Source organism: Sturnus vulgaris, chromosome 5 (assembly GCF_052056855.1).
Source record: "Sturnus vulgaris isolate bStuVul1 chromosome 5, bStuVul1.hap1, whole genome shotgun sequence".
Classification (NCBI taxonomy): domain Eukaryota; kingdom Metazoa; phylum Chordata; class Aves; order Passeriformes; family Sturnidae; genus Sturnus; species Sturnus vulgaris.
The window spans coordinates 28,007,075-28,438,763 of NC_142247.1; the positions used below are offsets into that span (position 1 = coordinate 28,007,075).

At 40.6% G+C, this 431,689-nt stretch overlaps 12 protein-coding genes, 1 long non-coding RNA gene and 2 other non-coding genes across 39 annotated transcripts; 10 read left to right on the plus strand and 5 right to left on the minus strand.

Moving 5' to 3' along the window:
- The first annotated feature begins 2,218 nt into the window (after positions 1-2,218).
- ATF7IP (activating transcription factor 7 interacting protein) lies at positions 2,219-80,303 on the plus strand. Of its 12 annotated transcripts, none has more exons than XM_014882597.2 (16): positions 2,253-2,370; positions 3,826-3,934; positions 38,508-39,556; positions 42,363-42,446; positions 44,436-44,581; positions 45,721-45,858; positions 46,958-47,023; positions 47,543-47,616; positions 48,106-48,194; positions 49,494-50,132; positions 51,668-51,735; positions 64,738-64,816; positions 70,409-70,588; positions 71,480-71,665; positions 73,466-73,575; positions 74,948-80,303. In XM_014882597.2, the coding sequence occupies exons 3-16, from the start codon at positions 38,515-38,517 to the stop codon at positions 75,362-75,364; spliced, it is 3,318 nt and encodes a 1,105-aa protein (XP_014738083.2). In that variant the 5' UTR covers positions 2,253-2,370; positions 3,826-3,934; positions 38,508-38,514; the 3' UTR covers positions 75,365-80,303. The 12 variants fall into 12 exon arrangements, 5 of the variants coding, with proteins under 5 accessions (XP_088021337.1, XP_088021338.1, XP_014738083.2 ...); XM_014882598.2 differs by having other exon boundaries at positions 70,412-70,588; XM_088165211.1 differs by lacking the exon at positions 3,826-3,934 and having other exon boundaries at positions 2,224-2,370.
- Positions 80,304-83,942: 3,639 nt separating this feature from the next.
- On the minus strand, positions 83,943-122,214 carry PLBD1 (phospholipase B domain containing 1). The gene is made up of 11 exons (XM_088165214.1): positions 122,081-122,214; positions 115,306-115,525; positions 108,806-108,889; positions 106,784-106,922; positions 100,427-100,591; positions 99,109-99,253; positions 91,874-92,074; positions 91,627-91,767; positions 87,495-87,680; positions 85,710-85,816; positions 83,943-84,195 (listed from the first exon to the last, which is right to left on the minus strand). The coding sequence occupies exons 1-11, from the start codon at positions 122,157-122,159 to the stop codon at positions 84,028-84,030; spliced, it is 1,635 nt and encodes a 544-aa protein (XP_088021340.1). The 5' UTR covers positions 122,160-122,214; the 3' UTR covers positions 83,943-84,027.
- A 2,588-nt stretch (positions 122,215-124,802) lies between these two features.
- GUCY2C (guanylate cyclase 2C) lies at positions 124,803-178,891 on the minus strand. Of its 2 annotated transcripts, XM_088165215.1 has the most exons (29): positions 178,667-178,891; positions 175,481-176,577; positions 168,711-174,739; positions 167,670-167,782; positions 166,428-166,495; positions 164,346-164,561; positions 161,848-161,969; positions 160,896-160,992; positions 158,052-158,184; positions 156,739-156,874; positions 154,775-154,860; positions 154,243-154,354; positions 150,820-150,901; positions 148,451-148,556; positions 147,836-147,898; positions 147,206-147,277; positions 146,175-146,279; positions 144,917-145,003; positions 140,677-140,809; positions 138,723-138,860; positions 134,414-134,502; positions 133,612-133,703; positions 131,883-132,041; positions 130,274-130,466; positions 129,709-129,883; positions 128,690-128,788; positions 127,843-127,937; positions 127,152-127,228; positions 124,803-125,342 (listed from the first exon to the last, which is right to left on the minus strand). In XM_088165215.1, exons 3-29 carry the CDS (start codon positions 168,922-168,924, stop codon positions 125,168-125,170), a joined length of 3,237 nt encoding a protein of 1,078 aa, XP_088021341.1. In that variant the 5' UTR covers positions 168,925-174,739; positions 175,481-176,577; positions 178,667-178,891; the 3' UTR covers positions 124,803-125,167. The 2 variants fall into 2 exon arrangements, with proteins under 2 accessions (XP_088021341.1, XP_014738116.1); XM_014882630.2 differs by having other exon boundaries at positions 168,711-176,577.
- Positions 140,177-154,449, plus strand: LOC148223630 (uncharacterized). The gene is made up of 6 exons (XR_015803858.1): positions 140,177-140,797; positions 141,881-141,941; positions 144,045-144,201; positions 150,580-150,711; positions 152,775-153,111; positions 153,711-154,449. It is a non-coding gene; the product is annotated as an uncharacterized LOC148223630 (long non-coding RNA).
- Positions 178,892-178,962: 71 nt separating the features above from the next.
- Positions 178,963-224,788, plus strand: IFT56 (intraflagellar transport 56). The gene is made up of 19 exons (XM_014882634.2): positions 178,963-179,026; positions 179,231-179,368; positions 179,695-179,787; positions 185,619-185,733; positions 194,435-194,484; positions 196,109-196,254; positions 197,306-197,477; positions 197,879-197,953; positions 199,161-199,263; positions 201,649-201,704; positions 203,489-203,542; positions 203,952-204,015; positions 210,995-211,083; positions 214,870-214,953; positions 217,126-217,195; positions 219,534-219,640; positions 221,787-221,920; positions 223,271-223,405; positions 224,341-224,788. The coding sequence occupies exons 1-18, from the start codon at positions 179,024-179,026 to the stop codon at positions 223,380-223,382; spliced, it is 1,665 nt and encodes a 554-aa protein (XP_014738120.2). The 5' UTR covers positions 178,963-179,023; the 3' UTR covers positions 223,383-223,405; positions 224,341-224,788.
- A 13,224-nt stretch (positions 224,789-238,012) lies between these two features.
- On the plus strand, positions 238,013-289,436 carry UBN2 (ubinuclein 2). Its single transcript, XM_088165216.1, has 17 exons — positions 238,013-238,447; positions 242,514-242,606; positions 248,270-248,371; positions 256,675-256,812; positions 257,995-258,107; positions 259,132-259,630; positions 263,088-263,158; positions 263,849-263,978; positions 265,310-265,428; positions 266,069-266,182; positions 267,337-267,480; positions 270,752-270,802; positions 272,129-272,171; positions 272,836-274,374; positions 278,241-278,487; positions 279,195-279,284; positions 280,230-289,436. Exons 1-17 carry the CDS (start codon positions 238,028-238,030, stop codon positions 280,277-280,279), a joined length of 3,963 nt encoding a protein of 1,320 aa, XP_088021342.1. The 5' UTR covers positions 238,013-238,027; the 3' UTR covers positions 280,280-289,436.
- Positions 289,437-289,833: 397 nt separating this feature from the next.
- TRNAR-CCU (transfer RNA arginine (anticodon CCU)) lies at positions 289,834-289,906 on the plus strand. The gene has a single exon. It is a non-coding gene; the product is annotated as a tRNA-Arg (tRNA).
- A 399-nt stretch (positions 289,907-290,305) lies between these two features.
- Positions 290,306-322,315, plus strand: LOC106856903 (putative RNA-binding protein Luc7-like 2). 5 transcript variants are annotated; one of them, XM_088165219.1, is made up of 11 exons: positions 290,306-290,487; positions 290,579-290,699; positions 303,095-303,189; positions 312,160-312,258; positions 313,110-313,220; positions 313,874-314,017; positions 315,033-315,209; positions 317,209-317,300; positions 318,155-318,184; positions 319,068-319,262; positions 321,273-322,315. In XM_088165219.1, the coding sequence occupies exons 1-11, from the start codon at positions 290,359-290,361 to the stop codon at positions 321,463-321,465; spliced, it is 1,386 nt and encodes a 461-aa protein (XP_088021345.1). In that variant the 5' UTR covers positions 290,306-290,358; the 3' UTR covers positions 321,466-322,315. The 5 variants fall into 5 exon arrangements, with proteins under 5 accessions (XP_088021345.1, XP_014738090.1, XP_014738091.1 ...); XM_014882604.2 differs by lacking the exons at positions 290,306-290,487; positions 290,579-290,699 and adding an exon at positions 293,027-293,400; XM_088165218.1 differs by lacking the exons at positions 290,306-290,487; positions 290,579-290,699 and adding an exon at positions 301,392-301,412.
- A 5,209-nt stretch (positions 322,316-327,524) lies between these two features.
- LOC106856937 (cytoglobin-1-like) lies at positions 327,525-340,299 on the minus strand. The gene is made up of 5 exons (XM_088165222.1): positions 340,117-340,299; positions 338,171-338,373; positions 331,936-332,311; positions 329,820-330,051; positions 327,525-328,631 (listed from the first exon to the last, which is right to left on the minus strand). Exons 3-5 carry the CDS (start codon positions 332,028-332,030, stop codon positions 328,503-328,505), a joined length of 456 nt encoding a protein of 151 aa, XP_088021348.1. The 5' UTR covers positions 332,031-332,311; positions 338,171-338,373; positions 340,117-340,299; the 3' UTR covers positions 327,525-328,502.
- Positions 340,300-341,041: 742 nt separating this feature from the next.
- LOC148223632 (U12 minor spliceosomal RNA) lies at positions 341,042-341,190 on the minus strand. Its single transcript, XR_015804211.1, has one exon. It is a non-coding gene; the product is annotated as a U12 minor spliceosomal RNA (small nuclear RNA).
- Positions 341,191-341,449: 259 nt separating this feature from the next.
- On the plus strand, positions 341,450-356,306 carry POLDIP3 (DNA polymerase delta interacting protein 3). Of its 2 annotated transcripts, none has more exons than XM_014882654.2 (9): positions 341,450-341,607; positions 344,797-345,184; positions 347,567-347,644; positions 349,429-349,524; positions 351,339-351,521; positions 352,385-352,462; positions 353,040-353,169; positions 354,001-354,067; positions 354,401-356,306. In XM_014882654.2, exons 1-9 carry the CDS (start codon positions 341,549-341,551, stop codon positions 354,573-354,575), a joined length of 1,254 nt encoding a protein of 417 aa, XP_014738140.1. In that variant the 5' UTR covers positions 341,450-341,548; the 3' UTR covers positions 354,576-356,306. The 2 variants fall into 2 exon arrangements, with proteins under 2 accessions (XP_014738140.1, XP_014738141.1); XM_014882655.2 differs by having other exon boundaries at positions 347,570-347,644.
- A 1,553-nt stretch (positions 356,307-357,859) lies between these two features.
- RRP7A (ribosomal RNA processing 7 homolog A) lies at positions 357,860-361,294 on the plus strand. The gene is made up of 7 exons (XM_088165221.1): positions 357,860-357,977; positions 358,168-358,310; positions 358,499-358,624; positions 358,911-359,034; positions 359,646-359,743; positions 360,168-360,366; positions 360,813-361,294. Exons 1-7 carry the CDS (start codon positions 357,926-357,928, stop codon positions 360,896-360,898), a joined length of 828 nt encoding a protein of 275 aa, XP_088021347.1. The 5' UTR covers positions 357,860-357,925; the 3' UTR covers positions 360,899-361,294.
- Positions 361,295-362,173: 879 nt separating this feature from the next.
- On the minus strand, positions 362,174-370,958 carry SERHL2 (serine hydrolase like 2). 2 transcript variants are annotated; one of them, XM_014882658.2, is made up of 12 exons: positions 370,888-370,958; positions 369,276-369,500; positions 369,091-369,204; positions 367,990-368,031; positions 367,238-367,257; positions 366,973-367,047; positions 366,109-366,218; positions 365,754-365,833; positions 365,404-365,438; positions 364,569-364,645; positions 363,320-363,413; positions 362,174-362,980 (listed from the first exon to the last, which is right to left on the minus strand). In XM_014882658.2, exons 2-12 carry the CDS (start codon positions 369,421-369,423, stop codon positions 362,864-362,866), a joined length of 912 nt encoding a protein of 303 aa, XP_014738144.2. In that variant the 5' UTR covers positions 369,424-369,500; positions 370,888-370,958; the 3' UTR covers positions 362,174-362,863. The 2 variants fall into 2 exon arrangements, with proteins under 2 accessions (XP_014738144.2, XP_088021346.1); XM_088165220.1 differs by lacking the exon at positions 370,888-370,958 and adding an exon at positions 370,309-370,488.
- A 9,743-nt stretch (positions 370,959-380,701) lies between these two features.
- LOC106856943 (suppressor of cytokine signaling 1-like) lies at positions 380,702-396,076 on the plus strand. 3 transcript variants are annotated; one of them, XM_088165224.1, is made up of 4 exons: positions 380,702-381,128; positions 387,830-387,970; positions 391,141-391,260; positions 394,459-396,076. In XM_088165224.1, exon 4 carries the CDS (start codon positions 394,525-394,527, stop codon positions 395,206-395,208), a length of 684 nt encoding a protein of 227 aa, XP_088021350.1. In that variant the 5' UTR covers positions 380,702-381,128; positions 387,830-387,970; positions 391,141-391,260; positions 394,459-394,524; the 3' UTR covers positions 395,209-396,076. The 3 variants fall into 3 exon arrangements, with proteins under 3 accessions (XP_088021350.1, XP_088021349.1, XP_014738176.1); XM_088165223.1 differs by lacking the exon at positions 380,702-381,128 and adding an exon at positions 381,225-381,342; XM_014882690.2 differs by lacking the exon at positions 380,702-381,128 and having other exon boundaries at positions 381,677-387,970.
- An 8,879-nt stretch (positions 396,077-404,955) lies between these two features.
- Positions 404,956-424,445, plus strand: NFAM1 (NFAT activating protein with ITAM motif 1). Of its 5 annotated transcripts, none has more exons than XM_088165226.1 (8): positions 404,956-405,107; positions 406,372-406,483; positions 407,744-409,697; positions 411,731-412,069; positions 413,102-413,211; positions 415,242-415,337; positions 419,842-419,928; positions 422,503-424,445. In XM_088165226.1, exons 3-8 carry the CDS (start codon positions 409,643-409,645, stop codon positions 422,560-422,562), a joined length of 747 nt encoding a protein of 248 aa, XP_088021352.1. In that variant the 5' UTR covers positions 404,956-405,107; positions 406,372-406,483; positions 407,744-409,642; the 3' UTR covers positions 422,563-424,445. The 5 variants fall into 5 exon arrangements, with proteins under 5 accessions (XP_088021352.1, XP_088021351.1, XP_014738169.1 ...); XM_088165225.1 differs by lacking the exon at positions 404,956-405,107 and adding an exon at positions 405,119-405,430; XM_014882683.2 differs by lacking the exon at positions 404,956-405,107 and adding an exon at positions 405,119-405,430 and having other exon boundaries at positions 408,665-409,697.
- Positions 424,446-431,689: the final 7,244 nt, after the last annotated feature.

Below are 431,689 nucleotides of genomic sequence, written 5' to 3' on the forward strand. Positions count from 1 at the left end.
ACACCAGTTGTTATTCAAAGAGATTCACAGTCTTCTGCAAACTCGTATTTTAGCCACAAAGCATTCACTCCTGATTGATTCCCAAAGGATTTGTATGCAAGGACTCTGCAAAAGTGCTCACCAAAAGAGAATTTACAAGTTAAACAATAGGCATGGCTAGGAATTACCCACATCTGAGTAGTTCTGGCCTCTTCTTTCTGAAATGCCTTGTCCTCTGATTGTACACAAGAGCTCGGAAGACTCAACTTAAAATTCAAGTATTCCGTTTTCAAGACGAAACATTCCACTATTGCACTGTAGCTCAACAATGCTAGATGTAAAAGTTGTAAACATTAGGATTACAGGTTTCTGCCACATTTCCTCTTAAAACTTCATGCCTGTAGCAAAGACAACTGAGGAAGATGAATGTTCATATTTCAGCAGTCCAAGTTTGAGACTAGTACCCCTTCTTAAAGCCCTGCTGCAGATGTGCTTGCAGAACTTTATGGGCACATGTATACATTTCCTTGCTCCATCTTGGCTGTGCAATGGAAATATGTGGCAGAGAGACCAGGCAAATCACTGGGAATGGAGGAAGCCTAAAACATTGCTCCTCAGTTTGTTAAGGAATACTTTCAAGTGCAGGTTGTTCAGTGTGTAGCTGTGGTGCAGCTGCAGATTGAGCTCTGGCTGGCAGGAGCCCCAGAAGGGCAAGAGGGTGTGAACAGGTGGCAACCCTTTGCACAACAATGGAAGCCAAGGGCCTGTGGCATTGGCCAGGTGATTAGGACGCTCAGAGACATGGCAGGAGCCAAGGACTCAGCTGGAAGACCTCAGACTATAGTGTGCATTGACTGCTGAGGGTATAAAAGCCAAGGGCTTCCTTTGTTCGGGGTTCCTCCTCCAAGGCACCAACTCAAGCTCTTACTCTGTTGTTGCACCATGATTTATTTTAAGGATCCAGATGTCAGGGACTCTGTTCTGGGAAAGTCGGAGTCAAACCAGCAAGGAAACCTGGTCTGAGTGCCTGAGTGTGGTGAGGGTAGGGAGTCAAGTGGGGCACTCGATGGTTGATGCAGCTGTTTCAGTCTGAAACGAAGCAATTTCAGTCCCAGCTTTGGTGGTGCAAATGCAACTGCCACAGTGGTTCCTGGATAGTCAGACAGGAAAGTTTCCTCAACCAATCCACCAAACACACCCGACAGGACTCTTACAATAGCTGTGTCACGACGTATATGCACAGAGAAACCTATTGGTCAGCCTAGTCCATACACAATGGGCAGAAATTTAATTCTTATTTAGCTTATTTTTTAAAAAACAAATCAAAATGCTGATTTTTCACACCTTCGATAGGAAGAACGTGACCTTTATTTGCCTTAACAAGGAGCAAATAGGATTTTCCGCTACCAGGTCAGTAGGTGACTGGTGTACTGCTGAGAAGTCTACACAGCTTCTTCTATGCTCTCATGGTTTCTTGTGTACCTGAGGATACAGCCACGGGTCTCTCTGCTAGCCCTGATCCATGCTGGTCAGTTCTGCCTTTGGCTGTGGTACAAAGAGCACCAAGTTCAGCTCATGTCAAAGCAGACTGCGTGGTTTTTTCCCTCCGTGCCTGAGGCAGAAATGGAGCGTGGATGGGGAATGGCCACTTGTGATTTCGACCTGAAGTTCACCCAGGATAACCCGTGCTTTTTAGGATAACCTAAAAGCAGAGCGAACAGGCACCCTTTGGTTTCTTGGCACTCTTGAACCTCACTGCCGGATATTAACTCCAAACGTCTGGGCTTAAGTCAGGCACAGCCCTAGCCCAGAAGCGGAACACGAGGTGTGATAAGGGACGAGCAGCGAGCAGTGCCGGTCACTGATAATGCAGCCTGACGGATTTCAGGCGGGCTTTCGAAGGTGTCAGCGAGGCTGCAGGGCCACGCAGGCCGGAGCTCCTGTGGCGGGAAGCCGCGGGAGGGAAGCGAGGGAGGCAGGAAGGGAGGCCGGGCCGGCCGCGCCCGGCGCCGCCCCTCGCTGCGCCACAGCTCCCCCTAGCGGCAGCGGCCGCAGCGCGCCCCGCCTGACTGCGCCGAACGCTGCACGGCTGCGCGCCAAGGGGCGGGGCCACCGCTCATTTAAATAGCGCGGCGGCTCATTTGCATGGCACCAAGATGGCCGGCCCTGCGATTGGCCGGTTCCGGAGCAACCCCCACTGCCGGCCCCTGTGCCCACGGAGAGGGCGGGGCGAAGCGAGAGAGGGGCGGAGACACGGGGTTCATTTGCATAGCGGCCCGGCGCGTGCGACGCGGGAGGCAGCGTTGGCGCCCTGAGCGGGTTCCGAGTTTGAATCTACGGCAGCGGCGGCGGCCGCCGGGGCGGGAGCTGCCGCCGGACGCGAGAGCGCAGGTACGGCGGGGCGCGCTCGGAGCGCGGGGGCCGGGCGGGCAGGGCACGGCACGGCAGCGGCGGCGCTCGCTGCTCCGCGCGGCGGCGGCGGCGGCTGCATCGGCGGCTGCAGCAGCCACAGTGCGCATGCGCCGGGAAGCTGCAGCGCTGTACACACTCATGCATTGGAGCACGTGACCCGGCTCCAGTGCAGCGGCGGTGACGCGCGTGCGCGTCCCCGTTGCTCTCGCGCGTTGGCGGCGGCGGCGGCGCGGGCACAGGTGGGTCGTACGGGGGCGCGCACCGGGCAGCGCCGAGCACCCGCCTGGGCACGACCCGCCTCGCGCGGCCTGGGCGAGGCGAGGTGACGGCGCGTGTTTGGGTGGGAAAGGGGCGCGCCCGGCGCCTCGAGAGCGTTTCCTCGCTCCCTGCCGGAAATGGGGCGGCGTGGCCTGGGTGGTGCTGTGCGCCGCCGGGAAGGGCCGCACCGGCACGGCGGGCGTGGGACCTCGCAGCGCATGGAGTCTGGAAGCGACGAGGGGAAACTGTTGGTGCTGTTCCTACACTGGTAGGCATCAGGGCACAGTTTTTCTACTGTGTGGATACGCTGGTTCATTGGAAACCAAACAGTTTCTGTATGGGAATAGAGAAGGCGGAGCTCTGCTTACTCGTGTGATGCCACCAATAAACAAGGCCCAAGCGACTCCTCGAGGTGTCATGGCCGCCCACATCTGGCAACATGGCAAAAGAGTTTAAGCCATGAGCTAAGTTAAAGAAGGTACATTCGAACTTCTACTCTTTCTTAAGTATAAGTATTTAAAATATTGAACGTTTTGATAGAAAAGTGCTTTATTCTTGAATTCTGAAGCCTGGTAGAGATGATGTGCTGCCCTTGAGTAGTTTGTTCTTCGAGTAAGTCCATCTTCCTGGGTCTCGTGGTCTTTGGCAGCTATTCAGTGGAAATGCTGATAGTAGGATATTTTGTTTTTTAACAGTAATCTTGAAATAATTTTACGTTGTGTCGCATTGCTGTGACCCTTACCGTAGACAGACTTACTGGAAAAATTGGATGGAAGTGTTGATGGAAAAATACTTGCTTAAAATAAAGAAATGAACAGCTCTGCTGTTCTAGGAAGCAGTCACCTTAAAAATGCAGGCTTAAGTCACAGAAAAGTATCACTTACGCATCTAGATATCTACCATGCTAACCAGTGGAAGTAAGAGCTTGCTAATAAATAAATTTGTGTAATATCCCAAACTATTGAAGGAAATGCAGTATTACTAGGAATAGGATTTTAGAACTTACTTCTGCAACATAGGTATTTTACAGGCATAATATTTGTCTGTCTTGGAAGTTAAAATATATGCTTGCGCTTCTCTGCTTAAATGTGAAATTAATAAGTTAAATCCACGCGCAACCATCAGTTATCAACCTAAAAAATAGGTGATTTTCTAACTAGGTGCTGGTTTTTACAGTCCTACAGGAAGGTATGAAGGAGAGTGTTGCCGCAGATAATCAGAATTCCTTGGAGGGGAAGAAACCAAACACAAAAACCATTTCTGTTTGATATGTGATCTTGGGAAGGTAATTTCTCAGTTTCAGATCTATGAAATGAGGCTAATGGTTATTGTCAGGCCAATTATAAAATTAATTCACTAATAACTGCCTGAAGATTTATGCAATTCACGAATCGTGGTAACTGCAGCCACTATTTAGTCTTGACGTATGACAGTTAGTGTTTTATATGCTCCAGAAATACAAAGTTAAGTTTCTGTATGTATATAATATAGGGAGCGTTATGTTAATAATTTTGGATTTTTGTTATGTTTTTAGTTCGAATAACTACTTCCTTGGAGTAAATGGTGTTTTTATCAGCTGCAACCTTTCTACCAACTGTAGCAGTGCTGAGCTGATGCTTTTTCTGATAATGTGGAACAGTATTGTGTTTTGCTGTATAAAATAATTTAGACAGAGTGTCTTGGATGTTATGTAGACTTGAAACTAATCATAGCAGCATTTCTCTGTGAAATGATATAACAGTTACTATATACATCAATTTAAATAGTTACTTTAATGCTTTTATTGAGAAATCTCTCTTTTATCTTCTGTCCCATATGAAGTGTTTTCAAAGTGCTGATTCCAACAGATACACACCTTTTTTGCCACATTTCCTGTATCTTTATAAGCTGTAGCCTGTATTGTCGTGCTCATTTCACAAACTTAAAAAATCAGAATTAATTGTAAAATGTTAATTTTTCTCTAAAGGCTTTTTTAGTAATGCTTTGCTTTGGAACTTAAAGCACATAGGCATATGCTTTCCTACAGGCATAGGAGGTGGTTTTGCCAGCAAAGAAAGAGCCTGAACAAGTTAAGGATAAAAAAAAGTTACTAATTAATAATTAAAATCTAAGTTCTGATTTTACAAGACTTGGTGCAGACAGAAACGTTTTACATACTCAGTGAATTCTGAAATACTGACTTGTCATTAGCGACTTGGTTTTTATTTTGCTTGTATTTCTGTATGTTTCCTGTTACAAACAAATATTTCCGCCGTGAAAAAAAAACTGACTAAACCAAATATGGTATTTTGTTTTCAAAATAAGGGAAAACAATCTAATTTCTTATCATCTCGATGTTTTTAATGGTGTAATCATTTATTAGGTTTACCTATGTAATTGTCAGAAACTATACGTGTGGCAAAAATGTGAAGTTTGTTCATGGAATATAAGCAGTAAGGCCAAAAAACCCTTTTAACCAGTATGTTGTTTTTACTTAATAGTTTGCATGTTAATATTTTTTTCTGTTTATTCTACTCTTGGTGTTTTTTTCTATATTATGGATTAGTTCCATGTTTACATTATGATTTTGGCTTGGGAGTTACGGCAATGACACATGTCCATCACAATTTTCATATGGGGTAATAAATGAAGCAATTAAGTTGTAGATTACAAAACTGCTAGGGTATGTGAATATGAGGAGTTGGGATTTTTTTTCCCGTCCATGATGTATTTTTGTTTAATACTCATCTTTAATGCAATGAAATCTAATGTTAAGAATATTTTTGAGAAATATGTCATTGGTCTGTTCAGTTTTCTCTAGTTTGTGACATTACTCTGAGAGATTGACTTATTCACACAAAATAAGCGGGAGTGGTAAATAAGTAAAATAAGACAAAACAAGTAAACTGATCAACATAAATGCTACTTTTATTATGTATATTTGTAATTCTGGGGTTTCAGTTCTACTTGTTGCACTGCATGAAGAAACTCTCCTAGTTCCACTGTGCTGTAAGAAGCTGTTTATCAAGCAGCAGTGTCTTATTCAAATACAGGAAGGAGAGTAAGATAGGGCTGTTGTGTGTGACAATTTTTTTTTGTCGGGTGTTTTTTGACAGCTTATTAAAAGCAGAAAGTTTTTTTCTAAAGCGATATTTTTCTTGCCAAGTCAGCTGTAGAGTGTTTTAATCTGTAAGTATGGTTTAACTATGAATTGTGGAATATTTAATATTTAAAATTATTCTACCTTGGCATTGGTTTAAATACTAAAGCCTACTGGATGATGCCAAAGAAAGTAACTAAAATATTATTATTATTTGGTTAGGAGGATCTGGAACATAGATGATGTCAACTTTTGAGTTCTGGTTATATTTTTAAGAAAATAATTTTGCATTATATTGTGGGAATCTTAGTTTTTATTTGCCCAAAAAGATTCTTTGTATTGCTGCTAGTGTTTTTAGATGTCTTCCATTTTTTGTTTATGATCAGGTTTTTCTAGGTTTTTTTTGCTCTATTTTTATAGTAACGGCAGTCAAGAAATTCTTGAGTTTACACATACAATGCTTAGGTCTCTGAAAACATCTAATTGAAGTACAGCATCGGTCCACAAATTAGACTACAAAAGTGGGTGTTATCAGTTGTAGATATAAAGTACTGATACTAGTTACCTAGAAACTGCATCTTCAGAACGCATTAGTGTTTTTTTACTGTGGTGAACAATAGAAGTGTGGTTCAGAAAGGGGAGTCTGTTTTGTTAATTTGGGAGGGGTTGACTTAAATTGAATATATTGGTTTTAAATTAATTTTCTATTTCTTAGCTCTGCTCTTCCTTGATTGTTTGTCTGGGCATATATATAGACCAGAAAGCATTTCAAAGTTAAAAGCAGATTTTCAGTTGCGTACGACTTTATGTAGCTTTGTACTGTATGCTTTTATCTGGTGTTGCATTAGGTAGTGTTTAAAAAGCTAGAATGCTTTAAGTGAAATATAAATTTGAATCACAGAATTGTTTGGGTTGGAAGGGACCTTAAAAATCATCTACTTCCAGCTTCCCTGACATGTGCAGAGACACCTTCCACTAGACCTGGTTCACAGAGCCCCATCCAACCTGACCTCGAAAATGTACATGCATGAGGCATTCACAATTTCACCACCTCACAGTCCAGTGCCTCACCATTCTCACATGAAAGGATTTTTTTCCTAATATCTAATATAAATCTACTGGTTTTCAACTGTAGTCTATTGCTTTTCATTCTGGAACTATGTAACCTTGTAAAAAATTTATTTTCAGCTCTTTTGCAGATTCCTTTTATAAACGCTGGAAGGGCCCCTAAGACGTCTACAGAGCCTTCTCTTTTTTTAGACAATCCCAGTTCTCTCAGCATTTCCTCTTGGGAGAGGTGCTCCATCTCTCTAATCATCTTGGTTGCCCACCTTTGGACTCAGTCCAACGGGTCCGTGTGCTTTTTGTGCTGAGGACCCCAGAGTACTGCAAGTGGGGTCTCCTCACTGTGCTGCCCACACTGCTTTTGATGTAGCTTCTTGGCAGGGGTGTTCACAATCTGTTTGTCCCTCAGCCTCTACCAATACCAGAGGTTGCGCTAAGTGCAACTTCAATGTTGCATGCAGTCATAAGTTTCAGGCTCGCATAAAACTTAAAAATATCCGTGGATGATGTTATTAAAGTGACATAAATTCTGCTAGGAGGACAGATGAGTCTAAGGAATTTTTCTGGTTAAGCAGAAAAATTGCAATGCAGATATGGGGAAAAATTTCGAATTGTGCCACAGCCCTAAAAATTTTAAGAGAAACCCGCTCATTTCTAGTGCAGTAGTCCAGTTTTATGTGAACATTGATTGCCAGTTGTTCTGTTCTGAGTAGTTTCTGGAAAACTTGTTGGCTTTCAGTAAATATAAAGCATAATAAGTATCAAAGATAGTTAAGAATTATTAATAATAACTGCAGGTATTAATAATTAATACCTGCAAAGTTAATGAAAACAAGCAGTTGGAGGGAGGAGAGGCTACCAGTGTTGGCAGTGAGGGAACTTCGAAATTATGTGTTTTGGGGGCATAACTTGCTGTCAGTCAGCAGGCTGGCCAGTGTCCAGTGTTCACTTGCTTGGTGTAGTAAGGCACCAATCACAACCTGACTAAAAAGTAACAAGACAATGTTTATAAATCTGTAGGAAATGCAGATTTGCTAGATCCATTGCTTATTTCTTATCTTGTTTAGTACTGCTGGTGTATCCTTTTTAAAATGGCCTGTATATTTAACAGCAACTCTCTCCTCCCCTTTCCATTCCTTCCCCTATCTTTCAGGATTTTTTTGAAAGTAAAGACTCCCTTGTAGGTGTAACGAAGGGCATGGTACTAACTGTACAGTACTGAATGACTGCCTGATTTTCACTTGTACGTCAGTTTCCATCCTGTCACTGTGAAGGAATTTACAACATTGTGTGAATGTGTATGTATGTTGTATAAATACCTTTTGTTTCTTTGGTAGTTTGGGAAAAGAAAGTAAACTATGCTTCTTGTTGTATTTTGAACTGGGCTTGTTACAAGTGATTAAAAACTGTACATAGGAGTTACCAGCTCTTATTTCTTTCATGAACAAAGATCAAATCACTTGAAATCTTAGGAAATCAGATGTCTGAGTGCAAAGTTGGGTTTTTTTAAACACATTTTTTAAAAATTTAGTTTAACTAGTAGAGAGGTACTTTGTTATGGATAATGTGGTTTTTTTGTATTACAGGAAAAATATTTTTCTCTCCTAGAAACAGTTTCTAAAAACGCTTTAAAGTAAACTCACATACTCAATGAACAGATTTTATTAATTATGTGGCTGCGTATATGGGAGACTGTTGTTAAAATAACCTGCATGTATTTTCTGTCACTTTGTGCTGTCTCAAGCAATATTTTTCATTTCATTTTAGTGTAAAAAATGTTATGATAAAAAAACCCCAAACAGTTCCCCAAACAGAAACATATTCTTCTTGTCTGTCCCCCCAAAAGAAAAACCCCAGCCAAACAACCCAAAAGCTGCCATGTTACTTCTTAGCTTTGCCTCCAATATGTTGCAGTTTCCATAGGGTCATTTTAAAAAAATGTTGCATTCGAATTTTGTTTCTTTCAAAAATATGTTTAAAGACATAAACATAAATGCTTGCTGACTTCAGTCAATGCACAGAAAATTTCTCTCACTGGTCCTGCCATCAAGCAGCTTGGAATTATGATGAGTCCTTAAATGTCGTGCAGACTTCTGTTTTTCTTAATTTCAGTATTCCTCGTCTCATGATTACGAGCTCTTTTCTTTCCCCCAACAGTTCAGGTAGCGTTTATTTGTGAAGTCCTGAGTGAGAGCCAAGATATTTCTTGAAGTCAGTCTACTGGCCTGTGTGAAAATAGGAATAAAAAAGGGTTTCAGTGGATGGTGTTTTGAGATTTCAGTTGAGATGGGTACAAATAGTTTTTCTAAATTTTGGCAGTGTAAGAGCTGTATTGTCTGCTTAATGTTAACTAACATAAAATGTTAACTAACATATAAAACCCTATACAAAAAACCAAAACCTATCAACAAGGGAAGAGAGTAAAAGAAAAGTGGATAGGATGTGGTTTGGACACAAGGATGATACATAGCTAACTGGTTTCTAAGCATCTAATTTGAGCAAAATAAAGTACTCATGCTTTGGTTGGTTCTCTCTTGCCCTTTTTATGTTTAAATGCATAAAACCTTGTCTGAAAAGGGAGGAATTTCTGCCGCCTCTTGACCCTTCAGGGAAGGGGCCCTAGTATGAACTGTGGCTCTATGTAATGATATTTAAAGAACCATGTGCGAAGATGTTACTTATACAGGGCAATAATTAGAGAAATAACAGGATGCCTTCTCTTGCATTTCTTGTTTGATGTTCATGAGAAACTGGGAAAAGAGAAGCCCTGTTTTAATTTATGGCTACAGTAATTGAACTTGCTGAGATGATATTAGTGTTTTGGCATGTTATCAAAAGAGGGCAGGATTAGAGGTTGTTAAACTTAACATGTTAAGTTTAAATTCCGATCTCTAGTCTTACTAAAATGCTTTATTTTCTTGGGATTTTGACTAGAGAATCTGTATAAATGCCACACTAAGTAGCAATAAAGGAACTGTAGTCCTATGCTAGGACAGAATTACACATTAGTGTAGGTTCACTGTAATATTTCCTGGGCCAAAAGAGTTTCAGAGGAGTTATTGCACTCATAAATCTGTGTTTACTTAAACGTCAGGGTTTATCTTAAATTTAATTTGAGTAATAACTTTTAAGACACTTCACTAACACACTTTTGTGTGTTAATAGGGATATATTGAACTAGACATTTAAGTTAATTATTATTGTTTCTTGCTATTCAGTAATACTTTTTGCATCCATGTGTCTGCGTTAATGTATTAGTGGCTCTGCATGTTCCCGAAACTTTCTGACAAGGCAAGACATTCATAGCAACAGGACTGTGACATGGATTCTGTTTTCTCTGACTCAGGGAAAACGTTCTCTGAAATTTTTTTTACCAGCTTGTTTTGCCTGTTCAAACCTATTTAAGTCATTGTCATCCATACATCAAGCTCCAAGATTCAGTGTTACATAAAATGCAGTGTTGTACAAGTGCAGCTCTTGGATTCTGATATTTTTGAAATTTTAAGACTTGAAATCAGAATTCACCTTTTGATGTACAAATTTTGTAGATACACTAAACACAGAATACTATTTAAAGCATTGCTACTGGGGGCATCAAAGTATATGTGTATTTGTTATGCAAATGGAATATGTAGGTTAGGATTTTGAAATATTACAAGTTACTGTCAGTTCTCACAAGCTGATGGTGTGGTATATACGGTGTTCAGAGTAAGCAACATGGGGTATATAACCAGATAATAGAAAATTTTTCTTTTGAATTGGTTTTAATTTGATTTTTACTTTAGTAAAAGGTGTTGGTGAAACAAAGCTTCATCGTAGTGGGTAGTTTTAAATTAACTGTAATGAACTGGTTCTTCAATGTTCATGAGTTTGTTTTTTGAGAAATATGTCTTTTGGGCATTTGAACCTCAAGGATATTTTAATTTAGTTTTCTAAATCTGTACTGTACTATCAGAGACAATCGGTGGAGCTGTCTCATATGTGGCATGTGCTCTTTCTTGTACTGCAGGTCATGCTAGTGCAAGGATGAAAGGAAAAGCCAGATGGTGTATTTCACCATTTTTTAAGTTAGAAATACTGACTGTAGTACTGATGAGTGCATCAGACAACTACTGCTGGCATGATTAATCAATCCTGAAATAACCAGCTACAGCTGGCAAGAGATATGAACAGTTACATAAGTCTAGACCTTTTCATAATTCAAGTGGTTGGAGGGCATGTTCTTCTACTTTTTTAGGGGGGAGTGACTTAGTGTGTTGGGCTAATTTTGGATCACAAGGACTATTTTTTTTTAGAAGGCTAGATATAATTCAACAGTGATTTTTTTTTTAGAATTGCCCCATGGACTCCTGCAAGTATTTTGTTTTAATGTAGACAAATTCAGCTTTTGTAGAAGAGAAGTGAGGCAGATATAGAGGAGCTCCCTCCAGAACTGATCCAGTGTTGCCTTTTTGAGAGCAACATGATTGGTGGTAATAAACAGATAATAGAGCGAAACCTGTATTGAATTTGATTTTGTGTTGAATTTGTGTCTTAGGTTGACAACCGCTTTCTCCCCGCCATAGGTTCTCAAACCAGTTCTTCAGGACTTGCTCTGTTACAAGATTCCATCAAAATTCCTTAAGTGATTCTAAATATAGCTCTTTTTTGAAAAACTTAGACGACAAGCTGCATTGTAGTCATAAAGAATTAGATACTTGATTTTTGCAAGTGCTGAAGTTCTGGAATGTTCTTGGGGTTTTGCTAGCTTTCTTATAAAGTAAACTTCCTTTTTTCCTCCAAAATAAAATTTCTGTTGGGCAACTAATAATACAGAATATTCCAAAGTAGATGGAGCAGTGCAAAGCTATAGACTAATTTCTTAAGTGGTTTTGGTTTTGTTTGGTTTTTTGGTTGTTTTTAGACGCATTTGAAAAGTATTCCATAATGTTTGTCAGTTCTGTGTGTGATCCGGCTCTCTATTTGTGACTGTTAATACGTGATGTGAATTCTGAACTGCCTTGGAGTTGTGAGAGACTTGAAGTATGTGATACAAGCACTGTATCACATGCCTAGCAGGGCTAGGGCTGCCTCTTGCTGGTTTTTGGTTTATTTCAATTTTCTCTTTACCAGTGGTGCTAGGAAGCTGCAGTGCATTAACCACTTCCTGCCTGTCAAAGAAACCACTCCTCTGTTCACACACACACCCATCCCACCTGTGCAGTTTGTTGCAGTTCGATAAAGATGGAGGTGCTTTGCTGTGAAATGTTTTACCTCCTGCTGAGTTGTCACTGATTGGCTTGTCTTGAGTGAGAACTGCAGCCATTTTATTTTCAGTATAGGTGAGACAGAGCAGTTTCAGAATGGCTGAAAAAGTGCTCTTCACTGTAGCAGTTCAGCTTGACTGTGTGCGAGCTGTTAGCATCACGTGCACCAGACCTTAGAGGTGAGCACCAGCTCTACTTTGCTGAGAAGCAATTTAAAACTTTGGTTAGGCATAGTTAACTAATTCTAAGCTATATAAAATACGTTGAAATGCTGTTGTCTTTTTTTTTTTGTCAATTTTAGTGGGTTTGGGTTTTTTAAAATTTTTGTTTGTGGCTTGGTTTTTGGAGTTTGGTTTTTGGCTTTTTGTTTGTTGGGATTTTTTTGTTTTGTACTACTTTTATTCTGTGCTTTCTCACTGAATTAATTCACAGACCTCTATCTTATCTCAGTTACAGGTTAGATTAGTGGGACAGGACAGGTCAAATATCATATCTGTCTTGCTAATCGAATTACTTTGTTTAGGCTTACCTTCTTAGCAGGAGAGCTCTCGTGTACTCAAATGCTTGCCTCATACTTAAACTGAAGAGTGAAATAAACTCTTTACAAACTTTATTAACTTTTTGTAACTGAGTGGTTAAATTTGATTATCATGTTTTCAATGTGTAACTTTTCCAATGGTAGATAATTACAATGCATATATGTATACATCAGAAAAGCAGTGATTATATAAATGTTAACTGTTTCACAGGTAGCACTTCCTTGCTACTCAAGAATAGCACTACAAATCTTATGGAATTACTACAAATGAGAGGGTGGAAGTTTTGAGGTCAGTTATTTTTTTTGTGTAACTGAATTGAAATCTGAGTGCTAGTGATTTCACATGGCCCCGTGTATTCTGCTGTGTGGTACTGGTTGGTGACCTAGCTGTCAACTTTAAAACACATTAGAAGGTACTGTCTGTGTCCAGGGAGATGAAGAAAAGTAATGCTTAACGTTGTTTCACACAGAAGAGAAGAAAGAAGGCATTTTTCTTCATTATATATGATTGTCAACTGTGTCTTACACCTAGTTCGGGTCTTCATGGGTTCTTAAGCGGCACATAAGTTAAACCAAGAGTAAATAAACAGGAAGCTTCTTGAAGTTCTCCAGAAACATACCAGGAGCAGCAGATGAGCTGGGTAACTCATCAGTGTGTAGCTCATAGTATTTTCCTGGCTGAAGTTGAACTTAGTGCTAGGGATGTGAAAGTGTGTCTAAATGCTGACAGATTTAGTCCTTCCTCAGAATTTCTTCACATTAATTTGGTGCTTTCAGTATAATCTACAACAAAGTTGGTTAAATTAGTTTTAAATATCTATTCCCATATATTATCTTACACAGTTAATATCAACATAGTGTTTATAAAGTCACAAAGTACTCTGTGCAGACATGCACGTCAGATAGTCAGGAGATGTCATTTCTCCTTGTTTATTTTGTTCATTTGATAAAAAGAAAGTCAGTAAAATACAGAATTTTTAAGGTGAGATGGATTGGTGACTTCAGTTAATGAGTAAATGTCTAAGTAGTTGTTCATAGAATTTTTCTGCTTTAGGGTAAAGAGAAAAGAGTAATGTAAATATGTGATTAGAGGTGGTGATGAAAAGCAGGTAGTTTTATTATTTTTATTGCTAATGGAACTTTGTTTAGTGAATTTGATTTACAGCAGATTTTAGTTCATAGTAGCCTTTTTGATTGGATAAGATAGTTAAGATCCTGGGAACATTTGGGTACTTTAAAATGTCTGAAAATTCAAACCACAAATTCTAATTAAACGCTTTCATCTTGATAAAATGTGAAGTTTTGCCATTTATTTACCTCATCTAATGAATGTAGATTAATAGTGTAGTGCAACAATAATCTTTCTGGTTTTCTGCAAGATTGTCTGAGTTTCTTACCCAATCTTATAAATGATTACTGAGGTTTGTGTTTGTGCGTTTTTTAGTCAGTTATTGTTCATTAGTTCCAGATGTCAGTAACTTGTATTGTTCACAGGATGCAGAAACATTTCATTTTTTAAGATCACCAAACTCCTACTTTATCATCTCTGAAGGGGATGAAATTTTATGTCTAAAAAATACTGTACCATACACATTCTGTGGTGGTTTTGTTGGCTTTTTGATTGGTGTTTTTTTAAAGAAAACAGAAAGCATATTAATATTGCCCAGTGCTATTTGTTTCGTTGATTTACCATTTCTCTATTAAACTCTGCTGTAATGGGAGCATGAAAAACAGCATATTTTGGCCAATCACTATCAAGAGTGTTTTTTCATAGGTATTACGTTTGAATAAAATACTTTCAGACCATGTCTTTTTTATGTAGTTCTTCTAGTGACTTTTTGTTGCCCATGCATATTTTTCTGTGAGTTGAGTAAGCTTACTCCTGTTTTACAGAAAAGGTATGGAGTGATTGCCAGAGCTCAGAGAAAACCTCTTGTCTCTGGGTTTCCCGTTCCCTTTGGTTTTGGTTTCCTTTGCTTTTTTATCAGGCCATTTTGAACACGGATCCATTTTTGGAATTGCTATGCAAAATGACTGACTGGCCCAGCAGGAACCTGCAGTGTTTTGTTGTATGAACTGCATGGGTAGTGTGGTTTCATTTGGGGTTTCTTTGGTTGGTTTCTATTTTTCTTTCCTAATGTAGGTCTTGGAATGCTGCAAGTATGGTAGGTTTTGAAACCTGTTTTGCATATTGGATACATTCCAATTTTCAGAAATCCAAGTACATTGTAATGCTTTTTTACGGTAGTACTAGTAGCTGAAAGCATAATCTTTTCACTCCAATGGGGCTATTAGTTTGGGTATTATTAATAGAATATGAAAACCACCAACTTAATGTGCAAAGGAACGGGGTACTTGAGTGGATGCTAAAACACCCCCCTCGCCCCACTTTTATTAAATACATAAATTAGATGTTCATGCTTTGAATCTGAAATAATGTGTGTAATGAAGTAATGATTTCAACTGAATTGATTGATATACAATTTTAATGCAAGACACGTTGTCAGACTGCAGTCAGTATTCTTATGTCTGTATGTTCTAGAAAACATAGCTTTGTACTGCTCATAGGTAAACTAGAAGGATAGACTATCAGGAGTTAAATAAATTTCTAATAGGGTAGTTGTCTCAAATCTACATGATTTTCCAAGAGAAATACTGTTTCCAAAAGAAAACCTGTAGTTTACTCTGAAAAAGTATATAGATTCTCTTTTTTTTTCTCCTTGCAAATGCTGTACGCTAAAAGGAGAAGAATTTCCTTGTAATGACAAATTTTTCACTTATGCACCAACTATTTGGATAGTTTTTCACTACTAAATCATAGTTGCTTGGAACCATTCTAATGTGGCTTGATTATTTTATATGTTCCTCTTAAAACTCAGAATTGTCTCAATTTGCACAGCTGCATCTTCTATTTTGGTAGAAATTTCGGGAGCAAACAGTTTCAGGCAGGATTTGAAATGGACTCTGGAACAGACTGTTGAATGAATGCAATACTGTTTAATGTATGGAAATCACTCTAGAACAGCTGACTTATTTGGTTCTTTAGGTGGAAGTAAATGGCTACCAAGTTCTTAGAACTGTTTGGAATCTTAAATACTTAATTATGTTATGACTGTTATTAAACAGTCGTATTGGACCTTTATTTTTTAGCTGTAAAATGTAGTAGGTGTTTTTTTTTTTAAGCATGTACTATCTTTGAAGGAGTTAAGAGTAAGCTGATTTTTTTACTGTCTTCCATCATCTTGATTTTCAGGTTGAGATCAGTCAGCTGTTTACTAAATAACAGAATTCTTCATGTAAATTTAAGTGAGCAAAATTGTGGGAGTTCAGAAGTTTATGAGAATACTTATACTGAGGATTTTCCATCTCTAGAAGAAAGGGAATGCAACATATTGCAGACTGTTACAGTCTGGAACTTACCCAGTTTAGATACTTTCTCACCCCTTTTCTACAATAGAAAAGCGGATAAAGGTATTTTCAGTCCTCCCTCCCCCGTTTCCTGCCCTTCCTGTTCTTTCTGCTGATACAGGCATCTGCTGTAAAATATCTTCAAATAAACCACAGCAGCTAAGATAATGATTTGATAGACAGTTTTCTGCTTCAGAAATGTACATAATTTTCTGTGTCTTTCAAACACTAATGTGAGAACATTCTGGGAGCTACTAACGTTTTAGCTGACTCTTAAATGAACAGTAATTTGATCTATTCTGTTTTGGAGAAGAAAAGTCGGGGAAAGGAGTGTTTTGGACTTGTGTCAGAAGGCTCAGGGCCTTTCATTTTCATTTGATCTGTGGTGGGTGGTTTTTGTTTGTTTTAGGTTTGTTGTTCTGTTTTGTTTCGGTTTTTTAGGTCAAGGTACTCGTGACACTTCATCATGGTCAGATTTATGGAGTTTTCCTTTTTGTTTTAGACAAACTTAATCAATTAAATGCTTCAATATTTAAAATTCTCTGGATTGGGGAAATAATTTTTTGTGACTTTTTTCCTCTATCTATTTTGAGAGAACTAAAACAGTATTTTAAGATGTTGTCTTGATTACTACGTATTGAACCCATACAATTAATAGTAGTTGTTTTGAACATAGCTGGTATTACTACTTTTCACTGCAACATTCTCGTGAGGGAGTAGGAAGTCTTTTGCATGTTGGAGGAAGAGAACTGGCTTTGAGAATGATATAATAGCTTTTACGTGTTTCCACTGACATGGGCAAAACGTGGAAAAGGCAGGCAGACATTTTGGCTTTTTCTGTAGTGGCAGTCACCGGAGAATTATCACTGAGTACATTATGGGTTGTTGTCTCAGAGTCTCCTATTAAAAACAAACAAAACTACAAAACAAACCACGCTCCCCTCCCCCGCCCAAGGGAGGAGGGAAAAAAAAAATAACCCACGGAGAAAAAAAAAAAAAAAAAAAAAAAAAAAAAAAAAAAAAAAAAAAAGCTGAAAAGAAAAAAACATCCCGCCCAAATCCCATACTTTGGAGTTTGCTGGAGGATCCCTGTACTTTATTTGGGGTCGGTTGGCAGCCCTGTGTGTGGCAGACAGGCTGCCGCTGGTCTGAGGCTCAGCCCTGCCCAAAGCAGCTCCTCTGCCCTATGTAACCGACTTGGTGCGTTTCTCACTCCTAAACCAATGGCTCCTCCTCTCTGTGAAAACGTCTTGTGTTTGAAACAGCTTTGTCACAGGCAGTGGTGTGAGAGGGAGGAAAGCACAGCCAGGGGCTGCGGGTGACTCCGCCGGAACGTTCTGGAAGCGGGGTGGTGCTTCCCGCAGACTGCAGATGCAGAGCTCGTCCGCAGGGGCTGCCGGCAACTTCTGGCCTGGACTTCCCACAGCGGACTGGAGCCCGGGACAGAAAATGCTCCAAGGCTCTTATTTTTGCAGTATGTGTTTTAGTGTGTTAAGAACCATACTATTAGTCAGGTGTTCGTGCATAACGCTGAGGGGAGGGTAGGGACATGGCTATATTTGGGAAATATAAGGTGTTTTCAAACTTTTTTTTTTAAGCAGCATTGGTGCCCTTTCTTTTTAAGCTCAGGAGCTGTTAATCCGGTGAGTCATTCTGAAAATGACATCAGAATCACTGAAATATGTATTCCGCATGCATTTAGATGTGCTAGCATACATAAAAATCAGTCTGGAAGTAAAGCAAGGCAAAAGATACAGGTAACATGAAAGGGATGCTAGCGATTGTCACTAATGTGACAGGCATTCTGGAAAAATAATTAGCTTTTCCTTACAAATTGCTCTAGGGTTTTGGATGCAAAAGGTGAGGATAAATTCTAACAACAGATGAGTAAATTGCAATGCTAAACATTTTCAGGCACAAAAATAGTATCTTTTTGACATTACAGACGAGCATATTGTGTTATGCTCAAATAACCTAGAACCAGCCATACATGAGCAAATACACTTGCAGCAGAAAATGGGACATATGATTCGACTATATATAGCCCTGACACTGTTGGCATTCTAAAGAGGAACAATGCAGGGAATTAGAGGCCAGGGGTGTAGAGCAGGCTCTTCTAGTCCTGAGATGCTCTGCCATGTTCAAATCAATAAGCATCCCTGTCTCCATTACTTTGCTTTTTCACTAAATGGTGCCAGTCTGCAACTACAGATGCCTATTGCTAAATGTTAGCTAGCCAAACTTGATTTTATTTAAGGTGTCAGGAATTTGTGTTTATAGCTAGTGTAATAAATAGTATACCTATTTGCATTGGATCTTTCATGTCCTAAAAGTTCTTGCAAAGCAGCAGGTGAAGGGGGGCGAATGAGTCATCCTTTACACACACACACACACACTCTGAAAGCTTTCCTACTTTTTTCTTTCCCCCAAAAAAAGTACAGTGACTTTGAGAATAAACGTTTGTCAAATGTAACGTACTCATTTATTTAATTGGACTTTGACTGGAAGGAAAAGGATTGGTTATTAAAAGTCAATGTGAGGCTGAAATCCAAGCTTCTGCCACTACCTGTACCTTAGAGGTACTTGAAAAGATAATTCTGGCTGAGAGATTTTTTTTTTCTTCCTACACCTAGCTAATTAAGAAAAGTTAAATGTGAAATAGAGACAACAAATTAAATGGTCACACGTATTATTTGTCAGTATTATGTTAAAAACGAATTTGTCTTATCTGGAACTAATACTTATTTCTTGTTGGAAATCTGCAAGCTACTGGAAATACTAGGTTAAGAACACCTGTTTGCCTAGCACAGTGCAATTTTTCTGGTGTTGCTTCTATTACTAGACAATGACTGTGAACAGTGTCTGCAGCATCCTACTTGAAACAGGCTGCAAGGTGAAATTTATTTTGCAGACACTATTGTCAATTTTCATTTATATGAACTATGAGAGCAGCACTTGACTTTTGACACGGATCTGGATTTTCAGTAAGCAAATACCTAGAAAGGTATATTCTAGAACCTGTGGGGAGGGGCAAGGCTTTGCTCAGCAGTATCTTGCTGCAATTTAGTCTTGAAATCAGGCCCCTTTATGTAAATTTTTTACTGGCGCCAGCTAGCTGTAACTGCAGTCTGGCTCCGTGTTGGCAGCAGCTAACATGTGTCATGGACTTCTTCACACGGAATGCTGGAGCACTCTGGTTTCTGGACAGAAAAAGCAGCACTGAGGAGTATGAAAAGATGTACAAAGGAATCTAGGTGCTATTAAATTGCTAGTAAGTGAAAATACAGAGGAAATTTCAGCTTTCTTGGATTTTTTTCAGTGTGCTGTCTTGTGCTGTGCTGTAATAAATCTATGCTTGTTGGTACACTGTGCGGTATGTGGGAGGTACTTCACTGCACATAGTTGCTGCAGCACTAATAGTTGGCAGCACAGAAGGCAGTACAAAGAGTACTACTGGAGACACTTGCAGTTGCAACAGTTTCCTTAGAGGCTGTGGCATGCTCAGTGAGCTGCAGGGGCACTCTGACATGTTCAGCTACTATGTGGAGAAGTAGGAATTGCAGCAGGCTTTAAGGAACAGATGTAGGCTACCAGCTGAGAGGTGTAACAGCATAGCTCAGGCTGGCTAACAGTCAGTACTCATGCTGCTGTGTAAACAAAACAAGATCTTAGTATCAAGATGGCCGACCTGGAAGTCTACTTGTAGCTCATAATACTTATGCAAATGAGCTGCATGTCAGTGGCTTACTCAGAGGAGGAAGCTCATTTTGCACGTGCTATCTTCTCACCAGGTAAGAGAATCAACTCGTTTTCTGCATTCATGTTTCAGAGGATTTTGAAGTTAATTTTTCATTTAAGTGCTCACCCCCCCCCCCGTTGGCACAATGCCAGGAATTAAATTTGATTATAAGTGGCATTTTCTGGAAAACCCAAAAGTCATTTGTTCTGGCTGTAATTATATTGGGGTTGCTGTTTTTAGGGGGGATGTTACTTGGAAATTATTGTAGACTATTTACTTTAGTAAAACTAAGTAGTTTAAAAATATTCAAAATTGGAGTATGTAGTTTTTGTTGGTAATGTTACTTTTTTTGTTTGATTCAAACCTCTACTGCTTTGCTAGTGTGCTATTTTTGTCACTATAGTGACACTCACTAGCTGATGCACATGGAGGCTTAGCAATCGTGAGAGCTTAGCCTGGAAAGGGTGCATAGTTGACAAAGTTGAATCCACCAATTGTGTTTCGGCTTCATGATGTTATAAAGGATCTTCATTGTCCTGGTTATAGTTTGATTTTCTTCTTCTTGAGATTACAAAGCTGTTAGAGGAATTAGATACTGAACTGTTGTCCATGTATCTTTTAGTACATATACTTTCTTAAATGCCTATATGTACATTTTTAAAAGCTCTTCTCATAAGAAAGGAACTAGATCAAAATATGGTGTTTTTATGATCTCCCCTCGAGAAGACAATAACCTTGCCTTAGAGCAGGAAATTTTAACAGAATTTAAGTGCTAATTACATAATACGCTCTATTGTGGTTATGCATGTAGTGCATGAAATGGCTGCATGGGGCAGATGTGCTAGTTCTGCACAAATATGTGCGTTGTTTCTATTTTACAAGTCAAAGTAGTGACAGCTTGGAAGACTGGAGAGATGGTAGAAGAAATTTATTTGAAAGGATGGTCAATGACTTGAGAAAAGAGAGAATTGGGGATGCCTGAACAAGCCAACAAAACATGGCCACTTAAAGGCGGACATCAGCTCAAGATAGGGATGTGGAACTGGAAGTAGACAGGCCTGTTTTGGTTGAAGGAAAAATAAGATTAATGGAAGAGAATGAAACTAAAGAGATAGAAGGACAAAGTAAGCAGATAAATTATTAGGGCTTTAAATGGCAGTGATAGCTATTGAAAGTATTGGAGGCACTCTGAAAGGGCCTGGGAATTACGGCCTATAGAGTAAATATGCTAGGAACAAGAACTGTAACTGGTTGATATTGCAGAGGGGGGAATTTAACCATAATAGAGAAAAGTAAACTTCTGCATTCATATGGCAGAGAAAAATGCTGCATGCCTACAATATGGGCCAAATGAGTTGCAGTTTGTAGTTAGCTCATATACTTTGAAACTTTTGATAATTTTTTAGTGTTAACTTAAGATTTGATATGGACAAAATTTTGCTTGTCATCTAGAAGTCTGCTTATATGCATGTCCAGACTACAAAAAGTATAAAAATGGGCTTGTGTGTGATAGAGTGCAAACACATATGTATGGTAAATTTCCCCAAATAAATGACACTACAAGTCACCTTTAACAACTATTAAGTTTTCCATAAATGTCGAATTCCGTCAGAACCAGTCTTGCTTTCGTTGCTATATCAAGGAAGCAGTTTTGGGCCCCTCCTTCCTTTCTTTGAAGTGTGAGTGTGATGATGGTGAAGGGGAAATGGCATTGAGTGGGGCATGAAAAATGAAGAAAACTGATTATAATAAAATATTCCTAAGAGGAAAACTTTGACTGGTAAACGAGATAACAGAAGTGAGATTTGTTAAGAATTGAGAATTCTAACAGTAATGTAGGTGATGATAACAGACTCATAGTGAAAGAAAAATAGGTACATCACAGTAAATATTTTTGGGGGTTCTTTTAGATAAAAGTGAGATTCTATTATAAGGTCATGTAGGTAACTCCAGTTTTTGAAGCCTTGATGTTATAAGGAAGATGCTGAAGATTCCCTAATAGATATTTCTTAGCAAAGGTTATAAGGAGGTCTTTGTAATCTGCATCCATGAGTTTTTAAAGAATTGGCTGAGAATACTTTTCTGATATGTCCCTCCCAGTAAGTCAGTATAAAGCTGGGATTGAGGAAGACCCTGAAGACTTTTTTTAAAGGTCTGGAGAAAAATAATGGAGGATTAACTTGTTACTCCTTAAATAACAACTTCCCTATCCCAAACCCTGTATCAATAAAACATTAAATTTATTTTTAAAGCTTTTGAAGGGGAGAGGAAAGTAATCATGCGCCAAGTAAAGTTTGATTGGTATTGTAAAATAGTTACTTTTTGTTAACTTACAGAGTATGGAAAGATTGACTCTGTAAGAGTCATTAGGATCATCTACTTAGTGAGACCAAAACACCATTTATTAGATTTATTAAAATAGATATACTACCCTTGCACACCATAATCGGATTTATACATCTATAGACCATCTAGCATAAAATATATTTGTTTGACGGGGCACTCTGTCCTGGAAGTAAGTGGGGATCACACAGACAAAATTGATAGCTAAAGCCCAAAACAGACAGGTAAGGTGGAGGGACTGAAATTCTGTAGCATACAGAGAAAGTAAGGAAGTTGTACCACTAAATGCTGATGATGTGAATTATGCATCAATGCAGGTTGCAGTCCTGTTGTCTGTGTTGGTTTTTTACAGTGTCAAAAAATAAGGAGAGGTACTGGCAAAGAGCACGAGAATGATTATGACCTGTCATATTCACCTTGGGGGTATGTAAATAAAATAGTTTTATGGTTACAAATGCAAGCCTGGGAGAGGTGGTCATGCATACAAATTCATCAGGAGAGTCTGTAGTTAGTTTGAAAAATTACCAGGAAATAGTTCAGCTATGCTATGTGCCAGCACCTGAAGAAAGGATGTATAATGATTCTTCACTCATTCAAAGAGAAATCTAGTCTTTGATTTTTTGGGATGAGGTGAAACTGCAGCCTGTCCAGGAAGCAAGCAAGTATTTTGGTTTGCCGACTCACTAGGCAAGAGACAGACTGTGGGCAAGTGTTGCTTTTGATGTTAAAGGCTTCTGGGCAGAACTTTCCGGAGGTTGACTTACAGCAAACCTTAAATGGTCAGAATTGAAGATGCTTCCCTTTGTGGCTTTCATACATTTTATCAATGGAGGCATTTTTAAGTATAACTCTTACTTCTGCATCTGGCATCTAACTGGGTCATATTTGGGAAACTTCTAGGCAAGAAAAATGAAGTTTCTTGTAAATGGTTGCCCTGAGTGACTGTGCAGATGCATTTTTCTCCATATGATTTCTAATGAAATTTCTTTGAAGGCAAGCAGTCTAAAATAGCTGTATAAATTCTTCATGTACTTCTGTGTTTCTGAAATGGTATTACTGGATTGTTCCTTCATAGCTGCTTTTCCCCCCCGAAAAACAGTAAAATAAAGGATGTTTTTTGTAGAAGTGCTTTGAACTCTTCACTGAAAAAGAAGTCTTTTGCAGACCAAGTACTACCAACTCATAAATGAATTGGACAGTATCACTACAGCCTGGCCACTGTTTTTTGGGACCAGACTCAAAAACTTTTTACTCACTGTTCTGGCAAAATCATTGCCAAATAATTTATCAGTAGTGGTAAACTTGCAGCTCCTTTTTTGATATTATATGATACTGTGAAATGTAAGTTTGATTTTCTGTGCAGACTATCAATGCTTCATGAATTTGTAATATTGTTTTCTTTATTTTGGAAATTTGCATCAGCAAGCAAAACAATGACCTCATTACTGCAAGAAATCGCATTCTGCTTTTGGTCACTTCCATTCTTTCCACTTAGGAATGCAACACTGGCACTGGAGGTGGCTCTAGACCTATTTTTTCCGGTGTCCTAAACAGATCATATATCTAGGTGCATTTCCTTAGTTAGTGTGTATGATGTCACTAGTCCGCATGAACAAAGTGTTGCTGGCTGACTTCTGTCCACACATTTGCTGCCAGCAACCATGCAGAGGTGATGGTGTTGAGTAACCAAGCAAACTTGGGCTTATGGTGGCTTTGAAAATAATTCATCAGGAAAAAAAAAATAAAACCTGTAATCCTAGATGTGAAGTTTAAAGCCAGGAAAGCCTTCCAGAATTATTTGTGCATCCTGCATACTGGCAAACCTCATTGGGGTCATCAGTAAACAGACATAAAAAATACTTCGGGAAGTGTAAGTTGATCTCATTTGAGGCCTGTAGCTTCTTAATCTAAAAGACAAAGGTCTTTATTGACTAGATGGAACATCACTTCAATCTTCCTTTTTATTTTGCTTTTGTATCCTCTAAGAAACCTAGCATGAGAACTGCTGACTGCTGTGGTCAAGAGAATACTTTGCCTATCTTTTTCCTGCTTCCTTCTTCCAGGATCTTAGACTTAAGAAACTAAGGAAACACAAATATGGATTCTTCAATCATTATGGAAGAGAAATTCCTTCAGACTACAGATTTTAATTTCAGTTTCCTATGTTTAGAAGTCTACATTCCTTTGTAATATTAACAAGTTGTAATTCACAGAAAATACTTCACATTCTTTATACTAGGATTTTGCTACAGAAATGGCTGTTGACATTTGGTCATCCCACAGCACAAAAAATAAATAGTACTTAGCAGCTAAAGTGATACAGCACTTGCTAATTGACTCCTTTTTATTAAGATTCATATTGCAAGATGAAAAAGTCCAATAGCTGGATTGCTTTTAGATAATTGATTTTTTTACTCTACATCTTTGAGACTTTGGGTAACATTAGGTTTGCCATCTCTATTTCAAATGGGTAATTAAGCACTTGCTTTTTTTCCCTGATCATTTGAAGGCAATGATTTGAAGAACCATTGCCTGAAGTGCATGCATGATTCTACTTACTTAGTATTTCATAAAAACATAGCTATTTACAGTTCTCATCACAAAAGTCTACACCTAATTATAGCATTACATCCTCTCCTCTTTCTCCTCCATCCTTACTTAAACCAAAGGGAGATGCCACAGTATTTAGTTAATGTAACAGCACCCTTTTAAGAAGATATTGAAGAGTACTTCTTAATGCTTAAGTGCTGCTTAATAAGGACAGAAGAGGACTGTGTATGGATATTGACTAAACTATTAAAGATGGTACTGCACAGCAGTGGCAGTTCTCGTTCTGCTAAAATTCTAAAAAGCTTGTTGCCTCTTCTGAATGTTTGCAAAGTGTGCAGAGTAGCTGTCCAGGGCATAGGATGCTGTCTTGTTACGTGGGAAACCACTCTGGATTAGAGGACAGTCAGTGTGGGCAGTCTCTCAAGGAGCTGTAACCTCATAGCAATATTATCCTCAGAAATGTGTTGACTGCATGGATTTTTGCAGTCTTTTTTCTTTTCCTGCCACTGTGAAATCTGCTGTTTGATGTCACTGAAAGTCATTTATATTGGTCCTTTTATTTGTAAGATAGAAAGAGAACATGTATGGGCTCATGTGTCATTTCTTTAACTGAGGGGGTTCAATCTCATGTATCAGAGTCGTATTTTACTCCGTTGTAGAATAAATCTAGATAATATGTTCATTGCTCTGTGGTATGAATTTTTTGATATTCCTGTTAGCATGAAATTCTCAATTTCCTGTCCTTGCTTAATTTAGGTGGAGAAACCAGAAATAAGAAAAGGCAAGACGATTGCTGAATGTCTGTGAGGTTTCTGTAGCACTATGATGGCTGTTTCTTGGCACATGCAAATATTCTAAGATATTTCATCTACACATAGATACTCAGAAAAGCATAGGAAAATTGAAGCTTTTTCTCCCACCTCCTTTTCCCCTCTGAAAAATCTGTTTGCATTTCATAAAACAGTTGTGAAAGGAGTGGAATGAGATAAGGTTATTTAAAGAATAAGTAAGGTTCCAGTGAATATGCCAAAATGGCAGATATCAAAATTGAGATGAAACTAAGATGTTGCTTAGCAACTGTGGTAGTCTCTGGTAGCTACAGATGAATACAGTGAATGTTTACAGCAGCACTGCTGCTGTAAAGTGAGTCTGTCTGAAGCAGGATTTCTAAATAAATTTATATTTTTTCCATGAAATTTTACACAGATTTATTCCCCATTTTGGTGAACCTTTAAACTGCTTTTGTCAGGGATGGGAAACAAAAACCCGGCAATAAAACTTACTTTGCAAATTGATGTTTTTCTAGTGATAAACAAGACTTTCTACCAAATATTTGGGTCTTACATTTTATATTATAGTAACAATAAACTCCAGTTTTCCTATTCCTTGACCTGTCCTCCCAGCTGATGCAGAATTATACTGATTAGTCATACACGGGCTGCAGTTGCAGAATGGGGAGAAAAAAGTATTTCATTATATCTCAATAATACAAATTCCAATATTTTTCCTTGTTGCACCATATTTTGAAATTAACTTCTTAGTTGTTGTGAGATGTTTTGAACATTCTTCTGAAATAAGATTTTGCATGTGGAAGATGGGTTATGATGGTTGAAACCTGTGTATGAAAACACAGTTTAAATTTGTGGAAATTCTAAGAATGCTCATTTTAATCAAGTTTTGTAGGTATGAGCAGCTTGTACAAAAAATGTGTTGTATTGCATTGCACTTCAAGTTTATCCTGATGAATTCATGTGAATTCTTAGAATTTAAAAACCCACCCTAAAAAGCGTTATGTTTTTGACAGACACTTAGACTTTGTCTGTTGCTTGGTGTCCCCTAGCTTGGACTTTGGAAAATAATGTTTCCCTTCTAGAATGGGATTCTTGGGCCTTGCAGTGTGCCTTGCCCTAAAAACAAAGACATTCATAGCAATTTTTATTTGACATCCTGTTTATCTACATTGTTATTATGGATATTCATAAATAAAAATCGAAAATATCTTTGTATGAGCCTGTCAAACTTGATACTCTTTGCAGTGTCTTTAAATATATTTATCAATATTTTTAACAGCAATGAATAGTTTATATTGCCATGTCAGAAGACTAACCAGTCAAAAAAAAATGAATTAAAGAAAAATATGCAAAATGAGCCACTAATTCTATTGGTTGACCAAAGAGGGGGAAGTGAGGTGCTTGGAATTCATATCTCACGTGTGATAAAATTCTGTCTTATATGAATTAGAAATAAAGTTTTAGAAACAATCTTACTTTAGGTGTACTAATTTTTTTGCATATCTTATCAGAGATAGCAAACAAGATGAATTTGTTTTTCTGGGAGAAAATTGCCTTAAAGATAAGTTTACTTGCGCTTATCTCAGCCTGATGATCTATTGTTTCCATATACAAGAATTACATTTAAAACCCTATGCAAATAAAACTAGATCCTCAAGTTCATAACCTAATTACCATTTTAGATTTCTGTTATTGTAAGCCATCTGATCATGATTTCCTCAGCCATATGTATCTATATAAATACAAAATGCATGAAGTATATAAAATATGCCTAGATATATAATATATTCAAAGAAGATGGGGTTTTCTGTTGTTTTTTGATGACTTAGCTTATTAGTAGATCATTGCTTGCCTTGAATACCTTCTCTCTCTTGTTGAAGATGTAGCAGTTCTTCAGAAGACTGGTGGAGTAGTTATCTGACCACCTTGAAAAGCCCCATTTTAGAGGCGTTTTAATATCTGACAGCTAATACTGATCTTCTGGTAATTAAATCAGTTGTACAGCTTAGTTCATAGAGTATCTTAGATTGGAAATGACCTTGAAAGATGAGTTGTCTGGTCCTTCTTGGGAAAGAAGGCCTAGGTGAGATTATCTGGCATCCTGTCGAATTGCATCTTGAAAACCTCTAGTGATAGGGATTTTGCCACATCCTTGGGGAGGTTGTTTCAATGAATCATGTTCTCTCTGTTAAGAAAAAAAGCATCTGTCTTATATTGACACACAAGTCCTGTGTTTTCCTGGTTCTTTACCTACCAACTGATTTCAGCCAAACTTTAGCCCCTCCTTGATAAAAAAAATGATTTTTCCCATCAACTGTGACATTACTTGCAGGGCATTACTCTCATCTTCCTTTGTTTTTGTTTAATCATCTTTGTTTTTCAGAGTATGTGAGTTAACAAGAATTATTAGCATTAGGTGTAAGCACCTCAGAAATTAACATACTGTGCTTTGTTGCTTAAGGTGCTGCTGATATGGATCAATACAACTGTGCCACTTAAAACGAGTGAGGCATCATTTCAAATTTATTCCTACTGGTATTGAATTTGGAAGTGTGGCAATAAGACAGTAATGAGAAAAGAGTGTCTCTTACATGGTAACAATTGAATCTAGGATATTGCGTTTTGTCTCCTAACAAGTCAGGGAAATGGCATATACATACATCATACATCTGCTGTCCATGCAGCAAGTATGGTGAGTCAGTGGGTGTGTCAAAGGTTCTAGAAGGGAAGAATACAGTAAGAATTGGTACCCTTTCAGGCTACTTGTTGGATTTAAAGCTCCTTTAAAAGCTAGTTCTATTTCTCTTACCACTCATTTCTTGGACCTACATAAAAAAATTGTAGGTTTACGGCGCGCTTCCTGTTCCTTGGGCAGCTTAGCAAAGAATTAAATCTGGCAATCTGTGTCTCTAGAGCTTGTTCTAGACATGCTGAAGTTAAGAAATCATCCATGCAATGGTTGCTTACGTATTAGGTTATGAAACATTTAAAGGACCATTTGGGTCACACATCGGGTAATTTTTGTTAGGAGTCTTTACAAGTGTGACATGTGACAAATCTTTGCCTAAGAGCAAATACAGAAAAATAATTGTCCACCCACTGACTCAAGAGAATTTATTCCACCATTATAGACTTTTACTAGAGTAAATCAATCTTACTCTGGTTGCATGCTTTGTACAGTAAGAAATTGACTGCCATAGAACTTTATTAGAAAGCAACTGATGATCGCTGTAAAAACATGAATTACCTGCATTATCTGGGATCCTCAGCATATTAATACAATGTGTCATGCACATTAATATTGTGGTTTTTTTCTTCTGTATCTAGTAATGAATAGAATATTAGGTTGGCATTTTCTTTTCTAGTTCCCATCATTTTGTAACATTCGTTTCCTTTGCAAAACATTTAGCCTCTGATAAATGAAATATGTCTTGTGGTAGGAGACACAGTTTCTAGTAAAATGCATTAGGAGCAGCTAATTAACATCTATGCAATAAGCTACCTTTCCTTAAAGAATGCTTGCGACAGACAGTCCTAACACTAAGTACAGCTAATAAAGTTTGGGTAAACGGTAAGTTTCACAAGAAAATTTATGTATTTTCGTTTGTTTGGTGGTAGTGATGCTGGGGTTTCCCCCCTAATTTTATTTTGAAGCTGTTTTATGCGCAGATTTTTGTCTTACTTCACTTACTTCCAGTTGGGATTTCTATTTAATTTTTGTGATTCTATTTTGTTGAGTCATTCAGAAGATACCGTCTGTCTTCAGTGGTCACTGTGACCAACCACTTGCTTTGGCCACTTTTTTCCTGCTCTCCTTATTTAATTGTGACAGTTGTAGAGAGAATACCTTTTTTTCTCATTCTAGCAGTGTCTATGTATCTGATACCTTATGTATCAGATGGCAGGTTTCAGGCTGCCAAAGAGCTAGGGTAGACACACTGGAGGCTTCATTCATCTTAAAATGCTGGCTCTCACCTGCCTTTACCAGTTCCGTGAAACAGAAAGCCGAGGGCGGATGTGTTGAATAGAAAGGTGTGGAAACCTCTTTATTTGCTTCTATTGCAGTCAGAAGAGTTTATGCTATCAGTTCAGTACTGCTGAAAATGAAATTTCCGTAGATGATTCCTGTTTTGTAGGTTGAAGTCGTAAAATTATGTATATGCAGATTACTGCTGGAGTTACTATCATAGAACTTGTATGTACATAGTGTTTTTAAGCTTTTGTGCTTACTGACTTCGTTTTGTATCTAAAGTTTATTCTTAAAATGCCTTCTCTAGTTACAGAGCTTCTTTTCTTAGTTCATCCTGCTTGCCCTTCTAAATCCCACACTGTCTTTAGTTTCAAGTGGAGGAATGGTACAGGTGTGTTTCTGGTGAGATGCGATTAACAAGGGGTAACTCGGGAGCCAAGAACTTTGTGTAAGAGTCCACATCTTGTAAGGATTAGGTGGCATTTGTTGCAGGTGTTGTGGATTACTCCATTGCCACCTCACCAAACCGACATGGGGTATTAGAGTAAAATGGTGTCTGTTCCAACTTGCTTAGAAAGAAAACTGAGAATGAAGACAGTGTGCAGATTACAATAGCTTGTTTTGATATGAAAAGAGAATTACTGCAGAATTTATTTTAGTCATTGAAAAAGGCCCACCGGACCGGTGAGGGAGTTGAGAGCACCGCGCCCTCAGGTCACGTCACGTCGGGCTGGCTGCGCGTGCCTGGGCCCCTCGCGTGGCCGAGCCGCGCTCCCGCCCCGCCGCAGTGCCGCTCCCACGGCAGCGCGCGCTATTTTTAGCCTGTTGCCGGGCAGATTTGGCTTATGCAAAGCAGCTCTGCGGCAGCCAATCCCGAGCGGGTATGCAAATCTCCCTGCCTTCGGGTAGGGAGCCGACGAGAGGACAAGATGGCTGCCGTGGTGCTGCCTTGGCCTGCCTCAGACACTCACTGAAAGAATACTCATCCTTGGGAAACAGACTCCCTGCCTCGAACATCTCAGAGTCCCCACCAGGCTTCAGCTCGATGAGTTGATGGAAGAGCTGGTTTCCTCGCACCCTGGCGTGAGGATGGCGTTTCCATCCTGCGTGCTGTGCCTGTGCTGGGCAGGTCTGGTGTGGGTGAGGCAGCAGGTGTGCTGCCCCTGCCGAGAAACGGTGTCTTCCCCGAGGAAAGAAATACTGATAACCGTTCCAACACCCAACTTACAACCGCTGCTTTGGTTCCATTTTAAACTTGATTTTTTGTTCCTGAGAAAACACAATCTTTGTAAAAAACCCTCCTAAAAGGTGCTTATATGGGTGGCAAACACTTGGGAACATTTCAATGCAGCATCACGTCTTTTGTTGCGAATTTTCTTTTCATTTCTGCTTCTTGTGGCATTTGAGAAGTGACTCTTGGGACCACTGTCAGCATCAGGTAGCTCTCCTCTGAATTCTGATGTCACTGAGCTGGCAGCTGGAAAGCTGATGTTACATTGCTACAGCTAGTGGCATATGTGATACGGGAACTAGTCTGGAGTCTAGACAATAGACTGTTCAGGGTAAATATGTTAGTTTTTTCATTACAATACTGTTCTGCATTTTATGTAACAGAAAACGAGATAAAAATGTGCATATGTTAGTGATACCGTGTCAAAGTTGTAGCCTGTTGAATTGCTTAAAATTAAACATTTAAAATTTATAAATAAGGAAAAAATACGGTATTTTATAATGCCTAGAAAAGCCTAAGCATGATCAGAACATTTTGCATTTTTTCTAAGGTTCTTCTTTTTCCACTGAGTGTCTCATTTTTATCTGTATGCATGAACAATTTTTTCAGGTTTTAAGTTTGGAATATCAGAAGTTGAGTGACTTTTGTCGATGTGTTTTGGCAGTTAGTGACCACATTTATGGAATTATTAGGTCCTACTCATAATCAAGGATAACAGTAAGGAAATTCAAGCTGTTTATCCTGTGCCAGAGATGGAACTGTAATATAACACTGAGACTGTGTATAATAATGTTCATCAAATATATCTTTAAATGCACAAATTCAGCTTCATATTCAGTAAATTCTTTTTTTTTAATGAAAAAAACCCAAACTTTCTTAGTGTTTTAACTTGTGCTCTAAAAAATCTTTCTGTAAGAAAGCTGAATTTTGCTGTTACCACTGTTTAAAACAGCAGGATTTGTTTACTGTTTGGAGATGTCACAGCTGAATTGAAAGCTGATGTTTTGAGTTGTTGATAATAACTGAAATATCTAACACTTGTGGGAAGTAAGAAAACACATTATCACAGCCTTGTTGCTCTGGCTGAGTTCCAGTCATGCAGTTTTATTAATTTAATAATCTAAGCAGCTGTTAAAATTCAGTATCAGAAAAAGATAAAACTCTTCTTGGAGAACCAGCTTCAGTTCCATGTGCTAAATAATGAGTGTTTCTAAGGGACTTCAGTTGCCTGTAAAAGTTGTCTAGGAAAGACTCCCCACTTGTTTTTCATTCTGCTATGTTCGAAAGAATGCAGTTTTTAGGCACTAAGTGATGAACATGTAAGAACAACTCTGCAAAGCCAGCAGCAGATGAAATACCTTAGCCATGTCAATAGACCTGTCAGTCATCTCTGTCCCACGAGGAATCAATTTTTCCCGCAAGGCGTCAAAGCCTCATGGGGAAAAAACTCGAAAATTCGGTATGAGAAACAGGTTCATGAGCCAATGTCAGAGGAGTTATTATTATCCTTTTGAGGTAGAGAAGTGCTTAACTTCCTGTGACACCAAGGTGATGAGAGCATAGGTCAAGTTTGTACATGACAATATCACATATACAATAAACAAGACCAACCTCTTTGAAAATGTACTGTGAGTTTACTCTGATTTAAGAAGGCTTTAACCATATAGGCGGGTGTTTTTCTTAGGCATAGATACACATGTGGGCCCAGTCTTTTGCTGAATTTCAGAAGGCAGTTCGCAAAGGTGGGGGAGGTTGACCTCTGCTTTCAAGGCAGAAGTCATACCGCAGTCATGTCAAAACGCTAATTTTCTGTTGGAATACTAAAAAATCAGTGGTACTGCATAGGATCTGAAGAAAGGAAGGTTTTCCAGCTGCCATCCTTGAACCCAGGTTGGATCTCAGCAGTTTTTCTGATTTAGCATTCAACGTCGCAAGAATTCAGTGTTAGCCTAAAAATGCTCCCAGCGCATTAAACACCTGTTCCTTATCGTGGCTGTGCACCCCTACTCGTGGGTCAGCGCCGTTGTGCAACTCGAGGTGTCAGACGGGAAGCTCCCTGGCTTTCTACTGCGCCGTTTGGAAAATCCCGTTGGTTTAACGCGCGCCCCCGCGCTCGTGCCCGCGCCCGACGCCCGCCGCGTGGGGCTTGTTGCTGGGTGGAATGTAAGGCGCTCCCGTCTGATTGGCTGCCGCGCGGCTGCTGCGTTCAGCCAATGGGAGGCGGGCCTGCGGGTCCGTCCCGGCGCGGCGCGGGCTGCGGGGCCCCGCGGGCGCCCCCTGGGAAGCGCCCGCGGCACTGCAAGGCTCTGCCGCAGGGGGACGTGCCTCTCGCTGCCCGCGCTGCGAACCGCTCTTCGAGATGTGGCGGGGACAAAGGAGCTGAAGGGGTTTTTAATTACAGTTCACCACCTTCTGCCGTGTGTGCACTAGGTGAAATAGGACAGGGTGGTGACGGAATTTTTTTATTAGAAAATGATACATTTTTCTCTCTACTCTTAGCTAACACTAACATAACTTTAGCCTAAAAGGGACAAAACCTCAAATAGTCTGTGGTATGCTAGAAGAGTTATTATTTGCACATATGATAATCATGTGATCTCTGTTTTGTTTATTACATTTAAAAACAAAGGCACAGTTATATGTGGAGCTCACTAGGCTGGTGGTGTGTATTCCGTTCAGCCAGCTCAGCAGACTTGTATTACTGATAGAAAACCAAATTATTGGCGCATTATTTAATTACACCTTTTATAAGAATAGGACTCAAACAGTATTTTTTTTCTTCTTTGAAAATAGTTTTTAAATTTCTGACAACTTATATCAAAATTGCTATGGAGGATTTCAACTGAAAACTGCTTTTTATGAACCACTACTTAAAAGGTAGGTTTTATTCACCACTCTTATTCTTTGGAACTCTCCATCTAGAACACAATGCTCATGACCATTTGCTGCTTCACTTTCTTTGATTTGGCTATGCTACATTGAAGTAGGCCTGCACATTTGAGCACTGATGTTGATTATCAGCAAACTTTACTTCTTCCACGTAGTTCTTGTGCTTTGGCAAACGTTTTATGGTTGTGGCGCATGTGGCTAGTGCTGCATGCCCTCCAGGAGCCCTTTGCTGCTGGTGCTGTTCTAGACCCATGATGTCATGCAAACCCCATTACTCACCATTGCTTAGATTGCAGCTTCTCCCTGCCCCCCTCATTTTCCAGTGACCTTGCCTTTGTCTGCTGCCTGTCACTAGGCAGGATTCAGGCAGCTCCTTGCTGATTGGTTTGTCATTTTGAGCAGCTCATGGGCTGCTTACCTGAGCACACGATCACAGGCTGATGCATGCCAGCTAATACAATCCTTTCTCGCTATCGAGCCGTGGTCTCTTGACAGAGTGAGAATAATAAAAAATGAGAAAGTAGAGGGAAAACTTTTTAATTGGCTCAGAAAAGAGACCTTCCCATATTCCTAGCCGCACTCGCACCTTTTGTGCCATTTAGCATACATTTTGTCATGAGAAGAATTTCTAAATTTTGGAGAGAGGTGCCTAATGATGTGTTCGTGTCTCACAGAACTAATTATATATGACTTTGAAGCTTAAAATGAAAAAGGGAGTTTTTATATCTAAACAAATGAATGTAACGTGTATGTTGGTCTGTCAAAATTGTTGACTTTAATAAAATCAAAACAAAAAAAATCAGCCCAAAGCCTAGTCTTTATTTGCAGCATTTAACCCTTACACAGGTAGCTGTACATGCTGGAGTCATTTTGTGCTGATGCATACAGAAGCCATTCTTTGAAATAAAAGGTGCTCCTCTGTTGGCTTGGTGCCTGGGCCATTGGTTTCCCCCTTGTGACTTGGTCACACGATGAGTAAAAAAAGAAAAAACCCAAACATCGGATAAGGGAGGTGTTTAACAAACACAGCTGAACTTCATGGTGTTAACTATAAAGGGAGACTACCAAAATGCTTTCATTTAGAATACTTGTAGCTTGGTAAGTTTTATTTGAGCAAGGCTGAATTCATGTAGTTTGCTCTGTTGTTCTCTGAAGGGGTGCACCTTGCCCCTTTGGAAGACTGGAAACCAGTATTTATCAGATGGTGGATGACTGACTTACACTGGTGTGACCAAGCCTGTCTGGACTGGCTACCAATTGACTTGTTTTCCTTTCACTCAGCTCTCACATGAGATCTGTTCTTTGGCTGCACTGTGCTCCCTTGTGGGTATGGCTGGCAATGCTTAAAGATTGGTCTGCCCTGGTACAAGATATTGCGCTCTTAAAAGATGAACCAAAACACTGGTTCATCTCATCTATGCTTATAATTTTGTTACAGTAGTTTTTGTGGAATATTTTTGGTAGCTTTAATCAAATACACTTTGGTTGCAAAAGATTGTGGGATTGAGGGAAATATGCATGAGTTACTCCCATAACCATTTAAAAATGGAATTTTGAGAAGCCTGTGTATTTCCTACAGGTTCTGTCTAGAACTGTGTTAATGCTTTGTTTTTAACTAGGTTTTGGATAACATCCTAAAATGAAAAGTAAACATAATTTTAAAATATATTAGCAATTCAATCTTGTTCATCCAATTTTACTTTTTTTCAATAAAAAAGTAAGGCTGCATCAATATAAAGGGATTCTGATGTTTGAATTTTTTAAGCTTGCTCTTCTTGGCAAATGTAAAAAGAAGTGTCCTTTTTTTTCTTTGTATTTACTCTATTTAAAAAAATATTAATGAAAAACTGCTTAGATGACTTAAGGAAATTAGAATAGCAAATATAAGTTATATGGTTATTCAAGTGATACACTTACAAATTTGATTTTAAGACATCAGTAAATGTTACATTAATGTTAATTAATGTTAGTGTATTTTCTGGTCACAGGCAAAGTAAGACTTTGAATTTTGTAATGTATTTCGTAAATTCTGGGTAATGCCTATAGAAGAAAACACTGTACTCTGGGAGTTCAAACTATCCTATTATAATTTTGATGCAGAGGCCCTGTTCTCATACTGTGCTATCAGAGGATTCTCACTAGTGAGTCTCCTACTAGGAGTTCTTGGACTTACTCAAGGTTAGAAAAGCCTGATTTTATTTTATTTTTTTTTTATTTTTTTTTTATTTTTTTTTTATTTTTTTTTTTTTCCCAAAATTGCCTCTACAAGATAAAAATTTGTAACAGCATGTGTGTTGGTTATAGGGGTTTATATGCATGGAACATGATGGTATGTATTCTATTCTAGTATGGTGGTCAGTATTCTATTACATGACACTCTCACACATGCTTTTATAATGATGTGAAAATGTCTGCCTTCCATTTGAAGTTCTTGGGAAGACAGAAGGGATATGCTTCCAAAACTGCTCTTGCACTTCCAAAATACTAGAGATTTTTCCATGCTTTTTGTACCCTTCAGGTCTAAAATTTTTGCACTAGAGTTACTCTCTTCTGAAGGAATATGAAGAAATTGTACTTAGCATGTAGACAGTTCTGGAAAGGCATTAACAGCTCACCTGGGGGTCATAAGTCATCTGACTGAAAATGGTAGTGATGAGAATCTTTTTTCAATTCAAGTAAAGTGGGGTTTCAGATCAGTGTTTCTGTAGGTGTTATATTTTGCTCCCACTAGTTGCAGTGCAGTAGTAGACAATCTAGTTCAGAAAATCTAGGTCAGAATGGCAAAAAAAGCCATAATGGTATTACTGAGAGTCCATAAATAGACCTGATACAATTTTTTGTCAAAATTTGTTCATCTGTTTTGGAGGTGTAAGTCAAAGTGTTAAGTACTATCACTAACTCAGATTTGAGGATTCGAGATTGTTTTGCGGAAAAGAACTGAAAAAAGTGTAAGGGAAGTTCATTGTTAAGTTAAAAGGAAATACTAAAAATTGCTTTGCTGTGTGCTTTGTCCCTCTTTTTCTCAAGTCATGTTAAGTATAAAGTAAGCCTTAGAATTGTAATGTGTGTCATGATTGTGGGGTTTACAGTAGAATTCATATTGTACTTTAGAATATATATTCTTACCTTGCAATGTATAGTATTGTAGTTAGGGATAAATGTTACATAATTTCCTTCACAAAAAATTGTTCCGAATAGGAACCATTAGGAAACTAGGAAAGATCCAGCAGACCCAAATGAGAGGAGCTAAAGCATGTGACCCATGATGAGATGCTGATCTAGCATTGCCTAATTAAAACCTGTAGATGAGATTGGCTACAAAATGGAGTGCAACCAAATTTTTAGAGGCTGTGGCATCTGCGTTCTGAATTTTGCAGCTTGGTTCATAGAATTGTGGAATTGTCAAATATCCTGAGTTGTAAGGGACCCACAGGGATTGAATGCAGTATCTCACCTGGCACAGGAGAACTCCAAGAATCATTCCTCCTGCCCAAGAAGGTCGTCCAAATGCTCTTGAACTTGTGGTCATATAAAACTGTCATTGATCTGAGCTAGTGTTGGCAGAAGTCCTGCTTTCTTTTGCCAAAAAATTTCAAAATCATTTATATCCCACTTGAAAAGACCAAATGCAATTTATTAATGAATTTCTTAGCTCTGTAAATGAAAATGAATTGAGGGCTGACACAGAATTAATCATACTAAGTATTTAAAGTGCATCCTCTGTCTAATAATTCTGCTGTGTCAGTGTTATAAATATTTGCCTATACGGTCCTTGTGGCGAAAAAAGTCATATTGAAATAATTGCTTGAGAATTTTCTCTTTTAGTTACTGTTAATATAATTTTTGCATGTTTTTGAGAAACTTAATAAAGCTGTATGCTTGATAGGAGTAACTTTATGATGGTTTGTAGCTTCAGTAGACATAAATTGGTTATCACCAGCTGATTCAAGATCTTGGTTATTAAGTTACATTTAGGATGTAAGAACTTAGCTGCTTTCTGCTTATGAACATTATCATATATAATCCTTTAAAACTAGGCAATTAGGCAAGACCACATGAGGAAAAATATTTTTTAAATCTCAATGAATTTGTTTTGTTTACTGGAAACATGAAATCAGATTTTATTGTATTTCAACAAAATCATTATAGCTTCCTAGGTAATGCTGGATTTAACTCCATGTTTTGATTTGGTAAAATAAATTTTTCTAACATTTTTCTTAGACTTTTTATAAGCACTTTTATTTTTCTTAATACTTGGGTGGGTGGATGGAATGAATATGACTCTGTTGAGGGCAAACACACCAGTTTTCCTTGAAAGAGGAAGTTTTTCTACAAGGTGCTCCAATACCTGTAGTTTTTATGGCCACAAATAGTCTTAATATAGTATTGCTGCAAACTGAATGAAAGTGGTCTAAAAATCCAAGTTCATTTAACCATTGTAGAGATATGGAGGATGAAAGCCTATTTTATTACTTTATTTATCTTAATGATACATTGAGAAATTCTTTGTATGTAATGAAGTTTTCTTGAAAGTGACTTGATATAAAAGTCTTGTCATTTACTCGTTATTAATTCTGTTTAAATCTTAAGAAATTAAATATTTTTAGAAGGATGGAAATACTCTTGATACATCAGTTTACGTTTATTTTTACATTTTTATGAGAAGAGAGGCTGCTGGCTCTTATCTTAGCATAATCCCTATTTTTAATAGAATACTACGAGACGAGTGGTCTAAAATGTGTAATTAGAATGTTATGCATGATATTGTAGTGTGATTTCTGTGACCTTTGCATAAATGTGTTTGTGCAGCATATAGAGAAACTTGGTTTCATTTTTTAGGAAGTCAGATAAAATTCAGGTGTTGACAGATCTTTCTTTGTTTTGTCGGTAATATTTCAACTACTTTACTTTAAAACGTGCCAAACGTTACAGTCTTTCTTAGAAGCAGTGTAATATGACAATGATAAATTTTTATCTTCACAATTCTTTTTGATTTTTTTTTTTTAAAGGGCTAAGATGGATAGCACAGAGGAACCTCAGAAAAAAGTCTTTAAAGCACGAAAAACAATGAGAGTGAGTGATCGGCAGCAACTTGAAGCTGTCTATAAGGTTAAAGAGGAGCTGTTGAAGACAACTGACGTGAAACTGTTAAATGGAAAACATGAGAATGGAGATTCGGATATAAATTCCCTTTTAAGCAATACAGACTGTACAGAAGACAAGAAAGAAATTAATGGCATGGTTGACTTGTGTGTTAACTCTGAAGAAGGAAGAACAGCTTGTGATGAAATTAGTGAGACCAAAAGCCCTGAAAGTAGGGCAGGAAACATAGTCAATGACATAGAATCCAAACCTCTAATGCTGTCTTCAGAAAATGTTACTCCCGAGCAAGCTAAAGATACTGACATTGCAGTAAAATGTGAGGCTGAAAATGGAGTTGGTAGCAGCAAAGATAACTCCCATGAAGAAAATAATAGAAACGATAATTCGGACCAAAGAAAGACTGATATCCCATCAGAAGGTGAAAGTAAGTCAGTTTGTGATGTTAGTGACTCTTCTGAAGAGAAGGTAGAAACAAACGATTTACCTGTTAATTCCAGTTCATCTAGTGAGGGAAGGAGGACTGAAGAAGTACCTGTTGAAGAGGTTGTTGGAGAAGCAGCCATCTCTAGCAGTATGGAAGCTGACCAGGAAAAACAAGAAGGCAGTGCAGGACTTTCAGAAACCACTGTTTCAAAGACAATAGATGAGCCAAGTGAAAGTGTCTTAGACAATACTGAGTGTATGGAAACAGATGACATTATTCCAATTTTGGAAAAACTAGCACCTGCTGAAGATGATCTGAGCTGTTTTTCTAAAAGTTCTCTACTTCCAGTGGATGACACAGTCCCAGACTTAGAAGAGAAAATAGACAACTGTTTGGGTTCACCATCCAAGCAGGAAAGCAATGAAAGTCTGCCAAAAGAGGCTTTCTTAGTACTGTCTGATGAAGAGGATCCCTGTGATGAGAAGGAGGAACATGTTGAAGTGATGCTACCAAACAAATCAAGTCTTCCAGGTAAGAATTTTCTAATTCTAAATTTCTATCTTTGTTCTCACTGAAGTTTAAGGGTTCTCTCATTAAAGCCATTAGGTTTACATTTTTCATCTTACCCAATGAGAAAGCACTCTAGGGTCACAGAGGAATTTACAATGGAGCAGAAAGACTGAAGTGAGTATTAAATACTGGACTACACTTTGCAGAAGTTTAAAATTAATGTATCCAGTAATACTTTCTCAGACTCTGAGTTTTGGTGACAAGATAAATTCTTTTGACTAGTTGTTTTATTTGTTGGTTAATAACAGTTTATGACTCAGAGTTGTGTGGCTGTAACTGAGACTGTCCATGAAACGAAAATTGGTCACTGTGATGTTTTGCCGTAACCAGCAGCAAAGATAATGGCAGAGAGGTTGCACAGGCAGGACACAGTTGTATGAGAAAACAGGTAGAGTTACCTTATTAAAAAGTAACTTTTGGAAAGAGTCCTTGAAAATTAAAACTGTGGAGGCCGTATGGAGATCATTTCAAGATGCTGTATTGGAGAAACTGATGCAAACTGCTCAGTTAAGAAGTAAGATTTCAACAAGTCCAGATAAAAGCCAACATGGCTGAACAACAGTGAATACTAGAAGACTTTATTCAAAATAACAGGTTAATAGAATGTCTTTCCCGGGTGGAATTAGTAACTATAATAACTATGTTGTCACAGATTTTTGTAATGAAGGATCATATAGCAGAAAGCCTTGGAGCTTTTTGTGTAAGCAAATATGCATGTGACAAGGAAGCCCTGATGTGAATTCTCTTGGATATCCAAACACAAGTGATTTCTTACTGAGAACTTTTGGAAATGAAATGGCAAAATGCAAAGTCCTCATGGAGGAAATAATCAGCTGAAGAATGAAAAACAAATTTAGAGTTCTAGAGACTGTGCTATGTGACTGAATTAATAATTTGCCCAAAATGAATGGTAACTAGTGAGGTGATAGTTTGCTGATACGAAGAACTGGAAAATTTTACCATGTTCATTGACTGAGGAACAAACATGACTCGTGGTCATATACAAAGTGGTGCACATGAGTACAAAACTTGATCAGAAGATAGAACTGACTCACCACACAATAAAAATATTTCAGGATTATTGTAGGTACTTCTGAGGAAACATTGATAAAATCGCAGTTGAGGAAAGCAAGTGAAACATGATTGGAATAAATTAAGAAACTGAGTAGAACTTCACTGTGATACACCAAGCTCATGGGGGCCAACAAGGTTGCATTCATTGCTTTTGCCTGTCTGGCATCAGGATAATGAGATCACAGCTTAGCAGTGAAAACTAAACTGATAGCCAGTAGGGAGATTTTTCTCCTCCTGGAACTAGAGAAAACGTTTAGCTGGGCATCATGTTTAAACCACTTTTAGTTAAATGAGTTAGATTTGTTTGTGGTAATGGAAGTTAATAAGGAAAGACCTTCTCATCCCTGAAATTACTTGTCCTCTATACAGAACTGAGAAAAAAACCTCAGCTTTGAAGCTTGTAACATGTTTTAAAGACATTCTAGGTATGTGTATCTTTCCATGGAATATTTGTGTCTTTCAGCTGAATATTAAATTCTCTGAATTATGGGAAAAATTTTCTTGAACTTAGTACTTCTCCTTTAGATTCATAGGTAAATGAGTCCTATTTTATTCATAGTAATTAAATTACATGAAGCTTATCTCAAAATCTTAAAAAGCAGGTGGCATAGACATTATGCTGATTTATTACCTTAAAAGTAAATCAGATTTGGATTGAAGAATTTGTATTATTAATATTATTTTTTTACATTAAGAAAAATTAAAGTCTCATAATGCCAGGTTATTGGGTTTTGACTCCTTCCTTTTTCTGATTTATTAGGTAACTGATTTTAAATTAGGTAAATTATTTTAAATCATTTAAATGGCCTTCATAATAGAAGGGAGACTTATGCATCAAGCATACCTTTGCAACCAGAACTTTCCTTAGAAAAGCTGGTAAACTCTGCTGTAATAACAAAATGAATATAGAAAACTTAAGAACTGTACAGATCAAGATTTGCATAACAGTGCTTACTTGCTCTGTTATATTCTGGATAGATTTTACTGTAATCTTAAAGGCATTGTTGTATCTAGCAAGCACAGAAACACATAGTGGAAGCTTGTTTCATACACATGTATGAAACACATAATGGAAGCTCATGGAACATACAACAAAATTTTTCAGGAAGTGCTACCGTTTTTATCTTTGTGTATTTGGTGGCTTCAGATTTTTCTCTATTTAAGCATTTCTTAAACTGTGTAAATGACTAGTCCTAAATTGTGATACTTTGTATTAGCAAGAAACTTCAAATTAAAATTAATATTTGTTAACCTAAATCTAGGTCTTTCCTGCCATTAGGATTATGGTTGGAGTTGCCAATTGTAAATAGAGAAACACATTAGTATTTTCTCCCTAAGTGGAAAAGTAAGCTAAAATAATTTGTTGAGAACTTTAGCTACATTAAAAGTACATCATCTTGTTTCAGAGGTAACTGAACCATGTTAACCTCGTAATTACAGTTCAGTAATTCTGATTTGAATGTTAAGCAAATTCTGAAGTGAGTTAATGTGTTGCACGATAGTTCAAATTTTTGTTTTGAGGGTATCCCCTTATTTTTTTCATATCTTTCATTCCCTCTTTGTCATACTTATTTCTCTTGCCTTCCCTCACATGTTTTTTCATACGTTTTCTTAACTCATTAGTAAAAATAGGACTGTTAACAAGACTTTTGTAGAGCTAAGTGGAACATGGATTTTTGTCTTCTGTTTATAGAAGAGGTGGAGGAGGAGAGGAAAAAGGAGTGTGAAGATAAAGAAGAAGAGGCCCATAAAGAAGAAGAGAAACAAATAGAGAAAAGTATGTAATGTTAAAACCATTATGTGTCACTGGGTTGTATGTGTTAGAAGCACAGAATCATGAGGTTTGGAAGAGACCTTTGATGATTGTCTAGTCCAATACCCTTGTTAAAAACCAGTTAACTAAAAAGCAGTTTGCCTAGAACCACGTCCTAACAGGTTTTGAGTATTTCCACAGGTGAAGATTCCACAAATTTCCAGTGTTCTGATCCCAGTGTTTGACCACCCTCACAGTAAAATGTTTTTAAATGTTGGAGTAGAAATTCCAGTATTTCAGTTTTCATCCATTTCTCCATTTCTGTCACTGCTGCTGACTAAAAGTCTTGCTCTTTGTTCATTCTCCACCTGTCAGACAATTCATATATAAGATAAAATCTCCCCTAATGGCCTTCTCCAGTTGAACAATTCTAGCTCTTTATGAATGCTCCTGTCTCTTGGTGGCTCCACACTGCACTCTCCAGTATGCTCACATTTTTTTCTGTGTTGAAACCCTGAAAAGGACACAAGGTTCAGGTTCACATTCCCTGGTTAGAGGGGAATAAGTACCTCCCTCAACCTACTGTCAGTACTCATTCTCAGGCAGCCAGGAATGTTGTTGGCCTTCTTTGCCAACAGGGCACATTGCTGACCTATGTTCACCTTCATGTATGTGGAGACCACCAGCACCTTTTCTGAAAAGGTGTTTTCCAGCCAGTGAATTCCCAGCCTGTACTAATACATGGCTTTATTGCTACCCAATATTAGTGCTTGGCCATCTCCTTTTCTTAAACTTCATGAGGTTCTTGTTTGCCCATTTCTCCAGTTTGTCAGCGTGGCCCTGAATGGCAGCACAACCACTTAGGAATGTACAAATCACTCCTCCTAGTTTTGTATCACCTGCAAGTTGCTGCAGATATCCTCTTACCCCATTATCTATGTCATGAATGAAGATGGTAGTGGTGGTACCAGTAGCATATGCTGGTGTGCATTACTGAGCTCCAGCTGGGCCATGTGCCAGTAAAGGTTCCTGGAGCCCAACAGTTGAGCCAGTCCAATTATCTAGGCCATAGATCAAGAATTTGAGGATGACTTGGGCGTCAGAAGCATTATTAAAGATGTTCCTTCTCATCCACCAAGCCAGTGGTCTCACTGTAGAAGGCTGTCAGGCTGATAATGTATGATTTCCCCTTGATAAATCCATTTTATTCCCCGTCACCACCTTCTTAGTAGGTTTAGAGATGATTTCTGTCTAGACTTACTTTCTCCATTGTGTTCCCAGGGGTTGAGGTAAAGTTGATAATCCTGTAGTTCCCTGGGTCCTTTTTACATAATCTGAAGATTATTTAGAAGCAGATGTTCCTCCTGTCCTCAAGAGCCTTCTGGACACAGTGCCAGGAGCTGGAAGAGTGAATGAGGTCTCTTTGATTCTTTTGTGCTTCATCGCTGTGATGAAGTACTTTTATAATCTAGGTTTTTATTGAGCCTGTTCTTTTGTTAGATTTTTACTTTCCTTCTTAACCAAGAAGTGAAAAAAGAGCTGGAATGTTTTTTCAATCAGGTGTTCGAGGTAAAAGTTAAAACTTCATGGCAGGTAAATATAGTTAATTGCTGGCTTAGTTAAATGAGATTTTTATTTGGCTGGAATTCTGAGAAGAGGTTTCCTTTTTTGTAAGAAGGTTTATTTTGTTTCTCAGAAGCCATGTTTCATTTTAGGACGGTGCTGATAGGAGCAGGAAGAATAGAGAGAGGTTCTGGAGAGGAGACCATTTTGCATTTGGGACAGCAATTGGGTGAATCACAAAGCAGAACTCACTGACAGGGCAGTGATGTATGGATACCAGAAGGACTGGGTTTGTACTTTGATGTCATTAAGCATGTTTTTCCGAAGTTGTTCCTACTGGTGTAGAATGAAAAAGCTTAAACTGAGAACAACATCCTAGTAATCATGGCATTCTGAAGATACCTCTATTTTCAAGAGTTCCTCATGAGCAGTTGTATCTCATTGTTCCAGGTGAAGCATCAAAGAGAAAGCGTTCCAAATCTGAGGACATGGACAATGTTCATTCTAAACATCGTCGGTACATGGGAGAAGATTATGAAGCAGAACTTCAAGTAAAAATTACAGCCAGAAAGGATGTTGACCTAAAATTACAAAAGGTAGAACAAGGTTGCAGAGCAAAGAGCATATAAACACATCTGTCACATGTGTTAGCATCTTTGAATTAGCAGTCCTTCCACACACACTTCGTGTCCCCAAACATTTTCTTATTTGTGGTTGAAGATTGGATGTAATTCAAATTATAAAGGTGCTTAATTCATATAAAGTTCTACATAGCCCTCCTTTTAAGAAGAGACCGAATACCATCTGAAAACTATGCTGCAGGAGTTCTATTTGAAATGTATAAAATACTTAAACTGTTATGTGACTCGACTGAAAATGTTAGTAAAGAATGTATTTTATTATAGTGAAGTTTATATGTGATGCACTTTGTGTGCCTAGCTTTTAAAGAATGGCAATCTCCAACAAGAGTGTAATCAACCTGGCATTTTGTAGATTTTTGTAGAGCTGTTAGTAGCCTGATTGCACCGTTGCTGTATAAGGAACCTATGGTCCTGAAGAAAAGAAAATGGTACTGTTCTTCTATTCATTAGCTAGCATGTGTTGTAACTTCATTAATTTAGAATGGCAAAAACTAAACCACATTAGTTGCTTATTTATTTTGTTTCCTAGGAAAACTCTTTACACTGCAGTAGGTATAGAAGGGAAAAAAACATTGAATAATAACTTCTATCAAGTAAACTTTGTGAAAACCAGTCTTATGCTTTTAGCTTCTTCAAGAAAGGCAACACTGCAGTTTTTGCTAGGGGAAAATACATCTCAGAAAAAAGTTTTTGTTGAATGTCTTAAGTTTCTCTGCTTTGAATGCCAATGTCCCTCTCAAAGGTAGAAAAGAAGAGCAATTAATTTGTGTGAGCACTGTGCTTTAAAAAAAAAAATCTTCTGTTGTTAAGGTTTTTTTTATATATAGTAAGATTTTGTACCCTTCTCATACTGCAAGGAGATGAATTTGTTGAATTAATGGCAAACCATTTGTATTTTCCAAAATGATGTCAAAAGTTAGCTGTGCAACCACATGCTTATTGCTGACTGTAGATGTATTTGATTGACAGGGCAAAACAGTTGTCATTGTTCTGTTTATAGTAGAATATTTGTTAAGAGTTGAGAAAATTTTTGTAGATTGTCCCCCAAATTTTGGGATTGCATTGTTGGTTTTTTTTATATAACAATTTTGCAGATTATCCAGAGACTGTTAGAAGAAAAACTTAACGCTTTGCAATGTGCGGTATTTGACAAGACTCTGGCAGACTTGAAAACCCGAATGGAGAAAGTAGAATGCAACAAGAGGCACAAAACTGTGCTTACTGAAATGCAGGTGAGTGTTTGCGTGTTCAGCTCCATCCTAGGGTCAATTCAAAAACAACTTCCTCAATATTTAGTAGTAAGGTTCCTACAGTTGCCAGTAGGGAAACCATTTTGACTCTGCAGTGGGAGGAGATGGTGGGGGAAGCAGCAAATACAAATGTTCCTTTTGAGTCGTAAAACTGTTTTCCTACTCAGAAGGAGGGAAGCTATCAGTTAATCATACAGAAACCCCAAAGTGGACCGTCCATTTGGCAAACTGATTCATTAGCTGTTAGTAGACTGCTTTTCCATTCTTCTCTTCCATTTAGACTTTTTTTTTTAAATGCCAAGTATGCAAGTATCTAAGGTCTTTATGAAGCTGGAAATTTGCATAAAAATGGGAACATGCAGGAAGGAGAGAACAGTAGCACTGGACTTTGAACATTCTACATCACACGTTGTTTCCCCAGAGTGTGAATTGTTGATGCTCTAGCAAGGAAGCAAATAGCTAATGTTGAATGTAGTATGCTTTCCTGCATTCTTTATAGAAAATATGTACATAGTGGTGACATAAAGAACATCACAAAATGCAAAGCATTTTGAACTGACAAGACAATTGAAAGCTTATCTCATAACGAATGCAAACAATACAGCCACTTTACTTTTTTCATTAAAAAATACAGAGTTTTCCAGATCATTTCCCACAATACAGCTCTTTCCTCTTGTTGTCACAGATATTTTATGTTGACTTTTTAAGTGCTTTCTAAAACACTTTCAATGTACTTGTAGCCATCAACTATAGTGTCAAAATAAGATCATATAAAGACTTCATTTGCGTAGTTTTGTGTGAAGATGCAAGATGGATTCAGTTTGTGCAGCTGTGAATAGGAAGGAAAATAGTTCAGCTTGTCTCGAAGATACCTTGACTGTGATTTACACGTTGTCTTTCTGCTGTAATATAGTTGAAAATAACATAGTTGCACTGTATTTCAAGGAAGAATAATTTCCCTGATATGAAAATAAACTTTGACTTGAAATCTTACTTATGTCTTTTAGTTTGTAAAATTTTTTTTTATAGTTCTTGGGGATTTATGATTTTTTTTTGTTGTTTTCATCTTCCTCCTGTTTAGACTAAAATTGCAAGATTGACAAAGCGGGTTGGAGCAGCCAAGGAGGACTTGAAGAAGAGACAGGAAGTAAGAACTGGATTCGTTGAGGTCTGGGGTTTTTATTCTGAGTTAGCCTTAACTTTTGTTGGAAAATGAAGAAAATTTATATGGAGGAAAATGTGACTTGTTTATTCAATGGCATTGACAAAGCACGTTTGTCTGGTTAAAGTAGTCTTAACATCTCTTATGTAATTCTGATTTGTACAGAAGCTTCTTTAGCTATTCTTAGTGTGAAAACACCTTAAACTGTATGTACTTGAATCTAATTGACTTCAGTATGAAGAGTACAGTGTAAATAAAAGTGCATCCCACTACCTTAAATCTGAGGGGTGAGAGTGGGAAGAGGAAAGAGAGGATACAGAAGGAGTAAGTAGGACCAAGGAGATTTTGGGTAGTTGCAAAATATGTCAAAGTCTCCTGCAGTGTTGACTACAGAAAATTAATCTCTCACCCTGCAGTGACTGGATATGAAATAGAATGAAACCATAAGTTTGCAAGCTGACTTAGAGTTGTTTTCTTATGGCCTCTCTGTCTCATTCTGTGTAGAACGTGGCAAATGCACCTGTATCTCCAGGGAAAGCAGCACCTGACACTGCAGGCGTAAACAATTCCACATATCGGTAAGCAAAGCACATCACTGGGACCCTCTTAAAATTTACCGTAGGACACTTCAGATAATCTCTGAATTCCATTTTTTTTAATTAAAGTTTTTCCTTTTCCTTCATTGCTCTTCACTTGTAAAATTTGATTTACTTTTACAGAAGTCATAAATTGACAGAATTGAAACCCATTCTTGGTTAAATTTAGATGTTATTTAGCATCAATTTCAGTGTTTAAAAAATTATAGGTAATTTTGGAAGTTTAATTTCAAGAACAGGAAAATTCTCATGGTGCAAGGATTTGAAAATTTATAACTAATTCCGTACTTCTTTTTATTAAGGAAATATCCAAAGTTAATTTGCCTGAGAAGCAAAAAATGGGTTTAGAAAATGAAATCTCAAAGAAAAGAAAAGCTGTAAAATTAGAGATTTTTTCACAATTGTACTGTTCATAAATACACCTTATCTGGCTTATTGAGAGAAATGCAAACTCAAAACTTCGTTCCTTAGAAATGCTGGCACAGTGAGGCAAATGCTGGAGTCAAAGAGGAATGTAGGAGAGAGCACAGCAGCACCTTTTCAACCTCCTGTGAATCCAGGTAAGAAACCCCCTATGGACTATAAACACATTTCTCAAAAGTTTTATTGCTTTCCATTAAAGAAGTAAGTAACTTAGCAGAGCAAAACTGATTTCTCTCCTTTTTTTCTGACATAAAATCATTATTTTTAGTTCTCTGGCACATTCTCAGTTTATATTTGTGTAGTGTGCTTATCAGGTATGGGAAAAAATGTATTGATTTGGCCAAGCAGAACTTGTGATAAATTAGATGCTTCAGGAGACTGCATGCTGGGTATGGCAGCAAAACTGGCTGCCAAGAACTGAAACACATCTCGGGCCCCTTAGTGTGCTTGATCATAATAGGATGTGGTTGATACCCTTCCCTCTACCTAATGACTATAGAAATTGAGTGGGAAACCAAACAGCAATTCTAAACCCCATTTCTTAAAGGAGTCACGTTAAAAAATGGAATTTCTAGATTAAAATTTTATAGGGAATATGGACTCAAACTCACCTTTAATTTATTAATTATAATCTCACTGCCCTTGATTGTAAAAATAGTTTGTTTAATATTGAATGCTGAATTTTCTCATAGGATTATCTTACAGTTTGCACGTACTGGCTTTCAGTAGTGTATTTTGCTCCTGATCTTTAGAATTGATCCTGAAATTTTACTGCATAAAAGTCAGTATGTTGTCTGACACGTTAATACTTGGTTCTGGTAGAACCTTCTGCATACAAGGTCCTACCTATACAAGGCAAGTTAGTCATAACTGACATAGTTTTTCTTTTCTTGTGTTTTGTGAGGCACCAGTTGCTCTGCCACTTCTGTAATGGGTGTTTAAAATGCTGTATTTTGTATTTTCAACAGTTAAATCTTGGAGCTTTCTTCAAGTCTTTATATATCTTTTTCTCTGACATTTTTTATAAACAGAAATGCAGTATTGACTGTATCTTTAACCAGGTCATTGAATATCAGAGTGTATGCCTATAGGTACTATAGGAGAAAAATAGTACCTATAGCCTTTATTTGAAAAAAGAAGTAATTATACACTACATTTTTCATAGAATTATTTGGATTGGAAGGGACCTTTAAAGATCACCTAGTCCAACCCTGCCACCATGGGCCAGGCCATCTTTCACAAGATCACGTTGCTCAAAGCCCTGTCCAGCCTGATGTTGAACAGTTAAAATGATAGGGCATTTGCAAGTCACTCTGGATAACCAGTTCCAGTGACTCACTGCCCTCATCATAAATTGTTTCCATTTGCTGTGTTGTAGTAAAACTTCCCACTTGGTTCAAGTGCTTAATTGTTTTATTTATTTTTTTTGTGTGTAGTGCCTGCTTCCAGTGTTGCTGCTTCTCCAGCAGTTGTCAGTGGACATCCTAAGCTTCAGACTCCAGTGTCCTCCACCAGCTCTTTGACAACAGCAGTGCTTCCCACAGCTAACACAGCTACAGTTGTAGGCACTAACCAAGTGCCCACTGGCAGCACTCAGTCAGTGTCTGTCTCATTGCAGTCTTTGCCCGTAATCCTGCATGTACCTGTGGCAGTGTCATCCCAGACTCAGCTTCTGCAGGGCCACACAGGGACTTTGGTCTCTAACCAGCAGTCAGGCAACGTTGAATTTATATCTGTACAGAACTCGTCTACAGTTGGTAGCCTTAGCAAAACTACAGTGTCTTTGGCATCAACTAACGCAACTAAACCAAATAACATCCCACATGTGCCCAGTCCTAGTATTCAAAGGAACTCTACAGCCAGTGCTGGGTCAATAGGCACAACGTTGGCAGTACAGGCTGTTCCTACTACACATCCTGTTGCCCAGACCACAAGGACTTCTTTGCCCACAGTGGGTACTCCAGGACTTCATAATGCGACCACGAGTCGACCGCCCCTACAGATGAAGATTCCTCTCCCTGCATTTAGTAGCACAGCTCCTACTGAACCACCCGCTATTGCAGCACCCAAGATTGGTAAGTCATGCTTCAATGTTGACACTGGCAGAGGAAGATAGTGGTCAGAGGGAAACCTGAAACTGCACTCTGTGGAAAATTGTTTCTTAATGTGTTCTACAGAGATGGTCTTTCTATGTTGCGTTTCTGTTGAAATTTTCAATAGCAAAATAATCTCTGACAGACTTGTTTCAGACATTGTTGAAAATAAATTCCCCTTAGAGAGAGTGAGCAGTGTGGCTTTGTAAGCTTTGTTTTATTTGGAATTTGATTTACATAATTTCTAGTGCTGTCAGAAACTCCTGTCATTAAGAACTTGGTATTTATTTTTAATACAGCCTTTCAGAAGAATATGAACTACCTTTCTAAGCAAAGGCATACTGAAAGGAAAGCATAACTGTAACTTAATTTTCACAACACTTAAAAGTAAATAAAACGGGAGAAGAAACCAACTGAATACAGACTTAATTCCAAAGGAATACCTTTACAGTATTTAAATAAAGTCTCTAAACACAAATGTTTAAATAACAGTAATTAGATTAATTATTTTAAAATTAAAATAATTATTTTAAAATATTTTAAAAATAAAATTATTTTAAAATTAATTATTTTAAAATTCTCAATCTTCAGTCCTACCCTGATGGTTGTCTGCACTTCTGATTTTAATACCTTGAATTTTTTTATAAAAGAGCTTCAAGATTTGTGAGTTGGAGTTATAATAAGCAAGTGCCTTATTGGCACAATAATAATGTTAGAAGGAATTAAGCAGAAGTTGACGTCAGAACTAGTTTCATTTCATTTTCCTGTATCTAAGTTACCTCTGCTAAAATACGTGCTCCATAGAGTTAGGCATTTATGTTTTATATTGACTCTTAGCTCTAAAGCAAATAGAAGTGATTTAAGGCAACATGAAAGGGGCTGTGACTGATGACATACAGTGACAAAAGGGAGAACCTATGTGTTCAAAAAATGTCTAATTTTATGCAGTTTCCTTAGACTTATTACATACCCTAGGAGTTTTCTCACCAGAATTGAAACACTGATATGGGCCAGCACTGTTGCTGATAAGTTCTTGTTAAAATGAAAAGGAATGAGAACAGAATTTGAACTTACATATTTACATAAAATATTAAAGTAGCTTCTTACATTTCTAGTTTACTGTTTGGCTGAGCTACTAAACGTACTCAGTTTACCTCTCTGTTATATATTTTGCAGTCTGTTTAACCATCCTGTTTTCAGTCAGTTTTTTTTTTTATGGAAATATTTAATAATTTTATTAATTTTTCAGTTGAATAGCTTATCAATATGCATATAAAGGAGAGGTTGTAGTTATACTTTGAGCTCGGACAAGGAACTTGCTCATAAAAAGCTTTTAATATATTGTCAAACTTAGAAGGAAAGGAACGCATTAATCAAACTTGAATACTTATAATTGAAAACTGGGGCAAAATGTAAAATATGTCACATACTGAATATTTGCCTTCAAACATGGCAAGTTGGTAGCAATAATTAGTACTGATCAGATACTGCAAATGAACAATTTCTTGACCCCTCAGAAAACCAGACAAGCAGGCCACCAACAGACACTTCGGCAAACAAGCGACCTGCTGAGGGAACAACACAGGTAGGCTGCTAATTGTTTCTACATAAAATTCTAAAGTTACAATCCACAGGAGATTTTCTTTACCTGTATTGATTATAATGAAACTATTTCAGTTTCTTTTGTTCCATCCTTTCTAGTTCCTCTCAGTTTATATTTTTCTTCTTCTGATTCACTGTTACTTGCAGCATGAGCTTCTGATAACTTTTTCAGAAGTTTTCTGATGGGATTTTTGTAGGTAGACGAGCTGGTAAATCAGGAGCAGACTAAAAATTGTCTGCCAAAACAAAGATAGCATACAAAGAAAAGACTGCCCAATCTTTGTTTGAATAGCTTGAATTTACAGCTACAAATATTTTATAATGTGCTCTCATTCCCACACTAATCCAGAAGTTAAAATTTTAATTCTAATGTTTGATTGCCATATATCATGGGAGAAAGAAGGAAAAAAAAATAGGAAAAGAAACCTTCTTCAGGAATAGCTACTTCGTGATAAAGGATAACTTGCAATACTTCTGGATTCCTTGTCTAAAATTTATTGAACTTGCTTTGAAATTTAAAGTTTGAAATTAAGCTATTTAAAATTTTACATAAATAATTTTCTTTCTGTCTCTAGATGTTTCACAAAGCACTTCATCCTTAACTGTTGCTGTTAACCAGAAATCATTTTATTAAGGGGAATAAAATTAATTTCTTCTAGACAACATTTCCAAATTCACTAGTGTCACAAGGTACAGTTAATCAAAATTGTATTTCAAAGCAAGAAGAAAATATACTGGACAATATTGCTGAAAGTAGTCTGGCAAAGGTAGCCAGTATTTTAAACTATTAACTATGCCTCACTCAGTCTTTCTATTAAGGCATTTAATAAAGAAAGATTGTTTGGAACTTCATTTTTCAAAGATACCTGTGGATTATAGCTATTAAAAACCCTTGTCAGTACTTGATATGTAGGAAATCCAGTACCATAATGGATGACAGTAGTGCAGTTTTAAGGTTTAATTTTCAGTATAAGACGCATATTTTGGAACTTTTCTTCAGCTAGAGCCTGAAACCTGGAAAAAAATTTGGAAAAACAGATTGTATAATAATGGTACTTAGCAGTGGAAGGTGAGCTAGGAGGAGGGAAATAAGACGTAGGATGTTTTCTGGTTTTCAGGCATCTGTTGTGTAGTGTATGTTCTAGGTTTGCTTTCTCTGAAATCAGTTAAAGCATGTGTAATGCCATGGTTAAAAAAGGACCTGATGCATTTTAATTGGCTAGTGAGGTATGGAATTGACATGCCATTCATTTGAAAAATCCAGTTAATGCCACCTGCTTTTTGTTACGTAAAATCCAAAATACTACATATTACTCCACACTTCGCAGCTCTCAGATCAAAAAGTAGTTCGCTGTGTGCCGTATACCTGTGGCATATTTGATGGTACAACTTTGATCAATTGTTTCAAAAAGCAGTTGAAACAGGAAGAGACTTCATCAGAAAATAAAGAAGCAGTAGAAGCAGCACAGACGAATTTTAACTTCCCTGAGGATGTCCTCTTTGGCTTGGAGGAAGAGGAAGAGGATGCTAAGAGCATCAAAAACACCCACAAGCAGACTGGCTGGGCAGCTAACCTATTAAAACAGTGGCTGGCCAAAAATGGCAAGGATCCTAGCTTTGAATTGGTCCCAGTAAGTGAACTCAATGATATCTTAAGAGAGTTTTATTACACAGTAAGAAATCATGATGGAAATACCTACAGTGTGGCAAGCTACAAGTCAATGCGTGCTGGCTTAAACCGGCATCTCAAAATGCCACCTTATAATCGTCAGATTTGCTTAATGAAGGACAAAGAGTTTGCCAGTGCAAACATGGTATTTGTGAGCGTGCTGAAGATGCTGCGCATGCAGGGCAAAGATGAGACTCACCACCATCCTCCTATAGCTGCCGAGGACTTGCGTAAGATTAAACACTCTGGTGTGCTGGGTTTGCACAGTCCCCTGGCACTCGTCAACAAGGTGTGGTTTGATTTGCAGTTGCATTTTGCCAAGCGAGGGAGGGAAATTCTAAGAGATCTGGCTCCAGATGCATTTGTTGTCGAGAAGGACAAGAACGGGCGTCGATACGCTATGTTTAGATATCCTGGCAAAGGCAAAAATGGAGAAGATCCTCATAAAATGGGTAAAATGTATGATATGCCTGGGGACCCAAACTGTCCTGTTTTTTCCTTGGAACTTTATTTGTCCAAGTTGCCTCCAGAGCCCCCTGCCTTTTACCTGCACCCTCTAAAGCTAACATCAGAGCAAATGCAAGAACAGCCTGTCTGGTACAAAAGAGAACCAATGGGTGTGAACTACCTGGGTACCATGATGCCCAGGATAAGTGTGGCAGCCAGGCTCTCTCAGCGGTACACCAACCATTCTCTCCGAACTACCACCATCCAGCTACTCTGTGAAGCAGGACTGGGGCCTAGGGAAATAATGGCAGTGACAGGCCATCGCTCTGAGTCTGCTATTAGGCACTACTGGGGATCTGCAGAGGTTCGCTCCAGGGCCTGGTCAGATATAATGGAAAATAATGCCCCCAATTACCGATATAGCAAGATCCCAAAGGAAATGATAAAAGAATCAGTATCTGGTGCTTCCACCTCTTCTGTAAGACATGTTGTTCTAGAACAAAACAAAATTGTATTCCCTACAAAATCTGTGGTGCCATCTGGCACTAACTCTGTGGCTTTAGTCCCTGAGGGACACCCATCTCTGAACTGCAAAAGCCTGGTCCCGTTGAACCGCAGTTCATCCAAGGTGTTTCTCCCCAGGACCAGCGGGAACCTGACTGCCGGTCCCCTTCAAGGCTGTTGTAGCAAACCTGTCTTTATAAAGCGTGTGATAAAACAAGAACCAAGGACTTGATGCTTCTGTAACAGAACTGATTTCGGATAAATTGCTAAAATGGAAAAATTACCAGATCTGGTTTTTTACTTGGTTTACTAAGGAAATTTTCTTATGGTCAATTCAGCAAGAAGTATCCTGTTTGCACTCAAGATGTGAGCTATGGAGCAGAAATTTAAACAGAGCAGAGCTTGCAGTTTGTATGACTTTTTGTGGCAGCTGGGACTCTTCCAAGTGGCTGAGCAGAGCTATTTAAAAAAACATTAAAGGGAGATATTGATTTCCACTTAGCTGAAGATATGCTTTCTTCACCAAGAGTGTGGCTTTTATATTTTGTGAAGAGTGTTATTTATCATACCATTTTGTGCCTGCTGGCACTAATGTAGCATCTTACAAATCAAATACTTGATTACTGAAGAGCACCAAGAAAGTAGAAGCTGAATGAAATAGACACAGATGCACTACAAATATACATATGCATGAAAACACCTGGATTTGCTTAACTACTGTCACCCTCTGTTCAAATTGTTATCAGACCTACCAGAGGGCTGTGCCTTTATTTTCTTTTTTTTAAGCCTTCTTCTAAATTGATTTTTCTCAATGAGCTGCAGATTTGCATTGTAGGTCTTTCCTTTTCCCATTTAATATCTTTTGGCTTAAGATTCCAGTCATTCTGTTCTCCGAGGACACTATTGATACATGTGTATTAAAATTGAAATCTCTGGTTTTGCATGAAACGGGGAAAACATTCTCAAGAGAGCTGAAAACAATTTCTTGCTTAAATGCCAGGTAATTAGTGTTTGTGTTGTCTCTGTGCCTAACTTGTGAGAGGGTTTTTTTTGTACTTCCTCCCACCAGCCCCTATTATATGTCACATCATCTTTGCACTCTAGTCTTTGTCAGTATATATAATTCACAAGAAATACATTTTGTTCTTCCCTGTTGAACCCTGTCCAAATATTATTTTTGGTTTTAACTTCTTCAGATTAGTAAACTGGTCCTGTCATTATCTTTTCCATAGATTTTTACAGGTTAGAAATTCTCAGCATAGTGGATGGTTTGTCATAGATTCTGACAAGAGGTCTTCCTGTAAATAAAAATAGAAAACTGGTTATAGAATCACAGATTTTGGTTGGTCCACTTTGGAAGAAGAAACAGCTTAGCATTAAAAACTGTTGTCCATTATATTAACAATGAAATATAAATTGTTTTGTCCTTCTCAAATGTGTGTAACACATGCACTTCACACTCACTGAAGGCCTTCACTTGAAGTGTTGATGTTGCTCAACAATGGACAGAATAGAGAAAATCCCAGCTAAAATGACAAATTGACCATGCTAAACTCTTAATTATTTGGAGAACTTCTCTTGCTGGGATAGACTCTCAAATATTGAATGAGGTTTATCACTCTGTTACAGTGTATAGTCGATACAGACACTGCTGTAGTCTGTCCAGAGGACTTGATGCTTGAATTTGGGAGTTTTTCCCTTGGCTGATAATATTTACCACTGTGGCCTTGGGTAGATTATTCATACTTACCTGCATCAATTTTCCAAAGTGTAAGACCAACACAGTGCTCCATTTTCTAATGGATGATGATAAAGGTTAAAAGGTTTTAAAAGTTCTTTAGTGATCTTTAACTCAATTATGATTGAGATAGTTGATCAGATGTAATTGTTCATATAGAAATTAATTCTGTACAGTTCTACTTCCTTAGTAGGAGTGTTAATTTATTACATCAATGACTAGAGGAAAGAAAGAATGTATCATTTTGTCAAACCTAAAGTAAATCAATTAGAGATGGTAGACAAAGTGATCTTTTCCAACGGTGAGGAGAAAAAGTGAAAAAACAAATGGCAAATAGTTCTCAAAATATAGGAGAACTGTGCAGTAATTTTTTTCTAGGATATTTTAGGGTAACAAAGATTTCCAAATTTAAGGGATTTTGGCATTGAACTTCTCTTCTCCAGAAACAAGGAAAATAATGTTGCCAGGAGATGATTCTGTGTTCCCTCTTGCTGCATACTGTGATCATACTGACCACATGCCCTGCTCTGGTTCTGACTGCATCTGGGTGACTTAATGCAACATCACATTGCTGATGGCTTCATTTTTCAACACAAATCTAGTTGGTTAAAATCTAGTCTGATTAAAATAGAAAAAGGGACTTTCTAGGCCAATCTTGGCATGTCTCTCATTCTTTTTGATTATCATTTGGCTTCTAACTTGACTTCTGTTCTTTTGGCTTATAATTGGGCAGTTTTGGATTCTCATTTTTTAAATTCTGTTGGTACCAACTGTGCAGTGTCCTCTTACTCCTTTCAGTTTGAACCTGATACTTCAAAGCTACTGACTGCAGTTTTACTACCTTCTGGTTTTTCATATGGGAGAATTTTTTATATTTTTTTAATGAGAAAGTATTCCTCCTTTGGCCTGGAAGTATTATTGCTTCATAAGACCAGGGATCACTATTTACTAAGCTTTCTGGTAAACTTTAAATTATTTCTAATTAGTAGAACATTTTTCTAACTTTCCAGAGTTGAAAAAAATCTTTCTCCTTTTTCCCCTCCCACCTAAAGTGTTAAATCTTTCCTATATGTATTCTAGAAAAACTGAAGTAAGCAAAACTCATATTCTGCAGCTTTTGTAAAGTCAATTTTGGCTGTGCGTACAGTGATATGGGGAGCAGGGAGTCAAGTTCCAAGTCAGTGCTCTTCATGGCAGTACAGGTTATGCCGTGTGAACATAATGAAATTTTGATTTCTGTCAAAATGGGCATGAATTGTAGTCCTCAGTTGCAGTATCAACAGAGAACCTCAAACAGCAGGATAACAGTCTTTGGGTTTTTTCCCATTATTTTTCCACTCTAAATGAATCTGTTTGAACCAACAGTTCAAGTATAGTGTGTTTGTCTAAAATTGAATTTATACTTTGGCTGCAAATTTAATGCTAAATCACCAGTCATTTAAAATTCACTTTTAAAAAATCTGAATATAACAAATATTCTTCGAAAAAAATTGATCTTTTATGATTCTTGAATTTTTCTAATTGGATCTTCTCCAAAAATAAGACTGTTTTCATTACAGTGGCAAAAAAAATCCCTAAAAAGCAAAACAGACCAAAAAAACCCAACCAAACAAAACCCCCAAACAAGCAAAAACCAAACCAGCACTTAGACAAAGTCAAGTAAATTAGTACTGACTGCTATGTTATTGATTAAATTCAATTTTCATTGATGGAGATGACCCTGAAAACAGTGGTTAATGACTGGTTCCTCATATAATGCTTCCATAAATTTAGTTTTGCATCTCATTTTTATAAATCAGCTTTGGTACTAGTATTGTGGATATAGATCTTATTTTCCTTGTGTTTTCCTGTTAAGTTTGGAAATCTCAACTGTTACTTTTAGGGATACACTAATTACTTTTTGTTTTTATGAAGTTGGCATGGTATCTTAAAGTATGTTAAATTTTCTTTGCTTATATGCACCTTCTCTGTACCATGTGAAGAGCTCCACTGTGCACAGTGTCAAATACCTGAAAGCATTGGAAGAATGCTTTGAAATTGAATTTCTTCATGAGTTTGTTGTGATTTTGGTCTAGTACCTCTGGTTATCTTGAACTGAGCAGCTTCTCAGTAGTTGCTGTTTAGGTCAGTTTAGCCAAAGTTTTCAGTATGCAGCTTGGACGTCTGATTTTGCTGCATGACTCTTCTTCTTTTCAGCCTTTCTCTGTGCTCCTTGCTCCAAAAGGAGTGTCTGCAGGGATGTGGAAGGGACATCTTACTACTTGGTTAGTCTTTCAGCTTCAGCTTTTTTCTGTGTACACGGAAATTTAAAGGTTATTTGGTCCCAGTCATTTACCAATGGCCATTCCAGTGCTTCAGGTCCTTGAGTTGCATTTCTGAAAACATGACAAGCACTTTTACTGTATTGGGGCAAATGTTATTGTTACAGAGGCAAAGGCATTTTTTAATTATATAACAAATCTTTAGAATGGTTTTAAAGTATTTTAGTACTAATCCCAGTGATAGATACAGGATTTATATATATTATATATAATATACAAACATAGCTATGGTATACTGAGAGAACTATGAAAGCAGTTTTATTACACTGTAATATAAAGTAACAGTGAACAAATCTTAACAGGGTTTGTTGTGTTGAAAATGTCTGGCATAAGTCAATCTTCAAGAATGCTTGCATTATATTTATTAAAACACCAGTTCAGGTGTATAGGTTTTTTTTCCTGTTCCCTATTTCATGTGCTCCTTATCCTCTTCAGGAGTAAATGTGTTTTTCAGTCTAAATTTCATCTGTGCATTTCACTTTACAGCTATTATTAGTTTATTAAATGAAAGGCCATCAGTGTCCTATCCATTTCCCATTGTTTCCAACATACATTGATTTCTTTGGTTGAGCTACAGTTTAATTTAAGCTATTTTGCTGCTATTGGAAATTCATCTGGTAAAACATTAATAAAGTACATTTATAACTCCTATCTCTTTACTCTGCAATGTGTAACAAACTTTGTGAGTGTCTCTTGGGAAATAATGTGAGCAAAGTGGATATGTCAGCTTACAATTTATAAGCAGCTGTTAATTCTATGTTGTTGAAACATTATTGATGCATATGTTTCCTTGCCTTTCATGGTTTTGTCACTCAAAATAAACCTATATAGTTATATATGTAAAATGGGCTGCTTGACTTTTGTCTCTGACCCTGGGGTTATGTTCAGGCTGTTTAAAATGCCACTAGCTCTCATCTGTGAAGTGGAACCCTTGCCTGAGACTAATTAGAAAACTAAATTATAAAGTTGTTAGCAGGACATCATGTAGCTGAATTGGATGGCTATTTTAAGGAACATAGTTAAAGTGAATCCATCATTCTCATATGACTTTTCAAGTGATTGTTGTTCCCTGCGACTGTATCTGTGTTACTTAAACTACCCCCAACTACTGAGAGCAGCTTTTAATGGGTAAATACACTTATATATTGTAGCTCAAATTTGTCATTTGAGGCCAAAAAATTTGGGAGAGATATCAGAACTATCTCACTGATTATGCTGTTACTCCAGGCATGGTTAACAGCTTTTAAAGGCAGCAGTAAACTAATCTGAAAAGTATTATAAATATATTTACTGTTCAGTAAGATGGCTATTCCACATTATACTGTTGGGAAACTGTCAGTGAGTCTTGGGGAAATAAGGCAGATGTTTCACCTTCAAAGAGTAAGAACCAGATGTGTGTGTGTGTCTGCATATATGTTTGTGTTTTTTATATACCCTTTTAACTCTCTTATGAAGGAAAAAGAGAATCACAGCTGTAGGAAATCACTTCTAGCGTTGTGTCAAGTGTTTCTTTGTAACTTCTAATCAGGATTAGGATTACTAGCATCTAAAACCAGCTATTCTGGCAACCAAACTCTTATTTGTGTTCTTGTTATTAGGGGTAGCCAAGCCAACATCTGCTTTGCACTAAAGAAATGAGAGGGTATATAATACTTAGGGGTTACTATAACTGGTTATTCATTTTTTCCATGCTTGCATTGTTCTTTTTCTGTGGGAAATGTTGCACAGTACCAGTTAAGGGTAAGGGGAATGGAGCAATCATGTGACTGCAACACATAAGGTGTCTGTTAAAAGTGGTTTTGAGTATTACACAAATATTCAATCACACACTATCAAAGCATGTATTGCAGCACTGTGAAATTATGTTTGTGTAAACTTTGATCTTGGTAAACTGCTTCCTTTATTACATTATCATTTTCCTTTTTATCTTGGTAAGAAATGACAAATATATTCGGTATCTGGTAGAGTCAATTTTCATGACATCTTTACAAGGCTGGAATAATTACTTCAATTTTGTGGGAGTTACTACACTGGAAAAAATAACGGTTGAGGAGTGATAAATCTGACACTGAAACAGTCTGTGGCTGAAATATGCTCAAAAATGTATAAAAAAAGTTGTTTTCACAACTGCTTAAACTGTGCTTGGAATCTGTAATTTTGTTTACAGATGACTCGTAATGAAATAATAACCTCATAATTATGCATACAAACACAGTATTGCCACCCTCTCTACATGCATCCCATTCCCAAGATACATTTTTAAAATCACTCCCCATAATTTAAGATAGATTTTGCTATTATATAACGCCTTGGTGCGTCATGTATTATTGTGGTGGTGTGATGCTTCATTAGTTGTCTGGTTTACAACCTCCAGATTTTTTTCTAGTTTGTTATAGTAGAAACTATTGATAAAATTATCTGCACTGTGTCAGTGTGCCACACATAATTGTCAGATTTTGATCTTTACTACCCTGAATTTTTTTTTTTTTTATTTTGCGATGTATTTTTTCATTGTTGCATTTTTTCCCCTTAATTTTTCACTTTTACATACTGCAATGTTCCTTTATGAAAAGCAGGTGGCATTACAATCAATAACCTTGTTATCTCTTTGTGATGAACTGAACTGTGGCGTTATATAATACCAAAACTTTTAAAATCATGTTTATCATATGTAAATAGAGAAGTGCATGTTCAGAACTTTCTTCAGAATACCAACTTGCAGATTTTGGTTTTTCATTTGGTGCAATACATGTGCATATTGTTGAGTTTGTTAATGGTTTTAATTATTCCACTAATGTGGCTGCACTGATAGAAAGGTGTTAAGATGGCATCATCTGTTTTTCTGCAGAGATCAGCTGAAGCAGTTTCATGTTGTTGGCTTCCTGTGTTTGGAGATAACTAAAAGTGATAGCAGACCAGAATGCTTTGACCACACTTCTCTGCTTTAGCAGTTTCTACCCAAATGCTTGCTGAAATCTAATATTAGGAGCTGAAAGACTTGTTCTCGTTTCAGTTTTTGACACAAATGGAAGTGTTGTTCATATATGACTGAAAGTCCAATGCCAGGGTCGCCCTTGATTTGATCAGGGCTGCAAAGCATGCTGAAGTTGAGTTCTGATTTTGCTCAGAGCAGCGTGTCTGAATCTCTGTTCTAACGTGTAACATGGCAATCTTCTCCAAAGAATTCCATTCCTTGCTTTTTAAGGAAGAAAAAAGCAGTTGTTCCTCTGTAGTCTTTCCTCAGACTTATTTCTGTTGTAAATTGGAGTTTTCCCAAGTCCTTGTACTACAAAAAATTCCCTGAGAGAATTTCTGTGTAAAATAGTCATGATACTAAAAAGGGGTGGTCTTATTTTCTGGCTTAGTTGGGCATGGGGTTTTCTGAAAACTTTATTACTTGTATTTCACAGAGATGATGCCCTGTGGTCAAATTTTAGGTCTTAACCATTCTGGTGATGTCAGTACTCCAGAAACATTTGGGATGAGATGATAAAGTTCTTCTCTCAGATCATGGAGATGCTTAATTTTACCATGGGAAAGTGTGAACCAGTCCTCTTAACACCCAGTTGCCAGTTCTTGAATTTCCTTTTCATTCTCGAATTTAAGATAGCTACAAGTATCTGAAAGCTATGTGTGCCAACACTTCGGGATATAGAAATGGATACTCCTCCTCCTTGTGACTGTAGGTGGATGCTGCAAATAGTCAAAATCCTGACCTTTATGACAGGCATGATGAGCAGTCTGTTTTGTGTGGGGATACCCTGCCTACATCATGCTCCTCTAGGTAGGAAACCTAATGTTCAGCCTTTTTGGTTTTTCAAGTTTCCTGAAGGTTTTCCTGTACCCCTATATTTCATTTGAGGGAAATGCATGGTTGGGGAAGTTGGGGAGTCTATCTGGGGAGGCCGAGGATCCAGGACTTCATGGTGTGCTGTGTATTGAGTACAGCACCTGCAGGGAGCAGCTGGAATGTGTGTCTGGAACCAGAACTGGGGGTGTACCCACAGAGCCCCACTCAAAGGCTGCCCTGCAGACTTGCAGCTTCTAGGGCAGGCTGCAGAAAGAACCTGGCTACTTCTGGATAGCTTCTCTTGAGGAAATTGCTGTCCAGGGTCATTTAGTAAAAAACCTTGAATAGTATGACTGGACAAGAGAATTGCACATGTGAGACCTTGTTGGCAGAGTTGATTTAATAGTTGCCTGTTTAACTAACTCAAGATTTGGGCCTTACAGACATCAAAATAAAGAAATGCATGCTGTGACACTTGCTGACTTGGTAATTCAAAGAACTTTCTCAATTGGCACAGACAAGTAGGGCTTCAAAACAGTTAGCTGTCATACAGACTATTTTTCTAAGGATTTTGATTTCCTTGCAGAGGAAAAATTGAAAGGAAATTACTTCAGACTAATGTATTTTTTAGTGGGAAGAAATTAATAGCTGGATATTAGGTTTTTTTCTTTCTCTAGTTCCTTTTAAATCTCCATCTCCATTTTTCAATCTGCTTTCTCATGGCAGAGAAATCTGTGGGTCAAAATACGCATTGTTGGCTGGGAAGATCAACCAGTTGGAATGAAATTCCTTTTGACTTTATGCTAATCAGTTTATCATTGATTATTATGTGACTTTTTCTAAAGCTTCAAGTGGTTAAATCACATCATCATACTAAGAAACCTGAAGCTAGAAAGTATTTTATATAGCAACCACTCAACAGAATAATTCCATGGTTAATAATTCTAAAATACGTTTCTATATGTATAGGAAAGATGAGTCCTTATAGAGATCTCTTCTGTCACCTAATAAACATAAGTAGTTAGATATTTCTTAGATTTGGTATTTTATTAGCAGAATTTCATCAGTGGCAGCATTGAGCAAAAAGAAATCAGGTTGTAATAATGGATAATAAAGAGAACTGTCATGTCAGGCACTCCAAATTGCATGACTGATAATTCAGGCAGCTTCTGCTTGCATTTAGTAATCATAGAATATCTCTTTGCCTCTCCTCGGAGCCTTGCCTGTGTGAGAATTGCCTTTCAGACTTCCTTAAAGGCTTCGTTTTACCCAGATTAAAGTTCACAGAGCAGATAATCTCAGTGCTTAGGCTTCGTCCATCTGTCACCATCTGACTGCACAGAAAAATCTCTAATATTTCTAGGGTGTATCATGTCAGCATTTGTACAGATCATGTGGGTCTGATAACTTGTGCCTTTTTCCATGTTAATTGCTCCGAGATTTTTGATAACTGTGGTGTTTTTCTAACTCTTTGTCTGTTCTATGGAAACTTACTGGCTCTACTCCATAAATCTGTAGCAGTTCAGTCCACCAATAAGTGATAATTTCTTCTACATAACAACAAAAAGAAGAAACTTCAACTAATTTTTGTAGCAAGTTTAAGGAAGTAGAAACTCATATAATCATGATGTTTTTCTAGAAAGTATCTTTAAAACCACAGAAATATGTAAGACCTCCCCCATATTTTTCTCATCACATAAGGGAACATGTTGGTGATCTCTGCAGTCTGACCATCCAAGGGACAGGAGTTGATCTAGAAGATAAATCTTGTTTGGTGGCCTTCTAGGGTGTTTTGTTAAAACCTGGGCAATAGCTTAAAAGATCCCTTTATGCTCCCTAAAGGGAAGGTTTAAAATAGGTTTGTATGTAGAATAATAAATGCTAAAATTTGTCATAATGGGTGAGAATACAGTAATGAAATTACTGAATACAATTGGAGTTTTCTGATGGCTTTTGATGTGTTTTGTAAGCATATAAATTCCAGTGTAGCTTTCCCTTTTTCTTAATGTGAAGTCTGTGTCACTCTAAGTACACAGGCAAAGCTGTCTCATAGATAATTATGAGTAACAGATAAATAATATATTGTCCTGATGACTGCTCTGTCAGAAAGTTACGCCACCACAGAGGAGAGGAAACGCCACTGCAGATTACAACCAGATTAACATGTTAGGAGTCATAGTTGAAATATACTTTATAACAACAAATTGTTATGCATTTACCTGTAAAATAATATGTAAAGCAATATGCTACTATTAATCAGGGACTTTTACTCCTTACAAAGCTGAAAATACTTTAATACTTCAATACTCTTTACTGCAATACAGTCATTTGGTTGTCACCCATTTTTCAGGTCCTGGGATATCTGTCTGAAATTACCTTCTCTTGTTCATTTCATCAGTTCCTTTCTAATAAGTATCAATTCTGAGACCTCTCCTTCTCAATGTTCAATATATGTCCCTTTTCCACTTGTGTTCCCTGGATTTGCTTTTGCAAAACGAAGGAGTTTTGTCTTTCAGAGCGGGAAGTTCACAGGAGGTGAATCAGGAGGTGTCATTGATCTTACACTGGATGAAGAAGATGACAGCTGTTCTCAAGGTAGGTGAAAAATACTTGCCTAGCTACAGGGGTAATTGAACTACAAGTGTTATTTCATCTTGTGAGTGGCAGAAAGGAATAAACTTCTGTTTCTGTTTAGTGTATTTCTTCCCTTGGTGTTTCAGATAGGAGTCTTGTTAAAAAAAATCTGTTTGGTGTTAAATAAAAGGAACTTTACTTACAGTCTTGAAGATTTTTACTATTCCTTTACTATAAGCATTAGTGCTATCTGTGCTTAAATACCTCAGGCTTGAGGAGTAATTTGAGATGTTTGAGTTCTTGATAATCTTTCCAAAAGCTCTTCTAGATGTGTTTATTTTTTCTGTTTACTGATTATAATTACAGGCCTTTTAATTCTACAGGTGATATTTAGGCATTAGAGTATTACAGCTTCTAATCTTTTGTGTAACTAACACTGTGTGCAAGAGTTTAAAGACCAAATGCAAACTGTTGTTTGCTTTAGGACTGTATGCCAAGAGCAGAGTAAATATAGCCGTGCTCTTATGTACTTTGGCAATTTGGATGCACTTCATCTTTTAAGAGAACACATTTCTTTTTATATAAATCTTGTGTAAATGTAGGCCAGTCTAATTATAGTTAGCATTGGATTAGTGAAGAATGGTAGTACTTCACAGAAATAATGAGGCTCTACTTAAGACTGTGTATTGTGCTGTCATTTTCATTGGAAAAAAATTGTATTTCTACTACTGGAGGTAAAATTTGCATTCTGTCTGGTCTCTGAATGCATGTACCTGTACTGCATTCTGAAGTCCAGCCATCAAGAAGTTTGATTCCTCTGGGCAACCTTGACAGTTATTTCTCTAGATTGTTTGTGTAGAACTTGAATACACATTCTTAATAGCTTGATTTGCTTTGCATTTGTATTACACAAATGTCGAAAATAATTTTGGCCTGTGGTAGCATTTCTTCCAGTGAGAAAGAAAGCCTAGAGTTCTAGAATGGTTTGGTTTAAAAAGGATCTTTAATGTGATCTCATTCCAGCGCTCCCTGCCATGGGCAGGGACACCTCCCACTGGACCACGTTGCTCAAAGCCTCATCCAGCCTGGCCTTGAACAGGTCCATGTGATGTTATCACCAAAAAGGGAGTGTGTGAAGTATACAAGTATTAGGGAAGCATGATGTAATTCAGATAGCTGACTATCTACAGCTCTTATCAGTAGAGGATCTGTGGTGCACAGGGAACTGAGTATGAGCCAACAGTGTGTTCTCATTTCAGTTTAAGTATTCCCCCAAACTGACACTGGTGGAACCACAGCTGAAATAGGGTGTCCAGTTTTGGCTCCCCCTTCTTCACACTCAGAAGTTGTGGTAGCACTGGATGGTGTCAGGATGGCGAGGGCCTGGGGTGCATGACCTGTCAGAAGAGATCAACAGACCAGGGCATGTTTGGCAAAGATTTAGACAAGAGACAGTGTAAGAGCAGCCTACAGCTATTTGGAGGATAGTTACAAAAATGACAGAGCACAACTCACTTCAGCAGTGCCAAATGATGCATTAAGGGGCAGTGGCCATGAACTGCAAGTTCAGGAAGTTCAAGTTCAGCTTGAGGAGGAAAGAAGTCACCACAGTGCTGCACAGAGGGATGGCAGAAAGTGTCCACTTGAATGTTTTTGAGATTCAACAGGGCAAAACCACAGATCATTTGAATAAGTTCTTATTGACAGTCCAGTTTTAGCAAGAAATTGGACTACACAGCCACCAGAGGTCCTTTTCAGCCAGGATTTTGACTTGACAAACTGACTAGCAGAATAGCTGAGGCAATCAAGTTTTTATCACTGTCATCTCTTCTGAGAGCTAGTTATCAAAAAGATAAAAGGGTGGTTGCCTTGGGACTGTGCAAGCCTGTCAGGTAAGGTTAACTTCCCCAGTCTTATTTAATATTCTGTAAAAGATACTCAGCAGATAGATTAAAATGGAATTGTGGTATATTTTAAAGTAGCATGTCACAGTATTGTAATATATTTCAGCTCATATTTTCCATCTAAAAGTTTCTGAAAATAAGATTTTCCAGAGAGCTTTTTTCCTTCCTAATTGCATTAAATACATGTTCACCTCACAATTGCCATAAAAGATCAATACCACAATTATATATACAACTGTAAGACTGCTTCTCTAGGTTGGAGTGCTACAGAGTTGTAGCTCCATTGCAGCTTAACTCTTCCTCAGTGTCTTTGTAGGGGCATGAGCCAGTGTCTTAAAAATTGAAGCAGTGGGATATTTGGAGATTCATTCCACTTAGTTGTCCTTCCATTAGGAGGAAGGTTACTGGAGTGCTTTAGTGCTGGGTTAGCTCCTGTGTGTCTCTTCACTGCTAAACAGAAGCTGATAGTCTGAAGCCAATGCAGATTAGTTCATGTTTAGAATTTGTGTGAGAAGTCAGTGGTTTTTTATATAAGCTGTAGAAACAGAGGAAGCCCTAACAAAAGCTTGAGTTTCACCATGTAGTGAGAGCACAGCAGTAGGATTTTTGAGCAAGTTTCTTGGGAATGTCTTCTGATAATAACTTCAAGGTTAAGAAGAAAAGTACACTTGTAACAGCTTTTGCATGATCATAAGCATCCATATACCTTTAGCCAATTATTTTTTCTGCTGCACTTTGTTTACAGCAAATGTGGAGCAGGTTTTATTTTCTCCTAGATTTACACAACCTCAGGATAGAAAATACTTTCAGCATTATGGTGTTTCCTGCAGGAATGTTAGCTCAATGCTAATTCAGATTGAAGAGCAACACTTACATAGCGTTGTTGAGAACACTCAGTTCCTGATTATTTATTTTATGGCATTGTCATCCATATAAAAAGTAAACCTAATTCTGTTATGTGTAAAGATATTTAAATAGATCTTAATATCTACTAATATCAAATAGCACCTTCTGATTTGTGCAGAAGTTATGAATGAAAAGGGTGTGTAATTTTTGAGAAATCCATGTTAACAGTAATCTAGATAGTTTTCTATCTGCAAGTATCTTGCAATACTTGCATTTTGGACCTTGCTGGCCTTTTAATAAAAAGATCATCAAATTATTTTGTATGAATATTGAAACAATTAATAGATTTAGTCTAAAGCGGGTCTGTAGTCCAAGAACGATATGTAAATGTAGTTTTAAACAGCTATGTTCTGATTTTTTTATTATTTTGTACGAAAAATTATTAAATACATGATCAGATTTTTATTTTATAAGGTGTTTTATCTGGTTAACAAATCTGTAGTTCTCTGGATAACTTTTTTCTTATTCTTGAACATGCCTGTGGTATGCTTGCTCTTTTGTAATCCACCTGTACAAGTTGGGAACTAGAACACTGTTCAAAACTCCTTTGTGCTATAACTGCAGTATTGTAGACTGTTTCTGGCATGGAAATTAGTCCCTCTTCTGTTTTGTGTATTAGATAAGGAGTTTTGCTTACACCTCCAGTAGTGACAATTTCCATTTTATGCTCATTTCAATAAATCATATTTTTCTGTCTCCTCTAGGTCCACATTTGTTGTGAATATGATGCTGAGTTCATTTAGTATTGGAAACTGTTCCATAATGACTTTTAACCTTAGTCCTAGTGCTTACTATGTACCCACTCTTCCTTGCTGTTTTTTTTTTTAAACTTAAATAGCTTTGCCGTTTGTTTCCATTTATTTAATGGAAACTAGTTAGTTATCTGTCATCATTTCCTGTGGGTGGTGCAATGCTGACCTAGTTTCCAGTCACTGGAATGTCAGCAGGGCTCTTCTTGATTTGTCAAGGGTAAATGAACTTGCTCTGTGTGGAATTAAGAACAAAAGCAAAACTGGAAAAGCCCTCACATTTGTCTTGACTCTCATCTTCCCTTAAACCACATTTACAGCAGTAGGGTGTAAAGGTTTTTGCTTGTTGGATTGTAAGTGCATCTTCTAAGTCATGACAAAGAATGCACTCACATCACTGAAGTTATTCAGTGGTAGTTGAGATGTGCATCAGTCTGTAAATATTTGAAGTAAACAGATGTATGCATCTCTGTAGGAATCTCTTCAGAGTTAAGTAGTTTTTTGAGTACTGGGAAATCTCTCAATTGTGAACAATAAAAGAAGCTTGAACCAATCACCAAGGCCTGTTGGTTGATCACAGCAGGAAGAATCTCACCTTTTGTTTTCAAAATGAACATCCCTTCACTGCTCCTTTTATAGACTAAAAAAATAAAAAAAAAAACAGTATATTTTCATCCTATGGTTTTAGTGAAGTAGCTTGGCTCTTGAGTCTACAGAAAGACAATATGGGCTGCAACTCATACAGTATTTCATTTTTGAGGTCCTGAATTTGGGGATAGGGTCTGGGGGTGATTATGCTGGTGCTGGGTTGATGGTTGGACTGGATGATCTTGAAAGTCTCTTCCAACCTTGATGATTCTGTAATTGTGTCTCTAGAATCATACAGCAGTTTGTGAAGGGCACTGCTACGTCAAGCTGTTAGCAGCTAGTGTTAAACACAGCTCAGTGAAACCATCAAAATATTCTCAAACTGCTAAAAACCTCAACACTTTGAGCTGTGCTGGCATCAACCCCGTTCTTAATGCTTTGAAATATTGTTGGTATACTTAATTGAACATTTTAAGTGTGGTCCTCACTATATTGTTATATTTTCTCAAGAATAAAATGAGTATTTATGTATTTTCATCTTTATATTCTGTGCTCTTTTACTAAATTAGTGGCTGATGCATGTTCAGTTTTATTAGGGAAGAATCCTTCTGAGTGATTGCCTTTAAAATCTACTCTTTTATCTTGTGTTTTTTAGTTCTTCAGGGGTGCCTCCTCTACCCATTACTGCTTTAATGTCCAGATGAAAGCTTCTCAATTCTTCTTTATTCAACTTGTGCAAAATCTTGATTGGATAGAGACTTGCACTCTAATGAATATTTTATGTAGTCACAAATAAACTAAAGCTGGAAAAAGTATTGCTGTAGTAAACTACAGATACAGGCAATATTTGTCAGTATCACAAGTCAGTCGTGTGGAAGGTGTCAATGTGATAAAAACTAATTTTCTTTTTAAAGTTTTCTATAAATAATAAAGCAATTTCCCCTTTTTAAAGTAAATATAGTGAAAATTCAAAATAGCAGCAAGAGAGCTGACTAACAGATTGAACGAAGGAAAGAGCAAATAAAAAGATGTAAACATCAAAGGTAGACAGGACTAATTTAGGGAACTAAATCTGAGTACTGCACTGTTTAGGCCTTTAAAGGTTTTAGGATTTTTTTTTTAATATATATAAACTTGTAAAGACTTTGGCACAGTGCTTCGTTGAATTTGGGTTTCCAAATTGCTCTGAAATGTACAGACTTCATGATAATAGAATAAAACATTTGTGGAGTGTGTCTGGGCAAGGGACATTGTGGTCATGAAAGTGAAGAGAAGTGAATTAGTTTTCTGCATATTTGTTTGCATAAACAAAAAAGGTCATAGAAATGTCATGCTTGGAATATCCTTACCAGTCTATAAGTGGGAGAGGGAAGAAAGGATTATAAAACTCTTGTGTTGTTTGAAACTGTGATTCAGAAATGAAAATTTCTGTTTGCTATTGTCTATATCTTTTGTTTATTTTAAAGCAGATGGCAAGAAGCAGAAGCAGAACCAGAGCCAGGCACCTGTGGCAGGACTGAGCATACCCACCCAGCCCTTGACTCGACCCCTGCAGCCTTTGCCACCTTTGCAGCCAAGCCCTGTGCAGCAGCCAGGTGTTCCAACAAGTGGCCCTTCCCAAACCACCATCCATGTATTACCCACAGGTAACTTCAGTTGACATCACTGTGTGAGTGCAGTGGCTGCTTTTTTTCTTGAATTAGACTGCTGTGTGCTCTACATTGTACTAATCTTCTAAAGTGAATATTTGGAATGTTTGAATCACTTCATACATAATCTTTCATTCTAGTCGGCTTCCCATAATATTTTTTCTTTTAAACTGATAAAGGGGAAAGTACTATTGATTTGAAAAGAATTCAGGATCAGTTTAATTCCATGCAGAGCAATAAATCCTGCTAAGGATGGTCATGGAAATTATTAAATATACTATTATTGGTAAAAGTGAAAGAGAAGAAACCTGTACCTTCTTTAAGTAATGGGGGGGAAACATTATCAGCATCATTCCTGTGTCTGTCCCTGTGCACTTGGCAATTACTTATTTTGGCAGAGGGAATGGCAAGGCTGACATTGAAGTTCTAGCTGTAGTTAAATATTACTTTGTAGTGTGATTGTTTTTCCCTTTCTAAAGAAACATAGGTCTTTTTTTTTTTCTTTCTTTTATTATTTTTCTGTATATGATTGCTGGAGATTAGTTGGCATTGGATTATTTTATGACTGCTGTGTTCTGCAGACTCTTTTGTGGATTTTATATTCTTCAACTGGCCTTACATGCAGGACCTTTGCAGGGAGTGGGGGAGACATACTATATATACATATCATTTATGTTAGGAAGCTGTATATATATTGACTTTATTATTTCAGGTGAAAATATAGTTTAGGCTGTTTTCATTTTTCTTGCAGTATCCAAAACAGAGGCAGTTTTTATTTTACATGGCTCAGATGAATTCGTTTTCTAGAGGAGATGTGTACCCTGGAATAGGCGTATGGCTTTGAGTCATAGAATTCAGATTTAGGGTGTGCTCTGTCTTTTTTTTCAGCTTCAACAACAGTGAATGTAACTCATCGGCCTGTGACTCCTGCTGTTCCCAAGCTTCCAATCCCAAGAACCCCTGCGAGCCATCAGGTTGTCTATACCACTATTCCTGCACCCTCAGCTCAGAATCCTGTAAGAGGAGCTGTCATGACCAGCCCAAGCTTAAGGCCAGTCACCCCACAGACTGGAGGTAGGGGATGATTCCTTCCACGTGCTTCTTATTGTGGCACAGCTTGGTATGTTCTACCTGATGGATGTGGCATTTAGGGTTCTGATTTAGGTTTGTTGTTCGGTCTGTGTAATTCCTTAATGGTCTCTGATTTGTGTGCTCAGCAAATTTCCTTCCTTTCTCAAGGCCTGAAGAGGTGAAATCTCTCACCAGATGTATCAGAAATTGATACATGACTGAATTTCCTTGAGTAGAGATGTTGGCAAGTTCCCCTTGACTTTGTAAATGCATAACTGATACCTTCTCCTAGCAGTAAACTCATTTTCTGAAATGAGTAATAGATATCAAAAAATAAAGAACTTAAATGATATTTTGTTACAACTTCTACACTATGGTTATTTTAACACCTTTATGTTGAACATAAATTTCCCTTTTTTATGAACATGCGCCTATTTTTGTGATGTCCTGGTAGTGATGCTGCTACTGATGTATATTGGTTTACATTATCATTGTAACAGCCTTTAGTAGCAGATGCTTCTTGAGTAAGATCACTGCACCTTGTCTTTGAAAAATTGGCTGTGAAAACTCATCCAAAGTGTACTGCAAATTGCAGTTTTGTACTTCTGCCTCAAGTGACTGGTATTCCTACCTAGAAGTGATGCTGTGTTTCTATCTTATATCTTATTAAGGCTTTTCTGACCATCTTCAGATGGCTGTCATTTCCTGAGACAGAACTGCAGTCACACTAAATCAGCATATTTTAGTCGGTTCTCACAGAGGAGAAACAGCCAGCTCAGGTGACTGTTATCCCACAGGAGTTTGCACAGCTTCATCAGCTTCTTAGAGAGATTCCAGTAAGAAATATATATAAAGCACCTACCCAGTGTTTAGCACTTAAAGCATTAAGATTTAGCACTCTGAGCTCTCTGCCTTGGACTTAGAGATTACAGGCTTATGGATTGTAGCTTGATGAATGTTTATCAAGAGAAATGGCCATACAATAGCTGTGGTTTCTTGATAATGTGTTGCTCCATGAGCTTGTCTTCTGGAGTATTATATTGCTTCAGTCTCACACAAGTGTAGAACTAGGACATCATAGGAATTGCCCCAAATCTTTTATTTCTAGACTGAAATGGAGAGATAAGCTGGGCAATCCATAACAATGAGCAAAAGCTTTGACTACACAGAATGTACGTGTTCCAACAGTGAATAGATAAAGTGTTACTTAAGAGAATTAGATGTGGTATAAAATGAATGAAAACTTGGTAACAAGGCTATAAAACTGTCTAGGTTATTCCTGCCAGGCAGGTCAGTTTACTGTGGGAATGACTGAAATGGTGATGCCTGTGAGCAGCGTCCATCATGGAGTCTGTTCTGTGAGGGAGGACAAGCTTCTTGGACAGTGACTTAGCTTTTTTTGCTTTCAGTGCCATCCACAGCACAGCCTTCTGAGTGGATAACATTGTGCTACATCAGCATTTCTCTTTTCATTTCTGAATCCCAAAATTATGTAATAGTTCTTTTCATACTAAAGCTGCCCTGTATCTCCCAGTTCTCCTCCTCACCCATTTCTTTCATGATACAAACTGCTAAAACAACATTCTGTCCCCTCTGCAAACACAAGCGCTTGCTCTGTCTCACTTTTACAGCTTCAGGGAATGGGATGGTGGTGTTGTTATGCAGTGCTTCATCAGTCTGCTGGCAGCTGGAGGAGCCTGTCTGAAATTTGCCTTCAGCTGAACCAAGGAGTTGGTGTTCCAACGTTCTGTTTAGCTGTGTGTAGGTATCGAGTACTCACGGTGTTTGTTGTGCTCCTTGCAGGTGTGACCGTGCGAATGCCTCAGACAACCTACGTGGTGAACAACGGGCTGGCTCTGGGCTCTGGAGCTCCTCAGCTCACGGTGCACCATCGACCGCCACAAGCACACGCTGTGAGTGGGGCTTTCCAATCACCTGTGCAATGTACAGCCTTGTCCCTGCACTGGGACTCTCAGGCTGCCTTTAGTGTGAGCTGCAGAGCAGTGAAATGCCTTGCTGACACTTCTCAGCCACTTCTCATGCATGGCACTGTCCAGTCACCTACAGCAACTCCTGCCCAGAATGGTAAAAGCTGTGCAACCTCTCCCTGGCCTTCTCCAAATTACCAGGAGAACATACTGAAAATAAGTGCATGAGTTGTCTACAGGTGACTCTTGGAGTCAAGGGCATAGAACTGCCAGTAAAATGTTTAGTCATGGTTTGGCTGTGAATTGTGTGAAGTTTTCAGTACAGCTGTTTGCAAAACTGAGGTAGGAGAACAAGGTACAGATCAAATCTCCAAGGTTGCTAATTCTGAAACTCCAGAGGTTTTTAGTCAATGCTGAGGGTGATTACTTCCGCATCACCTAAAACCTCTTTTTAGAATTTAGAATTTGAGATTTTCTTTGATTCATTTCATTTCACTTCAAATACATTGTCTGTACACTCACTGTTGGGCAGTCACATTACTTATGGTGTCCTGAAGTGGTAAATATATTGCCAAGAAGGTGGCTTACCATCCTTTCAGTCTAGACACCATCAACTTTATGCACTGCCCAGTGATAAATTGTGATATTTGCTTCATTTATTCTCACTCAGAACACTTAAGATGCCAAAAGCTCCCCCAGATTCCAACCTGAAAAATCTCAGGTTTGAAGCACTGCAACCTCATTCCTAAATTCATCTTAACTAATATAAATGAGAGACCTAGGACTGTTTTTGCAGTATAAAAAAGAAATCACTGGAAAGACACATTTGTGCTCTCATTTCAAAATTTTATGAAAAGTGAGGCTGAGCTTTTGTGATCAGTTTAAGGTGATAGAATCTTTCTTCCTTTTGTCACTGAATACCTGTCTGTAGAAAAGATGAGTTATCAACTTAATGCCCTGCCTGGGGTGTCAAGTAATGTGAGAACAGCAGCTCAAACGTAGATGGGCTCAAAGTCATTGTGAACCTGCTTGCTCAGTCCTGGTAAAGGGCACAGTGTTGAGCTCACCCCCTCCTGACTGGGAAGCAAAGAAGATACAGGGAAATTACTGTGGCCATGATCATTTGCACAACTAGGAATTTATAGGAGAATAACTTAAGAATTAATGGCATCCTTGATCATTGACCCCTTTTCATCATTTGCTGCTGCTGCCTTGCCTCTGCACATAGGGCTGAGAGTCGTGATGGCTGGGTGATTGCAGGCTCATCTGCTTCCACTTACCTGGGGAACAATGAACTAAAGCCTCCTTCCATTGCTGTAGATTCTGACCTTTCCCTTATTGCTCTTGTGCTGCTTAGGACCCACCGCGCCCCATACATCCCGCCCCACTTCCAGAGGCACCACAGCCACCACGTCTGCCCCCCGAAGCTGCCAACACTTCTCCACCTCAAAAGCCACAGCTGAAGCTGGCCCGGGTACAGAGCCAGAATGGGATTGTGCTGTCGTGGAGCGTGATGGAGGTGGACCGGAGCTGTGCCACTGTGGACAGTTACCACCTGTATGCCTACCACGAGGACCCCAGTGCCACCATGCCCTCGCAGTGGAAGAAGATCGGGGAGGTGAAGGCGCTGCCGCTGCCCATGGCATGCACTCTGACACAGTTCGTGTCTGGCAGCAAATATTACTTTGCAGTCCGGGCTAAGGACGTCTATGGACGCTTTGGACCCTTCTGTGACCCCCAGTCCACAGATGTGATCTCTTCCCAGAGCAGTTAAACTAGAAATCTTTGGACCCTTTAAACCTGTCCTCCTATCAAGAATTACCCCAGTTTTGGGAGGAGTTGATCCCATGCATGAAATTCACCTTTAAATCCATTCTGCAGGATTATTTTAGACAGTTGTGTGATACACTACATGCACTCAGAACCAAAAGAAAAATAAAGTCTGACCTGCAGCAAGAGCGCCTGTTTTTTCTAAATAGTTCATGTCATTGGCCACTTGAAAATTTTGTTTTTCCTTCCATGACAGGTGTTCTACCTAGATGCTTACTGTCCTTTATCTAATAGCATCCCGAATGCCTGGGATTCTGCTTCAGAGTGGAAACAAAATGGTAAATTGCAGTTTTTCTGAAGTAAAACATATGCATCTGTAATGTCTATTGAGACACCAACACAAGGGCAAGAACCATCTGCCTCTCGCCCCCCAGCATTCTGTGAGCAGGCTGTGACATGAAGGGTGATTCAAGGTCTCTTTTTGTACTGGAGGCTGGTCTTACCTTACAAACTGTAATAAGCTCTCTGAGGGGAAGGAAGGGAACTTGAGTCTGGCCAGGAACACATATGAATTTGGAGGTGGTGGAAAAAAAAAATCACCCCACAACCGCCTACCTCTTCTGTTTTCACCATGTTCCCCTACTCACCCTAGAAGTATTCCCAGCTCAGATCTGAAACTGGATTGCATTCACCCCACTCTAGTTCAGACAGTTTCTCTGCCCCTCCCCTCAAACATCCAACCCTATTTTTTAGATTTATTTTGTGCCTTAAAGAATAATTTCAGAAATAAAATGTAGCCAGATACCTTATGCTGTTCTTTTATTTGCTTGGAGTAATTTTCCCCTTTACCCTAGTCTTTTATCAGTGCTTCTCATTTTCCAGGCCTGCAGTGATTACTATTTCTGTAAAGACAAGAAAGTGTAATATCTGATGATGATGAATTTGTTCTTACCTGCAGCATCATTCAACCCTTTCCTTACTGTAATTCTTGAGTAGTTGTTTTGGTCCTGTCAAGAATATTGAGTATACAGACATTATTTTCCACCAGAGCCTTTCTGGTTCTTTTGGGAAAGCAGCATGCTGCAATTCAGCCAAAGAAGAAACCCCTGTGGTGCAGCGCCGTGAAAGCTTCTACCTTTTGCACTCATTTGGATGCTCAGTGAGTACAAAAGGAGGAGCTGGCTTCCCAGTGTCCTCTCTTCCATCACTTGCCTGCCTCTGCAGAAAGCAAACACAGCCAAAGGCATTTACAAACTATTTTAGACACTGGATTAAACCTTGTGAGTGATTGCAAATGTTAATAGATGCTTTCATGATGCTTCTGAGCTGAGAAAAGAAACTGGTGCATCTCCCCCACTGTCATTGACATGTTAAACTTGCTTTTTGCACAACAAAACTGTAATGTACCTGGACAAGAAAGTAGATGCAAGGTTTTAACTTTGGCAATTTTCAGTTGCATTCCTGCCCAATAGAACCACACAGTGGGTTTAGAGGGGAAAGATTTTTTTTTTTAATCCACCATATAGCAAAGCTGCAGAGTATGACTTTTTTAATTTCAATGCTCTCTTTCTCAAAACCCAATACATTCAAGTGTGAAGCAAGATTGAAGAGGTGTAAGAGAAGTTAAATCCTCAAACAGGGCTGATGAAATATGCTATTAGATTATGGATTCTGTAGCTGTTGTTCCTTTTTTTAGAACCTTTACACTGAAAGAAATGGCACTGTAGACCTCTGTCTGGTTTACTGTACTACTTCATGTAGCTGGGAGTGTCACTTCTCTCAGGTGAGTAATGGATATTCTCTGTATGGAAACTTGCATTTAAAAGTATAACAGTTGTGTTGATTTGGGCAAGCAAAAATTCTGGCTAAATCCAAGTATCCTCAGAGAAGGTTCACACTGTGTATGAACAATGTGTAACCTTTCGTTTGAACTGCAATTGTCCCTGTATTTCTGGTGCCAATTATCAAAAATGCCTTGAATTTTTTGTATTTAAATAAATGTTTGCTTATTTCAAGGAATAATTACTTAATAATGCATTTAGTCTATTTATGGAGATAAAACTAAATTTGGGTTCTTATAAGGACAGGTCTGTAATAGAGACTAGAATAGTTCTTTCCAGTTGATGGTTGTCAAGTTCTTGGGCAATTTTTTGTTAACGTGTCTTCGAGATGGTACCAAAGAGCCATTGGCCATATCAGTACTATGAAGTTTTGCAGTTTGAAAATTAAAATAAACATGAGGATACAACCTACTTGATTTATTTAGTTGTGATTCCAGTCCAAACTATACGTGAGCTTTGTTACAGCTTGAGCTTCCATTTAGATATCCCTTGTTCTTAGGTTTGTCTCCTTTGGGATAGGCAGAGGGTGCAAGTCCTACATTAGAGTATTTTCTTTCCTCCAGTGGAGGTATTAATAGGGATGGTCTGTCATTCCATTTGGAGGTTTTGTGGGCTGCATCATTAGAGAAAGAAGACTCATTTATTTACTGAAGATGTAGTTCTTCACTGAACTGACTGTAAAAACTGGCTTCTTTCTTACTAGATCCATTTCTGGTCTGTGTGGCAGTGGTGCTGGATTTTTTACAGGATTTTGTCAGAGATTCTTGTTGACCAAAGGCATCACAGCTCAGGGGTGAATTATTACTTCTGTGTTGTTTCATCCCAGCAGGGCTGTTAAAGGTCTGATTTCAGTATCTTGATCTGGTGGAGAAGTATGTGATAAAGCATGGCTCAACTGTGACATGCCTAGTTTGGTGTGGAGACATCCAAGGGAGCTGGTTCCTAAATCACTGATGCCCAAAGAGAGAACAATGCCAGTTTTGTGCAGTCACTATCACTGTTCAGCAGATCGCTGCAGGGAGTTTGCTAACAAACACGAGTAGTGCTTAATTCCTTACCTCATGGCAGTTTTTCCCATGTAGTCAAGTGGCTGATGGTTTTATTATTATTTACCTCCCAGAATGATTATTGAGAAACTTTCTGCTAGCAACAATCAATCAGCAACAATTTGTTTCATTTATAGACTTTATTTGAAAGTATTACCAAAATATTTGGCAACATTCAGTACAGGTGTGTTAATACTCTGCTTCTAGACTGGTCTCTTCATTAATGAAAAGTGTCAATTGCTGAAGCCTTCCAATAATCCACTTTCAAATAAGCTAAAAATTTCCATATGGCTTTTAAGTGGAAGTGTTGGCTTTAGTTTCTTCTCTGCACTTAATACAAGTTTTTCCATCTTTCAATAGCTTGGTATAAAGTTCTTCCTAACTCTCTGGATTCTGTGATTCTGTGTTTTGCTGATGCCCCTGGGTACATGACATTTCAGCAGTACCACCTTGGACCGAGTTGCCCGTGTTTTAGCAAACACAGCACGAACTACAGCTGTGTTTTCCATCCTCATGTACTTTCTGGTGTGTTTTAGGTTCGAGTTGTTTTCTCTGTGTGATACAAGGGCATCTGGATGTCCACGTTGAAAGTAACTAGAGTTAGTTCATCTACTTGGAGAGGAGCCCTGCTGTAGAGTGCTGATGGCAAAATGGTGTTCTGCATTTCTCCTACTTACAGCTTCACTGACCTCTTTTATATTGCTGTATGGCTAAAAAACTTTATTGAATACAAAAACATAAATACTAGGAGGGCACAGACTAAGTATAGCATCTGTACTGTCTCCAGTACAGCTTCAGAAAACACAAGGATGCAGATCTCTCAGCCTGTAATTATTTCCATGCTCTGAGCAGCTTCCCTGTGCGTTGATGTGACGCTGCTCCTTGGAATTGTCTGTGCTGCCCTTGGCCATGTTAGATCACTGAGCACAAGCACTGAGACACCCATTCCCAAGGTTTTTATCACAAGGCTGGAAACACCCATGGTGTTCTCCCTGTAAAATTAAGGGGTCTTACCCTGCTTCCTTTGAAAACAAAGATAAGACCCCTCAGTCTTCACTGGGACCACTCCACTCAGTAGTAGGATCTGAATACCATTTTGTACTGTAACAGCACCAGCCACTTCAGCCCTTCCTTGATGCCATTTGTCTTAATGGTGCAGTAAATAAAAAACAATATTATATGTAGGGATGGGTCACGTCTGTTCTGCTCCTGAGTCAGCCATGCCCCAGGATGAGTATTGCATACACTGTACAAAATCAAGCTGTGATTCTGCCTTCTTATACACCCTTTGAGTATTCTCCTTTTGTGAAAAATATCTATGCAGATATTTTAAATACAAGCTTGATATATTAAATGTATATTTTTTTAATTTGTTGATTTGGGTTAGGGGTGGGCATTGTATGAAAACACTGGAGGGAGAAGAGATCAAGTGACACTAAGCCAGCCCTGCTGTGCAAATCTATTCCCTTCCAAACACCTTCTGAGAGGAGAAGGAAAAAATTAAGGATAGCTAGGATAAAGCAAATAAATTAATTTTCCTTTTCAGCCCTTTTAAGTTAACAAGGCATCTTTCTTTCTCATTGTCATTATGCAGGCTGAGAATTCTTTTCTTCTCTTTTATATACATATGCCTATATATATATATGTATAGATGTGTGTGTATATATACACACACACATATGTATACACACACATATATATATTTGTACTGCTATCTTAAATTAATAGGGTGTAGCTGTAAATAAGATAGCTGAGTAGTAGTTTTTCAGGGATTCCTGTTCAGCTTTAGTAATTTATTGGCTATCAGAAGTCAAATGTGCAAAATCCTTTGTTGGAAAACTTCAAATCTGATTTCTTGTTTTGTTATGCAGCAGGACTTGTAAATACGAAAGAAAAAATGTAGGACTGATTTAATGTCCAGTTTAAACTGGGCAGTTACCAGCTTTCCCCATTTTTGTATGTACTGTAGATTAGTGTGTGTCTGTGTTAACTGTAGTGGGGTTTTGTCTGACAAGCCTGGAATTTATACTTTGAAATAAAACTACTGGGTTTTTAACATTATGAGTCATCTGTGCTTAGTTCCTGACCTCAGGAGGCAACTCTCTCAAAGAGCCCAGAGCCTGCTCCTTCTCTTCAGAGGAGCTGCTACCTCGTTCAAGTAACATTGAGCAGCAAGGGTTTGGCTCTTGGTCATTCCCAGGAAGTCAACTGCATGGTACTGCCCTCACAGAACCAAAAAACCAAAGCAATGCTGTAATTTCTGGGAAGTTGCCTTCCATGCATTTCTGGAAAGCGTGGACAGACAGAATAAAGTGACTTGCACCCCAGAGTTGCCCCAGATGAATACAGGTATGGAAATCCAGCTGCTGGTGCTGTTCTCCTTGCCCTCCAAGATGCCAGGTTTGACCTCTGAAGCAATGGTCATTCTTTCAGCAAGAGGCTTTGGACAAAGTACAGGAGTTTTTCAGAGCCCCCTTCGAGCATGAGGGCCCACTCATCTGGCCAGGGAGCAGCTGCTGTGCACAGCATGAAGTGCATCACTCCGAGATAATGAAATCAGGATTAATAAAAGCGTGTTGGGGCACATAAAAGGCTCTGCCCCACCCAGCTGCTTCAAAGGGTAGAAGCCAGAAACAGCACAATGACAGATGTGTAACTCGTTTGGGGCCAATAAACAGCTGGACTAAAAGGCTGTCTGGAAAAATCTGCCTCTTGGACGTAACTGCTGCCAAATTGTAGAAAACTCAAAATACTTAGAACATGGAGTTACTGACATACCTACCCTGAGTTAGTGCTGAGCCTATACTTCAAGGGCATATAATTAATTTGTGATGGTAATAATTAGTTTCCATGCACTTATTAAAATTTGCTTCAAGTCACTGACCAGAAGATGATGGACTCTTGTGAAGTGATGCCTCAGCACAATCCCACTTGAAAGTTCTTAGTGTCTCAGACTGCCTATTTAGACTAAGAGTATATGTAGTGCACATAGTGCAGAGCCTGTGTTTTATCATCAAATATAGCACAACTACTCTGCTCAAGCACTACTGTAATTGCAATCCCTGCTGAAGTAAAGCAAAGTGAGAATGTGAACATGCAGAACAATCACTGTTTGCTGCAGGGTAGCTCTTGCCCACACTCCACGGTTGGTCTGGTAAGAAGTGCTGCAGCCCCAGAGCAGAATGTACAAACAGCAAAGTCCATTTCTGCACACCACCAATAGTTCTACTACGGAAACTGAAAAATTCCAGCAATTGGCTGAGAAGCAAATCTGAGCCAGCAGACTGCCAAAGGAGTGCTGTGCAGCCTGGCCTGGGCAGGCACTGCTAAAACCTTTCCCCATGTCTCCTGCTACAGAGAGAGGATGCTGTGATAGACTGTGGCCCCTGTTAGAGCTGAGGCTGTGCAGGGTGTGACCACTAGAACTAGGAGGGGTGAGTTTGCTACTGAATTTCAGAAAAGGGGGATGGTAAAGCATGTGAAAGCTTGCATTAGAAATTACAATTTTGATGGTCCTGCTGAGAGAAGTAATTTCTTCTAGGCATTGACTGAAGAGGATTTTTTCTTTATGGCAAGAGAGATTTATCACAACCACCTCCCACTTCCATCTCCCCACTAAGTCCCTCTTTAGCCAAAACTGGAAACCTGAAATTTAAGAGTCAGAAGCCACAGGACTTGAGAAACCTGGAAGCAGGATATGAAAAAGTTGGCAACTTCTGCCACAAATCCTCTGCTTAGAGCATACCCTTCCTTCTTTTAATTACAAGTGGGATCTGCAGAAGGAAATAAGATACTCAAAGAGACCTTTAAACTTCATGCAACCATCTATCAGTTCTTCTGCACCTGCCTATAGGGCCATGCAACCCTATCAAAACCTCCTCTGGTCACTGATGCAGCTGTGCAGGGAAGAGGAGCTGGACCTAGCTGTTGTGGTCAGGACTAGCAGATCAACCTGGCTGGCCTAGGCCACAAAGGAAGCACAAAGGACAGCACAGCAAGAGGAATGCAGCAGCCTTTAGCAGGACCAAAGGCAAAAAAATAGTCACAGTCACATGGATTGGAGTCCTAAGGCTCACAAGGTCCCATTGGTGTAAATACTTACTTACAGAAAGGGACTCTCAAAAGCAGAGCTCTGTTTTCCAATTTCTGTTTTGCAATTCTAGATTGGAGCACAAAGCAGGTCATACCTCAGGGTATGAGGCTCAAGGTGAGAGAAAGGCAGAGCTGTCATTTCTAGGCATATTTGTCATGTTATGGGCACATCACAGGTGCCACACAGCTCCAGTCCCTGCAGGTGGACCATCTAGCTGTGCCCTGGGTCAAGAACACTGTTTACTACAGTAATCCATTGGCAATTTCCTGGTCCCTGGGGACCAACTTTTAAACAGTACTTCTCCATTTGTATTTTTATATAAAACTGTGTAAAAAAGAAGTAAATACATCTTGCAATGTTGCTGCGTTGTCTTGGAGCGACAGTGAAGTCAAGCCATCCTCCAGCCCCTCTGTGCTTCCAGTTTCAAACAAGCAGCTGATTCTTGGTCCTCTGCTTGCTGGCAGCTCAGATCCTTGCACTGCTCCTTGTGACCCAGCTCCATTCCTTAAATGTCCTCTTTAATGCTTGCTGCAGCCTGTTCAATCCGGGTCAATTCAATCCAGTCTGTGGCAGTGGCTCTGAGGAGGTCTCTGCACACAGCATCTCACAGCTACCTCCCACCTCAGCAAACAACACACTTCAATCTCTTCATGGATTTTGCATCGTCAGCAACGGCTTTGCTGTAACCTGTGGTCTCCCTCTTCCCCTGGCAACAATCACCCTTACTGTGACAGCCAAATATTTAGGTAGAACCTCACCCATATTGCAGTAACTTGCTCCCTTCCTGATCACACAAGCTAAACTCCAGATGCTTCATTAAAACCTCACACTGCTCATCATTCTTCACCTTCATAATACAGGGCAGTGCTGTGCACTATTTAGCTTGGACCATCAAGGACATGAGGAAAGAGCTGTTTATTTTGTTTTACTTAATTACACATAGAACATCTAGTGCAAGACAGCCCAGTGACTTGACTCCTTGGTGTAAACACAGGTAACTAGGAGTAATGTGAGGCCCTGGCCCTCATGGCCATCTCACTGTCACATTCCCCTGCCACAGCTGAGAGAGCAGCAAAGATGGCACTGGGCAACTGCATGGGCTGATCCATTCTAAGAGAGAGATCCCTTGTAAGAGATCCATTGCATCACATTTCTGTCCTTGCAGCCTGACATTGCCAGCTGCTTTGGCCACACAAAGGAAGTCTTGACAATGCCACTGAAAGTCATATGCTGTACAGAAGAGACTTGCAGCACACTACTCAGACAAAAGGCAGACATAAGCCAGCACTGAGGGAGGGCAATCATGGCCCAAAGCAGCCACCTGGCTTGGTCCAGCCCTGGAGACAGGTCCCATGTTGCTGCTAGAAACAGATCATTTTCACTGGTGGCATTGGTCCTCACTCCTGCTCTGGGAACAGCTGTGATGATAGCTCAGATGAACAGAAAGCTGTGCCACCTGCTTCTCATCAATCCTAGTCAGAGGAAGGGCCACCCAAACAGCTTAGGAGAAAGGAATGTACTTTGGTCTGCAGTGAAGCAGCCAGTATCACTACAAAGTGTCTAGCAGGCAGGACATGGGAAGGCAGGTATAAGGCACAGGGATGTGGACATCCAGGTCGATTTATTACACAAGAAATAAAATTTCCATTAAAAAAAAAAAATCCACTTGTGGATATTGACGCTGGTTTTACAGGATGGGCCTCATGGTGACGAAGTCGAAGTTGTATGACTCCGGCAGGCCCTGGTGCCGAGTGCGGTTGAACCGTCTCCAGCTGAACACCGGGAGACCGCCCTGCACCGGGGGGCCATTGATGGCAGAGGCTGTGAACGCTGCAGCCAGGCGGAAATCCGACACCTGGAACAAAGGACAGGAACACGGGCAAAAGGGCGGCGTCAGGGTTGACACATCCCCATCCCGGACATCAGGAGCAGCTCCGGGAGATTTGATAATAAGGTGAGGGAAGTGAGCGGAGGGAAACACGCACAGGCAGCAATTCCTGCCCTGCGCAGAGGCATCTCCAGCCATGCAGCAGCCAGTGCTGAAGGGCACCAGCAAACCACAAGCCCACACTTGCCCTCTAACCCTTGCACTAGCCAGGCTGAAAGAGCCAGAGCATCTGCCCTCAAGACAACCCTCCCTGGTTTTATGGGGCCGCAGCAGATGAGGGGGTCTGCCCTAAGCTCTGCTGCATGTTGAGCACTTGGGCCATCCCCTGGGGCATGTCAGGGTAATTCGGGAATGGAGAAAGGCAGCACAGAGTTAATATTGCTACCCAGGCTCTGTGCTTTTCGTTCACTGTCTCCAAAGAAGTCCTGAGCCTGCTCCATCTTCCCAAACTCAAGACACTAGATTTGTCTGTAGGGTTTATAGCTAGAACAGGTTTGGCCTGTGCTCTGGGTTATTTCTTTCAATGCCCCTCTTAGGACCCCTCTTCCAGCCCAGCCCATCCCCTTTGCCTAACTGTGCTGGCTAAGGTACTGCAGGATGCACTGACCACTCCGTTACCAGACCCCTCTACAAAGCCATTTTCTGCATTCCTCTTGTATTGCCCAGCTCTGGGAGTCTCCCACTACTGTCCACTGCAATACTCAGCTGACTGGGCACAGCAGTGGAGATACCAAAATAGCCTCCCCAAGCCTATCCTAGCAACCAAACTCATAATCCAGAAATGCAGCAGGGTGGAGCCCACAGATTAAAAAACTGTACAACTTTTCAGCACACCAGGGCTGCACAGATGCTTACTTGAGCATTGCTCTTCACGGTGAATATACCATATAACCTGCCTAAAATAAGTGCTTTCTCCAGGACAGTGGGCCTAAGAATTTTCCCACATCCCCCTAAAATGCAAAGTGATCTTCACCAAACTTTTCAGAAAGCAGTTTTTGCAGAGAGGTGGAGCCCCAGAGCAGGGTGGCTTTAACTAGAGAGCCATTGTAAATGTAAACCTTAAATGAGACTGCAACCACATTCCTGTGGGCTCTGGGAGGCACCCACAGAGTCCTAATGAACAGGAGGCTGAGGCTGTACAACAGTCTCCTTCCCTGAGTGAGCTGAAGACTCATTTCCTGCTGTAAGGCTTTGGGGTTTAACCCCTGAACACCACAAGCTCCCATGGATGTAGTTGTTTCATGCATCTCCCCCCGTATCCTCTGCCACTGTGTGCCAGGACTGATGTCAGGGACAGGAAATGAGACTCTGCAGAGAATTCCCATCTGAGGAGGTGCCCAAGCACTGGGACAGCACGAAAAGAGGGAACAGACATGCCTGGCCACGCTTGCTCTGGTGCAGGGAAATATGCTACAGGTCTGACAGGAGAACAAACAGGCTGCAGCCAACATTCAGCAGATGTTGAAACGGAGGTAATTTACCTTGGAGTCATAGCAGCCTGCAGGCACTGGTAAAGAAGGATTCAGGTCTTCCCGGCAGCAAATGGTGTTGCAAGGATTGTGTTCAGCATAAGGATCACGCTGATAATCTGGGGTGAAAAATGGTGGGAAGGACAGAAGAAAAAAAGTTGGCATCAGCTTTTTGTAAGGGGGCTAAGTACTGGAGCCACTAAAAGCTGGGTAACTGCACTCTGTCACATTGCATTTGTGCTTCTCCCTAAGTACGAGCTACAGGTCAGCACTCGAGACAGGACAAGTAGACAAGCTCGTACTTCAAGACCATACATTCTACTTCTGCATCCCAGGGGCACCACTGCCAACCTCTAACCACAAATATCTGCAATTCCACCTGATGAAATTCCACATGACAAAAACTTGTAGAAACTTTGTCAGGAGAGAAAAACAGAAGAGAAAGGGAAGTGGCAGGTTGGGGGTGGGGTATCTGTGGAAAGGGGGAAATGCAGCAATGAGGGCCTTTGTTTTCCTGTTCTAGATTAAAATAAGTGTCCAGGAGCAAAACTTTGGAATGCCCACTGCAGTAGTTGCAAGCCAGGAGGGGAAGGTGGTGAGCACACGCTGCTACTCACAGCCCAGACAGGAACAATACCCCGCCCTGGGAGAGGCCTCCCAAACCTCAAGCCCAGTAATCAGCAAGCTTCCTATAATTGGGAATAAAAATATCGCATCTAAAGCTATCAGTACTTTGAGATGGGCTTAGCCAGAAGTTAATTAAGCTAGGTTTAATCCAGTTAAGGAGAACCCTGTCAGGAAAAAATAACAGAACATTACCTACTGTTCTGGTTCAACCCCTGCTGGCAACTAAGTACCATACAACTGCTCATCCACATCCCTCCAAATTCCACCCCTCATGGGATAGGGAGAAGAATTGGAAAAAAGTAAAAACCACAAGTTGAGATAACAACAATTTCAATAACTGAATTGTTAATAATAAAACTAAAAAGGAGAGGGAGGGCAAGAGAAATAAACCCTGAGAGAAACAAGTGATTCACAATACAATTGCTCACCACCTGCTGACCAATGCAATGCCCATCCCTGAGCAATAATCAGCTTCTTCCAGCCAATTCCCACAGTTTACACAATAAGCATGATATTCAGTGGTATGGAATATCTCTTTAGTCACTACAAGTCAGATGTCCTGGCCATGCTCTGCCAGCTTCTTGTGCACCTGCCAGTGAGGCAGAGCATGGGAAACTGAAAAGTCCTTGACTTACCAAAAACTAAAACATCAGAGTTTAAGTAATACTTAAACTATCAACGTTATTCTCATACTAAATCCAAAACACAGTACTGTACTAACCACTAAGAAAATTAACTCTATCCCACCTGCAAAAGACCGTTTGCCTGAACATGGAAAAAGATACTAAGTTTTACACTAAATTCCCTGGTCTGATCATGTCTAACTGCTGCTTAGGATTTAAGGCTTTCAAGACTGACAATCTGTAGATGTATTAGGCAATAACAGTCCATGAAGTCTCTTGGAGTACTCTCTCTTGGAGTCAGAAGCTTTCTGGAAAAGTCAAATAACAAGCCCAAGGGCTTTGCCTTACTGTTCTTGATAGAGCAATTTTAGCCCAGTTTCCTACCTCCGAAACAAACTTGTGTTACCTTTTGGCTTTGTGTGTGTTCTGCATTTAGGACAATATAACTGATCTGTATGTGAGGCTGCAGCTTCCCACTATAATCCAAGAAATAAAAGTTACATTGCTTATTAAGATCAGCTCCACAGCACACGAACAGGTGTCTTACTGTTGTATCTCATGATGTACTTCATGCTTTCCAAGTTGGTCACCTTGCCCTGGTCTCGACGGAAGATTTTTGCTCTTGGAGCAAGCTCATAGGAGAAATCCATGCCGTACTTGACAACATATGATGCATACCCACTGAGATTGTAAATCTTTTCATGGAAAGGGATATTGTATGAAGGCCAGTAACCTGCCAGAGACAAACACCAATCTGTTAATCACTTGGAAAATCAGGATGCTCTTGCTTGTATCAGAAAATAAAAATAAATAATTTTCCATGTTGCATTGCCTTAACAGCATGTCGAGGAACAACACAGAAAACTGGTTTGAACACAATAAGGCAACAGTCGCTGGCATGACCGGGGTGACTCCCAGTGTAACACCACTGGAGACTGTGTGTACCTAGGCAACCCGCCCCCAGACTTCCACCCTCAGGACTCATCCTGCAAAACAGCTGAGATCAGACTTGTAGGAGCCTGAACATGCAGCATGGCCACAGCCCTCTTGCAGAGGTTTCCCTGCTGAACCTCAAAGGACTACAAGATCGTTTACCTCCACCAAACTTCACAGTGAGAGGCCTGAAGTCTCTCTGGTTGTGCCCCCTTCCCATCTCACCAAAGCAGAACAACACATCATGCTGAGATGTCAGGAAGGGTCTGACACACACAAACACACGGAGACCAAAGAGCTACTCGGGGTGAACAGGAGGCAGGCCAGCACACACACACTTTGGGCAGTGGGGGTTGCACACAGTGATAAAGAAAGATGGAGGATTGTTGCACATTTGCCAGTAGCTGCCTTTGACGGTTAAGAAGTGATTGATCAGCAGAGCAGAGCCTTGCTCTAACTTTTCCAAAAGCAATCCTGCAGTTTTGTTAACTCTGAAGAGAAAAGGATGCCAGGCAGGATTCCAGAGAAGAGATTTAGGTAGGTGGCATAAAACTGCCTGAAAGAAGACTACTGTGGAAAGCTCTTTTAATGAGCCAGGAGACCTTCCAGGTCAGAATCTGAATACAGGAAGTCCTGGAATAAATAAGAATAGATACCTATACCTTAACATTTAAATTTTTCTATTTTTTAGGCAGCAAGTATGTAATATGAGCTAGGCCCAAGAGTAGCACACTTTCGAGTTGTCTCCAAAGCACTAACATTTCCCTGCTGTTCATTCTCAAATCACACGCATCAGGATTTGGCTTAGAGATTTACTATCTAGGCACTGGTAAACACAGGGCTCCACGTATTAAGATCAGCCCAGCACAGTGTGAAGAGTCTGGTATAAGATGCTCCAAAAAAAATCAACTGGAACTCACGGGGAACAATACACACAAATACAAACCAAACTTCCTGAAGGATACACAGACAGCATAAGCACTGGAACACTGCCTGAGTGGAGGCCTCACCAGCTTGGGTCCTACCTAGGATAGGGAAGACAGGAATACCCTGTCTGCTGGCATTTGCTTACGTGACCTAGAGCCTACCTGAAGGAAACAGGTTATGTACAGGCTGTGTTGTAATACAGGCGTCCTCCAGAAATGAGCAACTTGCCAGCTTCTAATGATGCAGGCCAGAGGATACGGACACATCAGCTTCCAAACCAGTCGGGTTTAGTTGTGATACAAAAAGGTGCTATTGTCTCCCATGAACATGAGCACAGTGCATACAGATAACACTTTTCTCTCATCTTGAAAAACTTTGTTAAAATTGCAAAAACAGAGGAAGCTGTTGCAATTCTCCTCCAGCAAGAGCTCTTCTGTGTCTTGGGCTCTGCAAGACTGCAAATTGCATGCAGAGAGTGCAGCAGTAGACCTAAGCCAAGCTTTACCCAAGGGCTGCTATAAACCAGTGAAATCTGGCAGGGTGCACAGCAACAAAAAACAAGTCGAGAGAGTGTAAGTTTGAAAGGGTTGGAGGGATGACATGAAGGCAGCAAAAATTACCTGAATCAAAATGCTTTCCTGCTCTGCCCATTCAGAGCAAAAGATATCAGCAATATCAAGAGATGGAGCAATGAGAATATTGCTCAAATGGTGGAAGACACTCAGAATCTAGGTTTTGCTCTGATGTGTTGCTTTTAATGTATTACTCATCATCATCAAGAAATATGAACTGCAGCCTACTTCTGTCACCTATTCCTTCACTGGAGACAGCGTTGCCCTCCCTCACCTCCTCTAATGCACTCCTGAGTTTTCTTTGTCAATATACAGAAAGCACCGGGACATCTTTGCCTGGAAAGGGCAACATAAGAGATACCCGGTTTTGAGAATTCATCTGCACTGGCCTAAAAAACAAGATGACCAAAGCTATAAGGAAAAAAATCTTTCCATTTTCAAACCTGTATAAGGAAATGCTACCTTCTTCCTCGATACAAGGCTTGCTACAGCACTACCTGCCTTTGTTCACCTGAGATTTCAATTCTCATTCTCTGTTGTTTCTAGGTTTATGCTTCAAAAAGCCTTAAAAAGGCAGTGCTGGTGGCAAACTCACTCTGACCAAACTAGAATGCTCAAAGTGTACTATCCTGGGACACCAGCTACATGGCAATGATGGAGTGTGCCAAGGTCAGCTATTCTACAAACACTTGAAGCCAGCATTGCTCTTGAGAAAGATAAACCTCCTTCACCTGAGCTGTTCCAAGCACCTGGGAACAGGGCAGGGGCCTTGGGGGGACTTGTCTGGTGTCCTGCATGGCATGAAGGAGTACAGATCTGCTGTTTACAGGAGCAGTGGTGGCTTACAGCAGCTGAGGCCTCCAAAACTGCACTTCGGCAGTGCTTAGCCCATCCTGTGTATTGAAGGTTGTCCTCCTAATGTTTAAACTCCCAGAGACTGACTGCTCTGTTTCCAATACACCCAAGGTATATTTAGATATTTGGGAAAAAACATACTCTACGTGTGAAGTAATGTGTAACCTCTAATACATGCTGCCACCTTTGAGAATAAAGCAGCTACAACATCTCAGAGGAAGAGTGGTCACTGTGTGCCCAAGCCCAGGAGTTGGGCTTAGTCCTACAGAGAATGCTGCTCCAAAATCACTGCTGAAAAGGAACTTGGGGTACTTGCCAAGCCTGGCCTCTCTGCACAGGTATAGCACTGCCATGATGAGGTTGCAATGTTTCTAGTGCCCGAGCTAGAGGGTCTCTATCAGCTTCTTTGTCTGCACCCCAAGCACAAGACAGCTTTGAGAAGCCCAAGGCAAAGGAAGCCAAAATAGACAGAGATGCATAATAGAGAGATATAAGATTTTTTAAAATTATCAATAAGAAATATCTTATAAAACCATACTGACCATGTGGCAATGCCTGGAATAAGCCTGAACCTTCCAAGAAGCTAGACAGGAGGAAATATTTCAAAGGGAAGCAACCCCAGCTGCTAACATAGACAAATTTCCCATCATTTTGATGATGAGCAATTCATCAATTTATCCCCTTAGCATGTGATATGGGGAAGGAGCAAAAAGCACCAGACACACTTAAGGCTCAGGCTTTTTGTTAATGACATGTCTAGTAAACACTCGTGAATTAAACCTGACAATGAGTGTTCTGCTTCACCAAGATTTTTGTTTGTTTTCCATCAAGTTGTTGCTAGTCTTGCTAGGGAATTAAAGAACCTTTTAAAGAGCAAAGATTTATCAGAAAACAGAGATCCGGACAAGTTCAGGAGATTAATTTAACATAGAACTCCTTTGGTATTCAAAATTTCATCTTCTTGCAGGGTGACCCACTCAACAATAATTTCAAGTAGCCCACAGCATCACAGTTATTTAGTACTGCTCCAAATATATCTCACATTTTCTCTCATTGGTCTCTACGACAGGGCAAAATAATACCAGAAAAAAGGCAAGGATGCAAGCAAGCAAGCAAGGAGACAAAGTCTATTTTTCCCTCCTCTGCTTCTAGGAGACACAGATGCTCACTGCATTGCTGCCACAGCATACCAGATAAAAGAATAGATTGCAATTGACCCTACAGAGAAGTCAGAGGGATGCTCACACAAAGCTGCGTGCTGCTCACACACAAGGCTTCCTTACTTTAAACTCAGGACTAGTGTTCAACAAACCTTTCCCTGGTACAAAACACAATTCTCAATTGACATAAAGAGATGGTTTTCCTAAGCCAGTACCTACTATAAGCTATTACCTTTCCGGAGAACATTTGTTTGGTCAGAATACTCCACAAGGGTTGGAATCTGCTCAACAATATACAGTGCACCATCATCAAGGCTCCTCTGCAGCTTGACCTTCTTCAGGTCTAGAACCATGTACTGATTGTTGTAGGTTCCTGGGTATAAGAACAGAGTTACATGTCCTGCCAAGGGAAGGAAACAAGTACAAGAGGTAGAGGGAACAAATCTTTTTTCCTAAGATGTATATGAAGGTGTACTTACCAGAGTTGCACTTGGAGAAGGTCTCTGCCCAAGTTTTGCCATCATTTGCCATCATGTTGGCAATGCGGACCCTCTGCCAAGCTAACAAGGATTCAGGCACCACTTGCTTAATGAGGGTTTCATTGAAAACACTGTTGGTAGTCTGCAACATTACCAAGCCACTGCCTAGTATGTAAAAGTCATCCAGGGACACCAAAAAGCCTGAAACAACAATAACACAACACTTGTTACCTTTGTGAACCTTTGATATACTCATAGAACAAAACAGAGACAAGCCATGAGGATACGGATGAGTCAAGGCATGTGTGTGTGAACTCTAACTGTACAAAGATTAAAGATGAGATAGTAACTTCTGCAAGGGCTTTAGGCCCACCTGTCAACACAGTTTGAAATGAGAAACTATCACACTTTCAAGACACCAAATCCTCTGCCTAAAGCACTTGCTGTGGGTTTGTATACCAAGCCTAGAAGCTTCTCCATAAGTCAACCTATGTCTTATCCTAAAGGTTACATACACTAATTGCCTATCAAGAGTTTGTTTCTAACAAAGAAGTGAACTAAAAAATATAAAAATTCAACAATGAAAACCAAGCAAAGTACAAACTCCACAAAAACATTTTCATCAACCTGTATCAGTTTTCGATTTTTACTCTGTAAAGACAACATAATTTAATTGATTTGAATTAATCCCCTTAATTAACCCCTTCTGTATTACATCAAGCAGAAAAATCTTCCTTCTAGTTTAATCTTTTTCTGTCTAAGTATTCTTAAAAGCATCTCCAAGACATAAGCACCTCTTAAATCATAAACCACATCCTGTGTTTGAGGAGAAACTCTACCTACTCCCCTTTCTGACATGTTGTCTCTGGGGCTTTTTATGCCTGCCAGCTCTGCAAAGTCAATACAGTGATGGATCTGTAGGCAGGATTCCCTTCCAGATTACATGCCAACAGAAGTGCCAGGTCCAGTTGCAAACCCTTCGCCAGGAGGTGGCATACAGAGCTTCAAAGGTCAGCTATGCCTTGGATAGCACAGGGACTACTTGTACAGCAGAAATAATTTGGCTTTTAGATTACTCAGCAGACACATGGCTGCCAGGTTGGGGAAGAAAGTTTGTTAACTGAGCTCCTGATGAGGAAGTCATACAGAAACTAAACTCTTGTTAAGAAGTTTTTAATAACATCAGTCTTCAAAGAGTACGAAATGCTGAAATGCTGTGCTACACCGTAATAGTTGAGCTCCTCTATGAAATCTTTCACAGCAAGCTCTATTAATGCAATCTGCAAAGGTCACCAACCTACGACAGCAAGAAAGACAACCCAGCTCTGCCTCCTATTCCTGGGCTTTTATCAAAAGGCAGACAACCTTCAAGCAAAAGTAATGTTTAAAGCTCTAGTTCAGCAAAATTTCCTTAAAGTAGCAAGTTCTCAAATTAGAACAGATCCAGGAAAATACACTGTGTGGTCACCTGTTCTCTCAAAAAATATCAGCATAGAATAGACTGAGCCCGCTGGCATCTGGTATTTTACTCATGGAGAGCAAGTCAATACATTCTGTACATTATCAGCAGAGATCTCTCTCAAGTAAGTAAGGACAAGAGAAACATCCTAAACTTGGCTCTGCCAGTCTATTTTATACAAACACATCAGATACTCTAGCAATAACCTGCTGCATAAAAAGTAGAGTGGTGCTTGCCCAAACAGAGACAATAACTGACATTGTTAAAACAACTGTAATGTGAATTGAGCATCAGTTCCTGTGGGTGACAATGCCAAGTGTCCTCCTTCAAAACAAACCAGATAGTTTATTTCTTCAATTTCAACCAACAGCTGAGACAGAACAGAAAAAAATGACTCAAAGCAAGTGCTAACACAAGGAATGATCTGAATTAAATGAAGGTTGAACTCTGTAATTCAAATAAACTGCAAAGCTCAGCTGAGCTGAAAAGAAGGGGATTTCCTTCTGGGCCTTAGTATTTACCAGGTTTTATCCTGCAATATTTTATAACACACCATGCCCTCCATGATACACCATTACTAGCCTAATTATTCCAAGATGGCATATACCATTTTGATTTAAGGCATAGGCAACTCTGAAACAAAGGGAAGCTAAAACACAAGCAACTGGCTACCTACAGTAAAGACATCCAGAAAAATAAAACCTGGGTAGAGAAGTCTAGAGATACCAGCAGATATTTTATGTACTCTTGGAGCCATTCTTCTAAGCATGTATGAGAATCAGTTGTAACAGAAGCTGTTATCTCACTGTATGCTTCTTCTATGTTTTTCCTGTAAAGCCATCTCTGTAAACCTACCTCCCATTTTTGTTAGGAATACTTCGTCTTTTTTTTTTTTCATTTTTTTAAACCCCTCCTTCCAATGAACCTGGCAGCTCTACAGAGAAAGCAAAAGTACTTCTGATTGCATTTTCTGAATCTGAGCCATTTAGATTCAGTTTCCAAATGCCACTGTAAAACTGAAGTTTCCAGAGTCTGGAGTTTCACTCACTATGACATTAATCAGCCAAGCAAAGTGAAGCATTTTTTGCAATCTGAGCCACAGTGTTCTCCAGAAAGTCAGCACATCAAAGAGCATGTAGGTGGCAGCACATTCCTGGCTGCTATTGTTCTGAAAGAGGTAGACTGCTGTTTTCTAAACCAAACAACATCAGCTTTTTTCATGTTTTTAAAGGTCACTGTGCTCATTCAAGTGCAGAAAGGGTCAGCTTTACGGGTTGGAAGTCAAAGCTATGAGGTCCAGCCCACCTTTATGGGATGGGAGTAGCTCCTGGCTGAGATGCCCAGTACTCTGGTATATAAACACACTTGAATATAGGAAAGTAAAAGTGTCTCCAGATTAGCAGAAAATCAGCAGCTGCTTTTCATGTCAAGACTGAACACCCATTAGCTGCCTTCCTTCCACTTGCTCATCTCTCCTAGGCACTAAGAAATAGCACACCTCACACTACAGCTCTGGTCTTATCTCCAAAGCTCATCAGACATTTTCCTTTGCTTTCCCCCCAGGTTTTAAACACATGCTGGAGGAAGCAGGGATGCAGGAAATGGTCTGGCAATACCTCATGAGAAAGGTATTCCTGAAAACAAGGGCTACCATCTTTTCCATGGTTTGTTCCTCCCAGCTCCTCCTCAAGTTGTAGGGAAGGATTATGCTGCAATAACACTAGATGACTTCAAAGCAAGAGACATAAACTACCTCTCTCTCTTGCCTTCCTTTCAGGAATGTGAATGAAATCTTGAAATTAGAAGGCAAAGTCTAACAAACACTCTGGAAAGGAGGTACGATTGAATAAAAAGCAATGGAAAAAACCCAGAAAATTTCAAAATGGAGTGACTGCAACCAAATGCACCAAGATGGAATAAGAGGCAGTGAAAAGCACAAAACCTTGCCAAAATTACTCCAAATAAAATACTGAAATCAAGGAAAAAAGGTAGAAAAAGAGTGTAGAGAAGATGCTAAGGAAATGAAATGCCTAAAAAAAAAAGGGAAAATTCTGAAACCAAGTGAAATCACTAAAAGGGAATGGGATGACAAGAAGTGCAGGAAAATGGACTGAAGCTTGCCCAAATAATCCTCATTGAAATTAAAAGATTTCATTCCCTTTCCTGAAAGGAATATATATATATATGTATGTATATGTTCATATGTATGTATATGACTGTATAGTCACCCATCAAAAGAACTTGTGCCATCTTACTCCCATATCACCACCTAGCTCAATGAAGAAAGATCCCAATAACAGACTGGAGCAGGAAAGGTAAAAGTCTTCAACTCTTCTTCTTCAACTGTTTTGTTTAAACTGCTAAAATCAAATTAACATACTTTAAAATACTGTGGCTCAGCACAGAGAAAGTATTCACTATCCAAAATAGAGTGCTTGGTCAAAATGGTTAAATGGAGTTCAAAAGAGCTATATTGAAATGGATGAAAATCCTGGAAGTTGCAATCCTCCTACTATGCAAAGAAAATCACTGATTTTATTAGTTAGTTTGGCCCATTTCTTTGAATGCCTCAATGGGCAGTGTAAAGAATTGACTGGAGGTAGAGGGGATAGGGGCACAGAGGAAGGAAAAGTTAAGGTTCCTGTCTGATCCACCACGAGATATGTGGAGCAAAACATAGCACCTACCTTGTCTCTATCATCAGTTTCTTACTCTCTCAAATGAACACAATTTCATTCAACATTTCTGAAGAACAGTAACATTCTCGGTACTATTTCAGTTCTCTCTGCTATGCATTGATTCACCAGCCACAGGAAGTACTCATGTCCAGAGTTTGAAGAAGACAATGAACCTCAAGCTTTCAGTTCAGAGACATTCCTCCTTTCTAAAGGTTCACAGAACTGTCCTACGAGCAGCTCAGCAGATGAAGAATATGAGCAGAGTTCAAGTGAGGATTAAGGTGAGTTAGTGTGGAAACGAGTAGCAAGTGAAGAAACCATTCTGCAAAAACAGAGATTACAACTCCCCTTAATTCCCACTTGACTGTGCCTCTGCAGAACTATTGCTGCTCCAAAGGGAAGAAAGCAGCAAAGAGAAGATACACTGTTAACAATGGACATTTGAACTTGGTGGCAGAACACTGATAACTGCTGGGGAAGCTGGGATGGATTCCGTAATTCCTGGTTGTCCTCCTACCTTCTCACTCACAACATCAGCAAAGAAGTGCAAGGCCCTCCAGCCCTATCACAGTGCACATCCTAACACAAATCAGGTTAGTCAATAGCCTCAGAACCTCTAAACTGAGTCACAGCAAATAGTAATTTTTGCCATCTAGTAGCCTGTCTTTTGAAATTCAGTAAATAAAGAATATGAATAATTTTAGTCCATGACCCCAGGAGAAATCATGGATTTGGCACATTCCTTCTCAAGACAAATGACCCCTTAACATTTTCTGACACAGCTTTTGAACAGCAGCACAGTTTCAGTTTATATCCAATTTTACTGGATGACAACAATCTTTGAATAACTCAGTTAAATGTCACTGAAGGCCTGGAAGGGCACCTGTCTTTTAAAGCTCTCTGTTTCCTCCTGAAGTTAACAGTTCTTTGTCCATAGGATCATGTTACTATTCAGGAGAGATTACTAGGTTGGCCTTTCTTACTGGTTCTTAGTATCTATCAGGACAGAGACTAAAAGCAGGAACATTTATGCAGGGAGACATTACAATTGTTGAGTTGAATCATAGCCAGGAGCTGCAGATTCCAGAGTCAAATGCTCTGAAAGTATCTCTCATCATAACATGGAGCAGAGGAATTTGGCAGTTGCCTCCTTCCTACGTGTTGTCCCTGGAGCACTACTAGGCCAGTGGTTACTCATCCCATAGAAAACTGCAAGTCTGTGAACTACATCCACAGCTAATGCAATTTGCTGCAGTCAATGGACCATGCTTGTCTAGTGCTTGTCTAGCACCCTGTAATCAAGCAGCCAGTGAGCACACCTCGCATACCACAGACTTCTCAAACTTCACTGTACCCATGGGAACTATGCTTTGCAAGAGTTCACACTCAGTTTTGTTGGTAGAAATTCACCTTCCCACATCCTATGTCAGAGTCCATGTGGCAATAGAAGGCTTTTAAAAAAGCCACTCTCAGGGAAGCACACTGGGATTTTGTATACCAATGAACAGACCCCAACCATTTCACCAAAGCAGTAGTTGATTTTCAGGTATCCTGTCACACACTATGCTTTATCAGTCTCGTGAAAACCAAATTTCCTTATACAAGGAATCCACAAAAGGTACAACTGAAAGGCATCACCACAGACATCCACTAAAAATAAAATAATGAATGCTCTGTGTGGCTGATCTTGATCTTCAGTTTTGAATCTGCAGCACAATGAAGCATACAACAGTTCCTAAACAGAGCCACATTCTTGTCAAGAGTAGTGCTATCATCAGTATTTCAGCTGAGAGATATGAGAGCCAGAATAACCTTATGAACATTCATGTGATGAACAGAGCTCAGAAACCTTTGCCTTCAACCAAATTACACAGGCTTGGCAAAATTCCTTGCAACAAGAGAGTGAAATTCCTCCAAGACAATCACAGATAACCCAAGCTCTTGAAAGGCTGTACACTTAAGAGACAGTCAGACTACCTCTACCCCTTCCTCAAACTAAAAATCTCAGTTGTCAGAAAACGCTGCATTCCTGAGGAGGGTCACTGAGGAGGGTCAGGCTCCCCCAGAAAAAGGTTTGTTTTCAATGTGAAACGAATGCAACTGCTGTTCAAAACATTCTCCCAGTCTCAGTCTCAGAAGCCCCTGCCATGAAGAACCCTTGCCCTTACAGTAAGGCACTGTAACAAAGCACATTTTGAAATCATCAACCAGCAAAATTTCATGAGAATGAGACAGTCTCCTATGGTACTAACTTCATTCAAAATGTTTTATGAAGATTCTTGGCTGGGTATTTTTGAACTTGAAATTTCACCTCTAAAAACTTATGCAAGGTCAGCTCTAAGAGGGAGTTATAGATTTGCTTTGGTTTTTCACGTTCCCATTTCTTGGTGCTATTCTGTAGCAAGAGGACATATTTTGCTACTCAAACATTACTTGCTGGTGATTTCTAACATTTGGCCTAATCTTCCCAAGACAGAGTCTAAATATTTTGGCTGGCTATATTACCAACACACCAAATAAGCATTAAAAAATACTCCCCTCTGCAACAGCTTATAGAGAAGCTGAAAGAAGATGATGTGGGGGGAAAAGGAAGAAAAACAACAACAAAACCACTGAAGGCTTCTGAACCTAACATCAAAGAAGCTGATGCACTTTCAAACAGTGAGTGTTTGATACTCAGTAATAATCCCATTACAGCAGGAGTCATGTCACAGTGGTAAATAGAAGTGCTCAAAATTGCTGTTACCAAACATGCGAATGCTACAGGCATAGTGAGGAGTTTAGCACTTGACATGACCACAGACTACACAAGCAGAATTCAAAGCAGCAAGTTTGTGCCAGAGGTAAAATATTTAACCAGTACTAGTCAGAGCACCGAAGGTGATTAATTAACAACAAAACACAATGACAACAATATCATGTTCACGACAGAAAACTCAAGCTGGCATTTTGTCCTCTTGGTGGCTAAAAGCTTTAAGGTAGATTGAAGCCAGTGTTTGTTGAGTTACCATCCTTTCCACAGCCAGGACAGCTGCAAGACAGTAAGGTGGTCCATGCCAAATTGAATATCTACATTGTTTTGGTTTTCTTGACTTTACCTGGGTAACTGCTGAATGAGAGACGACTGGTGCTGGTGTACGGATCAACTATATTGAAGTTCCAATGCTTATATATTCTCAGTGTGGCTGCATAAGTAAACCAGCTGGAATGGGCAAAATAGATATTCTCATATCCAGGTAGAACCTGGAAAACACAAGCAGAAAGACGAGTAATTTCAGACCCTACAATATTCTGCATGTTTTCTACTTGATAGAAGCTGGGAGAACTACTTGTTTCAAGTAGTTTGAATAATTGCATTATTGAAGAAAGAGCAGATTCTTGTGCTTTTAGCTGTGTACTAAATGAATTTCTGAAACCTCTAGAAACAATTCTTGCCCATGTGTTATTTTCAAAATAAAACACCTTGGAGTTATTTGGGATACCTGCATCACATGGTATGGTTTTTCCCCCAGTTTAATTTTGAACATTTCTATCACATACTCAGATCAGATCTTGGCAAACATATTCAACATTCATTTAAAATGTGTTGTTTCTGTGAGAATTCCTCTGGTTCACTTTGAGGTGAAGTACAGAAGCAAATGCAAGTAAATTCAATTTGAAAAGGTAAATATATATACTGATAGTACATCTCTTCAAAATATTTCCCTAATTCTACGATTTGTTATTAGCTCAAAAACCTCTTGCTGTAGGCAAATGCTTCAGTTAATGTTTCTCAGTTTAAGGTGAATATTGCTGCTCTGAGATACATTGAGTCTCCAGATGCTAATTAAATCTCCTCAATAATTTTAACTGAAAAATGTAATTGCCACCATGATGCATCAGTCACTTATCTTAAAAGTGTGGGGGTTTTTTTCTGTCATCACTCCTACTGGAAAGCCATGCAAAAGTATCACTATTAACAGAAAACAACAGCCACTTTACACCCATTTGTTTCTATGTTAGCACTGTCCTTTAGTTTAAATAATCCTTTTCCTTTTTTCCCCTGCCTATTTGCCCAATGGATTTGTAGTCATTCACAATATCCCTTTTCAGACCTCACTTCTCTAGACGAAATGAGTTATTCTTGTCCAGTCTCCTCTCCCTGGTAGTTCCTCACTCCCTAGTAAATCTAGCAGCTTTTCACCATCTATCTCTGTGGTTTTGGTTTGGTTTGGTCTTTTCCCTCCCCTTGAACACAAGTGAGAAAAACTGGACTCAAAATCCCATGGAGTACAAATGACAGCTGCATAAATGCATCTTGATCATTGACAGAAATATCTTTATGCCCATGCAACATGAACAGGGAAGACTCCAGAGATGCAGACTCATGACACTGCAAATCAACACAGCCACTAGAGATTAAGTTCTGGCGCTCACCTTGATCAGTGCAGAGCAGTGCCCCATGTCCCACTGGTATCTCCCATGGCCCCCTGGATCCATATTGCATTGTCCACCCCGTGCAGAATATTCAAATAATGCAGGAATAAGATCCAATAGGTCTCCAACTGCGTTCAGAAACTGGACATCAAAGTTGCTCAGTGGCTGAATAAAGGAGAAGACGACATAAAACACTTTGAGACAGAAAAACATCAAGACAGCCTCAGTGGTTGGAACTTTTCTTTTGTTCCTGAAGGAAGCTCTTGTATGTCTGTGAAAGGCCTACTGACAAGGCCTAGATGCTCACACTCAGTATGGCACCAGACACTGAGGAAACTTTCAGGATCTAGCCCTTGTAGTGGCATTACCAATGCTATGATTTCTGAGGCAAAAAGGAAGATGTAACTGTAACTCAAGAAACCTTAGTGTGTGTTTATAGGCAGCACACCAATCAGTCTGTTACAGATATACTGAGGTAAATTTTTTTTTTTGAGGGAAACAATGTTAACAATACAATCAAACTAGCTGGAAAATGAAAAGTCAGTCAAAAGGCACTCTGCTATGTGCTTTAGAAAGGTAGCCAGGGTTAACAAGGTTAACTACATACAGCTGGTTGTGGAACACGCTCTTTAGAACCTCCTCTTACTTTGCCTCTTCAAAAATAAGAGCTTCAAATACCATTTTCTAAATCTTCTCTGTTCTTGCTTTCACCATGCCTTTCCATTATGGCAAGGCTTAAGGAAGAGCAGTCAGAACATACATCACTGTAGGGCTGTGAATAGTTATTTTATAATGCCACATAATCATATAGCAAAGAAACGCATTACTTACAATATAAATCACTAAACCATAGAGCTGACCTCTCTACAAACCCCAGTAAAAGGGGACACGGAAAAATTGGGTCTTTTTTTGATGTTTGTCAAAGCCACTTACTTTTTATTCAAAAGGCTGAATTCTGTGTATAACTATCTGCTGCTTTGGCAGAAAGAATAACCAACAGGAAAACTAGAAATAATGTAAACTCCAGTCCATGTATCCCATGGGAAGGAATTAAACCTTCCCACAATGCTTACACAAAAGAGAAATAAGCCATTCTGACAACTAATACCGTTCATGGCAGAATGTAGTGGCTACAGTTTGAGGAAGAAATCCAAAACAAACTTTTATGTATGTTACATTGCTTTAGTTCATCATGTTTTAACTGTAAAAATCCAAACAGGGAACAACGTCAAGAGACATGTCTTTGGATAGTTTTAAGCAACTTCAAGGTATGAATCAGTTACAAACCAGTCACTGCTTCTATTTCATTGGAATCCATATAAGAGAGACTTGGCACCGTTTAAGCACCATTTTTCAGCTGCACTGAAAAGCCACCACACAATAAGAAAAAGCCATTTTCCAATGTCTGATTCACACAGTCACCACTGTACAGTACCACCAGGAAGAGAGCAAACTGGCTTGCATGAGATTGCTCAGCCAGCCCTAAGACATTTTAATTGTACTTGACATCCATTTGCTACCACTCCATATTCTCCTTCATAAAACCTGCTTTCATGGTAATATCTACAGGTAGCTACATTGATACTGCTACAGCATCAGTCAGAATTGCCTGTGTATTTTTAACAAGTTTCACATTTCTGTGCTTTCTTACCATCACTTCAAAACTTCTGTAACTATTAAGAAGTCCATTCAAATTAGAAGAAAAGTGCCAAGCAATGAAGCTTTCAGAACAACAGGCACAGAACAGTGCCCAGAGAGCAGGAGGAAAGATCCACTCAAAGCACAGGTTACATAAATTCCTAAGGCACTGGGTAAGATGAGGCTGCCAGCTGCCAAAGCCAGCTAAAATATCAGAGATGCAGAAGAGGAGCTAGGTTGTTAAGCACCCCCTCGGGTTCTGTCTTCATTCCCTTTTTGAGGGCCAAGCAAATTTTGTTCCAGTTTATTTCCAAAAATTCATTACTCTCCTTGAATAAATCTGGTATTGTGTTTAAGGCTGTCTGATGTGATATCATATAAGCACTGTGCGTCTCTGGAGTCTTAGTAAAACAAATGCATTCAAACAGAAGCATTCAAACAGAAGACACAGGAATCTGCACTGCAGGCCCAATCTGGGAATTTCAGGAGTGCTCTAAAGCATCTGCCAAAAGGCTGAGCGCCTCAGTTTCGGAAAACTTCAGCTGATTTTCAGGATATATGGAGAAATCTTCTCTATGAGGAATTAATCAGTGTCCACTAGCAAAAATTAGACCCAAGAAACTGCATCATAACAACTGTGTGATATAAAGCTTATTACAATTTTTTGTAATCACCTTCTCCCATCTCACACAACATCAGAAAAATTCCTTATATGTGTCATTTAGATCCTGAAGAAGAATGAATTAACTAAATTGACAAGCAGAGAGGTGATAAAGCCACATCAAAAGTCCTTTTGCTAGAATGTGTGGCTCCTCTGCTGTCCTGAACAGAAAACAAAAAATCAATTGGAGTTTGAGTTATATCCAAGGAAGGGAGAAATAAACTTGCAAAGGGCAGCAGAAAGCAGAGAACCAGCCCTAAAGGCCTGTTTACATGGGACATTAAAACAGGCAAGTTATTCCATAACAATTGTTTTCCAGTAACTTCTCCAAGCCTGAGCACTCGGAGTACAAAATAAAGAAGTACAAATAGACAGCTATCCTGAAGTCATTCTAGTATTTAAAACTCTGACACCTCCTTATTCAAGAGTAATATCCCTGCATAGACAAGCCCAAGATTAATCACAGCGTTGGTAGAGCATTAGGCAGATGAAAAGGCTTTATGTTCTTTGAGTGCCCCTCCCTCAGAAATTGTCTTGACAAAAGGGCTGGGTTTGTTTACTGCATATAAAATGTTGCTAAACCAGCTGGAATAATGTCACACTTTAATATAAAGATGTATTCAAATTTTGACATCACTCTAAATGATATCTATAAATATCAAATTCAAAATACAGAAGTTTACAATGTACATTGTGTTCATGCAGGTCTTAATGGAAGCACCTATCCAAAATAGTCCTCAGGAGGACAGACTCCATGCAATAAAAACCCCAAAATTTAAAACAATACAATACAAAGCATTTCCTTTATAAAGAAAAAAAATATATATACTAGTGTTACTATCAAACCATTCAAAGCCCAAATTTTCCCACTGCAGTAAGGCTCAGTTACTTGTGGCAGACACAATGGTTGTACAACATTCAAGTAAAGCAAATCTGATTTTCAGGAAAGAGCAGAAAAACAGAATTTCAGAATTACTTGTGTGCATGTAACCCTACTCTCACTTAAGTATCTGGCTCTGGTTTCAAACTACCATGCATAGGACTAGAAAACAGAATTAAAAAATTAAAAGCAGATTAGCTATGAAACAGCTTGTTTCCATTCTTTTCTGAAAAGGAAGTAATTCCATACAACTTTGCGCAGTGCTCAGCGTTACAATTCACAGACTTTGTATACACAAAGTTCATTTCCTTAATCCCTTTTATCTCTTTCAGCCTATTCGTGTCAACCAAACAACTTCTCAGTGTTCAGGAGAGCATCTTGTCTATGTATGACCATTCGTGGTGCAGGGAAACATATGAACTTGAAACCCATCTCCTCTTCCCCTTCTCTTTCTCGTGTCTCTGGTATTTTGGGACTTAAGCGGGGAAGCTTCCTAGCCTTTCTTCTACACCATTTATTCTTATTTTAAGCCTAAAACAAAAGTGGGAACAATTGTCCTCTACATATGCAGAATAATGTGCTGAATTTAGAAGTACACATAACTTTCCCAACAGCAAGTAGAACATCAGGCAACAAAATACAGACTGTCACATGTTGAGTGTTGGCTTGGCTTTGTCTGGGGTTTAGGGGGTTTATTTTGTTTTGTTTGAGTGTGGGTAAAAAAAGGAAAAGAAAAATGCTGCAATTCACACAAGGGGTATTTTTAATATTTCTGATGTTCATTACCACTATAAACCCAAACTATTGAACTACTAGAGATCAAAAGATAAACTTGTTCCTGATGATGATAATCCAAAGACAATAAATACATGGAAAGGATTCTTTTATTAATGAAACAAATTGTATCTACTAAAGGAAAGGGGTAAAAAGCAGCTTTCAAGGCACTAAGGAAAATGTGCAATAGGAATGAGATTTGCTTTTAAAAACATGCAGAATTTATTACAGAGACTTTCAGTATGAAATTTCCTTGATTGTTTTATTTTGAGAATTGAGTAACATAAAAGTACTTGTTACTGGAGTTGTTGTACAAAAAACCCCAAAACAATTGGGTTAATTGAACCAAAGTACAATACTTAAATATAAGGAAAAAATCATCTACTAGGTGAATTTATTAGTACTTTGAATGCAGATTTCTTTAATCACAAGGAATAACGAAGATACTGGTAGTGTTTTTGATAATTTTGTTGGTTTGTGAGTTTACTTGAGGCTTTTAAGTGCCAACAGTTTACAGAAGCTGAGTTGATTCTCAGAAAAATGGATGTGTCAAAGCTAGAATACTAGCCAGGAACTTTGCATCTGGTTTTATTACATATGTAAGCTTTGAGCAACAGCCTTCAAGCCTTGTTTCCTGAAGGAGATCCTAACAGCAGTAAATATGTACACATTGTTGCAGCCTAATCTCCCAAAAGTACTTGAAAATTATCATAGTATCCAACAAAATGAACTTCCTGTACTTTTACAGAACATTTTACAGAATGTCAGGTATCATTTTGATGCCAATGAAAACCAAGGACCTAGCTGCAAAAGCAGCTGTCTAAAACGTACTCAGAGATAAGAACTGATGTTAACTTACTGGCTGTGGCAAAGAGAGGAAACAGCAGCACCATTTCAAGTGAGAAATACATATACAGTGAACATTTTTGCTTTGAGTAAAAGTACATGCATCTCAACACAGGTGATAATGTCCAAAGCTAAAATTGTGACTAGCATGAAAAAGAATGAAAATAAATCCCACCAACTGCTGCAAGCACATTTGGGAGGAGAAAAAAAACATATTTCCCACATATAATTCAAGAATGGAGGACACAAATATTTCAGCTTGAACCACATATCTGAACTTTCACTAAATGTACCATTTTTATATAAACATGCTGATGAGATCTCTAAAAAGAGGATAAAAATTATTCAAACACTTCAGAGGTTAGTGCTTTTTAGTATCAAATGCATAGTTAAAGAAGCAAGCATCAAGGAACACGCTTTGCAGGTAGGACACACCTATTACAAAGAAGTAACTTAGACACAAACCAGCACTTCTCCCTTCCCCCCATATGAATCTAAGATTCTGAAGCAGTTAAAAAACCCCAAACCTAATGAGCTTGACAGAGCTCTTCAGATACAGGAGTTACAAAAGGATATTAATTTGCTCTTTTCCTAGAAAGTCAAAGTTTCTAGTGTTTTTCCCTACAAACTCAGGTCTCTCAGGATGAATTATTATTACAAATGCTTTTTTTTCCAGTTTGAGCTGCCTCCCCATTCCTGAAAGCCCCAGAGTGAGTTCTATGCAAGAAAGACGTACGTTTTACTAAAATGCAATTGTTGACAATTCAGAACTCACAACTTTTCAAAATTCTTGGTATGATTAACCTAGGTAAGAAGGTCAACTACAATTACTCAAGTCCTTCCTCTCACACTGAAAAACCTATTAGATATTAGACTTTAGGACAGCATTATAATTGCTATATCTCTGCTGGAGTTAAAGGAGTTCTGCTATTACATACAAGCTGCTGATCTGGAATACAATTCTAATTGAAATTAAAGGTAAACAAATGATGAAAAAATACAAAAAAACCCAATTAAACCACCACCCAACAAAACCCCAAAATCTATCCCATCTGACCAGCCACAACACAGACCACATCTTTTGTAGCCATATATTTTTGAGACTCAAAAGACAGAAAAGGAGAAATCATTCAGTAAATTAAAACATACTGTAAGATAGAAAGGCTTTTAGGATTTGAAATCTAATGTTTGGAAATAAGAATGAAAGCTTTAATTCATGTTGTTGCAGGTACTGTTTATACCTAAAGAGTAATTTGCTTAATAACAATTGTAAAATGACAGCAACAAGCACTTCGGAAGTGTCTGTCCTTCCAACATTCACATGGATACAAAAGCCACCCACAATGTAAGCCCCTTGTGAAGAATCCATGGTTACAAGGCCTGAGTTATCCTACACTGAACAGCCACTAAAGATTTTGCAGAATAGCATGCAGAATGAGTACTTGCAAATAAGTATCCTCCTTTTGCTTTTTATTTTTAAAAAGTGGATTTCTTTGTCCCATGTTTGTCCACTGATATCCCAGCCCCAGCTACCAAGAAAGAGGTGCAGGAGTCTTACTGCTTGTTTATGTAGTTTAGCCCACTCAGCGGCTCCCATGTACAGACCATCCAACTGTGCAATAATATAGCCAGCATGCCTCCAAAATGGGTCATCCTTATTTTTTCTGATCTGTTGTCTTGTCCATTGATCTTGCTTCCTGCAGAGGAACAGAGAGGTTGGGGCTTTCTTGAGTTTTTTTAGAGTGTAATTGATAATGCAGGGAAGGGATAAATACATTATGACCCAGATGGTCCAGTCTTACTAAAGATTTGAGGCAAATCATGCTTTGGAAATCCTGCAGATATAAACATTATATCCTCCAAGTGTAAATGCTCAGACTTAGGCAAAACACTCAACAATCACGTGCCTCTATCAGATTTTAGTGTCAAATAAAGAGTTACACTTCATGTTTGTGGAGGATTTTGCTATAGCAGATCCAGTCAGCAAAGGAAAACAAGTGTTTGATAAGTTAGATGAACCATTCCCTTTTAAATGTCTATTTAAGAATAAAAATAGGCTGACATTTGAAGAGTCTCCTTCTCTCCTCCACATTCAAGTGCAATGAAGGCTGTCTGCTGGTGGTGCTCAAACATTGCTTGAGAACCACATCTCTGCTCCTCTGAGTAACAGGTGGGAGGCCAAACAACTGTATCCTGTGCCAGATCCAGTCAAGAGCCAAATCACCCATGTTTAGGGCATGAGGCAACACATGCTGAATAGATCCTAGGGCAAGAGCCATCAACATCATAGGGACCTCTCAGAATTCTCTCTTTTGCTGTGCACAAAGGGCCACAAAAGAACCACAGGAAATGAGGATCAGATGCTGGCCTCTTCCATCCTCCTGTATCTATCCATATAGCACTATATAAAGTAGCAAAATAGAGACGACAAACCTGTAAAGGAAGCAAACTCTTCCAGCACATATGAGTGAGAAAACCAATCAGATTTAGCTTTCTAGAAATAACAAGATGCAATAAGTATGTCCAAGGAAACAGGCACATGGTCAGAGCATTTAGGGCTAAGAATTTCCAAGGCAACACAGCAGCTCATATTGCAAAACTGCTATAAAGCAAAGCAATGATGCAGGAGTTGAGGATAGAGGCAATAGAAAAGCAATACCTAGTATTGCCCCCCTTCATCCAACAATGCATCTTGGGGAATACAACTGCTATGTTGTGTCATTCTAGGAAAAAACATATGCATTGATATGGTAGCAATCCCATTTTTCTCACAAGGAGGAGCACAGCAATGCTGAAAAAATGATAGCAAGGGAGCACTAAGACTTTTTGTTCTATTTTTTGGATAAGCTAAAACCAAATCAACTTTATATCCACACGTCAATAACAGCCAGATATTCAAACTCTTATGGAAAGGACAAGACAAGACGAAGATGGAAAAAAATAGTCCCCAAAAGTGACCATTTCACACAAGTATTTGTAATGGAAAAAACCACAAGTCTAAGGAGATTAAAATAATTGGTAATCACAGCTGAGTTTCCCAGTGCCTGCCTGGTTCTTCTCCTACTTGCAGTTTCCCCACCAGTGTAGCTGCATTATTCGAGCAGAACTATTTTTGATGTTTACAGCTAAAATAAAAAGTGAATTAGAACTTTTGTGATTAGAATAGAATTTACATAGGTGGTAGAATAAAATACTAAACTAACAGAAGAAGGAAAGGATACACAATGTTAAAAAGATTAAGGTGCTAGGAGAAAACTGTTCAGTGTAATATTGAAAATATCAGCTTTTCAAGAAAAGGAATTTTACTAGAATGACCTTCAGAATTCATTGACATTTTCCCCACCTTTTGGAAGTAATGGTTTTAAATATTTCTTTGAAAGAATCAGAATTAGGGAAGGGTATATGCACTTTTTCATGTATATTTAGAATTTCTTTTAATAATAATGGCATTCAATCAGAGGGAAAGGAAGCATATCTTTTCCTCAGGCCATAAGGAAAAGAATCAAAAAAAAGGTTGAAAATGCTGTCATCCTCCAACCCCAAGTCTTGACTGACTTATTTGTACCAAATAAATACATACGCCATAAAATTCTGAACTCCACTTCGAATGGCGGGAGTCTTAATTAGCTGTGGATACATATTTGCAGCATGGTCATACATTTGCCTGAAAGAACAAGAGTAACAGGAGTTATTCTTTTGCATCTTCCATTTACCAACCAGTTAACCAACATGGCTTGACAGACAAGCAACACAGTCCACAAAGTAAGTTTTTCCTATTCACAGAAAACACTCCAGTGCATGACAAATAACAAAAGTGACACAAAAGTAATGTTAAAATGTGACTTCAAATAAATTCCTTTGCCAATGCAGCTCAAACTGCTGCACAATGGAAACAAGATAAGCAAGAATGAGATAGAACTACTTCATAGCAAAACTGCACGCTCAGGGAATATTTGTAGGCCAGAAGCATCTTGAAAGCATCTTTTTGTTTTTGAAAACAAAAATAGTTTTCTGGAGAGCTGTGCTATTTGGAATCAAAGAACCACAGAGGTAAAGGTAATATAATTTTCTGATTCAGTTCATTTCACCCTTCAGAGAGAGAATTTCATGACCATGACATCTAGCAGGTTTTACTTGCCCATAACCATGTTCCTTTCTGTTTAAGCCAAGTATCTCCATTTTTACATGTGTATAAGATGATCCTACTTGCTACCACAGAAACTCCCACTCGTGGCAGCCCTAAACAGATTCAGCTTTATGGTGACCAAAATTCTTGTGATTTTTTCTGTTGTTAAATTCAGTTAGCTGTTTTATCCACATTAACAATTAAAAAAAAAAAGTTGTAAGGATTTTGTTGCTTGGTTGGTTAGGGCTTTTTTATTTGTTTTCTTGAAGTTAAGTCCTTCAAGATTAAATCAACCATCAAAAAAATACTCAGGAGTCCAGAATTAAAGTCAGCCTTCCATTTTAGCTGAAATGTAATTGTCTGACCCAAGCTAAAATAAAACTTCAACATTTCCCTTAATGTGAGTCAAATTTAATCAACGTTTTTTTCAGTCATTGATTAAATTAAAAAAAAAAAAAAGAAAAAAGGGACACCAGCAGAGAATGCTTTCGCTGAGGTCTGGAGTTAATAGAGATAAATGCACTGATGATGGATGTAATTCTATCTCCTTCCAAGTGCTGAGAGAAAGAAAACAGCACTGAGAAACAGATACCAGCCTCAAGGAAAGCACATGCCAGTAGGGCAGAATTCCTGTAGTAAAACTTATATGGGCAGCTTTCTCTGGGAGGGATGCAGAAAGGAGCTCTTCCCAATTTCCCTCAGGGCATAATTAGACAATATAGATAGAGACATAGAACGATTTGCTGATGACTAGAGAATCATCCACTGACCTTCTCCCCTTTTTTGTCCCTTGCCCCATTCCCAGACAATTGCATGAACTTGACAGCATGATCCTGCTGCTTCTAATCTCAGCTCTGGTACCATTCTGACAATCAAATCTAATTGTCTCACACATTCAGGCAAAACACTAATCCAGCAAAAATGTGATTTGTTTTTATCTGTAGTTTGAATTAGTTTGGGGAACAGAGACGGCTGGGACAAGAGGGGAGCATTCAATAGCTTTTGCACCATTACATTTTTCACAAAACTGCAGCTCCAGCAACCATTTTAGTTCTAGAGTTTCCTGTCTCCCATGCAACACAAGACTACATAAAATAATCATAACCTACTTCCAGAAGATGGCAAGAAAATTGGAGAAGCAGATCAGTATTCTGCACCCCAGCATATTCACAGAGAATTTGGCAAATAAAAATCTCAAGTAATTTTAGGAAGGGAACTAGAGCATAACATACTCCATACTAGAAATCAGAGCTTTTGTGTCTCTAAAGAGGAGCAAATAGCACAAGTTGGTCCATCTAGCAGATGATCATTTAGAGATTAGAGACAGATGAGGAAGATAAAATCCAGCTAGGATACTGGCCTAAACACTGCCTAGGTCAGGACAAATGATCAGGCTTCCAGACTCAACCATCAGCTCTACTCTCTATTTTGTACTCAAAGGTTATGCAGCATGATGCAGATTTTACAGCAGTAGTACCCTTAAGCTGTCATGACTGATGTAGAGATTGGGTTACAATCATGTGATAAAAACACCTTCTTTAATGGCTTTCACTCTTATTTGCTAACAGAGGACAGACAATTCCTGGAACTGATTTTGTTTTAATGACCAAGGTTATCAATAATTTTTCCCCCAGTTGCTCTCTTCAGCTTTTTTTGCTTCAACAAAGCTTCTATATGTGCATGGCTTGTGTATTTTGTAAGGGCATTATTCTCTGAATTAGACTGGATCACTACAGTAAGCCTTTGCAACTACATCTAAGGCCAAAGACAAGGCAATTGCAAATCTGGGACAAGAATTCCAAGCCTAAAACCAGAAAAGCAGAGATCGCCTTCTTTAAATTAGAAGGAAGATGACAGGACTCAGGTCAGCTGAGGCTATATGAGGAAAGACTAAAATTAATGTTGCTTCAAATTTAAATACTGCTCTTAGGCACCTGGCACGTCCCAATTGGAACTGATTTAAAATAATGTCACAGATTTAGATGTGTTCTGCCACTAAGTAAAGTCAGGCCTCATTAACACGACTCTGTTAGAAATGGGGAAAGGAAATTCATACCTAAGAAAGTCAGAACAAGTACATTGACTAGATGATATTACTGGACTTTGTGGAAAGGTGAGAGATTTGGGATAAAAACAAGTGTTTTGATCCCCAGACAAGGATTGAATTTATCCATTGTCTAACTAGGATTTCAAAAACATATGGATACTTTCATACTCTGAATCAGATGTCAACACTAGAAAGATGAAGCATACTTCAGAGAAGACTTACATATTTCTGCCATCACTGGAAAACTGGTCTGATTATAGCTTTTTCTACCACTGGCCTATACAGTTAAAGCTGAGATTAATTCTTCCCCAGTAATCCAAGATAAAACAGTTCTAGTGTGTTTCATATTTTGATTTTTTTAAAAATCTGGTTATTTTACAGACTCTTTAAGTTCCTACTATAGGCAAGGCATATACTTTTAAGAGACATATTTTGTCACACTTCTGCTTACATGTTAAAGGCCTAGCTGTGTCTGGAAAATCTCCTTCATGCCCTAAGAGTAATATGAGACCTGAGCTAGCTGAGAATTCCTGAAGGTCTCCAAACTGCAGGCACTGCCAGGTTGGACCTCCAACTCATCCAACAGCTTCTGCAGGAAGTTGTACCTCAACATGGGTTCAGGCACCAACATTTCCTTCTTACCAATGCACCACATCAGAGCTCTTTCTAGTAGGATTTCTAGGATTTCTGCAAAGAGCCACCCTGGATCTGCTTCATGGAGTCTTTACTGCATATGGATGCAAGACAGCTGGAGACCTTGGAGTTGTTTGGACTACAGGTAGCCATGTACTAAAAAGCTATTCAATTACCAAGTACACACAGTGTTTTCACATGGGAAGGCTGTGCCTGAACCACCTGAGGCACTGGTACGGGTAAGTCACACACAGGTCTTCACTCCAGCAGCTAAGTGGCTGACAATGTAAATGAAGCCTTCCCCAAAGCTAAACACGTACCTACAACTCTCCCTTATTGTTAACAGGAACTTAAAAGGGAAGCTCAAGCTGTGGGCACCAATGAGTGCAAAAGCAGAACAAGACTGTTTAGAGACACCTTCTCTAAGGAAAGTTGTGATAGTGCTAAAGTTTCCCTAAGACAGGCTAAACGGGCCAGGCAGTCTGATGGGAATAGTTACTGGCTGAGAAAGGCTGTTTGCCAGTTTCACTTGAGAAGACCTGTTTAACTGTCCCATAGCTAGAACATCTGCCTGCATGTTAATTAGGATTGTCTGAATTTCGAAGCAAGATGAAGGAGAAATGGAGTTCTAGGTGCAATCTTAACATCTGCAGACTTAGGGAGTTTTCACTTCTGCAATTTAGGAAATTGCAAACACAGTCTATAAAAGAATTCATTAGTTGCAGTGTGCCAAATAAAAACCCACAGAGGTCATGCAGCTAAAACCTGAAGTAATAGGTTCTCTGTCTTATCAAGGGTCAAGAGAGTAAACCACTTTTCATCTCTGCTCCTTACATGAAATATTTTCAAGAAGTAATATTAGCTTCCAGAGAAGCCTTCTGTAGCCAAAATAGCTTGACACAACTTGACAGAAAAAACTTGTTTGTAATCCTCAGTGAGAAATACACTTGCAATGCAGTTACAGATGGACAATGGGGCAAAGAAATAGCCAAAAAATTAAACTCAAGACAGTATGTATAATATTTGATACTCATTTTATTGACAGCAAGCATTTTCAGGTTTTGCACGTGTCAGGGGATTTCTTAGTGGATTTTCTCAAAAAGTCTCCCCAGAAAAGACAGGTTTTGGCTACTTCTGGTTTTGCATCTTAACCCACTCTTGCACTTAATCTCCTTTCAAACAGCTGAATTTCCCATTTTGCTTAAAAGCCGAAGTCTCAAGCTGTACTTTTTCCACATTAATACAAACACTCAGCTTCGCTTCTGTTCATTACTGGTTCTGCTATATCCACTTCTTTACAAAGGGCCACTCAGTGCAGGAGCTGTTAGCCCTAGAGTAACAGCAGCCAGGACTAGGAACTAACCTCAGTAAGCATATGACCTGCAGAAGGCAAAAGCCTTGAACAGAATAACTTGGATAACGTCACTTCTGTGAATCTTCAGTTAACGCACATGGGAAAAAAAATAAAGGAGAAAACCTCCTTCCTCTAAAACTTAGCCTAGAATAAGAAAGCAGATAAATCCCTGCAGACACTGTTTCACATTCAAACCACATTAAAAGGGACAGACACATACTTAAGTTTGTTTCAAACCCAGGAAGATACATAAATCTACTGCGGAGGCAGAAGAGGAATAGAGCGTGAGCTGTTCCCACTACAGCACTACTTTCTACATCTAATTGAGCTTAGCATGGACTGGGCTACCTGTGATATGACAAAACTTAAACTTAAACACACCTAGGCAAAGCCTTAGGAATAAAAACTGTTGAACAATGCTCAATTTTAACAATATTCTAAATGTAATGCTAGCATTCCCCAGATTCAGGGATAATTTACATAAACTGACTGAATAGTGCAAGGCAGTAACCTCTCATGCCAAATAATTCAACAACAGATCTCTCATGAACTTCCCTTCCTGTCTGGAGTACAGGTCATGTACTATGAACTTCAGGCCTCCTTCACTCTCTCAGAAGTGTTTTGTTATTGAGAAATACTACTTTATTGAATTTCTTTTATACACTTCCAGAGACCTAAGTGCCTCACCAGCAAAACCTACTGGAGAGTCACTTTATCATATGCTCAGAGAACTATCCACCACTATTAATTGATATTAAAATATCTTACTAATTAAATGAACATAATCTTGTCCAGCAGTCGTATCTGATGAATGTTCAGTAGGCAACCTTCCCTTGCTGGTCTGTGCCACACAGCCTATGGGTATTTAATTCAGTGTTCTGGAAGCAAAGTTGGTGAAGCCAAAAAGTCAAGTCACAGCAGTCATGGCAAACTTCTCCCAGCATTGGAATTTTGGAATTTTTCTTTTCCTATGACTATGCTGATTGAGCAAAAGATGGAGCTTGTTCAACAACCACCCACATGTCATGTTCTTAGCTGTATCACCAGCTATAAAGAATCATGGAATCTCTTAGAAGATTAGAAAAGACCCTCAAGACCATCAAGTCCAACCTAACACTGCCATCTGCTATCAGTGAGTATTTCATAGTGTCAGTTTGTCTTCCAACTTAGTCACAGAAGGAACAAAGCTTGGTTAATTTTTTTGGTTGGCTATTATTTGGGGTTATGGATATTTCTGTTTGTTTTATTTTAGAAAAAATCTCCAGCACTAGATCTGTAACGAGTACTAAATTCAGTAACTTTTCATGGATGTGCACTGTGGGTAAGGCTCAGTCCCTCAGGAGAACACCAACCCTTCTAGACACACTCCAGTCTGTCTTCAGGCCTATAGTGTATTTTTTTTTTTTAAGTTGGCCAAGACAACTTCCCATGCTGTCAAGTTTCAGTATCTGCTCTCCGACAGTTTCTTGACAGTATTTGCTGAAAAATACCCTTAAGGAAGCCCTGCAGACCTTGCTAGCAACATTTCTCTCTGCCTGATCTGCTCTCAACTGCCTATAAGTCACCTAATTACAGCCTGGGGAAATAACCACACTTTTTGCTACTCCTTATGCACTGCCTTACATTTATGTTATTTTGTGATTATATTACTTAACCAGTAATAGAGATACAGTACCCATCTATCTCACCAAGGTGTTGTGAGATCCTGCAGGATGAGAAGGGGAGGGCACATCTTCATCCCATAATGAAAAAGCTATACTTCATACCTGCTACTAATTAAAAGAACAGCACACAGCTGCAAAATGTATCATTAGTTTAAATGGAAAGGAATTTAGGGCAATGAAAGCAAACAAAAAAACTTCACAAGTACAGAAATCCACTGGAAGTGTCATGAATTGAGTTACCTCCTGAGGTACTTACGGAGCTGTGAGATAGCCTTCCAAAAAGCCAGCAATATACATAATATCTTCATTGCTTAAGGTCTGAGTGCCATAGCCTGCTCTGATCTCCAGGACTCCCCAGCCTGTTGTCTGTAGACTGTTGTTGTAGAAGCCATAAGCATCTCCACTCCTGTCCAGAGTATTCCTGACCTGAAGTATTTTTTGAGCTCTATTCCAGTACACAGTCGCATAGCGGAGTTCTGTGGTGGAGAAGAAAGGATATAAGGGAAACAAACATAAGTAGGTATTTCCTATGCAATACTGAAATGTCAAGACAGTATTTTGGCAATTTTAAAAAGTTAATTTTACAGCTTTCCATAAGGCTTAGTTCTACTACAGAGACCAACACTAATGCTAATGTACTGAAAAAGGGCATGAGGACTAACTGGAGTTTTACAAAAGCTCACAGCTAAACATTCTCATGTTATTCTTCTGGAAGTTATCTACAACTCTTTCAGTGTACAGCTCCAGCATAGCTAAGTATTGACATAAAACTCTGAGAAGTATTTCCTTACCTGGCCCAGAAGACAATGTATACAAATCTTACTGAAAGCAACTTCAGAAGACAGCATGCCTTAGCAACCACAAAGGATTATAAACTACTGTTGACTTAATTTTCCACCTAAATATCCAAAAACTTGCAAAAGCTTTCTACACTGACCATCTCGGGAACCAATCCCTGAGGTGGCATAACAGAAGCACTAGGACTCAGTGGATCACAAGCTTAAAGACAAAAGTACAGCAGGTATGAAATCCTTTACAAGGTACACAACGTCTATCATCCATCTGAAATAGAATTTATGCCAAGCATGATAAGAACAGAAGGAAGGGCACTAGACTTCTCAGAGTTCCATTTGGTCTGCTGTTTTAAGAAACATTCTTGATTACCTGTGTTTTAATCCTGCAAAGCTGAAGAACAAAGAGCAAGGTAAACTGCTTTCTTAAAAAAAAGAACAAGCCAAATCACCAAATAAACAACAACAAAATTTAAAAAGTCCCACGCCCTACAATTCTAATTGAAGCCTCCCTAAGATGGGCTATGATTACATCAGCTCTCTATGCTTGACTGACCAAATCACTTCTACATCACTGTGAGAAGAGTTAAAACATCATAGGTCAGAGGTTCCAGAAGTATTTGAAAAGTCTTAAGAGATAAATTAATAACCAGCCCTTCTGAATAGCTGCACAGCCCTCTGGCATATCAGCAAACTTGCTGGGGGTACAGTCTGCCCCATCACCGAGGTCATCAATGGAGATGCTGACCAGTATCAACCATGGGCTTAGATCACCTGCTACCAACTTGCTTAGATTACTTGTTACCAACCTCCAGCTAGGCTTTGTACCACTGTGTCCTGATGTACTACAGACACTTCTCATGGGAACAGAAAATGCATTGGCAGAACCAGAATTTTAGTAGTGAAAGAACTTCACTTTTTCCACATACTATGAAAAGAAGTTGTTACATGAGTCTGTTTAGAGATGAAGTAATTTCAGAGACTTGGAACACAGGGTTCAAAAAACATGTTTTTCATCTGCCAGGTACTGAGGCTATTTAAAGGACAGACACAACAGACTTTCAGTAACTCTTCAAGCAGCTACGAGCGTAGTCTTCTGTGGTGTCCTTAACTATCATTTAGCAATAGAAGCAGCAATTTCTACTTTGGGTTAAAAGTAAACATGGGAATCACTCAGACAGAAAAATCTGTAAACAGAAGAGCAGGCTGATAAGGGTCACCGCTGATGAAAGCCAAAGCCCACTTACAAAGCTAAAGCTTACATACCAAAAAAGTCAGGGAAAAGGAAGTTCTGTAAGGGGGTGATGCGAGGGGTCAGAGCAGAACACAACTCACCTGTCCAGCAGTAAATGAGAGGGTGACTCCAATCAAGAAGCCCATTGCAGGGCAGAGGAGAGACTATTTTCACAGTAAACAAAGATGTTGAGGAACAGATAAAAAGAGAAAGAATAAAGTAAGGCAAACCATGACCATCTTTCCATCTCTTCAGGAGGCTGTGGAAAGGTGGCTGGAAGTCAAGACGAACCAGGGCAGCTGGGTATTGCTATTAGTGCCTGAAAACTAAATAGGTATGTCAGAATACCTATTACATCTATACAGAAAATGTGTCTGCCTAAAGTAAAACAGCTGTTGCTTTCCTTTGGAAAAGAAAGTTGGTGCCAAAGCCAGACATACCATCTGACACGGTTCTCTTACACAGCAGGCTGGGTTTCTTTGTTTTATGCTCTGACACAACACGAGCATGCAGAGCTATTTTCAAAAGTCAGAACAAACTTTTCAATTACCCCTGGAGTTTGCCCTGCCTCAGCTTCCCTACGTGACAAATTTAATCGGAAGAAAAACAGGACTCAAAGAGGATGGGAGGGAGGGGGAAACATTAAATTATAGGATAATTTGCAACAAACCTTGAGAGGCCTTTAAAGGAATTGCATCAAGGTAGCTGTTATAGTTTAACAACAATGTTGGAAAAAAACTATTTCCCATTACTGCTTTTTCTTTTGATTGACTCATCATCTCATTTCACCTTGCAGCTGGAGTTAAAACCACAATCTTATAAACCTGTCTACACTACAACGTAATCAAAGCATTTCATACCACCTAATATATTACAGTTTTATTCTGTGTTCATCTAAATGAGCAGGACTGCCTTTGCTAAGGAAACCATCCAGAAGTATAATACGGAATATAGACGTACAAGAAGCACATGCACATTTTCAAACAATCCTGTTTGAGTTCTGAAAGAAAACAGGAGCCTTCCTATTGAATAATATTGGCATTTTTACATTTATGTTTGGAGGGTGAGGCAAGGCCCCTAGCACCTCTTATCCCAGCAGTCATATTGGTCAATGTTTGCATACTAAAAAATTACAATGTCTCCATGAACCTACAAATCATGCTTTCATCATGAAAGTTAAGACTTCCAAGTGTTCAGCCTACTAGGACTCTGATGAATCAAAGACTGTGATAATCTCTACCTATTCCACAACAGTGCTGCTTAGAATAACGTCAATAACACAGCAAAGCACACACTGTCTGCAATGAATGAGTCAAAATCCCAGGGGATAGGGTAGGCCAGTGGAATCACCCCTCCCCTCCATGAGCCAGCCAGGAGAACTGCACAGCATCAGCAATGCAGAGTTTCATCACAACCACCAGTGGGGTGGGAGAGAGACGTGCAGAAGTGCAAGGACAGAACAAGCCTGGAAAAAGGAGTTTCTTCTCCTTTCTGCAGACAGTAGGGACTGGGAGAAACCCTCCTTCAAGCTGCCTGCTTTTAGAGATACATCAACCCTTCTGCCAAAGACAGGTCCAGAAACAAGGACTATAGCTGGGAGAGTGCTGGAATTTCTACAGCAAGTGAGAAATATCTGCTTTTTTGTCAAAATTATTCCCTAAATCATGGAAAAGGCACATATTGAAGCCTGGAATAGGAGGTGGTAGTGCTCCCTTTGGATTTTAAGCTGAAACACCAAATCTGTTCTCTACCTTTCGGGCTCAGTACCAGCATTTCCAAAGTTACATTAAAACTTGACATTGTCTTTTACTTGGTGGCAGCAGGAGAGTAGAAATACATACATGTGCACTAGAATATGAAACAAGCAATTAAAGGAAGTATTAAGATAGAGGACTGACAGGAGATGAAACAAGGAAAGCAGATGCTGAAGAGGACATGAAGGAATGGCAGTAATTTCCAATAAAAGAACAGAATTGACAGAGAAGATGAAAAATGAAAAAAAGCAGTATGGAGATGGCCCAAGACAATCTAACAAACACACTATTACTAATATTTATTAACTAAATTAGAGCTACAAAAATAACACTTGACATGACTTAAGAATGCCAGTGAAATGCATTTGGCAATATGCAACAGCTGCTTTTCCTTATGCTTTCCCAGCTATAAGTTGTTTTTAAAACATACATGTATCAAGTTAGGTTACTGGACTTTATAATTAGAGAAATGGGTGGAACTCTTTTCCTTGCAGATGAAAGAACTACAAGGTCTGGGGGTGAGAAATAACATTCATAATTTTCCTTAGTCTGACAAACAAGCCAACTCACAAGCAATGGAACACCGGTTAGCTCACACGTAACAAGCTAAATTAACAATTGTGAGCATCTCCTAGTAACATGAAAACTACTGGTTTCCTAAACTACTAATTTTAATAATTGAACTATTAATTTTTATCTGTGGCTTTCCAAAAGTAAAGCTTTTTTTTTTGTAGAGGTGTTCTTCACAGATTCTGCCTATAAACTTTCCACTAAATAGGGAAGATATCACTCTCCCGTTTCACTGAAAACTAGTTTTGCATCACTTCAAAATTAAAAAAAAAAATCTAGAACAAAATTGCACATTTGATTTCAGTATACCGTCCCCTACTACCAATGTTCAGTAGTAAAGATTACATTATGTGATGCTATTATCACAGTATAGCATTTAAATATTTCAAGTCAACCATAATAAGGTTCTGTTCAATTTTTTAATTTGAAAGAGCTTGACCTATTTTTCCATTAAAAATTGTATAGAATCATAGAATGTTAAGGGTTGGAAGTGAAAAAACATCTAGTTCCAACCTCGCTGCCATAGGCAGGGTCACCTTTCACTTGTCCAGGTTGCTCAGGGCCCCATCCAATGTGGCCTTAAACATTTCTAGGGATGGGGCATCCACAACTTACTTGGGCAACCTGTGCCAGTTCCTCACCAGTCTCACCGTAAAGAATGTCTTCCTGTATCTAATCTCAGTCTGCCCTATTTCAGTCTAAAATCACTGCCCCTTGTCCTGCCACTACCTCCTCGTATAAAAAGTCCATCTCCCTCCTTTTTAGAATTCCCCTCCAGGTACTGGAAGGCTGCAGTGAGGTCGCTCCAGAGCCTTCTCTTCTCCAGGCTGAACAACCCCAGCTCCCTCAGTCTGTCTTTGTAGGAGAGGTGCTCCATCCCTCTGATCATCTTTGTGGCACTCCTCTGATCCTGCCTACCCACGTGTTTTTGTTTTGTTGTTTTGGGGTTTTTTTTAGAAGCATCCTTTTAACTATTTCTAAAAGGCTGTATAACTCTAAAGAACAAGGGAGATTTCAATATATGATTATGATTGGACTTTATTACAAAACAAAAGTATTTCAGGGCTTCTTTACAGATGAGCTTAAACCACATAAGAAATTATCACAAAGTCCAGTAATTTTCAAATAAAGGAGTAAATACTTTCTTGATCCTGCCTAAATATAAGCTATTTGCATTTTCTATTCAATTGGCCTTAATTCATCCTATTTCCTCGCGCATTTCAGGTCTAAGTAATTTTTTAATTTGCTTCCAACAGGCCTGTCATTATTTGAAGCCTAATCTCCTGATTTGTGCTTACATCAGTGAAAAGCAATATTCAAATATGACCTATCAATTAAGAGTTTCAGTCTTGTATGGTTTTCAAGTTCACAAGGATACTTACTAGTAAATCTTAGCAAATGCAACAAATTTGCCAAAACAGTTATAGGATAGCATAGCATAGGTCACCCAGAGGAAACAAAAATAACCATTCAACAAGTAGCTTCACTAATCTCAGAGCACATCGATTTAAGTCATATTAAAGAATATTCTCTAGAAACGTTTTCCAAAGTATATGATAAATAATCTTCAAGGCATTCAAAATGCTAAAGAACAATGGACCAATTAAAAAAATCCAAACAGAATCTAGATAATTCACAATGCTGAAAGCCATTTACTCTGTTAAATAGACTAAAGGCATTCCTATTTGCTCCTTTGTAGCTTTCTACCAGTAATTCAATTATGATGTGAGAAATCAGTTGGGCATTAGGTGAAACTACTCATATCCTAAGCTTCCTTTCATTTCCTCTAGATAATTCACAGCTGACCCTTCCTTTGGTTCTCCTGAGGTTTTTGCCAACCCAGGTAAAGTTTTAAAAGTATGTCTGCAAGATCACATAGGACTGCCCACAAAATTATATGCTCGTAACGTTATGCACACATTGAAACAACTGTTACGTGAATTTCTCCTTGGTTTGAAATTCCTGGAAGATAAGCACAGAATCCAGCCCTTAAAACCTTCAGAATTTATTGAAAGCAGCACAAGAATGAGATACTGTGTCCCTGCCCGAGGCACTGTGGTTAGAACAAAGTGACCCTTAATGTCCTTTCCAACACAAGGTTGCACTAAAACTCTGTTAGTCACAAGTTGCAGCATGCGGTAGCGAAGCCTTCATCCTGAACGATTCCCGTGCCTGCACATGACATTGAAAACCAGCTCGGCTGGGAGCTCAAGGCAATTTCCCACTTGCTGGACCCTCACTTCGGTTCCCCGCGCCCCTTCTGGGAACCGGGAGGATGTTTAGAAAGCGAAGACCCACGAGGGAGCAGGGCCGCGCCGGCCCAGCCGCCGGGGCACGAGGTGCTCCCGGAGCAGCCCCTGAGGGGGCCGGAGCCAGCCCGGCTTGCGGGGTCCCGCCCTGCGGAGCGGGGGCCCGGCGGCCTCGCACCCGCGTCCCAGGCAGCACGGGACGGAGGCGCGGCTGCCACAGACGGAGCGCAGAGCCCGGCGGTACCCCGGAGAGCCGCGCTGCCTCCGCCGCGGCCGAGCCCAGCCCGGGCTACCCCTCCGAGGTAACTGAGGTAAAATCCTGGCAACTCCGAGGCTGGGGGCACTCGCGGGGCAGCCCCGGTACCTCCTTTCGTCTCGCCCGCTACGGTGAGGGGGCTTTGGCCGGCCACCCCCGCGCCCCCGCTCGCCTCACCTGCGCGGCCGCCCGCCGCCGCCCACAGGAGGATGAGCGCCCAGCAGCAGCGGCACGCGCTGCCGCCCGCCCGGGCCATGCCGCCGCTCCCCCGCGACTCCTCCGAACGCCGGGAGGCGGCGGGACTTTGAGAAGTTCCCTCGCTCGGGGCAGGTCTCGCCTCTGCCCCCGCCTCCTCCGGCGCCCGCCCCGGCCGCGGCGCCCCGTGCTGGAGGTGGCCCTGCCGGGACGGTTGTTCCCCGCGCCGGCCGCCGCGGCGTACCCCGGGAGCGGCGGCATCTTTCCTGCCGCGATACGGGTTTGGAGACCACAAGGCCTGGCTGAGGTGTGGGGAATCACCCCTGGCAGAGGTCCGGCTTCACAGCGTGGTAACCTGGGGGGCCCCTGGACTTCCTGAGGGTGATTAACCTAAAAGGGCGAAGGTTTACCAAGAAAGGCCTCCGAAAAAACACAAGAGGAGTTGGGCGATGCTTTGTCAAACTGTGCGTTTTGCATCATAGGAAGGGCAGATTTCAGCCCTGTTGGGAACAGCAACTGCTGTGTGTGTCCCAGCAGAAGAAATGAGGGACAGAACTTTTCCAGGGTTACAGATGGAGACAACTTTCCGTTGGGGTTTTCCTTTGCTCCTGTGATTAAGACCATTTTGAGGCACTGTGTTTTTGTCTCACCCAGGGTTGGATATTCTGCCATTGTCTGAAAAGGGCCATTATTTGGACTTTGTGTTTCAGTAATTGTTTAAGACAGTTTGAATTTGATACCGTTGCCTGTAATAGCCTCATATAACAAGGTCACATGCCAACCAGTTCAGGCCAAATAGCAAGCCTTGGCCCCAAGCCCAGGGTAAGAGCACTGTATCTCCAGGCTGCAGGGATCCTTCCATACCTATCACTGCTTTGTTCTGGGCTACTTTTCACTTAGAGAGAAGGATAAAAACAGACATTCAAACCAGAAACCAGGGTTTTTTAAAAGAGTAGTGAAAGTTGATTTTACTGTGATGTGAAAGTAACATACATGCAGGGATAGAACCATGTGAAAAAGAAATCTACCAGAAGATGGGTCCATCAACTCATTGCTAAGGTAACTATTTCTCTTCACAAAATGATACAAAAATTATCATCTGAAGAACACTGGAAAGAGAAGGGCTGCTGAAAACTAAGCACTGTTTGAAGTAATTTTCTCAATCGATGTCAGCAGAATTGTGCTCTAAAATAATTTGTATCTCAGGAATGTCAAGGATGGAACCCATAAAACTCTTCTTTAGAAAGAAGAGTTAGGACTTGTATAACTTCAAAGATCAGAACAGCTCTGTTTGGGGTAATCATAATGGTCATCTTCAGGCTTGATGAGTCCAGCACTTGTCACTGCATTTCAGCTACACTTTCTGAGTGTTTCAGCTACAGCAACCAGAATAGCCCAGCAGTGCCCAGTAGCACAGCAGTCACACCCAAGAACAAAGACAGAGACAAAGCTTGTTGATTGGCACATTGAGGTAAGAAATAGAGGACTTTGTATTTTTATTATACTCATAGTCTTTATACCTACCAGTTTTAGCACATCAGGGTTTGGGTTTTTTTCTATCCTCATTCCAATTAATGTTTCCATTAGGACACAGACAGAGGATGGCATGGCATGGCATGGCATGGCATGGCATGGCATGGCATGGCATGGCATGGCATGGCATGGCATGGCATGGCATGGCATGGCATGGCATGGCATGGCATGGTATTAATGCCAGTTTGAATTTCAGATTGGTTATATATAATGTGAAAGCTGTGGCTGCTGGATACACACTTTCTGCTATTTGTCTGTATCATGTTCCTAAGTGTAGGGACTTACATTTATTAGGTAAGAGTATAAGCCCTACAGAATGTAATTTCTTCAGTTTTCCAGTAATCCTTGCACTTCAGATCTATTTACATCTATTTACATTGTTCTTTTGATGTGTGGGTGTGTTCTTACAAAGCCAGCTTCTCTTAAAAAGAAAAAGCAGAGGCAACGGGATTCTCTCTTTTAATTCTATTTATGTTTTTTAGTTGAGCAAAAATACTGTTCATAACTATAAAATAGTGATTTTGCACCAATTTTATTGTTTGAATACTGACCAATATTTGACAATGGTGGAAGTAGTTCTGCTTTGAAAGACAACAATGCACAAAAGATCCTTGCAAAAGCAGATGTTATTCATTCACTAGGTGTTACTTCTTCATGTGAATGTTGATTTTCTTTTACTTGCATCCCCTGTGCTTTTGTTGCTTTTTAAAGCTGTATATTAATATCAGTGCTATGGAGTCAGTTGAAGAACAAGTCATCTGAGTAAAACCTGCTTAACTGTAAAACTGCATCCAAAAGTTGAATTGAAAAGATTTGAGGTTAAGAAGTCTAGATAATTTTATTTCCTTAATTTCTGTTTCACTTCTGGTTTGGGGGCAGAAACAGAAGTGGTGAAAAGATATGAAAGTGTCTTGTTTTGCAAGAATGACGGTTTCATTTTTCGGGCACAGGAGATTCAAATAAACTTTAGAAACCATACTTCTGGAATAATCTCCCAGTGTAAATAACAGGAGTGTAGTCTCTTGAACAAAGTCAGCTTGATTAAAGAAAAAATGTGAAACACAGAGGAAAATAGCAGAAGAAACAAAATAGCAGCATATCCAGGTTTTACATATGATATATTTAATGATATTTTCAAATACATTTTTCAAATAAAAATCGCAAATTAAATACAATCTCTAAAGATCATGACAAATTATGGTTTTGCTGTGAATATTTTCAGAAGTGGATTATTGAACAGACTATCACAGTTAAAAAAAAAATAACTAAAACAAAAACCCCCACTGTTTTCCAGACTCAAGTGCAAACATTTTCATTTACCTCAAATCATGCTGCATGTGTCCTAAAAAAGTCATCCAACTATTTCAATGTTACAGCCAAGGGAGGTTTGATTTACTGATAGCAGGTTGGACGGTAAAAAGGACGCTTGAAAAGGTGTTTTCTTTCTCCTCTAACAGGATCTATAAGCCTCCAGCTTCTATATGAAGTTGTCCAGAGAGTTCCTGCAGCTTTTTGAGTCATACTAGATATCCAGTTTTAAACATATGTGGTAAAATTCTCTGTGCTGACCAGTTGCAGGTATTCCAGGGTACCTGATCGGTAGCTACCTACCCGCGAAAGCTCCTGTGCCTTGGATCCTTCTTTTTCCCTTTTCTGAAGACTATTGGTTATCATCTCTGCTAAGTCATCTTGTAACCGCTGCTGATTCTCCCTAAAATCAACAGGATGGGAAAAAAAAAATCAGTGATTCACATGTTTTTAGTGATCCTCAGGTCCCTAGAGATTTTTAAACATTTCTATTACCATGTTTATCTTAATGACATTCACACACTACTGATAAAAAGTCTGGGGCAGGACCAAATTCCAGTTCTGAATTTGGGAACAAAAGTCAGGATTTTCATGTGAGTTTTCCAGATAGTATGGATCAGTGTCTTTGCACAAGAGGTCTGGAGTTGTGCCATTATTGATCTTAAAAAGTCATGATCACTTGCATGAAAAGGAAGACAGAAATTAGATTCAATCCTAATCAAAATAGTTTTTAGCTATCAACACCATTACTGGCACCAGGACTTTAATTATTCAACTTCAACTAGCTGGCCTTCAGTAACAGAGTTGCCATTGTTTCAGAAATTTCTTCAGTGTATTTGGCTTTTGCTGGAGTACCCCACATATGACAATTTTTAAGGGGCAATCATATATGAGGAAGTGAAAACAAAAACATCACTGTGATCCAGCTCAAGAGGTACTTTCAACAGTTGAATTCCAGAAGATTGCCAATTCAATAATTCTGGTAGTCTCAACAGATCATATTAATTTTTAAAAAGGAGTTCTGAGTTTACAAAAGATATGTATCATGAGGTAGTCTTGACAGTATTTCCTGCTCACTTGTAGTTTCCATTTAAATAACAACAAAGCTCATGAGATTCTGTAGCAGATTAAAAACTTGACTATTTCTATTTTGCAAATGCCTTGGAAAAACCCTCATATTCTGCTTAATCTCCTCTTTTCTCTTAGGGAATAAATGGACAGAGAATTTTATTTGTGCAAAGGACACACTGTGTAAAACTCAAAACTTGCAGTGGAAGCAAGCTGTAACATTTACTTATGCATTTCAGGACAAGGGATCCCCATGTATGTGGCAAACATCAATTTGCAATATCATTGCTTCAATTTGTAACGAAACGCTGTCATTTCAAAGCAGATGGCAACAAATTCCCACTTAGTGAAGAGCGACTGTACACAGGTGTTTAGAGCGGAAAATGAGGAACTTCCACATTTAGTGTGTTTGCAGGAAATAGAGGTACTTATATGCAAAATATACACTAAAAAATGCAACAAGTTATCTTGACTTCAATTTTGCATAGTTGCTCAAAAACATCACTTCCACTATTGCTATATTTTATTCAATTCTAATGCAAAAGGATGGCTCAGTTCCAGAACATCAACCTCTTATTTTTTTTTTACTGATAACTTCTCTAAATGTTAGAAAGTAAGCACTTGTTTAATTTTTAAAGGCTTATTCCTGTTCAGTACTACAGTAACTTTGTCCACCTCGTAGCAGAATAGTGCTTGAAATCCTGCAAGTTTCATTCCTCTTACAAATTCCTCCACAAGAGCTCATGGCATTACAGAACTTCACACTCAGTTATGGTTATCCTCTTCCTGTAGTGTGACACACAGGTGCCACTAGGACTAAACTTGCGGGAATATTAATGTTTTTTCATTTTCCTGTCCATCTCTTGCTCTTATCACATCAGCAACTTGTCCTGTAAGTCTTACACCCTTTCCAAGGCAAAGAACCTGCTAGACATTTATGTAGACAACCTTCAGCACACACATGGTCCCATGTGATGAATATTAACATGCTTATATGCACATACACTATATTAAGCCTCTAACAACTGAATGCAAATTCAGTGGTAAAAAAAATCCACAACAAGTGCCAAGGAGGAACAAAAAAAGGCTAAAGTGCAAAGAATGGGAATTTCTCTTCCCTTTTCACATAAAAAGACCATCTTACACAGAAGGAGGTGTTGGGAGATTATATTTCTTGTCCTCAGTACCCGTCAACCAGTAGGTAATTTCTGTTCCTCTGCCCTAAATATATATGACAAAGAAGAGAAAGCACAGTTTTGGGATTAGAATGCAATTTCCTGTAGTTAATTTACTTAAATAATATGCTATTACACATTGCCATGTTTGCCTTTGCTTATTTTCAGTAACTGATGCTGACAGCAAAATTAGATGTGAAAAGAACAAGAATGGGGGAGATGCAGCTGCACACACCTTGTTCCATGACCTGAAACAAAAAAAAAGTCATGGGAGAGGTGAGCTGTGCTGCCTGCCATCAACTCCCAAGGACAGACAAGTGTAATAGACTGAAATAAATGGATTGGTAGATATTGGAGCATTAACAAATTAACACTAGACTCAGCTTCCCTCTCAGCAGATGAGTTCACTCTACAATCTTCTGTTCCAAATGGTATGTTTCATTTATTCTCCACACCTTTATATTGCTTTAATATATGAGTTAAGGAGTACTTCATCGCTTGCATTGTCTTAACAGAAGTGTCTTCAACCACTAGAGACTACCAATTGATCAGTAATCCTTGTTCCCTAGCTGTTAATTAAGTTCTGGAGTACTCTCAGCTATACAATACTTTTTACTATTCCTCTTCTCTGTGTTCATACTTGCACATGGTAAAGGTTACCTTCAAGTACGTTTCACCTCTCTCTTCATACTGGAATTGGCAGTCTGTTCTTTTCAGGATGTTAATTGTGGAACCATTTACATGAATCCTTAAAGCTAAAAAAATAAAGAGAAAATGAAAGCTCAGCTTGGAAACATCTCACATTAAGTATATGTGAAAACTGGTGCTGTAACAATCCTTCAATTGTTACCACCATAAATTCTGAGAGCTAAATTAAATGAGAAGCGATTACACTGCTGTATGAAAAATCTGACTCCACTACAGAGCATATCCAGGCAGGAACAGCTCGTACAGCCCTTGATCTGAAATACAGGTAACAATGGTATCTGTAGTTAGATGTCAAAAGGGAAAAGAGTAATTGTGAGTGACCTATATAGAGAATATTCATGTGAAGACACTGGGCAGAAAGAGGGAAAACTGGCTCTTGCCACAGTTCTCTGATGGTAAAGCTGATGACATAATTGCTTCAACTTAAAATACAGTCAGTATATTTAAACAACAAAGTAATACAATTCTAGGTCAAACTAAAATCTATGGTTCATAAAGTAAAATTAAATTCCAGACACATACTTATCATATCTTCCAGAGGAACTCAGGCCGTGAACCAGCCTACAAACTCCCTGTTACCAGCACTGAAGCATGAACATGGAACAACTTTTCATTGCCCAGTGAAGTGCCCACCGTCACTTTGGACAATTAAATAATTGGTAATCAAAACAAATACGGCTTCTTTAAAACTTCTGCCAGCTGATAATAAATTGTTCTCAGCTGAAAACAGACACTTCAGTCACAAACTAACCAATGGCCTTTGGTCCTGTTACACTGACAGCTAAAATTAAATCCTTACGCAAGCCTGTGGATTCCATCCGTGAAGCTGTGTTTACTGTATCTCCAAATAAACAGTAACGAGGCATTTTTATTCCAACCACACCGGCTGCACATGGACCTAGAAATGGGATGCAGAGATATAAAAGGGTGAATCAAGAGATTTGATTTATTTGGCACGTGTCTCACTGTTGCAAAGCAGTGCAGCGTCTGGATGGACTCTGCATTCCTCACCAATGGCAATACTTTCTATCTCACTTCCCGCAGTATCTTGTGGTCTGCCACTACAAATCAAGCCTAGTTCTGTTATTCTTGCATAATCCAATAAGATCATAAAAAGGACACAGCTGCACAGTGTTAATTGTATTTAAGCACAAATTCTGTGCAGAAACAAAGAAGTACATTTATTAACTGTCAGGTTTGGAAGCAAAAGAAAAATAGAATAAACTTCATTATGCAAGGCTGAATAGTGATGCCTCAAGAGGTTTCCCAGTGCCTAAGCCACTTTCTCTGATGTGTTCCTCCCCTGGCAGCTGGTGTTGAGGTGGTTGAGGAATTTCCCAAAGTTGTTGCACTGGAGCTCTCCTTTGACAAAAAGTATTTTTATCGATAAATTAAAACATTAAGTCCCACACAGACTCAACAGAAGTTTTGCCTCCAAAAGCACAACATACAGGCTTGCATTTTTTGCCTAGATAAGTATAGCTGGCCATGACTGATCCTCCGCTTCAGTCAGAGAGAAATAATCTGTGAAGGCTTATTTGCTACAACTGGTTGAATTATACCAGGAACAGTGGCTGTTGCTCATCCTAGCTACTGACTTAGGCTGTGAATTAATGGATATGGGCTATTTCACTACAGCAGGAGCAAAATAGTGACTTATTTACTTCTGTCACTCTTCATCCATGAACATTTTTTTCAACCTGATTCTTCATGAGGAGGGCAATTGTGTATGGTGTATTACTAGATCTTGTATGGATGTTAATTCTGTGCAAAACCAGAAAACGACATTGTCACTGTTGATCTAGCACTACTGTGTACCAGAGTGAATTCCAATGCGAATCCAAACAGGAAGCCCTGGCAGATGTCTCAGTTCAAAAGACCCCATGAAGCTGAGGATGTCCAGAGCCATCATGGAGATGTCCACGGCGTGCCGGTTTCCATTCCTCTTCGGTAAACCACTCACCACCATGTAAGCATCACCAATAGTCTCCACCTGTGGAAATAAAATCAGAATACACTATTTCCAGACATAGAAAAGTACATCTTTAGTTAAAAACAGAAAGATTTTATCAGATCCTCTTGTTCATGACTGAACATTTCTTTCCCTGAGAGCAGGATTGATTAGTTTGAGGTAGCTGACACCATTTGGGTATATGAGTGTTTATAACTATAACCAATATTCCAATTAATGAATGTGTGACCACCTACAGTAGGAAATTTGGTATAAGTAGGCACAGTGAAAGCATATTTAAATGAAGTAATTCTGACCTGTTTTTTTTCTGTTTTGCTTTGCTTAGGAGGCAGATTCCCAAATCCACCACATCATGCAATTTGATTTGCGTGTCCACTGGTTGTAAATGAGCAGAAGTACAGAGCTAATCACCTTGTAAACATCATGATGGTCAAGAATGTGGTCAAAGTTCTTGTAGATATCGTTGAGCATATCTACCACCTCCATAGGGGTGCTGTATTTGCAGAGTGTGGTGAAGCCAACAATGTCACTGAAGTAGATAGTGACTTCTTCAAACAGTTCGGGCTCTACCCGGCCAGTCTCCTTCAAAGACTTTACTACTGGCCTGTGGAAATAGAGAAGGCAGGAATACAGATGACTAGTGTTTACTATTAAAGGTATTTTTTCATGCAACCCAATCACAGTATTGCTATCTGTGTAGGAAACATTAAATAGTTTGCTAAAAACTGCCATTGTAATCACATTTCCCTTTTTCCCTTTTTGAGGGACCTCAAAGCATTTACTAATGGTAATTCATGCACTAACAACTTTCAAAATTCAAGTGTGTGAATAGCCATGAGGGAACTGAAACACAAGCAACTGAGCTTCTTGGTTAAGGTCAGAAACAGGGATATTGAGTCAAATTTAAAACTGAAATTCTGAACTTCCTGACGTGTAGACCTACCTTCTACCCATACAATAAGTAAGAACAGACATATTTTTCTGTTTTCCCATCACAGAAGTAATTTCATTATAATAATTACATCAACTCATCCTGATTTCAGATGAGATACCTTAGTCTGGTAATGTATGGAAGAAAAATTCAATGCCATGACAGTCAATGTCTAGTCAAGAGTGACCTTCTTTTCCTTGCAATTCTAAATCCAGAGAAATATCTGTTCCTAGTGGTGATATTAGAAGAGAAGAACTGAAAGACACCCAGAAAATTATAGGTTTTGCACAATGCTGTGCTCCATCTACAATGAAACAGAGTAGTAGGAACAACAAAGAGTAGAAGGAGACATGAATTCCTTGTTGCATTGTCTATACAGCCAGATCATCCCTGATTTCCCCCAAAACTGGAACTGGATTGAACATTGAATACACACCTTTTACTTTTTCTTTTTTTTTCTTTTTTTTTCTTTTTTTTTTTTTTTTTGATGAGTCATAAAATCAATAACCTGACTACTGAAATACCCTTGAAACTAATAATGACACACCAGGATAGTTTTACTATTCCAAATGTGTGCAATTCCAAAATTACTGGTATTACCAATATTAGAATGTCAATAACACTTATCCTGTAGCATACTCTGAAGAATCCATCTAACCCAGTATGGGCCAGCCAACCTCTGCCCCTCTCTTGCACTGCTAAACCCCAGCCTGAAGTTGGACTTCACTCCTGCTCTTCAGCTGAGGACACTCCTTCTAACCAGCAAGGTGCTGGAGCAGAGCAGAACTCTGTGATGTGGGATCACTGTAGATCTGTGTTCCCTGAAAGGCAGCGAAAGAGAGGCTTGTGCTGGAAAGGGGGATCCTGTGCATGAATAAATGTTGAGCAAGATAATGGGTCCCAAGACCATCTTGCCATGCAATTCTACCATAGGGTGGAGAGCTCAGGGACAGCTGCTTCTTCTTTCTTTCCTCGCACAATTAGATTAGATGGGAAGAAAACAAAATATAAACATTAATCCTATCCCCTACTCTGCAAGAATTGGGTGTATGTAAATAAAATTCCAGAAAAATCCTCCTGGCCAGTTACCTGGGAAGTAACATGAAATTAAGCCTGTCTGCTCTGTCTCTCTCTGCTTTGTACAGCTCTGTCCTTTCCTCCACCAGGTGTTCCAAGTTCCGAGAGTACAGCTGCAGACGCCGGATCAGGGTATCCATATAACTTTCATTGGTCTGGCCATGGAAATTACTGCAAATAACAGAATTACACAGGAGTCAAGAAGAAAGACTGATAGATGTACATTGCTGAGAGCAGCTAAAAGGAGGCAAAAAAGCAGCAACAAAAAACTTCTCCAGTGTTTGGCTTCCCCATAGCTAGAAGGCAAAGTGCCTCATGTGCATCATTCTTTTGCTTGCTTGTAGGCCTTACATAGATGAAATTCTGTAATCCATACTTGTCAGTTGGAGCTGGTAATTCTTAAAGCACCCTTCAATCACCTAATCCTGCTAATATTGTCAATTCCAGATTACCTTAGGTAAGCCAGGAACATTCATTTGTAAAATGTAACTGAGAAGCTCAGATTCTGAGAAGAAGCTAAAAATAGTAGGTAAAAAATGCACATAATGTTTAGATGGGAACTTCAGCCAGAAGAATTAAGACAATTTGGAGCTGTCTGTTTAGAAGATGGAAGAATACAGTGGAACAATGAACAGCCCCAGGGCTAGTTTTGCTCACAAAATCCTGCAGACTCAAGTGTACTAATCCCTGTAAGCAGAAGTGTGGTAACATGAGCCACTCAAACCCCTGTTTGTCTGGGCAGCCTGCACTCACCAAAGCAGTCTGAAAGTAATTGAGATCAGGCTCACTGGAAGAGTCAGATTAGTATTGTATCCAATAGGACTTCAAAATCACTCTTACTTTAAACAAATTTGGCATCAGGGATGCATCATCTTAGACCCACATGAGAAGAACACCATATTGCATGTGACATGAGGCAACCTCTTTGCTTTTGAAGGATGGAGGCTTAGGAGTTGAATAAGGAGGCCTCTGTATTCAGCTGCAGAAAGGTTATTCAGCTGATACATGAAGTTATGCATAGTACAGCTGTCCTGTCCATGTAAAGTGTAAAATGATGCTGTTGGGGTTTGTTGATGGGGAGAACCTTAAAAACTGGGGAGCAATGTACTAGGAGAAGTGATTAAAAGCTCACGGTTTTGTCACTGGAATAATTAATTCAGACCAAATTCTGCAGGAACAATGCAGCATTGTCCAGGTGAAAGGCCTGTGTAACTCCACTGGGTTTATCCAGCTATAACCCTAATTATTTTCCCTCAACTTTGTACCACCAAAACCCTGTAATTAATCCTTCTTGTGAGTTACAACTCAGCATTTCTAGTCAGCTGAATTTGGGACCATCCAAACTTTCAAATCATCATTCAAACATCTATGTGCATTCATTTACCAAAACTTAAATGACATGAGTCACTATCCAACTCTTGACTAGAGACAGGGAGGGAATTACTTGATTGGTTTAAATCCCTAATTATCCAGCTTGCTACTTTCATAATGTACCAGTTTGTAGTATGGTGATCATCTTCCCCTCACTCAGCTAGTACATGGTACACAGGTGTATGTATACATAACATATGCACATGCTCACCTACTTTTCTGTCAAACAATAAAAGAGGATCTAAGTGAAGACACTAGGGTTTTCCACTGACTGAATATTAATCACATCAATTCACACACTTAAAAATATGAGCTTTCTAATAGAGGAGGAGTTTGGAGCATCTTAAAAAACAAAGCCCCTGCTGCTCACCTGAATATTTTAGCCAGAGTACTCTCAATTTTCTTAAAGTCAGGCCTTTTTTCTGGATCTTCCTCCCAGCAGCTTTTCACTAGAGTATATACCTTCAAACAAAAATTTAAAATAAAGTCCACCTGAGTAATGGATATAGACAGAGAGTAGTGCTAAACAGCACTAGCTCATTAGGGAATTTCTGGTTAATCTTGATTAGCAACATATTAAATTGTGTGACTAACTGTTGAATCTATAGTTAGAACACTCACTGCAGGCATCTTAACTCTGTGATGACTAGTGACACCATCTTAACTTGAATTTGCAATACACAAATGAAAGGCAAGTAAATGGATCCAGTTTTGCAGACTGGTTCCAGACACAGTTACTGACATGGTGGTAAATGCTGTGGTAATTATATTTCCAACATCCCATGTCTGGGATTTTTCTGAAACTGGTGATTCAGCCAAAAAGAATGAGGCTGATTGCTGAACATGTGAATATCTACAATACAGACATTTTCACCGGAGCAAGAAGCCATAGGGGCTATATCAGTGGAGAGAGGTATACTTGAGGTATAATTTATCCCATCTCAAGGATATCAAAAATAGGTCAGAAGAGTGGCACCATAGCAGTGTCTGTTTCTTTCCAGTGAAATAATTTCCATGAGTCATATTTCACATTGTTGGTAACAACTATAGAATGTAATTTCTTCCCACAAGTTAGGGCATTTAGCATAAAATACATAGCTTTCAGCTTCCTTTAGTTTGGCTAGGACTTCCACCCATCACCCAGAAAATGGCTTCGTTAATTATTAGCTTACTTCCATCTGTCTTTCTCCCACTGTTTCCAAGGTCAGGTCTGGTCGGAAAGGTTTTGCTCCTTTGCCACTCTCCACTCTGTAAAGTTTCTCTAGTACATGAAAAAGATCAAAGTTTTAAACAAAAAAGCATAAGAAGGACATTTATTCTGTATAGCAGCCTATGAAGTACAAGATACTGTACAAAGAGAAGTCTTGATGACAGTTCCCTCATTTTGACGTGAATTTCAACTTTGTAACTTTTCTAAATATATGACACAAGACCAAAATAGGTTGGCTTGAAGGCCCCTGAAAGCAAGATGAATAGAAATGTACATGAGTATTTATTGGTCATGATAGACATGATCTTCCCAAATGAATGTTGAGCATTATTAGTGTTCCTCTCAGCATGAAGTATAATTACATGAAATAAAAAAAAAATGTGAAAAGCCCATTGCAACTTGATCAAAAGTCTGGAGATATATACTGCTCATTAGAGCAGTTCAAATCATCCTGAAGATGCTTAACTTCCTTAAAACTAAGCTATTAATATAAATGGGTTAAAAGCATTGCATTTGTTAACTCATTTGTACTCCTAGTCATTAAACCCATTCTATGAATGTTATTTGGACTTTGAACACCTCAAAATCAAGCTGCATTTGCACAACTCAATTTAGCCATAGTAAGAGAGAGCTAAAGCAAAAACATCTTCCTTCATCTTTCTCCCACAGACTTCAAGAATTCCAGGGAAAGGGGGAGGGTGTTTTAAAAAAGAGAAGTATTTTTTTACCTCTGTAGTAAAGAGAAATTGAAAGAGATCTGTGAATCAGAAGAGATTATTTATTAATAATGTCTGATTGTATTTGGGATACAATTTTACTGAAGAAATCATGTAATGACATGAGGAGGGTTTGTAATGGCACTGGTCTAGGGCAGATACACATGCCTAAACATGCCCAAGGTGCATGATCACCCCAAAATAATACGGTGGCTTCCAACTTTTTGGTACAGAAATTACAGACTGGAGAAGGAGCAGGAAACTTCAGTCTCCCAAGTGCTATAGAGTGGAGAAACTGCTGAGAAGTCTTCTATAGGCTAAGAGACAAGAAAGTCTGCATAGGGCTCATGTATGCAGCAGGAATGTGCTGGATTTCCATGCTTGGACACACACCTGAGAGAGGAAGTAACAGCACCTATTAGCAATACTGCAATTAGTCAGTGGCAGAAAGTAGTGGAACAAGGAGGCAGCTTGAACTGAGCGTTGGTACATGGCAAGACTTCACAGTCTTGAGCAGTGAACGAGGTGTTTCTGCAGAAGACTGGAGTAACCAGATGGGGAACAGCTTCTTGCAGAGATGTCAGTGAAGAGGACTATGACCTACTTACTTCTACACATTAGAAATCCAGTTCTGTATACCTGTCATGGGACTTCTCTCTCATTAGCAGCAATATTATTGTACATTGAGTTGATTGATACACATTCTCATGTTGAGAAAACTGGTTCACTGAGTAAATGAAAGTAGAGTTTAATTTTTCTACGCTGGTGGATAGAGCTCAGGTATGCAGCTTTTAAATAAGTCTTTTAAAGTCTGAACACAGTCCTTGCTGCTATAATTTAAGCCTCGAGAAGCAGTTATATCAGTCGTCCTGAAATATCAATATTATGCCTTCTGATTTGCAAAGACTAACTTCTGATAGCCTAGCCATTGAAAGAGTTTCTCTCATGACTTAAAAACCAAATGAATCTAACATACAACAGAGTCATTTCCTTGTCCATTACCACTGACTCTAATTTGGTACTTTTCCCCCTCTTTTTATCTTGGATATTTGTAAATTAATGGTCACCCTAAGTTTGAGCTACTGTCTTCCAAAGTTAGATAATGCCACAAACAAAATGCAGAAGGGTTTGAATAAGTATGGTTCACTGTCTTGCTCATCTTGGCTAATGAATGAATCAGGCATTTAAATAAGGAGCCACTTCAGCAATACATAATAAAACTAATTCCTTTCTGTTACATGAAATTTGATGAACTGATGAACACATTTTACTCAACTTTCATAAACAAAAGTCAAGAATAATACCAGAAGCCAGCCATTAGAGCAGCAATATATATCTTAGACATCTAATAATGCTTTTATGGATAAAAGGTTTTGTGGAGAAAACAATCTCCTCACTGAAAGAAAAATGTATAATTTCAGCTGAAATTTACAAAACAGATTATTTTTTTAAGTTACAGTGGACCCAGACTTACCAAATGGATTTCACGCCTAGTAAATTTATTGTTGTCTTACCTCACATGCTAATATGTAACCATCTCCAGTAACATCACTTAAGTGCTGTTAGCTACCTAGTTTAGGTGCTACAAATTCTTTAAATTACATGGATTAACTTCATGCCGTTTGAAACGGACAGTCTTACCAAAAGGACAGAATACAGTGTTAAGATACAGGTCAAAGATAAAACAAGGAACCACGTTCTGACTATGACTGCCAGGATCAAACACAGAGCAGTGAGGATGCCACCACATCTCAGAAAATACTAGAAACACTATGTCTGAGGCTAACTTAATAATCATTAACAGAATACAGAAAGACTGCAACCGCTCAACAAGCACTTAAAAGAATGTAGTTTGCTATGGATTTGCTTTACAAGTCAAAATGAGCAACATAGGGCATTGCACTTTCTGCATGTTGGCAGTATTTGTAAAATTCTTGCATTCATAAGGACTGTGCCTGCCTCTTCCCAAGAATTAGGAATAGAAAAGCTTTATTTTCTCTACCTTTTATTAAGCGTGGAATCCTGAAGAGTTTGCTTTAAGGGGAACAGCCATTTCTAATCTCGTTTAGATCTTCATTTATAGTATAGAGTTAGTGATGTCAAAAACTGTGTTTCCCCAAATATGAACGCATATTTGTGATAATGTAGGATGATAAACCTGTCACAGAAATTATTCTCAAATGTGACTCAGTAAAAGAGCTATTAGTTTGTCGAGCTGTTGGTCTAGATGTTTTAACAAATGTGAGGCGGATCTAACAGAATGACTCAGAGGTAAAGGCAATGTCTAAATTTGTTGTTAGTAACTGTTGTTAGTCACTAGGAAAATCCCAAACCCACAAATGTTTCTCTGTCAGTTCTAGTATATAATAATGCCTGGATTCTGGGAATTGGGATTTGATTGGGCTGGATAGGGGTGGATATTGTCCCGGTTTTAGCTAGGGTAGTTAATTTCTTCTCAGAAACTGTTAGAGTATTGTGTTTTGAATTTGGAATAAGAATTGTGTTGATAACACACTGATGTTTTGGTATTTTGCTAAGTTGTATTTATCCTGAATCAAGGACATTTTTTTTAAACTTGTCTCAGGTCCTCTTCCAGTGAGGAGGTACACAAAAGAAAATGGGAGAGAGCATAGCTGTGACAGGTAACCTAGACTGACCAAAGGGACATTCCACACCAAAGAACGTCATGCCTGACATATAAACTGGGGGAAGTTACCTGGAAGGGATGATTATCTGTGTTCAGGAAGGGGAGTCTGGTATCGATCAGCAGGTACTGAGCAATTTCATTTTTCATCACTTGTTTTTCCCTTTTTATTTTCATTAGTACTATAATTTATCATTAATATTGTATTTTACTTTATTTCCAATCATTTAACTGTGCTTATGTCAACCTGCAAGTTTGATTCTCCTCATTCTAACAGGGGGAAAGACAAGTGGCTGCATGGTGCTAAATTCCCAGTTGGGCTAAAAACCACAACAGCCACTCAAAAACAATGTCACAAAATGCACAATACAGGGTTTAATAGATGCACTACAGGAGGAGATGATTTTTCTGACAGAAGTTAAATTGCTAAAGTTAATTATAACAAGCTTGAATGAAGTCTGAATTGCCAGTTTTTAAATGCCAGCTGTTCTTGTGTCATGCAGCTGAGTTTTTGTTGTTCTGTGCCGACAATGTTGATTTATGCTTCCTAAAATAAATGGCATATTACATGTTGTTTACAAGTCAAAATAGAAAAACCTTTGAGGCCTTTAAATGTTGCAGTTTGTCTGGACAGCATTGTATAATGTTAACTTTTGTAATGCAGTGCTCCAGGTGAAAAAGGAAGAGAAAGGGCAAGAAAACTCAATGCAAACTTTATTTACAAAAGAAGTAGGGACACTTGCCCCCACAGTGAGATCCTTCAAACAGGCTCTTCATTCACCACACAGATAAAGGAGCAGCTGTTCAAGCAGTTATCAGAGACAGTGCCTTTCACAAAACATGGAGAATAGGCCAGTAACAGCTACAACCATCCCAGAAGGCTGCAATAGAGGAGGAATCTGTGGAATTACCTCTGTTGTCCCGGCAGTGTCCAGTGTAGAACGTCTCTCTGCGTAGGATGATTTCTTGGGCAATGATCCCATAGCTGTATACATCACCCTTCTGAGATACATCAGCATGCCGGAGGTGCTCAGGAGCTGTCCACAGGTCTGAAGATCCAGATGGCAATGGGGGATGATTTAAAGGAGAAAGGAGAGAAGTAATTGTAAAAAGGGTGATCCTTTCTCAGACCATCCACTAGCTGTAATGATATTTCCTTTTACTCTTTTCATATCCAATCCAGAGCCCACTGGTATTGTGTAGTTCCTACTTTAGTGTTTTTCTTGACACGCTGACATCAATACAGGTTAGATAAACCTCTGATGTAGTTTTCAATTTTCTGGGATTTGCTGACCCTACTACTTTCCACTGTAGGTGCAGACTCTTACACCTTCAGAAAAGTTATGTTTATTGGCAATGAACTTGCTTTTCTTAGCTACGTTCCATGGGCTTCTTAGAAACAGCCTATGTATCTGAATAACACCAAGGAAGGCCGGTGCTATAAAAAAAAACCCCTGAGCCATAAATTATTGAGCTAGGAGATGCAAGGAGTTTTTTATACACAGTGTCTGATGAGAAGACTGCAATATTTCCCAATGGCCTTGATATCATGAAGCTATTGAAATAATTCTCAAGTGCTTTTGAGCCTGACATAGTATTATCTGCTCATAACTATTTGCTTTCTACAGAAATTATTAACCTGTATTTCTAGTGCAATGAGCACCATTGTACCTCAAAGCCAGAATGCTGCCATGGTGCAACAGCTGTGACATGCTGGTGACATATCATAACAGTGACTGAACACAGTGACCCTGAAGACAGTGTTATGATATTAGGCTGTAACATCCAGCCACAATGAACCTGTGGAACTCTTGTGAAACAGTGAGTTTTCTTCAAAGACATAGACTGAGTAGCCTGAAATTTTGAGGCTGCTTACAAGCAATAAAAGAAGATAAATACATTACAATGGAATAATAATATAAAATTAAATAAATAATTTGTAAAATGAAGAATGACTAGAACATTTATGTTCAGTGCACTTTTCTTTGTCCTTTTTTTATGTTCTTATTGCTACTCTTGAGTATGTTTGCATCAGAATATAAAAATTTTCTCCAAACCAGTTGCAACTAGTTCCTTTTCAGGTCATGTGCTGCAGTTACAGCACAGTGTTGTGCTTATTATACCCCAAGCTCTACTCTACAGATTCATACGACATAATTTCAGATGGGCTCATCTTCTCACTCCAGATCAAGTAAGAACGAAAAGATGAATAGAAAGGACTGTTCTATTTGACAGAAATATTCAATGAATGTGAGGTGAATAGAAAATTTCAAGAAAAGCTGTTAATATTATTCCAATCTGGTTGAGCATATATTACTAGACTCCTAACTAAGGAATAAGAAACACAGTTATCATTGCAGATCAATACAGATTTCTTCAAGGATTATCAGTCATGCCTGTTAATGCTTAAATGATATCACAGAGCACTATGGTAATACGTGTAATGTATACATGTATAATGTAAATGGTAATCAATTACAAGATTTATGGTAAATTAACTCCTTTTTTTCTTCACACAGTTTCAGTACTACTGTGGAACAGAACTGTTTGCATGAAGGACTTGGATACTGAAAATGTTTCTTACATCTCAATCACAGGTGAAATCTCTGTTTTCTACACCAGAAGTTGAATATTCATCTTTCCTTCCTTCTCACACTTCCTAATTTCTTTTGCTACCTGCTAGTAATTATCTAAATAATTGTGTTATTTAAGTTAAAATCTTATAATGGCTGCTATACTATGAATCAAAGTTGCATTATTTTGTACTGCGTACAAGACATAATTAGACCCTACTGGTCTATGAAGATAAGAAAATTCCACTAGATTGGAAACCATGAAGGAGAGTCCAGTTGGGCACTTTTGTACCTTTCCTTGGAGGCAGAATTGAATTACAGCCAAAATCAGTGATCTTCACTACCATGCGATTGTCTACTACACAGTTTGTGGATTTGAGTCGACCGTGGACTTCAGTTTTGCTTGAGTGCAGGTAAGACATCCCCTGGGGTTGAGAACAAAAGAGAAAGAAAGCACAACTACATGTGAGACATTCAGACGTTACCAGACTCAACAATATTTCAAGAATGTGAATATTAGCATAATATCTGTGCAAGTAATTAGATGGACTTCATCTGCAATGGATATGCAGAAATCATAATTCCCTTTCATATTACTATTTTACAAAGACTTTCCAAAGTCTTAGGAACAGTCAATATTAAGAAATGAGAAAGTGGGTCATGTCATGAGAGGTCATCCTTCCTCTTACTTAACAACAATCTGACATAGCATCTTGGTTTTGTCAATATTAGAACATAAGTAATTAAGGAGATGTATTTCCTCCCGTGAAAGTTTTAATTTCACTTGCAATAAATGTTTTTTGGTAAATTTAATATAGATTTCTTGGAATGTCATACAAAGAAGTGCTTCCAATTACACATTCATCCAACAGACACAAGACGTGTGAGAGGAATCGCTCCTTATGTCTGTACCGTCTTTGAAGATCACCACACACCAGAGATGTTATTTGAAACACTGAAGCAGATCCTCTAGCTGCAAAGCAGAGGGCTCCAGAACAGTCAATGCAGAGAGTGTCAGATGATGCACCAGGCCTTAGATCAGACAGAGGATCAGACTAGAAAGTCATAGAGGTCTCTGCTGACCTAACTGTTTATGGTTTTCTCTGTACAAGTCAATACATACCAGCTATCCAAGAGCTAAACTTGAAGCGAGCATGAGCCCTGGCCAATGCAGTTTCATCTTTATTTTCTGAGATTCAGACTCCTGAGTCACAACACACACAGGCATACAGAGGTGTGTAGCTTGCCCCTTTTTACTCATCACCTCTAAAATTATCTGATTTAGTCTAAGATACTCAAATACGGTGAAGGAGAAGGGAGTAGCACTAAAGCACAGCAGGAAAAGAACATTATTAAGTGGGTATCAACTGAGGAAGGGAGTAAGTATGCTAATTTGTACCCTCTTGCTATTATTTATTCTGTTTCATCTCACTCTTCTGAACTGCTTAAACTCACACCTTCTTATAACCTACCACTGGTTGTTTTTCTTCCTATAGTCCTCTTGCCTTCATGCTCAGTATGTGAAGTGCAGTCTATATCCTGTGAAAGCTAGAACAGGTATGTCATATCTGTTTAGTTTCTTCTCTGAATGATCTTCTACTTAGGCTCCTACATGTATAGCTCATCCTTTTGTATAACTGGTAAATAGAATTTCATCAAGGTTAAAGGCTCATGTGGTCATAAATACACTGTATGATATGCCGGGTTTTCTTTTCAAATGCTGGGTCACCCATAATTGGGAATGGATCAGAAAATGCTGCAAGAGATCACTGAGACATGAGCTGAGTTTTGGGCAGAGCAGATGTATGTCTGAGACACAAGCAGCCTGCAAAAGATGCAATCTCTGGAGAATGCTGTTGGACTGGTTATCCTGGACCTATCTAGACCATGCCAAATTTACAGAGATTGTGTGCACACTATACCAAAGGAACACATTTCTTGATTAAGCAGCTTTTAGCATGCAGCCCTGATGACACTACCCAGGATGATTTGCCTGCTTTAGGCCCTATTTCCTCCAGCAGTGCCTTCTTCCAGCTCCTGCGTTCATTAGCCACAAAATATTTCCCATTACTGCAGCAGAATTCCCAATTAGTATCAGCATCAAATGAAAGGCAAAGGTGATTTAGAATTCCTTACCCCAAGGCTTTCTTGTTAACAATTTCTAGAGGCAAAGGTCTTACAGATGTACCTGATAAAATTTTCCTCTTTCCTCCCCACTATCCTATGCACCTACCTGAAAACACAGAACCTATTAAAACCCACAATGTGATTTTCAAAATTTATAATGACTTTCAGTACAATAGTTCCAAATATTTGAGCATTCTTGTAACCTTTGCTCTGGAGCTCTGAAGCTTTAGTTCTGACTGACAAACCTTTTCCTGTCACAATGCAAGAATATTACAATCTCTTGCACAATATCCTGCAGCAGCCACTTATTTAATAAATAGTATTGCAACGACAGCATATGCACTAATAACTACACGGCTTGATTACTGCAATTCCCTCTCAGCAGACCTTTTATCAGAGCTCTTTGGTAACATGGCCAAATCCATGTAGCTATACGGTGTCCCATCAATCCTAGAGGCAGCTATGGTAGCAAAAAATAAAGAAAAGGCAGGGGGGTGGGGGGGAAGTAAATTGAGTAGATTTAGGGCTTTCTCTTTGGCCACTCCACCATCTCTATTGAACTGGAGGCTGCTCCAAGAATAGTCATCATGTGGCTGTTTGCATTAGGGAATACAAGTGAACCAACCTGTGTTCAGAAACAGATGTGGCAGCTTCTTGTGCAATCATAGTATGAGGACTGTTTGGGCCATGGTAAAAGCAGAGTGTATGAAAGTGGTGGTGTGGAGAGGGAGAAGCATCTCAAAAGGAAGACAAAAGAACTGCTGCACTTGGTCATTTTAGCAGCCTGGAGAGGTGCAGCTGAACTTGAAAAGGATAGATATTGAGATGAGACGAACTGGAGTTAAGAGGCCATGAAATGACTCCTTTAAAAAGAGAAGCCATTCAAGTAAATATAGACAAGGTGCTTGGAGGTTTAGAAGATATGGTTTGGAAAAAGCAATACTAGAATTTCATGGAAATGTGTAGGTCTCAAAAGCTTCACCACAGTATCAAGCATCAAGCTAAGGAGAGATTAGCAGATCACCCAAATAACAGTAATTTTCCTGGTATTTTCTTGATATTCCTAGATACATACAAGCTTTCATGAAGAGTTTGTGAACCATCTCTACTAACACAGCTAATAATGCTCAGGAGCCATTGCACATAACAGATGTGTACTAATCCATCCTCAGATGCTATGTCCCCTTTACAATGGTGCAGCAAATGACTGACTGTGAAGTCTCAGTACAAATGCAGTCATTGGGCATTTGGTCACTCCCTTCAGAGGGACTGGGATTTCTCTTTCCTCATAAACAGAGACAGTACTAATCCTTTTTTTCTATGGAAACATCTGAAGGTGAACTGCAAAGGGTTAAAAAATACCCTGGGTTTTGATATGCTTTAAGGAAGAAGGGAAACTCCTCTGCTGCTATTTAAAATTAAACTTTAACTGAATGTTAGCTGAACTTGAAAGTCATTAACAAGGCCAACAAACTGTGACAATTTGGATTAAGGGGGCTTTAATAAACCACGAGATTTTCAATATCTCTTTAGAACAGACACAGTGGAGTCATTCATCGTGGAGACCAACTCTGGACAGGTGCATGTAGGGAAACGGGAGGATCATCCAACTGCAAACCAGCAAGAGGAAGAGGAGAGCAGCTGAGTACTAACAAAAAGACAGAGGGGATTGTCTATGTTATCCGTAGAGGTAAATGAATTATTACATCAGTGAATTTCAAAAGGTCCTTACCTACTAGCTAAATAGTTACAAGTCTCTAATGTAGAACAGAATTTCCTTTACTGTGCATATTGATATTTCCTACCACAAGGACCTAAAAAGACCTGTTGAAAGCTACTGAAAACCAGCCTTGATTTCTGTACAAGATTAATCTCAAACTGCTTGAAATGGATAGCTGTAGTGAGAAATTAGAGTTTCTCACTCTAGTGAGAAAATCAGGATGGTACATAAACAGTTTGTTTAGAAAAAGTTGATCCCATCTCTGGATATATATTAGAATAATTCTATGATTTGAAAAAATACAGTTTTGCTCTGTATGCTTTACCTGAGGCCACAAAGCAAAATGCAAAGCAGTGTATTTTGCAGAGCTTGTGACTGCATAAGCCCTACTTATCGGAGCTACTGCTCAGTGGATTGTAACCTTCTGATCTTTGGGCCACATTTCTTTGGGGTATACTTCATTTGTTTATTTATAAATAGCCCAAAGCCAGTTCTGGCCCCTATTTCCTCCTTCAGTCTGAAAGCCACTGGCTTCTCCTGCCTCGGATACCTGTCTCGAGAGGAGAAAAGATTGGAAGGGCATACAGCTCTAGGAAAGAAGACCTTGAGACCTACACTCCTCAGAGGATGAGTTCTGCAAGACAGGACAGGTTGATTTACATTGCACTGTCAGCAGTCCACTTACCTTGGCAATATCATACATGACAGAGATTTTAAATTCCCAGTCCATGAATGTGCCATCGGGATAGGATATTTTATCATTTAAAACATCCTGTCAAGAGGAGAAAAGTTTTTCAGGGAAAAAGCAAAAGCCGACATATGGATATATAAATTACACACTTTTCAACCAGCAACTTCGTTTTTTATAGAGAGCACATGCACTAGAAGAGAAGTTGACTCAAAAAATAGGGAATAATAAATATAAAATAAGTTTACATAGAGCTAAAATAGTGGGGACTACAGAAAAGGGATTTCTGCAATTAAAAACAGGTTGTGAATTTGGTCTTCAAAACAAGTCTTTATTAACACAAAATCGCTGAGAAACAAATGGTCAAGTTGTGCAAGAGGGAGGGAGAGGATTTTCCATGTTTTGTGCTCACAGTCCATTTCCTACCAATTTACTCCTAGCCTTACAAGCTCAAAGTAAACTGTTGCTTTATCTTTGCCTGCCAGTCATTTACAGTTCTTCCAGCCACAATGACATCCATTGACAAAAGTAAACTTCCATGAGTATGCCAGTTTACCAGAAAATAACTTAGAGAGAGAACAATTATTTTGCTGCCTTGCTGTGAGTTTGTTCCAGAGACCACTGCTACTGATGAAAGTCTTTGTATGATCACAGAAGCAAAGACAATATATGCCCTCAGAAGAGCTGATGATTATCACTTCATGATTAGCACTGAAATAATATTAGTAGTAATAAACCATAAGTCTTTCCATACTTTTGCCAACAGCAATTTACCATTTCTTTTTATAAACAAAATTAAGGATTACTTTCCCTTATAATGCAGAACTTGCCATTTTTCTCCCTTGTTAATATGGAATATATTCTTTTTTCTGTCCTTGCACACTCTGTGGTACACAAGCACATCAGCAGAGACAACAGCTACAGCTTGGAAAATGAAAAACAAGTTATATCCTATATGCTTCCAATAGGGGACACAACACAAATACTGGCTATTACTGTGGCCTGGGTCTGTACTTTTCCTTGGCTCCACCTCACCTCATCCTCTTGCTGCTGAGAACCATCAGAGTGACAGCAGCACCTGGGGAGGGATGGAGAGAACCAAGCAAGAGAGAGGCAACTTAGGATCAGAAACCTGCCACCACTTGCTCAGTCCATGGCTGCTGCATGAGGGTCAAACACACAGAGATGGGGATTTCTTTTCTTACTTTGAAATTTGATAATTTGGGGGTAGAAGGAGACCTTTAAAATTCTTTACCCGCAGAGAACCTCTTTCGCAGTACTCAATCACCCCAAAGATCATGGTGTCTATCTTCACAGTGCCATAGAACTTGGTCAGGTTGTAATAATCAATCTGTAGGAGCTAGAGCAGAGACATTGAATCTGTTTTTAAAAGCAATCATTTTTAGTACAGAAACATAGGACACTGATATTTGTATGACATGGCTTTTTATCTCAGGTCATGATAAGATGTACGAGTTTCCCTTAAACCAGGGTGTACTAAGTGAAATACTTGAACACATTTGTTATTCCAGAGCCTTCTGGATTAGGGAGATAAGAGTGGTTGCTGTTGGATACTGCAAGTTAATTCCAGAGCCCACTGTACTATCTATTATTGCCTCTCTATCAAACCTCCCAGCTGACCAGAATAGCCATTATGAGTGACAGAATGTTGTGAATCAGTCAGTAAATGAGCAAGTAATAAAAATTTAATGATGCTGCACGATATTATGAAGTTTGTCCATTTAAATAGACAACTCTAGTTTACTTTGAGGTATTTTTAGAGTTTATTGAATTCACAATACAAAAAAGGAAAAGGAAAACCATTCAAAAAAAGATTCAGCACTGTAGCCAAATTAATCTTCCATGTTGAAAGAATCTGTATGCAGAAGTCAGCAGGGAGTAACTTATATTTAAAGAGCTGTAATTGGCATTCAATAATAAGATTTAACTACAGCATTCCGCTACTGATGAATTAGTATGATACGAGCCAAAAGAGTGCAGTGCCTTTTAGCATCAGCTATAAAAATTGATTTAGTAAGGCCATATGACAGTGCATGAATTACTTCATTCATCCTCAGCTTGACTGGCACACAATTATGACTCTGAAATGGTGATGAGATCATATAACAAAGTTCATCAAGCAGTATCCTTTGAGGAACTCATTACCTGTCCACCTCACACACATGCACAAGCAAATGGCTGTTCGAGTCGACAGTGGAAAGCAATTACTTCACTCACAGACTCCATCCCACCCTGCTGTGTCCAGTTCCTATGTGCAACAGTTACCTTGTTTAGTTCTATTTTTTGCTTCTCTGAGAAATTACCATCACTGTTTTTGAGATCCTTTAGGATCACCACCTGAAGGAAAAATACCAGTGAGGAAAAAAAAATCATAGGTTTAGTGCAACAGCAATTCATCATTCTTTTCCAAGAAATGTCCATAAAAAGAAATACTTCAGAAATAACCTGCCTACTGCTTCACTGTTGGAGTTTCAGTTAATCAGCTAATAAGTACTGGAGCTAAATTTTCTTCAAAGGATTTAGATCTATCAGTTGTGCAGATTTTAGCTCAACCAGAATATACCTCAATCAGGCAGACAGCTCTACTGAATGCACAAGAATTGCCATGTAAATGGCCTGTCCTCCACTAACCTATTCACCTCTTCAGTACCAAAATGTATCAGATTTCTGGTCCCTGTGTTTATGCTTCTGTGCTCCTGGGCTAGGGGTTCATGGAGTCTAATACTCAGCTTTCTGTCAGTAAACAGAATGCAAAGCAGCTGATAGGCAACAAATGGCTTACTCCTTCCATAAGAACAGACCATTTTGCAAAGTCAGGGGAGGTGGAATGACCTCCTTCCAAAACGTGCCCTCCTAAAGGTGAGGAAGGGAGCACGGACACTGCAGTCAGGTTACCTTCTTGTCATACTTGCCCTGGCGCAGTCTCGGGGTGGTGTCACGTCTCTTATCTTCATCAATCTGAGAACAAAGAAGAATAATTAACTTGCAATTATCACTTACTCCTCACTTGACAGGTCCAGAGAGATTAGTAATGTCTGTGTGTGCCACACAGAGCAGCATAAGCCTTTGTCTCTAGGGAGGGTCACTACACAAGTGTGGGACATCCATGCCACTCCCAGGTCCTCCACCTTCTGTTTTCATTCTCTTGGGCATTACCGAAGCATAATAAAGCACTGGAAAATCATTTGTAACAAAGACTATAAGTCAATACCCAGCCCATTCCCCCATCACAAAATGAGCCTTACTGATGGGAACAGGTATATTCTATTAGGGAGCAGTAGATTGGGAATAATCTCTATTTCTTCAATACAGCAAGGGTGGATTAAAAAAATATTTTAAAAGAAAAAATAAATAAATAAAAAAGTTAACAATTCCTACCAGAACCATAGGGTGCTGTAACTTAGTCCTACCAAAGCCATAGGGTGCTGTAGGCAGAACATGTCAAAATCCCAGCATTGTCTTTAGGAGACAGAATCCAAGACCCAGTTTTGGGCACTGTGTTTCTCTTACCTTCAAACTAACATGACTTGTCTCACTGGTCTCCAGAGGCAAGATTTCCTCAGGTGGTATATGGGACCATTTCTTCCACCGGCGTGCATTATCTCTCCTGTACTTCCTGAAGAACAAGAGAAGTCTTTCGGAATATCCTCCCAGTGAACCGAAACCCACAACAGGAGATTAGGACAGGGAAGCATCTAGTGTCAGGATGACACAAGGATGGTGTGACAGGTTGATGAGACTTGAGCACAAGCCCTGTGGCTCTCCTCCAGTTTTTCAATTTGAGGATATTCTAACTCTCCCAGCTTTGGGAAAGCCTAAATGCTTGTTCATTCTGTAGCAGAACAGAACAGATTTAGCAGAACAACTGCTAGGCAATTGCCAGAGTCTCAGGGGTGGTCAGAAGAATTTAAAGTATAAAGGGCCATCTGGATTTTATATCGTTTTCTCCTCCATGTTATTAAATGTAGTTGGAAGAGAGGTCCCACAAACAAATGCAAACCAAAGAAGTCCTGCCATCAACAGTAGATGGTAAGAACTGCTGTGAATACAATGCCAGGAGATGAGGTGTTGAGAGATGAGGTGCCTTTTTGTGGGTGACCCTTGTATTCTGCACATTTTGTAAAAATGAGGGAAGAGTCCTTGGAAATGGGAGAAAGAAACTGCTGTGTCCCCTGAAAAAATTCAGAGCAAGCACTGTCTTAGAGAAAAGCTACAAGATGAGCTAGTGCTCATCAAATTATCTCCTTACTTGTGCAAGTCCTTCCTCGACTTAAAAAACCCCACAGGACTGACTGGAGAGTTTGCAGGAGAATCCTGACACACTGATGCCTGCTGGCAAATGCTCCAAATGGCAGAACCCATACTACTGACTAATAACACAAATATTCCCTTGTTCACTACATTTTTAGCATATATTTGCATAAGAAAAGGAAGACCAAAACTGCAGTAAGAACTGTTTTTCTCTGTTCTACTTTGTAAGATGTATCTGCGAGTCATTAGGATGCACTGCAGTTCAAACTGGTATTGGCTGGTGATTAAAAACACATCAAACTGAATTAAAATCTACTAGGTCTAATCTTTTGTTATATGTTTTTCAGGACTTTGACTTCTTACTTTGCAGTCAGAACTTCACAGGTAGCTGTGGAATAGTTCAAGTGTCCTAGAAACTTAGGAGATAAAGAATGAATAACGAGGCATTTTGTGAATTTTCGTAGATTTTCTCTTCCTCTTTGCTTGTTAGGGGACAACCTTTGGTAGCAATTATATTTGACAAGTTTGCTGTTATTTTGACACTAAAAGTGCAAGTTCTATTCTAAAAAATTCTCAAAAATCTCTTCTATATTTGATGCTTGGGAATATCACAATGATATATACAATCTAATCAACTAAACAGAATCTTTATATTTTATGCATCTGCAAATATGAGAAAGTATAGAATCTTTTACAAGTCCCTACTTTTGTTTATGAATTTTGATTGGCATTGCAAACTTCACAGTCTGTTTATATGTTAGCGCTTAGATGTGACAATGATTAGCTCCTACGTATCTTGAGTACAATTGGATATGTAACAGTTGTGTATCTTTCATTTTTCCCTTGTTTTAGTTAGCAAGGCAGATTGGTCTACTCAAAATAAGAGAGCCTGAGTAGCATCTGTTTCTAACAAACTTAAGATCTGCCTTTTTTGCTTTTTCTGAAGTTCTCTTATATATAACAAAGATATAGACTGAAAACAAATGCTAAGGTAATACATTTTTTTAAAGATTAAAGAAAATCCTGTACTTTGGAACTGTGGTGGGATTTCTTCCATCAAAAGGAGGTATCAATGATTTCTATTTCTGCTTTTTCCATAATGATAAAGCTGGAGTTGAAATGCTGCAATAAATTGCAAGCTGTTAGAAAAATTTTTATGCAGGGTGTTAGACTGAGTTGAAGGAATGGATCCATGCAATGAAAACACCAAAACCTCATGGTATTTTGACTCCTACAATGTCTCAAGAGAAATACACCTTCTAGATTAAACTTTTATGTCACCAATACATTAAAGAAATAAAAATGAATCCCAAGAAAGCCAAAGATGGGTAGTAAAGTGGAAAAATTCTGAAGATTGGTCTGTGACTTGTATTTTTGTGTATGTATAGGAATCAGAGCAGATGCAAGAGCACTGAGCCTTGCTGCATCTTCTCCCTGGATTATTAACCTGTCATAACAACACCATGTATGCAAGCACTACTTGGCATATACCAGAGTTCACACTAGGGACAACCACACAGGTATGTAAAGTAAGTTAATGAATGGCTCTTCAAGAAGAGATCAAAGGCGTTGTCCTAGTGGAAAAACTGTTCAAGGACAAACAAACAGGAAGCCAAAGGGGTTGGTACCTTAGAATCAGCAAAGAGATGATCAGAACCAGAATCACAATTCCCGTGAGTGTAAAGACAGCAATAGTCAAGATGTGTGGGCCTACAGAAAAGAAAAAATTAAAGATAAACAACTTCATGGAGGATGTTGAAAAACAATATTGTATTTAAGAAATTAACCTCACACCCATGTGCAAATCACAGTAACTGACCGAGGATACATTTTGGTCACATCCAAATTGAGAGGCCTTGATAAAGTCCAGCACTGCCTGGGAATGACACTTGCCTCTTTCAATATCAGATGAAGCATGACCCAGAGCAGTGCAGTCTCACATCCCCAGTCTGTAGGGACACCCAGGCAATGGTGCTACTGCATGGACTGTACTCTTCAGTAGGAAATTAATATGCTATAGAGGGAAATTAATCTGGTGGCAGCACGAAGCCAGTAAAATGTCCTGTCCTGGGAAGCTGCCAGGAGCCAAACAGTTTGAAAATCATGTTGTTCAGGCATCTGAGGACTTAGACCCAAAAACCACAGAGCACACAAGGGTTCTAATCCTGAGCAGGCAGACAGGATGAACAAGGCTGGGAACTAACTAGGGTTTTAATGTTGATTGTCTTACTGTGAAAAAGCAAATTGAAACCTCTCTCGTGTATGTTCTTGGAGCTTGGGGGTACTGGGAAGGAAAGTTGACAATCACCAACTTCCTTTGAAGAATAACAGGCCATTATCACAGGGCTTCAGCTGGTGGTCACGTGTCTAGAGTGTACCTACTTTACTGAGCAAGTGTCTCAGGCAAAAAGGCAGAGGAGAATCCAGTTTTTCAGATTGCCCTGTTATTAATAACAATAGAAGAGTTGAATTATTCAGCCTTACTGAGGTTAACATACTTCTGTCTGTGCCCAGAAACAGAAATGAAGGCACACAGAAAAAATGATCAAGTGTAAAAATTAGTAAGTAAATAAAAACCAAATTTGCACACACTAGCTGCCTTCAGGATCAAGCAGCAATTGAGGAGGGATTTTCAACATATCAATTTTTGTGCCTATATCTGACATAGGATTCAGCTTATGGATTTTGGACCCAGATTTCTACTTTGATTTTTCTTATTCTGGATATCACATCTCCCTACCTTCTTTCAGTATGTTCATCAGTCTAAGGGCCTCAAGGTAATTTAGTATTAGTCTGATGCTCTCTGATGAACACCATTAGTTCTATCATTTTACTCCACAAGTTAAGTCACAACTATAAAATAAGAGATAAATGAGAATAGGCAATGACATTTTGCATGAAAATTGTCCAAAACTTCAGGTTTGTGAATTGTGTCATGCAGCTTAAATTAACAGGTAATAGTTTCCCGTGGAAGTGCTGTAGGACCGTAATTTGCCTTTCCTGAGGTTCTGCTACCACCTTCTGGCTCTTAGTTTAACAACAAGCAGAGGGACAGCACATCACATATTAACCGGTCCTCTGGAATCAGAAATGTTTGCATATTGAAGAATACTCTTATCCGTGTTTAGAAAGAGGGTTAAAATTTTCTGAATAAGGGGAAAATATGGATGAACCCTCGTTTTTTTCACGAAATAGGAGGAGGAAGGTAGTCAACAGAACTGGGTCAGCTGTTCTCAGTTACAGCTTAGGAAGGAGCAGGACCTCTGGTTGTCTGCACTGTTCACCTACATGGAGGAAAAAAGATATTCCAAGTTGGAAAGTTTTGACTGGCTTTAGCAAGGCACAGTGATTACTTAAACTTTGACCATTCCCCTTTATGGGGGGGATATATTTATTTAGAATCACATTGAAGGAAGGCTTATTTTTTTTAAATGTGAAAACAAAATAAATGCCTTTGTGAGACAGTTTTACTTTAATTTAGTATGGCTTGGCCATGGTGTCAGGCTTCAATTTAAGCACTAGATGTTGAGCTACTGACATTTGTAGACATTGGCTTTCTGCATTTTTTTTCTACCTTGTGCAGCAGCTTCAAACAAGGACATACTGAAGGGAATATTTGAAAGATACTTCAGATCCACTAACAACAAGCATGTTATGGGGCCCAAGCGATGGATGAGAATGAGACTGGAGCAACATCAAGAAGACAGGAGCCAGAAAGCACAGAGCTCATGGAGTTGGTGCAGGGAGACCCTGTGGCTGATGTGTGCAGTGTTGCTGTCTCTGCACAGACAGCTCTCATGGTCATACCAAGGGAGACCAGAGATTTGACCAGAGATGAAAAATGAAAGCGCCACTGAAATCCCTCTGCTGCTCCCAGAACTAACTCGAGTCTTATCAAAGCTGCTGTCTCCCTCCTCCTGGTAACTCCCGTGGGTCCCTGGCAATAAACCACTACTCCTGCCTCTCTTATGAGGGATAAAGCCTAATTTGAGGGCATCTGATTTACTTTACTGAGATATAAAAACGTTTAAATCCATTTGACCACCTTACTGTGAATGGACTCTTATTTAGCACAAGGTGTTTATCTCTCCAGTTATGCTTTGCGTATTCCCTAATGGAGGGAAGCAGTACAGCAAATTAATGGGAAGCTTTTAGCAGAGACTTTTAACAGCAGCTTCTCTGGATTCTCACTGATGAAATGACTCAGGTGAATACTAACCCTCTGTGCACTAACCCTTGCAATTACTGCCATAATTTTTATTCTGCATATCATACCCTGAAGCATATGCCCTTCCATTGCCAATCACCGTCTGGCAGCAGTCTTAAAGGGGGAAATAATCTCAGTATGATCAGACTGACAAGGCTGTACTCTGCTATGCTGAATAACAAGGGGTTCATTCATTCTATCCAGGAGTCACCAAAAACTCAAAAGAAAAGGAATGGTGATTTCTGAGACTTTAGATTTGTTAGTTCGGGTGCAAATAGAGATGTAACCTAGTTTTCCATGATATTTCTTCAGAGTCATCTCTTCTCAGAGACTCCTCCAGAGAAGCACCCTGAATCTGCACAGTACTGTGTCCTCTCCCCAGCTCCCTACAACAAGGATAAAAGGTGAAGCAGAAGTCACTATGCTCCATCAGATACAGAAATGCAGAGTCAGGTAACTCAACATAATCTTAATTCTGCTGCTTTTCCTGAACAGTCTTTCAAACAGTTCACACCACTGCCATCTTCTAGTGAAGATTATTTGTTCAGGGGTGACTTCTTCTGATATACCACATGGTATTCCTCATAATCACTGGTACAGTATCGAGTTTTCGAGAGACTTAGTATCAGCACTTAAACAGAACTAAAGGCTTCGAACTGGACTGCAGGCAGAGAACATGGGGGGATGAGGCAGGAAAAGGAAAGATGCTGTTCTGCACCCGGCTCCTGGCATCACTGGCTGGGGGCAGTGTGAAGGTGGCATGCTGGATCACACAGCAGGTGGATCTCAGGACTGTGTGACTTGTCTTCAAAGAGGTGGGTAGTAGGTTTAATGGGTGTCTCACCAGTGCTTGGAGAATCACTGGGCAACTTGTGGTTCTTCCAAATGAAATCTGGACTCCTAGTCGCTTCGTATGTCTCATTGCTTTGAGTGTTGAAATACAGAAGAGGTTTGAACTATGGATGGGAGGAGGAAAGAAATACAGTCAGCAGCTGTGTTCTCCCTCTTTTGTCCCTTGCTTCAGACTACCCTTAATAAATGTATTGCCCAAACTCAATTTTCCTGCTACAGTGGTGTATTTCTCAGTGTAGCCGTATGTTTGGCTGCCATATTCTTCCTCATTCCTCCCCTCTCTCTGAAAATACATTTACAAATCCCACAAAATATCAGCTGCACTTCACTTACTGAATCACCAGATTACATCAATCCTGTCAGTCTCCAGCACACCTCACATAACCCCCTTCTAGCACACACAGTGCCTTGGCACTCCACCACTCCTGCTGCAGTTATTTTCATCATTCTTTTGCAATAGTACAGGGCATTTTGTTTCTCCTTTCACATATAAGGTCAAACAGTTGCACCCTGGACATACGTACATAATTTGCAGCCTGTGATGTGTACAGCACGGTCAGATTGTGATCAATGTCTCCAAATTCATCTAGAATCACAGGACCGTCTACACCTGCAGACACAAGGAATTAGTCAGAGGGCTTGCATTTTCAGAAACACAAACATGAGGCAGGAAGGATGGGTTAAATAAAAGGATTCCTGATACTTAAGATACTTTTCTTCATGTACGTGCTACATACATATCAGCTCAGTGTGGTGCTACTTCTCCTTTAATACCACACTATGCTTTCTCTACAAAATCCAATAAAATGTGTTGAACTGACAGCACTGAAGAGGAAAGTCTCCCTCTAGCTATAGGAAAATATATTTGTCAGATTTCTTCAGCATACCAAGAATGTTGGAGTCACCTACCTAGAAGAGATCATTTTGGAAGTGAGAAGCAGGATGGTCTGTTTCCACCTGCAGTTTGAATCTATCATCAATAAAGGAAATGCAAGGATACTTTCAATTCCTTTATTCTTTTGAAATTTCTAATAATAATGTTTTAACCACGTTCTTTTTGCCTTTAGCCTCCTCTCTGTACATTAGCAAATGTGCACATTGAGAAATTGCCTTTGTAGCACATTACAAGGATTTTAAGGTGGAACTTCCCAAATTCCTCAGCACAGCTTGACTTTGTTCCCATGAAGTCAGTTGCCTCAGCATGAGCTTAGCCAATATCCACGACTCCTGAAAGTCTCACCTTAATTTCCCCCTTTTTTTTAATAGGAGTTTTTTATCAGCTTCAGATTGTCCTTTTGCTGCTGTTGATGATGACTTGTTTTATTTCTCCTAAGTTCCATATCAACATTATTTTAGTTCAGCAATTACCCTCTCCCTTTTCACCTCAAAACCTGATGCTGACTTTTTAATGATCCATCTTCTTAATATCAAAATAATTATTGTATGAAATCCCCACTGTACCAGACTACATCACAAGAAAGAATGAAGGTGATTCAACACCTATCACATTTAGGATTTTTTTTTTTTTTAACTAAACTGAAAAATTATGATGAGCATTACAGTGCTGTATTTTGGATGAGTAAAAGCGTTTGTGCAACTTAACTTTCAAACTCAAACTGAATAGATGAGTTTACTAATATTCAGAAAGGGGTGCTGTCTCCAGGAGGAATTAGTAAACTATATTTTGGATACCATGGTTAAAGTAAAGACAAGCTTACAACCTTTTCTATCTTACGAAAATCTGGGAAACTTCTACACACATATTTGCTGAATGTAGGTGGGGCATATACACAAAACTTTCATTTTGGTTCAGATCTCTGATGTGAAGCAAGAACTGGGACTATACTCCATGTTTCCACTTCTTTGTGTAACTTTTGCCTCTGTCTTTTCCTCATGATTGAATTTTATGATTTTAAGCCCATGGCCTACAAAACAAAAGCCCACCAGTGCTAGACAAAGGAACAAAGTCAAAAGAATGGATAAAACCCATACCTCTCAATGAGATTACTTCCAGCATTTTCTATATTTCTCCCATTCTTACAAATGTGTCTTTAAAAAAAAAATTGCAGCTGGCTTATAAATGTGTCAGTTTTAAAAAAAACCCAAACATAGCCTTGAAAACAAACATCATTATTTAATATTATTTCCTTAGTGAGAAGAACAAGAAAGTTGACTAAGAAGACCCAACCCACTGTTGGCTGGCCTACACCCATACTGCAGGCACCCAGACCTACATGGCTTTGTAAACTGGAAAAAGTTGAAACTACTTCATTAAAGGTCAATCAAATGACTTCAGAGTAATTTTGAACATCAAATACTGAAAACAATATGCTTGTAAAAATTATATTAAAAGAAAAAAGTCTGGGAATAAAACTCCTTGAAAGGCTTGGACTTGTTTAGTGTAGACTTATCCTAAGAGTGTTTAAAATCAAATTTCTTTTCCCTCATCAATTAAGTGAACACTGCACAGGATGGTACTTTTTTTTACCTTGAAAAGTGGTATTTCGGAATTCCTTGATTAAACTGAAAGGTGACACTGGGCTCTGTGAGATGACAAATTTCTTGAGACTATGTCCAAACAGCAACACTGCATTAAAATAGCCAGCAAGAAAGTCATCTTCCATCTAGAACAAAAGGAAATAAAAAATGGCTGTTTGAGAGTTCATGTTTCTGCCATAAAGCTATAATAACTTTGATTAGCTCCATTTGGCAGAAACTCCAGCATGGAAGACCAGAATCTGCTGAACACTGAGTGACTAGATGGCCAATGCCACATGAGTGCTCTCATTTCGAAAAAGAAAGGTAAACAAAATATATTTTTGATGTATGAAGTCAGGAAGGTGCTGAAAACTTAAAAGAGATCAATGTAAAGGTCTGACATCCTGATCCTGGTAAAAAGGATTAAAGAAATCCTTGGCAGTTCTGCTTTGCTCAGTGTGTCCCAAAGACCCTGGCTTTGGATAAGAGTTTCTCTGCAGGTTCAGTGTGGTGCCAGCAAGTTTGGGTTTCCTGGTGGCCACAGCTCAGAGGCAAGGAGCTGTGCCAGAATTTCCAGCAGCCTGTCATAGACCCAAAAAGTATTAAGCCCAGGCTGAGGGATCTAGAAGCCAGAAGCTTCAGGCTGCCTGCTGGAGAGATGGAGCTCAAAGCCACAAATCCTGGGAGGAACTCTACATGAAGGACCTGTTTCCTGGGCAGATGGCAGGAGTATCAGTTTCACTAAACAAATACAGCATTTTCATAGGTTCTGCTTTTCTGGAAATTTAAAAAAAAAAGTTATTTCCTATGAAAAAAAAAGTTCTTGTTTTTGAAGCTTATCTGGAAGGCCACTGGAAAGAAATTGAAATGATTGTCATCTCTCAGACATATCTGCACAGACAAATTAGTCAACAATTATTAGTTCTGAACTTTCCATGCTCACATCTCAATCACGCATATAGATCTTTCTTCACTGATGCCTTGCAGCTACGTGCCAGATCGTCAGTCACACAGATGTAGAGTGGAAAAAACATGTGCCTATAAGTCTCCCTCACTCCCCATGGATATGGCACTTGCATAACAAATCAAAAGTTTGAGTTGAACTTCACAAAGCAGGAATATGCCAGCCTGCAGATTTGCCTTATGATACTATATTTTGACATCATTACATCAGGACAAAATGCCATCCTGCAATAATATAAGGATATATCAGCTTAGAAGCATGACAGAGGATGATTACAGCAGCATTTTTAGTTTTCATTTCCTCATACACGAACGGGAATGAACTAAACGCGATAATCAGATATAAAATAGTGTTCTTACCAAGATGTCCTCCATGTCTTCATAGTCTCTAATTACAGTATTGTAATTGTAGCTGTAATTAGCTGGTGGCAGAGTCAGGACAAGTACATTGTGCATGTAATCAGCTGAGATGTTCTTCTTGAAGTACATATTACTGCAAAGCAAAGCACAAGAACCCCATGAACAGTGAACAACAGGGTCAGTGGTATCCATGATAGAATCACTCACCTGTTCCCCACAGCACTGTTATTTAACAGGTTAAAACAGTAGTTCTAAAAATAAAATTTCATCATGCACACAACTCTTTATATCATTCATTCCCTGATGCTAGCTTTTGTGCCTAAATATATTAAAAGGTAATATCAAGGAGATCTGCCAATCTGACACTCAAAGGTTGTGAACTACTGTTACTATTGTAACTGTTTGTTTTCTGTCCTGTTTATTTCCTCTTCTTTTTCAAGCAGAGTTCATATTTATTAAAACTCAGTTTCTCCTTGGAATCCACAATTCTGCAATCATAGTTTTTTCATGTTACTTTGCCTGTTTCTCTTCTGTTTCTCTACTGTGCCTGAGCTCTTCTGTGCTCTTTTTGCTTGTTCCTCTAATTTTGATATTTCCTGCTAGAATTGAGCACAGCGGGAGTTGCACTAAAAGTATTTAACAGGAGGGAATGAAACATTCACAGAGATGCAGAGAGAAGATTATTGATTCATTTGTTTAATTCAGTGAGATAGGAAAATCAGAGGAATCTGTGTCAACTTGAAAACTCTGCTTAAACAAGCAGAAGATGTAGCTTTCAGGTATCTTCGGTTTCATCACCCTGACAGGCCGTCTGGAGGTGCTTCACAGACTGGCCACCACCAGATTCACATGTTAAAGAATTTAGCAATAGATATTAGTGTCAACTGACAGCATCTGTCATTGTTATGGCTAGACTGATAGAAAGAAAAAAATTGCATGAGCCTTCTCTCATTATTCATGTTTGATCATCCTTTTATTTTGTCAGTCAGTACTGACTGTACAGTACAGTCAGGACTGTATTAAGACTTTTTGGAGACCATAGGCTCTGCTCTATGGCCATCTGACTGGATTCTGACACCAGAGCTCTGTCCCTGCCTTTCCCTGAAGCTTCTGACTTTTACAATGCACTTTTCACCCTAAAGAATTTCAAAATGTTTTTCATCCAGGCTTGGACTGAACTAGCCAGTTGAAAAGGAAACCTCATTAGACTCCACCAGACTGGATAATCCTCCAGCATCTCACCTCTCTCGAGGGAAGCTTAAAGACTGTGTGTGTGTCCTGCTTGCCAGACAGATCAGAGCTGAAGAAAATTTAAATCTATCACTTTTTCAGAGACACTTCACTCCTGGAGAAGCATGGGACTTTGCCTACTCCCTCTCCTACAGCTTGAGTTTCCATCTAATACATCTATCTATATTTTGGTTTTTTTAAGAAGAATAATGTGATTTGAGATACTCAGAAAAATAAGGAGTCTGTAGAAAGTTTAAGAAGCACAGTATATAAAGCAGCCTGAGGCAGCTGGGTATATCAGAAGGATGCATATCACAGCAAAGAATTCCCTAATCACCCTCACCTATTGTAATGCAACAATTACACCTACAACACCAATGTTAAAGCATTCACATACACAGTTCCCATTGTGCATTTGCAAAGAAACAGGAGTTGAGGCCAGTTGCCTCAGGAAAAGCAAATGGAAATTCCTAGAGCCTGATAAAATTGTGGAATGCAAAAGCTCTTAGAGGCACTTCTGAAAAATAGATATGGTAAACCTGAAAGTGTGCAGGATAGAGAAGATCCTGTTAAAACCTGAACAAGATCCAGTTTGGAACCAAAGGTTAAATCTCTGTAGTCGTTAACCCAGAGTTTCTCAGAACTCATTTGTTATGGTCAGCTTTAGACATAAGAGCTGGGAAGTCCCACTGGCCCTGGAAGTTCATGGAATCTTTTTGCTACACGAACAGTGAAGTAAGTAACATCAAGGCATGGGCACACACAGCTGCCTTGTGATCATCCATCCATCCATTCACACCACCAGCACTGTCCCAGGCAATTAACTTTCTCCCAGACTGTGACTTGCTATGGCAACTGGGGCTATACCCAAAAAACACCTAGTTTAAGTATCTACACTTAGTTGTGCAGATGTAATTTCTGCTGTATCACTTAGGGCCAGAGATCACCTCTCAGTCCTCCTATACAGCCAAGGCGTTTGAGGATACCATTGGTAAAGCAAATTTATGTCAGATGTCTTCTATAAAGAGTTTTTTAATTAGCAATATTAAGAGGAAATTAAACAATATAAAACTTAGGCTGTATACTAAGAAACTTCCCTGAGAAGTTATGTTTCTGTGGTTATAAAGATCTTGAAGAGACGGTTATAGAGTACAAGAGTTACAAACTGGGAGAACAGTTATATCACATTAATAATTTAAAAATTGAATAAATGGAGTCTAGAAAAATATACTGTAAGTCCTATTTACATAATTGTCTGGTTGGGCAGAACATATGAAAAATGTACCATATCTCAAATGAACCGTATCTCATGATCATTTTGACTTTGGACTCTGTGCTTCTTTTATGGTTTCCTGCACTGAGGAGCCCACAGGACAACATTAAACCTACCTGCTCTGCTGCTGCCTTAGAAAAATATTGTATGAACCAAAAGGGATTTTGTAGAGGATGTGCCATGAATTAAGCACTGTGGCAATAAATGAGGAAAGATGGCAATAGAAAACATTTTGTCAAAGAGCATTTCTTCAACAAAACAGTTCCATTCAGACTATTTCCATTATCTGTATCTGTCAGCAAATTGCAGAGAAAAGAAGAAAAGAAAAGGTGATACTTTACTTGAAGGGATCTATCAGGATGATAATGATGTCATTATCCACCTTCTCCGTCCCTAGGTCTGTGCTGAGGTCCTCTGGAGAGCCACACATGATGATCACTACAGAATGGGCAAAAATTGAGACAAATTGGTGAGATTTACAGATAAGAAGAGGATGCTTGCCTGCTCCCCTACAGTTGAGTAACAGGCAGAAGAGCAACTCTGGGCTAAGGCACATTATCTGTGCTGTACTGGGGCCCAGGCACAGAGCTCCAGCCTCTCTGCAGCAAAACCAGGATATCTGAGGGGAAGTGATAAAAGGTGCTTCAACATCTGCACCATTTTCTGTCCGATTGCACCAGAGCAATACCATTATCTCACTCCAAGAAGCATTAGGAGTTGTGGTGCCATAACAGCTACTCAATATGAGCATATCTAGGTTAAATGGCCTTCAAGTAATGGCTTCATTAGCTTGCTTACGCTCACTTGGCCTGCTGATGCCAGGTGCTTAGTCTTAGGAGAAGATGAGGTATTTATTCATTCCTTTTTCTAGTTTAGATGAATCATTTCCAGAAGTACCCCTTGATGGCAAAATGAGGTCCATAAATGTACCAGGGCTGCAAACACATGAATGATAGAGAGCTTGCAGTATCTATACTCTTGTACTATTTAAAGCCCTTCTTAGAGAAATTGTGATACCTGGATTTCTGAATCTCTCACAAAAAAGAGCTTGTGCCTAGATGGGATAATTTACCCAAAAGCTCTCTAGAACAAGAGTATTCTCCCATATTTTATGAGGATGAAGAGAGGAATCTAGGAACTTTGTGCCAGTTTATCTTTACATCCATGTAAAATGGTATATCTTTTTCCCACCATTTCTGATGAAAGGCTTTCCCTATAACCTAAGGCGTGTGTTTGATTTCTCTGGAAAAGCAAGTCACTTGCAGAGGCAGTGCAGCCTTAACCCCTCCTTACCATTGCTTTTCCGGCTTGGATTTTTCACAGTACTTTTAAGCAGCTCTGGAGTTCTTAAAATATCCTTGAACGTCAGCTTTTCAGAGAACTCTGTGATTCCAGCATCTAAAGCATTCATGTACCTGGCACAAGGGAGCAAAGATATTGTCAGGAAATTGCTAACTCCTCACATTTTCCCAAATCAACCATAGTGCAAGATAGGCTGTTCAGAGCACACAGGAGTGTTTATAAACTGATATGAAACCTTTTCTGCAGCAATAAAAGCGAGAGAATCAATACATGGCATGAAAGATGCAGAAATGCTTGGAAAGTCAACCAGAGGTATTTGAGCATGAGTTGTACAAAGGATGGATTTGGACAATGCAATGATGTAATAAGAAGTTAACAATTAAGAAAAAAATCAGGGATATGAGGAAACTGCAGGAAGTGAGACTAACAGGGAGGCAGAGCAGGAAGCTCTGCTATTTAAGACATCAGTGGTAATGTAAGAAGGCACATGTGAAGGTTCAAAGGACTAAAGAGGAACTACAGAAAGAACTGAGACAAAAACCACACATGTACCCTGACTGTGAGAAAAGTAAAGGAAGGAAAGAAGCAATGAAAAACCTACACAGAATCAGTTAAAATTTGAAGGGGAAAATGACTCAGCAAAAAAAGCAAGCAAGTGAAGTTTGCTAAAAGATTAAGGAAAAACAGTCAGCTCCTGAACTCTACTCTTGCTTCAATATGTTATTTCTAAGAAGAGATATTTTATCTGAAATAAAGTTAATGCAGAGGGAAAATGAAAAGAACTCTCTTTGTTTTCAAACTACGTAACCTTTGATCTACCAGCACTGAGATCTCAATCCAATGAGCTACTAAATACCTTTTGCTTCCTTTTTATCTTTTTTTTTCTTCAGGAACAGAATCATTAACCATTAATTTACAGAAACATTTGCATAGTTAAAACATAAACTGATTTTGCTATCACTGTGGGTGTTCACTTATTTTTATACATATATGAGACAAACAATTAGCTCATGCAGTAATACTTGTGCTTTAAAGAAAATGGATCTTTTAAAACTGGACTTCAAAAACCTTCACGTTGACAGTTTCTATTAAGGCAGGATGAGATGCATTGTTACAACTAAATTAGGGTAAAAAGAGATACAAAATTAATTTTTTGTTGTTAATTCAACAATAAAGGGGTTTGAACAATTCTGAAATCATAAAGAAGGTCCTAGTTAGAAGCATTTAAAAAATGAAATATGAAACACTTGAAAAAGTCAGAAATAACTTCCATGCAATTATTTCACTGAAAGGTATGAAACCTGCAGAATTAAAGGGATTTAGCTAAAGTGTGTGTAGTGCATTGGCAATTACAGCTGCAAACATGGAGAAATAGGGATTGTAGTAAGAGATGAGTGAAGTGCACTGATATTTCAAAACATCAAAGAGAGGTAATCACAGCAATTATATCATGTGATCAAGTTGCTATCTATACTAAGAAAGAAGGAGGAAACAAAAGTCCATAAATACCTACAAAAGAGTTTAATGGAGATCAGGTTTTAGGTCTCTTAATTGAGAAAAAAACCTTTTAATTCTGTATCCAAAATATTCCATAAGTATATGCTTCTATCAATCTGAAGCAAACACAGTTATAAATTTTGCTTAGAATTCAGCAAGTCCCTCAGGTTATGAATTAGAAATATATATAACAGTTTTTTCCATGAACTCTTTGGTACCTTTCAGCTACGTTTATAAAATTAGTAAGAGAAATGAGCATTTTTTAAATTAATCAGCTTTTTATATCCCAAAATTGGGAAAAAATCAAAGAAGCATAGAAACACTCACATGAGCTGAAAGTTAAATAAGACTTAATAATACAAAAGTAATTATAATTACTGGTATATTAAAGAGTCTATTTGTCTAAAAGCAGCTTTTGTTTTCAGGCAAGGAGAAAACCCAGCATTTCTGAGAATCAGGCACAGCTTGATGTTTCAGGTCACAAAATGAAAGCTGTCTCCTTTGCTCCAAACTGGTGAGAGTATAGCTTAAACTCTGCAGTCACTGGGGTAATTTTGTTTGAAGAAAGATACAGTTTGAATTTTGGAAATAGTGCCTACAGATTGAAGCCATTAATGTGGAGAAACATTTTAAGTGCTTAGTAAGACCCTTGACCTAAAAAGACATTGATGGGGAGCCTGTGGAGGAGCCTCTCATGTCACACTATTTATATTAAGGATGCTGTAAACAAGTATTTTCATCACAGACAACATGTGGGTTATGTTGTCCAAAGGAAAAGCAAAGGCTTGCAAATATTTAAAAAAGACTGCAAGAAACATTCAGGTAAGTGCTACAGCTAAAAGCTACAATTCATCTTTTCCTTCTCTCATTCCTTGGTAGTCGTAAGGTCCCTCCCAAGTGTAGGACTGAGAGAACACTTGGCAGAAACCACGTTTCCATGAGGGTGGAAGACATTTATCAACACTTGGGTCAGACGTGGATCCAGATCTTACCAGAAGCATGCCTCTGAGGTTTCAGTTCTCTTGTAAATGTAGACAGATTCCCAGATCGTGGTTTTGAATGGCAGCTCAGAATGTCTCCAAAAATGAGAGAAGAATTGGATCAGTTTCCTGGCTGGGGTCAGAAGGCGGGTTAGGTTTACTTTGTAGTCACAGGACAATCCAAAACTCCCTACAGAGATCATAGGCAGGCTCAGTACTGTTTCAAGTCTGAAGGAAGAGATAAGAGGACAAGTCTGAACAGATTGCTGTTGCACCAAGGCAGCTACCTGATTTCCATCCTCACCTCCCTCTCCTCTTGTACCCTGAGTTAGTTTAACACAATTTGAATCTGAACCAGAAGGCTCCTCAAGAATACAAGCAGATTTCAAGTCTGTATTGGTACCAAAAAAGTCCTGTTGAACTGCTCTAGGCAGCTTCTTGCACTGTCCTCAATTGGCCCTGCTGTTTTGGGTGCCACACACCATTTCAGCCCCTAGGGGTGTGACAGGAGTCCAAAGGCACAGGACAGGCTTCTGCTCCCTAGCTGCCATCATCATGGAATGGATTTAATCTCCTTATTGGGACAGTGCTGAAAGGTGACAGCTTTTTGCCATCAAAAAATCTTTGCTCCTACAATTCAAAGGAAAAATCTTTTCATTTCACAAAGGTGTGTTTTAGGAGCTGTACAACAGCAGCAGTCAGGCAGAAAAAATTAACACAACCCTCTGCTGACAAGGAATTTGTAAAACAAAGATTGTTTTATACATAGACAGTGAGCTTCTAAGAACAAATGTATATTCCTGAATGCTGCGATGTTATCAGACTAAATTAAAAATATTTTTGTCCTTGCATGTTTTTTAATAACAGGGACTTTTGCAAGCAAAGACCATGGCTGTAAGAGTTGTTGACACAATTCTGACAAAATTTTATTTTCCAGGTAAGGTCCACTTACCCAATTACAGGGTTTTTACTTATTGCAACAGAAACAGACATAGATGATGTAATAAATAATGACAGGGAGAACATTTCAGTAATTAAACAGGCTCGTTTTTTGTTGGTTTTTTTTCTGACAGACTTAGAATAGAAGAGAATAGATTATTTCAGTTAAGAGGGACCTACAAAAATCATACAGTCCTGACTACTTCAGGACTGACCAAAAGCTAAAAGCATGTTATTCACAGAAACATAGAATGGTTTGGGTTGGAAGAGTCCTTAAAGATCATCTAATTCCAAACCCCCTGCCATGGACAGGGACACGTTCCATTAGACCACTTACTAACTGCATTGTCCAAATGCCTTTTAAACATGACAAGCTTAAGGTATGATCCATCTCTCTAGGAAATCTGTTACAGTGTTTGGCCATGCTCTCAATAAAAACATGCTTCTTATATACACAGTTTTGAATCATTCCCACCACCTGTCCTGTTGTTGAATCCCAGGAAAGAGATCAGCACCTCCCTCTACACTTGCCCTTCTCAGGAAGCTGTAGAAAGCAACAAGGTCTCCCCTCAGCCTCCTTTTCTCCAAACTAGACAAACCCAGTACCCACAGCTCCTCACAGGACATGGCTTCCAGCCCTTTCACCAGTTTTTTAAGCATCCAAGGACCTTCACATCCTTCTGAAATTGTGGGGCCCAGAACTACATGCAGTGCTCAAGGTGAGGCCACACCAGTCCTGAGCACAGCTGGACAATCACCTCTCCTGACCAGCTGCTGATGCTGTGTCTGATCCATCCCAAAGAAGGGTTTGCCCTCTGCACTGCCTGACACATTGCTGGCTTGTGTCGAGACTGCTGCCAACCAGCATCCCCAGATCCCTTTCTGTAGGGCTGCTCTCCAGCTGCTCCTCAATCAATCATTCAACTTACTGTCAGGAATTAGAAGTTTCCCTACTAAAGCTGGGATTTTATCTATGGGCTTTGGAAGGGGATTATCTTCCACCTATCAAACAGTGGCTATGCATAAAAGTCTTACTGCTTTGACTGTAGATCCTGAGGTGTCTGATGTACTCTAAACACCAATGTCCCTGCAGGTTTGCTGTTCTCAAAACAACTTCGTTCAGTCACAATACAAGGGGGAAGAATTGGTACTTACGAGATCATTTGGAAGGTGGCATAAGTGCAAGCAGGTCCTATGACAGCACAGCCAAGTGTGCCAGCATCCTGCAAGGGATCAAAAAGGGTCATTTGGAATAAAGCAGAGAGAGAAGGACAAAATAATGAAGAAAATTGTAGGATATAAGGAGTCACAGAATTTACCTAGCAAAAGCAAGAGAAGAGAGGAGCTACAGAAAGTTTAAAAGAACAAAATTAAAGGGCAAGAGGAAAAAATCACAGAAAGTCAAAAAAAGATAAGAGTACAACATTTATTAAGACACAGAAAGCAAGTAAGGATTAAAATACGGTTATAGTTGCACATTTGAAATTATACGCCCCAGAAGAGTTTGCATTTGCAGAAGACAGGGTGGTTGATATTACAAGGTCCTGTGTATCAGAAAAATTATTAGTTAAGTGCATATGAAACTAGTATTTTAAAAAATCCCTCCATGACCATCAAATGAGCCTGACCTGTATCTTTGTATGTCATGAGGGACAATCTCTTAGCAAAGACTAGAGCATAGTCATAGATTAGTAGACTTGAAAGTTCTCATTGGATTGACCAAGTTTCCCTCAGAGGTGTGAAAATCTTCAGATACACAGCTTCTTGTGATGCACTGATTTTAACTGAAGCTTTTCCTCATATTAAAGTATTCACATAGTTTCTTTCACGTGACTTCTGTGATTTCTAGTGAGAAGCAAGCACTTCATCTTTGCCCTTTGGGCAGAGTTCCATAACCATTTCATTGGTAACAGTGCCAAGCTAATGATTTCTCTGCCCACATGTCCCCATCCTCACCACAGCCCTCTCTTTTGTGTATTGTGTAAACTGATGGTGAACCAGATCGGGATCTGATCCAGCTGGAAATGGACCTTTTTGCTCTGCTCGGCCTGTTTTGAGTGTTTGAGTTGTTGGTTTTTGGGTTTTTTTAGTTATTTTTTTTTTAATAGATTGTTTTGGCTGTCTGACCACACAGAGTTGTGCAGATATAAAAATTAGGACAACTTAAGCATAGGAAAAGGAGCCATAAGCTGAAGGCAGTCTCTGGGAAGCATTCACAGAATCTCTCTCCAGTATTTGCCTACTTCTTTTCACAGAACATATAGGAACATCTTCTCTTTGAAAACTTTGCTTCCTTGTCAAATTTATTTGGAACTGAATAGCAGGATCAAAGGTTAAGAAGGAAAGACAGAGATACACATGCACAGCCAGTCAGAAGGAAAGAAGCCTGCTACTCACATAAATGGTTTTGATGAGCTCCACACCTTCACAGGTGCTAGTACGGCAGGCTTGTGAGACATAGAGTGATGAAGTAAAGGGGTGGAATTTGGCACCCACTGTAACGTTTTCTCCTGTAACACAAATGTAAAAGCAAACAGCATCATGAATTGCAGGTAACCACTAATACACTATTATCCCTCTCCTTCTGACACAGGTCTGAGAAGTCTTACACTCTGAGGTCTCCCTGCTTCTGCAAAGTCTACCTACAACCTAACCCCCACCACTAAGGATGTGACTGTGAAGTTCACTCCAATGTGGACTGCTGACTTCTGTGGAGTGTTAGTACTTTCAGTTAAAAGTAATTTAGTGTTGGCCATTACTAGACAATTTTTTAAGGCTCTGTAAGGAGTAACTGAGAAAACACTTTCCAATAAAATTGGACAAAATTTCTTAAACTAGAGGGCAGATAGGGAATAAACACTATTTCTTTTATTATTTCCTTGGAATCTCTTTTCCCCATGATATTCTAGAGAGTGACAGTAGATTGGAGAGTAGAAAGGAAAGGTAAGGCATCAAAATAAATAAAATAAAAGCAACATGCCTCTAAATGAAGGAAAATATGGACTTCAGATTCTTCACACTTCAGATCATGATGTGATCAACAGATAGGGTCAAGAGAAAAATTATTTTCAGAAAGTAGAGGTTAATCCAGTCAGAAGAGAAAGCAAGGGCAACTCAATTACTGCACTAGATGGATCACTGGCCTTGTCTGATCCAGTTCAATAATTCCACATTATCAAAGACAGCTGAACATCTCCAGAGGAGCATACAGGAAAACTCTGCCCAAACACCATGAAAACATATATGGTTCTGCCCATTTGCCCATACATCTATTTATACAAAGAGAGGTCATTATTTCCATAAGATCTACATAAGATGGACAAACAAGGAGCTCGTATGAGAAGCACCTTGCAAAAGGTCAGATGAGTATAAAACCGTGGCCCAAAATGTGACAAGAAATCACAGGAAGAGAGGGGTAACCAGCACTCATTGGCTTACCTGTCATCTGGAATTCCTTTTGTACCCTTTCCAAGGCTTGGTTCACAGCTAACTTCAAACTATCAGTACTTGATGGGAAATCCGAGTAGTTCATGAGCATCACATTGATCACGTAACTGTTGTTGTTACACTGATTTGAACCCGCTTGCTTCAGCAGCTGCAGTGAGGAAAACAAAGGCCAAATGGCCAGCACCAATACCAGTTGCTTCATCATCGCTCAGTTTAGACCGATTGTGTATGCTCTCTCATTTCTTTTTTTTTTTTGTCTTCTAACCCTCTATCTTTCAGATACTCTACACTGATTTTCTTCCTGGATAGATAGAAAGAAATCTGTAGATTCAAAGACAGGCTGTGCGATCCTTCTCTCCCGCACTTCCCTATCCCCTTCCCTGCCTTCACCTCTGCCCGTCCCTGCAGTGTACTAGGTGGCACTTCAAGGTGAAAAATTAGCAGCAGCAAAACTCAGGAAAAGAGAGAGGCTAAAGGTTGCTGAGAATGTTTGCTCATGGAAAGGCTGAGGCTATAAACTGAAACATTACCAGAAACCTTGCCTGATAAGTGCACTAACTCTTCATCACAGGCATAAGCTGAGAGAAGAAAGGGGAGGGGACAAATGAACCATAAAGACAGCTCCTTAAAATGGAAATAAAATATAAGGTCTGTTAAAGCCTAGAGGAAAACAGATGGTTACTTCATGTTTGCATTGCCCTACATCTCTTGATTACACTGCCACACCATCTCTGCTGATTGAGCTCATAAATCGAAGGTGTATTTTCTTCTGTGATAAGTTACCAATTTCATTCCTTTAGTTTATAACAGTGAAGTACTTTTTGAGTTGGCAAAAATGTCCCACTTGCAGTCCTCCAGACCGAAGCCTTTCTTTCTTCTTACAGACTCAGTACAAGGCTTGTCCACTCATTCTTGCCCAGCACTGTGCACCAAAGCACCCCAGGTCTGCCCCAGACACATCTTCTCCCAGCCAGCACAGCTCTCATTGCCCATTCCCACCTCCTCAAGTGGGGCCCTAGATATTCATACTGTCTGTGATGAACCTCTTGCATCAGGGAAGGTTTAGCAAAGCTGAAGGTCTCTCTGACCTGCAGGACCAAAGTTATGGCGTCACTAAAAAACCCCACAAAACAACAATGACAAACAACAAACAACAAACAAACAAGCAGGTGTTCATCCACACATACAACAGCTTCTGTTTTTCTACTGAAACCTACACTGAGGCTGTCAGATAATAAATCAGTTAACTTTTATTACCTTCCTGAAATAATTTAAAGACAAATAATGAAAATAATCAGAAACAATGTAAGTAACAGAGCTTGTGGTATAAACCAAGACTGCAATTTCATGGCTTCTTTTAGAGCCTATATTTAGAAGGCATTGAATACACCTCAGATATATTTGCACAGACCTTTTTATGTGATTTTATTTTAATACCAAATTATTATTGCTTGAATCTTTCTAATACCCAGAGAAGAACATGACCTGGCATTTAAAAGTAGTCCATAAACATCTCTGGATATTTAATCTAGCATTTGTAATACATTAATAATATAGTAATTCTAAATTAACAGTCTGTCTTGTAAACATGTGGACTAGTATGGCTGGCTAGAGCCACAGACTGAGAATGGAACACAGCTTTTCATGTGGAGATCATCTGCTCATCAGTAGCTCATTTTAGATGTACTTCCAAAGTCCTTGAAACTTATCCCATATAAGTCAGTAAGAGATTTATCATTAACTCCAGCAGAGCAGGATTTGCATTTTTATACTCTTCTTAGCCTATCTGGGAGAAACAGTCAGCATGGGTAATGCAACCAGAACTGAGTATTTTACACAGTTGGTCACACAGGGAGTGTAATGGCACTGAGGTCTCCCTGGCTTCGTATCTATTAATGTATTTATTTTGTTTTTTTAGCAGCTCAAAACTGTCCCTTAAAAGGTAAAATCAACTACAGCCTTATCACAGCATTTCTTTTTACTCTCTCCCTTGTCCTACACCATCATAATGCCACAGGTCCAGCCAGAATATGATATAAATTAATTGCTGAATTCTCAACTTTTTAATTGCCTGGTGTGTGTGTAGTCTCTCAAGGAATGCCCATGATAGAAGAACCTGGTGACATGGAGCATCAGGGAGTGTGGCAGGAGGCAGTAGCTAGGATGAAACAAGCTCTCCATGAAACCTGTCAAACACCACACTTTCCCTTGTACCTTGGGGCTTTGGACATCAAACATAGTTGCCTGGCAGACTGATGAGTAATATCTGCCTCGTGGCATAAGAGAGACAAAGAAAAGCTCTGTCATTGCACTGTAAATATGATAGTTATTGATACTATAGATGTTCATGAGGGTGGAGAGAGGAAAAAGTAAATAAGTGAGCCAGATGCGTAAAGCACAAAATTTGATAGGCTTGCCAAAAGCAAAAGCTTCTCTAAGTCTGTCCTTGCTGCTGCCTCTGCTTAAGGCATTGTTAGCCCTGAAGAAGAGATGAGACACAAATGCCAGTCCATTCACAGTGTCCTGGGCTGCAGAACACAGCTAAGCTCCCAAAGACCCCAGCCAACCTCATCTAATTCTTTCATAATGTCCAATCTAGCAGTTTATAAACCCAAGAGGTTAATAGTGATACAAACCAGACAGCTACTCAAAGAAACCTTTCATATGTCTCTAGAGCACTCTCTCCACTATCTCTCTTACTATCTAGTAACTTTTCTCCAACCATGAGCCAGTTCTCACACTTCCAAGATTACTCAGCAAAGGATCCAGTTCAAAAACTCAGAAGGAAAATTATGTATTGGAGGCAAAAAGAAAGGTTTTTGATTACTGTAAGGGACTGCAGCTTTAACTGGAAATACTGGCTTGCAACAGAACTACAGGTAATGAGAGCATCCTGAAGGCAAATGCAAATAACTCTGCCTTCCTCTGAAAGAGTCTCTCATGAGTGGAGAAACACAGCAAGAAATTCAAACACCAGCAATATCCTGCATAAGGCAACCTCTCCTGATAACCCACAAAACATCTTTAAAAGCACATCTTCTAGAACTATTTATTCTCCCTGAAAAGATTTAATCACTGTCTAAGGAATAAGGTGCTAAAAAATGGGCATCTGACATCCCCAGTGCATTCTTTTTAGCTGTGGCTTCTAGGCATCAGCTACTTCTATAATATTGGCAGAAAGGTAAAAAGATCTCAGCATTACATATCTTCACTACGTGCAAGTGTCTATCCAAGAAGTCAGTTCTTAGGTGAGCATCAGCTTGAGACCCTCATCTTTGTAATCCTAGCATGATGAACAGCTCATGGAGGTCTCCCCTTGAATCACTGTAGTCTTTCAGTTATTTTGGCTTCAGCAGCACAGGGATGATTCAGATTCAGATAGGCAGGCCCTATATTTATTTGTCTGAAGAAAAAAATTCAGTTCCTCACCACCAACATTACCTGTCCATATATTATATAGCTATAAAACATAATAATAGTTCTCTTTAGGTATTCTTATAGTCAGTGTTAGATTAGAAATACCACCTCAAATTAACTCATCAGAGAACTGTATCATTGTTTTTAGTGAAAAGAGACTTTTAGTGGCTGGTTCTACAGCACTTTAAAGCAATGTATTTGTTCTGCCCTAGGATTTACTGGATAATAATAAACAACTAGATATTATAGGGTGTATTTGCAACTGATAATCAGCACTGACTTCCTGCTCTAAAACCACTCCGAGAAATTCTCTCAGTCTTCTGGAAAATTCAAGGACAGTCGGAGAAAAAGAAGAGCAAAAACTTCCAAAGACTTGTTCCTCTCTCAGCCTATGAAAGATTATGGTATACAGAACAACTTCCATTCCTTTTTTAATGCCACATGTGACAGGGTTTTCCTCATTTCACTGGCTTCTTTTTTTTTGTGCAGCATCTGAAAGTCCTGAAAACGGGAATGATAGACCAGCCTGGGCACCACAGAGTTCCTTTACCTACCAGCTCATAATGTATTGCAACTGAATGATGCACTGTATATTTCCAACACCTTTACCACATGCATTTTTAGGATCTTATTACTGGCATGCAGCCTAATTTATTTTTTACTTAGTTACAAATCATTATTTGCACTTGACCACTCATAAAGGAGAAAATAGAGAGACTATATGGAATGAAAATTCCAGAAATCTCAGAAGAGCCAAATAATTTCGTGAAGGTATTGAGTGCCTGCAGTCAGTCAAACTGCTATTTGTGGTAGTTGGTAACAATAACCCTAATAAGTCTGAACATAACACAAACATATTATCAGCTTGTCTTCAATTTCTGTAGTATCAAAGACAACCAAGGTAGCATTTTCCAAGCCACTAGTTTGTAAAGAAACATGCATTGTGATACAATCATCTTATTTTGCAGAATAATGTATTTTGACAGTGCCCTTTAAAATGGAATTTTCCCCTCAATATTTGCTACAATTATTTCTCAATGTCATTTAATTACAATTGTTGCAATCAGCTAATGTTTTTCACAGTTGCACATTATTTTTTATTTTCTCCAGAGTCAGAAACTTTGATAATACACAAGAATATGAGATTCCATTAAAAGAAAAGAGATACTGCAAGTCTCCGGCATTGCAGAACTGAGGAATGTGAAAAAGGGAGAGACAAAAAAAAATCTTAAAAGATTATAAATAAAAATAACATAGATGCATTTATGTTCCTAATTCTCATTAACTCTTAAAACAAATTTCCTTTATTTCAGTGGCCTGAAATCCACCATGTCTATGTTTTCGAATAAGCAAGGCTGCCAACATTGTTTCCACAACACACAGAATTTTTAGTAATAAATATGCATGAGACATTATATATTGTATAGGTGAACATATTTAGCCAACAGGATAAATGCTGAAAAACATCGATGTTGTTTTCAAGTTCTACCCACTATAACTAAGTCTGATTCCAAATTATATTGATTGTCTGGGGCTTCAACAGCTTTTACCCTGTCTTTAAAAGATTTTGAAAATCAGATTGAAGAAAAATAAAATAGAAATGTTTCAGTTTCCCTTTTCTCAGTTTTGTTAGAATTTGGAATCACAAATATGGTTACAGACAGAAAATAAAAAAATACAGCACTGTAATATCTGTGTTTATTTAATGTCAGTAACTTATGGGTTTCAACTGGAGAGTATAAAGATGTCTTCTTTAACTTTCAATATTAGAGAGAAGACCAGGGATATGAAATAATGCTTTCCTATTTTTAAATTATTTTTACAATACTTCTACTATCTGACTTAGAAGACAATAATGTAAATTATTATGACTTTAGCTGTATAGTATACATATATAGCAGCTGTATACACAGATATAGTATACACACACAACAGCTGCATAGCAGCTATATTGATTTTTCAGAACTGATCTTATTTTCTCATTTACAGAACGTGAAGAAAAATTTCTCAAACACTATTCTATGGAACCAGCAACTGCTAAGTCAGAAGCCTGTAAACCGACATAAAAACATGTGGGTCATGTGATGCCTGATCCTGATAGCACAGCATGGTAATATAGTCATTTCCATGGGTTATTGAGAGTTGCTGCCGTAATTTAGTTGCTGACACAGATTAGAATGAAATTACACTGCAAAGCACTGACTGTTCTCATCAGAAGTTACCAATCTAGTAAGAGGAACATCACAGACAAGGATAAGAAAAGTGGAATTGCATATTATCAACAGCTTGGAGGGTGGCCCCATCTTCCTATTGATCTATTATGTTGCCACATACCAGGAGATGAAGCTAAATATGTGATGTATCATATATCTAGCTCAATTAAGAAAGTCTTCTTCCTATTAACACTTTCCCAACAAATATACATTTTGATGTAAATATTATTTATCCACCTAACTTGTATACTAGAAAAATAAATAGTAGGAAGTCGTTCCTCTTAACTACTGTTTTCTTTCTCTAAACGACTTTGTTTCCGGAGTGTCAGGACACAGTTACCTTTTCAGCATACTGGCTTGCCTCTGTTACACACTCAGCAGGATACACCCCTGTCAAGAGACAAATGTAAGCTGTCCTTAATAGGCAAACATCTGTTCTATTTATCTTTACAAAGGTAAATAGCTTGAGTGTGTAATAATTTATGTCTTGGACATATACTTCAGTTTCCTTAACCTCTTTTTATTAAACATTACACATGTTTATACTGTGCTGGGATGGAGTTATGAGATTTTCAAGCTAGTGCACACTTGATCCTGTAAATCCAGATGGCAGTGGAGCACTGTGCAAATATATCAGCACACGTCCTGAACCAGTACAACTGCATTCTTTGGGACAGTGATGTGGTTTTGTGGCTTGGGTAAGTTTGTGCGGACACAGCTAACCATGAATTGCATTTTCAGTTCTGACACTGACTCATACTGGACCAGTGGATTGTCTTGCCTCCCCTTCTTTGGTTCTACATACACAAACTCCTAAAAACTTACCTAAATGTAATGCTAAAATCAAATGCAAGGACAGCTCTTTTATTGACACGACTGAATCTTGACGACAGGTGTGTTCTGGAAATATCAGAAAAATTCTAAAGGTGCATTTCCCACAGACCCATAAAAATCACAGACATAAACATGAGTGGAAACTAAAGTTTCCCCTTCCCAAATAAAGATAAAAATGATGAATTTTCATGTCACCATTTGGAGGTCTTTAACTGACATGGCTGTTGTTTGCCTTCCTGAGCTGGGTAATAGAGACTGAACAAAAGCATTAAAGGCGCACGTGATCCGTCAACTTACATGTCTCATCTTCTCTCATCATAGGTGGTCTACCCAGGTTAAGACTCAGAAGTAGCTAACACCATAAAAAAAAGAAGCAAGTATTGTTCAAGTTCCTTGCTTTTAAAGAGATCATTTCCCATTTTCTCATCTCAAGGGATTGCCTTTGTAGCTGTAGCAGGGGAGCATTTCATTGCTCTCACTTTTCTGTATCATTTATCTTGAGATGTCAGATGTCGTCAGGTGCATTTTCAAAGGTACAAGATGCAGAACATGGTGAAGCATCATTACTGAAAGAACATGATCTTACCTAGATATCATGGAAATTGAAGCACATGTTTGTTGCTGATGCAAAGGTCATGTCCTAACCTCTTGCTTGAGTTTATATGACAATGAGATATTTCCACTTCTAGCTTTTTGCTTTCTCTCTTTTTATTAAAATTTCCTTCCCCTCCTTCCTCTCCTTTTCTTAGACCTCACTTTCCAGTCTCTGATGTTTTATTTAAACATTTATTGCTACCTCTAATGATTATCTTGATGTTTAGCTATGAGTGTATGATTTCCCTTTTGCTGCCATTAGTGTAAGTAAATTCTCATTCTCCCAGCAATTCTGTGTGGAAATAAACATGATCATTAATCCTTTTACAGCTCAAAGACTCAGGATAATAGCACTGGCTAAAAGAATAGTGGAGGTAAGAACTGCAGCCCAGTATTATTCTAGAGTAGACCAACTTCTTGACTTGTCTTTATTTTATGAATTGTCATCTTAGTGTTTCATATCAAGAAAAAAATTATAACATCTCCACCTACTTTGTATTGCATCTTAATAAAAATTTCTACACCAGACATGCTAAAAATATTTTGGTCAACTTGATGCTGCTCTCACTTTTTACCACAGTTGACACTGTCATTCTTGTGCCCACAGCTAACCCACTGGCACTATGTATCTGTTAGCTCTTGTGCATTCCCCAGCTTTTGGATCCACCACACACAAATTCAGGGCCCACGTGAAAAAAGAAGACACCAGTGGAGCAGCTGAGAGCTTTCTTTCATTTGAGCCAATATTTTAGCTGTATTTACGTTGATCCTTAGAATAACTGGGTCTTCTGAAAGAATCTCTGTAAAAAAACAGAAGAAAGCAATGTAGTAAAATTAAATTTTCAGTTACTTTTTCTTTTAAAAAATAAAATAATCTTGCCTAATTTTACTATCTGCTCGATTACATAAAATCAAATCTCTGAAAGAGCAAATAATTTCAGAATTATTTATGGAAATTAATTTTCTCCTGACAGAAATAATACGTTACGTAATAGAGAAGAGCTATAAAAGCAGACTAAATCACTGGCAAACATTCTTTATCACTTTTTTAAGTAATTAAAAATTAATTTCTTGCAGAGATCCTTGGTGGGAGAGTGGATTATCTGCCTTCCTTCTTTGTGGCCTGTGGTATGAAAGCACATTCATGAACAAGGGACACTGTCATGGTGCTGTTGTGCTCCAGTGGCTCCTGGTTGCAGAGCAATCTCTCTGAGTTGCAAGCTGGATGTATCATTCCTAGGTCAAGCCATCTTGAAGTGATTGGGACCAGTGAATATGGAACCCATACTCTGAAGAAGCAGCACACAGTTCTTTACTGCTGGTCTATATTAGAGATTATTTAAATATGACAGGATATATTTATTCATACCAAAAAAAATTTAAAAAGAAAGCAAAAAGCTGAGATTTTTTTCTGATGGAGTGCAAAAAAACATTTCTTCTCAAGGAAGGCAAAAAGGTAGAAATACAGATACTTCATCAATCCATTAGTCTTGTCCATGGATATGTGTTTTTTTAGTTAGTTGAGTTCTCAGCAGTAGTGTAGTGTTTCAGTCCTCTGCACTGACATTTCTTATCATAGAAGGCTGGAAAAGATCTCTATGGTCACTGAGTCTGGCCATCAGTTATAACACAGCAGGTCTGCCAGTTGCCCATGTCCCTAAGTGCCACATCTACATGGCTTTTGAACACTCCAGGGATGGTGATTCCACACCTTCCCTGGGGAACCTATTTCAATGCTTGACTACCCTTTCAGTGAAGAATTTTTTCCAAATACCCAATCTAAGCCTCCAACAACATAACTTGAAGCTGTTTCCACTTGTCACTTGGGAGAAGAGACCAACCCTCACCTTGCTAAAACCCCCTTTCAGGTAACTGTAGAATGCAGTAAGATCTCACCTAAGCCTCATTTTCTCCAGGCGAAACAACCCAGTTCCTTCAGCCACTTATCATTATGTTGCAAAATGTGGAATATGTAAAAATTTCCTTAAGAAAATATGTTCTTTGGTGTTTGATCTTTGTACACTTTGATGACTAATAAAAAAGAGATTTAATCTGTGAAACAGAGCAACTAACAAGCAACCTCTAAGTGATGTCCAGGTGTTAGAAAGACAAATCAGTTGTTGGTAGAACTGCTTTGTTAAGGTTTAGGGCTGGACATGTTTCAATGATCTTAGACCAAATGGGAGGTTAACAAAGCTTGGGAATAAGGATGTACCACTGATAGGGGACACAGGGAATGTAGAATTTACAGGCCACAAGGACATTTGGCAGAACCCCCAAGATCAGGAAGAAACTAATAAAGACAACTCAGCAACTGTGCTGACTCAGCCTCTGCTGGGTAAAAAGTAATTGGCAGTGGGTAAATTGTGACCACTGACTCACGGCCACTGACCCAAAAGAAGAGAAAGACTGGGTATGTGGACTAATCAGCATGAAAATCGAGAGAATAATTAATCAATAGAAGATAGAATACTGGTTATTACAAGAACTATGCATCTTGTAGACAATGGACCTTAATGCCTTTGTTTGCTAAAATGTATAAACAACAAAAAGTTTTGGTAGTTGTCATGCTGGCTTTGTGGATTTGCCACCCAGCATCCCTTTCTGTGCAGAACTGTAAATACATCAAAGACCTTGACTCTGTGTGTGGTTTGGCCTCTTGGAACACCGGGTGAAAGAAAACTATTTTTTGGGACAATTAAACTTGTGCTCCAGACTCCTCAGCAGCTTTGCTGCCCTCCTTTGGACAAACTCCGGCCTCTCAATGTCGTTCTTGTAGTGAGGGGCTCAAAACTGGACACAGGGTTCGAGGTGTGACCTCACGAGTGTACAGAGCCTGGCCACATTTTATCTGACAGAAGCCAGGATGCCATCGGCCTTCTTGCTCACCTGGGCACACGCTGGCTCATGTTCAACCGCTGTCAACCTGCACCTCCAGGTTCTTTTCCACCTGGCCGCTCTCCAGCCACCCTGTCCCAAAACCGTGGTGCTGTTGAGACCCAAATGCGGGACCCCGATGTTCCGGCCAAGGACCAAAGGCGAGGAGGGGAAGGGCCACGGGATTTGGGGAAAGAACCAGCGCAGTTCTGGCCGCCGTGGAGATCGCCGTCCGCCGCAGGGGAGTCGGAACCCTGGGGACGGCCCCGGTTCTCAGCCGGCGCTCGTTCGCCGCGGCCTTCCGCCGTGCCGCCGTTACCCTGGCAACGGCGCCGCCAGCGCAGCGCGGAGCCCAGGCCCGGCCGCAGGATGGTGAGGGGCGGCGGGGCGGTGAGGGATCGCGGGATGGTGAGGGTTCACCGGATGGTGAGGGGCAGTGGGGCGGTGAGGGATCGCGGGATGGTGAGGGGCGGCGGGGCGGTGAGGGATCGCGGGATGGTGAGGGGCAGTGGGGCGGGGGACGCACCGCCGAGGGAGGGCCCGCTCTGACCCGGCTCCTCTTTGCTGTCTGCCCAGATGCTCTCGCGGGCCAAGCCGGCCGTGGGGGGTACCCCGCCGCCGGGAGACAAGCGGAGGAAGAAAGGGAAGGAGGTGCCACAGTTGGAAGAACTCTTGGCCCAGAGGGACTTCACCGGCGCGATCGCCTTGCTGGAGGTGACGGGCTCCCCTCGGGAGAGCTGCCAGCCCTGTGCCCTCAGGGCTGCCGGGCGAGAGCGCCCCTTCGCCTGCCTTGTGACCCTCTCACCCGCCTGGGGCCCTGCAGTGGCATCTGTTGCTCCCCTGCTTCACAGAGCAGGGTTTCACCTGTGCGGGTTGCCTAATGCTGCCCTCTGAAATGTGAAAGCAACTCCACCCCAGTAGCAGCCACAGCTGTCAAACCATCCGCGATATATGATAGCCTAGTATTGCTTTGTTTATCTATGGGGCTTTAGAAACTGTGGCAGCTGACAAAAGTCTTACATTCTTTATTCTCTACAAAGTTTAAACAGCACGTGGGTGAGGAGGAGGACGATGGCAACCTTTGGATCGGATACTCTGCGTTTCATTTGGGTGACTACAAGAGAGCACTGGAGGTAAGGTGGGGAAATCCTGCTTCCTGAGGTTGGAAATTGGATGTTGTGATAAAGCAATGACAACAGGAGGAAGATGATCTGTAATAGGGAACATCCCTGCTAGCCAGTTAAGGTACAAATGTACAGTAAGAAGGCAGATGCTATGGGAAGCAATTTGGATTAGGAAAAGAAAAAATGGTACTTTGCCTATGAAAATAGAACTTTTTTAGTGTTATGTACTGACTTGTTTGATACTAAGTTCTTAGTATCTAAGTAGCTTAATTTGTTCTGTTGAGTGTCACAGTTCATGTCCTAAATCCATTGTTCCCTTTTTGCAGCTAGGTTTCCACAGTTTCATTTTTCAGTTTTAATAATGTTTCTGTCTTCATTGTGCAGCTTATCTGTGATAGGTATGAAAAAATTATTTCTTTAGAGGTTGATGCCCCTGACCATTTAATGTACTTTATTGCTTTTCTTTGCATTTTCTTGTATTAAGTAATTCAGTTAAATGAGGCAGTCTTTTTTCCTGAAATCTTCTAGTCACTAAAATAAATGTTAACTGTTCAAATATGTACATTTTAATTTTTGCTGTTGTGGCCCTTCACTGTGAAGTGTAACTGAAGTATAGCTGGTTTTGCAGTCTTTGAACTTGCTTTCACCAGAATTAATATTAAAAACAGATATTAATTTAAAGTATTAACAAAATATAATAAAAATAAAAGAAATAGATTATAGAACAATGATGGTATTTTCTCTCTTAGATAAATGGTCATATGCACAAGATGCATACATGAAAACTCTAAAGCTTCTAAGTAAGAAAGGCACAAAGCACTCTGCCCTTTAAAAACTTGAAGAAAAAAGTATCTGTTGGAGATAGTAGAAATGCTCAGTGAATCAAATCGACAGTATGCACAGTATAGAATATAGAATAGTAGTTCAAGACATTATGGTAAATTAATATTTATGTTTAGACTTGTGGAATTTAAATATTATGACAACAACATGCAATGTGCATCTAGGGAGTGAAAGTTTTAAAAAAAAGAAAAGTAACTTTCAATTTCTTTGAAATAGGAAATAATTTGAAAGTAATTTTGAAATAAATTCTGCTTTTTGAAATACTCAGTAGATGTTTTTATAGCCAGAGTAGTTTCCTTCAACGAAAAGGCAACTGCTTTTTTTTTTTTTTTCGTTTTTATAATTGTTTTTTTACATGTGGCGTTTGATTCACCACTAGGTGATGCTCTTGATTCAGGCTTTTGAAAACTGCCACATAGTCGTCTTTTCCCCTTTTTTCTACCCAAGGGGCAATAAAAGGTTTGTATGAGCGATCTGTAGTTTGATTGTTTGTATATGTTTTAAGTGAGAAATCACAGGGCTTGTCTTTCCAGATTTAATACATTTTTTTGCACAGTGATAAGTCCTGATAGCTTTGTCATTTTGTGGTGATGTGGGAAATGAGCCTGTGCATCTCAACCTAGTTTCTTTGGGGACAGAACACTCTAGTTTTAATTTCTACACCTGTAAGTCTCATTGCACCATGGAGACTGAACTGCCTTTCAGTTATCAACTTCCATGTTGAAGTGTAAAATGCTGTTACCGCATCTGCTATGTTACAGAGGTGGTGTTGCTGTATTCTCAAGGAGAAATTCCTTGATAATCTATACCCTTGAGATCTTGGAGCAGTCTTTGGGGAGTGGCAGAAGCACTATAAATAAATACTATGGGTCAAAGATTCTGCAGAATTCTCCAGAATGACATTACACCCAATCTAAATGATTCACACTCCTGTGTGTTCCTGCAAGTGACAACACAGAGTCTGTGTCACTATATTCACAGTTCATGGTTTGCGTTCCATGTATCTGATGAGAGTCTTCAGAAATCATACTGTTCAATGCTTTTATTAATGATGATACTTTGATAGTGAGCCAGGCATGTTGGTTGCATAACAACTTTTGGAGAAGCTTGGGAATTACAGTGAGGTGGCCATCATGCACCACCGGGAGAAATGGGGAAGAAGTGAAAAACACGCAGGCATCTGGCTCCAGGAATATCTTCAGAGAGAATGACAGCAAAATCACTGTCACATTCATGTGAAAGAATTCCCATTCTCTTATCACAGGCACACCAACAACAGTTAGGTATCCTCTAGGCAGAGCACTAACCTCAGCCTCACTAGGGTCACACTTTCCCCTTCTTGACAGCAAATGCCTTTCTCAAAGGTTATGCCACTGACCCTTGTCTGGTGGGATCATCCCTATTGCTATATTCCAGTTTACAAATGGTACTGAAATGGGCTTGACTCTTCCAGCAGTCATGGTGCAGCTCTTCTGTGGGGACTGACTAGCTTCCTTCATGGACAAACTTATTTTTACTGAGTAGCTCTTGTCTTCCTGGCACCATGTGGTAACCAGAGCTTCCCTGCTATATGGTGATGTTGAATTAGTTTTCTGGAATCTTCCACATCTAGTGTCCATAATGAGGAAAAACCCATCTGTCTTTCTGCAGCAGCTGCCACTTGTTCATGACTCTAATGTTAAATCTTCTGAAAAATTTCCCAGTGTCACCCAAGTACCAGAACTAGAGCATCAATCAGGCCAATTATTCTGTTTCTAAGATGCCTGGTCTTCTAAACGGAGTCAGCAGCGGCCTTAAGAAAGTGAGGGTTTGTTATTATTTTATATATATATATTTATATATACGTATATTTTTAAAAATTACAAGGCAAATTGGCACCAGCAAGTGCACCTCTTGGTTGGATTCAAGAACAAGTTTCACACTTTCAGTCTGCACCCTCTGCTTCTAGACACATGGGATGCTGGCATGGTGCAGCTGCTGGACATGGTAATGCCATTTTTGCTCCTCAAATGCACACATGAGAGCAAAGAATGATCCCTGGGCCAGAGCCTTCAATGCATTGTTTCTGTCAAAATCCTACAACCTATATACAGCCAGCGACAGTCTCTCCGATCTTCTACCTCCCTCCTGGCAGAAAAGTAGGAGCCATTCCACCACTTCACTGAACAGGACCTCCTGCCAGCTTGGTTCTGGGTAATTTTAGTCAAATGGTAAATCATGGAAGGACCAGAGCTGTACTAGGGTAATTGTTCATCCATGAGCAGTAGCTGGTCATGCTTGAGTAATTCTGTGGAAAGTGTGAGAATACACTCCAGTTCCTGATAGCTGAAGATAGAAAGTAAAAAGTGGATTTTTTAGCTCTGGGAGTTCTCTAGGAGTCTCTATCATGACTGTAGCCTGGTTACGACAACTGTCTCAATCCAGACGAGTAATAAGGACATTGAGTTGGCCCTCCTCATTGTCAGTCCATAGTTGTAGGCAATCAACCTGGCAGCCTGCATTTGAGGAAAACTGCATGTGTCTAGTGATAGAGGAATGAGGAGGAGGAGAGTAAAATAGCAGGAAGTTGTTAATGCTGCTGGATGGCAAACGTATGCCACAGGCTGACTCTTAGGACAGGTTTGAGAGTATTTAGTTTGTTTAGGTTGGTTTATTTAGAAAGGAGGGAGGAAAGTTCTTTTGAAGTAGAGAGACTGATGACTTTGAGAGACTGATGTTGAATGGCTTTCAGTGAAGAAAGGGGCAACAGCACACAGTCCAGACACATGGCCCAGAACTACAGGAAAAGGAGCACTAATAGTCCTAATTTTTATTTACTATTTTCATAGATTCACATTAATACTACTAGAACACTCTTTATATATTGCTTGCTTTGAATGGCCAAGCCAGAATATGACTTGTATTTATGCACTTTGTCGTTCTAATTAATCTGCCTGAAGCCCTAGCCGAAGGAGACCTTTGGGTGCATTTAATCTGAATGAATTTTGAAAGATTCCAGATGGTCCCAATAAACAGCAGTGGCCTGTGTCTCAGAGCTCCATGACAGACCTACATCAAGATTAAACTGGCCTCAGTAGGAAAGGTTGGCCTCAATGTAAATGTTTTATTTTTAAAAATAGTAATAATTATTATTATGATATTTATCATATTTATATTTAGTTATTGTAAATATTGTTGAACAGCTGAAGTCTGAAGTCCCTGAAGTACTAGCAAAAATGAGCTGGCTTTTAAGGGTGCTCCTTACGGTATCTTCCCTGTTTGGCAGTGCAGTTTATTTTCACTTGGCAACAAAAAAAAAATTATTTATGCTTGCAAACTCTAAATTTTATTGTTGTCAGCATGTTTGTGTTCTTGGGATTTGTTGTTCCTTGGGTGTGGCTTATTTTATCTTGTGCTGTATATATATGTATATATATATGTGTGTGTGTATATATATATATATATATATATATATATACATATATGTCCTTTTCCCCAGAGGTAAGAAGTCTTCCACCCACAGCGGCTCAATCTGGTGAACTCTCCATAGGCAGAGGTCACTTCCAGTTCATGTTTTGAGAATGAGTACAGAGTCACCAGGAGCTTGTTTTCCTTGAGGGAATGAGTGGCTTGCAGTGATCTGGAGTACATGGATGACATTCCTTCAGCAGGTCTTGTGAGAACCTCGTGTGACCCTGCCTGCTTTGCCTTATGGTGCCATCTCCATGGCTGGATGAAGAGCAGGAGCACCAGTAGCAGGCACTTCCATTGGGATGGTTCTTCCAAGGAATTTATCAGAGCTGTGACACAGGAAAAAAAATGGCATTGAGATACCTCTCTGCCTCTGTTTTTACTACGTGTTGTTACTATGAGAAAAGATGTTTATCTTCAGGAATATAATTGTCCGGTTTGGCTGCAGTTTGGTTTTTTTTTTTGTTTAAAAATCTAGATTGAAAGATTGATTTGTTGAGTTTTTGCTGTTTCATAAATAACAAGAAATGAAGCAGTCCGTGGCAGAATTAAAGGATATGTAATGAATGTGGATGTGTAAGAAATATCAGAATATACAATCTAGTGCCCTTCTATAGCTGTTGACTGTAAATCTTAAAATGGGAAAAGTTAAGAACAGGTATATTTACTACAAATTGCTAATCTTTATCTGTAAGGAAATCTTGAATTTGCCTAATACTGACATATGGGCTTGATTTTTAACGCAGTGGTCTCCAAACAATTTTGCTGTACCATTATTAGTAAAGCATTTTTTAAGTACACATCCCCAATGTATGTACATACATTTATACATTTATAAATTATATACATGTACCACTGTGCTAACATGTAATTATAAAACATACACAAAAATAGGAACTAAAAAAAGATGTGATGAGATTAAATGCTATTTAAAAATATTTATTTTAGTTATTAATAATACCAAAAAATCTCTTGATGCACTTGATGTTATTATATTGCATAACCTCAGACTTAACACACACTTCCACAAGTTTAATATACACTAAGACACTACCTACAGGTTTACAAAAACACCTTTAACACTTGCTCCAGTAAGTATTCACAGAGATTTCCCTGGTGTTCATGGCTCTCAGGCTTTGACTGGAGGAGAACTTAGGAATGCAAGAGAAGTTGGTTATATTGATGCCTTTATAACTTACATATGTTGGGGTTTATATATACAAATAATGTTTTATAATATTTTATAATAATATATTTACAATATAAATATGTTTTATATATGTTTAACTTCAATATTGACATCATACATGATGATTTATGGCACTGCTTGTCCCTGTGGTCTGTTATATTGCTGTACACAAAAAAGACTTAGGGACATAGCTTAAAACATAATAGTTTTGTTGTAAGGACTGCAGTGAACTTCAAAAAAATTGATTGATCTCAGTAATTTAATGAAACATTTTAAAATCATGGAAGAAAGAATGATATTTAATACAAATATGTGCCATTATGCATTTTTTAAAAGTCAGCCTTCTCTTCTGTTACAGGAATATGAGGCCTTAACCAAGCAACCAACTTGCAGTCCAGATGTTTGGGTGAACCTTGCCTGTACATATTTTTTTCTGGGGATGTACACGCAAGCAGAACAAGCAGCTTTGAAAGGTGAGATGTATGGCTCTGTTGGAAAAGACTGCTTATTGATTTGAACACTTAAAGTAATTTCCAGACAAAGTATGCAATAAAGGATACTTTTGAGGAAAGTTTTTTGGGTTTGGGGTTTTGTTTATTGGTTAGTTAATTTTAACTTATATTTAACAGGAGAATTATGATGCAGTTTCCTTCCTAAAAATACCTTAGGCATGTGGAGCAGCTGGAACTAAAAGAAGCATCTGGAAAATAATTTCTCTTACTAATTTCTAAATGCAGAGCCCAGCATGCGCCAACCAGCAACAAAAGGTTACGTTTCTTTTGACTGATTCTGTGTCTCTGAGCTAGTGCAGATGAAACAAATTAGGCCAGTGAAATTATAAAAAAAATAAGCATCTGAGAGAATTCAGCATTCTCCCTGATGAAGACAAGAACTCTGTTTAGGTAGTTTGAGTGACTTAGTAGGTGGTCTCATTGCCTTGTAAGGCAGATGTTAGGTATCTGATTCTTCAAGGCATGGAGTTCAGTAGTCACATGATTACAGTTCTACTTTACTCTTAACATGCATGGGATCATTTAAAGAGGAGGAATGTAAATTAGATTCCAGGGCAATTTTTGCTGCCTAAAAATGTTTCTGTAGTATAATTTTGTTGCCCATCACTTTTAATGTATTTTAGTGATTTATATTGTTTTCTATAACTGTAGTATCTCAGTACCTTTTAAGTAGAATTAATAATAGCATTATCTCACTCAACTTCTGACTCTTGCCTTCTTAGAATAAAACTATTATTGAAGGATAGGTTTTCTCCTTTCTTTCGTTAGTCTTCTTGTCTTGGGCTGAAAATAGTGTAGGAAGAAAATAATTGTGTACTTTCTTCTACTGAGAAGGAGTGCCTTCCAAAAGGACAGCTTTGTAGCATTTTTAAAAAATAATTAGTTCTCATATCCCTTTAAAATCCTCAGAAAGATCATGCTGAACTTGAATCCAACAACTCGAAATGTTTTTTTATTTTCAATTGTAAAAAAATCTCATGCAGAGCTTTGTGATTTGTATTGTTCAAGAGGTGTGTAAATTTCTAATATTCACAAATAATTTAATCTTTAATGTACCACAAATTTGAGCTTTGGAGAGTGCAACCTAGGACTTCAAGTGAATCTAAAAATAAATGGGCAATAGAGCTTTGAGGTGTCAGTGTGACCTAAAGCATGGAGAAAGCAAGCAGCTGCCTCCTGTACCAGTTGGAGCCATTGTCATCAGCTTCACATCTTGTGAGTTACAGTAATCCATTCTAGAGATGACATATACACAGATGGGCATGCACATTTATTAACTGTGAGCTGGAGATGAGGGAAGGTTAAAGTTTGCCATGTCCCTTCAGATTAGTTAATAGTAGTATGGTGAGTGGCAGAATAAGGGGTGCAGTTAGGTTACTTGGATACTGGAAGCAAGGGTAGGAATATCAAGAAAGCAAGAGTGAGAGGGAGCATAGCTGAAGGAGGGAACAGAAAATAACTGAGTGGTCACATTAGTTCAGTTCCTGATCAGTTCATGATTTGATGTAGTTGTTTAAGAAGGAGAGCATGCCAGTTTTTATAATGAGATGCTAAACCTTTCTTTTGAGTACTGTAATCTTGGTGATTTCTGGCTACTTAAGCTTGGTGGGGAAGCAGTCACAGCTGAGGATTTGAGACACTTGTCCTTTCCCCACTGAAATCTTCCAAGTGTGGTGTAATCTTTCTTATATTGAGCTTAAACCTTTCTATTTTTAAGTCAGATCCTCTTTTAAGTTTTTTTTTAACAATTTAGGATTGCATCAGTGGTGGCTGTTTGCAATATAGTATTGACAGCTGAGGCCACATCATGTTGTGCTCTCTTCCATGGTTTTGCAAAGATCTTGAAGAAGCAAAATACTTCACTTGAACAGGCAAAGTCTTTAGAAGAACACCATTTATCTAATACTGCCTTGAATACTGCTGAAAAAATTATAGGTATTGTTAATATTAGGCTTCTTACCATTGGTATTTTGGGATTATTTTGCCCAAATTCTTGTATAGTGCATACTGTTTATTGCTGCAGTTGTGCTAAACCCCTGAAAGTAGCATACTGCTAGAACAAATTAAGGAGAACTAATTTAGTTTCAGCTGTAATTCTAAATTTCTACAGTGACAGAATCCCTGTGTGAAAGGGAACATATATACCAGCTAGCTTTCTGGAATAGATTTTCCACACAAACATGTAAATATCTTGAAATCAAATAAAAATCTTTCTTGCCATATACTGTTGCTGTTGCTTAAGGAAATAGTTGTTAATTTTCATTCCATCAATGAGGAAAAATTTGTAGGATACTCAAAATTTAGGAAACTATCTTTAAAAGCCATGAGGTAATTAATGTATTCATACAAATACATAGGCCATAATCTCTTGTGGAGCAAGTTTTTATCTTTATTTTATAACAGATGTGAGTTGATCTCTTAGCTTGTTATTTAATTCAAACTTCATGGAACAGAGGGGATATGGTCATTAAGGACAGCCAGCACGGCTTTACTGAGGGCAAGTCCTGCCTGACCAACTTAGTGGCTTTCTATGACGGAGTGACTCCATCAGTAGGCAAGGAAAGGGCTATGGATGTCATCTATCTGGACTTCTGTAAAGCATTTGATACAGTTCCCCAAAACATTCTTCTCTCTAAATGGTATAGATACAGATTTGATGGGTAGACTGTTAGATGGAGTAGGAATTGGTCAGACAGTCAGATCCAGAGGGTAGTGATCAATGGCTGAGTCCCAATGGGCATCAGTGAGCAGTGGTGTTCCTCGTGGGTCCCCATTAGGACCAATGTTATCTAATATCTTCATTAATGACACAGACAAAGAGATCAAGTGCACCCTCAGCAAGTTTGCAGATGACACTAAGTTGAGTGGTGGGGCTCACACTCTTGAAGGGTGAGAGGCCATCCAGAGGGATCTGGCCAGGCTTGAGAGGTGGATCTGTGAGAACCTCAAGAAGTTCAACACAACCAAGTGCAGGGTGCTGCACCTGGGTTGGGGCAACCCCAGGTATCAACACCAGCTGGGGATGCACAGGTTGAAAGCAGCCGTGCCGAGAAGGACTTGGGAATGCAGGTGGACAGGAGACTGGACACAACCCAGCAATGTGTGCTCAGCCCAGAACATCAATTGTAGCCTGGGCTGCATCCAAAGCAGTATGGGCAGCAGGGCCAGGGAGAGAATTCTGCCCCTCTGCTCTGCTCTGGTGAGACCCCCACCTGCAGTGCTGCATCCAGCTCTAGGGTCCCCAGCACAGGAAGGTCATGGACCTGCTGGAGCAAGTCCAGAGGAGGACATCCAAAATGATGAGAGTGATGGAGCACCTTTCCTAAAAGGAAAGGCAAAGAGAATTGGATTTTTCTGCTTGGAGAACAGAAGGCTTCAGGGAGACCTCATTGAGGCTTTCCAGTACCTAGACAAGGCTTACAAGAGAGCTGAACAGGGACCATTAACACAGACATGTAGTGATATGACAAGGAGGAATGGTTTTTAATTGAAAGAGAGTTGGTTGGTTTAGATTAGATACAAGGGAGAAATTCTTTTCTGTGAGAATGGTGAGGGGTTGCCCAGAGAAGTTCTATCCCTGGAAGTGTTCAAAGCAAGGTTGAACAGGGCCTTAAGCAACCTGTCTAATGGAAAGTGTTCATGGCTATGGCAGGGTGGTTGGAATTAGCTATCTTTAAGGTTCCTTCTAATCTAAGGCATTCTGTGAGTTGATGATTCTCTCAGGAAAGAGTAAGTCTGAATATCAAAAGTCATATAAAAATAATTACTGCAAATATAAGGTAAGAAGTAGAGAAGAAGGCAATAAAGAAAAATCCCTCCTTGAAGGTTTTTTATTACAATTCTATTTTACCTCCTCTAGGCTTTCCTCCAAATTCCTTTCAGATATTTCTGACTTCTCCTTTTCCCCTGTTGTCCACTCCCATTGCAGTTACTAATGTTCCTGGTTCTGAGATGAAGGCTGAGTTACTTCCAAGTCAGCTACTGTTGTTTTGTAGTCATCCCACAGTGAAGCTGTCAAGTGATGCTTTGCTGACTCCTTTTGCGTCTGTATTCTCACACATTGGCTGAGCGTATGTTTTCTGTGCTATGGGTAGCCAATCTTGTCTTGAGAGAATGAGGCTTAATCTATTGATCTTGATTTAGTATATAAGAATAACAAGAAATTTTTTTTTTCATTATGAAAACTAACACTCTCATGTTGCATTCACAGTTCCTGTGCCTTGCAAAGGCCAAAGAACAAAAACTCAGCCTGGCACACTTGGACTGTGATCCTGGCAACTGATCCCAGTGTTTAGAAGCCTGCATAGTGCTCTCAGAAGCTGTTGGCTTGCATTAAGAAAGAAACTAAGAACTAAAGCATAAGAACTAAAATTGTTCTTTTAAACCACAAAATGTGCACATAAGTGGGGCTGCAGTTAAAGACTGTTATGAAAAACAGCCTTTTTAGGATAAATGGAATTTTAGAATTAAATTTAAGATTCGTGCACAGACAGGGTTGTATTGCTGAACCTTCATTAAAGTTGGGGGTTTTTTTTCATCCCTTCCAATTTTTGATGGGAAAAGCTTTGTAATTACTTTGCTTCTTCACATCTCTGCATGTGTCAGATCTGAATGTGGTTTAACTGAACAGAGAACTCATTTTACAGCCTATATTGAAAGGAGCAATATTGTACAAAAGCAGATCAGAGATGGGTTAGTGGTAACAATGACATTTTCCAAACTGGTTTTGCTTATTCGTGAAATAATATTTTTCAGGTGTGAAATAGTTGTCACCAGTGAAAATGTTCATTTACAAGCAGGCACAGAACAGTTATTGGGTTTTCCTTTTCTTAGGATTGCATGTTCACCTACATGATTTAATCTGCCTTGTTGCTTGTACTTTTTTGGTGCATTTTAGCTGAGGTTTTGAACCAGCCTTTTCATATATGGAATTTTCAAAGCACACAAGTGAAAATATCACATGTTTAAACTCTAAAAGCTACTAACCTTATTTTCTTGTTTTGTTTTTTTAAGTATAGTGGAAGCTACAGCCAAGGAGTAATTAATTTGATGATCTTTAATTTACTGTGCTTAGTCTGAGTGAAATTAAATGTGTGTGTATTGCAAGTAACTGTGCATAGCTGAACTGTCATTTGAGTTATGTGGGAACAGGAAAATTTCAGTGAATATCCTCTGTAAATTTCATTCCAGAAAATTCTAAACAGTTGAGCTGTTCAAATGGTGTAAGTGTAAACCTTACTGCTGCACTATGTTGGTTTTTTTAAACATTTTTCCCATTCTCTTTCATTTCCCTTTCACTGATGAAACTTTGGTTTTGAGGCACAGAGGGCTTCATTCAGCTACTGTGTTCAGATGAGCAGAGTGTTATTTCTCAGGGATAAGGAGAATAAGGTTTCCTCTGGTCATATTTTATGCTGTCAGGATGGAGCCTTCTAAGCCCTGCTCCATTCCTACCAGCTCCTACTAGGTGTGTTTAAGGTGTGTTCTATGCCTGTTGATGCGTGAAGGACTCCACAGAATATGAATTATGTGCTAGATCAGATTTGTTAATGCTGGATGCATTACCAGCAGTGCCTTGCACTCTTGTGAGAGGGCACAAATGCCAGATTGTCCATGACTCTATTTCATCATAGTTTTACTGCCTGAGATAGCAATATGGAACCCACCAAGAGTCTGAGCTGCCATTTCTAGTGAGTTTGACATTTTGTTTAATATCTAGTAAAGACACCTTCAACAATGTCTTCATTCTTACTGTAGTTGCTTATTATATTTTAACAACTACTTCAGTAGGTGTCTGTCAGTGTCAGCACATAAAAATATACAGAACACTTTTAAGACCTGTGACAGCTGTGACAGTAGCGCCTGGAAAAACAGCACTGATCATGACAAAAATTCTGGCAAAGGAATATCAGCATTTTCTAAGTAGAAAGAGATATATCCTGTCAGCTACATCAGTGCTTGAGTACAAGGCCCGTACTAGACCAGGGGCAGGGTCCAGTTTGTTGCTGTGCAGCATTGTCATTGTGTACGTTAAGATCCTAAGAATCCCAAGTTTGCTTAGAACTGATTTAAAAAAAAAAAATTTAAAAAAGTAGTCAGTCTTGAAAAAGTGCTTCCTTGTAGCATTAATAGCAATTCAGTATGCAATTCATAGCAACAGAGAATAATAAAAGAACAAACTAATGTCCCCTAAATGTCCCTTAAAAATCATTATCTCTGATGAGGCAGTTGTATCACTTCTGCTTCAGTGATTGACAACATCTTTATCCAATAGTCATGACCCCATTCTTTCTGAAAACTGGCCTTGCTCACATTTCCTTGTCTTCCTCAAAGAATGCATTTGGCACCAAGAGAAAAGAAAATGCTGATATTGAATGTTTCCATATTTCTGCTTACTATATTGACAGGGCTATATTTGTGGAGGGTTTTAAGCAACTTATTTTAAAGAATATCAGATAGCTAGTATCATATACTATCTTATGAAGCTGGACACTTTTCCACCCTCCATACACATCATCAAAACTCAGATTTCATCTTTCGCCTGCTTTTAGGTGTTAAATAATGTGGGCTAACCTTCCAGCTTTTGCCAAGAAGTAAATAATAATTTTGATGTCAGATCAGATGCCAGATTTGCAAGGGCAGCCTGCACTTGCTGGTTGACCAGTGCAACAAAAATTCCTTGGTTTAGATTCTTGACAGTATTGCTTGCAAGTCGGAATTTTCACAGTGAAAATAATGCTAAAACACACACCAAAGGGAAAAAAAAAAAGAAGACTTGCTAAAAAAAAAAGAGAACATTGGTGTCTTTACCCATAGTACTGTGATTATACAATATGTTATTTTCAGTATAAATCCCACAATCTGTCCTGCTTGTATTTTTGGAGTCTTTGATCACCAAATGTTTTGAATTGTGAAGGATGGTTGTGGTTCAAGTTTCTCACAAAAGCACACGTAGGGTCCATGTGCAGCCCTTCTAAACTTTGATATTAAAACCTATCAGTTAATGCTGGAGAACGTGTAGAGTGAAGAGCATGCACTTAATTTAAGGTACTCTCACTTTCTAGCTCAGTGGATGAAATATCCATACTATCATGTCAGTTATACTACTATGGCTGCCTATCCAATATTTATTGTAGAACAGAAACTTTCTGTGCTGTAATAAATAGCCTAATTCTCACCTATATCCTAGACTGAAAACCATTTTGCTCTTAACAACTTGATGCTCTGGTAGAAGTATCTTACAAGATGTTGTGGTCTTGAGAGTGCTTTCATACTACCTTTGTATTTTGGACTTCTATTCCAGTGGTTCCTTAAAGATGCAATGCACTGTCCTCATTTTTCTAGGAACATGGTTAAATAACAGAGCTTGCTAAGGAAAAAAGGGAAGAAATAGTTGCTGTATTCATTAGAAGTAGGTGGGCAGCCTTGTGCTGCCAATCTGATCAGAATGGCCTGGGTTTTGGCACTATCCACTGTGTCACAAAGTTTACTTACTATGTGAAGAAAGAGTAAGAAACCTGGAAAACTCTTCCTGAATTGCTTAAAAAAGAAAAAAATTCATCTTCAGGGAGTAGTGGGGAAGAGGGATTGTGGTTTGAGCCCTCTTTTATGGTTTAGGATGTCAGAAGAATTACAGCCTTGTGTTACAGGCTATTGCTGTGCTAACTCTGCACTTTTGTGGCCTTATAAACACAGTAAGTAATTCTGCTTTTTGTAAAGACTCCATGTACACCCCTTCTGTGGAACATGGTTTGCCAGCTGGTTGGTCTGAGCAAGAATGAGAGTGCTCATTAGGCTAGGAAAAGTACAGGAAACAAGGGAAGACTTTTTGGAAGATTGCTTGCTAAAGAAAGGAATAGCTGTTTGATGAGGACATTTGTCACTCTTGGTGAAGCAAAAGGCTCTAGTGACTTAAAACTCTGCAGTTTACAATCTGTTTCATATAGAGTGAATTCAATGGAATTCCTAATCCTGCTAGAGCAAGAAATTTCATTAACTTTACTGGCTCTAGTAAGAAGCTATCTGCCTTAAATCTCTTGCCATATCTTAGTTTGAATCTTATCTGCTCTGGCCATAGAATTCTTTCATGTGCCTTTCATTCCTACGGACAGAAGAAATATTAGAAGTATAATGTAATGTGCATGCCTAATAAAATGGTAGCAGCACTGGCTTTTTCAGTACACTAGAAGTTGTTGAGAGTCCTGGAATTATAAATCAAAATTTACTTCAAATGTGACACATCATAGAAGGAGCCTTGAGTTTATATGTTGCTGCTTTTTATTTTGAAAAGATGCTATGTTTATGTGTCACAAAGAAACCCCAGAGAATTATCGTGCAATCACTGCAGGGAAATGATAGTTCAATTCATAGAAGTTTTAAGGCTCATGGAAGGTAGAGACAAATGAAAAATTATTTTCAACAGGGATTTAAAAAGAAATAGTCAGGGAATGAAGATAGGAATGAGGAAGACCTCTAAACGACTCTAAAATTGGTAGAACCTTCCCCAAGGCATGACCTGCAAAGGACTCTCAGTGAAGAGCTTCACTTGGGCTAGTTAATGAAAGAATAGGGGTGCATTCATATCTGTTGAGAAAGTTAAAAATATAAAGAGATACCCTGTGAGTAGTTCATGACAATAACACTTAGTGAATTTCCCTTTCAGCACCTAAGAGTGGTCTCCAAAACCGTTTACTCTTTCACCTGGCACATAAGGTATGATATATTTTCTTCACTCCTGCTTTGTTTGTTTTCTTTTCAATTTGGTAATGTGTAATTTATGCTGGCAACCCGGTAGAATAATTAAAATGCCTGTGGTGGTAGAAGAACAAACATTTTTCATAACCACCCTACTGTATTAAAATGTGGAGGAGAAAGCAAGTATGAAAATATGATCTCAGAATAGATGCTCTCAACATGTTTCTAAGGAAAGTATTACCAATACACTTCACATAAGTCATACAATAGGAATGTAATGGTATTTTTGATGATGAGGAGCATGAAACCTTAATAGAATCAGAAATGTAGAAGCCACTATTATACTTTTTTTTCCAAATGGATCAAGTTTTCTTAACTTGCAGCTCTCTTACACACAGCAATTTGACCAAAATGATGTATATGCTATTACTGATCCTTTTAAGTATCCAGGAAATCATATTGTTAATAGCATGAAATTTAATTTAATTTCAACAACAATTAGGTACTTATTTCACTTACCACACATAGTTGTCTTCCCTTAAATTAGGTTTTAAACTTTCCTGTACAGAATACTTGCAAAGTATTCTGCTATTAAAGACACTGACTTAAAAGGAAGTATAATCCTAAATGTTAGCTTTGAGGTGAGATTCTCTTTACTTAAACATCTGTTAGTTTTAAGAGAGAAATCTTAAAGCATTTTTACAGTGGCATTGGCACTTACAGACGTCTGTGATGAACTAGGAATTATGCAACTTCTCTTTATCTAGTCAGTCTCTGGAAATAAAGGGTTTTATTGAAACTATGAAGCCCATTGCCTTCAGTTCTGTTAAGCAACTTAATCTTGCCTTTTAACTTTTTGATTGGCTCAAAGAGAGAGGAGAAGGATTTGAAGAAAAACTAGCAGATAGGTGGAAAAATAAATATATAATATTAGAATTTGTGTCTAAGAGAAATTCATAATTACTGTTGAATCAGCAAAACCAGCAAAGGGAAGCAGTGATTAAGGGAATATGTGATTTGAGAAGACTGATTAGGTAAATAGCCTCAACTTCACTATTGTAATACAAATATAATGGGTAGTTTTAACTCTGTTTCTTGTTTTTAGCCTTCTGCATGTGTGTTTTATGTGCTATTCAGTTTTAAAAATAAATCATTTACTTAAAGAAACTGGAAATTGGAGGCTAGTGAAAATGAACTTGTTAGTGCTGTAAAGACTTTTAAAAATTACGGCTTGTGTGTTTGCAAGCCTTATGTTTTTCTGCTGTTCATGAGACATTAGATTTGGATCTACAAACTGCAGGATTTTTGCTGGCTTGAATAATTACAATGAAATTTTGTGTTGCGAAATTCTGTTTGCAAAATAATTAATTCAGCTCTTTCCCTCTTATCCATCAAAGCATATGACATGTAATTATATCTAAATCACACCTTAAAGGAAAATGTGTGCTTAGTTTTAGCCTAACATTTGTCCAATTTGAACTCATCTGCCTCTTTAATATTTGTCTTTCTCCACTGGTCAAATTAACTATAACAGCAATTTTCTAGACATTTAATGCTGTTACCAGCAGGGACAAAACTAACCTGGTTAATTAAAAAGCTTTTCTTGGTGAACTCTTCTGAGAATGTGTCCCACTCTTTTTAGTTCAGTGATGAAAAGAAACTGATGAGCTCTCACCAGAACCTTCAAGATGTTACAGAAGATCAGCTTAGCCTGGCTTCTATCCACTACATGCGGTCCCACTACCAAGAAGCTATTGATATCTACAAGCGCATTCTGCTGGATAATCGGTGCGCGTCTCTAAACCCTATTGGAGCATCTATGTTATTGGTGGTATTTGAATTCCAAATAGGTGCTTGGTTTTTGAAAGTAGACATTTTCAACAACTACTATATCCCTTTCCCATCACAGAATGTGCACCAGTTGCAGCTCCTCAATTTTGTTCATTCAAAGTACTATTGAAAACCCAACATTTAAAAAGAAGTCTGCTTTCTCATGTTTTCTTTTTGCAAAATTGTTGGTTAATTCATTCTGGTATCTTTTTTATTCTGTTACTCATTTCTTCTGAAATTATATATAGTTATGTACCTGCTTTGTTTTCTGTCATGTTCTGCAAATTTTTAGTTCAGAATTTAACAAGAAACAAATTGAATTCATAAGTGGCTGGAAGTATTTTTAATAAAATAGAAACTGCTGTCCCAGAATACTGCTATCCCTTGGCACTATCTCCTCTTGAATGTTTCAGAGAAATCCATCATAATGTGTATATCATGTAATGCTTGGGAAAGAGATTTTAACCTCCAGTCCTGCAGAAACAATCACTCAAAGCTAAATGAGTAACCTTCATAACAATTATCCTTTTACTTGGATTTTTCACAAGTGCTTCTCTTTTCTCTGTCTAGTTCTTCTGGCTTGACTGCTTGTAATGACAAGGATTTTTTGAAATAATTGTACTTGGTACAACTTTGTATGTGCATATTAAATGTCTTTGAGTGTATTTCTTAGAAAAACATGTTCTGCCAGGCTAATTATGGTTCTCATGTTTTGCATGTTTCCTTGGTGTGAAGTTGCCACTATTTCCCAGATGTGCAAACCAAAAATTTTCTTGATAATTCTTAAAAGCTGCAGTAACTGCTGTGGAAAAAAATACTGTGAATCTGTCCTAGCTGACAAACTGGAGAAGCCCTAAGCATTTCTCAGAAACCCCAGTTTTGATGTGTTTGTAAAATATGTATAGATGTGAGAGCCTTCTTTTTATTTACTGATTTTAATGCACCGTAATGGGGAAATGTTAAACTATGTATGGGATTTAAAGGTTCTCTTTAATCCTCTTTCCTGCAGGGAATACCTGGCTCTGAATGTATATGTGGCCCTGTGCTATTACAAGCTGGATTACTATGATGTATCACAGGAAGTGCTAGCTGTTTATCTTCAGCAAGTTCCTGACAGCACCATTGCTCTTAACCTTAAGGCTTGCAACCATTTCCGACTTTACAATGGAAAGGCTGCAGAGGTATCTATTGGACAGTCCTTCAACTCACCTTTATTTTAGTTTATGGTTCCATACATATTTATTTTCGTCTTAATCAGTAATGTTGATAATGGCCTTTACCTTGTCACTGTGTCCTTTTAGGAATGTCACCTATTTCAGTTTCCCTGGCATTAACCCATCTGTCCACATATGTGCACAGTAGTCTTACCATTTTCCCAGTATACTTTTGATCTTGTGTTTATATGTATTACCCAATTGCTAAAATAATTAGATAGAAGTGGAAAGGCAAAATCTTCTAGTCATCCAACACCAATGGAGATGTCTTTTGAAGATGCTCAATGGAGACGCTCATTTGGAGTTCCACTTAGGCTTCTGTGCTTTTTTGGTTTCATGTTAAAATTTTGGAATGTATGTAATTCCAGGCAGAGCTCAAGAACTTGACAGACAGTGCCTCATCATCTTTTGAGTTTGGCAAAGAGCTCATTAAGCACAATCTGGTAAGTAATGCATTTCTGGGTTTTAATATAAATTGTACTCACTTGTAGAGCTTTTCATGATGATTCATAAAATGGAATATTTTGGAAAATTGCAGACTTAATTGAGTCTCTGCTGCCATATAAGTCCCATTCCAGGAATCCTACCAATATAGTTAATGTGTCATCAAGTATTTTTTTCTTTGAATTTTTTTCCTGGAATTTTTCCCTGATAGTTTGAGAATGTGTCAAGAAAATAATAATACTGTTGCTTTTAGTCGTGAAGACATATTAAAGTAATGTATGTTGTGTAAGAGTACCTTTGCAAGATATTTTGTGGAGCCCACTCAATAAAGGCACTGCAGAAACAAGTCAGGATGACCCTGAACTCTATTTAGTACCAGAACAATTTGACTGGAATAAAGATAGCTCATGAGAATAGCCTTCATCCGAAAAGTACTTAGGAAGGACTTCTAGGAAAAAAGATGCTTGTAAAACCAAAATACTTTTGTGTTCTGCAGTAAAAGAGTCATTAAGAGTAACTAATGGTTCATTTTCTCTTCAGTGGTATTATTATTTTGCTGAACAACTGGTAACAGTAGATTGCTCATGTTTAATGACAGTTACTTGCTTTGTTATTTTTCAAGAGCAGTCATCACAAGCTAACACTTCTTTCCCCAAGAGTTAAAACTGCTTTCAAATGGGACTTTTGTAAGTTAGCATTGTTTATTTTGTATGTTGGTATTTTTGCCAGTACTTTATTGATTAAGTACCTTAGATCTTATTGGAGGAACTGTCATGTGAAACTGGAGTATAATCTCCTGCTCCTGATTGTTATAGGGTCCTGTGTCATTCTAAATAAATGTGGAGTTGTTTGCCTAATTTTTTTCATATGAAAACGTAATAAGTAGTTTATAGTTTGTATGTGTTCCCTTCACTCAGACTATGTTATTCTTTTAAATCTTAGCTATAAAACATATCACTCTTTTGAGCTGCTAAAAGCTGAAATAAGTTAATCTTTATGTATGGACTAAATACTTATATTCTTCAGAGTAAAGATGGTCACACTGTACAATTCTATAGCTATATTAAAGCAGGGATTAAGCTAATGCCAGAGCCACTGACCTTTTCCTACTGTATATGTAGGAATTTAAGGATTAATTTCCTTGAATTAACTTATCATAGAAAAGATTCTGATATATGATTATCAATATGCTGCTTTTCTCTGCAGGTGGTTTTCCGAGGAGGAGAAGGGGCTTTGCAAGTCCTACCTCCTTTGGTTGATGTTATTCCTGAGGCAAGACTGAATCTTGTGATTTACTATCTCCAGCAAGGTAAATACACCTTCCTCTGGCTCTTTCATAGCTTCAGGGATGAAATTAATTCATCTTATCTCAACTTATTCAATGCTTTCTCTTCTCTGCAGTAAAATGTAATTTATTTCACTTTCTGTTCCTCTATAAAATAGTGAAGTAAAAGTTCCCATGCCTTGCAGAGAAGGGCTTTAATCTGTGCACTCAAAAAAAAGCCTACTTCAGCAGGGTATGGAGGTTCTTGGGTTGCAGGAGATGGCTTTGGGGATGGTGGTGTTTATTTGTTTCCAGTGAGAGGACTTCTCCACTGCCTGAATATGTGAGAATTGTAGGCATATGTCCTGTAAAGGCAAGGACAACCGTTTCTGTAAATACAGCACGAACAAAATATGAACCAAAGTGACTGTGAACAAGATATTTCATTAAAATCTACTTTACAGTTCCTAAAGAATGCAGGTAGGTAGCCAGAATCAGTTGGTAAGGATTTTCTACTTATATGTCTCCTGTGTTTGCCAGCTTCTTTAAATTATATCTGAGTTTTTCGGAGCTATTCCTGTTCTCCTATGGTGTTCTTTTGTTCAACAGGGGGTTGATTGGCTGTGTGATTCAAGGCAGGTCCAGTTAGATGAGATTGCTTAAAGCTTTGTCCAGACAAGCATCCAGTCAGAACTTCCTCTGTTATAGCTTGAGTCCACTGCCTTTCTCTCACTCTGTGGAACCTGTTTCTATCTACTCTGTACCTTCTTATCAGTTAATCATAGGCAGTGATAAGATCTCCCCTGAGATCCTTTTTTCTCTGAAAGCTAAGCAAACTCAGTTCTCTCAGTTTCTCCTCAGCCCTCTTCCTGCCTTAGGAGCCTTCAGTCAGGCTCACTTCAGTGTTTCAGTGTCTGAATTGATTGTAGGATCCCAAACGTAGACACAGTACTCATGTCCGACCTCACAAGTGCCAAATGAAGTGATTCCCTTGCTGTGATGTCTCCATTCATGCTAATAAGATCCAGTGTGCAGTTGGCCTCCTTTGCTGCAAGGCTACACTGTCTGCCAGATTGCCTTTTAGCCAGTCAGCTCGTCACCTGACTTGCTCAGGCATGTTTCAAACCAAGTAAGATGCAAGACTTTCATTTTGCCTCCACTGAACTTTATCAGATTTCTTTCAGCCCATTTTTGCAGCCTACTGAGCTGCTTCTCAATATCTGGGAGCTTTCTTCACAATCTTTTATCATTTGCAGACTTGCTCAGAGTACTCTATGCTATCATCTGGATCATTAGTAAGAATAAGTTAGTGAACAATATTAGTCCCTGGGGCATTTGATTAGTAATGAGCCACCTGTTGGATTTTTTACCACTGGTCACTGTCCTTTGGTAGTCCAGCCAGTTTTCCATCCCCTTATGGTCTTACTTAGCCAGTCCTATCTTTCAAGTTTGTATGAGAGACCCTATCAAAGACATGGCTAAAGTCAAGGTATACAGCATCAACTTTTGTCTCCTTATTCACACAGTCAGTCACACCTTGAATTAGTCAGTACATTTTGGCATTGGTAAATCCATGTCTGCTGTCCTCAGCCACCTTTCATATTGTTGCCATTGTCACTATAGGCAGTATTGGTACTATTACCAATTATCTTGCACAATAATATTGTTAATAACAACATATGTGTCAAATTAAGTTTTACTTACATGGAAACAAACTGCATCTCATGCATCAGTTAAAAATCAATCTTGTTTACTCATATGCTGTTAACCTTGCAGTAATTTTCACTAGCTAGATTCTGTTCTTCACTGTGATATACAAATGACTTGTATACTGACAAAGAAGGTTGGGGGAATTCAGACTAAAACCTCTTTTCTGGTTTGGCTAAGTTTCCATTTTATTTCCATTCTTGCTAGGGTAGCAGCATTGGTTAGGAAAGTGAGAAATTCTTACTTCTATTGACTACAGCTGTCACTCCAAAACTTTAAAAGTCTCTGATAAATGTAGACTTGTGCTGATGATATATGCTCTGAACTGGAATGATTGAAGCATAAACATGTATCCTGTTTTTTCAACTCTTCAGCGTAGAGAATATGAGAAAACAAAGTACAGGAAGATGATTGATTTATTATTTTGACCTTGTGCTGTTGAGAAGACAGCCATCGGATTATGAACAAAGGGGCCAAACCATCTCTGCTAGGAAAACTGTAGTAATAAAGAAGCTATTACTCACTTTGTGTTTGTTATTTGAGTTCTAGAAAACTATCACCATTGTGATAGAAATTCACAGTGATTTATGGTTACCTTTCTCCTCTTGTCTAAATGGTTTATTTCTTAGTCTATGACTATTAAGGAAAGTTGTAGAGGATGAGTGACTTGTTCTAATACAGTGTGCTATGAGTTGTCATGCATTCTAATGTCTGGCATTTCAGATGATGTGCAGGAGGCTTATAACCTGATTAAGGACCTGGAACCTACAGCTCCACAGGTAATTGGAAAATGATGTCATGGCACATAAAGGCAGAGGTTATAAACTGATATGAAATCTGCCACATACAAAACTGGTATCCTGAGGACATCTTGCCCCATTTCCACTCTTAGAACTCTTGTGTTTTCAGCCCTTCATCAACAATAAATTTAATGTGCATGCATAAAGTATTATATATGTGCATATATGAGTACTTTGCCTGTTTATTACTTTACCACCTGGGTTCAACTAAGAGTGCAGTTCTGTTGTGTTGCAGCCTTGATTTTGGGAAATGGACCATTGCTGCATAGGTAAAAGCCCCCTTTCAACTATAGCTGGTTGTCTGCCTGGTGGTGGCTTTCATCCCTCAGATTTGCTAGCTCAGATGGTCATATAGTTTGTCCTGAAGCCATTAAAATTGAAATGAGCTAGATTAGATTAAACAGTTTTAATAAATGGTATTTTCTAATCCCATCGCACTTTGGCTGCCATGAGTGAAAACTGCAGTGTCCCTTGGCTGCTACGGTAATTTTCTTCTGTGTCTGTTCCAGCATGTTTAGTCTGATTTATTCTTCTCTGCTGTTTATCTTCCAAAGGTCACATAGCTGGGCATAAAAGGGACCTTTCATGAATCTGTGTAAAGAATTAGATGGAGAGAGGGAAGGAAGGAGGGCGGAAAAAGGAAAACCTCAAAAACACAGATCTGGTGATTCTGTGCTGAGGAGTGTCTTCTAATGTTGCTTTACACTTCTTGCATTTTTCAGTATGGCAAAACTTAATTGAACAGTTTTCTGCAGCTGTTGTTCCTATTGTAGCATATTGTCCTGATACACTTGGCTAATAATTCTTGATCACATTTTGAAATTAGAATCTGTACTTTTTTTTTTGTTCCATTTCTCACTCACACTTTTAAGGAACTCCCGCTAAGACTTGCAAAACTACTTGTAAAACCTCCTTGAGTACTTGCCAAATTTCTTCTTTGTCACAATGCCTGCAGAATAATAATTTGACATTTGTATGACAGTTCGTGTGCTAAAACAATTACTTACTATCCTGGCTAGTACTCTCAGATTGTTTTGTTACATTCTGTCATTGGTTTTTTGGTTTCTTGAAAGATGTCTCTTTTCCTTTTTTTACCTCTGTAACAGGGCTCTCCTAGTTTATCAGGAGTACCTACTAAGACAGGTTTATAAATATAACCCTTGATTATAAGATTTATAAGACACAAGAGTTACATGCTGAGAAAAATTTGTTCAGAGAAGAATTAAGCTATAGTTGTTTCTGATACTAGAGGTTACAGGGTACTCAATTTCTGTTCCTAATTTCACTTGAGTATGGCCACAGAGCACAAACCTATTGACATATTAATTCTGATGATAAAAACTATGAATTTTTCATCAAGGATGCCAGTGGTTATGGTTAATCAATGTGCATATTTGAAAGGGATGCTGTGCTTTAGTATAACAGTAGTTCACTTCTTGGTGATGGGATGGTGAAGAGGGCATGAAAGGATGTGACCATGTTCCTCCTGGTGCATTGTCTTTGACCATAAGACTTAGCAGAAAACTCAATACCTCTTTGCATCTAACGTATTTAGTAGAAGTGACTGCCTATCAAGTGGGATGTATTTTGGGGGTCTAAATTAGTACTGTGCTTAAGCACTACCACAGTCACCAGCTACCTACTAAACTCAGTTGTGATAGAGTTGAATTAATGAAGAAGATAATGTAGACATAGACATTTGTGTGTCTTCTGAAATCTTCACCATGTCTTCTCTGATCCCTTTTAATATTTTTTTTCTCCAGGAGTATATCCTCAAAGGGGTGGTAAATGCAGCACTTGGACAAGAAATGGGCTCGGTGAGTAAAGCCCATAAGGTTGTCTAGCTTCTCCAACAATACAGTGTGAACAGATCTGTAGAAATCGGAATGGAGTGAAAGAGACAGTCTTTTCTTATTCAGATTGGAGGATCTCTGAGTATCTTAACCTCCTCCTGTAGCATAATCAGTCCAGAGTTAGTGAAATGCAAATTTCTGTTGCTGGACTTGATAGTAAATCAAGATTAGTTTGATTTCTCTATCCTGTTTCCTAAATCCCCTTTGCTTTGTAAAGTGTTCTTTATCTAGGCACATAGAGTGGCACATTTACCTTTTCTGTTATTGCTTCAGCACTGGTTTATCTGTTAGTTGCTCCCCAAATGTTCCTTGGAGCGTATTGTAGCATCAACCCTGGAACTCATCTTGCATTTCTTTTTCATTCTTCTTCCAGAGAGATCATCTGAAAATTGCTCAACAGTTCTTCCAGTTGGTGGGGGAATCGGCCAGTGAATGTGGTATGCTTGCAATGTTCTTTTTCCATTAATTAAGCCATCTTAAAATATCCAAATATATACCATCATATCTGTATCTAACTGCTGACTGTTAGCAGGAATATTGCTAGGCATTTTGTTTCTATAGGATGATTTTCAGAAAGTCTAAATTGTAGTCTAAAACAAATTTGCAAGATAAAATTAGAAGTCTCAATTCCATGCCCTACTATATTATTTCATCTGGAAAAGAGACTGTACTGCAAACTGCAAGTCTTTGTGACAGATTCTGTGGCAGCTTGCCTTGGCCTAATAATCCCCATTAGAGAAACAGAAGACACCAGCCCAATTAATTAGATGAAGTGAGTGGCTGAAACCTCACAAGCAGAGAGACGCAGGTACAAATCTAGGACCCTAATGAAAGCCTGTCAAGTACATAGAGTCCTAGCATAGAGTGTGCCCTGAAACTGAGGGTCATAAAAATGTAGAGAGGACTGGCTACAGGGATAAATGGAAGCTCTGACACTAACTCCTTGCTTGATTAATAGAGGGAAAAAAAGCATTACAACCCACCCACCATCATGCCCCAAAAAAGTATATTTTCAATATTTACGTACTCAGTAATAAACCAAACCAAGTTCTCCCCTTCTCTTTGCCAAAACCAAAAATCTCAAATAAAAAAAAAAAAGTCAGCAGTTGTAACATGGAAATTCAGACTCAATGGGGCTTGCCAGTTTCCTTTGTAGGCATTATCACTTAGTATTGTTTCTTTAGGTGGGTAACTTGTGCATGTTCATGGTGCAGACAGCTCATAGTCCTCAGAGACAGAATGCTGTCTCCTGTGTCCATAGTGACTAAAGAGAAGGAGCTCCAGAGAGAGAGTGTTAACACTGATGAAAGTTTCAGTAATACTGTTGAGCCATTCTATTCTGTTCCCCTTGCAGCCCTGGTACTACTGAGGTCATGCATCAGAGAATTTGATATTGGAAGGCTGGAAGGGGTTCTGTAGATGAGATTTCCCTAACTCATTCCTTTTGCATCGAAGCTATCTCTTCAGAGTTAGGATCCCAGAAAAAAAGGAAGAAACAATATAAACTATAGCAGTGGAGGACTTGGTTAGTGGGAGCATCTGAATGCCTATAATCATCATGCAGGTATGACAAGTGACCAGAGCACACATGGATAAAAATAATACAGAGATAGTCAGGGAAAGGATTTCTTGTGAAGATATAGCCCAAAATTGAAATTGTTAGGAAGCTAGAAGTTTGAATTTTACTGTGAAATATTTTTAAACTCACATGCAAAATAGAGAGGCTGAGATTTCAGCCTTTTAATGGCTGGGGTGGGGGGAATGGCAGCAGAAATGTAGTACAATTAGGAAGCTGGATTACTTAACAAAAGTGAGCCTATGGGAAGGATTGGTTCTAATGAGAGGTAAAAGGAAACATCGGTACTGTGAGCATCTTGCCCTCATGGTAATTCCATGTAAGAACTGCTTTGTCATCTTTTTAAAAGTTTGTGGGAGGAAACTGCCATAGAGAGGAGCATACAGTTCAGGGTAATTCCTTTAAAGGCAAAATAATGGGAGGGGTTTTGTTTAACCTCAAATGAAGAACAGATGGAGGTCAACAAAATGTATATAGGCAATAGAGGCAAACAGCTCTGCTTAGGTAGGATATAACAAAAAACCAAACACATGAAGCCCAAGTATGTGTTTTTATGCAAATAATAGATGTTTTTAAAGAAGTTGGATAAAGTGGAATGCTTGATTTTAGAAGAGGAAGCTAAAATCTGAAATAATTTTTTAATGTTCTAGGAGAAAGGTAACATAAAGGATATTGTTCCTATTTAATGTACAATGGGGATTGTATATTAAATAAACATAGATCGTACATAAATATACATACATAAATATGGATAAATATAGATAAATAGATGATGCCAGTGGAAAAATGGTTCTAAATATTAGAAAACTTCTCTCAAAATAAATATATTTCCTTTATCAGTGAGTAAAATAATACTGTTTTCAATTATGTGTTTAGATAGGCAACTCACCATATTGAAGCCAAATTATTTACCGGCCGGCCTGGATAGGAACAATGAGTGGCGTATTAAATAGGTTACAGATTTTATATAGAAAGCTAAATAATAGTTGGAGACTTTCATTCTGCCCATATTCACCTGATAAATGCAATTGCATGGCATAATAAACAGCATGAACTTTTTGTTTCTATCTTTCTTAGAAAAAGCACAAGTGAACAGGTAACTTTGGACCAATATTGAATTACATAGCACCTGAGTTGAAATTTTATGATGAAATTACAATTCTACTACAGTCATCTGAGTATAATCAAATTCAAAATCCACATATTAGCAAATACCTCAAAAAATGTCCACAGTACTAATCCTAGGAAGAGAAGCTACATAATAACCTTTCTTATTTCTAGCAGAAAATTTACAGGGAAATATCAGTGAAAAAGGATAAAATGCACTTGATTTGAACACTTGAAAGAACCTTTTGTTTCTCTAAAGAAAGGACTTGTATTCATAATTAATGAGCTATAGGAGACAAATAATGACATGACTAGGTTTGCCAGTGGTACAAAATTACCCATAGCAGTAGAAATGAAAGCTTCTATAATGATGAAAGATGTAAAAGACTAAGTAAGACTGGGTAATAATATGCAAATTATATCTAGCAAAATTATTGGAAAAGTTGAAGAGGATCTTAAGAATTGATGAGGAAGGAGGAAACAAAAATAATTACTATGTCATTGTATACAGATGTGATTCTTTTCCTTGAATACTGTCTACAGTTCTGGTTCTTAACATTTCTTTAAAAAATGGTAGATCAAGAAAGGATACAATAAATACACCAAGGATGATCAAAGAAAAGGGATATATTCTTGAAGTAGGAGAAGATGAAAGATGAAATAAAAGATAATACGCAGGCTGAAAAATGATGACTGAGTTTGATTATGTACATCATGAATCACAAGGAAAAGAGGAATAGAGAAGACTTATTTACTGTACAATACAAAATCAAAGAGCATTGGCATAAATTATTACTCAAGACAATTAAAATAAACAGCATTAATTACTTTTTCACATAATACAACTTATTTGATAGAGAAACTTGTAGAACCAGAATGTATTAAAAAAGTTGTAGATGAAAAGTCCATTGGCTGTTTAACACAAACTTTTCAGCAGTGATTTTTCAGTGGTGATTAAGAAGTCCTCGGTGCAGACTGTTGGAAGCTGGGATAAACTTGAGCAGAAGTGCCATTACATACCACACTGTGTATTATATGTGAAATCAGAATATCTTCTTTCTGTAGCTATATATTCTTACCCAGCAAACTGAACTAGACAAACCTTGGTTCCAATATATTAGTTTCTATGTTCTTAGGTAACTTATATTAGCCACTATGTTGAATACTTGTGGTCATTTGTTTTGCTGGATTTAGAACAGAGAACAGAATTCTTGCTGTTTGTATATTTGGGCTTTTCCTAAGTAGCCAGCCATGCTGTTCAAGCGTGTACATCATGCTTCAGCACTTCCCATCCAGCTAGTCCTTGCAAGGACCTTTAATGTCTTCATCAAAGTGCTTAGCTGCTTTGCAGATTTATAATACAGAAGTAAGTTGTTGTTTGCTAGAGTGAGGAAATCCTTTGCTGTGTCTTTGCTTGCAACTGGACCTATGTCCCAGTTTTCCCTGGGATAGAGTCAAATTTCTTCATAGAGAATGCTACAGTGCTGCATTTTGAATGTAGTATGAGAATAATGTTGATACCACAGTGATGTCTTAGTTGTTGCAAAGTCAAGGACTTCCCAATTTCCCATGCTCTGCCAGTGAGGTGCTGCATGAGAAGCTGGGAGGGAGCACGGCCAGGACAGCTGATCTGAATGAGCCAAAGGGTTATTTCATACTATACAACACCATGCCCAGGACATGAACTGGGGGGAGTTGGCTGGGAGGGGCTTACTGTGGTTTGGGGAGGGGCTGGGCATGGGTCAGTTGGTGGTGAACAATTTTATTCTGGATCACTTGTTTCTCCTGAGTTTTATTCCTCTCTTTCTCTCTCTGCCTCCCTCCCCCATTTTCATTACAATTATTACTGTTACTGTTACTATTACTAATAATATTTTATTTCAATTATCAAACCATTCTTATCTCAACCCACAAGTTTTACTTTTTTATAGGGGGGAGGAAGGTGGAGTGAACAAGCAGCTGAGTGGTATTTAGTTGCCAGCTGGGGTTAAACCACGACAGTCTACAATTCTTCTTATTTTAATGTGGGTTATCAAAAAATAATGGATTAAAATAAAGGTGTGGGATATTTTTTCTGACTTCCTTTTGTTAACTGTAGAAATTCCATTGACTGCATTAAGAAAAGCAGCAACAGGAGTTTAGGAAGAACACAGTGTCATTTATTTGTAAAGTCATTTGTAGTCATCAATTAAGCCCTTTGCTTTTTTTAATTAGATCTCTGCCTTAGAGGTTCAAGGAACATGGAGTAAATTAATTAATGTGCAAGTCATTTCCATTAAATGTACACATTTTATCTCGTGTTGGATGTTGTGCACTTTAACAGGAGTCAGACAAAACAAAAACTAAAAAACATCCAGGAAGCACTTAGAGTGTAGGAGTCACTATTCATTCTCTAGCAGCAGAAATAACACCCGAACAGCAGCTTGGGGTTTTTTTAAGCTTGATAAAAATTCTTAATCCTAATGACGTGGAATGGAACACACATTACAAAGGAGGTTATAAGTAGATTTTTATAGTTAGTTTTCATTCTCTTCTACTAGGGTCTCAACTGGGTGGGAAATTAAACAGATGAGATTTCTTTTAAGGAGGAAATAGGGCAGGAGGAACATCAGTGAAAACAAATTAACATTCCCATTAAATGCAGTATTTCTGGTGCTTAGCCTAAGTCTTACAAACTACCCAAAACCACTGCAAGCATAATGAAAAAGAGCACTCCATTTGTTTTCAGTGGTTCTCTTTTAGGACCAACTCAGGTATATTTGATGTTGGGTGAGAGGAATGAAACATTTCTTCTGAACTTCATGCAGTCTTTTCTTTGAGTTTTTTTCTTAGGTCACCCTAAGTCATCTTTTCAAATGACAAAATTTTCATCTTTCTGCATGAGCCACATGGGGTGAATTAGAAAATTCTAATTTTTCTGTCACTAGATAGTATTCATTGCTGAGTTGTATGAGATACACAGATGTTGTACTTGTTTTTTGGTTTTTTTAATGGAATCTTTCAGTAAAATATATGGGGAGTGGTGTGCTGCGATAATAAAACTTTCTGCCAAAATATGGACATAAGAATAAGTACTAAAATTTAGAAACACTCGAATAATTTATGGGAATATTGAGTTTCTAATATTTTGTTACTGTGACTCATTTTTACTAAATATGCATCCTCAGTTTTAAGTTACCTTTGCATGTTTTGCATTTTTAAAATTTTGTTCAAAATAAATTGTGATTTTTATGAACTTCAAAAATCAAATTTCAGAGAAAAGGGGCATTTTTGAGTTATTTGTAGTCTCATTAATCAGTGTTTCTTGGCTCTTTTTTATAAAACTGTTTCTATTATTGTCTGGTAAAGGCATATATTTGTCATGAAAACTACTCCTGTATGTAAAAAAGGACAGATTAATATACAGGCCAGTTTCTGCTCCCAAGTGAACACTTAATAAATAACTGAATGGTATGGTTTGGATATAAGATAAGGATTGATTTGTGTCTATATGGAAATGACATGACATCCAAGCTTAGTATCTCCTAGTGCTAAAAGATAAAAAAATTAGAATATTTTGCTTTCCTTTGAAATGTATTTTGACATCTTATAAAGTGCTTTCCAGGAATAACTTCTAGCTACCATATTTAAAGAAGAATATACAGTTTTCCAGTTGAATGCTCAATTTTGTGTCATGGCATGGAGTCAAAATATTGGTCTTTTGGAATTTCTTTATACAGAAAAGTTATTCTTATTTTTTTGGTGTGGATGGATTGATGGTAACCAACAGTCAGGAGCAGATTACCTCAGGGATACTGGTAACCTTAGGATGTTATCTCTTGTCACCTTTCCAAACTGCACAGAGCAGCATCCTCTCTAATGATCACTTGTAGTGGAATAGTAGTGATTTGATATCACTTTCATTTAGGCCTTCCCATCTGCTACCTGGGTTCATCCATGTCTGCCAGCTGGGTCTAACAAAAATTAGTCCTAGTAAGCTTATTTCAGTATCTTTAAAAAAGTTTTGAAATAGTTTTCAGTATCACAGCTTGCAATGTCAGAGTAGGTGACAGCATGATGTGGTTGCAACAAAGTTTATGATGACATAGATAGCAACAAAGTTTAGTGATACTCATTCGAACTGATATGTCTAACTTATTTATAGCTTTACCTCTTTTAAGCAATGTGGTAATCCCAAATGCATGTACATTAATTTCCACACTGTCTGATATCGCTGAGTATTTTACCTGTTCCTGTATTAATTATTTTTTATAACAATATTTTCAGTATATCAAAATTTACTCTCTTACTCAAACTAAAATTAAAATATGTACAGTTTATTTATCCAGGATAACTGAAAAGTGTAATTTTAAAGAAAGAAGGCTAATCATGCAAGAATAGCAAACCCAGGCTTTGTATGAAGTGTCATTTCCTAAAAGTGAGAATAATTAATGGTAAAATTATACTATGTAAACTGTGTCATTGAAAAGGCTTGTTAGGTAAAATTGTTACTTGTCTCTGTAGAGTTTGCTGTTGAACAAAGTCTTGCAAAAGTTATTAGATGCTGTAGAGAGAGCTGACAAGATGAACTAATATTTTTTTTCCTAACCTCCAGTATGGTCCTTTGCCTGAAAAGGCAAGCTACACTATTTTTAGAAACCAGCTTCTTTCATAGGTGCTAGCAATTTGGCAGTGATTTCCATTACCATGTGTTTTTAAAGTCTACAAATTTGCATTTCTCTTTTGAATTTTAGATACCATTCCAGGGAGACAGTGCATGTCCTCCTGCTTCTTTCTTCTTAGACAATTTCCTAATGTCCTAATTTACCTCAACTCAATCAAGGTTAGTATTATTATTTAGTACTGCTAGTACTGTAATGTATGGAATCACTACTTTTATACTGTACTACGTGAGACACGATGGAAACATAAAAAGATACAGAAATGAAACAGTAAAAATAAAACATAGGAGTGATAGTGGGACATAAGTGGTCAGTACAGTAAATTGATTAAAATGTAAAGAAGCAATTCAGAAAATAGTACCATGCAGCATGGTGGGCATGATGGACTCATCACACTTGTAATCAGGCTTTCTGGTGGCATCACAGAAGGTAAGAAATATAATTAAAGGAAGGCAATGAAAAAAAAGTATATTTATGGGGTAGGAATGGAAGGAAAAAACCCAAATGTTTTCTTAAGACTTATCAAGTGAGTGATAGAGATTATTGTTGCTGGTTAATAACTGGGGACGTTTTTGTGAACAAGAGTGTGTGGGAAGATAGGACACAAAGAACTCTGAAAGGAATAACATTTACATTTTACATGGAAAAGAGTCACTGAAGGGCTAAAATAGGGCAGTATTATCAAAGCAGTAACTTAGGAATGTTATTTTTGCAGAAGTTATCTGAGTACCCTGCAGGCAATGTTGCATTTTTCAAAATAAGAGAAACTTGAAGTCAACATCATGCAGCATTATCAGATCAGTGGATAGAATGGGTATAACTTACAGACACATAGTTAAAGTCAGATGTGGAGAAAGAGGGAGGCTGGAGTGTGATTATGGATTAAATGATTGCAGTCTTGTTCCAGTGGTTTGAAAGTAGAGGTGAAACAACTCTGTGTTTGGTAGGAAGAGGAATGAGAATCTTAAAAGAAATTATTAAAAGAATTGGGAGATACACAAGATGAGCATAACTACAATGTTATGAGGAGTATGAGATCTAAAGAAAAACATGTGGTTGTAATGGTGCCCAAAAGCAGCTGCTGAGTGAAAAATGGTGAAGGTATAGTGTTTTTAAACTTTGTCTGGAAGGAGACCTTTGAAGAAATCCCAGTGGCTTTTGCCACTGGAATGGCTCCAGTGGAGTGGAATGAAGAGATACCCCACCACCACTCCAAACTGGCCTATGTGTGTAAAGAAAAGGAAATTAACAGTAAGAATTGCTTTGCCTTACTTGAGCCATCTAAAAGTTGGATTTCTAGTTAGAACTGGTCATCTGGTATCAGTTTATTGCCAATGGGTATAGACAGTAATTTCCAGGGAAGTCATTCTGTGTATTTCTTACACTTATAGTGCAATTAATTACTCCACAGACATGCTCAGCTCTTTCAATTTCCTTGGAAAGGTTTTTAAACACCTAGTTCTAACCTGAAAAGGTCAAAGTTAAATGTGATTACAAACCACCTCCAAGGTATATGGGACAAAAATTTACTGCTTACTACTTTTCTTGCTTGTTCCTTTTGAAGTAATTGATCATTCTCATAATTTTTCAGCTGAGACTAGCTATGCTCAGATTTACTTAAGTAATTTCCCTTCTCTATAGGTCACAGGGATGCAAAAATAGTACTTTCTGTACCATGATACAGGCAAGGTGTACATGGATTTACCTTTGTGTTTCATTCACAGGAATAAAATTCAGTAGAACCTCTTAAAAAAGGGCTGCCCTCTATGAAGATTATTTGCTTGGTATTTTCTCAAGAAACATCACTTTCATCCATGATCAATTAAAACTGCTTTAGGTATAAGAGAGTCTCAGAGGACACCTTACTATAAATGTATTGCCAGCTGCCCCGAGGGTGACATTATAACTCTGTCAGGGATTAACTAAGTAAAAAACAACTTGATTCAGGCTCTACTGAGCTGTGGGCACAGTGGGAATTCTTCATTTTTAAGCTGGGTATCTGAGCATCTCATTGAAATGGACCTCATTCAGAGGACAGTTGATTTATGAAGACATTGAAGACCTCTAAAAAGACCACAAAAGAGTAAAGTGCAGTACATATAATGTGGTTAAAAAAAAAAGAAATAAAGAAACTAGCTGCTGTAAATGTGTTGTATTTTCAGCAGCATTTTTTCATTTCTCCTGGTTTTGGTTTTGCAGTAGGTCTTGTCTCTAACACTTACATGGCCAGGACAGAATGACACATTTTTTGAGTTTGGTTGTTGATAAAGGTTTTTCTCCATTTTAATTATGAAATGCAATGGGGTGTACTTGAACAGAAAAAGCATTCACGCAGTAAAGCTAGCATCTGGCTCACCAGCTTTGCTTAATCTGGAACTTATGCTGATTCACATGTAACTACTGTTGAGAAAGAATGCAGTGAAGTGTCATAATCCTCATACGGTGAAACCCATTAATTCACCGTAAGAGCACTGAAATGTTTTCACAAACTGAGCTTAAAGGTTCATCCCAATTAGTTCTTCCTCATGCTGTCACACAGTTTGCTGTATTTGCTGGCTTGTACATGCTACCACAGCCTGTTTGGGTGAAACCTGGACATTTGGCAAATAGTGGTAATCCCTCACCTTTCCTTTCAAGGCACTTAAATGTATGTGGGTGGACTAAATCTGTACCCTTTGCAGACTGCCTGTGACAGTGAAAGGAAGAGGTTCCTCAGTGTCCCTACATCGTGAAAGAAGATATTACTGGGAAAGGGATTTGTGCCTTGCTTAATTTACCTTTTGTACAGTCCCAACTATTTACTTCTTCCTCAACTCTAAAAGAGGGAAAAAACCAAAAGTTCAATCTTCCTACACAAGTTCCGTTTCCTTTATAAATGTATAAGGAAAAACATTTCTTCTTCCCTACATCTTGCTGTTATGCACATAGGAAGGCTTTCCTTCAGTAACTATATTGGATAAACCACCTCTTTTCCCATGCTCTCTCCTAAGCACTGCACCACTGCTGGGAAGGAACTTCAATCCTATTCATGCTTGCATCTGGTATTGTGTTCTGTCTTACCTCTGCCAGCTCTACCGGTCTGGCAGTGTGTGATGGTGTTGAATGTAGAACACAGCTGACTTTTGGTCATCTGAGTTATATTTCAGTCTGACTGTGATCAGGTCAACCCCAAATATCAGCCTACCCTGTACATTGAGTTACATTTCCTGCTTTGACCTATGTAGCTTTTCAAAAAACATACAGCTAGTTCAATCTGATGTGTCCTAAACCAAATGTGTCATATCTAGTGTTATGGGAGAGAAAAACTCAGTGTTGCACTTCATCTAGAGAAGGGGGTACCTGTAAGTAAGGCTTGCTTAAAGAAGTCCTATTACCTGGTGTGCTGCCTGCTACAGCCCAGTACTGTGGCTCCACCTCCACCATGAGATCCATTTTTTCCAATTAGCATCCATCACATAACTAGATGCACAGGATCTCTTGATAAACCCCGACAAGTCTTAGGAAAACAGACTGTTCATTGCCTTTAAGATTCAAGGAAGTCAACTGCCTATTTACCCACCCTAGTGGTGAAGTAAGTGCTTGGGAAGTGAAAGATACCATGGCAGCACAGCATGTCTTCACATGCCCCAAGTGAAAATTATACCCACAAAAGCTGCCACTGCAATTTTGAGCTTGGAACATTTTCCAGATCTCTCGTAGTTAATACTCTGGAATGTTTCAGCAGTGTTTGTAGTCATGAATGTAGGATGGAAAAGCTAGTCCATAATTTTTCTGCCCACTGTTTATAAATACCGTATGTTCCTAATGTGGTATTTTCTTTTTCCTTCCCATTGTCTTCTTTATATGATCTGAGTCAGATTGAGGCAGGGGGGCTGTATTTTTTATGTTTTTTTATCATGGGAGGAGATTTTTTGTTGTATTTATTTGGGTTTGTCCATATTTTTCAGAGTTACTTCTACAACAATGATACTTTTAACTTCAACTATGCCCAAGCCAAAGCCGCAATGGGCAATTTTAGTGAAGCTGAAGAGGTATGTATTTATTTTCTTTGAAAAACAGCAGTAGAAACGTTTCCCCCATATTCTCCTCTTTCCTTCCTTTTCTTCACCAGGATCTTCATGTTGGTTGAAAATAAGCAGGTTCTGTGGAACATCTTCTTCCCCTTCTTAGGGGAACTGAAACTCTCAGTGAGCACTGTTCAGAAAAGATTATCTTGCTAATCTTGTAATGGGAGGTATACAGAGAGTCATGCTGCTTATGGTGCATCACAAGAGTGCTTGCAGCTACCTCTAATTGATCAAAGAATGGCCTCTTAATCAGATTTTCTACGCTTTGTCTGGGATCCCAGGCACTCCTTTTGTTCAGACTGAGTAGGACATGCTAAGTAAAAGACACTGAATAGTTAAGAGCTTCTAGGTGTCCCTAGAAATTTGTGTTTTAAAAAAAAAACCTTCCTCTGGGATATGTGGGAGGAAAAGAGGAAGTGTTCACTATCTTATTCAGCAGCATTCAGATGCAGCTGGAAGAGATTAACTTCTAAACCCAGTACTTTTTTATGTCTGTGTGCAGCAGAAACTTAATTACAACTAAAATATGCAAAAGCAAATAGCTATTATGAAAGTGGAAGCAACATTTTCCACAAGACCAGAAAAGAATACAAGCCACAAAAAAAAATCCCACATCACATAGTCTAAAGTGAACAATACAGGTTTTGTTGGTTTGGGGTTTATATTTTGTTTTGTTTTTCCAGTCTTTCTGACTTTTTAACTATACAGGTATGTCAATAACAGAGCCCCCCTGGTTTTACAACTTGACTTTCCACCTCCATCCCAACCCTCCCATCCAGCACCCTCACCCTTTAATTTCTGTGACCCAAAATTGCATCTCTCTTTAAGAAGAATATCCAGGACTGTAAAGAAAATGGATATATATTTCATTTCAACAAGCTTTCAATTCACTTAGCCTCATGAAAATCTTTCAATACTGTGCTAGCAGGCTTGTGCTGATTCCTGAAACTCCATAAGAATGATAATGCTGTAAGTAAGTTTTAGCAGCAACTAGGCAACAAAGAAACACAAAGTTGTAAACTCCTGTTAATCTACATTTTTCCTCTTATGTTTTTAGAAGCTGTTCTATAGAAACTTGTGTTATATAGGTGATGCATTAAATACCAGAATTCTATAATTACATTGATTCATCTGGCCTCATGTCTGATCTTGGGTTGTGATGACAGTTCCATATAAAGATCAGCCTTCCCCAGTGTCTCATAAACTTGCAAAACATCTACATATAGCACTTACTAAGTTATTTAAAAGCATAACTCCCTGGACATAATAAAATAAAACATATGATAAAGTGTTACTTACAGTGATAATGCTGCTTTCTTTTTATCTCTTCCCTATTACTCCTTCTCCTCCCCCCCCCAAATTAGGGGATCAGCAATATTTAAGCAATACAAATGTCAGTAATTGGTGTAACTCACTGTTTATGCATACATCTATTCCTGTAAAGGTATTTTGATTTTTGCCAGTAGCATCCAGTATAGTTACAAATATACTTGAGAGAGGCATAAATAGCTTTTTTTTTTTGTTAGACCAAAGTTAGAGTACACTTTAAAATGTATAACCTCCCCCACACATCCTTTTTTATGTAGAATGTAACAAACCTGTATTTGTACAGTAAGGTACAAAAGATGAATGCTTTGCCTGAGAACCTTAATGAAACCGAAATGATTAGAAATGGCTCATTGCATTGCAGACCTGGAATGATCTCTGACATGTACGGAAGGAAAGTGTCATCTATATGTGAAACTTCCAGTATTTCAAGAAGATGCTAATATAATTGCTTGCATTGCTTTCTAAACAAACACATTCCAAATGGCTTTTCCCACAGGCCCAGTGTTCCTTTGTGCTGTTTGTGCTGCATGGCCGCCCACTGGCGCTCGTTCAGGGCAGGCCGCACCCTCTGCACAGCTTGGTGTTCTGAAGCTGCACAAGTCCCTTGACAAACAGGGCTGTGTGAATCCTCCACCTACTCCACACAGAGGGATGCCCCCTACACTGAAATTGCATATCCAAACTCTTCTCATGAGCAGTTGTTTGTGTGACTTAAAACTTATCTGTGTGTTGAAATGAGGAAGGTTTGCCTTCTGTTTGTTCAAAAGTACGTGCATGTATAACCTTTTATTTTCCTTCTTCCTGCAGGTGTTCCTTTTGATCCAGAGTGAGAAGATAAAAAGTGATTTTGTTTACCTTAGCTGGCTGGCTCGCTGTTGTGAGTCATTTTACTCTCAACATTGCAGAATACAGATCCTCCTCTATTGCGTCAGTCTTGGCAATCCACTTTCCTAATTGAATTTAATGTTGTAGGTGGATTCAGGACTATGAAAGTGAAAAGCTGATTGCACTAGTTATAGTGTGGGTGGTTATTGCACCTTTCATACATCTGGCTTTTATAAGCAATTACTGGTTCAGTGCAATGCTGTTATAGTACTGTCAATGCAGCTTTGTCCTGACCAGTGACCCTTTTTTTTCCTCAATTGTCTACTCAGTTGCTTGAGTGAAGACTTTCTGACTTAAAAGACTGAGTTACAACTCTAAAATGTTCAGAGTAGAACACAAAATAGAAGCATTCATACTGGGTCAGGCTCAAGGGTCTGTCTGCCTTCAAGGTTAGCCAATGTCAGATGTCTAGGGAAGAGAGGAATCAGGCAAGCATACACAGTATTTTTCTTCCTACCATGTTACTCTACATATTGTCCAAACTCCTGTGCCTGAGGGATAGCCTTTATAATCTCCAGCATGTGTTTTTCTTCCAAAAACTTTTAGAAGAGTTCTTTCTTTGAATTTCTTTGACTCCAGGAAACTTTTGCCATGTTTAACATTCTGTAGCAAATCTTATTTACTTTTTCTGAATCAGTTTTTAAAAAGCTGCAGAGTACACCTAAGTACAGAGATAGCTGCAGTGCCACATACTTTTCTAAGGACTCGAGTCTGAGACTCCCTTGGCTAATTTGTTTTCCTTACGGTGCCTCATTACAAAAATGTTTTCTTATCAAACCATTTTCAGCAGTTATACTGGAATGTAAATATGTAAGCTTTGGATGTTATGCCATATTGCAGATGTAGTAAACATCTCCTAATATGATCTTTCCAGACAGGCACATCACACATAGGGATGCCTATCTATGACTGTTTTAGGATGTGCCAGTTTATTTCCTTTTTAATTAAGATGCAGTACTTGATTGTGTCTGAGTGTTTTATATATAGTTATCTTTTTGTGTGAAGTATGTAAATTACTAACAGATCACCTTGTAATACATTAATGTCAGAGTACAATTAAGGATTGAATGGTAAAAATTCAGTGCTGAAATACTTCCAAGGGGCAAAAAGTACCAGAGACATGCATCCTTTTGCATGACAGAATGTATTTTTTTGTTTAGTATTATAGTACTATTTATACCAAATTCTCCTTGAAGAGAAGGTCAAAAAACATTAGATTATCATAGAGCTGCATTGCTCTAGGTAGGTTGGTGTTGGAAATTGAGAACTGGCTGTTTACCACTGTATGTGGTATCTGGAGTTGATGAGAGATAAATCCGATTTGATGTCTTGCTGCCTCCTAAATGAGAAGAGTCTATAAATTCTGTGATTTGATATTGCATGTTTATTGTTGATTATTACCCATTCTACCTGCAGTATAAGTATAGACACGGTGGACACAGATGTAACAAGCTAAACAGTCCCTCTTTTGAAAAAGCACAAGAGTGATCCTTATGTGAATAGCCACATACTCCCAGAGCAGCTGTTAAGGAAAACTTAAATTAATTTTCTTTTCTCCCAGTGTTTGAATGAGCCTGGAATTATGAATACCAACCATAGATTCAAGAGAATGCCTTCTTATCACCAGGAAATAGAACCTTTCTGTTTAAACATTGTAGAAGAATTTCTCCTCATCAAGATGGAATATTGAGATTGATTTATTTCTATGTATACCAGTGATGTTTAAAGACCAATGAAAAATTCAAGTCATATATACAAATTTAAAACTAGCACAGGATCTCAGGAGTTTAGAAACATTTTTTCTAGTAATGACAAGTTTTGTTATGCTTGGAGGGACTTCAACCTCTCCCCTCTTCTTTTGATTTGTTATGAATCATGGGAATTAAATGTTTAGACTGACGTGGGCACCAAGTATTAAAGACCTCAGTTTGGTGCCAATTAAAATTTTTTTGTGCGTAAGAACACACAATCCTAAATTTTACCATATAAATGGATTGCCACAGTTCCTTGTCCTGCATAAAAAACTTCTCTGATGCTTTCCATTCTGTTCCTTAATCACATCTCAAATCATGAGAGTTGTTCTTATTGTTATCTGTGAAATATAAATTAAGATGTAACCACTATAATTATTCCTTTTGACAATGGTATTCTCTGCTGGATTGGCTGTTATCACTAGTAAGGCAGAAGAGAAGTTTCCCTTCCCAGCCTCATGTTCGTGGCTGAGGCATTTACATTAAACAAAGAAATACAGGAATATCCGTTCCACCTGCTACTGAATATTGTGTGTAGCATATTCTTTTCACAATTCCATCTTTTTCTTATTACTGCAGATATTATGAATAAGAAACCACAGCTAGCCTGGAAGCTCTATCTGAAGATGGAAACCTCAGCGGACTCCTTTAACCTATTGCAGCTCATTGCAAATGATTGTTACAAAGTGAGTTTTCTCTTCAGAACTTGGTGTATGGCATGTTAATTCAGTGATAATACCAACAGTCTTTTTTTGATACTTTTTATCATTGTCACCACTAGTGAGCTTTCTTTTATGAGGGCAGGATATCTAATAATGTGAATGAGTTGGCAAGGATTAGTCAGTACTTTAACCTACAGACCTTCTTGGTAGAGAACCCATTGATTAAAATGTTGGTAAATTACTGCATGCTTGAGCTATCAATAATGATAACAGTTGATTCTACTAGGGATTCCTTATGGGTAGAAACTTTAACAGAAAAAAATCTAGCATAGATTCAGCAAGACACTTCATGCTGCTTTTTTTTTCCTTTCTTGAGGGGAGACAGTATTGTGTTTTCCTTAAAGTTTGTGATGGGAGAGACTCCTTGTGATCTCAAAAGCAATATTGTAAAACTGAAATAATTCTCTCTTGTACATCTTTCAAGTACTCAGTTACCATCGCACCCTAAAAGTCTAGTTGCTCAAGCAAGTGGTTCTGCCTCTAGTGTTTCCCATAGATGCAATTTGTGAAAGCAAGTTGACAATCAGACCTCATGTAAAATCTCTAGATCATTTAAAGTCTCACTTAAATCAGTTGATGGCTTTGTCTTAAATTTTTTTCAAAACCTTCTTATCCTGAAGAGAAGTAGCTCCACATTTTGGATTTATCTAGAGCTCTTAAAAGCTGCATTTATAGAACTAAATTTTTCAGCCTAATTATGTGTCTACATAAATGACTGCTCCAAAATCGCTACTTTGATATTATAATTTATCTTTCTACACTAGCAGCTATTTGTACCTCTTGAAGTAAATGGCAAGGTCCATGTTGTTTGATTTTATGTGGCATTTTTCAGTTGTTTCTGAAACATTGCATTATATTGGAGGTCCACAGACAGCACCAGAGATGTAACTTAAGAAGGCAGTTGCATTAGGCTTTACTCAAAAGAAAACAGAATGAGCATAGATGGAACAAGGTAAACAGTATCCTGAGAGTTGGTGTAGCTGGATACCTCATTGCCGTGCTGGTAGAAATTGTTCAGTGAAGAAGTTGGCATGCAGGATTTCATGCTAATTTCTTGATGCTTTTTATGCAATAGCCCATCTTATCCACATGGGGAACAGCACATGACTTGGGGTGAAGCATTTCCTAGATTTATGCCAGATAGAAGGAGAACATTAAACCTCTACCTGCTCAATGGAACTAGATCAAATACTAATTTGGATAGATCAGTATTCTAATTTTTCTTTTTAACTGATATATCTGATAGCATTCATACTCACTATCTTTATTCCCATACATTTAAGTGTTTGCCAGTCACCAGTGGTTAAAATCAACATTTATGTGAAGAAAAGAGAATTATTACTCATCCTGTAGTACCAGTGTTTCTCTGACTAAGGTTTCCAAATGTAGCTCCCACAGCCTGCACTTTTTTCTCTGCAGGCTTCCAGCTACCAAAGGACAGGAGGTTGTACTCAGTCTACCTTCTGTGATCTCTCATGGGAAGATGCTAGTCACAAACAACATTGCCCTTCAGGCTTGCCCAAGTGGAGAACACTCATACAGCCCACATGAGATATGCTGTGATGACTTCAAAAGCCACAGTTAATCTGGTCACTCATTTTGCATTGACCGTTGCCAAGCAACTTGCTCCTGGTTCCCAATTACAAGTAGAGAACCTAAAGCAGAAAAGATAGGGTACACACTGGATTTTCCTATGCTATGAAAAATTTTGGATTATAGAGTCACTGAATCTTCTTTTGACTGTATTGTAACAGCAAAGAAAAAAAAAATAAGTTAAACCCAGAAGATAAACAAATATGTGGCCATGCCTACATGAGGAAATGTTTCATTTTCAAATGTCTGGACTAGTTGGAGGTTGATATTCTGACAGAGGTTTTGGTATAGTTAGTACAACACTGGATAAGACCACCTCACAAAAAGATGTTATTATACCACCTGTTTCTGATCTCCCCAGCTGCAATGTCGCTGTTCTGTGTCACTTGCTGCCTGCAGAAAAACAGGAAAATGCACATTGCTTCTACAACTTACTGCTGATTTCAGAAAACTGAGCTCAGTGTTTTTAATCCCCTTCTGAAAGGTGGTCAGGAATAATGTTTCATTTTCTGTGCAGATGCGTCAGTTTTACTATTCAGCCAAAGCCTTTGATGTTCTGGAGAGACTGGACAATAATCCTGAATACTGGGAAGGCAAGAGAGGTGCTTGTGTGGGTGTATTTCAAATGATCTTAGCTGGCCGAGAAGCAAAGTGAGTATTCTGTGTTGTATCTGAATTGATTTTGCTCTTTTCCTATTTTCAGCTAGCTATAAGCCAGAATCATAATCTCAGCTTTAGGACTAGATATAATCTTCCAATCTTTTATTAACCTTTCAGAGAAAGGCTCTGTCCAAAGGCTCCATATGCAGTGTTTGACTTGAAGTGTATCTTCCACACCAACAGTTATAGAATATATGGCAGAGAATAATTTATGAGCAAGCTGTGGACTATAAAATACTTTGGTCATCATCACTAGGAAAAGCTAGGTCATAAGTGTAGTAGTACGTTCATGAACTGGGGGAAAACAACATAATTTCATGATGATGGTGTAAAAATGGAAAACTATCACATGACATTTTAAGGTGCATAGAACAGAACTAAGGAAGCATTTACTCAACACTGTAGGAAGGACATTATTTCTCTAAAAAAGGAGTAGATGAGACTGTTTACATTAAAATTTGCCTTCTGAAGACACTTACAATGTCACACAAGTATACTTACTTGATGAAAGCTTAAAGGAAATCATCTGTGTTACTGATAATTTTGTTTTCGGCCCATTTCACTGGATGGGGGAATGAGAGAGAGTAGTGAAGTATTTAAATACTGCTTAAGCAGTATTTAAGAACTGCTCCCTTGTGAGTATTCTGCTGTGATGCCAGATGGCCATTGTCCTCTGGCCAAAGTTGTTGTTTCCTACATGACTGGTAAGTGTGTATCTTGGTCTTCCTTCTATTCACTTCTCTGCTGGAATCTCATTAACTACTATACCTTTCAAGTGTCTTTTTAGCAATCACTGCAGTACATGCAGTAAAATACACATAGCTTGCCTGATGCAGTTAAGTTCTTACTATAAACTAACTGGCAAACTGCAGCAGGATTTATATAGGTTTAATAATAATAGGTTTATTCTATTGGGAATGTTGATTTTTATGTTATTTGTGTTTATGTGTATTGTGTTATGTGTAAGGTGCTTTGGCAGTGTTTAGCTAGATGTTGCCATACTAAAGACTAGCAAATAACATTAAAGATTTTTTGAAGTTTGGTTCGTTCTGGGGAACAATTTTGCAAGAGTAAGGGTATGTATACAAATACACACATATGTACATACTAAACTAATTCTTAAACTAATATTTTGGTGACTTTTTTTTAACTTATTTCTTTACAATTGTATACAAGACCTTTTCATCAGTTGCTTTTTTTGTCTCTGGGATTGCACCTAGCATGCATTTTAACCTATTCCAGCACTGCAGATGAATGTTTTGTGAAATAGTGTGATGTGAATAGTTTATTGTATCAGTTGGGTCTAACACTCACTTAAATCTTTGCTTTTCACATTTATAGAGAGACTTTGCGGGAAGTACTGCACCTTCTGAAGAGCACTGGTAATTCTCAAGTAGAATACATTGTTCGCATCATGAAAAAGTGGGCCAAGGAGAACAGAGTCCCTTTTTGAGTCAATGTCACAAAATGAACCAGGTGAGTTGATGTATGTCTGGCTGCAAGACAAGAGTCTTGGCTTTTCCTGTGCATTCTGGGTGTCTCCTTCCTTGCAGAACTTGAGGCATTCAAACAGGTTGACCCAGCTGAGGAAGTGTGTCCTGTAGTGAGATTCAAAACATACAGCAAGTTGGTTTTGTGTTTTTGGGTTTTTTTAATTAAAACTTTATTGGTACTTTTTCTGTTGCACCACTCTATTCCTCAAAGTTTCATTTTTTTCAATAGTAGTTTCAACTGTCCCCAAAATCAAAGTGCTCCTCAAATGGTCCCCACGTTCCTCCACATGAGTTACTGCATGTTGGGAGGGTTTCTCCAACAAGCCTTCTGGCCTCTGGAGAAGAATCATGTTACATGACTCAGACAAACCTACTTCGGCAGGTAATGGAATGTGGCAGAAAGAGATGGTGACAGTGATACCACTAGGCACTACTAGGGTATCAGATAATACAAAAGGCTTAACACAGAATCATATAATCATAAAATAGCTTGGGTTGGAAGGGGCATTAAAGATCACCTAGTTCCAGCCTACCATGGGCAGGTACAGCTTTCACTCAGAGCTGCTCAGGTCCCTCAGAGTTTTATCCAACCTGGCCTTAAATATTTCAAGGGATGGGCCATCCACAACTGCTCTGAATAACTTGTTCCTGTGCCTCACCACCCTCATAGTAAAAACTTTCTTCCTGATATCTAAGCTAAATGTAATTTCAGTTTGAAACCGTTCCCTCTCATCCTGTCACTACATGCCTTTGTGAAAAGTCTCTCTTCTTTAGGACTTTTATAGATTACCTATCTGGGGTAAAGTACAAAGCATATTCTGAGGAGTATCCTTTTCTGAATGAATTTCAACTACCAATACCTTAATTTGGTTTTTTTTTTTGTCTAAGGATTGTTTTCTCTCTTATCATCTTTTTCAGAGCATGGAGACTTATTTGACTGACGGTATTGTTCAATCAATCTCACTTTGAAATTTAACACTCAAAACATTTATTCATGTCTATGTAGTTCACATGAGAACTTTAGCAATCTGATGGATAAAGAGATCTTTTGAATTATTTTCTTCAGCATTTACCACCGTCCTGAGCAATATATTCATTATACTTTTGGATTTATTATACTCTACTGTATTTTTACAGAAAACGATTCAGGGAATACATAATTCTAAGAGAAGGCAACAATTATAACATAAAAATGTGTTATATATTTCGTAGTAAAAAACATTTGTATATTATTTTTAAAAGGAAACTTTACATTTTATAAATTTGTAAAATACTTCAGAAGTATTTTTTTATCTTTTGAGGGGAATTCAGAATACCATATTCTCTACAGTCTGTGCATTGATTAAAGCTCTTATTTGAATCTACAGTTGAATGTCGGATTGGTCTGTGTTGCTTTATACTGCAGAAGTTGAAATAGAATATTCATTTTGCCGTGGAAGAGGGCAGGTTTGTGGCTGATTGTGAAGTGCATGTTCATTAATCAGTCAAAGGCCTTGGTGCTAATCTTATGCTAGTTTGGTGAAACTAAGGCAGCTGGGTGTATGTGGAATATGCACACCTTTCTGCCATACAATGTGTCTGGTTCTACTGCTTTAAGCAAAAAATGTGGGTATCACTGTTCAGGTGGCTAGAAGTACATTGGTGCACTTAAATCTAGAAACTGATCCATCACACTGGCAACAATAGGCCTTTCAACAGGGGCAATGTTACACTCATTCAAAAGAGGTGTGAAAGGAGCAGTATTTTCACTGAAAGCAGTTACAAAACACTTTACTTTTGAGCATTTTTCTTTTCCATCTCAGTTTAATTAACTTGGAACCAGATTGGGAATACAATTATGAATCTTGGTACAAAGCTTCAAAAAACTACGTTGGTGACTTTGTAGCAGATGTTAAATGCATCTAATTACTCCCTTTGTTGAAGCTTAACCTGCAGGAGAGCTGAAGAGCATCCAAATCCATTACAGACCATTTTACATGTTGGTTGAATCTTCTGGAATAAGTGTGATGGCTTTGCAGCATAAGTGCTTGGGGGCCAATTTTAAATTCTCTTGTCTGTGACTAGGGAAAAAGGTTTTTTTAAAACCTCACCTTTATTTACTGTAGCCATAATGTCATATTTGATATGTTAGATAACATGGGGTTTAGCACAGTGCATTTTATTGACTGATAATAAAGCTTTTATCATTTAAGATATAACAGGGGACTGCAGGGCTTTGCCCTGATGATGAAATTTTGAGCAGTGATGAAATAAGGTGCTTTACACACTGTCTTAGCATTTAGGCCTCGGTAATAGAACAGATATGTAGGCACTATTAAAATGCAGAACAAGAAAAGTATTGAAAAACTGGTATTTATATTTCTTTAGCAATACGTCTAGAATGTGTGTTACATTATTTAATCTGAGGTCATATTCAAAGAGCAGAGATGAGAAGTTGCTTTAGCTGATACAGAAATGAAAAGTAGTAAAGAATAGGTAAAATTTTATCCCTGTCCTTTTCCATATTTCCCTAAACTGTGGAAATGTAAGGAGTTAAGGTATTCTAAATAAGATAGCTAGGAGTGAAGATAGATGTGGAGGAAAACAAGAAAAGTGACATATTGAGCAAGCAGGCAGTGAAGAATGCATGTGCAGAGTCAGGAAAATGAGTAAAATTTATTGGGTCAGGAGTAAGTGAATAAAAAATTGAAACAGTGGCATTTCAGATAATGTAATGAAAGGAATACTAAGGCAGAAAGAAATTGCTGCATCATTATAATTTCAAGGAAGAATATGGAAATTAGAGTTATTTCCTATACTCTGAATAACCATCTGATTCTGGAAAAATAAGCTACAGAGAATGCACAGAAGGTACTGTGCTAGCAATCATAGCATTAATAGTGACTAGTAGAGAAAGCCAAATCCCAAACAGCGTGTAACTGCTTTTAGTTGGGTGCTGATCCATTCCTGATGGATAAGAAAGTCAACCTTGAATTAAACTTGTTAATACCTGAACAACAGCTATGGCAGTAACATCTAAGTGAATTAAACTGGAGGGAGCAAGTTCACTGTGAAAGAAAAGTCATGTCACATTATACCCTGGACTGTAGCAAGCATTTAGGTTTCTGTGGTTCCCTCAGCTTGAAGCTGGCTCATTGATTTTCATAAGAAAGCTGTCTGAGTGTGAATGAGGAACTTGGCTATTAGATAGTCAGACACAAAGTAAACAATTACCTAAATGGCTGTTGCTACCTGTAGCTTCACTATACAGGAGCTATACATACATTGAAGAAAATGTCTAGATTTTGCCCACTAGTTTACCATTTAATCATTTTTCCTCTGTATTATCTCCAGAAGCAATTTCCACTTACTCTTTTTGAAGTTTCATTTCCAAATTGCCCTCTTCCCTTTCAATCTATTACATGGTCATTGAATAAGTAGACAATTGCATTAGTGTTACCAGTAACCTTAAAATCAAGTCATTAATCAACTGCTAGATAAGCTGGCCTGTCACTACAGAGTGAAAGATGGTAGATTTCACCAGTGTTGAATCCAGTAAGTAACTCGACTTACAAAAACATATTTGCCAGAAAAACTTAGGAGTGTTAATTTGAAGATGGATAATGAAAATCTTTATTTTGAAAATTATTCAAATGGTTAAATCATATTTGTTTTTTTATAAATTGTACCTTAATTCTAAATTCAACTTGTTTAGCCTTGTTTTCTAATGTTCAGTTCTTCCAATGTTCATCACTGCTGTTGGCCATTAAAGCCCAGCATTCTTTGGTTGGGTTTGGTTTTTTGGTTGTTTTCTGTGGAGTTTTTTTTCATCTTTAGGTATGCTTAAAGTGCAGCAAGTCAATTCTTGTTTGTATGAAAGACAGCTTCCTCTGTAAAGGTGTTTTGCAGGCTAGAATACTGGCAATGGGTTTGTCAACAGATTTTTTTTTTTTTAAACACGGCTGTTTAGCAGTGGGTGTAATTTATCTCTGTATGTAACATTGGAATATGCTTCTCCACAGTGCTGCTTGCTGTTCTCCTGCATGGCTACTCAAAGACTGCATTCACTCTTTTTGCCATATTGTCACAGGGGAACCTTGCATTAAACTGGTTCTTGGCTGGGACATGATATCTAGGATTTTTCCAGAACTGGTATTTTCCAGAATACAGTCTATCCTTTGGAAGAGACAGCCTACCTTTTGTTCTTCAAAAATACATTTTGTTCCAATTGGCTCAGCTTTCCAGCTTATGCAGATCACTCTGCATGACTACTTATCCCCACTAATTATGAGTTTGTTTCTCTGTAGCTATTTATTAGCAGCTTTACAGCTATATCTGGGTCATCAAGGGGTATGTTGGATCCTCCAGACTTCCAGGATCCTCAAGACATTGTTATTGCTGACTGATGGCTGCTTTTCATCATTTGTCATTATCAACTTATTTAACGTGTACCTTACAGATACGGTATTATGCTGTTCTTTAAAATTAGGTATATGATACATCAGAAAGGTATGCATTGCATGTGTAGGGACTGCAGTATTCTTATATTCAGCTAAATTTGTAAAAGATCCATGTGATAGGAGATAGTTCCCTTTTATTATTAGATGAGCCTTTCAGCATCCCAGAGAAACTGATAGAGTCCAGTTGCTCAAGTCCTTTTGCATCATTTGAAACAAATCTTTTTTTGGCCCTGCAAACACATTTAGCCACATCCTAAAAGGTTACCTTTGACTTTGTAGAGTTTAAGCTTTCATTTGGAGCAAATAAAGCAGGCATTTCACATTTCTGGGCAAGGGACAGCTCCTAAATTCCTTACAGGTCTCGCTTAATTGACGATTTACACTAGCACCTATTTATAGATTTAAAAATAAAAGTAATGTCTATATTTAGTAAGAGCTGTGACTTTTGAGAAGACATAGTGTATTCTTCAAACAGAAAGAGAACTTCCATTTCAATTCATGTTTACATGCTTGAATTGAGCTTAGTTGTGCCACATTGTATTATTCTTAGTAATTCTTTAGAAGAGTTTAAAATAATGCAGTAAATAAATAATGGTCTTTAATATGTTTTTGCAATAGATCTTCAAGACCGTGAGCCTTCAGTTATTTGAACAGGAAATATGCTGTCTCATAGTTTGTGTGATTCTCAGATACAGCTGAATCAAACTAAAAAGTGGGATACTATGTATGCTGTTCCATGAACCTAGGAATTGCATTGAGTTTTTTGCAGTCCTTAAACCACACTTCAAGCTGGTCCTTAACTGGACATGACTGGTGAGCCTTAGACTCCACCTTGATCACTGTGAGCAGCTTCCATGTGGCCAGTTCTGTGAAAAAAACTTACACAACAGTGCAGAATTATAAAAGGTAACATTCTAAGAACACATATAATGATGTTGACATTGTTTACATCGTGTAGAAAAGAACCATGCTCCAATTCCAACAGCTGCATTGCTCATTGTAACAGCTACAATTTTCTTAGATAATTTTGTCCTTCTTAAGCATGATGGGATCATTATGTATGTCTACTCTAAAGCTACTTGTAGTCTTTTTCTTGCCTTACATTAATGGGTGAGGCCATTATATGCGAAGCCATTATGTGACAAAATTCAGTATCATATTTTGCAGAGCTGGTGAATTAAGTCATATCACATGTCATTGTGTCTCATGAATCCATGTATGAAAGCTATCTCTAAGACAACATTACAAAAATTAAATTATAGAACCTGGTAAACCAAGCCTGGTATATTCCCATACTGATGATTATCCTAGTGTTTTCATTCTACCAGTTCAGTCTTACTTTTGTCTGACTTACTCATGATGCCACATGCTGAACGTAGTCATTACTGAACAAACTGAGAAGCTGTCTATATAAAATTGTGGTCGTTTTCCCCACCATTTAAAGGCAGAAGAGCTATTTTCTGGTCAAAACAAAGTAATTTCTGAGCCAAGCTTTACAAGACTCCCGACTGATTTAGCCAGTTATTCTCAAGCAGGTTTTATCACTGTGTCCACTTCTCATTCTGCACATTCTCGTTCCCTACTGTTTTCCCTTCCTGTCTCCCCATTAATGTGATGGGCCTTGCAGGACTACTGCTAAAGTACTGCTGTTTTCTACTTCTCCCTTCCTCCCCTTGCACCACTTCTGACATGACTTGCCTTGCTCCCACTTCACAGGCATTTGAGGCAAGATATTTTCAGATTTGTAAAATTCTAAGTCCTGTGGAAGACCAGAAATCAGCATGACACTAGGAATAATCAGTCTCTTAAAACAGTGAGGAAATGTTCAAATAGGAGTAGATTGTACTATTACTTACCAATGTCAGGGGTAATTCTTTAAAGGTCAGAAAAATTACATTTGAAATGGAATTGTTATATAGTTTGTTTTCACAAGCATTTCAAGTATGTAGTGTCCACTCTATTAAAATTGTCACTTCTATTTCCTCTATTCTACACTTGTTTCAATATCCTCAAAAAACTTCACATTTCATGTCTTCTCAAAATCCAACTTGAGGTGGAAAGAAAATAGTTTTAAAGAATTTCATTTGTCTATTTAAATTATTCATGTATGAAAAATCGTTTTTCATATGTAATTTTTCAGATGCTATTTTTAATGCTGTGGCATTAAATCATAATAATTTTATGCTGTGGCATAAAATCAAAAGCAGCTTTGTGTTGAATCTGCAAGTTCAGTATGTAGTTAATTCTCGGTGATAAATATGTGCTTTGCTTTTTTGAAGGCAATTTGGCTTGGAAATAAAATCATGGAAGTATGAAAATGCTGAACTGCACATGCAAAGTATGCTTCTGACTATTCTGATCATAAGCTTGTATGAATGTTAAAAATGTGGTAATTTGTTTATGCAATCACTCTCAGCTGTCTGTGATAATGTGCACTTATCTAGGTGTGGAACTTACATCAGTAGAAGCAGTTTCCAAAGTGCTGAGAGGCATTAAAAAACTTGGTTAGGAAACTGGAGTTTTGGTAAAATGAGTCTGAAAGTCACAGGAGGAACAAAAATGAAAAATATTTCTTCGAGGTCACAGCAAACATTATGTTGTATGTCTTAATAACTTTTAGAAGATTGTTTTGCCATCTACATATATGTATTACATGAAATTCACCTTTTTGGGAGGATGAACATTGCTTGACAGGTGTTGCCTGAACAGTAACTATAATAATTTTAAATATATTACAATATTTAATAAAAATAAGTTTCCTATAATTATCACAGTATTTATATTTCACTAAAAACTAAAAATATCACCGTGGAAAGTAACCAAGGTTCCTCCAGCCAGCAGTCTGCCTGAGCTCTCAAGGACACTGAGAGTGTTTGTCTTGTACAAGGTCAGCACTCACAAGAGAAAACCTTTTGTACTTCTGAGAATTACTTCCACACCCTCTTACCTCATTAAACAGCATTACTACTGCTTTAAGTGTAGAAATTGCAATTCAAACTGAGAACTCCCTACCTGGCTAGTCTCCTTACTCCTGTTACAGGTGGGTGGCAAAGCTATAGGAAATCATGACTCATATTCTTGTGTGACTTTCATTACCATTGGGAGAATAAAACCGGCAGACAACAATACAGAGATAAGACAACAACCAGGCTCTAAAGTTTCAGACAGCTTGGTAATCTTCGGCTGCCTCCAGGGGTGCTGGCCTGATGGAACAGGCTTTTCATCGGAGATAAGCATCCCATGCCACAAGTATCTTTAAAGAAATTGTGCATTGAGGAAAAAAGTGAGGGACAACTCCCCAGAGCACATAATCCGTCTCAATCTCTGTAAACATCTAGGTGTTTTTACACTTTCAAATTAGCAGGTGTGAATCATAAAAGCTACCATTAAGGAAGTCTATTCTTTTCAAAGACAGCTCCTCTTCAGTTTTAAACTCTGCTTAGGTACTCTTTAAGTGACGGTCACAATCAACACATAACAGGCAGATGCTCCTCAGTTTAAGTTTCTTTGCCAGTTCATTGAAATATGCTCCCTTTGTATATACGTATGTATTTTTAAGGAAAAAACGCGTATGTGTCCACGCATATTTCTGGGTACTTCTCTACAAAATCCCTTCTGTAATTATTTCTGATGTAATTTTCTTCCTATTCTTTCTATATTAAAAAAAAAAGAAAAATCCAGGATTTCAACTAAAAGGTTATTTTAAAGAATGATTAAATCGTTCAGGTTGAAAAAAAACAACTTTAAGTTCATTGAATCCAAGAATTTACTCTGCAGTATCCTAGCTACCACTAACCATGTCCCTAAATGCCACATCTACACAGCCCTTAAATACTCCTAGGGAGTGTGAGTCAACCACTTCCCTGGGTGGCCTGTTCCATTGCCTGACAACCCTTTTGATGAAGAAATTTTTCCTAATATCCAATTGAAACCCCCTTTGGTGCAATTTGAGGTCAACTTTATCTTATCCTGTTGCTTGTTATTTTAGTAATTCAGTGGCTTTAATTTTTTTGTGAACACTTAGAAGGTAACTAATTTTTTCCCCTCTGTTTTTTTCTTCCTTCTTAGAAAAGTAAAGAGTAAATCTGCAAAGAGGAATTTCCTAGGGATTCACTGCTTGGCAGAGAAAACATCTCAGGGGCTAACATCCCCAAATTAATGTCATTTAAGACAGAGTCCACACACCACATGCAATTATTACTACTGTGGAAGTTTACAGCTTATTTGTCAAACTCTACTGAGTTCACCCTTAGCCCTAGGAAAGCTTACAGAGAAAAGTTATGCTTGCTCCAGCAAGAAATCTCAACACCAGAAGCAGAAACAATTATTAACAATTAAGTAAAAAATAAGATGTAACTAGAAAAGTGTTCCTCTTAGTTACAATTGATTTTACTATTGTTATCCAAAGGAACAGATGACCCATGTTCTGCTTGGTAAATGCACCTACTTAAGAGCTGATATTTAATGTCTTAATATTTCGTCTTCTCTACCGGCTCAAAAGATGTTCCCACAGCAGCTTCTCCAAGCAGCTTGCTCTTCTTTGGCAAAGATGCAATTCTTTTTCTCTCTCTGTTTTTTTCTTCCTAACTTGCAACTCCATCTAAACAGAGCTCTTGAGGCTTTGAATTTTCTCTGAGGTTCCTGTAAGTCAGCAGTTTTATCCTACGTATTATCCTAAAGAATGTTACAATGTTCTGTAGGCCATAAAAACCCCAGTCATTCAGAACTTGTGTCAGCTTTAAATTTCTCATTGAGAATATTCTTCTGAACAGCACAGATGATAGATACCCTAACATCCCCACCTTTGGTTGAAGAACTCACACTACCATGACACATCCCTTCCTGTAAATCCCTTTACTTCTTTCACATGAAGACCTGCCCTGATTTCTAGCTTACGTGAGATAAAAGCCAACATTTTGTTTTCATCAGCCACCTCCGAGATACACAGTCGTGCCATTTATGTTGTTCTGGCACAAAAGATGGTGTTGGAAGACCACTTCTTATCTCAGCAAGTGAGTAAAAGATGCACCTAAATCCATTCCTAGGGGTAAAAAGTGCTTCCAGTTACAGGAGCAGTAACTACTTTTTGCATAAAAATTGTTGCCATTTTTAAAACTTCCTATTGCCATTGAAACCTTGCATTTTTGGTCAGATTTGTTCAAAGCATTTGTTAAAGCTCTGGAGAGGCATTCACTGTCTCTTGGTCTCAAATTCTCCAGTAAGTGAGGCTTGAACAATTCACAGGGAGAAAATATGCGATAAAGTTCATTATCACAGTTCCTCCTGAAATTGTGACAAATGAGTATTATTGCTCTGTCAAAGGAGATCCTAATTACCTGACTCTAATGCATACAGCTTTCCTAGAGTGAATCTGGCATTTCACTACAGTCCTTCCAAACAGTTTACTTCACTGAAAAGTGTACTTCAGACTTCTTAAGGCTGTGGCAGAGCTGCTGATAACAGCTCGTAAATACATGTGCCTGAGGAAAGAAAGCTAGAGATATATTCTTCAGGAAACATAATTTTTACTTAAAAGAACAACAGTAAAAATCTGAGGGGGAAGGATCCTGCAGATAAATCAGTTTTCTAAATTATATGAAAGGCTTTGATTGGTGTTTGATTTTAGAAAGAAAGTGGGTGGTTTATTTCTTGATTCGGGATCTGGCAGGGAGTAACTTAGTAAAGCTGTAAGAGGAAAAAGAAATTTAAAAAAACGCACTTGAATTCAGAAATCCTCATTAAACAGAAAACCAGCAATGCTAGTCATGTTGTTGGTGCAGTGGATTCTTGTGATGCAGCAGCAGTTCTAGTAAAAGCTACATAAACACCAAACTACCTGCAGCTATATCATCTGACACAGAAATGGAAGCTGCAGCTGCTGTGGCAACAGTTCCAGTGAAAGGACCACAAGGATCAACAAGATGCATGGTTGGACCATAACAAACCAGGGCTATAGTGAGGAAGTAGCTGATGGTAAATGAGGATATTCTCACAAAAAAACCCAAACCAAAACCCCCACACACAAAACCCACAACAAAACAAAAGCCAACCAAGCTTAAACCTGACAAAAGCATCTTGGAGACTTTTGATTAGTGGAGATGTGACTGCCACTGGTATGAGCTGGCTGCCACTACAGCTGCTACCTCTAACGTAGATCCCAGTTCTCACCTTAAGGAAACTGCCATTCCATGCCACCTAAGCTTATTATGTAATATTATTATACAAGCAGAACATGTTTTCTCCTGCATTCCCATCCACGGACAAGAGGCTCATAGCTCATGGAAGTAAAGTAATAGCCTTTGAAGCTGAAAACAAGCTCCTTAGAGACCGGTATAACTGATGATAAGGCCAGCTCTGCTTTCTGGTGGGACCCTGGGCCTGCTGCTGTGGGGTGTCCAACCCAGAGGAAGCCACACAGTGATTTCCACGAGGTCCAGGAAAGCAGTGACCACTGGTCTGTAATGAAACAAGGTACAGCTCTGACTCTACCACAACCAAGACAAACAGCCCAAAAGCATGAGAATGCTACAGACAGAGAAGCCAGTCCAAAGTCTGTCTCTATTGTTTTCTGTATTTGAAACTAAGTCAGGTCAACAAACTGCTGCTCACTGATGTGGCTTTCGTATCTGTAGTTCCAAGCATCCACTTTGTCTGATCTACTCATACTGGATTTCACCAGTGAAATAAAAAGCAGTTTTAATAGCACCTCAAAATTGCTCTCTTTGTGCAGTTGTTAAATTTTTTTAAACTTTTAATATGCCTCTCTGTGTCCTTCAGATAACATACAAGGGGAAGGAGTCTGTATTCGATGTTGGACTATTTTAGCATGGCCATATCCTGAGAGAAAGGAAAGTGACTGGCAGAACATCTCTAATTAATTTTTTTAAATGATACTTTTAAAATTTTGTGTTGCACTGACAATGACAGCACCTTATACTATGTACAGACAATACCCGAGATGGAGCTTAATGACAAAGAACAAAACAGATAGCAAAACATAATACAAAGTATGGATAAATTACAAATCAAATGTGGTTACTGCGCTGCAAAGAGAGAGAAAAGACAGCAACACACACGGACTTCCTTTGGGGAAAAAAGGCCAACTTTATTGTACAGACAGCCCGTATTTAAAGTGTGTTACGTGCAGCTAGGACAGGACAGTGGTTCATTGGACAATTGGGACAAACATCCCTGGGACAGCATGTCCGGATGTCCCATGGGAAAGACACCAGGTGTTAATCTTTATTATTAATTCCCTTCTGTTTTTCACCAAGTTATCACTCTGGGAGACTGCCTCCCTTAACTGAAGCTGTAGTCAGCTTGTCAGCCTGGGAATGGACCTGAGAGACAGGAGAAATCCAGGCCTGAAAAGAATTGCCAAGCTGTAATTCTTTAGCTCTCTAAATGTGTGTCCCACAATCAAACTCCCATTGAAGTGTTTGAAATGGCACAAGCCTGGAACTCTTCTGGTGTATTCAAAACCAAATTCCTTGAGAGCCTATGATCTAGTGAATTTGGTTGTTTTGTTTTCCAAATAATTCTAATATCTTAGACCAAATGTAATATTAACATTTTCCAGTAACGACTGTGCTTGGATCTGCTACCAAGATTCTTTTTTATTTAGTTCAGATACTCCAATCTAGAGCAAACTGTCTTTGGTGACTTCACTTTAAATGCAAAGATCCAGAACTACTGTTTGTCTAGTTGCATAAACAAGTACTAAGCCTTATAAAAATATGATGTGCATTCCAAGATGCTTAGAGGTTAGATAATATAGAAATATGAGGGTTTATTGGTCTAATTAAACTCCTAGGAGAAAGGAAGAAGGGGCATATGAATTACTATTTCATAGTAACCTTAGATATGAAAGGCTGCTTCTAATATCAAAGTCTGCAATCTCAGAACAAATGGCCATCTGAAACTATTTCCAAGAACTACTTCTGGTTTTCTGTGTAACCCTACCATGGGTTGGATGATAATTGTTCCTTTCCAGCTTATTTTTTCCCTACTTAAAAAGCATGTTAAAGATGTGATTCCAGGTGTATGTACACTAATAGAGTATGAAGCACTGAATTCAGATACTCATAAAACTAATTTTCTTGTGGACTATGTGCTCTACATTGATTACTTCTGAATAGTAGTCCCCTTTATCTTAGTTAGGAGACTGAAAGACAGAATGGAGTTTTACATTAGATACTTCAAATACACAGTTTATCTTCATCACTTTCCATGGATATATCCATGGTTATATCTGTGAACAAACTACCTGTTGTATTCTTCTTGTATTTTTATTTCAAGGTCTAGTCTCCCATCTGGTAATTAAAAACAAGGTTCAGCAGAGCTGCAGAAGAGCCTGTGACTTCCACATACGATTTCTGTTTGATGTGCAATAAACTGCTTTTTTTTCTGAGGAAAGGCCCCTTTTTACCATCACAGGATTTAATGGCATAGATGACACAGAAACTTCGATGAGAATCAGAATCTTCCTGGCAGGGTCCACGAGTCTGGAGCTTAGGGATGCTCACTCGGTTTGAATCCAGAAATACACTTCCTATTTTGAGCATCAGCTGATAGCTGTAGGAAATTCTCAACAGAAAAAGTGCAAGTACCAAATTATGTTATTATGATGCTGCAAGTCAAAACATACTTGAGGAATACATCCACTTCTACTAAGCTTGCTAGTTGCACCACAATATGCAAGGCTTTAAGATAAAACAAGTCCCTTAGACTATAAAGCTCAAAAAAGTTTCAAGCTTCAAAAGGAAAGCTTATATTTCTCAGATCGGGTCAGTCATTCCAGTGACTTGCTGCTGCAAGCAGTATTCTGGAATGCCCTCTATTCCCTGTTAGTGATGTTATAACCAACATATATGTTTCAGTAATATTGTTCTACTGTCATGGATCTTCTCTGGAGTCTAGCTGAAATTAAAAAGTCAAGTCAAAAGACTTCCCATGTAACAATAGGAAATCATCAAGCACGGTGATGGATGTAGTTTGAAAAGCGGAGTAATGTGATGCACAGAATAGTCTGTTATCATTATGTAAAATAATAGATGTAAATTGCTTGCTTTGCATGAGTACGTTTTTAAAAAAGAACAGTCCCACTCCTATCTAGTATTTCTGAGACTAAAAAGTGCCCCATAAATGGTAATGTCTTTTTCTCTGCTCCAATGAAGCTAGGGGATACAGTGCTCATGATGTTCATAAGCTTCCTGAAACTTCACATTGCCTTGGTGGCATACTTCCATCTGGAAATACCAGCCATCAGTCTGTCAAAGTAGGTGGTGACAGACTGAAACGCTTGCAATATTTGCAGGCAGCTCCTGCTCATGAGGGAAGTCTCGCTGCTGCTGCTCAAACCCTGCCTTCCTTGCGTTGTCCCCTCTCTCTCTCGAACAGCCCTTTCCCAACAAGCCAGAACCGCTCCCTGCAGACAGTGCTGGTGCCCTACAGACCAGGCATGGCCGCTGAACAAGCTCCCGGCCGCCGAAGGCAGACCGGCACCCTGGGCAGCGGCTACTCTTCTATAGGAACAAGCTGCAATCAACCCCGCCATAGGGCGCGATTTTGTCAAACCCCGATGTCCTCTGCTGTTCCACTCAGCGCGGGCTGATGCTACCGAGACACGGTGCGCCCGCGCCGTTCAGACTGGGAACAGCCGCTCTCCCCGCACGGGTGGCTTTTCCCTGGCGACTGACCCGCCGCCGCCGACTTCTAGGCACCTCAGCGGACCTTCCCCTCAGCAGGCCCGCGGCCCCCGCAGGCTCCCCGCGCTGCCCCGGGAGGACGCGCGCTGCGCAGGCCCCGCGGCTGCATGCGGCGGCGGGCCCGGCGTGCGCATCGCCCCGGCAACCGGGGGCGGGCCCGGCGCCCACGGCGTGTAGGCGGCGGCGACCGCGCTGACGTCCGGGGGAAGCTGAGCAATAACAGCAGCGACGCGGGCCCAGCTGCGCCTGCGCGGGCTGCGGGGCTGCTCTATTTATGTGGGGGGGCGCCAAGATGGCGGGGGCGGCGAGGAGAACGTAGGGGTAGCTCCGACCGGGCGGCGGAGCGGGGAGGAGGGAGAGGGAGGAGCTGGGGCCGGTGGGAGGGAGCGCGGAGAGCGGTGTCACCGAACGTGTGAGGCGGGGGCCGGCGGGCGGGGGGGGGGACGGCGGCGGAGGAGGATGGCGGAGCCGCGCCGGGTGCCGTTCATTAGCCTGTCACCCGTGCGGCGCCGCGAGGGCGAGAGCCCGGCGCTGGAGCGAGAGCCGGCGGGCCGCGACCCGGAGCCGCCTCCGGCGGGCCGTGAGGCGCCACCGCCGGAGCCGCCGCCGCACGAGCCGCTCAGCGACAGCGCTGCCCGCCCGGAGCCGCCCCGCGACCCTGGCCGGCCCGAGCAGCCGCCGCAGCGGGAGCCCCCCCGGCCCGAGCCGCCGCCGCTGCCGCCACCGCCGCGCCAGAGCGGGCGGCAAGAGCCGCCGCCGCCGCGGGAGGCGCTCCCGCTCCGCCAGACGGTCCGCCTGGAGGTGGTGCTGAAGGACCCCACCGAGGAGGGCTGCGTGGAGTTCAGCTACCCGGAGCTGCTGCTGTGCGGGGACTCGCGGGTACGGGACCTCCCCCTCCCCTTCTTCCCTCCACTCCCGCCGGCACGGGCCCCGGCGCGCCTCCTCCTCCTCCTCTCGGCTGCCGGCGGCCCCGGCCTTGCCCATAGTGTTATCGGTTACCCCTTGCTGCTCGGGGGTGGTCCCGGTACGGCGACAGGGGCGGTGTCCTGCAGGGAAGTCCGGCAGCCTCGCCGTCGCTGCGGGCTCCTCCTGGTGCTGAGGCTGCGCCGGTGCCCCTGGGGGGAAGAGGAAGCTTCCTACTTGTCCCTGAGCTGGCCAAGGGCTCCTGGCCTTTGCTGCGGGCTGAGGCGGAGGAGCGCCACTGCCTTGTGTCCCGCTTACCCCGGCTCACCTCCCTGCCCGGAGAGGTGTTCCATCCTCCCTTCCTGGGAGCTCTTTACTGGCAGCTTGATGAAACTCTGACCACGCCGGTCTGTATTCCGGGTTGTCCCTAGGCTGTGTGCATGTAAATAAAGAAAGCCCGTCTCGGCTATAAGCCTCGAGAAGCAGTGAAGTGATCATAAGCAGACTTGGAGAGGAGTTTTTGTAGTCTTGGAGGGGACAGGGATAAGTGGGAGTTAATGTTGAACCGGTAACCACACCTGTAAGTGTTGAGAACTTAAGGAAAAAACCAAAGTGTTCTTCCTTTGCTTGTTCCTCCCAAGCAGAAAGTGTTTGATACTTAACTACTTTGTTTTTTAAGGACAAGCTCCTGCAGACAAGTTTAGGAAGCAAGCAGCATTAGCCAATCAACAGGGCCCCCTGTTCCAAATAGGAAAGAGAGACGCATGCCCTTAAGCTGGTTACACTTCAGCTGCTCATGCTTAGTTGAGGATACCAGAGAAGTTGTACTTGATTTAAATAGTTGTGGCTTCTCTTTAATCCAGTACACGGTTTTAGACAGAGCGTGTTTCTTACTGGGAAAGGCTGAGGGCAAATAAGTAACTACTACTGAGAAGGTTGTGGTAGATCTGGTGATAAAAGCAAGTGTCAAATACCAGCTGATACTGCCATGGGATTTTTACATCCAGCATCAACTTTTCTTGTGAACCAAAGTGTTTCTAGGTGATGACAGTGCTGTAACTATACTTAGCGGGCTGCTCACTTTTTCTGCTCTAGGAGGGATACACGCACTGGATTGTGTTCAAATGTGGAAGATAGAAAAATCAGTGACTGATTTTAATCCCTCAGATCTTGTCATGCAAGTTAAAAGGTTCCTTCTGTTCATCCTGTCCTACAGCTGTTGTGGGCAAACAGTGCCAGTTATGACTCCTCAGAATTAGTGTAGCATAATCATGCTGCTCTCTGAAGTGCAATCTTTCTGAGCAGTTCTGTGAAGGTGAAAATTGTGTTAGTGTTTAGAAGTGGTTCAGTACTTGAAGGCTGACTTTTCCCTTTGGCAGTTGGCAGTTCCATCACTACCTTTTATTCTGAAGGTTGCCAGTATCTTAATCACATACTTAGGGAAAGATGGGTCTTTCTGATGTAGTTCTGATGCAAATTTCATGTCTTCTGGGGTTGGGAGAGCATTGATTTAGGAGATTTTGGTACAGCTGGGATCAGAAACTGCTTTTAAGGTAGAGACAGTGATAGTAATGTTTTATAAGAAACTGTGTGTTTTCTAGCTCCTTAGAGTCCAAATTAAAGTGAATGTATCGTAATGGCCCTTCTGTTACTGGTTTGTGGAACAATCACCTTTTTTACTGTGTAAAACAGTGTCATAAATTAGGATCCTTTTAAAGTGATTCTGGACTTTTACTCATGTGTAAAACCTTGGCCTGTCAGTTTAATTCCTTACCTGTTATATGGTAGAACCTGGAAAAGCTACTCTAGTATTAGGGAAGATTTAAAATGTTGAGATTTGCTTTTTCAAAGTAGGTAGTAACTAGTTGGCAGTTAATGTTGTGGTTTTAAGTGGAGTTTTAGATTTCAAAATTTGTTGTTTTAGTAATGTTTCAATTAAAAATTAGCAGTTCAGATACTTTGTTTTTACTATGCAGATTTTTGTAGGGTGAAAGGTTGATTTGGTTTTCTGGAAGCTATTCTTGATTTCTCCCTTATAAGAAGTTGCTCAACTTTGTAATGTTTAATTTTAATGGGAAATGTTATAAAAAGTCAGGAGCTTGTCTTTCTATCTTGTAGTATTCTTGGAACTGTAGCAACCAAGAAAAGTTCCCCAAAGGAAGACAAGGACTGGTGCACAGGCATAAGTTTAAATATGGCTTTAATAGGCCATGATAATAATAGTTATATAATAATGAAGTGATAGAGAATCCCAAAACTGATCTGGCAGTGCAACTTCTGTCTTTCTTTTATTCCAAATTTAGGTTCCTATGCTGAATCAGAAGCTAGTGGAAATATTTCTTTTAGAAACTTGTGCTGTCCTTGTCCTTTTTTGTCTTAAAAGAGAACATCCTTTGATAGGGTTGTTTGTAGAGTTCATCTTTTGGGAGGAATTATGTAAAGTTTTGAATGTGAGTAATAAGTTCGTGTGATCGTAGGGTTTATTTGCCTCTTAAATGCTGCCAGAAGTGAAAGTGTGTTCCCATTTATTTTGGGGTAACTGAGACTTGGTGCATAAAACCAAAATCAAAGTGGATGAGCCAGAAGCTCCAGTTGGCTTCTGTCGAACAGGCTCTAAAGGTGCTGAAGTAGTCATGTGTTAATTTGAGAGCCATCCATCACTCAGAAACAGTCAAAACTAAAACTTGCTTGAATTTGAGTTTTCAGTAGTGCTTAACTAATCAAATTGATAGTCAGCTGCAGCTTTGAGTGTTTGATGGAGAGAGGCAAGTTAACACTTAAGTACTAAGTTTTACTTGGTCTTTAGGCTCAGCACTGTCTCGTTTCACAGTTAGAAAAAAGCCACATATGCTGAGCAGAAGATGAGGAATAGCTTTTCCCAGCTAAAAGTAGAGAAAATGGTGTTTCATGAATTGAGCAGTATTTTATATTTAATTATGCCTGCAGGAAATAAGTACGTGACTTTAATTTATGTTTCAGGAGTAACTATAGCTTATATTAATTTTTTCTCTAAATGCTTGGTCTGAAAAATATATTATAATTATGTGGTGTTTGCAGTTTTGCTTAGCTTACCTTCCTCATTACATTGGTCTTGATGCTAATGAGCTGGTTTGGTCACCATTAGCCAATATACTGGCTTTTCGTTCTATGGAGGAAAGATCTTGCTGTTCTGAACTTGGTGGTTTTTTATTCTTCATAAATCTTCATTTATTCATTGGTGAGTAGTCCATGTGCCATAAAATTAGTTGCCATCCATAAAGTTATGTAAAATGGAATTCCATTCTACCATATTTTAGCATCCTGGTACCTTCCCCCTTTCAGTAATTACTGTATTTATGTGAACTCCAGTGTGAAGGAGGGCAGCCCTGTTTTTCTGCCATCACTTTTTTAAAAAAACAAAAGCGCTATGTATACCCTGTTCATTGACTTTGTCTCGGTGAAAACCTCTTTTCTGAAAAACACCAAAAAAGTAAGGGGATATTCCCTCCTTATTTGTATAGCTGGAATATTAAATCCCTTGTGGCTAACATAGTTATGATTACTGAAATTAAGTCTTTCACTGTATTTTTTTTTTTTGTTTAGATGATAGACTTACATTAATTATGGTTATAATTTACTGAGCTTTTTAAGTCTTCTGGCTGCCTCCCTCCTGGTTAGCACGTCACATACATTTTGTCTGTTGTACCTAGAAGGATCATAACACCTGCTAGAGGGACCAGTGGAAGCAGAGGTGAAAAGAAGTTGTGATTAGAGAGTTCTTTCTAACTTCAAATGGCCATAATTCTCTTATGCTTACACTTTTAGTTGAGGTTCAGTGGAATGCTTGGGAAAATACAATCTGAGTATTTACCTTAATTCTTCTGGTTTTGTTCTCATCAGAAGAAAAGTAGCTGGATGATAATTCAATGATCAAAATAATTTTTAGCGATTAAGTATAAATTTTTACTACTTAGTCATCACAGTATTGTTTTGACTTTTAATAGATTTTGAGATGCATTCTGTGTTTCTTATGAAATTAATGTGTAACTTTTGCATTTTTCAGAAGAAATCAGTTCATTTAGAGGATCCATTTAATGATGAACAACGTGAGCGACATGAAGTAGAAATGCTTGCCAAGAAGTTTGAGGCAAAATACGTGAGTTACTGCACTTTGTTAAAAAGTACAAATATTTAATAGTGATAACAGATAATGTTGTGGGTTTCTTTTTCCTGAATAAGGTTGCTGATGTAGTGTCAAATGACTTCTGTACATTTCAGCGATGACTGTCTCCCTGTATTTCACTTAAGTACCTTGAAGCTGCCACAGGCTTATCAGACAAGTCTGCTAAATAGATTTGTCTATAGATGTTATAGCTTGTGAAGCTATTCTTGGAAAAGCTTCTGTATAAATACAACTTAGTAATAGGTGCAGGTCAATATTCATGCTCTACACTGTGCTGGAGGAAAGAATTTTTATGTAATGCTGTTGTGCACTATTGAACAGTTCTTCTCTTTGGGCTAAATACTGTTGAATCTTGATGAATTCCTGACTAGTTTGGAATGTTTCCATAGGAAGTTATTTGTTAAATAGTAAATCATTGCTCGATGAATGTCTTATAGCTGCCAGCTGCCTAAAGATACTCTACTGACTCCTGAAAGTGTAGTGTGAGTGATCTGAACAACACTAGCTAGCAGCATAAAGAGCCTTTCACTAGTAAATGAAGGCAGAAATCAGAAAATGTTGACAAAAACCACACCCAAACAGGTCTTTAAGAATTCATTTGGGTAGGGTTGGGTGATTAAGTCTGAGCTAGCAATCAGAGCTCATCATCATGCTGAGGCATGTTGATATTCTGGATTACTAATAGAACACCTCAATAATAAAGAAGGGAAACAAGAGCAGTCATTTGTATCTTTTGCTATTAATATACATATTAAAATCTCTTTTTTGTCTGACTTACTTGTTTGGGATTTTTTCCTGGCAAAGGCAGATTTTTCTAAATGCCCAGTCTATACATTCTGTAGAAGTAATTATTATTTCAAGGCATGTTAGGTGTGATACATAATGAAACCAACTCTTAAACTGAAAAGAATAATTCTCATCTTTTGGAGAGATTGAGAGAATCCAATATGAATTGTGAAGGCGGTTCCAAAATGCTGTTTGCTTTTATAATTTTTTTATCATTTAAATGAGAAATAATTTTTTGAATGTGAGAAAAAAATGTTTCAATCATATTTTTATAGAAAACTCATTTCCACTATTAAAGTTAAGGATTTTATAATGTCTGAGACAAGTTGCTTAACTACAGTTGATGAAAGTCAATGTAAGTATGTAAAGCAATATATGTAGGAGGGAGTGGTGGTGGAAGCAATCTAATTTTATATATGTTTATGCATCCATCAAAGCTGAACATATACATTTATGGACAAAACATGTTATTAGACTTGAGAAAACCAGAGTTCAATGTTCAGTAGTCAAAGAAAGGGGCAAATCGATGCCTTTAATCATTAGAAAGCAGTAGGTAACAAAAAATTAAAATTTTCAGCAGTTTAAATTTGTGGTGCACTTGCATCTTCATTACTACTTGCATTTCTGATTCCTTCCCTTTCATTCTGACTTGCCTTTTTTCTCCTTCAACCCCATGAAAGGGAATGTCTTCTATATAAAGAATCACTTACTAGGTTAGAGCCACTAAGCATGAAGGATGATGAGGGATTAAGATTCCTTGTGTTAGAAACTCCCTGTCCTTTCTCTTCCAATATGAGAGCCATCAGTCTCTGCTTGCCATCCACGCTGAGGGGAATCGCATCTCTGTACTGTGACCCAGTACAATTGCTCATGTTCTGACAGCATCCAGCCATCTTCTGCCTCTTGTGGTGAGACATTCACTGCATAACTTCAACTGGAACAAGGATCCCATGTAGTAAATACCCATTCTCCTCAAGTGAGTGACCAGCTGCAGGACACTCTTCTTAGCTGGAGTTACACTGTAACACTCCTTAACAGTGCTTTACTGTAAATGTAATCAGTGGTTGTGTGAGAAAAAAATACAAGGGTTTTTTTTTCATGTTTGCAGGAAGTCCTCCTTTAATTAGGTATTACTTATCTAAGATACCTGTTTAGAATTGAGTCAAACATTGTTTTCAATCATAACATGTGGCAGTACTTCTGGAAAATTTGATACATGAAGAACATTCTGCCTTGAAGCTTTTTACTTCTTTTCAGATAAATTCCTGTACTCATAACCAAAGCAGTACACTCTTTGATATATTTTGCAGATAATAAAAGCCTATGAATAAGTGCATTTTTGTAAAACAAAATGCATAACGTACCATTTGTTTACTTGATTATTCAGAACTCTTCTATAATTGCTGCACATACTAAACATCAGCGTAAAAAAATTGCTCTGAAAGGTTCCCATTTTCCTTGTTTTGATTGCTTTTATTCTGTAGATAAAATCAAACACTGTTGTGAACACATGATACTGAACCTTGGACAATATTGTACATATGTAAGAATTTCTCATGGATGGAAACGAAGGTCCATTTAATGGATGGTAGCATAGTCTCTGGCTCCAGTGGAATCTCATACTTGAAAGTATAATAGAGCGAGTATTTACTGGTATTACTTCACTGTGCTTGTCTGGCAGTCTGTGTTGTGTCTTAATTTCTATCAGAGCCAAGGGTTATGTATTTAATCTTTTTATAGACAGAAATCTACCAGATCACTACTGAATTTCTGTGTTTCACAGCACTGGAGTGTCATGATGACTGTCATATAAAAACACACTGTTTAAACCTGATGAGTTCCCGTAGTGCTCCATAGTTTCTGTATTTTAAGAAACAGAGAAATACTTCCAATTCTTCTGAACATTGCATGTAATTTTGATGTTATCTAAATCCAGTCCTTTTGTTCTCCAGCTGTAGTGTCTTAACATTGTTATTGTATGGAAGTGGTTTTTTACCTTTAAACATCCTTGTTGGCTTACTGTTCTCTCTTTTGTTCTAATTTCTTTTTTTAAATGAAAGGATACTAATGGTATGATCCCCTGGTTTGTCAGTGTTATAATGATGACTTCTGATTTGGTTCTCTGTTCCTTTTTTTTTTTTTTAATAAGTCCCCATTCATTTTTTTGTCCATTCTTGATTAAGCGAAAATCTGAACCAGTTATTACACTGGTGTAATAACTCCAGTGGTTCCTTAGCAGCATAACAAATTTGGATCATGCTCTATTTTTTTTTTTATTAGGTTGTACTTATGTGGATTACCTTGCTTTATTGATACTGAATTCAACTTCCTATTTATCATACTAAATTCAGAGCAACTGTGAGGTCTTTCAGTGATTCTTCAGTTGTTTTCTTTTTCCTTTACTTTCCTCAGTAAATTGTCATCTTAGACCTTTGTCCTTCCCCAACTCTTTACCTGCTCTGTTGCTTCTAAAAGTGAATGAATGCATGTTCTATAATAATTTTGTTGATCACTCTTTGCCAAAATGAGATACCTATTCTTACCTTTTCTTTCCTAGATGTAGATCAGACATCAATTAAGTGGACGTTCCTTATCCCATGACAGTTTCTTGTCTTTAAAGCTTTTTGGACCATTTTGAAAGCATTTGAAATACTCTTTTCTACCAACATTTCTTCCTGCTCTGTATATTCTTGTGCCTGCTGGTTGAGTTGTTTATAGATTTTATTAAATTATCACCATAAAGACCAGGCTTACTGGTTTATAGATTCTGCTCTTCAAGATTCTTCAGGTATTGGCATTGTATTTCCCACCTACCTTCTAGTTGTGTTGGGCAAAGGTTGTTTAAATGCAAGGTTGCATGACACAGTTAATGTCTTGAAGTCATCTTTGGCTTTTTTGAATATTTGTATAGGTGGTATTTGCAGCTTCAGGGGCTGGACACCTTGATTTGCTCGGGTATTGTGACTACTTATGTTCTGGGACAAAAAGGTTGGAGGAAAACTGCAGTGATAAAATTTCCCTGAAGTGCATGGTGAACAGTGACACAGATATCCCTTCATTCTTCTTCTGCAGTCTTGCATCCCTTAACAGCTTGATCATATGACATCTCAACACAGTTCCTTAAACATAACTGGTTAGAGCCAGACTTGAAGGAGAATCTCTTAATTATACACATAGTGGTTCAGATATTTTTGTATGTCTGAACACAGATGTTATTTTAAGGCTGCTTTTATTTATTCAGCTATTATAAGACTTTTTTTTTTTTTCTTACTAACTTTGGTCCATATCTGATTTTCTGACTATCAGGCAGTCAGAATGTATTGGAAATTTTAAAAATTTTTCCTTATATTATACTGAAGTAATAGAATCATAAGATAACCATTGCTGTGAAAAGATTTTAGACTCGCAAACAAGGATGTTGATGTTCACTAGCAAGATATATGTAGTACAGAGATATTTTGCATTAGTGAGATCAGTACAGGTGAAGTATGGTTTATGAAGCATTCTTAGCCTGCTGGCACCTAAGTCAGAATCATGAATTATATCAGCTTTTGCACTGGAGTTTAATCAGTATTCTTAAGTGCTGCCTTTTTCTAACTTACTTTTTCTTCTCTCATCCTTCTCATGCAAACTTTTTTTTAACAAGTGCCACATGTTTTGGAAATGTGCAGTCTTGGAGAAGAGCGATTGTAGGAGATGATAGGACTGATAGGAATACTTAGCTTGGAAATGTCAATTAAAAGCAGAACTCACTTTTGAGGTTTTTCTCCTGGGACTTATTGCATTGTTTATTTAAGTATATGTGAGAGATTCCTGTTTGCTTGCAAGAGTGCATGCTTCACTTTGTTACAAACTTGAATGTTCTCAAAATGTTGTTAAAGTGGAGGTGTTGAGATGCTTACAGGTCTCATAAAAGAGCAAGGGTGAAACCACCTTTGAACAGTGTCTGCATTCTCGTAGTAACAAGTGGACTGTGATATTTGGATGTCACAGCTAGAAAGACTGACCTGCCCTAAGAATGCTCAGAGCTGTAGGGTGTAGGCAGAGAAATTTCAGGAGTGAGCCTTGAGTTCATGGAAGTTACCATTTTAATGAGGGTAGTGCTTTTTTGATAATTTTATCTTTTAAGACTTTTATTGATGATTTTGACAATATATGTGAGCTAGAAAACTAGACCTTAGATTCTAAGAAGATTTTTGTATAACTTTAAGTTTAGATTTCCTGAATATTTGAGCTGGCTGTGAGTCTTTATTTGACATAATGAAATTTCCACATGGAAAGAATACTTGCAGATTAAAATTATTTTAATGTCTCCTGAAGGTAAGTGAGCCCATCTGTAGTTTGTGATGCAGCTTCTGGCTTTCATACTCAAGTAACATTTTATGTTTTAAAACTCAGCTTCTTATGTGCTGTAGAGAATTAATCCATCTTGTGTAGGGAAACACTTCAATGAACTCTAGGCTATCATTATTTTCCCTTGGAATGACTCTGTAACATACTGAAAAACTTATCACTTTCTAAATTGTCCCAGCCCATCTATCATTAGCAGTTCAATCACTTATACTTTAAAACTATAGGATGGGGAAACATCTCTAAATAGGAAATGTGAGGAAGATCTTGGTCTTGCAGAAAAGGGTAGCTAGTGACTGCCTTTCGGGGATGATTCTGGTGAGGCATGTTTGCCAGAAGGCATCTGTGTGGGGAAGTTTTCATTAGTTACCTAGACTATCTTCAAGAAAGCAAAACTGCTAATTCCTTGAATGGCTGTTCCTCCAAAGCCTTGTGCTTTGTAGGCTTTAGTACGTTCCTTCCATATTTCCTAAATGATGCAACACTTGCTTTGTCTTCAGGGTGGAAAGCCCCACAAACATCGGAAAGATCGCCTGCAGGATCTAATCGATATAGGCTATGGCTATGACGAGACGGACCCTTTCATTGATAATTCTGAAGCGGTAAGTAAACCTCATCACATCATTTCATCAAGAAATCAAGAGAACAGTGCTTTGTGTTTTCAACATAGAAGACAGGTAAGGGAAGGTGCTTTGTACCTGTCTATAACTCATGTGAATGCAAAGGGCATACTGGTTTGGATACCCATGAATTACTGTATTTGTAAGATATTATGCAGTAAAGAGTTAAGAAAGCTGTTCCTACATCAAATAATTTTTCAACTTTAGAAATGAAAATATTTTTGTGTGCTTCATTTACTGTAGACTGAAATGACAGTAGCTCCGTTTAGTTTCTTGTACTAACTCTCTTGATTATTAGTTGGTTACTGGCATTAGATTTCCTGCATTAGGTCAGGAAGCTATTCTCCTCTTAAAAACCAGTAAAAATAGGATGGTTGTTCTAAACATTGAATATATCTGAAAAATTTAAGACAAAACGAGTTAAACAATAGGATATTACTGCTTACTTTAAATATTTTTCAGAAATTAAAACGCATCTTGAGGTAGAAGAAAAAAGTATTAGTTTGGTGCAGGCAGTGTCAGGGATATCAGAAGGTTTATAAGAGGGCATTTGAAGGTATCTTAGAGGTGATATATGAAATTACCAAAATGAGAAAAAAGCTTGGAAAAAAGAGTGGATGATCTAAAAGCTCAGAAACTTACTTCTTACTGACATTTAATAAGGAAGAATTATAAGTGTACAGTTTAGTCAAGTTAAAAAAACAAAAACAAAAATAAGAGCCGTCACTTGCAGGCCTTCAGTTTCCTCCAGTGCTGAGTGACAGTGGACAATGCAGCAGTGATCTGCTGTGAGGAGGAGGGGGCTACAATTCTCAGTGGGAGAGGAAAGATTATGACAAGGAGTTGCAAGAAAAGAGTAAGAAAAGCACAGAAGTTAATTTCTTAGCATACATTATGTCAAGCCTTCATTTAAATTCTAAAACTTTTCAATAAAGAGCTGTAAACTGAGCTGTGAAGTTTCTAGCGGGTATATGTTGCAACGAGTGATCCTTTGACCTGTGTGAGGTGCACAGAAAGTGTCTGCAGAGCAGATACCTTTTTCGGCAGAAGTTGAGCACTTAACCACAGTGCATAGCAGGCTGAGCTTATCTGTGTGCTTTGGTTTTTTTTGAAGTAGGTCTGAAGTTGTGTGAAGAGAGTTTGTTGTAAGGTGCTTATTGTAACTTATATTAGTTTGTCATTTTTCTTTGTCTAGAACTTGAACCTGCCGATATTAAACTGTTCTATCATTGTCCCACAACTTCTGGTTGTGCTGCTGGAACAATATTGGGGTCTGAGCCTTCATATGTCTTTTCCAAAGATCAGATTCTGGTCTCCAGCTTGGTGGGAACAGATGTGCTTCATTTCTGCTGAGAAACCACTTAAGCCTATAGGTTTATCTGGTTTCCCACTGTTAAGTTCATCTTTGCTTTTAAAATTTTATGATACCTAACCCAAGTTCTATTTTTCTTGGATTTGCTGTGACCTGTCACAGATCTGATAGGAGGTTTGGAGCACTGGCAGTACTCATAGCACAGGTCTCTGTCAAAGTAAGAGTCTGGTATATTAATACTTAGCATACTACGCCTCCTTCCAGTACTGGTGGTGCTACCAGCAGCACATCCAGTAGATTTGCAGAAGCATTTACTTATGTCTCTTGCCAGAGTCCCTCAAAATGTACAAAAGGCAGTTGTTAGAGGACCAGATGGTTGCATCATGTGCTAGCTGTGGAAGCTATTGGGGAGAAATGGTATATTCTCAAAGATTCTCCTCAACAAATCACTATGCCTTGTGTCTACATTATAAATATGAGTTAGTGAGAGACCATCTTTGTTTTGCTTTTATCCCCATTTTTATATAGAAAAGAAGATAGTGTGCCAGCTGCAGTCCATGTTGCTGCTGCAGAGCTTAAGGGTCCTGTAATGTAGGAGTTGAAGTTCAACAAAACCTCTTCATTCCATCATTCTGTCTTGGATACAAGAGAAGTGTTCAGAGAGAAAATCTACATGGCTGGCTTGCTCCTCTTGTGTGGCCAGCTATGAAGTTGCTGTGTACTCTGAGATGTGTCAGAACCAGGTCCTGGACTTACTTCTTAGAAGACACACTTTCTTACACACAAAAAACTATAATATCCCAGGCATAAACACTTGAAAAGTGAATATGAGTGCCTCTTCAATTGCTCCAGGATTAGCTTGTCTCTATCCCAGAAAAAAAAAAATGAAAGCTTCCTCAGAATTTTAGTCCTTTTTCTTGTCACAGTTGTGAAAGAAATACTGAGCTTTTTGGCACTGAAACAGATTTATTCCATAGCTTTAGAGATACTTTCCTTTTAAAAACAGATTTTGAGGTAAATGCATTTGCAGGCAAGCAGGAAATCTATGTGAGCAGCTATTCTTGGTCTGAGCATTTTGACTGTAGTCAGTGGATTGTGATAATTCCAGTTAAAAAAGTAAATCAAAACCAGCTTACTGTTGTTTCTAACTGCTCTATAGGGTTAGCCTGATGGCAAGTCCCAATCTTTGCTTATCTTAATGGACCTATACAAAACGTCCATAACCTACAAAGAAAGCTGCCCCTCCTTAGTGTTTCCACTGCTTTGATGTTGAAAATAGGTTTTGCTGTAGTGTAAGGTGCCCAGAACTACATTCTTTGTGGAGTGGAATGCCTGTAGACTTTTTCTCCCACTCTGTTTTTCCTGCACACACAGCATGTCCAGCCAGATCAGTTTGATTACTTGTTCTTGTGACGACCTCTGATTATTTGGTTGTTTGAATATCTTCCTGGCAATGTAAGCTTTATATAGGTAGAAACTGCAAGGGAACACAGTGCTCTCTGAGCTTTCAGCTATGCAATACAGAAGAGGGAATTTGAAGTAGTACATGGTGTTAGTGAAAACATTTGCTGTGTTCTTACTTGAAGGTAACAAGGCCTAGATTTCCAAACCAAAGACTTTCCCCATTCCAAGCAGATGAATGTAAAAAAAGAACTGTCGACTTACTAGTCTGTAAGCAGTGTCTTTTGAAGCAGTGATACCAGGTAGCCATAGTGGCAGGAATTGAAGCTAAATGTGAATGCCAAGAGCAGTGGGAAGCAGGCACTTCGGTTCTTGAGACACCCAGGCCCCTGTGTAAATATTTGACCTAGTCTGTTATATTTATAGTTCCATAGTAGCCTTCTAAACACTGATGTAAAAAGTCCTATGCTGGTCACTAGAGAAAACCAGCCTATCAATGGTTTCTCATACATAGAAAGTTTCTACAAAACAGGTACTTCAGCTAAAAGGAACAACTTACTTTTCTTTAGCTACATCTTGCTTCAAGAGCTCAGATCATCTTTAAAAAAAACCTTTCAAAGATTTTGTGTTGGTTTTAGTAATTCTGGACACATTATTAAAGCATTGCTCTTTTTTTCTATCTGTGTTCCCTAGAATACTTTCCGTAATTTAAGGGCTTGGTCTCTGCTAAAGTTCTGTGTCATGATAAACAGTTTTCACGTGTTTCCAGGATAAATTTGTCTTCATCTTGTAATTTCCAGACTTAGTATGATGTATTTAATATTCTCTTCTCTCCTACCCTGGCTTGCCCCTAAAACCTGAAGCTGATGGGTTACCAGTAAGGTTATCTTGGACAAGACTTGGGTATCTGAGAAACTCTTTCCCAGCAAGAATAGTGTCTCTTCAGGGAATGGCAGCCCTGTGTTAATGGAAATTTTTTGCCATTTCTGTGAGGTTCAGAGCCAGATGTAGTTTTAGGCCAACTTAATACTGTTCTCTCATTCTTCCTACTCTATAAAGTGTTTGTTTCATGCTAACTATGGAATGGGGTGTTGTTGCTTTAAAAAGATTGCTGTCTCTTAAAAAAACCTAACAAAACAATTGAGCTATCAACCTGCAAATGTTAGAGGAATTTACAGAAAAGCACTGCATAAGATCCATTATTAAACATACTTTCAGGGTGTATTGAGAGAAATTGAACACCGTCATTTTTTATCTGGAAAAGGCTGCCTTTGTAGACCTGTCGCAAACTTCATCCATACTGAATATGTGAGGGTGCATTAAAGCTTCTGTTTTTAAGAGGTTCACTTGCCAACTGTTTGATTGGCTCTGGATTGGTGTGTTTATATTAGTACTGTCTTCCCTGTTCATTGTGGCTTTGCCCAGGCTTGGAAGTTGTGTTTGGGGAATAGTGCTCGCTTAGCTGAGTGCACACTCCTGCATGTCTTCAGGGGACGCCTGCCAGCTGGCCCCTGACATGTTCTGTGCATTTGAGTGAGTACAAGGGCAAGCTTCAATTCAGATATTCTTTGCTTTTTATCCTCCTCACCCCAAAATACATCAAGGTATAAAGTGGAGTATCAAACAAACAGATACAGATGCAAGAACTAAAATGGCTAGAGGAGCAAAGGCAGTTGAATTTGCAGAACACATCTGATGTTTGTTAAAGCAATAGTAATGTTTTTGTGCTCCTTTTGCAAAAAGGTATACCCTACTTCAGGAAAGAATAAGAATAAACTGAAAACTCAGCATCTGCATAGGTTCTTGAAAACATGTGAGGCTTGTATCTGGCCTATATAATACCACTCTTTAAATATGAAGGAGAAAGAAATAATAATGGGTGTAGCAACATCCTGCTAGATGTAATTTTTTGAAGAGTACAAAATCACTTTTTAAAGTAATCTGAGCTGCTAGAGGGGTAGATCATGGCCTAGGATCAGCTATTCTTTGAGTAGATGAATTTGTTCAAGCAATACAATGAACTTCAGTGTTTCCCAAAAAATACACAAACAATATGATTACTAATGTAGTACAAAGGGAGGTTTATAACCTGCCAGAAAAATAGATCTTTGATAAGAGCATTTGTCTTAAGTATCATATATGAAAAGTCTGCTCTTCATGTTAAATGAGGGGAAAAAGAAAAGTATAACTTTTTTTCTACAGAATCTTCTAGTAGTTCTGTAACATTAAACCTGGAGAGATTAAGTAATACATTACATAATTATTTAACACTGAACTAGATTTTCATTGTGGGTCAGGTCAGAGCTCAAGCTCTGAAAGAATTGAGTTGTACAGATAAAAGTGGTCACATGATTGGTCATACATTTCATAACTTTGGCTGAAATGTTTTCTAGGTGAGAAGAATGTAATCTCTTTGCAGTGAAGGTCACTTAAGCTAATAGCCTAACGGTGGTGGCTTGTGGAAAGGTATAAAAGGTGTTGGTCAAGATGGGAACAAAACAGGAGAATAGATGTGTATTGGTATTTCTCTCAAGGTGCTGTGGTAGGCTGACAGATTATGATATCCTGACTACTACTAGGATTCTCCTTTGGGACTACCCTGGGCCAAATATTACATCTTTTATAATCTCTTATGCTTTTATCTGTTGTGCTCTGCTGCTGTCCTTTTTCCCAGGATTAAAAGTAAAACAAACCAACCCACCAGTTTGTGTGCGCTTTTTGGAAGAGAAACCTTCTTTATCACAGCAAAGCTCTTTGTGCTTGCTTTTTGATGTCTCCTTGGATTACCAAAGCAATGCATTGTTTCCTCTTAACCTTGCTACATGAAAAATAAACTAAGCAAGGTACAAAAATTATCCCTGCTTATCGTTTAGCTAATTATTATCTGTTTCACAAAAAATAACAAGCTACGTTTGTTAAAACATTTGGACATGTTTACACCAAATCTCATTTCCAAGACGTGGTACAGAAGTGTTTAAAAACTTTTTCACATGTGTACTTTTGGAGGTTGTCTGGAAGGGAGGTGAATAAGGAGAAGGATCACAGTAGAATATCAGAGGATTGTGGTTAAAATACCTAGACACAAGAGTAGACTATATAAGATATTGCTGTGGGTCTGGATTTCAGAACTAAATTGGTATAATCCATAAAAATTCCTTGTTCTTGTTATAGTGAGTTGAAACTAGTTAACTTATTTTTTTAAAAAACAAAATTATCTTTCATACCAGAATATTTAATTAGATTAATAGCACTAAAAGCGTAGTAATGTAGCTCAAGGACAGTAGATTAAAATAATGTAAATGTGAACCTGGCTTTAGATGGCCAGACAGTATATCAGTCTTATGTTGCTATCTGCAGAATGTTTCCATAATCAGTTGTAGGACAAATCTGTGTTCACAGGAGTCAGTCAAGTCCTGTTTCTTTATAGGTCAGATTTTTTGATTCTTGGCCTTGAAATATGTAAGGAAGAACAGAACACTATAAAGGGCTTTAAACTTGTTCCTAAAATAAATTCTGTGATTTCATACACAAAAAAAGGTAGTTTAAAGCAAAAGTCTTGAAAACAATTCATAAGAAGATTTAGAATTTGCAAGAGACATGTTCCCTTTAACTGGAAGTTCTGGAAGCACTTCAAAATGAAGCCTAGTCTCTGTTGCTAATACCTTTAACAAACATACTCATTTTCTGTTCAGTTAGGGCACTAGAAAATAGTAAGCTTAACTCAAAGGGAGGGGTCTACTAGCTACACTGTGGTCTGCAGGCCCCTATTTCTGAAATACAACATTGAGTTAAAAGCTATACCTTGTTCAGTATGCACTGGGTAAAAATAGATTTTGATAAAGAAAAGCAGTCTTATTCAAGGGTTAAGAGGAACTGAATGTTAGAAATATCTTTGAAAGTCTGACTAAATTCATAGTCCTCAACAGAAGCAGTTGAAACCTCAACTGCTTAGTTATTCATCTGCATCTTGCTGATCTTACTTGCCTGTTGACTATTTGGAATACATTCTCTGCATATTGAATGTATTCTGCCTTTCTTGTTGCCTTATTCCAGTGGATCTGTGCCACACAGTGTGTTGATTATTCAGATAATTTGCTGTGATTCATGATTCCTCATTTGTGGGCTGTCTTTAATCCTTACTTGTGTGTTACTCAGGTCTTCCTGTACTGCTCTGCATCTGTCTTTACTGTGTTGGCTTTTGCTTCTTATGATAATGGTCCCAGCTTTGACTGTGCTTTTTCCTTCTACCTTGGCAACTACTGTGTTCTTCAGTTTTGATCCTTTACTGTCCCAGCCTTGCCAATTCAGTTCACACCTTCTCAGCTCAAATGGGAGGTGTCTGCTCTGTCTATTTAAGCACTGTGGATAATAATTTCTTTTCTCTACTTTCATTTTCCTTGCACCTAATGAAGCTGGTTCTGAGAGCTGTGCAAAAAGCATGAGTCTTCCCTGAAATTCTTACACAACCTCCACTCTCAAGTTTACTTTGCATGGTCCTCCTGGTCTTTCAAGATGAATCAACTATTAAACCACTTCACTTTCATTTTGTTCAGTTAATAGATTCTCTCACTTTGTTGTGCTAGCTTTTCATATCATCTTAGGATACTTTATAAATTCTGTCATCACTTTTCCTTTCCCATTTTGTCTTTCTGTACTGCTTGTAAAGTTCTCTGTTCCAGGAAGATAAAAGGTGATGAATCAGGGAAGTTTCTAACTACTAATTCAGATTAAATCCCCAGGTAGGCCTCCAGTTCAGGCTCTTTTTCCAGCTTCCTTGTTGAAGTACACATTTATCGTTTTACTTTTCTGGATAACTCTTCTTCCTATCTATAAGTCTTTGGTAGCCTAGACTTTTCAGTTCTTAAGCCATTTTATCTTCAGTATATTTTACATGGCATGGAGGTTGTTGGTTCCATTCAGTAAAATAATTTATATTGTCATCCCCTATACTGATTATTGACCACTTTTTCTGTTGTCTTCTTTGGACTTCAATATTTTTGAGATTCAGCTTTATAATTCTAACTTGGAAATGTATTCATAAATACTAAGTACTTTTCAAAATAAACTAGTGATAGAGTTTGGAACATTTTGTGGTTTTAAAATTGTTTGAACGGAGTGAGAATGTTTGCCTTCAAATGAAAAAAGTCCTTGCATTGTGATATTTATTTAAGAGGCCATGTTGTATTAAACATCTAAAATTGGAAGTAAGGTAACAGATTCTGTGGTTAGGTTTGTCATGTCTGGGACAGCATTTTTAACAAAAGAAAATTTCAGAGAACTTTTTAAAAGAAGTAGGGTTTTGAGCAGGCCACTGTGGTGAGTTAACTTCAGAAAGCAGTACTTGTAATGCTGTAATCCTGCCTTTTGGTGGAAAAATAAAAGGAGGCATTATTTTGAAAGTGGAAAGGATACTCTGATATTAATGTTTTCTCCCTCAGCCAGTAAATTTTCTATTCTAGCAAGCTGTGCTGTGAATTGGTATATATGTTTTTATGTATAGGGACTGGTGAATGAACTACATGTTTAGTTTATTAAGAAATACTGATGAGTTCATCTTTCTTTTCCTGCCCAGTATGATGAATTGGTTCCTGCATCCCTGACAACCAAATATGGAGGGTTTTATATCAACACTGGTACATTGCAGTTTCGCCAGGCATCTGAATCAGAGGATGAAGACTTTGCAGAAGATAAAAAACATAGGCCACCTAAAGTGAGTGATTTTAATTAAGGCTGTTATACAGAAACAGAAGCTAGGTGAACATTGGAAATATTTGGTACATGTAGAATGGCTCAGATAAAGAGTCCAAAACTAGAATGATGCATGGTACTGTTGTATTGCATTTTCTGTTTTGTGGCTCTTGTACTAGCATTCAGTAACTAACTCGGGATGGCCACACGCTGTCCAGTCTTGTAAGACTAAGCATCTTTTTAGGCAGCCTAACAAGCTGTGTCCACCTGCCTTGAACTGACAGGTGATTCTGTAATTTTGTAAGAATTTTAATTATGCAAGATGAGACCTTAAATTCATCAGTATTGCTCTTAATGATCTTGCACAAAGTTTGCATTATGTAAATTGTTCCTAATATTGAGAATAGCACTTTAACCAAAATACCTGTTAAAATAAACTCAGTTGATAAGAATAGTGATATTAAAATGACAATCTTTCCAAACAGCATGCTGTTCTATAAACTTTGACAAGTTACAGTCAATGTGAACATAATTGCAATATGACCTTCACAAGTTCCATGCCATTTCTGAGAACTTAGTTCTTCCTGGAGTCCTTTCCTGCTCTATAACTCTTAAGGTTCTTGTATTGACTGTCACTAGGATGCAGTTAACTTTTTCTAGCAGCCTGTATAATGCTATAGTTTTGATTTGTGACCAAAAAGGTGTTGATAGCTACACAAAGAATTTTGCCTGTTGCTGGCTACTGCTTGCACTGCCTGAAGGCTTTCTTTTCACCTGCCCTGCACCCTCAGATAATCTAAGGATCAGCAAGGGAGGGGAGGCAAGTGGTCTGTATTGACCAGCAGAGATGTTCTATATGTGCAACTTTATAGTCAGCAATGAAACTGTGGTAGCAGAAGAAGGTGAGGGAATTCCATCTTCCAAGGTAGCCATTGGCCATACTGGCTGGGCAGCAGTCTGCATGTACCTTGGAGTATGTCTCTTACTGAAAACTCTAAATTTCATAACTGTTTAAAAATAATTGGTAATTCACACTTGTCAGTAATTGCAATTGCTACTAGGAATCCATCGTACCATTTGCCTTTAGGCACATTGAGGTGTTTTTCCTGCCTCTGAATTGGAAAGTGTAAAAACAGAATGTTTCTTGCTGTAGAAGTCCTTTAGAGTAGAAGAATCATTGTCTGTTGTTTTATCTCTTTTCTAGATAGCAAAGTTAAAAGAAAGTGAAGATCGTGGAATGAAGAAACGCAAGCGAAAAGATGAAGGGACAGAAAAGGAGAAAAAACCTCGAAAAATGAAAGTTCCTAAACAATTGGGGTGGGTTTCTTTTTCTTTATAGGAACCCTTGAATTATATTTGAGGTTTGGCTTCAAGATTGTGTGCCATAGCAAGATTATTACGGCTCTGTTGAATATTGCACTTTTAAACTGTAATTAATAGCTTATAGGTTTTGTTTCAGAATTTGTGTGGGGTTTTTTTATGACTCATTCCTATGGGCTATTTTTTTTGTCCCCTGAAACTTTGAACAAGGAATAATAAGGAAAGGCAAATCACGAAAATAAATTTTGAGTCCTATGAATAGCATAAAGCATCATTGTCCTACCCAATATCCGCTAGGAATTACGTCTTCTAATGAAAAATAATTTTCTTCCTATGTCTGTGTTTCTCATCTGTAAAGCTGTAAATACAGTTTAATTATTCTTCCATGTATTTCTTACTGACTTTGTGCTTTCCCGAGTTCTGAGGCTAGCAGAGAAGAATTAAGGTGGTGGGGTTTTTTTAATTGGCTTCTAGAAAACTATTGTTGAGTGGATGGAAACTGTCTTACTGTGAATATTCACATTGAATATTGAAAACTTATTGACCTAATTTTTCATCAAGGTGACCAACTGGTGGAAAATTCTCAGTTTAAGTAGAATATAGATTTTGAGCCTGCATTTAAAAATTCTTAGCAATGAAAAGAATTTTCTGAACATATATGCTGTACAGGAAACCTGCCACCATTTAGCAGTCTTGAATTTAAGTATTCAGCAAGTTTAAGTATTTTAGTGTTGTAAATCTGCCATGAGTTTTAACACTTGTGCCAACTTCTCCATAATTAAATTGAGAAGTCAAAATGTCTTAATGTATATGAAATGTAACAAATCAGTTGGAGAACATGTCATCACATGTTTATGGTAAGGTTTATGGTAATTGATAAAATAGTCTAAAGATGGAAGCAGGAAGCACTTGCTTCTTCTCCCTGATAATTTTTTAATTGTACTAAACTTTGAGTTTTGTTGTTAAAGGTTACTAAGGCCTCAAAAGTCATATGCTAATGAAAGATTTCTTTCCTCTGCAGAGTAATGGCCTTAAATTCACACAAGTCTGAGAAGAAGAAAAAGAAATTGTATAAGGACTCGCTCTCTCTGGCTGCCATGATCCGTAAATTTCAAAAGGAGAAGGAAGCCATGAGGAAGAAGGAACCTAGTCCAAAACCTCCAGTGACTGTTGCAACCTCCACCCCTAGTAAAATTCCTTCATCCTCTCTCAGTGCAGGAAATGATATATCTGACTTGAATCTTAGGATCAATGATCCTGTCCTCTCCATTTTTGGTAGCACAAATGAACCTGAGCTCCTGCAAGAAACTGAAAGTGCCCTGGAGATGCTGGGAGACATTGACTTTGACAAGTTGCTTGATGGCACTTCTGATGGCAGCCCAGTCTCTGAGCTGTCAGGAGAGAATGGAAATGTCACTCAGGCAACCTACACCTCTCAGGTCATGACACCCAAGCAGGTGCCTGCCCTCCCAGAAGGTCTGCCTATGCTACTTGAAAAACGCATTGGAGACCTTCGAACAGTAAGTATGAATTCGCTGGTAGTGGATTGCATTCAAGAATCTGAGAGAACGAGGAAGAACAATTAGAACCTTGAGTGTCATCCATGAATTGTTGACTGAAACTTTAGAAACAAAGGATTTATGTTAATGGCAATCTTAATGCCTGTGTTTATACTCATATGGAAAGGGGCAAAGGTGATGCAGGTCAATTATTCAAGCAGTGTTTGTTTCACAGTGGAAAACAGAGTTTTCTAAATCTTCTGTGTACAACATCTTGTAATGTTCATTTATTTATGGGCTTTTCTCCATAATAGAAATACCAGTATTACTTTACCTTGAACTATGGTTTGATAAAATGGGATGGTTGTCTTCTTGTTTTGGAGGAGGTAACCTGAAATATAACTGCACCTTACAAATCCATGTGTTGTTTTTATGGCTTTAACTTGCCAGATTAAAAAAAAAAAGTAAAAAAAAAAACCAAATGAAAAAAGCCACTAAAACCAGAAACCACTACCCAAGTACAAAAAACAAACCAATCAATCACAAAACTGAACGTTTTCTTCTGGAAGGTTAGAATGGAATCTGAACTTCTCAAAATGGGATGAAAGGTGTTAAATTAACAAGTTATGAATATCGTAGTAAGTTATTGAAAGGGATCAGAGCTGTTAAGGTATTACCTACTCCATGTTGCAGTTGTGGATGTTATCCTAAGTTGAGAATAAATTTGTTGCTTGTTCAGATTATGACATTAAAGTTTTTCCTTACTTAGAATAAAGTGCAGCTTTTCTTTACTCATAGTAAGTTTTGAAAAGGCAGTTCAAGTTACTACCTTTTTTGGACAAAAAGAAAATAATTTAAACAATTGTACAACTTGCTTTGCTCTTACCTGTATGGAAATGTCTTTTAGTTTTCTTATTTATTTTTCAACATGCCAAGCTAAATACAGCCAAGGAATTAATATTTACTGAAGTGAAGGAGCTTCTGTCTACCTTTCAGTATGCAGGTTAATTTTGCTATGAATCAACAACAAGCTTCTAGCAAAAGTGCAGAATTGGATTAGGCCAAAAGTCAGGAAGTGTTAGTGACTCACTAACCTACCTCAAGTTAATTCATGTTCCTTCTCTATATAACAATCCCAAACCAGTTGGGAGGCATCTTTGATTCAGGGGGTCTTGTAAAAGACAACTCCTCATAGAATCATAAAATGGTTTGGGTTCGAAGGGCCCTTTAAGATCACCCACTCCAATTCCCCTGCTGCTGGCAGAGGCACCTTCTACTAGACCAGCTGGGAACTCTTGTCTTCCATTTTTGACAGTGTCTTCTGAAAGCTTCCTGGCTGAATAGAGCAAGTTTAAACTTAAACTTGGGGAGCAACTGGTCTGTATGTTGACTTAAATGTTGCAACTTCCATACGTCCTGTAGATTGCAGGCTGTTCTCAAAAGCACTAAAAATAAAGAGTCTTGTCAAATATTTACCAGACTCTCACAGCTTTAGAGCTCTTTAACATCAAGAAAAATTTATAAAGCTGTAAGAAGAAGCCTGTGCTCCATGGCTGCAGTATAATATATCGAGATTAAAAAAATAATATTAGAAAGCCGCTGACTAAAGGCAATAAAAACTTCCTGGTTGCCTTTGGTAGATTAATGTGTTCTTGTTCCTTGAGTGGGTTATTCTGAACTACCATGACAGAAGGCAATATTGTACATAAGCAGGAAAGTAAATAAAAGGAAATAGTAAATAATTTTTCTACTTGGAAGGTCACTGTCAAGAGAATCACTCTGGAAATAAAACCCAACCATAGTTAGTAATGAAGTTTTTGAATCTGCCAGTGTTGGTCTCTTTAAAAGCCATCAGTGCTGTCCAGCATAATAGTATAATGCTGGAATTGCCTTTCTACATCTACCTGGGACCAAAATGTCAACGTTTTCCTTCTGCTTTATACGAACGAGATGATGATTCTAATCCTTGTGTTAGTTAGGCATAAAGGTACTGGATTTAAGACTTTACTTGTCTTTTTGGTACCCTATCACTTGCAAGCATCTATAACCTTTCTTATTTTTTTAGCAGGAAAAATGCTTCAGTATTCTTAAACAGATAGTACCATCCCCTCAGCAGCTGGATTTATGGTAGAAAACAATGAGTGGAATGCAGTGCTTTCAGGAACTTAAACTGCAGTATCAGTGTTCATGACTGAAACGATAAAGCATTCAGACAATGGTCTACCTTACAGCTTTGACTGAGTGTCACACTGTTTTCCTGTGCAGTGTAGAATTCACAATTTTTAGAAGTTTTTTTCTTACAATTTCAATGTCATGAAATTTCTTTCTTTACAAAGAACAAGAACAGTAAGTATTCAATAGTAATAAAATTAATCACATTAAAACTTGCACTTATTTGTAGTTTATAGCTGTGTTGTTGCAAGTCACCATTCTATAGGGTTTTAAAGACATAATTAAAGATTCTTAATTATTTGAATATTCAGCCTCCTAGCATGTTGGCTTCCTCCGTTTGTCAGTCACTGTAATGACACCACACTTGCCTACTTTTCTGCATGGATACAATTTTCTAGCTCCTCTAGATATTGCTGTCTGATCCCAATGCCAATATGTAAGATGACAATTGGCCTCTCAAAGTGGGGCCCTTTTTTCTTGACTTCTAGAATCCTGCAGAGTAGATGTAAGCTAGAGAAAGGTTCTTACTGATTTTTATAGAATGGTACATGGAATTGGCTTTGTCCTATAAGCTGTCATTCCTCGTGGGGGGAAAAAAAAAGTACCTAGGTGATAAGAACAAAGATAAAGGGGTTCCTGTGAGATCAGTAAAAACTTATAATAGAAGGAAATACATATATAAATACAGCTGTCTTCCCCCTGCAACCAGACTCAGGAAGAGACCAGACAAAAACACTGGAGATAAAGTCTAAAGATGGCAAGAATGCTGGACAGCAGCAGAAAAGAGGGATGAGGTATTCTTCTAGCATACATAATCACGTTGTAGAAAGTGAAGGTTGGAGAGATGTCATGCTAAAAAAGCTGGGAAGATCTAACTGGATGAGGCACATAACAGGTAGAAAAAGATGGAATAGTAATGTGTTAGTTAATGCTCTTGCCTCCTTAACCTGTCAAACAATACTTCTCTTTTTAAAACAGAGATAGTAGAATGTTGTTGGTGGTGAGATGATAAACCATCTACCATTTTCTTAATGGTTATTCAAAAGATGAATGTGTTAACATCAGTGATCCAGGCAGATTGTAAACAGAATGATTGTCTGCCCTAGAGCAAGGTGTGTATATTTGAGTATAACAGTAACAATCCTCAGTTTTTTCTAAACATTTGAGAATAGCTTGGTTTTCTTTATTGTTTTCCAAGTAATGTTATCTGGGAAATAAGAATATGATATTGCTGTAAAAGTAAAGATAAAAAGATTGTTGGTTCAAAATACTTTATGAATTGGGTGCTTTTTTTTTTTATTTCCAGGCTGCCAAGATGTTTGATGAAGAAGGCAGGAAGAAGTTTTTCACACAGGACATGAATAATATTCTTCTGGAGTAAGTGCTTATCTGTAGAACCTTCCCTTTTTGGAAAGGGGGTGAAAGGAAAAGTACAGAAGAGGAAGTATTATTGAGGTTGTTCCAACAAGGCCCTTAAAAGTCAATGAAGGTAGATCAGTCTAAGCTAGTTATTCGCTAAAGAGATTTATATATGTATGCAATTCCAGTCATGCCTATCTTCATCCAGTGTAAAATGTTTTGTAGTGCACTCATCCTTTACTTTGTGTAAAATTCAACAAAATTGCCGTTATTTACTCCTGTCTCCCACTTTTGTGACTCAAAACACCTTCAGCTTTCATGAGGGCAAACGCCAGCTTTTTTTTCCTCTGTAATCTTCAATTAAGGGCTTAATATAGAAAGTTCTGTGTTCATATTCTAAGAAACAAAAGTAATCTCTGGAAGACTATAACAGTCAAATTGTATCAATTTTGATTCGCAGTGATGGGAGTAAACTAAATTTGAATGAGTTCGACATTGTTGGACAAGTATATGTATGAGTGATTTCTTGCCATTGATTAGGACTTCTTCCTTATTAAAAAGCTTATCTGAAAATGATCCCAAGCTGCTATTTTTTAGTATGCCTAGCTAGAATATGCTATGCTTCCAAAGCTTCCTTAGGTTTTTGTTCAGATGTCGTCTTTACTTTGGAGTGCACATGTGATTGAGTGTCTCCTGTTTGTTTGTCAGTATTGAGCTACAGTTACAGGAGGTGAATCCTGCCATCCGCAATGGAGTGTACTCCCACCTGGAGGCTTTCGTGCCGTGCAATAAGGACACGCTGATAAAGCGCCTGAAGAAATTACACCTCAATGTCCAGGTAATGATGGCGAGAGGAGCAACAGCAGGAGTCAATTATGTGACAGCAAGGAGGACTGAAAGCAGCAGAGTAGAGCAGTAGCCACACACCTCAAATCAAGCAAAATATTTTGAATCGGTTGCTAGATAAGTTTAAAGGCTTCTTTCCATATACCTGATATTGTGACTATGTTAGGAACAAATATATTAAGTATTTAAGAGTATTTATTTGAGAATGAAGTGCTTTCATCATGAAAGCTGGGTATAGGCTATTAAGGAGTTTCTGCTCTCATCACTAAGTATTGCTGTAGTCACAGGGCACATATCAAAGCAGCAGAATTAGAAAGCCACAGTAATAATGGGTATGATAGGCTAAAAAAACTGTACTTTTGTATTCACTTGTGTCAAAAAAGGAAGGCTACATAGGTAATAGATGATGCAGCGTGTATAATTTGTTCAAATTCCCCTTTGTGACTAGGTCTTATAAATACCTTTTATGCCATTTTCAGTTACTTTTCTTTTGAAGATTGTTTTCCTGTTGAATAGAAAAGTTATCTGTGATCTGAAGCACCTTGACCAGATTCTTTAGGTAAAATCCTGGATTAAATCTTGCAGAGGATCTGAAGATGAATGCAGAGATCTCAGTACTTGCTTGTAAAGCAAACAGACTGAAAAGCTATTTCTAAGCAGATAGACATAAAAGAATATTCTAGTTCCTCTCAATAAGCAATTAATAATGTAAAGTCAGAAGATGTAGAAAGTAAATTTAAAACATGGAGTGAAGTGTATAGTATATTACCTTAATGTTTGAAGTCCTTAATATTTGGCGACAATTCTAAATACATAGTCCTTATCTTTCAGGTACATAAATTGCATGTGATAACAATCCAGTACTTGGATAATATAATACATATTAATATTTTGTTCATTACCTAGGATGCTTTTATACCACAGATTTTGGAGACCTGATTAATACAATATTTATTTTCCAATGTTGAGATATTGATTGGTCAATTTATCTCACGTTTTCCCCTTAAGCTTTTTTCCCTTCCCCATTTTAATTTAAAAGCATTATTTAGAGAGAACATGCCATAATGTTTTGGGATATTCATGACACATTTATTTGTGACTATCTTTTGTTGTTTCTGGTCTCAGGACTTGAGACTTATGTGCATTTATATAATGTTGTTGCACCTAACAGGATTCAAGTGCCAAGTAGAATATGTCTGTTGCAGTCCATAAATAGTACTGGGAATGTTACCTTGAGAGTGATCCAGAAATTTTCATGAAACTATCTGAAATGCTCTTTATTTAGCATCTAATAGGATTATTTTGGTGCTCCTCTTTTCACAGGATGACCGCTTGAGAGAACCATTGCAGAAGCTGAAACTGGCTGTCAGTAACGTCATGCCTGAACAGTTATGCAAGTATCAAGAGGACTGTCAGGCCCGCAATCAAGCCAAGAATGCCAAGTAGGTTATTCTGGAGGCTGTATGTGCTATTTAGAACCCAGCTGGAAATTTGTATCCATGTTGTTTCCTTAGCTCAGAAAATCACTCAGCTCCACTTTAAGGATGTCTTTCTTGAATTGTACAAAGTAGTTAATTTTGTTTAAGTGTTATTGTCTGACACCAGAGAGAAATTCCATTAACTGAGTGAGACTGGTCTTGGTAGAAAAAAATAATCGGAAGGATTACTGGTTGATTCCTAAAATGGTGGGATAATGGAGGAGGATGGTATGTTTAGGTTATTGATATATTTTGTCCTTGTTGGTTGTAATTGTTTTGAGGATAGTAAACTAATTTTAGACTTGGAGAGGTATTAATAGTTTGATAAGTATCCTGCTACTTCCCAGTAGAGGCATTGCTTGAAACTTATAGGGGCATCAGTGAGAGCATCTGTACAGTGTGTCCTTTTTATTTGTCTGAGAACCACAAAGCAGTGGGAAGAGGGACATTAAACTGTTTATTCTATAAGGAAGTATAGCAAAAATCTGAAAACTGGTCCTCTGTGGGTTATTTTTCCCCCAACACCTAGAATACTATTCCTTTCTAAATGAAATATTTTGTCTGTGTAGTATAGCTTTAAAGAAAATAATTGTTCCAACTATAGGTCACAAGCAGAAGATGAACGAGAGAAAAATGGATCAGAGGAAGATGATGACGAGAAACCTGGAAAGAGGGTTGTTGGACCTAGAAAGAAGTTTCACTGGGATGACACAGTGAGGTAAGACAAAACTACCATTTCCACCAAGAATTTTCACTGACTTTATAAAGGGATATCCAAGTGGATGTTATTATATGATGCTATTGAATAAATAATTTTTCCCAGAATTATACCTTGGAGAAGTGTTAAAGAATGTTGGTGTTAAAGAGGTAAGCTGGAATTCTGTAAAGGTGAAACACCTTCTTTAACTCAAAAGGAAAATCATCCTGTGTCCAGCCATTTCAAGTTTGACTGCTTGTTTTTCTGCTTTATCCAAATATGTGAGAGTTTGCCACAAAAGAGGCAATCCTCCCTATCCAACTAGAATAATGCATTCATCTTAACCCCTTCTGTTTTCTCTGAACACAAATTCTTTATCTTTCAAGAGTAGCTCAGATTCTTATCTGAAATTATCAGTTACTAGAGTTTGGTTTCCTAGAACAGATTTTTCTGAAAACTGACATGACTATTCTTTAAATAATCTAGACTTTTAAGCAAGCAGATCTTTCTAAATCAGTAATTTCTCATGCAAGATCTAAGAAAATTTTAGTACAAAAGCCTGTGTGTGTGTATATATATTACTAAGAGGGGCTGGTGGACTTCTGTCAATGAGTCTCTTAGTATGTGAAGACAATAGGGAAGCAAGCTTCATGAAATAGGTGTGAGCAATATAGCTTGGACTGACCTGGAGGGGAGAGATAGTTAAATCTGTTGCTATTTTGCATTCAAGAGGCTCTGAAAGGCTGATGTTACTTAACTATGTACTTCTATATTTTCAAGAATAAAAGACAAAATCCCTGTCAGAATCCTCTGTATAAGTACTCAGTGTAGAATGGATTTCATTTCCTTTCTGACAAATGAGAGGTCACTGTGAGCAAAGTGAGAGGAAATATTCCAACTATGACAAAATCACAAAGAAAATGTAAAACAAATTACAAGTTGATAGTAGGATGAAAATAAGAGCGATAATGTCTGTTTGAAATGAAGTGACAATGGTAGTCCATGCCAGTTTGTAGTAGCAATACTTCATGCAGTACAAACTTCCAAAAAACCCAGTTGGAACTGAGCGCTTCTTACAGCTATCAGTGGATAGCAGCTTCAATTTCTTAGCCTTTTTCTGCTGAGTTTTTGAAAGGTCTGTGTCTTTCAATAGATTTATTTTGTTTCTTTTGCAGGTCTCTGTTGTGTAATCTTGTCAAGATCAAGCTGGGATGTTACGAGCTAGAGCCAAATAGAAGTCAATCTGCTGAAGATTACCTCAAAACCTTTATGGAAACAGAAGTGAAACCACTTTGGCCTAAAGGCTGGATGCAGGCAAGGTAAGATACCTGCTTTATGTATCTATTCATTTTGGTGTTAACAATTTCTTTGGTTCCTATTTATTGTCTTAGGTTTGACTCAACCATGTACTATTGATATTCGTTGGAACTTAAGAGTATGTTTGTGAAGCTGGAATATTTTAGAAGAACAAATGTTTTTCTAAAATTAATTTTGTCTAGTTGGTAAGCCTGAGAGTGAAAAAACCCATTATTTTCCTTGGAAAGCTATTTGCTTTTATCATCTCGAAGAGACTGAATTCACCAACACTTCTAATACAGCATGAAGCATGATGCTTCATTTGAGAAGTATGAGGTGGGAGGTTAACAGCTTGGAAAGTTCTTTATGTGATAGAGGAAGTGATAATGATCTAGAAATCAGTTTTGCCTGTATGTTAGAACACTGCGTTATCAGACTGCTCACACAGGCTTCAAAATTATAAGCTAGAATTTTGACAGCAGTGTTCTCAACAAACTTAAAGTTTTTTGCTCTTTATTTCTTGTTTGCAGTTGGGATGCTCTGTTTTACAGCAGTTAAAAATACACCAGTTTCTCTACTTACTTCTTACAGTCATAAGAAAAAATAGCCATACTAAAGAGAGGGAGAAATAAAACAGGAGCAGTAGTAAGCTGTTGTGAAATACTGGTTTGACAGAGATTTCTAATGTTCTGGAATGAAAGAGAAGCAAGTATGGTTTGGCTCGAGTTCATTCTTTCTGTAGCACCCACTGCAAAAGATAATTTCATTGAACCTCAACGGGATTGTAAAAGCTAAATGATACAACTAATCAACTTGCTCAAGAATACTTTGATTTTAGTTTAGTCAAATCTGTATCAAGCTGTAAAAATAACTGTACTGAGCTATTTCTCAAACAGTTAGTGTATAAATAGCTGGTTAAATAGTAACAGAAGGAACAAATGAAGTTTTACACTTCCTGGCATCCAACTGATTTATTTTTGTTCAATGATTTCGTTTTTTGTGTAAGTATGCTAACGAGGGAGATGTTACCTGTTATGAAGATTTTATTGAATTAGATGAGACAGAGAATCCTACTTTAGTTTAAGAATGGAAGATAGGAAGATCACTGATAGTGGAGAAGTAGTCAAGAGGTAGTGTGAGGTGATTCAAGAATACATAGAAGTGAAGCATGTTAAAACTTTATATTGGAAAGCCATAAAACATACGGTTCTCTCTTTTCCATTTGTTAAGTCTGCTGAAAATGTCCATCAGCTTTTAAACTATCCATACAACTGACTTCAACAACAAAAGACAAAAACTAAACAAAAAACTAAAATGCCCACCAAAACCAGCAACAGACCAAACAAGCCCCAGCAGGTGACAGATCATGACTTCCTGTTGGCCAGCCATACTTCATTTACTAACTGGGTGGTGTTAGTACCATAATGATTTACAAATTGTCCTTTATCTTCCTGCTTTCTATTAAGGAAGTGAGGTATTGTAATTTGTAGGCAAGCCATTATGCATGGAAAGAGGAAATGAAAGCATTTCCTGGAGTCTGGCAGTGGTAATTCCTAATACAGCACATAATTCGTATTCTGAATGCTCATTTTGTTGGGATGTTAGGTTAGACTTATAATTTTTCATTTTCATATGTGGCCTCAAGTGAAAAGGGAAAAAAAAATGTAGGTATTTAATTCTAAAACTCATCTACTGACCATGTATTTTTAAGGAATTCTTACTAATCATAATAGGTCTGTGGTACCAGAATTGATGGGTTTGTGGGTTTTAGATGAAAAATTTCTTGCACTTTCGAAGTTAACTGTGTTTAATATTTCTCAGCTTCATAAGGAAGCAAGAGGTAAGCTGTTGATCCTAACTGGAAAATACAGAATCAAAGGATTGTTAAGGTTGGAAGGGACCTCATATATTGCTCTGTCCTTTCTTTGTACCATGTCTGTGATTTCTGTCCTTTTATAGTACTTTAATAATTGTCTTTAACCTTGAAGGATGATGCTACACATTACTGGGGCCTGTGATTACTTTTGAATTTTCATTTCCAAATTGAAAAGATTAAGGGATGGATAAAGCACCAAGAAGGACATGGAGAGGGAAATATTCTGGAGAAGCTGTATAGGTCGGGAGGTGGCACATTAAACATGTAACGAGGAATGTTGGTTTTGTTCCATGATATTCTTCACAGGCATTCAGTAGTCTCTGACAGAACAATGCAACACAGGCTTGCAGGTTAGTATGGTGAAGGAAATGTGAAAATGGTGCTGGAAATAGAATCTGAGAAGTAAGGCACTGAACTGTAGTGAGAGGATGTCAGAGTTTTCTTAACAGATGGCATGAGATTTTTGGATACTCAGGTTTTTTGTCATTATTGCAGCTCTGCAGGTTGTATTATCAGTGGTGAAAAGCTTTTGTTTAGACAGCTGTTCATGATGTGGTCAGTGTCAGTGTGATGGCAGTGCTGTAAGAAAATGCTGTGTGTCCTAGTTTGCCTATCTGGAAACAAGGAAGCAGCCCAAGTTTTCATTGTCTATTCATAGCTGCATTTGAATAGTAAGCTGTAGGACAGATACAGGTCAGCAATCACTTTCACTTTCCACTTGGCAACTCAGGAGCTGAAAACATTGAATAAAAGCACATGAAGTGTTGAGATTTGTCATACTGGCTCTTGCCATCCCTTGGCTCTGTAGAAGTATGTATGTGTTAAGTCCAGTGTAACAGAAGTCAGAGAAGTGATACACAATAGCCTAAAGTTTTTCTTTCACTAAACTTCCTAAAACTTCTACTAAAATTTTTTCAGTACTAGAAGTACTGAGGAGAACTAGAACCAAGCTTGGCTACTGTGTTCTGACTTTTATCTTCTGTGCTTTAAGAAAACCTCACAAGAGATTAATAGCCACAAATCCAAGCCTATGATCAATGTGTTGGATGTGTAGTGTGAAGAGTTTACAATAATCTTGTGTTTTATATTCTAAGTATTTCATTTGCCTTTGAGGAGAGAGCATTCAAAGTGTATTTCTTCTGTCTAGTTGAAGGAAGTAATATTCTCTTGTGTTGATTTTAGCTTGGCCATTTGCTGAGGTATTGTGAGCATCAACACAAGTTATTGCAATTTTTTTTAGGTTCTTCTGTTTATTGATGCCAAGACCTCTCCCATGTCAGCAATACAAAGTAATCATTAGCTCCCTTGCATAATCAAAGGCTGGTTCTGAAAACCAAAGGATATTTGGGTATTTGGTGGTCATATGCTGTTTGTTGCTATAGAATCACTTCATGTTTCTTTTCTCACCATTCTTTTAGGATGCTTTTTAAAGAAAGCCGAAGTGTTCACAATCACCTCACTTCTGCTCCGTGAGTATAATAGTGACAACTTGCTAAGATCTTTATGTTGTGCATAGCATCTTTTCTCATCTTCCTGCTACCTGTTTTAGACAGAGAGAAAGAAAGGGAGGTACTTTGGGGTTTGTTTGAAGATACTTAGTGATGTTTATAATCTCTTTTAATGCTTTAATTTAGGCATATAACTGTAATGTTCTTGTGGTATTATATTTTAACTCACTTATGAAGTGGCTAGATAACTCCAGGGGTTATTAATTCTTGAATTAATACCTTTTACTCAAAGCATTGCACACTGCCTAAATGTTGGCATTCAGCATATTAAACTGAACTCAGACTGCAGTACTTCTTGTTTTTTTTTTTCCTCAAAAATGTCTCTAATCACAGAAGTCTGTGTATCTTAGTGGGATTTTTTTCTTACTCATTTTCTGACAACACTGTGTGCCTCTCAGGAGCTGTCCACATTCAGTCAGAATTCAAACAAATTGTTATGATTTTAAGTAGCACCCCAATTGCAACTTTTTTGATATATATGATGAACATAGGCTATTTTTCTATATGACATCAAAACTGAGTCATGATCCACCTACAGTAAAATCTTTTTTTAACCAGGTATATTTCTAGTTGCTTAGGGAAGGATCAAAAATTGTCTACAAGATGAAAATCTATTGATTGCCCTTGAAGAAATGAAGTGTGAAATGCTGAACCTCTTAAGTTGAAGCCAATAACTAATAATTCTTAATGCAGCCCTTACTTGCATGACTGCAGTTTGTGTATGTTGCAGAAGAAAATCTGACAGTTTGGTAAATGACTTCTTGCAATAAACAAGTTAAATACAACTGGTTTAACAGTTGATAAGCAACAAACCACTTTTGTGGGGGGAAGAAACAACTGTTTTTATCTGGTTTGAAATGAATGAGAATAGGAAGCATCCTCAGGGACAAAAATGTCAGTGTAAAAAGTGAAATTATATTACTATTCTAGAAGACTTCAGTGTAGACAAACTCGTAATATTAAGAGGCTGAAATTAATGGATATTTTAAAGTTCCTCTAAATCAAAAATAAAACCAGCTCTCTGGATATATCCTGATCTATATGTCAGGTTATATAATCAATTCAGTTGATTTTGCAACTAGTTTACATAGAAATACATGACCAGAAAAAGAATTGATAGTGTGCTATTTTTCTTTCCCCCTGTATTTTAAACTGTTTTGCATTTCAAGGATGTTTTATTATTAAAGCTGTAGTCATCATTATTGGGATATAATCTGGGAAACACTTAAATTGAACATTACTGCCTTTTGTTTTCCTTCTGATGCACATTTATCCCTTCTGTTTTAGGGCAAAGAAGAAGGTGATTCTGGCCCCTAAACCCAAAGTGAAGGTAAAAGCTTATTAAGATATCTGAAAACCCATTTAATAGTCCAATGTCACTATTTGTTACAGCCTGTTCCTGCCTCTGATCCTGAAAAATTCTTGCAGAAGGTTTCTGTCAGGCAATGCTTATTGCCTAGGTGGTGCATTACTTCAAAGAATGTAGTACACAGATACTTCTGTATGGCTTTGCCACTTTAAGCTGTATTAGTTTTTTGAAAGTTGGCTATCAAGAAGTACTAGTTCCAGTGATGTTTCACATTTTTGAATGTGTGCTTTGTGTATTTTCAGTTTGTGTTAAAATTGGCAAGACTGGAAAACAGTGTGGGTGGAAGGATATCATAATATAGAGGTCCTCATTTGACAGGACCTGGTGTCTTAATTCAGTAGCAGTTTTACTGAGTGATCAGATTAGCTGCCCTATTCTTCACAGTATTGATTGTTCTTCACTATATGGGACACTTTTAGTTATGTGGAGCAACAACACTAGATTTTTAAATCCAAATATTGAATTAGTACACAGGGTTCCAGCACCTAGATATCATAAGTATCTTAATATGAAAATTTCTATAGTAGATCTTTGGTTTGTCTGAATTTACTGAATAAAAGTATTACAGTAAAGATGACCTTTAAATAGATTTCAGACTATTAAACTATTTTCCCTTCATTTTCAGGACTCCAGTCCAAAAAAAGAACAGAAAACCTGTATGTCTTCAGTCAATTCAGGTTGTGCTACTGTACTGAGTTCCAGTGCAGCTGTGTGCACCCCAGCCAGCTCTAGCTGCACAGCAGCTCCAGAGACGATCTGCTTGGATGACTCACTGGATGAAGACCTCTCTTTCCACCCACCCTCACTGGATTCTGTTTCTGATGCTCTGGCAGTTATCAATAATGGTGCCAAGGGATCACCTCTTGGGTCCACCATAGACACACCAACAGCCAGACCTCGCCCTGGGCTGAGGGAAGAGAAACTAGCAAGCATTATGAGTAAATTGCCTCTGGCAACTTCAAAGAAAGTAGAGCCCACTCAGACATCCCATTCATCAAGTCTTATTGCTGGTCACACAGGGCCAGTACCAAAGAAACCCCAGGACTTAGTTCACACTGGTATCTCTTCAGGCCTTATTGCTGGATCTTCAATTCAAAATCCCAAGGTTTCCTTAGAGCCTTTGCCAGCCAAACTACTTCAACAAGGACTACAGAGGTCTAGTCAGATCCAAGCTGCTTCCTCCTCTTCTCAGATTCACGTTTCTTCCTCTAAGACTCAAGCAGCTATTTCCACCTCCTCTCAAAGAACCAAGGATGCTAATATCTTGGTATCATCTGCTGAGGCTCAAGGTGGTACTTCCTCAACATCACAAGTGACAAAGGTGCACCAGCATTCAGCTGTACAACAGAAATATGTATCTCCCTTACAAGCAACTATTAGTAAATCACAGACCAATCCTGTGGTGAAATTGAGTAATAATCCCAAACTCTCTTGCTCATCACCAGTCATCAAGGCTCAAGATAAGTCTGTAGCGTATCGCCTGCCTTTGTCTAATCCCTCATCTGGAAGTGGCTCTCAAGTGTCTCACCCACTGGTTTCTCGGACAACATCCAGCACCTCTACCTCTAGTAACTATTTAGCCAAGGCTATGGTGTCACAAGTTTCTTCCCAGGGTTTCAAGCCTCCCTTCTCTATGGCTGCCTCTCCCAAACCTGCTGCCTCTCCCAAGCCCACTTCATCTAAGCCCTCTGTGACACCCAAGCCCAATGCATCACCTAAATTTTCATCCAAGTCCACCTCATCCCCCAGGCCTGCAACAACACCCAGTTCTTCCAATTCAAGTGCACTAGTTTCCCAGAGTAGTCACTCCAGCAACAACCCCCTTCATAAACAGACCAGTGGTGTAAATATCAGCAGGCAGTCTCCCACAGTGAATTTGCTGTCCTCTAATCGCACCTCAGGCCTTCAGCCTGCAAAAAACCCTCAGGCTTCTTCAAAATTACCCAACTCTTCTCCTTCTGGAACTGTTGGTAAAAATAATCTGGGTGGAGTTGGAATGAATGTACCTGCCAGCAGAGGCAGTAACCTTAACTCAAGTGGAGCTAGTAGGACTAGTCTGTCTGGGGGAGCAGGAAGTGGAACACAGGGTGCTACTAAACAATTGACAACTCCACACAGACCGTCTTCTGCCTCAGGGTCTCCAGTTGTAGCAGCCAGCGTGCAGGTATGCATCTAGCGAGTTCACATTAGAGCCTTACATCAATGTTTATCACAATTATTTTGTAAACATTCTTAATATATTTTATCTTGATTTGTTAATGACATAGATTTAATTGTTTTACGTTTCTAAGCATAATGCTGATGAAATTATTTCACACTAAAGAAGATGTATTTCCAGTTGAAGTGAAATGGATCAGTGTGGAACAAATCCTCACTGTAAACTACTTGTTGGTCTATACTGTGGAACAGAATTCACTTTTTTCCTTTTAACAGCACTAGAGAAGGTAAGCTTTGTGACCATATTTGCAGGGGATGTGGTATTTACTTGCATTATTTCATTTGTATATTCTCTCATATTTACATATTTGTAATGGTGGGAGTCATGTAAAAGGTGTCTTCGTATATTTGTTGTCAGACCTCAAGAGGAACCTCAAAACTAGAGTTCAGTTGCTTGTGTTGAGTGTAATTCAAGACTTGTAATTAACACTTGCAAGGGCTTCTCTTTTGTATTTCTGACTATGTATTTTATTTGTAGGATCTAGTCAAACTGAATGAGACATCCCGTTAATATATAAATACCCTAGAAACTGAAAGCTTACAGTATCTCTAGAGATGAGACAAATCAAACAAAACAAATATTTTGAAAATACTGTTGTTCTAAAACATATAAACCTATTATTTACCCAGAAGACAACCTGCTTTCCCAAGTTGTCTTCTTACTGGGAATGCTTAATTACTGAGATGATTTGATGTTTTCCTCTCTCTAGTGCTCTCTATGCTGAAGTCATCAATACTTAAGAAAAGTAGTGTTGCTGTAAATTATATTCTTGGTGTACAGCAAATGAAAAGCTTTGTACTATTCTGAACAGTGCACATTGCTGTTGCATGGGAGTGATGTACACTCAACTTCTGGCAATATTTTATGATCTTTCAGTTTGCCATCAAATTCTTCTTAATGCAACTGAATAACAGGAGGAAGATGATTTTTACAAGATATTTCTATGGTCTTTCATCCTCCTGTACTGAAACAGTCAGCAATAAAAGTCTGGCAGGCTCTGACACAGCATTCACTTGCTCCGGGTGCTTTGAATGGAAAAAAAATTCACAGCCTATATGCTGTGTACAGGCTACTGAGGTACCACATAGGGTCTGGAGCCGGGCAGAACCAAGTACAGTGCAATTTGAGTACTCTGCAAGGTACCTGGAGGAGACAAAAAGGGCTACAATGACTCGACTGGGAAGAGAGTTGTTTCTTCCTGATACAGTCAGCGAAATACAGTGGATGCAATGGCTGTGATGTAGAGCAAAATGTGGAATGGGTGTGCTAGTGCTTAAAGATGATGGAGAAGGGAAGTAAACAGTGGTGAATTCTGGCAAACCCTCCTGTAGCTGAAGGCAAGTAATTTGTTTGTTAGAACACTGACCACATGAGTAAATTACATGCGTTTTGGCCACAGTCCTACTGAAGAGCACTGAAGTGGGGGGGTGTGTGGTGAATAATCAAGTAACATGAGTCCATACTATAATACTGCAAAATAAAGGGTGTTGGACTATAGAAAAGGGTAAATCAACTAGAGGTACTGAGTAGCATATGGTATCACTAAAATAATTATTGAGACCTGTCATGTGGGTTTTTTTGACACTTCAGAAACTACTTTGATAACCTAAAAATTATTCAGAAGAGCCATTTTCAGTTCAGATTTTCAGTATGAAATCAGAGAAGATAAACCATTGAATAAGGCTGTTGCTGCTGTGAGCTATGAAGCTTAGTCAGTGGAGTACATTCAAGGAAAGATTAGAATTATCTCCCAGTTCAAGTACACTTAAGGGGAAGAGATTTGTGATGATAGAGGTTTTTATTTAGCTCTAAAGGTCTAATGGCTGGCTGCTAAACTGACATCACTTCCAGGCTAGTTGTTAGGTACAATGTACTAAGGACTTAGTTACTCCTCGTAGAACTTCATATAAGACTGAAAGTGAATCTCCTTTCCTATAAGGCCTTAGGGATTTAATTACTATTTGAGATGCTATTAGAATATGAGAATGGTACCTGCTTGCTCATTATATTATTCTGGTCTGCTTACATTGAAGATGGAACTAGATGATTGATAATGTGATCATTTGATAATAAAGGTGTCCTTAACTAGGAAGCTTCCAAGAAGTGTTACCCTCCTTTCCACTTCTGATTGACACAATTATTTACCAGAATACAAGTTTATACCTGCTGAAGCCTCGCAGAAAGTTACATCTTAAGGACACAGAGCTGAAGTGAAAATGTGTGATTTCCTTAAAAAGCTCTATCTATCATTAATACTCTTGAACATAATCTGACTTAGACTTCTAAGGATCTTAATGAGTCAGATGTACATGACCAGGATGAACCCTTTTAAGAACTCTTGTACATGAGTTAAATAGAAACATCTGAACTGCAGTTCCTTTAGGGTGTGCTCTGAAGCTCTTTTCTTCACTGTACTTCTCTCTTCTTTTTCAGTAAGCAAGATCATGGCAGAGCACTTTACAGAGTTTCTATTTTTGGGCATTTTACAAATTCACAGTTGCAGAACATTACTGTATGGCTTTTGTTTTGTTGCCCTTTACTAGATTACGTAGACAATAAACAGTTGTCTTTTTTTGTACATAAGCTTATTGTGAAATTAGCATTTCTAAAGGCAAAAGAATAGTAGTGTGTTGATACTTTTAATTCTTTTTTTTCTACTTGTGGGATAGAGTATGTTGTAGAAGTTGGTACCTTTAAGATGAGAAATATAAACACTTTCTAGGAGCATCACGTGTAGGTAAATGTCCTTTACAGGGCCACTGCTTTAAAATACTGTGTTTTCTCATAAGAAGCAACTGTCCTTTCTTTAGCTGCTTTCATTGAAACATCTTAAGACCAAAACTGGTAATAAAAACTTTATCCGTGCCAGGACATCTTATTACTTTGCTTTTTCTCTAAGCTGTTATTACAGAACTCAGTGAAATGTCATTTTTATTTTAAGCTCATGTGTTCATTAAAATGAATCTAAGTTTTGGGTTTAGTTGAGGCTTACTTGTAAAAATGTACAGATTTGAAATCCTGTAGTAGATAATTAGAGAACTGAACATTAGCATATGAAATTACTGTATATGTAGTGAAGTAAAGATTGTTAAGAATGAGCTGATCCAATGTTAGAGGAATTAATGCAATTTGGGAGCTGTTGTAGCCAAAATGTTCTAGCTAATCTTGCATTTTTATGTTAAAACTGTAGTGAATTTAACTTCATTTTGACATTTAGAGTGGAGAGATTTTCTTTTGCCTTTTCCTCTGACATGTGCATACACACTTCTACATACTTATGTGTGCAATGCATTTTGCTAACCTGACTTCTTAAGTTTGGGGATTCTTACCTATGAATCTTAATTTTCAAAACTGATTGTTTCTCTGCTACCTCTTTAGAAATAATGTTCTGTTAAGACCCAGATTTGGAAAGGGGAGAGGTCTAATACTGTACTTCTAAAGAACTTCAGATCTACATTGGATAATTTCATATTGTTAATCTAATAGAAGATATTGTATTACTTTGTGACTGTAGACCCAGTGTATAACTAGAAAGGCGATCAAGAAAATTACCTGTAAGGCTGATGAGAAAAACATGATAGATGAACCATGCTCTTATGTCTGAATCTGTGGTATAATTGTGCTTGCTTAGCAAATGAACACTGGGAAGACTTCCTAGGTAGATAAGTGGCTATTCATTAATAGTTTAATGCACTTCTCAACAGATCAACACTTAACAGGAATAGTTGATTTTTATACCCTTAAAGAATGCAATTCAAATCTTTAGAAATCTTGAAGTACTGCCTTTTTTTTTTTTTTTTTTTTTTTCATAGTCAACAGCGGGAGCATCGTTACTGGCTAATGCCTCACCTCTGACTCTCATGGCATCACCCTTGTCTGTAACCAGTCAGAACGTGACGTCTGCACCATTAACTCCTTTTGGGATGCTGGGTGGCCTTGTTCCTGTGACTGTGCCCTTCCAGTTTCCCTTGGAGCTGCTTGGCTTTGGGACGGACACAGCTGGAGCGACAACCACCTCGGGATCTACCTCAGCGGCTTTCCACCACAGCCTAACTCAGAGTGAGTGGAAGTATGACTCTGTGCTACAAGGAAAAATGCATCCTTGAAATGGAAATTGAGTAGGAAAGCAAAGTCCTGAGACACTCAGATTTCATTCATGAAAGTCCCCACAGGAGAGTAAATGGGATTCCTTCACTGGTGAAAACTTTCGTTACATAATTATCAAGTGTCATTGTTATATTCACAGTATATGTTTACTTTTGAACGTCCCTTTTTTGGGTTAGCTTCTAATACCTTATTTTTAGATAGGAGTATAGTTTAAAAGTCTTTAAAATGTCACAGTTCAAGTAAGAGACTTAAGGCTACTTTGAGGACTCACCATATTAACTCAGTAATCTCAGATATCAAACAGCTGTCTTATGAACTATCAACCAAGATGGCATTTACTTTTTCTGATTGCTTACAAAGAAGCTATTTATGTTCTTAAGCCATGTAAAATGTTGGTCTTTCTGCCAAACAAAATGATATGAAGAGTTGTATCCCAGTAGCAAGGCGTGGTTCTTGCCCTGACTTTTCATTAACTATATTTGAGTATCTTTTTCTCTGTTGACTTATTCCAGCCATCAGAATGCTAGCAGGTATTTATTCTTCATTGAGGAGATAAGCCTGCTACTACAGCTATACTATAAAAACAAAAACTTATTTCACAGAGACTGCCTCTCTCCTCAAGATTTGTTTTTATCTTTGCCCTTCTTTTTTTCCCCCAGACTTACTGAAGGGTTTACAGCCAGGTGCTCAGCATGCAGCAACGCTGTCTCACTCACCTCTGCCTGCTCACTTGCAGCAAGCTTACACAGGTAAAGACTTGATATATTTCTTACTACTTATTTTTAACTTATTTTAACTTAAAAGACAGATTTCTGCCTTAGACTGAAATACAATGTACACCAGTGTGTTAGAGAAGACACAACACAGGGACAAACTTTGAGAGCAGCTGGCAGAACTTACTCTCTTGTAGCAATATTTTTGGAACCTGAATCTTTTTTTTTCCCCTACTTCTCTTCAACATCAGGAACAAAAAACTTCAGTACTTTAATGCAGCAGTTCTAGAAACTGAAGTAGACAAGTTCAACTAGTGGGGAAAAAGGGAATACTGGACACTAACATGATTGTTTATAGGCTGCATAGTCTTTTTCCACTGAAAAATTTTCATTTCCCCTTTTCAGGAGAGACTGATCTTCCAGCTAAAAGCTTTTTTTGCATTTCTTCTAAGAGTAAATTAATGTGTGAGTGGTGGGATGGTCCCTTAATGAAATATCTGCTTTCCTTAGGAATTTTATGCTTGATAGGAATTGCATATTTTGATTGACAAGAGAAATTTGAAGCAGATCGCTTTATTTTTCTGTTTGTAAGGCTTAGAGCAGGAAAACTTTCAGAAAGCTTTAGAAGGTGCAGTTTAGAGTGTACACCTTTCTTTGTCACCCATAATGTATTTTCTGGGAGCCAGGAGAAGGAATGGGAAGGGTGGCAGTAGTTTGGTGGGCATTCTTCATTTGAGAGTTCTCAGTACCAAAAAACTGGGCAGTGTTTTAGTATGAAGCTTGATATATTAGGTTTCAACAACACTACTGAGTGGAAGACTTCGCATTTTTCCATAGTTCATTTATTAGAAATAAAGACCATGTATTTTTTGTGATGCTAAAGCTGAACCTGCCAAATTTCCGTCTCTCATACTGTAAGTTACAAAACCAAAAGTTCACTCATGCTTTTATTCTTCCCTTTTCTTTCTGTCTCAACTACAGATGGAGGCCAAAGTAAAGGGGACACTAAGTTACAGCGGAAAAACCAGTGACTTCTGGACAAGCAAGGGAGCTGAAGCAGTTCTGGTTGGCTGACAGAATCTGCCCAGTTGGGAAAGTGCTTATTGTCACAGGGCTGCTGTTTCTGTCAATGTTTACATATTCTGATCCTAAGCACTGTGGTGAGAGGAAGAAGAAAAATAAAATAATACTTGATCAAAGAGAGAAGGAAAAGGAGGACTGGTCCTCCTGGTCATGCAAACTGGTCATAGTTTGATATTGCCTAAAGAAACAACCTTTTTTTATCTGCTCTGATTGGCTCTTAAAAGAAATTGATGGTCAAACCCACAGCAGCAGCAACATTCTGTTTCTGGGTGAAGTCCAGTGAAAAGTGGAAATGATGAAATGAGCTAGAATAGTTTTTCCCTTCATTGCATAAGGTGGAATCATCCAGTGTCATGCACTTCCTTAGTGCCCAAAGTGCCCAGTGTAAGATTGTGTAGGTCCTGAGTGTACTATGCGGTTGTGGACCAAAGGTTGTGTAGAATAGAGATGGTGCTGGGATACTTTGCATTATAATTACACCTTTAGACAAAAGCAGTTTCTGATAAATGGGCATTTATCTAGCTTTAGAAGGCTGTTTGGCTCTAGGGATCCTATAAGATATGTGCAGCCTCAATAGAGAATTGTCTTCAAAAACAGATCTCCTGGTACATCAGTATGTGAGACACAGACTATTTGATTTGTTTTCAGGGTTTTTTTTTTTTAGCACAAAAGTTCTTATTTAAGGGAGGAAGGGGATGGAAATTAATTCACATGAAAAGAAACCCACATTTTATTGGTCAGACTAGCATTTCTTTACCAAAATTTTTTTAAATCACGCTAATGTTTCAGTATTTCCATTTGTTAAACTTTCTTTTACCTTGTGCTTATTTGCTACTGAATAGATACTTTATTAATGTCTTTCCTAAACCACAACCAGTTCTTTTCTGATTCTCAGGCTGCATCTTTTATCTAACTCCTCCCAGAAGCCATGCATTATATTGATTTGCTAGTCAAAGAAAGCTGATTGTGACCTATTCCAGAGTCAGATTAATACTGCTTCAGGCATTAGCCAAAGAGGAGTCGTTCAAAAGCGACCAGAGGTGCCTTCTCTTCTGGGGGCTGAATGGATTGTCTCCAGCATTTCCAGCCCCTGCTGGCCTGGGGAGTTTTACCTGAACTCTTTCTTACATGGTAGCACAAGACTGCAGAGCTGGCTTTGTTTGTTGGGGTTTTTTGGGGTTTTTTTTGTTTTTCCTTTGATAGCAATACATCAACTGGTTCACATGTAAGATTAGGAAGCATCCAGCACCCGTTGCACTTTTGACACTAGGACAGAACTTTGCTGTTGAGTCCCTTGCGCTGTGAGATAAAAGGTGAGAATGGCAGAAACTAAAATAAGTCATAGGGAAAAGGAGCAAATAAACCAGTATGATTCTCTTCTCCTTCAACCCTGAAACATTCCTTTAACCAGAGATGCTAAAATTCTTAGTAAATATTTTTTCTGGTAGTTTGACTTGAGATTGAACTGGACACTACTGGTTATCTCACACCTTTTAGAGAGACTTTGACCCCTGAATAATGAATCTTCAATGTTTTTTGCTAGATTACTTAGAGCTTGCAGGTTTCTTTTACATGTGATTTATTTTTCTTAGATCAAACAACAATTTCTTTTCTATTTAGAGCTCATTTTAATTTTATATAAATATATATACATAAATTTAAAATAATATATATTGTGTATTTAGTATAATAATGTTGGGTTGAGCTCAGCAATAAAAGTTTTTGCACAACACTTCTGTGAAAGACAGATTGAATTAAGATGCATTAGTTCATTAGTTTCACTCCACAGCATCTGCCAATTAAATGCTTTTTAGCTGGTGCTAATATTTATGTGGCGTGTTGATCAGAAAAGCTTGCATCTCCATCGAGGTTTAGAGTTGAAACACATACAGCTATGTAGTCCTTGGCACTTAGACTTCACAAATTCTGTCAAAATACCATAATCTCTTAAGAGTGCAAGCTTCATCTGATATTTTGTTCTTTTCTCCAGGAAGGGTTGAAGGAAGCCAACTTTTGTTTTTTGAGGCCCAACAGTTCTGGCAGGATGTTAATTCTCTGAACTGTGTCAAACCTGAGAACTTGAGCGATGCCTGTAGCTAAGGGAGTTGTGGCAGTGAGCCATTGGGCAGCAATATGTTTAAAGGACCCTGTCCTTAGAGAGTTCTACCTCTTCTATGTTTTCCTCATCAAGGCATCCCATTCAAATTGTCATCTTTTGTCTTCATACTTACTGAAATTTTGGACTGGGAGACTTGGAGCCCTTTATAACTACAGCACAAATTCCTTTTCAGTGTTCCTTTCTTCCTGGAAGTATGCTTCATCTTCAGTTGAAGAGTATCCTCTCTAAATCTTGAGGGTAGCAATAGTCCTGTCTCTGTGTCCTATTGAGCTTCTCAGTCTTGGGAAACAAGTAAACTAATACTTATTGTGGAAATAGATACTAAGATGATGAAAATAAAGATGACCGTACATTTTATGATGTCAGTTCAAAAAACCTCCCCCCAGCAGGTAACTGTTTTCAGTCATTACACTCCTGTTAGTCATTATGCTCCTGAGCATCTTTTGAATGAACAACATTGGGGATGAGAACCCTTTTTGGATTTTCTGTTCTCCCTGGTTAAACTTAGCAAGGCCAAATCAAAGGAAATAATGAGGTGGTTCTCAGAGAACTTTGCAGGTAGCATAGACAGGATGGGAAAGATTACTGCAACGTTCGAATGCAAAATTAGGTTAATGTTCTACTATTTTCTGCACAGCAGCTCTTCTGAAGACATTTTCCCCCACAGGTTTTTACTACTTCTTAAGGGCCTTTGTTAATAAATAAACTGTAGTTGTACATACTAAATAAACCCTCAGTATTCACAAGCAATAAGAAAGCCAAGTAGAGCTGTCTTTTCCAGGCAGTAGGGCTGAACTTGGTTTGGGGGCTGTATATGAGCTAACATGTCAAGCTCTCTGAAAGCCCCAAACAAATGCAAGCAATAACTTTCAAACATAGGTTTTAGATGTTGAAACTGTCTGGATAGTATTCCTGCTGTATGATCCAAAGTCCCAAAAACCATGGTAGCTATTTAAAATCATTAGAGACTCTTGCAAAGAAAGAAGGCAGGCTAGATGAAAAACAGGCTGCAGAGTTTCCTGATACCTTGGACTATAACTGCAGTGTTCTCCCATTCCAAGACACAAATGGCCTAAGTAACTTTGTCCAGCCTTCTCTGTTGATTTGAGAAACATGTCTAAATACTAATCATCTGAGTCACAAGTGCGGATGCTGTGGGTTTCACATCTGTTTTCTGCTAATCAGAAGTAACATTTAATTACTTGGGTTCTGCTTTGTGTTTGAATCTGATCAGAGTTATCTGATGCACGGATTTAAGGGTGGGACAGGTGCTAAAAGCCTGTTCCTTCCTGCAGTCCCATCACCTGACCTTTCCTCCACACTCCTTCTCCACTTGGTGCAAGACCCTTGAGGACATGAAAACAGAGAAATCTGCAACTCTCCCAAGCTGCCATCAGTTGTGCGAACCAGTAACCCTCTGGGAGTCACCTTGGACTCCAACTAACTTTATCACATTTGCTGCTACATTCATAAAATGAACTTTTGGCTGTATTTATTAGCAAATTTTAATCTAGTTTACAGGTTGGGTGTTTTTTTTCTTTTGATTAGTTTTTGCCCACTGTTGGATTAGAAGCATTCGGGTGTTTGGGTTGATGGGGTTTTTATTTTGATTTTTTTTTTGTTTATTTTTGAGTGAATTGGTGAAAGCACAGTCCCTCTTCTGCTTTTGTTCTGTATTTTTTTTGAAGATGGCATTGCAGGGAAAACCTACAGCCAAGCCAAACCGGAAGGCTTCCTCCCACACCTAACTTTCATCTTTTGCTGAACTGGGGGGAAAATCTTTAAAGGGACACTTGGTTTTTTGTTTGGGCTTGTTAGTTGTTTTGGTTTTGTCTGGTTTTTTTGGTTTTTTTTTTTTCCATAAAATGAACCAGAAGGTTAAAGCATTAGGTAAACAACTGATTAATTAACACTTTATGCAATTTTAATTTTACAGAAGTTTTTAAAAAGGTTGGTAGACTTTGATTGGTCCAAGCTCTGGTGAAATGGCTGTTACCCTTCATGACTTACTTGATTCAGGCCTTTGTCCTTTGTTTAAGTGCCTTTTTTTTTTGTTTTTTAATTTTATTTCCCTATCCTCTTTAAACTTTTCTCAGAGATCCTGAAGTGCTGGAAAGCATTTTGGAGGAAAACCTAAAGCATCTAAAGATGGCTTTATGCTGTTATTCTATTTTTTTCCCTTTTGTAAAGAAAAAAACAAAACCAAGTGTGTAATGTGTGTAACTTCACAGCTGCTGTACTGTGGCATTGGTTCTGTGTGCTTGTGCACTCTCTCTCACATGCACACTCACACAAGCAATATTCCTGAAACCTGTTCATCCTTCTCCATTCTCTTGGCTCTGTTAAAAGCTACTTCAAGGTTGAATGTTTGTGCAAAGATGGCAGTACAATAAAAGTGTGCGTGAGTGTGTGTAAATGTGCGTGAGAGAAAGGAAGTGGCTAACGGGAACGAAACTTCTCATTTTTCTCAGAAGGTGTTGAATTTGTTTCTTAATTAGGTCATGAGTAAAACATTATGGGCCCTGTTTGGCAACCTCATTAATTACTGGACAGCTTCACACAATCACTGAGTCTGAGGCAGAGATGTGTGGCTGACAGCCCCAAGGAGCTGAGGGGTAAATAAAGTTAAAATGGCAGCTTGCAACATATTTGAATTAACTGCAAGAATCTTGTGTCCACCTGGTCACATCTGCTTGATACCTGTTTACTGCAGGGATTCTCATATTTACCAAAGTTGTCACTTTCCACCATGAGTCCTATGTAAGAAGGATTTTGGTAAAACCTGCAAGAGTGCAGCTGCTGATTGAGTTTAAAGCTAGCTATGCTTCACATGCTGCCTAAGTCACTCACCCTGTCATAGTTGTACAACTTTTCTGGTTGTACTTCTTCTCAATTTGAGATTTTGTTAGTGGTTTCTTCTCTTGTTATAATGAACAGTAAGGTTATGTGTTCTTAGCTGCAGGTAAACCCTCATACTAGTATCTGTGCTTGTTTCCTTGTTCTCAGACAAAATTAGCTATCTGCAATAGATGATCTAGTGATTTTAACAGCTTTGTGCCGAGGATCTACTAACTTATGATTATTTTAAACATGAATACCTGAAATTAGCAATTCACTTGTGGACCAAGTGCTAAACTTAAAGTAACATGCATATGCATCACTTTACTATTCTAGTTCTATTATGTGCTTCCCCTAAGGAAAGATCTAATTTTGAGTTGCAATATGAAAAGGAAGCATTGGAACAGAATGATGAGTCCTTCATAGGTGGAGAACCAGTGTGGAAAACAGAAACTATGGTACCATAGATTTCCTTGTGGCAGAGAATAGCCTAACTCAATTCCTGGCCTATCTTCACATGTTTGAGTTAATCCATTATGTAAACTAGGCCATAAGTGGATTTCTCCTACGAATTTAATGGTGCCAGTCAAAGATAGGACTATTGCTGGTAGCTCAGCCAGTTGGCGTGGTAGTTGAGGGTGCTTCTTAATCTGTTTTAGATGCATCAGTGAAGTTACTTCAGTGAAGTTTACCACCTTCACCAATTGCATTGTTTAATTCCTTTTGAACACACATGCTCTTCATCCCAGGCTTATCTGTGGGATGAGGAATCTACAGCTGATGATGATGGCTGATTGTTGCAGTCTAACAAATGTAGCTGTTGTAAAAATCTGTGTCTACTGCTTAAGAAATCACTGCCACAATAAGCAGCCAGAAGTATGCTTGCTGGGCCACCGGAAAGATAACTGATGTGTAGGGGAATAGTTTGTTGGTGGAAACTTCTGGTGAGGCTTCATCATCCTTTTTCAATGATGCAGTTGTCCCTTGCTGCTGTAATAGCCTTTTGGGGCTCTAGAAAGCCCTGGTGCTGCTGTGAGTTATGCTGAGAGATCAACATGGCCTGGAACTGGCCCAAAACTGGGGAACTACAAAGATTCCCTGCAGCTGTTTTTTGCACACTCCTAAGTAAAACTGAGCTAATCTTGTCAGTAGTCAAGGATATAGGCCTCTAATTTGTAGCCATTTCTGACAGCTGTAATTCTACCCTAACCACTACCACGTTTTGTATCTAGAAGTGTCAGTCTCTTCCATTGCTGTCAACTCCTGCTTCAACAATAACTATTGGCTACTAAGTTTTTCTTCATGGTTAAGTAATCCCAGCCAAGCAGTGTACACTCTGTTTGGCTCCTATCATGCGCAATACTAAAAGTTTTTTTTGTTTCTTCCTAGCAATGTGTGCAGATGCATTTTATCAACAGATAGTCATATTTGCTATTGTCTAGTACCAAGAGAAAAAGAGTGGGAGAGATACACCAAAACCAGTCAGGAGATGCCACTACCATAGGCCAAACTGAGAAGTTGCTGAGGTAGACAGAGCTTCATTGAGACTTAGCAGATTTCACCAGAGTGGGGGAAGAAACTTTCTTGTGTTCTCAGCTTTTTCTAGATAAGGCCTTAGTTTGATTAGTAATCACTAATATCAACTATGCAGATAAGTATTTATGTGTTTCAGTGTTACATGCATTCCTTTCCCCAGCTACCCCTCTTAACACATATTGAAATTTTACCCAAAGAAAATGGAGTATTTTTGAATGTCTGTAATGCAGAACTTTTTGCTAACATGGAAAAAAATGTATTTTAAAAAAGAAACCCTTTCACTGGTGCAACATGTAATGTCAAGTGTCATGAAGTTGCTTGAGAGGGAAGCTAAAATCACTTCTTGTGACAGGTTTTAGTCTGAGAGTTTTTTAGAATATTCAGCTCTCACAATTGGATTAAGAAGCTGCAGAAGTGTTTTTTAATGTACAGATTGGATTTGGGAAGAAACTCATGAGACATCCCAGGTTTCTTTCCAGCATCAGAAGTGAATTAAATTAATTTCTCACTGAAATGAAGTTGCTTCTAAACAAGGGGAGTTACCACCTAAATAAAAACTAAATTATAAATCCCCACGTATTTCTCACTGGTCTTTTAGTCTTGTTGTATGTAACTACAAATAACAATTTAGCTCAGAGATGAGAACTGTAGTATGTGTTTTATTGCCAGTGATTCCATCATGTAGCAGTTAGTACCATGTTCTTGCATAGTTATCAAGATCTGTACTGAAAATAGATGGAGAAATTTTATTTTTGGACTATTATTGAAAAGAAAAAACAAAATTAACTACTACTTTTTACCCCCACAAAAATCTACTGAGGAGTGCTATATTTTAGCAGTTAAACTAGTATCTTTGTTAATGTGATTTGTCTCTTGTAGTCTTTTACTGAGAGTTAGAAGCATTTAATGAGTGATCCTTAAAAAGTTGTCATTCTCTAGCTTAAGGTCAGGTGCTTATAATAAAAGGGCATCTGTGATGATAACTTCTGATGATACAAAATCTCTATGTTCAGAATACTTCATTGGGGAAAAAAAACAGGTGTGGGGTACAAGTCCCTTTAGGCCTGCCTGATAAAAGAGGGTCACTGAAGAAGAGTGCCCTGCACAGCTAATGTCAGTGAAGATCAACCCCTCAACAGCAGTTTGGCCTCTGTATCCTTTGTTTTGTGTCACTTTACATATATATATAAAAGCAAGTTTGGATATAGCCCGTTTGATTCTACCTGACTTGCTGTGATCCCCCGGACAGCGAAGGAGCTGAGAAACTGTTTTGCTGCCTTTCACTGGGGAGCTCAGAACAAAAAGCTGGAGGAGTTTTTTTTGTTATTAACACGTGTTAAATCACAGCAAGAATTCTTTGCATTCCTCGGCTTCAAACAAAGGAGTGCACAGTTACTACGAGATGGCAAACCTGTTTGAGTTGGTGATTCCTGTGATGTTTTACTCAGTCCAGCATGAATTTGTACAAGGTCACCTTCCTCCTTATAACGGTTGCGCATTCCAGATGATAGGGCTTAGAAATGGAGAGAGGATCCCAACAGCTTTGTGCTCACCTGATGAGCTCTCCAGGGAAACTGCCCCGTGAAATGCTTCCCTCTTGTGACAACAAGCCTGAACAACTAAATGCAGCTACATTTGGGTGGTAAGCACCACTTTCGTTTGGATTTTTTAGGGAAGATGTGTTCCAATAACTTCAAGGGATACTGTGTTTTAAATGTGTGGTTTCTTTCCTCTCTCCTTAGAAAACTGGACCTGAACACAAGTTTTGAGTTGTTGGGGTTTGTTTTTGTTTTGTTTTGGGTTTTTTTTGTAATAATCTCAGGACCTGAAAGATTGTAGCATTTAGTGTGTCTTAAAAATGATGTACTGTACCAGCCATGGATTTTGTAAATACACCTGTCTCCCTTTTTTGTATTTTAATTTTTTAAAAGTGTGTAAGGCTCTTTGCCAGAGGAACTGGTGCCTGCTTATCTCCATCCTGAACTGAAGCAGGAAAAGGAAGAAGCTGCTGCCTCAAAAGCCTGCGTCAGTTCCAAATGCGTATATCGTTCTGGTCAGTTTAATGGCTGTTAGTCTTTTGTTACTTGGGAAAACCGTTTAGTTCCCTGCACATTCCCAGTTGTGGCTAGCAGAGAGCCCTGTCAGGGAGGCTAATTTTAACTCTCTTCTGTGTGACTACTTGACATTTTCACTCCTTCCAGGTACTCAGGTTTCCTATCCCTGAGCAGTCCAATGCTTTCAGAGGTCAGGACTATTGGCCCTCTGCGAGAATAACTGGAGAGCATTTCATTTTATTAGTGCTCTGATCCAAACACAGTCATGGGGTTCGTGTCCTGCGAACCTTGCAGGTAACGCTGCCTTCACCTGTTCCGGAAGGGACTTGCCCTTTTTTCTGCTTTCCTGAAAGGAGCGCAAGCTTTTTTTGGCAGCAGACTTTGCTCTGGGATCCACCCTTGCCGGCAGACCCCTGTTCTGCAGTAGGAGCCTTACTCAACTCGGCATAGCTGTTCCCTGTCCCTGACTGCGACAGGCTTTTTCATGAGTGTACTTTTCTGTTTTTTTTATGTGTCACGTGTCTGTGCTGTATTGAATAAAGAGGAATGTACATATTAGCCCTGCGTCTGTGATTTCTTACAAAAATAAAAATGGGAAAAGGTTTCACTTGAAGGGTTGGCCCTCTCTGGGCTTTTTGTCGGGATTTTCTGTTTTGGGGCTGGGGCCCTCCACCCGAGCAAGGGTAACACTGTGTGCAAGGACCAGCGTTTTGAAACTGCCAAAGCGTCGGTATGGAAGGAGTTCTTCCCTGCGGGAACATCACCTCGTTCCGAAGCGCAACCTCGCAACCCCATTGAGGCGCCGCGGCCCCGCCTCACCCCCCGCTCCCAGGGGGCCGCGCGGCAGCCGCTCCGGGCGGCGCTGCCCAATCAGCGGCCTCCGACGCACTCCGTAAAAGGAAAAGGGGCGGGGACAGGAGATAAGTAAGCACGCAGACAGCGATTTGTCGTGGCAGCCCCAGTGGCCTAATGGATAAGGCATTGGCCTCCTAAGCCAGGGATTGTGGGTTCGAGTCCCATCTGGGGTGGGTGCTTTTTTTGTACTCGAGCCGCGTCGCCTCTCCAGACGCCGGTGAGCCGCCGCCTGCTTCGGGTCTGCGGCTCCCGGGCTTCTTGGGCGTTCCCTTCGGGCTGCAGCGGCACCGAAGCGCCTTTTAAACCGGCGACTCCAGAAACTCGCGGGGACGCGTCCGCTGCCCAACTCGGTTTCCCGCCATATGATACGCGTCTCGGAGGGGTTCCGGTACTTCCGCTCCGTTACCACAGGCTTGCGACGGGACGTAGGGCCCGGCGTGAGGGGGCACGCCCTGCCCTCCCCGCTCGACCGCCGGCGCTTGACCAGCGAGGGTTGCAATGGCGGGGGAGGGCGGCAGAGAGTAGGAGAAGGCGATCGATCCCTCGGCGCTCGACTGCCCGCACTGCCGGGGCGCGAAGGGGAGGCCCGGGGGCGGCGCTCGATTGGACTCGCGCGGGTCGGAAGATGGCGGCGCTGGGAGCCCCGCTGCGCAGCCTGCGCGCGCTCCTGCGCGAGCTGCGGCACGCCGCCGGCCGCTCCTATCGCGACAGCCCCGCCTATCGCCACGTGCTCTCGGCCTTCCGCGCGCACCGGGTACGCGCGGGATTCCCCTGCCCACCCCTGCCCGGGCAGCCCCCGGGGCTCGGCGGAGCCTCGGCGCCGCCCTGACCGCCGCTCCCCGCAGGTGACCAGCGAGAAGCTGTGCCGGGCCCAGCAGGAGCTGCACTTCCAGGCCGCCACCTACCTGTGCCTGCTCCGCAGCGTCCGGGAGCATGAGGCCCTGCACCGCGAGTACCACGGCAAGGGCGAGCGCTCGCCCCAGGAGGTCGCCGGACTGGTGGGATTCAGACTGCCTCAGCAGCCGGGAGGGAAGGGCTGAGACGGGACTGCTCTGTTCAACGTTTATCTCTCAATAAATAAATATCCTAGAGCTACTGGAATGAGCTGGGTTCTGTAGCAGGTGCCTTTTGTGAGTTTTAGGTTATGGTATGAAAGACATAACTGGAAACAACCCACTCTCCCTTTATCAGGCTTCCTAGACGGCCTTCCCGTCCTTGTGAATGTGTGTTGTGACGGGCACCCTTCCACGGGTTGACAGAGAGGTTGTTTGTAGTGGAAAAACATGTCAGCCTTTACTGATGAAATGCTTGTCTAAGGGGCTGCCGGAGTTCGTGGTTCCCCACGTGATCCAAAAGCGGTAGGTGAGAGAATTTGTCCAGTGTTTACTGAAGCATTTTCCAGCCATTTTCAGTGTATGTGGAATTTCCTACTCTCCCAAGAACAAAGGTTTCTTCTATGGAGCATATGTGGATTCTGGAGAGCACTGCAGTAGTACAAACCTCTTCCATCTTGAAAGATTTTGTTTTTTATTATGGCGGTGAGTGAGCAGTAGCGATTCAGGGAGATAAATTCTTAATGAATTAAACGTTTCTCAGTGTCCCTGAAAAGTCAGCTGTGCGACTGCCGGCTTCCTGTGCTGCCCTCACCCACTGAATCTCAGAAAAGTTGAAGGGAATTGACTGTAGCCAGTCAGACGAGGTACATACACGAGGTACACAAATGGGACTGCGTTTTCTCCCTCATCTCGCGAACCTGGAGCAGTGAGTTTCTTTTTATAAAAGGTCTTGAGTTGTTACTGTTCACAGGAACAAGATATATAAAAAATCTGTATCAAGAACCACTTTAAATGGCTAAAAATGGGGATGTTTACCTGGGCAGAAGCTTGAAACAACTCTAAGAAAAGAGTGTGTTTGCTGGGGAAACAATGTGTTCTGTCAGAAAACCATTGCAAAGAGAATCAGTTTATCTAAGCCTACTTCTTCCTTCTCCTGTATTTAAAATTTGGGGGTGATTTAATCCCCACAGTATAGTGGATGGAATCCACAATGGATCCGTAAAACCTGGGAGATTTGGGCTGCTCAGGTAAGATAAGGAGATGTGAACTACAAGTTTTAGGATTCTGTTGGCCAGAATATCAGTTTGCAAGTCTTACAGTATCTCACTAGTTAAATGGTGGTTTTTTTGAAAAGTGTTGATATATAATGGATGGGGAAGTATCAATATATTTTCAGCTGAGTAGATTCAGGGTCACCACACACTGAGAATGGCTATGATCCACTGCTTGTTCTGTGTTATTTAATGAAAATGGAAATTAAAAAAAAAAGCAAGCAATCATTTGGCCAGACACAGATGCTATTTAAAGAGTAGAAGGTGTTAAAGTGTGTATGGTGTTGGTGTAAATAGCTGCTAAAATTTCTCAATTTCCCCTAAGCATATCAAGGTACTAAATAGGCAGTTCTAACAAGCATTGGTGTCTCTTCCATTTACTTCCCCGCCAATCCAAAGTGATGACTAACTAAAGTAAATTTGGATTTTAAATAAAAAAGCAAAGCAAGGACATATTCTAATTAGCTGAAGGGCACTGGGTAGAGAATTTTCCTGAACGTGTTACAGAAAAGCATCTTCTCTGCAAGTCCTAAAATGCAGATTGGGGTGAGGAGGTTATTGTTAGGGGAGGTTGCGTGTTGCCTTTTTTCACTCGTACGGAGTTAACCTTGAAGACGACAACGCTTGTGGACGACTAGAACCGATCTTTGTGACGGGTTTTGGGCACTAGATGGCAACACGACGGTTGACAAAGGGAGAGTCACAAAATGCAGGCGATAACATGGGCAAAATTCAGGATTTTTTTTTTAATGGATCTTGGTGCTTTTTAAGTTGTCAGCCACACATGGCAGTAGCCTCAGTTTTACGGGAGGTTCTCCAATAAGCGGAGTCTTACAGTCTCACCACGACTGCACCCGGCACTTGTGAGCAGCAGGAGCCGTTGTAATGGTGCTGCAAGTCAGTCCAAGAAGGAATTGTCCCCAGGCAAGAGCTGTCCCCACGGGGCGCTCCCGGGGCCGCTCGGGGCCCCCGCCCCGCCGGGCGCCGCCGCTGACCCGGAGACCGTTACGTCACATCGGCCACGCGGGCCTCCTTGGCCAATCAGCGTGCCCCGAGGGCCCAGCCCGGCGGCCCAATCAGCAGCCTCGCCGCGCGGTGCGTCACTGGCCGAGCGGCGCGGGCCGTGGCCAATGGGCGAGCGCCGAGACCCGTCCGCGCTGACGTCGCGGAGCGGACGAAGGACCGCAGAGCGCGTGCGCGCAGGTTTCCGTTCCCGCCGGCGCGCGCGCGTGGCGGGCGCGGGAGGGAGCGGGAGTAAGGGAACGTGTGGGGGCGCGAGGCAGCGGCACCGGGTCCGGCGCGAGGCGAGTTTCCCGCTCCGCTTCCCACCGGGAAAGCCAGGCGGGAGCAGGCCAGCTCCCTCCCTCCCCCCGCGGCCGCGGGGGAGCGGCCCCGCCCGTGACGCGAGGGGCAGGGCCGAGCGCCCGCCGCGCCTCGGGCCTTGTAGGCCGCTGTCGGCGTGACTCGGCCGGGCTGCGCCGGCTCCCCCCGCGCTCAAGATGTCGGCGCAGGCCCAGATGCGCGCCATGCTGGACCAGCTTATGGGCACGTCCCGGGACGGTAAGTGCCCCCCGGCCGCGGCGAGGCGGGGAGGGGGGGGCGGAGCCGCCGCAGCCCCGGAGGTCGCGGCGGTAGCGGGCGGTGTTCGCCGTGATTGGCAGGCCCGAGGCCCGTTCCCCGCACCCCCCGCGGGGCGGGGCTGCCGGGGCCGTCCGCGGCGGGGTGGGGGGAGCCGGGCACCGCCTCCCCCCGCGGAGCTACCGGCGCCGGCTGCTGTCCGGGCGGCCGCGCTGGCGGTCCTGCTGCCGTTGGAGACCCGCTGCTGGCGGTGTCCGCGGCGCACTGGCTTCCCGCGCGGTCACCGTAGAGGGGGCACACAAGCTTGCGAGATTCTGATCATTGAGGGGAGGACACAGCGAAGCAAAGAAGGCCCCTAAGCCAACAGTCCCTTCAGTAGAGCAGGGTGGGGTTTTGTGTCGTTATAGGTTTGTCTAAATTCTGGCCCAAACCATTGTGTCAGTCAGCAGGCGAGTATGGCCGTTGTTTCCGTTTCAATATGGGATTGACCCAAGTGGACAAACTCTTTTAAAAACAAGCCCTAAACAGCCAAGTAAAAGCTTAACACCTGGAGGCAGTCATACCCAGAGAAAGATACGAGGTGTACGGTCAGGTTTCAGATCGCTCTGTGATCACACAGTGAAGAGTATTGCTGCGTAAAGCTTCCCGCAGTTTTTGTCGGTCAGCTTGAAAGTCTGAACTGGCACTCGCCCGTAAATCCAGATAGTTGGGGAGGCTGCTAGAAAAGAGCAGTTCCAGTTATGCTGTGCAGTTCTTAACTTACAAAACAAGAGAATACTGCACCCGAGGGTAGGCAGCAATTAGCGATAATTTACATGTTCTGCATGTGGTACTCAGTCTGTACTCACTCTTGCAGGCTTGTTGTGCTGCTGAAACTTGGTGTTGACTTAACGGTTACCTGTTTCCCCATGCACCGAGTAGGATGTGGGAAGTGGGACATACCTTGTATGTCCTGATCGTCTCTTGGTACTGGGCTAATGTGATATGACGGCTTTTTTTAGTATAATCTGGAATTTTGAATAAATGTAACGGGTTTAGGTATGCTCCTTGTATCGTCAAGGCTTTCTGCTGAGTTCTGAATTACTGTTCTGCAAAGATTGTCTTCCAGAGTAAGGGTGTTTAGTAAGTTGTCATATAGGATCTAATTTGGGGTGGTTCTGTCTTCCTCCAAAAGATTTTCCAATACTTCCCGTTGTGGCTGCGTATGTCTGAGTGCTTGGCAAAGTAACATTGTGCTTATGAAACTCAAGTCTTCCCAGTGTTGGTACCCAGATCGCTGTCTCAGTGCTACCCTAAGACTACATAGGAGGCTTAAGGGGAGGCGGAGGAGCTGTTTCAGTTTCTGACGGAATTTTCTGTTGGATGGTGGGAGAAGAGTGTGATTTACTTGAGACAACTGCCCAGAAATGTTAAGTGACTAAAATCTAAACCAGGAAAAGCCATTTCAGGCTATATTTTCTCTGGTTTTGTAAGAAGGCAGTTATTCTGTAGATGGTTGTATTCCCCCCCTTATGCTCACCCTGTAATTCCTAAACCACATGTGCTGAACTGTTCAGAAACTAACTGGCTAGAAAGGAAGCGTTTAAACAAAATGGGCAGGAGGGGGAAGGATAAGCAGAAAGGAGCATTTCTAAAATCGGCTTCCGTGATAGGATTGAAGATCTCTGTGTAACACCATTCTAATAAAAAAAAAATAAGTCCAGGGAGCTGGAGCATCATTTAAACTGAATTGTACACAGGGATTGAAAATGAACCTTTTTTTGCAGAACTGATACTTAATAAATCCAAGGCCAGGCTCAAGGTCATTGAAATATTGCTAACCTTGAGAATAGTGGGGTTTGGAGTCATTAGTTTTTTTAAATATTTGTATTTCCTTTGACAAATAGTCTATTTCTGTTAACATGCAAATTGCAGGTTTTTATTAGAATGTGCCAATTTTTTTTTATTTCTTGGTAGATCAGAACTTTAATTTCTCCACTTGTCCCCATTGCCTTTGATTTTACTCTGCCTGGCAGCACAATAGAGTTTAAAATGCAATAGAATTTCTGAAAAAATAATCTTTCCTGGGCAGTGTTTTTGTTTTATATTGTTCAGTATTATCAAAGGCCTTCTTAGTTTTATGCTTTACAAAATCTGGTAGGTGTTTTTGTCTTGTTCAGGGTTTTTTTTTTTTAGAAGCCTAGAATATGAAGGCTTAAAAATCTTACCCATTTTAGAACAGGTAGATCAAGCATTTGATCTGTTCAGTGGGAATAGAAAAAAACTCAGAGGTAAATTTAATACCAGTGGCCATGCCTGAATATATGTAGGGGTTTTCTGGTTTGGGGTTTTTTTTCTCCTTTTAGATTATAGTATCATTTGTAAAAAAATGTGAACATGCTCTGAAAATGTTTTGAAAATTCCACAATGAGATGCTCAAACATGGTTTTAGGAGACGAGCTGTAGGCTGTAATTTGTGGGACAGTGTGCACACTCATTATAACTGGTGTCCCTAGGGCCAGAATAGAAAAGCCTGGAAGATGTAGTGATTAAGTGTTTTTATGGATTTCCTGTTAAGCTCCGAGAACACCTAGAAAGCACAGTTCCGTATTGGTCACAGTGATTCAGAAAATACCCACTAAGCTGTAAGAATATTCATGAAAAATGATCTGTTTTCGAGAGGACTCTTCTCATGTCAGACAGGGCTGCCATCCAAAGCTGCTCCCGGCCTGCCCTGGCTGTGCCCTTTCCCAGAGGGCCCCTGTGCTTGTGGGCAGGGACAGCTGAGAGCTTCCTGCCTTTGGCAGCCTTCTTCCTCCCTGGCTGGGCTTGGGCAGCAGGGCAGATGCGCTTGCAGTCACACGGCATCACCGGCTGCCTGGTACCTGCCAGGATTGGGGCTCGGCGGCCTCTTGGCCCCGCGCCCCCCGCTCCGTGCCTGCCTTTGCTCATGTGACACACTCCTGACACAGAGGGAAACCGAGGGGACTTGGCAGGCGCTTCGCGGGACTTGCCAGCGAGTTGCAGTTCTTAGAATACGTCTGGGTTATCTGAAAAGCAGTTGTGTTGGTGATGTCAATACAAATAAATGTCTGAATGGCAGGAGGTTCTTTTACACACCTAGGAAAGACATGTATTAATTATTATTTAAAAGCACGTGGGTTTTTAAAAATACGTTGCATATTACCTAGGTTAACCTTCTCTTGCGCACTCCTCTGACAAGTGGAAAGCTGAATTGGATGTGGACTGTACCAAAATTTAAAAAAAAAAAAAAAACAACTTTCATTTCAATGCTAGTGAAAAGCTAAGGTCTTTTAATATAGTCATGACTGCAGGCTGAAAAAAATCTCTGAAAATGGCATTTCAAGTACTGATAACCTGCCATACCTAGAAAGGCTTTAAATATAAATTACTGAATATATAATAGACGTTTTCCAAATATTGAGAAATAAGTAGTGCTGAAAACCAGGTGCTAATCTTATGTACTTAATATATTAATGTTTTTGGGGTTTTTTTAGTGTTAAGATTTAAACTAAAGGAGTTTTTATTTAATATGTGAATAGTTAAAAGGTTAGTTCAAGTTGAATTTTTTGTCGTTGGCCAGAGCTGCAGGAATTTGTAATTTAGGAGTACATTGCACATAGAAAAGTACGACTTTTATTTTTTAAAATACTGTTTCTCCACTGTAAAATTGAGTAAACTTTTTTAATAAAATGCTTAGGCAAACCCCGCATTTGCCATCCCTGTTCTCCAGAAAACAGGAGTGAACCTTACAGATAGGATCGTAACTATAAATTGAGTGAAATGTTAACAATTGATATTAATATCCCCAGGATTTTTTTAGTTTTGTGTTTTTTCCCCAGAATGTAGTTCACATGGGCAAAGATTGAAAAGTTTTCTGTTAAAGGCCTGATGGGAAAGATCCCAATTTATCTTGAATCATCTTATCTTGCCCAAGTATTTCATTTTCCACCAGGTCAGTTATGGGCTCTGCCTTGCTGCAGGAGTGAGGGCTGGAGTCAGCCTGACCAATTGGTTGGAAGCAGAGGGTGAAGCAGGATCATTACTTGTGACAGCAGTGCAGACACAACAGGTCCCAATGGCCCTGGTGCCACAACGTCTTGAAACTGCTAAAACTTGACTGTTGCAAAGAAATGTGGTGGTGGTTTGTGTTGTTAAAATAATTGCCACCACTTCAAAATTAGACTACAGTCTAGAAATACGGAAATCTAGCAAAGTTAATTAGATTCTCTTGTGAGATAGGTAAATTTGTGCTTGTTTCTGAGACTTACATGCGGTAATGAAAAAGTTCTCCCAAGCATCCTAGCAAATACCGTGCTATGTGACTAGGAGAAAAAATCTCTGGAGCCTTTAGACAGAAGCTGTATGTATGAAGTGCCACTCAGCACCTCCTTTTGCTTCACCTGCTAGCTTTTTGAGCTGAGCTGCTGTGTTTGAAGTCTTTAACTCGGTTCTTCACCTGTTACTAGCAAACACACTCTTCTTGTTGTAGATCGTCTTTTTCTGCCTTTGAAGCTTACGCATCTTTTTGCATCTGTTCACATTCTAACTGGTTTTTCTGGGTTGTGCTTCAGTTATCCTTAGTAGTGGTTAGTAATGTGCGACTTTTCAGTCCTCATTGAAGTGGCACTCCTGTGCTTATTTTAGTCATCCTGTGTTTGGTGGCACACTTTATATAACAGAGGTGTAATCTAGAACTTGCAACCCATTTTTTAACTTCTTTGTTCTAGTACGGGATTATTGAAGAATTTCTGTGTACTTAACAATGGGTGGAGCGTTGATGTTGGTATTTGCAGGGTTAGGCAGATTTTGGTTTCCACTTTGCTTGGAGGTAGAAGGTGGTATGTGTGTTTAAGCTTTGATAGATGGTTGTTGAGGGTTCTGTAGCCATTTGTGTAGCTGCAGGCTGAGAGCCAGGCTAGGGAGCCAAGAGCCTCTTTTGAGAGCTCTGCTTTCAAATACATAGCAGCAGCAAAGGCAGAGAAAAATATCTCTTATACAGGAATTTCTGCAAAACCTCCTCAAAGTCTTGAACTGAAACCAGCTCAGAATTCTGAAAGTAGTCGCAACACACAAACTTCATGGAAAGGTGCTTTATTTGTCAATCAGGAGCGACCAGATTTTAAGAGCAATGACTGTTTAGTGAATTGTCTGTGTTTTCTGGCTTTGTTATAAAGTTCTGATAGATTAGACCTTAAGAGTGATGGGAACAGTGAAGGACTTGAGGACTTACTCTGTACTTGATACTGTCTAAATTGGCATTTATGAAGAAGCAAATGAGCATATTCATACCTCAAGGAAAACCATTCTTTATTTGTTCCACTTGTAATGCATTAGCTAAAGGATGGTTTCATTATATTCTGCATTCATTAGTGTTGCTTCAGTGATGATGTAAAACAGAAGCAGTCCTGGTTAGAAATATATATTATTCTAAAAGTGTTAGGATCAGACCATGTCCAGTGTTAGTGGCAAGAGTAACAATAAGTTGCCCGTTCACTGTGCAGCAGGAACAGGATCTTCTGTGCCTGCTAAGCCTCAATTAAATAATGGTGTTGGGTACTGGTTAGACAGGGGTTGCTTTGCGGGTGGAATATGATACAGTTTTTAAACACATACTCCACCCAGTTAGTAGCTCTCCTTGAGTGAAGCTTTGGGAGTCCCTTGCCAACATGTTGGGACTCATACTTCAAAAATGTGAGTGGAAGTTAACCGTTTTTTGTTGATGTATGTTAATTCAGAAAGTCAGCAGCATGAAAATGAAAATTCACTTTGTTTCCTTTGCATAGGTTGCACCACTGGTTTACAATTAGAGGTTACAGTTGGATTATAAAGAGTAATTCTCATCAGTGCTTTGGGATTGTTGACAGTACTGTATTAGGGTACATCAGAATTGTAAGAGATGCTGGGTCAAAGAAGTCATTGTTATAAGCATGTTACTGTGCTAAGCACTGTCAATACATAAGTGTTCATTCTGCTGGTTTGTGATTAAAATACACTGAACAGGAATGACGTTGTGGTGGCTTGTTAATAGATTAGACTTGGGAGTTCAAAGTGAATTGTGTAGTACAAGTGCATATTGTAAGCTTAACCTCCGGATGTTCCTTAATCAGAAGTATGCACTGGTCTTGAATATTAATGTTAATTTTATAGTCAGTATGTTTTATAGAAAATGGAAAACTCCCTTTAGAAAGTTTGCATTACTGCCATAATCTCTTGAATATTTGTGTATCTTAGTTTCCTTATGCTTGTAAAGGATATGAAATGTGCAAGTATAGAAGTTTCCTTGGTGTTTTGCTTTTTTTCTTTTCAGTTCTGTTTCAAAGTCCTCTGTTTACGAGGGAAGTAATCTCTTAGAGGAATGTGGTTTGGGACAGGTACTTTAAGTAAAACTAAAGCTGATGCTTCTTGGGGAAAATTTGTCTTTTCTCCATATAAATTTTATCAACCACATGATTTTTCTTTTAGTGGAAAAATCTAATTGGAAGCACAGGGATGGCTTACAGTAATAGATGTTGACTCCTGTAATACCCTGGTAAATTGCTTTCATTTTTTTAATGAGCATGAATCTTAAAGATCAAGTAGTTGAATATTCTGCTATTCTTCAGAGGCAGGGTTAAATAAATTGCTATTCTGAGCTAATTTCATAATTTAGCTATTAAAATAGAATTTGTAATAAGGTCTGAAATATCAGTGATAGTGTCCTCTTCATAAATGCTCAAGAATATTTCTAAAACTTAGGTGACTGCAGCTACTTGTTGCTTGGGTTTATGATTTTCTTATTCCAGAATGTATAAAGCCTTTTTTTTTATACTCAGTATTTAGATTTAGCGTTCACTTGTTTGTTTGACAGTACAGAAAAGGTCTCAACTTCCCTACAGTTTGACAAGCAGAAGTAGCACCTTGGTTACCTGCTGTATTGGAGAAGTTCTTGGCTTAAGAACACATCTGTTTGTGTTGTTTTAGTTCTTAGAAGGCATTTACATAAATCTCACTTGCTGTAGGCGGAGTTACAGGTGCCTAGTGGATGGATCCATAGATTTTATTCTTTCCTCCCCACCCCAGCAGCCTGTGTAGGTCCCAGGCCATCACCCACTCAGGATGATTCATCTGTAGGTCAGCAGCAGAATAAATCTTCTGTCTTTGCCAAGAAGTGTGCACTATTTAGGAATATCGGAGCTCACAAAATTCATGAAGAAATAAAAGCATTTTTTTCTGAGGCTATCAGACTTGCGAATGAGCTGCCAGAGGGATGTAACAGTCAGTCACTGTTAGAATGTGGTATATGGCACCTTTTCTTTTTGATAAACTTTTCCTTCTGAAACAGCATATATTAAAAAGAAATGCAAATGTATAAAATTGCTTTTTGTAGGAAAGAAAATGTAAATACCCCAATCATTTGTAAGGAAACCTTTCTAAAAGGCACAGTGCAGAAAGAATGAATGTTTAAAGTACAAATACAAATGTGTAAAGTATCTTTGAGGCTGTTGTTGATCAGCTGCTGCCACTTTCTTTTTCCCCTTTATGCTGTCTTCCTTGGGTTGGTAGTTGTGATTATCATGCTAGCCACTTTGATGAAAAAATACTGTATTTCAGCTGTAGAATCAGTACTTAGTTGTGGTAGAGATGTGGAAAAAGCTATTTGGAGTAATGTCTGAAAATACTGTTTGCCAACTTTACTTAAGGAACCTGAGCTTTTCAGCAATTTTCTGGTCTTGGTAACTCCTTGACTCCTGATAGGTTACTGCTATTAGGCCATCAGCTGTGGGGTTTTATTTAAATACTTTTCTTTATTTTGTTGATGTGTCTTTATTTGGAAGAATCTTTACAGTCAACATGTATTTCTAGATGCTGTGTTAAAATTGCTGGCAGAGTCTATTATTCTATACAAACTGAACAATCTGGCCCCTTGTTTTATTTATAAAGGTTCAATGTATCTTTGCCTGCCTACATCAATCTGCAAGGGAGTGTCAGAAAGGCCCCGCATTCGCCGAGCCGTGAGTTATCAATAACTTTTCAGATGTGTTAATGAATGTGGAACAAACGCAGTTATGTGTTTAAAAAAATAAAGATCCACCTCCTAAAAAGAAGAAAAAAAACCCAAAAAGAAGTGCAGAACTCTTTACTGCAGTAGCAGGCATGATTACAAAGGGATTATTCTCCATTTTAAGTAGTGTAGGTATAACCAAGCAGTAAGGTTGCCCTCTAGAAAACCTATTGTTGAACTGCTTTGAAGCTCCTTGGTGTGTGAGTTACAGGTTATACCTGTTGTATCCTGCAGGCAAATTAAGCATGTGTTGTTTATGAAAGCTTTTGTTTACTTAATAATCTGAAACATGGCCCATCTGAAAATGTTATGTATTAGCATCCTATACATAGAACGGATATTTTAAAATCTGATTACATAATAGCAAGAAAGGTTTGTCTAAAACTACACGGGTTTTTTATTTCTCTGTTGTTGTAGTTAACTTCAGTAATGAATGTGGCTTCTTGAATTGTTTCAAATCTAGTTTAGAGTTTCAAATTATGAAGCCATAAAAAACCCAATAACTGCAAAATATATCTACACTCTTTAAAATATTTGATGAAATGGAAGAGGCTGCTATCTGAGCTCACTGTGTGTCACCTTTTCTCCCAGCAGCCCTTCTTGCTTCAGTAATTCACCAGTAGGTTTTCAATGATAAGAGATCATATAAAATTGTTATGTTTTTTAAAAAAAGGCTGCATCCTTAGAGAGTTTGAGGTGTTTTATCATGCCTGTGTTTTAATGAGAAGAGAGCCGTTGCAGTGATCTCTCTTCTGAATTACAAACAGTGACAATTATGTTACGACTCAAAGGGAAACAGATTCAGCCCTCATCCCCAGAATACCAGCTGTTGACTTTGTTCTGAAGACTTCAGGTCTTGCTCCAAGAAGGGGTTATTTAAACTTGCAATTGGACCTCAGGGTCTGGGCAGGTTGATGCTTCTGCTGATGCAGGAGCTGCAACCTGCCACGATGAAGATTTAATTAAGATGTTCCAGCCCAACAAACAGCATGTAGAAGAAAAAAGAAAAAAAGGTTTATCATGTGGAGGTATGCAAACACCTCGAAAATATTTTGCATATAGGCTATGCCCGTATGTTTGACTGATCTTTTTTTTTCAGGTTTGTAAGCATTTAAAATCATTCTTCTGCCAACTCTTTATGCCACTCCCATCAGATGTTAAAGGGTGCATTGCATCCAAGAGCAAAATCATAAATGAGTATCAGGTGGGATTTGGTGAAGACTCAATGTGTATCACTTTGTGTTTATGAGGCTGCTTTGAAATGCTAATTCTTGCCTAGAAATACGTCACTATTTCATGCAAAGTCTGAACAGAGCATTATATAGCTCATTTAACAAATGCTATTGTACCAAAGTGTTTTTAAGCTAATACTGACTTTCTTGTTTCAAGCACTTTTCCTGCTGCATTTTTGAAGGGGAAGTGTGAGAGGATTTTTAAATAGCATTATAGAGCATTAAAACACATTTGTGTTTTTGGTGTTATTTGACAAAGAAGCATAGAGTGTTTTGAGTTGTAGTTTCCATAGATCTTCAGTATGTGACAGGGCACTGTTAACGCTTTGCATGTAGCCTGCAGAACATGTCTGACTGCTGCAGATTTCTGACCTGGAATGTGCTGATTTCTATATTGCAGGTGACACGACCCGTCAGCGAATCAAATTCAGTGATGACCGAGTGTGCAAGAGCCACCTTCTCAACTGCTGCCCTCATGATGTGCTCTCTGGAACTGTATGTAGCTAAATCTCGTGTTTATTTAGATAAAAGTGGAGAAATTGAATTATATTTGTTCTTTGTAGTGTTTCCTTAAATTTCATGGTTTTCAGTGGTTATCTGGCACTCTCTGGTAGTTCAGAGGAACTTTCATAAACAGCTAATTTATGGGTTCTGAAGTTAATTTTTAGAATTCTTCTGTTCTGTATGGTAATTATTACCCAAATTTCATTGTGTACTGTAACATAAAACGCCACATAACAGTACATACATGAATTGCACTATAGCAGAGTGGCCTTACAGTGGTACAGTCACAAGCAATAGAAAGAAATAAAATCTATGGTATGCATAAGTTACGATATTACTTTCTTGAAAATGTATATTGTAGTGGGAAAGTATTTCACATGTATTTGTATAGAGGAGTACAGAGATTTTTCTCTCTTCAGAAATATTTTAATGAAAATAATTGAAAGTTCAAATAATTGAATTTCTAAAAGTTGAGGTCCGTTTAATATGATAGTGATACTATACAATATCCAGTTACCGTGCCATTGTCATAAATTCCAAAGGAATTTTTAATCTTCATTTATGGCATATTAGTAGCTCGTTTGAAGTGGGCTTTTATGTACTCTGGAGTAGAAGTTCCACTGTCTGAGCACAGGAAACAAGGGGTTTAAAAACATGTCAGTAGCTTTGTCAGTGTGCTTGTGCATTACTTTGTGATCCTTGTTTAAGGTGGCTTATTTTTTGTGAAAGGCACGTGAGTAATGTTTCATTGATTATTTAACCTAATGTTTGGTGATGAGAATAATTGAGAGATATATGTATGATGATACATAGGGTCCCACGTGCCTACTGTTCTTAATGCTGCTAGAGTAGCTTTTTTCACTGATGTTGGCACATTTTGTTACCCTTTGGCACTGGGGAAAATAGGTACTGGAAAATCTGTCTGAAGGATTATTTGAAGCAGTATTGTGTATCAATGTATATATAGTTTTATTTTGAACTGTTTTCTGCATTACTGCCCAAACAAAATGGGGGAAAAGGAAGAAGAATTTATTTTCACCTGTCTCTTATGTTGGATGGTGCTCTGGTTGTGTGGTGAGCAAAATAACTCCTGATTGGGGGAGATTTGGGACATACTGGTATGCCATCAAAACATACAAAGGCATTGGTCATCATCCACAAGACGAAACTTGTCAAAGATTTGTTTGACAGCTTTTTATTGTGGTCCAATTTCTGTAAACAAAGATTTCTGTAACAGCTGTAAGTAAAGAAATGTTTATCTTCAGAACTACAAAAGTCGTAGGTGTTGTGCAGCAGCGCCTCTTGTGCTGCAGGTCAGCCGTGTGGGCTGGGGCAGCTGACACAGTTTAAGTCCTCACTGGAAGTTTTCTTCAGTCTCATACCACAGTCTGCTGCAGCTCTTGGAATACTAAATGAAACTGCTTCTTTAGAGAATATCAGTCTTTTCCTTCCTCAATTAGTCATCATACCAGAAAATGTGTTCCACAATGTAAATCTGGGTGCAGAAAAGCAGTGACTAGTTTAATCCTTTTAGTGGGAATAGTAGAAAGGGAAGACAGGCTTTACCTGTGCTGTGTTATGTTGTGCTCTTTACCTGGTCATAGATTTGCAGGAATCTTAACAGCAGTCTTTAAAAGGGCAGGAAGCATGGAGTCTTACTGAACAGTTTGTCACTGATTTAGAAAATGACTGTGTTCTCCAGAGTTTTGATTAGGAAGATCTTGATCCATCTTTGCATTCAAGACCTTGTAAAAAAAGTTGAGTGACTTTTTTTTTAATTCAAGCCCCTGAATGCTCCTGAAAGAGTAAGTCCTCTGGGGACATTGTATGAGGTCTACATTGACTAGATTATCAGTAAAATATTGGATATGAATTGCCTTTTATTTGTGTGTCACAGGATGATCTACAATTCCTGGGTACTGTTTATTACTGTTCCTGTCTGCAAAATGCAGACTTCTATACATCTTTAGTCTACCCACTCTTTTAAAAGCACTCAAGGAGGACATTCACAGATAGCACAAGACAAACAAAGTGATTCATATGAGTAGGCCCTGTTATTTTAGTGTGTTCTTTCCCCTAATGGTCTAATTCCTAAAACTCTGCAAAGGCTTTGATTTCCCTTGATAATAAAAACCCATGTTCCTCGGGTTGCAGTATGTATTGGTAAAGGCAGTGTGTGCACACTTTTTGTTTAAGGATTTTATTTATTGATATGATTTTGTGCTACTAAGTTTCTGTGTTTGTAGACTTTTAAATTTCAAGTCGAGCAGTCAGAAGTGTCTGCCTGGTGGAGGTGATTTTGTATTAATGATCATGTGGACACCAGTTTGCACATATAAGTCAGTGATTTAAGAATTTGCTCAGTCATTTTGAGCTGAAAATTTTATAATGAGAATTTAGTAAGACTAAAACTTGGCTGATGAGACACTGAATAATTTTCCTAGAGCTAGCGATTTTTGGGGTTTTTTGCCTTACAGGGTTAACACTGTTACTTTTACCCTTAATGATTGCTGATGATAAGATTTGTGAGTTTTTTGGTTGTTTTGCTTTGGGGTGGGTTTTTGTTTCTGGGTGTTTGGTTTTTTTCTTTACGAAAGTATTTGTTTATCCATACTATGAGACTGGGGACCGAAGCTGCATGTGTAGGAGTCAGATGTCCCCATAATGGTACTAAACTGTTAAGCAATATTCTCTGGATGTAACTAAGGTCTCTGCTGTTTTCTGCACAGGTTTTACAATATGTGTGTGTTTTCTCTCTCTTTGTATATTTCTGAATGAATAGCAGAGGACTAATGAAAATGACAAGGTGGGAAGATGTAAAACTAATACCTTCAATAAGGTTGTTATTATTAAGTAGCAATGTCCTGAACAGTTTTAACTCAAGTAGCTGTCTTTGAAAATCTCAACACTTCTGCATTAATCTGGCTTTCTTATCAACTTGATTGTGCTTCCCTGATGAAAAAAGTTTCACAAATACTATACGTGGTCTTGCAAATGATGGTTCAGAAACTATCTGCTCAGTGAATTAACTTCGTATTTATGTGTATTTGTTGAGAAAAGTTACTTCTTGCATTTTATTTATTACAGACCTGAAAATAGGCTCTGTTGGCTCACCCTGCAGTTAAGCATATCTCTAGATGCTCCTAAATTTATTGCATGAAGCTCTTCAGGACTCTTACTGACTAAAACCACATTAATCAAGACCTCGGTTTAGCAATATATTTGAACACATTATTAACTTTAATCTTATTAGGAGTGGAATTCAGCTCTAGATTAAGACATCTAAATTTAGATTTCAGCTGAGGAGCTGGGTGTTGAAGCTCGCACTGAAGTCAGAAGGTACCTAGCAGTGGAGCCTAGAAAAAGATGGAGTTCACCTGCCCATGGGTATCCCTCTCATGGTGGCCTGAATCCATTTAGGCTCACTGAATGTACTGTCTCTATCTTGTTTTACTGTGTAAGAGAAGTTTGGATAGTTCACACATATGCAGATAGGTGTTAGTAAGGAGTTTTAATCTGTAGTTGATTTATTTGCCAGTAGTCTCACTGGCTGTGGAACTATTTGCATGCTTAAAACTTGGTGTTGGGGTGTGACTGATTTTGTTGTACTTCTGGAAAAACATTAGAAGCTGTAAGAAGGCATTGTGTCTGAGGGTATCAGCTTTTCAGTTCAGGACTAATTCGATCATGTGAACTGCTTCATCTTAGCAAATCAAATTAAATTAGGCTTGCATAAGCTACCTCAGTTTGAAGCCTTCAAGCCAGTGGTGATGAATTGTAAAGTGCACTGTGGTCCTCTCAAGTGATCATGGCAATCTCCTGAAATGTATTCTTAATTTCTTTGGCCAACACCAGGAAGGTGAACTGATCATACCACATTCCATTTTAGTGGGTTTAATTTATTGAGGTGAAGGGGTGGTTGTTACTTTCTGCATGGTTATCAATTTCAGTGTTAATATATTTTATAGTCAGACAGTAAGAACAAATATTATGTAAACACTGAAATATCTCATTTAATAATAAGAAAGACTGCTGATCGTTTTAGTAGTGAAGATTTATTCTAACAAGTTGAAGTCTTTAGAAGTGAGTGTATGGTTACATGGAGATATGTCTTTTAACAAGTATTATACTTCAGAAGATATCTGGAATTCAGTGGTTACTAAGGACTTAATAATTTCTGCATCTTTTTTGCTCAGCATTTCTTGCCTGCTAGTGAAGTCCTACAAAAGTTAACTCTTAGTGGAGTCAGAACTAAAGTCCCCTTCTAAATATGTGTTGCTTACAAGAAAGATGGGCTTTATCACATGTCTAGAAATTTGTTCAAAACAAAATTGTTAGTGCAGCTGAAGAATGAGTTCCATAATTAGGAAGATTTCAGCAAAGAGTCTGTCTTCAGCTTCTTATCAGTAGTAAGTGCTCTCATACAGACTCTTGTAGTGCCTTGACAGTTTGGTAAAGGAAGAGATCTAGTTCCTCCAATATCAATTTTTCAGCAATGTCAGATCTTTCTAAGCAAACAAACAAAAGATATTCTGTTGCTGAATATGAACTGCTTTTGTATCTTTATATCTAAAAAGAAATATTTACATAAACACTGCCCAGAGTATCTTCTTTCAAAAACCTGCCAAAGATACCTGCTGTTTTTACAGGTATTTGATAGTTTGTGCTACTGTGTCACAATATTTGGCTCAACATCAGCCCTTTGTGTTTTAAGTACCCTCAGCTTTTCTGTTCTCTTTCTGCAGTCTCTAGAGTATTTTCAGTAATCAAATTTCTGATGTCAACGGAACTCATAGCAGTTGTAAAAGTGCCAAAATAGGAATTTTGCTAGGTAGGTAGGTAGCTCAAGAGCTGAAAAAGAGGGGAAAAACTCCACCTTAATGTCACATTCCAGAAACAGCATCACATCAGAGTTAAGTTTCCTATTCAGTTATTTGTCAGCTACTCAGTGCACATTTATTTAGCACATAAACTCTACAGATTGTCTATTGCCAGATCCTTGGCCAGCTCTTCCTTTTCAATTCAAACTCAATTAATGTGGTAATTTTTTGTACCTGATTTGATTGAAGCAGCACTATGCAAACAAAATATATGTAATCCATATTTCTTTATTATACCAAAGGCATTCCATCTATTTTGTGGATGGGATGACAAAAATTATTACTAAATCATTTCAATACAAAGTTTTTTGGGATGCAAGACCAGTTTTATAAACCTCAGCTCTAGGAAATCAAGCAGCTTTAATTGCCCATCTAACACTAAGAAATAAAAAAGTATTGCAAAAAATGGTCAGTACTAGAAGGCATTCGTTTCTTCAGCAGAATTCAGCAATAGCAAAAGGATGTGGTTATGTAGACTAATCTTCAGCAATAACTTTCATTTGCAATGAAGAGTCTCCAAATGTATAGGCTTTCTTCAGGTTTCAATCTCAGTAAAAGTGCAGAAAACTGCAAAAAGACCCAAAGCATGGCTTAGTTTACTCAAAAAACTTCAGTTATGTCTAGCCTGGGGACTTGGATATTTTCACCTTTCTTTGTGCTGTTCATCTGAACTGCTCTGTAAATCGCTTTTAAGTAGTGTAAGTCTGTCTGAAAGTCAATGTACAGACAGTAAAAAACAGTGTAAATTTGTTCTTTTCAAGCCTTCCATTAACTCAGTGTCTGAGCATGACTCTCCCTCCTAGCCATCTTCTGTTTCAGATGTGATTGATCTTTAAATAGCAGACTACCAATGCTTGTTCTTTGCCTTTGGGGGGGAGGACATGTCTTGGCATCAAATTGCAAGGTGGACTTGTGGAAAAGGCAAATAATGTGTCTTACTGTATCTTCTGTCCATTTTCATCTGCTGCCCCTCTACTTTGCACCTACCCATGAACCAAATCATACTATAAGCTGCTCTGTGCTTGTCAAGGTTTTTGGCAGTCAGGATCCAGCATAGACTTTTGACAGTAATGAATCATCCCCAAGATGAGTTGTCTTTGCCTGATGTTGCATAACTTACACCAAGAGAAGTGCTTTGTAGCCTGTTTTTGCGTTTAATATGTAAACTTATTTAAGAGTTTTAAACATAGTGGGTTTTTTATATCTCTACATTGGGGTGTGCTAATGGAACTTCTATGAAAGACCTTTTGTAGTAATAATTCTGTGAAGACTTTCAAAGGATTACCCAGGACTAGTATAGGCTGTGTTAAGGAGCAGTTCCAACAACATTGTAATTTCTTCGGCAGCAAAACTAATAATAAAGAATCGTTTTCTCTTGTACCTTGTGCTCTTTGTTATGCTACTTATTTATCAGACTGCCCTGTCGGGTCAGCGGGGGAAAGGGGAGCCAAAATTTCTTCTGTTGTGATTGAGGTATCTAACAAACAGGGATCCTCTATAACAGACTCCTTGTCTCCCAGAATTCCTGCTAACATTACTGAAGGCTTTCAACAGCTTTCGAATTTGCCATCTTGGTACTGTAAGAGATCCCAGCTTCCTAAGTCCACTCTGTTGTCCCCTACATATTGTCATCACATTGTTTGTATGGCTGCCCAACAAATTGGACAAAGATAGATACACTGGTGAAAAGTTTGCCTCTGTGTTTGGTTTGCTAAGATATTTTTTTACCCAGTCACTACCCAGATTGTGTTCAACAGCACAGGCAGATGAGCTGGCATGGAGTGGGACAGCACAGGGATAAGGGGAGGACAGAATGTTTCTCAGTAGTAGTGCTGGCTCAGACTAATTACTGTCCTTCTGGGCTTTGGATTTACAATTCCCAGAAAGAAGCAAAGAAATCAGAAAATGTACTGTTTTGTGGAAGTTAAATCCAATCCAAATAGAGAGGAAGAAGCATAAAACACACGTAAAGTGAAACAGCATGTCATGGTAGTGTTACTTGAATTCTGGGTGTTTTTAGTGTGTGATGGAATTGAATAAATGCATGAAATAAAATATGTATGCAATTGCATCTTAAAATATCGGAGGATTTTGTGCTGTGATGGATGTGTTTCAGGTTTTTTGTCATTGTATTCAGACCTATTGAAGTGTCACTACCTTATCTATGCATTTATAACTTAAGAGCCTCACTTCAAACAGAATCGACCTTGAGTTTCACTTAAAGACTTTATTCAGTACAAGAGATTAATCAGCATGAAGTCAATATTTTCACAATTTTAAGATAATTTTCAAATGTCTAATTTTCAGATAATTTTTAAAAGTTCTTTCACATTGCTCTCCTAGTATTTAAGTACTTTTTGGAAAAAATGCTTCCGTTTAAATAATGTCAGCATGACTTGGAAAGAGACATCTATAATATATTGCTCAGCTTCAAGGTCTTTGTGGATTTGCATCAGTTAACAAAATTGCTGAAGTCCTGTGTAGTTGCAAAAGGGAAAAGCTAATCTTATCCTTTATCATTGCAGTCAGATGTTCCCTATTGCAACCAAGTGTTTTCCAGAAAACACATTTATGGTGGCTAAAGGGGGTTTAAATAATTCCAGTTTATGAAAAACCTTTGCAAATTCAAAATTCTGTATTTTACAGATATGAGTCTTTTTCTCTATCTGAAACTTCTGTATTAAATAAACCAAAAGCTTCCATAAAAATTGCTTTAATGGTTTCACTGGAAGTCTTGAGTAAAAATTTGAGAAGACTAAAATAATTGGACTTTGTTTATTTTACTATACTTATGAGGCTTGGTTTGTTTACTAAAATCCAAGTATTTTATTTATTAAAAACAAGCAAACAAAAACCCAACAACACCCTCACTCATTTGGCTTGCAGCACATTCTGCATTAACATTCATCTTCTACTTACAAAACTCACAGTGCAAGTTACTAATTATTTTAGATTTGGGTTTAAAATTCTTATTTAACTACAACAGTAACAACTCTTTCCATCAGAGTTCAATTTTCATCATGTCCTTTCAATGTCAAGATAGGATTAATTCTTCTTAATAGTAAGTTAGCAGTGCCAAGAGCAGACTTAACTGAAACTGTGCTGGTTTTAAGTGCTCTAAATAACAATCACTTCCAATCATTATACATCAGTCTGTGCTGTTGCAGAGAGGCTGCTTTGGGTTCACTCAGTTTTGTTTCCATTACAAATTGGTTGGGGGTGGTGGTTTAGGTTTTTGGTTCGCGGGTTTTTGGTGATTGTTTGTGGGTGGAGTTTTTTTGATTTGTTTTTTGTCAAATGCACATTGCTCTGGCTTGGTCACCAGACTTGCTGTGAACAGACTGAATTAGAATTTCTTGTGCTGTTTCCTATTCAAAATTCAATTTGAAAACAGTAGTTCTTACCTAGTAAGATTCTGGGTACTCTCCTCAGTGACATTGTATGCAAGATAAGTGATGCAGCCTACTTAATTTTTACATTCATGCTTCCTTCCTGCCCCTTCTAGAGCAGTTTTAGATTACAAGTGAAATATCTGTACATTTTCTTCCCTGGTTCTTGAACATAGTCCAACATTCAGCTCATTTTCCCTCATTTGCAAAATGTCTTGCATGGATTTGATTTTTGATTGTCTCACTTGAAATGCTTCAAGAATGTTTTTTAAGCAGCACTTAGAGTGGTGCTGTGGTTGTAGCTCTTTCGGGTGATGAATATAACTGGAACACATTATCATGGAGTGTGCAGACGGGTTCAGGTCCAGAATTTGGCCATTTAATTGCCCTTTGTTTTTGTGACTTCAGTCACTTTTTTGAACTTCCAGTAAAATAGCATTTTTGCAGGACATTAATGATGCTTTGTTATGCAAACAGCCATTATTATAAGATAAGCTGTTCTCTGCTGTTATTATTTCCTGATTCATGCATGTCTGTCGAAGACCTGGCATCATCTTATAGTTTTGTTAAACTCTCGTTACCACAGAGGAGATGACTTGCTTCAGAATATTTGACTGTTAAAGAAAATCATGCTAACCTTATTCCTTGTAAGACTTTTCAAAAGTTAAACCACATTGCCTTTGTCTTTTCAGAGAATGGACCTTGGAGAATGCCTGAAAGTGCATGACCTGGCATTAAGGGCAGACTATGAAATAGCATCCAAAGATCAAGATTTCTTCTTCGAGCTTGATGTATGTATTTTGTCTTAATGGTGGAGAGAAAACATTAGTTTGTGTGCTTAGGTGAATAAATTGAGCCACAGATGTTGAGTTTTGTTACAGACTGAAGGAAAACTTTCGGAAAGCAATTTTATAAAGAGACAGAGAAACTCTTGGCACAGTTACATGAAAGATATTTGCCTCTTCATGATTATATGCTAATTTGTGTTGGTAGTCATCTCTAGGTAGAACTGTTAACATCCTCTTAGAGTATGATAAAACTGAGTGCTATCTTAGTGTTGTCAAATAGCAAGCAAATGTTAAAGCTATGTATGCTTCGAAGATAGTTTTAAATTCTACACTTAACAAAGAAAGTAATTTCATATTGGAGATAACAAATCATATACTTTGTCTCCATACACTGTCGTTTTTGAACTCCCAACTAGGAAGTTAGTCTTTGCCAGGACAAAAGGGTTTGGGGTTTTTAATTGTTATTTTAAAATGGTTAATTTTTTAACCATTGGGGATGGTTAATATACCTACTTAAACCCTAGTGAAAAAAGTTTCAGTATTGCAGGTAATGGCTGGACGAAGTGATCCTGAATAGCCTTCCAAGAATTGTAATGCCACTAGAAATACTGCTACTTCTTCTTTGAGATGGCTTAAGACAGATTCACTTCCAGATTTCTGCAAATACTTAGAAACTATGACAATGTGTAGATTACAAGTTCTTAAACCATTTGTATGAATATGTGTGATTAGTCAGCATAAACAGGTAGAATATTGTTTCATTAATCACTAAGAAAATCTTGTGAAAATTAAGCCTTAGAGCTGATGAAATATCTTGTTGACAGCATTGATCCTTGTTCTTACTGATGTTTTAGGCAATGGACCACCTGCAGTCATTTATTGCAGACTGCGACCGGCGAACAGAAGTGGCCAAGAAAAGACTAGCAGAAACTCAAGAAGAGATCAGTGCTGAAGTTGCAGCTAAAGTAAGCATGTCAGACAAGTTACTGCTGTCTTTTTGGAGACTGATTTTTCTAACGAGCCAGTTTCAAGTTTTGAAAATATATAACATCTGAGAATTCATACTGAAGAGGGGGAAAAAGTAATACATTTTCTCTATCCTTCATAAATCTGCCTTTAAGGCACAGAAGAGAACAGAGGGAAGAGACCTCTGATATTTTTGACCTCAGGTATCTTGACTCTGAATCCATGCTATAGAAATGTTAGTACTTCTTACACTTTTTGATCCAAACTTCATCTATAAAGTAAACAAAATCGATGTTCTTTTCTCTAGGTCTTTTTTGAATTAAAAACAACCCTATAATTTTTCTGCACATATATGCAAATGCTAGGAGGAATGGTTGTACAAATAGTAATTTTCAAGACTGGTATAGACAGTGGTATAGTGAAGTTTTCTGAACAAAATTGTCTTCTGGAATTTTACATAGACTTGCAACTCAGCCTTTTTCTGTGTTTTTTGCAGAGAGACATTTTCTGTTTCACTTTTAACTGGAGAATTTCTCTCTGTGTGTTTGTTTTAATTCTATCCTAATTTTGCATATCATAACTCAGTAGCAGTTCAGATTGTTCTCCATAATTAAACGTATTTTCTGTGTTAAGCCTTTTCTTGTCTTTCAAGGCTGAAAGAGTTCATGAATTGAATGAAGAAATTGGGAAACTGTTGGCCAAAGTAGAACAGCTCGGAGCTGATGGGAATGTGGAAGAATCTCAAAAAGTAATGGATGAAGTGGAGAAGGCTCGGGTAAAGAAGAGAGAAGCAGAAGTAAGTTGATTGTGTAAGGCTTGGGGGATGGAGAGGGCAGGGTCAAATATTAAATTGCTCTGTGTAATGCAAGACATCTTTTGTCAATTCCTTAGTTAATTGGTACATGTAAAACTAAAGAAATTGCTTTGTGGCATCCTGTACAGTTAAAGGTTCTACCCTTCAATATACTCCTATGCCATTAAAATTATACTTCCACAAATGATGCATTTATCTTAGTTTGGCTATTGGTCAGTTGTATCTGTGGACACTACTTTTGTGGCTGTGATGGTTGCACTGACTTAGCTGGTTGGGTCTCACAGCTCTTTCTGTGGCAGCCCTGTTGTAACCTCGTGCTAAAAAGCTTCAGTGAAGTGATCCATTGTCTTCACTAAAAGAAAGTTCATGTCTTGTGTATCAGGAAAGTCAAAATGATCCTTGTAATGTTCAGGTGACAACTCACCAAGAGCTTTTCCGTATTTTATTACACAAAGATACTGAAATCTCTAGAAATCAGTATCTGCAGTTGTTTCAATAGTACCCAGAAGGATTGCTGGCAGTCTTGCTGGTCTGTCATCTGAATGTCTTCAGGTATATTTTGCTCAGATAATGTGTAAAATGCAGATAGATTTCTCAGGAAACTAATACTGGTTTAAATGTGGTTCAGAATTAAAAGGTGTCATATTTTCATAATACATCAATATTGTAATTGTAGTGTTAATGTGTATTCATTGTTGTAAATGAAAAAGTTGCTCATCCTTCTATGTAATATAATCTTAAGGTAGTAATTACCCAACTTTTTATTTTTAGCTTACAAAACCAATTGCTGATGTCCTGTTTTTAAATATATTCAGTTTGCAAAATAAGGAAACATGCCTTGATCTTAGTGAAACAGTTGATGTATGAATAGTGTGAATTAACTAACGGGTGTTCTGTTGTACATTGAATTTGGTTATTTGTAGTGTATCTTTGGTAGAATGTCATCCTTGTGTTTATGTGCATTTTGAAGTAACAGCAAATGGTTTTTTTTTTCTAGGAAGTATACAGGAATTCTATGCCTGCCTCTAGCTTTCAGCAGCAGAAGCTACGGGTTTGTGAAGTGTGCTCAGCTTATCTTGGTCTTCATGACAATGACCGACGACTTGCTGATCACTTTGGAGGAAAACTGCATTTGGGATTTATTGAAATAAGAGAGAAGCTTGAGGAGCTCAGGGTAAATCATTCGTACATTTTTTGTGTGTGCTTCTACTTAATTATTTGCTAGGCAACATTAATGGAATTTTTCTTTCTCTGTGTGTGAATTTTTTTCATATCACTTTAAACTTTTGGATTTCATTAGCCTAAAAACACTAAACATTCTAATTTAGCATCAATTACCTGGATAGATTTGTAAGATGACCTCTTTTGCACTGAGGTAGATTAAAACACACATTCGAAGTAATGTATCTTGGGAACAAAGAACTTGAATCTCCTTGTAAAATGGAGAACTGTATTTCAAATGAGCAACAGCAATGTTGAAACATACGAAGTAGTCGTAGAAGATAGCCAAATGAACTTTGCTTTTAGCCAGATGATTGACTAAAAGAAATAAGGAGACTCTTGAAAATACAAGAGCATGTAGTAAGGAGGATGATAACACTTGGAAAAGTTTTCCAAAAAATGCAAAGAAATGCTTGGAACTCAGACAACCTGCTGTATAGTGAATGACTAAAACTCAATTTGTTTATTTTACTTGGACAAAGATTAGGAAATGACTTTGAATAGAATCCAACAATTCATGGCTGTATCTATTCAAAGTGGGAATACCAAATTATGTACATCTTGAAGTCAGAAATAATTGTTATGGAGAGGTTGCATGTTCTCTATAGCTTGAACATTTGAGATGCAGTTGGAATATTATAACCTGTCTTGACCAGAAATCATATGGAATGATCTTCTGGACTTCTAGTTTTGAAGAGGATGGATTTGAACACTGATACCATTTATGACCTTAACATACAAATTATGGAGTTCACAGCTCAATCAAGCATTTTAATTGTAGAAATCACTAAAGATAGTAGCTAAATTGGTTGAAGTCCTAAGAGCAGAAATTGCTGCTACTGGATTGGAATAAATTGACTTGGTTTATGGTCCATAATATTCCAGCTGTCTTGCATGGATACTGTGACTTACCCTTTGGAGAGCCCCACTCTTCCTGTTGATGATGTTGGCAATTGAGGCTGGTGTAACTTAAATCTTAGATGCTTAGAACAAGTCATGTGTGCTTCCTTTCATCCCTCCATGAAATTATGCCAAGAGCCACTTGAACAAGAAACCTTGCTTGTAGTTAAATTGCTGATATTGTACAAGGAAATACAGATATAATTTGACATAAAGGGTTGAAATAACTAATTATTTACACCATTTGGAACAAAATATGCATGGATAACTATTTCACATTCCCAAAGCATCAATAAATTAATCTTTCAAAGTGCTTTGCTAGTAAAGAAAGAAAACAATAACTATCCCCTCCTTCCTCAGAGCTCTCCTCAGAGATCTAATCAAGATGCTGCTGGGGCAATTCCACCTCTCAGAAGAAGGTCTTTACAAAGAGTTGAATTTCTTGCATCATGTCCAGAAGGTGGCAAGACTTGGGTTTGGCCAGATCTCCAGTTGTGAGTTCCACATCTGAGGGCCCTCTACTGAGCGTGCCTTGTCCCCAGTAGTAGTGAGTTCACCCTGGGGGCGACCAGCTGAAGCATCTGCTCTAACTTTGTCCCACAGTCATAGTACAGAAACAAGTAGCCTCAAAACTTAGGTGTTGGCCCAACCAAGTCCTTTAAGAAAACAATTAACTCTCCTGGTTCTGATTCCTTTCTGCCTTTCCCCAGTGTCCAAAATATGATAGGATTGGCATGGAAACTCTCACATTAAAGGCATGACTTACTGTTATGAATTCCCCCTTATTAAAACCTTAATATTTAACTCTGCATATTTCAGGTCTTCGTGTAACACTCACATGCAGCTCTTCTGCAATAACTTCTGTTTCTTCAAGAAAACAAAATATGTATATATATATATATATATACTGAGGAAGAGAGTGGGAATAATATACACAAGGGAAAGGGGATATGCCTGAGGGAAAGAACTGAATATTGACTGTCTAGATTACTTTATAGAACCTTCATGTGAGAAATTTTTTAATATAACTTAATATATTCTTTTGCTTTCAGAGGATTGTGGCTGATAAACAGGAGAAACGAAATCAGGAACGTCTGAAACGTAGAGAGGAGAGGGAAAGAGAAGAAAGGGAGAAACTACGGAGGTAGGGATCTGTTTTAATTGCATGTACAGTATGACCTATTTATGTTTCTTAAAAAAACTCTAATAAAATTATACACATTTCTAAATTTGCAGAATTACAATAGTTTGCGTTCCTTGGAAACTTAGAAGGATTGAGATGGAATTTTATTCTAAATTTTAAAACATGGAATTGTTCTCATCAAAAGTCTTTTTAAAAACTACTGATAGTATTTTCTCTACATATTTGAACAAAGGGCCTTTAAGTGAGATAATTTTCAGGTGTGTACCTTGTTTTGAGATCTGACATGTGAGCTTACACACATATGCGCTCCTTACATCTCTTAGCAATTTTCTTCAGAGGTATTAGAAATTCTCCTTATTGGAAATAGTTCAATATATGATTAAGGAAAGCAGTTCCCTGTTCTTCTGTGAGATAGTAGCTTCCAGGCCTGGTGGGGCTAGAGTGGAATGGAACCTGAGCTTCAGTTCTCTCGATGTGTTAAGTTTCAGAGGTTAACTGTGAATTTCTAAAATCTGTTGCAGTTTGGTACTATTTGCCTGTCAGGAAATAAGGGAGTACTGCCTTCAACTGTAAGCTTTTTCTATGGGAGGGATGCAAGTTAAAAAACTGGTTAGATAATCTTCTGGGCTTCTAGTAGAGTAGTCTCAAAAATAAATTTAAAAAAACCAGCCAACACAAAAGAGGGATAAACATGTTACAAAGATGTTGACATCAAATAAAAGGCCTTTAAATACTTGCTACTGAAATAATAAGTACAATAACAGGTCAACTAGTTTGGTTTATTATTACTAAATTGAACTTTATTTGATAGTGAGATTCTCTTAAGAAAAATTACTATTTTCCATTTATTTCAGGTCCAGATCCCACAGCAAGCATGCCAAAAGGTATATAAATCTGCAGACAAGGAATACCAGCGGTGAAGTTAGCCTTTCACAAGCTGGAACATTTTAAGTCTGTCTAGCACTGTTAGTTTAAGATGTCCATCTTTACAAACAAAGCTTTCTGTTACATAGTCATCTCTCTGTGTGTTTGTACACTATTTATCACCATGCTACTGGTTTGTACATCTACATCTATTTTGTGGCTATTACAATGCAGCTTCATGTCCCAAGTAACACTTAAAACACAGAGAATTGCTTTTTCTTTTCAAAAGCTTCTGGCTAATACCTTTTGGTGATAGCCCATGTTTTCAAAATCCCTAAGCACCAGGTTAACTCATCAGATCACCCATAAATAGCATGAGTGCTCTTTCAAATCTACACAGTTGAAGGTCATCAGTGAGTGGAAAAAGAAAAAAAAGAAAATACCAAAATTGTATAGTGTCTAGAACCTTCCAGATTAGTTTTGTTGTTGTAGCTATGGGGAGCAATATAGTCCAGTTTTTAAAGAACATCATTCTGACAGATGATCCCAGTCACTGCATCACGAAGTTGTTCTTTGCCTGATAAAGACAGTAGTTTTAAATGTAGGGAAGTAGACTTTTTTCATATTTTTATTTGCTTTCAGGAGCCTGAATTGGCTGTGCTGTAGCCATACAGTCATGAATTAACTATAAAATTGTCTGCATTAGTCAAAAAGGAGTTTGTAGCCTTTCTAATGTTGCTTTCCCCTGTCTGTTTGCCTGTGACTCAGACACTGCAATGGCTCTAAACGCTGCAGACCATTCTCTATACAGATGTGCTTACACTTAGAGTGCATAATGCTCACAGTAGAGTGGTGAGAGTGGCTGGGAGAGCAGTGTGTGGTGTAAGCCCTGTCTGTTCCTAGATCTAGGTCCCGAGACCGCCGCAGACACCGCTCTCGCTCAGCCTCGCGGGAACGGAAGAGAAGGACTCGATCCAAATCCCGTGAGAAGCGCCACCGCCACAGGTCCCGCTCCACCAGCCGCAGCCGGAGCCGCAGCCATCATAGAAGCAGGCACAGCTCCAGGGAGAGGAGCCGAGAACGCAGCTCCAAAAAGAGGTGAATGTTGCCCTAGAATTGAATGGCTTTTCCTAACACACAGTGAGAATTTTCACACTAAATTAAATTCGTGCTTACCACTTAGTAATTTCAACACATTTTGAGTGTTTCAGATTTCAGTTACACCTTCAGCATATTTGTGATTTGACAGACTAGAGTGATTTATTCTCTATTTTCTTTATATAACAATAACCGGGCTATATATTATTTCTGTTTTGGATGAGTACTACAGCGTATTGGTGTCAAGTTGATAATACCAGTTTCGTGCAGCATTGAAAGTGCAACAGTTGATTTTCATTTGAACTCAGGGATATCAGCAGTCATCTTACTGTCAGTACCTTTAGTTTTTCCCTTGGGCTCTTGCTCCCAACACCAGAGCCCATCCGTTGTGAACTGCACCAGATAAAAGTAAGTTTAGGTATGCCTGAAAGTAAACATTTTGCACTGCATCAAAAGATTGTATTTTGCAAGGACCTCTCATGGATGGTTTACTGCAGGAACAGGCTGGGACTGTTGCTTTGAAGGATTCAGTTGCTGTCTGCTCCTGAGGACTGGCTGATTTTTTTTACATGAATGAGGTGACGATAACTTAAAAGAGTTGGGATTGCACAACGAGGCATTTGGTAGGGAGATCTGCTCATAAACAGGATTCCTTTCTTGTATAGGTTACCCACTGTGGCATGCTTCAAGAGCAGTACAGTGAAAGGGTACCTAGTCTTAAAACCTTGAGACTGTTGACCTGCAAGAAGATAAAAGGTCAGGTTTTGAAGTGGCCACACATGCAGGGCTTATAGTTCAAATTATTTCAGGAGTTAAATCTTTGTTACTTCTGCAGGGGACTTGGGTATAAGATACTTGATAAACAGTTGTACTAACTCCAGGATGAAGCTCTTTTTTGGCATGTAGCTTCTCTTGTTCTGTGACATGTTTGTGGAATAGGGTAATGCCTGTGGATCTAAGTGTATTTTGCAAGTACTAAGTCTTGCAAAACACTACATTGTAGGGAAAGTAATCTTTTCAGATGAGCAGCTAATGTGAAAGGTCACTTTGTAAGCTTCCAAAATGAAATTAGTAGAGGAGCATTTTGCAGACCTTAGTTTTGAAGTTCCGAGGTGAAGTGACAGTAACTTTCTCTAAGTGAAGAAAGCATAGTCTCACTGTCCAGAGTACCAAATTTTTCTACTAGGAAATGATTGGCTAGCTGTTATTTTTCTGTGGAGGTCTGAATTAGAACATTTTGTGATTGCAGTACATGGTAAAATACAGATGGAATATTTTATAAAAACAGACTTAAGTGCATCTGTAAGGGAATGTAGAGGAGGATGTCTGATCCGCTTTTCTCCCATACAGGTAGCTAATTTAGTTTAAAACGAAATAGTTTGTTTAACAAAACAGGTCTTTTCTGTCTTCATTATACAGGTTTTGAAAATGCCTATTTATCAGAGTAAAATATCTAAAAAGAACACTACCCCAACCTTTCAAAGTCACACAAGGGTTAATTCTTATAACAAAATATGGTTGTAGAACAGATTCCAGATTTGGTTTGTATTTTTCATATAAAGCCTCCCTTTGAGAATTATGCAAGCCCTACTTTTAAGCAAACTCCTGGTTTTAAATGTGTTTTTTGAGTCTGTAATTTATAGTCTGAGAAAGTTTAAGAGCAGTGTCTAGTCTAGAGGCTGCAGATAAGAAATTTCCACTCAACTCCAGTTAATGCGAACTTGGAGGTGGAGGCTGAAAGTGAGAGATGTAGTGAAGCACATTGCACGTAGTCTGGGCTCTGTAATAAATGTAGATTAAATCCTACCTCAAAGTATTTGTCTTTTGAAGTGGGAAGTAGGAAGGGGAGAAAGGGAGAAAGGCAGAATGATTTGATGTCTTCTCACACACTTCTGTTTATATAAATCTAAAGCTGGGTTGGAAGAAGAAGAAAAATATAAAACCTAAGTGCTGTTTGATAGCTACCAATTAATGTCTAACTTGAATTCTCAAATGCACTGCACTTTTCAGATCCTCTAAAGAAAGATCTTCCAGAGACAAAGAGCGTTCAAGAGATCGCGATAGAACATCCCGCGATAAAGACAGGAGCTCGAGGGAGAGGTCGCCGCGGGATTTCAAAGACAAGAAACGTTCGTACGAAAGCGCGAACGGCCGGTCGGAAGAGCCGAGGAGCTCAGAGGAGCGTGAAGCAGGGGAGATATAACTGGCTGTATATTCACCTGATCTCTAGCTTCCTATGGAGTTGCATACTTTGGTTTAGTTTACAGTTGTTCAAAGGGACACCAGTGAGCAGTTCCAACACTGATCCAACTAGGGTAGATGTACAGTATATGAAAGTGGTTATAACAAAGTCAGAATTAAACCCCATGAATTAATGATGCCTAAAGCTGGGTCCTGGACTTCCACCAAGTTGTAAAACTTTTCTGAAATAATTCTCTTTATTCAGGACAACAGTTTTATGTACCAAGATGCAGATCTCAATGTTTTTAATCTCCTTTCCAATATAAGTTAGTGAACAAATTATATTGTACTACTTGCCTTGGGTGCTTTTGAACCTTTATAAATTCTCCAATTCTGCTCCGGTCAAAACAGCAGCATTGAAAGGTTGTATTTCGGGGAATTTTTATTTTGTTTGCTTTTTTGTAAGGGGGGGGTGGATGGATATTAACTTTTACTCTAAGATTATGTTCCCAGTGTTGGGTTTTATTTCTGTTTGGGATCCTAGGAGTTGATTACAGTGGGAGCATTTAGACAGGAACGTGTGCTGGAGAAAGCGGAAATGTCTTTTTACAGTGCCTATTTAGACTTGGAAATTGAACAGCTGTTGCATTACATCTTTTTTATTTCTACTTAAATTTTGAAATCAAAGCCAGTCCCATATCTGTACCATTTGATTGGTATGTGTTCAATATATTTGTTTTTTTCCATAAGGACTCTTTCTGCTTTTTCTTGTGGAGTTCATCTTTAATTGTATTAAAACAAACAAACAAAAAAAAAACCAGCAACAACAAACAAAAATTAAGAACAAAAGAAATAAAAAAATTAAAAAGAAACCATATTGTCCAATAACTTAACAGGGATATACTGGTCTCTTAAGGTCATTAACTAACAGTTCAGTCTTTTTAAAAATACCCGATTATTAGAGTTTTTAACATATAGACGTGTGCTAGGAGAAGCAGTCATTCTGCTTATAATCCTGATTGTTCTAAAATCGTCAAAAGCAGAAACATGTGAAGTCAGAATCACAGAACAGTTTGGGTTGGAAGGGACCTTAAAGATCATCCAATTCCAACCCCCTTACTGTGGTCAGGGACACCTTTCTCTAGACCAGGTTGCTCAGAGCCCCATCCAGCCTGGCTTTGAACAGTTCCAAGGATGAGGCATCCACAACTTCCGTGGGCAGCCCCTCACCACCCTCACTGCAAAGAATTGATTCCCAATACACAATCCAAATCTACCCTCTTTCAGTTTAAAGCCATTCCCCCTTTTCCTGTCACTACATGCCCTTGTAAAAAGTCCTTCCCCAGTCGTAGGCACCCTTTAGGTACTAGAACATGGTATAAGATCTCTCCAGAGCCTTTCTTCAAGCAGACCAACCTGAGCTCTGTCAGCTTTTCCTCACAGGAAAGGTGCTCGATCCCTGTGATCATCTTTGTGGCCTCCTGTGGGCCTACTCCAATAGATCCACGTCCTTCCTGTGCTGAGGCTCCCAGAGGTGGAAGCAGCACTCTTAGGTGGGGTTGGTGGGGTCCCACCAGAGCAAAGCAGAGGGGTGGAATCCCTTCTCTCACCCTGCTGCCCACACTGCTTTGGGTGCAGCCCAGGACACCTTTGGCTTTCTGAGCTGTGAGTGCACATTGCTGGGTCATATCCAGCCTCTCATTCACTCCAAGTCCTTCTCAGCAGGGCTGCTCTCCATCTGTTCATCCTCTAGCCTGGATTTGTGCTTGGGATTGCCCTGAAGCAGGTGCAGTACCTTGCACTTGGCCTTGTTGAACTTCGTGAGCTTTGCACAGACCCACCCCTCAAGCTTGTTGTGGTCTCTGTGGATGGTATCCCTTTCCTCCAGTGTTGACTGCACCAGCTTGCTGAGGGTGCCCTTGATCCGAGTCCATTTTGCTGACAAAACATAAAGGGGTTGCTGTCCATTTTTTTTGGATTGAAAGTGCTTTGGGGTATTTAAACTGCTCAAATATGCCCTACTCCCACACAGAAGAATTTACATAGTGGTAAATTTTTCTCCTTGTGATCACACCATTGAGTTGCCTAATAGTGATGCTTAAGAGCAGTGTTTGTAATGATTTACTGGCATTTCCAGCAGGTTCTGCAGCCTCTGTCCCTCCCTAGTGCAAGTGCATGTGAAGGCCTGCTAATATCGTTGTGTAGTACCATTCACTATGCATTTGTCCTCAGTGTTGTTTCTGTAGCGTCTTCTGTATGGTCAGAGCACATGGGTGATGATTATAACACAGAAGATAATTTAACAGTGTACTGGTTGGCAGTGAAAGCTAGAACAGCACCTTTACACCTCTGCAAGGACTTGGATCTAGCATTGCACGTTCTGCTTTGAATTCACCTCGCTTTCAGCTCCCAAAGTGATGATGTCTAACTACTTAACCCTTTCTTAAAAATTTATTTATCCATTTGAATTCTGAGCGTAAGTTTTTTTCCTGGGACTGTTTCTTGATTTCCTGGATGGCCCAAGTGCTTGTAAGAAAGGAAGTTACCAGTGTTTGTCCATCTGGTACAGCCAGAGTGTAAGTACTTGGTAACATCTATTGTCACATAGTTGTTAATGGAATTCTAGTGGTGTGACAAAACGTAATTTCTAGATATATCTTACATAGCACAAGTGCCAGTGATTCCTTTGGAATTCCTTTTTGGAATAATGATATTCCAGAAATACTGAGGACTTGTCTCCCCCTGCAGCCAGCAACTAGAAATTTTGTATTGTAAAAACGGAGAAGGGAAGGTGGGTGAGATTTGCATACTGTGACAAAATAGTGCCTAGACTCCACACTAGCAAATTCTGGGTAATATGTCATTCATTTTACAAATAGCTTTTAAATTTAATTACAAAAAAGGGGTTGGATTTGGGCCTTCCCTTATGTAGAGGAAGTACCACGATAAATGGTAATCAAGAAGGTAAGGCTCATTTCTGATTCCCTAATAAAATAATCTGAATTACTTGTGCAGTTGGGAAGAAAAAATTAAGATGACTGATGAAACACACTTAGGATGCAAAAGATTTGGAGCATCTATCAGAAGAGGAGAGTTGTGCCTAAATACGGATCTTCTACCCATCAGAACCCAATGACCTCAATTTCCAGGTGTGCAAAACTGAGGTATTCATCACCTGTAAATTTCCTGCTGTACAGCTGAAGAGTGGTATGAACTGACCTTAGTCTTCATGGTTAAATACATTATGAAAGTGAGCTCTTGAGGGAACCTAGGGATGCTGTAGCTGAGCGTCAGCTTTTGAGATCTTGGAAATTTTGCTGATGCAGTTGTAGCTCTATAGCAGCTTTTATCAAACTGAAGATGTACAAAACAAGCAGGAAAAGTAAATTACTTAACTGATTTAAAATGTTTGAACTGCAGTGAGCCTGCAGGCATCATTGTCATAATCAGTCTGCATTAGTCAAGAGCGTGCAAAACAAAAAAAATGATAAGGAGTTGGAGAATGGCATATGACCAGAAATGAGATTCTCTCCTGAACATGGAATCATAGAATTGGTTACCTTGAAAAAGCCCCTCAAGGTCATCAAATCCACCTGTTAACTCAGTACTGCCCAGCCCACCACTAAACCACATCTCCAAGTGCCACAGCTTCATGCCTTCTAAATACCCACGTAGATGGCAACTCAGCCACGTCCCTGGGCAGTCTGGCCCAACCTGAGTGTTGCTTTTCCCACTGCAGCAGGAGGAACCACACAGTACAATGATGACATTTCCAAGCAGAGGTGCTTGGCCTAGTGCCACTGTACCCTGTTATCCTACTTAACAACTTGCCAGTGGAGCTGGCACAGGAGGCTGTTCCTGTCCCCTTGCCTTCCACCAGCTGTTGAATCTGGGATAGCCTTGGAGCTCCTCCCCCTGTCCGGTCTGCCTTGTACCATCCGTCCCCAGGGGCAATGGGAGAAAATAAGTAAACCAGCTCTCTAAGCCAGTGCAAAGGGATGATTGAGCAAATGTTAAATAGCCTTGGAGTAGGGATTATCTATGTAGCTGAAGAGAATGGTAGCAAGACCAGACCCCTGGGGCCAGTGCAAGGCAGCCAAAGGCATGGTTGGGTACATCCAAGTAAATGGATTTAGTTATAGGGACACAGCAGTTGGGGGTTGCAGTCAGCATTAAACTAAGGATAAATGCAGACTGAGCCATGCTTTGGAGATGATGGCAGTGTGGAGAGTTGTGTAGGGGCCTGCAGCACCTGGTAACACCTCCAGTTTACTGTTCTCTGTCCCATATTTCACATGCCACCTTCCTCAGTATCATCATCCTTTATTCCACAGACAGTAGAGATTAGTTTCTTCTGATGCAGGGGCTTATGAAAATGTTAATGCACTCTTCATTTAGTCCTGCATGATAGTTCTCGTAGCCGTGGAATGGGGTTTTAACCCTTTAAGTGCAGAGGAAATAAGATACACAGCTACATGGTCATCTTTCATGACAGGAAGAAAAGAGACAAGTTTATTCAGAAATACACTTGGTTTTATAGCATGACTCGCAATTCCAAGAGTAGAGAAAAGGTGATTGGTTCAGAGAGAAGACACCCCATTCCCAGGGCCTGGTCACACACTACAACAGATGTTCTATCTTTGTTATTAATTCCTTTTTATTTTGACGAAATTATCACCCTGGGAGAAATTCTCCTTAGCCTTGAGCTGGACCAGCTTATCGGCTGGGAACAGAGCTGAAAAGCTCCAGCCTGGAGTATTTATCAGGCTGTAATTTGCTTTCTTTGTCAATATGTGCCCCACAGTTCTTGCTCTGGTTTTTTGCTTTGTTCACTTTCTTCCACTTGCTTAATACATTTTTGCATTGTTACTACTTATGTAATTATTTATTCTTTTCAGTAAGACCTGAAATCTGTCTTTCACTGCAGTTTGCAAAACTGGGAAGCAGCAGACTGCTGGGCAGGAGTTGTATCAGCAGCTGGAAGTACAAGGAAAGAGGAAGAAATGTTTGCTTCTAGCCCTGGCTCTCCACTCCATCCCTGCTTTCCCCTCTGTGAGCATATAATGAAGTCAGCGGGCAATTAGAAAGTTCTCTCATGTCTTACCTTTCCTGGCTCTTCACTTCCTGTTGCTGGGGAAACTGCAGTTCCAAATCCCTTCCCCTAGGCTCAGTGCTGCCAGAACACTGCAGGCAAGCAGAGTTCTAGGAGACCATCAGAGTTCTAGACCATCAGAAAGGCAGGATTAACTAGCAACAAAGCAGGGCTGAACACCAGCAAGGTCACAAAGGGCCTGAGAGCAGCAGTAGCTGCCTTGGCTGTACAGCCAATTCTCAGGCTGAAATGATCGGACAAATGCTGACTGTGGTAAAGTATTAAGTGCAGAAGTGTTAGAAATTGTTCAGGTGCTGGCTCAAAGAAGGCACTTCTATAGCACTGGCCCTCAGGCACCTTCAGCCCTGCTCGAGCCTCTGTCTCTATCTCCAGAAGGTGGTAAGTGGGTGGGGACTTTGCATTAGAACCACTGTAATTTTCGTATTGCTGTCTTCAAATCTTCCTAAGCTCAAACTGGTTTGCAGCAAAGCAATGGGAGTAAAGAACTGCCATCACCTCTTTTCAGAGCTTTAAGTGCTTGTACTCCCTCAGAGGGATTTGAGACTATAAATACTTTTTTACAGGTCTTGTTCTTTTTTTACAGTCCTTGCCAATGCTATGCAATACACTTCCCTTTCTCCCTGAGCTGAACAGAACACTGAAGCAAATAAAGCAGCCTCCCATCTTCCCCTCTGGCTAGAGTTCCTCTTCTGGACTTTGGGATTTAGCATCCTTTGCCAAATGCAGTGGGTGAGGAAAACTACATGTTGAATGAAGGAAAACTCTGCATTTTTACTCGTTTACAAAACTGTTGTTTCATGGTTAAGTGAAAACCATGAGAAGCCTGACTGCCACAAGTGTAATGGGTGCCTGGGTGGGAGCTTGAGCTGGTTTTGGTAACCCCCCCAGTACCACCAGTAAATGTGCACTGTAACCAGCTGCCTCTGCTGCACATCACCTTTTCTGTGAAGCAAATGAGAGGGCACATCTGCTTTTTCTGTGTTTATTATGTTACACTGAAGCAAACCAGCATGTGGTTATTTGCAGTTATTAGCTGATTATTTCACCATGTCTAAGGAATACAAAGAAAAGTAATTAAATAGTTCAGGACCCAGTTAGCTCTGAAGGGAGGCTCAGGCTGTGTGACTGGACAGGACAAGTCCCATGCCAGGCTGAGTCTCCTGTGCTGCCCACGCAGTGAGGCAGCAGTCTCCATCTGCTGGGTGCATTTTGAGTGCACAAGAGACAGTGAGCTCTGCTCTTGTTCATGTGGGAGCACAACCCAAGTAATTTCCTGGGAGTAACACGGTGAAATCCACACCCTGGAGATGTTCATCCTTGCCCAGAGGGGTCCAGTGGTGACCACACTCAGTGTTGTCATCCCTTGTGCTGAAAGCTGCTCTGAGAAACCAAGGCTGGGTGACTCTCCTGACTCATGCAAGATGAGACTTTCCTCGTGTCTCTCTAGATGATCATTCCCATACACTACTTTCCCCTTGTTTAAGTTCAAACACAAAATACTCGTGCCTCTTAAATAATGACTTCTACCAAGATTCTGGAGATGCTTCAAAATGGTCTCCTTCCTGTCATTCGTAAGGATGGAGAGGTGGTAGATGAGCCAAAGAGTTGCTGGTGCTGCTGGAAGGAGCAAGTCTTCCTTTTAGGAATAGAAAGCTTAAAGTCACCAACTTAAAATGTAGTCTTCAAGGACAGTGGCCAGAGGAACCCACCTGAAAGTGCAAAGCACATCAGGATTTGTTGGTTGACTTTGATGTATCTGCGGGTTTTGTTTAGCTGTAGAAACTCAGTTTGCTAAGGAAATTATTGACATTGATATCTATATTGTATAAGCCTTTTTTCTTGTCTTTTTTTATTTTTAAATTTAATTTTTCCAGCTGTGGCTGGGGGCCCAAAAGCAGCAAATCAGTGCTGGTAAGTTGTTTGAAGAGCCTGGAGGGTGCACATCCTCACCAACCCTCCTCTTTGTAGATATTGTTCAGGTGGGTACAGATTTCATTGGTCACCTTCTCAAAGGAAGCTTTGCAGTCTCCGCCAAATTTCTCATCCATCAATTGTAAGATAATGTCACAGATAATCTAAACAAGCAGAAGGGAAAAAACAACCAATGTGAACTTTTCTTCATATTAGAGGCATAAGAACTTATGTATCTTTAGTTGGGATTCTTGGAGGACAGAAAGGGGCACAAGAACAATTCACAGTACATGACGTGCAGAGCTTGTAACAGGGCATGGAAAATAAGGTGCATTATAGAATTCACAAAAAACTGCTGCTGATGTTTTTAACTAACCTGTATCTAGTTAATGTTGATTACACCCATCACTTAAGGATGGCTATATAGGACTGATGGGCTTCATTCCTCCACTACAATCCTTCTCCAGGCAGGGGACTGTCCCAAATAAATATTTAGAGGCCATGATGAGCCCCTTGTTGGACACCTATGGCCTGGAGGATAAGTTTTTCCCTGACTTTTCCTGCTTGTTAACTATCCAGCACTCTGTAGCAGAGATCTTGCAGTCACTAGTTAGGTGTGATATATATACATAATCTTTGAAATGCCAACTCCTTTCCTGTGCAGCATTTATTGTTTTATGTTCATCTTTACCCTGAAAAAGTATTTTCAGACAGAAATCATCACTTATTTTCCCACTCATTGAAAATTGGGCCCACTGCTTTTGAAATCACGTTCATTTGGAAATAATCTTTGCCTGAGGGTGCCTCCTTTTGCTTGTAAGGCAGACAAAATAGTTATAAATGCACTCTGTTAGACCTTAGGTGGATCTGGGTAAGTAATTTGATCCTTTATTTATTTTTTGAGTTTGTTTAATGATGACAATGCTGTTGTCATCGTTGCTCAATAAAGCTGGTTTAGCTGGTTTAGAAAAGCTCAGCTCCTGTTACAAGATAAAAAATACATCAGGGACTGAAGCCCAGTGTTAAACTGCTTTTCTGTATCTTGTTATTAAATGGCAGGTGTGGGAATCTTATTGCACTGAGAAAACCCTCTACAGCTCATGGGCAGCTGTGCAGCTCCCACCTGAGCACCAATCACCTGCCTGCACCACATCTGCTGCACAGCCATCATCCCTACCGATGCCACATCTCTCACTCCTCCATCTTCCACCATCAACCATCTCACCTTCCACCTCCTCCATTCTCTGTGGCATATATAGGTATTCCTACATACATCCTCAGTTCTACCCCTCAGAGGGGAAAACATGCCCTCCTCACAATTACACCCTTTGGGAAGAGGGCTGCTCACTCACCCTAAAGTTTTTGGGATCAATCTTCAGCTGGGTGGCATGTTTCTTGCCGAGTGGGGTCACTATCCCAAGAAAAGCCTCAGAGTTGTCCAGGTGTTGCACCATGTCATTGATGGCACTGAAAACCTTCTTGCCATGGCCTCTGACTTGATCTGACTGTTTCATCTCTTCGGCAGAGTCCATGCCTTTGAAATGTGTGAAGTAGGACTTGGTGTCTGGGTGCTCGGTAAACATCCTGTTGAGGAATGAGAGACGTCCTGACTTGTGGACCAAGGTATCAATGCAGACATGGCCACACGTTCTGGGCCTTGCCTTATGCATTTATGTCCCTTTCCCCCTTCTCTTTATTAGAACAGACACTTCTGCATTCCTTGTTTCTCCTTTGCCTTTTGAACCTGTGCATAATCCCCATGCACATAGCAGCCAGTCCCCTCTCCCTTGCTCTCCCTAGGGCATTTCCTTTGCTCATTCCACCTTAAAACTTATAATGAACTTATTCTACTCCTTCTAAAGTTAATATTTTATCAGTGTTAACTGTGTGTTACTTTCACAAAGAAGTGGGAGCAAGTTCACATGAGATGACTGTGACAGTTTAATATTCCCAAAGATGTTCTGGACAGCAGATATGACCACTGTGATACTGGTGGGTGTTTTCATAGAGAAACCCTACTGTTGGTTTTGTTAATTAACCACTTCCTATAGTCCAGTGCAAAGCTTTCTTACTGCCTGTGATGGATTGTTATTTGAGTATGGGGTACTGCTCATTCCATTTATTCAAAAGTAACACAATTCAGTGTGTTTGAAATTACCTTTGATCAATTACAGTAATCTTGGTCAAACTATTTTTAAAAAGCAGTTTACTCTGTTGGGTAAACTGGTTATCCACCTGAAGTATCCATAACAAATTCCACATTTCATTTCACAGTCATAAAATGGTTGGGCTTGAAGGAATCTCTGGAGGTCATCTGGGTCAACACCACTGGTCAAGCCAGTTGCCCAGGACCATGACCAGATGGCATGTGAGTATCTCCATGTATGGAAACTCAACAACTTCCTTGGGCAACCTGTGCCAGTGCTCAGTTGCACTCAGAAGTAAAAAAAAGTGTTTCCTGATGTTCAAGAGAACCTCCTGTGTTTCAGTTTGGGCCCATTGTCTCGTAGCACTACTGAGATGAGCCTGGTTCTGCCTTCTTTGCACTCTCCCTTCAGGTTTTTATGTACACATTGGTATGATTCCCCTGAGCTTTCTCTTCTCAAGGCTGAACAGTCATAGCTTTCTCTGCCTTTCTTTAATGGAGAGATACTACAGTCCCCACATCATCTTCCTGGCCCTTTGTTGGACTCTTTCCAGTATGGCCATGTCTCTCTTGTCCTGGGAAGCCCTGAACTTCCCTATAGGTAGGTCTGGGGCTGTAGGACACTAAAGCAAAATCCTGTAGAGAAAATTACCCCAGAGGCAAGCTACTGGATGCTACTAAAATTTTATGGCTGCATTTCTGACCCTAACTGTGCTCAGGTTGTGTAGCGTGCAGAAGAAAAGAGCAGCATGTAAGGCTTTGTGAAGGTAATCCAGGCACAAGGTGTGATATACAAGAAAGCTGCAGGGAATGGTAAAGGTCTGATAACCAGAAACAGTATTTGAACTGATCCATGCTTATGGAGGTGATGCAAGTCCCAGATGAGAGTGGAATATGTGAAAGGTGAACAGAAGAGAGGGAAATAGGATGGAAACTAAGAGAGGAAAGTCCACAGAAAGGGTATAATACAGTGGAACAGATGGACTGAGGCTGAAGGAGAATTAGAAGTGAAATACTGAGTTTTAAAAAAAGGATTAGAATAGTCTGGAGGTAAAGAGGAAGAGGGAAATAAGGCCCATGTTTTGTTCCCATTTCATACCACACTTTCTTTTCTTTACTTTACATGGGTGAACTTATTGCTCGTCTCTTCTTCTTTTCCCACCCCCTTACCCCTTTCTTTTTATTTTTCCTTGTATGGATTGCTCCTCTTCCTAGCAAGGGCTGCATGAAAAACATTGAGACATGCTTCAAGGCAGTAACTCCATCCTTGTTGTTCCTCCTTCACCCCTCCAGGGCAGCAGCTGGATGGGCTCTTTCCTTACCTGACTAGTACAGCTGTCCCATTGTCTTCAGCATCCACATATATCTTCTCCCAGGCACCACGGGCACTTTGCACCTCTGCTTCAGAGAGCGACATGGTGCAGGAGATGTTGGCAACAGAGGGTGCAGCAGGAGGGAGAAGGACAGGGAGGTCCTGGCAGGGTCTTTCTGCTCCAGTTCTCTCCTCAGGGCTCTCTAAATACTGCCCTGGGGATTTAAGAGATCTTGAAGGGTCTCTTTGTCTCTGTTGCCCTCAGTCACATTTCTGCAGGTTTTAGAGCTACCTAATCACTTTTAATCAGGAAAGAAACCAACCACATGAGGAGGAGGACTAGCCCTGTAGTTGCAGGCCGGGTGCCAAAGCAAAGGTCTCACTGTCTGAGGAGAGAAGGGAAAAAAGGCAGTTTTCAGTGGGGGAAAAAAGATTAATTCCCTTCCCCTCTCACCCCTGCCAAAGCCAGTGCTTGGCTCTTCTTTCCTGAGGGTGATCCTTGCCCGAGCACTAATTTTCCTGGTTTTCTCCCAAGAGTGCTGCTGTGCTGAGGGCACTGTGGTGCCCTGCCATCCCCTCTCCCTGGCACTCTTTGGTCTTTTTCAGTCAAAGATCCTGTTTCTCCCTCCAGCAACTCTCTCCAGTCCTGCCTTCATGCCGTGGTCACTGCTTTCCCCACAGCCCTCTGGTTTAACAGGGGCTCACCCCACAGCTGCTCCCAGCCTCGGTCCCATGACAGTGGGAGGCTTTGCCAGCCCAAAATGACAGCGTTGCAGGGATGGTGATGGCAGCATGGCTCAGCATCCATGGCCATAGTGCCCTGCAAAGCCACTTCATTTTAGCACTGGAGGTAAATAGTGTAGCACAGCCAGGCCAGGAGCACAGGCATTTCACTTTCCTAACCCTCTTGGTTTGCAGCTGGGATCTCTGTCCTATCTCTGAGCCCTGACTGCCTGGCAGAGAGATAAGGGGCAGAAGAAGGGCCAGGGTGGAGCTGCAGACAGCATCTCTGTACTTGTTATAGTCACAGTCACTTGGAACTGGACACAAAAAGTTTTCGTGGATTACCCATGCAATGCCTGGGGTTAACCTCTGGCAGGAATGTTCTGGTTAAGTCGAGGGCACCCATGCAAAGTAAGGACTAAGGGGCTTGAGAAACTGCTGCTGGATGCTGAGAGCAGACAAAACCTCATATTGTTTGGGGTGCTTTAGAGGAGGGAAGAAACAGGTGTGAGGAGAAAATATGTCAAGAAAAAACAGCCTGATACCCCAGGGCAGAAGGAAAGTGCTAGCTGCAAACACAGAGACCAACTGGTCTTGGTGGGGTTGTGTCTCACTGCTGCTGAGGGAGGCCTCAAATGACTTCACTGAAATCTGTCCCCACTTGCCTCCCTCTCCCTTTTAACCACACAGCAAAGAAAGAGCAGTCTGATACAAACCTGCAAAGCAGTTATGGGTGCCCCATCTTTGGAAGAGCTCAAGGCCAAGCTGGATAGGGCTTTGAGCTACTTGGTCTAGCCTGCCCACGGCAGAGAGGTTGGAAGTAGATGATCTTTAAAGTCTCTTCCAAACCAAAACATTCCATGATTCCCTAGGAGACTTTTCCTCTCCTCTCCCTCATTCTCCTCTGAGACATTGCAGTATATGAACATGCTCCATCCCCTGATATATAGTCAGACATTCTGTCATGGGCCAAAAAATACCTATTTTGAGTTGAGAAATTTCAATCCAATTAATTTATTGCAAAGTAACCAACCAACCAACCAACACTTAAATGCCTCACCTCCCCCTGTCCTGTTTCCCCACCCCATGCTGCAGGTTACACAGGGTTAGACCCTTTGGTGGGACCATGGGTGGTGCACAAGCTGGGGTCGGTGCATGGGGGTCCCTTGCTCTTGCTGCTCGTGTCCTACTCAACCACTCCAGCATGGGCTCTTCCACTGGTCATCATCCCATTGGATACTGTACCTGCCCTGGACTTGTCTCTCCCTTTTCAGTGCAAAAAAGCTCCAGAAACCTATTTATTTTGGTGTGGAAGTGGAAGAGCTATGAAAAATGTGTTGTTTAATCGTGAAGTCATTACTGACACATCCCTATATGTGGACAAGAGGATGAGGGCTTGGTTTATTACTTTTTCCTCTCCCGTGGTTTGTTTTATTATGCCAAAGGAAGTGAATCCTCTCAATCATAACTTCTATTGCATGAAGAGACATATTTTCTAATATGGGGTGAAGCTCCTCAGAATGTTATCCCTAAAGAAGAGAATCCTGGTGTGCAAGAGCCAATCAACACATTGAGTTAAGACATGATTTTATTACAAATCTGAAGAATAGGGTGCCAGGCCTTTTCCAACCTTTTGGAAAACGAGCAAAGTCCTTTTACAAAAAGGTAACCAAAAAAGAATCACACAGAAACAGGAGATTGGTCACTCACGCTTGTGTAACAGAAGTTTTAATATGCATGTGCTGATCTCAGTCCAGTTCAGTATCCTATCATTTCCACATACAAATTCCCCTGGGGATATGTTCTTAAAAATTATAATAATCTTTATATTATCATTATAATCATTTAAAATCATAATCTTCAAGGTAACTTGAAGTTGTCTTTACATCCTGTCACCAGTTGCTAAGTTATTGTTAAACCTTATTTTGTTAAACCTCTGTTGCAGTTTGAATCTGCTTGAATCTATTTGAACCATTACTTGTCAAGGACATAAGGATTTATAGCATTCTGTTCCTGGGGTCTCTCCACAGTTCCATTACTCCAGCACCACACTGTCATGGTTCCAAGGCTAGCTTATAGTTACTGTGGACTTTTTGTGAATCTTTAATTTCCTCTGACATCAAGCAGGCAGGGTCAGGCCAGGGAGCCAGATGGCACTGGGGAATCTGGAACAGAAAGCACAGCCATGGTGTTTGGGCTGTGGCCAAGCTGTTCCTCTCTCTATCCCCAGCCAGGGGAGAAGAGGCTACACCTCCCACTTCCTTGCCGGGAAATGGTGTCAGTACTGCAAAGTGGAGGTTGCTTTCTCTCAGTTTCCAAGAAATCATGTGCTTTAGGCAGAAGGCAGCCAGTAAGATCCAGCCACAGAAATGGGTGGCACCTTCTACTCACCCAGCCATTTAGGATCCAGCAGCCTCACACCTCTAGAGCTTATCAATGTCCTGGTTACAAACACTGCAAACCTCACTGTCTTCTCTTATCCTTGAAATTTGAAGATCTGTGATTTTTAGCATAAGCAACCCACCCTATTTATTGTTCAATGGGGTTAATCCCCAGCTCAGCAGATACACCTGGTTCAGAGAATGGTTGCCAGGGGCTCAGCAGCTGTAACTCTTATTTTCCCAACACCCATGGTAGTGTCAGGCTGAGGGTAGAGCCCCCCATATTGCCAGGATTCAGGGAGACCCTGAACCTGGTTCACTGAGACCCTGACTCTCAGTCAGTGCTGCTTTTAAAGAAAGGACAAACACCTGTTATCTGCTCATGCTCATTGTCTGAGGTTATCAACATAATCAGCTCATCAAAACAAGCAAAACTAGGAGCTGCAGTCACCACTGTCAGTGTCAATGTCTGAATCCCAAAGCCCACCTAGCACATGGGTGGGAAAGGCTTTCCCCACTGCCATTTTCTCAGACTGTACTCTCTCCGATTCCAGGGCATGGGTGGGCTTGGGTGGAGCCGTGTTGGGCTTTCCACTGCTGAAAACACCAAATGCAAAGAGTAAGAAAAAAGCAGGACTACTCAGCTTCTTAGGACCTAGCCCCCAGAATGGCCCTTACAAAGTGTACAGAGTGGTACCACCTGACATGGTAGAAATGCACACAGGTGTCTGTTGTGAATATTTTTATTGCATGTGTAACATTTTAAACGTGAAAGCAAAGGAAGTAATTTCAAAATCGTTCTGCTTTTATATATTGTAGGGCATAGCATATATGCAGATTAATCCTCTGAATGCTGCTCTCATGATTACCAACATTCAGTGCATGGCCAGCAGTGACTCTAATGCAATCATTCAACTAATAAGGATGACAGTGCTGAGTTTTCTTGCACTGTATCCAGCTAACCAAGAATTTGCATTGGTGGAGGCTGGTGTTCAGCAGAGAAACTTTACATGCTTAGTGAAAGGGAAGAAAGCCAAATCCACAAACCCCAGCCCGTTCCTCACTCCCTGAACCATCAGTGTGCTATCAGCATCATTCTGGACCCAAACCACACACCAACATAAGGGTCACTATGAAGAAAGTTAACTCCACATCAGCCAGACCCAGCACACTGCAGGACTGCATCCTTTTCTTGGAAAAATTTAGGCCCACAAAGCCTTAACAGTGCTGAACTTTTGTACAGTTGCTGCAAGCAAGAGGAAAGAAATCAGCTTTTAGAGATATAGAAAATATCAGAGATGCAGAGTACCTGGAGCCTGACAGAGGCATCAGGCAGCAGCATATGCACTATTCATATCTGTAATGTTACAATCTGGCATTCATATCTGCCCAATTAATGAGATAAACCACCCAATCATTTGATGCAAACAACACTCCCACAGCTTTTGGACACAAGCCCCTACACTGGTTCACTCAACTCCCTTGTCTGGGACACTGGAGCTTTAATTACACAGAGTTTATATAAATGATATTCTGAAGAAAACAAAAATCCACTGAATGTCACCTCCAGCAGAATTAAACCTGAACTCCAGATAAAGCGACCTGATGTAAGAGAAAGAGAAGATGTAGCTGCAAGAAGACATCAGGCTAAAATAAACTGCTTTATGTAGAAGTTAGACACCAGTCCAGAGGCTCTGCATCAAACACAGGTAGGTCACAGATGACTATACTGGTGGTATGGACTACTGTGTTCAGAGATGCAAGCTAAAAGGGTATGACATAAACCAGCAGACAAACCTGCTTCAGATACAAGAGAAAATGAGGTGTTGGACTGAAAGGGTGGTTGGTGATGAATGGATGGAACCAGAAAACCAGACTAGTAGTTTTCCTGTGTAAATAGGAAGTTTCATGATGGACTCATTGGTCCAATTGTCTCCTCTATTGTAGAAGTAATAGAATTGTTAGAATCATAATGGTTGGGAAAGACATCTAAGATCTGTTCAATATGACAAGTATTTATAAGATGAAAAATCCATTATAACTGTCTGACTTTTTTGGGAAGTAACATCAGTACATGCAGATTTAAATTCAGTGATCCCAAATTTCATCTCCACCTTCAGCCTGTGATGTGTCTCCAGCCATGTGTCTGGTGATGGCACTATACAGAAGCCAAGCTGTTCCATCCCTTCCTCATCTACTTACCGAGCATTCTGGTTTTTTGTACAATAGAAAGCAAAGACGACCTTTGTTTGATCTGGTTCTATTGGAAAGAAATCATAGTGAGCAACTTCATGTATATTCACTGATTCCCCAATTTCCACCAGTTTCTGGAGGAGACCAACTGCTCCAGAGGTGATATTGTGACAGACCACATCATTCCCAGCTGTCTTGGGGAGGAAAATCTTCAAAGAAGCCTCCCATCCACCAAAGAGAGGACCTGAGGCTTTCCCTGGGACTGGCCTTGTGCTCTGGTTTATTCTACACCTGAGAGGCCGTGTGAGACCCTGGAGCACAGACAGAAAGACCCTAAGGTAGCCTAAGGTGTCTGGCTGAACAAGCAAACAGAGATAAAGTCGTGAACTATTCCAAACCAGCACAGAGCCTTCAGAGAGAAATTCGGTAAAGCCACTGTAGGCTTCAAGGACAGCTGGACACCCTTACATTGGCTTCAGCATAACTTTTCAAAGGAGGGAGAGACTAGCTAGGAGGACCTCTATAACATGGGATGAGATCTTAGGTAATCCCAAGACTGCCCATCTCCTTTGAATTACAGGAAATTTCACTTGATCCCTGTTTCTTGTTGAGGACTAAGGTAGGGAGCCAGAGGGTGACCAGTTTCTCTGTCAAGCTTGAGAACAGGACAGCTTTTTGTTAGGAACAGGTATATTCCTTCACTCAAGTATGCAGTCAGGTTTTATTGTCTTTAGACAAATAAAAAACATCATCAAAGAAGGGCCTGTGAAGCTTTCGGCAATTACAAAAATAAATAATTTCTCTTTTTATTCATCAAATTCTCTCTGACTTGTGCTCATTCATCCTCATCAACCAGGCTTACTCAGCACTCTTCACGGATTCCCTAACCCCCAGCCCTTAAATAAATTAATAGCTCCAACCTCCATTAGCAGTAACTCCTCCACCTACCGTGTTGTACAGCTGCATCTTGAAGTTCTGCAAGAAGCACCGGGTGTCAGCTTGGCTGGAGGGCAGGCTCTTGTACTTCATCACAGCATCATAGCCAAAATATTTGAACTCCTGCTTCTGGTTGAACAAGATGCTCATAGGGGTCTTTGGGGTCTTGAACCCGTGCTCTGTTCCCCAGTAAACCTGGTGGATTTGGTCTGTACCTGAAGCAAGAGAAAAACAGTACCCACTGTAGGATGTGCCAAAATCTGTAGTAACAACAAAGACTGACTGTCCGACCATGGCCACTGCAGTGCAGAGGTGTGCAGCTCTGGGAGCAGAGAGGGGTGAACAGATGGGACTGGACTGAAACTCAAAAGACTGCAATTGCAGATCTCTCTATGAGAAAATAAGAGACAGGTGCTGGACGCTGGCACAATCCAGAAGTCGGGACTTAGTAAAGAGAAGAACCTCTAAAGTGACCCTGGGACCCCTGCATGTCCCACACAAACAGCACCAGCAGCTTTGACAAGTGAAGTTCTTGAGTGCTTAGTTCCTGTGGAGCAGCTGCACAGAATGAGAGCAAGAAGGCAATATAATACATCAATATAACATTACAAAGCTTTGAAAACTGTTTTCATTTGATTTTTAGGAATCTGCCATTCACATAGGAGCTGAAAATGAAACACAGTTCCTGCTGCAGTGCTGCCAAATCTGTTTGCTGCTTCTTCTGTACCCACCAGTTAAAGCTGAGTGGAAGATGAACAGAAGGTATTTAGAGCACATGGACAAGAAAGATGTAGTGCACTGGAAAAAAATCCATCCCTTCTATGGCCCATAATGAAACATGGGGAAGAAATTATTGTGAAAGGTGTAGTCTGGGATCAAAGGAGAATGACTTGAGAGTCAGACTAATTACTCACTTAGCCCTAAGAAGATGAAACAGCTGCTATGCAATACTCTGCTTTTCTTTCTCCCATGAATTGCCTACTTTTCAGAGCTAGTAAGTTAGGCAACCCCCTCTTGGGACACCTAGGATAAATCATCATTAACAAACCTATATTGAAAACTGAAGCTATTCCAATTATCTCCTTACAAAAGCCACCTGCCTGTTAGCACTCCACTGCTTTCCCACGTCTGTACAATTTACCTCTCCCAGAGTCCTCCCGCTACACACGTGCCACAGCTCTGGACCAAAGAGCTCTGAAAGTTGTATTCCATGGCATAAAGGGGATGCAATGAGGCAAATGCATGTTTATGTGATTTTGTGTGACACTGTATTCTGTGAGCAACTTGAGAATTACCAATTAAAAAAACTTTAAATTCTGCTGTGTGCCTGCCAACTCCTTTTCTCCAGTTTTTCTTTTTAGTCCATCCGTTTCCTTGGTTGCACAAACTCCCTAGAATTTTCTCAATGGGCCCCCAGAAAGGCAAATTTCTGTGAAGCTCTCTGCAAGCAAATTTTCTGCTTCTCTCAGAAATTCAGTAGTCTCTAAGCATATTGCAGGTCACTGACAACATCAGCTGGGATCCAGGTGTATGCAAGAAACTTTTAGAAAACCGGAGTGTTCTGAGAAACTGACTTTAAAAAATCTTTATTGGAAATATATATTATAGAACAGGTGAAGTAAAATTACATATGTGCCATATTTCCTACAACTTTTACAGAAGTAAAACGAACCACCACGAAGCAGAGAGTGGAGGTACTGCCTGCACAAATAGCACTAAGGTTGGTGGAAGCGACCTCCATGGGGTCCTTGCAGGTTGGAAAAAGGATACTAGCTAGGTGGTCCTCCTCTAGTCTGGAACCACTTGGCCTGCTCTCAAAGTAAAATGAATTTGCTCAAACAGATGTTGCCTGTTGGTTTTGCAACAGCAGAACAAATGTCACACATTACCCACCCCATTGCCTCAGTTTGTTCAACAGCTGCAGAAAGGCAGCACAAAAAGTGCAGAATTTATTGTACCTTCATTTATAGCACTGCAGTCCCCTGGAGCTGCACCAGTGCACAACCAAGCAGGGAGATGGCATCACCCCTGGTATGACTTTAGGCTCACAAAGGCTTCCTGAGAAGAAATCAGTGCTGCGGGAACCTGAGCCTGTGTGGCTGCGAGCACCCGCCTCAGCTGCGGAAGTCTCCTCTGTGTTTGTCCCCAGCCTTCCCTGGCACCTCCCACACTGTTGAAGTCCCGGAACTGCCCCTTGGATCTCACTTGGAATGCTCTTGGGCCGCCAGCTGCACAGCAGCACGATGGGTGCTGCAGCATGCACGGCAAATCCTCCGGGTTACTGCAGCTGAGGACGCCGTGCTGGACCGACGGCAGGAAGGGAACAGCGGGGGTGCGAGGGGTCACAAGTGACAGAGCTAGGGGCGAGCAAAACTGCATTTTGGAGAAACTATGGCTGTGACATGCTGCAAAAGGGCGTTTTGAGGGAGGCCCAACAGCACCACGGCCCGCAGTGAGACCCAGAGCCACAGTCGTGCAGGTAATGACAGGGCAGGACCTAGGAGCTCACCGCTGCCCGAGCTGCACAAGGCACCATTTCCCTTTCACTCTTAGCTTGATTTTAAACGGTGTAATTGCTCCCTCAGAAATAAAAAGAAGGAATTGCTTCCCTCAGAAATAAAAAGAAGGAACTGTTTCATGCAGACGCATGGAATGTTTATGAGGCAGGTTTGGTGATTTAATTCTAAGCCTCGTGAAGACCCTTAGGGCACGTGCGCGTACAAAGAGTCACAGCTTAAACTATTCGTGGTGTTTAGACCACTCGGGGTCTCCCTGTGCGATGCGCCAAGGCATGGCGCTATCCCGCCTGCGCACAGCTGGCGGAGAACCGCGGGGAATGCCGGTCTCTGCAGTTCTGTCCTTGGTACCCGTGCTACAGAGGGTCGGGCAGATCACGGCACCCGGGCATCCCGCGAAGTAAGCGGGGCACCCAGGGGCGACCTGTACCCGCGCAAAAATTCCTCTCACATTCGGAGTGAGGACCCGGGCGTCACCCCGGGTCGTTATTTTCCTTACTCATAAGTTTAAGGCATACCAGCTTTCTCCCCGAACCGCTACCACACTCCTCCTCACTAGCTCTATAGGTCAGGGCGACCTCCGCCGCACGCTGTCTAATGTGGCCTCTAGCTGATCTGCACTGTCCTTGCCACTGCGCACGCCTCTTCTCCCCTACCGCGCGTGGAACCGCTGCCGCGGACCGAACCGCGCCGTGCCGTGCCGTATGCAAATGAAAGGCCCGGAGGCCGCGGGGAGTTGTGGGGCTCCCCTTCACAGGGGGCGGAGGCGGAGGCGGGGCCCGCTCTACATCTGAGGGCGGGGCGAGGAGCGGAAGTTGTGTGGTGTCATCTCCGGGACTCGCTCGCTGCGTCTCATCGTTGGGACCGCGACAAGATGGCGGACCTGTCTCTGGACGAGCTCATACGGAAACGCGGTGTGACGGTGAAGGGCAGGTGAGCTGCTGGGACAGCGACGCAGCGCCTTGGGCCCGGCGGCCCCCGGCCGTCCCTCCTGTGTCCCTTCGGGTGGTTCCGCTCCGAGGGCTGCAGGCCGCGGCTGCCTTGGCGCGGCCTGGCCCTGCTCCCGCCCCCGCGTTCCCATTGGCTGAGCTGTGGGCTTGTGGGGCCGCCTTGCGATGTGATTGGCGGTGGCGGTTGTCACTCAGAGCCGGGGCGGGGGTCGGGCCCCCATCTCGGCCCCTGTGCCTAGTGCTGCCCCGGTGGGGCAGGAACGCTCGCCGGCCCATCCCATCTCGGTCTTCTCGGGATTCCTGGCGCCGTCTCTTGTCTCACTGAATCCTCCGACTTGCCCTGTCCCCACTTCCTCATGCTTGTCCCTGCCGATTAACCCAGCGCTGCTGCCTGTAACGGGGCCGGCGGCCCTGAGCCCCGTCGGTACCCGGGCTGCAGGTGTTAGCCAGGCAGTGCCCTGGGGTGCCCGCTGCCCCCCGCTCCCGAGAGCGGCTCGGTGCATTGTGGGAGAGCCGTGGGAGGCTGGTGGTGCTCGGGGAGCTGTAACCGACCGGGGCCGCCGGGCACCCGCGCGGGCGAGGCTGCCGGGGCTTCGGAAGATGTCGTCCCTCTGGCGTAGTTAGCGGTGCTCCCACAGATTGTTGGAAGTGGTTGAGAGGACGTGGAGCATGTTGCAGATCCGGACTGCAAGGTCAGATTATTTCTTTGCATGGCAGATGACTCCGGTGTAGGCTGGGCCATTTACTGCCACATTTGGCAGTTCTTACCTGGATTCTCCTTCAATAGCTTTTCATTTTCCCTTTTGCCATAGTCTCTTAATGCTTCTGAAGAACCTTGTTCCCCATCTCTGTTAGCTCAGTGTGCTCTTGCTTTTTTAAATTTATTGGTCTTTGTTTTTGACTCTGAGAATGTGTATACACTTACGTGTCTAGAGTAATATTCTGAAAGTTACTTGCTAGCATATACTACCAAAACATTCAAACTTATTTAAATCCTAGTCTAGACAAGGCCTTGGCTTTGCGCTTTCATTCACGTTATCCTGCATATTTGGAAGAGTCTTAGGCTGCTTACTATGCCCCAAGTACCTCCTTTATCCCTTTTCAAATCCTTCATTAACTCTAATTTCTTGCAGGAATTCTTCCTGTGCTTTTTTTGCTGAACAATAATCCCTCTGCAGCACTGTAAGATTTGTTGTGCCACACACTCGTCTTGTATGTCGTGTTTAGCTCACTTGATAAATTCCTGAGGTAGCAAACTTGGCTTTGTGAAGGCTGGATAAAACACTGAAGAAACTAAATCATTATGTTTATGCTGCTCAGTAGTCTAGATGAAATAATACAAAAATTTTCACCTATAAAATGTGCTGATACATAACATATTCAAGCCAGAGCTTGGAATCCTGGAAAGTGAATCAGATGTTTGGGATCCACTTTCATTTCAGGTGTTGTGGCACAAATACCTAAGCAGTTAATGCTTTTATAGGGTAAGCAATTATCTGTGAAAGGGAGTTGCTTATTAGGGTAACAACTCTTCAGAAATGGTGTAATCTTCAGTACAGTTTCTTAACCTATTTCACTGGGTTTTGTCATCAGCCATTTTAACTAATTTTAGTTTAAATGTTGATACATACATTGTTGGTTTTACTTTGACCTCTCTCATGAGCCACTCCTCCAGCCCTTTGCAGCGCTCCAGCTGAATGCTTTTAACGTGGCTAAATAAATGCTTTTTTAAATTGCAAGGAAAGTCTTGCTCCGTGTCAGTTGCTTTATGGGTGCTGTTAGCCTTCTGTATTCTGGATATATTTTCCTAGATGGTCTTAATAATCCTCCTCTTTCTTCTAGTTGGTTTGCTTTGGCTGTATGAGAGAGCAGCCATAGGACTCTTAGATAGGTGGTAAAATGGGACTGCAGTCATCAGACATCTGGACACAAGAATGAAAGAGACAGAAGCAGAGGTTTTTAATCTCTTGGTTGGTTGGGGTTTTTTTTTGAGATCTCTCCACTGAAGATACATAATTGTAAATAACGTGAAGGTTATGGAGTTAGATCAGCAAATTCTGATAAGGTGCATGAAGAATTGAAATAGCATCATCATTTGATTTTGTGATGCTAACCTTTTGATTGCTACAACAAATTCCAGGTATCTACTTTTAGACTTTATAATACTGGACAGCACATTTCTAAAAGCAGATGAACATTGTAGCCCTCTGTTTTAAAAAGTCAACAGCGAGAATATTTTTTCTCTTTTTCTACGTTTTTTGGGTTTTTTTTAATACGAAGAAACCCAATGGAAAAAACTTTTAAAATACTCATCAGAGGAGCTCCATTAAAAAATTGGATAAACTGGTTTTGTTCTTAGGGCAGATTTTGAAAAAGTGTATCAGACCTAGCAGTAGTAAGAAGGTAGTTCTAGCTTTCACCCTGTATTGTGCTGTTTCTTAGGAATACTTGTCTACAAGTACAAATGCTGTAGTTTTTGGGCTGTTGTCTTTCTGTGCTCAGTATTGTGATAATGATGTGCTTAAAAAGTAAAGGCCATTAAGTGCAGTAGTTCTTTTAGGAGATTAAAGAAGAGGCAGTCGTTAAAAAGTAATTTGACTAATGAGTATTCTTGCCAGAAGCTGACCAACCTTAAAACTGGTGGCTTTGAACTGAAATTGTTACTGGTGCTTGTACATCCTAAAATTCAAATTGCTATGCTCCCACAAATCTGAACTTGCTGCCCAGAATTCTTGAAATCGTGTGTAGTTCCATGTTTCTTTTGTATCAGGATGTATTATTGTATTACAGAAGATGCTTTAGCAGACCTGTCCAGTCCTAAAGCTGTAAAGTCTGTTACTGTTCCTTTTTGTCTTCAAAGGTTTCCTCAGAGTTGTTGAATTTTGTTTAAATGTAGTATGTGCTTAGCACTGCTGAAGTCAGACCCTTTAGTTTGTAAATGTGAGCTTAAGGATGGATTTTGGAAATCAGTTCCTTAGCTTTTTATGTAGAAAGTAAAATCAAGCGTAAAACAGCTTGGGAGCTCTACTGTTGTATTTAGACATCCAGAAAGAGCAGAGTGGATTTCTGCACAGTAATAATGAGCTTCTGTTTGCAGCAACACAAATACTTTTATTGACTGTATCACATCTTATAACGCCTGAAACTTTTTTCTTTTTCTTTTTTTCCCCAGACTTAACACAAGGCCAGTGTTTGGGGGTGTAAGATCTCGCATTGGGATCCAACAAAATCTTCTGAATAGATCATCGCCAGCTGTGAGCTTCCAGCGGACATTTGATGCCCGACAGAAGATAGGACTCACTGATGCCCGACACAAACTGGGGGTTAAGGATGCCCGAGAAAAACTGGTTCAAAAGGACGCTCGGTTCAAAATCAAAGGGAATGTGCAGGATGCTCGAGAGATGTTGAATTCCCGTAAGCAGCAAAGTGTTGCTGCTGAAAAGGTGACCAAAGTGGTGGATGCCAGAGAAAAGATCAGCTTAAAAAGGAGCACCCCAGCTGCTATCAGCCCAGCTATGGGAACAGTAAATCCAGCCATGAAAATCACCAAAACTATCCAAGTAGGTGAAGCAAGTCACTTCTGAGCCCCTCAGTTACTCTGCAGTTCTGTAGACATGATAATGTATTAATATGTTCATATGGTTACAATAGAAGCAACAACGATACAGTTCATTCCAGCCTGTGGGTTAACATTCCTGTCCTCTGTGTGTCCTTGCAGCTGCTTAGGACTTTCTGTAGAATCAGACCTTTCATTTAAGTTTTCATTTTCATTTTGGGCCCAAAAAGACTAAGGCAGAGCTCCTGTCAGCATTAAAGGAGATGTCTTGAATGGTTAAATAGTCTTTTTCCTACCTGAACGCAAACAAAATGATGCAGGTTTTTGTCATTCTTATACTGCCCCTCTTTGCAAGTCTGATGCAGTGGATTGTCCTGAATAGATAACTGGTTTATCCTAGTGGTGGGATAACAGTTTAGAATATGCAGCTGTGTTTGTGTCTTAAGAAAATCTAAAATTCAATGAGCCCTTCTACAATTTTGTCTTTTTATACTTGTCTGATTTTCAGGAAAGCCCTGGTTTCCAGGGAGTTGCCTGATCACATGAAGCATTCCTGCTGAGGCTCAAGATTTATTTCAGTTGTATTATAATCAATTGATCACCCTGACCTGCTGATTTCCTGAGCCAGTTTTCTGATTTCACTTTGCTGTTTGTGCAGCAACTTGATTTTCCTAGCCATCTTCTCTGAGAAACAGCTGCTGTTGGATTGTGCCTTAGGTACAATGGGTAAAGTCAAAGAGAAATTTCCAGACTGTTGGGATTGTTGTTTGAGTGGTTTTGCTTCTTACCTCTACAAGCATGTGACTGAAGTTCCTAGCCTACCTCTTCCATTTTCATCCTCCCAAAAATCAGCAGTGTGCTTACTCGTCCCCAGAAATCTCCTATTGCCATCAATTTGAAAGCTTAGATGAGTTTGCTTTCTGTTCAGCTGTAGGTATTGCTGAAGAGCATCAAACATGTTTCTTCTGCAAATTGGCCTAGGAAGTTTCCCACCGCTCTGCAGGTTTACTGCCAGGCTGATGTAAGAAAGAGAAAGGAGTTTTGAAGCAGTAAGAAGGGCTAATCTCAAAGCAGTAGAGCTGTTCAGCAGTTGTTAATTAGGAAAGTGATTAGTAGTACTCTTGCTGTCCTTCTAAGCCAAATCACCAGCCTCAGCCATGAATAATTGAACATTTTCTCTAAGTGTCTAAATTTCTAGGAGTTAAAGTAGTTTCCAGAGACTTATTGCAGTAGCTGTTTGGTCTGACCTGGTACTTTGGGGTTTTTTTTGTGACTTGGTTTGACCAATAGTATTTTCTGTTTGTTATACAACATAGTGCAAGGAAACATATATATTTATATATAGCATATAAGGGTGATTCAGACTGTAGACAGAACCTTGCACATGAGCAATTATCTAAAAGTTTTTAAAAATATTAGTACTGAAGTTCCAAATTACCCTGATCCACCTATTTTTCTGAATATGGAAGTGGAATCAAACTAGTGTATCTTAATCCAAGGTACAGCACACAGCTCTAAATGTGCTGTCCTGAGGGCTTGTTTCTCATAAAAACAAGGAAAAATCTTTGAAACCAAAAAATGACCTTAAGTTTGCTGCTGTTTCTGTAGGATGGGTATCCTTGTTTCCGAATTAATTAGCAAATTGAAACATGAGGTGCTATGGTATAAGTTGCAGTCTAGAGAAAATGCAAATCTGAAGGTTTTACTACCTGTGTGGACTATTTTTGTAAGAATGGATGTTTTTTAATGGACAGCTTCCAGCTTTTTGAAAAGTCAGAAGGACATTTTTACGGGTGTTGTTGCATAATTTCAGTAATCAATTAGTACAGCTACATTCCCCAGCTACTTCTGTGGTGGTTTCCCTGTTTCATGGTATAATGGGCTGTAGAAGGGGCAGCTACACTACCTTGTGCATCATTTTATTCCACTACAGCTTATTCCAGCTCTGGTGCTTAGGGACAGTATATACTTGTCCTTTTATATGGTGGAAATACATGCTTAGTTACCTGTAGCAGGAAAGAAGAGATACTTACTTTCTGACTTACCCCATTCATGGTTTTGTGCTGGCAGAAATGTAGATCTAGTCGGTCCTGACAGGACTGAAGTTAACTTCCCTTTCCAATAATCTTGTACTAAACCCCAAGTAATTTGAATCTGTTTCTTCATATGGTCTTAGATTTTAATTTAAGTGAAGCTATCTCAGATTGAACATACCACAGGAAATACAGGTGTTACCTAAGAGCATATTGTGGTAATATATTTCAAAGCAGGAAAGTGAGTTTAATTTAAATGATCTCAGGGTATTCAACTAAAGGCTTGATTTTCTGAAATGAGGACCTAATGGACTATACTGCTTAATGCTTTGATTCTTTATCTCTAACTGTAGCAGAAGGCTCCAGTTCCTGGACACTCTCATCCAGCAGGAATGAGGATCAATGTGGTGAACAATCATACACATAAACAGGTGTGTACCTGCTCTGTACTTTGTTTGTTACCTTTGGCAGGGAAGAAAATCAGTCCATAAACATTGGCAGGTGCAAAGAAAACTCTTTAAGTAGGAAAGAAAAGTGTTCAAAAGTTCTCCACAGAAGCTTAGCTTCCATGTCTTGGGTGGTTAAGATGGTTTCATGGTAATTTATCTTAATTCCTAGTGTATTATCTGAATGAGAAGTAGATATTCCCCGTTCTGTGTGTGCTTATGGTATTTTTTTCCCTAGAGGCTGACCTCTAGCTCTGAGGTTTTTCTGTACATTTCTTAGTGACACCACATCAGAACAAGTTGTTGGTTGTTTTGATTCACCATGCTGCCAGCCCCTTCAGAGAGAGGATGTGATTGTACATGGTCGAATGTGCTGCAGTGAAGTGGCAAGGGGTATAACCTTCCTGTGAAATCCCAGCTGTGGGCCACTGCTGGAATTCTGATAGGAAATGATGTTAGTTAGTATTCTGATGTACTTCCAAAGTACCCATAGCACTTATCAAGCAGCTTTTGAGAAAGACGATACTCTAGGGTCTTTCTGGGATCAGTTTTAAAGGCCTTTGTCACAGCCCCCAGCCATTCAGCTGCCTTACTGCCTTGGGTGCTTTCAGAGAAAAATTGCATGTTTTTATTACTTAAGTTATTTTGTGTGTATACACATAAAGTATTGCATGAAATACTGGAAAACTGACATTCACAATATCGTGTCAGGTGGCTTTTTTGCCGTGATTATAGCTTTAGCTATTTGTGTATGTTACCTTTATGCTGGCCTGCTACCCTCACCTATTCCAGATGCTGTTGTCTAAGGGCCTCATCACTGTAAACGTGGAATCCATTTCATCTCAAACTCAAGTCTGTTGTCCTGATGCCTGTTTTTTCCCAGCTCTTTTATTTTCTGCACAATTCTCCTCTGTTCTCTGTCCGTTTTTGGCTTTTTTTCCTTCATAGCATTTCTGTGGCTGTAACAACTTCTCTGTTTGTAAACCAGAATCTTGCTGACTATGACAACCCACTGGTTTTGCAAGTTCTCATTGCTAATCTCTCCATTTTTCTTTACCTTTTTATTGAATCAATGGGAAGCTGTTAGCAGTTGTGATTTATGGTCTGGGCACTGCTATATGTGTCTAGACTTTTTCTTAACATTATTTAGAGTCAATGAAAAAATGCTTGTGTAGGAGTTCACCTCAGTATTTTAAGGAAAGGCTGTGAGTGTGAAGTTGAACTGGAAAATAAATTATTCATTCAGTAAAGCTCTTAATGCAGGGCCAGATGGATCGTTCTGTGCTAAGAAAATCAGGTTATTCAAAAGGGATCTTTAGTTTAGGTGTATTCAGCAGGCATTTGTTTAATTAAAAAAAAACCACAATAAAAAATTCCAAACAAACAAAAAAAACCCACCACACACCCCCAAACTAATTTAACAATCACATGCACAAGCTTCAGCTGCAAAGGTAGGAGGGTGCTAAAAAATGTGACACTGAGGCTTTATTCCATTAAGTTAGCTTCAACAGTCCTAGTGAGGTCCAGGAGTAGAGGAATCTCTGTGATTGCAGTATATCTAGAACAGCAGTTTTACTGTGGTGTTTTTGGAAAGAAAGTCTGATAGTTTTTGTACTGATGTTTTGACATTGCCTTGTGTACCTGAAACTAAAATCCAATGTAATTGTGTTCATTAGCTGAAGATGGTTGAAGGCAGAAGAAAACTACCTATTTTTGAAATGTCTCAACAAAATCTACCTGCATGTAAACTATTACCTTCTTCACTTCAGGGTCTGTATGACGCAGAAGATGATGATGAAAGTCTCCCTCCCCTTCCCAGCAAACAGATGAAAATCACCACCACAAACAGTTTCCTGCACAACTCGGTAAGAGATTATCTGAACAGTCCCCACCATGCCATGCTCACATTACATGGACACAGAGGCTGTGTCTTTACAGGACTTACCTATGAGACAGTTCTTTTAAAAGTCTGTAAATTATGTTTTCTCCTCAAATATTTGCTCCTCACCCCACCCTTCCTTTGTGCCAATGCTTCTACCGTTATTTTTGGAACAGCATTCCTTTAAGGTAACTGGTTTTATGTGCTCTTAGCAGCCAGAATGTGTGCTTTCTGCCCTGCTGGCAGGTTGCTGCATCCTGGCTCTTGACTTTCTTCTTGTTGAGGAGGTGCATTGAACCAGTCTTGTTACTATTTGAGTAAACCAGCAAGGGAAGCTTTCTGCTGTTTCTGGAAACTGGGCATCAAAGCAGGAAATCTTCTTGCTGTGCAAAAGTCTTAGTAGGCATCTTGTTGGGGAGGATTGTTGCTCTGGAGAAGATGGAATTTCAGTACAGACAAATGTAAGGTCCTGCTTTTGGCATGGGATGGCTCTCTGCAGCTGAGTCAGTTCTCTGAGAACTGACTGGCTAGAAAGTGGAAGCAGCCTGGGGGTCCTACTGTGTGATCTGCTAAGAATGAGTGAGTAGTGCATCATTCCAGCAGCAAAAGCCAACTGTAGATAATTAATCAAGGAAGATCACTATTCCTGTTTGACATTTTGAGAATGCATCCAGAATTCTCTGCCTGTCTTGGGGCTCTGCAATACAAGAAGGACATGACTGGAAGCAGTAAACAAGGTGGTCAGAGGGCTGTACCAAATTATGCGTGGGGAGAGGGTAAGAGCAGTGTCTCAAGGCTAAGAAGGCCGTAGTGAGATCTGTCCACTCACTGCATGGAAAAGGCAAAGAGAATGGACAGGACTGCCTGGAAAATGCAAAACCTAGGTCCTTTCCAGGAGTGACCGTGGAGAAGACAAACCAATAAATGTGCTGCAGCAGAAGAAATTCTAGTTGGTGAAACTCTCATGATATTGATCAACATCTGGCACAGGGACAGAGAGGTTGTGCAGTCATCATTCTTGAATATTCAGTGCTTAGCTGGATAGGGCCCTTGCCAACCTAAACATGTCTTTGAAGTTAGCCCTGTTTAGACATGGGAATTGAGCACAGGTTTGGGCTAAGTTATTCTCTAGTTTTGGAAAAGCAAATTCATGTCGTTTTACCATCACGCACTGTAGTACATTGATTAGCCCAGGAATTTCTTCATGTGGGTATTCAGAATAGAACTTCTGGCTATTTGTGATTCTCAAATAATCTTATGAGGGTTTTTTGAGGGTTTTTTTCAGAAGTAGATTTGTTCTTTCCAGTGTTCACAGCAGCTTCCAGGCACAAGTTTTAGTCTGGCTTTAAACTCAGGTATTTTTTTGTGTGCCCTAGCTTGGTGATTCTGAGGAATTACTGCTTTTTGTTCTGGGGCTTCTCAGTTTTACTGTTAATGAACAATCTTTGTGAACACTTTGTAAAGTATTTGAAAAGCTCCTTTCATCTGAAGATTTTCAAATTCAGATCACATGGTTAAAGTCCATTTAAGAAAAGTATGAAACCAAAACGTGCTTATGAGGGAAGTGTTCTTTCTGGATAAGCATAGCTTTTTATGTTCATGGCCAGAAACTTACGCTGATTTTTTTTTTTTTTTCTCAGAGCCTTTTCAAAGTCTCCAGCACTGTAGTGGTTTTGACACTGGGAAGGACATGCAGTTCTTAGTGCATACTCGTAATACACTGGTGGTGGTGCTTGAAGAAAAGTGATGGCTTTTGTAGGCTGCAGCTCTGAGATACTTTCTTTTTTTTTCTTCCTGTAGACTGGTCTGAGCAGCAATAAATTCTCTCTGTCCAAAACTGTTCCCCTGACTAAAGTGGTCCAGAATGATACATACACAGCTCCACCTGCACCTCCCCCTCCTATGCGGACAAAGGCCTTGACAAACATGTCCCGGACCTTAGTGACAAAGGAAGTGCCTCCAAAAGAGCCAGCACCTGTTGAGGTGAGCTCAGGGAAGGGGAAAATGTTCTTTATAGAACTCTGTGAAGCATCTGAAGCTTGCTGTTCATTGGCCATGTGAGCAGCTCATTTCTGCCTGCCTTTCACCATTAGTTCTGGGACATCATCAACATTATTCTGATAACTGCAGTCCATATCTCAAAAATTTGAAACCTGTATAAACATCTTTTCCCTGCATATGATCCTGGAGGAATCCATATTGTAGGGAGGTGGCAGTTGTTGTTTGGACACTCCTTGGTGGTTTTCATATCCCTAGGAGTAGTGTTTTAACACTATTTGATGCATTGTATGTCCACTCCAGCTAGCAAGGAGAAAAAAGAGCTCTTCCAAATGTACCCATTGTCATGTACACATGAAACTTCCCAGGCAATTTGTAGACAACCTGCCTGGAATTGCTTTGCCAAACTGCCTGATGTTGGGTACAAGTAGCCTACCAAGTGTTCCTAGGTGTGTTAAGTTCAGCATGATCTTGAGAGGCTGGAGCTGTATTTTGGGGTTTGCTGACTAACATAGAGTACAACAGAGACAGGCTGTTAAAAGTGTGGGCATGACAGAGTACTGTGTATGCAGATTAAGTTAGGGTTACTCTTGGGAGTAAGAGTGAAGAGTTACTTCAGAGAGAGTAGCATGGAAAAAGAGCTCCTTTTTGCCATCAGATGAGCTGGGCTTGCATAAACATTGATATTTCCCATTACTAGCTGTAGCTGTCTCCTTTGTGTGTGTGTACAGGCATTCCCAGACATACCCTTAGTGATTTTTTTTTTTTATTATTGCTTTCTCTGGTGTGCTGTGTTGTGTGCCATATTTCTGACCTTTTTTGTGTGATGCATTTGTTTGTGTTGGCAGCTGGCTTTCAGTCCTTTGGAAGGCACAAAGATGACTGTAAATAATCTGCATCCTCGAGTCACAGAAGAAGATATTGTTGTGAGTGTTGCTTACTGCCAGACTGTGCATGAGTGACATTTCCTTTCCTTATCCTACCTCTTTTGATAAATGACTTGATCTGTGGTGAATGCAGTGAAGAGGGCTGAGATGTGGGCTTACTGTCCATGCAAAAACTTCAAGGATTCCTTATTGTTTGGGGTTTGTTTACTTCTTTTTTTTTTTTTTTTTAAAGTGTGCACTTAAGAACATGGGACAAAATCCCACAGAGTATTTTGAGATACCTGACATCACTTAGAAGAAGAGTTCATGCTAAATGATTCTTCTACCCAAACTTAGGTCCAGTCCAAGTTATCTAGGGGCTTCAATTTTCACCAGGCTGAGAATGAATCTGGTCTTCATGTGTGAAAAACATTACTGGGTACTAGCCCTGAACTTGTATAGTCTCTATTATTAGTGCCAAATACTAATACTTACACCATAACAAACACAGTAAATCAGGTGTCCAGATCCTGTCAGGTATTTAATAAGCAGGATGGGTGGTGTGATGAAGTAAGTAAACCCTTCTGATGCAGTGCCTTTGGTGTGACCATGGTCATGACTGACTCTCTGCCCTCAGGAGTTATTCTGTGTGTGTGGTGCTCTGAAGCGAGCCCGGCTGGTGCACCCTGGAGTGGCTGAGGTAGTATTTGTGAAGAAAGAAGATGCTATCACAGCATATAAGAAATACAACAACAGGTGCTTAGATGGTAAGTTCAATGTCAGAGTGGCATGTAGGATAAATAAATCAAGAATGACTTTTCCACCTGAGTGGAAAAAAGCATCTTAGATGCTAATATACTAGCAAGAGAGAGAAACCAGAAAATCAGTTCAAGAGCTAGATAATAATTGCTGTGTAACTAGCTGAATATATGTACAGTTTATTTAAATGCAATTAAAAAATCCACCCACATTTTCCTAGAAAAAGAAGGTTCAGAGCTGGAGGCAGGATCTTGATGAGTCTAACTGTCAGATGAAATTTCTTGTTTCTAATTTGAGCTGGAAAGTCCTTAGGAAGGCTTTACCTGCTTACAGAGATGCTTGTAAAGTACAAGTAATACTAATATTTGCAATAGTTCCAGGGTGTACTCAGAGACATTTTGAATTGACTTATAAAACAGTATCAGATTCTCCATAAACTTTGAATAATGCAATTTTATTTTTTAACCATATTAAACTGAAATTATTGTTGAAAATGTTAATTATTTTAGCTGGAAATAGGTGCTTTTCCTTTCTTTAGATGAGTGACATGTTATGGATGTCAGATGAAGAGCAGACAGTTAAGAATGGGAGAGCCTCTTGTGTCCCTGCTAAGGGCTTCATGCTTCTATGTAACTTGTTAATTAGTATGATCCTTCATATGGTAGTATTTCAGTGGCTCTTCTGTTGCTCTGATTCTGCAACAAAAGATTTGTCATCTGTTCTTTCTCATGTTTCCCCAGCATGTCAAACTCTATTTCTTGCACTGTTGTGTGATATTTCAAGGATATTGCCTTACCCCAATTCTGATAGAATGAATTTTGAATTTTGTTTTTATTTAGGTCAACCAATGAAATGCAATCTTCATATGAATGGGAATGTCATCACCTCAGACCAGCCTATATTGCTGTAAGTGTCCTTCAGGGGGAAAAAGTCCAAACACTTTGCAGGTTCTATTTTGAGAATTGTCCCATGAATTTTCATTCTCTCCCCTTCTGTGGCACAATATGTTGAGTGGAGCGCAATGTAGCTTGACTGCATAGCGTTCTCAGCCCTGAGGCTCAAAAATAATCTGAGATGTGGATGTTTTCTTGTGAGAGAAGCCTATTTAAAACCTTTATCTGTGATACTGGTAAGGGAGAATCTCTGATAACAGTAAATGCAGACACTGTTCAAATTTATTTATCATAAAGAGAGGTTAAATACTGCCTTTTTAAATTTTTTTTTTTTTTAATCCTCCAGCCGATTGAGTGATACCCCTTCAGTGAAGAAGGAAGGGGAGCCACGCCGGTCAAGTGCAAGCGCCTCCTCAAATCCCCCAGCTGAAGTGGACCCTGAAACCATCTTGAAGGCCCTCTTCAAGTCCTCGGGGGTCTCTGCCTCTGTGCAGCCCACAGAATTCAAAATTAAACTCTGAGAGGGGGGAGTAAGCGGTGGACTGGAAAACTCATATAAGTTGGGGGATGAGGAAAGTGCAGGAGTGCAGATGTTATTTGCACTTGCCTGTCCTGAAACTTTTTGTTTTCTATGATCGCTACCTTACTGTACAGTAGTGTTTCCTCTTGTGTGTGTACTTTCTGTTTTCATAGTTGGAGCTTTCTTCCATGATTTTTTTCCCCAAGAGAATAACGTCCCCCTTCTGCCAGTAATGTATTACCGAGCATATACCATGTAACTTCATCCTTTACTCCAAAGCCCCCAGTGGCCATTAAAAGTGCACATAGACTTTGAGGGAAGGAGTGGTGATCTCCTTCTCTTTTCTTCTGACTGACCTTTAACTAAAAGGGGCGTCCCCTTGATTGTCCACAGGCAAGAGCACCATCTTGTTTTCTTGCTGCACTGGGTACAGAGGCAGGTTGGGCTCCATCCAGAAAGGACTTGTATGTATTTGGTGGAGTAACTCTTCCTTCTGGTTGTTGGACACTTTCCTGCTCAGCAGCTGGGACATTGAGAAGAAATGGGAAAAGCTGAGCTGCCACGGTGTGTGCCAGCAGAAACATCAGGCAGAAAGGATATATGCACAAGTGCTCCAGCCACTGTGCTATGTGTAAGGGTGTTTCAACTCTGGTAGTGCTGGAGGACTGTGGCATTTGTATAATGAATATATTTGCTCTGGAGGGCCAGGCTCAGTTGCTCTCCTCTTTCTGGACTGAAAAATTAAGAACCAGTCATGTTCAGAGCTAGAAGAAACCCACTGGTTTGGCTCCCATTAGACTGTATTGCCTCTTCCTGCTGATGCATGGACATGAGTTTCTTTCTTGCCTTCTAACTCAGCCAGTCTCTATAAAAAGGAAGTACCTGGGAACCTTTTCAGATCCTAATACACACGAAGTCTTGTGTCTGAGAACTCATTTCTCTGAGAGATGCTATTTGGGCATTGGTTTGCTGCTGTGCATGCCTGAATTTGGAAGATGATTGCTGCAGTGTGTGTCTTCAGGGAGAGGTTCAGGAGCAGAGGGCAGTTAGTGCTGTGTCAGGAGCACGGCAGAGGAGTGTGGAGTCCGACGGAGTGGCGTGGGCCAGCGAGTGTGTGTGACGAGCCACTAGGTGGCACTTCCCCTAGTCCCCATTGTTTGTACCGCATTGGCACCTTGGATGTTCAAAGTCCCAGTAGCTCCACTCGTTTGTGTTTGTTCAAATTGTATTGGAAGAGAGGAAAGCTGAGAGCGACTTGCAGAATCTGGTTGGGGTTTGAACTTGATCCTACTAGCTGGGAGACTAACCTAATCCATTCTGCTCAGTTCTGCTGAGTAGCTCCTATAAGTCCAGATTCCATTTCTTGGATGACACCACATTTCCTTTGCTTTCTTGTTCTGTATGAACTCTTTCTTCTATCTAGCTTGGGCAGACCATTCCTCTATCTCACTGTATCCCTTTTAGCCATGGAAATAATAAGGACTTGGCAGGACTTGTTTTTCTGGAGTACTCTCTGGTTTGAAGGCCTGTTGATACCATGATTGGTAGGGTGCTTCATGTGAGCAGCAGATGTTTGCAGGGGAGGGGACCTAAGACAGCTATTGTTCTCCTTTTTTAGATTGCCCACCAAATACCTGTGTTTTAATAAAAAAAGGGGAGGGGGGAGGAAACATAAGGGGTTGGAGAAGATAATGTATTACCTGTTTCTGAATAAACGTTTGTTATACAGAGAGTGGATTCTAAGCCTTTTTAGATGCTTTGAAGCAACTAAAGATAAGTGGTGGTGTTCCAATATTGAGTCACTCTAGTGCTTTCTAGGTGAACATAGAAATTTCAAAACTGATAATATGAGAAGAGCAAGAGGAGCTTATGGGTGAGGGAACTGTTACTCATCCACCCTTTAATCTGGTTCATAGAAGTTAGCAGGTGACTCTTGCTACTAAATTGAAACCATTTATGTCCATGTAATTCCAATTCTCTTTTTACAGAAAAAAAAAGCAGCCTTTGTTACTGACAGCCTAGTCATTTAAAAAATAATTTTACAGCAAAACCAGCTCTGAAATCATGGTACCTGTTCTAGGTGAAATGGGGTACTTTGATTACTAGCTAGACAGAAGGCTGTGTAAATGTGAAGACTTGTATTGTGAGTGCATCTCTTGCCTCTTCTGAAAGAAGGAGGAGACTTGAGGATTTTTAAAATTAATAGATTCATGTCCTTTTGAAAAGCCAGATAACAAGATGCATTTTAAGTTACTGTTAAAACTCTGCATTCTGTTGAGGCTATCTGAGAGTTTATGATAGCATTGACATATTCCTTGGAAGAGCTACTCTCTGCTCTGTTCCATAGCTCTGTGATCTATGGCAGCATATTCTTATTTTTTACAAATTGGTGAATTGGTTGTCCAGACACCACTCCATGGATTGTCTTACAGCAATGTCTTGGTGTATGTTGGTATTCTGGTCTTGGTCAGCTCTTCAATGCACCATTGCATGGCTTCTTCTCTTGGGCACTGAAACAAGAATAACTCTGTATTCCCAGTTCTTACCAGGTTATTCCCAGTCCTTTTTTCAGATAGTTCACCTTGGCTCTCTAGTTCCTCCTGAACATCCTGCAATTGTCATGCTAATCATGATTTCGAACCTACCACCTCCTGTGTACATTTATCCTCATGCAACATGGTTATATTTTTGTGGGTGTTTTTTGTTTTGTTTTGTTTTTTTTCTTTCTGGTCTGGTAGAGATTATGAACTTGCATATGAAATACTAATTGCCTGCAGTCTGAATTAATGTGCATTGATTTAGACATTAAATTAAATGGCTGGCCAGGAGAGGTGGTAGGTAATTTGTAATGGTGTTTCTTTTGTTTGTTTTGATTTTCTTTCTTATATTTCAAAAATGTGAGCACTTCTGAAATGATGCCACAATGTGCAAGTTTGGTATATTTTCATGGCTTTTGCATGTACCTTCCAATAATGTTCACTAACCTGATATTTGGTTGGATGAACTCTCCGTATCATGTCATATTTTGTCACCTACATTAGTCTTGCTTCAGTATTTTTGAAATGGTTCCATCTTCCGTTACAAGTTGGTCTGTAAAGGTTTTTTGAGGGTTTTTTTTTAATTAACAAGACTCTTTAAAAACAATTGCCTTTGAATGTTTCTACATCTCTTTAAGATTTACTTGCCTCTCTCAGATTAAGGACAGTGCCTGAGTTTTACAGTCTTTTTACAAGAACATGAACTCAACCCCGGGGTTGTCGCGACTCCACCCGCCGCCGCCATTATCAGGGCCACGCCGCGCCCGGGAAACTACATCTCCCGGCGGCCCCCGCGCTGCCGCGCGCAGAGAAGATGGCGGCCGCCACGGGGCATGCGGCGGGAGCGGCGCCGGCGGGCTACACGGGTGAGGGGCTTCGCGGGTGAGGGGCAGCGCGGGGCCGGCGGGCTACGCGGGTGAGGGGCTACGCGAGTGAGGGACAGCGCGGGGCATCGGGAGCGGCGCCGGCGGGGTACGCGGGTGAGGAGCAGCGCGGGGCCGGCGGGATGCACGGGTGAGGGGGCAGCGATGTCTCAGAGCGGTGCGTCCCTCGCAGCTCTGGCGGTGAAGTTCGCGGAACGGCAGCGCTCGCCCCACTGCCTTTTGGTGAAGGAGCACCAGGTGCGGGAAGGGACCGACACCGCGCACCCACCTCGGCGCACGCTCTTCGTCCTCAATGTGCCCCCGTACTGCGGCCCGGTGAGTGAGGGCGGCTGGGGCCGAGGGCAGGGCCTTGGGTGTCTGGGAGCCTCGGGGTCTCGGAGCTGCTGCGGGCAGAGGGTCGGGCTGGGGCAGGGGAACCGCCCGGAGAGCTCTGCAGGCTGTTCGAGGGAGACATCGCTCCTCCTTTGCTGAACCGCGTGTTTTCTCTTACTCTCCTTGTTAAGGACTCCTTGTCTAAGCTATTCTCTCGCTGTGGGCATGTGCAGTCTGTGGACATTTGTGACAAGCCAGGGCCAGGAGAGAAAAAAGATAAACTGACGTCCAAATTCTTCGACCACAAAACTGCAAAGGTAAAGCTTGCGCAGAGGAGAGGAATACTGATGCTTTAGTGGGAAAACATGGCAGGTACTGAATGATTCTTTTCAGAACATGAGGCATAGAAAAACATATGGGGCATTGGGTGACATGATTACTTACTTAAGCTTACGCTGTTTTTTTTTTTTTTTTTTTTCGCTATCTCACTGTTACTTGTGGTTTGATTTTTATTTTTTTAAGCTATTTGTACTACAGTTCCTTGCTCCATCACCAATTTCTCTGACATATCTGACTCACCTGCGTGTGTTTTTTTTCTTTTAGGGATTTCAAGTAGCGTACGTGGTGTTCAGGAAACCAGCAGCTGTCCAGGCAGCCAAGGCTCTATCACAGCAAGGTCCCTTGCTAATATCAACAGAGAGCCACCCTGTGAAAACCGGCATTAGCAGTATGTCAGCTCTAATTATCTTTCTACAGCCTAATGCTAGGGAATAACTATACTCATTGTTTGCTGAATTCTACCCTGCATGTCCCATTTTGTTCTATGCTGGGGGATGTGTTTTGTGTACTTTTATTATTCACAGGGTAGCAATCTTATTGAAGCAGGTGTTGAAGTCTGGTCCAGTGACCCTATGGGAGAGTGGGGACACTTGGAAGGGTCCTTTTTCCTGACATATTTTCAGTAGTGCATAGATTCAGAGATATTGTCTGCATCTTGTCCTCAAAATGGGAGACCAGACTCGTGCAGCAGGCACCAGCTGTCTGTGAAGTTGGCAATACTTCACATATAACCCCTTGACAGAAGCACAGCCCTGAATGTTGTGCGCCTTGGGCTTAAGGTTAGCCCACTTCTGCCTGGGCAAGTTACAAACTTTTCCCGTCGTGTATTGGTTGCACTTGCAGCTAAGTTGGTTTGGGCTGTGGTGGGGGGAAGCTGAACACAAATGGGAACAGTGTGTCCTTCTCCCACTCTAGTGTTCGCTCCAGAGCTGCCCAAAAGCACCACACTAGCCAGCTTCTAACAGCAGCTACTGCTGACTTGTGCCCTCTCTGTCTCAGAGTGGATCGCCAGCTATGAGGCCTCCATCGTGGATCCAAAGGAGCTCAAGGCTGAGGTGGACGCCTACATGCAAGACTATGATAAAAAGATGGCAGAGGTGAGGCCATGCTAGGGAGGGAACCCAGCTAAGCAGTTTTCTTGAGGCAAAGGGAAAGAAACGGGAATTCTCAGTGCTCTGGCCATAGTGGAAAGGGCTGAGGGGTCCCTCTGTTTGGCAGAGGGCTTTTTTACTCCTGGTAAAAAAAAAAAACCTGGTGGTGGGCAGTCAGATCCAGGTTTGGTCTGCAACACCTGACCCTTCCTCTAGGACTTACAATAGATATTCACAAATAAATTGGTTTGTGGCTGAAATGCAGTGTTTTGACTGAGAGTTGAACGCCTGCAGCCCTGATCCCATGTCTTCCTTTAAATCTTGTGTGGAAGCAGGACCTATAACTTTGCCTGTGTTTAAGGGAGGGGTTGTGGGGGAGCTGTGCATTAGACTGTGCGTGTGCATCTGCCTCAGCCTCCTGTCCTTACAGGAAGAAGCCAAAGCAGCCAAGGAGGAAGGTGTTCCGGATGAGGAGGGCTGGGTGAAGGTGACCCGGAAGGGCCGGAAGCCCGGCCTGCCCCGGACAGAGGCTGCAAACCTGCGCGTGTTGGAGAAGGAGAAACAGAAAAGGGCCCGCAAAGAGCTGCTCAACTTCTATGCCTGGCAGCATCGCGAGACCAAGAGAGAGCGTAAGTGTGCAAGTCTCCTCCTACCCCTGCCTGTGTCTCTCTGTCCCGAAGAGCATCCTCTGCCTTCAGAGAGGCTACGTCCAGCTGCCAGCAAGCAAGTGACTGGCTGGATCTGAATGGCCTCTTGCCACCACCTGTCCTAGCAAGGGCTGCTGGAATATTTTGTGGGAGGGTGTGTGGGTTGTGGTTTTCCAAGAGGTGTTTATTCAGTCTGCACCAAGGCGGCGATTGAAGGGGAAATTAGCCGATTCCTCCCCAAGAGGGAGCTGCAGCACCACCAGAGATGAACGGCTGGAGCCCCAGCTTGGCACTCAGAACCCGCTCTGGAAAGTGTGTGCTTGTGGCTGTTGGGACTGAGCCCCTCCGGTGTGTGGAAGTGAAGCTCCCAGGAGAGGGAGATCTGCTGCTCTCGTGTGACCTGTTCTTTCTCTTTTTCTATGCTTTAGACATTGCCCAGTTGAGGAAGAAATTTGAGGAGGACAAGCAGAGGATCGCACTGATGCGAGCCCAGCGCAAGTTTCGGCCATACTAGGTTGTGCTGAACTGTTCCTCAAGTGCCTGTGCTGGAGAGCGTAGGAGAGATGCCTACTGACTCCATTTCCCAAAGGATTTTGAGGAATTGAGGCAGCTTTGGGTTGCCTCTACCCTTGGATCTGAAACGGGAGATCCCAGCAACTGCTGCTGAAGGAGAGTTCTGTTTATTTGCATCAGTATCCTCCTGCTCTTCTGTCATTCAGCCCCATGGCACCACTTCTCAGGGTGCTCAGGTCAAGGGACTGAGACACATCCTGTGACAACTTCTATCTCCCTGCCACCCAAAAACACACCTCCTAAAGCTTCGTGAGAACTGGGATTAACCTAGCACAGCCTCTGCAGGGGCAGGGAATGGTTGAAGAACTGTAAATAAACTGCTGCTACTGTTTTCAGAGCATGGGAATGCTCCTCTCACCCCCTTGGTCTCCTGTGGGAAACAGCTTCTTGTGTGGTGGGATAGGGGTAAAAATCATGGGTTGTAACCTGGTGCTCCTTTGCACATTTTATTGAAGGAAGGAGGAGGGAAGTGACTTTAGGAAAAACCTGACTGTGACCTGTTGCCACAAGGAAAGATGAGTGGTTTGGTTCAGAGCCCTACCCCACTTTTCTTGGTGATTCCTTCCCTGGCCAAGTGTTGCAGTGCTCAGTCATCCAGCTGTGCATGGAGCTCTGCAGCCATGTCTAGGCCATGGAAAATTCCTGATACCTAGCACTGTTGCAAAAACAAATGCCACTTTGAGCAGCCTGGTTTGGAAGGAGAACCAGACTCTCCATGCCTTGTTTCCACTTAACCTGTTCCCAGCCCATAGAAGGCTGGTAAGGATGGCAGCAGGCATGTTTAGGTGTGGGGCAATGCTTATGTACTGCTCCTGTAGCATTTGTGCAGCTTTGGACATAGTGGTAGGTCTGTGATTGAAGTAACCCACTCAGACCCAGGCTTTTACACATTTATTTTACTACCTGCAGCCTTGCTGGAGATGTGACTATGAAGGTGGGAGTGGTGGTAAATTGCAGAGAGCTGAGATACAATGGCTTTACCCTCTCCTAAAAAACAACTGCAAGTACAGTTTGCATTGCTTGAAGAGATGACAAGCCTGACTGCTTCAGTGGGCTTTTTGCATCAATTTAACTTGGAGGCAAGATCCTTAATATGGCCTACCTAAAGCAGACAATGTGTAAAAATTGCTGCCTCCCAAGATGCATTTTAGCTGCTTGGGTGAGCGGCCTGAAAGAGAAAGGAGGTTTGTTCTCCTATAGAGTCAAGAAGACAGCCTTAACATTAGAACATTAATCTTTATTTAGGAAGGAAACCATCTATCCCAATTTTTCCATAATTTGTAGTTCTCCCAGCTGCTTCAGCTAGAGGATTAGGAACATTCTCTAGCGTTTATTAAAATGGCCTTCTCTGCACAGGTGAGCTTTTATTTAAGCTGATTCTTAAAAAACCAGTAGCTCTTACAGTGGAACAGAGACACTGAGGCCCGCTGAGCTCAGGTGTCTACGGCAGTAAGCAGAGAAGCAGAACACTTTCCTTGTCTTTCAGCAGGTTAAATCCTGGGAGCAGCCTGTCCATCCTCAGGGAGCAGGCAAGATGAGCCACCTCTCTTGCAGTGCCAAAGCTGGTGGTGGTGGTGCTGCTGTCCAAGAAGATGCCTCTGCCTGTGTTCTGCTCCATTTCAGGGTGCAAGTTTGGAGTAAGCCAAGGGGAAGGCCACTCTGGGCGTCTATCCCTGTACTCACAGAGCTGGAAGTAGAGCAAGCATTCTTTCTCTCTTTGGCAAATGAGATTTTGCTCAGCTCCCCTTCAGAAAACCCATGGCAGACCTGCTTCCACCTTGCAGTGAGCTAAGCATAGGAAAGATTATTGCAATTTGATGTTGAATGCAAGGTAGGAATGGTGACAATTCTGGAGCTTGCTTGTTAGCTCCCAGGTATCCTGGACTGCTTCAGCTGTGAGGGCTTCCTAGAGTCTGGCCCTGGTGTTCTGTGCTGTCAGGAAGTTGCTGATGATCCCAGATACCACTTCGGGCTCGTTCAAGTGCACAAAATGACTCCCAGGCACTTCTGCTATCTGGATGTGCTGGAGGGAAAGGACATAAGATGTGGACCAGGAAAGTGTTCCCTCAGGCACACACTGCTTGCTGTGTGACACTCATGGGAAGGGACAGGGCAAATGAGGCAGGACAGAGGTGGGAGGACCAGGGAAGAGCTGGGCCCAGAGGGTAGTACTAACTTGGGACTTTGGCAGCAGGAACAAAGTTGTCTTCCTCCCCCAACTCCACCCCGCACCCCATGTAAGGGCTGTGCTGTTCAAGACAAAAGAGCTGAAGTGGAGGGTGTCCACCAAGATCAGCTGCTTCCCAGCTGCTGCTCTCAGGTTGGTGGCAAATCAAGATGGAAGGATGAAGCTTGCTCTCACCTCTTTGATGGTAGACTCAAATGCCTCCTGCAGGGCTTTCACAAAGTGATTTCTGCTGGGTAGGTTGTGCGGTACCAAGAGTCCATCTTGTGATCTGAAAAACAATAATGAGGCTCAGTGCAGCACTCAATGTGCCTCCATTTGTCTTTGTGGCTGTCCTGGCAGTGTCTCCAAGACAGTAGGGTGACAGACCCAACTGTTCTTTCCAGGCTGCTTGTAAATAGCAGATGACAGAGTCATAGATGGTAGTCAGAGTGTATCTCACAGCTTGGCTAAGCAGCTATTTTCTATCAAATTATCTGTGTAAAACCTTGGGTGACTGCCCAGTGGTATCAGAGTGGAGACTGGCTAAATATTGTCCTCCTAGGGCTGGCTCTCATCACAATGTTGCATTTCTGGACAAGCAGGAATAACCTGAACCTCTTAGGATACTAAAACAGATCAGAGAAGCTAAAACTGCACCTCTTTTCTCAACTGCTAGCACTTCGTCTTGTTTTCTAGATAATCTTAACAGCACCCCACCAGCCAAGGTAGCCAGAGCCCTGCACACCTTGCCCTCCAAGGAGATGGGAAAAGGCAGAGGACAACTCAAAGAACAAGCTGTGCAGACAGCTTTACAGCTTGTGGGGCTCTGCAAGCCACTGGCTATGTCCCCAGAGCTGCTTGCCACAGGATAGAGCTTGCAGGAGCTCAGTCAGACCAGGGGCTTCAGGAGCAGCTGGAGTAGATGGAGACTGCTGTAGTTCCACCTGTTTGCTCAGGCAAGAGGTTTTGGGGCCTGGAGAAGGGGGCAGGCTGGGTTGCTGACTGGGGTAGAGTCAGGTCAGGAGGATAACAAGCAGGTATGGTGCTGTGAAGGGTGAAATATTCGCCAGGATGGTCCCATGCTGTAGTGCCAAGGAATGGAAAGTTGTGAGGTGGGATGGTGAAGCCAAGAGCGTGGGGAAGATGGGGCAGGACTAACGTTTCCTCAGTCAGCCTTGCACCAGGGAATCCCAGCCTGAAAGTAGAGTGCCAGGCTGGGAGGATGTTCCAGTTGCTCTCTGCTTTCTCCAGGAGCCTGCCCAACTCAGGGCAGTGGTGGGGAACTGGGAAATACTTCTCACATGTGAAGCTGTATTGTTACACCAGCTGGCCAAAAGTCTGGATGACTGGTGTAGAGGAAGGGGTAGTGGAGCACTTCTTCCTACCCTTCATTCCTCCCACTGGGGGAGACTGCAAGAGTTGGTATGGTTTGTACTTCACTCACATAATTATGAGAACACGGTCCTGGATCTTCTGCAGGAGCTTCACACACTGCTCCACTGTGAAGAACTCTCTACTCTGCTGCAGGTGCAAAGAGAGATAAAGTGTCAAAGGTCAGGGACAGCAGCTGGGGACAGAGGGTGTCCCCAAGCCCTCCTGCACAAGTGGCTCTGAAGGTGGAAGTAACTGTGGCCCTGAAGCTTCCATGCTGGGACATGAGAAGCATCCAGGCTGCACACAGGAGTAGCTGGCTCTGCAAAGGCTTCTTGTGTCCAGCTGTGTTTCAGGGCTGCCAACAACATTGCCTGCTGGGCTGCAGTACATATGGGAATGATCTCATAGAGAAAAGCTTTAAAAATCCTTGTACTAAAAAGGAGAGAGCATTACCCTGGCTTCCATATCCCAGCAGTAGCACAGGTAGAAGAGGCCCTATTTGCTCAAAAGTGGCACATAACTATCAAAATACCAAATCTAAGGATTCTGCTACACTCCCCTTCTTATTCAGGTCATCTGACAAAGAAGCTGACAGAAAGCATTCATCCATCTGCTGCCTGAAGAGTTATAACAGCAGGAAAATGTGACCAGGAGGCCCTGTGGCAGAGGAACTTCTAAAAAAACAAATGGTAACATTTTCCAGTGACTCTGTAAGCAGAATCAATGATCAAATGCAGGCTCTTTTAAAAGCAGCATTTAAAGGACACGTGGGAATTAGGGAAGCAGAAAGTAAGTGGCTGGGTGGAGGCAGGGCCTAGCTCAGTGAGCAGGCATCTTCTATTTGAGTATTCTGTAAGCTCAGGACTCCAAAGTAGCAGGGGGCACGTCAGAAGAGCAGTGCTTACTGTACGGGCTCTCATGTCTCTGTTATACACCAGCCCTGCAAAGAAAAAACAAGGTTTTCATGTTTCATAGGAGCAGGAGTTGTTCTGTTTTAACTCACTTTTGGGGTCTGCCAATGACTTTTTGAGATGGGAGGAATAGGATTAATTCAGATTTCTCATTTTTTGAATCTAGGATTTGAGCACCAAACCCAGTTGCTAGGAATGGAGAACTCTGGCTCCAGACTTAACTGATCCCATTTAGGCTGTGTAAATCTGTAGCTAGGGCACCCTGTACCCTGCAGAAGACAATGTCTGTTGGCACCAGTCCCTTCCCACACCCAGCAATGGCCCAGCACCACACAGCCCCTTACCAGCGGGTGTCTCAGTTGCTCCTCGCTGCAGCAGGATTGCCCCACCCTCTGCTGTCAGATGGCTGTTTGCTTCTAAAAGCCTGAGGGAGACATGGCAGAGAGATTGTGATGCTGGAAAAAGGGAGGAAGTGAAGCAAAAATGACATAGCAAGGCAACAGTGAGCTCTCGGGCTGTTTCAGAAAGGAGCAGTAAGAAGCAGCAGCTTCTGGCTGTAGAAGCAAAAGGTCTTGCTGGGATTCCAGAAGAAGACTTGAAAGGTGAAATGCAGGGACAGTTTTCCTTTCTCATTTGTGCAGCTGTAACTCTGTCAAGGAGAGGGCAGGCAGTAAATGAAGAGGATGGATGGGAACCCACCTCTGCAATGCTGCTTCGGGGCTCCGTGCTTTGGGAGTTTGCTGCTTTGCCTCCAGACTCAGTAGTCTGTCAATCACCCTCCGTTTTGATTTCAGCCATGCCTCAGTGTCCTGAAACACAGAGAGGTAAGGGAGTAACGCCTTTCTTTTGAATGATTTTATCCCTTATTGGAGAGTGGAAGAGGGAATTTCACCTTTCAACATCCCTCAGAACTGGTACCAGTTATGGGTATCTTATTAAAGATGCCCATTTCTGGGAGAAAGGGAACATTAATACTGCTGTAATGAACTTACTAACTTTTTATCCTTGCCATCTTTTCTAACCCTTCCTACCTCTCTTCTGAGTTGAGGACAACTCTCCAAAGTTTGGTATATTTTGTCTCACTGACCTAGGGCTTCTGTCTCACTACTGCCAGCAAAAGCTCCAGCATCAGTATCAATGATGGAAAGCTGGGAATGTAGCTTTATGAACTGCCAGGAACAGAAAAAGAAATCACCAATCTTGTATCCAGGTCACCCAACGAGCTGTTGGCAAAAAAGATAACCTCAGCCGGCAGTTTCCTGGACAGAGGTTCCAGTTTCCTTTGTACAAGGGCTTGGCACAGACAAGCAAATTCCAGTGCTAAGGGACTGCAAGATGTGGAGCTCTACCAAGTGTGCCCCAAGGGGCACCCTATGGACGGACTTCAGTCTGTGCAACAAGGAGCAGATCAGTGCCTGCCAAAAGGAAGAGCCCTGGGACTTGTGTGATCTGCCAGGAAGTGGTCACATTCTGTGCTTTCTTTGAACAGGTGATGGAAAGAAAAAAAAAGAATCTATTTTTGTATTTAAAAAAAAATTAAGGGAAGGACACATGAGATCTAACCTCTGGAGCTAGAAGAAAGCCAAGACTTTCCAGCAGGATCAGCTTGTCCACCATCTCAGGGTAAAGGAAACAGAACTGAGGAGAGATGAAACAGTAAGAGAATGAAAACCTGAGCTCTGAGTGATACCTTTATCCTGTTTCATGGGAGAGGGTCAGGGAAGGGCCCCTCCTCCCCTGGGATCCAGATCTGTCCCTTCATTCCTCTCCCATTTGTTGTTGCAGCTGTAGAAATCACAACCCCATGAAGAAATGATGCTTTACTTACCATTCCTGCCACAGCCCCACCTGCAAAGGAGAAAAGGGTGCTCAGTAATACACAGAACCGCCCCTGGTAACAGAAATTTGCCTTCCCCACAGCAGGAGCTACCTCAGAAAGATAAAAATGTGCACTGTACTATGGGACAAAACCCCAGTACAGAGGAGAGCTCTCCCAGCCTGCAACATGCAGGCAGAGACCAGGGCTGCTGACCTGCTGTATTCCCCATCTTCTGCCATTACCACCTCCCTTAGGCAGCAAAGGCCATGGAGGAGTTACTGTTTAAAATGCCTTGGTGTGCAGGTCCTGTTAGCTGTGATGAGAGCAGCCCTGGGAAGCAAACTCCAAATTGTGGCAAAATCAAATCATATTCCAAGCTCGAAGGGATGGATCCTGGAGTCCAGTTCTCCTCAGCCAGCTTTATAGTCCATTAAATGGGCTGTCTGTTCCCAGACTTTGTGGGGACCAGGTAGGAAGGCCTGCTGTGAGTTCTCCTGGGTAGACTACCCCTCTCTGCCAATCACTGTTCCCTCCTGAGTGGGAGGAATGCTCACAGCAAGAGTTACCACTGTCTGTACTGCAGGGTCTTGAAAACAGGCATTTCAAACACAGGCACAGATTTTTGAATCAATGAAGCAGGGGCCTTATAATTTGCATAATATAATAAATATTCCAACCCAGCTCCTAGCAGCATGTCTTGGAAGTTAATTATCTACTGATTTCTATTAATCTCACAGCTTACAAGGACTAGAACCACTTACCCATACTGTGACCCATCAGGGTGAACCGTCTCCACTGCAAGGCTAAATGGAAACAGAGAAAAACAGATAGCACTACATTAGAAACCAGATCAGCAACATCTCGCTGCTTCTCCACTGACATGGGCCCTTTCTCCCAGGGCTTTTGCACTCCCACATTTGCTTCTTAATCCAGAAACAAAGCAGCTAAGTAGGCTGGTCTTGAAGAAAAAGAGCATTCGCCACCTCATTTCCATGGCAGTTAAGTCATGCAGCTCTCAAGCTCTCTCTGTATGTCCAACAAACTCCAGCAAAGTCCCATTCACTGCCAGATATGAGACTGGCAAGAAGCAGAGGAGCTTCACTGAGTAGCATGTGGAGGGAGAAACCCCAACAGAGCATCCTGCTGCAGGGCATTCTGCAAGACGTGTGAGGACACAGAGCCAGGTCTGCTGCATTGAGGGAAGTATGATTCCAAGTGAAAGCTTTCTGCACCATTTAGCACGTCAGGCTCTTCAGTCCATTTTTAGGGCACTCTGGGAGGCTTATAGGAAAATACAGCTTTATCACTGCTGCCCATCTTAAATATACCACATTGAAAGATGATGTTTACCCTCTGGAACGTCTGAAAGCTTCTAGAGGTTCTTTTGTGTACTGAATGGGGGATGTAAAACCACAGGCCAGGTATACAGATGGACAGTTACATCAGGAGTTTTTAGGAGTACAAGACACTTTGACTGTGTGATACTAAAGCAAGTAGCAAACTGCCATCAGGGAGAACCAGAAGTTTCCAACTTACACCCAACAATGGTTAGGGGTCACTGACTGCTTACAAAAAGCCAGTCTGGCAAAACTATTTAGTTGCATCCAGTACTTCACCACTACTGCTTCTTTTTTAGTATAGAAATTACAGAAACACTCAGGGCTTACAGTTTCTTCTTTTCCCAACATAGTGAGAAAGAGGGATGCTTATTCAGTCACAAAGCACTGGTTAACATCAAACTGAGAAGCAGGGGGAACTGATTCCTCTCGTGGCAGAAAATGCTGTTTACTTGTTGGAAAGAGCAGGACCAATACAGCACCCCCTGCACAAGCACCCCCTCGAGGGTTCCTTCAACTACCCACCTGCTGCCACTCGGCGCACATCGGTCACATAATCTAGGAAATGGTAGGGGCAGCCTGCAGGTCGGTGGGAGGACAAACCATGGCCAGAAAAATCCATTGCAACATAATAACAACCTGAAAGGGAAAGAGTATCAGATGTGCAACTCGGCCACACAGCACAAGCCACCCTGATGAGCCAGACCTACCTCTGGGGAGCAGTGGAATGAGCTTGTCAAAGGTGTTGGCATTGTCCAACCAGCCATGCAAACACAGCACAGGGTGTCCCTCCGAGGGTCCCCAGGCCTTGGCTGCCACATGTCCCCAGGGCACAGGGAACTTCAACTCTGAGAACATGCCCAAAACAGGGTGATGTCCTTGGAGAGTCACCTACTTGGAGTAGGTCCCAGGGGTCTTGTTAATGGTCTAGAGCTCTGAAAAGAGTAATACAGGTCTTTAGTAACTCACCAGTCTCCTGTGGTCTTAATTAGCAGCTTGCTGATTTATAGCTCCCCATTCAAGATCCCAAGCTGCCATTCCTGACTGCCTGTTTGGGGAATCCTCCTCCCAGCACGTACTAGCTATGCTCCTAGGAAGAAATAAGCTTTCCCTACGCAGGAGAAGAAAGCCTTCTCTCTGTCTCTGCAGCAGCTGCAACCCGAGCAGAAGGCGCAGGAGATCTGGCAAGAGGGAACCATGCAGAATTCCCCCAGCTAGCTGCAGTCAGCCAGGCACCTGTCCTGGACCAGAAAGACAGTTTGGGGAATAAGGATGCTGCCTCCAGCATTAGACTGTTACCACCTTGCTCTCTTTTACCTTGGTGCTTCTCTTTCACACCTTTGGTTGGCACATTTGCGAGAGCAGCTGGCTCCATACTGCACAGCAGGTCAGTGCTGCCACCCGCCTGTGCACCCCTCAGGGCCAGGGACCTTTTCATGGGATATGGGTCCATAACCTGCCAGGCATTTGCTCAACCTCAAACCATCTCATCTACCTGACAATCACTGACCCTTGCTCAAGCGCCAGCTCCTGAGTGAACCTAGCCTTTGGCGACCTTCCAGTGGTGGTTTAAACATTTCCCTTTTACCCCTAAGCCACGGGCAACCTGACTATCCCTATCCCCAAGTCTTTCATGTCATATCCCCTTCCAAGTGACTTGTCTTGTGTATCTGCTCCCTTAAATAGTCCTGAGACCGCACCGCAGTTAAATCACTGTACAGCAAGTCTCTCCTGAGCCCATACCTCTCTTAAGGAGTAAGGATAGAGGGGGTAGGTTGTTGTCAGGGTCCTGATGGCCCCAGTCAGCCAAGCCTGGGGCTCCCCATGAGTGGGTTTAAGCTCGGCCTAGGACCGGCCGGAGCAGCGCTGCACGAGTGCCGGTCTCCATCAGCAACGCCCTCGCCCCAGGAGCCGTGGCCCTGCCTGCTGATCACGAGGCTGTGTCTGATCCCAACTGCCCTCACCGGGCCAGATCCTGACAAACAACCGTGGGCTGACTTCCCATGTTGTGACCATGGACCTGCCCTATCCTGAGGGCCCGGGCTCCTGGCAGAGCCTGACGGTCCTCCCCAGTCAGTCCTGCCTGGGCCCAGCGGGGCTCCGGCCCCGGGGTGAGGCCTCCCTGGGCGGGCAGGAGACGCCGCTACACCCGGGCCTTCGCCTCGGGGCGCCCTGGAGCTCTTGGTTCCCGGTCCTGCTCCCGGCCCCGGGCAAGGGCTGCCCGGAGACCGACCCCCGCCCGGCGCCGAGAGCGGCCCCCGGAGCGCCGTCCGGCCCCCTCTCCCCTCACCGCCCTCCCGCGGCGCCCCGGCCCCCTCCTACCGCTCCGTGCGGCCGGGCCGGCTGAGCAGAGGCGGCGGCGGGGCCGGGCCGGGCAGGGCAGGCCGGGCCGGCTGCACCGCCCCGCTGCCCGCCTCCCTGGGGCGCCCCGGCCTCCGCCCCCGCCTCTGTCTGCATCGGGCTCAGTGAGAGGAACGGGAACTTTACGATGGCTGTCGGGTCTGGAGCTGCGAACATCCTCCTGGGCGTGCTGGGAATCTCTGAGGAGTCGAAATCAAGGAGTTATGGCTGCATCCTTGACTACCTCGAGAAGACACATTACTGATGATGGAAACTGCCTGTGCTGTGGTGGCAGAGTGTGAGATGTTTTAACTGTGACCCAGGAGCTTCATATTGACATCAAACAGGCCCAGTGCTTGACACTAACACTGAACTTCTATCACTCTCTGATAGAGAGACTCTTCTGAACTACTAACGCTTGGTGGAATCGTGTTGCTTCAGAGACAAGAGTCACCCTCCCATACTGTGACCCATCACCGTGAACTGACTCTACTACAGGGCCAAGCTGCCACAGATACATAGCAAACAGCACTGCCTTAGCTGCTCCACTCCTCTTCTGTGAAAACAGACCCCTCTCAGATTGAGAGGTTTCTATACAGTTTTCCTCATTAATTTCCCAAAAAGATAGACAAAGTTTCAAGGAAGCCAATACCCAAGTATGGCTGCTTGCTGGTGCCTCTCATTCAGTCCAGCAGTCAGTCTGCTAAGCCTAATGCAGACCACAACCACTTCTCTTCAGTCAAGGACTCTACGGTCAAAGGAAGCTAAGTCAAATCTCACTGTGAGCAGTGGGACCCCTTGGTGGAACAGTTGAAGGAAGCAGAATGAATGTGTGTTCTTAAGGAATCATTTTTATATTGGTAACTGAAAGCCCGACGTTCAGTTCAGCACATCACTCTCCTAAATTACACAATATATTTTCAGAACGGCCTAAAAAGCTTGAAAGAAACCAATGCAGAAGCTTAGAGCCCTGCCTAACTCTAACTTATCCTGGCGAAACAGGCTCTGCACCACAATATTTGAAGCGTAACCTTGGGGACCCATCACTGAGAAGAAACAAGAGCACTGTGTAGCTCGCAGTCTCCTCTCCATGTGAGCCATTAAAAAGGAAATCAGAACATTAGTTTTCACAGGTTTTCAAAGTGTCCAGTGCTTTGCTTTTTCTTAAGCCTCCATACTGGAGGAGCAGGAAAGCAGACTACAAGGGCTGGGAAGCCTTGTAGAAGGAGAGAGGCCACAGTAACTTCTGCAGCTTCTCTCCTACAACAGTCAGAGGTGGGTGGCTGATTATAAAGGGTGAAAAGCAAGAGACAGCTTGGCAGAACAGATTTGTAAAATACACTCAATAATAATTATCAATAATTAAATAGCAGCTGCTGCTAACGGAGAGCAGGGCCCTCCTGTGAATTTCTGGAATTCTTCCTAAAGAAGCCACCAGACGGCAGTGTAATTGTTAGGCAGTGTCTGCAATAGGCTTGTGGTTCTTCAGTCTTTGGCATGACGTTTTAGGAAGAGGACCCTGGGCCATGAGAAGTTATGTGGACTGTTGGCACACACTCCGGTGGTTGGTGGGACAACAAGTCATGGCCAGGAAAATCCATTGCTACTCATGAGCCAGACCCACTTCTGGGGAGCAGTGAAATGAGCCCATGGAAGGTGGTGGCATTGTCCAGCCAGCCATGCAAGCACACCACAGATTGCCCCCAGGCCTTGGCTACCACCTGTTCTTGAGGCATGGGGAACTTCACCTCCAAGAACTTGTATCCACAAGCAACATCCTCTGGAAGCTACATGCTGGAGCTGGTCCCACAGAGCTTGTTATGAGGCAAAAGCTCTGGACAGAACTTGTAGGTAGGTGGTAGTTACTAAAGTTATTTACCTGTCAGCCCTTACATCTACCTAATACCAGTTTTTGGGCACAAGCCTTGTTTGGGATAATCCGGGGATCCTGCTGTAAATGCTTGCCCTGGTGGTATATGCATCACCATCCACAGGTCTTGGACTGCCAGACTGGGTTCTCTCCACCATTCCAGCAGCTAGTAGGATCTGGGCTCTCATTGCTTTGGGTCACAGAGATTATTCTGGGACTCAGGTGGGACTAATGCATTCTCTAGTGACTCCTGTGACTTGCATCCTAAATCACTTCTGGTAGGAGGCTCCATCAGCAGCCACCTGATGGGAAAGGAAAAATTCCTCACAGAAATGATCAGGAATAGGTGATTTCAGATAGAGTTCCAAGTGGAAAATATCACACTAGGATGTGCTCTGTACCCTTTCCTCAGCAGCAGCACTGTCACCCTAATAAGCCAAAGCCAGATTGTTGAGCTGTCCTTCAGGTCCCTCATACCTTCTCTAGCACTGCTATTTACTCCTCTAAGAGAGCAGCCCAAGATCTTACAAGACTGTGCATCTCCCCCAGCACAGCCTGGAAAACCCCCCCAAGGAGAGGGCCCTATGCAGGATGCACAGCAGAATTTGGATGGCTCACAGAATTTGTTTTTCTGCATCTACTTCTAGTAAGTGCCACAGGCCACTGCAGTGGGATTGCTGCTCTTGGAGGACCAAACTAGACTCCACCTGGAAAGGTCCTGAGGTGTTGGCTGGGCTACACTGGACTGGTGATAAGAAAAGCCAGTTTTGAATAAAGAACTGTGAGTTAGTGTGAGATATCCCATGTGCTTAACCTCTGTGTCCTTGCAAAGGAGCAGGAGATCTGCAAGGGTGAACACTGGGACATGTAAAGCTGTTATGCTCTGCTGACTTGGAACAGCATTGATCAGTTTGTGCTAGCTGCAAATCTGGTGAGGAAACTTTAAGTACAGCAGATTGATTGCTACCAGGGGACAAATTCCCCATAGCTGGTTGGATTCAAGCACTGAAGTACTGACATATTGATCTATTTATGTTGATTTATTAGTAATAGTCCTGTACCCCAATTTCTTTTGTGCGGTTATACAAATTTTAAAAAGCATGCTATTGCTAGCTTAACTGATTTCTTTCAGAGGATATATAGAGGACACACCTCTATATAAAGCCCCATATTGTGAGCATATGCTGCAATCTAGAGTAGACAGGAAAATAAAAGTGATCACAGGCAAGCATGTTATCATGCAAGCAGCTCCAACATGCTGACTCACAGGCTTTAGTTTGAGCTCCATCTGCAAATCTTTCTTGACTTGGAGATGGTCCCAGGGAGTCTCAAGAGTTTAAATGAGCGCCCCAGGTGGGAAGAGTTGGGTTAGGATATCATCTTATGATCTCTAGGCTCTGCTAAACAGCAACAGACTCATCCAGGTACCTTATATGGTGTACTTTTTGTTTGGTTTTCCCTTATTTCTTGTTAAATCTAATTTATGTGAATTTCTGATTGAAAAAGTTGCTTACATAATAAGTGCAAAAAAAATTCTGTGGTGGCTTAAATTGGTTTCTCCCCCTTGCTCCAGACCTGTTGTGCTCCTTGTTTATTGGCATCATGCTGTAACTAACTGAGCTAAACTCAATTGTTCCAGGGCTCTCCAGCTGTGAGAAGGTGGGAGAGACAAAGAGATGCTGGCTCTTTACCCACCACAGTCTGAGGCCAATATGATAGTTTAAATGGAAATCTTTGTTTAAAGCCAAGCAATGAGTGGTTGGAAAAGTGGAGTGCATCTACTTCAGGGATTCACCTGCAGCATAATTTGGATAGTGGGGCTGTTGGGGTGTTAAATCATTCCCACATGAACCACCACCATTCAGCTGGAAGCAGCCCCAGGCACACACCATGCATCAGGTCCAAGTGGTGCACATTTGTATCACTTTATTTGCAACTAATGAAATAGCTAGAAACATTTATTGCATATAAATTATATATGAGCACCCATCATACAAATAAACTCTTTCCAGTCTCAGCTTTCCATTTCCTCCTTAATCACAAAGTCTATTACATTTGGGATAGATTCAGGACTCTCTGCTGGTTCCTATCCCCTGGGCCTGTTTAGATTAGCTTGTGAGGTGAGCTACTCTCCAGATCTCTAGAAAACCCATACCCACCTTTAGAGCATACACCTATTTTAATGTATGAAGTGACAGGGGAAGAAGAGAAGTTTCTCTCCAGCTCTTGTCTAGACTTAACCATCTTTCACTTGGAAAATCTTGCAGAGTCTTCATAGGCTGAGATGAAATAATAACGAAAACCATAAGTAATTTGACACTTGTAATTACAGGCCTACCAGCTTCTTATTGACCTCAGACAGAATAAGGAAAAAGCACATACTGGGATCATTTAAAACCAAGGAAAGTTCTAGTTAACACTAAATGTCATGTGTTTATGGAAAAGAATCTATAAAACTGCTTGGGAACTTCTGGAGATGTAAATTATAGATTTGGGTTATGGATTTGGCTGACAAAAGTAAAAGCTGTTGAAATAATAGCTCTCCAGCAAGGAAACTGATAGAGTCTTACCCTGTGTTTTGATTTTTAAAGTACTGGAATGATACCAAATTAACACATTTTGTAGTAATCGGACTGAGAATTGACTAGATAGCAAGTGTCAAAATATTAAAGTTGATACAAACATATAAGGGGGGTTTTTGAAACAGGCCAATGGTGAGTTACTCCACACGGGCCACACTTTTGATCTGGCAGCGCTGCTTGTGGAAGAAGTGACTCTGGTGAAGGACTGACTCACAGTGGAGCAGCAGCTGAATGTGAGCTCCCAGTGCAGTCAGAAAGGCTAATTCCATTCTCCCATGTATAAGCAGAGAATGCGGAACAGGTGTAATGAGATTATATTGCAGGAGATTATACTGTGTCTGCTAACTCCATGGAGGTGATTATTGGTGTGAAAGAATTCTCAGTTTTGACAGCTATGATTCAATGAGGAAGGGAACAAGTTGGAGAGGCTTCCTGGCAGAGCTTTAAGGCCTATTTAGGAGTTGGAAACCATTTTATGAGAGAGAAGCATTTAGGACCAATATGATCAAAGCCTTAGTATACCTGTGTAGCATTGCATTTTTGCTCCTCCAATTATCACACTGCCTAATAATGGCACAAGAAAAAACATTCTAGAGACGAGGTATACATTCCATAATGGACAAAGGAGTTAAATACTTCAGTGGTTTACTTAGGGTGCTGGCAGCTTTCCAAACATTGGCAGTTTTTTAATGAAGATGGGATGTTTAACAAAACAACAATGATTAATGTGACAGAGTTCTTTGTCCTGTGATCATCTGGAAAGCAGAGTGGTCTGGAAATTAGTCTACTGCAATAGATACTACTGTCATATGGTACCAGCCTGCAATGCTTTTGCTACAACCACTCCCAAAATTATAGTCCATAGCTATACTCCATTGCATTTTACATTGTTTTACTTCATGTAGAGGCTTGGATTTCTCAGCTGAGGAAGCCCCTGTTTCTAGCTCAAACAATGACTTAGGACCTTTCTGCTATGGGGTCTCTGTCTTGAATTGCTCCCTGCAGACAGCCTTTCCTGGCTGTTTTTGTCTGCTTTGGAAAAATGCCTGAAGTGAGTGAACTTGGTGCCTGTGTCCTGTGAGTGGGGTTCAGCATCACCACCTGCCTCAGTGGGCAGGGGGGACAAATCTGAGAAAGCATGGGCAGGACTGAGGCTACATGTTCCAACTGAAGGATTCTGAACAAAGGGATTTGAGCAAGATCCACCCATTTTGGCCTCCAGTAACATGGCCTGAAAATATGGGATAACAAGAGGCAATAGACCTCAAGGATACAATGAAATCCTTAACTGAGTTTCCACCTCCATGTCTGCTGGGCAGCAATGCTGGGAGAAGTTTCCCAACTTTGGGGTGGTCATGGATTTATGTGGCCACAGAGCCTCAAGGAGCTCACACCTGAGTCCAGAGGTGCAGAAAGCTGGTACCTCGTTTCCCTTGTCCTGGATTGTCCTGTACTGCTCCAGGGTTTGACATGTAGGCAAGATTCAGAGGTGAGGGAGTGGTTTGCTGTACAGTTATAAAAGACTGCAGCTGCTTAAATCTGACCTAAATACCTTCCAGATTATGGAGCCTGATGCTTTGTTTGAAAACCTAGAAGGTCCGTGTCTGCTGGGACTTCCTCCTTCAAGTGAACCAGGGGCATGGACTGGCAACGAGTGAGAGACCTCTCTGCGGCGGCTGTGGGGGAAAGCAGAGGGTGTTACAGATTGGTAGGAAGGCTCATCGGCCGCGGTGCGCGGCTGGCTCTGGCTCCCCTCGCTCCTTCCATCCTCTGGGACACGCAGCAGCGCCGGGCACGGCAGCGCAGCCCGCAAGCCGCGGCACCCCGCTCCCCGCAGCCGCGCTGGGTCACCGCGCTCTGGGCAGCCCCTGTACCTTCGCTTTCCTGGAAAGCAGTTTCTCTTCGTTACTGAGAAGAGCCCGGCTCTGGTAGAGGAAGGAGGGGCCTTGCCACCGCTTCATGCAAAGGGGCCATTACTTGTGCTAATTTTTCTCATAAGAGTGGAACTAAAGCAGCCTCTGCTCGCTCTGAACCACTGAATGTGTTTGTTTTTGTTTGTTTGGTTTTGTTGTTTTGTTTTTTTTCCTGAGGGGAGCAGAGGAACAGGGCTAGGGGATTTTTGTGAGTTGGTTTAGTCCTCCTGGCTTTCTCTTTCTGTGGTGTTGGGTTTTTTTTCTTTCTTCTAAATGCCTTGCTGTTAGCACCTCCTAAAACGAGACTTAGCAAGTTAAGAGAGAGACCATCTCAAAATGGGAGGAAAGGTCAAAAGGGAAAAACTACCTAAGACTGAATGCAGTCAAACGTGGTACATTTTGTATTATTTGCTGGTTGGACTTGCAGCACTTCAGGAGATGGAGGGAGTCATTTCCTACTCACCCCACAAGCATCCTTCCATCCTCCTATCTGTACAAAATCTCATGCACTGCCTGCATCACCTCTCAACCCAGGCTACCCAGGCCTTCCCTTTGCTTTCTTTTCTCCCTTTCTTTCCCATTTAACCACCTGTCAAGAACTCCTCAGCTTATGTCTGGGCAATTTGGTCAGCTACACTGTCAGGGCAGTTTCATATCCTACTCACATTCCATCCATAAAGTCAGTGTCCACACCAGCATGCTTGGGTCTGGCTGGCGGCCCAGTAGGGCACTGAGATCCTAAGTAATTGGTCACCCGTGATCTGGAGTTGGTGCTCCAGCTCCAGCTGAGCTTCCACATACAGGTCTGCTAAGCTGAAGGGCATGTCAGTACTGGGAGATCTAATGTGTTCACCCATCTTCCTTTCTCTCTGCCCTCCATGTTCTTCTCATTTGGTTTTTTGGTATCTTTTTTCCTTTCTTCTGCAGATTTTCAGTGCTGCATTATCTCTGGTTCTTTTCCCTCATCATATTATCCTCTCCCTTCCTCTGAGGCAATGTTTGCCTTTTGCTTTCCCAGAAAACCATCTTTATTCAGTAGTTTGCAATGACCTGCCCCAAAATACAGTTCTTTTTCCCACACCTCCCAAACCAACAGGAGTAAATAGGCAGATTGTGGCTCCTTCTACCTCATGCAAACTGTAAAGGAATCTGCACGCTGAGGAGTGAAGCTGTTAGGGTGTTACTGGCTCTTGGGCTACTGGACATCAACATCTTGGAACTTTCCAAAGACTTGGAGGTTGCTGAAGAACAAGCAGAGAAACACCACAAAGTAGAACTATGATCCAAAGGTAGAATGAACTCAGACTTACTGCTCTCAGCAGCAGGACTTCAGATAGAACTCTCTGGAAATGGTTCATTCTGTCAGCAGCTCTATCAATTTCATGTTTAATGTGGTTTAAAGTTTTAGTATTAGGGATGGTGAGGGTATAGGCAGGGGAAAAAGTGAGGGGTAGGATAAAACTCCTAAATCCTAAGAACAAATCCTGGCATCTTCTTGGGAGCTATTCCTTATCACGCTGTTATCAGCATCCTGGGCATCTCAAAAACTGTCTTTAGGATGGATCCAGCTTTCTCCAGAGATGCAGCAGTGGGTGGTGTTCAAATTAGCCTGCCTGTATTCTCACTGTCATTATGCAAAGCCTTTCAGGTGGTCATCCTTGCACTGAAAGCAGCTGGGGGAAAAAAACCCTTCAATCCAGTGGTCACAGTGTGGGAAGTCCTTTGGTTCTAGGGAATTTGCTTGTATTCTTTTTTCCTCAAGAAAACTCACCTAAATACAGTATTTGTTTTTCATGTTAAGCACATCCAGACTTGGTTTCAGGCTTACAGGAAAGAAATGCAGCACTAGCTAAGCCTGTGCTTGTTCATGATGTGGTTAGTTGCTTTCTCCTCCTTCATGCCACAGGACACAAGCTATTTCAGCATCCTTGTGTTTTCCACCTATAATGAAGCCACCTCTGAGGTACCTTGATCCTGAACACATTTTGGACCCTGTGGGTCAAATCTGAACTTTGGAAAACTGTGGTCAATGGTGCCGTTGTGACATGTCTCACTGGCTTTTATGGCTGAAGACGATTACTGCAATACGCTTCAGCTGTAACTGCTGCCAGGTCACAGTTTCAAGTGGATGAGAAAATTATGAGCAAGACCCGCAGACAATCGCGGACCAGTGAGGCTGGATGTTAACTTTTCACAGGCAAAGATGAAGAAGAAGAAGAAGAAAAGGTAGAATTAGACCAGGCCATTTAACATTAAGGCAAGGTGGCTGGAAGAGTCTATGAAGTCACCAATAAATGTTATAAATATCCACAGAGGGAAACCGACTCCCTACTAGGCAACTGTAAAGCAAACCACAGGATATTTTTGAAGCTGCCATCCAAAAATACAAAGAAAAGTGTGACAAGCCTACTTAAAAACCAAAAATGGAACAGATGAGCACTTCATCCCTGCTGTGATTTAGAGCTCCAGCGGCAGGTCCTCCCACTGAAACCTCTCTGAAAAAGAATGAAGTGCTTTGCCCAGATTCTTATGGAAGTTCAGAAATTCTTCTGTGGTCAGCAACATCTTCATGCTTGGTTGAAATAAAAAACAAGAACTGATGTCTCAACACTCAGTGGAACTTCTGGCAAGGCTGAGGATCAGATTCAGTGGTGTGTTTCTGACTGCTTTATGCTTCCTAGCAATGCCAAGCAGCTGTAAAGCTTTTAGTCTGCTGCTCAAGCTGGAATTGCAGCTGCTTTGCATCAGTAGGCTGGTACACAGCGGCCAGAGCACGTCTGCATTTGGGGTTTGTATAGAACTTTTTCAACAGGGCAATTCACCTAGTACACACACACACCGGGGAAAAAAGCATCCAGAAAAAGTATGTTAGGTGAGTGAGAGCTCTGATGACATAATCAAATCATAGCTTCCTTACAGTCTAGGCCTTTAAGCTGTGAGGTTTGTACTGAATTCCAAAATTTATCTTTTCTTCTATTACATCTATTCTCTTTGAGCAGCAATATGTTTACAGTATGCACTATGCAGTGCACTATTTATATTTCATAGGATAATGTTTCTCTGCATTTGTAATTTTTTACATGATTTCCAGTATTTTAATTTGACCCACCAAGGCAACAGCGTGCGTTTTGGGGCAGGCTCCTGAAGTGCCACACAGGCTGTGCTTCCAGGGTGCCCGGCGCCCTTCTGAGAGCTCCTGCAGTGGCCGAGAGGAGCTGGGAGAACTCTGGCACGGAAGGTCGGGGCAGGCTTTCTGTTTTCCGCTGGTGTAAAGAGTCCTCTGCGCCACCCCCTCGGCGCTGGACATTGCCCCATCCCCGGTGCTTGCAAGCGCCGATGCCCCAGCCCCGCGCCGCAGGGCAGCTGATGGAGGCTGGGAGGAGGGGCAGAACCCCGGACCGGCCGCCGCCTCCCCGGGGCGACACGTGGCTCCGGCGGGTCCCGGGGCTGGCGGATGCTGCGGTGCTGTCCCGGTGGGGTTCCTCTGCCAGTCTGCGGCGGAGGGGCTTTCACAGCATCGGTTTTTTTCCTTTCCTTTTTTCCTCTTTTCCTCTCTCTCCCCCTCCTATCCGTCTAAGTTTTCTTTTAAAAAGACCCAAACTTTTTTCTTCTTTACTTTTTTTTTCCCCTCGCAAGAGCCACGCCGTGGAAAGACGGGGTGGTGGAGGAGGGAGAAACCCCTCCCCTTCCCCTCCCCCGTGGCTCCTTCCTCGGAAAAGAAACATTTGGGGGGTTTCCTCCCCTCCTACCCCTCCCCTCCCTTCTGTGCGTTCCGCTCCCCGGAGCCGAAGCCGCCGTCGCGGCGCCCGCCCGCCCCGCGGCCGAGGAGGGCCCGGCGGGGCAGCCGCGCCGCCCCCGGTAAGCCGCGCACCGACCCCTTTGTGAGCGGAGGGGCCGGGGGGGGATGCGGAGCGCGGCGGCGGCGGGCGGCGGGGAACGGGACCGCCTCTGTTTGGCTTCGGGCGGGAGAGCGGCGGGGGCCGGGCCGGGCAGCGCCGCTGTCGCCCCGGCACTGAGCGCTCGCTCGCACCGGAGGCAGCGCCGCCCGCCCGTGGCCACGGAGGTGCCGAGAGTAAGTTGTGCTGCGTTAACTGGAAACGGCCTTTTTGGGGGGCGGACTGCGAGGAGTCTGTCTGTCTGTCCGTTTGCCTGTCTGCTCCGATCCCTCCTTGGCTTACGAGGAGTTGCAGCCCCCGCTGATTTGGCTCCTGGGGTCATTGGGGCCGTTGTTGGCTGGGAAGAAGGAGCGTGTTGGGGCTTGGGAAGCTTTTCCTGAGGAGTCGGGGGAGATTTGGGATGCTGGCATCTCACTGCCGGCCTTAAAGGGGGCCGTGTGCTGTCCTGGGGTGGTGGCGGGGTGCTGGGAGTAGCCTGGGAGGCTCCATAGGGACTGTCCTGGTGTCAAGGTGTTCTTCACGGCGTTAGGGCAGGGAGATGCTTCTTTTAAAGTGAATCCTGCAAGTAATGCAGTGTCTTAGATGGGTCTGTAGGGAAGCAGCTGCACAGGTCCTGGTAACTTGGTCTTCACAGCACTTCTTTCCTTTCACATAAAGCACTGGAGAAGCGGTGCTCAGAGTGTTACGCTTGGTCTTAGCTGGAAAAGGGAGCTGCCTGCCAGAAGTGAAGGCGTTACAGGGAAGCGGGGTGACTGTGAACCGGAGGTGGACATGCCCGTTTGGGGTTGCCTTGAAAGGCGGAGAAACTCGCCGTCCTCCAGACCTGGCACAGTCAGAACACAGCCTCACACCTGCCGTTTCTCAGAAGATCGGTGCTGCGCGCACATGAAAAGCCTCATCGCAAAGGTTATCGCTAAATCCTCCTTCTTTATGCAATCTGAGTCATGGTGCTCACAGCCATGCAGGATCCGCTACTCACTTTTTCCCACAAACGCACGCGCTGTTACTGAGAATTTTGGAATGGTTACCACGTAAAACCTCAGCTCGTGCTACTCTTAGGTTTCTTTTTTTTCCCTTTTTTAAAAATTCAGTTTAAGTGTATAGTAATTCTTTCTTAGTAGAAGCTTGGAAACAGGATCTGGATAAATCCCAGAGATAGCTGAGAGGAGCTGAAGAATGTTAAGTTAATGTCCCTGACTTTTTTCTTCTGCATGGTGAAGAAGGGGGATGTGGCTTGACCATTGTTCTGGAAACTTGAGGGTAAAGAGTATTGTTAGCAAGCTGCTATTTAGGACTATGTGGTCCAGACAGTGCCATTTACTAGTTCTAGTCCTTGCAGCTCTCAGAATTTAAATGAAAAACCCAGTCACAGGTTGACCACACTCAACACTGTAAAATGGAGTGGAATCAGAAATAACTAGTTTCCTGATGTTTCGTTCTCTATTGACTGTGTCCTTAAGAAGGTATGCAAGCATATCTTCTTTCTCCTCTCCGAACAATTGCAACTGCAATTCAGATGCTGTATGAATGTCAAATGGCCCATTCAGTCACAGCAGGGCAATGGTCATGTGCTTTAAAATCATGCACATAAGTTTGTGAGACTGAGGCTGTATTATTACATAATGTTGCTCTTGGTTGAATCAAGTTAGGATGAAATGTGGCCAGTCGCTGCAGATGAAGCCAAGCTTTGTTTCTGTGTTCATGAGTGATTCTGCTGGGTATGTGATTTAAAACATAGCTGTTGAAGCATGGATTCTTGTTCCCTCCAGAGGGGAAGGCACTTGGGCACAAACCCGCGGGATTGCTGGGATGCCAGCCTCCCACACAGGTTCCCATCTTTTCCTGGGTTAAACTGGGGTCTGGGCCTTGGGGTTTTTTGTGCTTTTTGTTAATGTCCTGTTAATAACCTGGGTTGCTTATGACTTACTTAAATGTAGTGGGGTCTAGTGGCAACACAGGGGTCTTGTGTAAGACTGTGTTGAAGGCACAGGTAAACTGTGCTAGAGTCCCCAGTAATGGGCATAGAGGAGCACTGGGGAGAGGCTTAGCTTCTTCAGATCTTCCCAGGTATGTGTCTCTGTTCCCACTGTGCCTGCTCAGAGAGAGCCAAATTCAGTTTCCAGATGACAGCTTCAAACATGCAGCCAGTGCCTCTCACCCTCCTCAGTCCAGCTGGGATTTCTGTGAAGTTGGTGGTCGGTTTGCGCAATGATAGAGCTGGGGTTGGGTGGTGTAAATTCTTAATTGCTGTCACTAATACTGCGGTTGCATTGCTGAGAAACAAAGGCGAAAATGTGCCTTTAGAGCTTTGTTTTTTCCCTTGTTTCCCCTTTTGTCTCTCCCCACTGGGAATATTTTGCTCTTTTCTCCTAGTCTTTCCCTGCAGCTCCTTGCCACCCCTCTCTCCCCTTGCCACCCACAGGCTTCTCTGTCCTTGATTTCTCCAGCCTTGGTTTGGTCAGCAATAAAGAGATAGTGCCAATCCTTAAATATGACATCATTTGGGTCGGGTTGATACTGTGGTTAGATTAATAAAAGCTGTGGGGAGGTGGTGTGTTCCTGAGCTGTTATTCCAGGCCACTGCAGACCTCAGCTAGTGATGCTTGCCAAAAGCTCACAAGATGGAGAGGAAGGCACGTGCATCTCTGTAACTTAAAATGTGGATGGTGTGAGAGCTGAGTAAGCTGTACAGGAACAATATATTTTTCAAGAGTAAAGGTGTTAAGCGTGTATGTCATTAGGAGGCATATTTATTCAAAATAATGCAACTGAAATAAATGCTACATTAGTTAGATCCTTGATTACGTGTAAATAGAGGCAGAAAGCAAGTATGATAGCAACTTAAACCCTTTTATCCTGTCAGTCTACTTCATTACACCCTACTCTTCTGGTTTGCATTTGTGCATATCCTGCATCCTTCTGCCTCAGTAAGGTATTCATTAGCTCACCATTTTGCTGAAATCAGTCTCAGTCTTTAAAAAAAAAATGCTGTGCTGTTTGATGTAGCAGGATTTGGTGACTTTGTGTTAGTGAGTGATCAAAATGATGAGTAGAATTCTTCTTCCCCCTTGCCCCTCACCAAGTGCAAGTTTTCAAATTAAGATTTGGAAGTGAGAGGTGTAGAAAATACTACTTTTTAAACTTCTGGAAAGCAATGCTTCTATTCAATAGGTATTTTATAGTGTAAAAATGTAAATTCAGTTTTAGTAGAATGGCTAAATGCTGGTTTGTGTTGTCTTTGGAGACTTCAGAGCCGCCCCTTATTTTCATCCTCTTCAGTGGAGAAATGAAAAGGCCTGTGTGCACTTCACAGGAAATGAGTGTCTGATACAGGCTGCACATTTCCAAGAACCACTCTCAAGGTATTTTGATAATGCACATTCTCTCTGCCTTCTCCCTTCCTGCTTCTCCTGCACTTTGTGTGCTTCTGCTTGTTTGCAAACACATGCAAAGTTGAGGGGAAGAATCGAACGGTGTAACTATTAAGTTTGCAGATGGGCTCCTTTAGCTTTATACTGGAGCAGTGGCTGGCAAAATTGAGTTAGGCTGGCAGCATTCAGTTGCCTTTGTTGCAGAGGGTTTTTGTCCTTCCCTTCACTCCCTGCTAATGCTGAAGAAAAATTTTGACTTCACATTGTGACTTGTGCAACAAGGGAGTTTTTTGTGTGTATGTGATTCTGCAGTTCAGAAACAGTTTGGATCTACTTTCATGCTTCCTCAGTAGCAAAGTTTATTTGGAAACTTAGGCTAAAGCTAAGAAAATGAGTGTGGCTGTTAGCAGTTGGAAAATGCCAGAGACCTGCAGTCTGAACTGTGTAGCTGTGCTTCTGCACATCCTGCTGAAGGTGCCTTGCTGAAGTTAAGGGGATTCAGCATAAGTTTGCCTCCGTTGGCACGCTAATTGCTATGAGCACAGTTTGATTGTGCAGGAATTGTTTGTTTATGCTTTTTAACAGACCAGCAGTGTTGTTCTTTATCCATATTTTAGTTCTTCCTTGTTTTCTGGTGAGATTTTGTGGTGTGGAAGGAGGGAAGTTGGAGCTGGAGAAACATTTACTGCTTTAGCAGTAAACACTGAAATCTGCTGTTTGTGTAGGGTGTGCGCTGATATTCAAATCAGCACATCCAAAGAAGAGATGCTGTTCTTTTTAGTTATTAAAGAATGAGGAAAACATGGACAGAGCTATTTTAACTCTGCAGCAGGTCCATAGTTGATTCCTCATATTGACTTCATATACCCTTGTTTACTACTTCAGTTTTGCACAAAGGGCACTTATGCCTTGTGCTGGGCTCCCCATAGTGTTATGTCAGGTTTGAATGGTTAAGAGGTGTCTTAAAAAAGTGTTGCTAAAAAACCCAGCCCTTTGCTTCTGGATTCCTCTGCCTAAGGTTGCTAAAGCATGGCATGGTGGGTACAGCATAGAAACAAAGCAAAGACATTTGAGAGAAAAGAGAAATGAGACTCCTTAGATCAGCTCTCTCACTTTCCCCAGTCTACATGATTGGAGTTTTTCCTTTTATGAGTTTTAAAATTAGTTACTTTTCAATCTTGGTCACCTTTGAACTTCCTCTCATCTGGTTTTCTGAAAGAATACAAAAAGAATTGTACTGATTGTACTGTATCTTTCTCTGGCATCCTCTTGTATATATGTCTGCTCTCTAAACTGAGCTTGAAATTTCTTCAGTCTCTGTACAGTTACGTGTTGCTTCTTCTTACCCATCTTTAGGCTTATCTTCTCTCTTTCAGCTCTGTGTGCTTTTATTTCAGGTGACTAGAACTGACTGGATTCTTTCAGGTGGTGGTGACATTACTGTTATGTTCCCACCCATCCATTTTGCACCTTTCCATTCCGGCTCGCTTCTTGGTTTTTAAATGACTGCTTTTGCATTCGAAGCTGGAGCTTTCCTTAATGAACCCTCAGCACTGTTACTCGGCTCATTGGTCAGCTGCGCCACTTAATTTATTGCTCTTGAAAATACAGACCCAGCTGGTTTTCCTACGAGCCTGTGTGCATTTGCATGTGTCAGGACAGAGTCTTGCCTGACCTCCTGCTGCTTTCCTGCTGACGAATTTTGAATGACCTCTGACTTCTCTGTCCTGCAGAGAGTGAAGTGATTTTGTCACTGTTTACCCTGGGAAGGCAATGGAGAGGGCTCACTGTGTTTTGAGTTGGCTGCCTAGATTTAAGTAACATGAGGCTGTGAGCTGCCTGCTGGGGGACAAGGTTAGGCCTCAGGGGTTTGAGGTGTTGTGGGTAATGACAGCTTGAAGACGGGGAGAGACAATTCTAGGAAGAGACCTGGGTCAGCATGTGAGTGTGCACAGTCAGGGGGCAGGGAGCTGCTTGTCTAAGAGATGGGGGAGCCTTTGGGCTGCTTGTACCCACCAGCCTGTTGAGGAGTGAGATGGGATGCTCTGCAAAGTGGGCTGAGTCAAACCAGGGGGAAGATGCAGTGGCTGGGAGGGTGGCAGAAGGTGACCTGATGTGCAGGGGCTGAAATGAAATACCTTTGTTTTCTCTGGCCACCCCTCTTCCACCTCCCATTCACCCTGTGGCTTCATGTCTTCTGCCTATCTGCTGTACAGGTCCTGGATGCTGCTGGCTCTTTAGTTCGTGTACTGTGTCTCGCTTTCTGACTTGCTTTGGTGAAGCACAAAGTGTGTTCTGTCATCTGTTGCTTCTTCAGGTGCCATCTGCTTGATGGGCAACTCTGCCTGGGGGTTGGCTTTCCCCCACACCAGGTACCTTGTGCTGCTCCTGTCTTTGCAGCACATGTCAAAAAAAGCTCCTTCCAATACTTACAGCTGTCTGGCAATTGCTAGTGCAGCTGATTTGGTTGAGAGAACACCTCTCTTTGTATCTCAACCATCAATTTCTAATACAAAATCTCTGGGTATAGTCCACTGTGCCCAGCTGACTTTTTGCTTTAATGTCACTTTCTCCTGTCCATCTCTTCTGATAGAGCACCCTCTTTTTCCTTTCAGGTTAATCAGCATTAAGTACTGGGAAATCTCCTCAACATCCTGTGCAAGAAAAAAATAATACCTGCTTGCTTGTGTAACTTTTCTGCAGTGTCCCTGTCCCCACTACTTGGTGTCCCACTCAACTAAATTATTCCCCCTGAGGTTTTCTGTTTTTGATAAACTGAAAATGCCATATGTTTTCTGGGTTTTGTTTCATTTATCTTGGCCACCTACTGTTCCAGTTTGACATAAATTTGTTCCCTACTGTCAATAATTTATATTCCTTTATATTGGTCCTCCAGGATTATTTTTTCATCTGCTGAAGGATTATTGAGGTTGTAGAGAGATTTGAATAGGGACTGTGGTTTTCTAGTGTGTGTTTGATGTCTCATCCACAGCAGAAGCCTTTGCAAGCTGTTGCACCTACAGCTGATACCTGCAGTGTGACCTGTGTTGTCCCCCAGGCCTGTCCCCTTAGCCAGGCAGCATCTCTGTGCTGTCATATGTGGGAGGTCTGCACACTCTGTCACTTAAGATTTCCTAAATAACCTTTCATGACTTAATTTTATTTTTTTAAAATTCTTTTACTTTTGACTCTCAGGACTAGTTTCTTTATTTTGTGTGTTGGAAATCCCCCACTATAAAACTTAATGTTGTGGTGTGTCTGTGCTTTCTGACCCTTGCCCTTTCTTCTGAAGGCACAGTAACTGGTGCTGCGTAATGGCTCCTCACATCTTTTGAAGCTGATCCATCTGAAGAGTCAAGGCAGGGTGTTTCCCTTGTCCCCCCTGTGGTCCTGTTGGTTGATCATCTGGGACTCCTCTAGCAGCGTAGCTCTGGTAAGAATACTGAACCAGTTTTGGCTGCAGACACTGCTCATTTCTCAGATTTAGCTGCTTCTTTGAATTCCTTTCTGGTGCAATGTGATGGTTTTGATAAAAAGCCATGGTTGTCACAGGGACCACTGCTAGCCTTTATGTCTCAGGATTTACTCATTTCCTCAAACAGGCTTCTGGAACAAAGTCAGTTTAGTAGGGAAAGGCAGAGGAAATGTACCTGTGCGGGTGGTCTGGAGGTGGGGGGAGCTGGTAATGCTGAGGAGCCATGATGGATTGGAGTCAGCCCTGGGCATCGCTACCTCATCCCTACTGATCCCCCTCTCAGCGGGGAGATGGGACAGAGCATTTCAAGTAGGGAGACATGAGGGACTGCTGTTATCTTGGCTTCTTTCTTCTTCCTCCTTGTGCTCTCTCCCCGTCTCCTTGTTTCTGCCCTCAAACTAGGGAGAGCTCCAGCCACCTTTCCAGGGGCTTTTTCCTGAGCTGGCGTGGTGTGGAGGGAGGGACAGCAAGGCAGCAGCACAGACTCTGTGTTCCCTGGCCAAGCACAGGGCTGAGGTTTTGTGTAGCTGTGCAGCACTAACATTCACAGGAATGGCTGCTCTCTGTGAAACTGCAGAGGTCGGGAGCAACAACGCGACTGGGCTTTCCTCACTTACCAAAATGCTGTTGGTCAGAGGCAAGCAACAACTCTCTTTGCTTAAGCCATAGCAGGATAGGCTCTGCTGTGGCTTTGGAACTTAGTAGTAACATAGTAAGTCCTCCTGAATTCCTTGGTTTTGTTTTTGTTTTTTTCCCCCCTCTTCTTCTTGTTTCCCCTGTTACAGGAGAAGGCAGAAATAATTCACTCTCCAATACAGTAGAAGATGTCATTGGCAGAAATCAGAAGGTAGTTTTGGTAGTTTTACTTGCTGTGAAATAAGCTTTAAGAGTTCCTTGTGACTACTGCAGAGCAGCCTCAGAGTTCAGGGAAGTGATGAGGCTTCTCTGTTATACTGAAATGGCAGGATTGCGGTTTCACATTGGGCTGTTCTGGTGAGGAATAGGCTCTTTTATTTGAAAGTATTTCTGAAAGTGTGTAATATTTCCGAGGTTGGAGGAGGGAACCCTAAAAATAGATGTCTTTCTCCCAGCTCCTTCAATTAGCCCAGTAAAGACAATTAGTTTTTCCTTTAAACTGCCACCTTGTTGGGTTTTTCTTAAGGCATATCCTGGAGAAACCAAAGTGCTTGCAGACTTCCCTGTCTTGAAGAGTATTTGGCACACATCACACTTGTTGCTTTTCTTGGAGAAAAATCCTTTTAGCCACTATTAGCAAAGTGCCATATTAATTCAGAGAACACATGCCATAGAAAAATATATTAAGAAGTACCAAACATTAATATTAGATCCATGCAAAGTTATTGTGGGTTTTGAAGTATGTTCTCCAGATCCAAAATGCTGGGAAGTGTTTGATAAGACAGGTCTTCTTGCAAGGTGTCCAGCTGCTGATTCCCAGAGTCTGCATGCAGGATCTTCCTGTACTGTGTCTCTACTGTGCGAAGTTGTAACTGCCACAGGGTGTGTGCTGCCTCAGCTTATTTTTTTAAATATTATATCCTTGGATGCTAGTTGTATAGGGAAATGCAGTTTTGGTTTGGGGTATGTATGTGTGATGTGGTTTGGTTTTTTTCCCACATATTCTCTCATGTCAGACATAATGGCAGTCTCACATCAAACTGCCATGGCATAAAAGATAGAGGGAACTGCAATGTCCCCGAGGCCTGCTTTGTGCTGGAGAAATTGGCTGTGATTAACATTGGTCCTCTTGGCTGAACTGGGCCACATTCCTCCTCTAACCACAGCTCCCTCTGTTCTCCTTGGCAGTCTGTCTGTGCATCTCCTTTCCCTTCCCCCTCCATGATCCCTGTCTGGACCAGCCCTGGTCACCTTGGCTGTGGCAGGGTGCTCATGGCAAGGGGCACTGGTGTGGCCGTGCACCATGGCAGTGACGGTGTGATTCAAACCAGTGCCGCTGTGTGGCTGGCGGTGGCGGTCTGGGAACCAGGCTGGCCTACCATTAAAACCCAGTGCTGCAGCCTTGGCTCTTACCAGGGAGGTTTCTTCCAGCCCTTTGCTCAAGCTTTCCTTTGAAACAGCCTTCCCAGCCACAAATCAGTAGGCAGCGCATTTCTGTGGGATGCAGACGTGCAAACAAGAGAAGTGTGCTCAGGCTCTGCTGCCTGGAGTAGGGACGCTGTTGCAAGAGCTTGCAGGATACCTTAGGGAGAGCTTTTCCTAATTATCCCAGCCTCCATCTAACTGCTCTGGGAACTGCAGGGTTGATATCTGGGAGATGTCAAAGCCAGGTAGAGTGGTAGTGTGGTAGTGGGAAAGTATAATAATGAGATCGACCTGCAGTTTTGCTATCTGCAAGTCAGTGTAGCTTGTGGGGTATGTGCCCAGTTCGGACTGGGCTGGGAAGGATGCAGAAAAGTGATGTTACATGGGTACAAGTGAAGCTGTGCAGGGACTGCCTCTGAAAGGCATGCAGAAAACTGGGATTGTTTTTTCAGCTTGCTGATGGATCCACTGACAGACACGTGATTGCACACGTGGTGCTCTGCTTCTCCACCAGGTCACTGGGTTTACTTTTCCATCTGCGAGGTGAGAAAGAAAAGTCTTGAGAGCTGGGGAAGCAGAGCAGAAGAATGTGGGCCAGAATGGATTGGGTCACAATTAGGATAAATCAGCAGTGAATGGATACCTGTGTGGTGTCAAATAAGATACTCTTAAATGTTGTGTTTTGTATTCAGCGCAAGTTGGGACTTTGCTGTTCTGAATCCTTAGGTTTATTCCTGTTGCCATCATCTCTTAACATTTGGGTTTTATGGTTCCTGCTTCTGGAACATGATGGCAACTTTATGGTCTTTCTATTTGTCCTTGGGTCACCTGTGAGCTGCCTGGACCTAATCAGTTCCTGGCTTTGTAAGCAGCAATAATAATAACAACAGCAATAATCTGCTGTCTCTGTTGCTATCTAAAGTGCTGTATACGTGTTTCTACAGTAACACAGATCAAAGAGATAGAGACAAACAACCTGTCCCCAGATTTGTTGTATTTTAGATCCATATTACAGCAAACTAATGGGCTTAGTCACCTGCTTGACGGACGTCTCTTTCTTTTCAAAGGATGGATTTGCTCTTGTGTAAAGCAAAAACTGGCAAGTGCTGCATCAGAGCTTTTGAATTTGGACAACTTCCAGTCCTGACATCCAGAAATTCATCCCTATGGGTGGCAAAGACAAAGAGGTAAGCTGTTTCAAGTATCCTGGAAGAACAGTGTGAGAATGCATCATAGCTGAATATTTAAGGCTGATGTTGAACATGCCAGATTTGTCAAGCCCCGGGGTGCAGGGTTGGCTTAGCTGACACCACATGCTGTGTACAGTCCCCTGGTTTACTAGAATTGTCTCCTCATATAAAATGTGCTGCCTTGCCCGAGTCGTGAGTGAGGAGGAAAGCAGAATGCCCTGTGTCAAGAGCACTTATTTTGAAAAGCTCTTGAACTTGCAGGAAATCAGAAAGTCTGGGGAAACTTATCCAGCCTTTTAATTAGCAGGACACCAGCTTTTTAGGTTATGTTGCTTTGGCTGCAAGCATTGTTCTGACTTGCAGTAGGGAGGTAGTAACTTGTTTGGGCGTTGGGGTTTTTTGGGTTTTTTTGGAGGGGAGAAGAGGGAAAGCAAATCTTGGTCTGACAAGTTAGCAGAACTAATTATGCATGTGTGTTTTATTACACCCCTGGCTTGGTTTACTCCTAATCCTGGGTCTGCACATCCTCCTTAATATGGGAGGCCATGTATGCCTAGGACCTGTTGACCCATTAAAAGTGAACTTTAAAGGTAGTATCAGGAAGCACTTCTAGGGCTAATGTTACTGTAACTAATGCTGTGCTGCAGGCCAGGCACTTATCTCTTGGAAATGGGTCACTGAAGCTAAACAAATTCCCCCCATCTGAGACTCTGACCTATATGTAGATTTCAAACCAAGTGAACAAATTGTCAAGGTGCTATTTTTGCATTTACTTTGAATTTGAAATGATGACAGTCCCAGTTCTTAGTCAGTCAGATTTCTAGTAGCAGTGGATTTTTCTTAAAGGACGGGTGAATGACTCAAGGTTGAAAACTGGGACAAACCAGTTTGGGGTTTTTTTTCTGTCAAATAGCATCTGCAGACTTAAACAAGTTATATATCTGTTGTTATTTTTAAAACTAGCCTGGAAATAAAAGACAGCTGCCTGGTTCTCTTTACATGCTTGAATTAAATTTCCAACCTTGACCTGTGAAATTGGCAAAATTTCCATTTGTACCCGAGAGAAGTTGCTGTTTAGGAGGGTTCTTTATCTCACTCCTTCGAAGCTATTGCCACAGCCCTGGAGGCACCTGGTGGATGACGTTTGTTTTCTACAGGAGCTAATGTCAGAGGGCCCTATAGCTTCCTCGCCCAGCACAGAGGAGGAGAGGGACAGAGATGCTGCAACTCCTTCAGCCTTCTGTGCTGAATTTTCGGTGGTGATAGATGGTCCTTGTTGCTGTAGTGGTGACCGTGTTTGTTTGCATCCTGCTCACTAAATCACCTTCACCGAAGATTTATTCTGTCTTGCTGAATGGTCTGAGCAGCTTTCAACTGCTGCCTTTTTTTTTTTTAATGGAAAAGAAAAAAACCCCAACTTGATTAACTCCTTCCTACCCCTCCCACCTTTCTCTAAGCATGGAATTTCCCTCCTACTATGAAAGTACCTAGAGGGCAGGATCAACAGCATTCAGAACGGTACCAGGGACATTAGCAGCTTGTGGACTGCAAATCACAGGGCTATAAGCTGGATCAGCTTCCCAGGCTGCTCTTGGAAAGGATGCTTATGGCTTCATATATGAAACGTGCCTGGCAGCTACATTACTGGTATTACTGTTAAGTATTGAGAGAGATGTTAGACTAGAAAAGATGTCTGTTGTAAGGCATTGCCAGGCGCATGCCTGCTTTCCCTAACTACTGTGCCCGTGTGAAGGAAAGATATTTGTCCTCTCCCGGGGCACAGAGTGTGCATGGCCACCCAGCTGGCATGAGCACTAAAAGGAATGTGAGGCTTTTGAATAGTTGGCAAAGGGTGCGAGTCAGGGGAACCTTGCAAGGAGCTAAACTTAACATAAAGCTCTCCCTGCAGAGCAAGCCCAGCACAGGTCCCTGCACATTCCCTGGGGGGCTGCCTGCCTGACAGGAGCCCCTAGCCCCGATGCTCTGGCAAGTCTGTGGTAGGAGGGGACTGCTGGAGATGAAGTGTGTCTCTTCCTCTGCCGCAGGCTGTGCCAGCACTCTGTTCTGCTCCAAGCATGGCTGTGCTGTGAGTGAGTATGACTGGGTTAATGGAGTATGTCAAGGGAGCAAGGGCAGCATTTGGCGTCGAGCTACTGACTTGTCAGGCCTGGGGAAGTGGTATGTTACAGCTCAGCTTCTCATACAGAATGAGCCTCTGGCTTAGGGCTGTGGTTTTTTTGTTTGTGCCTGTACAGACACACATTTAGAATATGTATTTTTTTTTAATATAATTGAAGTGACTTAGATTGCTGATGGCAACACTGGGTTCAGAAATTTGCATTTCTGAAAACAGCCTGGTGATAACACGGGGTGCAGGAGAAGAGCAGGGTCATGACAGTACATTAGAGGATCGTGACTGTGAGAGGGCAGCACTGTCTGCAGGCAGGGGGTGTTGTCCTTCTGGAAGAAACAGAAGTTAAGAGTCTGGAAGGGCATCAGCAGTGTCTGGTACCAGTGTGAAGTGAACTCATTCCTGGTAGTCTCAGTCTTGAAGTTGATGTAACATTTCTTGAAGGGGTCTTGATCTGAAACCTTTACTTTCTCCTCACATCATAGTGAAACAAGCATGTCTTGGGATAAGGAAATGGTTCCTAGGATATGGTGAGAAAGGCTCATACCTGTCTTCTGCTTTTGCTAAGTCTTGTTGTCAATCTTTTTGTTGGAGAAAGGTGTGAGGAAACCTTGGAGTTTGTGTGTAGAAATCTTTCTACCTTTCACTGAATGACAAAGTAAATTACACTTTAGGAAATCTTTCCCTTTTGATTTGTGGTGTTATTTCACCTTTCCAATCTCAAGGCCACTCTGAAGAGTCTCAAATATCCAGCAGAGGGAAATCTTGAAATGATGAGATCTGCTGGGTTCAAACTAGCCTGCTGGAGGGTATGCAGGAGCCCCTGGCTGCAAATCACAGAAACCAAATGGATGCAGAGCTCTGTAAAGTGCCACCTGGTGCTGGTGGGGACCCAGCTGGAGCCCTTTCCGCACATATATATCCTTGGTTGTCCCCAGCCAGGGGTTGGTGACATGCTCCTTGGTACCCTCTTTGATACTATTGCTGGTCTTTCTCCCTTGAAAAGTGTCTTGCCCAGGTTGAAGAAGGTATTGGGTTTGCCTCACTCTCCTTCTGTCCCACAGGGTGGATGCAAAGGAGGAAGCATGGTAAAGGCAGCATCTTTCCAGGATTCATGGGCTCTTTGAGAGATGATCAGAGGGAGGCCAGATGATCTGCACAACACACGCACCACTGTTTCTCATCTGCAAAGGCAGCATCGGAGTGTTCTCCCCAGCCCCGCGCCACCCGGCTTGCCCGATCGTTTCCGGATGTTTCGCAGCTGCGAGTGGGAAGTCCTGGAGCGATCCCTCAATATCCTCCAGGCCAGTGACTTCTACTGGGGCCCCTTGTCTGTGGGGGAGGCTCACGCCAAGCTCCAGCAGGAGCCCGTAGGCACCTACTTGGTGCGGGACAGCTCACAGGGGAACTGCTTGTTCAGCCTGAGCGTGCGGATGCCCACGGGGCCCGTCAGCCTTCGAATCTCTTTCCAGGAGGGCTATTTCCGCCTCAAGAACTGGTTTTCAGACTGCGTGGTCCGGCTGCTGGAACTGGTGGTGGCGGGGACCCGGAACAACCCCTTGCACTTTGATGAGATGGGGGGAACTCCCCTGGTCTTCTCTGAGCCCTTGTGCCGAAGCCGCCGGGCAGTGCCCACGCTGCGAGAATTATGCTGCCGGAGCCTCCCTGCTGGTGCCATGACAGAGGACAGAGCAAGGCTGGGGGGCTCCCTGGGAATGTGTCTGAGGGAAGAGCTGTTCTCACCCCTGGATAGAAGGGGAGGGTCAGAGGGGAGCATTGGCCCCAGCCCCTCTCTGTCCTGGGCTGGGAGATGATGCCATGCATATGGGAGATGAAGGGAGATGCCTCTTTTATGACTGTGCTGGTGGGATGTGTGCCACACCAGTGAGGCTGGACTGGCTGCTGGGAGAGGAAGGGGGAGGGCAGAGGGAGCAGAGTGTGAACCCTGTGGCTGTGACAGAAGTGTCCTCCTACATATACAGTGAGTGTGACTTTCCCCAGACATGCCTGGGGTAAAGCCAGATCTGAAGAGCAGACATTTCCACTGCCAGCAAGTCCTGCTCTTTGCTCCATTTATAACTTAAAAGCTTCAGAAAAAGGTGAGTTCCCTATCCTCCCAGGTCAGCCCTGTGTTCTCTTCTACCCCAAAGTTCTTGAGCTCATTTCTGCCTCAAATCTGCCCTTGTGGAGTGCAGCTGAGTCCAGTCCCACAGCAGTGCAGCTTGGACATTGATGGGCATGGCTCTTGTGCTGACCCAGGAAGCTGTGGTGAAGCAAGAGCACGTTTCACTCCTTGCAGCATGAATGTGATGCCTGTTACTTCAGAGGCCAGTGTTTGCACCAGGTGAAACCATTGCAGCCATGTACGATACATGCAGCTTCACTGGCTTTTGCATTGCTTTATTCGATTGGATTTTTGAGAGTGAAGATGGGTTATGCTGTACTTAAGGGCATGGCATTCCTGCAGAGATAACCCTGATCTGGAGAGTTGTATCTGCCCTGGGAGGGTGTGAAGAGATGGGATCCTGCACCCTTTCTTAAGCTCATCTGATAGTGTGCTGCTGCCATCTGTCGAGCATCAGAAGATGTTTTGGTTTTGCCTCTGAAAAGGCAAGAAATTTTTTATATAAAACTTCTAAAATTTTAATAAAATTTTTATATTGATTTTTAAAAGTCAGTGAATACATGGCAATAATTTCATTCCCTTGTATTGTTGGAAGCCCAGTTAGTTTAGTGCCCGCTTGGTAATCAAACTGAAACTGAACAAGTGAATTTCTCATAAAGAACAAAAGCAGAGCATAAATGACTGTTCCTAGCTAGGAACATTAAACTTAAATTCATCTTGTAATGTAACTAATTGAAGAATTTTCTAAACAGAGAATACTTCTGATAATCTCAGCCCTACATTTTTAGAAAGTTTTTTTAGTACCTTGAAATTTGTACTGAGTGTTTGAAAAAAACTGAGTAATTCAAGATCTTCGAACAGGGCATGGCATCAGTAAACTTGAACTGGTGCATATGAGTACAAATGGGAGGAACAGAGTTGGTTTAAACAGGGTCATGGTTCATTTCAAGGATAGTCAGTATGATCTCTTCAAAATAAGTGATTGAAAACAGCTACATGAAAGAAGAAATTCAGATACTCTAAAATTTGAGCCAATTCATTTTATATGCTGCTAAACATCTGTAGCTGGGCAGGCAGCCTGCTTTGCTCATGCTGACTTTCTTCTTCAGACCTGGAAGAAAAAAGCTGAACAGGGAAAGAGAGTACACTGAATTTGCTCTATTGTCTTCAGCTGTTTTATCTGAGGAACTAAAGTCTGTGGTCAGCACAGAGAGAGATACAGGCTGTGATTCATCACAGGAGCCTAACTTAGACACGCTGAATTATTCTCTGGAGGGCTCTGTTGCTCTGCCGGCTGTGAGGTGCCTAGCTGCCTGTCTCAGGGCATTGGATTATGAACCAAGGTAGTTAGAGAAATGGTGATCTTTTCTTTGCTGCCTGCTCCTTCCAGCTGCAGGGAGACCAGAGGCAGCTTGGTGGCCCTGTGGCTACTGCGTCTCAGTCCAGTGCAAAAGGAGGAGCTGGGATTGTTAATTTCTGCAGGGTTTGTGTACCCTGGGGTGGCTGACATGTGGGCATAGTGTTGCTTGCTGCCAGCATCTCAGGTGGCCCTGGGCACCTCTGGGACCATTCCTGGGCTCTTGGGTGAAGCCCCTGCAGCCACACAGCTGCCCTCCCTCTCTGCCATGGAGGAGTGGGGCTGGATCTGCTGGCCCGGGCCTCATGTCCACCTCTTGATCCTTTTCTTTCTTGAGGGTGTCTGCTGAGGTGCCTTGGCTGCCTTCCTGCCTTCCTTTCAGAAAGCAGGGGGGTGGAGGAGCAGTATAATTTCTTCCATGTTTAGAATCGAACACAGAAATGCTTCTGTTTTCTGGCCATGGTTATACCTCACTGAGGGAAGAGCTTTCTAACAGTATTGCTCTGACCTGGCTGTGAACTGTTCTCATTTGGCCACAAATGAGCATCTTGGATTGTATAGCTGGGGGCTGCAGAAGAGCACCATTTGTGGCCTGGATTGCTCTTTAGGAAAATCACACCATGGGAGAAGGAAATTGTTTGTATTTTAATAAAATCTACTTTATTTTGTTCCTTTTTTTTTTTTTTTTTTTTTTAATTGCACAGCAAGCACTTGTCTCAGTCTTAAAAGTAAGTCAATTCCATGCAGGGCTGCAGCGAATTGATTTGAGATCTGTGGATGAAAAGCAGTGAATTACTGCCAAGCATTGTTACATTGTGGAAGTTGAAAGCACATCATGTGTGAGTATCCTCATTATTCCCAAGGAGAGGTCATTCTGCAGATCAGGATTGGTGCAAGAAAGGAAATCAATGTAGAAAGAACAGGAAAGTAAAAAGTGCATTGGCTGAGGTAAGCATTAGAGTCCTTCGTTCTCTGCTTGGATGTTGGAAGAGAAACCTTTTTCTTTCAGCTCTTGAGAAAAAAGATGTACAAAGCAAAAGCATAAGAATTTACTTCTATGGGGTAACACTATCCTGCTGCTTTCCTTAGAGTGGGAGATGTTCGCTTTAATGACCCTGCCTCTGAACCGGTCCCTCTATCACGTAGGAGTAGCTCCTGGTGGTCTGTATACAAATGTTTCTTTTGGTGGCTCCTAAGGGGACTTAAAAAGAAATTGCAAACTTCCTCACAACCTCTTGAGCACCATTTGGGGAATAGAAGAAAATTGTTTGCATTTTTATATGTTATGTTATACATTTCTCCAGCTGACTCATTTCAGTTTGTCGAGGAAACTTACACAGGCTTTGCAGATGGTTTTTTTCAAGTGTTCTTCCTAACAGCAGAAGTTGAAAAGTTTAGTGCTTGCAAGAGGGGCTTCCTCTACCATGCTATGAACGGCCTGGATTTCAGTCCCAATATGCTGCAGGCATCCAGCAGGAAAGTGCTCTTTGTCTGCTCCCAACGAGCTGTCTGTTGGTAGTGCTCTGGGACCCTAAGGGTTAATTTCCAAAATTCTTCACTGAAACTTACTAATAACTTCCATATGTACCCATGTGTGTGCTCAGGAGGGGCCCCACAGCCATCAGCTCTTGTAATAATACTTGATTACCTCTGACATAAGGGTCTGTATGTTGTTAAGGATCAGGATTCACCAAAACACGAGTTTTTGCAAAAACACTTTAAAAATATATTAACATTTAGTCATTCTCAGTGATTGGGAAATGAACTCTTCTAAACAGTCAAGCTTCAAAATAAAGCCTGTGTACACACAGCTGGATCTCAGTTTTGACCCTTACCCTGATGTCCCTCTGAAAATGTGTATTTGCGTAATTAGTGTTTAAGTGTGCTAAACCCCTTAATTTACAACACACCTTGGTTAGGGGAATGTGCTGGCTTTGTCTGATTGAGTTCGTTTTGCCCCAGTTCCTTAGATGTTGGCATCTGTACAGTTTAAACTGCATGCACTGAAGCTTTCTGCCTGCCTTGTGCCATTCCCTGGTGCAAAGGCTGGGCTACTGAGGGCAACCTTCAGAGCGAAAGCAGGTGTCAGAGGGAGAGGGAGATGTGACAGAGTTGCTCTGAAACTCCCGATGCCTTCCTGCAGAGCTGCCTGGGTCTTGGCAGGCTCCTGTTGCCTTCTGATCTCAGCTGGAGCTAGCGGCACTGAGGTTTTGATTCAGGCAAAGCAAAGTACTTCCAAACGCTTCCCGTGCAAGGGCTGGCTCAATAGTAGGACTCTTCAGCCAGAAAAGAGATGGCTGAGGTCTGCAGCAGAGATCTGTAAAGCCTAAATACCGTGGAGTAGGTGACCATGTGTTTTCTTAAAAATTCAGGGTGGCGTCTGATGAAATACTCAAGTTCAAGACTCAAAAGGAGACATTTCATCATATGATGTATAGTAGCTTAAGCTGTGGAAATCTCTGCCACAGTCCACCAGCGAGGCTAACCTCTGTGTGGGTACAAAAAGGGATTTATGGTGATTGATGGAGCACCTCTGGAGGAAGAAAAGCAGAGTCAGGAAATAGGGGTGAGGCAGGAATCCAGGTGGAGCTTTGAGTTCTGTGCCTTGTAGGGCAGACCTCTGCAATGGCAGGAATGTGGGAACAGGCCAGCCTAGGCTCAGCCTGAGGCTCAGCAGCACAGGGGGCAGCCCAGGCCAGCTGAGCTGGTGGCTTGGTGAAGGACAGCTGCGCTGAGCCCCAGAACCTGTGCTGAGAGGGGTCTGCAGCTGGCAGACCTGTACACCCACCCCTGCAGTGCAGTTGAGTGCCCCAGCAGTCTGACAGCAGCCCCAAAGGGAGCAGCCCTCAGGCGCTTCTTCCTAGCTTTCACAAGCAGAAAAATTGGGACACCCATCTGATGCCTGGAGGCAAGCATCAGCACAGGCTGAGAATAAAAACATCACAATCATTCAGAATGAGTGAAGGAGCCTGAACTGTCAGCTGAGGGGTCTGGGGGAGGCCAGCATCAGCCTGAGGTGACGGTGGTGGGGGCAGAGCTGGGGGCTCCCAGCCTGCCTAACTGCATGTCAGAAAGGAGCTGCAGAGCTTTGAGAAGCAAAGCAGTGGCAGGCTCCTAGGTTCTTCCATCCCAGAGCAAATTACTTGCATACACTTTTAAGTATTTTTGCCTCCTGGGCTACCTGCTTTCCCAAGACACCACCCTTGCCATCAGAGCTCTCAGTCTTTGAGCTCGTCTCAGATGCCACTGAAATCAATGACCAGATTATTGTTCCTCTCTGAAGATTTTGGATTAGGCCTTCCTGTTTTGTCGGGCTGATGTGAGCAAAATGTGGGTTTTCCACACTAAATATAATCAAAACAAACCCTACTCCCACTGGCATGTGCAACAAATCATGCTGGGGGAATTGCTGGCATTCGGCATGATTAGCCCAAGTGCAGATGCCTTCCAGCTTGTAAACAATAGCCTAAAGGATTGGAGAGGATCACAAACAAAGCACTTACAGAGAAGACAGCATTTTCAAAAGGGACTTGAGAGCTTATGTCCATTGGGGGTTTGTCTTTTAAAAATAAACTAGAAGTAAACAAATTGACAGAGACGGCTCTGAAGAATCCAAGAGTATGAAAGTGAAGAGACTGGATATAATACTCCAAAAATTAAGTAGGGGAAAACTAGACAGAGCTAATGGGTCCTCTTAAACTCCTCAACAAGATATCCCACAGCCCACAGGACGGGCAGACACTGGAAACCTCAGCTGTCCTTGTGAATGAAGCCAGGTGGGATGTATAAGAATGCAGGAGAAAACCCTTCTTCAGTTCACAAGAGAAAACAAATCCCTAAAAAGTGGTGAGAGGAACAAAAGGATCAGGCAACTTGTGCTTTTTTCATGGTGATTCAGTCTGAAAGGGACATTCTCTCCTTGAACTGCAAAATAGTGTCAAATTGCTGTGAATTTCAGACTGAAAACTGTCAAAGTCATGTGAATCATAGTTTTTGTATCGTGCTTTTATTAATTTTTTTTAATCTCACTTTTATATAGGGTTTTAAAGTATGGTTTGAATTATTTTCAATTATGTCTCATTTCTCCTGGCCATGGCAAAGTAAAGTAGGAAGTGCCCAGCTTCACACTCAAGAGCTCCTGCAAGAGGACAACAAGGTTTCTGACACTCATGGTTGCTCATTTAATGACATGGTGAATGGGAGTTGTGGCCAGAGTTCACCAGCATCTCTGTAACTGAGATGAAGTTGCAAGGAATGCTAAATCCGGAAAGATGTGAGCCCTTCATGCTTTCCCTGGTTCTGTGTCTGCTGGAAACACACAGTTCATCCATTTGTTTAAAAGGTTCAGGTAGCAGCTATTCTGATCATAGTGCATGAGGTATTTGCCAAGTCCTTGCTGCTAGATTTTCAGTCCATCTTGAGTTGTTTTGGAATCCATGGAATCTCAAGCTTAGAATAATACAGGTGCAAATCCAGGCGTTCTTGGTAGTATCCAGCTTCCACGCTCTAAGTGCGTCAGTACTACAGTTGTACATTCTGCAGTACTGAGTTAGTAAGGACTGATGGTTCCTTTTATCCTTGGTCTTCTGTAAGGAACTCTCCGAGGCATTGGGATGGGAGAATGGGGTGGTGGAGAACATGAGCTGGAGATCTTTTCCTGCTCTTCCAGACTCTGTGGGTAATCAACCAGATATGAAGGCAACTCTAATGTACATGCTGAGATACCTAAAATAAGCCATGCAAACAAATCAGTCCTATGTTATCCAGATGGGACTGTTCAAATCCAATAATAGCAGTAAAGTGCTCCTGAACTCTGCAGAGAGAGAGATTATAGAAGGATCAGGTGTAATTATAGTGCCTTATTATTATCATTCTCATCATTCTTTCTAACAAAGCTTTTCAATAGTATGAAAAAACTTCTTGCAGGAGATCCTAATGTGTTTGCTGGCATTTTTTCATTCTTCCTTCCAAGGCTGTTCAAGTCAGCCCCTGTAAATGGCATTACTAAATATTATAATGATCTATCTTTCAGATGAAACCTTCAGCATTTCTTTATGGCCTTGACTGCAGCAAACCCTTCTCCTGAAACACCTCACTGTTGCTACCTCTAATGAGAGCACCAGCAAAAATACCCCTGTGCTGCTCTGATCCTTGCCTTGATACAAGCCCTTCCACACAGGGTTAAGTAATATCCTTAAAATTAGATATTAGTGGTTGCCAGTGGCTTGTCTGTGTACTGCTCCATATATTCCACCTGGAATATAGGTGGAGTCATTCAGCAAAGATTCTTGGAGAAAGTCATAGAGCTGGAGGTATGTATCTGCAAAGTATTTCTCTCCTGCCTGAGTCCCGTCTCCTCTGAACACCATCAGTGCTTGTAAGAAAAGCCCAGGGTTATGAGAATCAGACCACAGGCAAAATGGGTGCAGGAAACACACATCTTTGTGTGCAGGTTGGTCCTGTGGGCTGGCACCACTCAAGAGAAGGAAAAAAAAACCCTGGCATTTATTCAGCAGTATCCCTTCCTAGATCACTGCAGATCCCCGGAAATATTGCTGTAAGAGGAGCTTGACAGTGCAAGAGAGGCAGCTCACCTTAGAGGCAAAGCCACACAGAAGCTCTGAAACCCAGTGTGGACTTCCCAGGGAGGGGATTTTTCACAGGAGGGAAGTCCCAGGCAGCACTTCCACTTCTGCAGCTCCCCCAGCTTAGGGAGCAACTTGCTGTGGGGAAAAGCTGTCAGTGAGAATGTAGATGGTAAAAACTTTACCAACACATCTTGTTTTTAATCTGCAGCACACCCTGCATTGCCATCCTCATGGCCCTGATTTAGTGAATTCCTTGCACTTCTCTCAGCTTGGGGACATGCCTGTGTTTGTGCCAAGTGTTGCAGTGCAGGACAGCATCTCTCCCAGGTTCCATGGCTCCATGCCCTGCTCACCTGCAAGTCCTGGGCAGACCAGGAGGAGAAGTGATGCGAAGAGGTGCAGCAGGTTTGGAGGGGGATGCATTAGGTTTGTTTCTTGGGCTGGGGGGAAGGAATGGTTTGCTGAAATGGGTCTTTCTCTTCTCGTCTCCCCTGAGCACCTTGGCTCTGAGCAGCCTTGCTCTCAACTCAATGAAAGTAGGGCAGAGTCTAACCACATTTCAAGCTGTCTGTGTTTTTGGATTCTGGGTAACTGTGATCTTTATCTGTTCCTAGAAAAGATTTAAACAACTTATAAACCACAGCTGGGCAGAGATAATAAAGGAAGCAGTACTGGGGTGGGGAAGGATCTCTCCAGAGTGTACAGAGTGAGGAGAGAGTGCTATGCAGGAGAAGCCATGAGCCCAGCTGTGGTAGAGGGTCTCAGAATGGCTGCTTGGGCTGTAAGGGGACACAGAGGGTCTGCCTTAGGGAAACCTCAGCAGTATTAGTAGCTAGGTATAAAATGTGGTTTATTTATTTATTTATATAAAGAGCAAGTGGAGATACAGTTAGTCACAGAAGAAGGTGTCTGAACCCCACTATGGTATCTATATAGTCTCAACTCCATGCACTTGGTCCAGGGTTTTTTGCATTTCTCATCCCTGTGGGACCCACATCTATTATCATGCAGTTCTCCAGGGAGAGGAGACCTCTTTCCATTGGAGGGGTTGGAGTGGGTTCAGGCTCAGTGCCTCACCTCCAGGCCCACAGGGAGGTTCACAAAAGCCCTCCCAGGTCTCCCCATGGCCTACAGCAGCCTTGGATGCTCCCAGTGTGCTCAGCAGTAGTCTGTAAGGGTTTGAAAAACAAAACCCAGTGATGTTTCTCTTGCATTAGGTCAAAACTACGGATCCTTATCCTGTAGTTCTGTCAGCCAGGAATGTAGACAGCAGGTGGGAAATTTAGGGGTAGGGAGGAAAACAGAATTAAACACGTTTCTGTATTGGCAAAAATCCTAGCAGAGATGTGCTTCTTCCAACACATGTTTTTGCCAGGATCCTTTATTTAGTTTTCATAGCCAGAATAGGGCCTGGTGGCAAAATTATGTTTTTCCACCCTAGGAGGGTGTGCTATTACAGCTGTATCAGCCTGCATATTCTCCGAAGTCCACAATCAAAGCAAAGTTGAGGAATTAATAGAAAGAAAAAAACAATATATTCACTTGCCAATGAGATACTTAGCTACTTAATCCTTTCCCAGCTTTCCTCCTGGGAGGCGGCAGAAGCCTGGAGTGCATGAGGAAAGCTGTGCCAATCTAAAGTCGGGTGTGACTGCACTTAAGTATCTGCTGTGAGGGTCTATGCTGGTTCCCAGGGTCACTGCAGCTGTGCTGCCTGTTCTACTTCCCAGTGTCCTGATCTGCAAAGCTCCTGTAGGCTGAAGAAAGGCCCCCCCAAAAAAAGCCCCAACCAAAAAAGGGAAGATAGGAAAATATTAAAAGGAAAAGGAAATTAAAAAAAAAACAAAACCCAGAAAAAATGGAGGAAAAAAGCAGGCAAGGGAATGAGGTGATTTGGATGAAAGGGAGTGCAGGGACTCCTTGAACAAGCTCAGGGAGAAGGAGCTTAGATTTGGAGTCAGCTGTGGGCAGGCTTGGGTTCCTGGGGGCAGTCGGAAACTATTGCCAGGCTGCAGGGAGCTGGGGTTGGCACAGCTGGCTGGCTCAAAACAGGACTGAGGGCCAAGCAGTTTTCCTGCACAGACAAGACCAGAAGAGCCATCTGGCGAGGCCATTGCTGGCATGAGCCAGTCCTGCTGCTCCCTTGCAACTGCTGCCATCTTGTCCAACATGATCCTCCCTGTGTGTGCCCTGCACAGGAGCCAGCACCTGCCAAACTTGCCTTCCTGCCCCCACCGCACCCCCAGCAGGGGGGATGCACAGCCTTTCTCTCAGGACCCTTTCACAGCATGATGTGCACACTGCAAGGCATGCAGCTGGCGAGCAGGGGCTCAGGGGCTCCGGTTTTAGGAGAGCACTGCTGGCAGCATGCCCTGCTCCTGCCCAGCATCCAACCCCAGAATTTTTGCTGCTAATGTGAGGAAGTTTGGGCTGGCCTGGTCATGGCATTGAGAGAGTGGTGACACATCCTATGACTGTGGGAGGGCTGTGTGCCTGTGACTCCTGCACTCAGACTCTTATGGGGGCTGTCGAGGTGTGTGTCGGTGGCTCTTTGTGGGGACATTCCTTTGAGCCTGCCCCTGCTGAGGCAACCACAGCAAGATGAACATCATTACCAGCACCTTGACTAGTGCAGCATCACTGGTCAGTGGCATAAAACAGGTATTTGGGCTTTGTGGTGGGAAGCACCCACATGTGGTGCCAAGAGGCCTCTGCAAGCTGAGAATTGTCGTTCATAATAGAACTGTGCTCCTCACTACCACTGGCAGGAGTTTCCAGAGCACTCTCAGCATAGAAGGGATGGCTTGTGAGTGCAGAGACGTCGCCAGGGCTGGAGGCAATGCTGCCGGCAGCTCCCTGCGCTTTGCCCCAAGGCTGGAGGCCGCTCTCCCCAAAAGGGCTCAGCAGAAGTGACTGGGCTGCCACTGCCAGAGAGGAGAGGGCAGTGGCCGGTGGTGAGGCAGGAGGTGTGCGGGGGGATGACCGGGCTGGGCTGCTGCGGGACAGTGACCTCTGGCGCGAGAGGGGCGACAAGGGCAGGACACAGCGCGGACGGGTTAGACCAGCGGCAGACAGGTTCACTTTCCTTTTGCACACCCCGTCTGCTGCTGCTCCTGCCTGACGGGCGAACTGCGACTGCAGTATCTGCAGCTTGCCGAGTAAAAGTTCTTCCTCGAGCTGTTGATTACGGTTAATTAGCATTAATTTTTCCTTAAGTGGATCCTAGTCGCGCTCGTTTTCTCTAGAGTTGCGACTCCTCCGGTCCCCCGGTGCCCTGGGCCCGTGGTGGGTGGGCGGGCGGGCGCGGAAAGGAGGGAGGGGGCGGCCGGGGCGGCGGCGCCATCTTGTGGGCGAGGGCGCGGGTCGGCGGGAGCGGCCGCCGCCCCTCCGTGCCCGCCCCGCCACCGCCGTACGGCCCGGCCGGGCTCGGTGTGCGCGGCTGGGCCTCCCGCAGGGGGCGGGGGAGCTGCCCGGGGGAGAGAGATTTAACCCCCTGGAGCGGGCGGAGCTAACGTGGCCCGCTCCGCCCTGGCCTCGCATCAGCCCCAGGCCCGGCCAGGTAGATGTTCTTCTGGAAAGCGTCATCCTGAGTAGGCAAAGGTCTCCCGCCAGGTGAATTCCCGCTGGCCACAGCTTGTCATACAAGGAGCCTATGAGGGAGAACGGGTGGGAGCACCGCGAGGCTGCGGTACGGTCCTGATAGTGCGTCAGGCCTGTGGTGGTAACTTAGTTCCTAGGAATCTTTTCAGCAGGTGAGCAGAGAAAAAGCAGAAGTGGATGATTTCTAAGGCAGACTTGTTTTGCTGGTAAAAGGGAATTAGAGAGCTGTCCCTCCCTTCCCCATGGTGGTGTCAACACCTCTAATTTTCTGTTTTCCTATCAATTCACTGATCATTCTCTTCCCTAGAGCATTTCAGTGGGTAGAAACATATCGAGGGCATTGGCAGCTTTTATCTCATCGTCATCCAGCCCTGCTGAGAGGCACTCGACACACAACAGTGGTAAAAATGCTGGCACAGGTATGGCACTTCTCACACTGGCTCTGCTGTAATTCCTACTGCCACACAGAGGGAAACTGTATGCCTTGGAGTCTGGGGTTAGAGGAGTCAAAGAGATTGTGAATCCTCAGAGGTGCACATGTTGCCACTGGCTGGCTTTCCAGCAATGGGGATTCGAGCTGGTCTCTGACAAGGCAGCAAACCCAGAGCTGCTGCGCTGGGTAATGCTCTGAAGCGCTCTGTGCAATCAGGCTCTGTTGAGTTGCTGCAGCTCTTCTGTGTGCCAAGTGGTGTTTCTCTTTTGGATGGTTGTGGTGTTAAACGCTTCAGTAATAAAGAGGCTTTGTTGTGGTCTCTGAAGCATTGCTTTTGCCTTGGCCTTGGCTAGCAGCAGCCTTTTTGTTTGAATTAATGCTTTCCCTGGAGTTGGCTGTGGGGGCATGTGTGGGCTCGTGTGTGTGCTTTGACTTGTGGGTGTACACTGGACACAGCTGTGAACAGGTAGGTGCAGCACTTGCCCAAACTTGTTGTTCGTGCGTGCCAGAACAATGTGCTTTTCCTCACCTTTGGGAATGCTGGCCACTATTGTGGGCTTTTTAAAGTGCTTGAGTGAAATTAATAGCCACTTTTCAGCTACAGGCAGAAACTGGCTTGAATCTGTCCCAGTCCTGTATTTAATTCCAGGAAGTGTCAGCATTCTCTGCATCAAAGGAAGGACCAAGCCATACAGATCCTGGCCAGTCAGTGCTGTGGTGGGGGTACAACTGGCCAGGCAGTTCCCTCCTCATCATGCTGCAGGGCCTGGCTCACATGCATCAATGTACTGTATAATGCATGTGTGAAGGTCATACAATGACCTATTCCTTTGGAGCTTTTTATTTCCTTTGGCACAGGTATCCAGGTTAGTTCCACCTAAGTTTTGGGGTGATCTGTTCAGTCCCGCTACAGGCTGGTAATAGCAACTCGCCAGCTTTTCCTCATCTTCCTCCCATTTATGTCTCCAGGGTTAAAACTCAGTTCAGAATCCCCAGACCAAATTGAATTAGAATTTAACATTCAAAGATTGAGGCTCCCTTTAGGCTCTAAGGAACAGAATGTCATCCTGTCTCGCAGTTAATAGCTGCTGGGTAGTCGTTTCAAAGCCATTTCTTTTCAGTGAGCTCTACCATAGCAAATCCCAGCAGTGAATGTATTTCTGGCCTGGCTGTGCCTTTAATCCCACAGCTGAGTCTTATGTGTGATCTCTTTTGAACTGCTAGATTTTTTTTTTTTAAATTCCAGACAGCGATATTTCTAGAACTTGGCATTTCAAGTGGCAACAGGGTTGTTTATAGGAAGAGGACGGAAGGACGATGTTGACCTAGCAGCCCTACAAACCTACCGCACTTAATCCACTTATCACCCTGAATTCCTGGAGCAGATAAATGCTGATAACGGTTAAAACACATCACTGGCAGGAGCAGCATGTTCTGTCCTCTAGAAATACATCAATACTGGAAATTACAAAGCTGTGTGCTACCATGGGGATGAGCATGATATAAGAGCCGAGGAAGCCGTCACTAGTCAGAGGAGTTCTTCCACAGAAAGGTAGCGAGCCTCTGCTTCCTTCTCCCCTCTGCCCCAACTACCTTGAGATGCCGTTCAGGCCTGAGAAAGGCTTCTGAACACTGTTGTGACCCCAGAGCCACAGCTGCCCGATCTGTGCCTCCATATCTGAAATACCAAGTGGGCCCCAAGTGTCTTGTTACTGCTTTTGATTGTCGTTGCTGCTCAGCATTAAGACCTGTGAGGAGTGATTTCCAGCTGAGACCAGCCCCGTGCAGCTCACATCAGCATGTCTTGAGGAGAGGAGCTGGTTTTGGCTAATCTGAGATAAACCTTCCCTGGAGGAGTGCAGCTGCTGCACCGGCCTTGCAGAGCCACACAAAGACTTTCTCCTCTTCCCATCTGTCAGGGCTCTCAGCAAGGTACTGGAGCCATCCCTGGGCATAATGCAGCTGCATGCCTCCACCTGTGTCAAGACCCCTTCCTCCTGGAAGGAGGTGGTGTCCCTGGCAGAAGGTGTCCCAGGCTGAACGGGGGAAAAGTGCTGTAAACCAAAGGTTGTTTGGAGTAAACCTCGTTCCTACAAAGTCTGGAGGGATAAAACAACCGATAGTGCTTTTGAATACATGAAGCTTACAGGCTCATCTGCTGCTTTAGGTCTTTCCCTCCATGGCCATCACCCACCAGTCTCTGCAGAAGAGCACCCCATGTGAGTGGGCACCCTTGAAGCTGCAGCAGAGTGCTTTCTTGTGGACAGTGCAACAAGAAGTGTGAAAGGAGGAAGCTGCCTAAAGAGAAGTGAAGACCTTTCAGCCACAGGAGTTTTTATGAGTCAGATGCTGCTCAGCTGTTGCATTGCAGATGTCTTAGCTAAAAACAAGCATTCATTGAAAATCAAAGACTCTTCGTGAGTATAGGCGGCAGGAGCCTCCCACAAAACGTGGTTTTTCTTCTTCAAAGGGCTCTCCTTAGATTTGCCTACAATAGATTACTTAAAGCTTATCTGCGTTGTGAAGCTGATTCAGAGCCAGCATGGTGTGGGTCTGAAACAGCCCAGCTGTTTGGGATGAATTTGCTGTCTGGTTGTTCTCACTTTGTGAATGTGAGTGCCTTCCTCTGAAGGGATCTAATGGAGAAGTTGGCTGTGGAGAGCCATTTTGTGGAGTCAGGGGTACAGCAAACCCCTTGCTCTGTACTGACTACTCATGTGTACTGGTTTTCTGTGTTGAAGGTAAAACAGGTGATCCCATACTCAAGTTTTTATGCCACGGTGGAAGGTGATAAAGTGTGTTTTAAATGCTTGCGATATTTTACGGTCATCAGGAAGCAAAGCTCTGTGTGTTAAAGTGCTTGTGGTCTAGTCTTTAGACACCCGCTGGTAGATCTAACACCATCATTGTAGTACAGAGAAGTCAACCCTGGTGTGGGGAGGAGTCTGACCAAAAAGCAGAAGAGCTTGCATCTGCCAGGAACTGCTTGCCAAATGTGGTGTGTGTACATCCCGCCTTTCCCTTCACAAACAGGAGGGCATCAGCCAGCTGCCCTGGCATGAAATACCTGACAAACCCCCATCTCCTTTGCCTTTCGGATCTTTGTGTCTGGTTGTGTTCTTACAGCCTTTGACCCCCCCCCGTCATGATCCCTAATCTAAAAGTCATCTTCCTGTTCCTTTGGTTGCTTCAGTGTGGAGGTAAACAAGTATTTTCTTTTTAATTCCTTTTGTTTACTCTCGTTTTTTCATATTAGAGCATTTCCAGCTGCTATCTTTTGCTAATTTCCAGAGATCCCCTCTAGGAATTTGCACGCTGCTGCTATTTCTGTCTTTTAAGCATTTCAAAGCTAAGAGAGTGAATCCTCAAGAAAGGGGGAACGTGGGAGAAGGGTTAGATAACCTAAATAAAATGGTTTGGCTTTTTCCTTGGTATGTTCATTTCAACCTAGTGGCTTCTGGGATAATACAAGAAGATGGATCTCTCCTCTCTTTTGTTACAGTAGTGCTTAGCTGTGTCTTATATAGAAACTATATTCATGTGTGTTCTGCTATGTAGGGATGAGAAGAAGGATGATGAATGATTTTGAAAAATATAGCCCAGAATAAACCACTTGGGTTATCACTCCCACAGTGTCTGTAGGATTTTGTTACCACCTTTCCATAATATCGTAACTATTGTACACAGGACTGAGCATGTTCCTGAGGACTATACTGTATCTGCTTTTACAGCCAAGAACCTTTCTCTGGTCTTGTAACCTAAGCTTTTTCTTACTGTCAGGCTGTTGTTTCTGGCTACGTGATCTGTAGAGAATTTTCCTTAACATATGGTACTTCCCGACAGTCCTTTCTGAGCAGAAGCTGTGCCCTCTCTCCATTGTTGTCTCCCACCACAAATCCTCAGTGCTCAGCATTCAGCAGTGCTAAGTCTGAGTTGCCTTTTCCAATGCCAGCTCCTGCTGTACTGAGGTGACGCTGCTGTTGTGATGCAGTGTTAGTCCATAGTGACAGAAAAGCAAGCCTGGCTGTGCTCTGGGACACCTTTAATACCTTGTTATGAGCCTGTTCATAGATGCAGAACTCTAGGGAATCCCATCAAAAGCATAAATGGAATGCCCATCCCCTACTTTCTCTCTCTACTCTTTTTTCCCCTCTTTTGTTTTCATGTCTCTGAAAAGAATCCTTCATTTTGTGAGAAGAATTGTAAGTTTCCAGTTCCCTTTCTCAAAGAGCCTCCTCTTAAGTTGCTTTATATGTGGTGTTATATCAGCTGACAAACAAATAGATCCAGACATTGATCCTGATATTGGACCCAGATTTTGCTGGGAACCAAAGGAGTCCTGTATCCCAGCCTCCTTACTAGCCTGTGGCCCACTCTTAGGTTTTTTTCCCTTTTATCAAACAAAACAGGGAGTGAACTGTGGTGTGGTTCCCCATTATATTTGTCCTCTCTTTTAACTTCTGACATCACTGTCTACTGAGTTACAGTGATAGATCACTTTAAACTGCCTTAAATGTTTTGGGAGGAAGCACATGAAGGGCATGCTCTCTCATCTCTGCCTAAGATACTGTCACATATAAATACCTAAGATCTGCAGTCATCTGCAGATAGTTCCTGTAGCTAACATTGTGCTTTGCTCCCATTTTAGAGCAGCAAAAGTTTGGAGTGATTAAGCTGTGGCTTATTTCTCATGGCCGTGGTGCTGGCCCCTATACGGAATATGCAATTTCCTTCCTCACTTGCTTTTCAAAAATACACAGTCCCACTGATAACACCTTCACTGCCTCAGAGCCATCACACAACCACACATAGATTCCCAAGCGGTCGTCATACCTTGGGAGTTTCAGGAGATGACCAGCTAGCATTTATCATGGAAAATCACTTTCTATTCACCTGCTGTAAATGCGTTCATACACCACTGCAAAATCAGTTCGCTTCCTGCTTCATTTCCTGTCTTTCTGCGTGCTGGCGTTGTATGGAGGAGCTCACAAGGGAAAAGGGGAAGCCTGTGAATGCAGCAGGCTATCGTGGATCAGACAGCAATTACCCAAGAGATGTGGCAGATCACACAGGGCACGTGCTCTGAATCACTCAGCTGACAAGGGCCAGCACTGCATGCTACAGGCAATTTCTGGTGTATGGTTATTTTCAGAGTGATCCTGTCTTCGGGGCAGCCATTCTCTCCTCACAGAAAGTGAGGTCAGGTGACTGCTAACAATTATTACCCTTACAGGGGGAAATGTCGATGTACGGCAGGAACCTCCAATCCAGGTTGCCCTGCTCAAGGAAGGAATAACCATCCCCTGTAAAGTCATCTTCCCTTATATGCCGAAATACACCAAATTTTCAATCTGCTATTACTGGATTAATGCACTGGATCAGAAGACATCTATCCACAGTTTTTCGAAAAATGTAGCCATTCCTCCTGGAGCAGAGAACACGACTGCTACCTTATTTTACAACTACACAGTCACACCACTTGAGAACACCTCTTCTACTGGCACATACTACTGCAAGGTCAAATGGAGTGATATCCAAAAAACGGGAAGGGGAGTGTTTGTCCTTGTTAGAGGTAAGTGAACAACCAGAAAGAAAGGGCAGGAGGTTAAAAATCAGCTGGATCTGACTATGAAAACCTGAACTTCGCTCTTCTTTTTCTCTGTCCACACATGCTATGAAGTCAGGTATGAATAATGCTTAATGCCCAATACTGACTGCCATCAGGGTTGAATGTACTTAGCACAGGTAACCTGCGCTGCTATTCCCAATGCATAGATGGGGACATGAAGAGGCAGTAATTCATATCTGCTCTTCCACAGCCTCCTGGGAGTCAGAATCTATCCAGGGAGCCTGAGCACTGGTGCTTTTAGGTGTCAGTGTTCAAGAGACAGTGTGTTTTGTCCTTCAGCAGTGTGAGAGAGGCAGCTGATAAGGTCAGTCATTAGGGTGCTTGCTGTAATCATGTGTGCAGGTTCAGCATGCTCAGTTTTAGGGACTCAGGAACAGGTTATGGCCTCACCGACATGCCTCCCTCTTTTCCATTTGGTACAAGGAGTTGGTCTGTTAATGAGCACACTGGAAAGCAGTGGAAAGCCTGATGCAACGTAAAAGGAACGTTAAAGAAAAGTGGTAGGGATCTGCATGCTGCTGACTGGCTGGATGTGCTTTACTGACTATTGGATATGAAGAACTTGTTAATGTAAATGCAAAGAGCTGTGATGAAGTAGCTTTGCTATACTGTACAGAGGATGCCTACGGTACCCATCTTCCCAGTTCATGTGGCTTGTGTGCATTCCACCATCTGTCTTCCTGCTCCTATCACAAAAGACCTTTGCCAACCTCTATCTACCAAATTTCTTGTCTCTCATAGTTATGTCACCTCCCTCTGTGAAGTGGAACTGCTTATACCCTGCATCTTCTGTGTGATTCTTCAGCTGCACCCTACTCTCTTCAGTCAGAGAATGTTTTGAAGGGTGTGTGCATTTTTGCCACCATATTCTATACTCCTGTATTTTGGTTTTCACAAGGCTCTTTCCAGGGTGAAAAATACAGCAGGGTTGTAACTTCCACTTGGACTGTGAACCTTCTGCCTTCTTTCTTACAGATACAGGATACATAAATACCTCTTATGGGTGGAAAATCCTTGTTACCCTTACTGTTCTTCTTGCAGTATTGAGCATCGCTGCAACAGCTCTGCTTCTGTGGAAAAGAAAGGCAAGTAATAACGAGCAATACCTGACCCATTCTAGGAATTAATTCCATTTGGAATTAGAGGTCGTCATGCTGAAATTTTCCATGCTGGGTGTCCGATCCAGTTTATTTTCTTAAGTTCAGTTTTTCTGAGAAGAAAGGATTACAGGAAAGACAAAATGAGTAAGTGATTTGCCCATTAAAGAAATTCTGGCAATCATTTTGACTACAGCATGCTCTGCTTTAGAGCAAGGTCAGGACAAGGATCCCAAGGAAGCCTGTGTGAAAATTACAAATAACTGGGAAAAAAAAATAGAGGGACAAGGATTGGACTATACAGTCTCTTCTCCAGGAATGGCTTCCATCAGCAGTGATTCTATGAGGCTGGAAGAATGAGGCTCAGGGGGTAAACTGGGACTGGAATCTGGAGTGAGGAAGCACTAAGGAGGTCTTAAGACTGGATTAACAGGTCCCCTTGGGTAAGCAGACTAGTGTCCCATGTTGGAACCAGCTGGGTCAAGGAAGTGGAATCTGGGAAGCTGAGAGCAAAGGGGATACCAGGGGTGGGGAAGAAAGGATTCAGAGGGCGAGAGAAGAAAAGCCAAAACCAGAGCTGGAAGATCTGGATAAGATGGACCCTGTAAAAGAGTCAGGATGCTGGAATCCCTGTTGTTTGGAGGAAACCTATTGCTTCTAGTACTGCCACCCTCAGGTGTTCCAATAGCATCATCTGCATTCTTCTGGAAGCCTCAAGGCTGGCTTAAAAATACCCTTACATCTTTTAGAATGGAATTTGGGATTGTTGTTTTCTAGGTGTAGTATGCCCCATAACTCCTCAAAGCTGCTCTCTGCCACTACAACAGCAGACGCTCTGCATGCTTTTTTGTGTGGAGGCTGTGCTCCTTCGACTCCAAGGAGCATCAGGCTTCAGCACACACAGTCAGAGATCATGAGGTTGAAAGCGGAATGGCAGTATTTGGCAGCCCAGCCAATCTCGTGAGACCTTGCAGGCAGTCTGATGTGGGGGAGGAGTGTAAGAGGCAAAGGGAGTCAGCTGGAGACAGGCCCCCATCCCTATTTGCCAAACAGTGTCTCTGTGGGGACGAGGAAAGGAGGCACTGTCACGACTCACCAATTGGCATGTCTGGGTTTTGAGGTGGACTAGTGAATCTCAGACTTATGGCCTCTCTTTGGGGTCTGAAGAGATTGTGCAGTCATTACATTTGCCCTCCTGCAGAACACAGCCCATATTTCTCACCACAGCTTGCTCAGACCTGCTGGTTTAAAAATGTTTATCTTTAAGAGAAGCTATTTAGCATCCTCCTTAGTTACTAATGGACTGGAAAGCAGTTTGTCGTTTTCATGTGATGTGAATATAATCATCCCACTTCTTTCTGAATTAGAACAGAGATACTTAGCAAAGCCTTCTGCCTTTTCTGCCTCTTCTCTTGCTTGCTGAGCAGGGCTAACCCTTCTCTGTGTGTGAATGGAATGTGTTCAAGGAGAACTCATCTGATACAAGAAACATTTCAGACGGAGGGACCTTCTTCCTTCAACTCCATGCTGGACTTGTATCACTGACTATATGTCACCATCAATGATTGTCTGGTGCTCTTTTGTAGACTCTGTGTATTAGGAAAAGCTTCCCTGCCAAATCCTGATAAAAATAATTGCATTTTGCCTCTCTGAAATTCCTCTCTCCACTATGGCCAGTGCCCTGCTTTACTCCCTGTCTTATTGCATTGTTTTGTGTTGCTCAGTAGTTAATACACCCTTCAGCCAGTAAGGTTTTGATGGTAAAAATGCTTTATATGTACACACAGAGCCCAGTTCTCCTTTGCACTGCTCCAGTGTAAGTCACTGGATTCTACACTTAACCATGCAGTGAGGAAAGTAACCAGCACATATTGTGCAGACACTGCCAGCACTCTTTCTTGTGGAAGCATTTGGGAGGTGTTTGAACAACTGGCTTTGATATGACTTTGGTGTTCATTTTAGCTTTGGGGACATGTGGTTTTCTCTAAATGTTTCATTTGGTGTCTTATCCTGAGCAGGTGTTGTGCCCTAGAAGGAGCCAGCCAAATATCTTGAGACAGAAGGTAGAAACACAGCTTCCTTCAGCCAGCCCACCACCGCCTCCTGTGTATGACGTGAGTACCACGATCACCCGTCATCTCTTCTGTCCACATCATGGTACAGCCCTTCCTTTCCCTGCCGTGGTACAGACAATGCCAGTATCATGATGTGAAACATAAGCAATACCTTCATACCACCTGGTCTTGGTGACCTTGCCCTGCTTAGCTTCTCTCAGGACTGGGTGTATTTCCATCCTGGTCCCAGTCATGGCCTTCCCAGTGCCCAAGCCTTGCCCCATGCCCTGCTGAGCAGCCCCTTTCCCTCTGCCAGCAGCACAGAGCAGCAAGTGTGGGGCCAGGGAGGGTTCCTGGTGGAAGAGGTAGAAGGGTCTCCAAAAGTCGGGAAAGAAGAGGGACTCTCATCCCCACCTTGTACTGGCAGAGTGTCACAAGGATATGCCCTTCCCAGTTGGAGAATGATGGCTCAGGAAAGGGGCAGAGGCATGATCCCCTGAACAACTCCCAGCTGTTTTGTTTCTGCTGTGGTACCTTCACTAGTGCCAGTGTCACAGACCACTGCAGTCCTGAGCAGGCACACTAGCTAGCAGGGGGAAATGGGCAAGGAGAAAGTAAAGGGAGTTTCTTTTTTTAAGCGTTTTCTTTTTCATTGTATAGGATCTCCTTTTCCATTTGCCAGACTTAGGAATGCTAACTGCTCCCACTCCTCGAGTCCAGTAGCTGCAGTATCATAGGTAGTGGGATTGAAGTGGCTCCACTGAAATGTCAGACCTAGACCTCAGCTGCCTCAAGTAACCATGACTCCTAATCCCATTTACAACCTGTCCAGCTCCATTTTAAATGGATTGCTTTTTCTCCTTTTACTCCCATGGGATGGCTGCTCCACTAAGAAGGGAAGAGTTTGTTATTTTTTTTCTTGTGATCTGTGGGGCCAATGAGGAGGAATAAAATGAAAGTGAGTAGAGAAGGATGTTGCCTGAATATTAGGAACCCTTTCTGTCTGTGAGGTCTATAAGGGCAGGAAAAGTCTCTCCAAGGAAAACCTGTGAGTTCTGCTGCATTAATCATTTAAACTAAACAAAGCAAAGCTCTGGAGAATGTACTACAGAGAGGAGCAAAGCTCTGCCAGGGAGGCAGGAGACCTGATTGGAGGCAGATACCTACAAGAGGATGGGCCTGCCCCTTCTCATTCTCACTGTGGGGGGTGGGGGAGGCAGTGGGGCACCATTTTGTCGTCCTTTAATCTTTGGAGTAACAGTTTAAAAGAGCACTATGTATTGTATATGATATGTTTATTATGGGCAAAAGGCAATGCTTTGGGTAAAGGAGGTTGCAGGTTATAAACCTTTTCATTTGTATCAAGTAATTTTAATTCAGGCTTATAAAAATTTGAATGGGTAGTTTCCTGCTGAAGTGGATGATTTCTGCAAGGAGACAAAAAAAAATCAAATCCATTTCTCGCTCAGTCGGCCTCGTCATGCATCCTTAGCTCCATCTTAATTACATGTTTCATCATGTTATTCTGTTCAGGCTCCACTAAGGCTAATATAGCAAGCCAGCAGAGCCAGCCTTAGGCACAGGCAATCCCAGGAGCTGGCTGGGCCCCTGTGTTTGCAGGAGCCCTATGGACCTGGCCCAAGCAGCCTTTCTTTGAAGCCTTTTAACCACACATCAGCTGTGCAGGGTTCCTGGCCAGCCCTGTGTGCAGGACAGGTGGCTTGGTCCTCTTTGGCAGGGCTGCATGCAGCCTGGGGCCATCTCCTGCATGCTGGGGGGTACGAGTCTGCCCAGGGGAGTTTTCCTCTGTTGTGGAGCAGCTGCTGCAGTAGGGGGGCTTGAAGCAGCAACTCCCAGTCCAGACAAGGCACAGGCTGAGAGCAGGGCTGTGATCTGGAAAGCAGCAAGCACAGCCCTGCAAGGTGTAATGGGCAGAGGAGGAGAGAGGGGGAGAACTCTGGGATGGAAACCTGCATTGGATGGGCCCTCAGGACAGATGAAGGGAATAGAAAGTTGACAAACCTGATTTCCTTTGAATGATAACTCTGGTGCCCCACAGCTAGTTTTTGTTGGGGCTCTGCGTGGTGTAAACTCAGCCCTGTAAACTATGTTTGAAACTAGGTGAGTTGTGAAAATCGATTGGTGGGTGTTGAACTCAATGCTTAATTCATGGGGAAGGAAAAAATCTGTGATCAGCATTGGGGTAATCTAAGGCAAGGAAAAAAAAGGAAGGACCAGTGAGAAGTAACTCCTAGTGATGAGACAAAGGAGGTCAGAGATCAGGGGCTGGACAGGAGGCCAGCACGTGTCAGCTGTGCTATCTATGTGGGAAAGCAAGAGGTTGGAGTCTGGAGGAAAGTGAGGCCAGGTTCTGAAGCTGGGGGCAGAAGGAAGAGGAGGCAGCACTGGGCATCAAAGTAGCAGATGCTGATGGAACTGGCTGGCACAGCTCATTAAATGGTCGGTGTTATCCTGCTTGGTAGAAAGGCTCATCCATGGTGTGGGAAGGGTTCTAACACCTTCTGTAAAACTGTCCTGCTGAACATTCCTGGGAGCAAATACCTTCCCCAGTGGCTCTTCCAGGTGCCACTATTTACTTTGCAATCCCTGGTGGTGGCTGTATGCTGTGAAAAGCATACAAAGTAGCAAAAAGCCTGGTAATAAGCGGGCAGCTGGGAACCCGATCTGTTTTCGCTATACTGCCTTCCCTGACCTTTTAGTCCTCCTGCAGCCCTGGAGTAACTCTGCCTCACTGCACTGCCCAGATCCAAACCTGTATATCCTCTGACTTACAGCTTAGCTGCTTAGTTAATGAGCAGCTTGGAAATAACAATCTGAGGGACTTGCTTCATCTGCTTTACACTTCAAACAAGCTTTTTTGAGCAGCAAACAGAACTCCTGCAGTGCAGGTGCAGTCGGGTTCCAGAGCACAGGAGCTTTTCCAGATGTGAGGGAGACAGGAGGCTGCTCAGGGATAAGAAGGCATCTGTCAGCAGGGAGGAGAGTGGCCTGTGTGCCTCCACTGTGACTGTAGCAGGTGATCAGTGACCAAGTAAAAGTAATTAGCTTGCAAATGGTAGTTGGAGACAGCACCTCTCCAACTGTCTGGAAAAGGACCAACATTGTTAACAGCCTCCATGGGAAGAAGGCTGTGGAGGGAAGGGCATTTTTTCTGGAGGTTAAACACCTTACTTGCAAGTGGCTTCAGACTGGAGTAGAGAAAGAGGCTGCCAATGGGACATGGAGCTGGGCTTCTGGAAGCCCAGCACACAAGATGATGTCCTCACTGTGAGCATCACAAAGAGAATTGAAAATGAATGTGGGGAAATAGAATTTTCTGTGTGCACATGCAAATGGTGGAGATGTCTGAGTATGCAAAGAAGGTTTTTGGGAGCAGGAGGCAGACAGGTGAAAGAATTTGACTTTTTCCAGAGTAGCAGTGGGAATGTGAGCCATGTGGTGCCCCTTTCACTGGGGCCAACTCATGTCTAAGTGCCTGTTTATTCCAAGGCCCACTCTCCAATGCTGCTCTATGCTCTGGTCCTGTTCAAAGCACTGTCCTGCTGGTCATGATCCTTAAAGATGCTGAGTGTTTACAGCTCTGCATGAAATGATGAGGGTTCAAGTGATTGGCAGCCCCCAATGAAGCCTCCATGTTTTGCTCATCCTTCTCACTGCATTACAGGGCGCCTCATTCTCTCTGCTAATACCATCTGCCCCTCTTGCAGCCGGAGCTCCTCCCATCTTCCTGTTGCCAGAGAAACAGCCACCTTGGCAACCTGCTGTCATCCTTGAAACACACATGGAAAAGTCCTCATGATTGTTATGTTTGATCCTTCAGGCAGATCTGGAATATCACTCAAACTGACATGCATCTCCTGTGACACGATTACCTGGGGGACAACGGGTGCATATTCATGCAGGGCGTGTGTATGTTTCTCTGTGTAGTTGAGTGGGATCATGGTAATGTTTGAGGGCGAGGGAGCATATGGATTTTTTTATTATTTGCTCCCTCAAAGAAGAAAGGAGAGTTCTGGCTTGGGAAAAAAACCCAACTGACAATAAACGGAAACTGTGTTCATTTTTTATAGCCTCTGTGCTTCAGGACCCCCAGCCTCCCCCGTTTTCTCCCCTTTGTGTCCCCAGAATAATCATGAGCAAGAGCTTGTGGTTGTCAGGCATCTAAACAGTCTTGGGTGATGCAAAGCACAGCCTCTTACCTGTGGTCCCCCTGGTGCACAACTTTGCATTCTGGGACAATTTTGGAGCAGAGGGAGGGAGGAGCATTGGCATTCTTTTCCACCACTTGCACAGGGTAGGTAACATCAAAGCCTGTCTCTGTAAGCCTGAAGAAAAGAAGACTATGTAGCTGTACTGTAGGGATTTCAGGGGAAAAGGATTTCCTGTTTGCCCAAGTTAAGGTCAGGAACTTCAAAATTTTGGAGATGGCAGGGGTTCCTAAAAAATATCAGGCATGAGATGGGGAACAACTGAGTTGGTAATTAGCTATATTAAACCGAAGTATTTTATTTGATGCCTACTTTCTTCTCTCTTCTCTGTGCAGAGCCTGGATGTGCAGCAAGTTGATGTCTATTCTAGCCTCGAGAACAACACAAACAACCCACCACATGGAAAGAATCTTCCAGGGAAGGTAAGGGCCAGGGCTGCGTTTTTGCGAAGTTCCCATATGCCCCGGGCACCTGAGGAAAGAAACTCCACATAATCTCATGACCTGGCAGGCAGTAAATGTGTCTCCAGTCCCACCAAAAAGAGAAACTGGGATGTGGCATGCACTCACCAGCTGGGCTGCACATGTAGCCTATCTTCTCTCTTCCAGCAGAACCGTGGCTCCTGCAGCTCCACCCGTTCTGGCACTCACGGTTTTGTACAGATGCTTTGCTGTATGACGTATGCTGAAAGGCACTGAGGGGTTTGGCATGACTGCTCCCTCTGAACAAGACAGGCATTCATGAAGAGTTGGGCAGGTGCTGGTCCTGTTATTGCCGTTTCCAGATTATTTAGGCAGCTGAGACATCCTCTGGGCTGAAGGAATCTCTGCACCAGCAGCAGACCCTGAACACAGCTTTCCTCTTACCAACATTAAGCACCTGAGAGCCATTTCATGGTAGCAGAAGCTACCATGGGCTTATACAATCTCTGCTGTCAGCTCTGGTGCTCAGGAAAAGAGTGTGGGTATGTTTTGGACTTGGATCTTCTTGTTGGGCTGAGAATTATGAGTGAGAGACAAGGAACTAAATTCACTCATACTGAAAATAGAGACAACTAGGAATATGCAGGTGTAAATTAGTTGTGGGGGCCACATGAAGCAGACCAGAGGCCCACACAGCCTTCTACCCTGCCTTTGGCAGGCATCAGCTGTTTCATATGGACAGAACTTGCATCAGGGGCCCCAGGGAATGTTTTCTTCCCGTCTTCTGAATCTAATTTTTCTTTTCTTCTCCAGACCTCTTATCTGCTTAAAAAATGTATCCTCTTCCAATGCTAGAAAATGTTCCTGGAAAATATCTGCTGCTTTCTTCCATTAATGTTCTACTGGAGAGAGTTTCCCTGGTTGCACCAGCCCTCTCTTTCATAAAGAACAGTATTTTCCAGTGTCTGAGAAATTTTCACAACTCCCACGTTTTAGGAAAAGGTGGTCTAAAATCAAGCAGCCCCCTTTGTGTCACAGCTGCTTGTCATATGGTCTGGTCCCATGGCCACTGGCCTCCTGCAGTTACTGCTGTGTCACCACCATGGTGGTGGTACCAAAAGCAGTGGCAGGTTCCTGGTTATTGAGGGGAAGGATGGGTTGTTCTATCTAGGCTTGTCTTATATGATGCACTGGAAAAGACAGCATCCCTGCATTTGTATTTTGCTGCATTTTGAATTATTTGGATAGGGTTCCTCCTTCTGATCCTGTTTATTCTTCTATATACCTTTACCAGCTTCCCCCTCTGAAATTATTCAGTCTGGATGTTAAGATGAAGAATATGTGGGGTTTTTCCCTACCAGAGAGCTGTTTGGCCTGTGCTGAGTTGCTTGTGTGTGGCCCACACCATTGAACTGCTGCTTGGAGGGACAGAGGGTCTCTAAAACAGAGCAGCAACAAAACAACAGCAGAGGAGCATTTGTGTGTGAGTGGGTCTGGTGCCAGCAGTCTTGACCAGGGTGGGGTAAAGGTCAAACCAGAGATGGGAGAAAGAGAGAGGATGGGATGAACTCTCACACTGAGAGCAGACAACTGCAAGTGCCCTCAGTTCTTGTGCTGGTCTGGAGGAAGTGTGAGTGGCAGGATCCCATGAGCTCAGCACTGCAGAGTTTGCATTATCCACTATGGTTGCAAGCACCTTGATCAGCTTCCCTCAGTCATCCTGGGCTGTGACCACTTGAGACACTTGTACCCCAGCTGTCTTTGCCAGAATACAAGAGAGTGTTTTCCCTAAGAATGAGACTTGTGGATCAGGGGATTTGGCCTGCAAGTGGGAGCTGAGACTGCTGAATGGTGGCTGGCTCTGTTTCAGAGGGTCCAGCCCAACCCTTGCTGCAGGGTGCTGCACAACTGAAGGGGAACTGTAAAGGAATCCGGGCAGAAAGCCCTGAAAAGAGCATTTGCATGCTGTCACTCTGGACCATCGGCCAGCTTGGATAGCAACGGGTTAATCCTGTATGCTTTGGAGGTGCCTCCACTCAACACTTCCATAGTGTTTCCCTTTGGTGGTGGCAACAGAGAAAATGCTAGTGTAGGTAGGGTTTAGTTCAGCCGGTGGCATTTTAGCTACTTGCTGTGTAACCTTGCTTACAGCAGGCCTGTGCCACACAGCACTTAAAATATCAGTCTGTCAGCACCTTGTCTACACAAGGAACGGTCGTGAGGAATAGACTCAACTGTTGAAGAAACAGGATTGAGGAGGTCAGGGAATTCCTCCTTCACAGAATCCAAAGTGATTTATTTTCTTACTGAGTCCAATTTTCCCTCCCCTCCCTGTCTGACAGGTTTTTTGGGGAAGAGTGACTAGTAAAGGAGGCATCTTTATCCCTTGGGCTGGATTAGTCACGTTCGTCACTGGTGAAGCAGCATTTCTCACTGTACTGGCTTCTGTTTCAGCAGATCACTTATAGCCATTTCTAACAGAACAAACGTCAGTGTCTGCTTATTAAGAATTAATTCATCATCTTTTGAATAATTTTCCTCCATTTCTTTTTTCTCCTTTTCATCATTCTGCAGACACCTAAGAAGCAAGAAACTCTAGAAGACTCCTCTGATACATTGTATGAGAATATCTAACAGGGAAGATATCTGTCCCTATGTGGACCAGACATCTTTCTGTATGGCAGAGCTACTCTCTTACATCCCAGATGAGATGCAGATACATGCAGAGATCCTCAGTGACTTCAGAGCACAACCACGAGGCAATTCTGAACCCCTGGCCCCTTCTAAACTGCCCTTCATTAACAACAGAATGTATCTGTTAAAATCCCTCGGGGCTCAGTCTGCATTGATGCAGCAAAGCTATTTTGCAGCAAAGCTGTTTGATGCAAAAGAAAAGCTGCTTTTGTCAAGCACTTATCTTGGGAATGGGCAATCTGTGAAGATTTCTCTCACCTGCCGCGGCTGAAATACTTAATTCTCAATCCTCTGCAAGTGGTAGGACAATCCAGAGACTTCCCTGGTTGCTGGCTTGATGTTCCAATTCTGACCTGCAGCCGCCCATCTGATCCTGTGCTCCTGGCTTTGCCGAAATGACCATCAGGACTTCATGCATAGTTTAACCACATCCAAGCATCCACCTGCCCATTTTCCCTTTCTCAGAGCCCACAGCAAACACGCTTTCTCATAATCTGCTAATCCCATCAAGTAGTCACAGATGCCTGCTGCGACCTTACTGGTCGACTCAAATCGGTGCCTCCAAGGAAATGCTTCCCTTCAGCAGTACCAGCAGTACACGGTGAGGACTGGATGCACCGACGGAGATAAAGGCAGAGAAAAGGAACACTGAGAAAATATCCCTTCCTGACAACATGTGTGAGTGACAGTGCCCGTTCCAGGAAAAGAAAGGGGAACAAGGGCATGGGAACGTGAGGAAACTCCCTTGCTGGGGCTACATAAGCCAGGCGGGTCTGGGGCCACGTTCCAGCCCGCAGAAGTCCAAGTGGAGCTCCTTAGTTTTCTTTTCTTCTTGGTAAAGGGCACTTGGGATTTTTGAGCCTCTGTGGGAGCAGTCATGATACCTCTGCCCCATCAAAACCAATAGGTTTGCTTGCTGCTCTAAAGAGTATAAAGCTCCTTTATGCTCCCACCATACATTATTGGCTAGGGAGACCAGTTCTGAAACTTAGAACGACTGGAGGAAGGAGGAGGGAGGCCTTAGAAATGAATTTACCATCCTAGTTCTTTCTCCCCTGACAGCTGGAACTTGCCTACCATTTGTGCTGATGCATACTCTGGTTCTGATAGGGAAGAAGTTACATTAAATATCCGTATAACATGATCAAACCAGCAGATCAAAAAGCTGAGACTGTTTTATCTCATATTATGAAACAACAATGAAATAACAACCAAACAAAACCAACCCAAAATAAGAATATGCAGAATAACTTGAGAGGAATAGTAGAAACCTCTTTAAAGAAGAAGATCAAATTAAAATTGAGCTCCAGGGTCATAGGACCCTCTCTAGCTGAAGATAATGTTGCTATGTATCAGAGATAGAGGCTATGGAAAATGTCTCCGGGGCCTCCAACCTTCCTATACTATGTTTAAAGAGATAATCCGCTTATTGCTTTGCTCTTTTTATTAGAAAAGATTTCAAACATGTAATTTGGACTTACTTTAACCACAGAAAAATGCTTTTTCTCTCCCCAGTGCTGAGGAATTCATTTCAGAAAAGGCAGTGAATGGACAGCATGGCTTATTAGACTCATTTATGATTTGTTAAGTGATCACAACAATTACAAATATTTTTGAAGTAGAAAGTTTTAGATTTTACTGATATGGCCAGGAAATATTTGTGTTCACAGAAGAATTTACAGAGGATTGTAAAGGTATAACAATTTCTTTCCTTAACAAATTTGAAGAAATGATGAGATGAATTATAAATATGTTGCAGTATGGCAATAAAATATTCAGCAGATGCTGGTGGATTAGATGAAAAGTAAAAACTTTCAAAATAATGATGCTTAGGTTTTGTGTTTTGTTTTTTAAATTTTATAAATGCTAAAAATACTGGATGCTACTGGAAATTTCCTGGCAGGGATCTTTCTTTGCAGGGAGTTGATTTGTCTTCTGTTTCTGTTACCTTTTTAAGTAGCACGTTTCTTACATTTATGCCTGAACAACTCTATATATGAAAAAGCTGAAGCTGTTTAAAATAAAACATGAGAGCAAGAATAGTATTTGGAATGGAAAATGCTATTCTAGAACAGTCAGTGTTGAAGTACTGGGAGAATCACACCAGGTTCCGATCAATTAAGTGAAAAAGTAAAAATTTCTAAGAAACACTGGCAAGTGTGAGGATTTGGGCTGTGTGCCAAACTGTCAAAATCTGGATGGGGTTGCTGTGTTGATTTCAATCACTTTTGCGTTAGCCCTGTGAGGAAGGCTAAAAGGCTGCTGCATGAGGAAAAGGAAGTTTAAAGCTGTGAAGCCACAATCTAAAATCACTTCTTTAGCATCATGCACCATGGGCAGCCACAGCAGCAACAGTGTGTGTGAGAGAGAAAAGCATAAAGCAGAAGGCTGTGAGAGCAGGGATGTTTTTAAATGGTATGGGGTTTTCCAAGATGGTATGAGGAAATGCCTGAAGGAACAGGTAGGAGAGACTATGAAATATGATTTATATAATATTGGTATAGCTACTTTGCAGCAGAGATTTTTTTCAGGGGAAAGGCAGTCATTTGATCTTTTTGTTGTCATTTGGTCTTTTTGTCGTCATTTGGTCTTTTTGTCTTACTTGGCTCTGTGGCCCATGAGAATAGGTGCAAAAAATGAATGCTACTAGCAAGAGGAAACACGTTCATTTCTAAGTGTTAGGTAATTGGGGAAAATTTAAAAAAGGAAATTATGGATCAGTTTCCCCAGCTCCACAAATGTGAGAAGCAGTGACTGGCTTGTTGGGTTCACCCTATACATTTTGCTTTAAACTGAATGCTGAGAATGGATTCCTCCTAAAAACTGTGTCTCTAAGGGCCTCAGCTCCACTTGCTTCCCCCAGCATAGTGCTGTTATGCACAGAGCAGGCTTCCTGGTTATAGTGGTATAACCTTTGATTCCCAGGTGTTGAATTATTCTTTTCTATTGACAGGATTTCAGGGAAGTGGAGACCTATTATCAAAGGAAGCAGTGGTATGAGGTGGACATGCACTGCCCGCCTTCTTCTAAAGGAGGTGCTGTATTAGGACTAGGATCCTTTGCCCTCTTCACCAGATAGGAGCCTTTAGTCCTGAGAATGTATTGCTACAAAGGGTGTTGGTGAGACTGAGGTAATCCGTTCCCTTTAAATGGACTCCTTCATAATGCTTTACAGCAAATCCTCATTTGAGAAGGCAAAAACCAGGGTGCACTTGAGAGGTTTGTTGATTTGTTCTTCCTGCACAGGACAAGCTCTTGCATGGGTACTGTTTTGTCATATGAAACAGAGCAAACTGTATTTTGCCTTTATCTGCAGACAAGACCTTGCTGTGGAGGATAACACCAGTGAAACACGTGTCCAAAGTGTTCTCCTTTATCACTTCTGTCTTCTCTTCTTTAGCCTTCTCAGGGGTGTCTGTACTTCAAATCATCTCTAAATACCCAGCTAGGACTGGTTCTTTATCAAGGGAAATGTTTGACTGAACAGCACCAAGAAGAATGGTTACTATGGCTCTGGTTTGCACTGCTGTCCTACCCAGCAGTGCCCTACAGGTGTACGAGTCTGGGCCAAGGGCAGGGGTCTCTTGTTCCAGCTGGGCTGTCTCTTGGAAAGACTCGGTGTTCTTTCAGCCCTTGGCCATGCAATATTATGACCCCGTGAGACAAGGATTTAGGGAAGGCAGTGAGTGAAGCCACCAGATGGTGCCCTAGGTCCTCTCTGCTCTCTTTCCTGTCCCCTGCATGCCCACATGCCCCTGCCAGCTTCCCTGGTAACCCCCAGACCACAGACTCCCTGGGGGTGGGCAGCTACAGCCATGCAGAATATCCCCAGCCATGACTGCTGTCTACCCCTGGGGCTGGTGACTCTGACACTCTTCAGAGTCTGCGCCTTGGCCCAGGTGCCACCAGCACCTGTGGAGAGATGGGGACAGGACAGGCTCCCTCTTTTGCATCCATGACATCTGGAGCAATTGCTTCATCAGATACCAGTGTCTTGGCAAAGGACTGCCAATGCGAGGGACAGGAGAGTGGCTGCTGACACCATCACTGGGTCAGAGTGGCATCAGAAAGGCAAAATTAGCCAGAAGTTGGCGGCTGCTTGGAATTGCCACCACTTTCTTTCACCATTTGGAAATGGCATCTTATCTTGAGTTTAGGAAAATTTACTGTGTGTCTGTGGTGAAAAAAATCTTTGCACCATATGCTGTTTCTCTTCTTTACTGTCAGGAAACTGATGAAGATTCGGATATTGTTCTTTCTGTGTGTTTGGATTCTGTGAGGTCAAGATTTGCAATGCACAGTGAAGTATCATTGAGACTTTATAAAGAAAAAAGGAGCAGCTCAGAGAGCACCAGAGAAGAGAAGAATGTGAACCTTCAGTGTCTTCTCTTGCTTGATTCTCAGGCAACCCAGGCTCCACTTACTGTGAGGGATGAAATGTTTTTCTTAATAATGATTAAGTAGAAATGCAGATTATTATTAGTAACTAGTATGTCACTAGGTCCATCACTGTTAATAACTAGGCCTGTAAACTCCTGGAATGTGTTGCAAGCTGTGAATCTTCAATGTTCACAGCATCTGTGCATTACAGAGCTGCCACTACGCAGCTGCCTGGGGACAAAGTGTGATGGTGCTCTCACAATACCAGGCAGGTTCCTGTGGGAAGTGACACAGAGGAGAAGCTGCTTCTGAGGGAAGGACTGTTTCAGCAGGAGGAGAAGGCTCCATTTCCAGGAGGGAACCTCTCCTAGAGCTCCTCTTTTCCTTCAATTTTCTGAAATATGTGGGTTGTGTTGTATCGCTCTGGGCCACATGAAAATTTGGATATTACAGCTGGTAGGGCCAGGCAGGTCAGCCACCCTGCTTTAAGGAGTTAGAACGTAATTATCCAAATTGGAACAGGGTGAACATGAAAAAGCTAACATATGGGCTTCTTCAAAACGTTATGTCTTTTAATAACCTGTCAGGGCCTCTGGTTTCTATCCCATCTGAAAGATTCATCTGCCTACAATTTTGTGCAATGATATCTGAGCACTTCCAGGGGTAATAATTGTATCCAAAATACCTGTGGCACAGTGAGCTTCCCTCCCTTGTGAGAGAATTAGTGCTGTAATGCCCATAATGGTGCTTTTGGCACTGACAAGTACTATTAAAATCAGAGGTTTCAGAGGTTCTTGCATGGATCAGTATATCATTGCAGCTTCATGCATGGAAAAAATGGAGACTCAGGAACCTAACTGACTTTTCCAAGACTGCAGAGCATCAGAGGTGAAGTTTGGAACAGAATTCAGGTTTCTGTGCTCTTCATTCTATCATGTTGTCCAGGAAGAAGCCAGTATCTGGGTAAGTAAGAGCTGCTGAACTACTTAGAGTTTAGGGAAAAAGGAAGTTTCTTCCTGAGTCACCAGCAGTGGGTTCTGAAGCACTTTATTTTTTCATTTTTGATTTCTCATACAGGTATCAATCAGACTCACATCTGCCTAGCTGAGGTAGCAAAGCTGCAGAAGTAGTTACTCCTCTCTTTTACAGAGGCATCCACCATTTTGGCATTAAGGAAAGCTCATCAGAACCAAATTACCATAGAAAGTCCAAGTTCATATGCCATAATTCGTAAATGTTTACAGAGGAAATATGCTCAGTTGTTGTTCATCCAGCCCATGAAGTCTTTCTGATTGCTGAAGAAGATCTTGAACTCATGGAGAGGAAAGCAAATGACTGCAGCAAATGACTGAGTTGCAAAGGCTTTCTCCACTCCCAAGGAAGGGAGGCAGGGAAGTCCCTACCATCACAAAAATTAGGTGCTGGAGAAGGAGGTGTAAGGAGAAGTGATAATGCTGATAATTATGTGAGTGGAAATGCTTGCCATTCTTTTTAATGTTTAAAGGAAACCACAGTTTTGAAGTGATGTAATTCCTGCTCAGTTGGGTGTTTATTCAAGCAGTGCAGTGCAATGCTGTGCTGGCACATGAGGGGAGAGAAAGCAAAACTTCATCTTGGCTCCTGCTCTTGGGAATTCTGTACACTTTCAGATTCATTCAGGTAAAGGCAGGGTGTGAATCTGAAGTACACAGCTCTTCCAGCATTGCCCTCTGTACAGACTGGCCCTTTGCTAAGGAATATGCAGAACGTAGATGGGGGTTCTGACGGAACCACTTTAATAGAAAGAATTGTAACTGTTCTCCCCAAAAGATTTAAAATCTTGCTGTCCATAAAAATCAGGTTAGCTATTTTGGGTTCTTGCAGAGCTAAAATGAGCAGCATCTCTCATTTCCAGTCATGATAAGTCACTAGATATCAATTCTTAATTGCTTGATTAATCTTGAATTTTCAGAGCTGACAGTGCCTGTCCAAGCACTTAGACAAGGTCTACATGTAAAAGAAAGGAGAAAAATGCTTATTTTTTCTTACTTTTTTCCTTTTCTTTGAGTATGGTCTGCAAGGTAAGAGCATGAAATTACAGAGATTTGTAACATATGTTGTCCTGAGAAAGATGGGCCATTAAGCAGAGTGCAAATGAAACAGTCACAGGCTTGTGATAAGCTAGGAGAGGTGATGAATTAATTTTAGCATGTGCCTTAGCAATTCTTTACAAGATTATGTCAAGTATTAGTACACTTACATTTGCTGTATATTTGTGTGTGTTAGACCATGTTCTGCATTTACATAAATAAGCAGAAAAGTTTCTTTCATGAAGATCATGACATTTCTATGTAAAGACAATTTAAGGTCAACACTTATGGGGGAACTGTACCTCTGTGTGCTTTGTGTATGGATAATGATCACTGCACATGCCTCCCTAAAGGGTGGTGTTAAAAAAATACAGACCAAACTAAAAAAAAAAAAAAAAGGAAAAGAAAAGACATTCAGTCTCCCTATAGAACATTTATAAAATTGTTTTGGCTTTTTTTTTCCCCATTTTTTTCTTCCCCCCAGCAATGAGTGTGTGGCACACCTGGGCTGAGCGGCAGCATGGTGTATCAGCCTTTGCTTTGAAGCAACATATTATACTGTCAGGTGTCCTTTTCTGTATGACAGGCAGGCTAGAATGTATGATGGCACATTGTGATGTAAAGGTGTTATGGGTGAAAGCTTTCCTATGTTACATCTTATCTTGGTCTCATCCTTCTAATTATGAAATATTAAAGATTTTTTGTTCATTCTAATTAACTGCTCTATCTGCCACAGACCTCAGAAGAGGTTAGTGCTGTCCAAGACATCTACTCAAAGGTCTGTGTAATCCAAATGAATGTATATTAAAACATCACTGCTGGCTTTTTCCAGATCGTGAGCCAGTGACATCTCAAGGAAATCATAGTGATAAAAGGGAAAAATTCTGACAATAGACCTCCCTCCCAGCCCCTTTGAATACAGAACTTCATCCATGGTTACCCACATAGTTATTTTGGTCTACACGTGCCTCCAGCAATGGTGTGGAGAAGGGAGATTTTCACGTACTGGGCTCAGACCTATTGCTCTGCAGATGTCCCAGTCAGTGAGCAGTTAAATGGTCCCAAAGGCATATTGTCCTTTTGTAATCCTTTCCTGCAGTCAGGGTTTCTTTGGTGGTTTCTTGTGTATTTTGCTCCATAGTCTTGTGTGAATCAGGTGATGTGAGCTCCTGTGGGATGCTGTCTTGCAGTCTTGTAGATTCATGTTTCCTTTACACCATTTATACTCACTCAGACAACCCTAAACAGTCTTTCTTGCTCCGTGGTGCTTCTGTGCCCCTGAAGTTCTCATCTACAATTCCCATGATGCTCTTCACAGTTGTTATTTGGCCAACCTACACGTGCTGTAATCCCTTCCAGCTTTTTATGTTTCTCTTTTTTTATTTCCCTCCAAGTTGTTGACATCTAGCTAGCACCGTGTTGTCCAGAAGTAAACATGTCTTCGAACTGCGGTGTCACTACTATATTAAAAAATAGGACTATTGCCTGTATCCCTGAGAAGAGGTCTCTACAACCCCAAATTAAATTAACTGCATGATTTTTGCTGCCATATCACATTGCAAAAACATATTAAATCTGCTGTCTACTGTCTCCCTGAGGTCTTCTGGCATTTCTGCTTTCAGTGCTTGAGCACAGATGATTCCTCTCTTCACCTCAGTTTCTGTCCTTCAGTAGCTCGTATGTTGTACCTACTGCCTTTGTAGACACATGAGATCATTCAGGGTTCCTCTTTGAGGAACAGCAGTGTGATTCCTTACACATAAGTAAATTCCTTCTATTTTTTTAGCATGAAATAGTCTGTCTCCACCATTTCCTTTCCAAGCTGCCCTATGGTAATCTGCCTCAGTGCAATTAAAAGGCGTGTTACTCTTTTTGGTTTCCAGATTTTCCTATTTATAGCTGTATAGAGCGCTGGCCTGTATGTTAATAATCTGCCACAATCTGTTTGAACGTTGCATACTGAGGATCACAGGTTGAAACTCTTTTTCTGGAGAAAGGAAAATGCTGTTCTTTCCTTAGGAAGTTTCTGTCCCAAATGTCAAGAATATGGATTAGCTTTTCTTTGGTGGAGAATGACATAGTAAAATGTTGCTTTGTGCGGGGGACTGTTTCTATGGGTGGTGCAACACTCTGAAATTAGCTTCCTTGGGAAATAAGGTCTATCTATCTATCACATAAACTGCCATTGTCCTCATTTTCTGTGGTATAAACACAGAGCAACATGAATAGAGGAAAGGGGATGAAACCATCACAAAACCAAAACTTTGCTCCATGCGTAATTTTCTTACGGGGGAGAGAACAAAAAAAAAAAAAAAAAAAAAAAAAGAAACCCCTTCATATGACAGATGGTAGTCAGATCAGCTAATGCAGTCCTAGAAGGTACTTGGATATTATGTTTATGAAAACAGTGTAAGAACTGATACAGAAGGGAATACATTTTATCATATTCTACTTCATAGATAAGAGAATATGGAAGAATCGGTTAAGGCAAGACATTAAAATGGTATTTTAGCCATGATGGTCTAAAGATCCTAGGGAAGCAAGGTTTGTGGTAAAAGGCAATATCTTGTATTAGATAGAGCTGATAGAGCTAGAAAAAGCAAACAAGCTATTGGGCT

Bases quoted from the DNA above. Each gene is read 5' to 3' on its own strand.
- NFAM1 (XM_088165226.1), top strand. From the start codon at position 409,643: ATGATCCCTAATCTAAAAGTCATCTTCCTGTTCCTTTGGTTGCTTCAG. The intron at 412,070-413,101 runs GTAAGTGAACAA...TCTTTCTTACAG, and splicing joins AGTGTTTGTCCTTGTTAGAG to ATACAGGATACATAAATACC. The intron at 413,212-415,241 runs GCAAGTAATAAC...TATCCTGAGCAG, and splicing joins TGCTTCTGTGGAAAAGAAAG to GTGTTGTGCCCTAGAAGGAG.
- POLDIP3 (XM_014882654.2), top strand. From the start codon at position 341,549: ATGGCGGACCTGTCTCTGGACGAGCTCATACGGAAACGCGGTGTGACG. The intron at 341,608-344,796 runs GTGAGCTGCTGG...TTTTTTCCCCAG, and splicing joins GGTGTGACGGTGAAGGGCAG to ACTTAACACAAGGCCAGTGT. The intron at 354,068-354,400 runs GTAAGTGTCCTT...TTAATCCTCCAG, and splicing joins TCAGACCAGCCTATATTGCT to CCGATTGAGTGATACCCCTT.
- GUCY2C (XM_088165215.1), bottom strand. From the start codon at position 168,924: ATGATGAAGCAACTGGTATTGGTGCTGGCCATTTGGCCTTTGTTTTCC. The intron at 166,496-167,669 runs GTGAGTAGCAGG...GATCCCTTGCAG, and splicing joins AGCTCATCAAAACCATTTAT to GATGCTGGCACACTTGGCTG. The intron at 132,042-133,611 runs GTGAGCAGCAGG...TGTTATTTGCAG, and splicing joins ACTCTGGCTAAAATATTCAG to TAATTTCCATGGCCAGACCA.
- PLBD1 (XM_088165214.1), bottom strand. From the start codon at position 122,159: ATGGCCCGGGCGGGCGGCAGCGCGTGCCGCTGCTGCTGGGCGCTCATC. The intron at 115,526-122,080 runs GTGAGGCGAGCG...TCTCCACCACAG, and splicing joins GGCGGCGGGCGGCCGCGCAG to AACTCCGCTATGCGACTGTG. The intron at 92,075-99,108 runs GTAAAGTCAAGA...TTGTTGTTTCAG, and splicing joins CTCATTCAGCAGTTACCCAG to GCTTTTTGGTGTCCCTGGAT.
- SERHL2 (XM_014882658.2), bottom strand. From the start codon at position 369,423: ATGTTCTCAGAGTTGAAGTTCCCTGTGCCCTGGGGACATGTGGCAGCC. The intron at 364,646-365,403 runs GTAAGCACTGCT...TTGCACCTGCAG, and splicing joins GAGACATGAGAGCCCGTACA to CAGAGTAGAGAGTTCTTCAC. The intron at 362,981-363,319 runs GTGAGAGCAAGC...CTTTCCCTCCAG, and splicing joins TTGAGTCTACCATCAAAGAG to CACATCCAGATAGCAGAAGT.
- LOC106856903 (XM_088165219.1), top strand. From the start codon at position 290,359: ATGGCGGCGCTGGGAGCCCCGCTGCGCAGCCTGCGCGCGCTCCTGCGC. The intron at 312,259-313,109 runs GTATGTATTTTG...CTGATGTTTTAG, and splicing joins ATTTCTTCTTCGAGCTTGAT to GCAATGGACCACCTGCAGTC. The intron at 315,210-317,208 runs GTAAATCATTCG...TTTTGCTTTCAG, and splicing joins AGAAGCTTGAGGAGCTCAGG to AGGATTGTGGCTGATAAACA.
- RRP7A (XM_088165221.1), top strand. From the start codon at position 357,926: ATGGCGGCCGCCACGGGGCATGCGGCGGGAGCGGCGCCGGCGGGCTAC. The intron at 359,744-360,167 runs GTGAGGCCATGC...CTGTCCTTACAG, and splicing joins ATGATAAAAAGATGGCAGAG to GAAGAAGCCAAAGCAGCCAA. The intron at 360,367-360,812 runs GTAAGTGTGCAA...TCTATGCTTTAG, and splicing joins TCGCGAGACCAAGAGAGAGC to ACATTGCCCAGTTGAGGAAG.
- UBN2 (XM_088165216.1), top strand. From the start codon at position 238,028: ATGGCGGAGCCGCGCCGGGTGCCGTTCATTAGCCTGTCACCCGTGCGG. The intron at 263,159-263,848 runs GTAAGTGCTTAT...TTTGTTTGTCAG, and splicing joins ATGAATAATATTCTTCTGGA to TATTGAGCTACAGTTACAGG. The intron at 279,285-280,229 runs GTAAAGACTTGA...TCTCAACTACAG, and splicing joins CTTGCAGCAAGCTTACACAG to ATGGAGGCCAAAGTAAAGGG.
- LOC106856943 (XM_088165224.1), top strand. From the start codon at position 394,525: ATGATCAGAGGGAGGCCAGATGATCTGCACAACACACGCACCACTGTT.
- ATF7IP (XM_088165211.1), top strand. From the start codon at position 38,515: ATGGATAGCACAGAGGAACCTCAGAAAAAAGTCTTTAAAGCACGAAAA. The intron at 45,859-46,957 runs GTGAGTGTTTGC...CCTCCTGTTTAG, and splicing joins CTGTGCTTACTGAAATGCAG to ACTAAAATTGCAAGATTGAC. The intron at 47,024-47,542 runs GTAAGAACTGGA...CATTCTGTGTAG, and splicing joins ACTTGAAGAAGAGACAGGAA to AACGTGGCAAATGCACCTGT.
- IFT56 (XM_014882634.2), top strand. The intron at 179,788-185,618 runs GTAAGGTGGGGA...CTTCTGTTACAG, and splicing joins ACTACAAGAGAGCACTGGAG to GAATATGAGGCCTTAACCAA. The intron at 217,196-219,533 runs GTGAGTCATTTT...TTATTACTGCAG, and splicing joins TAGCTGGCTGGCTCGCTGTT to ATATTATGAATAAGAAACCA.
- LOC106856937 (XM_088165222.1), bottom strand. From the start codon at position 332,030: ATGTCGCTCTCTGAAGCAGAGGTGCAAAGTGCCCGTGGTGCCTGGGAG. The intron at 330,052-331,935 runs GTAAGGAAAGAG...ATTCCTCAACAG, and splicing joins GGGACAGCTGTACTAGTCAG to GATGTTTACCGAGCACCCAG. The intron at 328,632-329,819 runs GTGAGTGAGCAG...CTGCTTGTTTAG, and splicing joins TTGATCCCAAAAACTTTAGG to ATTATCTGTGACATTATCTT.